At 43.2% G+C, this 576,716-nt stretch overlaps 1 protein-coding gene across 2 annotated transcripts; it reads left to right on the top strand.

Moving 5' to 3' along the window:
* The first annotated feature begins 198,909 nt into the window (after positions 1-198,909).
* LOC121281895 (peptidyl-prolyl cis-trans isomerase FKBP5-like) lies at positions 198,910-455,961 on the top strand. 2 transcript variants are annotated; one of them, XM_041195034.1, is made up of 10 exons: positions 198,910-199,271; positions 380,628-380,772; positions 393,269-393,411; positions 416,022-416,142; positions 430,724-430,880; positions 433,494-433,584; positions 434,791-434,874; positions 436,250-436,435; positions 452,325-452,564; positions 455,527-455,961. In XM_041195034.1, exons 1-10 carry the CDS (start codon positions 199,161-199,163, stop codon positions 455,623-455,625), a joined length of 1,377 nt encoding a protein of 458 aa, XP_041050968.1. In that variant the 5' UTR covers positions 198,910-199,160; the 3' UTR covers positions 455,626-455,961. The 2 variants fall into 2 exon arrangements, with proteins under 2 accessions (XP_041050968.1, XP_041050969.1); XM_041195035.1 differs by lacking the exon at positions 198,910-199,271 and adding an exon at positions 237,022-237,097.
* The last annotated feature ends 120,755 nt before the right edge of the window (positions 455,962-576,716 follow it).

Below are 576,716 nucleotides of genomic sequence, written 5' to 3'. Positions count from 1 at the left end.
GTGAGTACAAGGGCTGTGTTTTAGTCGGTGAGTACAAGGGCTGTGTTTTAGTCGGTGAGTACAAGGGCTGTGTTTTAGTCGGTGAGTACAAGGGCTGTGTTTTAGTCGGTGAGTACAAGGGCTGTGTTTTAGTCGGTGAGTACAAGGGCTGTGTTTTAGTCGGTGAGTACAAGGGCTGTGTTTTAGTCGGTGAGTACAAGGGCTGTGTTTTAGTCGGTGAGTACAAGGGCTGTGTTTTAGTCGGTGAGTACAAGGGCTGTGTTTTAGTCGGTGAGTACAAGGGCTGTGTTTTAGTCGGTGAGTACAAGGGCTGTGTTTTAGTCGGTGAGTACAAGGGCTGTGTTTTAGTCGGTGAGTACAAGGGCTGTGTTTTAGTCGGTGAGTACAAGGGCTGTGTTTTAGTCGGTGAGTACAAGGGCTGTGTTTTAGTCGGTGAGTACAAGGGCTGTGTTTTAGTCGGTGAGTACAAGGGCTGTGTTTTAGTCGGTGAGTACAAGGGCTGTGTTTTAGTCGGTGAGTACAAGGGCTGTGTTTTAGTCGGTGAGTACAAGGGCTGTGTTTTAGTCGGTGAGTACAAGGGCTGTCTTTTAGTCGGTGAGTACAAGGGCTGTGTTTTAGTCGGTGAGTACAAGGGCTGTGTTTTAGTCGGTGAGTACAAGGGCTGTCTTTTAGTCGGTGAGTACAAGGGCTGTCTTTTAGTCGGTGAGTACAAGGGCTGTCTTTTAGTCGGTGAGTACAAGGGCTGTCTTTTAGTCGGTGAGTACAAGGGCTGTCTTTTAGTCGGTGAGTACAAGGGCTGTCTTTTAGTCGGTGAGTACAAGGGCTGTCTTTTAGTCGGTGAGTACAAGGGCTGTCTTTTAGTCGGTGAGTACAAGGGCTGTCTTTTAGTCGGTGAGTACAAGGGCTGTCTTTTAGTCGGTGAGTACAAGGGCTGTGTTTTAGTCGGTGAGTACAAGGGCTGTGTTTTAGTCGGTGAGTACAAGGGCTGTGTTTTAGTCGGTGAGTACAAGGGCTGTCTTTTAGTCGGTGAGAACATGGGCTGTCTTTTAGTCGGTGAGTACAAGGGCTGTCTTTTAGTCGGTGAGTACAAGGGCTGTCTTTTAGTCGGTGAGTACAAGGGCTGTCTTTTAGTCGGTGAGTACAAGGGCTGTCTTTTAGTCGGTGAGTACAAGGGCTGTCTTTTAGTCGGTGAGTACAAGGGCTGTCTTTTAGTCGGTGAGTACAAGGGCTGTCTTTTAGTCGGTGAGTACAAGGGCTGTCTTTTAGTCGGTGAGTACAAGGGCTGTCTTTTAGTCGGTGAGTACAAGGGCTGTCTTTTAGTCGGTGAGTACAAGGGCTGTCTTTTACTCGGGGAGTACAAGGGCTGTCTTTTACTCGGGGAGTACAAGGGCTGTCTTTTACTCGGGGAGTACAAGGGCTGTCTTTTACTCGGGGAGTACAAGGGCTGTCTTTTACTCGGGGAGTACAAGGGCTGTCTTTTACTCGGGGAGTACAAGGGCTGTCTTTTACTCGGGGAGTACAAGGGCTGTGTTTCACTCGGTGAGTACAAGGGCTGTGTTTCACTCGGTGAGTACAAGGGCTGTGTTTCACTCGGTGAGTACAAGGGCTGTGTTTCACTCGGTGAGTACAAGGGCTGTGTTTCACTCGGTGAGTACAAGGGCTGTGTTTCACTCGGTGAGTACAAGGGCTGTGTTTCACTCGGTGAGTACAAGGGCTGTGTTTCACTCGGTGAGTACAAGGGCTGTGTTTCACTCGGTGAGTACAAGGGCTGTGTTTCACTCGGTGAGTACAAGGGCTGTGTTTCACTCGGTGAGTACAAGGGCTGTGTTTCACTCGGTGAGTACAAGGGCTGTGTTTCACTCGGTGAGTACAAGGGCTGTGTTTCACTCGGTGAGTACAAGGGCTGTGTTTCACTCGGTGAGTACAAGGGCTGTGTTTCACTCGGTGAGTACAAGGGCTGTGTTTCACTCGGTGAGTACAAGGGCTGTGTTTCACTCGGTGAGTACAAGGGCTGTGTTTCACTCGGTGAGTACAAGGGCTGTGTTTCACTCGGTGAGTACAAGGGCTGTGTTTCACTCGGTGAGTACAAGGGCTGTGTTTCACTCGGTGAGTACAAGGGCTGTGTTTCACTCGGTGAGTACAAGGGCTGTGTTTCACTCGGTGAGTACAAGGGCTGTGTTTCACTCGGTGAGTACAAGGGCTGTGTTTCACTCGGTGAGTACAAGGGCTGTGTTTCACTCGGTGAGTACAAGGGCTGTGTTTCACTCGGTGAGTACAAGGGCTGTGTTTCACTCGGTGAGTACAAGGGCTGTGTTTCACTCGGTGAGTACAAGGGCTGTGTTTCACTCGGTGAGTACAAGGGCTGTGTTTCACTCGGTGAGTACAAGGGCTGTGTTTCACTCGGTGAGTACAAGGGCTGTGTTTCACTCGGTGAGTACAAGGGCTGTGTTTCACTCGGTGAGTACAAGGGCTGTGTTTCACTCGGTGAGTACAAGGGCTGTGTTTCACTCGGTGAGTACAAGGGCTGTGTTTCACTCGGTGAGTACAAGGGCTGTGTTTCACTCGGTGAGTACAAGGGCTGTGTTTCACTCGGTGAGTACAAGGGCTGTGTTTCACTCGGTGAGTACAAGGGCTGTGTTTCACTCGGTGAGTACAAGGGCTGTGTTTCACTCGGTGAGTACAAGGGCTGTGTTTCACTCGGTGAGTACAAGGGCTGTGTTTCACTCGGTGAGTACAAGGGCTGTGTTTCACTCGGTGAGTACAAGGGCTGTGTTTCACTCGGTGAGTACAAGGGCTGTGTTTCACTCGGTGAGTACAAGGGCTGTGTTTCACTCGGTGAGTACAAGGGCTGTGTTTCACTCGGTGAGTACAAGGACTGTGTTTCACTCGGTGAATACAAGGGCTGTGTTTTAATCAGTGAGTTTAAAGGCTGTTTTACCCAGCGAGCATAATGTCTGTGTTTTACATGGTGATTACAAGTGCTGTGTTTTACTCGGTGAGTATAAAGGCTGAGTTTTACCTGGTGAGCAAAAGGGCTATGTTTTACTCAATTGAGTATAAGGACTGGGTTTTACTCGGTCAGTACTAAGGATGTGTTTTACTTGCTGTGTATAAGGGATGTTTTTTACTTGGCGATTATCAGGACTGTGTTTTACTCAGTGAGAACAAGCGATGTGTTTTACTCGGTGAGTGCAAGGGCTGTGTTTTACTCAGAGAGCACAAGGTCTGTGTTTTACTCAGTGAGTACAAAGTCTGAGTTTCACCCGGTGAGTATACAGGCTATGTTTTACCTGGTGAGCATAAGGGCTGTGTTTTACTTGGTGAGTATAAAGGCTGAATTTTACCCGGTGAGTATAAGGGCTGTGTTTTACCCAGCAAGTATAAGTGCTGTGTTTTAATGGGTGAGCATAAGGGCTGTGTTTCACTCAGTGAGTGTAAGGCCTGTGTTTTACTGGGTGAGCTGAAGGGCTGTGTTTTACTTGGTGAGTATAAGGGCTGTGTGTTTCCTGTCGAGTATAACCCAGTAAGTGTAAGGATTGTGTTTTAACCGTTGAGTATTAGGGCTGTGTGTTACTCGGTGAGTATAAAGGCTGAGTTTTACCTGGTGTGTATAAGGGCTGTATATTACCCGGTGACTAACCAGGGCAGTGTTTTACCCAGTGCGTATAAGGGCTGTATTTTACCAGGTGAGTATAAGTGCAGTATTTTACTGGGTGAGTATAAGGGTTGTGTTTTCCTCTGTGAGCCTAAGGGCTGTGTTTTGCTCGGTGAGTATTAGGGCTGTGTTTTACTCGGTGAATACAAGGGCTGTCTTTTACTCGGTGAGTACAAAGGCTGTCTTTTACTCGGTGAGTACAAAGGCTGTCTTTTACTCGGTGAGTACAAAGGCTGTCTTTTACTCGGTGAGTACAAAGGCTGTCTTTTACTCGGTGAGTACAAAGGCTGTCTTTTACTCGGTGAGTACAAAGGCTGTCTTTTACTCGGTGAGTACAAAGGCTGTCTTTTACTCGGTGAGTACAAAGGCTGTCTTTTACTCGGTGAGTACAAAGGCTGTCTTTTACTCGGTGAGTACAAAGGCTGTCTTTTACTCGGTGAGTACAAAGGCTGTCTTTTACTCGGTGAGTACAAAGGCTGTCTTTTACTCGGTGAGTACAAAGGCTGTCTTTTACTCGGTGAGTACAAAGGCTGTCTTTTACTCGGTGAGTACAAAGGCTGTCTTTTACTCGGTGAGTACAAAGGCTGTCTTTTACTCGGTGAGTACAAAGGCTGTCTTTTACTCGGTGAGTACAAAGGCTGTCTTTTACTCGGTGAGTACAAAGGCTGTCTTTTACTCGGTGAGTACAAAGGCTGTCTTTTACTCGGTGAGTACAAAGGCTGTCTTTTACTCGGTGAGTACAAAGGCTGTCTTTTACTCGGTGAGTACAAAGGCTGTCTTTTACTCGGTGAGTACAAAGGCTGTCTTTTACTCGGTGAGTACAAAGGCTGTCTTTTACTCGGTGAGTACAAAGGCTGTCTTTTACTCGGTGAGTACAAAGGCTGTCTTTTACTCGGTGAGTACAAAGGCTGTCTTTTACTCGGTGAGTACAAAGGCTGTCTTTTACTCGGTGAGTACAAAGGCTGTCTTTTACTCGGTGAGTACAAAGGCTGTCTTTTACTCGGTGAGTACAAAGGCTGGCTTTTACTCGGTGAGTACAAAGGCTGGCTTTTACTCGGTGAGTACAAAGGCTGGCTTTTACTCGGTGAGTACAAAGGCTGGCTTTTACTCGGTGAGTACAAAGGCTGGCTTTTACTCGGTGAGTACAAAGGCTGGCTTTTACTCGGTGAGTACAAAGGCTGGCTTTTACTCGGTGAGTACAAAGGCTGGCTTTTACTCGGTGAGTACAAAGGCTGGCTTTCACTCGGTGAGTACAAAGGCTGGCTTTCACTCGGTGAGTACAAAGGCTGGCTTTCACTCGGTGAGTATAAAGGCTGGCTTTCACTCGGTGAGTATAAAGGCTGGCTTTTACTCGGTGAGTATAAAGGCTGGCTTTTACTCGGTGAGTATAAAGGCTGGCTTTTACTCGGTGAGTATAAAGGCTGGCTTTTACTCGGTGAGTATAAAGGCTGGCTTTTACTCGGTGAGTATAAAGGCTGGCTTTTACTCGGTGAGTATAAAGGCTGGCTTTTACTCGGTGAGTATAAAGGCTGGCTTTTACTCGGTGAGTATAAAGGCTGGCTTTTACTCGGTGAGTATAAAGGCTGGCTTTTACTCGGTGAGTATAAAGGCTGGCTTTTACTCGGTGAGTATAAAGGCTGGCTTTTACTCGGTGAGTATAAAGGCTGGCTTTTACTCGGTGAGTATAAAGGCTGGCTTTTACTCGGTGAGTATAAAGGCTGGCTTTTACTCGGTGAGTATAAAGGCTGGCTTTTACTCGGTGAGTATAAAGGCTGGCTTTTACTCGGTGAGTATAAAGGCTGGCTTTTACTCGGTGAGTATAAAGGCTGGCTTTTACTCGGTGAGTATAAAGGCTGGCTTTTACTCGGTGAGTATAAAGGCTGGCTTTTACTCGGTGAGTATAAAGGCTGGCTTTTACTCGGTGAGTATAAAGGCTGGCTTTTACTCGGTGAGTATAAAGGCTGGCTTTTACTCGGTGAGTATAAAGGCTGGCTTTTACTCGGTGAGTATAAAGGCTGGCTTTTACTCGGTGAGTATAAAGGCTGGCTTTTACTCGGTGAGTATAAAGGCTGTCTTTTACTCGCTGAGTATAAAGGCTGTCTTTTACTCGGTGAGTATAAAGGCTGTCTTTTACTCGCTGAGTATAAAGGCTGTCTTTTACTCGGTGAGTATAAAGGCTGTCTTTTACTCGGTGAGTATAAAGGCTGTCTTTTACTCGGTGAGTATAAAGGCTGTCTTTTACTCGGTGAGTATAAAGGCTGTCTTTTACTCGGTGAGTATAAAGGCTGTCTTTTACTCGGTGAGTATAAAGGCTGTCTTTTACTCGGTGAGTATAAAGGCTGTCTTTTACTCGGTGAGTATAAGGGCTGTCTTTTACTCGGTGTGTACAAGGGCTGTCTTTTACTCGGTGTGTACAAAGGCTTTGTTTTTCTCGGTGAGTATAAGTGCTATGTTTTACCTGGTGAGCATAAGGGCTGTGTTTTACATGGTGAGTATAACGGCTGAGTTTTACCCTCTGAGTATAAGGGCTGTGTTTTACTGGGTGAGCGTAAGAGCTGTGTTTCACTCGATGAGTGTAAGGCCTGTGTTTTACTGGGTGAGCACAAGGGCTGTGTTTTATTTGGTGAGTATATGGGCTGTGTTTTACCTGTTGAGTATAACCCAGTGAGTATAAGGTCTGTGTTTTAGCCGTTGAGTATAAGGGCTGTGTGTTATTCGGTGAGTATAAAGGCTGAATTTTACCCGGTGAGTATAAGGGCTGTGTTTTACCCAGTGAGTATAAGTGCTGTGTTTTACTGGGTGAGCATAAGGGCTGTGTTTCACTCAGTGAGTGTAAGGCCTGTGTTTTACTGGGTGAGCTGAAGGGCTGTGTTTTACTTGGTGAGTATAAGGGCTGTGTATTTCCTGTCGAGTATAACCCAGTGAGTGTAAGGTTTGTGTTTTAACCGTTGAGTATAAGGGCTGTATTTTACCAGGCGAGTATAAGTGCTGTATTTTAATGGGTGAGCATAAGGGTTGTGTTTTCCTCTGTGAGCCTAAGGGCTGTGTTTTGCTCGGTGAGTATAAAGGCTGTCTTTTACTCGGTGAGTACAAGGGCTGCCTTTTACTCGGTGAGTACAAGGGCTGCCTTTTACTCGGTGAGTACAAGGGCTGCCTTTTACTCGGTGAGTACAAGGGCTGCCTTTTACTCGGTGAGTACAAGGGCTGCCTTTTACTCGGTGAGTACAAGGGCTGCCTTTTACTCGGTGAGTACAAGGGCTGCCTTTTACTCGGTGAGTACAAGGGCTGCCTTTTACTCGGTGAGTACAAGGGCTGCCTTTTACTCGGTGAGTACAAGGGCTGCCTTTTACTCGGTGAGTACAAGGGCTGCCTTTTACTCGGTGAGTACAAGGGCTGCCTTTTACTCGGTGAGTACAAGGGCTGCCTTTTACTCGGTGAGTACAAGGGCTGCCTTTTACTCGGTGAGTACAAGGGCTGCCTTTTACTCGGTGAGTACAAGGGCTGCCTTTTACTCGGTGAGTACAAGGGCTGCCTTTTACTCGGTGAGTACAAGGGCTGCCTTTTACTCGGTGAGTACAAGGGCTGCCTTTTACTCGGTGAGTACAAGGGCTGCCTTTTACTCGGTGAGTACAAGGGCTGCCTTTTACTCGGTGAGTACAAGGGCTGCCTTTTACTCGGTGAGTACAAGGGCTGCCTTTTACTCGGTGAGTACAAGGGCTGCCTTTTACTCGGTGAGTACAAGGGCTGCCTTTTACTCGGTGAGTACAAGGGCTGCCTTTTACTCGGTGAGTACAAGGGCTGCCTTTTACTCGGTGAGTACAAGGGCTGCCTTTTACTCGGTGAGTACAAGGGCTGCCTTTTACTCGGTGAGTACAAGGGCTGCCTTTTACTCGGTGAGTACAAGGGCTGCCTTTTACTCGGTGAGTACAAGGGCTGCCTTTTACTCGGTGAGTACAAGGGCTGCCTTTTACTCGGTGAGTACAAGGGCTGCCTTTTACTCGGTGAGTACAAGGGCTGCCTTTTACTCGGTGAGTACAACCCCGTGAGTATAAGGTTGTGTTTTACTCGGTTAGTTTAAGGGCTGTATTTTACTCGGTTAGTTTAAGGGCTGTATTTTACTCGGTTAGTTTAAGGGCTGTATTTTACTCAATGAGTATAAGGGCTGTGTTTTACTCGGTGACTATAACCCGGTGAGTACAAGTGCTGTGTTTTACCTGGTGAATATAACCTGGTGAGTATAAGGACTGTGTTTTACTCAGTTGTGTATAATGAGTGTGTTTTACTCGGTGAGTACAAGGGCTTTGTTTTAGCTGAGTTTTAGCCGGTGAGTTTAAGGGCTGTGTTTTCCCTGGTGAGTATAAAGGCTGAGTGTTACTCAGCGAGCGCAAGGGCTGAGTTTTACCCAGTGAATAGAACCTGGTGAATATAAGGGTTGTGTTTTACTCTGAGTATAAGGGCTGAATTTCACCCGGTGAGTATAACCCGGTGAGCATAATCCGGTGAATATAAGGGTTGTGTTTTACCCGGTGAGTATAAGCGCTGTGTTTTACTCTGTGAGTATAAAGGCTGAGTTTTACCCGGTGAGTATATTGGCAGTGTTTTCCTCTGTGAGTATAAGGGCTGAGTTTCACCCGGTGAGTATAACCTGGTGGGTATAAGGGCTGTATTTTTCACGGTGAGTATAACCCAGTGAGTGTAAGGGTCGTGTTTTATTCGGTAAGTATAACCCAGTGAGTATAAGGGCTGTATTTAATCCGGTGAGTATAACCCGGTGAGTATAAGGGTTGTGTTTTACCCATTGAGTAGAAGGGCAGTGTGTTACTCGGTGAGGATAAGGGCTGCGTTTTATTCAGTGAGTTTAAGGGTTGTGTTTTTCTCAGTGAGTATAAAGGCTGTGTTTTCATTGGTGAGTATTAAGGCTGTGTTTTACATGTTGTGTACAAGGGCTGAGTTTTACTGGGTGAGTATAAGGGCTGTGTTTTACTGGGTGATTATAAGGGCTGTGTTTTACTGGGTGAGTATTAAGGCTGTGTTTTACCTGTTGTGTATAAGGGCTGAGTTTTACTCGGTGTGTATAAGGGCCGTTTTTTACTGGGTGAGTGTAAGGGCCGTTTTTTACTGGATGAGTGTAAGGGCCGTATTTTACTGGGTGAGTGTAAGGGCCGTATTTTACTGGGTGAGTGTAAGGGCCGTATTTTACTGGGTGAGTGTAAGGGCCGTATTTTACTGGGTGAGTGTAAGGGCCGTATTTTACTGGGTGAGTGTAAGGGCCGTTTTTTACTGGGTGAGTGTCAGGGCCGTTTTTTACTGGGTGAGTGTCAGGGCCGTTTTTTACTGGGTGAGTGTCAGGGCCGTTTTTTACTGGGTGAGTGTCAGGGCCGTTTTTTACTGGGTGAGTGTAAGGGCCGTTTTTTACTGGGTGAGTGTAAGGGCCGTTTTTTACTGGGTGAGTGTCAGGGCCGTTTTTTACTGGGTGAGTGTCAGGGCCGTTTTTTACTGGGTGAGTGTCAGGGCCGTTTTTTACTGGGTGAGTGTCAGGGCCGTTTTTTACTGGGTGAGTGTCAGGGCCGTTTTTTACTGGGTGAGTGTCAGGGCCGTTTTTTACTGGGTGAGTGTCAGGGCCGTTTTTTACTGGGTGAGTGTCAGGGCCGTTTTTTACTGGGTGAGTGTCAGGGCCGTTTTTTACTGGGTGAGTGTCAGGGCCGTTTTTTACTGGGTGAGTGTCAGGGCCGTTTTTTACTGGGTGAGTGTCAGGGCCGTTTTTTACTGGGTGAGTGTCAGGGCCGTTTTTTACTGGGTGAGTGTCAGGGCCGTTTTTTACTGGGTGAGTGTCAGGGCCGTTTTTTACTGGGTGAGTGTCAGGGCCGTTTTTTACTGGGTGAGTGTCAGGGCCGTTTTTTACTGGGTGAGTGTCAGGGCCGTTTTTTACTGGGTGAGTGTCAGGGCCGTTTTTTACTGGGTGAGTGTCAGGGCCGTTTTTTACTGGGTGAGTGTCAGGGCCGTTTTTTACTGGGTGAGTGTCAGGGCCGTTTTTTACTGGGTGAGTGTCAGGGCCGTTTTTTACTGGGTGAGTGTCAGGGCCGTTTTTTACTGGGTGAGTGTCAGGGCCGTTTTTTACTGGGTGAGTGTCAGGGCCGTTTTTTACTGGGTGAGTGTCAGGGCCGTTTTTTACTGGGTGAGTGTCAGGGCCGTTTTTTACTGGGTGAGTGTCAGGGCCGTTTTTTACTGGGTGAGTGTCAGGGCCGTTTTTTACTGGGTGAGTGTCAGGGCCGTTTTTTACTGGGTGAGTGTCAGGGCCGTTTTTTACTGGGTGAGTGTCAGGGCTGAGTTTTACCTGTTGAGTACAAGGGCTGTGTTTTACATGTTGTGTATAAGGGCTAAGTTTTACCCGGTGAAAATAAAGGCTGTGTTTTACTGGGTGAGGTTAGGGGCTATGTTTTCCCCGGAGAGCAGAAGGGATGAGTTTTACTCAGTGAGGGTACAGGCTGTGTTTTACTGGGTGAGTGTAAGGGCTGAGTTTTACCTGTTGAGTACAAGGGCTGTGTTTTACATGTTGTGTATAAGGGCTAAGTTTTACCCGGTGAAAATAAAGGCTGTGTTTTACTGGGTGAGGTTAGGGGCTATGTTTTCCCCGGAGAGCAGAAGGGATGAGTTTTACTCAGTGAGGGTACAGGCTGTGTTTTACTGGGTGAGTGTAAGGGCTATGTTTTATTCAGTGCGCACAAGGGCTGTGTTTTACTCAGTGCGCACAAGGGCTGTGTTTTACTCAGTGCGTACAAGGGCTGTGTTTTACTCGGTGAGTACAAGGGCTGTGTTTTACTCAGTACGTACAAGGGCTGTGTTTTACTCGGTGAGTACAAGGGCTGTGTTTTACTCAGTGCGTACAAGGGCTGTGTTTTACTCAGTGCGTACAAGGGCTGTGTTTTACTCAGTGCGTACAAGGGCTGTGTTTTACTCAGTACGTACAAGGGCTGTGTTTTACTCAGTGCGTACAAGGGCTGTGTTTTACTCAGTGCGTACAAGGGCTGTGTTTTACTCAGTACGTACAAGGGCTGTGTTTTACTCAGTGTGTACAAGGGCTGTGTTTTACTCAGTGCGTACAAGGGCTGTGTTTTACTCGGTACGTACAAGGGCTGTGTTTTACTCGGTACGTACAAGGGCTGTGTTTTACTCGGTGCGTACAAGGGCTGTGTTTTACTCGGTGCATACAAGGGCTGTGTTTTACTCGGTGCGTACAAGGGCTGTGTTTTACTCGGTGCGTACAAGGGCTGTGTTTTACTCGGTGCGTACAAGGGCTGTGTTTTACTCGGTGCGTACAAGGGCTGTGTTTTACTCGGTGAGTACAAGGGCTGTGTTTTACTCGGTGCGTACAAGGGCTGTGTTTTACTCGGTGCGTACAAGGGCTGTGTTTTACTCGGTGCGTACAAGGGCTGTGTTTTACTCGGTGCATACAAGGGCTGTGTTTTACTCGGTGCGTACAAGGGCTGTGTTTTACTCGGTGCGTACAAGGGCTGTGTTTTACTCGGTGCGTACAAGGGCTGTGTTTTACTCGGTGCGTACAAGGGCTGTGTTTTACTCGGTGCGTACAAGGGCTGTGTTTTACTCGGTGCGTACAAGGGCTGTGTTTTACTCGGTGCATACAAGGGCTGTGTTTTACTCGGTGCGTACAAGGGCTGTGTTTTACTCGGTGCGTACAAGGGCTGTGTTTTACTCGGTGCGTACAAGGGCTGTGTTTTACTCGGTGCGTACAAGGGCTGTGTTTTACTCGGTGAGTACAAGGGCTGTGTTTTACTCGGTGCGTACAAGGGCTGTGTTTTACTCGGTGCGTACAAGGGCTGTGTTTTACTCGGTGCGTACAAGGGCTGTGTTTTACTCGGTGCGTACAAGGGCTGTGTTTTACTCGGTGCGTACAAGGGCTGTGTTTTACTCGGTGCGTACAAGGGCTGTGTTTTACTCGGTGCGTACAAGGGCTGTGTTTTACTCGGTGCGTACAAGGGCTGTGTTTTACTCGGTGCGTACAAGGGCTGTGTTTTACTCGGTGCGTACAAGGGCTGTGTTTTACTCGGTGCGTACAAGGGCTGTGTTTTACTCGGTGCGTACAAGGGCTGTGTTTTACTCGGTGCATACAAGGGCTGTGTTTTACTCGGTGCGTACAAGGGCTGTGTTTTACTCGGTGCGTACAAGGGCTGTGTTTTACTCGGTGCGTACAAGGGCTGTGTTTTACTCGGTGCGTACAAGGGCTGTGTTTTACTCGGTGAGTACAAGGGCTGTGTTTTACTCGGTGCGTACAAGGGCTGTGTTTTACTCGGTGCGTACAAGGGCTGTGTTTTACTCGGTGCGTACAAGGGCTGTGTTTTACTCGGTGCGTACAAGGGCTGTGTTTTACTCGGTGCGTACAAGGGCTGTGTTTTACTCGGTGCGTACAAGGGCTGTGTTTTACTCGGTGCGTACAAGGGCTGTGTTTTACTCGGTGCGTACAAGGGCTGTGTTTTACTCGGTGCGTACAAGGGCTGTGTTTTACTCGGTGCGTACAAGGGCTGTGTTTTACTCGGTGCGTACAAGGGCTGTGTTTTACTCGGTGCGTACAAGGGCTGTGTTTTACTCGGTGCGTACAAGGGCTGTGTTTTACTCGGTGCGTACAAGGGCTGTGTTTTACTCGGTGCGTACAAGGGCTTTGTTTTACTCGGTGCGTACAAGGGCTGTGTTTTACTCGGTGCGTACAAGGGCTGTGTTTTACTCGGTGCGTACAAGGGCTGTGTTTTACTCGGTGCGTACAAGGGCTGTGTTTTACTCGGTGCGTACAAGGGCTGTGTTTTACTCGGTGCGTACAAGGGCTGTGTTTTACTCGGTGCGTACAAGGGCTGTGTTTTACTCGGTGCGTACAAGGGCTGTGTTTTACTCGGTGCGTACAAGGGCTGTGTTTTACTTGGTGAGTACAAGGGCTGTGTTTTACTCGCTGAGTATAAGGGCTGTGTTTTACTCGCTGAGTATAAGGGCTGTGTTTTACTCGCTGAGTATAAGGGCTGTGTTTTACTCGCTGAGTATAAGGGCTGTGTTTTACTCGCTGAGTATAAGGGCTGTGTTTTACTCGCTGAGTATAAGGGCTGTGTTTTACTCAATGAGTATAAGGACTCTGTTTTACTCAATGAGGATAAGTGCTGTGTTTTACCTGGTGAGTATAACCTGGTGGGAATAAGGGCTGTGTTTTACTTGGTTAGTATAAGGGCTATTGCTACTTTGGATCTTGCAACTGATTCAGTTTTTAAAATGTATTCATGGGATGTGGGCGTATCTGACTAGGCCACCATCCCTAATTGCCCTTGAGAAGCTGTGGTGAGCTGACTTTGAACTGCTGCAGTCTTTGTGGCAAAAGTGCACCCAATGCTGTCAAGGAGGGAGTTCCAAGATTTTGACCCAGCAACATTGAAGAACGATGGTATAGTTCTGCTGTAAGGGTGGCCGAGTTGCTACTATTGTTGATAAAGTTGATCAGCTGACACTTCTTGGGTAGAAACATAAGTTTATTGACAATGTACTCAGCAGCAACTACACCTAATCTTTCAACTCCAACTCTCTCTCTCTACACTGACTGCTGAGGTGGCCTGTGCTACTCTCCTATTGGTTACTACAGTTCATGTGATCTACCCTAACAAGTATCATTCTTAAAGGTACAGTACACACTAAACAAAACCATAATTACTACATTCCTCCTCCTTTAACTTGGCTATACATGTTATGTTGCAAGTACAAATATTTCAAGACAAATATTTCATAATATTTACACTCGGTAAGAAATTTACAAGTTCAGTCTATCAGGTGGTTTCCTGGTATGTGTGGAACGTTGCAGTTCCATAACTTCAGATTCATTGTCAGGAACCTCCTTTTCCGGAGTTGCCTGAACATCAGTTGCTTCGGTGGGCACTTGCAGTTCTGTATCCTCAGCTCTTACAGGAACATCAGACATGTCTGACCTGGGTTGAATATTGTCAATAGGAAAAGCAGACCCGGTCATGATCAGTGGTGGAACCAACTCTTGATGATTTGTCTCTCTGTTCCTTAAATAGACCACATGTTTACGGATGATCCAGCCTTCCACCTCCATGTGGTAAGATAGAGGTCCAGTCACGGCACTTAGTTCACCCAGTAACCACTTTGGTCCTTCTCCAAAATGTTTCACATATACCGGCTCTCCCACAGTAAATTTCCTCTCACAACTATGCCAATCGTGTCTAGTTTTCTGGCTTCCTTGACTGCTTTCCACCTCCCCCTCTAAATTCGGCATTATTATGTTTAATCTTGTCCTGAGACGATGTTTCAACAATAACTCCGCAGGTGTGACACCTGTTGTTGTGCGAGGTGCAGTCCTGTAATGAAAAAGAAAGCAAGTTAGCTTGGTTGCCAAGGAATCATCAGTTAGCTTTCTCATGCCAGCTTTGAATGTTTGAATCGCCCTTTTGGCAAGTCTGTCTGAGGAAGGGTGGTATCAGTGCAGTTTTTACATGAACATGTTGAGGTTGATAAACTTTTGAAACTCAGCACTTGTAAATGCCGGGCTGTTATTGGAAATGACTACTTCTGGTGGTCCGTGGATGGCAAAACTTTGACGTAGTTTCTCAACTGTAGTGGCCGACATTGGTGACTTCACCTCATATATGGTCCATCCATTTTGAATGGGCATCAATAATGAGTAGAAACATTGTTTCCTGGAAAGGTCCAATGTAGTCAATGTGTAACCGCACCCAGGGTCTACCTGGCCACTCCCATGGGTCTAATGGAGCTGTTGCTGGCAACTTTTGAAGTTGCCGACATGACACACAGTGCTTTACTAAACTCTCTATTTTGCCGTCCATCCCAGGTCACCATAGATAGCTACATGCTATGGTCTTCATTCAGGAAATTCCTGGATGGGCACTGTGTGGTTCAACGAAAAGGGGCTCCCTTCCCTTTAGAGGAACTATCACTCATGCTACCCACAATAAGATGCCATCCTGGCTGGTTATTTCATGTCTTCTGTTGAAGTATGTTTTCATTTCATCAGATATGGGCTCCTGTGACCAACCATGCAGCACTTGTTCTCATATTTGAGATAGGACTGGGTCCCAACTTGTCCAGTCTCTGATCTGTTGAGCACATACCAGCGAGGAATCTAAGAAATTTAACAAAACAAGTTCCTGTGGAACTGGGACATGCTCATCATTTTCTTGTAAAGGCAAATGACTAAGGGCATCGGCGTTTGCAATTTGATTGCCAGACCTATGTATGAAAGTGTATTCGTATGAGCAAGAATTAAGGCCCTATTAGTATATCTGTATCTTTCTTCTATGTGCCTTCTTCTTTCTAGTGTAGACTTTAATCTCAACCTTTTTTTGACTTCACTATTGGCCGGACTTGAGATGCCAGCTCAACTTGTCTAAACTCAGTGGCTGAGTTTCCCAAAATTTCATTACCTGTCTGCTCCTTGGAAAATTCTGAGACATCAGCTTCCAAAGCCTCTTTCGCTTCATTTTGCTGATTCTTCAGCTCTTCCATCTCTTTTTTGTATTTGCTGCCTTCTGGAAACTTGAACATTGTTGTGTCTTCCCTGCCAACTCATTCTTCAATTTGTTCAGAGAAGTGCCGAATTCTTTCTGTTTCTATTCATACTTTTCCAGAGGCACAAACTCTGGCTTTAAGGGCATCTTGTACTGTGCGAAGGTCTTTCAACAGGTTTTCTTTTTCCCTGTAAAGGTTGCTCACCTCATCTGGAACTCTGTCATCAAGCAGGGCCTCTTCAAGTTTCTCCTGTTGTTCTTCCAGGTTTTGGCTTAAGACTGCCTGGATTTTTTCAGGTTGTTGAGTCCTTACATATTTTTTTCAAAACAGGAATGCTTCCAGCTTCCTTTTGGAATCTCAGTGGCCAATCAAGGTTGATTTCCCTTAGCCAATTTCACTCTAAAGGCTTGGTCCCCTGCCTCTAAACACCAACACTGGTAGCTTTGCTGATTGGCTTCCATAATGGACAGTTACTCTGTTTATGCCTTTTCCTTGAATGTCTTCGTACGTACATGTCTTTAGCTCGGCGGCTGTTTCTTCTTAACTTAATTGATGTTCACCATTATTCAAATATCTGAAGGTATGTTCCTCAATTACTGTAGTGGAAGCTCCCATGTCCATTTCCATTCTAATTGGTTTGCCATTTACTTTCACTGTGACAATATTGGTACTGTCTTTCCAACTTTCAGATTAAACAACAAGTAAATGTCTGAATTTGTTGTTTCAGGCTCTTCTAGATAGTAGATTTCACTGGGCTTCTTCTTTCATTTACAAGTCTGCTTGAATCTTTCCTTGCACTGCTTCATCATATGTCCATTTCTGTGACAATCGTAGCATTCAACTTTTTTAAACTGTCAATTGCTAAAAGACTGCTTGTTTCCACCTCTATTGAAATTATTCTTCGATTTCACTGCTAAGTTATTTTTCTCTATTCTTCTGCTAATGGGGGCTGCTTCCCACTTTTCAGCTGGGGTTTCCTGCCCGGTTTGGTGGACGGTGTTGTTTTGCACATCCTATATTACTTTTGAATCTCTTACAGTGCTTCCCATGGCCAGCGCTATCTCTAGCACCTCCTTGAAATTCCAATTCACTTCAAACAATAACCTTTTCTGAATAGTGTCCTTTTCACGCCATACACTAAATGATTTCTGAATATGTCATTTAGAGTTGTACCGAACTCATAATGTTCCGTTAGCTGCTTCAAATGTGCCACGTAGAATGCAATTGTCTCACCCAAAGCTCTATTTTGCAAATTAATCCTGAACCTCTGCATCGTGATTGAGGGCTTTGGTTGAAAATGACTCTTCACGAGGTCCACCAATTCATCAAAATTCTTCAAATCTGGGGCACTGGATGCTGTCAAACCTCGAATCAGTTTGTAGGTTTTGCTCCCGCAAGTACTCAAGAGGACCACACTTCTCTTCTCCTGTAATCTCGTTCGCTTGAAAAAAGAATGTGAGGCATTCTTTGTAATGGGACCAATCGTCTGTGGCTGGTTCAAAAGGATCAATTCTCTCAAATTGTGGCATTTTGGAGAGGGTAACTTCTTCAATTCTAATGGAGCTTGCTACTTACAATCACTGGACGAGGTACAGTGCTGATTTCTTTCTAACTTGATTTCTTCTGTTCAATCCTGTTTTATCCTCATCACCAGTTTGTTGTAAGGGTGGCCAAGTTGTGACTATTGTTGATAGAGTTGATCAGCAGACACTTCTTGGGTGAAACATAAGTTTATTTACAATATGCTCAGCAGCAACTATATGTGTGCTTTCAACTCCAACTCTATCTCAACATTGACTGCTGAGGTAGCCCGCTATTGGTTACTACCTAACAAGTGTTATTCTTAAAGGTACATTACACACTAAACAAAACCATAATTACTACAAGTTCCAAGTTAGGATGGTGAGTGGCTTGGAGAAGAACTTCCAGGTGGTGATGTTCCCATGTGTCTGCTGTTCGTGTTCTTCTGGATGGTAGCGGGCATGGGTTTGGAAGGTGCTGTCTAAGCAGCCTTAGTGATTTCCTGCAGCGCATCTTGTAGATGGTTCACACTGCTGCCTCTCTGCAGTTTGGAAATCAGAGCCATTGTGCAAAACATATATGTATATGAAGTCTTCAGGGAAATAGGGAAAATGGAGGACAATCTCAGAAACAGCTTTCTTTTCTCGTCCAACCCCTCCATTTTGTTAATGCTTATTTTTTCAATTAATTGCCCAGGTATCAATTACCCACAAAAAGCAGGACAAATCCAACCCGGCCAATTACTGCCCCATCAGTCTACACTCGATCATCAGTAAAGTGATGGAAAGGATCATCAACAATGCTATCAAGTGGCACCTGATTAGCAATAACATGCTCACTGATGCCCAGTTTGGGTTCCACCAGGGCCACTCAGCTCCTGACCTTGGTTCAAACATGCTTACAGCCTTGGTTCAAACGTGGACAAAAGAGCTCAACTCGTGATGTGAGGTGAAAGTGACAGCCCTTGATATCAAAGGCCACATTTAACTGAGCAAAACTAGTGTTAATAGAAATCAGGGGGAAAACTCTCTGCTGTTTGGAGTCATACCTAGCACAAAGGAAGATGGTTGTGGTTGTTGGAGGTCAGTCATCTCAGCTCCAGGACATCACTGCAGGAGTTCCTCAGGGTAGTATCGTAGGCCCAACCATCTTCAGCTGCTTCATCAATGACCTTCCTTCCATCATAAGGTCAGAAGTGGGGATGTTCGCTGATGATTGCACAATGTTCAGCACCATTCGCAATTCCTCAGATACTGAATATTCAGGCTTGGGCTGACAAGTGGCAAGTAACATTCATGCCACACAAGTGCCAGGCAATGACCATCTCCAACAAAAGAGAATCCAACCATTGCCCCTTGATGTTCAATGGCATTACCATCAGTGAATCCCCCGCTATCAACATCCTGGGGGTTACCGTTGACCAGAAACTGAACTGGACTAGCCATATAAATACTGTGGCTACAAGAGCAGGTCAAAGGCTAGGAATCGTGTGACCAGTAGCTCACCTCCTGACTCCCCAGAGCTTGTCCATCATCTACAAGGCACAAGTCAGGAGTGTGATGGAATACTCCCCACTTGCCTGGATGAGTGCAGCTCCCACAACACTCAAGAAGCTTGACACCATCTAGGACAAGAGCAGCAGATAAATGGGAACACCACCACCTGTAAGTTCCCCTCCAAGTCACTCACCATCCTGACTTGGAAATATATCGCCATTCCTTCACTGTCGCTGGATTAAAATCCTGGAACTCCCTTCCTAACAGCAATGTGGGTGTACCTTCACCACATGGACTGCAGTGATTCCAAAAGGCAGCTCACCACCACCTTCTCAAGGGCATCTAGGGACGGACAATCAATGCTGGCCCAACCAGTGAAGCCAATATCCCATGAATTAATAAAAAAAAAATTCCTATCACTCTCTTTAGGACCAAGTCTGTTCAATACGAGAGGGGTACACTTTTGGCAGATGGTGTATCAAGTGGCCATTAGGAACTGCAGGACAGGAGTCCCTTCTGCGTTCATAGAAACATAGAAAATAGGAGCAGGAGAAGGTTCGGCCCTTTTAGCCTGCTCCGCCATTCAATTTGATCATGTCTGATCCTCTTTCTCAACGCTGTATTCCCGCTCTCTCCCCATAGCCCTTGATACCTTTAGACTTTAGAAATCTATCTATTTCCTTCTTAAATCTATTCAGTGACTTGGCCTCCACAGCCCTCTGAGGTAGAGAACTCCATCGGTTCACCACCCTCTGAGTGAAGAAATTTCTCCTCATCTCTGTCCTAGATGGCCCACCTCATATTCTGAGACTGTGACCCCTTGTTCTAGAATCCCTCGCAGCCAGAGGAAATATCCCTGCATCTAGTCTGTCTAGCCCTGTCAGAATTTTATATGTTTCAATGAGATTCCCTCTCATTCTTCTAAACTCCAGTGAATACAGGCCTAGTCAGCCCAATCCCCTTCCTTCTCGACTGGCAAAGGTGTCACCACAGATGCCCCTCCCTTCAAGGCACTGTCCAGATCAGAAATGAGGCATGTGTAGTGCAGGGTGACCACCTGTCCTGTATTTTGAGGATTTTCCCTTATTTTGATGGTTTGTCCTGCATCCCTTAAGCCTTTTGTCCCTTATTTCCAGGATGGCCCGAGGGAAACTGATCCTGGCAATCTCCTCTTGTCGTTGCCTCTTTTTGAATGTCTGAGCAATCACACTGTGGCCGTTGGCCACTAGAGGGAATTATGATCACATCCCCCTGCCCAACACCAGCTCTGATGGACACAGCAGACCCCCTTCTCAGTCATCCTGTCCCTTATTTCATAAGGGTTGGTCACCCTCAATACCAGCATTTTTTAAAATTAATTCATGGGATGTGGGCACCCCTGGCAGGGCCAGCATTTATTGCCCATCCCTAATTACCCTTGAGAAGGTGGTAGTGAACTGCCTTCTTGAACCGCTGCGGTCCATGTGGTGTAACTCTTTCGAGTACAAACACGTTTCCATCTGTTTATATAGATGAAGTTACATTGTTTCATAGTTTGCCATTGTGAGATTTGAACTCTTGATCTTGGAGTTACAAACCCAGTACCATAACCACTTGGCTATTTAGGCCAAGCCGTCCATGTGGTGTAGGTACACCCACAGTGCTGTTTGGGAGGGATTTCCAGGATTCTGACCCAGCAACAGTGATATATTTCCAAGTCAGGATAGTGTGTGGCTTGGAGGGGAACTTGCAGCTGGTAGTGTTCCCATCTATCTGCTGCTCTTGTCCATCTACATGATAGCGGTTGTGGGTTTGGAAGGTGCTGTCTAAGGAGCTTTGGTGAGTTCCTGCAGTACACCGTGTAGATGGTACACACTGCTGCAACTGTGCCTCGGTGATGGAGGGAGTGAATGTTTGTGGATGGGCTGCCAATCAAGTGGCCTGCTTTGTTCTGTGTCGAATTTCTTGAGTGTTGTTGAAGCTGCCTTCATTCAGGCAAGTGGAGAGTATTCCATCACACTTATGACTTGTGCCTTCTAGATGTTCTGTGAGAAAAAATCCTTTCTCTGCTGCTGCCTCACACCCTGCCCTAATTTATCTCTCTGATGTTTTTTCGAGGTGTTGATCATATAGGCTTAAAGGCAAGTTCAAATAGACACATCGCTCCATTTGCAGCAATTGCCAGTTATTGGAAATATTTAGCGTTTCATTGCTCTTCCTTCACCACTTGAACAGCAGTGAGAAAATGGCATATAAAAAAGTATGCCTCTAGAGAATACCATACCTACACCTGAGATTCCTTCAGTCTGCCTGGAGGTTATATAATAATTTCCTGGTAGTCTCAAAGTCCCAGAAGTAGTGCAGCGTAGGTAGGAGGTCAATAAAACTCTTCCATAAATTCATTCCCAGCTGTATTAAGCAAACTCTTCTGGCTCAGAAGCACCCACCTCTGCTGATCTGGCATCAGCTGCACCTTATTATCTCTCATTGTAGCATAGCAGTTATGTTAATTGGCTGCATATGCCTGGACAATTAATGTAATAAAGAGTGAATTGACAGCCCACCATCACTGTTTGAAAATTTAAATTCAGTTTTAACTAGTCTAGGAACCAAAGATGGTGTGGAAATTGAGGACTATATCTCTTCTATCTGATCCGGCTGAGCTCAGACTTTAATAGCTTGAGACAAAGTTCCTATCCAAGTGGAAAAATGCAAAGGAAAACAATTTGTGCTATAACATTATAAATTGAGAGTGCTACCTTAATCCTGGAAATTTTTTGTGGCATGGGCGTGGGGAGGTGGTAGTCGGCGTAGTGTTCACCTGTTCTGTGTTTCATTATGTGAGTCTTGCAACTGATCTATACTCACTGTGCTTGGTTAGTTATGCCTGGGTGTTGGCCCGAAGCAAAATAAACAGACACCACAGAAGCTGAGCTGTAATTACGAGTGTAGACATATTTTAAATTTCTTGTAACTTAACTTGTTGCACAGAAACCAGTGTCAGCTCTGGATTGCTCTGAGGTATATAATATGTACAAGAATAACCCTGGGAAGTTTAATGTGTATCTCAGGAGATATCAGTGGAATTTAGATTTATCAGATTCATTAATGAAGGAATGAGGCTGATGAGAATCCATATGAGAAGTTTGTTTAAGGTTCCAGTGAATTTACAGATCTGCAGCTGTCTTGTACTCCATTAGAAATCAGAGCTTGACTTGAGAAGATGCATTGAGGGAATGCACCCACTAACAATGGCTGGCCACAACTTAGGCTCAATCAGGGCAAGGCTTTTGGAAAATACCTTAATCTTAATTCTTAAAAAAGTGCAACCCACAAGAGTGGTCAGTCTATAATGGTTATGAAAGTATTGCTAAAATACTTGTAAGATGATGGTAGTAAGTGTGTTTCCTGAGGAGAAGGCTATGCATTGTATTTGTCATCCCTTTCATGGCTACAATTCCACAATGTGTCAATTATTTAATGATTTCCCAGTTAGGAACATAGGAACAGGAGTGGACCATTCAGTACCTCTAGCTTGCTATGCCATTCAGTTAGATCAGGATTGATCTGTACCTCAATCCTATTTGCCCATCTTTGGTCCATGTCCTTTTCTACACTTGCCCAACAAAAATCTATCAATCTTAGTCTTGAAGGTTCTAATTAATCCAACTCCATAATCCTAATATGGTTATATCTCTAGCATGCTAATTCAGATACCCTTGGGATCAAGTTTGTGAAGGAGTTTAGAGACAGGCACTCCAAGATACCCAAAGCAGATAACTGGGGCGGGGTGGGGGGTGGAATGGTATCTGGAGATACAACTGCCTAATGGGAGTTCTCAGGCATGTTTGCAGCATCTACTATCCTCACATTAAACAATATATGAAGGAACTCTAACTCACAGTAGAATAGGTTACACCATCTGGCAAAATCTCTGGACACTGTGGATTTCCTGGACCAGGGAGAGTATGATAATGACCATTATAGAACCATTCCATGATAAAAAATAAAAACAGAAAATTCTGAGAATACTCGACAGTATTGGCATCATCTGTGCAGAGAGAAACAATTCATGTTAATGACCTTTCATCAGAACTCTGACAAATGGTCAAAAACCTTGGTCAAAGGGGTAGGTTTTAAAAAGCATTTTCCAGAGGAAATTGAGGTAGAGAGATGTAAAGATTTAGGAAGGGAATTCCAGAGCTTAGGGCCTTGGCAGCTGAAGGCACAGGCACCATTAGGGGAGTGATTAAAATCAGGGATGTTCAAGAGGTCAGAATCAGATGAGCATGGATATCTTGGAGGGTTATGGGGTTGGAAGAGATAGGGAGGGGTGAGACTATGGAGAGATTCAAAAACAAGGATGAGAATTTTAAAACATAGGCATTGTTTGACTGAGAGCTAGTGTAGGTCAGCAAGCACAGTGGTGATGGATGAACAGGACTTAATGCAGAGCTTTGGATGACCTCAGCATTATGGGAGATCAGCCAGGACCACATTGGAATAGTCAAGTATTGAAGCCTAGAGTCTCCTCCTTTATTATACACATTTAAATCTACCTTTTTGACCAAATTTTCAATCCCTGGTCCTAATATCTTCTTCTTTGGCTTGGTGTCAATTTATGTCTGATGACACTCATTTTTTTTATTCTTTCATGGGCTGTGGACATCACTGGCAAGGCCAGCATTTGTTGCCCATCCCTAATTGATCTTGAAAGCAGTTGAGAATTAGCCACATTGCTGTGGATCTGGAGTCACATGTAGGGATGACAGATTTCCTCCCCTAAAGGGCATTAGTGTTTTTACAACAATTGATGTTAGTTGCCATGGTCACCATTACTAAGACTAGTTTTCAATTCGCACACTTATTAAGTGAATTTAAATTCCACCAGTTGCCATGGTGGGATTTGAACCCATGTCCTCAGAGCATTAGGCTGGGCCTCTGGATTACTATTCCTGTGACATTACCATCACACCACCATCTCCTCAAGTGCTTTTAGGCATTTGCTCATCAAAGGTGCCATATAAATGCAAGATGTTGTTATATTCGGCTCAGTGAGATTAATGTTGCTCTGGCTAGCAAAATGAAAGGTGACTGTGTGGAAGGGTTTAGCATTCTATACTCATGCTAAATGAATATCACACCATCAATAAATTGTCAACTCCCAATGTTTCATTTCATTGTTTCCACATGGTAACTTACCCTGAAAATGGGCCTCATTGATGTTATTAGAGTAATGGAATAGGAAGCCACATAGGATTGCAATTATTGTCCTTTGTAATTTAAAATAGCAAGCGACAAATTTGGGGATGAGTATCATCGTTTTAAATTGCTAAATTAGCTTAGAGAATTTGGCCTCATTTTCTTTTGCAAAGATAAAGGATCCTCCGGAGTGACTCATTAGCCAACATTGTTCCGGGAAAATGATTCAGTTTGGAGAAAAGTTAAAATTAGGAACTTGGCAGTGGGAATAGAAGTCAGAGGAGCTTTTTTTTAAACCCAAGGGGTAATAGAGTTGTAGATTATGTTACCAAGGAAGGAGTCTGAGAGCCAGCATGGACTCAATGGGCTGAATGGCCATTTTTTTCTGCCACAATGACTGTATAAAAGCAGATAAAGAACTTGTCTTTTCCACAAGGTATAATTTTATTAGGAAAGCAAGAGAATAAACCTGCATTTTTATAAAGCTTTTCATGACCTCAGGACATCCCAAAGTGCTGTGCAACTACTCAAATACTTCTGAAATTTTGGGCCAGATCATCATTTCAGAGTTGGGTTCCTGGTGCCCATTTCTGGGTCCCAATGCAATGCCATGTTGGTGCTTGACATCCAATGCATTTTACAAGGAAGCAGCCAATCAATGGCCCAATGGCTCATTCATGATCCAGTTAGGGACAGCAGAGATAGTGAGGAGGTGGATGTTATGAACCCTGTGGGAATGCATAAGCCAAAAGTGACCAAATTTACCGAACGACACCTTCCCCAAATGTAGAAATTACCATCAAGATTTCACTTTTAGTGACTTTTACTTTAACACAAATCAGAATCAATGTAAATTAAACATAAATTAACATTCAAATCACAGTCTATAACTTGCATATGGAATAGCAGATACCACAAAGATGACCTACGGAATTTCTAGGTAGCCCACTAGGCCTGGATGGCCCCAATTTCACAGTTCTTCCTAGCTCGGATCTTCCTCAGGCACAATTCAAGACCCTTTCCTTTAAAGGCTTAGCTGATTCTCTGCAAGCAACAGCTTCCATGTAAACAGGATTCCACCGTTTCAATCTTCTACACAATGGCACACTTCTTTCTGGAACCTTCTCAACTCTCAGCTTCTGTCAGTCATGGTAGCTTGGATTTACCAGAACCACCTTTACCTTCACATGGTATGGCCGATTCTGGGCATTCACTCACTCGGAAGTGAAAGACACAGTGGCAGCAGCCCTGAAGGTACTCTCCGATTCAGATCGTTGACTCTGTTTGCTGACCACCCTGTCTCTACTTTTCTCTTCATGTCTTCATCAGCCTCTGTACTTTGAACTTCCAAGTCACATGGAACAGTATTTCTTATTTCTTAAAAAAAATATAATTGATCCCTTTACAAGTCATACAAACTCTTAAAAGTCCTTTTCAAGCTTCAAAGTTACCAAACATTTTAAAGTAATCAGAGATTTTCCTTACTGTCGTTGCTTCCGGGCCAAAGGCCATCACACGAGATAATCATCTACTTTAGTGATGTTCATTAAGAGACAAATATCATCCAGATCACTGGGAGAATTCCCCTGCTTTTCTTCCAATAACTTTACATCAAACTAAGATGACACATGGGACCTTAGTTTAACATCTCATTTGGCAGTATTGTGCATTCTCAGTACCACACATAACTATCAGCCTAGATTACTTGCTCTAGTCTCTGAAATAGGATTTGAGCCCATGAACTCCTAAAACAACACTAAGAGCACAGGCAATGAGCCATAGCTGACATCTAGGAAGCTGGTTACACAATCCAGGCAAAATGAATTGATTCCTGTTGATCAATGTGGTCAAGCTATAACATCAAATTAAATAGGAAAACAATATTCCTTTTAGCACTTTTGGGAAATTCCGAAGGCAGAGGTTAGGATAAGATTTTAGCTTATTTGATCCCATCCACTTGTACAGAGTTAGAATTGAGCCCATTATTGCTTTGATTATATAAATGTACACCTATTGGATAATAGGTTGTACTGTTCAAGGAACAAAGGACAATCTGAACTTCTATCTGAGTATTGAGAGTTTGTTGGGGTTTGGGTGGAATAACTGTCCAATGGCAGATTTTGCTGAATAAATAATGGTGCCTGAACAATGCACCCAATACTAATGTGCAAATCAGTCAGCAACCTGCAGTGACAAAGAGATATTCCAGGAACTGCAAATCACCCCATGTTGCTGGATGAGTAGTGTTGCTCTGTTAAGCTCATGAAAACAGCATCACATGCTTAACCTCCCTGTGAATTTTCATAGTTTTGCCATTGTGAGATTTGAACTCTTGATCTTGGGGTTACAAGTCCAGTAACTCTTTCGAGTACAAACCCGTTTCCATCTGTGTCAGATGTTGTTTCATAGTTTGCCATTGTGAGATTTGAACTCTTGATAATCTTTTAAATCTTTTAAATTTTGAACTCTTGATAATCTTTTAAATGAAAATCAAATCAACAAAATTGGGATAAATCAGGCACAGCCCCTAATTCAGGTCAGCTGTAAAACCAAGGACAAAAGTTTAAAGGAACCTTACAAACTTTAAATCAAAATGTGATTAAAGGGGTCAACAAAACACCCCAGTCCCCGCGGTGCCCACCGAGCACGGAAGGCCTCGAGAGTGCCAGCAGACACCGCGTGCTCCCTCTCCAGGGACATCCGGCAGCGAACGTAGCCGCGGAAGAGGGGCAAACAATCGGGCGGGACTCCCCCGTCGATCGCCCGCTGCCTGGACCTGTTAATGGCCAACTTGGCCAGGCCCAGGAGCAGGTTCACGAGGAGGTCCTCCTCCTTCCCGACCCCCTTCCGCACCGGGTGCCCATAGATCAGGAGCGTGGGGCTGAAGTGCAAACAAAACATCAATAAAAGGTTTTTCAAATAACTAAAAAGGGAGTGCAGCCTACAACACCCTATGTATACATGGTCCATGGAATCCACAAGACCGCAAAAAGGGCACGTGTCCTGAGAGTCCATGAACCTATGCATCCTCTTATTATAGGGGACTGCTGCATGCAACACCCTCCAACCCAGGTCCCCGATAGAAAGGGGGAGGACACCTCCGTAGAGGGCCTCCCATCGGGGGCTTCCGCCGCTGGACGGCAACAAGGCACGCCAGGGCATGTCCGGTCGAGGGACAAGGGCGAGAAAATGGAAGGTGTGCAGCAGCAGTCCGTACAAAAAGCCCCTCTTTGCCGTGCCAAAAGGCATGGAGGGCATGACCCCGAGGCGGCTCATATTGCGGGGCACCAGCACCCGAGGGAGGGTTCAGGGCTTGGGGCCAATGTGGAATTCTGTCCGAACAGGGGAACGTTTAGACGGAAGACCACCACGCACCTGGGCCACCTGAAGACCCAAAATAACGTCGGGTCCGAGCACGACCGTTCTCAGGTCTTGGATGGCATCGGCTGCGACCTGGACACTCACAGACGCGCGTCGCGCCAACTCCTGCGGGAGCATCCAGCCCAGTCCTCCACCACCCAGCACGTCCCCGATCCTGGTCACCCCTGTGGCCACAGCCCTCCTCTCCGCCAACCACTGAAAAGGACGGAGGGGAGGATTCCTGAGCAGCGGCTCTCTGACGATAGCCGCTACTCCTGACGGGGGAGAGCTGCGTCGCGAGGCGACCACTTTCCAGACTTTGATCAGGCCCTGGTAAAAGACGGGCAATGCCTGCAAGGAGCCACCGAGGCCAAGCTGTTCTATAAACAGGAGCTGCACGTCATAATTCAGGCCGTGCACCTGACGGAAGAAATACGTTGTCAGGGCACACCATCTAGGAGGAGGCTCGACGTAGAGGTATCGCTGCAGGGTCTGAAGGCGGAAAGTCGCCACCTCTGTGCGTAGGCACACTAGCGCCTGACCACCCTCCCTAAGCGGGAGACTCAGAACCTCGGCAGCGACCCAGTGCAATCTTTTGTCCCAGAAGAAGTCGACTAACAATTTCTGGATTCTTGTGACAAAGTCCGAGGGAGGGGTCAAAGTGACCAGCCGATACCACAACATGGCGGCGATCAGCTGGTTTATGACCAGAACTCGACCTCGGTAAGACAGCACTCGGAGCAGTCCTGTCCAGCGCCGCAGGCGATCGGTGACTTTCGTCTCCAGTTCCTGCCAGTTTGCCGGCCAGGATTCCTCGGCGGGGCAGAGATGGACCCCCAGGTAGAGGAGGCTGGTCCTGCTCCAGGTGAAAGGCCTGAGCTCCTCGGGTAGGGGATCCATCTGCCACTGACTGACCAGGAGTCCAGAACATTTACCCCAGTTGATCCTGGCAGAAGAAGCAGCAGAGTAGACCTCCTGGCACTCGTGCATCCTCCGCAGGTCAGCCAGGTCACTAAACATAAGGAGCACGTCATCGGCGTAAGCCGAAAGGACCACCCCGATGCCCGGCCCGCGCAGAACCAATCCCGACAACCTCCTCCGCAAGAGGCGTAGGAAAGGCTCCACGCAAATAGAATACAACTGGCCAGACAGGGGGCAGCCCTGACGTACCCCTCTCCCAAAGCGAAGGGGCGCCGTCAGGGACCCGTTAACCTTCACTAGACACTCCGCGGCAGTGTACAGAAGTCGGATCCGGGCGACAAAATGCGTCCCGAACCCAAACGCTCGCAGAGTTCCGAGTAAGTATCCGTGATCCACCCTGTCGAACGCCTTCTCCTGATCGAGAGACAGGAAGGCGCTCGACAGACCAGCCCTCTGGGAATGGTGGATGATGTCCCGGACCAGATGGATGTTATCATAAGTGGTTCGGTCCGGGACGGTGTAGGACTGGTCAGGGTGGATCATGTGGTCCAGCACGGTGCCGAGCCGAGAAGCCATGGCTCGGGTGAAGATTTTGTAGTCCGTGTTGAGGAGGGAGACCGGGCGCCAGTTTTTAAGAAGGCGGAGATCCCCCTTCTTCGGCAGCAGGGCAATCACGGCCCTGCGCCACGAAAGGGGCATCTCCCCGGTAGCAATGCTCTCCCCCAGGACCCCCGCGAAGTCGCTCCCCAAGACGTCCCAGAATGCCCTGAAGAACTCCACAGTCAGCCCATCTAGACCCGGGGATTTGCCCCTAGAAAGACCGTCGAGTGTGCCGGTCAGCTCCCCCAGACTTATAGGGGAGTCAAGCTTTCCGGCACACTCCGGGCCGACCTGCGGCAGGTCCTCCCACAAAACTCTGCAAGCGTCCTCGCTGGATGGATCCAGAGAGAACAGGGCAGTGTAGTAATCTCGGGCGATGGCCCTCATGCCCTCCGGATCCGAGACAAGGGATCCGTCGTCGGCCAGCAGCGTAAAGAGCTGCTGATGGACCCCGTGCCTTTTTTCCAGCGAGTAGAAGAAGGGGGAGCCGCGGTCCATCTCCTTGAGGAACCGGATCTGCGACCTTACGAACGCGCCCCGAGACCCGACCAGTTGCAGGTCCCACAGCGCGCCCTTCTTCTCATCATACACTGACTGCAGGGTCGGGTCCGCATCAGGCTGACGGAGACGTGCCTCCAGGTCGAGCACCTCCTTCTCCAACTCCTCGACCCTGGATTTGCGTCTCTTTGTTGACCCCTTCGCGTACTCTTGACAGAAAACTCGGACGTGGGTCTTGCCCACGTCCCACCATAGCCTCAAGGAGGGGAAGCCTCCCGAAAGTGGATTGTAAACATTCATGGTTCAGGTGTTATATTCCAGAAAACCCAGAGCTGCAATCAATTCTTGTACACTTTTTATGGACATTTATTTACTGAGTTACTACCCCATAACCCAACAACCACAGTTTCAGCCTAAGCCTACGTAACTCTTTTGAGTACAAACATGTTTCCATCTGTTCTTATTCAGATGAAGTTACATTGTTTCATAGTTTGCCATTGTAAGATTTGAACTCTTGAGTTACAAGCCCAGTACCATAACCACTTGGCTATTTAGGCCAAGCCCTGAGCCTATGTCACTCTTTCGAGTACAAACACGTTTTCCATCTGTTTCAGATGAAGTTACATTGTTTCATAGTTTGCCATTGTGAGATTTGAACTCTTGATAATCTTTTAAATGAAAATCAAATCAACAAAATTGGGATAAATCAGGCACAGCCCCTAATTCAGGTCAGCTGTAAAACCAAGGACAAAGTTTAAAGGAACCTTACAAACTTTAAATCAAAATGTGATTAAAGGGGTCAACAAAATACCCCAGTCCCCGCGGTGCCCACCGAGCACGGAAGGCCTTGAGAGTGTCAGCAGACACCGCGTGCTCCCTCTCCAGGGACATCCGGCAGTGAACGTAGCCGCAGAAGAGGGACAAACAATTGGGCGGGACTCCCCCATTGATCGCCCGCTGCCTGGACCTGTTAATGGCCAACTTGGCCAGGCCCAGGAGCAGGTTCACAAGGAGGTCCTCCTCCTTCCCGACCCCCTTCCGCACCGGGTAAGATGTAACTCTTTTGAGTACAAACATGTTTCCATCTGTTTCAGATGAAGTTATATTGTTTCATAGTTTGCCATTGTGAGATTTGAACTCTTGACCTTGGGGTTACAAACCCAGTACCATAACCACTTGGCTATTTAGGTCAAGCCCCTCCTTGTGAATTTTATTGAAGTTGTTGCATTTTCACATTAATTGCTCATTAAACTTACCACAAAGAATTGAGTCTAATAATTAACTGGTTAAGTATTCTTTTAACAACATGACATGGTTAGTGACTGGAAGTTAACCTCCCTTGCCCAGAAAGTGAACAATTATAAGTATGGAAAAGCAAAACACTGCGGATGCTGGAAATCTCAAATAAAAACAGAGGTTGCTGGAAAAACTCAGCAGACCTGGCAACATCTGTAGAGAAAAACAGAATGAATGTTCCATGACGATTCACAGGTGCTGCCTGACCTGTTGAGTTTTTCCAGCAGTCTCTCTCTGTTTTCTTATAAGTATGGAATCTCATTTTGTCAAGTTGTGAATTGTTTTAGGAGATTGTGAAAATTCCACATTTAAATTTTTAATTTATGTTCCCCTTACTTTTCTTTTCTCTTTTTTTTCTGTTTCTCTTAATTCAACCTTTCTTCCTTTCTATTTAATTCTCTTTCTGTATCTGGTTGGACATTGAATTGACCCAATCTAATTCTATCTCCTTCTCTGCCCTTTTCTTAGTTCTATAATTTAATTGGCTAAGGAGATGCACCATTTGCCCCACTGATCATCCATCTTCCAGATGGCCTGTTATCCTTGTGCACACTTCCAGCAATTCTGTGTGCAAAAACATTTAAAGCTTGAACATGCACAAGCAAGTCTAACCAACAGGACATGCCATGAGCTGTGCCACGCCATTGAAATGTGGCCCATTGTATCCAAACTTGCTCCAATGGTCCTGCTCTGCACTGCTTTATTTGGCCTGCTTTTTTTCTGGTGTGTTACATTGAACTGGGTCAAAGGGATTGAAGTATTGATATATCTGATGTATTGATGCTTTGGAAGATCTGTATTTTGGGGTTTTTGGTATATCCTGAAGTTAAAGTTTGTTGCTGTGATGTATTATTGACCATCTCCCATTTGAATCCTGGGATCTGGGTGAATGTTAATGAACTGCAGCCTCAAAGGCCCCAGTGGGAATGATGTAAGCCTAGGAGCAATGAAAGATAAAGTTGTTACTTTGTAAATGAGTGCATAGGAATGGTGAAGTATATGTTTGGAAAAGATCCCTTGCTCAACACAGGACGTCCATCAGCTGTTTGCAATGGGCCCTTTTTGATGGCTATGTATTTGTAACATACACTGTGTGGTTCATGGAAACAGTTTAATTTGGTTTGTGGTCTGTTTTACCAAATTCTGTCAGGTTATGGAAGACATTCCCTAGACACCTGTGCAATTAATGAATGTTGAAAATATGCAGAGTAGTTACAGCAAGTTCATAAATTACTACTGGAAAAAAACAGGGCTAATAAATCAGATGCACTCTTAAAATTGGATCATTTGTCTTACATTACCATTCCAGTGCTGGTGATACTCTCAGCTGAAGGTCAAACCTTTCTCATATAGATTTAAGACATTGTGCACCAAAGGTGTTTGGTTAAATGCACTAATCCTTGTACCCTGGTGTATGTCCTGTAAACTCCAGTTTAAATCTTCTGTGCTCCATCTATTTGTTCTGTAGTATCTTCTTCCTGCTTCTTTCAGCATTTATTAAATGGCCATGAGCCAACAAAATAACAAAATGGCTCTTGAATGGCCATTATCATCCACAATTATTTTTTATTTATTCGTTCATGGGATGTGGGCATCACTGGCTAGGCCAGTATTTATTGCCCTTGAGTAGGTGGTGGTGAGCTGCCTTCTTGAACCGCTGCAGTCCCTGTGGTGTAGGTACATCCACAGTGCTGTTAGGAAGGAAGTTCCAGGAATTTGACACAGCAACAGTGAAGGAACGGTGATATAGCCAAGTCAGCATGGTATGTGGCTTGGAGGGGAATTTGCAGACGGTGGTGTTCCCATGCATCTGCTGCCCTTGTCCTTCTAGGTATTAGAGGTTGTGGGTTTGGAAGGTGCTGTCAAAGGAGCCTTGGTGAGTTGCTGCAGTGCACCTTGTATATGGTACACACTGCTGCCAGTGTGTGTCAGTGGTGGAGAGAGTGAATGTTTAAAAATGTTGGATGGGGTGCCAATCAAGTGGGCTGCCTTGTCCTGGATGATGTTGAGCTTCTTGAGTGTTGTTGGAACTGCACTCATCCAAGCAAGTGAGGAGTATTCCATCACACTCCTGACTTGTGCCTTGTAGATTGTGGACAGGCTTTGGAGAGTCAGGAAGTGAGTTACTCGCTGCAGAACTCATAGCTTCTGACCTGCTCGCATAGCCACAGTATTTATATGGCTGGTCCAGTTCAGTTTCTGGTCAATGGTAATTGATTGTCAAGCAATATGTCTCTGTGGCACGGGCCAGTCCTGACACTTGCCTCGTTCCCCCATCCCACCCGTACCTGGGAGGAAACATTTAATGGATGCTGCACATTCAAATCTTTGGTTGACTTGAATCATAGAGTCATTAGGCAGGATTTTCTCTATGAGCATTTGAACCCTGCCATCAGGCTGAAATGTGGATCAGAAACCTGCGCTGTTTGGGAAACAGTCACTCATTGTGATTTTCCCCAGGCCGGCCAATCAATGGTCAGCGAACGGGCTTGCTGTCCGGTTCAGGACAGCAGATGAGATTTCAAAGCTGGAGGGCCAATCAGAGGTCTTCCTCCTTGAAAGGACCAGCAGCCTGCAATGGAGGGGAAGGGAGAGGGCTCTCCAAAATGGAGGCACCCTCTCTCCAGCTTTCGTAAATTTAAACTAAAAAATGAGCTTTGCAGCTGGGCCACGAGTGTGGGAGAAAGTAGGGGGAGTCCCTCCACTGGCAGCCCCTGTACCAAGGCAGGCAGGGAGGGCCTGGAAACTGGCCCCCAGCGCTGGCGCAAACCTGGGGGGGTGACTGGAAAATAGGCTGTTAACAAGCTGGATTGGCGACCTACCTCATGTGGGCTAGTCGCCCTGCTGCCACCCCCATTGGTGAACAGGTAGTGACAGTGGAATCAAACTAAGGGCCAACATTCTGGCTGGCTCATCCCCCCCCCTTCCCCGCTTTCACTCCGATCTCCAATGGAGCCTAAAAATCAAGCTCACAGAACCTTATGGCACAGAAAGAGGCCATTTGGACCAAGATATTTGTGCCAGTTCTTTGAAAGAATTATCCACTTCCCTGTTCTTTCCCTACAGACCTACAGTTTTTTCCATCATAAGTATTTATCCAATTCCCTTGAATCTGCTTCTATCACCCCTTCTGACAGTGAATTCCAGATCACAACAACTTGTTGCATTGCTGAGGTGCCTTCTTTTATCTGGGCCCAATTCAAAGAAGAGCTTGGTTGATATCTATCCTTCAACCAACAGCTAAAATAACAGATTGCCTGATCATTTATTTTATTGCTGTTTGTGTGAGCTTGCTGTCTGGAAATTACAACAGTGACGACCCTTCAAAAGTATTTCATTGGCTGTAAAGTGCCTTGGGACATCCTGAGGTTGTAAAAGGTGCTGCATAAATGCAAGCCTTTCATTCTTTCATGACCTTGTTGGCAATTAGAGATGACTTCACCTTTAAGATACTCTGGGGAGTAGAATGGAGCTCACATGGTATTCATTACAGTAAAAAAACGGTTTCTCCCCTTGTCTGCTGTTTTTGTTTCCTTTTCGCTGAGAGGGCTGTGTTTACTCTGTCAGGGGAATTGGTACAGAAAGTCATGTTTGTTATGGAAGCAGGAGGTCTGGAGATTATATTGTTTTTCTCTGCTGTCTCGAGGCTTTAACATTCCTGCTTTTGCTTATACCGTCAAACTGCTGAACTATTTTTAATTCTGGGAAGTAATCTAAACTTGGATGTGGTAGCACAGTGTTCTGGTACATAATGTTTCTTACCAGGAAAGAGGCAACATTTTATACAAAGTTAGAGATCACTGCACAAATGAAAACCACATTACCTTGAGGAAGTGCTACTACATGTTTGGAATCTTGCTCAAGAGTCTGTACTTACACGAAGCAATGGGGTTTAATTGGTAATAAGTATTAAATCCTTTGGCACATGTCAACATTTATTGTATATTTGGAGTGGTTTGTAAGTTTAGTTAAACCTGACTATCTGAGCATCTTTATTTACTCAGTTTTTTAACACACAGCACACAGATAGAGATTATTATCTGTTTTAGCACTGTTTTTTGGAATTCTGCTTCCTCGGTAGTAGCAATCACCACATGGGCCAGGATTGTACGGCTCCTCCCGCCCCGGCGGGATATTACGATCCAGGCGAACTGAATGGAAATTTAAATATCTTGCCGCATCCACTGGGGGAGACACACCGCAGCAGGGCCGTAAAATTCTGGCCATGAAACAGGTTTGTTGACAATGATACCTGCAGCTCACAAACAGTGAAAATTAATTCCATTAAATTATCCCTTTGGTGACATATTATGGCTGGTAGACAGGACACAAATGGCCATAGAAAATAGCAGCTGCAACACAGTTCCAGCAAGAGTTCTGGTGCAATCCCAGAAGTATTCTAGAACAGTCCCATAAAGAGATCTAGAAAAGCCCAGCAAGAGTTCTAGTGTAATCCAAGCAAGTTTCTTTTCCGTTCTAGCATCAGTTCTGGCAAATAGTCCCAGTACAGTCTTGGCAGAGTTCTAGAATAGCCCGAAGAACATTCTAGCACAGATCCAACAACAGAGCTAGCACAACCAAAGCAAGAGTATTAACACAATCCCAGCAAGAGTTCTAGCACAACCTCAGCAGAGTTTTAGCAACAAAAATTCTAGTGCAGATGTTGCAAGAGCTCTGACATGGTTCCAGCAACAATTCTAACAAAGGTTCCAGCAACAGAACCTTCAACAGATCCAGAACATTTCCAGTAATTTTTCAAGCAGCAGTTCCCATAGAGTTCCAGTGACAGTCCCTCCACTGCTGCAGATACATTCCAAGCAGAGTTCCAGTGACAGCCCCTGCACTGCTACTGATACAGTCCCAGCAGCAGTTCCAGCAGAATAGCAAGCAGCATGCAAATGATGGTGAACAGTTATGGCCTGAAATCCCACATTCTGCCCGACCCACCAGAGATCAATAGGAAGGAGATGATGGTAGTCTGAGGAGCAGTGTGGGAAGTCCTATTGATTGGGGTGGGGGAGAGACTTCTGTAATAGGTATTTCTCCATGCCCTTAGGCTGCAGAATCTTACCCTTGTTGGACTTTTTTGTAGCTTAGTTATGGAAAAGGACAAGGATAGACCAAGTCTAAAAAAAAGCATAAATTGAGAAATGACCAATTTTACTAAGCTGATATGTGGTTTTGCAGAAGTGGACTGGAAACAGCTACTTGAAGGTAAATCGGTGTCAAAGCAGCAGGAGGCATTCAAGGAGGAGACAGAGAAGATAGACAACAATATGTTTCCAAAAAGAAGAGTTGGACTCCAAAGTCTATGTCAAAGAGCGTTAAGTGTAAGATAAAGCAAAATAAAGGAAGCTGCTGATTTCAGACACAGAGCTCAAAACAGCAGAAAGCATAGAAGAGTGCAGCAAGTGCACGAGTGAAATTAAAAAGTAATTAGGGCATGAAAAATATTGGTAAGTATTTCACACCCTTCACTAACTGGCTATCAGAAGTTTAACGTGGGCAAATGAATGGAAAACATTCTGGGGGACAGGATAAATCATCATTTAGAAAAGCACAGATTAATCAAGGACAGGCAGGGATTTACTAAAGGAAGGTCTGATTAACTTGAGTGAGTTTTTTGAGGAGGTAGGAAGGAGGATCTATTGAGGGTAGTGATTTCAATGTAGTTGTCATGGGTTTAATGAGGCTTTCAACAAGGCTCATACGGCAGGCTGGTCTGAATAGTAAAAGCCCATGGGATTCAAGGGCAGTGGCAAGTTGGATCCAAAATTGGCTCAGTGGCGGGAAGCAAAGGGTGGATGGGTGCTTAACTAGAAGTTGTTTCCAATGGGGTTCCGCAGGGCTCAGTACTGGGTCATTTGCTTTTTGTGGTGCACATCAATGATTTATACTTAAACGTAGGGGGCATGATTGGAGATGTGATGAAGAAAGCTGAAGACTGCAAGAAGATATCAATGGCCTGGTCAGCTGAGTAGAAAGGTGAAAAATGGAGTTCAGTCTGGAGAATTGTGAAGTCATGTATTTGGAGTGGACAAAAAAAGCAAGGGAATACATAATAAATGGTAGGATACTTAGAAGTGTAAAGAGGGACCTTGGAGTGTAAGTTCATAGAATACTGAAGATAGCTGGAGAGGCAGGTAAATGATTAGGAAGAGATACTTTACTATCTGAGGCCCAGATTATAAGAGTAGGGAGGTTATGATAGAACTGTATAAAACAATAGTTAAACTACATAGAGCGCATTAAAGGAAGGACATGATTGCACCAGAAGGTGTACAGAGGAGATTTACGAGGATGTTGCCATGATTGGAGAATTTTAGCGATAAGGAAATATTGGATGAGCTGGGTTTGTTTTCTTTGAAACATAGGGGGCTGAGGGACAATTTATTGAGGTTTATAAAATTGAGGGGTCTAGAATAGATGGGAAAGACCTTTCCCATTAGCAGAAAGTTCAATAACCAGAGGGAAAGATTTAAAGTAATTGGTAGAAAGATTAGACGGGAGTTGAGGAGAATTCTTTTCAGCTAGGGAGTGTTGGGGGTCTGGAACTCACAACCTGTAAGGTCCTCATTGCATTTAGAAAACACTTTTATATGTATTTGAAATGCTCTAACCTACAAGGCTATGAACCTAGAGCTGGAAAATGTGATTAGGCTGGATGGCTCTTTCTCTGCTGGTATGGTCACGATGGGCTGAATGGCCTCCTTCTGTGCCATAAGTTGTCTATGCTTCTATGTTTCTATATAACAGCTAACGTCCTTATCACACATTCAGGCCTCTTTATTTGGCTGTGTTTTATTTTTCTTCGTTTCTTCTAGTAGAGGTGCTAACTCTTGCATCGCACTCAGCAGCTGCATTGTCCTTTTTCAGGTGACACAGCTTCAGCCCAGATTGAGAATGTTGGAAGCACATTTGACCTTGAAATACATCACAGGTGGGCCCAGCCTGATTCTTGCTTTACATCCAAACGTATACACATTTTGACTGGGGGCCTATTTCCTGAATAGTTTTCTCCCTTTTTATCGACATATGTTGAGGTCAATATTCCTGGTCACTAAAATTGGTTAATGTAGCACAAATCAGGAATCAAACTTGGGACCTTTTGTCTGTGTGCTTTAGAGTGATATCTGTGCCCATCACATCATCAGCAAGGCTATAGAGCAGCTCCTTTCTATATTTGGGATCTTTCCTCCATTTACAATACAGCAATTGAAGCTTGGATTTTTTAGTTCTCTATCTTTATCCATTTGGTTAATATGTTACAACTGAAGCACAATATTCACAGTTTGTTTTGTGCATATGTCAATTAATCACTTTGGGTCTGCATTGTCAGCTCTTCCACCAAGTGCTGGTCTGTGCTTAGTTTGGGTGAAATTTGGACCCACTTTGAATCTGAACAACCGCAGGACACTGGCAAGAAAAGGCTTGGATTCCTACATGCCCAGCTTGGCAGCATCTAGTGTGATTTACTCATCAGTACCACCTCCTTAGGGGTTTTCTTGGCAGCACACCCTGCTCAGTGCAGTCTCTCGGGTTTCAGCTGCAGATAATTGTCTTAATGTCAATTCATGTATTTTACAGGGAATTTTACCAGGAAGTTGATATGGAGAAAAAAAAAACATTGGGTAGAATTTTTGGGTTGGCAGGCGGCCGCGATCGATGGGCCCGGGAGCGGCCCACCACCAGTGATCAGCCCCCGACCGCACACTGGCTAGACAATTAACAGCCAGCCAGTGTGAAACGCGTGTGCCGAGAAGCTCAGCATGGGGGTGGGATGAGGGCGAGTGCTGAAGTCAGCACGGAAGGAAAGCTCCCTGAAGACAGAGAGCTGCCTCAGGGAACTGATGAATTTAAAATCAATAAAGACGGAATTTAAAATGTAGAAAATATGTCCATGCATCAGAATGAGTCACTTATGTGTGGACGTTATAAAAATTCTGTGAATAGACTTTTTAAAAAAAAATTAAATTACGGAAATCTCATTCTGCCCTTGGATAAGGTTTCCTGAAAAATGCAAAGGCCACTTGGTCAATTCGCCGTAAGGTGGGACGGGCAGCAAAAAAATCCCTGTTAATTGATACTTTAATGGCCTTAATAGACCTCTTAATTGTCGGCGGGCATGCTGCACGTTTGCTGATTGAAATATCGCGCGAGTGTGCGATGACGTCCAGACCCATCCATAGTGCTTACTGGGGCAGTGGTCATTGGCCTTTCCACAGTTCAAATGTCAAATAATATGTTTGGATTCCTGGGAAGGGGGAACCCCAATCTCAGGCTTTTTATGATCCAAGGAGTTGGTTTTCCAGGAGGCAAGAGGCAGTGAGCCTTTCTAGATGTTTCACAAAATATTTTAGATCAAAAATGCTTAAATTTGGGAAGATCCTAGATAGAAATTGGGAAGCTGTGTAAGATGTATATAGATAATATTTGGCTTGGAATAAAGTAGAGGATTAGATTGATACTGTAATTTTCATTTCACTGGAAACAAGTGAAATGAGTATTTTGATAGTTTACCCAGTTGCCAGGGAACCAATAGCCCAGGAGAACAGCAATGGCCAGATGATGCCTCTGCAGGCATGGAAAAGCAAGTGGGGAGATGTCTAAATAAGTAACCATATTATAAAGATGTGTTAGAATTGTCTTTCACCCTTGATTCACAAAACTGTTAAACAAAACTAAGTTAATTAATATAAAAGCAAAAAACTGCGGATGCTGGAAATCCAAAACAAAAACAAAAATAAAAATACCTGGAAAAACTCAGCAGGTCTGACAGCATCTGCGGAGAGGAACACAGTTAACATTTCAAGTCCGTATGACTCTTCAACAGAACTAAGGAAAAATAGAAGAGAGGTGAAATATAGGCTGATTTAAGGGGGATGGGGTGGGACAAGTAGAGCTGGATAGAGGGCCAATGACCCTTGACTACAACTCCTCACACCCCGCTTCCTGTAAGGACTCCATCCCATTCTCTCAGTTCCTTCGCCTCCGTCACATCTGTTCTGATGATGCCACTTTCAAAAACAGTTCCTCTGACATGTCTTCCTTCTTCCTTAACCGAGATTTTCAACCCACGGTGGTTGACAGGGCCCTCAACCGTGTCTGGCCCATCTCCCGCAGATCCGCCCTCACACACCTTCCACTCCCTCCAAGAACCATGGTAGGGTCCCCCTTGTCCTCACTTATCATCCTACCAGCCTCCGCATTCAAAGGATCATCCGCCGCCATTTCCTCCAACTCCAGCATGATGCCACCACCAAACACATCTTCCCTTCACCTCCACCCACGCCCCCTACCCCCCACCCCCCCCAACCCCCCACCGCCCCAACGGCATTCCACAGGGATCGTTCCCTCCAGGACACCCTGGTCCACTCCTCCATCACCCCCTACACCTCAACCCCCTCCCACGGCACCTTCCCATGCAACCACAGAAAGTGCAACACCTGCCCCTTTACTGCCCCTCTCCTCACCGTCCAAGGGCCCAAGCACTCCTTTCAAGTGAAGCAATATTTCACTTGTACTTCCCTCAGTTTAGTCTACTGCATTTGATGCTCCCAATGCGGTTTCCTCTACATAGGAGAGATCAAACGCAGACTGGGTGACTGCTTTGCGAAACACCTTCGGTCTGTCTGCAAGCATGACCCAGACCTCCCTTTCACTTGCCATTTCAACACACCACCCTGCTCTCATGCCCACATGTCTGTCCTTGGCCTGCCACAACGTTCCAGTGAAGCTCAGCGCAAACTGGAGGAACAGCACCTCATCTTCCGACGAGGCACTTTACAGCCTTCCGGACTGAATATTGAGTTCAACAACTTTAGATCATGAACTCTCTCCTCCATCCCCACTCCCTTTCTGATCCCCCTTTTTTCCAATAATTTATATAAATTTTTCTTTTCCCACTTATTTCCATTTTTTAAAATGTATTTCCATCCATTGTTTTATCTCTACCTTTTAGCCTATTTCGATCCCTTCCCCCCACCCCACCCCCACTAGGGCTATCTGCACCTTTCTCATCCTGCTTTCTACCCTTAATGTCACCTATTAGCACATTTCTTAGCTAATATCACCACCATCAACACCTCTTTTGCCTTTTGTCTATGACATCTTTTGGCAATCTCCACCTATCACTGGCCCTATATCCAGCTCTACTTGTCCAACTCCCCCTTAAACCAGCTTTTATTTCACCTCTCTTCTATTTTTCCTTAGTTCTGTTGAAGAGTCATGCGGACTTGAAACGTTAACTGTATTCCTCTCTGCAGATACTGTCAGATCTGCTGAGTTTTTCCAGGTATTTTTATTGTTGTTTTTGTTTAAGTTAACTAATACGTGACAACAAAATCGCGATGTTTTCATAAACAGTGCATCGTTCTATGGTAAAATAGTTTGATAAGGAAGTTGAATAGTCAGACTGGGTGACTGGCCTATGAGCATCTGTAATTGCAAACAACTGATAACAGACAAAAACAAACAATGACGATGCCAACTGAGTAACTTTAAAGGCTGGTGTGTCCCTATAGAGAACTGTGAAACTGATTAGGGAAACAGCACTGAATTGTTGATGGGGACGCAATCCTGATCATACTCTATGGCACGATAAAGATTGTCTTCTCTCCATGGTTCCAACAAAGAACTCAATATATTGGGCGCCTTGTATTAAAGGGGAACCTCTTTATGACAATTAAGTCTTATCCATAATGAACCCCAGGCCCACCCCGAAAAAGGGTATAAAGGATAAGATTTGGAGGACTCCTGTACAGTAGATGATGTGGAGGAGGGTTCTTGAGAGTGGATCTATGCTGACTTTGGTCTAACACTCTTGGGTAGCTTGGGGAGACTTTGAGAAGAAGCAAGGCATTGAGAAAAGAAGAGCAAAATAAGAGCTGTTTGCACATGTCAGCACATCCTGCCCGATCTGAACTGGTACTCGCTACTACGCGGTTGTATACTTTTGCTCTATCAATAGTTATATCCTGGCATAAACTCTGATTAAATTCAGCATGTTCACTAGATTGGTTGCAGTCGATTTTGTGTTTCAAAGAATTAAAAAGATAAAACAAAAATAAAAATACCTGGAAAAACTCAGCAGGTCTGGCAGCATCTGCGGAGAGGAACAGTTAACATTTCGAATCCATATGACTCATCAACAGAACTAAGTAAAAATAGAAAAGAAGTAAAGTATAAGCTGGTTTCACCTCTTTTCTATTTTTACTTAGTTCTGTTGAAGAGTCATACGGACTCAAAACGTTAACTGTGTTCCTCTCCGCAGATGCTGCCAGACCTGCTGAGTCTTTCCAGGTATTTTTATTTTGGATTTCCAGCATCCGCAGTTTTTTGCTTTTAAATTAAAAAGATAATTCCTGCACAGTTTTGTTCAATTGTACTAAAAGGAGAATATACTGACATATTTAAGTTATTGGTACAGTTAAGCATTTGCTGGTAGAGACAGATTTTGGGTGCAAGCGTACAACTTTAGTAACACCTCTAAGATTGAGCTGGGCCAGGGAGCTTCAAGGGTCGTTCAAATGATAGGCACTTGGGGAGAATCCTTATTCTTCGTGACAGGGTATTCTTTGAGGTAGGTTGAAGTTGTTGGCTAATACATTGCCCAGAAGTACAAATGTACCAGCTCTGCTCATGGGTAACCAGCCTTACATGTATTGAGCACAAATGTTTCCAACCCAAACATCAAACTGAATCTTTGAGGCTCCTATTTCGAGATAACTACTTTGATGGGGTTTATACTGAGTCTGTCATCAGGATGTTTCGCAACAGCACTTACGATAAGATCTATTATTCATGATCCAGTTACAGCTCTATATCCACAAAGAACCATCCAACCCAATCATGCCACACTTCTCACTCAGTTCATCCGCTGATGGGCTGACCCTATCCTCATCAACCAGTCCATATCTGCATGTGCACCTTCCACCAGTTCACTCTGCAATTAAGATCTCAAAACCTGTGACAGTGGTTACAGAGTGACCTTCAAGTTATGAGCAGGTTATACAGTGATAATCCTGTGGCTTAGGTTGGCACTGCCAGTATGAAAACTATATTCCATCAGTAATGGGGGTATGCAAGTCCACATGCAGTTGCAAAAATAAAATACATACTCCACTGCTAATATCCCATTTTGTCCTGATTGTAAAACACAACAGCAACATGTTGGGAAATTCATTGGGTGAAGGTACTATTTAACTGTCCTTTCTACAATTCCAGGTTTGTGGTGCACTGGTTGATTTCAGATGGGATAGTGATTACATCAATACCACTGGTTTGAATAGCACCAGGCTAGGTAGGGAGCTCCTGAATGCTATTCAGTAACCCCTGTTGAAAAGTGCATGTGTAAATGTTGGGAAACTTACACCTCAAATAAAGAAATTGTAACTCATCTGTAAAGAATACGTTTACAATTTTATTCCACATTGAGCACAAAGGAAAGCTGTGATCCTACTCCCATGGTAACATAGCCTTTTGATACCTGCTGGCTCGGCTATTACATGGAGAATGGCCACTTCTTCACTTGATGGCTCAATATTTATCTAGTGAGTAGCTGGGGCCAGGTAAGAACCTGACTCATTCCTTTTTAGGAACACTCCAATTGGTTCTCAATGCCATCTTGCAACATTTAAGCATTCTTGATCTCATCAATGGACTTACCTTCAGCTTGAGTCAAGACAAACTCATGGTTACTGTGTTTGTTGACTCTTTTTGCCTCAGTTGCATTGGACTGAATTTTCAATATCCATTGTTGGTTCTAGAAGGAGATCACACTGAAGGTATGAGTGAGCTCATATAAATAGAACAATAATGGAAGTGGGGTTCTGGTTGGTTCACCCTGCTCGTAGACGTGACTCTTGGCCTGCTTTTGTAGATTGCTGAAAGTTGGTTAATGCTGCACAGTTGTTATGAAGAGTCATTGTTCATTTTGCATTTTGTATTAAATTTGATTACATTTCACTCCATGGTTGATTTTGCTGTGTCATCTTCCATTTTTACATCTATTGTCCTTGTTCATAGCAGCACTTTCCTTCTTTATTTCTGATTGCTGCTGCCATTAAAATAGGACTATGCAAAGTGGTGAGGGTAGGAATTCCTTTCCACATTCCAAGAGCACCACTATGATGTTTATGAAGAAGAGCCCATAAGGGTTTCACAAATACAGTTACAACACCAGAGCTTTCCTGCCCCAAATTCCAAGGCCTGACCACATCAGAGGATTCCCATCTTCTCTTCCTCTGCTACACAGCCACAGGCTGCCACACTGTTGCCACAAGTCTGCTGCGGATAACACCAGGGTGTGTTGGGAAACTCATTGGGTGAAGGTACCATTTAACTGTCCTTTCTATAATTCCAGGTTTGTGGTGCACTTGTTGATTTCAGATGGGAGAGAGGGCAACTCTTTCCATTGAGCGAACCTTTATACCACCACTTCCTTCCAATCTACTGCACTCTGATGTCAAGCAAATGTCATGTTTGCAAAGTTTCCTTTGTCACTTTTTCTTTAGAAAAGAGGCAACAACTGGATAATGAATTCATTGGGTGACAGGGTTCCCTTGAGTACAGAGTGTTGCAAATGTGGCATTGTCACTGTTCCTATCAACCCCATGGCTGCGCATACAGAAAGGGTTGGCACTCAATCCTGTTCGGTTGGTACCTGACCACAGAAGCATTACTGTGCATGTTACTGATTATTATCCAACAAGCAGCCACAATGTTTTCATTATAGGGAAACCTATGGTGCCCACATTATTTGAGGAGGGAACACTGGGTGGATAGCTCTCAGGAGGTAAGCACCATCATGACTGTTGACTCTGACTGAAAAATTCCTTGACAGTAGAGGAGCACCTCACCCTGCATTCCCCTTTCACCTCAGAAAAAAACATGCAGCTTAGTTTCAATGTATGAGTGTGTGACAAAGGTACAATGGTGGTGCACAGTCGGTTAAAATGATGCCTCCAAAAGGATGTAATAGTTTCCAATTTAGGCTTGTCATGAGTCCCCCAAGAAATGTGTGTAGAATGAAGCAGGGCACTTCACTTTATTCCTGATATGCGTAGACTTTGTCCTTATTTGGAGCTGCGTTTGAATTATGTAGAATCTTGGAATCATATAGCATAGAAAGAGGCCATTCATCCCATTGTGCTATGCCAGGTCTTTGAAAGAGTTATTCAATTAGTCCCATTCACTCTATTCTTTCCCCGTAGCTCTGTAACTTTTCTTTTTCAAGTATATATTCAATTCCCTTTTGAAAGCTACTATTGAATCTGCTTCTACCAAGGCAGTGCATTCCAGATCACAACAATTCACTATATAAAAGATATTGGGCGGGGATTTTCCAACCCCAGCACCGGTGAGCATGGGCAGGAGGGGAAAGTTTGGAGAGACGTTACAGTTCTCCAAATTTTCCCTTCCTGCTTGCGATGATGCCTGCTGGTGTTGGGGCCGGAAAATCCCACCCATTGTTTACATTTCTCCTCAGCTTCTTTTGCCAGAGTGTGATTGTATTGATTCAGTCCATGACCATCCTACATGCACCTGGCATCTGTGCATTTACCTCATGTTGGCCTTTAGCCCTAAGCAGGGCCATCTTCCTTTGGTACAAGCCCTGCAGCAGAAGCTCTAACTCTTCAGCATAAAGGACAAAGCACAATACCACTTCTAAGTGTACAATGAAAAGTCAAAAGAATTTGGAGAATTATTATACAGTTATGTTCTATTATATGTCTGAGGTTTGAGGTCTTGCTTTCTTTTAAATTCAGCAAAGTTTCTATAAATTTAGCTGAAATGTGCCTGAGTCTGCAACAGTTGAATTGAAACTGCCTCCACTCTGTTTATAAAATCATGTTGTCTTACACCGAGTTAGTTCCATATTTGGAATATTTTTGACCCTGTGGCTTTACAGCTGTCCACTGAAGGAAGTTAGTCAGTTGTAAAGTACAGAACGTTCAAGAAGACAGACAGTTGAGACCAACAGGTCAGGATTGGGTAGGGTGTTCTATTCCCAAATCTCCCAAAAAATAGGCATGAAAGAATTAAAAATTTCTGCTCTCTCCACGAATGAAGCAAAATGGAAATATGCATTTTGTTTGCTATATTAACGTCATTTATTACTGGGGAGTTTAATATGACAGGGAACTTAGAAGCTATAAAGGTATTCTCACAGTGCTGTTGGCCAGGGAGTTTTAGTATTTTGATCCAGTGACATAGCAGGTGCAGTCATTTGTATCTGTACAACATGCAGAGCCTATTTAGGATTGTCCCCTGATCAAACACTATGGGGGAGAAATTGGTTTGCATTCAGTCTACACAGACTCACGTTGATTCCTCGGGGGCAGGCAGCATGGTGGGCCACTACCTATGTGCCTTCTGAGACATTCTTCAATGATCGCAATAAAGAATGCTGCATAGATCACACAGGTAGCGGCCCACAGGAAAGCCTGACCTTGGGGATGTAATGGAAGCCTGTGTAGAAACACTAGATGAACAAGTTTCTTTCCCTAGGATTTCTTATGTGAGTCCCAGATAACTTAAGGGATGACAATCCTGTTCTTTGGTATGCTAAGGGAAATGGGGAAGAAAATGTGCAGGTTGAAATTTCACCTGCATCAATGATCCCCAATCTACAGTATGCTCCTGTTCACTCAATGGGCCAAGTTAGGGGGAAGAATAAACATTGATTTTTCACAAGATGACTTACATGTGTCATTTTGCCTGATTCTTATGTATTTAGTGAATTGACAGACCCCCATTATGTGGTTCCAGCAGAAGCATGAACTCAGAAAATTGCCAATTTTTAGAAAATGGGGTTGAGCTTTAAAAGCTGAAGCTATAAGGTTATTATTAATAATTTGCCCCTATGCTTGGGGAAATAACCCAATTACTATTCTAACCTTGAACAAAGGCAGCAACCACAAAATGATACTACAATTACTAAACATTTTATTCATTGGTGAACAAGACCTGGGTACCTGATTCAGAACATGGAATGGCCGGATCACTGTTCTGGGGAGGGCCAGGATTGCCTACCAAGGGAATTCTTTCTAGTCTTCTTCATGTTGCCTCGTCTCCCGTTAGCACAATGTATACTTCTTTTCATATAGTTTGAAAGTTTCATCTTCTTGCTTCCATGTCCCATAATAGTGGCCTCTCAGATATTGTTACTTCTTGTTGCATTGTCCAAAGTTGCAATCTTTGCTCAAATACAAAAGCAAAATACTGCAGATGCTGGAAATCTGAAGTAAAAACAGAAAATGCTGGAAGTACTCAGCAGCTCAGGCCATCGTCTGGCGAGAAACAGAGTTAACAGCTGGAATTTAATGCTCTCCCCCGCAGCAAGTTTGGAGGCAGAATGGCATTTAATTGGGCGGGTAATTGGTGGGAGGGGATTATGCCAGCTTCCTGCGTCCACCCTGATTAAGTCCATGTGGAAAGGCTTGTGAAGGTCCTTCCAGCCTCGCTCACAATGGAGGCCCTTAAGGGTCTCATCTCGCCGCCGCTGGTATTCAACCAATGGACGGCGAGGAACCTGCCATGTGGGAAGTCTGGAAAGCAAACACTGTTGGATTTGCTTGCGGGCTCCCATGGTGGGTGGTGGGGTTCCTCATTCAAAGGCAGTCAGTGCCTGATTGAGGGATTTGGCTTTCTGGAAGGACTGAGAACTTTGCTGTTAACACTGCCTCCCAGCCCAACTCCCACAACTCCCATCCTGCTCTCACTCACCTGTAGTCTGAATCCCTCAGCAACCCCGGGCCTCTCCGTGGGTGCCTGCTCCCACTGGCACTGCCTTCAATGCACAGCTGCCAGCCTCTAATTGGCTGGCAGCTCATGGGGGAATGGGACTTCCATCCCCAGGGTTCTTGATCCCGTGGAAGGCCCACCATTGCTCAGTTAAGTGCTTAAGGGCACTTAATTTGGCAGGCCTTCCAGAAAGGGGGCTCTCACCAACTTTTCAGCCAATGGGTGAGGCACCTATTGTCTGCATTAAATACTGCTCAATGTTTCAGGTCGATGACCGTTCAGGTTGATGAGTTCTGATGAAATCTTAACTTTGTGTCTTGTCACAGGTTCTGCCTGGCATGCTGAGTATTTCCAACATTTTCTGTTTTTATTGCAATCTTTCCTGTTCTGTGACAGCTTATTGTCACGTAAGAATGACACATGCTCAAGTGCAGACAACCATTATTGAACTAATTTTATTTACTCCTCTCCAACGGATCAGAAATGGCAGTTCTACAATATACTACACTCCCTCCCCGTTAAAAAACAATACATATTAAAATGTAAAATGCAACATATACATAATTTCCCAGGTACAATATGACTAAACCAATATCAACAAGACCTGAAATTTAACAGGTTGGGTTGCATAATTGTTTTTACTGTAATCACAACCAAAGCATATATGATCGCTACTGCCAGAGTAACTTACATGTTAAAAAAATGTTTTTCTTAACACCAGTGTGTATTTAACAAAAATACCATCATTTGATAAGAATTAATGAAAAGAGCAACTTTTTTTCTTCTTCCTTTCTACAATTAACTTATCTGGCATCTTTCTCTTTCTGTCCAGGTATCTCCTTCCATTTCAATTATCTTGACTCTGCTCTGTCAACATCTCTATGTCAAATCTGAATTTTGACTTTGACTACCAACTCCAATTAATGGATTGTGACATTGATTGATTTGTCTTAATCAAAGACCCTGACTCACTTTGCTCTATTGGTGGATTCTGTAATACCAGCAAACTTTCAGTTTCTTTGTGACTTTCACTATCTTTCTGACTTGCACTTGGGTCTTCAGGAAGGATTTGGACTATAGGAGGTATTTCATGCTCTCCCTTTGTCAGATTTTCTCTTTCAAGAAATTGATCTCCATGACATTGACAGAGTCTCTCTTCAATCTTCAGTACATATGTGAATGCATCTAGTCTCTTTACAAAAGCTTCAATTACATACTTCTCCTTATCCCCTTGGTAGTTGCTATTGATGTCAGGCTTAAGGAAACTAAACCTTGTCCTAGGAGTGTGTTTAAACACTAACTTGTAAGGTGGGCAGCCTGTTGTAGACTATGGGGTTATTCTGTCAGAGAACAGAAAATTGTCTCACCTGAGTCAAAGAGAAACATGGAAATTATTGCCTAGCCTGTCACCTAACAAATATTCTGCAAAGAGCTCTTCACAATCTGTACACTCCTTTCCGCAGCACTATTCGATGCTGTGTGATAAACTGGTAATTGAGTGTGTTTGAAATATTTCAAACTCTTTTGATATAAACTGTGGACCATTATCTGACACCAACACTTCTGGTAACCCATAAATTACAAACCAACTTCTCAAAACCTCAGTAGCTTTGGCACTTGTGGTATTGAGCATAGACTCAACATTTATCATTCTGCAAGGAGACAGGCCAGTAGAACTACTAATCAAACCAGCTACAGCCCCTCTTGTTAAGGATTTCTGGAAGCTTGTTCTAAATGAATTGATCATCTGAAAATAATAAGTGTGGATTGTTGCCTGGAACATCTAAATTCACCCACACTGTCTCTAGTTGAAGTGGTAGTTAAGAGATATCATTTTGCAAATTGGTACACCACCCACCCTTCCCCCAACACTTGGCCACTCTGTAGGTGGAATTTAATGCAGACAATGGGGTTCTTGCCCACCAACTGGAGAACCATTGAGAATCCTGCATTGCATCCTTTGGGGAAGATCCACTGTATTAAGAGTGAGTCAGGCACTTAAGTGGTCAGTTTGGGGGGTGGAGAGGTGGGGGCAGGGGGTAGGGGGTGGGGGGTGGGTGGGGGGTACAGGTTGGGGTATGAAGTGGGAATGGAGCGGGGGTGGGATGAGGTGGGCTGGGGGTGGGGAGGTCACTGGCTGGGGAGGAAGGAGCATTAGGATAAAGGGCAGGGGGTGAATGTCAATGATTAAATGCCCCCTGCCTTCAAATTCACCTTGGGGGTGGGCATTAAATTCCACCTTGTAAATGTAATGCATTGTGACCCCAAATGTTATTTAATGCACCATGGCAAACCCTTCTGTCATGAAATAGTCCAAAATCCCAAATGTGACCTAATTTGAATGCTGCAAAGACTACTATTCTGCTGCTGGTTTCAACATTACCTACATCTTTCAGAAGACAAAGTTCAGCATATATTGAACTATATTGGAGCCTAATTATAGACAAGGGAATGGAAATAAGGCAGGTACATGGAGTTAAGGTACTGATCAATCATAATCTAGTTGAATGGTGGATAAGGCACTGAGGCTGAATATTAGCTGGATAGGCTAGGGTTGTTTTCCTTAGAGCAGAGAAGGCTGAGGGGGGTATACCTTTGATAGAGGTATACAAAATTATGAGGGGCATAAATAGGATAGATAGGAAGAAATCTTTCCCCTAGCGGAGGTGTCAATAAACAGGGGGCATAGATTTAAGGTAAGGGGCAGGAGGTTTATAGGGGGTTTGAGGAAAACGTTTTTCAACCAGAGGGTGGTTGGAATCTGGAACACACTGCCTGAGGGGATGGTAGAGGCAGGAACCCTCACAACATTTAAGAAGTATTTAGATGAGCACTTGAAATGCCATAGCATACAGGGCTATGGACTGGAAAATGCGATTAGAAGAGATAGGTGCTTGATGGCCAGCATGGACATGATGGGCTGAAAGGCTTGTTTCTGTGCTGTTTAAATCTATGGTTCCGGTTCCCATGTAACAAGCTGCTGGGGCTAAATGACCACCTCCTGTTTCATGGACTAGGCTTCTACATTCCAATGTTCACACATTTCTGAGCTGAATTAGAGGCTAATTCCTGTTACTGAAGGAAAATTGGATCAGAGAATGAATCAGGAAAGAAAAGCCAGAAAGAGAGGAACAGAAAAGGACACTGGGACAATCAAAGGAGATTTGTAAAAAGAAAGAAAAAACTCTTGGTATGAGATAACTACCAATAATTCCAATAAGGAATTCATGAAAATGGAGAGATGGTGGTGCAGTGCTAATATCATTGGACTAGAAACCTAGAGACCCAAGCTAATGCTCTGGGAAGATCAGTTCTATTCCTACCACAGCAGCTGGTGGAATTTGAATTCAAATAACAAAAATCTGGAATTGAAAGCTGGCCTCAGTAATGATGAGCATGAAACTATTGCTGATTGTTGTAAAAACCCATCTGGTTCACTAATGTCCATTAGGGAAGGAAATCTGGTGTCCTTACCCGGTCTGGCCTACATGTGACGCCAGACCCACAACAATGTGGTTGACTCTTAACTATTCTCTGAAAAGACTAGCAAGCCACTCAGTTCAAGAGCAATTAGTGATGGGCAACAAATGACTGTGACACCCACATCCCATTAAAGAATAAAAAAAACTTTATACCCAGACAGTAGTTAGAATGAGGAGCTTGTTGCCACAGAATAGGTGAGACACCGAGCATTGTAGCATTTAAGGGGAAGCTAGATAAACAAATGAGGGGAAAGAAATAGAATGTTATGCTGATAGGATTAGATGAAGTTGGGTGGGAAGAGACTTGTGTAGAAATGAGAAGAGCTGGGCTGTAAATTCTATCTTTGGGCATATAGTACTGCCTCTTTCAAAAGTTCCATGAGCATCTTATAATGCTGCATCGTTCTGAACACTGAGCTCCTCCTCAACAACATAACACCTAAGATTTAAGTGCTCAATGTTTTTTTTAACTTCAGTTATGGGTGGGATTTTCCACTCCTGCCAGCGGTGGGCCTAATGGCAGGCGGGAGGGGAAAATATTACAGGAGTGCAAAAGTCAGTTTTATGTCGGTGTGAAAACAGATCGTATGCTCCAGACTTGAAAGTTGGCGCGCCTTTCTGCTGCATCATGTCGGGAATGGCATTTGAATATATTTAGACATAATGAATGATCAGTATGAAGGCAGCTCACCGAAACCAAGCCCCCACGCAGGATGATAAAGCCACACCAGTGTCTAATTAGACCAGTGTCATTCACCATCAGATATGAGGGATGTGCAGCTGGCAAACAGCACTTCACTCATAACTTCAAGGTGTGTTCGCTTACCTGACATCACACATCGCTCGCAGCTCCTCAACTCTACACCAGGGTATGCAGGCAACAGCACATCCATATCAGGGTGGTTTCAGAATCAAGGCAATATATAGCAGGCCAGCAGAAAGGTGGGAATAATGTTGAAATGAGCTAGAGGGCAAAGGCTTTACTGGTGGGGGCAGTGGGGAGACAAGACAGAGGCAAGGGAAGGAGCTGGACAGCAAAGGCCTGACTGTAGTAGGGGGGAGACGAGACAGAGACAGAGGCAAGGGAAGGGGCTGGAGGGTAATGGCTTGACTGGGGTTTGGGGGGTGATGGTGAAGAAATACTGAGGAAGGGTACACTCAGACACGTGATGCGGGGTGTGGCCGTGGTGAGGGAACATCCCCGGGGTCAGAATGGGAAGTGAATCTCAGGCAGAAGGCCAAATGTGAATCAGGCCAGAAGGGTGGTGAGTAAAGAAGTGCTTCAGTTTAGATTTCTGAGCTAGCAAAGACTGTCCTTGTTCCGGTCTGGGAAGGGGCAGGGCATGTCAGTCATGCCCAGCATGATGGGCAGGGCCTAATCACCATCTCACGTAAGTCGGTCTGGGGGGTTTCAGGCATAATACTGGGCCGCAGATGGCACAGTCAGGGGTGGCATCTGCAGCCTATATATTGGGAACAGGTGGTGTAGGGACAGAAACTCAGTGGCCTCATGGTTGGGGGGATGAGGGGGCCCTATATGTCATTGTACAATTGGCCTCAAGATGGGGAGGGGTAAGGTCAACATGGGTCATAGGCACATCCACCTCAAATGGTTCAGGGGTAACATAGGGATATCCACCACTGTGACAATGACATCAAGCATTACAAGGGGAGGACTGAGAGTTATTGGAGGGAGGAAAACCTGAACATTATGCTCCTCCAAGCCAATGGGAGGGATTTCCACAGTCACACAGGGAGGGTTGAAGCTGGGCTGGCAGTAAAACCTCAGCACCAGCACCTTGCAACCCCACCCCAAGGCAGAAAATGAAACTGAGAGGAAATGCTGCTGGGGAGAGCTCTTAGGGCTTCTGGGAGCAGTGGATCACTGCACTTGGGGACCCTTTAAAGGGGCACCATCTGAAATCTGTCCCCAAATGAGGAGGAAAGCACAGCTGAGATTTGTTAGGAGCATTTCAATGACTATAGAGGCAATCTGGAGCCTTAATTCGTAAAGCGCACTCATAGCAAGTTTAATCCTGATTCGTGCCACTAATCTATCTCCCTGCAATAACCCCTTGTCCCAATCACGGTAACTTCCCAGTGCAACAGTAAATCCAAAACTAAGTGGGCTACTGGACAAACTGCAGAAGGCCATTGGAAACCATACTCCCCAACATTGCAGCTGGCAGCTTCAGAGATTTGAAACCCCAGCCCCGCCTAAAATAATCTCATTCCCTCACTCAACATTTGCCCTCATGCATATTCCAAAAGATGTAGTCATAGAGTGCACTGGAAGAGGATTCCAGCATCTGGATAAAAGCAGCACATCCGAGCGCCTGTTCAAAGCAATCTCATAGCATGAGGTCTCAGAAAAGGAAGTGGGCATGGGAGAAGCACATACTGTGTTCCTGAAAACAGTCATTGCACTGCCAAGGGAGTTTGCGGCAATGAGGTGCTTCAACTGAAACTAACCCCTTGAAACCACAGTCACTCACCAGTCAGTGACAGGAAGAGGAATTTAGGAGGCTGATGCTCCAGCAGAGAGGAGAATGTGAGGAAAATGAATGGTGTATTTAATGTTGACTTCATCATCATGTGCAGGCAGGAGGAAAGGAGGGGAAGAGTGTGACATCGGCGTCAGGCTCGCCAAACGGAGGTGCATCACCCTGATGACCAAGTGGCAGCAGGGCCCCCTCCGGACCCAGAGGATGCAGCTCACAGATCCGTAGGTGACTCCCAAGACCCAGGGTATACAGAAGACGCATGGCATTTCTACAGATGGGCGAAAACCAGTGCCGTCGATGCCTCCGCATGTCCAGGGATCTGCAGGTTCACATCTGCCACATTCTCCAGGAGTTGATGCCACAGGGACTAGGAAGACATCCATTGTCAGTCGCTCTCAAAGACACTCCAACTCTTAACTTCTACTTGAGTGGCTCCTTCCAGGGCTCCACTGGGGCCCTCTGCGGATCTCACAAGCTTCCACCCACCATTGCATGCAGGGGGTAACGGACGGCCTCTTTGCCAAGGCCACCAATTATATGTCCCTCCCTAGAGATCAGGTTAGCCAGGCAGCCTAAGGACTGGGATGTGCTGCGGTTTCTGGATTCCCACAGGTGCAGGGTTCTATCGACTACACCCATGTGGCTATGAGATCTCCCTGGCAAGAGCCAATGCAATACATAAACAGGAAAGGGTTCCATTCACTCAATGTACAGCTTTGCTGAGACCACCTGAAACACATCATTCAGGTATGCGCAAGATACCCCAGGAGCTGCAACAACCCCTATATCTTCAGTAAATCACAGAGCCCAGGCATCTTTGAGGGCCACTTCAGGGGTTGGCTCCTTGGCAACAAAGGCTACCTGCAAAGGTAACAAATGCCCATCTGGCAGCCACAAGCTCCATCAGAGGGAAAGTACAATGGTGCTCATTCCACCACACAATCACTTGAAAAATAAACCATCTTAAAGATGCTATTCCAATGTCTCGACAGATATGGCGGCACATTCCAGTACAGTCCCCAAAGGGTCTCACGGGTCATCGTGGCTCACTGTGCCCTGCATAACCTGGCAATGCAAAGAGGGGAGGACTTGCCAGATGATGAGATGGAGGAGCTGCTCGTCTCCTCTGACGATGAGGACATCAAGAGGATTGAGGGCGATGAGGTCAAGGAAGCCAAGGCTGCAGGGGATGAGGCCATAGCACAGGCTAAACAAGGCAGGCATGAATGAGGCACTAATAGCCACCGGATTCCAGGAGGATGATGATAAGATGCAGTGATTATGCTCTCGGGTCACTGGCTTCCATGTTGGGCCTGTGTCGTCCAACCACCTGCATTGCTATCCTTCTCATTTCAACCATCCACTTCAATCTCAGAGTGAGTAGTTACGCATTAGGCTCACCATGTCCCCAACCTTTGAAAGATGGCGAACCCTTGGAAGCATCTTGCCTTGCTGAAATGTGGTTCTACTGCAGAGGGCATCTCAGCATCACACCTCAGCCTACAGGAGGCAGGATTTGGATAGCAATCCTCAGTGCACTCATGGTAGTATGTCTTCAGTCTGACAAGGCACCTCAAGAAGAGCAATCTCCAGCTACTGGACAATGCCTTATATGTGACTTTGATGGTGAAAATGTGAGGCGAGATTTGGGCTAAGCCAGCTGAGGTCATTCTCCAAGTGCAAATGTGTTCTCCTAATGTTAATCATACAGAGTCCTCATAATTTCAACCCTCATAACATTGACATCCGGCACTCTCAGTGAGGGATGTAGGCCTGCAGTTAGCCTGACCTTTCAATGGGCATGGTCATTGAGGGCCACCTTCAGACACCTGCCTGCCACACCGGAACATGCCTCCACTTCAAAACAATCATTTTTCCCGAATGGCCAGCCCCGCCCCTTGCGATCCCGACAATTGCAGACACTCCATGGAACCCTCAAGGTTGCACGTTGTTGATAATAAACAGCACACATCAGCCGCATGCCATCCTAGATCCTAGCACATTTCCAGCCTGAGCATTGCCATCCCATCTAGCTAACATATGCGCATTGAGTTCAGGCTCAACAGTTCAATTGTCCGCAAACATCACCATCTGAAATTAGCACCGCTGAGCTCACCAAGGGTTTAGGTGAGGGTCGCTAAGCAGAACATATGGCCCAACACTGCATCCCTACATTTCCATAATAACCTTATGGGTACAATGCAGACAACTCCAAAATTGCTAATGGTCAATGCTGTATCATTGAGCACCAGGGCAAAAATATGTCAGTGAGGGTCAGAGCTCAGAAACATTGAGGTGGGGAGCTGTGCAGGTTTACAGCCAGAGAGTCAACAATGTTGAAGGCAGGCATGAGCACACAGGAGCACAGAGGTTGGACTGATAGATTGAACATCCTCATGGAGTGTTCGTGGAGATCAAGCACATCTACATTCCCCTTCTACTCTACCCCTTTACCTTTCCACAGTGCAGAAGAAGCGGGGACTACACGAGCCTCCATCTTACACAGCCAGGAATGAACCTGAGATGAACTTGCAAAGCAAGTCTAAGAGATGCACTGCACAAGCACACTCTACATTGAGGGTGACGCTTCACTGATGTGGGAATGAGCTGAGAATTGACATACACTGTTATGAGATGACTGCACACAACATTGACCTGAGGCAGATGATGTGACATCTGCGATAAGTGGGGGGAGTGAACTTGGTGTAACACCTGATTGACCATCATATAGCTCAGCAACCAGAGGTGGGTGCAATTCTATTTACATAGTTGGAAATTATGTACATTTGGTGAATGCCCATTCAACCTATGTGCTCCTAATATTTTTTGATCTTCCTAACCCTACTGCTACATCTTGGTGCATCCATGACATCCACAGAGGAGGTGGAGGCAGCCTGCTGATGCTACACCCCATTGCCTGTGATGGCTTTGGTGGGCATCCTCTGGAAGGCCCAAACCTGGAGGCCTCAGCCTGGTTTGGGTCTCCTGCTGTGGGGCAGGTGCACCCTCCTCAGTCTGTGGAGCTGCAGTTGATAGGCTCACAGGCAGAGGGGGTTGGTATCGACTGAACACTGGAGTCACCTGGGCGGATGGCTCTGGGGGTAGGGGAGAGGGCTGCAGCTGCTGGTCCTCCTCCCCATGGGTATCCGAGGGCCACTGGCTGACTCCTTGAGAAGGAGGAGCATCTGGAGTGACCTCTCGCGTAGCCACCGCTGGATGCCACCAATGCCTACAGAGATGGAGTGCAATTCCTGCAGCATCACAGGCGCAATGTCCTGAATCAAGGTCTCTATGGCGGCTGCCACCCGACCAGTGTTGACTTGTTGTGGTTGCATGCCGGCATAATGACCTCAGACTGAACGTGGACGGACTCCTCCATTGTACGGTGCCAATCTGTGGAATGCATCTGGCAACCCTTCCTGATATCCCCGTGTGTGTTCCTTCAGCTCCAACCTCTAAGTGAGGACCAAATCCACAGGCTTGTCACCTGACTGAGACTCAGCAGAACCCTTGCCTCCAGCAGTCCTCTGAGTGTTCGTGGCCTTGGATTGGCCTGCCTCCACCTGCTGTAGTCCAGAATCAGTGCTGTGCTCACCAGATTGTGACACCAAGTCTGCTCTAGATCTAGGTCCCACCGATGTGTGTACCTCTGTGCTAGTAAAGGGTGTGGGTGAGTGCTGTGATGGATCTTCCAGCAGTGTGTTGCCTGGATCCTCATCTGAGGTGTCCTCAGGACTGGATATGAGGGGCTGGCTCCTGGTGTGAGTGGGGCATTTGGCTGTGGTGCCTAGGAAAGAGGGTAGAGATATTTAGTGCATGGTTGTAGACTCCAAAACACAACAATTGACTCACAGTGTCACTGTCTGAAGGAGCAGTTGGTGCAAGGTCCTCACTTGGGTCTGTGCTGCTGACCTCATCATCACCACAGGTACAGCCTCGGTGTTCTCCGGCCAGCTCAACAGCATGCACCTCATAGGGATTGAGCTTAGGCATCTCACCACCGGCCTGTGATCTCTCCTTCTTATTGTGGGCAATCTTGTCATGTATAAAGACAGATGGAGAGTGTTTGAGCTGGAGACATGCCAAGACAGATGATAAGGATGCCTGGCTTGTATGGGTGCTCACTGGAGCTGTGCACAAGATGAGGACATGAGCTTCACAGGATGTGAGCACAGATGGGGAAGTCAAGGTGTGTGTGGGAGAGTCATTGGTGATGCCCCTTGTGCTGGTTGTGTGTGAGATCCCTGTGGACTGTCAACCTGCAAATGTCAGAGGGGCTTGTGAGAGTGAGTTGAGAGTAATAACATGGTTGACTTAACTTGGTGGAACGGATGAGATCATTCATCCTCTTCCTACACTGGATGGCTGATATGAGCTGAGTTGGCGCTTGTTATGACACAGCAGTTGACAAAGGCTGAGCTCTGTAAATCCAAGAGGGAAACTTGAACAACTGTCATAACCTATATTTTCAATTGGTATGTTTGAGATGCAGCTCTGAATTTAGGAATAAGACCACTGAGCCTCACGATGATTTTATGTAAAACTAAATTAAACAATTATTAACTTAAAAACAAATTAAACACATACATATGTCTACAAATTACTATCATAAAATCTTTTAAACAAATCGCCAAATTAATCACTCCCAAGTAAATCTTCACCAAGGCAACAATAACCCAAAGACTTTAAACAGACACCAGGCAAAACACTTCTGACCTTACAAATTCAAAAATGCCTCCATTTTCTCATTAAAATATCTCCCTTAAGGTAATAACATACTGGAATACATTTTGTCTCTGTTTCTGAGTAAGCTTTCTGATATAACTGTTTTAATTGCCAATCCTTTATCTATAATTCCACTAACTTCCCTGAGTTAAACACTTCAGTTGAATTGTCCTGTAGTCTTTCCTTGTGAACAATGCTATCTATCAAACACAGTATCAGCTAATTGGATTTTAACACCTTCTTTTTGCCTTTGAACTGCCTGCCCTTCTTGTTTTTTCTTGTTTCAATCTGTGTGCCTGTGATCATGTTACCACACAACCTGGAAACAATCCAGGATGCTCTCTTTGCAACATCCCAATAATTCCAACAGGTTTTCCCAATAATTTCCAAAACACTGACTTTGTGTGCCTCATTTTCTTATAATGAAAACACCTCAACTTTTGAATGTCACTTCTACCCTCAGCACCTTCCTTTTTATTCTGAGAAAAAACTTCCTGGGAATTTCCAGCTACTCCTTCTCTTCCCTGACTACCTACCTTCCTTTCACCCTCTCACTTTCTATCATTTTCCGATTTAAAAGAATGATGGAAAAAAGGTTTAATTCTATGCACTAACTCATAATCATCAGCTATCCCTGCTGTCTGTCTCACCATTTGAACCCTCTGTTCCTCCACATGAGTTCTCACTACCAAAGGGATTGAGTCTTTAAATTCTTCCAAAAGAATTACCACTCTAAGAGCTGCATATGTTGTCTCTATTTTTAAGGCCCAAATCCACCGGTCAAAATTACTTTGTTTTACTCTCTCAAACTCAGTATACGTTTGCCCAGGTTATTTTCTCATATTCCTAAATTTCTGCCTGTGTGCTTCAGGATCCAACTCAAATGCACTCAAAATAGCTTTCTTCACCGCATCATAATTCACCAATACCTCTTCAGAGCGCAAAGCATATACTTCGTAAGCTCTACCCACCAACTTAGACTGTAACAATGGCCAGAATCTTCTGTTCGGTGAGTGGGGGCTGATTCCGCTCGCCGAAGTGTAAAATGACGCGTGGTGACGTTGGGCTTGCATCCTAATATCATCGTGCATCATTCAGATCCTCAGTTCGGTGGACTCTGCTGCATGCCCACCGAATTGTCAAAGGCCTATTAAGACCATTTAAATTCCAATTCATATAATTAATTGAGCCATTGACAGGTCGGCGGGTGGAAAGCTGATTTTGCTGTCCACCCACCTTTCTAAAAATTTAAAGGGACCGGGATGATATCGGGGGTTCCTCCTGACGTCATTCCACCTCATTTTCCCATCGGCGAGTGGACCCCGCCCCCAAATTGCTGACGGGAAAATTCTGGCCTTTGGAAAAGATTGTACAAATCTAAACATCTCCCCACTGGGTTTTAGTTTAATGGTTTTTCCATCATCAGAACTTTCCTCAGAATCTGCGATCTCTTTTTTAACTTCCAGCCTTTTAAGCAGGTATTCCCTTTCTCCTTCCTTTTCTCTTTCCTTTGCTTCTCTTTCTTTACCCTTCTCTCTTGCCTGAAATTCCAGTTCCAGCTTTCTTTCTTTCTCCTGCCTTTCGAATTGCTCCCTTTGAAATGCCATTTCTCTGTCCTATGCTTCTAGTTCCAATTTTTTCAGTTCCTTTGCTTGTTCAAGTTCATTCGTCTTCATTTCAAACTGAAGTCTCACTATCTCCAGCTGTGACTCACTCGTGTCAGGTATCACTTCCAACTGTAGATGCTGTGCTATACTTTTAATTATAGTGCTTTCCTCACCCCTACAGGTAATCCTAATTTTAACTTATCTGCCAACTCTGTTAACTTATCCTTTGGTGCTTTTTGCAAAATAATCAGAGTTTTATCTTCTACTCCCACACAAGTCTTAGCAATTGCCAAAGCCATCATGCAGTCTCACCACTTATAAAAAACTTCACCAACTCCTGAATTCAAAGTAATTCTCATACTCACAACCTTAAGATTCACCAATTCCAAACCAATCAAAAAATTAGAACTATCATCCTGGGCAAGCCCCCAGTCGTTATGACACAGCGGTTGGTAAAGACTGAGTTCTTTAAATCCCAGAAGGAAACTTGAACAACTGTCATAACCTATATTTTTAATTGGTATGTTTGAGATGCAGCTCTGAATTCAGGTAAAAGACCACCGAGCCTCACAAGGTTTTTTATATAAAACTAAATTAAACATTTATTAATTTAACAACAAATTAAACATAGGTCTACAAATTACTACCATAATACCTTTTAAACAAATCACCAAATTAATCACTTTCAGGTAAATCTTCACCAAGGCAACAATAACCCATAGACTTTAAACAGATACCAGGCTAAACACATTTGACCTTATGAATTCAAAATGAGGTTCCTTGCAATTTGGTTCCTTTGCAGACACAGTTGTTGGCTTACAGGTTGGTTAGATCTTAAATGCATCTGACTTTCACACAAACTCCTTTCTGTTTATACCTAACTTCCCCTTTGAATGTAAATTTCCCATTGTATTACTAGGCTCTTAAAAAATGTTACCTCTTGTAACAATCATCCTTTCATTCCATCAATTTTATTAGCAATACTTGGCATCTCCCAGCTAGGTGCAAGATTTTACCCATTCCTTTGAATGGTTTATTCAACAAATGCACATTGCATTTTACCTTTCAACTTCCTTACGTTTATCTAATTAACATCTCAAAACCACTATACATCAAAGCAGCCAGACTAGCTGGCTTTAATCCAACTGAGCCACATCTAGACATATACATAGACAAAGACTCTACTATAACTGCAGTTAAAAATAATTTCCAGTAACATTATAGACATTAATATCTCTTCTTAACAGCACTCGCTACTCTGGCCACCTCCTCCCAAGCCGCAGTGGTGAAGTTTTTGGACCTCCGTCTGCCATCACAGGAGTAGAGCTATTCTCGGTGGTCTTTAATGGCGTAAAGAACGTGACCCAGTGATGCTTTACTAAACAAGGGGGCTGCAGTTTTCTTCACTTTGGGGGCCATCTCTCGCTTGGAACAGTCCTGGGCAGCGGACATTGAGAAGGCTATGCGCACGTGTGATTTAAATATGGCACCCACTGCAATGATCTGCTGAGGTCATGGTGGTGTGGGTGAATCACAGGCTGCCCGCCTGCGATATGATGTGTTTCCGGTTGATGTATATTGAATGAGGTGAGAAGCTTACAATCGGGCATGAAAACCTGCCATTGCAGCCGACGGGCAAAACGCTGCTTTTCCCACCTGCCACCACATTTAGTCCACGGAGCAGAAAATCCCATCCTATGGCTTCATCGTGGGTCTGTTCAGAGGTGTTTTACAACTTTACCTTCTTCCTGTCTCAGTGAATGGTTCGTCACACTGGGGAGGGGCTTACATGAACAGACATCATTATTATGTTTGGGGACCTGGAGAATAGTTGGATTTTTTGTTAGGATCATTCTTTGCTCCACCACTGATGACCGTGCTTTCCAATGCCGAAGCTCTAAGCTTTGGTTTTCTACCCCTAAAGATCTCTCTCGTTACTTCTCTCTCCTCCTTTAAGATGTTTTGTAAAACCATTCTGTCCAAGCTCTTGATCACCAGCCTTGGTGCCTTCTTATGCAGTTTGTTTTTGTATTTGTTATGTATTTTGCATCTTGGTTGATAATGCTCTTGTCAAGTGCCTTGGTGAATTTTACTAGGTTAGAGCACTATATAAATGCAAGTTATTGTTGTTGATCTGGTCCCAATCCATCTGCAGTTAACAGTTTATCTGTGAGTGACACTTAAACTGCATTGGAAATATGTCTATATAGCAGTTGTCTCTGATATTCTTCCAACAATAGGATGGTCTGGCATTCATAAGATCAGCAGTTCCTTGATAAAATAAGGCATCATTTCTGATAAATTAAAGAACTCTGTGCTTTTCATTTTGTGTTGGAACTAATGAAATGTCAAACGGCTTGTTCAGGCACTGGTACCCATTAAACGGAGTTCAGGACTGGAGGTTGGCTGTATCGCATTGAAAGATCTCAGCGAGTTCCCTACAATGAACTGCTTTGAAGCTGACTGACTGTTGTAATGTAGGCGAAGGTAACCACCACTGTGTGACAGCAAAATCCCATAAACAGTCCATAGTTTGTCCAACTCCCCATGCCAGAACCCACCTTTGGCATCAAATACAGAGAAAATTGTTACACTGCTTGGCTTTGTGGCTGTCCCCTCAACTGCTGGCAGTGAACAATGAGAGCTTTTAACAGCTTGGTCTCATTCCTTAGCAGCAGGTTGGATTCTCAACCCTGACACCACCAGTCTGCAAGGTTACTCACAGGAGCCTCTGTTGCAGCTAATTTATCATTTGTTTTCTTCAGAGGTTCACATTCTGCAGAAATCTTACACATGGGTTGCACTTCCAGCTTCACACTAGTCCCCTTGAGTGCCACATGTACCAGGTGACAAACCCCTTCCCATTTGGTTCACCTGAGATGCTAATCTACCTCTCTGCTTCAATAATTGACAAAACAGATGCTCACTTCCTGTTTTATTCATTGGATCACATTGCCTCTTATTGCACAGGATTCTTAATCATCCAATCAAACAGCGCAGAAGGAAGCCATTCAACCCACCATTGTTAATTTGGCTCTTTCAAAGAGCTACCTATTAACCCCATCCCCCACTCATGCCCCAAAGCCCGTCGATGTTTCTTCTTTTCAAATATTTATCCAATTCTCTTTTGAACCTCATGACTGAATCTTCTTCCTATCAGCCAATGCTTTCCAGATCATAACAACACATTTCAGCAAAAGAAAATTCTCCTTGTCTCCCTTCTGGTTCTTTTGCCAGCACAAAATGTTCTAGATTGCTCTGTTTATGACATTGAGATGGTACATTTCATGCTAAAAGAGCAACAAAGTTCTAAAATCTCTTCAGCTTTGTGTGATATGTTCCTGTTTGCTGTTTAGCCTGGATTTATTCTGAATGAGCCAATGATAGTTATCAATGCAATTACTGGATTTATTTTCCTTTAAAAAATTAGGATTCATACCTTTTAATGACTAGATTGTGTTTTAGTAGCAACACAAACACTGAGCGGCTAAGGCTGGGTCTGGAACACCTCTTGCCTGACTGTGCCTGGAAGACGGGGCTGCTGAAGATGATCATCCATTGCACATAGTCATGAGGCAAGTTCACAAAGGTGTCAAAACTCTGCCACATTCTTGCCTCATCAGCAAGGGTGGGGAATGCCAACAAATGCATCTTTCTAGCAGGGACAACACACCCCTATCATGAATATTTCATACTCCCTGAGCGAGTGATCCATGGGACTGCATGAATGTGTTTGACCAGTCTGATGGGGCAGCATTTCTGCTGAGATTGCTCTGAACGTTGAACTTCAAGAAGGGAAGGAAGAGGGAGGAGGGGTGGCAGTATTAATTAAGGAGAATATCACAGTCCTGGAGAGAAATGATACCTATGAGGTGTCAAAGGCAGATCTATTTGGTTATATCTAAGAAACAAGAGATGTGCCATTACACTGCTCGGTGTATCCCCTCAGCCACCCAAAGATACAGAGGAACATAACTTCAAGGGAATTACAGAAATGTGCAAAGACTATAGAGTAGTTCTAATGTAGTTTTCAATTATCTTCATCTTGGCTTGAATAGTAGTAGTGTAAAGGGTAGATGGGGAAGAGTTTCTAAAGTGTGTCCAGGTGGATTTTCTACATCAGTATGTTTCAGTCCAATGAGGATAGAGACATTGCTGAATCTGGTTCTGGAGAATGGGGTAGGTCCAGCAGATCAAGTGTCAGCAGGGGAACATTTCAGGGACAGTGGTCATAGTAACATTAGATTAGGTTAGCTATGGAAGACGATGAAGGTCTTGTGGCACAGTGGCAGTGTCCCTACCTCTGGGTCAGGATCTCAGGGTTTAAGTCCCATTCCAGCACTTCATGGCCATGGAAGGTGCATTCATAATGTGGCCAGACAGGTTAATTACCAGCCTGCAAGTCCTTCCAATATGCCTGATGGTAACAGTGGGAGAGTTTCCTGGTCAGCCACACTGCAGAAGGCAATGGCAAACCACTGTGGTACTTTGCAAGCATTATCATGGACAAATCCAATGGAAGTCCATGGTTACCAACGCCCTCTTAGGTCTTGGTACCTGGAGGAGGAGGATGGGAAAGGACAAGGGACAATCCAGAGTAAAAATAATGATTGGGAAAGGGTGAGATTGGATCTGGCCCAGGTAAATTGGAATCAAAGACTGATGACCAAAACTTTAAATTGAACAATGGGTTGCCTTTAAGAAGAGGTATTTTGGGCACAGATGAATCACATTCCCATGAAGGGAAAAGGTAGAACAAACATAGGCAGAGTCTGCTGGATGAAGAACGGATAGAGAGTAAGATGAAGCTGGAAAAGGGTGTGCATGACAGATTTCAAGATGATAATACAAGTGAGAATCAGGATGAATACAGAAGGTTCAGTGGGAAAGTGAAAAAAAATAAGAGCAGCAAAGAGAGAGTTTGAAAAGAGACTGGCAGCTAACATGAAAGGTAATCCAGAAGTCTTCCACAGGCATATAAATACTAAAGGGTGGTGAAGGGAGGAGTGGGGCCATAAAATGGATTTATGCCTGGGGGCAGCAGACATAATTGAGTTCCCAGTTAATACCTTGCATCTGTCTTTAACAAGGAAGAAGATACTGCCAAAGTCATAGGGGAAGAGGAGATAGTTGAGACTCTGGGTTGGCTAAAAACTGAAAAAGAGGAGTTATTAGAAAGGCTGACTACTTACAGTTGACAAGTCACATGGCCAGGATCAGATGCATCCAAGAACAGTGAGGAAAGTAAGGGTGGAATCTGCAGAGGCATTGACCATAACCTTGCAATGGACCTTAGATAAAGGGACAGTGCCAGAGCACTGGGGAACTGCAAATGTTACACACTTGTTCTATAAAGGGTGAAAGGATAAATCCAGCAACTACAGGCTAGTCAGTTTAACCTTGGTGGTGAGAAAACTTTTAGAAACAATAACCCCAGAAAAAAATTAACAGTCACTTGGACAAATGTGCATTTATTAAGGAAAGGATGTATGGATCTGTTAAGGGAAGATCATGTTTAACTAATTTGATTGATTTTTCTGATGAGGTAACAGAGAGGGTTGATGAGGGTATTGCGGTAGATATGATGTACATGGAAGTCTAACAGACATTTGATCACGAAATAGGATTGTCAGCAAGGTTAAAGCACATTGAATAAAAGGGATAGTGATAGTGTGGATGCGAAGTTTGCTGACTGACAGGATTAAGTCAGTATTAAGACCAGTGCTTTTCTTATTCTAGACACAGTGACCCCTCCTGTCCAGGGATTCAAAATCCAGAAACATCAATTGCCCGGAATTTTTTTGAGCAAGCTCAGGCAACACAGACTCGCCACTCACGGCACTGTAACACATCATGAAATAGTGAACGTGGTGGCCTTTTATGGTTATTCTACTGAAGATAAGATGAACAGCCTTCGGCTGTTTCAGTGGGAAAACTGCGGGGAGAGAGAGAGCCAAGATGGATTATGGAGGAAGAGAAGCGGACTAATTAGATAGGAGACAAAATAAAAAATCAAAGCCTTCTACACTGGCAGGGCATTGCCAATCTTTCTAAGAAAGGAAATAGTTCCCAGATTTTTATATTGAATGTTTAGTAAACAATCATTACCCCTACTTTCCCCAGCCTGGACCTGTTGGTGTTCGGCAGAGTAAGGGTTGATGTAGCACTAGGGAAACAATACCATCCACATAGTGATGTAGAGAGTCACATGATGGTTGGCTGTGTATAGAAGAGTCTGGAAGGAGCGAACATGGAAACAGCACCCATGCAGGGCTGTACCTTGGATATGTATATAGTTATGAGTTACCAATGAAAGGTTTATGTTTAACCATACAAGGCTCCAAACCTCTTATTGAGACTCAAAACAACCTTATAACAGTTGGCAGTGCTCATTCTTGGTCACCTGGATTTCTTTGTTCCCTCGATGTCATCAGCATCATATTAGTACAGCACAGTACTTTGTAAATATGGATGATACTGTATTTGGATAAATAAAGCAATTTTTGTTTGTGCTTTATGAGGTTTTATCACTGTTATGTCTTGGTTAGATTTTTATATCTGGTTCATACTTGGGGTTAGGCATTCTAATGTTATTTTACAATCCAAAGAATTCCATAATCCAGAAATGCCTTGGTCCCAAACATTCTGGACTGGAGAGGTATTTTTTAATTCATTCAAGGGATGTGGGCTTCGCTGGCTAGGCCAACATTTATTTCCCATCTCTAATTGGCCTTGAGAAGGTGATGGTGAGCTGCTTTCTTGAACCACTGCAGTCCATGCAGTGTAGGTACTCCCACAGTTTTGTTATAGGGAGGGAGTTCCAGGATTTTGACCCAGCGACAGTGAAGGGATGGCAATATTCCAAGTCAGGCTGGTGAGTGGCTTGGAGAGGAACTTCCAGGTGGTGGTGTTCCCATCTATCTGCTGCCCTGCGTCTTCAAAATGGCAGAGGTTGTGGGTTTGGAAGGTGCTGTCTAACTATCGGTGTATTTAAGATAGAGACTTGGGTGTGTAGGTACAATTTCAAAATTTGCTGATGACCCAAAATTTGGAAGTATTGTGAACTGTGAGGAGGATATTGATAGAATTCAAGAGGATATAGACAGACTGGTGGAATGGGCAGAGACATGGTGGATAAAATTAATGCAAATAACGGTGAAGTGATTCATTTTGGTAGGACAAAAGAGGAGAGACAATATAAAACAAAGGATACATTTTAAAGGGGGAGCAGGAGCAGAGGAACCTCAGAGTATATGTACACAAATCATTAGAGGTGGCAGGGTAGGTTTAGAAAACAGTTAATAAAGACTTTGTATCCTGGGCTTTGAGGAATAGAGCACAGGAAGTTATGGTGAACATTTCTTAAACACTCAATTGGAGTTCTATGCCCAATTTTGGACACTGCACTTTAGGAAGAAAGTGAAAGCATTGGAGAGGGTGCAGAAATGATTTTGGGTGAGAAACCTCAGCTACCTGGATGGATTGGTGAAGCTGGGGTTGTTCTACCTGCAGAATTTGATAGAGATGTTCAAAATCATGAGGTGTCTAAACAGAGTAGATAGGGAGAAACTATTCCCACTGGCAGAAGGGTTGCAAACTAGAGGACATCAATTTCAGGTGGTTGACAAAAGAACCAGAGGCAAAATAAGGAAAAACCTTTTTATGCAGCTAGTGGTTAGGACCTGGAATGTACTGGCTGAGAGTGGTGGAGGCAGATTCAAATGGGAAATGGATAATTATCTGAAGAGAAAAAGAATTGCAGGACAACAAGGAAAAGACGGGGGAACGGGACTAGCTGAGTTGCTGCTGCTGACAGTTATCATGGACATGATGCGGTTAATGGCCTCCTGTGCTGTAACTATTCTATGATTCATTCTATTACTCAAGGATTGCTCAACATTAAAAAGAAACTTCTCAGCTGCCTTAATGAGAAAAAAAAATCATTCAAATAATTTAAACTATTTTAGATCTATTTCTAAAATGTCTGTAATATGTATTTGTTTAAAGAGGTTTTCTCCATGGAGATAAGCCTTTTTGGAAGAAGGGCACAAGGGTAACAGGCATTACTTTGTTAGGATAAGATCATGGCATGTTCTGGGAGGATTTCCATTATTGCTTGGCAAAGAAAGAGGGTTGGCCAAACATTATTTCATGATTAGAGGCGATGGCTCTCTGAAGGAAACACATTGTTTGTGCACTTGGGCACAACTGATGGCTTCATGTAAAGTGCAGTATCATCAACTGTAAAGCCATAAGATTACTGACAAGCACCTACACTGTGAGTGGCAGTAAAACACTGTTAAGCTGCAGTTGCACCCAACCCAATTGTACAGTTGTAATGCTTGTATTTGTGGTGGGATAAGTACGAAACTGACATGTTAAATGTACAAATGAAACGCTAGGCTACAAATGGTGTATGCCAGTGGCATAGAGTCACACCTGTAGCTGGTGTTGCACAGTATGTGTGGTACATAGGTTTTCACCAGTTTCCTGTAACTCCCTGCTGACCTTATTGACCGTGCATTATCTGAGCAGTGCCACTTGCTGTGTTCCACTTCAGCAGTGGCTGTAAATCAACTGGAAACAGTAATGCTGCCAAGTTCCTTGTTTAGCCTAAGCGAGCGAATCAGCAGCACAGTGTGAGCAATCTGTGGAATCTGCAGACTGGGAACCTTGTCCTTGTTCATGTGCTGCTGACGATGATCCAGCTGGGAAACCTGAGAATGGCTGCAAAAACCCACCGCACTCCAATTTCATCAGTACTTCTTCTTCAATGAACAGAACTTTCCAAAACTTTTTTCTTTGCAGAGCCTTATATGTCAACGGTTTGTGTTTGCATTATGATGAGAAAAGAAAAAGCAAGTTTGAATCTTTCATTATTTACAGTTTGAGTGCAGGATTCCTTCACACCCAAAGGGCACTGGAAATCTGGAATTCTCTCTGCCACCAAAATGGGTTGAGTCTGTGGTGGGAGCCGGAGGGGGAGGTGGGTGGGGGGATCAATTGAAAATTTCAAGCCTAAGGTTGATTGATTTTTTGTGGGGTAATGGTATCAAGAAGGGTAAACAAAATGCCACATCAAAGGTTATTGCAGAAAATAAAAGCTCATGGTGTAGGGGGTAACATATTGGCATGGATAGGAGATTGGCTAGCTAACAGGAAGCAGAGAGTTAGCATAAGTAGGTCTTTATCTGGTTGGCAGGATATGACGAGTGGTGTGCCACAGGGATCAGTGCTGGGGCCTCAACATTTTACAATTTATATAAATGACTTGGATGAAGGAACTGAAGGAATGATGGTTAAATTTGCTGATGAGACAAAGATAGGCAGGAAAGTAAATTGTGAAGAAGATGTTAGGAGCCTACAAAGGAACATAGATATGTTAAGTGAGTGGGCAAAGGCCTGGCAAATGGAGTATAATGTGGACAAATGTGAAATTGTTTATTTTGGTAGGAAGATTAAAAAGAAGCTTATTATCTAAATGGTGAGAGATTGCAGAGCTCTGAGATTCAGAAGGATTTGGGTGTCCTTGTGCATGAATCACAAAGCTAGTATGCAGGTACAGCAGGTAATTAGGAAAGTTAATAGAACTTTATGATTTATTATGAAGAGAATTGGTTACAAAAGTAGGGAGGCTATGCTTCAGTTGTACAGGGCATTGGTGAGACCACATCTGCAGTATTGTGTACAGTACTGGCCTCCTTATTTAAAGAAAGATGTAAATGTGTTAAAAGCAGTTCAGAGAAGGTTTACTAGACTAATACCAGGAATGGGCGGGTTATCTTATGAGGAAAGGCTGGACAGCTTAGGCTTGTATCCACTGGAATTTAGAAGAGTAAGAGGCGACTTTTTGAAACCCTTAAGATCTTGATAGGTCATGACAGGGTGGATGTGGAAAGGATGTTTCCTCTTGTGGGAGAATCTAGAACTAGGTGTCACTGTTTAGAAATAAGGGGTCGCTCATTTAAGACAGAGATGAAGAAATTTTTTTTCTCTCAGAGGGTTGTGGGTCTTTGGAACTCATCCTCAAAAGGCAGTGGAAGCAAATTCTTTGAATATTTTTAAGGCAAAGCCAAATAGATTCCTGATTAACAAGGGGGTGAAAGGTTATCGGGGGTAGTCAGGAATGTGGGGTTGAGGTTCCATTCAGATCAGCCATGATCTTATTAAATGGCTGAGCAGGCACGAGGGGCTGAATGGCCTAATTCTACTCCTAATTCGTGTGTTCATATTAGCCATGACCTAATTGAATGGTGGACAGATTTGAGCCACTCAATGGCTGCCTTCTGCTGCACACTTGATCCTTGCACTCAAATCCTTGCGTCATTCAAAATACTTAATTACAGATGGCACAGACATGGCAGATGTCAAAACCCCTGTTTACTTGTCACTGATTGGGCCAATGCCTTAATTGAGAAAATCTGAAGAGTTTATTTTTTGCAAGAATCATGCTCATGTTCCTTTGCAACTTTCTGTTCCCATCTCCACTATTAACTGTGCCACTTAACTTAGTATCATCAGCAAACTTAGATATTTGTCTCTTTATCCCTTAATATAAATTTATAAATATAGTGAAAAGCTGATTACAGTACAGATCTCTAGGTTATACATGGATACTAGTCACATCCTGCCAATTGGAGTACATATCCGATATCCCTACTCACTGTCTCCTATCTTCTAAGCAATTCATTATCTAGTACCCTAGCAAGCTACTGTTACTTCAAGGCCACAGCCCGCCAACACCTTCTCAAGGCTACTAGAGGTGAGCAATAAATGCTGGCCTTGCCAGTGTCATCACATTCAAGAATGAAGTCCTAAAAGAATTTACAGGGCTCTTTTACTCTATACCTTCAGTGGTCGTGTGGTAGTACAGAACTTGAGTATTGCTGAAAAACAGAGATATACTGTTGAATATTTTTATCTTACACTTATCAGGATATAATTGCAAGAATATCAAATCTCAAAGGGAACAGCAATTTATACTGCATGAGAAGAGGATGCTGATAGTGTCCAACATTAGATGTGATACTGCGATTGATCAACACTTAGCATACAATCTTGATTGTGCTGAGCATTACACTAACAGTCAATTTAAGATTATCAGTCAGGCTTGCAGTGTGACTCACTTACAAATGTTAGAAGCTACATATATTCACAAACAGGGCCTGGTTCTTTGCAAACAGAAAGAACATATCTGCATATTGCAGCATTTTCAGCTAAACAAAAGCTTGGGGAACAGCCAATCCCTGATTCATTCTCCAGTGCAATGCCTTAACCAAGCAGAATTGACTTGTCTGGTTTGAATTTAAACAAAAGCTTGGCAGTTAACTGTTCCCTGGTGCATTCTCCATGGCAATGTTTCTACCAATCAGAGTCCACTTTCCAACCAATCAACACCCTCTTCTCATGCAGTATAAATTGTTGTTCCCTTTGAGATTTGGTATTCTTGTGATTCCATCCTGAGGAGTGCAAGGCAAAAAGCTTCAACAGCATGTCTCTTTTTTCAACAATACTTTCAGTCTTCCTCAGTTCCTGACTGTCATCCAATGAAATATTTGGGTTCAGGTTTGCATGTACCACTTTCCAATATTATGTGTCATTTCTGAGCATTAAGCTGTTGATCTCTTGGTTTAGACCTTTGCCGGCTACTTCTATTGTGTAGGTGTGTTTACAAGCTGACGGTCCTGGGTTTATAAGAGTTCTTTTGTATGGATTCTGCAGGGACTTGATGCATGTGGTCATTGGCACTGAAGGGGCAGCTGAATTCCCTGATCCCTCTGCTGGAGGATCATCTTAGAATTCACTTCATCAGTTGCCTTCTTCAAGATCCAAATATGCGTATATAGGGGAGGTGGTGGTGTACTGGTAATGTCAAAGGCCTAGTAATCCAAAGGCCCACACTAATGCTCTGGGGACATGGGGTTCAAATCATACTGTGACAGCTGGTGGAATTTAAATTCAATTAATTAATAAGTGCAATTAATTAAAAAATATTCTGGAATTGAAAACTAGACTCGGTGATGGTGACCATGAAGCTATCATTGATTGTTGTAAAAACCCATCTGGTTCACTAATGTGGTTTAGGGAAGGAAATCTGCCTTCCATAGCTGTTCTGGCCTACATGTGACTCCAGACCTACAGCAATGTGGTTGACTCTTAACTGCTCTCAAGGGCAGTTAGGGATTGGCAACAAATGTTGGCCTTGCCAGTGATGCTCACATCCCATGAATGAATAAAAATAAACATAATTGCTTTTTTCAAGTCCTTGCATTCTGTTATTTTATCTCTCTGAATTGTATTTGTGCAGTTTCTGAGGGAAGGACTATTAGGTTAGGGCCAATTCACTCAGAAAGCCTGGGGAACGAGGTTATTTTTTAATGGAGTCAATTATAGACTACTTGCAGCCAACCCTGGTTACATAATTGTACTTTTTGTTTGAATATACAAAACAATGCTGGATTAAAGGAGAGCACATTACATAATCAAAGACTCATGGAGCATTTGGGAATAAATCCTATGGTTTGATTCCAGTCTGGAACAGAAGTTCCTGCCGCAGTGGGAGAAATCCAGGTCTGCCAACAAGTGATAATGAAGTTAAGCTTTCTTCCCTGTTCTGTATTTCTATAGTCTGTACTTTGAATGACAGAAAACACAGTGAATCATCCAACAGCAACAACTTGCATTTATATAGAACAGTTAACAAAATATAAAACAGCAGTATTTTAACTTTCGGGGAGATTTAGGGAGGGTATTCCAGAACTTACAGCCTTGGCAACTGAAGGCACAGCCATCAATGGTGGAGTGATTAAAATTGGGAATGCTGAAGAGATTGGAAATACATGAGCACAGATACCTTGGAGGGTTGTGGGGCTAGAGGCGATTACTGATATAGGAAGGAACGAGGCCATGGAGAGATTTGAAAACAATGATGAGAATTTCAAAATCAAGGTGTTGCTTAACCAAGAGCCTATGTAAGTCAGTAAGCACAGTGGTGATGGGTGAATGGGACTTGTGAATTAGGACACGGGAAGCAGTGTTTTGGATGACCTCAACTTTATGGAGGGTAGAATTTGGGAGGCTAAGCAGGAATGCTTTGTAATAGTCAAATCTATAGGCGACAAAGGCATGGGTGAGGATTTCGGCAGCAGATGAGCTGAGACAGGTGCGCAGTCAGGCAATGTTACAAAATCATAGATATGTAGTCAGAAGCTCATATGGAGCCAAATATGATACCAAGATTTGAACAGTGTGGTTCAGCCTTCGATAGTTGTCACAGAGACAGTAGTCAATGATAGTTTGTGCTGTCCAGTCTCTGATAATGTGAGCACCATTTGGTGACTATATAACCGCTATATAACCTACACTTTTTGTCCAGCATGGTCATAAATGTAATGCTACCAAAACAATCATTTTTTCCCTCTTTTGTCTTGAAAGTTTTGGCCCTAGCCAGACATCGGCCCACAGGGGTCAGAAGCCTTGAGTACATTGATGGAAATGGGCCTACAGGGATCAGCAGCCTCCAGTACCTTGACAGATATGGGCCTATGGGGATCAGCAGTCTCCAGTACATTGCTTAATATATTCAAGAGTGAACCTAGATAGTTTTTGCAGATTATTCACTATGGTACAGGACATCAGAACCAAGCCTTTCTCCTTGATTTTTCTCCCCTTCTCAAGTCCATGGATGTGAGGGTAAATGCAGCAGCTTAAGTAATATCCTGGTTGAGATCAACAGATATTTCACAAGCAGGGATTAAACATGGGACTTTGTCTGTTTGGCTCAATACCAGATGAAAAATGAGGAGTTGCTGGGCAGTTGTGGTGATGGGGGGTGTGGGAGAGGCAGGGCTGGCTAATGGGAGCACTTCCAGCGATTGATTACAGATGCTATGTGATTAAATCAATAGTTGGTCTTCCCCTGAGGTGTCATAAGGTTTATAGATAGAAAAGTTACAGCACAGAAAGAGGCCATTCAGGCCATCGTGTCTGCGCTGGCCGAACAATAAAAAATAAAAAAACTAGCCGCCCATTTTAATTCCAACTCCCAGCACCCAGTCCATAGCCCTGCAGGTTATAGCACTTCAGGTGCCATTTAAATGTGTTGAGGGTTTCTGCCTCCACCACCAAACCAGGCAGCGCATTCCAGACACCCATCACCCTCTGGGTGAAGAAAGTTTTCCTCATGTCCCCTCTAAGCCTTCGACCAATCACCTTAAATCTGTGCCCCCCCCCCCGGTAATTGACCTCTCTGCTAAGCTGCTAAGGGAAACAGGGCATCCCTGTCTAATCTATCTAGACCCCTCATAATCTTGTACACCTGAATCAGATCACACTTCAGGCTCCTCAGTTCTAAGGAAGACATCCCCAGTTTATCCAATCTTTCCTCATAGCTGCAATTTTCAAGCCCTGGCAACATTCTTGTAAATCTCCTTGTGCTCTCTCCAGAGCAATTATGTCCTTCCTGTAATGTGATGATCAGAAATGTACACAAAATTCCAGCTGTGGCCTAACCAGTGTTTATACAGTTACATCATTACATCCCTGCTTTAATATTCTATATGTCGTCCAGTAAAGCAAAGCATTCCATATGTTTTCTTTACCAACTTATCCACCTGTCCTGACACCTTCAGCAACCTGTGACATGCACGGCAAGGTCTCTCACTTTCTCTACCCCCTCCCAATATCTTCCCATTTATTGTTATTCCCTAGCTTCATTTGTCCTCCCCAAATGCATTACTTCACACTTCTCTGGATGAATGATCTCATCCGTGCCACCAGGTTAAGTCAACCATCTCATCACCCTCAACTCACCCACTCACAAACGCATCACACATTCACTGGCATCTCACACATTGCCAGCTCAAGGAACTTCAACAGTCACTCTTTCACACACACCCTCACATCTCCATCTGGCCTCATCTCCTCTGGAGACTGCCTCCTCATCCCATCCATGGCTCCACTCAGCACACATGCCTGCCTGGCATCCTTCACATTTGGCATGGCATGCACCTTGTTCACACTCTCTCCATCTGTCTTTATGGAGGACAAGATTGCGCACAATCACCGTGACAGGTTCCAGACCTGGGGCGGAGTGCCGGACATCAAGGTCCTCACTCCATTCGAGAGTCACGCATTGGAGCTGGCCGGAGAGGATGTCGACCATCCCTACGGCAATGGTGAGGTCAGCGGCAAGCATCCATGTGGCAATCCTGCACCACATCATTCATCTCTCAACGCTACTCTGAGTCCATTGTAGTGTGTGTAATGCAGCTGCCAAGCACCAATAATCTCCACTTTCTCTCCTAGGCATATCCGTCACGTCGCCCTCAGGCAACCTTGACCCCGACTCCAGCACTGAGAGCACCTCGGATGAGGACCCTGAGGGCAGCACTGTTGGAAGACCCGTCATGGCGCTCACCCACACCCTCCATCAACACAGTGACACACGCCTTAGTGAGAGCTAGATCTAGAGCAGCCTCAGGATCACAATCTGATGAGCACAATGCACAATCTGTTCCACCTGTGTGGAGGCATGGACATCCAAAGTTGCCAGCACTTGGAGGACTGCTGGAGACAAGAAATCTGCTGAGTCCGAGTCAGATGATGAGCCTTTGAACTCCACCCTCAATCAGGTGTTGGGGCTGCAAAGACAATCACGGGAGCATCAGGAAGGGATGTCTGGTGCACTCCTCAGATTGCAAGGGATGATGGAGAAGTCAATCTGTCTTAAGTCTGAGATGATAGCGCCTTCATGCTGAAGCACCGAGGTCAACACTGGCAGGATGGTGCCGCCATGGAGACCTTCGTCCGGGATATTGGTCTGCACTGCTGCGCGGGCTGAACTCCATCGCTGAGGTCATAGTTGGCCTCCATCAGTGTCAATGTGAGAGGGTTGCAGGCAGCTCAGCCCAATCCAGCTTCCCCTCCTCCTCAAGGAATCATCCAGGGGCCATCTGTCACCCATAAGGAGGAGGACCAGCAGCTTGACACCCTGGGGCCATCAACCCAGGTGACTCCGGGAATGTCCGGCTGATCCAAATCCTCTCTTCCAGTGACCCCACCATCTCCACGGGCTGAGAAGGGTGCACCTGGCCCACAGTAGGACACCCAAAGCAGGTCAAAGTCCTCCAGTTCTCTGTTCTCCAGGGGACACCTGGCAAGGTCATCACAGACAGTGTGTAGCAGTCAGCAGGCTGCCTCCACCTCCGCTGTGGATGTCAGGGGAGCACCAAGATGTAGCAGCAGGGTTAGGAAGGTTAAGAAGAAGGTTAGGAAGGTTAGGTAGTTGCGTAGCATGGGCACGGGTGTATTTCATAGTACATAATGTTCACTATTGTAAATAAACTCCCAAGAATGTCTCCTTGTATATGGCTTCTTGTTCTGATGAGCAGTATTCGTGTCACTCAGATGTCAAACCTTGTTTCCTGCACAAGATAAATTCAAGTGTCTCAGTTCAGGTGTCTTCACTCTGCAGTGTGTAATCTTCAGAGCAAAAACGATGGTCCAGCTTCACACTCACTGGTCATATCAGTGAAGCCTGCCCCTCGATGGTGCTTATCATTGCTGTCAGAATGTCGTGGGCAGGTGTCACAGAATTCCGTTATTCTCCGTGCGCTCTCAGCACCTTTGATGTGGGGCTGGCCCCCATCTCTTCAGCATCTGTGTTTGGTGACGGCATGGTCATATGAACATTCATTTAAAGTTTGAACATAATACGAACATATGAATTAGGGGCAGGAGTAGGCCACTCGGCCCCTTGAGCCTGCTCCGCCATTCAATAAGATCATGGCCATTCTGATTGTAACTTCAATCCCACATTCCTGCCTACCCCGATAACCTTTTGCCCCCTTGTTAATCAAAAATCTATCAAGCACTGCTTTAAAAATACTCAAAGAGTCTGCTTCCACTGCCTTTTGAGGAAGAGATATGACCCTGATCACAGAGCACAAGTGAGCTGCCCTCACAGAGGCGATGTGAAGTTCTATGGTGTATCTTTACTGCATGTCATCATCATCATCATCCTGGAATCTTGCGACTATTAAGGCCTCCGTTGCGTCTCCATGACATGAGCCTGAGCACTGAGGGTATGTGCGCTGCCATGAGCCACACAGCAGTCAAACTTTCACAGATGCAAGGTGAGGGCGTCAGGACTGTCCTCTCTGCAACTCGTCATCATGCCCCATGAATCTTGTGGCTATGAGTGCCTCCCAAGCACATCTGCCTCGTCTGACCAGTGTGATGCCTTATTGTTGGCATCCTTGCCTTTGAGGACCTCAACCCTACACCCCCTTCAACATCCTCCTCATCGGAGGAAACATTCAGGTCTTCCACCTCCTTCTCAGGCAGGTCCTCCCCTCATTGCAGTGCTAAGTTGAAGCTACGATGATGCGTGACATCCTCAAGGTACAGTATTACAGGGCTCCACCAGATCTGACAAGGCACCAGAACCTCATTTTCAAAATGCTAATTGTTTGCTCCACCAAAGCCCGGGTTGCAGCATGAGCCTCGTTATAACGTCGCTCTGCTGTAATCTGAGGCCGCTGCACGGGTGTCATCAGCCATATCCTCTGTGGGTAGCCCTTGTCCCCAAGAAGTCAACCCTGCACCCTCTGTGGACCCTGGAAGATGTCAATAATCTGAGACCTGCTGAGGATGTAGGAGTTGAGGACACTCCCTGGGAATCGTGCTGAGACCTGCAGGATGTGTTTGTGGTGGTCACAGACCAACTGAACATTCAGCAAGAGGAAGACCTTGTGGTTTACATACTGGACTGCTAGTTGCTATGGAGATCTAAGCACCACATGAGTTGATGGCACCGTGCAAATGTGGAAAACCAGGGATCTATGCAAATCTCAGCGTTCTTGCTTCTTGACTTTCTGATCCCGGGTGAAATGCACAAAGTTCTGTGCTTTCGCCAAGATGGCGTCCAGGATCTCCTGGATACACTTGTGTGTGGAGGCTTGCGAGATCCCACACAGGTCACCTGAGGAGTTCAGGAAGGACCCACTGGTGTAAAATTTGAAAGCCGTAGTCACTTTTATGGTCACTGGCAGTAGATGCCCTCCAAGTCCTCATGGCACCAAATCCTGCAGCAGGTGGCAGATGTGACCGACCAGTTCCCTAGATATGTGCAGTCTTCGGCGACACTGGTTCTCAGTCATCTGCAGGAATGAGAAGCGCTATCTATAGACCCTGAGTTTAGCTAGGCACCTATGAGCAATGGCTCGCAATGGATCTTCAGCTGTGTGCGCAGGAGACCCTGTTGTACCTTCATCTTGAGGGCAGTTCTCCTCCCTTTGGCAAGCCAGGTGCCTCTGTCGAACTCTTCTCTTTCTTCTCTGCTCCCTGTAAGCCATGAGGCAAACAGTTTCCGGCTCCAGCTGCATCTCAAGGCGCCTTCACCATGCAGGAGAGTGCTGGTCCCCACTTGGATGGCCAGCGAGTAATGCACTGTACAGCAGTCCGAAACCCCACCCACCTCCGCTTCATTGCACCTGACTGATTGGTGGCAGCTTTGCCCATTGGACTGCATACTGTGCTCTCAGCACAGGCACAGACATTCTCCTAACCTGCACTGCGAGGCTGCACTGTTAGGTTGAACCATGGGGGAGACTGGTCCAAACTTCAATAAAGACATTGAAAGGGGCTTTGAGCACCTCAACCAGTGACTGTGCCATGGCCAGCTTTCACAAAGGATCGTACAACTTACCCAGTCGACCAATCGCTATGCTGCCCCCTAAAACGCACACTAATTTGCAGTCTGTGTCTGAGGGTTGAAAAGTTCTGGAGCATTTGGTGGCACTTTCATGCTTTTGCATTGCTTGAGTGGGCAGAAATGGTTTAGCAACCCGACTCCAAGCATGTCAATGGAGCTGCTGCTGAATTGTCTCAGCTGTGGAAGAATGCTCACTTTTGACAACCCTTTCCAAATGCATGGCCGCTTCCCCCATCACTCACCCCCTTCTCCTCACCTTCCAGGTATGTGCTTGCGTACTTCCATCAGTCTGTGCTGCCTTACCTATGCCCCCTACCCTACTTGCTCTACAGTCTTTTCCCCAGTACCACAATGAATGCCAGTTGGGAAAAAAATGACCTGCCTATGCTCCTGGCAAATGCACAGCACCTCTTCCTTGTTGTCCAACAGCAATCCTTTCAAGCACTGTGCAAGGTTGTGTGCACTCACTTCTGACTTGCCCCCGAAATTCAGCTTGCCAGATGCACACCTTTTAAAGGCAGTCATAAATCACGCTATTCTGAAGTCATGCCAGTGTGGGAGGTAAATTTGATGTGAGGGATGATTCCAGTGTGGAGGCACAATAATGAGATGCAAATGCATTAAAATTAAGTTCCCAATGTTGGGCGGCTGGAAACATGCCCTGCCATTGACGGGTGGAGCAGACAATCGCAAATTGGTTTCACGGCAGTGTAAAACTGATTTTTGGCCTTCTTGTCATATCGCCTGCTCATGCCGCCAAACATGACTGTTGTCAATGGGAGCAGAAAACTCCGCTCATGGTCTCACCAGCCTCCTGTACAACTATTGCAAAGCATCCCTACTTTTATATTTCATTCCCCTTGCAATAAATAACATTCCATTTACCTTCCCAATCACTTGCTGTATCTGCATTCTAACTTTTTGCGATTAATGTACCAGGACCCTCAGGTTTCTCCCCATTTAAATAATTTTCTGCTTTTCTATTCTTCCTGCAAAAGTGGACAAGTTCATATTTTGCCACATTATATTCCACCTGTCAAATTTTTGCCCACTCACTTAACTTATCTATGTGCCTTTGCAGACTCTTTATGTCCTCTCTGCAATTTACTTTCCTAACTATCTTTGTGTCATCTGCAAATTTAACAACCACACATTTGGTCCTTTGATCCAAGCCATTTATACAGATTGTAAATAGTTGAGGATTCAGAACTGATCCCTGTGGCACTCCACTTGTTACAGCTTGCCAACCTGAAAATGACCCATTTATGCCTACTCAATGCTTCCTGTTAGCTAGTCTTAGACCATCTCTTATCTCCTTCAAACTGAATGTGAAATTCAATCAATTTAAAAGACTGATGAAAAGTTGGCCTTCATCCCAAAAGGGTTGGAATGCAAAAAGGTAGAAGTTATGTTACATTTATATAAAACACAGGTTAAACCCCACTTAGACTGCTGCATTCAATTCTGGACTCTGCACCTCAGGGAGGATATATTGTCTTGGAGATAGTGAGGTGCAGGTTCACCAGGATGATTGATACTAAGGTTAAAAGGGTTAAATTATGAGACAAGGTGCATAATCTAGGTTTGTATTCCATTTAGTGTAGAACATAAAGAGGTGATGTAATTGAGATGTTTAAGATGATTAAAGGAGTTGATAAGGTAGATAGAGACTACTTCCTCTATGGTGGGGGAGTCTAGAACAAGGGGGTAAAATCCTAAAATTCAAACTAGGCCATTGAAGGCTGATGTCAGGAAGCATTTCTTCACTCAAAGGCACTCTCACCTAAAAAGCTGTTGAGGCTCAGGTCCAATTGAAATTTTATTTTAGGAGAAACTTCTTTAGCCAGAGAGTGGTGAATCTGTGGAATTCATTGCCACAGAAGGCTGTGGAGACCAGGTCATTGAGTGTATTTAAGACCGAGATAGATAGGTTCTTGATCGGTGAGAGGATCAAAGGTTACGGGGAAAAGGCGGGAGAATGGGGTTGAGAAACTTATCAGCCATGATTGAATGGCGGAGCAGACTCGATGGGTCGATTGGCCTAATTTCTGCTCCTATGTCTTATGATCTTTAAAACTGAGATTGATAGATTTTTGTTAGGTAACAGGACTGAGGGAATCAAGGAGGATAAGTTATCATTGAACAGCATTACAATCTTGAGGGCTGAATGGCCTATTCCTCTTCCTAATTCTTGGCTTTGCCTTCTGTGTTCTCCTTCCATTTGTTACAGCGGTTGTGTACTCCATGGATGGATTAGCCCAATCTGTGCCAGTTTGCACCTATTATTTGGCTGGACAACTAATTGATTAAAATTTTAATTGCCTGGACATGTGGTCCTTTTAGGGCATTCTAATTCATCTTCCAGGTGGCGCATACATGCGTGGATAGAGAAAGACTAATACCTTTGTGGCCACTTAATATAATGAATGCACACTAAAGTGAATTCACCTCTTCTGATTTAACACATGTTATTTGTCTATAAATGTTAGAACCTGACAGAAAGATGTGAAACTGTACACAGTGTATTACCACCAAGGTTATCATGTTGACTGATAGAGTGAGATAAATGAAGAAATATTAATAAGATGATAGCAATCTTGAGTTTTAAAACACTAGAATGTGAGAGGATATGGGTGGGACAGGTCAGGATAATGATATGATTATTTGCCTTTCTACAATATATCTTAAAGCCCTATTGTCTGATTGAAAGGCCAACTCACTGGGAATATGACATGTAATAATATGATGGTGAAGTATTAGGCATGTGCTTAACCCAAGTTTAGCCCCTCCTCCAGGACGGAGAAGTTCAATGGTTTTATAATGAGCAGCTGTACTTTCCCCGCCTAAAGAATTAGCAATCTTCTTTTTCATCCTTCATGGAATGACTTGGGCAAGTTTTATCTCAGGGAAGCAAGTGTTTGTTACCTCCACCTGAACCTTGAGTAAGCTCAACTCTACCGTTACTTTGGGTCCATCAGCACTATATGTTATTGGTTTGTTCTAGTCAGGGGCTTCATTCATCCAATGCAGGCAGTCTTAATTCATAATTTTTTGTGGCTCTATCAGTATGCAGCATGCTTATTGTTACCATAGCTATATTGGTACTCATCTGATTCTGTATAAACATACACTGCAAGTTCTCTTTGTTCATTCACTGGGTATGTATATCACCGGCAAGGACAACATTTACTCCCCATCTCTAATTGCCCTTGAAAAGTTGTGGTGAGCTGCCTTCTTGAACTATAGCAGTCTGTGAAGTGACTTCCACAGGGCTGTTAGGAAAAGAGTTCCAGGATTGTGACCCTGTGATGATGAAGGATGAAGGTGATATAGTTCCAAATCATGATGTTGTGACTTGGAGGGATACTTGCAGGGGATGATGTACATACGGACTTGCTGCCTTTCTGAATGATACAGTTTGCTGAAAGTGCTGTCGAAGGAGGCTTGCTGAGTTGCTACAGTGCACCTTGTAAATCGTGCATACTGCTGCCATGGTGTCTCGGTGGTGGTTGGTGTAAATGGTGGATGGTGTGCCAATCAAGTGGGCTGCTTTGCCCTCGATGATATTGAGCTTCTTGAGTGTTGTTGGAGCTGCGCTCATCCAGGCATTGGGGAGTATTCCATCACATTTCTGACTTGTGCCTTGTAGATGGTGGACAGGATTTGGGGAGTCAGGAGGTGAGTTACTCACCTCAGAAATCCAGCCTCTGACCTGCTGTTGTGTCCACGGTACTTATATAGCTAGTCCAGTTCAGTTTCTGGTCAATGTTAACCCCTTCAATGTTGATAGTGGAGGTTTCAGTGATGATAATGCTATTGAATGTCAAGGGGAGATAATCAGTTTCTCTCTTGTTGGAGATGGCCATGATCTAGCATTTGTGGGGTATGAATGTTATCACTTAGCCCAAGCCTGAATGTTATTCAGGTCCTGCAGCATGAGGACATAGACTGCTTCAGTATCTGAGGAATTGCAAATAGAAATGAACACTGACAATCAGAAGCAAATGTTCCCACCTTGTACGATAGAGGGAAGGTCATTGAGGAAACAACTGAAAATGATTGGGCCTAGGACATGACCCTGAGGACTGCTGAAGGGATGTTCTGGGACTGAGATCAGCCTCCAACAACCACAACCATTTTCTTTATGCTCAGTGTGACTCCAGCCAGTGAAGTGCTTCCCCCGCAACTCCCATTGGCTTCAATTTTACGAGGGGTCCTTGATGCAACATTTGGTTAATTGTCAAGGGTTCCCCTCACCTCTGGAATTCAGCTCCATTGTCCACATCCAGATTGAAAAATATGCATTAACTAACACTGACAAACTATGTCGTAATTTTTGGAACGATTAATGAGGATGGTTGTTTTCATTCCCTGAGTGTCCCCATTACTTGAATTATTTTGGAAGTTCTTAGAGAGCTGTTTCTTCTTGCCTCACCTGTAAACAGTTTCGAGAACAGTCATTGAAGACATTAGCATTTCTGGCCAGAGCATTGGATTTTTATTGGGATCAGATTTCTTTTGTTGGCAGGCAGTTCTTGTTGAGAGGAACTGAGTGTACTGACTAGCTTCTTACATGCTGCTGTATTACAGTGAGCTTTTGTATTACTGCATGCTCCCTCAGCACTGCAACAAACTATGGTAAAGTACAGACTTAATTGCTTCCTTGTCGAAAGATACTAAGTAAAACATTTAATGAAACTAAGGCCCTTTAGGCAATGGCATGTCAACCTTTCATTGGTTATTACATTAACATAATCATGTTATTGCTTGCAAGGTGCTCTTATAGTTTAACCCATTCACCACGATTGTTAACAGTATTGACATTGTGCAGGGTATGGTTACATCAGTGTAATTTGTCAGTATCTACTCACTGACAGTGGGCATGTAGGCTTTTGGCTATCCAACCAGGTTCTCTGGTGTCTACGGAAAGAATGGTTTGTTGGGAGAATGACCTTCATATCATACTTTCTGAAGATTCTCAGGTTTCTATGTGATTCCCCACCTTATGGGGATGAGGGTTCCCAACACTCCAGGAATTATGTTGGATGAAGCTATGAGCAACTGGGGAGCAAAATCAGGGTAGAGCTAAAAGAGTGCATGTCTTTTTTCATTCCTTGAACACTTTCATTTATTAGTTATTAATACCTAGATGGAAAAAAGGCTGAAAGAAAAAAAATGCTGGAAAAACTCAGCAGGTCTGACAGCATCTATGGAGAGAAAGACAGAGTTAACATTTTGAGTCCATATGACTCTCCTTCAGAGCTAAAGGGAAGTAGAAACGTGGTGAAATATATACTGTTTAAGGGGAGGGAAGCAGGTGAAGCTGGATAGAAGGCCAGCGAAGGTGGGGGCAAAGGAGAGATTGCGAAAGATGTCATTAACAAAAGGTCAAAGTGTTGTTAATAGTGGTGGTTCTGGCTAAAGGAGGTGCTAATGGTGACATTAGGAATGGAAAGCAGAATGTGATAATGGCAGGGCCAGGGTAAGCACTCTGGAAAGTGACAGATGGCCCTAGTCGGGATGGGGTGGGGGGAGGGGACTGTGGTGGGAAATAAGATAGAAAAAGCTAAAAGCTGGGGATAAAACAATGAATAAAAATGGAAATAAATTTAAAAAAAATAATGAAAGTAAGTGGGGGAAAAGAAAGTAAATAAATACACAATAAAAATTAAAAATGACTATAGAAAAAATGGAGGATCAAAAAGGGGTTGGGATGGAGGAGAGAGCACATAGTCTGAAGTTCTTGAACTCGAGCTTGCGGACAGACCAAAGGTGACACAACAGTGGCCTATTCACTGATAGTGGGCATGTAAGCATTTGGCTATTCAACCAGATTCTTAACAAGAAACTTTGTCCCTTTCTTTCAGGTGCTAAGGAACGCAAGCTCCAACAACTCACTGATACCAATGCCCATCCAGGACCCTCCAGCCCTTTCCATGCCTCTGACCCCATCCTGTCTTCTAATCCCAGCCCTTGCCGTGTATTCACCATAGCCTCTGACCTTCCCGTCTCTAATTCTGAACGTTCAGTGCTCAGCAAAGGACTCAGTTTCATACCCTTACGCTCTCAGCTCTCACCTCAATGAATTCTGGGCTCAGCATGATGCTGAACTCTTCTTCCGCAGCCTTTGTCTCCGGGCTCACTTCTTTGGGCAGGAGTCCTCCCCCCCCCGTTCAATGGATCCTTTCACCCGCCGCCAGTATTCTCCCTCCATCTGGACCCCTTCCTCTGGCCCTTGATCTTTTCATTGAGAACTGTCGGTGTGACATCTGCCATCTTAATTTTTATGCTCCTCTCACCCACTCTAACCTGTCTCCTTCTGAACTTGCCGCACTCTGTTCTCTCAGGTCCAACCCTGACTTTGTCATCAAACCTGCTGACAAGGGTGGTGCTGTTGTTGTCTGGTGTACTGACCTCTACCTCGCAGAAGCTGAGCGCCAATTCACAGACACTTCCTCCTACCTTCCCCTGGACCTTGACCCCACCACCGAACATCAAGCCATTGTTTCCAGGACTGTCATCATTTCCTGACCTCATCTCCTCTGGGGATCTTCCCCTCACAGCTTCCAACCTCATAGTCTCCCAACCTCGGACAACCCGCTTCTAACTCCTCCCCAAAATCCACAAACAGGACTGTTCCGGTCATGTCAGCCTGTTCCTGCCCCATGGAACTCATTTCTTCCTATCTTGACTCCGTTCTCTCTCCCCTTGTCCAGTCTCTTCCCACCTACATCTGCAATTTCTCTGATGCCCTACATCATATCAACAATTTCCTGCTCCCTGACCCCAACCGCCTCCTCTTCACCATGGATGTCCAATCCCTCTACACCACCTGTCCCCCACCAGGATGGTCTGAGGGCTCTCTGTTTCTTCCTTGAACAGAGGCCAGGAACAATTCCCATCCACCATCACTCTCCTCTGTCTGGCTGAACTTGTTCTCTCACTGAACAATTTCTCCTTAAACTTGTCTCACTTCTTGCAAATAAAAGGTGTGGCAATGGGTACCCACATGGGCCCCAACTATGCCTGTCTCTTTATGGGTTATGTGGAACATTCCTTGTTCTAGTCCTAGTCAGGCCACCTTCCACAACTCTTTTCTCCGGTACATCGATAACTGCTTCGGTGCCGCTTTAGGCTCTCACCTGGACCTGGAAAAATTTATCAACTTTAATTCTAATTTCCACCCCTCCATCACTTTCACATGGTCCATCTCTGACATTTCCCTTCCTTTCCTTGACCTCTCTGTCTCAATTTCTGATGATAGACTTTCTACTAATATTCATTACAAGCCCACCGACTCCCACAGCTACCTCGACTACAGCTCCTCACACCCCGCTTCCTGTAAGGACTCCATCCCATTCTCTCAGTTCCTTTGCCTCTGTTGCATCTGTTCCGATGATGCCACTTTCCAAAACAATGCATCTGACATGTCTTCCTTCTTCCTTAACCGAGGTTTCCCACCAACTGTGGTTGACAGCACCCTCAACTGTGTGCAACCCATCTATCGCGCCTCTGTCCTCACAACTTCCTCTCCCTCCCAGAACCATGATAGGGCCCCCCCTTGTCCTCACTTATCACCCCACTAGCCTTCGGATTCAAAGGATCATCTTCCACCATTTCCGCCAACTCCAACATGATGCCACCACAAAAAGATATCTTCCCTTCACCCCCCACTGTCGGCATTCTGTAGGGACTGTTCCCTCTGGGACACCCTGGTCCAATCCTCCATCACCCCCAATACCTCAACCCCCTCCCACAGCACCTTCCCATGCAACTGCAGAAGGTGCTACTCCTGCCCCTTTACTTCCCCCCTCCTCAACGTCCAAGGGCCCAAACACTCCTTCCAAGTGAAGCAGTGCTTCACTTGCACATGCCTAAATTTGGTCTACTGCATTTGCTGCTCCCAATGTGGTCTCCTCTACATTGGAGAAACCAAGCACAGACTGGGTGACCGCTTTGCAGAACATCTTCGTTTGTCCGCAAGCATGACCCAGACCTCCCTGTCGCTTGCCATTTCAACAGCCCATCCTGCTGTCATGCCCACATGTCCATCCTCGGCCTGCTGCAATGTTCCAGTGAAGCTCAACGCAAACTGGAGGAACAGCACCTCATCTTCCAATTAGGCACTTTACAGCCTTCCAGACTTAACATTGAGTTCAACAACTTCAGATCATGAACTGTCTCCTCCGTCCCAACCCCTTTTCGATCCGCCCCTTTTTTCTATCGTCATTTTTATTTTCTATTTAGTATTTATTTAATTTTTCCCCCGCTTACTTTCATTATTATTATTTTAAAAATTGATTTCCATTTCTATTTATTGTTTTATACCCAGTTTTTAGCCTTTTCAATCTTTTTTCCTACCACCGTCCCCTCCCCCGACTTGGGCCATCTGTCACTTTCCTAGAGTGTTTACCCTGGTCTGGCCATTATCACATTCTGCTTTCCAATCTTAATGTCACCATTAGCACCTCCTTTAGCTAGTATCCCCACTACTAACACCCCTTTGACATTTTGTTTATGACATCTTTCGCAATCTCTCCTTTGCCTCCACCTATCACTGGCCTTCTAAACAGCTTCACCTGTTCTGCCCCACTTAAACAGTATATATTTCACCACATTTCTACTTCCCTTCAGCTCTGACGAAGAGTCATACGGACTTGAAATGTTAATTCTGTCTTTTTCTCCACAGATGCTGTCAGATCTGCTGAGTTTTTCCAGCATTTTTTGTTTTTGTTTCAGATTTCCAGCATCCTCAGTATTTTGCTTTTATGGAAAAATAGGCCGTTTGACTGGGCGGTGGTGGGTGGTCATGTGATGAATGCTCTAGACTTGGCCACCATAGTACAAGTATTTGCTAGAGCTAGGGTTAACTTATAAAGCGAAAAAAATAGCTCCTTACTTAAGAATTTCCTAAAGCTTCTATGGTGGTTCATTTAATTTACCCAGTTATTATCTGGATTGCACAGGCCAAGAAACGGCCCACATTAATCAGGGAGGCACATTTCATCTCTGCCCTGAGCTGAGTTATTTGGCTTCTGTCAGGGTGGCAGCAGAAGAATGATTGTTAGCTTCAGTACTGAAGACTTGTACTCCAGATCTTGCTGTGCCTCTAGCTAAGCTGTTGTACAGCTACAACACTGGTATCTACCTGGCTATGTGCAAAATTGCCCAGGTATGTCCTGCACACAAAAAGCAAGACAAATCCAACCCAGCCATTTATCGCCCCATCAGTCTACTCTCGATCATCAGAAAAATAACGGAAGCTGTCATCAACAGTGCTATCAAGTTGCACTTGCTTAGCAATAACCTGCTCACTGATGCCCAGTTTGGGTTCTGCCAGGGCCACTCAGCTCCTGAACTCATTACAGCCTTGGTTCAAACATGGACAAAACAGCTGGACTCCCGAGGTTGTTGGCTGTTGGAGGTCAATCATCTCAGCTCCAGCACATGACTGCAGGAGTTCCTCAGGGTAGTGTCATGGGCCCAATCACCTTCAGCTGCTTCACTGATGATCTTCCTTCCATCATAAGGTCAGAAGTGGGGATGTTCGCTGATGATTGCACAATGTTCAGCACCATTTGTGACTCCTCAGATTCTGAAGCAGTCCATGTCCAAATGCAGCAAGACCTGGACAATATCCAGGCTTGGGCTGACAAGTGACAGGTAATATTCACACCATACAAATGCCAGGCAATGACCATCTCCAACAAGAGAGAATCTAACCATTGCCTCTTGACATTCAAAGGCATTACCATCACTGAATTCTCCACTATGAACATCCTGGGGGTTACCATTGACCAGAAACTGAACTGGACTAGCCATATAAATACTGTGGCTACAAAAGCAGGTCAGAGGCTAGGAATCCTGTCACAAATAATTCACCTCCTGACTCCGTCAAGCCTGTCCATCATATCTGAGTCAGGAGTGTGACGGAATACTCTGCCCTTGCCTGGATGAGTGCAGTTCCCACAACCCTCAAGAAGCTTGACACCATCCAGGACAAAGCATCCACAAACATTCATTCCCTCCAACACCGATGCACAGTAGCAGTAGTGTGTACCATCTACATGGTGCACTGCAGAAACTCACCAAGGCTCCTTAGGCAGCACCTTCTAAATCTATGACCACTACCATCTAGAAGGACAAGGGCACCAGATACATAGGAACACCACCGCCTGGAAGTTCCCCTCCAAGCCACTCACCATCCGGACTTGGAAATATATCGCCGTTCCTTCACTGTCACTGGGTCAAAATCCTGGAACTCCCTCCGTAATGGCACTGTGGGTGTACCTACACCACATGGACTGTAGCGGCTCAAGTAGGCAGCTCACCAACACCTTCTCAATTAGGGATGGGCAATAATCAATGGCCTAGCTTGCAAAGCCCACATCCCTAGAATGAATTTTAAAAAATCCCGGGTACAGAATGGAATTCTCAATGCTCTAGTCCAGCATTCCCTGTGTGTGTTCAGACATCCAATGAGGAGATAGAATTGTGCTCATTGTGATGTCATTCTCCTGATATAATTCTAAGTCACACATTTATGAATGATGACCAATTGAGCAAGATATGTGGGAACAATTAGCACTGTGAAACTCCACCTTGCACAGAGTCAGCACCTCCAAAAGTGCAGGGGAGGACAAGAGAGAATTGGAGAAAAAGGGAATAAAATCTTCCTCATTCAAGGCCCATTCATTAATAATAGGATGATATTCTCAGAAATAAAATCAGTAGAATCTACAATACACAATACCAGACAATGGAGAAAGAACAGGGGTTTGGGACTAATTGGATAGCTCTTTTGAAGAGTCGCACAGACTTTACAACACTAACCTACAATTATACAGTGCCTTTGGCATAATAAAACATATTGGGAGTGTTATTGGAGCCACATGAAATATTAGGACAAAGGCATGTTTCAAGGAGCATCTTCGAAAAAGGGAGAGAAGTTTAGGGAGGAATTTCAGATCTTAGGGCCTAGACAGCTGCATGCGTGCCTATGGTTGGCAGGACAAAAGAAATCAGGGATGCACAAGAGGCCAGAATTGGAGGAATGCAGAGTTCTCAAATGTTGTAGGAATAGAGGATGTTACAGAGATAGGGAGGCACAAAGGGCCTCCTTCGGTGCTGTATGATTCTACCATTGTATAAACAGGCTGGAGCTGATCACCTGTAGCAGAGAGGAAAGCTCCCATTTTCTTCTCGACTTTTGCAATTAGTGGCATTTATGTTTCACTTCTGTCCTCATTCTGGAACAGCATGAAGAGAAAACAACTCCTTTAAATGTTGGCCAGTCACCCTGCCTCTTTAAACCCATTCATAATGGGTAACATTTACATTCATTCTCTCCATCACTGGTCTATTGTGGCTACAGGGTGTGCTATCTACAGGACACACTACAGCAACTCGTTAAGGTTTCTTTGATAGTATCTCCCAAGATGCAACCTCTATCACCTAGAAGGACAAGGCCATTAATAGATTGAAACAACAACAATTCCAAGTTCTACTCCAAGTCACACACTATCCTACCAATTCTTTATTGGTCACTGTGTCAAAATCCTGGAACTCCCAGCACCAGGCCCTTAGGCACCAGGTTTTATACAAATAAAGTCAGAGTCCACATCCAGAAGTGTGTGTCCCCAAAAAATGAAACTACCTTCATTGTTAATGTGTTAAAAACAAAGAAATAAAAAGAACAAAATTACTGGAAACACACAGCAGATTAGTCATATCTGAAAGTGTAAGTCCTTAATGTCTCAGGAAGTTTTGTCTAAGCTCATTTGATTTCAGGTTTCCAGTACTTAGGGCTTTCTGTTTGCTCTCATAGCCTCCCAGAGCTGGTTCATTTCACTTCCCTGGCGAGGTGAGTTGGTTTGAATGTATTCTCACTGTCAACAAGAATGTTGCCTGTGCCCATTCTGATTGCAGAAACCTTGAACAACTGCACTTCATTAAAGCTATGAAAATTCCAAAGATTCATAACCCTTTGAGTAAAGAAATTTCTCCTCATCTCAGTCTTAAACGATCAACTCCTTATCCTGAAACTGTGCCCCCGTTTTCTAGATTCCCCAGCCAACGGTAACAACCTCAGTGTCTACTCTGCCACACACCTTCAGAATCTGTATGTTTCAATGAGATCACCACTCATTCTTCTAAACTCCAGAGAGTATAGATCCAGTCTACTCGGCCTCTCATCATAGGACAATCCTTTCATCCCAGGAACTAATCTAGTGAACCTTCACTGTGCCGCTTCCAATGCAAGTATATCCTTAAATTTGGAGACCAAAACTGCACACAGTTTTCTGGGTTTGATCTCATAAAAACCCTGTACAATTGTAGCAAGACTTCTTTACTCTTGTATTCCAATCACCTTGCAATAAATGCCAACATGCCATTTGCCTTCATAAGTGCTTGCTGTACCTGCATGTTAACTATCTGTGTTCCTTGTACGAGTACACCCAAGTCTCTCTGAACATCAACAATTACAAGTTTCACACCTTTTAAAAATATTCTGCTTTTCTATTCTTACAGCCAAAGTGAATAATCTCACTCTTCCCCACATTATACTCCATTGCTCACTTCCTTAACCTGTCCATATCCTTTTGCAGCCTCTTTGTGTTCTCCTCACATTCCTCCATACAATTTCTGTCATTGGATTTACCCTAAATATCTGAAATCCTAACAGATAAAGACCAAAATCTCCCTCCTTGTTCCTCCACATTTGACGCTGATATCCTACTTGCTAGAGTTGTATAGGGGTGGGGGTGAGGGTTACTCTGGAATGATTCCACTATTCTGTGCAAGGTTGGTATGTGGTGATCATTACATTTAATTGGTTACATGCAATCATATTCAGCCATCATATTCAATCGGAAATGTCTGGTCTAAATAGATTTTTCTTGTTATTTCAATGATACACAATGTACTGAGTTGTTAGGGAAATCCACTGTGAGGCGAAACTCTGCCTGGGGAAACTGTTCAAAGGAAACAGCGGTCTCCAGATAAGGTGTCAAATTTGCTAAGTTCTTGGATGGTTTGTTTACTTGAAAGGAAATGGTCAGAGCATGAAATGAGTCTCATGGCATGAACCACAGCTTTTTATCATTGATCTTTAGATCTAGCAAAGAATCTGAACTTCTTCCTTTGTGTTTAACATCTCATGTTGAAATTTTATCAACATGGAAACTTTATGGTTTCACCCAAAGTTCTGGTTCTTATCAGGCTGAAAGTCAAAGTTTCTAAAAATGTTATATTATCTTCTTTCAGGCTGATTCTATTTTTCATGATTATTTTTTGCTCCTCTCAGTGTCAAAACCACCACCATCATCAGCTCCTCCAAAAAAGTCATTGCAAATTACTGCCTCATCACCAATCTCGATCTCCCCTCAAAGTTCTTGAGCTTGTTGTTGCTTTGCAAAACTGTGTCTTACTTTCCCACAAAATCCTGTTTGAGTGTTTGCAATCAGGCTCTGTCCCTGCCAAAGAACCTGTCAAAGTCACAAATGACATCTTCTATGACTGGTACACCATCTCACCTCATCCTCCTCAAACTCTTCACAGCCTTTTAAACCGTAGTCCACACCATCTTCTTCCAAGCCCTCTCTTCTGTTGTCCAGCTCCATGGGATTGCCCTTGCTTAGTTCCACTGTTATCTATCTGATCAACAACATCCAGAGGCATTGGGTGGGATTTTCCACACCCGGCCCGCTGCCGCCATCTTCTGGCCCTGCCGCAAGTCAGTGGGCTTCTGACTGGGGCGTCGCCTCGCCCGTGGCGGGGCTGGAAAATCCTGGCCATGGAGTCAACTTTCACTCTGTATAAACCACACTTTGAGCACTGCATACAATTCTGGTCACCATATTATAAAAACGATATAGAAAAACTGGAGTGTGTGCAAACATTTTTTTTATTCTTTCACGGGATGTGGGCATTGCTGGCTAGGCCAGCATTTATTGCCCTTCCCAAATTGTACTTGAATGGTGGTGGTGAGCTGCCTTCTTGAACCGCAATCATGTGGTGTAGGTACACCAACAGTGCTGTTAGGGGCGGAGTTCCAGGATTTTGACCCTGCGACAGTGAAGGAATGGCAATATATTTCCAAGTCGAGAATTAATGAGGATGATACCAGAAATATGAGGTTACAACTATCAGGAAAGGAAGCTGGGTCTCTTTTCTCCTGAAAAGAGAAGACTGAGGTGTGATCTAATAGAAGTGTTTAAAATTACGAAAGGTTTGACAGAGTAGACACAGAGTGTTTCCTCCTGTAGGGAAGGGCAAAACTATAGGCCATTGATGTAAGATAACCAGTAATCAAATAGAAAGTTCAAAAATACTTTACCCAAAGAGTGATGAGAATGTGGAATTTGTTACCACAGGGTGTAGTTGAGGCGAATAGTATAGATGCATTTAGGGGGAAGTTGGATAAGCAGATGATGGACAAGGCTATAGTAGATTATGTGATAGAATTACATGAGGAAGGATAGGAGGAGGTTTGAGAGGAGCATTAACACTGGCATGGACTGATTGGGTTAAAAGCCCTATTTCTGTGCTGAATAATTCTGTGTAATTAAAGATCTCTTGACCTTCTGCCAATAATCAGTAAATTGATGAAAGGAGTCATCAAATGCTACACATTCACCAATAACCTGCTCACTGAAGCTCAGTTCAGGTTCTGCCAGGACCACTTTGCTCCACACTCCATCAAGGCTTTTATATAATTACGGGTAGAAGAGCTGACTGCCAGACTTGAGGTGAAAGTGGTTCTATCCTTGACATTAGGGTGGCATTTAATATAAAGACACCCTAGCAAAACTAAGGATAAGGGGAAAAATGAAAACACTTCAAACTCACAGGCAAATGAGAGAAATTGGAAGTGGGGGGCCAAATTGATCACTCCAAGTAATTTAAAAACTCCAATAACAGGTTTTCTTTTGGTTGGCACAAATACAACTGGAGGAACAGAAACTAGAGCTAGAATTCCAGGAAGGGGAAAGAAGGAGAAGAAAGAGAAATGGAGAGGCTAGAATGGAGGGAGGAGGAAGAATTCCAGTTAAGGCAGCTGGAATTGAGTAGGGAAAGACTCAATGTAACTAGTGAGGGCACCGCTAGTGAGGGAACTGGTCCTAGTTCAGGACCAAATGTTGAGTTCTTAAAATTCTCCCCGTTAATACTGAAGTTTGATAAGGGAGATGTCGAAGTGGCCATTGTAGTGTTAAAATCTGAAGAGACAGCTCAGCCATGCAGTCAGAGATATTTGTATAGTACAAGCAGTTCTGTTCAGCAGCTTGTGGACAGCGACTCCTTTGACTGTAGAGACAAACCTAGATCTTCACTACCCCCCACATGGCTGTTAGTAGTGCCATGACTACCCCCCCACATGGCTGTTAGTAGTGACATGCCCAGAGCACTACTACCAGATGGTGGTGAATGCCCAGACTCCCCAGACGATACATAATTAAGATCTTTAAAAGGAAACTGGCCAGAAAAGGCAGCAGGTTCTGAATCACTGCCTTCCCTAAGTCGGAACCCGAAGAACACAAAGAAATTCAGAACCTTAATATAAAGCTATTTCGATGGAGCTTGTGTTTTGCAACTTTACCATCTAAAGAACAAACAATGTGACAGCTGCTTCTTTAACAGGAGGCCTTGTGACACAGTGGTAGTGCCCCTACCTCTGGGTTCAAGTCCCACTTCAGGATTTCATGGCCTTGGAAGGTGCATTGATAACATAGTCAAACAGGTTGAAAATCCTTCCAATTGCCTTATGGCAGGGATTAAGAGTGGGAGAGTTCCTGGCCAGCAACATTACAGAAGGCAAAGGCAAACCACTGCAGCACTTTGCCAAGCATAATCATGGACCAATCCAATGGGAGTCCATGGTTACCAGCACCCTCTAAGGGCATGGTACCTGAAGGAGGAGGAGGATGCTTTGTCTCCATTCTGTGTTAGGCAGAGATTTCTTAAACGAAGAATTCAACTCCTCAGCATTATCTCCAGGAAGACAGAAAGACTAGCTACAGCTTTAAACCACCTCAACACTGAAATCAAGACAACCGGATTTGGCTGCAGCCAGCAAATACTCCAAGCTGTGAACTGTGAACTTCTTTTAATTCTTACAGACTATAACTTGGCCAAATCTATCCTACTCTGTAACCTGTATTTATGTGTGTGAACATTAAGTGTGTGTGTGCACTTGTGTGAACTTCAAATACGTGTGCATGTGTGTGTGAGCTTTGAGTATGCGTTTCTGTCTGTGCGTGGAAGTCGGAGCATATTTTTAAATAATGTTTACCCAGGTCCTCACACGGTCATAATAATGTGGTGTAGGTACACCCATAGTGCTGTTAGGAAGCAAGTTCCATGGTTTTGACTCAGTGACAGTGAAGGAACTGCTATACAGTTCCAAGCCAGGATAGTGTGTGGCTTAGAGGGGAACTTGCAGATGGCGGTGTTCCCATGTACCTGCTGCTCTTGTCTTTCTAGGCGGTGGAGGTTGCAGGTTTGGAAGGCGCTGTTGAAGGAGTGGTTGCAGTACATTTTGTAGGTGGTACATGGTGCTCCCCACACCAGGACTACATGTACTACGTCAAGGAGAAGTGCACAGTGCAGCAAACAGGAACTCTAGCAGGGTTTCCGTTCCCTGAACCTGTGCTATATAAATTATAGCAGGCCTAATCCTCCTTTGGTTCAAATCACTGATTGTGTATGGGCCAGGGATCAATGAGGCCTGCTCAAAAATCTATGCCCTAGTACCACAGAGCGGTGTATTTATCCCCTGAAGCATTGGGAGACCCATTTCTTCTTTAAGACTGGATCAAGCTCTTCTTGGCATTATGAGGGGAGACAATCCCTGTAAGCCTCCCATCATGGAAAGTCTACAGGGTCATTTTCTGTCAGCACACTGATTAGAAAATCCTTTGCGAAACTTGCACCAATTAATGACTCAACAATCTTTCAAGGGAAAACAAAAGAAATACTTCAAGGTGAGGGCAATACACAGCAATGGGGAGAGTGGGGCAGTGGGATTAGTTTTGGATTGCTCTTGTGAAGAGCCAGAATAGGCATGATGGGCCAAACAGCCCCCTGCTGAACTGTAAATTTCTACAACTCTTCAGTTCCAAACCAAACAGACTTTATAGAAAGCTGGGTGGTTTCGCTAAAAATGTTGGAAATATACAGCAGGCCAGACTGGAAGAGAATAAGCGGTTATAGTTTCGGCTCCGATCCTTCATCAGAAGCCTCACTGTCTACTTCCAGCATTTTCTGGTTTCATTCTAAATTTGCGGCATTGTTGTTTTTTTTAATCTCCATGAAGTGGAATTCTATACTTGAATTAACTGCAGGTTTACCATGGAGCCAACTGTGTGATTAAAAAGAATCCAGTCTGAAAGCAAAATGTTTAGTCAGCACAACCTGATCATGGTAATACTTGACTTTCTATTTCAAAATGATTAGGTTTCAGCTAAACCTATTTTTGAAAATGTTTCCAATCAAATAAACAAGTTATAAGAACATTAAGAAGCTTTTCTCCCCCCACAACAGAACATATTGTCAGCATTTGCTGAGAAATTAAATCAGCTTCTCAGCATTTTAAATTTCCCGGCTCTCACTGTCACTCGACTTGCTGAAAAAATTTCAATACAAGGGACATCAGATCTCAGGTCTGGAGTTGCCAACCCTCCATGATTGTCCTGCAAGCTCCAGGAATTAACGATTAATCTCCTGGATACAGCCACGAGCAACTTGGGGAAAAAAAAATCTTATTGGCTTCAAAACAATTGTGCACTTATTTTGCATTTGCTTTGAACATTGTTGTTTATTAATTATAGAAGTATTGGAGACAGAAAAAGTCTGCTTGACTGGGAGGGGTGTTGGATTGGGAGGTCATGGAATGAAGCCTATAGGAATACAACCAGAATTAGCAACCTTACCTGAACCCTCTGTGTACTCCCTCATATAACTCTTCACAAAGCAAGAGAAACATACTCTGGTTTCCTCCCACAGACTATTCATTGACAATAGTTAATTAAGGTGGATAAATGCTGATTGGTAAGAGAAAAGTCAGGATTCTCACTGAATGATCGATGGCTAGACAGAAGATTTCTTTTATTTCTCTCTTCCTCATAAACCTCCATGTTTCTATCTACTTTGTTTGAACCACAGTGGCCTATGTTCCCTGGAATTTCCTTCCCTTTTTTCTTTCACTCTCCAGGTATATCATCCTGCGAGTTCTCCCTATATCCCCGCTGCCTTAAATTCAAGTCTCATCACATTGTCTCTCTCCTTTAACTCATTCTTTCCCATGGTGTCAAATCTGTGAAGCCTCTTGTCTTGTTCAGTTTACTCATGCTTTTACAATGTATCTGCTTTTAAAACCTGAACACTGCTCCTTATTTCACTTGCTTTCTGTTTTCTTTTCAATCATGGCAGTCTATGAGTACCATGAGTTGTGGCTTTTCATTCTGATTTCCCTACTTAAAAAGAAATGATACCCAGCTAGATTCAAATTAACTACGTGTGTTAGGTCTGTGCAATTAAATGTGCATAATCTTAACCAATGCTTAAACTAGACATTGGTGCCATTTGATCAACCTAGCTTATACTGTTCATAAAGATAGACAAACATAGGAAGTGGGGTTATTGCTGTCGATGTTGATTGTGTGTTCTTTTGGTAGTTGCACCATTCTTTGACTTGCTCGTTTTCAGCATTGCTTAATCCACATCATTGAACAGCCAGAAACTAGCAATACCACTCACCATTGTCATTTAACATTAAGGGACTATATGTCGTCATATGTTACCATAGACATACATACAATACCCCAGGATAGAGACACTAGCACAGCAACGAGACAATTTGAACACAAACGTGCAACTCTAAACTCTCCCTACCTCCCTTGGTCTTCACATCTTCCTGCAGTCTTCCAGCTTGAAACCCCAATTTTGTGTCACATAGCCATTACTTCTTCATTTACACCATTTTTCTTCTATATTTGGTGTTGTTATTTGCTGTGTCCTTGACCTGTCAATGAAGGTTCCCAGTAAAAAGATCAGAGTTAAAATGTAATTACTGTAAACTTTAACAAGTGTTTATTTGATGCAATGAGATTTCTGTTGATCAAAGAAATATGAGCCCAGTCTCCATCCTGGAAACTATTGTGACACTAACTTAATTTAACAACCTCTCTGCACAGTCAGTGTAACCACTTCCCCCTGTACAACAACAGTACATGGTCAGTTAGATGTAATCCTTAAAGAGCTGCTGTTCAGGTTAAAGAAGGCAGCTGTATTAAGGGAGAAATTAAGGATTTATACCCAGTCACAAAAAAAGGGGGCCATATTGCTGGAGCTGGGCAGCTCATGGTGTGTCCTGTTGGTCAGGCTTGTTCATGCAAATTTAGGTTTTAACATTTTTACCTACAATTGTTCTGTCTTTAGCAGCCAGCACAACTGAACTATAAGCAACTTGCCAGGGTCAAGCAGGCAAAGGCACAGCGTGTAATGCTCCTTGAGTAAAATTGACAGGCTGGGAAGTCTTCAAAGAGTGAAACTGAAGAGCTCCAGCCATGGCCAGGTGAGAGGTTGCTGTTCACAGCCCTTCTTTTGACAGTGCGCTTTCACTGCTTGACAGGTGAGTGCCAATTCTCGGAAGTCAGTTCTCCTGTCTTGGATTCACTCACATTGATCTGCATTTCCCAGCTGTCAGCCTTCCCCACAGCCTTGGAGCAGCTTATTCAGTTCCACCTTGAACCTCGTGATGAGGAACAAAAAGAGCAACAACACCAATACCAACAGCATCAGCAGCAGGAGCAAAACCAGCAGCAGCGGCAGCGGCATCTCCTCCATCACACACTGCTCCACAGGGCAGACGGAATAGATTCTAAGATCCAGCTTGAAGGAGGCAAGACCCCAATACAGGGTCTACAGGCAGAGGAGTAAGAGCCATTGTGTTTGAGCACCAGCATCTCATGAGAATGAGGCTTTGATGGCGTTGTTGCTGACATCTGCAGCCTCCTGGAAAAAGACTGTCTTTCTGGTGGCATGCATTGCCAATGACTGACAAGGTGGCTGTCACACTAGGGCCACCATCCTCAACACCACCATCCAGTCCTTCTGGGTTCTCTGCCTCTCCATGAAGTTATCTGCTCTCTTCCCCTGCAAGCAGAGAGTTGTGAGTGTTAGAAACGAATTGTCTGGAGAGGAGTGAAGGACAACATTTGTGGAGGATGGCTGTGAAGCAGTTGTGCGAGAGGGCAATAGGATGAGTGTGAGTGTGAGTGTTGGCTGTTCAGATGGGGATATGAGGAGGTGCCTGCAGGGAGAGAAATGAATGGAGCTGAAAGGTGTCTTTGTCTGAGCTGCAGTGTGCTGGAGAATGCTGGGCTCCTAAAAGGGTGATACCTCCACCTTACCCACCCTCCCTGATGTCCTTTTGGTGCACTGTCTCCAGGTTGTGGAGACTATACTGCTGTTGCTGACTTCTTCACCCTCTCCCATCCCCACCTGCTTGGTTTGCTTGGCTGCCCTCTTTCTGCTGTCCTCACCTCGCTGCAGTCCTTAGATCCTGCAGCAGGACATCCAGGTAAGATAAAAACAAAAAACTGCGGATGCTGGAAATCCAAAACAAAAACAGAAATACCTGGAAAAACTCAGCAGGTCTGACAGCATCAGCGCAGAAGAGCAAAGTTGACGTTTCGAGTCCTCATGACCCTTCAAAAGAACTAAGTAGAAATAGGAAAGGGGTGAAAAATAAGCTGGTTTAAGTGAGGGCGGGGGTGTTGTTGGGACAAGCAAGCAGTGATAGGAGCAGATAACCAAAAGTTTTCATGGACAAAAGAACAAAGAGGTGTTGAAGGTGGTGATAATATTTAAAAGAATGTGCTAATTAAGATTGGAGAGCAGGACGAGCAAGGTAGCTCTAGTGGGGGTGGGGTGAAATAAACCATGGGTGAAATACATTTAAAAATAATGGAAATAGGTGGGAAAAGAAAAATCTATATAAATTTTTGGAAAAAACAAAAGGGAGTGGGAAGAAACAGAAAGGGGGTGGGGATGGAGGAGGGAGTTCAAGATCTAAAGTTGTTGAACTCAATATTCAGCCCGGAAGGCTGTAAAGTGCCTAGTCGGAAGATGAGGTGCTGTTCCTCCAGTTTGCATTGAGCTTCACTGGAACAATGCAGAAAGACAAGGACAGACATGTGGCCAAGAGAACAGGGTGGAGTGTTAAAATGGCAAGTGAAAGGGAGGTCTGGGTCATTCTTGCGGACAGACCGAAGGTGTTCTGCAAAGCGGTCGCCCAGTCTGTGTTTGGTCTCTCCAATGTAGAGGAAACCGCATTGGGAGCAACGAATGCAGTAGACTAAGTTGGGAGAAATGCAAGTGAAATGCTGCTTCATTTGAAAAGAGTGTTTGGGCCCTTGAACGGTGAGGAGAGAGGAAGTGAAGGGGCAGGTGTTGCATATTTTGCATTTGCATGGGGAAGTGCCGTAGGTGGGGTTGAGGAGTAGGGGATGATGGAGGAGTGGACCAGGGTGTCACGGAGGGAACGATCCCTACGGAATGCCGCCAGGGGGGTAAAGGGAAGATGTGTTTGGTGGTGGCATCATGCTGGAGTTGGCGGAAATGGCGGAGGATGATCCTTTGAATGCGGAGGCTGGTGGGGTGCTAAGTGAGGACAAGGGGGACCCTATCATGTTTCTGGGAGGGAGGAGAAGGCGTGAGGGCGGATGCACGGGAGATGGGCCGGACATGGTTGAGGGCCCTGTCAACTACTGTGGGTGGAAAACCTCGGTTAAGGAAGAAGGAGGACATGTCATAGGAACTGTTTTTGAAGGTAACGTTATCAGAACAGATGCGACAGAGTTGAAGGAACTGAGAGAATGGGATGGAGTCCTTACAGGAAGCGGGGTGTGAGGAGCTGTAGTCGAGGTAGCTGTGGGAGTCGGTAGGCTTGTAATGGATATTGGTGGACAGTCTATCACCAGAAATTGAGGCAGAGAGGTCAAGGAAGGGAAGGGAAGTGTCAGAGATGGACCATGTGAAAATGATGGAGTCCTCTCCCCGTTCAACGGATCCTTTTACCCACCTCCAATATTCTCCCTCCACCTGGACCCCTCCCTCTGGATTCTTACCTTCTCTTGATCTTTTCATTGAAAACTGTCGGCGTGACATTAGTCGTCTCAATTTCTCTGCTCCTCTTACCCATTCTAACATGTCTCTGTCCGAACTTACTGCACTCCGTTCTCTCAGGTCCAACCCTAACATTGTCATCAAACCCACTGACAAGGGTGGTGATGTTGTTGTCTGGCGCACTGACCTCTACCTCATGGAGGCTGAGCGTCAACTCGCAGACACTTCCTCCTACCTCTCCCTGGACCATGACCCCACCACTGAACATCAAGGCATTGTTTCCAGGACTGTCACTGACCTCATCTCCTCTGGAGATCTTCCTCCCACAGCTTCCAACCTGATAGTCGCCCAACCTCGGATGGCCTGCTTCTACCTCAGAGCCAAAATCCACAAACAGGTCTGTCCCGGCAGACCGATTATGTCAGCCTGTTCCTGCCCCACAGAACTCATTTCTCGCTATCTTGACTCCCTTCTCTCTCCCCTTGTCCAGTCCCTTCCCACCTACATCCGTGATTCCTCTGTCACCTTACGTCGCATCAACAATTTCCAGTTCCCTGGCCCCAACCGCCTCCTCTTCACCATGGATGTCCAATCCCTCTACACCTCCATCCCCCACCAGGATAGTCTGAGGGCTCTCAGCTTCTTGCTCGAACAGAGCCTGAACAATCCCCATCCACCACTACTCTCCTCCGTCTGGCTGAACTTGTTCTCACATTGAACAATTTCTCCTTCAACTCCTCTCACTTCCTCCAAAGAAAAGGTGTGGCTATGGGTACCCGCATAGGCCCCAGCTATGCCTGTCTCTTTATGGGATATGTGGAACATTCCTTGTTCCAGTCCCTTTCCGGCCCCTTCCCACAACTCTTTCTCCGGTACATCGATGATTACTTCGGTGCTGCTTCATGCTCTCGTCAGGACCTGGAAAAAATTATTAATTTTGCTTCCAATCTCCACCCCTCCATCATTTTCACATGGTCCATCTCTGACTATTCCCTTCCCTTCCTTGACCTCTCTGCCTCAATTTCTGGTGATAGACTGTCCACCAATATCCATTACAAGCCTACCGACTCCCACAGCTACCTCGACTACAGCTCCTCACACTCCGCTTCCTGTAAGGACTCCATTCCATTCTCTCAGTTCCTTCAACTCCGTCGCATCTGTTCTGATAATGCTACCTTCAAAAACAGTTCCTCTGACATGTCCTCCTTCTTCCTTAACCGAGGTTTTCCACCCATGGTAGTTGACAGGGCCCTCAACCGTGTCCGGCCCATCTCCCGCGCATCCGCCCTCACGCCTTCTCCTCCCTCCCAGAAACATGATAGGGTCCCCCTTGTCCTCACTTATCACCCCACCAGCCTCCGCATTCAAAGGATCATCTTCCGCCATTTCCGCCAACTCCAGCATGATGCCACTACCAAACACATCTTCCCTTCACCCCCCTAGGCAGCATTCTGTAGGGATCGTTCCCTCCGTGACACCCTGGTCCATTCCTCCATCATCCCCTACTCCTCAACCCCCACCTATGGCACCTCCCCATGCAAACGCAAAATATGCAACACCTGCCCCTTCACTTCCTCTCTCCTCACCGTCCAAGGACCCAAACACTCCTTTCAAGTGACGCAGCATTTCACTTGCATTTCCCCCAACTTAGTCTACTGCACTCGTTGCTCCCAATGCGGTTTCCTCTACATTGGAGAGACCAAACGCAGACTGGGCGACCGCTTTGCAGAACACCTTCGGTCTGTCCGCAAGAATGACCCAGACCTCCCTTTCACTTGCCATTTTAACACTCCACCCTGCTCTCTTGCCCACATGTCTGTCCTTGTCTTTCTGCATTGTTCCAGTGAAGCTCAACGCAAACTGGAGGAACAGCACCTCATCTTCCGACTAGGCACTTTACAGCTTTCCGGACTGAATATTGAGTTCAACAACTTTAGATCTTGACCTCCCTCCTCCATCCCCGCCCCCTTTCTGTTTCTTCCCTCTCCCTTTTGTTTTTTCCAATAATTTATATAGATTTTTCTTTTCCCACCTATTTCCATTATTTTTAAATGTATTTCATCCATGGTTTATTTCACCCCACCCCCATTAGAGCTACCTTGCTCATCCTGCCCTCCATTCTTAATTAGCACATTCTTTTAGATAATATCACCACCTTCAACACCTCTTTGTTCTTTTGTCTGTGACATCTTTTGGTTATCTGCTCCTATCACTGCTTGCTTGTCCCAACAACCACCCCCCTTCTTCCACCCCCCCCCACCCCCCACTTAAACCAGCTTATATTTCACCCCTTTCCTATTTCTACTTAATTCTGTTGAAGGGTCATGAGGACTCAAAACGTCAACTTTGTTCTCCTCCGCCGATGCTGCCAGACCTGCTGAGTTTTTCCAGGTATTTCTGTTTTTGTTTTGGACATCCAGGTAAGAGTTGGACTCTGGGGAAGGGTGGTTGTGGGGTGGGTGGCATAGTAGTTGGGGGGAGGTGGTGAATGGGAGGGGAATGGCAGCTTTCCCTTCATTTTAATTAAAAATTCTTCCTTTGACAGATTGTGTGCAAGATTCCACCCGCCCTCTTTGAATGGTTGGAAAAGTCAGAAGCAGGATGTGGCTCAGTTAAAGAGTCCCGGTAAAACCCACTCCAGCAGTATAAAAGTTCCTGGCCCTCTACAGCTCCTGCTGCTTGGCCAAGGACTATCAGTTTAAAATTCTGTGCTTTGAGTCGGTTGAATACCCTCAAATCAATAGTCAGTATCCCTGATCACTGTGACAAAAGATGCATGAAATACTGTGGGGCTAATTGTAACATAACTTACTGGGCAGGAAGTGAGACTGGGTGCACTGAATTCAATGGAAAGTAATATCAGGTGGGTGTAAAACCAGCATTGCAATCAATTGTGTCAGTTATTAGATGGGCGGATTAGATTACATATATACATGTATACATATGTAAAAGTTTTCGAGAAAAGAAAAGCTTATTATCAGATTGTTTTCATTGAGAAAGTAGACACAAAGATTTCCACTAAAACATATATAACATGAAAAAACTTACATCAGTAAATCATGTCAGATAGAGTAATTAGATACCTACATTGTATTCAGTTAGCTGACACCAGCTGAAGTGACAGTGTGGTTCTACAATTCACCTTGGCATCAATAGATGAAGTTGGTTTGAGATGTTGCAGACAGATTAAAACGTCAAGTGTGATCATGTTTTTTGGAAAGACACCAGAATGATAGGTGTGATTGAATGAAGATTTAGTGCCAGATCAAGCAGAAAGGAAAAAGTGAGGTATGAACCATGTTCACAACAGAACAAGCTGGAAAAGGGAATGGTAAATGGCATTAAGACATTATGGTATAGATTTTAGTATTGAGAACTTTTGGTGCAGAGCTTCAAGGGACAGGAGCACAGGTCAGGAATTTAGTCCTGTATTAGTTTGAATGGATGGTAATTGTGGTTGGAATTGTAGAGCTCAGTGTTCTGATTTCTAATAGGCAGTCCTGTCATTCAACTCTGTACCAAACAACACATGAATGTCAGCATATCACGCTGGTAGCATTTTCTATTTTCACTGCACAGCTGTCTGTGCCAGAATCATGTTTCAATCAATATCATAGGGCAGGATTTTTAACCTTATCAGGTGGGTGCGGCGGGCAGGCCCAGGAGTGGCTGCGAAACTGACCGCTCCCCGCGATCAGTCCACGACTGCGATTTCACACTGGCTGGCCAATTAACAGCCAACCAGTGTGAAAGGCACGCTCAGAGCCTCAGCAATGCTGGGGTGGGGGCGGGACGAGTGCAACTGCTGAAGTGTGAGCATGCACGGCAGGTGTGCACAGTGAAAGCTCCTTGAAAGCACAGAGCTGCCTCAGGGAGCTGAAAACTTTTAACATGAAAAATAAAGAATCGAAAAATAAGGAAAACATGTCCCCTCATGTGACTCTGTCAAATGAGCAGGGACATGTTAAAAATGAGTTTTAAAAGATTTTATTTTTTTTTAATCATTGGTTGATACCTCATCCCGCCCGTGGATGAGTTTTCGCAAAAAGTGCAAAGGCCGCTTGGCGTATTCGTCCGCCCGCCAACTGAGAGGTTGGATGGGCAGGGAAACATTCAATTAAATGAATTAATTAATGGGCTTAACAGCCCTCTTAATTGTCACAGGCGCACTGCCAACACCTGCCCATTCCCACAGACCGAAATATGGCGCCAGCGCTCAATGACGGGACGCTAACCCGATGTCATTGCATGCTATTTCACACTTGTGTGTGTCGGGTGCACACCCGCACACCGAGCTGAAAACCCTGGCCATAAGGATAAGTTGTTGATGTATCAAATCATGGGATGTAACATATTTGTTACACTCATATTGCTAATGGTGAAACTCAGCAAGAATGCAGGTAACCTAACTCTCTGTGAATCAGCAGCTTTGTATTTGATGCTGGCTGCAATTGTTAGAACCTACCTGAATAACATTTGCTCCTTTCCAGTGGTCCAATTGTAAATGGCCGATACCAACACCAAAGTCCATCTGCACAATCTGAAGCAGCACTTCTGGAAGTAAATGAAAATTCAAAAGAGTACACATAATTTTGGGGAACAAGTAAGGCTGCAGCCCCAATCTCATTGTGGGTAATATCCCAAAAACTGTGCAGTGCAACTTCCAGGTGGCTCCTGATTCTAACCTGCAGTCACTTCCCATTGGCAGGCCCTGACCATTAAGCAGGGCCTAAACTCTGACCAATGGGCAAACTCTGGATATTAATGGTACCATAGGCCCCAGATGCCAACATAGGGCAGGCTGATCCCAGGAATGAAAGGCTTAACATATGAGGAACGTTTGAGGACTCTGGGTCTATACTCCAAGGAGTTTAGAAGGATGAGGGGGGGATCTGATTGAAATTTACAGAATACTGAAAGGCCTGGATAGAGTGGATGTGGGGAAGATGTTTCCATTAGTAAGAGAGACTAGAACCCGAGGGCACGGCCTCAGAGTAAAGGGAAGATCTTTTAGAACAGAGATGAGGAGAAACTTCTTTAGCCATAGAGTGGTGCATCTATGGAATTCATTGCCACAGAAGGCTGTGGAGGCCAGGTCATTGAGTGTATTTAAGACTAAGATAGATAGGTTCTTGATTGTTAAGAGGATCAAAGGAGGAGAAGGCGGGAAAATGGGATTGAGAAACTTATCAGGCATGATTGAATGGCGGAGCAGACTCGAAGGGCCGAATGGCCTAATTTCTGCTCCTATGTCTTATGGTCTTATGGCTGCAACATTTTGAGCACAAGCAGCCCCACATTTTGAATTTTGAACTCTAACCAGCAAACATACTCCAGAGTCTAGCTGCCAGATTTACCCCAGATTCCACCCACCAGTTTGTGGGTTTCTGGCCAAGACAACAGGCCTCATTTTGTTCGGCTGATGAACAGTTGTCAGGCTGTGGTTGCCACTCTCAGGCTTTTATTTGAGAAACTCTTATAATTAAGCAAAAACAATATGCTTAAGCCAAGGCTGCCGCTCTTTGTCATCCACTTTGTTTTTCTGCTACAGATTTGAGCTGCTCTTTCACTTCCTCAGTTTGCTTCTGTCCGACTCTGTTCCCCTCTTCATCTCCTGTCCTCTCACTCCTCTTCCTGGTCTTTGCCATTTATATCCTTTATACTGTACCATTACCACGCCCCTGTCAATCCACAAAGCAACCCATTTGTTACTGCCCAACTGGTCTCATACTCTACACCATGCCAGGCTTGACTCTTTCTGTTCCCTCTCTTCTGTTCACTCAGCTTCACCCTACGTATTAACTCTATAATCCATATTTATGGCTAGCCCTGATCTCAAAATTACATTAGGTTCTTCCACCACAGAGGCTATTTCTTATCATCTTTTTCACCATTTACATCCTCTTAGATGTCTTCAACCTGTCTACCCTTATTATCCACACTGGAGAAAGCACATCCCAAGCATCTCTGTTGAATTGCTCATTGACTGCTTGGCATGTGTCTTTATCAGTCTTGCCCCCACCACTTCTAGATAGTCTCTCAACTTTGCCACTTTGCATACAGCAACTATTCCATATTACAAAAGGGATATAGAAGCATGGGACGTTATTCATGATTTTCTGATGGTCAACATTGGTTAGATTCAGGTGGAACATAATGCCTGCAATGGTCTTTTAACAAATGTCAAGACATTTCTCTGCTGGATCAAGTTGTGCTCACAGTTGGAACCTTGATTGAATTTACCATGCATATCTAGCCAGAGACAAAATAATGCTGGGAGCACATTTGTTTTGTGACAGTCTCTTCCTGTGTAAAATACTGGATAATTAAGTTATAGCACTGATCTCCCACCTGTGGAACCTGAAGTCAAGTCCTGTACCAACTGATGGGATTACAAAGAGACGCTTTCAAATATACAGCAGAAAGCCATGGTCTAAGGTTGTGCAATTTCCATCATATGGATTCCCTGGCCTGAAGGAGGAAGCTGAAGTGGAGAATCTCTCCTGGTTGCAAGAGGCTTCAATGAAATTAGTTACTGTTGTTTCAGTCCCCTTCTTGTGGGCATCAGTGTCCAGGGCGTACTTAATGATGAAGACTCAAAATAAATCATTTGTTATTTATATTTATCTCATGATCTTGTGACCCTTGTTGAAAAGGTCATGATTTATCTCTCCACGATCTTCACTCAGTCAATCATGATTAATTCTTTCATGGGATGTAGCATTGCTGGCAAAGCCAGCATTTCTTGTCCATCTCTAATTGCCCTTGAGCTAAATGATTCGCTAGGCCATCACAGAGGCAGTTAAGAGTCAACAATCAGTGATAGCTTCGTGATCACCATTACTGAGATTGGCTTTTATATTCCAGGTTTATTATTGAATTTAATTTCTGCTCGTATCCAAGGCGGGATTTGCACCCATGTCCTTGGAGCATTAGCCTAGTTCTCTGGATTATTGATATTAGCACAGTGCCACCATTTCCCCTATGCTGATCTATCCTATTTTACTCTTCTCTGTGATTCAATGTGCATTATTTCCTTGGCTCCATTTCTAACTGTACCAGTGCAGTCAGGATATTTATTCCATTTGTCTCCTATTCTCCCACTGACTGCCAGAGAATGCCCTAGTGTCCCATTCCTGATCCTAGAATTGTTCTATTTCTTATTTATACTAGTTACAGAAAAAGAAAGGCCTGCACTTATTTAGTGCCTTTCAAAACCACAGGATGTCCAAAAGCACTTTACAGCCAATTAAGTACTTTTGAAGTGAAATCACTGTTGCAATGTAGGAAACACAGCAGCCAATTTGTACACGTCAAGCTCCACAACAACAATGTGATAATGATCAGGTAATCTGCTTTTATGATGGTGATTGAAGGATAACTATTGGCCCAGACCCCAGCGAGAGCTCCCCTGCTCTTCTTCGAAACATTGGCATGGGATCTTTTACATCCACCTGAGAGGACAGACAGGGCCTCAGTTTAATGCCTCAGTTTAACAGCCCCTGAACTCTGAAAGAACTCGCTCTGAACCTCTTTTCTTCACTTTCTCTCTCCTTTTCCTCAAATTTAACTCTGATTGTAACTTTGGTCATCTCGCTAACTTCTCTCCTAATTCTTGCTCGATGTCTGCTGTTCCTGTGGAAAGTAACTTGATATCTTTTGTTATTAATTTAATATAAGTTATTGAGCATTTATCAAATTGTGGTTTATGGGATCTTGCTGTGTGCAGATTGGCTGCCACATTTCTCACATTACAGAAGTGACTATGCTTCAAAAGTACTTCATTATTATAAAATGTTTCAGGGCAACTTAAGGTCATGCAAGGAACTATATAAATGCAAGTTCTTTCTTTCTTTCCTGCCAGTGTTGCTATGGTAATTAGACTGAAGGAGCTAATGATGGCCTCCAATTTAATTTTGCACTGTCTTCTGTCATCATGTGCCATACTATAGGAACACTCAATGTGGCCTCTCCCTAGACCCTTGCCAACTAGAGTGATCAATGGGGATCCTGGGGTTAGGATAAAGAAACCAAAGCAAATGAGTGCCCGTGTCTTTAACCTTCCTCTCCTGCACATTTTGAGGCACATCGGGTGAGCTGGTTGCAGATAGGTTGGAGCAAAATTTTCCTTTGTTTGTTTCTCCCTTGGATTTTTGTTTGCCTTTGTGCCTCTCCCTGACGATCACATGGCTACTGGTTGTTGTATATTTTATGTCATAGACCTATGCAGAGATGCCACTAGTTTCTATATGTGCAACAGGTTTTATTCACAGTTCTTTAAAATGTCTACTCCACATTTCTAGTTCCAGATTCCAGCTCTTTCTACAGCTTTGTTTACTTTTCTCTGAGTCCACACCCAGGCTTACCCAATCAAGTACAGTGAGCATCAATAGTAAATAGATTCGCATGACTAAACACAGAAGCATTCAACATTATACTGGTAGGTGGGTGTGGTTGGTATGGCTCATACTGCTTCAGGCATCATTGCTGTATGGGGCAGGCTGAAAGGACCAACTGGTCTTTTCCTATCCAACACTTCGATTATATTCATAGTCAATAGGAGACTCACTGGTGACTTAGATGTGTTCCTGCCTGTAGAGTGCAAGGCCCAGTTTGTGCTGAATAGCTCCTAGGAGGAAACAAGCAGACCACATCTCAGGAGCACTTGCACCTGCCAGTTGCCTGGAGAAGAAAATTAAACCCACCAAATAGGCCACTGCTGTGTTTTCTGTTCATTTTTCATGTTTCTGTAGATATTTACCTATCTATTTATATAAAAGTGTTGAGAGAGTGCATTACACTTCAGAGGTTTATATAAAACACCAATGAGATATGGGGGGAGCAGGTGGGGAAGTTTAAAAAATACATAGAAAGAGATCACATTATTTCCTGGGGATAACTTGGAGGGATTGGTACAAAGACAAGGCAATAAGGCAACAGTCACAATGTGGAAGAACGTCCCCAATAATTCGCCTCCAATGATCAATTTTGACCATTTTTGGCAGAACACCGGAATTTAAAGGGACAGGCCAGGTTAATAGCTATGGATCCCAACAGCTGTCAAGACCCCACAATACCTGTGTGCAATGCCACTGCTGAGTAACTTGAAGATGTACGCCTGGCTTTACCGTTCCGGACCTAATTCCTATGGCAGGGCTGGGAAGCAAGACTGTTGTCTGTCATGGAGCCCATTGGGAAATCGTGCCAAATTGCGTGGTGCTAGGCTCATAAATTATGCACTGGGGGTTTCCCGACATTGTTCACAGCGTGGTAGGCAGGGAGCTGTGTGCCCGCCATCATATCTAGGGGCCATTTTTAAAAGGCACCCAGGCAACTACTGCTTTATTGTGCCCTTAGCTACAAACCAGGACATGGAACTCAGAACCCAAGGAGCACTGGCACCCAGATTCAGTGATGCTTCACTGGAAGTACTGCTGAATGCAGTGAAGGAGAGAAGGGACATCTTCTACTCAAGGCATGGAAGGAGGAGGCCCCTCTGACTCATCAACTCTGCATGGGAGGCAGTTGCCAGGGTGGTGATGGCCAACTGCATTTACCAGAGGACAGACCTGCAGTGCAGGAAAAGGATGATCTAGTTCAGGCAGGGTCTCAACCTCTGGTGGTCACCTCACGGACATTTGTCTGCAGCAGGAAGAGGCACAGTCAGTCAAAATCACCGGCACTTGGAGGACTGGTGGGCAATAGGCTTCTGCTAAGTCTGAATCAGATGATGAGCCTCTGGGAGCAGTCCCCGAGAAGATGCTGGAGATGCATTCAGAGGCAGGGCAATATCAGGCAGAGGTGTCAGAGGCCCTGTACATGGGGTGGAGTTTGTCTGCCTGCTCTCTGACGAAGTGGTATTGGCATGTGCAAGAATCGAGGTCTCCATGGGGAAGGTGACGGATGCATGGAGAACCTGCTGCAGTTTCTGCTGGAGATGCATGCAGACCTGCACTCCATTGCTATAGCAATGAGTGAGCTTTTGCACTGGCTACGTGAGAGGGGGACGGGCACCTCGACCTCCCTCCAGGATGCCTCTTTCCCTCAAGGAATTAGAGAGGGGCCCAAAGGTAGGAGGAGCATCAGGCAGATACCTCTGGGACCTCTGCCCAGGACTGTTTGGGGGTGCTTGGCCATTCTGATTCCCCTTTGTTTGGGACCCCATTACCTCCTGCCTCTGGAATCGCAGAGGATGCACCAGCCCCAGAGCTCGAGAGCCGACCTAAGCGGGGCCCTCCAGGCCTTGAAGCTTCAAAGCTCACCTGCCAAAGTCATCAAAGATAACAGGGCATAGTGGTGTCAGGCTGCTTCCACCCCTGCCACACAAAGGCACTCATCGAGCACCATTACCCTCTGCAGCCGTATACTTGCAGCTCCTGGCTCTACTTGCTCCAGGCTCTGCCTGCAGCTCCTGCTCCATCATTGACTCCAGGTTCCACTTGCTGCTCCAGGTATTAACCCAGCTAAGTCCCGACTTGTGCCCGACATGTTGATCCGACATGTTCTGGACCAGAGTGAAATCCCGCTGGTGGGACGGTCGGTTGGATGACGAAGGGGGTAATTCCAGTTGGGTGTACATTTGAATCCCGACTATGAGATGCACACTGACCTCACGACAGCCTCTGATGGGAATGGCAACCTGCCATTATCCCACCATAACGGTTGGGAGTGCAAGTTCCCGCTGTCATTTCCTGCCATCGGGAAACTAATTTTTCGGCTCCTGAACTATTGTCCGCCCCTGCCTGCCATGAATCCTACTGCTGGTGGGAGGGGATGATTCTACACATAAGGTTTTGGGTCTATCTTCAGACATCATATTTTGTCATTTATGCCAATTTTGCATTGTGCTTAAAATGACAGAGAAATAAAAGGAACAATCAGTTCTTGCTGGATTATTCTGATCTTGGGAAGCAGCTAAGGATTTACAAGGAGTTGCCAATGCATAGAAACATCTCCACAGCAATAAAAATGAGTCTTAGGTGATCACAAAGAAGGAAAGAAAGTGTATTTATAAAGTACCTTCCATGATGTTCGGACATCCTGAAGTGGATTACAGCCAATGAAGGTCACAGATTTAAGGTCATTAGGAAAGTAATCAGATGAGGAGAATTTTCTTTTGCCTCGTTATGATCTGGTATGCACCGCCTGAAAGGTTGCTGGAAGCAGATTCTTGATTAACTTTCAAAAGAGAATTGGATAAATACTTGAATGGGGAAAAATGAGTAAAGCTATGGGGCTAGAACAGGCAGTGTTACGAACTGGAAAACTTGTTCAAAGAACTGATGCAGGCATAATGGACCAAATGGCCTCTTTCTGTGCTGTATCACTCAATGAATTTACAAATGAATACATTTTGAAATGTGATCACTCTTTTAATGCAAGATCAGGGGCCGCAAAACTTTACTCCACAGCGCCACTGGTGCTGGTGCAAATGAAACTTGGTGCTTGTACCATGGCAGATGGACTGATTCCTTCCACTTCTGGTGCATCATGGAGCACCATGTAAGGGTGCTAGTGTGGCCTAGTGTGGAATGGAAGCGTGTAGAGCAGTGGACTGTAACATCGGATGGATTCTAACACTGATTTGGCATTGAGAGAGGATGTTATTGCCTTCTCTCTTATCAGAAAAAAGCAGGAGGTTTTGCCAGGCTTGCAGGACACCCAGTAGCATGGATAGCCAATGACTACAGGCACATGGCTCTCTGGGCACCACATTTTAACTTCCTGAACATGCAGTTGGTGTGTGACCTTGCACAGAACATTATGTTGAAACACAGAACAATGTCCACTATCATGGCGGCAGTCACAGTGCTTTCATCCTGCAGCAGTCAGCTGCATTCAAGATATTTGAGCCATCACATTGAACCATGACTGGCAGCTTGGTGATGAGAGCTTCCCATTCCACACTTGGCCAATATATCCCCTCAGCTGTCCAACCATATGTAGACATGATGTTACAATCCCCTTACAGATTGACAACTTTTAAAAAGAAATCCAGATTTCCAGTTATTGGCTGAATGGATGACCCAACAAGATTTCATGTTTTAAGATGTTTACTGTAACAAACTAAAAGCATTATGGACTAAATACTACTTTTGTAGTTGACTAAATACTATTTTTGTCAGCAACTTATCCTCTAAAATACACAACAGAACTTTTAATACAACTGAAAAACTCTACTATCAGGTGTACATTACAAGGTCCTTTAAGTAGACAATCAATTCTCCCAGAATCAGCCCAAAATGATTCCTAGTTCCTGATGGTTTATTTTTGTTCTTTTGCTTTCTCAGCCTGGTAACTTCTAACCCCCCAAACAGTCCTTCATGGTGAGATTATTACTGGAGATCCTCCGCTAGTGCCAATTAGATGATTCTTCTAGTTTTGTTTTAACTCCTCAAGAATTTGCTTTTTTCAACCCAAGCGCAAGCTTCCATGCGCATTCCAGCATTGTGAACAATAGAGATTTTCAGCCTCTAACTGCTCTCTCTGCCAGATCCTGGCAGACCAACCTTGTCTGTGAGTTTTCAGGGATATCTTAGAAACTCTTCCCCTCACAAAGCCCATTGCCATGGCAATATGAACCACATGGGTCTTGTATCCAAGTAGAAATGCTGATTACCTATCCTCGTGACCCTAGCTCTCTTTCACATTCGAGCCAAATTGACGGTTTAAAAGCACAACTGTTTACAACCCAACATTTGCAACACTTTTCTGGGACTTTAGAGACTTAGAGCAACATTTTCCCCCTGTTGCGGGTTGATATGTGGGAGCGGGTGCGGGTGGGCGGGTTCCTGATCGGCACCCCCAGCTGGGGGCATGCCACTATTTTACGTGGGTAGGCCAATTAAGGCCTGCCCAGCGTGACATCCATCAGGACGCACCATGTGTTCCCTGTGCAGGCAGGGGAGGGGATTCCCTGAGCCGGGAGTGCGCTCTTTTGCACATGTGCATGAAAGAGCGCACAGATCTCCTTGAGGCAAAGTGCTGCCTCAGGGAGATGGCCTCAAATGTGAAAAGCAGTTTAAACAATTGAAAAAAATTCGCTGCCACGTCCTCTCATGTGACACTGTCACATGAGTTGGGACATGCCCATAACTTTTATTTTAAAATATTCTGATATTTTAAAATCCCTCATGAAACCTCATCCCGCCTATGGATGAGGTTTCATGTTTTTCAGAAGCCCGCCAGGGCTCCTGGCCTACCCGCCAACCTTAAGGTTGGATGGGCAGGTCCATTAATGATTTCAATTACTTTTTTAATGGCCTTAATAGGTCATTGACAGGTTGGCAGGCGTGCAGCCGACTCGGCCTGTTGACCTGAAAATGCAAATGAAGAGGGATGATGTCAGGACGCCCACCCGACGTCACCTTGCATCGTTTTACACATCGGCGAGCGGGCCTCACCCCCCCCATTTGCTAACCGGAAGATGCAGCCCTTAGTCTATCCACTGGTAGCACATGGGCTGCTGCCATTGTCTCCAAGAGTAAACATCATGCAACTTTTTCCCAGTAGAACAATCTGGGCCACCTTTAATCCCTGACAATCAAAACACTTAGGTTCTCTATCAGGCAAACTTCAGAACAGGTCACATGGCCCCCTTCATTTTACCTTAAATTTAAAGACGCACTCGCAAAACATAATAATCTTACAAACCTCATAATTGGAACAACGTGCATAAATGAGAGTCATGCTGCCATCAGGAAATTCTTGGAGCAAGCCAATGTTGTTCTGAAACAATGGTACTGCTGCTTGGACTGCTTGGAAGGAGCCCTCTGGAACTCACCAGAACAAGTCTCCAAATTCAGGTGCTTTGCTATGCCCTCCACAACCTCACTCTCATGATAACATATCCCTTGCCTCCAGGCTTTTGGAATGCACCTAGGCAGGAGGAGGAGGAGAAGAGGGAAGAGGGAGAGGAAGGGAGGAGGCATCCAGGACTCCTTTGCACTGGACAGGCTTCAGCTCCCCAAAAATCTCATTCCTACATCACAACTGAGCCACAATTCCCCATCTTTCCAGCCATCTGCTATGGAACACACGGACACAATAATTAGGAGCAGGAGTAGGCCATTCAGCCCCTCGAGCATGCTCTGCCATTCAATAAGATCATGGCTGACCTGATTGTAGCCTCAACTCTATTTCCTGTTTGCTCTTTATAACCCTTGACTCCCTTGTCAATCAAAAATCTGTCTAGCTCAGCCTTAAATAAATTTAAGGACCCAGCCTCCCCTGCTCTCTGGAGAAAAGATTTCCACAGACTAACAACCCTCTGATGGAAAAAAAAATCTCCTCATCTCTGTCTTAAATGGGAGACCCCTAATTTTTAAACTGTGTCCCTTTGTTCTAAACTCCCGCACATGGGGGAAACATCCTCATAGTGTCCACCCTGTCAAGTCCCCTGAGGATCTTACTTGTTTCAACAAGATAATCTCTCATTCTTCTAAACTCTAATGGATACAGGAAACCCATTCAACCTTTCCTCATAAGATAACCCCTTCATTCCAGTAATCAGTCCAGTGAATCTTCTACGAAATGCTCCTAATTCAATTTACTTTCTTAAGTAAGGAAACCAAAACTGGACACAGTATTCCAGATGCTGTCTAACAAAGGTCCTGTAAAGCTGTATCAAACCTTCCCTACTTTTATACTCGATTCCCCCTGCAATAAACACCACCATTCCATTTGCCTTCCTAATCACTTGCTGTACCTGCATTCTAACCTTTTGTGATTTATGTACCAGGACACCCAGATCCCTCTGCACCTCAGAGTTCTGTAATCTCTCTCTATTTAAATAATATGCTCCTTTTTAAATCTTCCTGCCAAAGTGGACAAGATGATATGATGACACATGATATTCGACTTGCCAATTTTTTAACCACTCACTTAACCTATCTTAATCCCTTTGTAGAATTTTTATCTCCTCTTGACAACTCACTATTCTACCGACCTTTGTGTAATCAGCAGACTTAGCTACCATACATTCAGCCCCTTCATCCAAGACATTAATAGAGATTGTAAATACTTGAGGCCCCAACACTGCTCCCTGTGGCACTCCACTAGTTACAACTTGCAATGCCAAAAATGATGCATTTATCCCTATTCTCTACTTCCTGTTAGCTAACCAATCCTCTATCTATGCTAATACCAACCCTTTACACCATGCGCTCTTACTTTGTGTAGTGATCTTTGACATGGCATCTTATCGAATGCCTTTTGGAAGTCCAAGTACAAAACATGTATTTGTTCCCCTTAATGTTTTTTGTTTCTTCCTCAAAGAGCTCCAATAAATTAGTCAAACATACTTCCCCTTTCATAAAACAATGTTGACTCTTTCTGATTGTGTTATGATTTTCTAAATGTCCAGCTATAAACCTCCTTAATGACAGTTGTGAGGCTTATTGACCTATAGCTTCCTGCTTTCTGTCTCCTTCCTTTCTTCAATAGAGGTGTATATTTCCAATCACATGATTCCCTAGATTCTGGAAAGGTTCAGTGATTAGAAAATTGCAAATGTAATACCTTTATTCAAGATCTGTCCAATCTTCTGACCTACCTCTAATCTTCACAGTATTGTACACTTTTTCTTTCAATTTGACACAATTTTAAACTTCCTTAGTTAGCCACACATGATGCATCATTGTGTCCGCTTGGCCAAAGTCCTGAAATGAGAGACACCACAAAAAACTATTCAATAAAAACTCATATTAGGCTGGTCATCCTTGTACATTCCCTTAGAGTCTATCTTGCGTGTGCCTTGCCATGACTTAGTGCTCCTACACAATGCTACAAAATTGCCTATACCATAGTTGATGGAAGAATGCAGACTTTCAGTGTTAGAGACTGCAGATGGCCTTAGAGCTTGGCCTTGAGCAGCTCTGGGCTTAGACAGACAGAAAGACAGACAGACGGATAGATAGACACTTAGATAGACAGAGCTAAGTAATCCCACAACCAATGGATCAGATCTAAGCTCTGCAATCCTGTCACATCCAGTCATGAATGGCAGTGGACAATTAAACAATTGGGCAATTAATGGAGGAAGAGGCTCCACAAATTCCCCAACTTCAATGATGGGAGAACCCAGCACATCAGCACAAAAGACAAGGCTGAAGCATTTGCAACCATATTCAGCCAAAAGTGCAGAGTGGATGATCCATCTTGGCCTCCTTCAGAGGTCCCCAGCTTCACAGGTGCCAGTCTTCAGCCAATTCAATTCACTTCATGTGATATCAAGAAATGGCTGAAGGCACTGGACACTGCAAAGGTTATGGGCCCTGAGAACATTCTGGCAATAGTACTGAAGAGTTGTGGGATTGGCAATAAATGCTGGCCTACCCAGCAACTCCAAACCCTGTGAATGAATAAATAAAAAGTCTTGGGTTCGTACTGCAGCACCTTGTCACGGGCATCAGCAGTTTGGCCTGGCTGGGTGAAAGGCAACAGCTAGGGCACTGGAGGAATGGCAGAGGCACAAATGTCATCCTGAGAGACGACAGCAGATTTGTGCTTCATGGAGCCATTGCCATTCCCCTGGGTCAGCAATCCTAGCAATCTATAGGATTTCACATTGTTGGGCTGCTGCAAAAGCCTGCACGCCTCTTTGAACACTGGTATGCAGAGCCATGATGGCAGCAGTTTGAGCCGACATGGTAACAAGCATGGGTCTCAGGACCCCTGTCTGAGCTTCCACTGCAGCATTCAGATGCTTGGTGGCTCTTTGCTTGAAATGGAAGCTGAGACATTGACCACCAGACGCTGCATCACAACTTGAACCGCAAGTGCAGCCCTGGAGTTGCTCACCACACCCACACTAGAAAGGATGGACACCAAGTTCTGCATGAAGCCCTATGCCAGTTTGGAGCTGGACCACTCCATGCTCCTTGTCAGTGTAAATCAGCTCTGTGGCAGGTCTGCCATTGGGTCAAGCATCAGTGTGTGTATGCCCTTCACCGTTCTATCAAAGTCTTCATCTGAATCTTCTGCAGTGGAATTCATCTATGACCTTGCCCTCTGTTAAGCAGCACATGCTCATTCCTTCCCCCCTGGCCTTGCTGCACCAACTCATGCCCATTGACTCACCACATACTGATCCTGACTCTATACTACCCTCCGAAGTATGGTCAGGTCAAGTGATGAAGTTTCTTCATTAGGCACCTGCAGTTGCCCATGTCTGTTATGGTGAGTCTGCACAGGCTGACCAGGCAGCAGCTCTTGGCTATTGGAAAAATTCAGAAAGGGAGGTTTGGGGTGAGGGAACGAGGATGAGATGGAAAAAGGAGGTCCATGGTCTCACCATTTCCAGCTTGCGCCTCATGCCAAATAGCAGGATGAGGGTGAACCTTATCCTCATTACTCTTGTTGATGCTGGATGCAACGGCCTCAGTCACTGCTGGCCATCATCTCCAACAGCTTCAGGAGATGCAGACTTGCCTGCCTTCAAGCTCCCGCCAGTTCTCTGCTGCTGCCTCCTGTTGCATGCAACCTTGCCCTACAAGAGAGAGGGAAGAGCGTTAGCGATTGTGTTGCAATCTGCTTGGGTGGATTGAAGGCCATAGCTGGGTGCAAGAGGTGGGTGTGAGTGCACCAGCAGTGAAGGTGAGGTGGAGCATCTAATTGCTAGGTGTGAGTCCTGGTTGTGATGGGTTAGTGTGGGGCTGTGGTGCATTGAATCTTATGAGATGTTGGTAGGTGTTGTAGCCTGAGGGCACCTCCCCTTTAAAAGGGCCAGGGTGCCCTTAAGAGGGACAGGTCACCTTTAAGGAGTGTAGGCTAGCTGTGAATCATGCCAGCCACGCACACTGCTGGGTTCCTGCTGAGCATGCAGTCAGTTTGCAGTGGGTTTTGGGCTGGACTTCACACTTCCATCATGCTGATAAGCAGGCAGCATGAATTTTGCATGCTACCTGCCTTAACTTGATTAGGTGTTGGTTAACTGCACATCGCAACCCTGCACCCACTAACAGCCTAATCAAATCCTTCCCCAAGCGTGATTTTGACTGTAGTTAGTCTGTAATTAACCTTAGGCATTTGTATTTACAGTAACTGGATTTTGGTGACCTCTAAGGACAGGTCACATTAAACGTAACAACACCTTGGCTGAAGAATAGCAAACTGTGCATTACATTCTATCGTGAAAGAGGTATGATAATTTACCGCGAGCAACCCTGTGGCAATCCTTTAAAAATGTCTGCAAACGTTGTGCCAAAACATGGGATTTACGGGCAAGTTTTGCGACGTAGAATGTTGCGATTATGTAGAATGTTGCAGGGTTATCAGGCTGACTTTTGGACTATTAGGCTGCATTTCCCACAAGGTATGGTGCTTTAAGAGTCAAGGTCAAAGCTCAGATGCTAGTGCAATCTTATATGCCCATTTATGGAAATAAGGCATGTAGGGAAGATCATCTTGCATGATTCTTCTCTGAAAGGCTGACACAATGCTGCCTGCATTTTAATCTGGCTGGGTTAAAGCTAGTGGGCAATCTAGACAAGCATTATCAGGTGTCACACTTATATTATATACTGAAGTGGTTTGGGGTTGAAAAGCCTGATTAAGTGTAACTCTTTCGAGTACAAACCAGCTTCCATCTATTTCAGATGAAGTTACATTGTTTCATAGTTTGCCATCGTGAGATTTGAACTCTTGATAACTCTGTTGAGTGCAAACCTACTTCTATCTGTTTCAGATGAAGTTACATTGTTTCCCCATTGTGAGATTTGAACTCTTGATCTTGGGATTACAAACCCAGTACCATAACCACTTGGCTATTTAGGCCAAGCCCATGAAGTTGCATTGTTTCATAGTTTTGCCATTGTGAGATTTGAACTCTTGATCTTAGGGTTACAAACCCAGTACCATAACCACTTGGCTATTTAGGCCAAGCTTCCTGATTAAGTGTAGGCTCAGTAAACAACACCAGACTCTGACTGGAAATGAAGGGGAAAAACACACAATAAATGAGCTACTGCGGTGGACAACAGACCTAGATGAATGAAGGAAGAAAGTGACCTGAAAGTACTGGCCTTTTGAGTTCTAGACCAAAAGTCCAGCTTAAAATCCTTTCCTCAGTCTACATTTAAACTCAGTAACCTTCATTCAATGCTTTTTGCCCGTTTGCAGGTCACTCTTTTGGATTTGCCCATTCTGCCTGAGTTTTAAGTGTCCTGTCTTGGGATGGGTGGAAGAACTCCACCGTTCCCCTATTTGCAACCCTTCCCCCACCCGCCCCCACACCCTCCGCTGCCACCCAGTCACTGCTTCCCATTCCGTGGAACTGCACTTCATCGGAGATGGATTGGCACAAATTCTGTGACCCTGAATAACACTGGATCAATGAGGAACTTTTGCAGCAAAGAGCTGGGGACATTAGAGGGGGAGGAGAATTCAAGAAAATGTATAAAAGAAAATAGTTTTGCAAGAAAAAGTTGTTTTGCATAGATTGTACTTTAAAAGACTGGAAGTTTAAGTTAGTTAATTTGCTCCCCAGTACACTTTATATATCTCATATGTTTAACTGGCACAGAACATTATGTGCTGGGCTGTTTGCCAAAAAGGTTGACCTCTTCTATTTTGAAGCATGCTGAGTTTCAGTTGAAGTCCTTTTTTGGACGAGGTTCAGTGTCAATAAGGGTGTTACTCTAACATTCTGCTTTCTCTCGGTGTCTGTTTGCTACAGGTTTCACAGTGTGGTTATCAATGTTCTTTGACACGCCCACTTCCCCTTGTGTACACCAGCGAGAGTACATTCAGTTCCCATACAGCTGGCAAACAGCCCTCTCTCACGTCAGTACATCCACTGTTTATGTTCTGACATTAATCTCGGGCTCAAGGGAGAGCCACATTCCTTTGTGTAGATGTTGTGATCATACTGATAGTTCAGCAGCCCGTTTACCCGATCATGTGTGAGCAAAGGGCACATAAAAGGAGCCAATGTCACTTAGTATTTTTGTAAAGGTTCATTTTATGTGGTGGTGCGCTTTATAACTGTTTTATTCTGCTTTCAAATTAACCCTTTCAGAACTTTTAACATTTTGCCATCAGGATGAAGGAAAGAACTTGTATTTTTCATAATTTCAGGACGAGCCAAAGCACTTTTGAAGTGCAATTGAAATGGAGTTGAAGCCCAAGATCAGCCATGATTGCATTGAATGGTGGAGCTGGCTTGACGGGCTGAATGGTCTACTCCTGCTCTTATTTCTTATGTTCTTGTAGTCACTGTTGTGATGTTGGAAATGCAGCAGCCAATTTGCGCACAGCTCCCACAAACAGCTATGTGACAATACCAGATCATTAGTGATGTTGATCAGGAGATAATCAGAATAATCGGAACAGTGAAGAGAACCACCCTGCTCTTCAAGTAGTGCCATGGGATAATCTATATCCACTTGCGAGAGCAGATCGGGCTTTGGTTTAATGTATCAAACAAAAGACAGCATCTCCAACAGTGCAGCACTTCCTCAGTGTGACACTAGATGGTCAAACTGGATTTATATACTTGAATTACAACTTGAACTGGGAGTACGATAACATAGTGATTATGTTGCTTGACTAGTAATCTAGAGGGCTGCAAATCACACCATGGCAGCCGTAGAATTTAAATCTAATTAAATAAATTTGAAATTAAGCAGTTAGTTTCAGTAACGGTGATAATGAAGCTACCAAGTTATTGTAAGTACCCATTTGGTTCACTAATGACCTTACCCAGTCTGGCCTACACGTGACTCCAGACTAAAAAATGTGGTTGATGATTAACTGCCCTGTGAAATAGCTCAGCAAGCCACTCGGTTGTATTCAAGGACAATTAGGGATGGGCAATAAATGTTGGCCTTGCCAGCAACACTCACATTGTGAGAATGAGTGAAAAAAACCCAGAGCTACACATAAACCATGGTGTCCAAATAAGTGTTAGTATCTGGAGATGACAAAGAGAGAAAGGGCAGGCAGATATGACAGAACTTGCAATCACATCCTGTAATCTTTAAATTGAGCGTCAGCATTAAGTTAGGGAATGTGTTTGTTCTAAATATTTAAATTAATGATTTTATGCCATGTTAAAAAGTTCAACTAGTAAGCGTAATTAACCCTTAAGTGTTGTGTATCATACAGTGGTAGGATGTGGTATATCATCCCAGTTTCTCACACAGCAAGTTTAGCATCTTGAAAGTGGCACTGGTTGAGGCAATATGCCAAATGCAAGCGCTTCCCCAAGTGATCCTGTTGGGAACACAAGCGAGTGAGTCACATGGGCCACTGCCACATAGCTACTAACAGCTGGCCAAGGAGTAGCACTGGCAAAGAGCAGGAAGGAGTTTGTTTATCCAACTCTTTGGCTAAAAAGATATTTTAGTGCTGTGAACGTGATGGATGGGAGAGAGATAAACCTTCATATGTTGGGGAAGAAGAAGTAAATTGTCCTGGATGGATTAAATGCTGAAGATATCACTTGATGCAGAAATAGGCCATAAAGACAAAAGTTAATTTCGTAATCTACACAGATTTAGCTGCTCACAGTAACAGCTGCAGTGCTGCATTTGGCCTCAGGGCTTCTATCTAAGGAAAGTTCAACATCTTCCCCATGGAAAGATGCAAATCTGAAGGTTTTGCTTAGCAATGTGATAGCAATGGCTTTGATTGGTGCAAGCTGTGATTGGTGTTGGTTGTGATGATTTTGGTTGAGATTGGCGTTGATTGTGATTGGTATTAGTGGTGACTTGTGTTGGTTGTGATTGGTGATGGTTGTGATTGGTGTTAGTTGTGACTGGTGTTGACTGTGATTGGTGTTGGTTATGATTGAAGTTGGCGTGATTGAGTTAGCTGTGATTGGTGTTTCTGGCCCAGACTTTGATCGGTATTGGTTGTGATAGGTGTTGATTGTGACTAGCTCTGGTTGTAATTAGTATTGGTTGTGATTGGTGTTGACAGTGATTGGTGTTACTTGCGACTGATGTTGGTTGTGATTGGTGTTGGTTGTGATTAGTGTTGGTTGTGAGTGGTTTTGGCCGTGATTGGTGTTGACGTTGATTGGTGTTGGTTGTGATTGTTGCTGGCTCTGATTGATGTTAGTTGTAATTGATGTTTACTGTGTTAGGTGTTGGTTGTGAGTGGTTTTGATTGTGATTGGTGTTGGTTGTGATTGGTGTTGACTGTGATTTGTGTTGGTTGTAATTGGTGGTGGCTTAGGTTTGTGTTAGTTGCGATTGGTGTTGTGATTGGAGGTGGTTGTGATTGGTGCTGGTTGTGATTGATATTGACTGTGGTGTTGGTTGTTTCTGGTCCTGACTGTGATTGATGTTGGCAGTGATAGATATTGGTTCTGACTGGCTTTGGTTGTGATTAGTGTTGGTTTTGATTGGTGTTGGTTGTGATTTGTGCTAGTTGCAATTGGTGTTGGTTGTAATTGGTGTTGCCTGTGATTGGTGATAGTTATGATTGGAGGTGGTTGTGATTGGTGTTGACAATGCTTGGTATTAGTTGTGATTGATGTAAGTTGTGATTGGTATTGGTTGTGACTGGTGTTGATTGTGAATGGTGTTGGCCATGATTGGTGTTGAAGTTGATTGGTGTTGCTTGTGATTGGTGTTCGTTGTAATTGGTGTTGGTTTTGATTGGTGTTGGTTGTGATTGGTGTGATTGTGATTGGTGTTGACTGTGATTGGTGTTGGTTGTGATAGATGTTGGTTGTGAATGGTTTTGATTGTGATTGGTGTTGACTGTGATTGGTGGTGGTTGTGATTGACAATGGTTGTGACTGGTGTTGACTATGATTGGTCTTGGTAGTGATTGATGTTGACTGTGATTGAGTTGGTTGTGATTGGTGTTGACTGTGATTGGTGTTGGTTGTTACCGGTGTTCGTTGTGATTTGTGTTATATGTGATTGGTGTTGGCTGTGATTGGCGTTGCCTGCGATTGGTGTTAGTTGTGATTGGTGGTGGTTGTGATTGGTGCTAGTTGTGATTGGTGTTAGCTGTGATTGGTGTTGGCTGTGATTGATGTTGATTGTGATTGGTGTTGACTTTGATTCACATTGGTTGTGATTGGTGTTCGATGTGACTGATGTTAGTTGTGACTGGTGTTGGTTGTGACTGGCTCTGTTTGAAATTAGTGTTGGTTGTGATTGGTGTTGACTGTGATTGGTGTTGGTTGTGATAGATGTTGGTTGTGACTGGCTCTGATTTTAATTAGTGTTGGTTGTGATTGGTGTTGACAATGCTTGGTGTTAGTTGTGAATGATGTAAGCTGTGATTGGTATTGGTTGTGAATGGTGTTGGCCATGATTGGTCTTGACATTGATTGGTGTTGCTTGTGATTGGTGTTCATTGTAATTGGTGTTGGTTTTGATTGGTGTTGGTTGTGATTGGTGTGGTTGTGACTGGTGTTGACTGTGATCGGTGTTGGTTGTGATCAGCAATGGTTGTGATTGGTGTTGACTGTGATTGGTCTTGGTAGTGATTGACGACTGTGATTGAGTTGGTTGTGATTGGTGTTGACTGTGATTGGTGTTGGTTGTTACCAGTGTTCGTTGTGATTTGTGTTATTTGTGATTGGTGTTGGTTGTGATTGGTGTTGCCTGCGATTGGTGTTAGTTGTGATTGGTGGTGGTTGTGATTGGTGCTAGTTGTGATTGGTGTTGGTTGTGATTGTTGCTGGATGTAATAGGTGGTAGTTGTGGTTGGTGTTGATGGTGACTGGTGCTGGTTGTGATTGGTATTGACCGTGATTGGTGTTGGTTGTGATTGGTGTTAGTTGTGATTGGTGTTGGTTGTGATTGGTGCTGTATGTGATAGGTGTAAGTCGTGATTGGAGGTGGTTATGACTGGTGTTGGTTGTGATTGGTGTTGTCTTTTATTTGCATTGGTTGTGATTGGTGTTGGTTGTGACTGGCTCTGGTTATAATTAGTGTTGGTTGTGAGTGGTGTTGACTGTGATTGGTATTGGTTGTTTCTGGTCCTGACTAATTGGTGTTGGCTGTGATAGGTATTGGTTGTGACTGACTCTGGTTATAATTAGTGTTGGTTGTGATTGGTGTTGACAGCAATTGGTGTTAGTTGTGACTGAGTTGGTTGTGATTGGTGTTGGTTGTGATTGCTGTTGATTGTGATTGGTCCTGGATTTGATTGGTGTTGGCTGTGATTAGTGTTAGTTGTGTTTGGTGATGACCGTGATTTGTGTTGGTTGTGATTAGTGTTGACTGTAATTGGTGCTGCTTATGATTGGTGTTGGTTGTGACTGATGTTGACTGTGATTGGTATTAGTTGTGATTGATGTAGGTTGTGAATGGTGTTATGATTAGTGTTTATAGTGATTGGTGTTGATGGTGATTGGTGCTGGTTGTGATTGATGTTGGTTGTGATTGGTGTTGACTGTGATTGGTGTTATTTGTGATAGGGATTGTTTGTGATTGGTGCTGGTTGTCAATGGCCTTGGTTGCGACTGGTGTTGACTGTCATTTGTGTTGGTTGCTATTGGTGTTGCGATAGGTGTTGGTTGTGATTGGTGTTGTTGGTGATTGGTGCTGGTTGTGATTGGGGTTGACTGTGATTGGTGTTATTTGTGATTGGTGTTAGTTGTGATTGGCATTGGTTGTGATTGGTGTTGTTTGTGATTGATGTTAGTTGTGATTGGTGTTGACTGTGATTGGTTTTGGTTGTTTCTCATCCTGACTGTAATTGGTTTTGGTTGTGATAGGTGTTGGTTGTGATGGACTCTGGTTGCAAATAGTATTGGTTGTGTTTGGTGTTGACAGCGAATGGTGTTAGTTGTGATTGCTGTTGTTTGCGATTGGTGTTGGGCTGTGTTTGATGTTAGTTATGATTGATATTGACTGTGTTAGATGTTGGCTGTGAGTGGATTTGATTGTGATTGGTGTTGGCTGTGTTGGTGTTGGTTGTGATTGGTGCTGGTTGTGATTGGTATTGACAGTGATTGGTGTTGATTGTGATTAGTGTTGACTATGATTGGTGTTGGTTGTGATTTGTGTTAGTTATGATTGGTTTTGGTTGTGATAGGTGTTGGTTGTGACTGGCTCTGTTTGTAATTATTATTGGTTGTGATTGGTGTTGACATTGATTGGTGTAGGTTGTTCCTGGTGTTGGTTGTGATTTGTGTTAGTTGTGATTGGTGGTGGTTGTGATTGGTGCTGGTTGTAATTGGTGGTCGTTGTGGTTAGTTTTTCCGGTGATTGGTGCTGGGTGTGATTGATATTGACTGTGACTGGTGTTGGTTGTGATTAGTGTTGACTATGATTGGTGTTGGTTGTGATTTGTGTTAGTTGTGATTGGTTTTGGTTGTGACTGGTGTTGTCTGTGATTGGTGTAAGTTGTGATTAGCGGTTGTTATGATTGGTGTTGGTTATGATTGGTGTTAGTTGTGATTGGTGTTGTCCTGTGATTGGTTTTGGTTGTTTCTCACCCTGACTGTGATTGGTTTTGGTTGTGATAGGTGTTGGTTGTGACCGGCTCTGTTTGTAATTATTATTGGTTGTGATTGATGTTGGTTGTGATTTGTGTTAGTTGTAATTGGTGGTGGTTGTGGTTGGTGTTGATGGTGATTGGTGCTGGATGTGATTGGTATTGACTGTGATTGGTGTTGGTTATGATTAGTGTTGACTATGAATGGTGTTGGTTGTGATTTGTGTTAGTTGTGATTGGTGTTGGTTGTGATTGGTGTTGTCTGTGACTGGTGTAAGTTATGATTAGAGGTGGTTCTGATTGGTATTGGTTGTGATTGGTGTTGACTGTGATTGGTTTTGGTTGGTTCTCATCCTGACTGTGATTGGTTTTGGTTGTGATAGGTGTTGGTTTTGACTGGCTCTGTTTGTAATTATTATTGGTTGTGATTGGTGTTGACATTGATTGGCGTAGGTTGTTCCTGGTGATGGTTGTGATTGGTGCTGGTTGTAATTGGTGGTCGTTGTGGTTGGTTTTTCCGGTGATTGGTGCTGGGTGTGATTGATATTGACTGTGATTGGTGTTGGTTGTGATTAGTGTTGACTATGATTGGTGTTGGTTGTGATTTGTGTTAGTTGTGATTGGTGTTGGTTGTGATTGGTGTTGTCTGTGACTGGTGTTAGTTGTGATTGATGTTGGTTGCGATTGGTGTTGGTTGTGATTGGTGCTGACTGTGAGTGGTGTTAGCCAAGATTGGTGCTGACGTTGATTGGTGTTGCCTGTGATCAGTGTTCATTGTGATTGGTGTTGGTTGTGTTTGGCATTGGTTGTGACTGGCGTTGACTGTGATTGGTGTTGGCTGTGATTGGTGTTGACTGTGTTAGATGTTGGTTGTGAGTGGTTTTGATTGTGTTTGGTGTTGGTTGTCAGTGGCATTGATTGTGACTGGTGTTGACTGTGATTTTTGTTGGGTGCTATTGGTGCTGTGTTTGGTGTTGACTGTGATTGGTGTTGTTTGTGATTGGTATTGTTTGTGATTAGTGCTGGTTGTCAGTGGCACTGGTTGTTGAACGTGATTGGTGTTGGTTGCGATTGATGTTGGTTGTGATTGTTGTTGACTGTGATTAGTGCTGGTTATGATTGCTATTGACTGTGTTTGGTGTTGGTTGTGATAGCTGTTGGCTGTGATTGGTGTTGTTTGTGATTGCTGTTGGCTGTGTTTGATGTTGCTTGTTACTGGTGTTGGTTATGATTTTTGTTGGCTGTGTTTGATGTTGCTTGTTACTGGTGTTGGTTATGATTTTTGTTGGTTGTGATTGGTGTTGTTTGTGATTGGTGCTGGTTTTGATTAGTGTTGGTTGTGATTAATGTTAGTTTAACTGGTGTTGAACGTGATTGGTTTTTGTTGCGATTGATGCTGGTTGTGATTGTTGCTGGCTGTGATTGTTGTTAGTTGTGATTGATGTTGGTCGTGAGTGCTGTTGTTTGTGACTGGTGATTACTTTGGTTCGTGTTGCTTGTGATTGGTGTTCGTTGTGATTTGTGTTGCTTGTGATTCGTGTTGTGCCTGATTGTTGTTGGCTGTGATTCATCTTGGTTTGTGCTTGTCGGTAGTTGTGATTGGCATTGGTTGTGATTGGTGCTGACTATGATTGGTGTTGGTTGTGAGTTGTGTTAGTTGTGATTGGTGTTGGTTGTGATTGGTGTTGGTTGTGATTGGTGTTGAGTGTGATTGGTGTTGGCACTGATTGCTGTTGGCTGTGATTGATGTTGGTTTGTGAATGATGTTGTTGTGATTGGTGTTTGATTGTGATTGGTATTGGTTGTGAGTGGTGTTGGCTCTGATTGGCATTGCTTGTTATTGGTGTTGTTAGTGATTGGTATTGTTTGTGATTCCTGTTTGTTGGGATTCATGTTGACTGTGCTTGCTGTTGGCTGTGATTGTTGTTCATTATATTTGGAGGTGTTTGTGATTGCTGTGAGTTCTGATTGATGTTAGCTCTGATTTGTGTTGACTGTAACTGCTACTGTTTGTGATTGATGTTAGTTGTGATTGTTGTTGACTGTGATTGATGTTAGTTATCATTGGTGTTGGTTGTGATTGGTACTGACTGTGATTGGTGTTGGCTGTGATTGGTGTTGACTTTGATTCATGTTGGTTGTGTGTGGTGTTAGTTGTGGTTGTTGGTGACTGTGATTGGTGTTAGTTGTCATTGGTGTTGGTTGTAATTGCCGTTGGTTGTGAATGGTATTGTCTGTGATTGTTTATGGTTGTGATTGGTGTTGACTGTGATTGGTATTGTTTGTGATTGGCGTTGGCTGTGATTGGTGTTGTTTGTGATTCATTTTGGATCTGATTGTTCTTGGTTGCCATTAGTGTTGGTTTGTGTTTGATGATGTTTGTGATTGGTGTTGGTTGTGAGTAGTGTTGGCTGTGATTGGTGTTGACACTGACTGGTGTTGCTTGTGATTGGTGTTTGTTGTGTTTGGTGTTGGTTGTGCTTCATGTTGACTGTGATTGGTGGTGGTTGTTATTGGTGTTAGTTGTGATTGGCATTGGTTGTGACTGGCATTGACTGTAATTGCTGCTGGTTGTGATTGTTGCTGGTTGTGATTGTCAGCTGTGTTTGATGTTACTTGTAATTGGTGTTGATTGTGATTGGTGTTGATGGTGATTGGTGTTGCCTGCGATTGATGTTAGTTATGTTTGGTGTTGACTGTGAGTGTTCTTAGCTGTAATTGGTATTGGTTGTGGTTGGTGCTGTTTGTGATTGTTGTTGGTTGTGATTTGAGTTGGATTGTGTTTGATCTTGGTTGAGGTTTATGCTGGCTTTGATAGTTGTTAGTTGTGATTGGTGTTGGTTGTGATTGGTGTTGGTTGTGAATGGTGCTGGTATTGATTATGTTTGTTGTGATTGATGTTAATAGTTATTTGTGTTGACTGTGATTGGTGTTAATTATGATTGGTGTTGACCATCAATGGTGTTTTTTACAATTGGTGTTTGCTGTGATTTGTGTTGGGTGTGTTTGGTGCTGTTTGTGATTTATGCTGGTTAGTGTTTGACCTTGGTTGTGATTGGTGCTGGCTGTGATCGTTGTTAGCTGTGATTGGTGTTGGCTGTTATTTGTGTTGGTTGTGAGTGCTGCTGTTTGTGGTTGGCGTTGACTTTGATTCGTGTTGACTGTGATTGGTGTTTGTTGTGATTGATGTTTGTTGTGATTGATGTTGTTTGTGATTAGTGTTGGCTCTGATTGTTGTTGGTTGTGATTTGTTTTGGTTTGTGATTGATGTTAGTTGTGATTGGTGTTTATTTTGATTGGTGTTGGTTGTGATTGACATTGGTTGTAATTTTTCTTGGTTTGTGAATGAAGTTGGTTGTGATTGGTGTTGGTTGTGATTTGTGTTCATTTGTGTTTGATTTTGGTTGTGATTGGTACTGGCTGTGATTGTTGTTAGCTGTGATTGTTGTTGGTTTTTTATTCATGTTGGTTGTGATTGGTGTTGGTTGTAAGTGCTGCTTATTGTGATTGGTTTGATTGTGACTGACACTGTTTGTGATTTTTGTTAGTTGTGATTAGTGTTGGTTGTGAGTGCTGCTGTTTGTGATTGGAGTTGACTTTGATTTGTGTTGGCTGCGATTGGTGTTCATTGTGATTTGTGTTGGTTGTGATTAGTGTTGATTGAGATTTATGTTGGTTTGTGTTTGACCTTGGTTGTAATTGGCACTGGCTCTGATCATTGTTAGTTGTGAATGGTGTTTGTTTTGATTGGTGTTGGTTGTGATTGATGTTGGTTGTACTTTGTCTTGGTTTGTTAATGATATTGGATGTGATTGGTGTTGGATGTGATTTATGTTCATTTGTGTTTGATCTTGGTTGTGATTGGTGCTGGCTGTGATCATTGTTAGCTGTGATTGTTGTTGGTTGTTATTCATGTTGGTTGTGGTTGGTGTTGGTTGTGAGTGCTGTTGTTTGTGAATGGAGTTGACTTTGATTCATTTCGTCATGATTGGTGTTGGTTGTAATTGGCATTGGTTGTGATTGGTGTTGCCTCTGATTGCTGTTGGCTGTGATTCATTTTGATTTGTGATTAATGTTAGTTGTGATTGGTGTTGGTTGTGATTTGCTTTGGTTGTGATTGAGGTTGCTTATGATTTGTATTAGTTTTTTATTGATGTTGGTTGAGATTGGTGTTGGTTGTGATTGGCGTTGACTGTGATTGGTGTTGACTCTGATTGCTGTTGGCTGTGATTGGTGTTGTTTGTGATTGTTGTTGGCTGTGATTGGTATAGTGTGCTATTGATGTTAGTTGTGATTGATGTTGGTTATGATTCGTGTTTGTTGGGATTTGTGTTGACTGTGATTGGTGTAGGCAGTGAATGGTGTTTGTTGTGATTGGATTTGTTTTTAATTGGTGTTAGTTCTGATTGGCATTAACTGTGGTTGCTGCTGGTTGTGACTGGTGTTGGCTGTGAGTGCTGCTGTTTTTGATTGGAGTTGACTTTGATTCATGTTGGTTGTGATTGGTGTTGGTTGTAATTGGCATTGGTTGTGATGGGTGTTGCCTCTGATTGCTGTTGGTTGTGATTCATTTTGGTTTGTGACTGATGTTAGTTGATTGGTGTTGGTTGTGATTGGTTTTGGTTGTGATTGGTGTTGGTTGTGATTGGTGCTGATTGTGAATGCTGCTCTTTGTGACTAGTGCTGACTTTGATTTGTGTTGTTTGTGATTAGCGTTCATTGTGATTGGTGTTGTTTGTGATTAGTGTTGTCTCAGATTGTTGTTGGTCATGTTTCTTTGGTTGTGATTGATGTTAGTTGTCATTGGTGTTGGTTGTGTTTGGTGTTGGCTGTGTTTGACATTGGTTGTGATTTGTCATGGTTTGTGAATGATGTTGGTTGTGATTTGTGATGGTGTGATTGGTGTTGCCTTTGATTGCTATTGGCTGTGATTGCTATTTTTGTGTTTGTTGGCTGTGATTGGTGTTGGTTATGATTGGTGTTGGTTGTGATTTGTGTTGGTTGTGATTTGTGTTGGTTGGGATTCATGTTGACTGTGATTAGTGTTGGCTCTGATTGGTGTTCATTATGATTGGAGTTGTTTGTGATTGCTGTTAGTTCTGATTGATGTTAGTTCTGATTGGTGTTGAATGTGATTGCTGCTGGTTGTGATTGGTTTTATTTGTGATTGTTTTTGACTGTGATTGGTGTTAGTTGTCATTGGTGTTGTTTGTGATGGGTGATGTTTGGGATTGGTGTTGGTTTTAATTAGTGTTGATTGTGATTGGTGTTGGTTGAGGTTGCTGTTGGTCATGATTGGTATTGTTTATGATTGCTGTTGGTTTTGATTAGTGTTGGGTGTGATTAATATTAGTTTAACTGGTGTTGAACATGATTGGTGTTGGTTGCGATTGGTGCTGGTTGTGATTGTTGTTGGCTATGATTGTTGTTAGTTGTGATTGGTGTTGGTTGTGACTGGTATTGGTTGTGACTGGCGTTGGTTGTGAGTACTGTTCTTTGTGATTGGTGTTTACTTTGGTTCATGTTGGTTGTGATTGGTATTCATTGTGATTGGTGTTGTTTGTGATTTGTGTTGGGTCTGATCGTTGTTGGCTGTGATTCATCTTGGTTTGTGCTTGATTGTAGTTGTGATTGGCATTGGTTGTGATTGGTTTTTGTTGTGATTGAGGTTGCTTGTGATTTGTGTTAGTTTTTGTCTGTGATTGGTGTTGTTTGTGATTGGCTTTGGTTGTGATTGGTGTTGTTTGTGATTCATGTTGGATCTGATTGTTGTTGGTTGTCATTAGTGTTGGTTTGTGATTGATGTTTGGTTGTGATTGGCATTGGTTGTGATTGGTGTTGTCACTGATTGCTGTTGCTTGTTATTGGTGTTCGTTGTGTTTAGTGTTGGTTTTGATTGGTGCTGGTTGTGATTCATGTTGACTGTGATTGGTGGTGGTTGTCATTGGCGTTGGTTGTGACTGGCATTGGTTGTGACTGGTGTTGACTGTGATTGGAGTTGATTTGATTTATGTTGTTTGTGAGTGGTATTCATTGTGATTGTTGTTTGTGATTGATCTTGGTTGTACTTGTTGCTGGTTGTAATTGCTGTTGTTTGTGTTTGGCATTGTCAGTGATTGGTTTTAGTTGTACTTGGTATTAGTTGTGATTGGTGTTTGTTGTGATTGTTGTTGTTTGTGATTAGTGTTCATTGTGATTGGTATTGGTGCTGATTGATGTGGGTAGTGATTTTGCTGACTGTGATTGTTGTTGGTTGTGATTGGTGTCAGTTGTTACTAGTGTTGACTGTGAATGTTTTTGATTGTGATTGGTGTTGCTTTTCATTGGTGTTAGTTGTGATTGTTGTTACTTGTGATTCGTGTTTGTTGGGATTCGTGCTGACTGTGACTGGTATTGGCTGTGATTGGTGTTGTTTTGCTGCGTTTTATCTCAGATTGGCATTGACTGTGATTGCAGCTAGTTTTGATTGATGTTTTTTGTGATTGTTATTGACTGATTGGTGCTGGTTATGACTGTTATTGACTCTGATTGGTGTTGCTTGTGTTTGGTGTTCATTGTGATTAGAGGTTTTTATGATTGGTGTTAGTCCTGAATGGTGTTACTTCTAATGAGTGTTGACTGTGATTGCTGCTCGTTGCGATTGTTGTTCATTGTAATTGCTGTTGGTTGTGATTGGTCTTGGTTTGGATTGGTGTTGATTGTGATTGGTGCTGTCTGTGATTGTTGTTGGTTGTGATTGGTGGTGGTTGTGATTAGTGTTAATTGTGAGTGCTGTTGTTTATTATTGCAGTAGACTTTGCTTCGTGTTGGTTGTGTTTGGTATTTATTGTGATTGGAGGTTTTTGTGATTGGTGTTAATTCTGAATTGTGTTAGTTATAGTGGGTGTTGACTGTGAATGCTGTTGATTGTGATTGTTGTTTGTTGTGATTGGTGTTGGTTGTGGTTGGTGTTGGTTTTGATTGGTGTTGGTTGTGATTGGTGCTGTGTGTGATCGTTGTTATTTGAGATTGGTGTTGGTTGTGATTAGTTTTGATTAGTGCTCTTTGTGATTGATGTTATTGGTGTTGTCTGTTATTGGTGTTAATTGTGATTGGCGTTGACTGTCAATGGTTTTAGTTGTGATTGGTGTTGGTTGTGATTAGTACTGATTGTGATTGGTTTTGATTGTGATTTGTGTTGGTTGTGAGGGCTGCTGTTTGTGATTGGAGTTGATTTGATTTGTGTTGTTTGTAATTAGCGTTGTCTCTGTCGCTGTTTTGTGATTGATGTTAGTTGTCATTGGTGTTGGTTGTGATTGGTGTCGATTGTGTTTGATGTTGGTTTTGATTTGTGGTGGTGTGTGAATGATGTTGGTTGTGATTTGTGATGTTTGTGATTGGTTTTGGTTTTGATTGGTATTGGGTGTGATTGGTGTGGTTTTGTTTGGCATTGGCTCTGATTGCTGTTAGTTGTGATTCGTGTTGAGTGTGATTGGCTTTGGTTGTGGTTGGTGTTCATTCTGATTTGGAGTTGTTTGTGATTGTTGTTAGCTCTGATTGGCGTTAGTTCTGATTGGTGGTGACTGTGATTGCTGCTGTCTGCGATTGGTGTTAGTTGTAATTGGTGTTGACTTGTGATTCGTCTTTGGTGTTGTTTGTGATTGGTTTTGGTTGTAACTGGATTTGGTTGTAATTGGCATTGATTGTGATTGGTGTTGGCTGTGACTGCTGCTTGCTGTGACAGGTGTTCCTTGTTATTTGTGTTGTCTGTAATTGGTGTTAGTTGTGAATGATGTTAGTTCTGATTGGTGTTGACAGTGATTGCTGCTGGTTGTGATTTTTGTTGGTTTTGATTGGTATTATTGACGCTGTTTGGTGTTGGTAGTTATTGGTGTTGACTGTGATTGGTGTTGGTTGTGACTGGTGTTGCCTGTGATTGGTTTTGCTTGTGATTTGCTTTGACTGTGATTGGCATTGTCTCTGATTTCTGTTGGCTGTGATTTGTGATGTTTGTGATTAGTGTTGGCGGGGATGGTTGTGTCTTCTTATTGGTGTTCATTGTGTTAGTTTTGATTGGTGTTGGTTGTGATTCATGTTGACTGTGATTGTTGTTGGTTGTGATTGGTGCTAATTGAGACTGGTGTTGACTGTGACTGGTGTTGTTTGTGAATATCGTTGGTTGCGATTGGTGTTAGCTGTTATTGGTGTAGGTTCAGATTGATGTTGGTTTTGATTGGTGCTAGTTGTGATTGGTACTGTCTGTGATTGTTGCTAATTGTGATTGGTGTTGTTTGCGATTGGAGTTGCCTTTGATTTGTGTTGATTGTGATTGGTGTTTGTTGTGATTTGTGTTGCTTCTGATTGGTGTTGGCTCTGATTGTTGTTCATTATGATTTCTTTTGGTTTGTGATTGATATTTGTTGTGAATGGTGTTTCTTGTTAGCTGTTGTTTGTGATTGACATTACTCATCATTTGTGTTAGCTTTTGATGTTGTCTTTGATTGCTGTTGGTTGTAATTGGTGGTGGCTGTGATTGGTGTTTGCTCCGACTGCTGTTGGCTGTGATTGGTGTTATTTTGCAATTGGTGTTGGCTGTGATTGGTGATATTTTGCGAATGGTGTTCACTGTGATTGGTGTTGCTTGTTATTGGTGCTGTTTATGATTGGTGTTGACTGTGATTCGTGTTTGTTGGGATTCGTGTTCATCGTGATTGGTGTTGGCTCTGACTGGTGTTCATAGTGATTGGAGTTGTTTTTGATTGGTGTTAGTTCTGATTGATGTTGACTGTGATGTCTGCTGGTTGTAAATGGTATTATTTGTAATTGTTGTTGACTGTGATTGGTGTTAGCCGTCATTGGTGAGGGTTGTCATGGGTGATGGTGATTAGTGTTGGTTGTGATTGGTGCTGTTTGTGATCATTGTTAGTTGTGATTGGTGCTGGTTGTGATTGGTGTTGATTGTGATTGCTGTTGTTTATGATTAGTGTTGGCTCTGATTGTTGGTGGTTGTGATTCTTTTGGTTTGTGATTTATGTTACTTGTGATTGGTGTTTTTTGTTAGGTGTTGTTTGTGATTGATATTGCTTTTGATTTGTGTTAGTTTTTGATTGCTATTGGTTGTGATTGATGTTGGGTTATAATTGGCATTGGCTGTGATTGGTTTTGGCTCTGATTGCTCCTGGCTGTGATTGGTGTTGGCTCTGATTGGTGTTCGTTGTGATTGGAGTTGTTTCTGATTGGTGTTGTTTCTGATTACTGTTAGTTCTGATTGGTGTTGACTGTGATGTCTGCTGGTAGTGATTGGTGTTATTTGTGATTTTCTTTTGACTATTGTTTATGTTAGTTGTCATTGGTGTTTGTTATGATGGGTGTTGGTTGCAATTGTTGTTGACTGTGATTGCTGTTGGTTGTGATTGGTGGTGGTTTTGATTGGTGTTGCTTGTAATTAGTATCAGTTGTGATTTGTGTTGACTGTCATTGGTGTTAGTTGTGAATAGTGTTGGTTGTGATTTGTGCTTGTGTTGATTAATGTTATTTGTGATTGATGTTAGTTGTTATTGGTGTTACCTGTGGTGTTAATTGTGATTTGTGTTGACTGTCAATGGTTTTAGTTGTGATTGGTGTTGGCTGTGATTGGTTCTGGTTGTGATTGGTTTTGATTGTGATTGGTGTTGATTGTGAGTGCTGCTGTTTGTGATTGGAGTTGACTTTGATTCGTGTTGTTTGTGATTGATGTTAGTTGTCATTGGTGTTGGTTGTGATTGTTGTTTGTGTTTACGTTGGTTGTGCTTTGTCGTGGTATGTGAATGATGTTGGTTGTGATTTGTGACATCTGTGTTTGGTTTTGGTTTTGATTGGTGTTGGATGTGTTTGGTGTTGTTTTTAATTGGTGTTGGCTCTGATTGCTGTTGGCTGTGATTGCTGTTTCTTGTGATTAGTGTTAGCTGTGTTTCATGTTGGTTGTGATTGGTGTTAGTTGGGATTCATGTTGACTGTGATTGGTGTTGTCTGTGATTGGTGTTCTTTGTGATTGGTGTTAGTTCAGATTGGTGTTAGTTCTGATTGGTGGTGACTGTGATTACTGCTGATTGTGATTGGTGTTACTTGTTGACTTGTGATTTCTGTTAGTTGTCATTGGTATTTGTTGTGATTGGTGTTGGTTGTGAATGGTGTTGCTTGTAATTAGTGTTGTTTGTGATTGGTGTTGGTTGTGATTGGATTTGGTTGTAATTGGCATTGATTGTGATTGGTGTTGGCTCTGATTGCTATTGGTGGTGATTGGTGTTCCTTGTTATTTGTGTTGTCTGTGATTGGTGTTAGTTGTGACTGGCATTAGTTTTGATTGGTGTTGACTGTGATTGCTGCTGGTTGTGATTTATGTTGGTTTTGATTGGTGTTTGTTGTGATTCATTTTGATTGGTGTTGGTTTTGATTGGTGTTGGTTATGATTGGTGTTGGTAGTGACTGGTGCTGACTGTGATTGGTGCTGTATATGATTGGTATTGTCGCTGTTTGGTATTGGTTGAGAGTGGTGATGTCTGTGATCATTGCTAGTTGTGATTGGTTTTGTTTGTGATTGGAGTTGACTTTGATTTGTATTGGTTGTGATTGGTGCTCATTGTGATTTGTGTTGTTTGTGATTGGTGTTGGCTCTGATTGCTGTTGGTTGTGATTTGTTTTGGTTTGTGATTGATGTTTGTTGTGATTGGTGTTGGTTATGATTGGTGGTGGCTGTTATTGGTGTTGGGTCCGATTGCTGTTGGCTGTGATTGGTGTTTTTGGTGACTGGTGTTGGCTGTGAATAGTGTTGCTTGTTATCGGTGCTGGTTGTGGTTGGTGTTCATTGTGATTGGAGCTGTTTGTGATTGGTGTTTGTTCTGATTATTGTTAGTTCTTATTTGTGTTGACTGTGATTGCTGCTGTTTGTGGCTGTCTGTCTGGTGTTAGTTGTCATTGGTGTTGTTTGTGATTGGCATTGCTAGTGATTGGTGTCGGTTGTAATTAGTGTTGGTAGCGATTCCTGTTGGTTGTGATTGGCGTTGGGTTGTGATTGTTGTTGACTGGGATTGGTGCTGGTTATCATTGGTATTGACTGTGGTTGATGTTGGTTGTGACTGGGGTTGACTTTGATTCATTTTGTTTGTGACTGGTGTTGGTTTTGATTGTTGTTTGTGATTGATGTTGGTTCTGATTGTTGCTGGTTGTAATTGTTGTTTGTTGTGTTTGGTGTTGACAGTGATTGGTTTTAGTTGTACTTAGTGATAGTTGTGATTTGTATTGACTGTGATTGTTGTTGGTTGTGATTGGTGTTGGTTAAGATTAGTGTTGATTGTCATTGGTGTTGATTGTGACTGGTGTTCATTGTGATTGGTGTTGGTTGCGATTGGTGTTAGTTGTTATTGCTGTTAGTTGTTATTGGTGTAGGTTCAGGTTGGGGTTGGTTTGATTGGTGTTGGTTGTGATTGGTGCTGTCTGTGATCATTGTTAGTCCTGATTGGTGTTGCTTGTGATTGGATTTGACTTTGATTTGTGTTGTTGTGTTTGGTGTTCGTTGCGATTTGTGTTGCTTGTAATTGTTGTTGGCTCTGATTGCCATTGATTGTGATTTGTTTTGATTTTTGATTGATGTTTGTTGTGATTGGTGTTTTTTGTTAGCTGTTGTTTGTGATTGACATTGCTGGTCATTTGTGTTAGCTTTTGATTGATGTTATTTGTAATTGGTGTTGGTTGTGATTGGCGGTGGCTGTGATTGATGTTGGTTGTGATTTGTGTTGGTTGGGGTTCGTGTTGACTGTGATTGGTGTTGGGTCTGATTGGTGATAATTGTGATTGCAGCTGTTTGTGATTGTTGTTAGTTCTGATTGTTGTTAGTTCTGATTGGTGTTGACATTGATTGTTTTGCTGGTTGTGATTGGTGTCATTTATGATCGTTGTTGACTGTCATTAGTGTTAGTTGTCATTGGTGTTGTTTGTGATTTGTGTTGGTTGTGATTGGTGTCAGTTGTGATTGGTGTTGTTTGTGATTATTATTGACTGTGATTGGTAATGATTGTGATTGGTGTGGACTATAAGTGGCGTTGGTTGTGATTGGTGTTGACTGTGATGGGTGTTAATTTTGATTGGTGTTGGTTGTGATTGGAGTTGACTTTGATTCTATTTGGTTTTGATTGTTGTTTTTTGTGATTGATGTTGGTTGTGAGTTGCATTTGCTGCAATTTGCATTGACTTTGATTGGTGTTGCTTTTGCTTGGCGTTCGTTGTAATTGGTGTTGGTTTTGATTGGTGCTGGTAGTTATTCATGTTGTCTGTGATTGGTGTTGGCTGTGATTGGTGTTCGTTGTGATTGGTGTTGGTTGTGACTGGTGTTGATTGTGACTGTTGTTGCTTGTCATTGGTTTGGTTGTGATTTGTGTTAGTTGTGTTTGGTGTTGGTTGTGATTTGTGTTTTTTGGGATTCATGTTGACTGTGATTGGTGTTGGCTGTGATTGGTGTTCTGTGTAATTGGTGTAAGCCCAAACTGGTGTTAGTTCTTTGACTGTGTTGGTTGTGAGTTGCATTGGCTGTGATTTGTGTTGACTTTGATTGGTGTTGCTTTTGCATGGTGTTCGTTGTGATTGGTTTTGGTTGTGATTTGTGTTTGTTGGGATTCATGTTGACTGTGTTTGGTGTTGGCTGTGATTAGTGTTCTGTGTAATTGGTGCAAGCCCAAATTGGTGTTAGTTCTTTGATTGTGTTGTTTGTGATTCATCTTGGTTTTGATTGGTTTTGATTGTGATTGGTGCTGTGTGTAATCGTTGTTAGTTGTGATTTGCTGTGGTTGTGATTAATGTTGATCATGAGCACTGTTGTTTGTTATTGGAGTTGACTTTAATTTGTGTTGGTTGTGATTGGTTTTCATTGTGATTGAAAGTGCCTGTGATTGGTGTTAGTTCTGAATGGTGTTAGTTCTGATAGCTGTTGACTGTGATTGCTGCTGGTTGTGATTGTTGTTCATTGTGATTGGTGTTGATTGTGAGTGTTTTTATTTGTTATCGGAGTTGACTTTGATTCATGTTTGTTGTGATTTGTGTTCATTGTGATTTGTGTTGTTTTTGATTAGTGTTCTCTCTGATTGCTGTTGGTTGTGACTTGTTTTGGTTTGTGATTGATGTTAGTTGTGTTTGATGTTGTAAGGTGTTGTTTGTGATTGATGTTGCTTGTGATTTGTGTTAGTTTTTGATTGGTGCTGGTTGTGATTGGAGTTGGCTGTGATTGGCATTGGCTCTGATTACTGTTGGCTGTGATTGGTGTTTTTTGTGATTGGTGTTGGCTCTGATTGGTGTTTGTTGTGATTGCAGTTGTTTGTGATTGGTAATAGTTCTGAGCGGCGTTAGTCCTGATTGGAGTTGGCTTGATTGCTGCTGGTTGTGATTGGTCGTATTTGTGATTGTTGTTGATTGTGATTGGTGTTAGTTGTGATTCGTGTTGGTTGTGATGGTTGTTGGTTGTGATTGGTGTTGGTTGTAAAAAGTGTTGGTTGTAATAGATGTAGTTTGTGATTGGTGTTCGTTGTGATTGTTGTTGACTGTGATTGATGCTGGTTATGATTGGTATTGACTGTGATTGGTGCTGGTTATGATTGGTGTTGATTTGTTTGGTATTGACTGTGATTGGTGCTGGTTATGATTGGTGTTGATTTGTTTGGTATTGACTGTGATTGGTGCTGACTGTGATTAGTGTTGATTTGATTGGTGTTGACTGTGATTGGTTTTAGTTGTGATGGGTGTTGGTTGTGATTGGAGTTGACTTTGAATCCTTTTGTTTGTGAGTGGTGTTGGTTGGGATTTGTGTTGACTGTGATTGGTGTTAGTTATGATTGGTGTTGGTTATGATTGATGTTGGTTGTGATTGTTGTTGACTGTAATTGTTGCTGGTTATGATTGGTATTGACTGTGATTGGTGCTGGTTGTGACTCATGTTGACTATGATTGGTGTTGACTGTATTTGGTGTTCATTGTTATTGCAGTTGTATATGGTTGGTTTGGTTCTTATTCGTGTTAGTTCTGATTGGTGTTGACTGTCATTGCTGCTGTTTTTGATTGATGATATTCATGATTGTTGTTGTCTGTGATTGATGCTGGTTATGGGTGGCACTGACAGATTAGTATTGGTTATGACTGGTACTAGTTGTGCTTGGTGTTGGTCGTAGTTTGTGTTGGTTTGTGATTGCTCTTGTTTGTGATTGGTGCTGCCTGTGATCTTTGGTAGTTGTGATTGGTGTTTGTTGTGATGGGTGTTGGTTGTGATTGTTGCTAGTTGTGAGTACTACTGTTTGAGATTGGAATTGACTTGTATTCGTATTGCTTGTTATTGGTGTTGGTTGTTTTTGGTGTTGTTTGTGATTGGTGTTGGTTGTGATTGATGTTAGTTATGATTGGCATTGACCGTGATTGGTGCTGGTTGTGACTTGGTGTTGAGTGTGATTTGTGTTGGTTGTGATTGGTGCTGACTGTGATTGGTGTTGGTTGTGTTTGGTGTTGGTTGTGATTGGTGTTGAATTTGGTTCGTGTTGTTTGTGAATGGTGTTCGTTGTGATTGTTGTTGTTTGTGATTGTTGCTGCTTGTGATTGGCACTGGTTGTAATTGGTGTTGACTGTGTTTGGTGTTGTCAGTGATTGGTGTTGGCTGTGATTGGTGCTCATTGTTATTGGAGTTGTTTGTGATTGGCGTTAGTTGTGATTGTTTTTGGTTGTGATTCGTGTTTGTTGGGACTCGTGTTGGCTGTGATTGGTGTTCATTATGGTTGGAGTTGTTTGTGATTGGTATAGTTCTGATTGGTGTTAGTTCTGATTGGCGTTGACTGTTATTGCTGCTGTTCTTAATTGAAGTTAATTGTGATTGTTGTTGTCTGTGATTGGTGCTGGATGTGCTTGGTGTTTGTTATAATTTGTGTTGGTTTGTGATTGCACTTGTTTGTGATTGGTGCTGCCTGTGATCATTGATAGTTGTGATTGGTGTTGATTGTGATTGGCATTGGTTGTGATAGTTGCTGGTTGTGAGAGCTACTGTTTGTGATTGGAGTTGACTTTTATTCGTTTTGCTTGTTACTGTTGTTGGTTGTGATTGGTATTGGTTGGGATTCGTGTTGACTGTGATTGGTGTTGGCTGTGATTGCTGTTCTTTGTAATTGGTCTTAGTTCTAATTGGTGTTAGTTGTGATGGTGGTGTCTGAGATTGATGCAGGCTGTTATTGGTGTTAGTTGTTTTTGGTGCTGACTGTCATTGGTGTTTTTTGTGATTGGTGTTGGTTGTGGTTGGTTTTGGTTGTAATTAGTGTTGGTTGTGATTGGTGTTGATTGTGATTGGTGTTGCTTCTAATTGGCGTTCGTTGTAATTGGCATTGGCTCTGATTGCTGTTGGCTGTGATTTGTTTGGTTTGTGATTTATGTTAGTTGTGACTGCTGTTGGTGGTGATTGACATTGCTTTTGATTTACCTTAGTTTTTGATTGATGTTGGTTGTGATTGAGGTTGGTTTTGATTGGCAATGGCAATGACTGGTGTTGGCTCTGATTGCTGTTGGCTGTGATTAGTGTCATTTGTGTTTGGTGTTGACTTTGGTTGGCGTTGCTTGTTATTGGTGTTGGTTGTGATTGGTGTTGGTTGTGATTTGTGTTTGTTGGGATTCGTGTTGACTGTGATTGGTGTTGGCTCTGATTGGTGTTTGTTGTGATTGCAGTTGTTTGTGATTGGTAATAGTTCTGATTGACGTTAGTCCTGATTGGGGTTGGGAGTAATTGCTGCTGGTTGTGATTGGTGTTGGTTTGATGGGTTTTGGTTGTAACTGGTGTTGTTTATAATTAGTGTTGGTTGTGATGGATGTAGTTTGTGATTGGTGTTGGTTATGATTGTTGTTGACTGTGATTGGTGCTGGCTATGATTGATATTGACTGTGATTGGTGCTGGTTATGATTATTGTTGACTGTAATTGGTATTAGTTGTGATTGGTGTTGGTTGTGATTGGCGTTGACTTTGATTCATGTTGTATGTGAGTGGTGTTCATTGTGATTGTGTAGTTTGTGATTCACCTTGTGATTGACATGAATCCCAACAAACACGAATCACAACCAACACCAATCACAACTAACACCAATAACAAGCAACACCAATCAAAGTCAACACCAATCACAAAAAACAACAAAAACAGCCAACAGTAATCAGAGCCTAAGACAATCACAGCCAACTCCAATCACAACCAACACCTTACAAAAGACACCAAACACAACTAACATCAATCACAAACCAAAACTGGCCACAACCAACAGCAATCAGAGACAACACTAATCAAAAACAACACAAATCACATACAAATATACAAATACAAATCACAACCAACACAAATCAAAGTCAACTCTGATCACAAATAACAGCACTCACATTCAACACCAATCACAACCACGACCAATCACAACCAACAACGATCACACACAGCTTCAATCACAAGCAAAATCAATCAAAATGAAGACTAATCACAAACAACACCAATCACAATGAACAACAATCACAACCAGCGGCAATCACAGTCAATGCCCATCAGAGGTAACACCATTTGGGACTAACACCAATCACAAACAAATCCAGTAACAATGAACACCAATCACAGTAAACACCAATCACAGTCAACACCAATCACAACCAGTACCAATCACAGTCAACACCAATCACTACCAACATCAATCAATCATGGCAACCAATAATCAGAACTAACATCAATCACAACCAAAACTAATCAAAGACAGCATCAATCACAATCAGCACCAATGACAACTAACACCTATCAGTCAACAACAATCAGAACTAACACCAATCACAATGAACACCAATCACAGCCAACACCAAACACAGCCAACACCAATCACAACTAACAAGTACAACTAAAAGCAATCACTGTCAACACCAAACACAATTAACACCGACTAGCAGTGTCTGTGGTCGCTGTTAGTTGTGATTGGTGTTGATTGTGAGTGCTGTTTGTTATTGGCATTGGTTTTGATTCATGTTAGTTGTAATTGGTTTCATTGTGATTTGTGTTGTTTGTGTGTAATGTTGTCTCTGATTGTTGTTGGTTGTGATTTGTTTTGCATTGTGATTGATGTTAGCTGTGATTGGTGTGTTTTGTTAGGTATTGTTTGTGATTGATGTTGCTTGTGATTTGTGTTAGTTTTTGATTGTTGTTGTCTTTGATTGGTGTTGACTCTGGTTGGTGTTGGCTGTGATTGGTGGGTTTTGTGATTGGTGTTGGCAGTGATTGGTGTTTGCTGGGATTCATGTTGACTGTGATTGGCATTGGCTCTGATTGGCATTCTTTGTGATTGGAGTTGTTTGTGATTGGTGTTAGTTCTGATTGGTGTTCACTGTGAAGTCTGCCTGGTTGCGATTGGCATTATTTGTGATTGTCATTGATGGCAATTGGCATTAGTTGCCATTGGCATTTGTTGTGATGGGTGTTGTTTGTGATTAGTGTTGGTTGTGATTGGTGTTGGTTGTGATTGGTGTTGGCTCTGATTGCTGTTTCTTGTGATTGGTGTTGGCTGTGATTCATGTTGGCTGTGATTGATGTTGGTTGTGATTCGTGTTGGTCGGGATTTGTGTTGGCTGTGATTGGTGTTTGTAGTGATTGGTGTCTTTTGTGACTGGTGTTAGTTGTGATTGGTCTTGTCTGTGATTGGCATTAGTTATCATTGGTGTTTGTTGTGATTGGTGTTGGTTGTCAATGGTGTTGGTTGTAATTGATGTTGATTGTGATTGGTGTTGAGTCTGATTGCTGTTGGCTGTGATTGGTGTTGCTTGTTATTAGTGTTGTCTGTGATTGATGTTAGTTGTGCCTGGTGTTAGTTCTGATTGGTGTGGTTGTTACTGGTTGTGATTTTTGTTGGTTTTGACTGTTGTTAGTTACGATTCATTTTGACTATGATTGGTGTTGGTTTTGATTGCTGCTCATTGTGATTGGTGTTAATTGTTGTTGATTGTGATTGGTTGTGATTGGTGTTGTTTGTGATTGGTATTGACTGTGATTGGTTGTGATTATTGACTGTGATTGCTGTTGGTTGTGATTGTTGTTGGTTGTGATTGGTCCAGACTGTGACTGGTGTTGGTTGTGATTGTTGACTGCGATTGGTGTTGGTTGTGATTGTTGTTGGTAGTGTTGACTGTGATTGGTGTTAGTTCTCATTGTTGTTGACTGTGATGGGTTTTGGTTGTGCTTCAGGTTGGCTGTGATTGGTGTTTGTTGTGTTTGGTGTTGACTGTGAATGGTGATTATTGTGACTGCTGTTGGTTGTGATTGATGGTTGTGATTGGTGCTTGATGTGATTGGTGATTTTTGTGATTGCTATTGGCTGTGACTAATGTTGACTGTGATTGGTGTTAGTTCTGGTTGGTGTTGACTGTGATTAGTGTTGAATGTCCTTCGTGTTGGTTGTGATTGGTGTTAATTCTAATTGGAATTGACTGTAATTGGCATTGGTTGTGATTGGGGTTGGCTGTGATCGGTATTCGTTGTGATTGGTGTTGCCATGAATGGTTTTATTTCTAATTGGTGTTGACTTTGTTTGGTGTTTGTTGTGACTGCTGTTGCTTGTGATTGTTGGTTGTGTGATTAGCGTTGGTTGTGCTTGATGTTAGATGTGATTAGTGTGGAGTGTGATTGGTGTTGGTTGAGGTTGCTGTTGGCTGTGATTGTTGTTGACTGTGATTGGTGCTGGTTATGATTGGTATTGACTGTGAATGGTGTTTGTTGTGATTGCTGTTGTTTGTGATGAGTATGGAGTATGATTGGTGTTGGTTGTGGTTGGTGTTGGCTGTAATTAGTGTTGTTTGTTATTGGTGTTAGTTGTGATTGGTTTTGGTTGTGATTAGAGTTCATGGTGATAGGTGATGAATGTGAATGTTGCTGGCTTGTGATTGATGTTGATTGTGATTGACATTGATGTGATTGGTGTTGTTTGTGAGTTGTGTTGTCTTTTCATTCATATTTGTTGTGATTGGTGATGGCTGTGCTTGGTGTTGTTTGTGACTGATGTTGGTTGTGATTACTGCTGGCTCTGATTGGTGTTGGTTGTGATTGGTGCTTTTTGTTATTGGTGCTGGTTGTGATTAGTGTTGACTGTGATTGGTGTTGTTTGTAATTGGTGTTAGTTGTATTTGGTATTGCTTTTGATCTGTGTTTCTTGGGATTTGTGTTGACTGTGATTGGTGTTGGTTGTGATTGGTACTCATTGTGATTGGAGTTGTTTGTAATTGGTGTTAGTTGTATTTGATATTGCTTTTGATTCATGTTTCTTGGGATTTGTGTTGACTGTGATTGGTGTTGGTTGTGATTGGTGCTGGTTGTGATTGGTGTTGACTGTGATAGGTGTTATTAGTAATTGGATTTGACTGTGAATGGTGTTTGTTGTGATTGCTGTTGTTTGTGATGAGTATGGAGTATGATTGGTGTTGGTTGTGGTTGGTGTTGGCTGTAATTAGTGTTGTTTGTTATTGGTGTTAGTTGTGATTGGTTTTGGTTGTGATTAGAGTTCATGGTGATAGGTGATGAATGTGAATGTTGCTGGCTTGTGATTGATGTTGATTGTGATTGACATTGATGTGATTGGTGTTGTTTGTGAGTTGTGTTGTCTTTTCATTCATATTTGTTGTGATTGGTGATGGCTGTGCTTGGTGTTGTTTGTGACTGATGTTGGTTGTGATTACTGCTGGCTCTGATTGGTGTTGGTTGTGATTGGTGCTTTTTGTTATTGGTGCTGGTTGTGATTAGTGTTGACTGTGATTGGTGTTGGTTGTATGATTGGTTTTGTTTGTGATTGGGATTGGCTGTGATTGGTGTTATTTGTGCATGGTTTTGACTGTGAATGACATTTGCTGTGATTGCTGTTGGTTGTGATTGTTGGTTGTGATTAGCATTTGTTGTGCGTGATTTTAGCTGTGATGAGTGTGGAGTGTGATTGGTGTTGGTTGTGGTTGTTGTTATATGTGATTGTGTTATCTGTTATTGGTGGTGGTTGTGATTGGTGTTGGTTGTGATTGGTGTTTGTTGTGCTTGTTGCTAGTTTTGATGAGTGTGGAGTGTGATTGGTGTTAGTTATGATTGGTGTTGGTTGTGATTCGAGTTTGTTGGGATTCATGTTGACTGTGATTGGTGCTGGTTGTGATCAGTGTTCATATGATTTGTGATGGAAGTGAATGTTGTTGGTTTGTGATTGATGTTCATTGTGATTGAAGTTGTCAGTGATTGGTGTTGGTTGTGATTGCTGTTGGATGTGATTGGTGTTGGTTGTGATTGGTGATTTTTGTGATTGGTGTTGGCTTTGATTAGTGTTGACTGTGATTTGTGTTCGTTGTGATTGGTGTTGCCTGTGATTGATGTTATTTGTGATTGGTGCTGGTTGTCATTGGTGTTGACTGTGATTGGTGTAAGTTGTGATTGGTTCTGACTGTGAATGGTGTTTGTTGTGATTGTTGTTGGTAGTGATTGGTGTTTATTGTGCTTAATGTTAGTTTGATGAGCGTGGAGTGTGATTGGTGTTAGTTGTGATTGGGGTTCGTTGTGATTCCTGTTTGTTGGGATTCGTGTTGACTGTGATTGATGTTGGTTATGATTAGTGCTCATTGTGATTGGAGTTGTTTGTGGTTGGTGTTAGTTCTGATTGGTGTTAGTTTTGATTGGTGTTGACTGTGATTGCTTCTCGTTGTGATTGTTGTCATTTGTGATTGTTGACTGTGATTGGTGTTGGTTATCATTGGTGTTGCTTTAGATTGGTATTGACAGTGATTGGTGTTGTTCGTGATTGTTGACTGTGATGGTGTTGGTTGTGGTTGGCGTTGGCTGTGATTAGTGTTGTTTGTTATTGATGTTAGTTGTGATTGGTGTTGGTTGTGATTGGAGTTCATGGTGATTGGTGATGTACATGAATGTTGCTGGCTTGTGATTGATGTTCATTGTGATTGACGTTGATGTGGTTGGTGTTGTTTGTGAGTTGGGTTGTCTTTTCATTCATATTTGTTGTGATCGGCGATTGTTTTGCTTGGTGTTGTTTGTGACTGATGTTGGTTATGATTGCAGTTGGCTCTGATTTGTGTTGGTTGTGATTGGTATTGGTTGAGATTGGTGCCTTTTGTGATTGGTGTTGGCTGTGATTAGTGTTGTCTGTGATTTGTGTTCATTGTGATTGGTGTTGACTATGATTGGTGTTAGTTGTGATTGGTTCTGACTGTGAATGGTGTTTGTTGTGATTCCTGTTAGTTGTGATTTTGGTTGTGATTGGTGTTTATTGTGCTTGATGTTATTTGTGCTGAGTGTGGAGTGTGATTGGTGTTAGTTGTGATTGGTGTTGGTTGTGATTCGAGTTTGTTGGGATTCATGTTGACTTGATCAGTGTTGGTTGTGAATTGTGCTCATTGTGATTGGAGTTGTTTGCGATTGGTGTTAGTTCTGATTAGTGTTAATTCTGATTGGTGTTGACTATGATTGCTGCTCATTGTGATTGGTGTCATTTGTGATTGTTGACTGTGATTGGTGTTGGTTATCATTGGTGTTGCTTGTGATTACTATTGACTGTGATTGGTGTAGGTTGTCATTGTTGCTTGTGATTGGTATTGACTGTGATTGGTGTTGATTTTGATTGTTGACTGTGGTTGGTGTTGGTTGTGGTTGGTGTTGGCTGTGATTAGCACTGTTTATTATTGTTGTTAGTTGTGATTGAAGTTGGTTGTCATTGGAGGTCATGGTGACTGGTGATAGATGTGAATGTTGCTGGCTTGTGATTGATGTTCATTGTGATTGACGTTGATGTGATTGGTGTTGTTTGTGAGTTGCATTGTCTTTTCATTCATATTTGTTGTGATTGGTGATTGTTGTGCTTGGTGTTGTTTGTGACTGATGTTGGTTGTGATTGCTGCTGGCTCTGATTGGTGTTGGTTGCGATTGGTGCTTTTTGTTATTAATGTTGGCTGCGAATAGTGTTGACTTTGATTTGTGTTGGTTGTGATTGGTATTAGTTCTGATTGTTGTTGACTATGATTGGTTTTGGTGTGATTGGGGTTGGCTGTAATTTGTGTTCATTGTGATTGGTGCTGGTTGTGATTTGTGCTGGTTGTGATTGGTGTTAGTTGTGATTGGTTTTGACTGTGAATGGCATTAGTTGTGATTGCTGTTGGTTGTGATTGTTGGTTGTGATTGGTGTTTGTTGTGCTTGATGTTAGATGTGATGAGTGTGGAGTGTGATTGGTGTTAGTTGTGATTGGTGTTGGTTGTGATTGGAGATTGTTGGGATTCATGTTGACTGTGATTGGTGTTGGTTGTGAATTGTGCTCGTTGTGATTGGTGTTGTTTGTGATTGATGTTAGTTCTGATTGGTGTTGATTGTGATTGGCATTGACTGTTACTACTGCTTGTGATTGGTGTCATTTGTGATTGTTGACTGTGATTGGTGTTGGTTATCATTGGTGTTGCTTGTGGTTGGTTATAACTGCAATTGTTGTTGGTTGTGATTGTTGACTGTGGTTGGTGTTGGTTATCATTGGTGTTGCTTGTGATTGGTATTGACTGTGAATGGTGTTGGTTTTGATTGTTGATGGTGATTCGTGTTGGTTGTGATTGGTGTTGGTTGTGATTGGTGTTGACGGTTATTGGTGTTCATTATGATTTATATTGTCTGTGATTGTTGTGCTTGTGATTGGTATTGACTGTAATTGGTGTTATTTGTAACTGGCTTTGACTGTGATTGGTGTTGGTATTGATTGTTGATGAATGTGAATGGTGCTCGATATGATTGGTAATGTGATTGGTGTTGATTGTGATTGGTGCTGGCTGTGATTGCTGATGACAGTGATTGATGTTAGTTGTTATTGGTGTTGACCATGATTGGTGTTAAATACGAAATGTGCTGACTGTCACTGGTGTTAGTTATTATTGGTGTTGGTTGTGAGTTGTGTTGACTCTGATTGGAGTTGGTTGTGATTGGTGTTTGTGGTGATTGGTGATGGACGTGAATGTTATTGGTTTGTGATTGATGTTGATTGTGATTGACATTGACTGTGATTGGTGTTGGTTGTGATTTGTGTTGGCTTTTGATTCATATTTGTTGATGATTGGTGTTGTTGTGCTTGGTGTTGTTTATAACTGGTTTTGGTTGTGATTGCTATTGGCTCTGACTTGTGATTGGTGCTTTTTGTTATTGGTGTTAGTTATGATTACTGTTGTCTGTGATTGGCTCTGGTTGCGATTGGTATTAATTCTAATTGTTGTTGACTGTGATTGACATTAGTTCTGATTGGGGTTAGCTGTGATTGGTGCTGTTTATGATTGGTATTGACTTTAATTGGTTTTGGCTGTGAATGTTTACTGTGATTACTGCTGGTTGTAATTGGTGTTATTTGTGATTGTTGACTGTGATTGATTTTGGTTGTAATTGGTGTTGGCTGTGATTAGTGCTAAATGTGATTGGTGCTGAATGTGATTTGTGTTGTTTGTGATTGTTGGCTGTGATTGGTGTTGGCTTTGATTGGTGTTGGTTGTGATTGGTGACTGTTATTGGTGTTGGTATGATTGTTGTTGACTGTGATTGATGCTGGTTATGATTGTTATTGGTGTTGTTTATGGTTGGTGTTGGTATTGATGTGCTTGATGTTGGTTTTGATTGTTAACTGTGATTGACATTGTTTATGATTGTTGTTGATAGTGCTTAGTATTGGTTGTGAGTTGTCTTTGTTATGTTTGGTCTTGCTTGTGACGTGTATTAGTTGTGATTGGTGTTGGTTGTGAGTTGTGTTGTTTGTGATTGGCATTGGTTGTGTTTGCTGTTGGATGTGATTGGTGCTGGTTGTGAATGGTGTTAGTTGTGATTGCTGTTGGTTTTGATTGTTGGTTGTGATTGGTGTTTGTTGTGCTTGATGTTAGTTGTGATAAGTGTGGAGTGTGATTGGTGTTAGTTGTGATTAGTGTTAGCTGTGATTAGTGTTGACTGTGATTGGTGTTGGTTGCGATTGTTGTTAGCTCTAATTGTTGTTGACTGTGATTAACTTTGGTTGTGATTGGGGTTGGCTGTGATTGGTACTGTTTATGATTAGTATTGACTTTGATCGGTTTTGGCTGTGAATGTTTATTGTGATTACTGCTGGTTGTGATTGGTGTTATATCTGATTGTTGACAGTGATTGGTTTTGGTTGTGATTGGTGTTGGTTGTGATTAGTGCTAAAGGTAATTAGTGCTGATTGTGATTCGTGTTGGTTGTGATTGATGGCTTGATTGGTGTTGGCTTTGATTACTGTTGGTTGTGATTGGTAATGACTGATTGGTGTTGGTTGTGATTGTTGACTGTTATTGGTGTTGATTGTGATTGTTGACTGTGATTGGCGTTGGTTGTGAGTTGTTGTTGTGTTTGGTGTTGCTTGTGACAGGTGTTAGTTGTGATTGGTGTTGGTTGTGTGTTGTGTCGGATGTGACTGGTGTTGACTTTGGTTGGAATTGGTTGTGATTAGAGTTCGTGCTGATTTGTGATGGAAGTGAATGTTGTTGATTTGTGACTGATGTTCATTGTGATTGAAGTTCTCTGTGATTGGTGTTGGTTGTGATTTGTGTTGTTTGTGACTAGTGTTGGGTGTGATTGATGTTGTTTGTGATTGGTGTTGGTTGTAATTGGTGCTTTTTGTGATTGGTGTTGGCTGTGATTAATGTTGACAGTGGTTTGTGTTCGTTGTGATTAATTTTATCTCTGATTGTTGGTGACTGTGACTGGTTTTGGTTTTGACTGGGGTTGGCTGTGAATGGTGTTTGTTGTGACCATGATTGGTGTTGGTTGTGATTGTTTACTGTGATTGCAGTTGGTTGTGATAGGTGTTATTTGTGATTGTTGACTCTGATTGGTGTTGGTTGTGATTGTTTACTGTGATAGCTGCCAGTTCTGATAGGTGTTATTTGTGATTGTTGACTCTGATTGGTGTTGGTTGTGATTGTTGTTGACTGTGATTAGTGCTGGTTATGATTGGTGTTAATTGTGATTGTTAACTGTGATTGGTGTTGATTGTGATTGTTGACTGTGATTGGTGTTGGTTGTGACTGGTGTTGGTTGTAATTGGTATTGACCTTGTGGTTGTTGTTGGGTGTGATTGTTGACTGTGATTAGGATTGGTTGTTATTGGTGTTACTTGTGATTGTTATTGTTTGTGATTGCTGATGGTTATGATTGGTATTGACTGTGATTGTTGTTGGTTGTGATTGGTTTTGACTGTAATTGGTGTTACTTGTGATAGGTGATTGTTGTGATTGGTGTTGATTGTGATCAGTTTGGATTGTGATTGGTTTTGGTTATGGTTGGCATTGGTTGTGATTGGTGCTCGTTGTGATCGATTTTGGTTTTGATTTATTTTGTTTTGTGTTTGATCTTTAGTGTGATTGGTTCTGGCTGATTTTGTTGTTTGTTGTGATTGCCGTTGTTTGTGATTGATGTTGGTTGTGATTGGTGTTGGTTGTGATTGGTGTTGGTTGTGTGTGCTGCTGTTTGTGATTGGAGTTGACTTTGATTCTTGTTGGTTGTGATTGGTGTTCATTGTGATTAGTTGTTGATAGTTATTAGTGTTGGCTCTAACTGTTGTTGGTTGTGATTGTTGGTTGTGATTGGTGTTTGTTGTGATTGGTGTTGACTGTGAATGGTTTTATTTCTGATTGGTGTTGACTGTGATTGGTGTATGTTGTGACTGCTGCTGGTTGTGATTGTTGGTTGTGATTTGTGTTGGTTTGTGATTGATGTTAGTTGTGATTGGTGTTGGTTGTGATTGGTATTCTTTGTGATTGATCTTGTTTGTGATCAGCTGTTGGCTGTGATTGGTGTTTGATGTGGTTGCTGTTAGTTCTGATTCGTATTGCTTGTGATTGCCAGTGGTTGTGATTGGTCTTCGTTGTGATTCGTGTTGGATGTGAGTCGTGTTGACTGTGATTGATGTTTGTTGAATTGATATTGGTTTTGATTGATTTCTTTTGTGATTTGTGTTGGCTGTGGTTAGTGTTGACTGTGAATGGTGCTGGTTGTGACTGCTGTTATTTGTTATTGTTGGTTGTGATTGGTGTTAGCTGTGATTGGTGTTGGTTGTGATTGCTGCTGGTTGTGATTGGTGTTAGTTCTGATTGTTGTTGACTGATAGGTGTTATTTGTCACTGGTGCTGATTGTGATTGGTGCTGGCTTTGATTAGTTTTGGTTGTGATTGATGTTAGTTCTGATTATTGTTGCCATGATTGATGTTAGTTGTGATTGATGTTGACAGTGATAGGTGTTGGTTGCGAATGTTGTTGAATGTGATTGTTGTTGGTTATGATCAGTGCAGGTTGTAATTGCTGTTGGTTGTGTTTGGTGTTGACAGTGATTGATGTTAATTGTGATGGGTGTTGTTGAGATTGGTATTGATTTGTGTTTGATGTTGGTTGTGATTGATGTTAGTTGTGATTGATGTTGGTTGTGAATGGTGGTGCTTGTGATTGGTATTGGTTGTGAGTGCTTTTGGTTGATATTGGTGTTGCCTTTGATTCGTGTTGGTTTTGGTTAGTGTTCGTTGAGATTGGTGCTGTTTGTGATTGGTGTTGGCTCTGATTGTTGATTGTGATTTGTGTTGGTTTGTGATTGATGTGAATTGCAGTTGGTATTGGTTGTGATTGGTGTTGCCTTTGATTCATGTTGGTTTTGATTAGTGTTCGTTGTGGTTGGTGTTGGCTCTGATTGTTGTTGGTTGTGATTTGTGTTGGTTTGTGATTGGTGTTGGTTGTGATTGGTGTTGGCTCTGATTTGTGTTAGCTCTGATTACTGTTGGCTGTGATTGGTGTTGCTTATTATTGCTGTTGGTTGTGAGTGGTGTTTGTTGTGATTGGTGTTGATTTCAGTGTTGGTTGTAATTAGTGTTAGTTGTGATTGGTGTTGGTTGTGATTGGTGTTGTTTGTGATTGTTGTTTGTTGGGATTGGTGTTGGTCGTAATTAGTGTTGGGTGTAACTGGTGTTAGTTATCATTGGTATTTGGTGTGCTTGGTGTTGGTTGCAATTGCCTTTGGTTGTGATTGGTCTTAGTTGTGGTTGCTGTTGGTTGTGAATGGTGCTGAGTTTGATTGGTATTAGTTATGATTGATATTGGAAGTCATTAGTGTATTTTGTGATTCGCATTGGCCCTGATTACTGTTGCCTATGATTGATGTTGGTTGTGATTGTTGTTGGCTGTGATTGGTGTTGATTTGTGTTAGGTTTAAGTGGCATTAGTTGTGATTCATGTTGGTTGTAATTCGTGTTGACTGTGATTGATGTTGATTTTGACTGATGCTGGTAGTGATCGTTGTTGTTTGTGATTGGTGTTGGTTGTGATAAGTGTTGACTGTCATTCCTTTTGGCTGAGATTGTTTTTAGTTCTGATTGGTGTTGCTTGTGATTGGTGTTGGTTGTGATTGGTGTTGGCTGTGATTAGTGTTGGTCGTGATTGGTGTTGGTTGTGATTGATGCTGGCTTTGATTGATGTTAGTCGTGATCAGTGCTGATTGCAATTGGTGATGGCTGTGATTGGTGTTGGTTGTGATAAATGTTGATTGCCATTGGTGTTGGATGTGATTGGTGTTTGTCATGATTGGTGTTGGTTGTGATTGATGCTGGCTTTGATTGGTGTTAGTTGTGATCGGTGCTGGTTGCAATTGGTGATTGGTCTTAGTTGTGATTGGTGTAAGTTGTGATTGTTGTTGGTTGTGATTGGTTTTGTTTGTGTTTGGTTATGGCTGTGATTGGCGTTGGCTGTGATTAGTGTTGACTTTGCTGTTTGCTGTGATTGTTGTTAGCTCTGAATGCTGATGGCTGTGATTGGTGTTTGTTGTGATTGAAGTTGACTGTGAATGGTATTAGTTCTGATAGATGTTGAGTGTGATTGGTGTTGGTTATGATTGGTGTTGGTTGTGATTGGTATTGGCTGTGATTGGTATTGGTTTTGATTTCTGCTGGTAGTGATCATTGTTGTTTGTGATTGGTGTTGGCTGTGATAAGTGTTGACCATCATTCCTTTTGGCTGTGATTGATTTTAGTTCTGAGGGTGTTGACTGTGACTGTTGTTGGTTGTGATTGTGGTTGGCTGATTGGTGTTGATTGTGATTGTAGTTGACTGTGAGTGGTGTTAGTTGTGATTGGCAATTGTTGTGATTGGCTTTGGTTGTAATTAGTGTTGGTTGTGATTTGTCATGTTTGTGATTGGTGTTGACTGTGATTGGTGTTGGCTGTGATTGGTTTTTCTTGTGATTGTGTTGGTTGTCATTGGTTCTGGCTGTGATAAATGTTGGATGTGATTGGTGTTGTTTGTGATTGTTGTTTGTTGTAGTTGATGTTGGTTGTGATTGATGTTGCATGTGATTGGTGTTCGTTATGATTGGTGTTGTTTGAAATTTGTGTTGGTTGTGCTTGGTGTTGGGTGTGACTGGTGCTGGTTGTGATCATTGATGGCTGTGTTTGGTGTTAGTTCAGATTGGTATTAGTTTTGAATGGTATTACTTGTGATTGTTGTTGGTTGTGATTGGTTTTGGTTGTGATTGGTGTTGATTATGATTATTGTTAGTTGTGATTAGTTGTGGGTGTTGGTTGTTAATGGTGCTGGCTGTATTGATGTTAGTTGTGATTCATGTTCTTGGTGATTGCAATTGGTTGCGATAGGTGTTACTTGTGATTGGTATTGTTTGTGATTGGCCTTGATTTTGATTGGTGTTGGTTGTGAATGGTGTTGTTTATGTGTTGTGTTCACTGTGATTGGTGTTGGTTGTGATTGGTGTTGATGGTTTGTATTGGTCGTGATTGACGCTTGTTCTGATTGCTGTTGGCTGTGATTGTTTTTGGCTGGAATTGGTATTGGTTGTGATTGGTGTTGGTTGTTGGTTGTGATTTGTATTGACTGCCATTGGCGCTGGTTGTGATTGTTGTTAGTTGTCACTGGTGTTGTTTGTGATTGGTTTTGGCTAATGTTGACTTTGATTGATGTGTACCGTGATTGATGTTGGTTCTGATTAGTGGTGATTGTGATTAGTGTTGGTTGTGAATGGGGTTGGCTTTGATTGGTGTTGGTTTTGGTTGGGGTCGGCTGTGATTGGAGTTTGTTGTGATTGAGGTAGACTGTGAATGGTGTTAGTTCTAACTGATGTTGACTGTGATTGGTGTTGGTTGTGATTGGTGTTGATGGTTTGTATTGGTTCTGATTGACACTTGCTCTGATGCTGTTGGCTGTGATTGTTTTTGGCTGGGATTGGTATTGCTTGTGATTGGTGTTGGTTGTTGGTTGTGATTTGTATTGACTGCCATTGGCATTGATTGTGATTGTTGTTTGTTGTGATTGGTGTTGTTTGTGATTAGTTTTGGCTGTGATTAATGTTGACTTTGATGTTTACCATGATTGGTGTTGGTTCTGATTGGTTTGGCTGTGATTAATATTGATTTTGATTGGTGTCTACTGTGATTGGTGTTGGTTCTGATTGGTGTTAATTGTGATTGGTGCTGGTTGTGATTGGGGTTGGCTGTGATTTTTGTTGTTTGTGATTGCTGTTTGTTGAGATTGGTGTTGGTTGTGATTGATGTTGGCTGTGATGGGTGTTTGTTTTGATTGATATTGGTTGTGACTGGTGTTGTTTGTGATTAGTGTTGTTTGCGATTTGTGTTGGTTGTGATTACTGTTGGTTGTGATTGGTCTTGATTGTGCTTGGTGTTGGTTGCTAATGGTGTTGAGTGTGAATAGTATTAGTTGTGATTGGTATTGGAAGTGACTGGTGTTTTTTATGATTGGTGCTCGTTGTGATTGGTGTTAGTCATGATTGGTCTTGTTTGTGGTTGATGCTAGCTTTGATTCCTGTTGATTGTGATCGGTGCTGGTTGTGATTGGTAATGGCTGTGATTGGTGTTAATTGTGATTGGTATTGTTCGTGATTGGTGTTGGCTGTGATTGTTTTTGATTGTGATTGGTTTAGGTTGTGATTGGTGTTGATAGTGATTAATGTTGGTTGTGATTGGTATTGGTTGTGCATGGTGCTGGCTGATTAGTGATGGCTGTGATTGTTGTTGGTTGTGATGTGTGTTAGTTTTGATTGGTGTTGTTCATAATTGGTGTTAGTTGTGATTGTTTTTTGTGCTGATTGCTGTTCGTTGTGATTGGTGCTGGTTGGAATAGGTGTTGGCTGTGGTTGGTGCTTGTTGTGATTTGTGCTGGCTATGATTGGTGTTGGTTGTGATTGGTGTTGGTTGTGATTGGTGCTGGCTGTGATTGGTGTTAGTGGTGTTTGTTGGTAGTGATTGGTGTTGATTGTGATTGGCATTCATTGTGATTAAATTAGACTGTGAATGATGTTTGTTCTGATTGATATTGATTGTGATTGGTGTTAGTTGTGATTGATGTTGGTTGTGATTGGTGCTGGCTGCGATTGGTGTTAGATCTGTTTCTTGTTGGTCGTGATTGGTGTGGACTTTGGTGTTGGTTGTGATTGGTTTTTGTTGTGATTGGTGGTGGTGGTGAATCTTGTTGCCTTTGAATGGTATTATTTTGATTTGTGTTGGTTCATGATTGATGTCAGTTGTGATTGTTGGTGGTTGTGATTGACGTTGGTTGTGATTTGTGCTGACTTGTGATTGATGTTGATGTTAATTTTGATTGTTGTTGGTTCTAATTGGTGCTTGTACTGATTACTGTTGGCTGTTTTTGTTTTTGGTTGTGATTGGTATTCGTTATGATTGGTGTTGGTTGTGATTGCTGTTGGTCCTGATTGGTCTTGGTTGTGCTTGGTATTGGTTGCAAATGCTGTTGAGTGTGATTGGTATTAGTTGTGATTGGTATTGGAAGCGATTGCTATTAGTCGTGATAGTTGTTGGTTGTGATTGATGCTGGCTTTGATTCCTGTTAGTTATGATTTGTGCTGGTTGTGATTGATGATGGCCGTGATTGCTGTTAGTTGTGATTTATGTTGGTTGTGATTGTTGTTGATTGTGATTGGTTTTGCTTGTGATTGGTGTTGATTGTGATTAGTGTTGGTAGTGATTAGTTATGGGTGTGATTGGTGGTGGTTGTGAATGCTGCTGGCTGTGATTGGTCTTAGCTGTGATTGGTGTTGCTGGCGATTGGTGTTGGTTGTGATTGGCATTCCAGGTGATTGATGTTGGCTGTGATTGTTGTTTGTTGTGATTTGTGTTAGTTTTGATTGGCGTTGGGTGTAATTGGTGTTAGTTGTGAAGGGTGCTTTTTGTTATTTGTTCTGATTGCGATAGACTTTGGTTGTGGTTGGTGTTGTTTGTGATTGCTGTTTGTTCAGATTGGTGTTGCTTGTGATTGATGTTGGCTGTGATTGGTGTTGGTTGTGATATGTGTAGGTTGTGACTGGTGTTGGTTGTGATTGGTGTTGGTTTTGATTGGTCTTGGTTGTGCTGGGAGTTGGTTGCGAATGGTGCTGAGTGTGATTGGTATTAGTTGTGATTGGTCTTGGAAGCGATTGCGGCTGACTTTGGTTCCTGTTAGTTGTCATCAGTGCTGGTTGCGATTGGTGATAGCTGTGATTGGTGTTGGTTGTGATTGTTGTTGATTGTGATTGTTGTTGATTGTGATTGGTTTTGCTTGTGATTGGTTATGGGTGTGATTAATGTTGGTTGTGAATGGTGCTAGCTGTGATTGGTCTTAGTTGTGATTGGTCCTGGAAGTGATTGGTGATAGCTATGATTTTATTAGTTGTAATTGGTGTTAGTTGTGAATGGTATTGGTTGTGATAGGTGTTGACTGTGATTAGTGCTGGTTGTGATTAGCGTGACTGTGATTCGTGTTGGTTGTGATTGATGTTAATTGTGGTTGGTGCTGGCTGTGATTGGTGTTAGTTGTTTTAGTTGTTGGTTGTGATTGCTGTTGAAAGATTGTTTTTGTCTGTGATTGGTGTTGGTTGTGGTTGGTAATCCGGGTGACTGGTGTTGGCTGTGATTGTTGATGGTTATGATTCATGTTAGTTTTGCTTGGTGTTGATTGTGAATGGTGTTGTTTGTGATTGTTGTTTGTTGAGATTGGTGTTAGTTGTGATTGATGTTGGCTGTGACTGGTGTTAGTTATGATTGGTGTTGGTTGTGATTGGTGTTGGTTGTGATTGCTTTTGTTTTTGATTCATGTTTTTTGTGATTTGTGTTGGTTGTGTTTGGTTTTGTTTTTGATTAGTGTTTTTTGTGACTTGTGTTGGTTGAGCTTTGTGCTGTTTGTGATTGCATTTGGTTGTGATTGGTCTTGGTTGCACTTGGTGTTGGTTGTGATATTTGTTGGTTGTGAATGGTTTTGGTTGTGAATGGTATTGATTGTGATTAGTGTTGGTTGTGATTGGTTATAGATGTGATTGGTGTTGATTGATTGTGACTTGTTTTGTTTGTGATTGGTGTTGGTTGTGATTGGAGTTAGTTGTGTTTGGTGCTTGTTGTGATTGGTCTTGACTTTGATTGGTATTGATTGTGATTGATGTTGTTTATGATTTGTTGTGACTCTAAATTGGTGTTGATTGATTGTGATTGCTGTTGACTGTGATTGGTGTTCTAGGTGATTGATGTTGGCTAGGATGGGTTTTGGTTATGAATTGTGTTAGATTTGATTGGTGTTGGCTATAATTGCTGTTAGCTGATGCTGATTGCTGTTCATTGTGATTGCTGTTGGTTGTCAATGGTGCTGGTTGTGATAGGTATTGGCTGTCATTGGCACTGGTTGTGATTGGTGTTGCTTGTGATTGGTGTTGGTTGTAATTGGCACTGGTTGTCAATGGTGCTAATTATGATAGGTGTCGGCTGTGATTGGTGCTGGTTGTGATTGGTGCTGGCTGTGATTGATGTTGGTTCTGAGTGGTGTTTGTTGTGATTGGTGCTGGCTGTTATTGGTGTTTGTTGTGATTGATGTTGACTTTGGTGTTGGTGTTGATGGTATTGGCTGTGATTGTTGGTGTTTGTGATGGTATTAGTTTTGATTGGTGTTATTTGTGATTTGTATTGGTTTGTGATTGATGTCAGTTGTGATTGTTGTTGGTTGTGATTTGTGTTGGTTGTGATTGATGTTGGTTGTGATTTGTGTTGTTAATTGTGATTGGTGTGGAGTGTGATTGGTGTTTTTTGTAATTGGGGCTGGTTGTGGTTGGTGTTGATTTTAATGGAGTAAGTTGTGATTGGTGTTTGTCATGATTTGTTTTGACTGTGATTAATGTTGATTGTGATTGCTGTTGACTGTGCTTGGCATTGGCTATGATTGGTGTTGGTTGTGATTGGTGTCCCAGGTGATTGGTGTTGGCTGTGATGGTTTTTGTTTGTTAATTGTGTTAGTTTTGATTGGTGTCAGTTGTAATTTCTGTTAGTTGTGATTGGTGTTGGTGCTGATTGCTGCTCTTTGTGATTGATGCAGGTTGTGAATGGTGGTGGTTGTTATAGGCATTGGCTGTGATTGGTGCTGGCTGTGATTGGTGATAGTTGCGATTAGTGTTGGTTTTGATTGGTGTTCAGTGTGAATGGTGGTGGTTGTGACTGGTGTTGGTTTTGATTGATGCTATTTGTGATTTGTGTTGGTTTGTGATTGATGTCAGTTGTGATTGTTGTTGTTTGTGATTTGTGTTGGTTGTGGTTTGTGCTGGTGTGTGATTGTTGTTAATTGTGATTGGTGTGGGTGGTGATTGATGTTTTTGTGATCGGTGCTGGTTGTGATTGGTGTTGGCTGTGATTGGAGTTAGTTGTGATTGGTGTAGGCTGTGATTGGTGTTGGTTGTGATTGGTTTGGGTTGTGATTGGTGTTGATTGTGATTAGTATTGGTTGTAATAGATATTGGTTGTGAATGGTGCTGTCTGTATTGCTGTGAGTTGTGACTGGTGTTGGTTGTGATTAGTGTTAGTTGCGATAGGGATTGGTTGTAATTGGTTCTGGTCATGATTGGTGTTGGTTTTGATTAGTATTGTTTGTGATTTCTGTTGGTGTTGGTTGTGATTGATGTTGGTTGTGCTTGGTGTTGGTTGTGAATGGTGTTGAGTGTGATTGGTATTAGTTGAGATTGGTATTCAAAATGATTAGTGTTTTTTGTGATTGGTGCTGGTCATAATTGGTGTTGGTTGAGATTGATGCTGGCTTTAAATCCTTTTAGTTGTGATCGGTGTTGTTTGCATTTGGTGATGGCTGTGATTGGTGTTAGTTGTGATTGGTGTTGGTTGTGATTTTTGTTGGTTCTGATTGGTTTTGGTTATGAGTAGTATTGATTGTGATTAGTGTTAGTTGTGATTGTTTATGGATATGATTGATGTTGGTTATGATTGATGTTGGTTGTGATGGTGTTTGTTGTGATTGAAGTTGACTGTGAATGGTATTCTTTCCACCTGGTGTTGCCTGTGATTATTGTTACTTGTGATTGGTGTTCGTTGTGATGGGTTTTGGTTGTAAGTACTGTTGGTCGTGATTGGTGTTGATTTTGATTCGTGTTGGTTGTGATTGATTTTCATTGTGATTGGTGTTAGTTGTGATTGCTGTTGGCTCTGATTATCATTGGCTGTGATTTGCGTTGGTTTGTGATTGATGTTAATTGTTATTTGTATTGGTTGTGAATGACATTGACTATGATTGGTGCCATTTGTGAATTTTGTTGGTTTGCGATTGATGTTAATTGTGATTGATGAGGGTTGTGGTTGGTGTTGATTGTGATTGCTGTTGGCTGTGATTGCTGTTGGCTGTGATTGGTCTTGGTTGTGATTCATGTTGTTTGTGATTCGTGTTGGTTGTGATTGGTGCTGCTTGCAAATGGTGTTGTTTGTGATTGGTGTTGGCTGTGATAAGTGTTGACTGTCATTGGTGTTGTCTGTGATTGGTGTTAGTTCTGATTGGTGTTGAATGTGCCTGGTGTTGGTTGTGATTGTGGTTGGCTGTGATTGGTGTTGGTTGTGATTGCAGTTGACTGTGAATGGTGTTGGTAGTGATTGGTGTTGACTGTGATTGGTGTTGGTTGTGATTTGTCTTGTTTGTTATTGACATTGGCTGTGTTTGGTTTTGCTTGTGATTGGTTTTGGTTGTCATTGGTTCTGTTTGTGATTGTTGTTTGTTGAGATTGGTGTTGGTTGTGATTGATGTTGGTTGTGATTGGTGGTAGTTATGATTGGTGTTGGTTGTGATTGGTGTTGGTTGTGATTGGTTTGTTTTTGATTAGTGTTTTTTGTGATTTATGTTGGTTGTGCTTTGTGTTGGTTGTGATTACTGCTGGTTGTGATTGGTCTTGGGTGTGCATGGTGTTGGTTGTGAATGGTGTTGATTATGATTTGCTTTAGTTGTGATTCGTATTGGAAGTGATTGGTGGTTTTTGTGATTAGTGTTGGATATGATTGGTGCTGGTTGTGATTGGTCTTGGTTGTGATGCTGGCTTTGATTCCTGTCAGTTGTGATCATTACTGTTTGTGATTGGTGATGGCTATGTTTGGTGTTAGTTGTGATTGGCATTAGATGTGAGTGCTGCTGGTTGTGATTGTTGTTGGTTGTGATTGGTGTTGGTTGTGATTGGTGTTGATTGTCAATGATGCTGGCTGTGATTGGTGTTAATTGTGATTTATGTTGTTTGTGATTGCTGTTGGTTGTAATTGGTGTTGGTTGAAAATGGTGCTGGTTGTGATAGGTGTTGATTGTGATTGGTGCTGGTTGTGATTAGTGCTGGCTATGATTCGTGTTGGTTGTGATTGATGTTAGCTGTGAATGGTACTGGCTGTGATTGGTGTTAGTTGTGTTTGTTGTTGGTTGTGATTGCTGTTGACTGATTGTTTTTGTCTGTGATTGGTGTTGGTTGTGATTGGTGTCCTGGGTGATTGGTGTTGGCTGTGATTGTTGATGGTTGTGATTTGGGTTAGTTATGCATGATGTTGGCTGTGAGTGGCGTTGGTGCTGATTGCTGTTTATTGTATTTGTGCTTGTTGTGAATAGTGCTGTTTGTGATAGGTGTTGGTTGTGATTGGTGTTGGCTGTGTTTGTTGTTGGATGTGATTGATATTGCTTGTGATTGGTGCTGGTTGTGAGTGGTGTTTGTTGTGATTGGTGTTGACTCTGGTGTTGGTTGTGATTGGTGTTTGTTGTGCTTGGTGGTGGTGGTGATTCCTGTTGGCTTTGATTAATATTGTTTTTTATTTGTGTTGGTTTGTGACTGATGTCAGTTTTGATTGTTGGTGGCTATGATTTGTCTTGGTTGTGATTGACATTGGGTGTGATTTGTGTTGGTTTGTGATTAATGATAATTTTGATTGTTGGTTGTAATTGGTGCTTGCTCTGATTGCTGTTGGCTGTGATTGTTTTTGGTTGTGATTGTTGTTGGTTGTGATTGGTGTTAATTGTGATTGGTTTTGGCTGTGATTAGCCTTGACTTTGATTAGTGTTTGTTATGATTGGTGTTAGCTCTGATTGCTGTTGATTGTGATTGGTGTTGGCTGTGATTGGGGTTCGCTGTGATTGATGATCTTTGTGAATGAGGTTGACTGTGAATGGTGTTAGTTCTGATTGTTGTTGGTTGTGATTAGTGTTAATTGTGATTGCTGTTGGTTGTGATTGTTGTTGGTTGTGATTGGTTTTGGCTGGGATTGTTTATGGATTTGTTTGGCATTGGTTGTGAATGGTACTGGCTGTGACTGGTGTTAGTTGTGATTGGTGTTGTTTGTAATTGGTGTTGGTTGTAATTGGTGTTAGTTGTTAATGGTGCTGGTGGTGATAGTTGTTGGCTGTGATTGGTGCTGGTTCTGATTGGTGCTGGACGTGATTTGTGTTGGCTTTGTTTGTTTTGGTTGTGATTGGTTCTGGCTGTGATTGGTGTTAGTTGTGTTTGTTGGCTGTGATTGCTGTTGACTGTGATTGTTGATGGCTGTGATTGTTCTTGATTGTGATTGGTGTTCATTGTGATTGGTGGTGGTTGTGACTGGTGTTGGCTTTGATTGACTTTGGTTGTGATTTGTGTTGGTGGTGGTTTGTGATGACTGCCATTTGTTTTGCTTGTGATTGGTGTTGCTTGTGTTTGGTGTTGGTTGTGAATGGTGTTTGTTGTGATTGGTGTTGACTTTGGTGTTGGTTGTGATTGGTGTTCATTATGATTGGTGGTGGTGAAGCATGTTGCCTTTGATTGATATTGTTTTTGATTTGTGTTGGTTTGTGATTGACGTCAGTTGTGAATGTTGGTGATTGTGATTCATGTGGATTGTAATTGACTTTGGTTATGATTTGTGCTGGCTTGTGATTGATGTTAATTTTGATTCTTGTTGGTTGTAATTGGTGCTTGCTCTGATTGCTGTTAGCTGTGATTGTTTTTGTTTGTGACTGGTGTTGGTTGCGTTTGGAGTTAGTTGTGATTCGTCTTGGTTGTGATTTGTGTTGACTGCCATTGGTGTTAATTGTAATTGTTATTGGTTGTGATTGGTGTTGTTTGTGAATGGTTTTGGCTGTGATTAGTGTTGACTTAGATTGGTGTTAGTTGCAATTGGTGTTAGTTCTGATTGGTGTTGATTGTGATTGGTGTTGGTTCTGATTGCGGTTCGCTGCGATTGGTGTTCTTTGTGATTGAGGTTGACTGTCAATGGTGTTAGTTGTGATTGGCGTTGACTGTGATTGGTGTTAGTTGTGTTTGGTGCTACTTGTGATTTATGGTGTTTGTGATTAGTGTTGGTTGTAATTGGTGTCAGTTGTAAATAGTACTGGTTGTGATTGGTGTTGACTGTGATTGGTGTTGGTTGTGATTAGTGCTGGTTATGATTGATGTTAGTTGTGATTGGTGCTGGCTGTGATTGGTGTTAGTTGTGTTTGTTGTTGGTTTTGATTGCTGTTGACTGTGATTATTTTTGTCTGTGATTGGTGTTGGTTGTGATTGGTGTTCGGGTGATTGGTGTTGGCTGTGATTGTTGATGGTTATGATTCGTGTTAGTTACGCATGGTGTTGGTTGTGAGTGGTGTTGGTGCTGGTTGCTGTTTATTGTATTTGTGCTTGTTGTGAGTGGTGCTGGTTGTGATAGGTGTTGGCTGTGATTGGTGTTGGCTGTGTTTGTTGTTGGATGTGATTGGTATTGCTTGTGACTGGTGTTGGTTGTGAGTGGTGTTCATTGTGATTGGTGGTGGTGGTGATTTGTGTTGGCTTTGATTAATATTATTTTTTGTGTTGGTTTGTGACTGATGTCAGTTGTGATTGTTGGTGGCTGTGATTTGTCTTGGTTGTGACTGACGTTGGTTGTGATTTGTGTTGGTTTGTGATTGATGTTAATTTTGATTGTTCTGGGTTGTAATTGTTGTTGGTTTTGATTGTTGTTGATTGTGATTGGTTTTGGCTGTGATTAACGTTGACTTTGATTGGTGTTTATTATGATTGGTATTAGCTCTGATTGCTGTTGATTGTGATTGTTATTAGTTGTGATTGGTGATCTTTGTGAATGAGGTTGACTGTGAATGGTGTTAGTTCTGATTGGTGCTGATTGTGGTTGGTGTTAATTGTGATTGCTGTTGGTTGTGATTGTTGTTAGTTGTGATTTTTGTTTGTGATTGGTGTTGGTTGTAATTGGTGTTAGTTGTTAATGGTGCTGGTGGTGATAGTTGTTGGCTGTGATTGGTGCTGGTTCTGATTGGTGCTGGACGTGATTTGTGTTGGCTTTGTTTGTTTTGGTTGTGATTGGTTCTGGCTGTGATTGGTGTTAGTTGTGTTTGTTGGCTGTGATTGCTGTTGACTGTGATTGTTGATGGCTGTGATTGTTCTTGATTGTGATTGGTGTTCATTGTGATTGGTGGTGGTTGTGACTGGTGTTGGCTTTGATTGACTTTGGTTGTGATTTGTGTTGGTGGTGGTTTGTGATGACTGCCATTTGTTTTGCTTGTGATTGGTGTTGCTTGTGTTTGGTGTTGGTTGTGAATGGTGTTTGTTGTGATTGGTGTTGACTTTGGTGTTGGTTGTGATTGGTGTTCATTATGATTGGTGGTGGTGAAGCATGTTGCCTTTGATTGATATTGTTTTTGATTTGTGTTGGTTTGTGATTGACGTCAGTTGTGAATGTTGGTGATTGTGATTCATGTGGATTGTAATTGACTTTGGTTATGATTTGTGCTGGCTTGTGATTGATGTTAATTTTGATTCTTGTTGGTTGTAATTGGTGCTTGCTCTGATTGCTGTTAGCTGTGATTGTTTTTGTTTGTGACTGGTGTTGGTTGCGTTTGGAGTTAGTTGTGATTCGTCTTGGTTGTGATTTGTGTTGACTGCCATTGGTGTTAATTGTAATTGTTATTGGTTGTGATTGGTGTTGTTTGTGAATGGTTTTGGCTGTGATTAGTGTTGACTTAGATTGGTGTTAGTTGCAATTGGTGTTAGTTCTGATTGGTGTTGATTGTGATTGGTGTTGGTTCTGATTGCGGTTCGCTGCGATTGGTGTTCTTTGTGATTGAGGTTGACTGTCAATGGTGTTAGTTGTGATTGGCGTTGACTGTGATTGGTGTTAGTTGTGTTTGGTGCTACTTGTGATTTATGGTGTTTGTGATTAGTGTTGGTTGTAATTGGTGTCAGTTGTAAATAGTACTGGTTGTGATTGGTGTTGACTGTGATTGGTGTTGGTTGTGATTAGTGCTGGTTATGATTGATGTTAGTTGTGATTGGTGCTGGCTGTGATTGGTGTTAGTTGTGTTTGTTGTTGGTTTTGATTGCTGTTGACTGTGATTATTTTTGTCTGTGATTGGTGTTGGTTGTGATTGGTGTTCGGGTGATTGGTGTTGGCTGTGATTGTTGATGGTTATGATTCGTGTTAGTTACGCATGGTGTTGGTTGTGAGTGGTGTTGGTGCTGGTTGCTGTTTATTGTATTTGTGCTTGTTGTGAGTGGTGCTGGTTGTGATAGGTGTTGGCTGTGATTGGTGTTGGCTGTGTTTGTTGTTGGATGTGATTGGTATTGCTTGTGACTGGTGTTGGTTGTGAGTGGTGTTCATTGTGATTGGTGGTGGTGGTGATTTGTGTTGGCTTTGATTAATATTATTTTTTGTGTTGGTTTGTGACTGATGTCAGTTGTGATTGTTGGTGGCTGTGATTTGTCTTGGTTGTGACTGACGTTGTTTGTGATTTGTGTTGGTTTGTGATTGATGTTAATTTTGATTGTTCTGGGTTGTAATTGTTGTTGGTTTTGATTGTTGTTGATTGTGATTGGTTTTGGCTGTGATTAACATTGACTTTGATTGGTGTTTATTATGATTGGTATTAGCTCTGATTGCTGTTGATTGTGATTGTTATTAGTTGTGATTGGTGATCTTTGTGAATGAGGTTGACTGTGAATGGTGTTAGTTCTGATTGGTGCTGATTGTGGTTGGTGTTAATTGTGATTGCTGTTGGTTGTGATTGTTGTTAGTTGTGATTTTTGTTTGTGATTGGTGTTGGTTGTAATTGGTGTTAGTTGTTAATGGTGCTGGTGGTGATAGTTGTTGGCTGTGATTGGTGCTGGTTGTGATTGGTGCTGGCTGTGATTGGTGTTGGTTTTGTTTGTTTTTAGTTGTGATTGGTTCTGGCTGTGATTGGTGTTAGCTGTGTTTGTTGTTGGTTGTGATTGCTGTTGACTGTGATTGTTTTTGTCTGTGATTGATGTTGATTGTGATTGGTGTTCCAGATGATTGGTGTTGGCTGTGATTGTTGATGGTTATGATTCATGTTAGTTATGCATGGTGTTGGTTGTGAGTGGTATTGGTGCTGATTGCTGTTTATTGTATTCGTGCTTGTGAATGGTGCTGGTTGTGATAGATGTTGGCTGTGATTGGTATTTGCTGTGTTTGTTGTTGATTGTGATTGGTGTTGCTTGTGATTGATGTTATTTTTAATTGGTGTTGCCTGTGATTGGTCTTGCTCATGATTAGTTGGTTGTAATAGGTGTTGGTTGTGTTTGGTGTTGCCTGTGATTGGTCTTGCCTGTGATTGGTGTTGACTGAGATTCGTTGCTTGTAGTTGATTTTAGGTGTGATTGGTGTTGGCTGTGATTGGTTGTTTATGATTGGTGTTGCCCGTGAATTGTGTTCTCTGTGATTGGTTGGTTGTAATTGATTTTGTGTGTAATTAGTGTTGACTGTGATTGGTTGGTTGTAATTAGTTTTGGGTTTGATTGGCATTGGCTGTGATTGGATGGTTGTGATTGGTGCTGCCTGTTATCGATGTTGACTGTGATTAGTTGGTTGTGTTTGGTGTTGGTTGTTCTGCTATTCTATTTGATCATCAGCCCTTTGAACCTGTTCTGCCATTCAATTAGATCTTGACTGACAACTCTGCCTTCCCACCTTGATTCCTTAATCCTTAAAACTCTTGGCTAACTAAAATCTATCAATCTCAGAAATGTTTGATTGATCCCAGCCTCAACATCATTTTTGTGGGGAGGGGTCAGATCCTAGTCTCACATCATTGTATCCCAGAGTGAGGTATGTTGTACAACACATAGTGTAGATGGGAGAAAGTTGAATAGGAACATCAATAAATTAAGTGAATGGGCTATACTTGGCAGATGGAATTCATTATGGGGAAATGCAAGGCCATCCACATTGTTCCAATGAAAGTCAGGTCAGAGGATTTTCTAAATGGTGAGAAGCTAGGAGCAGCGATGGAGCAGAGAGATTTGGGAATCCATGTACAAAAAGCACTAAAAACCTAAGGATAAGTTTGAAGAATAAATAAAAGGGCTCCTGGAATATTAACCTCCAGCTGAATGTAAGCATAAGTTAAGCTGCAGTTAAAAAAAACCGGTTAGGCTGCATCTGGAGTATTGCATTCCATTCTGGGCACCACATCTCAAGAAGAATCACAGAATCTTAATGACTCAGAAGGAGGCCATTTGGCCCATCATATCCGCCAGGCTCTCCAAATGGGCATTATGACCTAGTTTATTGCCCTGCCTTTCCCCTGTACCCCTGCACCTTGTTTCTATTCAAATAATCATTGAATGTCCTCTTGAATGCTTTGCTTGAACCTGCCTCCACCGCACTTCCAGGCAGAGCATTCCAGACCCAAACCACTCATCGTGTGAAAAAGTTTTTTCTCACTTCACACTTGCTTCTTATGCAAATCACTTTAAATCTGTGCCCTCTCATTCTTGATCCTTTTATGACCGGGAACAGCTTCTCCCTATCTAATCTGTCCAGCTTCCTCATGATTTTGAACAGCTCTATCAAATCTCCTCTCAGCCTTCTTCTCTCCAAGGAGAACAGTCCCAACCTTTCCAATCTATCTTCCTAACTGAAGTTTCTCATCCCTGGAACCATTCTCGTAAACTTCTTCTGCACTTTCTCCAATGTGTTCACATCCTTCCTATAGTGTTGTGCCCAGAACTGTACACAGTGCTCCAGCTGAGGTCTAACAAGTGTCTTATATAAATTCACCATAATCTCCTTGCCCTTGTACTCTATGCACCTCTTAATAAAGCCCAGGATTCTATATGGTTTATTAACTGTTCTCTCCACCTGCCATGGCACCTTCAATGATCCATGCACATATGCACCCAAGACTTGCTGCTCCTGCACCTCCTTCAAAAATATATTATCTGTCCATGTTCTTCCTACCAAAATGCATCACCTCGCACTTCTCTGCATTGAGCTTTATCTGCCACCTATCTGCCCACTCCATCAACTTGTCTATGTCCTCTTGAAGTTCCACATCGTCCTCCTCACAGTTCACAACACTCCCAAGCTTCATATCATCCACACACTTTGAATATATTAGGGTTGGAAGGGATGTAATGCAGATTCAGCAGAATGATATTGGGGTTAAAAGGGTTAAATTACAAGGATACGCTGAATAGAATAGACCTGTATTTCCATGATTATAGAAGTTTAAGAGTGATATAATTGATGTTTTGAAATAATTAAAGGGTTTGATTGGGTTGATAGAGAAGAACATTTTCCTCCAGTGGGACATCTGAAACAAGGTAGAATAAACATTAATATTAGATCTAGAACATTCCGTAGTGATATCAGGAAGAATTTCTTCACTCAAAGTATGGTGAAAATCTGGAACTCTCCCCCATGAAATGCTGTTGAGGCTGGGGGTCAATTGAAAATTTGTAAATTCAGATTGATAGGTTTTTGTTAGGTAAGAATAATACAGGTTATGGAACCAGGTCCAGTAAATGGAGTTAATCAGTCGTAACCTAAATGAATAGTGGAACAAGCTCGAGGGGATGAATGACCTAATTTTGTACTTATGAGATCAGAATCTGGTCTCACAATGCTCTATGTCAGACTAAGGTCAGAACCTAAATCTAGAATTATAATGGCTCCTTAATGCTTAATTATACAGGAAGAAAATAATCAACAATCAAATGTGGTTAAAAGTCTCATTTCAAGGATTTCTTTCCCTCTAACCCCGGTGCTTTCAGTAATTTGTGTAATTCCCAAACAGTCTCCCTTCTTAGCCTGTTGGCTTTGTAGCTTCGGCTGAACAAAAAAAAAATGACAAAATGTCATTGTATCTTTTTTACTGAAGCCTACATCCCCATATTTCTGGCTTCTAACCTGCATGTTGATAGAAAGAGGATGAGATTGCTTGCTGGGTATCTTTGTCAATGTTAGCAGGTAAGGCATGTGAATGTACAGTGTTACTTACAGATCAAAGCCAAATACTCCTTTTCCTCATATCTATTTTTATCACTTTCCTGTTTTGTGCAGAACCATTTGTGCCAACATGCTTTCATTGTCAGAGGAATGTTTCAAGGTGAACAAGAAATTGTGTCTGTAAATGTGCAAGAAAATGCTTCTTGTTGGTAATTTGTGGTTATATTTTCCTTTGAGTTAGTTTCTGTGCTCTTCCAGGTGAGGGATGTTTGTACATGGATATAGAATATTTTCCCATAAAAAACAAAAAGCCTACATTTATATAGCACCTTTCACAATCTCAGGATGTCCCAAATGCTTTACAACCAATGATGCTCTTCTGAAGTATAGTCATTGTGGTATATAGAAAATGCGGCAGTGAAATTTGCATGCATCAAGATGCCACAAATCAATGAGATAATGACCACATAATCTGTTTTCACTGTTGGTTTTGAGATAAATGCTAGATATTGGGAAAGCACCCTCTGCTTTTCTTGGAATAATGATCATGGGATCTTTTACCTCTGCCTGAGAAGCCTGTCAAGCCTCTGTTTAATGTTTTATCTGAAAGATAAAATGCCCGACAGTGCAATATTCCCTCAGGACTGCACTGAAGTGCCAGCCTACATCATGAGTTCAAGTCTCTGAAATGACACTTGAACCCAGAACCTTCTGACTTTGAGGTGAGAGTGCTAGCACTGAGTCAAGACTGCCACTGACCAGGAACCCCCGGAGTGAAAGATCATGCCAACACATCTCAGCTTCAACCTCCAAACAGCTCTCCTACTGTATCAGTGTGACATACTTCCTATTCCTCACAACTGCCATGCTGTGGCCTTTCTGAGTGACAAGGCTATCTTAGGCCCACTGTAGATAGAGTGAAAATATGGCCTGATGGAGGCTGAAGGCATGGCCAGATTATTAATTCGTGTTCAGCTCTGGTCTGAGGATTCCTGTCCCTTTGCAAATACATTATTAACATTTATAAAAAATGTGTCAAAACTTCATTTTTTTACTTGTTGAGTTCATTGATGAAGAGCTTATACAACATTCCATAACTGCACAGTCAAATCCAGTAGCTGAGCACTTTACTCTGAGCTAGCCCTGGAACAATCTTGTGAAAGGCCTTTAGACCATTTTTACACAAGATGCTCTATTCCCCCCTAGTAGAAAACCATTCCATCACTTCACCAACAAACACATCCATGGCACGACTACATGTTCAATTGGGCAACCACTTTTTCTATGGTGCAACTAGTTCTGTTTCTATCATCTGTTCTACGGTGCCTGCTGGTTTAATGGTTGCAGACGCTCTGCCTTAAAGAGCGAGCTGACCAGTTCTTAACTGAGGCAGAGATGACATCATATCAAAGATTTAGGTAACACTTTATTATGTGCTCCCCAGCCTGGGCTTCAATTGCCTGAGAGAGACTGAGATGAATTTTCTACAATTTTATTTTCTTTATTAACTCAGGGTGTTTTACAGTCATTTCTCTGCCAAAATGGCTGCAGGGAGAGAGGTAAGGCTGGTGGGATAAACAGTATCTGGCGCAGACTTGATGGGCTGAATGGCCTCCTTCTGTGCAGTAATGACTCAATAACTCATGATACTCAAGGCATCATGAGTGTGTGGCAGCTTTGACAGGCTTGTGGCAGCTGAAGAAGTCATCCAGAAGGTGGGCACAAAAGCGGACAAAAATATGTTTGAAGCTCCTAACCCCGAGCTGCCTGTCCTTCTTTGCTCAAGAGTGAGTTGGATCATTTCTTGACTGGGGCAGAGATTACATCATATGGAAGGCATAGGTCACACTTTATCCATGTGATCTCCTTTACTGGCACCGTCACCTGAGAGCGATGGAGAGGAATTTCTCACAATATCTTACATCTGTTTCTTTTTACAGTTTTTTTTGTGTCTCCCAGGAGACACTGAGGCAGAGAGGGTACCCTGCAGGGAGAGGCTACCCTCTGAAAACTCTGATCCTCCCAGTTAGAAACATGATGCAACAGCAGAGCACAGATACAATGAAACTCAAGCCAACGCCCGAGTTACCAGTGAGAACAGCATGAGAACATTGAAGCAGCAAATGTGTTGCTTGGACCACTTAAGATGTACACTCCTGTACAGTCCAACATTCCAGCCAAATTCTGTAATCTAATCACAGTCTGCTAAACATTGCAACTTTTTCCATCAGGAAAGGAATGTACGTGCACCAGAATGATAAGGAGGCCCATGACCTGAAAGTGAGGGAGAAATGAGACAGGGGAAGAACATGATATTAATCAGGGCGATTGGTATGGAGCTCTGTAATTGAGAACCATGCATTCACACACTAGAAATATCTTTGATCTTTGAAATCCAATGCATTGTTGACCCCAGAACAACAAATTTCCTCTACCCAAGATGCACTATCACCACCAGCAGAAAACCATTCCATCATCTCCCCAACAAACACATTTCCACAGCACCGCTACGCGTTCTATTGTACAACCACCTGTTCATTTCTATTACCTGTTCTATGGTGCAATCACCTGATGGATGGTGCAGCCAACTCTTCCATGGTGCTAGTTGTTGTTCTATGGATGTTCAACGATGCGGATACCTGTTTGATGGTTCCACCACTTGCTTTATGGTGCAGCCACCTTTTCGGTGGTCTAACCGCTGTATTATGATGGTACTTTTACTTTTTATTACATTGTTCCATACCACTGCTAGCTCTTTGCTGTGTGTCAGTTTTGGCTTTAAATACTGGTACAGTGGGAACTAAGGCAATTTGGTTTTAATTTGGTGAGTCACTTTTCTGTGCAACTTCATTCTGTTGTCACTTGTAGCACCTCATTTATTACTTCCTCACTACCTTTTCTCCATTGACAGTAGAGTTTTACGTTGCATATGTTAACATCCTTAACAATTGCGACTTTCCTTCATAAAAGCATAAGAAATAGGAGCAGGAAAAGGCTATATGTCTCTGCCCCACCATTCAATAAAATCATGGTTGATCTGCTACCTCAGTTACACCTCACCACACTATCTCAATTTCCCTTGATTCCTTCAGCATCGATCTCTGACATACGTATACTCAATGACTGAACGTCCCCAGCCCCTCTGGGTTTGTGAATTCCAAAGGCTCACAGCCATTTAAGCGAAGAAATTTCCCCTCCCCTCAGTCCCAAATGGCTGATGTCCTATTCTGAGACCGTGACCCCGAGTTCTAGATTCCCCAGCCAAAGAAACAAGGAAATTTGGAAAGAGGCCATTCAGCCCATCATGACCATGTTGGCTGGAAAATAGCTATCCAGTCTAATCCCACCTTACAGCTCTTGGTCTGTTGCCCTGAAGATTATGGCTACCTCAAGGTTTCTTCCACTATCACTCTTTTAGGCAGTGAGTGCCAGACCCTCACTCACATCTGGCTGAAAAAATAACTCCTCAACTCCCATATAATCTTTATACCAATTACTTTATATCTATGCCTCTGGTTATTGACCTCTCTGCAAATTGAAATAGGTTCTTCCTATCCACACTCTCTAGGCTTTTCATCATTTTATAACCTCAATTAAATCTTCTCTTAGCCTCCTCTTTTGCAAAGAAAACAACCCCAGCCTATCCATTCTTTCCTCATGGCTTAAATTCTCTACTCCTGGTAACACGCTTGTAAATCTCTTCTATATCCTCTCTAGTACGATCACATCCTTCCCGTAATGTGGTGACCAGGACTGTACGCAGAACTCTGTCTGAAGTCTAACTGGTGTTTTATACAGTTTTAGTATAATGTTAATGTTCTTATACTCTATGGCCTGGCTAATAATGCAAGAATTTCTTAACCACCTTATCTACCTGTTCTGCTACCGTTAGGAATCTGTGGACATGCACTCCCAAGGACCTTCTGTTCCTCTACACTTCTCATTATCCTACCATTTATTGTGTATTCCTTTGCCTTTTTTGTCCTCCACAAATATATTTCCTCACTCTTCTCTGGATTGAACTCCATTTTCTACTTTTCTACTCACCTGACCAGTCCATTGATATTGTCTCATGATCTACAGCTCCCTCACTATCAGCCACACTACCACACAACCAATTTTTGCATCATCTGCAAACTTCTTGATTATGGCCCTGACATTTAATTCTAAATAATTAATATGCACCACAAAAAGCAAGTGATCCAGTGCTAAGCACTGTGGAACCCACTGGAAATAACCTTCCAGTCACAAAAACCCATCAACCATTACCCTTCTTGCCACTGAGCCAATTTTGGATCTAACTTGCTACTTTCTCCTGGATTCCATCAGCTTTTAATTTTCTGACTAGTCTGCCACATGGGACCTTGTCAAAAGCCTTGCTAAAATCCATGTAGACTATATGAAACATGCTACCCTCATCAACCCTCTTTGCTACCTTCCCCCCCAAAAAATCAATCAAGTTAGTCAGACACGACCCTTAACAAATCCACGCCTATCCTAAATTAATCCATGCCTTTCTAAACTGATTTATACTGACTCTCTGAATTATTTCCAAGAATTTGCCAACCACTGAGGTTACACTGACTGGCTGTAATTACTTGGTCTATCCCTTCCTCCCTTTTCAAACAAGACTACAATATTAGCTACCTCTAGCTTACCTGCACCATGCTTGCAGCTGGAGAGGTTTGGAAAATGGTGGTCAGAGCCTCTGTTATTTCTTCCCATGCTTCTCTCAGCGGCCTGGAATACATTTAATCTGAGCCTGGTGATTTATCCACTTTCAAGGATGTTAAACAGCTTAATATTTCCTCCCTCACTATGTTCATCCCATTCAATATTTGACACTGCTCCTTAACTACTATGCCTGCATCATCCTTCTCTTTTATGAAGAGACGCAAAAGTATTCATGAAAAATCTTGCCCACATCTTCTGCCTCCACACACAGGTTAACCTTTTGGTCTCTGTGTGTCTGTATATGTCCTATACTGCTACATTACTGTAATGATCACGTATTATTTCTTTGTAATTCTTTAAGTGGTATGGTTTGCTTCAGTTAGGGCACTTTCTCCTCTGAGTCAGAAGGTTGTGAGTCCACTCAGACACCTGACCACATAATCCAGTTTGATGCTGCAATTGCAGCACTGAGGAACTACTGTACTGTCTTTCGGGCTGGGACATTAAACCGAGGTCCGGTCTGCCTTCTCAAGTGGACCTAAGATCCCTTTGGCAAAATTTGAAGAAGAACAGAGGAGTTCTTCTGGTGTATGGGCCAATAGTTATCTCTCAGTCAACACCTATAGCAGGTATTTTTAAAAAGATAGTTCCTGGGATGTGGGCATTGCTGACACAGTCAGCATTTATTGCCCCTCCCAAATTTTCCTTGAAGCTGTTGTGAGCCACCTTCTTGCACCTCTGAAATCCATCTGGTGTAAGTGCACAAAAGTGCTGGGAGGTAGGGAATTCCAGGGTTTTGACCCATTAATGATAAAGGAACAAGGATATGGTTTCAACCAGGATGATGTGTAGCTTGGAAGGGAAATTGCAGGTGGTGGGGTTCCCATGTGTCTGCTACCTTTGTCCTTCTAGATGGTAGAGGTCACATTTGGAAGCTTCTTTACAAGAGACTTGGTGAATAGCTACAGTGCATCTAGTGATTTATTTCATTTTTGTTTGTGGGAGTTTGCTGTGTGCCAATTAGCTTCTGTGTTTCCAACCTTACAACAGTGACTATACTCTGAGAGTTCTTAGATAAAAGCAAAATACTGCAGATGCTGGAAATCTGAAACAAAAACAAAAATACCTGGAAAAATTCAGCAGAACTGATGAAAAGTCATTCAGACTCGAAACATCAACTGTGTTCCTCTCTGCAGATGCTTTCAGACCTGCTGAGTTTCTCTAGGTATTTTTGTTTTTGTCTCTGAGAGTGCTTATTGGCTGTAAAGTTATTTGGGATGACCTGAGGTGGTGAAAGTCACTGTATAATGCAAGTCTTTCTTTCTTCTGGCCAAGTCACAAACTCTTGATTCATCCAAACTTAGGAGGTTCAACAGCAAACCTCAGTTAATGATGGAAAAGAGGAAAAGATAGATATGATTCAATAAATAACCAGGCAATTTTTCTTTACCCGCTCCCTCCTCTCCACCTGGTTGGACAGTAGGATAAGTGGAGCAGAATTTTACGCCTTGCGGGCAGGCGTACATCTGGCCCGATCAGAAATGAAATCACGTGACATGACATCAGGCAAGCGTCCCAACGTCATCCCACGCTCGCGCAATATTTTGGTCGGTGGGCATGTGCAGGTGCTGGAGTCGCACCCGCCATTAATTAAGAGGCCAGTTAAGACCATTTAAAAGGCTATTGTTGCCGATTTTACATTGCCGTGCGATTTCGCACTCGTCGCGCAGGCAAAACGGGCAGGCGGCCAGCCGACAATTTGCAAAACCTCATCCACGGGCAGGATAAAAAGGGTCAGATTCATTGCCAGTGTGAATAGTGAGGAGTTTGGTAGATAGTTTGCTGCTGGTGACTTATTGGTACTTGGCAGCTTCATCTCTGTTCGGGGCTTCATTCTTAGCATTCCCAGGCTTCATTTCAGGACTCATTTGTGTCTCCAATGATCCTGGAGGATTCAGACCATGTGGACCCCTCTAGGTATCAGACAGCCTTCTGTTTTCCTGGTAATGGGGATTGTGGTCTCTGCTGGAGGCACCTCTCTGAGAAGGAAGAGAGGGGCAGAAGGGAGAGGAGGCCAGGTGTCCCAATGCAGCTTCCAGGGAGGGACCTGTGGGAGGAGAGGGGCAGGCACAAGGGGCGTAAGGCCAGCAGGCAGTCCAAGGCATTACGGGCCACAGATGATGCCACTATCCTGCTGCCAGGGATTACAGGTGGCAATGCAGCTACCTCAATATGTCCGAGGTGCAATGCTAAAGGAGGGTCCGCCTTTCAAGGAAGACAGTGACCTCCATTTGTCAGTTGACTGGGCCTGAGATCCCCTCCAACCTTATGGGTGGACACCCCACGCCAATGGGTCTGAAGGTCACAGTGACCCTCAACTTCTATGCTTCCTGCCCTTTCCAGGGGTCAGTGGGGATCTGTGTGGAGTCTCCCAATCAGCTGTCCACAGTTGTGTCAAGCTGGTGACAGAAGCTCTGTTCAGGCAGGTATTGACTTTCATTCATTTCAGTATGGATGAGGCCAGCCAGGCTGAGTGAGCCAGGAGCTTTGCAGCGATTTCTGGGTTCCCCCACATCCAGACTGCACACATGTGGCCATCGAGGTGCCAGTGGGTCAGCCAGGTGCCTTCGTCAACAGGAAGGGCTTCCATTCCATGAACGTGCAGATAGTGTGTGACCATAGGATGCAGATTCTGCAAGTCTGTACAAGATACCCTGCCAGTTCCCATGACACATACATCCTCAGACACTCCCAGGTGACCAGGCTCTTCAGTGCTCCAGCCCGGTTGGATGGATGGCCGCTGGATGACAAGGGCTATCCCTTGAAAAGATGGCTTATGATGCCTCTCTGCCATCCAAGAACAGAGGCAGAGCAGTGGTATAGCAGGAGCCACACCTCCACAAGGGCAGTGATAGAGAGGACCACAGGTCTTCTGAAGATGTGCTTCTGATGTCTGGACCGTTCAGGGGATGTCTGAATACCAATGCCCCCCAGAGCGGGTGTCACTGATAGTCGCCACATGCTGCGCGTTCCACAATCTGGCACTGGCAAGGGGGGACCTACTGAAGGAAGAAGATCTTGGCGCAGCTCCACAGGCCACACAAGCTGAATCCAGCAGTGAGTCAGGAGAGGAGCATGGTGAGGAAAACGCTGAGGGAGGCAGGAACACCAGGGACACTGACCCAACACTTCTTCAGCCAGGCTGCCAAATAAGCACCACTACCTCATGCCAGGGCTGCTGCCTCCATCCCGGATGTCTGAAATGACCCTTTCATTTGACTCCAAAGCCCACTCAGTGCCTGTGCAGTAAAGTTTAGAGCCATCCACGTCCAGCATTACATACTGCACCCTGCACCACATTAAATAAAAAAAGGTGAAGCGTACTCAGGCCATTACGACAAAAGAAAATTTATCTCGTTTTGACAATCCAAACAAGTTAACAGCGTCTTCTCTTGTCTTCAGCCCCAGACCAGTTAAAATAAACAAAACATTGCACAACAGAAGATCACCCTGGACAATCCCTCTTGTGTTCATGGTACCTTAAACTTATCTTTGTGAGTACTATGTCTAGGTGCTCCCTCCTTGCTGGTAGCGGCATTGGAGACAGCCTGCTGACTCTGCTGTCCTGTTGGCCATGATGACCTTGGCGGTTGTCCTCTGGCCAATGGAGCTCGTACTGGCCCTGCCCGGGATCTCCCCAGTTGCAGCAGCCTCTCAGATGCTACAGTGATTGGCAGAGGGACAGGGCAGCTGCTGTCATCATCCAGAGTGCCCTGAGAGGAGCATGCAAAGATGACAGACAGCTCGTGTGCCAATGTAAGATTGCTCTGGACATCCCTGCTCACCATTGATGGACAGGCACCTAGCTGGGATACTGGGCGCATCATTCATCTCCCACACTGACACTGACCACCTGAGGTCAGTGCCTGTGTGAGGCCTTGCAGGATCAAGCGCAACCCCAGGAACCCCTGATTCTGTACCTGGAGCTGCCTCTCCATGAGAGTTGCACTCTCTCAATGGAAGAGGCAGTGCGCTTGGCCATGAGGGTCAATGGAGTGCTGATAATCTGCATGGACTCCGCCATAATGGAGACCATGGCACACATACCCCCATGCATCTCTGCCAGATCCTCCCGCACATCTCGCTGGACATTCAGAATGTGTTGCCTAATGGACAACTCCAGAGGCTCATCATCAGCATCATCCTGGTGTCCAGCAGTCCTCTGACTGCTGGCACCCTGGGCACTCTCTACCTCCGCCTGCACCTCAAGCGAGTGTGAAGTGTCCTCACTGCTGTGCAGCGACATTCTAGCTGCTGATCTAGTGTCCACCGAGGTGCTGATATCTGCGCTGGTGCCTGGTTCAGAGAGCGGGTGGGACGCAGGTGCATCTGGAACCTGACGGTCCTCTAGCGTCAGGGGTGGCCCTTCGGGATCCTGCGATTAGGGTACACGGTGGCAAATCTAAGGGAGAACAATGACATGTCATTAGTTTAAGTCATCGCTTGGTCACTGTGCATGCCAGGCACCCTGGAGAGGCAATGGAGATCTGCATCATGGTGCCATCATCTTCCAATCATTAATGGGGAATCCAGTTTTGAGGCTCCCATCAATGATGAGACTACACAAGAATCTTTGTATCATCCGAAACTCTCACCTCTGTGCACTACACTCTTACCTTCGCCTGACACCTCAGCTTCTTCATGGCTGATTGACCGAGGTGCCTGCTGGCTCCCCATCTCCAAGGTTCGTACCTCGTGAGGACTAGGAGGGTTTGCGGGGCCTCTGCCGATCCGCAACCTTTCAATATTGTTATGGGCTGCCTTCTCCTGAAAGGACAGAGGAGCACTAATTAGTCTACTCTCTACCTGCAGCGCCATTGCAGCCTGGCCAACCTCACCTGAGGAGCACCTTGTAGGGCACATCCGAGTCATGGCCATCGAGCTGCAAAGCACTCAGTCCAAGCAGCCAGGGTTCATCCCTTTGGCCAGTTCCAGTATCATTGATGGTTGGCACACAAACTCTAACACCCCTGAGCATCCACGGTGGTGGGGGTGAAATGGCCAGACCTTAACACTTCAACACATTGATCCATGCCAACACTGTACTCAGCCTTCCTGAGTGCAGCAGGTCATTAAACCTCTTGTGGCACTGGACCCAGGTGTGCCGCACAATGTCATGTCTTCTGACCAGTGCTGCCACATCCTTCCGAGATCTTTTTGTGAGGTGCAGTGGCCTTGTCCTCTCACCCCTGGGGACAAGGTGTCCCTCCCTGGCAGCCATCTCTTCCAGGAGGACCAGTGGGCCGTGCCCGCCTGACTTGCCCTTCCACCTGGCGTTCGCAGCCGCACATGAAGCCATAACTTCCTGTTGACAACACCGAGGATGTCTCCGCTGGCAGCCTTCCAGCCATTTTTAAACTGGCTTCCAGATCGCCATTGGACCTGGCGGACGACAGGCCTCTGCTCCTGCCTGCCCCTTTTTGACCACTGCAGAGCTGCCGTTCATGCTCAGTGGCCCCTAATTGACCTGCCAGAGTGAAATCGTGGTCGGGGGCTGATTGCAGGTGGCAGCACCTTTCCCAGACACTCCCAGGCCCGTTGATCGCACCTGCCCGCCAAACTAAAAATTCTGCCCATAGATGCACTTACACCATAGCTAACATTAAGCTGACCTTCTATTTCACACCCACATTGATCTACTCTGCTTTTCTGTTTGTATTTAAATCTAAAAATTTCCATCCTGGCCCTCTGTCTGGAATCAAACACGGCCCCTCAGGGAATGCACTTGATTGTAGTCACCTCCCACAGTTGACCAGCCGATAAAAACTAACTATCCAGGCTTCCTAATTGGGAACAGTCACTTGTGTGAAGTCTGGTGGTGATTCCAGCATCTGTGAATTGCACCTCAGCCTGACTCACTGCCTTCAGGAATGTGAAAAAGTAGGAATAGAATGTGACTTTGGGTTCAGACGTAACTTGTCAGGTCTCAATTACACCATTTCAGATCAAGTCTTGAAATATCTTCATATGGAATAAATAAACATCTATTTATGTTACCTGCTATTCTTTCTCCTTTGTAAGTTAGCCTCCCAGATCCATGTTTCTCTTCTCACTGCATGGCTGTGACAGGCCCATAATCTCCTTTAAAGATCCTACATGAATAGGTCTGGATGATCTCATGTCTTCCTCGTTTAGTGTTGAACAGGCAATCTCAGAAAGGCTAGTGGAAGAAATGGAGCACTAGCGTGTGCTGTGCTAAAGGACAACATTGGGATAGAGTCAAAGGAACTTTGACCTATATCGGACCATCTAATACGTCACTGAGTACCACTTGGTACCTGAAATGGAAAATATTCTATTCTGCAGCACTGACATCCATCAATTTGCTGAGCACAATATGAATATCAAAACAGCTTTTTTCTAAAGAATCCAGATTTTTAATAGCCTTTCATTTTGACATTTATGGTTTAAGAAGAAATAAACTCTTGACTTTCACAACTTGATTGAGAAACACAGATGACACCCAGCTGTACTTTGTTTATGCATTCTACATTCTGTTCATACTAAGATACTATAAAGAAGGCTAAGAATTAGTAAACTGTTCTCAGGGGTAAGGATGAAGTGCACATGGTGGAGGAGCTATTACTAGGATTGATGAGAAGGACACATTCATTTGTGTTCCTCATGATGATGGATTGATTAACAGAATATTAAAAATTACCCACTTTTAGGAAGTGGAGAATTTCAACAGGTCTCTGACAATATTGGGCTCAATGCATATCCAGGATTGGGGTTTAATGCACGCCCAGGATTGTGTTCAATGCATGTTCAGGACTGGATTCAATAAATGTCCAGTATTGGGTCCAGTGCATGTCCAGGGTTGGGTCCAAAGCATGTTTATGATTGGATTTAATATATGTCCAGTATTGGGTCCAATGTGTGTCTAGGGTTGTGCTCAATGCATGTCCAGGGTTGGGTCCAGTACATTTCTAGGGTTAGATTTAATGGATGTCTAGGGTTAGGTTAATACATGGTCTAGAGTATGTTTAACCTCACATCTCTGCTGGAGACTGGCCAGTACTTTTATACTGGACTACAAAATTAAAGTAACCACTTCAAGGATATTATGCTATGAATGATCACATGGTTATCATAGCCTAATGGTTGTATCATTGGAGTGGCAACGTGGACAGGGTAATCAGGTGGCAGGCCCCGTCTTCCATTTACAGCAGCCTCATCCATGCCTTGAATTATGCACTTTAAAATTTAAAGGGGCTGGAATGGCATTGGGTTGTGGTTGGGTTTCCAGATCCTGATATTTTAACCTCTTCCTGAGCACCCCCTCCCTTGGGAGCAATGAGCTCAAATGTGTGACACGTACAAACACCATGAAATAATTTTTTCAGACATCCAATGGGAATGTTAATGTATGCTATGTACAACCCTTTCACTTACATCATGGACTGCCCTCAGCCAAGAGGAGTCTCATGGAAAAGCTTTGCAGTCCAGTTCCTAATCAGCATCATTTGTAAGATCTCCACAACTCAATCAAAGAACCTGTGATGGATTGTTCATTTTATTAGGAATTATCCTCCACTTTGAAATGTACTGTATTTTTGCTGCACAGCATAGAGATGGTGATTTATAGAAACACGAATATGGGTACCAAATGGAGTGAAATGATTACATCTGAACAGAGATGAACTCTAAGCCCTATCATTGTGCACTGATCTTATGGACCTTGAATTGGAATTTTACTACAACAACAACTTGCATTTATAGTGCACCTCTAATGTGTAAAATGTCCCAAGGTGCTTTGTAGGACTGATTATCAAACAATATTTAACAATGGGCCACATAAAGAAACTTCAGGACAGGTGACCAAAAGCTTGGTCAGAGAGGTAGGCCCTAAGGAGCAGATGAGAGGTGACAGAATTAGAGGGGTTGAAGGGTGTAGGGAGGGAAAACCAGAGCTTACAGCCCAGTGGTTGAAAGACAATGGTGCAGCAAAGGAAACAAGGGTGAATTAGAGGCTAGAATTGGAGGAATGCAGAGATCTCAGAGAGCTGATTTTGGAGATCGTGCCCATCAATGCAGAGAGTCATATGGCCTCCTGCTAAGGAGCAAACACACTATCCCTCAGAGACTTCCTGTATCCTGTGATCAAGTTTCCTGCTCTCTCACTCCTCTCCAGCTCCAATGAATTGTCAGGTTCTTCAAGCTTATTCCTGTGCTGCAGATTTATCTCTTTCCTTACTATTCATTCTTGCTGAGAGAGAAGCAGCTTGATTACTAACAGGCTGTTCTGTACAGGCTGTTAAGAACAGCAAGGCTCATGATGTAATGGAAACTCCTGTCCAGACATTCAATGCTTTATTTTTTGAATTACGACTTTTGTGTTCATCAATGCAAGTGTTCTTAGTCTGGGGAATGAAACACTTTCCACTTCAGATCTAAGGAGACCTCATTGTGCCTGTTTTACAAGGTCCAATTTAGGGATGACCATCCTGCAAAGACCCAAAGGACATCTGAGAAAGGTCTAGCCCAAAATGGGGTGGGCCAGTTTCCAGGCATCCACAGCAACTGTTTAAAGCAGGTGCTAGGCTGATGAAATGACCAGCAAAAATTCCTGCAAGTACTGAACTGACTGCTTTGTTATATAATTGGGTGAAAGGTTTTTGCTCACCATAATTGTACTGAGAGTTTACTTTTGCTACTTCAGAGGGTTATGCATCTGATCTCCACTTTGTACATGTGATCTCTCTGACCAGCACGGGTGTTACTTATGCTGTTTAATCTTGAGCCTCAGATGAGGAGCAAGATGACCAACAGCATCAATAGCAGCAGACCTGCCACCAGCAGCAGCATTCTCCTCACAGACACTGATGCTCCAAGGGAGACAGGATTGAACAGAGAGGTGCAGCTTGCAGTACCTTCAAGGTGTACAGGGAGAGGATCAGCTGCCTTGATATGTCTGAACACCACTGCCTCAGGAGGTTCAGGGTCTCACATCAGGTTGTGGCTGAGATTAGCAGTCTGCTGGAAGACCTGTTGCCGAGTGGATCTGGTGGATGTGCTTTACCAGTGGCTGTCAAAGTCACCAACAACCTCAACCTCTTTGGTTCTAGATCCTTCCAGAGATCAGCTGGAGACATTTGTGGGATCTCCCAGTCAGCCACCCATAAATGCATCGCACGAGTGACTGATGCCATGTTTACCAGGACAGGCAATGATGTACACCGTGTCTCCAACGATGCCAGTCAGAACAAACTGATGTTTGAATTTGAGGCTTTAGTTGACTTCCGAATGGTGCAAAGCATCATCAACTTTTCTACTCCAGAAAGCCAGGTGATGAAGGACAGAACCGGAGCTAATCTTTACACAGTTATATAAGCACTTATTTACAGAGATACAAATTACAAACATGTACCTCCTCAGCCAACAACTACAGCTTCAACTGTTTATTTTTATAGGGGCACAAGTTAATGCCGCCCCCCCCCACCCGCATACAATTAAACATAATTAATATACAATTAACATCGACACAAGGCAATTAAGGCGCCCCCAGATCATCCAGAATATTCAACATCAGCAAGGGCTTCGATTCCATCAATGTGTAGCTGGTGTGCACAAGATTTAAAGGCAGCTACCACATGGCTTTCATCCTGCACCAGTCCATCATCCCTGATTTGTTCATACCTTGAAACAGGCTTACTGGCTGGCTGCTCAGAGAGAAGGGACACCCACTTAAAGTATGACTGATGACACCCATGAGAAACCTAACCAATGAAGTCCAGTAGAGCTACAATGAAAGCCATATGACAACACAGAGCAAGCCATTGGCATGCTGAAGATGTGCTTCAGGTGTTTTGACAGACCAGAAGACACCCTTCAATATGCACCAGCCAGGGTGTCCCATGTTTATGGTGTTCTGTACTCTGCAAATTATTGCACAGCAGCGAAGGTTTAGAACTTTAGGAGGAGCAAGGTGTAGAGTACAAAGCTTCTTTGGAGGTCAAGGAGGAACTTGAAGCAGCCCATGCACTAGCAGTGGTGCATATTACTGCCCATGATGCCCTCATAATGGTGAAGCTCAGTTAGGTTCCAGTAGTGCACTAACCAGAAGCCACATGTTAAACCTATGTCCCCCAACACAAAGCAATCCTGCAATCAACTAAGCATCCCTTTCATAGTCACCCATTGATCATGGGTTGGATGCTAAAATGTGCTGAATAACCTAACTCATCCATATCGATCTTGTGACTTTACGGAGAGTATTCAATTGTATTAAGACATCCTGCCAGGATTATCAACTTCAACAGGAATGAGTGCAGACATGAATTGATGGCCATTTTCTTTCTTACAAAGGGTGTCTTTTTAGTCCTTTGACCATGTTTATTCCTTCTTTATTTTTCTCCTCTTCTGAAGGTGTTAACTCCTGCTAGACAATATCTTCATGACAGTCTTCTGATACTTCACCCACATGACCATTCTTCATGTGTTACTCCAGAGTAGGGCACTGACAGGCTATCTGAGGACATCGTACAATTATATAAACGGAAACCTATATTTAAAAGGGGAGATAGAACAAGACCAGGACAAGGTCCTCAAGCTGAAATATTAACTCTGTCTTTCTCTCCACAGATGCTGCCTGATCTACTGAGTGATTCTAACATTATCTGTTCTTACGTCAGGAAACTATTGACTAGTTGACTTACTGTCAGTGGTAGGAAGGATAATGGAATATTTCATCAAATGAAACTGTCGGTTTGGAGCGGCCTCTTCAACTGCCCCTCTGGTCTCTCCACAAAATCCCCTCTCAAAATCTTGTTGGTGTTCGATTTCCTCCATTAGGCATCTTTGGGAAGTTTCATTACATTAAAGGAAATAAATAAATCTAAGTTGTTGCATAGATATGAACATACAAATTAGGAGCAGGAGTAGACCATTTGGCCCCTCGAGTCTGCTTCTAAGAGAAAAAAAAATTCTCCTCACCTTTGATTAAATGGGAGACCCCTTATTTTTTTTAAACTGTGTCCCCTAATTCTAGTCTCTCCCACAAGGGAAACATCTTCTCAGCATCCACCCTGTCAAGTTTCCCCAGGATCTTATATGTTTCAATAAGATCACCTCTCATTCTTCTAAATTCCAATGGATACAGACCCAACCTGTCCAACCTCTCTGCATAAGATAACACCTTCATCCCAGGAATCAGTTGAGACAACCTTCTCTGCACTGCTCCGAATGCATTTATATCCTTCCTTCAAAAAGAACACCAAAACTTACTCAGTACTCCTGATGTGGTTTCACCAACCCCCTGTACAAATGTGGCAAACCATCCTTACTTTTATATTCCATTCCCATTGCAATAAACAGCAACATTCCATTTGCCTTCCTAATCCCTTGCTGTACCTGCACACTAACTTTCCTTGATTCATGTACCAGGACACCCAGATCCCTCTGTACCTCAGAGTTCTGCAATTTCTCTCCACTTAAACAATATACTCCTGTTTAAATCTTCCTGCCAAAGTGGACTTTTCCCACATTATATTCCAAGTTGCTGTTGTTGTCATTGTTGTGGTAGGAGAGCACCTGACTTGGCTGTGATGGCCTCTGTGAGAGAACAGCCTGCTGACATGTGTAGTCCACATGTACAGGTTAAGAATGGGCAGATGGGTGAGGTACTGGGAAGTGACTGACTGCCCTGGAAGGTTATCTTAGAGGCTTGAAGAGAAGAAGGCCAAATTGGAATAAAAGGCAATCGAGATTACAAGGTCAATGCAGATAAAGAAGGCTTTTCGGCCCATCACATTCCATCCAGCAATAACCAAAGTTGTTGTTGTAATCCATCCATCTGGAGAAATCTCGAAGAACTTCTATTGCAGCATCTAATTTCTTCTTAAATTATAGGCTTTGCATTCAGCACTCTATCTGGAAGATCTTCTGTTGATTGCTGTGTATGAGGAATTACATGATATTAGTTTTATTCCTCCATTTTTTAGTTTGTATTTGCCTTCCTTTGCCCTACTTATGCAATTTAACTCCAAGTAACATTTTGGATTTACCTTTCCAAAATCTTATATTTCCCAATAAAATCACTTATCAGACAAAAGCTTTTCCAGGCTGAAACATACATGTGTACACGTATGCAAACACATGCACACATGTATACACACACACACATGTGCATACACATATATGATTATGCACACAAAAACAAAAGCAAAGTACTGCAGATGCTGGAAATTTGAAATAAAAACAGAAAGTGCTGAAAAAACTCAGCAGGTCTGGCAGCATGTGTGGAGAGAGAAACAGAATTAATGTTTCGAATTCAATATGACTCTTCTTCTGAACCTCGGGTACGCTGAGGCCAATTGCAATGTGACCTCACCTGAGCTGCTCTAAATAAACACAGGTCAGGAGCGAACATTTGATCTTTCTGGTCTATATGACTTAAACACTGCAGAGTGCCATCTCCAGCCTTCACCAAATGTTGAAATACAGACATAAATGTTGAAAGTGGAAAACCGGAAACTCATTGCCTTGCTTGAATTATAAGTCAGTAATTAAACCCTGCTATCAGTTTCCATTGCTGGCTCCATGAGATGCTGCTTACTGAAGCTGCTGTTAGACTCTACACTATAGAGCAAAATGGAAATCACTGCAGATGTCGTAAATCTGAACTGAAAACCAGGTCTGGTCAGGGCAGGCAGCATCTGCAGAGTGAGGAAGGTAGGCCTAAACTTTCAGTTCAAAGACCTTTCATCAGAATCCAACGTTTGAGGTCACTGGAAAAAAGAAATTACATTTATTTAGTACTCTTCACACCCTCAGGACATCCCAAAGCACTTTATACCCAATTTTGAAGCATAGTCGCTGTTGTAATGCAAGAAATGCAGCAACCAATTTGCGCATTACAAGGTCCCATTAACGGCAATGAGATGAATGACCAGATATGTTTTAGTGATGTTTGTGGATATTGTCTAGGACATAAGGGAGAACTCTTCTATGAAGTAGTTCCAATGGATTTTAATGTTTAGCTAAGAGGGGAGGTGGTGGCCTAGTGGTATTGTCACTGGACTAGTAATCCTGAGACCCAGGGTAATGCTTTAGGGAACCTGGGTTCGAATCCCATTCATGGCAGACGGTGGAATGTGAATTCAATAAAAAATCTGGAATGAAAAGTCTAATGATTACCATTGCTGTAAAAGAAAACATCTGGTTCCCTAATACCCCTTTAAGGAAGGAATTCTTACTTGGTCTGGCCTACATGTGTCTCCAGACCCACAGCAATGTGATTGACTTGGAAATGGCCTAGCAAGCCACTCAGTTGTAAGAGCTGCAACAAACTCAAGAAGGAATGGAACTTGACAACAGCAAACTCCTCCTTATTAACATATGGTGTGGGGGGTGGGGTTAGGGCAGGGGCTTCTGCCAAATTGTGACAGCTGTCTCTCAGACTTGTCAAGCAACAGCCTGACATATTTCCAGACACCACCATCACCATCTCTGGGTATGTTGTGTCCCACTGGCCAGATAGACCCAGCAGAGGTGGTGGTATACAGTCAGGAGGGAATTGCCCTGTAAGTCCTAAACATTGACTTTGGACCCCATGACGTCTCATGGCATCAGGCCAAACATGGAAACCTCCTGCTGATTACCATATTCTGCCCCCATCCCCCTCAGCTGATGAATCAGTGCTCCTCCATGTTGACCATCATTTGGAGGAAGCAAGGGTGCAGAATGTACTCTGGGTGGGGACTTCAATGTCCATCACCAAGAGTGGCTCAGTTGCACAATTACTAACCAGTTGAAGGATATGGCTGGGTCTCCAGCAGGTGGGAAAACATACTTGTCCTCACCGATCTACCTGTCGCAGATCCATCTGACCATGGCAACATTGGTAGGAGTGACCATTGCACAGTCATTGTGGGGATGAAGTCCTGTCCTCACACCGAGGATACCTTCCATCGTGTTGTGTGGCACTGCCACTGTGCTAAATGGGATAGACTTTGAACAGATCTAGCAACTCAAGACTGGGCATCCATGAGGCATTCTGAGCCATCAGCAGAATTACAGAACACAATCTGTAACCTTATGGCCTGGCATATCCCTCACTCTACCATTACCACCAAGCTAGAGATCAACCCTGCTTCAATGAAGAGTGCAGGAGCAGCAGCACCAGGGATACCTTAAAATGAGGTGTCAGCCTGGTGAAGCTACAACACAGGACTTGTGTGCCAAACAGCATAAGCAGCAAGTGCTGGCCAGAGCTAAGCAATTCGAGACCAATGGATCAGGTCTAAGCTCTGCAGATCTGCCACATCCAGTCATGAATGGTGGTGGGCAATTAAACAACTCGCTGGAGGAAGAGGCTCCACAAATATCCCCATCCTCAATGATAGGGGAGCCCAGCACATAAGTGCTAAAAATAAGGCAGAAGCATTTGCAAAAATCTTCAGCCAGAAGTGCCGAGAGGATGATCCATCTCAGCCTCCTCCGGAAGTCCCCAGCATCACAGATGCCAGTCTTCAGCCAATTCAATTCACTGCACGTGATATCAAGGAACAATTGAAGGCACTGGATACTGCAAAGGCTATGAGCCCTGATAATATTCCAGCAATAATACTGAAGACTTGTGTTCCAGAACTTGCCGCGTCCATAGCCAAGGTGTTCCAGTACAGTTACAACACTGGCATCTACCCAGCAATGTGGAATGCTGCCCGGGTATGTCCTATAAACAAAAAGCAGGGCAAATACAACCAGGCCAATTACCGCCCCATCAGGCTACTCTCGATCATCAGTAAAGTGATAGAAGGGGTCATCAACAGTTCTATCAAGCGCCAGTTGCTTAGCAAAAACCTATTCACTGATGCTCGGTTTGGATTCTGCCAGGGCCACTCAGCTCCTGACCTCATTACTGCCTTGGTTCAAACATGGACAAAAGAGCTGAATTCCAGCGGTGAGGTGAGAGTGACTGCCCTTGACATCAAAGTAGCATTTGACCAAGTGTGGCATCAAGGAGCCCTAGCAAAACTGAAGTCAATGGGAATCAGATGGAAAACTCTCCACTGGTTGGAATCATACCTAGTACAAAGGAAGCTGGTTGTGGTTATTGGGGGTCAATCATCTCAGTTTCAGGACATCACTGCAGGAGTTCCTCAGGATAGTGTCCTCGGCCCAACCATCTTCAGCTGCTTCATCAGTGACTTTCCTTCCATTATAAGGTCAGAAGTGGGGGTGTTCACTGAGGATTGTACAATGTTCAACACCATTCACAACTCCTCAGATACTGAAGCAGTCCATGTCCAAATGCAGCAAGACCTGGACAATATCCAGGCTTGGGCTGACAAGTGGCAAGTAACATTCACACCAAACAAGTGCCAGGCAATGACCATCTCCAACAAGAGAGAATACAACCATCACCCCATGACATGGAATGGCATTACCATCACTGAATCCTCCACTATCAATATGCTGGGGATTACCATTGACCAGAAACTGGACTAGCCATATAAATACTGTGGCTACAAGAGCAGGTCAGAGGCTTGGAATCCTGCAATGAGTAACTTACCCCCTCACTCCCCGAAGCCTGTCCACCATCTACAAGGCAGAAGTCAGGAGTGTGATGGAATACTCCCCACTTGCCTGGATGTGTGCAGCTCCCACAATGCTCAAGAAGCTTGACACATCTAGGACAAAGCAGCCACTTGATTGGCACCTCATCCACAAACATTCACTCCCTCCACCACTGATGTACAGTGGCAGCAGTGTGTACCACATACAAGATGCACTGCAGGAATTCACCGAGGCTCTTGAGTCAGCACCTTCCAAACTCACAATTGCTACTATCTAGAAGGACAAGGGCAGCAGACACATGGGAACACCACCACCTGGAAGTTCCCCTCCAAGCCACTCAAAATCCTGACTTGGAAATATATCGCCATTCCTTCACTGTTTTTGGATCAAAATTGTGGAACTCCCTCCCTAACAGCACTGTGGGTATAACTACACCACATGGACTGCAGCGGTTCAAGAAGGCAGCTCACCACCACCTTTACAAGGGCAATTAATGATGCGCAATAAATGCTGACCTAGCCAGCAATGCCCACATCCCATGAGTGAATAAAATAAAAGAGGCCAAATAGAGCCTCAGCTTAATGCTTCATCCAAAAGACAGCATCTCTGTCAATGCAGCACTCCCTTCGTATCACATGGAGTGCCTATGCCTTATACTCAAGTCTTTAGAATAGTACCTGAATCCACAATTTTCTGATTCAGAGGCAAAAGGCCTATCAACTGAACCACAACTGAAAGCTTGACCTGAAGGGTTGACCCTACCATGCTCCCTCCAAGAAGACAAAGTTTAAAAAAGGGCTAGATGAATTCTAGTTAGTAATGAGGATGAAAACAATTAGATCTAGAATCACAGTATGGAACTTGCTGGTGCTTTGAAAGGGTAGATGGACCAATAGGCATGAAATTGAAATGGGTTGTATCTCCTGCTGACTTCCAGGTCACTACAAAAATCTACATTTTCATTGCTGGTCCAGGCTGCTTCTGCAGGCCCCACTAGTGTTTTCTGAGACCAATAACCCTCATGCTGCTTGACGTATTTGCCTTCTACATATGTATGAACTGCCATTGTAGGAGTCCTTGTTCACAACCTTATCCCAACATCATCAGTGGCCCATGCCTCCCTCAGAAAAAAAATGATTACTAAAAATTCAATTTAAGGCCAGAACTTGGAATATCGAGTTCTGGTTGAGCTCCAGACTTTGAGTGAGTCTGACCCCTTTATACTTTATTTTTGCAGTACTTTACAGGTACCTCCTGTCACTATCAGAGCTACTTAAAGTGACAAATTGTTCTCTCTGTTTTTGGGGAACAGATTTAGGTCTTTAATCCCTCAGCTAGCAATATTTTAGTAGGTTACCCACCACATGTGCTAAATAATTATTTTTTAAACTGGGTGAGCAACATTCTTACACAAACTGGCACTTGTGTACTTCTACAAGTGATCTGTTCCAAATGACAAGTCTCAACATAGATTCAGCACAAATTAATGATTTAATTGAGTGCGATAACTTACTGTGCTGATCACTGTGCACTGTTAAAGATAGACAGCGCATTCTTATTAAAAAACCATTTGCACTCAGACACAAGGCTGACTGAGTCATCAGGACTAGGTATGGTAATTGTTGCATATTGGAAGCATCATGACAGCTTCCCGGGTTTTGGTCATCCACATGCAGGATATTTAGAGGTGGCTGACATCACAAACAAATTACACATTAATCCTTGGAGGGGGTTGTCATCTGGGGCTTTGAGTGCCACATGTACGTCTGTGGGAACCCTGCCAAGTTGCAGGCAGCGCTCTCAATTTGTTTTTGTTTCTCAGGTGGAAGGGTACGAATTGTGTAACCCTCCTGATGAGCACACCAGTCATCTTCTTCATTCAGTTTGAGCTGTTGTCTGACCAATGTGGCAAAGGCCACCAGATGCTGCCTGGAAGGGTCCAGATGCAAAAGAATTCAAGGTTTTGGTGGCTTAGCCGGGTAGACATAATGCTGTCCTCCTGGTGGAAGCAGCTGGCACAGGCTGTAGCAGAGTAAATGGCCACCTTAAAGCAATATCTGCCTCAGGGATACCTACCTTGCTGCAGCCCATCTTACCTATTATATAGCAGAAGTAATTTCGGTTCGGGTTTTGGGAAGAGGTGGGGAAAACTGGAGTGAGGTTCTTAAACATGTTCACTTGACTCTCTAAATATGATCTGCTGTCCTACCAGCTGGTGTTAAATGTAATTGGTGTTACTTCTCAAGGAGAATTCTAGTGCTCTTTTCATCCAGTTTGAAAGAGAGAAGAGCAGGGCTAAAACTAGTATCTTAAACTTAAATAAGGGCAACTATGTGGGGATGAAAGCTGAGCTAGCTGAAATGAACTAGGAAACTAGGCTAGAGGATAGATTAACAGAAAAGCAGTGACAGACATTTAAGGGGATATTTTAGAGTATTCAGAATAAGTACATTCCTACGATAAAGAAAAATTCTAAGGAGAGGACCCACCATCTGTGGTTAACTAAAAATGTTAAGGAAAGCATCAAACTTAAGGAAAAAACATACAACTCCATAAAGATAAGTGGCAGGACAGATGATTGGACAGAATATAAAGAATGGCAGAGAATGACTAAAAGGTTAATCAGGAGAAAGAAATTAGAGTATGAGAGGAAGCTAGCTGGAAATGTAAAAATGGATAGCAAGAGTTTCTACAGGCATTTAATCAGGCGCTACATCAAAGATTATTATGGAAATAAAAGTGCATGGTGTTGTGGGTAACATATTAGCATGGATAGAAGATTGGCTGGCTGGCAGAAAACAGAAAGTATACATAAATTGTTTTTTTTCTAATTGGCAGGATTTGACGAGTGGAGTCCCACAGGGGTCTGTCTTGGGGCCTCAACTTTTTATGATTTACATCAATGACTTACATGAGGGGAATGAAGACATGGTAGCTAAATTTGCAGATGACACAAAGATAGGAAAGTACGTTGTGAAGGAGACAGGAGGAGGTTGCAGATGGATATAGATAGGTTGAATGAGTGGGCAAAGATCTGGCAAATGGAGTTTAATGTGGGAAAATGTGAAGTTGTTCACTTTGGCAGGAAGATCAAAAAAGCAGAGCATTTCTTAAATGGTGAACAGCTGCATAATTCTGAGGTGTTCTAGTACATGAGTCACAAAAAGTTAGTATGCAGGTACAGCAAGTAATTAAGAAGGCTAATCGAATGCTATCCTTTATTATGACAGGGATTGAACATAAAAGTAAGGATGTTAAGCTTCAGTTACACAGGGCATTGGTGAGACCGCACCTCAAATACTGTGTGCAGTTTTGATCTCCTTATTTAAGGAAGGATGTAAATGCATCATAGACCGTTCAAAGCAGGTTTACTAGATTGATACCTAGAATGAGTGGGTTGTCTTATGATGAAAGGTTGAACAGACAGGGCTTGCTTCCACTGGAGTTTAGAAGACTGAGGGGTGATTTGATTGAACTATACAAGATCCTGAATGGCCTTGATAAGATGGACGTCAAAAGGATGTTTCCTCTTGTGGGTCAGTCCAGAACTAGGAGGCACTGTTTTAAAATTAGGGGTTGTCCTTTAAGGACAGAGATGAGGAGAATTTTTTTCTCTCAGAGGGTTGTGCGACTTTGGAACTCTGCCTCAGAAGTTGGTGGAGGCGGGTCACTGAATATTTTTAAGGCAGTGGTAGATAGATTCTTGTTAGGCAAGGGAATCAAAGATTATCGGTTGGGGGGGGTGGTGGTAGATGGGAATTTGGAAATTGAACCACAAGCAGATCAGCCATGATCTTATTGAATGGCGGAGCAGGCTCAAGGGGCTGAATGATCCACTCCTGTTCCTACTTCTTATGTTCTTATGCATGTTTTCCCACCATCATTGAGGTAGTAGCCAATACCATCCTTTTCATTCAATTTTTCCCAAAGCCAGGTGAAAACAGTTGGGAGATCAAAGGAAAATCCCAGCATCTCCAGCAGTCTAAGGGAGGCAGCATGCAAAGTACGGAGACAACCAATCACTCTTACTACAAGTTCTCCTGTGGCAACACAGCAGAAGAGTAAAACTGAAATAGCTTGGACAGACATACATAAATCTGATAAAGTGGACATTACACTATCTTCAGAGGCCGTACACATACTGCATTGCAATGGACTCATGAATGTAGAGTGGGTGGGTTGATCACTGGTGGGTGCCTGGCTGCTACTCCAAATTAATTTTATATTGTGTGTGCTTTTAGTGCAAAATGTGGCTTGATAGAAATGAAGACAGAAAGAAAGACTTGCCTTTATATAGTGCCTTTCATGACCTCAGGATGTCCCAATGCATTTTACAACCAATGAAATATTGCTAAAGTGTATATGGAGGAAATGTGGCAGCCAATTTACACACAGCAAGCTCCCACAAGCAGCAATGAGTTAGCGATCAGATAATCTGTTTCGGTGAAGTGTGTTGAGAATTGAATATCAGCTAGGACACCAGAAAGAATGCCACTGCTCTTCAAAAACCTCAGTGAGATGTTTATAATGTCCGCCTGAGCGACTTAACATCTCATCTGAAAGAAGATATCTTTGACAGTGTGGTAGTCCCTCAGTACTGCTTTGGGGTGTCAGTCTACATTGTAGGCCTGAGGCTGTGGCATGGAACTTGAATCCACAGCCTTTGAGTTAGTGGTATCACTGAGCCATTGCTAACACCATTATCATAATCATTTGATCATAAGAAACTGCAGCAACCTTCTCGGCGCACACAGCTGTCCAGCTAGTGTATTGGCAATTTTCCTGTTAAATCTGCTTACTCCATTTCTTCATCTGCTTCCTCAATCTCCTCCTTTGGGGATGATTCACATTGATCATGGTCCCTGCAGCCAGCTGTATGTCTAGAAAATTATGACCATTATGGTTAACAATCAGGTTGTGACAAAGGGAAATGTCTAGTAACATCAATTTCTTTGTCCATGTCAACCTTCTCTCCAAAAGTCAGTTAAATGGTTTGATGTTTAAAATTGGCTGCTTGAAAGGTGATCAGAATGTCTTGTTTAGTGCCTTACTGGGCAAAGGGTGGGAGAAAACAATATTGTATCAGGAGATTGCCAACAGGATGAAGTCAGCCATTATAATGTAGAATATGGAAATTCTGACCTGAGCTACCCAAAGGATGGCAGCTAATTAATTCCTTAGCCCTTTCTCAAAAGTCACAGGCAAATCTGTCAATCCAAAACTACCCTAGACTGAGACATGATTCTTTGATCTCTACCAATTTCCTTTCAAATCAGACTGAGACAAAAAGCTGCATTTCCTTTATCAATGCTGAATAATTAGCCTGTCTTTGGATTGCTGCTGCACACTAAACAGATTGACACTGGCCAATTGGCCTACTACTGTCCTTAACCTTTTCAATTCATACTTGTAAGGACCACTGCAGCCAGCTCATTTTAATCTGAATTTATGTTTATGCTTTTTGGAAATCCTATGTAGACCTCAGTTATTAATCCTCATAAGTAGTTTCCAGCAATAAAGAATGTGGCAAACATTTACCAAGCAAATAGCCATGTTATCACCCATACCCTCAACACCACCCACCCACATCCCCGCCACCACCCCCCCCGCCTCCCCACCTACCACACCCCCCCCCCCCCCCCCCCCCCCCCAGTTTTTCCTTCTCATGGAAGCCTCAACTACAATGACAGCAGGTTAGGTCTTTAGGATTAAGTGGAATTAAGTGGGTTTCTTGTGTGGACGGTTTATGCCAACATGAAGTGGTTGGGCTGAACAACTCTTTAATATTTGCTGCTTCTATGTACATGTATGTGACAATCACCATCCCAACCCCTGCAGCAGCGTAGCCTCACAACAACCCCAACCTCCCTGCCCCCACCCCCCCACCCCACACACACTCTATCCTTCAGCAGACAGGGCATGCAAAGCTACGTCAGTTGAACAAGCTGTGAATTCAAGACTGAACCATACACTTAGTCTGATATAGTCACAGACTACAATGGTCAATCAATGACCCTGTTTCCTCTCAGGTCACAGAAACAGTTGTCAATTAAACCAACAATCTAGGCAGAGGTGGATTCTTTCATTTGTCCAAGTTGTATGGGACCACCCCATTGATGACACATTGAGATAAATGGTTATATTTCTTTGCCAATCTTTGACAAAATACTTCTTATTAAGTGTGATGGCTAATCAACAATTCCAATTTTCTCTTAGATAAAAGCAGATGTTAGAAATCTGAAACAAAAACAGAAAATGCTGGAAAAATTCAGCAGGTCTAACAGCATCTGTGGAGAGAAAAACAGAGTGAGAAAAACAGTTTTTCTCTCCACAGATGCTGTTAGGCCTGCTATGCTTTTCCATCATTTTCTGTTTTTGTTTCAATTTTTTCTTATCCTTCTCAATTCACCCTTGTGAACAGCTTCACTGGTACTCAACACGTATTGTCCCTTGAGAAATATCCCATGTGATCCTGGCTTGTGAGCTCTCACACACTGTTTCCAGCAGCACAAAATACAAGTTAAAAATTCAATACAGACAAAAATGATCCATTCTTGCTTACATCCATCGTGGCTTCACCTCTATTCCTTGGTGTCTATACCTCATTCAAGCACCTCACTCTGTACCAACCCTCCAAGCTTTCAGTTAAAATATTCATTGTCATTGAACATAGAGTTGTCTTATGTTGACCTCTCCCACCACTGCCTTTTCAAGTCCTCTTAGCCCATTATCTACTCTAATTCCTGCACCGATTGATTCTGTACTGGTCAAAGTCATCACTGGTATTTTCTGTGGCTGTGGAATGTTATCTCTCCTTGACCTCTTCAACCTTTAAATCAAAGCAAATAAAATCCAGCTTTCTGGCAACATGTTCCCCCTCAACTGACAGAATCAAACCCATTTTCATGTCATTCAACTCAGTTGCTCTCTGTGAGACCCTGCTCTGTGCTAAATTGACTGCTGCAAATTAACCTGGGAGACAACGACTTCTTCAATGACATGGAGGAATGCAAAATTAGAAATGGGGTGATCATTGGAGACTATGTACGGATCAGGAGTAGCTTTGTACAGGAGTGGCAGAGCTCAAGCAAACGGAGTCATTAACAAATAATTCCATCTTCTTCCAAGCTTGAATGTCAGTTTGGCTCAGTTAGTGGCACTCTCACCTCTGAATCAGCAGTTTGTGATTCAAGTCCATGATCTATCTTTGAGGGAGATCTGTGGTGGGTGAGATATCAAGCTGAGGTCCCATCCGATTGCTCCTGTAGATGCACTAGGTGATGTCAGACATCACAAAAAGAACAGAAGTTCTCCCAGTTTTCTGGCTAAATGATGCTCCACAATTAACTGAACCAAAGCACTAAGGTGGTCATTCAACTCACTTGCTTTTTGAAAGAAGTGCTCCTCCATCTCTGACCTCTTGCGCATCCCCAATTTCCTTTGCTCTACCTTTAGCGACTAAGTTTGCCTAAGCTCTAGAATACTCTCCCTAAATCTCTCCACCTCTCTTCACTCCAGTGTCAGCCATGGCTCATTTGGTAGCACTCTTGTACCTGAGACACAAGTCCCACTCTGAGGCTTGCGCACAGAAATCAAAGCTGACACTGCTAGAGGTGTTGTGGCCTTTTGGGTGAGGTGTTAAACTGAGGCTCTGCCTGCCACTCAGTTGGCAGATCCTGTAAAACTCTTTAGAAGAGAAGGAGCATTATCCCCAGTGTCCTGGCCAATATTTATTCCTCAATCAACATCACAATAACAGATTATCTGGTCATTATCATATTGCTATTTGTAGCAATTTGATGTGCACAAAATTGGCTGCTGCATTTCTACATAGAATAGTGGCTTCCCTTCAAAAGGACTTTATTAGCTGTAAAGCACTTTGGGACTTCTGATGATCGTGAAAGGCACTATATCAATGCAAGTCTTTCTTTCTTTAAGACACTCTTTGAGCCATTACTCTTTTGGCAAAGCTTTTGGTCGCTTGTCCTAACATGTCCTTACGTGGTCTCTCCTGCAATTATGTTACTTGGTATAAGCTCAGGTTTCTTCAGCTTCTTTGAACCCTGCTGTTCCACCCCAGGAGCTCACCTCATTGACCAACAATGGATTAAAATATGGGTATGCACTCTTACCTGGTCCTAACCTCAGATTTTGCAAATAGAAAATCCTGAGACTGGTGCTCCTGAATTTTTGATTTGCACTTGCAGTAGATGATAACATCATTTATAAAATTACCCTCATCATTGATTGGCTATGGAGCACTTTCGAATGTCCTATGTGGCAACTTCTGCCTTTTTTCCACAATCTCCAAGGGCTACCTTATGAAACAGCTCTTACATGGCTTCACTTTTGTCCCAATAAGCCCACCCAAGTCCATGATTTTTGCCTCCTGTTCCCACATTGTCACCTCCAGAGCCCACCAATGACTCGTACCTGGCTTCTTGCTCTTCTTCAGTTACTTCCTACCACTTACCCGGGGTCAGCTCCCATAGACGTTGTTCTACAGCCTTATTGACATTAAATCATGGACAAATCAGAAATCCCTGATGAAGAATACTCGACTCCTTCCAAAACACTTCTGCCCTTTCACACTGACACCCTTGCACCCCTTGGCTGCTCGATGAGGTTCAACCTGACTGAACAGAAATCTGACATCCTGATCAGCCCTTTTCTGAGCTTCAGATCTCATATTCTATCCTGCAGGACCACATAAGTTCACCACAACATTACCCATCAGCTCCTCTATCTTATCCACATGGCCACCCAAACCCTTACTGATGTTTTTAGCACCATGAGAGTTGATTTCTTAATGCTGGTCTTCCAATCTATACTCCACATAAATTTCAAATTGTCCAAAACTCTGCCACCCATATCCTATCCAACACTAGGTTTTGAATTTCCATCACCCCAACCTGTCGATTTAGATTAAGTCCCAGTCCCCAAACATGGGCATAAAATTCAGAATTAGAGTTTCACTCCTTGTCCCAAGATGCTTCCCCTTTGCTTCATCCTCACAGTTCCATTTCCCTCCTCTCCGGTTCCCTGGAATTCCCTTCCTTCCTGCCCCCATTTGTATCCCTGGCTTCTCCTCTCCTTTTGCCCCACCGATTCCTTCCCCTCCCACCATCCCACTCCTTGCCCAACTCTTTGGAAACTTCATATCCTACACCTGGGAGCTCCATCCTCTTGTGCTGCTCAGGATCCCTATTCCTCCTGCCCCATTCTCTCTGATCTGCCTCCACTCCCAGGTCCTTCTTGTGAATCCCTCAGTTCCCTTGTTCCACTACTTGAGTTTTCTATCCGTTTGCTCCACTTCTCAAGGCACCTAATTTCTGGATTCATCCTACCTGAGATGACTCCACCTGGGAGTTTGTCCCTTTCCTGGGTGAAGCATAGGATCAGGAGCAGGTCATTCAGCCCCCTCGCCTGTTCCCCTGCTAGATCATGGCGGCTTTGTGGCTCCTTCCCTCACACCCATTGGGTTCTTCCATTCTTGGGACTGTTTCCTCTCTAAGATGCCTCCTCCTTAAGTTTTGCTTCTCCCTGAGATCCACCTGGAATTCTCTTTCCTTGGGCATTCCCTCTTCCTCTGGCCCTGGGGATTCCCTCCCTGGATTCCCTCTCTTTTCCTCTACCCCATTCCCATTGCCCAGCTGGAAGCCCCGCCTCCTCTGGCCCCGCCCACTGGCTGCTATCCCGGCAGCGTCTGCTCTGGGACAGGAATAGGCCACTTTCACCCGCGCCACGCATGCTGGGATAGGGCTGTCTCCATATCTCCCGGAGAGCAGCGCCGGGAGGAGGTAGAGGGAGAGAGAGGGGGGCCAGGATCGGAGATCGATCTCTGCAACTACCAAGTGAATCGACACCAACTTCAATCCCCTAGCGGCTGGCGAGGTGAGCTCCTCATCATTCAAACAGCAGAGGCCAAGAGAGAGAGAGTGTGGGCAGATAGAGGGAATCAGCGTCTTGTGGAAGCAGAAAGCGGCCCGGCTCTTACTGAATGATGACCACCGGCCAGGAGCAGCAAGGGACCGAGAAAGAAGCCCAGACTGCAGAGCTGGAGAGGGACGCCGAGGATCTGACACCCAACCGGGACAGAGGGGTGCTGAAGGTAACAAGGGCTGAGATTCCGAACAGACAGACTTATAGAAGATGATCTAGTGTCGGTCTTTCAGATGGTGTTTGGCTCTAGTTTAAATAACAACATTCATTTAAAAAAAACAGGTTTCACAGTCCGCCTCAGTTATTGGCTAGAAATTAAACGAAACAAATTCTGAGCACGGTTTATTCATATCCCAATGTAGTTTTACCTCTAACTTAAGAAAGTATTTTCCTTCAGATATTTAAACAGCGGATAGTGAGGGTGCTTCATAACCACATGGAATGCGTTTGCACACATTTCCCGATGCAGCTTTGAGTTGTATCTGATAAATTTGCGTTTATAAATCGCCGATCTTTTGTTTTATATACAATTTACCTGCATTGATGGGAACTAAACCATTCCGCTTTGCACGTCTCGAATCGGCGAGTCAAATAGAAAGTTGTCGAGCAAACTGTTTCTTTTTAGCTCCGTCCTGCATGGTTTCTGGATGACCGTTAATGTTAATTTAAAGCAACACACACTCAGGGACACATTCCAGCCAATTGCATTGGGGAACCTTCACCAAAGTCTCCGGTGTTTCTGAAGTTAAGAACTACATTTTCAAACGTGAGCTATGGATTTTGGTTCAATTCCACTACCTCATGTTTAAAGCAATCATCCGACCCCTTTCCTCATAGTCCGAACTGTGTGTCACCACTTGGCCGTGGGGTGACAGGAAGTTTTGGACACGGGCTTGGTTGTCTGCTCGGGCTTAAAGAGACCAACAGTGAGCGCTCAAAGGTGAAGCCCAGGAGTGTTGGGCTTCAGTGCCGAGTTAGTCCACCTCACCTCCAGATACATCACAACTGTTCACACAATCCTGCCCTCCCCTCTCTCCCCGTCTTCACCCTGAGACTGCCCCAGGCTTCCCAGGAGCCGGCAGCCCAGCCCTTTGAGTGTTGTTCCCAGACCCTTCTGTGCAACCTGGGCTTTCGATAGTAAAGTGAAACTCACCCCCCTGGGGGCAGTGATGATTTAAGATCAGAAAGGACCTCGGTGCATTTTCAGCAGTCAGACCGCTGTCCATGCTAACCAGCCAGCAATCTAGTTAAACCTCAGCCCCAGGCCCCTTTGCGCCTCCCCAAGTGCTTCCCAGAGCTTTCCCAAGTGCTCCGACTGCAACTCTCAAACTCACGGTTTTCTCGCGGAATAGTAAATGCGCAGAGCCAGCGCCTTGAAGTTTAATAGTCCAGCATGGTGTCAATTCGAATCGGTTGGGGGTGAGGGAATCTGTGTTGACATTCCCAGTGAGAGAGAGCAGAGCTAACGAGTAAAGTGGACGCTAGTCTCAGCTGTTGAATCTATAGACTTATCCGCTTCCTATTTTGCTGTGGCTGCGGTGTGTAACTGTGAGACTGCTGCTTTTTTGCTGGCTCCCCGTCAATACTCCGGAGATTTTGTGTCCCACTGGCTTTGTGATACGACTGTGTTGAACATGGTTTTCGGAATAAGGTTCTATCTAGCTGATGGAATCATTCAGCCCATTTCTCCCTTTATACTGATGTTAATCTTCAAGGCTGTACTTAATACTATTATTCCAAGATTGTTGATGGCATTAGGTTTATTTTCTAAAAAGAATGTGCTGACATGTTACAAATAATTCTGGGTCTGAGAAGATAAACACTGTCTTAAGGCCTTGGTGTGTTGGATCTGCTCTTAGTGCAACAACTGTTGTCACAGAAGTTGGTGTCAGGTCCAGAGGCTGTTCTGGAACAGCCACTCCAAGCAGCTTTTGTTTGGTTTTCAGCTGCTCAATTGCGGTTGAAGTCCTTCTAGACTCCCCTTAAAAGCTGCTGCATTTTCTGCTTTGGGTACCTTTCAGCAGAAGAAAGGAAGAACCTGCATTCATATAGCACCTACCCTGGCTTCAGGATGTCCCAAAATACTTTATGGCCAACTAAGTACATTTTGAAGTGTTGATACTGCAATAATGAATAAAACTCAGCAACCAATTTGTGCACAGCAAGCTCCCACAACAGCAATGTGATTAGGCCAGAGAATCTAGTTTTGGTCTAGACTGTGGGATAAATATCAACTGAGATACTGGGGATTACTTCCCTGCTCTTCATTGAAATGGTGCTAGGACCTCGGTTTAACATCCCATCCAAAAAGCCCTCTGACAGTGCAGCATTCTGTCAGCACTGTCCCTCTGACAGTGCAGCACTTCCTCATTACTGACCCTCCGACAGTGCAGCACTTCTCGGTACTGACCCTTCGACAGTGCAGCACTTCCTCAGTACTGACCCTCCGACAGTGCAGCACTCCCTCAGTACTGACCCTCTGACAATGCAACACTTGGCCCTGATTGTCAACCTACATTATTTACTCAGTCTGGAGTGGGACATGAAAACCCATATGTCTGACTCAGAGGCGAATGTGCTACCAAAGCTGACTGAAAGTTTCAGAGCAATTCTGACATCCCACAATCAGACCTGCCACGTTTTTGTGTTCAGAGTGTATAATGCGTATGAGTTCCTGTGCTGATAGTGAAAGGTTCCCTCCTGTGGCTCTCAAACAGTGTCTTTAACAGTTTCATTTTGCACTGCGCAGTTTCCATTGTACATGTTACGTTGTTGATCAGTTAACTAATGTTTTGCTCAGATTGTGGAGTGTTTGAACTGGGATTTGGTCATTGCCTGAGAGAGGAAATCAGTTCCTTTCTTTAATCTCCCAAGAGAAGTTCTGAGATGCGTCTATCCTGATCTCAAAGATAATTGAATAAAACGCATCATTCAACATTGCATGGATTATATTTCCATGCTCTTTGCCAAGGGTGTAGGCAACAAATTTTTATAAAAATTGTACAGTCATTTCAAATCTGACTGCCTCCCACTCTCTTGCTGCTCTAAATTTTCCAGTCATTTTCAATGAAATGATTCCGTTTGGAACACTACATTGTTTTGTATGTTTACAATCTTTAATATTGGTGCACTTTTGATATTATTGTGCCCAGGGCATAACAGGTCACCTTTCTAATCATTTGTTAGTCATTGGAATATAGGCGTATCAGTTGTAAATTTAACATGGAATGAAGATAATGCTATGAATTAACACAATTGTGCAGATTTACAAGGAACTTTACTTCATAGAATTTTTATTTCTTTTCTGTCCACTCCCATGGGGTGTAGGGTATAGTGGAATATGCTAAAGGACGAAGTTTCTTTGTCATTTTTTAGTTTGTTTGTAAAAGTTAATCTATAGAACAGACAAAATTAATTATAAGTACAACACAGAGGTATGTGGATATAAAGGACAATGTAAAATAATATAAAGAATAAAATTTCATGTCTTGAGTTACTTTGCCTCAGAGTCAATGGAGCTGGAAATAGAGTTGCTCTGCTAAAAAAAAGAAAGAGGGCACATTATCCATATAGTTTACTCCAGAACACAGTCACATCACATACAGAGATACAGGTATCTGAAGGGTATGTTCTCCATTAGGCAGGATGTGGCTAGTGGTGTCCCCGGGGGTTTAGTAATGAGGCCCCAGATTTTCACAGTATTTAAAATGACTTGGATGAAGAAAGAGAGATCCAATTTTGCTGCTGATGTAAGACTGGGTGATACAATAAGCAATGTAGACAAGGGAAGAAAGTTGCAAAGGGGCATTGATAAAATTAGTGATAGGGCAAAACTTTAGCAGATGGAATTTGATGTGCAAAGGTATGAGTTCATTCACTTTGAACCCAAGATAGATTGATCAGAGCATTCTCAAGATGGTGAGAAGCTAGGAGCTGTGGAGGAACAGAGAGATTGGGGTCCATGTACAGGAATTGCTAAAAGCTACTGTGCAAGTACAAAAATAATTTAAAAGGCTAATGAAATGTTGGCCTTCATCTCAAGAGGGGTGCAAGTTATGCTTCAATTATATAAAACACTAGTAAGATCCCATTTAAAGTGCTCTGTTTAATTTTGGACATGCAGCATCAGGCCTTCCCCTAGATAACAACGGTGGCCGAATGAGTCCCTTAAGTGGGCATTAATTGCTCACTTAAGAGCCTCAATTAGTGTTTGGGTAGCAAGGCTGTCCACAAGTCTTTCCACCCCAAACTTAATTGGGGGAGGCGGGAAGGCAACGATGTCCCCACCACCCCCCCACCTTCTGCCTGACTAAATGCCTTCTGTCTCTAAACCCCTGCCAATGGGTCAGGGGTTGGGGGGAGATGGGGAAGCATTACATTCCACCCAGGGTGTAGGAGGCCAGCCAGCCAGAAGTGCCTTATAATTGTCAAGTTTGGAGGTCACAAATGCATAGATGAGAGTCTAATCAGCAGATGAGCTGAGGCGGGACAGTCTTGGATGATGTTATGTAAAGGGAATTAAGTGGTCTTAGTGCTGGTATTGATGTGTGGTTGGAAGCTCATTTTGGATTAAACCTGGTCTAAAAGGGTTAAGTTATGAGGACAGGTTGCATAGACAAGATGTGTATTTCCTTGAATAAAGGAGATTTAGGGGCTCTCCAATTGAGGTGTTATACCTAAGTCACTAAAAATAGCAACACAAGTTGGGGGCAAACAAAATCAGGGAGATAATGTTAAATGCATATGTAACATTGGTTAGACCACATGGAGTACTCTGTGTCATTCTGGCCTCTATACAAACAGGATACTGGAGCACTGGAAAAGGTGCAGTAAAGTCATGCAAGAAAGCTACCAGAGTGAAGAGGATGCAGCTATCAGGAAGGGTGGAGCTGCCTGGGACTCCTTTGCCTGGAAGTAAAATGACTTGTGAGGATATCTGTTAGAGGTCATTAAAATTGTGAAAGGATTCCAGAGCAAGGGGAGCATAAATATAAACATCAGATAGTCACTAACTGATCAAATGAAGAATTTAGGAGGAATTTCTTTACAGAGTGATGAGAAGCTGGAACTATTAAAGCAGATACTACTGACGCATTTAAGGGGAGGCTTAATACATATGTGAGGAAGCTGGGAATTGAAGGTTACCAGGACAGGTTGCAAAAAGGTAGACTAGGAGGATGCTTGCGTGGCATGTAAATACCGACATGGAGCAGCTGGGTCAATAGAATTGGTGCTGTGGATTTTCAGTAAAAGCTTTAGCTTTATCCCCAGCTTATATTGCACAGTGAACAGTGTCGCTTGTGGTTTCTGTGCACACATTGTATCCTTCATTTGCTGGGATTTCTTCTGAATTCCTCATTGGATTTCTTGGTAACGACACTTTTTTAATGGCCTCTAGTAATGCTCTTCCCCACAAGAGGAAACATTCTCTTTGCATCCACTCTATCAAAACCTTTCATCATTTTAAAGACCTCTGTCAAGTCACCACTTTTCAGAAAAAAAGAGACACAGCCTGTCAATCCTCTCCTGATGTGTATACACACACATTGCTGGTATCATCCTTGTAAACCTTCTCTGCACCCTCTCCAGTGCCTCAATATCCTTTTTATAATATGATGACCAGAACTGCACTCTAAAGGTGGGATCTTCTGGTCCTGCCTGCTGGCAGGATTAAACGGTGCTGCCAAAGTCAATGGACATTTGGCTGGCTCGCAGCATTCACCGTGGCGGGTCAAGGCCGGAAAATCCCAGCCTAAGTGTGATCTAACCAATGTTTGATACAGGTTTAGTGTATCTTTCAATTCTATAATGTTGTGTTCAACATTATAATGGAGTCTGTCTGATTTCTGTCAGTTTCTTTGAAATGGGAGAAGAATCCGTCAGATCTGTTGATGATCCACAGATGAGTCTCCAGCTGTGCTCACCATCTGGTGATCATTTAGGGCTGGATTTTGCCATCGGCAAGCAGGGGGCGGGGCCCACTCGCCAACGACAAAATGACGCAGGATGATGTCGGGGCCATTGACAGGATAGTTAAAACAATTAAAAGGCCCTGCCCGTCAACCTTAAAGTTGGCGGGCAGGCCAGGAGCCCCGGCGAGCTTCTGAAAAAACACGAAACCTCATCCGCCAGCGGGATGAGGTTTCATGTACGGTTTAAAAAAGTTTATTAACGTTTCAGTGAAACTTATTAACATTCCCATCTTGTGTGACATTGTCACATGAGGGGGACATGTTAAGAATTTTATTATTTTTCTATTTTTAAAGTTTATACAGTTGTCAGCGATACCCCTGAGGCAGCACTTAGCCTCAGGGAGATGTGCGCTCTTTTGTGTGCATGTGTGAAAGAGCGCACTCTCGCATTTGGGGAACCCCTCCCCGCCCGCACAGGGAGTGCATAGCGCTTCCCGGCAGACATCACGCTGGGCAGGCCTTAATTGGCCTGCCCACGTAAAATGGCAGTGGGGCCCGCTTCTCCAGTGGGGATTGGCTCCCTGCCCGCCTAACGGGCAGAAAATTCTGCCCTTTTACTGTCCACTGTCAATAAGCAATCCTGCCCCTTACTGTCTCGGTCAAAGGAGACCGTTTCAGTAACCAAACAGGTCCAGGACCTCTGCTGTTTGTGAGCGACTCAACGGAAAGATGATTGTGAAGAAAAGATTTTAATTTCTGCAATATTTAGCGGACAGTTTTCTAACATAACTTGTACTTTAGTGCAGTGTATTTTGTTACTGACTAATAATCCAGAGGCCTAAGCTAGGAATTTGGAAGTTCAAATCCCACATGGCAACAGGAGAAAGCCCAACATGTAGCACAACCCCATTAGGGCAGTAGATGACATGTCCAGCACTGATGATAACGTCATCGACCAGAAACGTTAGCTCTGTCTCTCTGTCCACAGACGCTGCCTGACCTGCTAAGGATTTCCAGCTATTTCTATTTTCTTATTTCAGTTTACCAAACTCCTCAGTAGTTTGCTGTTGAATTGGCTCATTTTACATTGGAATTCCCCAGGGAGGCAGGGGATATGATAATGATCTTGCAGTAGGAAATATGGCCTCATTATTGACAGAACAAAAGAATCCTGGTTGGCACATTTCCAGCTTTCGCACATATATTTTGAGGACAATTTTGCACCAGGTGTGTGAACTTGAAAAATTAACTCCCAAGCTTCTCTATAAAAAAGGAATAAAGCTCCCTTTGATTTTCCTCCCTTCTAAATGTTTTGGCCATTCTCATACACAAGATCAAATCTGTGCAAACATTATACAGGGTGTTTGAAACCCAGTGCAAGAGATAATGGGGGCCTCTGAGGATGTGCATGTGCCTTCCTATATAACATGCAGCATTGTGTGCCCAGTGCACTCCCTCTTTAATTGTTAACCAAGCTTTTATGCAGAGATTAAAAACAGAATCAGGTCATTGCCAGGGCTTATTACCTATTTAAAGAGCAGTAATGCCTTTACATTTTGATAAAGGTGCTGTTTGTAAGACAGATCAGAGTTCAGGGTTTTTCAGTTGTACAGGCCAGAAGCTCCTAGCTTCCCTTGGTCTGTGCCAAATTACCTGGCCTACAGTTGGCCCTTTCAACTGATTCTGGTGGTGAAATGTCTGTGTATGTGTAAACACATTGGATAAGGATAGGATGTGGCTTGGTGGTGATACATTCCACAGTTGATTAGCTATTAACATTCACCATCAAAGCTCACACAAGACGAATTGCCAATTAGTTAGGTATGGTACCAAAGCACACTAAAGGAATGGTACCTCAGCAAGGCTTTTGTCTACCACCCTTTAATTGGGAAGCATCTCCTGGTAGGCAGGATCTCTGCTTGGTATGGAGAGGTCTCAGCGATTCTGGCCGCAATTCATTATTGTATTGAAAGGGTGTGACCCTGCCTCTCCGAGGAGTTCCAGTGGAAAGTGGGGCGAATCAACAGCAAAATACTGAGGAGGTTGGAAAACTGAAATCAGAAAACAGAAAATGCTGGAAATCCTCTGCAGGTCAGGCAGCGTCTGTGGAGAAAGAAACAGAGCCAATGTTTCAGGTCAATGACCTTGCCATCAGTGCTGGACAAGTCATCTTCTGTCCTAACAGGTTCAGCCAATGGGGCTGTTCTACATATTGGGATTTCTCTCTTCACCTGGATAGGCTGGATTTAGCAATTTAAAACCAGTGTTATTCCTATTCTGATACAGGTTTGAAGGTTGGCTAGGTTTTTATAATTGTTAAAATGTGACAGTGAAAGAATATTCCTGGCCAGAATTTTAAGTTGATCGGGCAGGCATGTGCCCAACCTGAACGCACGTGAAATTGTGCAAAATGACAGCGGGCCTGCATCTCAACCTCATCGTGCAAGCAAGCAATATTGAGGTCGGTGGGCGTGTGTAGGAATTGGAGCCACGTCTGTCGAGGTTTAAAGGGCTGATTAGGTCCATTATAAACTCTATTGTTCATGATGTTACTTAGCCCGTGTGATTTTGCGCTCTTTGCACAGGCAAAACGGGCAGGCGGACAGCCCATTTTTAACAAAACCTCACCCAAGGGTGGGAAGAAATGTCCTGGGTGAAATATAATAAAAAAAAGATATCTGGGAACTGATGTTTTTTGAGTTCTGCTGTCAGGTGCTTGGATGTGTTGCACATACACAGTTTGGTACATATTTTTCTTGACATTTAATCTGTCCAGGGCTGCAGCTCCCTGAGGCAGCTCCGCAGCAGCTGTCTGCCTTCAGGGAGCTCGCTAGAGGCACCAACCTGCACCCTCATTTATGCCGGCGCCCACTCTTTTCCCGCCACCCCTCCCCCCCCACCTCCAGCAGTGCTGAGGCTTTCTCAGTGCACGTTTCACATTGGCTAGACATTAATTTGCCAGTTAGCATGAAATTGTGTTCAGGGGCTGATTCCGGCGGAAGCACATTTCATGTCTGCTTCTGGTCCTGTCGCCTTGGTGCACACGCCAAGCGTGAAATTCAGGCCCTTGTTTCTCTCAGTTGATGTGCGCAGGAACATTATGGAAAATGAGTCAGTCCATGATATATATTCAGAGGCTGGATCATGCAAAAATTCTTTTGTTGTTGGCCCACTCCCAACAACCAATGGACACATTGGAAGTGTTATCCAGATAGAACATACCTATGGGAGAAGCCTCATCAAATTGCCCAATGCAACACAGCCATCAGATAAACACAAGCAATAGCACTGAGACAAATGGGTCAAGTGGATTTACTGCAGCCAGCTCTCCAAATCCTCCAGCAGCCAATCAAAAGCACCCAAATGAGTCATTGTCAAACAATTTGAGATTTACACTGCCTGTCATTCTACATAAATTACAGGATGTTCTACTCAGCCAGAACATGCTCCATATAAGCAGTTGTCCTAATCCCATGTGCCTGCATTATTTCCATATCTCAGTTTATTCCTTTTCCTTGAGTAACCTATCTAATCTATTCTTAAATGCTGACCTAGCCTCTGTTTCTATCACTAGCTCCTTAGTGAATTTCACAGTCTCACAACACTCTGTATAAATAATTTCTACTGTTCTCAGTCCTATCTCTCTGACCTCAATCTTGTATTCAGGTCCCCTTCTTCTGGACCTCAAATTCCCTAGAGACAGGCTATCTGCTCTGTCCTATCCAGCTGCAATTGCCCCTTCTGTCCTAACAGAACTGAAAAACAATTTTTCAAGGGCTACTTTGTATCTGTATTTCTTCATACCAGGCAGCATCCTGGTGAATCTGTAGTGTGTTCTCTCTGTTGCCTCAACATCTTCCTGTAGTGTGAAACCCTAAATGGCATACGCTACTCCAGCTGTGGTTTGGAAAAGGTTCAAGATTACTCTTGGGTTCTATAATCCCTTGCCATCAAACCCATCATATATTTCAAGTTGGGCCAACTGGAATGCTCTTATTATATCTTACAGCAGTGTGCTCGTTGAATATTGTTCTGTGTGGTTAATCTGTACAGTGTAGATACCATGATACTTAACCACAAGCAGCTGCAATGGTTAGGAGTTGGACCATTATCTTATCTCTGAGTATGGTGGAACCCCAACTTACCTTGTATGAGGAGGAAGTCTGCCCCTCTCAAGATATCCTTCCCTTGACCTGAGCTGACTTTCTAAGAAACAGAACGATGTCAGGTCATTGAAATTTATTCTGCATCGCTGCCAGGTCATTGCAGCAATACTCGTGGCATTGACCTGCTCTGCTATCTCTGCCCACTGTTGCTACAAAGCAAGGGATACTTTTTTTCCACTGGGTGGATCAGGATCAATTCAATTTTTTAGACAGCCTTCTGCCAGGGATCCTGTCTCCATCAGGAAGCCTTTGTAGGGTGGGGTAGTGGGGGTGTGTGGGGGCTATTGGGAAATGGCTGTGGAAATAGGGTTGCCATATTCCTGGAGATCCCATCCTTCCACTTCTAGCAGCCCCCAACACCACCATCCAGCCCAATCATCCTACTCCATCTGCATTTGTTATTGGTTCCCCAATGTGTCCATTGCGGGACACGACCTTCCTGTGGCCAATTAGTTGCTTGGAATAGTTGACTGTCAGTCAAAGTCTTTTTTGTCACAATTCTGATATATTTTATAACTAATAGATGAAAATGTTCCTAGAAAATGATTCTAAAAGCACAATTTTTTTATTGCCCATGTGATTTTCTTTCCTGTGTTGCTCATAGCATTGTCCTGGAAATAAGTCTTTAATTCCTGGAGATTTCAAGGCAATCGGGGAGAATTGATAACCCTTTGTGAGTGGGCTTGGAATTCAGAGTTCTCTGCCTCCAAGCAGCTCAAGAGGTGGCTTCAGGCTATTTGTTTGTTGGAAAATTTAAAACTTTGCAAGATGTGGGTAGTCAAAGTGATCACCTGATAGAAAGATAGCAGGAAATCCAATACAAATGCCTGGCACCCCTACAGCCATCAGACCTACGCCTGGGAACAGAAGAGCATAAGGAAAAGGAGCAGGAGAAGGTTATACAGCCCATCAAGCCTGCTCCACCATTCAATATGACCATGACTGATCTTCGGCTTCAACTGCCTTTTCCTTCCCACTCTCCATTTTCCCCCATTCTCCGAGAGACCAAAAGATTTGTCTATCTCAGCCTTAAATATATTAAACGATGTAGTATCCACAACCCGCTGGGATAAAGAATTCCAAAGATTCACAACCCTTTGAGTGATGTAATTTGTCCTCATCTCATCCTAAATGATCAACCCCCGCTGGATGAAACAACCTTTTTGTGTTTAACCTGCCAAGACCCTTTATAATCTTGTATGTTTCAATGAGATCATTTCTAATTCTTCTGAACTCCAGAGAATATAAACCAAATTTACTCAGCCTCTCATCATAGGACAACCCTTTATCTCAGGGACCAATCTAGTGAACCTTCGCTGTACCACCTCCAATGCAAGTATATCCTTTCTTAAATATGGTGACCAAATTTGCACACAGTATTCAAGGTGTGGTCTCACCAAAGCCCTGAATAATTGTAACATGACTTATTTATTCCTGTACCTCTTTGCAATAAAGGCCAATGTGCCATTTGCTTTCTTAATTGCTTGCTGTTCCTGCATGCTTTTTGTGTTCCTTGTACAAGAACATCCAAGTCTCTCTGAACATCGATATGTATAAGTTTAATGTGTTTTAAAACAATTCTGCTTTTCTATTCTTATGATCAAAGTGAATAAGCTTACACTTACCTATGTTATACTCCATCTGCCCATCTTGTTGTCCACTCAATTAACCTGTCTGCAGCTTCTTTGTGTCTTCCTCACAGCTTGCATTCACACCTGGCTTTGAATCATCAGCAAACTTAGATACATTAGTCTCTATCTCTTCATCTAAGTCATTAATATAGATTGTAAATAGTTGAAGTACCAGCACTAATCCTTGTGGCACTCCACTAGTCACAGCCGGCCAACTTGAAAAAGCCCTGTTTATCCCTACTCTTTGCTTCCAGCCCGTTAACTAATTCTCTATCCATGCTAATATATCACTTCTAACTCCACGAGCCTTTCTCTCACCCATTAACCTTTGTGCGGCACCTTATCAAATGCCTTTTGGAAATCCAAGTGTACCACATCTCCTGGTTCCCTTTTATCTACCCTACTAGTTTTACCCTCAAAAAATGCCGACAAATTTTGCAAACAGGATTTCCCTTTAGTAAAACCATGTTGATTTGTTCTAATTATACTATGTTTTTCTAAGTGCACTGTTAATAATAGATTTCAGCTCTTTTCCAATAATTGATGACAGGCTAATTGGCTTGTTGTTCCCTGTTTTCACTCTCCCTCCTGTCTTGAATAGTGGTGTTATATTTGTTAACTTCCAATCTGTTGAGACCATTCCAATTTCTAGGGAATTTTGGAAAATCATAGTCAGTGCATCCACCATCTGTGCAGCTATCTCTTTTAGAACCCCAGGGTGTAGGCAATCAGGTCCTGGGGATTTGTCAGATTTTGGTCCCTTGAATTTCTCCAGTACTTTTTTCTCTGGTGATATTAGTTACCTTAATTTCCACACTTTTATTAATCCCTTGGTTACCTGTATTTCTGGTATGTAATTTGTGTCTTCTTCTGCGAAGACAGTCATGAAATAGTCAATTTCTCTGCCATTTCCTCATTTGCCATAATAATTTCTTTTGTCTCTGCTCATAAGGGACCACTGTTTACCTTAGTTACTCTCTTCCTTTTCATTTGCCTGTAAAAGCGCTTGTAATTTGTTTTAATATTCCTGGCTAGTTTACTCTCATATTCTACTTTTTCCTTTTTTATCAAGTTTTTGATGGCTCTTTGCTGATTTCTAAAACACACACAATCCGCGGACTTACTTCAATTCTTTGCAATATTATAAACTTCTTTTAATCTAATATTATCCTTAACATCCTTAGTAAGCCATGGGTAGAACTTTCTTGCCGAGTTTTATTTCAATGGGGTGTATTTTTGTTGAACATTTTGAGTTGTTTCTATAAATGTTTCCCACTGTTTATTTACCACTATACCTCTTAGTCTTTTTGTCCAATCAATTGGCTTTGTTTAAGTTTAAGATTCTTGTTTGTGACAGGAGTGACATTTAAAAACATAATGTGGAATTCAATTGTATTATGATCACTATTTCCCAGTGGATCTTTTACAATGACATTACAAATTAATTGCGCCTCATTTCAAGATACTAGATTTCAGGAAACTGTCATGAAAGCATTCTACAAACTCATCTTCCAGGCCATCTTTGCCAATTTCATGAAGATTATTGTCCCCCACAATTATTACGTTACCTTTATTACAAGTTCCAATAATTTCTTATTTAATACTATATCCAATGATATGACTACTTTTAAGGGGCCTATAAATACTTCCACCATCATTCTCTGAGCCTTACTATTCTCAATTTCCAGTATAAAAATTCTACTTCCTGATTTTCTGATCCTTTCTCACTAATGTCCTAGTGTCATCCTTTACTATCAGGGCCACCCTTCCTCCTTTTCCACTCTGTCTGTCCTTTCAAAATGTTATGTGCTCTGGAATATTCATTTCCCAACCTTGGTCATCTTGTAACCATATCCCTGTAATGATGATTAGATCTAAACAACTTATCTCTATTTGTGCCATTAGTGCATCTACCTTATTGCAGATGTTCCATGCATTCAGATGTAGTGACTTCAGTTTTATATTTTTGCTACTATTCCCTGCATGGATCTCACTCTCTGATGCACTATTAATGTTAGACATTCTGTCTCTTCCTGTCCCACTTAGCTTGTCTTTACCTACATTGATATACTTTTCTACTGCCTCAACTTTTATTTTTGGATGTCTAAATCTCCCTTCACCTGAACCCTCTTCCCCTCTATATAATTAAAGCCATTTTTCCCCATTCTGACCATATTTGTTAATGTACTCTGTATGTTCCATTTCTTCCTGTCACACTCATTATCTGCATTGTTACCCAGCACTATTACCTGTTCTTTCTCTTTTACTTTCCAAATCTTCTCTCATGTGAACTCTCCGCCCCACCATTTAGTTTAGATCCCTCTCTATAGACATAGTTATATGATTCAGCAGTATACTGGTCCCAGTGTGGTTCAGTTGTGGACTGTCCCAATGGTACAGCTTCCTCTTTCCCCAGTACTGGTGCCAGTATCCCATCGAAACCCATTTGTCCTACACCAATCTTTGAGTTACGCATTCAACTCTCCGATCTTATTTACCCTATGTCAATTTGCTCCCTAACTCAGGTAATAATCCAGAGATTATTTCCTTTTGAGGTTCTGCTCTTTAATTTAGCCCCAGCTGCTCATACTCTCTAGCCAAACCTCTTTTATAATCCTACCTATGTCATTGGTAAAGTGGACCATGACAACTGGATCCTTCTCCTCCCACTCCAAGCTTCTCTCCAGCCCAGAAGAGACGTCTTTAACCCTAGCACCGGGCAGGCAAAGCAACCTTTGCGACTTGGGCTCTCTCCCTAAAGGCCCAAACATTAACTACTGGCTGCAAACCATTTTGAACCACTTGCAAGCAGCCCTGCAGTCTTCTGTTTCTTAATCTATATTTTAAAATTCCAAATGTTGGTGATTTTTGAGGAAAAAGGATTTTTTTGTTAAGACCCAAAGGCAAACTGGTACTGAACTCCCAGTGCTCCCAGAAATGAAACCTCTAACCATGTGCTTATGTAAATGCTGATTCCTTATTTCAATAAACGAGGAAGATTTCATAATATTTACCTCTGAGTGTTGAATTGTTAAAAAATTTTCAATACAAGAATTTCAAATACTTGAAAGATTTTACACTGTTTACATGCAATCTAATTGCAGACTTTGAATCACTATCCTGTTTACTCTTGGATTTGTGCTGTTGCATGCAGAAAGCTCCAATCTGTTTACTTCCAAGTGATGACTAAATTTTCAGTGTGTTCACTGTAAAATGACTGACTTGTGAATCATTGAAGAGTGTTGTGTCCATCTAGCCATTGGTTGACTCCGTATTTTCAGGACCAGTCCCCCACTTGTGGCTAAGGCCTGCACTTCTCCAATGAGATTTTTCTTTGATACTTGTGAAGAGAATAGATCATTTGGCAGTGACCTTCAACTTAGTTATTTGGCAAAGTGCCATAATTGAGATTTCCTGGAAATTTAAAGTATTTTTTCCCAGATGTGAGAGGGTAGTGGGATTATAATTCCCAAAATTCTTTACATCACAACAGTGACAACACTTCAAAAGCACTTCATGGCTGTAAAGTGCTTTGAGACATCCTGAGGTTGTGAAAGGTGCTATATAAATGCAAGTCTTTCTTTTGACTTTTCTGACTGAAGAATGGTCGGCTGATAGGCCAGTGCTCTACACTCATTTTTTTTAAGACTCTGATTGGTTAGCAAAAAATTGAAAGGCACCTGAATACTATTTAAGGGTGATAATAGGGGGATGGGTGATACATAATAACTGAGATAGGGCAGATATGGGGGAAATAGTCATTAACTGAGAAAAGGCAGATATATGGAGGTACTTACTAACAGAGATGGTCATTCAATTAAGTAAATAAACCCATTTCAGACAGTGCAAGCATTAGCAGGAAATTCAGATTTGAATGCACTGCTGAAATAGGAACATAGGAAATAGGAGCAGGAGTAGGCTATTCGGCCCCTTGAACCTGCTCCGCCATTTAGCTGGATCATGGCTGATCTTCTACAAATGGGAGAAATGGAAGATACTGTTAACTAGACATTATTGCTATTAACTTAGGTGATCTACCTCACTAATTGAGGTAGCAATATGTTTAGAGTACTCAGAAACAAGACCTTGAACAATCCTGTTATTGAATATTGCTAAAAAAAAACATTTTGTCAAAGCTTTACATCTTTCACTCATCAGGCTAATCACAAGAATACCAATATCAGGGGAAGCAACGACTTTATACCGTATGAGAAGAGAGTCCTAATTGGTTGGCAAGTGGTCTCTGGTAGAAGCATTGCCATGGAGAATGCACCAGTTAATGGTGATTGACAGTTAACTGCCTAACATTGTTTGAAATTTAAACCAAACAGCTTGGCTCTGATTGGTCAAGGCATTGCCCTGATGAATGACCCAGTGAAAGGCTAACACTTATTTTGTTTAGCTGAAACAGGCGCAACATGTGTATGTGTTTTTCCTGTCTGCAACGAACAGGGCCCTGTGTATTACTATATGTAGCTTCCAGTACAAATGATTGCACCACACTGTGAGCCAAACTGACAATCTTAAATTGGCTGTGAGGGTAATTTTTAGCACACTGAGGATTATTTAGTAAATGTTGTCTAATTGTGGAATCACATCTAATGTTGGATACTGTGCTTTGAGTTATGCAAGCACGAGCTAGTCAGGCATGATCTGTACCTTGCCCATTGCGAACAAACAGCATGTCCCTTCCATTACAAGAACAGAATTACCTGGAAAAACTCAGCAGGTCTGGCAGCATCGGCGGAGAAGAAAAGAGTTGACGTTTCGAGTCCTCATGACCCTTCAACAGAACTTGAGTGAGTCCTCTTCTCATATAGTATACAGTTGTTGCTTCCCCTGACATTGGTATTCTTGCAATTGTCCTGATGAGTGCAAAACAAAAAGTTTCAACAAAATGTCTTTTTTCAGCAATACTCAAGTTCTGTACTACCAAACAACTATTTATAATCCTGTTATTATAAGTGTTGGGCTGTGTTGAATAGTGAAAAACAGAGAGAAAAATCCTATGTTGGGGTAGTATGTACCATCTGCTCGGTCTGGGATTTACATAGGCAAGGCAACATGCTTGAGCATCAAGAACATATCATGTGCAGAAGACACAGGGGCCACCAGGACTATGGGCAAACCAAATCATATGTAGTGTATATGATATGAAGAACTAGAGAAAAACAATTTGTTTGTGTACACTTACTCTGCATTCCTGATTTATTGCTCAAAAGCGGGAGAGGAAACTTTCAGTGAAAGATTATTGCTGACATCAGTGTCAGTTGCAACAGGGTTGGACCGTTTATTTAAAAATTATACCAACATAACAACCCTTGGTTGAGAGGGCATGCTGCGGCAAATCTCCTCATGGGTCCGAACCAACACCCATATCATTCTGAAATCAGCCATTGGAAGCTATGTGTGAACAGCCTAAGTAACCTTAAAAGGAACAAAGAATGTACAAAGCTAGTCCCTGCTGTTCTGTGCACAACATGTGGTCTCCTTGATTACATAATGCAGGATTGACAAAGGCAAGAAAGAAACTCACTCCAATTAACCACAGCTTGCTTAACTCATCTCGTGCTGAACACTATGTAACTGTGGTCTTGCATAAAACCAAACAACTTTTCTAACCTTATGAATCACTAAAAAAAAAGCCCTTACTTTCTGGAAGTACTTACTTTGAGGTGAATTCACCAAGAATACAGATCAAACTAAAATTGAGACAGCAAGAGCCACTGACTGCATTTCTAACCATTGCAATGCTTGCTGATCTTCTACCTTGCAAAGCAGCAGAAGCTATATTTGTAAAAAAAATCCATTACAAGCCCGCCGACTCCAACAGCTACCTCGACTACAGCACCTCACACCCTGCTTCCTATAAGGACTCCATCCCATTCTCTCAGTTCCTTCACCTCCGTCGCATCTGTTCTGATGATGCTACCTTCAAAAACAGTTCCTCTGACATGTCCTCCTTCTTCCTTAACCGAGGTTTTCCACCCACGGTCGTTGACAGGGCCCTCAACCGTGTCCGGCCCATCTCCCGCGCATCCGCCCTCACGCCTTCTCCTCCCTCCCAGAAACATGATAGGGTCCCCCTTGTCCTCACTTATCACCCCACCAGCCTCCGCATTCAAAGGATCATCCTCCGCCATTTCTGCCAACTCCAGCATGATGCCACCACCAAACATATCTTCCCTTTAACCCCCATCGGCATTCCGTAGGGATCTCTCCCTCCGGGACACTCTGGTCCACTCCTCCATCACCCCCTACTCCTCAACGCCCTCCTATGTCACCACCCCATGCACACGCGAAAGATGCAACACCTGCCCCTTCACTTCCTCTCTCCTCACCGTCCAAGGGCCCAAACACTCCTTTCAAGTGAAGCAGCATTTCACTTGCATTTCCCCCAACTTAGTCTACTGCATTCGTTGCTCCCAACGTGGTCTCCTCTACATTGGAGAGACCAAACGTGGGCGACCGCTTTGCAGAACACCTGCGGTCTGTCCGCAAGAATGACCCAAACCTCCCTGTCGCTTGCCATTTTAACACTCCACCCTGCTCTCTTGCCCACATGTCTGTCCTTGGCTTGCTGCATTGTTCCAGTGAAGCCCAACGCAAACTGGAGGAACAACACCTCATCTTCCGACTAGGCACTTTACAGCCTTCCGGACTGAATATTGAATTCAACAACTTTAGGTCGTGAGCTCCCTCCCCCATCCCCACCCCCTTTCTGTTTCCCCCTTCCTTTTTTTTCCAATAAATTATATAGATTTTTCTTTTCCCACCTATTTCCATTATTTTTAAATATTTTAAAATCTTTTATGCTTTCCCCACCCCCACTAGAGCTATACCTTGAGTGCCCTACCATCCATTCTTAATTAGCACATTCGTTTAAATAATATCACCAACTTTAACACCTATGTGTTCTTTTGTTCTATTGTTGTTGACATCTTTTGATGATCTGCTTCTATCACTGCTTGTTTGTCCCTACAACCACACCAACCCCCTCCACTTCTCTCTCTCTTCACCACCCCCCCCCACACACACCTTAAACCAGCTTATATTTCAACTCTTTCTTGGACTCGAACTCAAGTTCTGTCGAGGGGTCATGAGGACTCGAAACGTCAACTCTTTTCTTCTCTACCGATGCTGCCAGACCAGCTGAGTTTTTCCAGGTAATTCTGTTTTTGTTTTGGATTTCCAGAATCTGCAGTTTTTTTGTTTTTATCTCTGTGTTTAATTAACTGCCACTGCTCTTCAAGAAATGCCTACCTCCTTGAAGAAGTTCTGTTCTTTTCTGCGACAAGATTTCTGTTCCTCTCTTTTGCCTTGCTCACCTTCATTGCTTTCCATTTCCCTCCTGGTGTTTGACAAGGTGTTTACTAAAACCCGCTTTCACAGCCATATCTCCTTTCTCAGTGACTGTCTCCATCTCCGACTTACCCCACGTGGATTTCAACTGAAACTCCACCCCTCATGTTTCGAACCCACCCAGGATTACAGGTATCTCCGGGACATAAAACGTTTCTCGGACTGCTGTTCCCATCACATTCTGAAATCCACACTCAGTGCCATGCGCCGCCATATGAACACACTCGACCTCTCCCTCCAGCAGCACCTCCGTATCCTTTTTCAAAGCTGCGCGTGCCCCCAGTTTCATTTTATTCTTCGGCTCATCCGACGCCTCAGTAAGAAACTTTTTCTCTTTCTCTCAAGTGCTAAGGAACGCAAGCTCCAACAACTCATCGACAACAACACCCATCTAGGACCCTCCACCCCTGCCCATCCCTCCGTCCCCACCCCATCTTCCAATCCCAACCCCAGCCGTGTATTCACTATACCCCCTGACCTTCCCCTCTCCGATGCTGAACGTTCAGTGCTCAGCAAAGGACTTAGTTTCATACCATTACGCCCTCACCTCAATGAATTTCGGGCTCGGCATGATGCTGAACTCTTCTTCCGCCGTCTTCGTCTCCGGGCTCATTTCTTTGGGCAGGAGTCCTCTCCCCGTTCAACGGATCCTTTTACCCATCTCCAATATTCTCCCTCCACCTGGACCCCTCCCTCTGGATTCTTACCTTCTCTTGATCTTTTCATTGAGAACTGTCAGCGCGACATTAGTCGTCTCAATTTCTCTGCTCCTCTCACCCATTCTAACCTGTCTCTCTCTGAACTTACTGCACTCCATTCTCTCAGGTCCAACCCTGACATTGTCATCAAACCCCCTGACAAGGGTGGTGCTGTTGTTGTCTGGCGCACTGACCTCTACCTCGCGGAGGCTGAGCGTCAACTCGCAGACACTTCCTCCTACATCTCCCTGGACCATGACCCCATCACTGAACATCAAGCCATTGTTTCCAGGACTGTCACTGACCTCATCTCCTCTGGGGATCTTCCTCCCACAGCTTCCAACCTGATAGTCACCCAACCTCGGACGGCCCGCTTCTATCTCCTACCCAAAATCCACAAACAGAACTGCCCCGGTAGACCGATCGTCTCAGCTTGCTCCTGCCCCACAGAACTCATTTCTCGTTATCTTGACTCCCTTCTCTCTCCCCTTGTCCAGTCCCTCCCCACCTACATCCGTGATTCCTCTGACACCTTACGTCACATCAACAAGTTCCAGTTCCCTGGCCCCAACCGCCTCCTCTTCACAATGGACGTCCAATCCCTCTACACCTCCATCCTCCACCAGGATGGTCTGAGGGCCCTTAGCTTCTTCCTCGAACAGAGGCCCGAACGATCCCCATCCACCACTACTCTCCTCCGTCTGGCTGAACTTGTTCTCACGCTGAACAATTTCTCCTTCAACTCCTCTCACTTCCTCCAAATAAAAGGTGTGGCTGTGGGTACTCGCATGGGCCCCAGCTATGCCTGTCTCTTTATGGGGTATGTGGAACATTCCTTGTTCCAGTCCTACTCCGGCTCCCTTCCACAACACTTTCTCCGGTACATCGATGATTACTTCGGTGCCGCTTCATGCTCTCGTCGGGACTTGGAAAAATTTATTAATTTTGCTTCCAATCTCCACCCCTCCATCATTTTCACGTGGTCCATCTCTGACACTTCCCTTCCCTTCCTTGACCTCTCTGTCTCAATCTCTGGTGATAGACTGTCCACCAATATCCATTACAAACCCACCGACTCCAACAGCTACCTCGACTACAGCTCCTCACACCCCACTTCCTGTAAGGACTCCATCCCATTCTCTCAGTTCCTTCACCTCCGTCGCATCTGTTCTGATGATGCTACCTTCAAAAACAGTTCCTCTGACATGTCCTCCTTCTTCCTTAACCGAGGTTTTCCACCCACGGTCGTTGACAGGGCCCTCAACCGTGTCCGGCCCATCTCCCGTGCATCCGCCCTCACGCCTCCTCCTCCCTCCCAGAAACATGATAGGGTCCCCCTTGTCCTCACTTATCACCCCACCAGCCTCCGCATTCAAAGGATCATCCTCCGCCATTTCCGCCAACTCCAGCATGATGCCACCACCAAACACATCTACCCTTCACCCCCCCTATCGGCATTCCGTAGGGATCGCTCCCTCCGGGACACCCTGGTCCACTCCTCCATCACCCCCTACTCCTCAACCCCCTCCTATGGCACCAACCCATGCACACGCGAAAGATGCAACACCTGCCCCTTCACTTCCTCTCTCCTCACCGTCCAAGGGCCCAAACACTCCTTTCAAGTGAAGCAGCATTTCACTTGCATTTCCCCCAACTTAGTCTACTGCATTCGTTGCTCCCAATGTGGTCTCCTCTACATTGGAGAGACCAAACGTAAACTGGGCGACTGCTTTGCAGAACACCTGCGGTCTGTCCGCAAGAATGACCCAAACCTACCTGTCGCTTGCCATTTTAACACTCCACCCTGCTCTCTTGCCCACATGTCTGTCCTTGGCTTGCTGCATTGTTCCAGTGAAGCCCAACGCAGACTGGAGGAACAACACCTCATCTTCCGACTAGGCACTTTACAGCCTTCCGGACTGAATATTGAATTCAACAACTTTAGGTCGTGATCTCCCTCCCCCATCCCCACCCCCTTTCTGTTTCCCCCTTCCTTTTTTTCCCAATAAATTATATAGATTTTTCTTTTCCCACCTATTTCCATTATTTTTAAATATTTTAAAATCTTTTATGCTCTCCCCACCCCCACTAGAGCTATACCTTGAGTGCCCTACCATCCATTCTTAATTAGCACATTCGTTTAGATAATAACACCAACTTTAACACCTATGTGTTCTTTTGTTCTATTGTTGTTGACATCTTTTGATGATCTGCTTCTATCACTGCTTGTTTGTCCCTACAACCACACCCCCCCTCCACTTCTCTCTCTCCCCCCCCCCCACCGCCCCACAACACACACCGTAAACCAGCTTATATTTCAACTCTTTCTTGGACTCGAACTCAAGTTCTGTCGAAGGATCATGAGGACTCGAAACGTCAACTCTTTTCTTCTCTACTGATGCTGCCAGACCAGCTGTTTTTTTCCGGGTAATTCCGTTTTTGTTTTAGAAGCTATATTTGTGTTACCTAAGCCAGTGATTCTCAAACTAGGATCCGTCAGTCCCTGGAGTCCGTAGAGACTTCCCAAGGGTCTGTGAAATAATGTTGATGAGATTTATTTCTGTTAACCTGTGGATTGGGTGTACACTGTTGGCCGTTATTCTGATTTCCTTTGTCTGCTTGAGCAGTGCATCCGAGAGGCGGAGCACCGGGTTTTTCAATGTTAGATCAAGGGTCTGGTACATTTACACAGTGGGATACTGATAAGGGATCAGCAGCTGGGCAGTGAGGCTGAGACATCTCTGAGAATGAACACACAGTTATTTAGTGGGGCCTCAAACTGACAGAGAATCCTAATTAGAGAGGAGTTGGGAGGCCCCAGAGACACTAGGAACAGATTCGCAGGGCTGCGCGAGGGTCTGCAGGAGGCACCATATCAGCCCCGACCAGATCAATAACAGATCAAGCTTTATTCACTGAGCACAGCAGCCAAGTCTGTGACCAGACCCACCATATTAAAGCTGTGATCCCAGTTACTAGTGGTGTCCCAATGGCATGGATGCTGCACACCAGGCAGTGTGTCAGCGATATTGCAGTGTAGCTGAGTCAGTCTACAACAGAGCGGGAAGGAGCACCCAAAATGCCCAGCAGCTGTGCACTTTGTGTAGTGAGGCAGCAAGTGGAGGGTTACACCTGATAAAAGCAAAATACTGTGGGTGCTGGTAATCTGAAACAAAAACAAAAATTGCTGGAAAAGCTCAGCAGGTCTGACAGCAACTGTGGAGAGAAAGACAGAGTTGACGTTTTGAGTCCAGATGACTCTTCTTCAGGGCTAAAGAGAAGTAGAAATGTGGTGAAATTTATACTGTTTAAGCAGGGGGTGGAGGGGTACGGGTGAGACAGATGAAGCTGGACAGAAGGCCAGTAGGTGGAGGGAAAGGAGAGATTGCAAAAGATGTCATCTACAAAAGATCGAAGGGGTATTGATGGTGGTGGTACTGGCTAAAGGAGGTGTTAATGATGACATTAAGAGTAGGAAGCAGGATGAGCAAGTGACAGATGGCCCTAGTGGGGGTGGGGGGAGGGGACAGGTTGGGAGTAAAGATCAAAATAGGCTAAAAGGTGTGATAAAACAATGAATAGAAATAAATTTTTTAACTAATAATAGAAATGGGTGGGAAAAATGTAAATATTAAAATTAAAAAATAAATATTTGAAAAAAGGGGATCACAAAGGGGTGAGGATGGAGCAGAGTGTTCATGATCTGAAGTTGTTGAACTCAATGTTAAGTCCTGAAGGCTGTAAAGTGCCTAATCAGAAGATGAGGTGCTGTTCCTCCAGTTTGAGCTGAGCTTCACTGGAACATTGCAGCAGACCAAGGACGGACATGTGGGCTTAAGAGCAGGGTGGAATGTTGAAATGGCAAGTGACAGGGAGGTCTGGGTAATGCTTGCAGACAGACTGAAGATGTTCTGCAAAGCGGTCACCCAGTCTGCGTTTGGTCTCTCCAAAGAAGAGGAGACCTGAAGCAGTCCCAGTGTTTCCAACAGGAGCCACCGAGCCAAATCGCACTCCAACAGGAGTTGTGCGACAAAATATTCTACAGTTATGTTTATGTTCCTAAACCTGTAGGTCACCTTTCAGCTGAAGGGAAGATTAAAGCTTTCACAACATCAATCACATCATAGAATTGTTACAGCACAGAGGGAGCTCATTGGGCTCATTGTGTCTGCACCATCTCTAAAAATGAGCAATCACTCAGTGCCACTCTCTCGCCTTTTCCCGTAACCTGCACATTCTTTCTTTTTAAATAACATTCTAATTCCATTTTGATTGCCTTGATTGAACCTGCCTCCATCACAATCTCAGACCTTCCAGACCATAGAACCATAGAAAAGTTACGTTGCAGAAAGTGGACGTTCAGTCCATCGTGTCTATGTCAGCCAAATAGAGAAAAAAGAAACAAGAAGAACTTAACCACTCACTGCATAAAATTGTTTTTCCTTATAGGAACATAGGACCTTGGAGCAGGAGTACGCCATTCAGCACTTCAAAATTGTTCTGCCATGAAATAATATCAGGCTGATATGGTTCTGGTCTCAATTCACTTTGCCGTCTGCCCCCATAACCCTTGACTCTCTTGTCCATCAAAAATCTTGAATAAATGACTCAGCCATCCCTGGTCTTTGGGGAAGAGAATTTCACATAATAATGACCCTCTTGGAGAAAAAAAATCTTCTCATTTTAGTCTTAAACACATGATCTCTTATTCTTAATCTGTACCCCCCGGTTCCAGTCTCTCCCACAAGTGGAAATATCCTCCTGGTATCTACCCTATGAAGCCCCCTCAGGATCTTATATGTTTCAATAAGATCACCTCCCATTCTTCTAAACTCCAGTGGGAATAGGCCCAACCTGTTCAACCTTAATAAGATAAGCCCCTCATCCCAGGAATGAGTCGAGTGAACCTTCTCTGAGCTGCTTTTAACATAATTATATATTTTTCAAATAAGGAGACCAAATCAATACAGGATTCCAGATGTGGTATCACCAAGGTCCTGTACAGCTGCAGTAAAACTTCCCTACTTTTATATTCCATTCCCCATTCAATAAACACTGACATTCCATTTACCTTACTAATCACTTGCTATAACTGTATACTAACTTTTTGTGATTCATCATGTACCAGGGCATCTAGATCCCTCTGTACCACAGAGTTCTGCAATCTCTCTCCATTTAAATAATATGCTGCTTTTCTATTCTTCCTGCCAAAGTGGACAAGTTCACATTTTCCCACATAATACTCTCTCTGCCAAAGTTTTGTCCACTCATTTAACCTGTCTATAATTTCCTTGCAAATTTGTTTCTCTACATCCTCCCCAGTAGTTGGTGGCCTATAGACAATACCGAGTAGTGTATTTGTACCTTTTTGTTCCTTATCTCTAACCAAGTAGATGCTGTCCTTGAACCCTCTGGGACATCCCCACTCTCACTTCAGCACTGCAATGCTCTCCTTAATCATGACATCACCCATCCATTTTTCTTCCTTTCCTATGTGTCCTGAACATCTTGTATCCAGGGATATTTAGCACAGTCCTGCCCTTCTTTGAGCCAGGTCTCTGTTATTGCCACAACATTAGGTTTCCACATAGCAATCTGAGCCTGTGACTCATCAATCTTATTTATCACACTCCATACATTCACATATGTGCACACTAAACCTGATTTTAGACTGTATTACTTTCTCCCTTACTCTGACCCCACTTATTAACTTATGATTCCTAATTCTAATTCTAATTCAATCAGTCTCGCCCAGTATTATGTGCACCTTGGTAGTCGTCATTGATATTATCTCCCAGTTCCCACACCCCTATCAAGTTGGTTTAAAGATTCTGTCATGACAGTGGATTACAGCCCCAAATTACTTATGGGCATATTGCACTTTTAAGGAAGACATGTGTTTGTTTTTAAAAAAAAGACTTACAAGCAAAGACACTGAGCAAAAACTAGTTGAGAATATAAAGTAACCACTTTCTGGAAAATTTCTATGTCAATTATATTTGACTGACTAGTCCAGTGAGAAAATGGAATGTCACACCTAAGGCCTATTTCAGACAGAAACACATGAAAAGAAGAGATGAAATTCAGAAGACTGAACTTTAATCTCCTCTGGTTGCAGAGAGAATCGAGACTGATTACCACATCTCAGCAGAAACCATCTCCTGTTGAATTATATCTCAGAATGTGGAAATGATCTGAGTTAAAAGAAAATAGACTCTGGGAAAAAGATATGTTTATTTTCTCCCTTCCAGGAATACACAAGGAAAAGGGTTAAAAAGCTAGCTACAGACCTGATCTGTGTGTTCTAGTTCTGGTGTGCTATTGTGTACTTGTGAGAGCCAAAGCAGAAGAATATTAACTAGGCACCCATTGCAGCTTGAAGGCAAAGGCTCCCATTCTGTTGTTGGAGGCCAGTCAGCAACACCACAGTCAAAAAGGAAATAGGACACCTTCTTCAGTCAACCTGCAGAACCAAGTGTCTCCAAACCAAGTGCTAAAGTGCCAGCTGTACTGGAAACATCCAACTTAACGGCCATAATGTTTCACCACCAATGCCTCACGGACAAGCCAAAGACTGATGCGTATATCTTTTTAACTTTTATTTGGACTCACCTTCTCATTTCTGATCTGTGGGAATGTGTGTTGTGTTTTTATTATTGTTTCTTGGGTTTTTGGTAACTAATAAACTTACCCTTTCTTTGACTCAAGAAAGCCTGGTTAAATTGGCTCCTTCTAAAACATAAATTCATTTGGACTTGGAAAAGATATCTGGGGGAAAAGGGATCCCCTTAAATTAACCTTGTGTGACCAACTCAGGGGGTTGAATAAAGAAGGGGAGCCAGATCATTGCTCCTCACCTGTGAGCATAACAAAATTGGGGTCCTGCTCAGGAAGTTAATAAGTTGGGGTAACTTGTCTGGGATTATAAAAAATTAGGGGACCTTGCCTGGGGAACGGTCATAACAACTCCACAATAGCACTAGCAAAATGCCCAGCAAGATACTCAGTCTATTTAGGTACAGCCCGTCTGGCCCGTACAGGTCCCATCTCCCCCAGAGCCGGTCCCAATGTCCCAAGAATCTAAATCCCTCCCTCCTGCACCATCTTTCCAGTTACAAATTCATCTGCCTTATCCTATTTCTATACTCACTTGTGGGTGATACAGGGAGTAATCCAGAGGTTTCTACCTCTGAGGTCCTGTCTGCTAATTCCCTGCCTAGCTCCCCAAATTCTGACGGCAGGACTACATCCCTCCTTCTGCCTGTGTCGTTCATACCAACGTGGACCATGACTGCTGGCTGTTCATCCTTCCCCATCAGGGTGCTCTGCAGCCGTTCAGTGACATCCTTGACCCTGGCATCAAGGAGGCAACACGCCATCCAGGATTCACATCTGTGGCTGTAGAAAGCCTATCTATTCCCCTAATTATCGAATCACCTATCACTATTGCTCTTCTAGTATTCCTTGTACCCCCCTCTGCTGCCACCCACCCACCCCCACCACCACCCTATACAGCTGAACCACCAGTGGTGCCATGGACATGGCTTTATAATAAACTTTACTGCTATTAATAAACCTTACTTCTATTAATCAGCCTTATTAATACTGATAAATCCTACTAATACTTATCACACTTTACGGGTAGTAATAAACCTTACTTAAAAATAAAAGATAAAAGATATAATTCTCACCAGCTACTCACTTGTATTATTAATAATTAACTAATCATAATTACAAATAATAACTTGTATTACTAAGTGTACAATACAATAATATTAGTATTACTAATACTTAATATTTTTATTGTTTTAAATTTGCCAGTTGTTTATATTTAGTCCCCAAGCAGCAATACTCACCAGCCAATCAACTTGCAACTTTCCTGTGATGTCTCACCTCAACTTTTGTTTCAGGTCGCGGGCTCTGATTGTCCTCAGCTTCCCTCTCACTGCCTTTCTGTCCCCTCTGCTCACTGAACTCTCAGTGCCTTTCTCTCCCCTCTGCTCACCGAACTCTCACTGCCTTTCTGTCCCCTCTGCTCACCGAACTCTCACTGCCTTTCTGTCCCCTCTGCTCACTGAACTCTCACTGCCTTTCTCTCCCCTCTGCTCACTGAACTCTCACTGCCTTTCTGTCCCCTCTGCTCACTGAACTCTCACTGCCTTTCTCTCCCCTCTGCTCACCGAACTCTCACTGTCTTTCTCTCCCCTCTGCTCACCGAACTCTCACTGCCTTTCTCTCCCCTCTGCTCACTGAACTCTCACTGCCTTTCTCTCCCCTCTGCTCACCGAACTCTCACTGCCTTTCTCTCCCCTCTGCTCACTGAACTCTCACTGTCTTTCTGTCCCCTCTGCTCACTGAACTCTCACTGCCTTTCTGTCCCCTCTGCTCACTGAACTCTCATTGCCTTTCTGTCCCCTCTGCTCACTGAACTCTCACTGCCTTTCTCTCCCCTCTGCTCACTGAACTCTCACTGCCTTTCTCTCCCCTCTGCTCACCGAACTCTCACTGCCTTTCTCTCCCCTCTGCTCACTGAAGTCTCATTGCCTTTATGTCCCCTCTGCTCACTGAACTCTCATTGCCTTTATGTCCCCTCTGCTCACTGAACTCTCACTGCCTTTCTGTCCCCTCTGCTCACTGAACTCTCACTGCCTTTCTCTCCTTTCTGCTCACAGAACTCTCACTGCCTTTCTCTCCTTTCTGCTCACAGAACTCTCAGTGTCTTTCTCTCCCCTCTGCTCACTGAACTCTCACTGCCTTTCTCTCCCCTCTGCTCACTGAACTCTCACTGCCTTTCTCTCCTTTCTGCTCACAGAACTCTCACTGCCTTTCTCTCCCCTCTGCTCACCGAACTCTCACTGCCTTTCTCTCCCCTCTGCTCACTGAACTCTCACTGCCTTTCTCTCCCCTCTGCTCACTGAACTCTCACTGCCTTTCTCTCCCCTCTACTCACTGAACTCTCAGTGTCTTTCTCTCCCCTCTGCTCACTGAACTCTCACTGCCTTTCTCTCCCCTCTGCTCACCGAACTCTCACTGCCTTTCTCTCCCCTCTGCTCACTGAACTCTCATTGCCTTTATGTCCCCTCTGCTCACTGAACTCTCACTGCCTTTCTCTCCTTTCTGCTCACAGAACTCTCAGTGTCTTTCTCTCCCCTCTGCTCACTGAACTCTCATTGCCTTTATGTCCCCGCTGCTCACTGAACTCTCACTGCCTTTCTCTCCCCTCTGCTCACCGAACTCTCACTGCCTTTCTCTCCCCTCAGCTCACTGAACTCTCACTGCCTTTCTCTCCCCTCTCCTCACTGAACTCTCATTGCCTTTATGTCCCCGCTGCTCACTGAACTCTCACTGCCTTTCTCTCCTTTCTGCTCACAGAACTCTCAGTGTCTTTCTCTCCCCTCTGCTCACTGAACTCTCACTGCCTTTCTCTCCCCTCTGCTCACTGAACTCTCACTGTCTTTCTGGCCCCTCTATCCGCTGAGCATCAATGTTCATTATATTGGACAACACTCTCAAAATTTAATGCAACTCTCATTAAATGGTTACTAGTGAACCTTATATTCAGAAATGTAAATATGCAAGGAGATTACGGATTTTTTGGTCATTATCACATTGCTGTTTGTGGGACCTTGCTGAGCTCAAATTGACTTCAGTGTTAAATACATTACAACAGTTATGGCATTTCAAAAACTACTTCATTGGTTATAAAGTACTTGGGATGTCCTTGGGTTGTGAAAGGTGCTCTAGAAATAGACATTCTTTCAAGCCTTTCATTACAAACGTTTATTATATGTGGTTCAGGAAGTGGGTTGAACAAGAAGGCTCTTTGTCTGAGGTGCCTGAGGTTGCAGTAAGAGGCTGATAGAGATATCAATGCTCTAGGCATATCTGGTGTCAAAATCCAGATGGTACTGGCAGTAACAGGACTAGACGTTCGATCCTAGGTCCTTGGGCAAATACAGTCTAGAAACTAGTTGATGCCTCTTCCTAATCCAAGGGCCAAAGTGTCCAATGCAGTGTTTGGTGTGCAACACATTCCACACCAGAATTGCACCACCTGTTGTATTGGTGAAGGCAGGAAAAGAGGCATGTAGAACCCTTTCCCGAAAGCCAGTAAGTTTGAAAACTCAGAGAAGGGTCCTAACTCCTGTTTCAGAGCCCTCTTCCTGAAATTGGTCTGCCCTAGAAGTTTCCTGTGCATGAGCAATTGCCTTCAGGAAAACTAGCTCTGCATGCAGCCTTACCGGTGATCCTTCAAATGACTGCAGCACACCTCGACCAAAATAGTGTGGTAAGGAGCTGGAAGATATAGGTGCACTCCTCATGGTTTTACGGCAGTGCCAAAGACTATTGCAGGTTCCCACTCAGCCCCCTCACTATGACACCAACCCTCCACCACAACAAGGATGCAGTGGCCTGAACTCCAAATCTGATTTGTTGGTGAGCTCATATAAATGATGCCTAGGTCATAGATTTTGAAGGATTGCTTCACCAGAATCAGTAGGCTTAAGGTGTTAATTGTATCAATTGAGTTTAAGTGCATACAGGTGGATGGCATTGATTTGAAATGGTTACTTGAGCACATCCAAAGAGATACTTCCCTGGAGAGGGATTACGCTGTGTCTGCCGGCACCATTGCGGCCTTCCGTGCCCAGTGGGCAGCGTGGGGTCTGGGGTGCTTTATCGACCCTCATAATCACATTTTGATTTGATGTTTGTAAGTTTTCTTTAAACTTTGTCTTTGGTTTTACAGCTAACCTAACTTAGGGGTTGTGTTTCCTTTATCCCTTATTTTGTTAATTTAGTTTAATTGTCTGACTCTGAAAGAATTACAAAGAGATACTGACACAGGTGTGTAGTACTGCTAGGAGATATACACCTGTAATGTTTCACTCTGTGAGCAAATCTATTCCAAGTAAAGACTGACTCTGGTTTCTTCCTTCACCAACTGGCTATCAGGAGTTTTTTTTAACTCTTTCATGAGATGTGAGTGTCACTGGCAATGCCAGCATTTGATGGCCATTGCTAATTAACCCTTTGTTTGCTACACCATTTCAGAGGGCAGTCAAGAGTCGACCACATTGCTGTGGGTCTGAAGTCATATTTAGGCCAGTGCAGGTAAGGATGGCAGATTCCCTTCCCGAAAGGGCATTAGTGAACCAGATGGGTTTTTATGACAATCAATGATAGTTCCATGCTCACTATTACTGAGACCAGCTTTCCAATTCCAGATTTTATTAATTAGATTTAAATTCTACCAGTTGCTATGGTGGTATTTGAACTCATGTCCCCAGAGCATGAGCTGGGCCTCTGGATAACTGGTGCAGTGACATTACCACTATGTCACTATTACCCTTCACCTTGTATATCACAAGAGTCTGCCAAGATCCACATTTACACTATTTATTTTAAGGATACTTTTTAGGTGGAAACCTCCAACAGTCCCTTTAACAAAGCGAAATTTAGGCCACACGTGGACCTAATTTTCCTGAGTACAGACAACGTAAATGGAAAAGAGAATTGGATGAAGTATAAAACTGGTGACTGATGTTTACACCATCATGAAGCAGAATTTAAACACCAATGGGTACAGAATAATAGGGGAAGTTGGTGCAGAAATACAGAGCATCATTGCATAGTCTGGGGTAGATGCATAATTCTTTAAATCAACTGCTCCCAGTTGTGTGCTGCAGGTGTGGACTGTCCCTAAACTAAACTCCCAAGAGACTCTCTTTCACCAATTTAGAAATATTCCCATTTTTTTTCTACAGAAAAGTGGATTAAAAGTTAATATTCCTGGCTGGATGATATTTCCATGATTACACCATTGCATTTTATGAGCCTGTTAGCCTCCAAACCTGCCAACACAGAAACATCTGTCAAACTAAAGGGTAATATCAACACCCTGTACTACCTAATCCATGGGAGTCAGTCAGATCGTGAAAACAAAAAAACAAAATAAAAGAGAGCCGGAGACCTTCTAAATAGTAACGTGCAGTCAACTTTAGTTTGAATAAAGCAGCTGGTACTCTTAACTAAACAAATTGGGATAGTAATTAGGGGAGATGGTTGTGAATGTAGTTGTAATGTCTGTGACCAGTAATCAAGAATCAGGCTAATGCTCTCATAACACACGTTCAAATGCTACCATAGCAGCAGGTGGAATTTAAATTCAATTAATATCTGGAATATAAAACTGATCTCAGTAATAGTGACCATGACAACTGTCATTTTTTGTTGTAAAAATCCATCTGATTCCCTATTCATTTTAGGAAAGGAAATCTGCCACCCTTACCTGGCCTGATTTACATGTGACTCCAGACCCACTGAGTCCTCTGAAATGGCCTAGCAAGCCATTCAGTTCAAGAGCAATTAGGGATGGTCAACAAATGCTAGTGACACCCACATCTCATGAAAGAATAAATTAGAGAACATTGGATTGTCATGCAAAAAGCCTCACAAACCTTCCAAACAATTGGACGTTAACATAATAACTCTTCAGCACAATTAATCAAATCAATTGTATATCTTACTAAGGGGTGTATGACTGAGGACTCAGTAGCAGAAGGTGTTTGACTTCCCCATCCTAAAATTAAACATTGTTATCTGTTACTATATGTACTTGAAAGAATAGGTGGACAATAGCCCATTGTGTCACTTGTGCCTGACTTCCCCCAAGCCCCAGAGCCAACCATATTTACCCTGCCCTGTATGCCAAGGTATACAGTGGTTCAGCAGCATTAAGAGGCTGTTGTAATTCTAAGTGACAGCTGTCATCTCACTCTGGGACACAGTAGGGTGACACCATGTTCTGATCCAAATGGAATAGGTGTAGACCTTTTAGATCCTTGAGACGGCCCTGCCATTCAATTAGATCAAGGTTGATATCACAGAATCTTTACAGCGCAGAAGGAGATCATTTGGCCCATCGAGTCTGCACTGGCTCTCCGAAAGAGCATTCCACCTAAACCCCATCCCCTGCCTTATCCTCATAACTTTGCACATTATTTATTTTAAGATAGCAATCCAATTCCCTTTTGAATACCTCAATCAAACCTGCCTCCACCACCCTTTCAGGAAGTTCATTCCAGACTCCAACCATCCTCTGGGTGAAATTTTTTTCTCCTGACATCGCAGTTACTCCTTTTGCCAATTATTTTGAATCTGTGCCCTCTGGTTCTTGATGTTCTCTTGAGTGGGAACAGCTTCTCACTATTTACCCTGTCCATACCCCTCACAGTCTTGAATACCTCTATCAAGTCTCCTCTCAGCCTTCTTTTCTTCAAGGAAGAGTCCCAACTTCTCCAATCTATCCTCATAACTACAGTTTTTTATCCCTGGAATCATTCTTGTGAATCTCCTCTGTACTCTCTCCAAGCCTTCACATCCTTTCTCAAGTATGGCACCTAGAACGGGAGGCAGTACTCCAAATGAGGCCTAATTAGTGTCTTATAAAAGTTCAACATGACCTCCTTGCTCTTGTACTCAATGCCTCTATTAATAAAACTTATGATACCATGTGCTTTATTAACTGCTCTCTCAGCATGCCCTGCCATCTTCAATGACCTATGTATATGTGCACCGAGATCCTTCTGTTCCTGCACCTCCTTTAGAGTTTCTCCCTTTATTTTATACTATTTCACCATATTCTTCCTGCCAAAATGGAATCACCACACATTTCTCTGCATTGAACTTCATCTTCCACGTTTCTGCCCAATCCACCGACATGTCTCTTTCCTTTTGGATCTTAATTTGACCTACCCAGCTTGGTTTTATTGCCCTTAATACTCTTTCAAGCATAAAATATGCCTTATTTATCATTTCTAAAATGTGTCAGAAAAGGTTTCAGTCTCGATTGGAACTGATAACATGTTAGCAATGTAGGCAGGTGTAAATACCACAATATGAGAAAGGAGTCTCTAGCTGAATCCCAGAAACACACTTTTCCATAAAGATAATACGATTGGATGAGAAAAGAGTGAAGTCATTTTGTGACATCTGGCACTATGGAAGAAATCCATTGGCTCAAATGGTTGTAGAGGTAGCCTCCATTTTGTAGAATGTCCTGCTAAAGCACAAGAAGGTAGGATGTAGAATGGCTAAACAGGTTAGGCCTTTACTCATTAGAGTTTAGAAGAATGAGGGTGATCTGATGGGGCTTGACAGGGTAGATGTTGAGAAGATGTTTCCACTAGTGGGGGAACCTTGAACTAGGGGACATAGTTACAGAATAAGGGGACACTCATTGAAAACTGAGATCTGAAGGAATTTCTCCCCTCAGAGGATAGTGATTGTCTGGAATTCTCTACCCTAGAGAGTTATGGAGGCTAGATCACTGAAAGTAGTTAAAGAGGAGGTAGATAGATTTTTGATATATCGGGGAGTTGAGGGCTATGAGGAGCTGGCGCGAAAGTGGAGTTGAGGCCTGGGACAGATCAGCCATGATCTTATTGAATGGTGGGGAAGGCTTGAGGGGCTGAATGGCCTGCTCCTGCTCCTATTTCTTATGTTTTATGTTCTTAATAAAGCTAAGACAGGATAATTAACAGCCTACATTACCATTTGTGACCTGCTCACAAAACTCTTTTCATCTGGAAAATGTGCCTGGAATTATGTAGATAATTTCTAAGCAAATAAATATGGAACTTTATTGCTGTTCCTTCACTGTCATGGATGAAAATCCTGGAATTCCTTTCCTAACAGCTCTGTGGGGTGTACCTACAATACACAACTGCAGCAGTTCAAGAAGGTGGCTCACCACCACCTTCTCAGGGACACTTATGTTTGGGCAATAAATGCTGGCCTTTTTAGCAGTGTCACACCCCATGAATGAAAGAAAAACGTTTCTACTGCAACTTTAATGCAATAAAATGTGATAAGATGCTTCACAAGAGGGTTATCAAGCAAAATTCGACATAGAGGCACATAAGGGGATATTAGGACGTGACCAAAAAGCTTTGTCAAAAATGGAGATTTTAAGGAACCTGTTAAAAGAGGAGGTGGAGAGGTTAAGGATAAAGTTCTATCAATTATCAGCAGTAATGAGGGGAGAATGGAGAGACCAATTACTTCTGATTACTGTAATTGAGAAGTGAAGGGCTGAATCAGCACCCCGGTCACCTTTTCTGTATCTACTGCAGTGAATGGAGGCTGAAGATAGGATCACAGTAAGATTCAGTCTCTTGCTTGGATAGATGTTTCAGTACTTTCTGTGACTTTGTTTGTATTTCAACAGTACAAGATAGGATTAATCCAGCTTTATCCATTTCACTTTCGAGCAATACTTTTCTGCAAAGAGTGTTCACAAGAGATAATGCATTGAAGAAAGGTCAGCAATGATATGCAAAGATTAAGCAACTTGTCACATGGATAGTAAACAGTGTATATCATGTGATCTGCTTTCAAATATAGTGTTACCTCCTGTGATTTGTAATGAGATATTGAGAAAGTATAAAACAGAGCATATGAGACCAAGAACAGAAAACAGGTACAGGAAACGACAAAATCACAAAACGAGGACAGGAGATGAAGAGAAGATAAAACAGGGTAGAGGAGGCAGAGAGAAAGCAAAGCATTGTACAGGATGCTGATAGAAGACAAACCAATATACAGGAGATTGGGGAAACAAAACAATTTTCACTTGAATCCTTGGTTCCATACACAGTGAGGTTTTGTTTAAACACAGCATGATGCTGTTGGCCTACCCAAATCATATAATATGATTTCATGGTCTCCCGATGAACTGTTTCAACAATGAGAATTTTATTATACTTCTAATACTTTTGGATGACCTCAATGTGTCCATTTGAGCTCATTTGAAAACCTTGACATGGTACTTGGACAATTGTAGCTGGTAAAGATTTAACTCAACAATTACTCTCTCCTTAAAAAGTTATTTGGGCCTATAATGTCAGCAATTAATATACCATCTCAGCTGGAAAACAATCATGTGTGCTTAAACAAAACCTCAATGCACATGGAACACAGAGTTCAAGTCAAAACTGTTTTGTTACTTCAGTTTCCTGTAACCTGGTTTGTCGTGTGTGTGTTTGTTTGTGTGTGAACATGTGAATGTATGAATTAAGAGCAGGAGTAGGCCACTCGGCCCCTCGAGCCTGCTCTGCCATTCAATAAGATCATGGCTGATCTGAATGTGACCGTAACTCCACATTCCCACCTACCCACTGTCCTTTCACCCCTTGCTTATCAAGAATATATTTAGCTCTGCCTTAAAAATATTTAAAGACTCTGCTTTCACTGCCTTTTGAGAAAGAGAGTCCCAAAGAATCACAACCCTCTGAGAGAAAAAATTCTTCTCATCTCTGTCTTAAAAGAGCGACCCCTTATTTTCAAACGGTGACCCCTAGTTCTAGATCCTTCCAAAAGAAGAAACATCCTCTCTACAACCACCCTGTCAAGACTCCTCAGGATCTAATATGTTTCAATCTAGTTGCCTCTTACTCTTCTAAACTCCAGTGGATATAAGCTTCGCCTGTCCAAAGTGTCCTCATGAGATAACTTGCCCATTATTAGTTTAGTAAACTTCTCTGATCTGTTTCCAAAGCACTTACATCTTTCCTTAAATAAGGAGACCAATACTGTACACAGTACTCCAGATGTGGTCTCACCACCGCCCTAAATAACTGAAGCATAACCTCCCTACTTTTGTATTCAATTCCTCTGGCAATAAACAATAACATCCTCTTAGCTTTCCTAATTACTTTCTGTAGCTGCATACTAACCTTTTGCGATTCATGCACTAATACACCCAGATCCATCTGCATCTCCCAACTCTGCAATCACAGCCTGCAGCTCCAATAATTTGCTCAATACCACTTCTCTGGCGATTGTAATTTTGTTGAATTGCCCCCTCCCTTCCATTTCCTGATTTACAGCTATTTCTGGGATGTTGCTTGTATCCTCTATAGTGAAGTTCAATACCATCTCCTCATTTTCCATTAGTAATTACCCAGACTCACTTTCTACAGGACCAATGCTCACTTTGTTAACTCTTTTCTTTTTAAAATGTCTATAGAAACACTTACTATCTGTTTTTATATTTCTAACTGGCTTTCTCTCATACTCATATTTTTCCTTCTTTATCACTCTCTTGGTCATTCTTTGCTGTTTTTTATATTCTGTCCAATCTTCTGACCTGCCACCCATCTTTGTGCAATTACATGCTTTTCCCCTTGAGACAATCTTTAACCTACCTTTGTGTGTGTATGTGTATGTGTGCATGCATGTGTGTGTTTGTGTGTTTTAGAATCGGATTCAATATTACCTTTCAAAAAGGAATTGGACATTTACTGAAAAAAAATGCAGAGCTTTGGGGAAAACAATGGGAATAGGATGGCGAGTAACTCTTTCAGAGAACCAGCACAGACATGATGGGCTGAATGGCTCCCTCTTGTTAACTGCACCATTTGAGGTTAAGTACACGCAGGTGGAGGGCAATGATTGTATGGTTACTTGAGTATATATAAAGAGGCAGTTACTGACACTTACAGGAGTAGAGTGGAATCAGGAGATATCTACCTGTACTGTTTCATACTGTGAATAAAATCTATTCTGAGTAAAAACCGGCTCTGGTTTCTTCTTCCTCAACTGGCTATCAGGAGTATAATAGTGTATGATTCTATGACATTTACATAACACAATGTTGAGTGTATTTCACATTGAGGAACAAATCTCGATCTCCATCAGTTCTCAGGTTGCTGTGGTGTGAGAGTCAGCAGATTGTTGTATGTGAAAACTGTTTCCTTTATGTCAGCACTGAGCTGTTTGAGACAGAATATAAAGAGCAGGACATTAAAAATTGGCAATAAGTATCTCTTCAGGGCTGATTTGTTTAACAAAAAGAGTATTTGTTTTCTTTGTTTGAGATGCTTTTTTTGCGTAGTGTTATAGTGCCAGTGTGATTGTTATTCATAGGATCAATACAATGCTGCAAACACCTGCACTTGGTTGTCATAGTAATTGCATGCCTCAAAATATTATCTTTTCTTTTAATTTCAGCCCCTACTGAAGCTTGGATTACTGCTTATTCCTCGCTCTCTTGACAACACCATCATTAGCGGATATCTGAGCATTTAAAACATTGTTCTATGGACACTCTAAACAAAGCAGTTAACTTTACTACCTGTGAATAGGAGAGACAGGAAAAAAGAATGGAATCAGAAATTGAGAATAGAATGGGCACAAAACTGAGAAGACTACGAGCATGAAAGTGAGAATTGCAGGGGCACGACATTGAAACTAGAATGGACATGAAACTGAGAATAGAACAGACACAAAACTGAAGACAACAGGCACGAAAGCAAGAATAGAACGGACATAAAATTCAAAACAGAACGGGCAAAAAACTGAGAATAGAATGGACACAAAACTGAGAACAAGATTTACACAAAACTGAGAATAGAACGGACAAGAAAGTGAAAATAGAATGGACACGAAAGTGAAAATAGAACAGACATGACACTGAGATTAGAATGGACACAAAAGTGAGAATAGAACGGACACTAAACTGAGAATAGAACGGACAAGAAAGTGAGAGTCAAACTGACATAAAGGGAGAATAGAACAGACACGAAAGCGAGAACAGAACGGACACGAAAGTGAAAATAGAACGGACACGACACCGAGATTAGAATGGGCACAAAATTGAGAATAGAATGGGCATGAAAGTGAGAATAGAACGGACAGGAAAGCGAGAATAGAATGGACACAAGGGTGAGAATAGAGCAGACACGAAAGTGAGAATAGAACTTACATGAATCTGAGAATAAAATGGATATGAGAGTGAGAATACAACGAACACGAGAGAACAGAATAGACACGAAAGTGAGAAGAAAATGGACACGAAAGGGAGAATTGAACGAACATTAAAGCGAGAATAGAATGGCCCCGAGTTTGAGAATAGAACATATGTGAAACTGAGAATAGAATGGACACGGAAGTGAGAATAGAACAGACAGAAAAATGAGAATGGAATGGTCATGAAGGTGAGAATCGAACGGACATGAGGGGAAAATACAATGGACACGAAATTGAGAATAGAACGGACACAAAAGTGAGAATAGAATGGACAAGAAAGAGAGAACAGAACGGACACAAAAGCGAGAATAGAACGGACACTAAAGTGAGAATAGAACGGACACAAAAGTGAGAATAGAATGGACAAGAAAGAGAGAACAGAACGGACAAAAAAGCGAGAATAGAACGGATACTAAAGTGCGAATAGAACGGACACAAAAGCGAGAATAGAACGGACACAAAAGCGAGAATAGAACAGACAGTAAGATGAGAATAGAACAGACACTAAAGTGAGAATAGAACGGACACAAAAGCAAGAACAGAATGGACATGAAAGGGAGAATAGAACGGACATGAAACTGAGAATTGAACGGACACAAAATTGAGAATAGAACGGACACAAAACTGAGAATAGAACGGACACAAAACTGAGAATTGAATGGACACAAAACTGAGAATTGAATGGACACAAAAGCGAGAATAGAAAGGACACAAAAGCGAGAATAGAGCGGACACGAAAGGGAGAATAGAACGGACATGAAACTGAGAATTGAACGGACATGAAATTGAGAATAAAACAGACACAAAAGTGGGAAATGAATGGACATGAAAGCAAGAATAGAATGGACATGAAAATTAGAATAGAACGGACACAAAAATGAGAATATAACGGACATGAAAGCGAGAACAGAATGGACACATAACCAAGAGTAGGACAGACATGAAACTGAGAATTGAACGGACACGAAACTGAGAATAGAATGGAGATAAAACAGGGAATAGAACGGACACGAAACAGAGAATAGAACGGACACGAAACTGAGAATTGAACTGACACGAAACTGAGAATTGAACTGACACGAAACTGAGAATTGAATGGACACAAAACTGAGAATAGAATGGACACGAAACTGAGAAATGAATGGACACGAGAGAATAGAACATACACGAAATTGCAAATAGAACAGTCACAAAACTGAGAATAAAGCGCACATGAAAGAGAACAAAATGGACATGAAAGTGGAAATAGAATGGACACAAAAGGGTGAATTGTACAGACACAAAAGTGAGAATGAGAAAGACGTGCAAGTGAGAATAGAACGGAGACAAAACAGAGAATAGAATGGAGACAAAACTGGGAATAGAACGGACAAAAACTGAGAATAGAACAGACACAAAACTGAGAATAGAACAGACAGGAAACTGAGAATAGAACAGACACGAAACTGAGAATTGAACGGACACAAAACTGAGAATAGAATGGACACAAATCTGAGATTAGAACAAACACAAAACTAAGCGTAGAAAAGACACAAAACTGAGAATAGAATGGACAGAAAAGTGAGAATAGAATAGACACAAAACTGAGAATTGAATGGACATGAAAGAGAGAATAGAACATACACAAAATTGTGAATAGACCGGACACGAAACTGAGAATAAAGCGCACATGAAAGAGAACAAAATAGACATGAAAGTGGGAATAGGGTGGACACAAAAGGTAGAATTGTACAGACAGAAAAGTGAGAATGAGAAAGACGTGAAAGTGAGAATAGAACGGAGACAAAACTGAGAATAGAATGAAGACAAAACTGGGAATAGAACGGAGACAAAACTGAGAATATAACGGACACAAAACTGAGAACAGAACGGACACGAAACTGAGAATAGAACGGACACAAAAGTAAGCATAGAACAGACACAAAACTGAGAATAGAACGGACACAAAACTGAGAATTGAACGGATACAAAACTGAGAATAGAACGGAGACAAAACAGACAATAGAATGGACACAAACCTGGGAACAGAATGGACGCAAAACTGAGAATAGAATGGACACAAAACTGAGAATAGAAAAGACACAAAACTGAGAATAGAATGGACACAAAACAAAGCATAGAAAAGACATAAAACTGAAAATAGAATGGACAGAAAAGTGAGAATAGAACAGACACAAAACTGAGAATTGAATGGACACAAAAGAGAGAATAGAACATAAACAAAATTGCGAATAGAACGGACACAAAACTGAGAATAAAGCGCACATGAAAGAGAACCAAATGGACATGGAAGTGGGAATAGAATGGACACAAAAGGGAGAATTGTACAGACACAAAAGTGAGAATGAGAAAGACGCGAAAGTGAGAATAGAACGGAGACAAAACTAAGCATAGAGTGAAGACAAAACTGGGACTAGAATGGAGACAAAACTGAGAATAGAACAGACACAAAACTGAGAATAGAATGGACAGAAAAGTGAGAATAGAACAGACACAAAACTGAGAATTGAATGCACACGAAAGAGAGAATAGAACATACAAAAAATTGCGAATAGAACGGACATGGAACTGAGAATAAAGCGCACATGAAAGAGAACAAAATGGACATGAAAGTGGGAATAGAATGGACACAAACGGGAGAATTATACAAAAACAAAAGTGAGAATGAGAAAGACGTGAAAGTGAGAATAGAACGGACACAAAACTGAGCATAGAGTGAAGACAAGACTGGGAATAGAACGGAGCCAAAACTGAGAATAGAACCGAGACAAAACTGGGAATAGAACAGACACAAAACTGAGAATAGAACGGACACGATACTGAGAATAGAACGGACACAAAACTGAGAATGGAACGGACACAAAACTGAGAATAGAACGGACACAAAACTGAGAATAGAACGGATACGAAACTGAGAAATGAATGGACACGAGAGAATAGAACATACACGAAATTGCAAATAGAATGGTCACAAAACTGAGAATAAAGCGCACATGAAAGAGAAAAAAATGGACATGAAAGTGGAAATAGAATGGACACAAAAGGGAGAATTATACAGACACAGAAGTGAGAATGAGAAAGACGCGAAAGTGAGAATAGAACGGAGACAAAACTGAGAATAGAACGGAGAGAAAACTGGGAATAGAATGGACAAAAACAGACACAAAACTGAGAAGAGAACGGACACAAAACTGAGAATAGAACGGACACGAAACTGAGAATAGAACGGACACAAATCTGAGATTAGAACAAACACAAAACTAAGCATAGAAAAGACACAAAACTAAGCATAGAAAAAACACAAAACTGAGAATAGAATGGAGAGAAAAGTGGGAATAGAATAGGCACAAAACTGAGAATTGAATGGACAAGAAAAAGAGAATAGAACATACACAAAATTGCGAATAGAACGGACATTAAACTGAGAATAATGCGCACATGAAAGAGAACAAAATGGACATGAAAGTGGGAATAGAGTGGACACAAAAGGTAGAATTGTACAGACAGAAAAGTGAGAATGAGAAAGATGTGAAAGTGAGAATAGAACGGGGACAAAACTAAGAATATGACGGACACAAAACTGAGAATAGAACGGACACGAAACTGAGAATAGAAAAGACATAAAACTGAGAATTGAACAGACACAAAACAGAATAGAACGGACACGAAACTGAGAATAGAACGGACACAAAAGTAAGCATAGAACAGACACAAAACTGAGAATAATGGACACAAAACTGAGAATTGAACGGACACAAAACTGAGAATAGAACGGAGACAAAACAGACAATTGAATGGACACAAACCTGGGAACAGAATGGACGCAAAACTGAGAATTGAATGGACACAAAAGAGAGAATAGAACATACACAAAATTGCGAATAGAACAGACACAAAACTGAGAATTGAATGGACACAAAAGAGAGAATAGAACATACACAAAATTGCGAATAGAACGGACACAAAACTGAGAATAAAGCGCACATGAAAGAGAACCAAATGGACATGAAAGTGGGAATAGAATGGACACAAAAAGGAGAATTGTACAGACACAAAAGGGAGAATGAGAAGGACGCGAAAGTGAGAATAGAACGGAGACAAAACTGAGCATAGAGTGAAGACAAAACTTGGAATAGAACGGAGACAAAACAGAGAATAGAACAGACACAAAACTGAGAATAGAATGGACAGAAAAGTGAGAATAGAACAGACACAAAACTGAGAATTGAATGGAAACGAAAGAGAGAATAGAACATACGCAAAATTGTGAATAGAATGGACACAAAACTGAGAATAAATCGCACATGAAAGAGAACAAAATGGACATGAAAGTAGAAATAGAATGGACACAAAAGGGAGAATTGTACAGACACAAAAGTGAGAATGAGAAAGGTGCGAAAGTGAGAATAGAATGAAGACAAAACTGGGAATAGAATGGACACAAAATTGAGAATGGAATGGACACGAAACAGAGAATAGAACGGACACGAAACTGAGAATAGAACGGACACGAAACTGAGAAATGAATGGACATGAGAGAATAGAACATACACGAAATTGCAAATAGAAAGGACACAAAACTGAGAATAAAGCGCACATGAAAGAGAAAAAAATGGACATGAAAGTGGAAATAGAATGGACACAAAAGGGAGAATTGTACAGACACAAAAGTGAGAATGAGAAAGACGCGAAAGTGAGAATAGAACGGAGACAAAACTGAGAATAGAATGGAGACAAAACTTGGAATAGAACGGACAAAAACAGAGAATAGAACAGACACAAAACTGAGAATAGAACGGACACGAAACTGAGAATAGAACGGACACGAAACTGAGAATTGAACGGACACAAAACTGAGAATAGAACAGACACAAATCTGAGATTAGAACAAACACAAAACTAAGCATAGAAAAGACACAAAACTGAGAATAGAATGGACAGAAAAGTGGGAATAGAATAGACACAAAACTAAGAATTGTATGGACACGAAAGAGAGAATAGAACATACACAAAATTGCGAATAGAACGGACACGCAACTGTGAATAAATCGCACATGAAAGAGAACAAAATGGACATGAAAGTAGAAATAGAATGGACACAAAAGGGAGAATTGTACAGACACAAAAGTGAGAATGAGAAAGACTCGAAAGTGAGAATAGAATGGAGACAAAACTGGGAATAGAACGGACACAAAACTGAGAATAGAACGGACACGAAACAAAGAATAGAACGGACACGAAACTGAGAATAGAACGGACACAAAACTGAGATTAGAACAAACACAAAACTAAGCATAGAATAGACACAAAACTGAGAATTGAATGGACACGAAAGAGAGAATAGAACATACACAAAATTGCGAATAGAACGGACACGAAACTGAGAAAAAAGCGCAAATGAAAGAGAACAAAATGGACATGAAAGTGGGAATAGAGTGGACACAAAAGGTGGAATTGTACAGACAGAAAAGTGAGAATGAGAAAGACGCGAAAGTGAGAATAGAACGGAGACAAAACTGAGAATAGAATGAAGACAAAACTGGGAATAGAACGGAGACAAAACTGAGAATATAACGGACACAAAACTGAGAATAGAACGGACACGAAACTGAGAATAGAACGGACACAAAACTGAGAATAGAACGGACACGAAACTGCGAAATGAATGGACACGAGAGAATAGAACATACACGAAATTGCAAATATAACGGTCACAAAACTGAGAATAAAGCGCACATGAAAGAGAAAAAAATGGACATGAATGTGGAAATAGAATGGACACAAAAGGGAGAATTGTACAGACACAAAAGTGAGAATGAGAAAGACGTGTAAGTGAGAATAGAAAGGAGACAAAACTGAGCATAGAGTGAAGACAAAACTTGGAATAGAACGGAGACAAAACAGAGAATAGAACAGACACAAAACTGAGAATAGAATGGACAGACAAGTGAGAATAGAACAGACACAAAACTGAGAATTGAATGGACACGAAAGAGAGAATAGAACATACGCAAAATTGTGAATAGAATGGACACAAAACTGAGAATAAATCGCACATGAAAGAGAACAAAATGGACATGAAAGTAGAAATAGAATGGACACAAAAGGGAGAATTGTACAGACAGAAAAGTGAGAATGAGAAAGACGCGAAAGTGAGAATAGAATGGAGACAAAACTGGGAATAGAACGGACACAAAAATGAGAATAGAACGGACACGAAACAGAGAATAGAACGGACACAAAACTGAGAATAGAACGGACACAAAACTGAGAATAGAACGGACACAAAACTGAGAATAGGATGGACAGGAAACTGAGAATAGAACAGACATAAAACTGAGAATTGAATGGACACAAAACAGAATAGAACGGACATGAAACTGAGAATAGAATGGACACAAAAGTAAGCATAGAAGAGACACAAAACCGGGAATAGAACGGACACGAAACAGAGAATAGAACGGACAAGAAAGTGAGAATAGAACGGACACAAAACTGAGAATAGAACGGACACAAAACTGAGAATAGAACGGACACAAAACTGAGCATTGAACGGACACAAAACTGAGAATTGAACAGACACAAAACTGGGAATAAAATGGATACAAAACTGAGAATTGAACGGACACAAATCTGAGAATAGAACGGACACGAAACTGAGAATTGAATGGACACAAAACTGAGAATTGAACAGACACAAAACTGGGAATAAAACGGACACAAAACTGAGAAATGAATGGACACGAGAGAATAGAACATACACGAAATTGCAAATAGAACGGTCACAAAACTGAGAATAGAACGGAGACAAAACCGAGAATTGAATGGACACAAAACTAAGCATAGAAAAGACATAAAACTGAGAATAGAATGGATGAAAGAGAGAATAGAACATACACAAAATTGTGAATAGAACGGACACAAAGCTGAGAATAAAGCGCACATTAAAGAGAACAAAATGGACATGAAAGTGGGAATAGAATGGACACAAAAGGGAGAATTGTACAGACACAAAAGTGAGAATGAGAAAGACGCGAAAGTGAGAATAGAATGGACACAAAACTGAGAATAAATCGCACATGAAAGAGAAAAAAATGGACATGAAAGTGGAAATAGAATGGACACAAAAGGGAGAATTGTACAGACACAAAAGTGAGAATGAGAGAGACGTGAAAGTGAGAATAGAACAGAGTCAAAAAAGAGAATAGCACGGACACAAAACTGAGAATTGAACGGACACAAAACTGAGAATTGAACGGACACGTAACTGAGAATTGAATGGACACAAAACTGAGAATAGAATGGAGATAAAACTGGGAATAGAATGGACACAAAACTGAGAATAGAACCGACACGAAACTGAGAATAGAACGGACACGAAACTGAGAATAGAACAGACATAAAACTGAGAATTGAATGGACACAAAACAGAATAGAACGGACATGAAACAGAGAATAGAACGGACACAAAACTGAGAATGGAACGGACACAAAACTGAGAAATGAATGGACACGAGAGAATAGAACATACACGAAATTGCAAATAGAACGGTCACAAAACTGAGAATAAAGCGCACATGAAAGAGAAAAAAATGGACATGAAAGTGGAAATAGAATGGACACAAAAGGGAGAATTGTACAGACACAAAAGTGAGAATGAGAAAGACGTGAAAGTGAGAATAGAAAGGAGACAAAACTGAGCATAGAGTGAAGACAAAACTTGGAATAGAACGGAGACAAAACAGAGAATAGAACAGACACAAATCTGAGAATAGAATGGACAGACAAGTGAGAATAGAACAGACACAAAACTGAGAATTGAATGGACACGAAAGAGAGAATAGAACATACGCAAAATTGTGAATAGAATGGACACAAAACTGAGAATAAATCGCACATGAAAGAGAACAAAATGGACATGAAAGTAGAAATAGAATGGACACAAAAGGGAGAATTGTACAGACAGAAAAGTGAGAATGAGAAAGACGCGAAAGTGAGAATAGAATGGAGACAAAACTGGGAATAGAACGGACACAAAAATGAGAATAGAACGGACACGAAACAGAGAATAGAACGGACACAAAACTGAGAATAGAACGGACACAAAACTGAGAATAGAACAGACACAAAACTGAGAATAGAACGGACACAAAACTGAGAATAGGATGGACACGAAACTGAGAATAGAACAGACATAAAACTGAGAATTGAACGGACACAAAACAGAATAGAACGGACATGAAACTGAGAATAGAACGGACACAAAAGTAAGCATAGAACAGACACAAAACCGGGAATAGAACGGACAAGAAAGTGAGAATAGAACGGACACAAAACTGAGAATAGAACGGATACAAAACTGAGAATTGAACGGACACAAATCTGAGAATAGAATGGACACGAAACTGAGAATTGAATGGACACAAAACTGAGAATTGAACAGACACAAAACTGGGAATAAAACGGACACGAAACTGAGAAATGAATGGACACGAGAGAATAGAACATACACGAAATTGCAAATAGAACGGTCACAAAACTGAGAATAGAACGGAGACAAAACCGAGAATTGAATGGACACAAAACTAAGCATAGAAAAGAAATAAAACTGAGAATAGAATGGACGAAAGAGAGAATAGAACATACACAAAATTGTGATTAGAACGGACACGAAACTGAAAATACAACGGACGCGAAACTGAGAATTGAACGGACACAAAACTGAGAATAGAACGGACACAAATCTGAGATTAGAACAAACACAAAACTAAGCATAGAAAAGACACAAAACTGAGAATAGAATGGACAGAAAAGTGGGAATAGAATAGACACAAAACTGAGAATTGAATGGACATGAAAGAGAGAATAGAACATACACAAAATTGCGAATAGAACGGACACGAAACTGAGAAAAAAGCGCACATGAAAGAGAACAAAATGGACATGAAAGTGGGAATAGAGTGGACACAAAAGGGAGAATTGTACAGACAGAAAAGTGAGAATGAGAAAGACGCGAAAGTGAGAATAGAACGGAGACAAAACTGAGAATAGAATGAAGACAAAACTGAGAATTGAACGGACACATAACAGAATAGAACGGACACGAAACTGAGAATAGAACAGACACAAAAGTAAGCATAGAACAGACACAAAACTGAGAATAACGGACACAAAACTGAGAATAGAACGGACACAAAACTGAGAATTGAACGGAGACAAAACAGACAATTGAATGGACACAAACCTGGGAACAGAATGGACGCAAAACTGAGAATAGAACGGACACAAAACAAAGCATAGAAAAGACATAAAACTGAGAATAGAATGGACAGAAAAGTGAGAATAGAACAGACACAAAACTGAGAATTGAATGGACACAAAAGAGAGAATAGAACATACACAAAATTGCGAATAGAACGGACACAAAACTGAGAATAAAGCGCACATGAAAGAGAACCAAATGGACATGAAAGTGGGAATAGAATGGACACAAAAGGGAGAATTGTACAGACACAAAAGTGAGAATGAGAAAGACGCGAAAGTGAGAATAGAAAGGAGACAAAACAGAGCATAGAGTGAAGACAAAACTTGGAATAGAACGGAGACAAAACAGAGAATAGAACAGACACAAAACTGAGAATAGAACGGACAGACAAGTGAGAATAGAACAAACACAAAACTGAGAATTGAATGGACACGAAAGAGAGAATAGAACATACGCAAAATTGTGAATAGAATGGACACAAAGCTGAGAATAAAGCGCACATGAAAGAGAACAAAATGGACATGAAAGTGGAAATAGAATGGACACAAAAGGGAGAATTGTACAGACACAAAAGTGAGAATGAGAGAGACGTGAAAGTGAGAATAGAACAGAGTCAAAAAAGAGAATAGCACGGACACAAAACTGAGAATTGAACGGACACAAAACTGAGAATTGAACGGACACGTAACTGAGAATTGAATGGACACAAAACTGAGAATAGAACGGACACAAAACTGAGAATTGAACGGACACAAAACTGAGAACTCAACGGACACAAAACTGGGAATAAAATGGACACAAAGCTGAGAATTGAATGGACACAAAAGCGAGAATAGAACGGACACTGAAGTGAGAATAGGATTGACACAAAAGTGAGAACAGAATGGCCACAAAAGCGAGAATAGAATGGACACTAAGGTGAGAATTGAACGGACACTAAAGTGAGAATAGAATGGACACAAAAGGGAGAATAGAACGGACACGAAACTGAGTATTGAACGGACACGAAATTGAGAATAAAACAGACACAAAAGTGAGAACTGAATGGACATGAAAGCAAGAATAGAATGGACATGAAAGTGAGAATAGAACGGACACAAAAATGAGAATATAACGGACATGAAAGCGAGAACAGAATGGACACAAAACCAAGAGTAGGACAGACATGAAAGCGAGAATAGAATGGACACAAAACCAAGAGTAGGACAGACATGAAAGCGAGAATAGAATGGATACAAAACGGAGAATAGAATGGACAGAAAAGTCAGAATAGAACAGACACAAAACTGAGAATTGAATGGACACGAAAGAGAGAATAGAACATACACGAAATTGCGAATAGAACGGACACGAAACTGAGAATAAAGCGCACATGAAAGAGAACAAAACGGACACAAAAGTGGACACAAAAGGGAGAATTGTACAGACACAAAAGTGAGAATGAGAGAGACGTGAAAGTGAGAATAGAACAGAGTCAAAAAAGAGAATAGCACGGACACAAAACTGAGAATTGAACGGACACAAAACTGAGAATTGAATGGACACGTAACTGAGAATTGAATGGACACAAAACTGAGAATAGAATGGAGATAAAACTGGGAATAGAATGGACACAAAACTGAGAATAGAACAGACATAAAACTGAGAATTGAACGGACACAAAACAGATTAGAACGGACACGAAACTGAGAATAGAACGGACACAAAACTGAGAATGGAACGGACACGAAACAGAGAATAGAACGGACACAAAACTGAGAATAGAACGGACACGAAACTGAGAAATGAATGGAGACGAGAGAATAGAACATACACGAAATTGCAAATAGAACGGTCACAAAACTGAGAATAAAGCGCACATGAAAGAGAAAAAAATGGACATGAAAGTGGAAATAGAATGGACACAAAAGGGAGAATTGTACAGACACAAAAGTGAGAATGAGAAAGACGCGAAAGTGAGAATAGAACGGAGACAAAACTGTCAATAGAATGGAGACAAAACTTGGAATAGAACGGACAAAAACAGAGAATAGAACAGACACAAAACTGAGAATAGAACGGACACGAAACTGAAAATACAACGGACGCGAAACTGAGAATTGAACGGACACAAAACTGAGAATAGAACGGACACAAATCTGAGATTAGAACAAACACAAAACTAAGCATAGAAAAGACACAAAACTGAGAATAGAATGGACAGAAAAGTGGGAATAGAATAGACACAAAACTGAGAATTGAATGGACATGAAAGAGAGAATAGAACATACACAAAATTGCGAATAGAACGGACACGAAACTGAGAAAAAAGCGCACATGAAAGAGAACAAAATGGACATGAAAGTGGGAATAGAGTGGACACAAAAGGGAGAATTGTACAGACAGAAAAGTGAGAATGAGAAAGACGCGAAAGTGAGAATAGAACGGAGACAAAACTGAGAATAGAATGAAGACAAAACTGGGAATAGAACGGAGACAAAACTGAGAATTGAACGGACACATAACAGAATAGAACGGACACGAAACTGAGAATAGAACGGACACAAAAGTAAGCATAGAACAGACACAAAACTGAGAATAACGGACACAAAACTGAGAATAGAACGGACACAAAACTGAGAATTGAACGGAGACAAAACAGACAATTGAATGGACACAAACCTGGGAACAGAATGGACGCAAAACTGAGAATAGAACGGACACAAAACAAAGCATAGAAAAGACATAAAACTGAGAATAGAATGGACAGAAAAGTGAGAATAGAACAGACACAAAACTGAGAATTGAATGGACACAAAAGAGAGAATAGAACATACACAAAATTGCGAATAGAACGGACACAAAACTGAGAATAAAGCGCACATGAAAGAGAACCAAATGGACATGAAAGTGGGAATAGAATGGACACAAAAGGGAGAATTGTACAGACACAAAAGTGAGAATGAGAAAGACGCGAAAGTGAGAATAGAAAGGAGACAAAACAGAGCATAGAGTGAAGACAAAACTTGGAATAGAACGGAGACAAAACAGAGAATAGAACAGACACAAAACTGAGAATAGAACGGACAGACAAGTGAGAATAGAACAGACACAAAACTGAGAATTGAATGGACACGAAAGAGAGAATAGAACATACGCAAAATTGTGAATAGAATGGACACAAAGCTGAGAATAAAGCGCACATTAAAGAGAACAAAATGGACATGAAAGTGGGAATAGAATGGACACAAAAGGGAGAATTGTACAGACACAAAAGTGAGAATGAGAAAGACGCGAAAGTGAGAATAGAATGGAGAAAAAACTGGGAATAAAGCGCACATGAAAGAGAAAAAAATGGACATGAAAGTGGAAATAGAATGGACACAAAAGGGAGAATTGTACAGACACAAAAGTGAGAATGAGAGAGACGTGAAAGTGAGAATAGAACAGAGTCAAAAAAGAGAATAGCACGGACACAAAACTGAGAATTGAACGGACACAAAACTGAGAATTGAACGGACACGTAACTGAGAATTGAATGGACACAAAACTGAGAATAGAATGGAGATAAAACTGGGAATAGAATGGACACAAAACTGAGAATAGAACGGACACAAAACTGAGAATAGAACAGACATAAAACTGAGAATTGAACGGACACAAAACAGAATAGAACGGACATGAAACTGAGAATAGAACGGACACAAAACTGAGAATAGAACGGACATGAAACAGAGAATAGAACGGACACGAAACTGAGAATGGAACGGACACAAAACTGAGAATAGAACGGACACAAAACTGAGAATAGAACGGACACGAAACTGAGAAATGAATGGACACGAGAGAATAGAACATACACGAAATTGCAAATAGAACGGTCACAAAACTGAGAATGAAGCGCACATGAAAGAGAAAAAAATGGACATGAAAATGGAAATAGAATGGACACAAAAGGGAGAATTGTACAGACACAAAAGTGAGAATGAGAAAGACGTGAAAGTGAGAATAGAAAGGAGACAAAACTGAGCATAGAGTGAAGACAAAACTTGGAATAGAACGGAGACAAAACAGAGAATAGAACAGACACAAAATTGAGAATTGAATGGACACAAAAGAGAGAATAGAACATATGCAAAATTGTGAATAGAATGGACACAAAACTGAGAATAAATCGCACATGAAAGAGAACAAAATGGACATGAAAGTAGAAATAGAATGGACACAAAAGGGAGAATTGTACAGACACAAAAGTGAGAATGAGAGAGACGCGAAAGTGAGAATAGAACAGAGTCAAAAAAGAGAATAGCACGAACACAAAACTGAGAATTGAACGGACACAAAACTGAGAATTGAACGGACACGTAACTGAGAATTGAATGGACACAAAACTGAGAATAGAATGGAGATAAAACTGGGAATAGAATGGACACAAAACTGAGAATAGAACAGACATAAAACTGAGAATTGAACGGACACAAAACAGAATAGAACGGACACGAAACTGAGAATAGAACGGACAAAAACAGAGAATAGAACAGACACAAAACTGAGAATAGAACGGACACGAAACTGAAAATAGAACGGACGCGAAACTGAGAATTGAACGGACACAAAACTGAGAATAGAACGGACACAAATCTGAGATTAGAACAAACACAAAACTAAGCATAGAAAAGACACAAAACTGAGAATAGAATGGACAGAAAAGTGGGAATAGAATAGACACAAAACTGAGAATTGAATGGACATGAAAGAGAGAATAGAACATACACAAAATTGCGAATAGAACGGACACGAAACTGAGAAAAAAGCGCACATGAAAGAGAACAAAATGGACATGAAAGTGGGAATAGAGTGGACACAAAAGGGAGAATTGTACAGACAGAAAAGTGAGAATGAGAAAGACGCGAAAGTGAGAATAGAACGGAGACAAAACTGAGAATAGAATGAAGACAAAACTGGGAATAGAACGGAGACAAAACTGAGAATATAACGGACACAAAACTGAGAATAGAACGGACACGAAACAGAGAATAGAACGGACACAAAACTGAGAATAGAACGGACACGAAACTGAGAAATGAATGGAGACGAGAGAATAGAACATACACGAAATTGCAAATAGAACGGTCACAAAACTGAGAATAAAGCGCACATGAAAGAGAAAAAAATGGACATGAAAGTGGAAATAGAATGGACACAAAAGGGAGAATTGTACAGACACAAAAGTGAGAATGAGAAAGACGCGAAAGTGAGAATAGAACGGAGACAAAACTGTCAATAGAATGGAGACAAAACTTGGAATAGAACGGACAAAAACAGAGAATAGAACAGACACAAAACTGAGAATAGAACGGACACGAAACTGAAAATACAACGGACGCGAAACTGAGAATTGAACGGACACAAAACTGAGAATAGAACGGACACAAATCTGAGATTAGAACAAACACAAAACTAAGCATAGAAAAGACACAAAACTGAGAATAGAATGGACAGAAAAGTGGGAATAGAATAGACACAAAACTGAGAATTGAATGGACATGAAAGAGAGAATAGAACATACACAAAATTGCGAATAGAACGGACACGAAACTGAGAAAAAAGCGCACATGAAAGAGAACAAAATGGACATGAAAGTGGGAATAGAGTGGACACAAAAGGGAGAATTGTACAGACAGAAAAGTGAGAATGAGAAAGACGCGAAAGTGAGAATAGAACGGAGACAAAACTGAGAATAGAATGAAGACAAAACTGGGAATAGAACGGAGACAAAACTGAGAATTGAACGGACACATAACAGAATAGAACGGACACGAAACTGAGAATAGAACGGACACAAAAGTAAGCATAGAACAGACACAAAACTGAGAATAACGGACACAAAACTGAGAATAGAACGGACACAAAACTGAGAATTGAACGGAGACAAAACAGACAATTGAATGGACACAAACCTGGGAACAGAATGGACGCAAAACTGAGAATAGAACGGACACAAAACAAAGCATAGAAAAGACATAAAACTGAGAATAGAATGGACAGAAAAGTGAGAATAGAACAGACACAAAACTGAGAATTGAATGGACACAAAAGAGAGAATAGAACATACACAAAATTGCGAATAGAACGGACACAAAACTGAGAATAAAGCGCACATGAAAGAGAACCAAATGGACATGAAAGTGGGAATAGAATGGACACAAAAGGGAGAATTGTACAGACACAAAAGTGAGAATGAGAAAGACGCGAAAGTGAGAATAGAAAGGAGACAAAACAGAGCATAGAGTGAAGACAAAACTTGGAATAGAACGGAGACAAAACAGAGAATAGAACAGACACAAAACTGAGAATAGAACGGACAGACAAGTGAGAATAGAACAGACACAAAACTGAGAATTGAATGGACACGAAAGAGAGAATAGAACATACGCAAAATTGTGAATAGAATGGACACAAAGCTGAGAATAAAGCGCACATTAAAGAGAACAAAATGGACATGAAAGTGGGAATAGAATGGACACAAAAGGGAGAATTGTACAGACACAAAAGTGAGAATGAGAAAGACGCGAAAGTGAGAATAGAATGGAGAAAAAACTGGGAATAAAGCGCACATGAAAGAGAAAAAAATGGACATGAAAGTGGAAATAGAATGGACACAAAAGGGAGAATTGTACAGACACAAAAGTGAGAATGAGAGAGACGTGAAAGTGAGAATAGAACAGAGTCAAAAAAGAGAATAGCACGGACACAAAACTGAGAATTGAACGGACACAAAACTGAGAATTGAACGGACACGTAACTGAGAATTGAATGGACACAAAACTGAGAATAGAATGGAGATAAAACTGGGAATAGAATGGACACAAAACTGAGAATAGAACGGACACAAAACTGAGAATAGAACAGACATAAAACTGAGAATTGAACGGACACAAAACAGAATAGAACGGACATGAAACTGAGAATAGAACGGACACAAAACTGAGAATAGAACGGACATGAAACAGAGAATAGAACGGACACGAAACTGAGAATGGAACGGACACAAAACTGAGAATAGAACGGACACAAAACTGAGAATAGAACGGACACGAAACTGAGAAATGAATGGACACGAGAGAATAGAACATACACGAAATTGCAAATAGAACGGTCACAAAACTGAGAATGAAGCGCACATGAAAGAGAAAAAAATGGACATGAAAATGGAAATAGAATGGACACAAAAGGGAGAATTGTACAGACACAAAAGTGAGAATGAGAAAGACGTGAAAGTGAGAATAGAAAGGAGACAAAACTGAGCATAGAGTGAAGACAAAACTTGGAATAGAACGGAGACAAAACAGAGAATAGAACAGACACAAAATTGAGAATTGAATGGACACAAAAGAGAGAATAGAACATATGCAAAATTGTGAATAGAATGGACACAAAACTGAGAATAAATCGCACATGAAAGAGAACAAAATGGACATGAAAGTAGAAATAGAATGGACACAAAAGGGAGAATTGTACAGACACAAAAGTGAGAATGAGAGAGACGTGAAAGTGAGAATAGAACAGAGTCAAAAAAGAGAATAGCACGGACACAAAACTGAGAATTGAACGGACACAAAACTGAGAATTGAACGGACACGTAACTGAGAATTGAATGGACACAAAACTGAGAATAGAATGGAGATAAAACTGGGAATAGAATGGACACAAAACTGAGAATAGAACAGACATAAAACTGAGAATTGAACGGACACAAAACAGAATAGAACGGACACGAAACTGAGAATAGAACGGACACAAAACTGAGAATAGAACGGACACAAAACTGAGAATAGAACGGACACGAAACAGAGAATAGAACGGACAAAAACAGAGAATAGAACAGACACAAAACTGAGAATAGAACGGACACGAAACTGAAAATAGAACGGACGCGAAACTGAGAATTGAACGGACACAAAACTGAGAATAGAACGGACACAAATCTGAGATTAGAACAAACACAAAACTAAGCATAGAAAAGACACAAAACTGAGAATAGAATGGACAGAAAAGTGGGAATAGAATAGACACAAAACTGAGAATTGAATGGACATGAAAGAGAGAATAGAACATACACAAAATTGCGAATAGAACGGACACGAAACTGAGAAAAAAGCGCACATGAAAGAGAACAAAATGGACATGAAAGTGGGAATAGAGTGGACACAAAAGGGAGAATTGTACAGACAGAAAAGTGAGAATGAGAAAGACGCGAAAGTGAGAATAGAACGGAGACAAAACTGAGAATAGAATGAAGACAAAACTGGGAATAGAACGGAGACAAAACTGAGAATATAACGGACACAAAACTGAGAATAGAACGGACACGAAACTGAGAATAGAACAGACATAAAACTGAGAATTGAACGGACACATAACAGAATAGAACGGACATGAAACTGAGAATAGAACGGACACAAAAGTAAGCATAGAACAGACACAAAACTGAGAATAACGGACACAAAACTGAGAATTGAACGGACACAAAACTGAGAATTGAACGGAAACAAAACAGACAATTGAATGGACACAAACCTGGGAACGGAATGGACGCAAAACTGAGAATAGAACGGACACAAAACAAAGCATAGAAAAGACATAAAACTGAGAATAGAATGGACAGAAAAGTGAGAATAGAACAGACACAAAACTGAGAATTGAATGGACACAAAAGAGAGAATAGAACATACACAAAATTGCGAATAGAACGGACACAAAACTGAGAATAAAGCGCACATGAAAGAGAACCAAATGGACATGAAAGTGGGAATAGAATGGACACGAAAGGGAGAATTGTACAGACACAAAAGTGAGAATGAGAAAGACGCGAAAGTGAGAATAGAAAGGAGACAAAACAGAGCATAGAGTGAAGACAAAACTTGGAATAGAACGGAGACAAAACAGAGAATAGAACAGACACAAAACTGAGAATAGAATGGACAGACAAGTGAGAATAGAACATACGCAAAATTGTGAATAGAATGGACACAAAACTGAGAATAAATCGCACATGAAAGAGAACAAAATGGACATGAAAGTAGAAATAGAATGGACACAAAAGGGAGAATTGTACAGACAGAAAAGTGAGAATGAGAAAGACGCGAAAGTGAGAATAGAATGGAGACAAAACTGGGAATAGAACGGACACAAAAATGAGAATAGAACGGACACGAAACAGAGAATAGAACGGACACAAAACTGAGAATAGAACGGACACAAAACTGAGAATAGAACGGACACAAAACTGAGAATAGAACGGACACAAAACTGAGAATAGGATGGACACGAAACTGAGAATAGAACAGACATAAAACTGAGAATTGAACGGACACAAAACAGAATAGAACGGACATGAAACTGAGAATAGAACGGACACAAAAGTAAGCATAGAACAGACACAAAACCGGGAATAGAACGGTCAAGAAAGTGAGAATAGAACGGACACAAAACTGAGAATAGAACGGATACAAAACTGAGAATTGAACGGACACAAATCTGAGAATAGAACGGACACGAAACTGAGAATTGAATGGACACAAAACTGAGAATTGAACAGACACAAAACTGGGAATAAAACGGACACGAAACTGAGAAATGAATGGACACGAGAGAATAGAACATACACGAAATTGCAAATAGAACGGTCACAAAACTGAGAATAGAACGGAGACAAAACCGAGAATTGAATGGACACAAAACTAAGCATAGAAAAGAAATAAAACTGAGAATAGAATGGACGAAAGAGAGAATAGAACATACACAAAATTGTGAATAGAACGGACACGAAACTGAGAATAAAGCGCACATGAAAGAGAACAAAATGGACATGAAAGTGGGAATAGAATGGACACAAAAGGGAGAATTGTACAGAAACAAAAGTGAGAATGAGAAAGACCGAAAGTGAGAATAGAACGGAGACAAAACTGAGCATAGAGTGAAGACAAGACTGTGAATAGAATGGAGACAAAACTGAGAATAGAACGGACACAAAACTGAGAATAGAACGGACATGAAACTGAGAATAGAACGGACACAAAACTAAGCATAGAACAGACACAAAACTGAGAATAGAACAGACACAAAACTGAGAATTGAACGGACACAAAACTGAGAACTCAACGGACACAAAACTGGGAATAAAATGGACACAAAATTAAGAATAGAATGGAAATAAAACTGGGAATAGAATGGACACAAAACTGAGAATAGAACGGACACAAAACTGAGAATTGAACGGACACGTAACTGAGAATTGAATGGACACAAAACTGAGAATAGAATGGAGATAAAACTGGGAATAGAATGGACACAAAACTGAGAATAGAACGGACACAAAACTGAGAATAGAACGGACACGAAACTGAGAAATGAATGGACACGAGAGAATAGAACATACACGAAATTGCAAATAGAACGGTCACAAAATGGAGAATAAAGCGCACATGAAAGAGAACAAAATGGACATGAAAGTGGGAATAGAATGGAGATAAAAGGGAGAATTTTACAGACACAAAAAAGAGAATGAGAAAGAAGCGAAAGTGAGAATAGAACAGAGACAAAACTGAGAATAGAATGGAGACAAAACTGGGAATCAAACAGAGACGAAACTGAGAATAGAACGGACACAAAACTGAGAATTGAACGGACACAAAACTGAGAATAGAATGGACACAAATCTGAGATTAGAACAGACACAAAACTAAGCATAGAAAAGACACAAAACTGAGAATAGAATGGATAGAAAAGTGGGAATAGAACAGACACAAAACTGAGAATTGAATGGACACCAAAGAGAGAATAGAACATACACAAAATTGCGAATAGAACGGACACGAAACTGAGAATAAAGCGCACATGAAAGAGAACAAAATGGACATGAAAGTGGGAATAGAATGGACACAAAAGGGAGAATTGTACAGAAACAAAAGTGAGAATGAGTAAGACGTTAAAGTGAGAATAGAACGGAGACAAAACTGAGCAGAGAGTGAAGACAAGACTGTGAATAGAACGGAGACAAAACTGAGAATAGAACGGACACGAAACTGAGAATAGAACGGACACGAAACAGCATAGAACGAACACAAAACTAAGCATAGAACAGACACAAAACTGAGAATAGAACAGACACAAAACTGAGAATTGAACGGACACAAAACTGAGAATAGAACGGACACAAAACTGAGAATTGAACGGAAACAAAACAGAATAGAACGGACACGAAACTGAGAATAGAACAGACACAAAAGTAAGCATAGAACAGACTCAAAACAGAATAGAACGGACACAAAACTGAGAATTGAACGGACACAAAACTGAGAATAGAACGGAGACAAAACTGAGAATAGAATGGACACGAAACTGAGAATAGAACAGACACAAAACTGAGAATTGAACGGAAACAAAACAGAATAGGACGGACACGAAACTGAGGATAGGACGGACACAAAAGAAAGCATAGAACAGACACAAAACTGAGAATAGAACGGACACAAAACTGAGAATAGAACGGAGACAAAACCGAGAATTGAATGGACACAAAACTAAGCATAGAAAAGACATAAAACTGAGAATAGAATGGACAGAAAACTGAGAAGAGAACAGACACAAAACTGAGAATTGAATGGACGAAAGAGAGAATAGAACATACACAAAATTGTGAATAGAACGGACACATAGCTGAGAATAAAGCACACATGAAAGAGAACAAAATAGACATGAAAGTGGGAATAGAGTGGACACAAAAGGGAGAATTGTACAGAAACAAAAGTGAGAATGAGAAAGATGCGAAAGTGAGAATAGAACGGAGACAAAACTGAGAATAGAACGGAGACAAAACTGGGAATAGAACTGACTCAAAACTGAGAATAGAACGGACACAAAACTGAGAATAGAACAGACACAAAACTGAGAATTGAACGGACACAAAACTGAGAATAGAACGGACACAAAACTGAGAATAGAACGGACACAAAACTGAGAATAGAACAGACACAAAACTGAGAATTGAACGGACACAAAACTGAGAATAGAACAGACACAAAACTGAGAATTCAACGGACACAAAACTGGGAATAAAATGGATACAAAGCTGAGAATTGAAAGGACACAAAAGCGAGAATACAACGGACACTAAAGTGAGAATAGGATTGACATAAAAGTGAGAACAGAATGGACACAAAAGCGAGAATAGAATGGACACTAAAGTGAGAATTGAACGGACACTAAAGTGAGAATAGAATGGACACAAAAGGGAGAATAGAACGGACTCGAAACTGAGTATTGAACGGACACGAAATTGAGAATAAAACAGACACAAAAGTGAGAACTGAATGGACATGAAAGCAAGAATAGAATGGACATGAAAGTGTGAATAGAACGGACACAAAAATGAGAATATAACGGACATGTAAGCGAGAATAGAATGGACACAAAACTAAGAGTAGGACAGACATGAAAGCGAGAATAGAATGGATACAAAACGGAGAATAGAATGGACAGAAAAGTGAGAATAGAACAGACACAAAACTGAGAATTGAATGGACACCAAAGAGAGAATAGAACATACACAAAATTGCGAATAAAACGGAGACGAAACTGAGAATAAAGCACACATGAAAGAGAACAAAACGGACATGAATGTGCGAATAGAATGGACACAAAAGGGAGAATTGTACAGAAACAAAAGTGAGGATGAGGAAGATGCGAAAGTGAGAATAGAACAGAGACAAAACTGAGAATAGAACGGACACAAAACTGAGAATTGAACGGACTCAAAACGGAGAATTGAACGGACACGAAACTGAGAATTGAACGGACACAAAACTGAGAATTGAACGGACACGAAACTGAGAATAGAACGGAAGTAAAACTGGGAATAGCATGGACACAAAACTGAGAACAGAACGGACAAAAAACTGAGAATAGAATGGAGACAAAACTGGGAATAGAATGGAGACAAAACTGGGAATAGAACGGACACGAAACTGAGAATAGAACGGACACAAAACTGAGAATAGAATGGAGACAAAACTGGGAATAGAACGGACATGAAACTGAGAATAGAACGGACCCAAAACTGAGACTAGAACGGACACGAAACTGAGAAATGAATGGACACGAGAGAATAGAACATACACGAAATTGCAAATAGAACGGTCACAAAACTGAGAATAAAGTGCACATGAAAGAGAACAAAATGGACATGAAAGTGGGAATAGAATGGAGACAAAAGGGAGAATTTTACAGACACAAAAGTGAGAATGAGAAAGAAGCGAAAGTGAGAATAGAACAGAGACAAAACTGAGAATAGAATGGAGACAAAACTGGGAATAGAACGGACACAAAGCTGAGAATAGAACGGACACGAAACTGCGAATAGAACGGACACAAAACTGAGAATAGAATGGACACAAAACTGAGAATTGAACGGACACAGAAGCGAGAACAGAATGGACACAAAAGCGAGAACAGAACGGACACAAAAGCGAGAACAGTACGGACACAAAACCGAGAATAGAATGGACACTAAGGTGAGAATAGAACGGTCACTAAAGGGAGAATAGAACGGACACGAAACTGAGAATTGTAAGGACACGAAATTGAGAATAAAACAGACACAAAAGGGAGAACTGAATGGACATGAAAGCAAGAATAGAATGGACATGAAAGTGAGAATAGAACAGACACAAAAATGAGAATATAACGGACATGAAAGCGAGAACAGAATGGACACAAAACCAAGAGTAGGACAGAATGAAAGCGAGAATAGAATGGATACAAAACTGAGAATAGAATGGACAGAAAAGTAAGAATAGAACAGACACAAAACTGAGAATTGAATGGACACGAAAGAGAGAATAGAACATACACGAAATTGCGAATAGAACGGACACGAAACTGAGAATAAAGCGCACATGAAAGAGAACAAAAAGGACACGAAAGTGGACACAAAAGGGAGAATTGTACAGACACAAAAGTGAGAATGAGAGAGACATGAAAGTGAGAATAGAACAGAGACAAAACTGAGAATAGAATGGACACAAAACTGAGAATAGAACGGACACAAAACTGAGAATTGAAAGGACACGAAACTGAGAATTGAACGGACACAAAACTGAGAATTGAACGGACACGAAACTGAGAATTGAACGGACACCAAAGAGAGAATAGAACATACACAAAATTGCGAATAGAACGGACATGAAAATGAGAATAAAGCGCACATGACAGAGAACAAAATGGACATGAAAGTGGGAATAGAATGGACAAAAGGGAGAATTGTACAGAAACAAAAGTGAGAATGAGTAAGACGTGAAAGTGAGAATAGAACAGAGACAAAACTGAGAATAGAACGGACACAAAACTGAGAATAGAACGGACACGAAACAGAATAGAACGAACACAAAACTAAGCATAGAACAGACACAAAACTGAGAATAGAACAGACACAAAACTGAGAATTGAACGGACACAAAACTGAGAATAGAACGGACACAAAACTGAGAATTGAACGGAAACAAAACAGAATAGAACGGACACGAAACTGAGAATAGAACGGACACAAAAGAAAGCATAGAACAGACACAAAACAGAATAGAACGGACACAAATCTGAGAATTGAACGGACACAAAACTGAGAATAGAACGGAGACAAAACTGAGAATAGAATGGACACGAAACTGAGAATAGAACAGACACAAAACTGAGAATTGAACGGAAACAAAACAGAATAGGACGGATACGAAACTGAGGATAGAACGGACACAAAAGTAAGCATAGAACAGACACAAAACTGAGAATAGAACGGACACAAAACTGAGAATTGAACGGACACAAAACTGAGAATAGAACGGACATAAAACCGAGAATTGAATGGACACAAAACTAAGCATAGAAAAGACATAAAACTGAGAATAGAATGGACAGAAAACTGAGAAGAGAACAGACACAAAACTGAGAATTGAATGGACGAAAGAGAGAATAGAACATACACAAAATTGTGAATAGAACGGACACAAGCTGAGAATAAAGCGCACATGAAAGAGAACAAAATAGACATGAAAGTGGGAATAGAGTGGACACAAAAGGGAGAATTGTACAGACACAAAAGTGAGAATGAGAAAGACGTGAAAGTGAGAATAGAACGGAGACAAAACTGAGAATAGAACGGAGACAAAACTGGGAATAGAACTGACTCAAAACTGAGAATAGAACGGATACAAAACTGAGATTAGAACAGACACGAAACTGAGAATAGAACAGATAGAAAACTGAGAATTGAACGGACACAAAACAGAATAGAACGGACACGAAACTGAGAATAGAACAGACACAGAACTGAGAATTGAACAGACACAAAACTGAGAATAGATCGGACACAAAACTGAGAATTGAATGGACACAAAAGCGAGAATAGAACGGACACCAAAGTGAGAATAGTATTGACACTAAAGCGAGGACAGAATGGACACAAAACCGCGAAGAGAATGCGAGAATAAAGCGCACATGAAAGAGAACAAAACGGACACGAAAGTGGGAATAGAATGGACACAAAAGGGAGAATTGAACGGACACAAAACTGAGAATTAAATGGACACATAACTGAGAATTCAACGGACACAAAACTGGGAATAAAATGGACACAAAGCTGAGAATTGAATGGACACAAAAGTGAGAATAAAATGGACACTAAATTGAGAATAGGATTGACACAAAAGTGAGAACAGAATGGACACAAAAGCGAGAATAGAATGGACACTAAGGTGAGAATTGAACGGACACTAAAGTGAGAATAGAATGGACACAAAAGGGAGAATAGAACGGAAACGAAACTGAGTATTGAACGGACATGAAATTGAGAATAAAACAGACACAAAAGTGAGAACTGAATGGACATGAAAGCAAGAATAGAATGGACATGAAAGTGAGAATAGAATGGACACAAAAATGAGAATATAACGGACATGTAAGCGAGAACAGAATGGACACAAAACCAAGAGTAGGACAGACATGAAAGCAAGAATAGAATGGATACAAAACGGAGAATAGAATGGACAGAAAAGTGAGAATAGAACAGACACAAAACTGAGAATTGAATGGACACCAAAGAGAGAATAGAACATACACGAAATTGCGAATAAAACGGACACGAAACTGAGAATAAAGCACACATGAAAGAGAACAAAACGGACATGAATGTGGGAATAGAATGGACACAAAAGGGAGAATTGTACAGACACAAAAGTGAGAATGAGAGAGACGTGAAAGTGAGAATAGAACAGAGTCAAAACTGAGAATAGAATGGACACAAAACTGAGAATAGAATTGAGGTAAAACTGGGAATAGAATGGACAAAAAACTGAGATTAGAATGGACACAAAACTGAGAATTGAACGGACAAGAAACTGAGAATTGAACGGACACAAAACTGAGAATAGAACGGACATGAAACTGAGAAATGAATGGACACGAGAGAATAGAACATACACGAAATTGCAAAACTGAGAATAGAACGGACACAAAACTGAGAATAGAATGGACATGTGAAATTGAGAATAGAACAGACACAAAACTGAGAATTGAACGGAAACAAAACAGAATAGAACGGACACGAAACTGAGAATAGAACGGACACAAAAGTAAGCATAGAACGGACACAAAACTGAGAATTGAACGGACACAAAACTGAGAATAGAACGGAGACAAAACTGAGAATTCAATGGACACAAAACTAAGCATAGAAAAGACATAAAAATGAGAATAGAATGGACAGAAAAGTGAGAATAGAACAGACACAAAACTGAGAATTGAATGGACACAAAAGAGAGAATAGAACATACACAAAATTGTAAATAGAACGGACACAAAGCTGAGAATAAAGCGCACATGAAAGACAACAAAATGGACATGAAAGTGGGAATAGAATGGACACAAAAGGGAGAATTGTACAGACACAAAAGTGAGAATGAGAAAGACGCGAAAGTGAGAATAGAACGGAGACAAAACTGAGAATAGAACGAAGACAAAACTGAGAATAGAACAGACACAAAACTGAGAATTGAACGGACACAAAACAGAATAGAATGGACACAAAACTGAGAATAGAACGGACACAAAACTAAGCATAGAACAGACACAAAACTGAGTATAGAACAGACACAAAACTGAGAATTGAACGGACACAAAACTGAGAATAGAACGGATACAAAACTGAGAATTGAATGGACACAAAAGCGAGAATAGAACGGACACAAAACTGGGAATAAAATGGACACAAAACTGAGAATTGAACGGACACAAAAGCGAGAATAGAACGGACACTAAAGTGAGAATAGATCGGACACATAACCGAGAATAGAACGGACACAAAAACGAGAATAGAACGGACACGAAAGGGAGAGTAGAACGGACATGAAACTGAGAATTGAACGGACACGAAATTGAGAATAGAACAGACACAAAAGTGAGAACTGAATGGACATGAAAGCAAGAATAGAATGGACATGAAAGTGAGAATAGAACGGACGCAAAAATGAGAATATAACGGACATGAAAGCGAGAACAGAATGGACACAAAACCAAGAATAGGACAGACATGAAAGCGAGAATAGAATGGATACAAAACTGAGAATAGAATGGACAGAAAAGTGAGAATAGAACAGACTCAAAACTGAGAATTGAATGGACACGAAAGAGAGAATAGAACACACACAAGAGTGCGAGTAGAACGGACATGAAACTGAGAATTGAACGGACACGAAATTGAGAATAGAACAGACACAAAAGTGAGAACTGAATGGACATGAAAGCAAGAATAGAATGGACATGAAAGTGAGAATAGAACGGACGCAAAAATGAGAATATAACGGACATGAAAGCGAGAACAGAATGGACACAAAACCAAGAATAGGACAGACATGAAAGCGAGAATAGAATGGATACAAAACTGAGAATAGAATGGACAGAAAAGTGAGAATAGAACAGACTCAAAACTGAGAATTGAATGGACACGAAAGAGAGAATAGAACACACACAAGAGTGCGAGTAGAACGGACATGAAACTGAGAATAAAGCGCACATGAAAGAGAACAAAACGGACACGAAAGTGGACACAAAAGGGAGAATTGTACAGACACAAGTGTGAGAATGAGACAGACGTGAAAGTGAGAATAGAACAGAGTCAAAAAAGAGAATAGCACAGACACAAAACTGAGAATTGAACAGACACGTAACTGAGAATAGAATGGACACAAAACTGAGAATTGAACGGACACGTAACAGAGAATAGAATGGACACAAAACTGAGAATAGAATGGAGATAAAACTGGGAATAGAATGGAGACAAAACTGAGAATAGAACGGACACAAAACTGAGAATTGAACGGACACGAAATTGAATTAAATTGAACGGACACAAAACTGAGAATAGAACGGACACGAAACTGAGAAATGAATGGACACGAGAGAATAGAACGTAGACGAAATTGCAAATAGAACGGTCACAAAACTGAGAATATAGCACACATGAAAGAGAACAAAATGGACATGAAAGTGGGAATAGAATGGCGACAAAAGGGAGAATTGTACAGACACAAAGGTGAGAATGAGAAAGAAGCGAAAGTGAGAATAGAACAGAGAAAAAACTGAGAATAGAATGGAGACAAAACTGGGAATAGAGCGGACACAAAACTGAGAATAGAACAGAGAAGAAACTGAGAATAGAACGGACACAAAACTGAGAATTGAACGGACACAAAACTGAGAATAGAACGGACACAAATCTGAGATTAGAACAGATACAAAACTAAGCATAGAAAAGACACAAAACTGAGAATAGAATGGATAGAAAAGTGGGAATAGAACAGACACAAAACTGAGAATTGAATGGACACCAAAGAGAGAATAGAACATGCACAAAATTGCGAATAGAACGGACACGAAACTGAGAATAAAGCGCACATGAAAGAGAACAAAACGGATATGAATGTGGGAATAGAATGGACACAAAAGGGAGAATTGTACAGACACAAAAGTAAGAATGAGGAAGACGCGAAAGTGAGAATAGAACAGAGACAAAACTGAGAATAGAACGGACACAAAACTGAGAATTGAACGGACACGAGAGATTAGAACATACACGAAATTGCAAATAGAACGGTCACAAAACTGAGAATAAAGCACACAAGAAAGAGAACAACATGGACATGAAAGTGGAAATAGAATGGACACAAAAGGGAGAATTGAACGGACACAAAACTAAGCATAGAAAAGACATAAAACTGAGAATAGAATGGACAGAAAAGTGAGAATAGAACAGACACAAAACTGAGAATTGAACGGACACAAAACTGAGAATTGAACGGACACGAGAGATTAGAACATACACGAAATTGCAAATAGAACGGTCACAAAACTGAGAATAAAGCACACAAGAAAGAGAACAACATGGACATGAAAGTGGAAATAGAATGGACACAAAAGGGAGAATTGAACGGACACAAAACTAAGCATAGAAAAGACATAAAACTGAGAATAGAATGGACAGAAAAGTGAGAATAGAACAGACACAAAACTGAGAATTGAATGGACACAAAAGAGAGAATAGAACATACACAAAATTGTGAATAGAACGGACACAAAGCTGAGAATAAAGTGCACATGAAAGACAACAAAATGGACATGAAAGTGGGAATAGAATGGACACAAAAGGGAGAATTGTACAGACACAAAAGTGAGAATGAGAAAGTCGCGAAAGTGAGAATAGAACGGACACAAAAGGGAGAATTGTACAGACACAAAAGTGAGAATGAGAAAGACGCGAAAGTGAGAATAGAACGGATACAAAAACCGAGAATAGGATGGACACAAAACTGAGAATAGAACGGACACAAAACTGAGAATTTAACGGACACAAAACTAAGCATAGAACAGACACAAAACTGAGAATAGAACGGACACAAAACTGAGAATTGAACGGACACAAAACTGAGAATAGAATGGACACAAAACTGAGAATTGAATGGACACAAACCTGGGAACAGAATGGACACAAAACTGAGAATAGAACGGAGACAAAGCTGAGAATAGAACAGCCATGAAAGTGAGAATGAAATGGACATGAAAGTCAGAGTATAATGGACACAAGACTGAGAATTGAACAGACAGAAAAGTGAACATAGAACTGACATGATAGTGAGGATACAACGGACATGAAACTGAGAATAGAATGGATGCGAAAGATAGAACAGAACAGCCACAAAAGTAGAATGGATAATCATCGATAATAATAGAGAATAGTGAGGATACAATAGACACGAAAGTAAGAAAAGAATGGACACAGAACTGCGAATAGAATGGACACAAAACTGATATTTCAACAGGCAGGAAAGTGAGAATAGAACGGAAATGAAGCTGACAACAGGATGGACACGAAACTGAGAATAGAAAGGACACAAAACTGAGAATAGAAAGGACACGAAACTGAGAATAGAACGGAGACAAAACTGAGAATAGAACGGAGACAAAACTGAGAATAGAGTGGACACAAAACTGAGAATAGAATGCTAAAGAAGCTGAGATTAGAACAGAGACAAAACTGAGAATAGAAAGGACACAAAACTGAGAATAGAATGGAGACAAAACTGAGAATAGAACGGAGACAAAACTGAGAATAGAACGGAGACAAAACTGAGAATAGAACGGAGACAAAACTGAGAATAGAGTGGACACAAAACTGAGAATAGAATGCTAAAGAAGCTGAGATTAGAACAGAGACAAAACTGAGAATAGAAAGGACACAAAACTGAGAATAGAAAGGACACAAAACTGAGAATAGAATGGAGACAAAACTGAGAATAGAACGGAGACAAAACTGAGAATAGAACGGAGACAAAACTGAGAATAGAACGGAGACAAAACTGAGAATAGAGTGGACACAAAACTGAGAATAGAATGCTAAAGAAGCTGAGATTAGAACAGAGACAAAACTGAGAATAGAAAGGACACAAAACTGAGAATAGAAAGGACACAAAACTGAGAATAGAACGGAGACAAAACTGAGAATAGAACGGAGACAAAACTGAGAATAGAGTGGACACAAAACTGAGAATAGAATGCTAAAGAAGCTGAGATTAGAACAGAGACAAAACTGAGAATAGAGTGAACACTAAAGTGCGAATAGAACGGAGAGAAAACTGAAAATAGTATGGACACAAAACTGAGAATTGAACAGGCATGACAGTAAGAGTAGAATGGACACAAGACTGAGAATAGAATAGAGACAAAACTGAGAATAGAGTGGATACAAAACTGAGAATAGAGTGGATACAAAACTGAGAATAGAGTGGATACAAAACTGACAATAGAGTGGATACAAAACTGAGAATAGAGTGGATACAAAACTGAGAATAGAGTGGATACAAAACTGAGAATAGAGTGGATACAAAACTGAGAATAGAGTGGATACAAAACTGAGAATCAAATGGAAATCAAGAGAGAATACAACAGACACGAAAGGGAGAACGGTACGGACATGAAAGTGAGAATAGAACAGACACCAAACTGAGAATAGAACAGGCACGAAAATGAGAATAGACAGGAAAAGAACCTGAGAACAGAACAAACACAAAACTGAGAATAGAACAGGCACGAAAATGAGAATAGACAGGAAAAGAACCTGAGAACAGAACAAACACAAAACTGAGAATAGAAAGGACATAAAACTGAAAATTGAAACCGGCAGGAAAGTGAGAATAGAACGGAAATGAAGCTGAGAACAGGAAGGACACGAAACTGAGAATAGAACAGAAATCAAGAGATAATAGAACAGACACGAAAGCGAGAATGGTACGGACATGAAAGTGAGAATAGAACAGGTACAAAACTGAGAAAGGAAGAGACACAAATCTGAGAATAGAACGAACACAAAACTGCGAATAGAATGGACAAAAAACGGAAAATAAAAAGAACACGAAACTGAGAATATAACGGACACAAAACAGAATAGAATGCTAATGAAACTGAGAATAGAACGAAGACAAAACTGTGAATAGAACAGAGACAAAACCGAGAATAAAATGGACACGAAAGTGAGAATAGAACAGAGACAAAACTGAGAATAGAATGGACATGAAAGTGAGAATAGAACAGAGACAAAACTGAGAATAGAGCAGACATGAAAGTGAGAGTAGAAAGGACATGAAAGTCTGAGTAGAATAGACACAAGACTGAGAATTAAAGAGACATAAAAGTGAGCATAGAACTGACATGACAGTGAGGATACAATGGACATGAAACTGAGAATAGAATGGATACGAAAGAGAGAACAGAACAGACACAGAAGTAGAATAGATAATAATCGAGTATAATAGAGAATAGTGAGGATACAACAGGCATGAAAGTGAGAATAGAACGGACGCAAGACTGAGAATAGAACGGAGACAGAACTGAGAATAGAATGGATACAAAACTGAGAATCGAACGGAAATCAAGATAGAATACAACAGACATGAAAGCGAGAATGGTACGGACATGAAAGTGAGAACAGAACGGATAGAAAATTGAAACTTGAACAGGCATGAAAGTGAGAATAGAATGGAAAAGAACTTGAGAACAGAATGGACACGAAACTGCGAATAGAATGGACACAAAACTGTGAATAGACAGGACACAAAACTGAAAATAGGCATTTACAAAAACTGAGAATAGAATGAATGGAGACAAAACTGAGAATAGAACGGACAGAAAACTGAGAATAGAATGGACACAAAACTGAGAATAGAATGGACACAAAACTGAGAATAGAATGGACACAAAACTGAGAATAGAACAGACACAAAACTGAGAATAGAACGGACACAAAACTGAGAATAGAATGGAGACAAAACTGAGAATACAGTGGATACAAAACTGAAAAGCAAACGGAAATCAAGAGAGAATAGAACAGACACGAAAACGAAAATGGTACAGACATGAAAGTGAGAATAGAATGGACACAGAACTGAGAATTGAAAGGAAACAAAACTGAAAATTGAACAGGCAAGAAAGTGAGAATAGAACGGAAAAGAACCTGAGAACAGAACGGACACAAAACTGAGAATCGAACGGGCACGAAACAGTCGATACAATGTACACCAAACTGCGAATAGACAGGACACAAAACTGAGAATAGAACAGAGTCAAAACTGACAATAGAGTGGATACAAAACTGAGAATAGAATGGACACAAAACTGAGAATAGAATGGACACAAAACTGAGAACAAAACAGACATGAAACTGAGAATATAACAGACACAAAACTGAGAATAGAACGGACACGAAAGTGAGAATAGAACAGAGATGAAACTGAGAATAAAACAGACATGAAAGTGAGAGTAGAAGGGACATGAAAGTCACAGTAGAATGGACACAGGACTGAGAGTTGAACAGACATAAAAGTGAGCATAGAACTGACATGATAGTGAGGATACAAGGGACATGAAACAGAATAGAACGGATACGAAAGAGAGAACAGAACAGACACAAAAATAGAAAAGATAATCATCATCAATAATAGACAACACTGAGGATACAACAGATAAAAAAGTGAGAATAGTACGGACACAAGAGTGAGAAAAGGATGGACACGAAACTGAGAATAGAGTGGATACAAAATTGACAATCGAATGGAAATCAAGACGCGAACAGACATGAAAGTGAGAATGGTATGGACATGAAAGTGCTAATAGAATGGACATAAAACTGAAAATTGAACAGACACAAAACTGAGAATAGAACGGACACAAAACTGAGAATAGAACGGACACAAAACTGAGAATAGAACAGACACAAAACTGAGAATAGAACGGACACAAAACTGAGAATAGAACAGACACAAAACTGAGAATAGAACGGACACAAAACTGAGAATAGAACAGACACAAAACTGAGAATAGAACGGACACAAAACTGAGAATAGAACGGACACAAAACTGAGAATAGAACGGACACAAAACTGAGAATAGAACAGACACAAAACTGAGAATAGAACGGACACAAAACTGAGAATAGAACGGACACAAAACTGAGAATAGAAAGGACACAAAACTGAGAATAGAACGGACACAAAAGTGAGAATAGAACAGACACAAAACTGAGAATAGAACAGACACAAAAGTGAGAATGGTGCGGACACGTAAATGTGAATAGAATGGAGACAAAACTGAGAATAGGACTGAGTCAAAACTGACAATAGAGTGGATACAAAACTGAGAATAGAATGGACACAAAACTGAGAATAGAACAGACACAAAAGTGAGAATGGTGCGGACACGTAAATGTGAATAGAATGGAGATAAAACTGAGAATAGGACTGAGTCAAAACTGACAATAGAGTGGATACAAAACTGAGAATAGAATGGACACAAAACTGAGAATAGAATGGACACAAAACTGAGAACAAAATGGACACGAAACTGAGAATATAACGGACACAAAACTGAGAATAGAACAGACATGACAGTGAAAGTAGAATGGAAATGAAAGTCACAGTAGAATGGACACAAGACTGAAAATTGAACAGACATAAAAGTGAGCATAGAACGGACATGATAGTGAGGATACAATGGACATCAAACTGAGAATAGAACAGATACAAAAGAGAGAACAGAACAGACTCAAATGTAGAATAGATAATAATCGTATATAATAGAGAATATAAGGATACAACAGATATGAAAGTAAGAATAGAACAGACACGAAACTGAGAATAGAAAGGACACAAAACTGAAAATTGATCAGGCACAAAAGTGAGAATAGAACGGACAGAAAACTGTGAATAGTTAGGACACAAAACTGAGAATAGAAAGGACACGAAACTGAGAACAGAACGGACAAAAAATGAGAATTGAACGGAAATCAAAAGAGAATAGAACAGACACGGAAGCGAGAATGGTACGGACATGAAAGTGAGACTAGAATGGACAGAAAACTGACAATAGAACAGACACAAATGTGAGAATGGTACGGACACAAAAGTGAGAATAGAATGGAGATAAAACTAGGAATAGAACTGAGTCAAAACTGAGAATAGAATGGACACAAAACTCAGAACAGAACAGACATGAAACTGAGAATATAATGATTACAAAACTGAGATTGGATGGAGACAAATCTAAGAATAGAATGGACACAAAACTTAGAATAGAACGGACACGAAACTGCGAATAGAATGGACACAAAGCTGTGAATAGACCGGACACAAAACTGAGAAAAGGCTGGACACAAAGCTGAGGATAGAAAGGATATGAAACTGAGAATAGAACAGACACTAAAATGGGAATAGAAGGGAGACAAAGCTGAGAATATAGTGGACACAAAACTGAAAATCGAATGGAAATCAAGAGAGAATAGAACAGACACGAAACTGAGAATGGTACGGACATGAATGTGAGAATAGAACAGACACAAAACTGAGGATACAGCAGACATGAAAGTAAGAATAGAATGGAAACAGAACTGAGTATAGAAAGGACACAAAACTGAAAATTGAACAGGCACGAAAGTGAGAATAAAATGGAAATGAAGCTGAGAACAGAACAGACACAAAACTGAGAATAGAACAGACACAAAACTGAGAACAGAACAAACACAAAACTGAGAACAGAACAGACACAAAACTGAGAATAGAACAGACACAAAACTGAGAATAGAACAGACACAAAACTGAGAACAGAACAGACACAAAACTGAGAATAGAACAGACACAAAACTGAGAACAGAACAGACACAAAACTGAGAATAGAACAGACACAAAACTGAGAATAGAACAGACACAAAACTGAGAACAGAACAGACACAAAACTGAGAATAGAACAGACACAAAACTGAGAACAGAACAGACACAAAACTGAGAATAGAACAGACACAAAACTGAGAATAGAACAGACACAAAACTGAGAATAGAACAGACACAAAACTGAGAACAGAACAGACACAAAACTGAGAATAGAACAGACACAAAACTGAGAATAGAACAGACACAAAACTGAGAACAGAACAGACACAAAACTGAGAATAGAACAGACACAAAACTGAGAATAGAACAGACACAAAACTGAGAACAGAACAGACACAAAACTGAGAATAGAACAGACACAAAACTGAGAATAGAACAGACACAAAACTGAGAACAGAACAGACACAAAACTGAGAATAGAACAGACACAAAACTGAGAACAGAACAGACACAAAACTGAGAACAGAACAGACACAAAACTGAGAATAGAACAGACACAAAACTGAGAATAGAACAGACACAAAACTGAGAACAGAACAGACACAAAACTGAGAATAGAACAGACACAAAACTGAGAATAGAACAGACACAAAACTGAGAATAGAACAGACACAAAACTGAGAATAGAACAGACATGACAGTGAAAGTAGAATGGAAATGAAAGTCACAGTAGAATGGACACAAGACTGAAAATTGAACATACATAAAAGTGAGCATAGAACTGACATGATAATGAGGATACAACGGACATCAAACTGAGAATAGAACAGATACAAAAGAGAGAACAGAACAGACTCACATGTAGAATAGATAATAATCGTATATAATAGAGAATATAAGGATACAACAGATATGAAAGTAAGAATAGAACAGACACGAAACTGAGAATGGAAAGGACACAAAACTGAAAATTGATCAGGCACAAAAGTGAGAATAGAACAGACAGAAAACTGTGAATAGTTAGGACACAAAACTGAGAATAGAAAGGACACGAAACTGAGAACAGAACGGACAAAAAATGAGAATTGAACGGAAATCAAGGGAGAATAGAACAGACACGAAAGCGAGAATGGTACGGACATGAAAGTGAGACTAGAATGGACAGAAAACTGACAATAGAACAGACACAAATGTGGGAATGGTACAGACACAAAAGTGAGAATAGAATGGAGATAAAACTGGGAATAGAACTGAGTCAAAACTGAGAATAGAATGGACACAAAACTGAGAATAGAACGGACACGAAAGTGAGAATAGAACGGAGACGAAACTGAGAATAGAAGGGACACAAAACTGAGAATAGAACAGACATGAAAGTGGGAGTAGAATGCACATGAAAGTCACGGTAGAATGGACACAAGACAGGGAATTGAAGAGATTTAAAAGTGAGCATAGAATTGACAATGATAGTGAGAATACAACGGACATGAAACTGAGAATAGAATGGATACGAAAGAGAGAACAGAACAGACACAAAAGTAGAATAGGTAATAATTGATAATAATAGAGAATAGTGAGGATACAACAGACATGAAAGTAAGAACAGAACGGACACGAAACTGAGAATAGAGAGGACACAAAACTGAAAATTGAACAGGCAGGAAAGTGAGAATAGAACGGAAACGAAGCTGAGAACAGAACGGACGCGAAACTGAGAATCGAACGGAAATCAAGAGATAATAGAACAGACACGAAAGCGAGAATGGTACGGACACGTAAGTGAGAATAGAATGGAGACAAAACTGAGAATGGAACAGACACAAATCTGAGAATAGAATGGAGACAAAACTGAGAAGAGAACGGACATGAAACTGCGAATAGACCGACACAAAACTGAGCATAGAACAGAGACAAAACCGAGAATAAAATGGACACGAAAGTGAACGCACATGAAAGTAAAAATACAATGGAGACAAAACTGAGAATAGAATGGACACAAAACTGAGAATCGAACGGAAATCAAGAGAGAATAGAACAGACACGAAAGTGAGAATGGTACGGACATGAAAGTGAGAATAGAATGGACACAAAACTGAGGATACAACAGACACGAAAGTAAGAATAGAACGGAAAAGAAGCTGTGAATACAATGGACACAAAACTGAGAATAGACAGGACACAGAACTGAGAATAGAACGGACACAAGTCTCTGAATAGGCAGGACACAAAACTGAGAATAGAAAGGACACAAAACTGAGAATAGAACGGACACGAAAGTGAGAATAGAACGGAGACGAAACTGAGAATAGAACAGACACAAAACTGAGAATAGAGTGGACACAAAACCGAGAGTAGAACAGACGTGACAGTGAGAGTAGAATGGACATGAAAGTCACAGTAGAATGGACACAAGACTGAGAATTAAACAGACATAAAAGTGAGCATAGAAAAGTGAGCATAGAACTCACAATGATAGTGAGGATACAATGGACATGAAACTGAGAATAGAATGGATACAAATGAGAGAACAGAACAGACACAAAAATAGAAAAGATAATCATGGATAATAATGGAGAATATTGAGGATACAACAGACATGAAAGTGAGAATAGAACAGACACGGAACTGAGAATAGAATGGACACAAAACTGAAAATTGAGCAGGCACGAAAGTGAGAATAGAACAGAAATGAAACTGAGAACAGGATGGACACGAAACTGAGAATCGAACGGAAATCAAGAGATAATAGTACAGACATGAAAGTGAGAATGGTATGGACATGGAAGTGAGAATGAATGGAGACAAAACTGAGAATAGAAAGGACACAAAACTGTGAATAGACAGGACACAAAGCTGAGAATAGAATGTACACAAAACTGAGAGTAGAATGGACACGAGAGTGAGAATAGAAAGGACATGAAACTGAGAGTAGAATGGACACAAAACTGAGAATAGAACGGAGACAAAACTGAGAATAGAGAGGACACAAAACAGAGAATTGAGTGGAATTCAAGAGAGAATAGAACAGATATGAAAGTGAGAATGTTACCGACATGAAAGTGAGAATAGAGTGGAGACAAAACTGAGAATAGAACAGACACAAATCTGAGAATAGATCGGACATAAAACTGCAAATAGAACGGACATGAAACTGACAATAACGTGGACACAAAGCAGAATAGAATGCTAACGAAACTGAGAATAGAATGGAGTCAAAACTGTGAATAGAATGGACGCAAAACTGAGAATAGAACAGAGACAAAACCAAGAATAAAATGGACACGAAAGTGAGAATAGAACTAAGACAAAACTGAGAAAAGAACGCACATGAAAGTGAGAATAGAACGGATACAAAACTGAGAATAGAGCAGGCATGAAAGGCAGAGTAGAATGGACATGAAAATCTGAGTAGAATAGACTCAAAACTGTAAATTGAACAGACATAAAAGTGAGCATAGAACTGACATGACAGTGAGGATACAACGGACATGAAACTGAGAATAGAACGGATACGAAAGAGAGAACAGAACAGACACAAAAGTAGAATAGATAATAATCGAATATAATAGCGAACAGTGAGGATACAACAGACACAAAATTAAGAATAGAACGGACACGAAACTGAGAATAGAAAGGACACAAAACTGAAAATTGCACAGGCACGAAAGTGAGAATAGAACGTAAATGAAGCTGAGAACAGGATGGACACAAAACTGAGAATCGAATGGAAATCAAGAGAGAATAGAACAGACACGAAAAGCGAGAATGTTATGGACATGAAAGTGAGAATGGAACGGACACAAAACTGAGAAAAGAACTGACACAAAAGTGAGAATGGTATGGACACGAAAGTGAGAATAGAATGAGACAAAACTGAGAATAGAACAGATATGAAACTGAGACTAGAATGGACATAAAACTGAGAATAGAATGGACATGAAACTGAGAATATAATGGACATGAAACTGAGATTGGATGGAGACAAAGCTAAGAATAGAACGGAGACATAACTGAGAATAAAAAGGACATGAAAGTGTGAACAGAACGGATCTGAAAGTTAGAATATAATGAACACGAGAGTGAGAATAGAACAGACACGAAACTAAGAATAGAACAGACACAAAAGTGAGAATAGAACGGACACGAAACTGTGAATACAACGGACATGAAAGTGAGAATGAATTGGACACGAAACTGAAGATAGAACGGACTCAAAAGTCAGAATAGAATGGGCATGAATGTGAGAATAGAGCCTACACAAAAGTGAGAACAGAACGAACACGAAACTGAGAATAGAAAGGACATGAAAGACAGAATAGAACGGATATGAAAGCGAGAAGAGAATGGACACGAAAGTAAGAATTGAATGGACACGAAAGTGAAAATAGAATGGATATGAATGAGAGAATAGAACGAACATGAAAGCGAGAAATGATTGGACACAAAAGAGAGAATAGAACAGACACAAAAGTGAGAATGACAATGGAGACAAAACTGAGAATAGAGCGGAGTCAAAACTGAGAATAGAATGGACACATAACTGAGAATAGAACGGAGTCAGAACTGAGAATAGAACGGACACAAATCTGAGAATAGGATGGAAACAAAACTGAGAATAAAATGGACATGAAACTGAGAATAGAACGGACACAAATCTGAGAATAGAATGGACACAAAACTGAAAATAGAATGGACATGAAACAGAGAATAGAATGGACACAAAACTTGGAATAGAACAGACACGAAACTGAGAATAGAACAGACACAAAAGTGGGAATAGAACAGACACGAAACTGAGAATAGAACAGATACAAAAGTGAGAATGAATTGGACACGAAACTGAAGATAGAACGGACTCGAAAGTTAGAATAGAATGGGCATGAAAGTGAGAAAGGAGCCTACACAAAAGTGAGAACAGAACGGACACGAAACTGAGAATAGAACAGATATGAAAGTGAGAATAGAACAGACACGAAACTGTGAATACAACAGAAATGAAAGTGAGAATGAATTGGACACGAAACTGAAGATAGAACGGACTCAAAAGTCAGAAAAGAATGGGCATGAATGTGAGAATAGAGCCTACATAAAAGTGAGAACAGAACGAACACGAAACTGAGAATAGAAAGGACACGAAAGACAGAATAGAACGGATATGAAAGCGAGAAGAGAATGGACATGAAAGTAAGAATTGAATGGACATGAAAGTGAAAATAGAATAGATATGAAAGAGAGAATAGAACGAACACAAAAGCGAGAAATGATTGGACACAAAAGAGAATAGAACAGACACAAAAGTTAGAATGACAATGGAGACAAAACTGAGAATAGAGCGGAGTCAAAACTGAGAATAGAATGGACACAAAACTGAGAATAGAACGAAGTCAAAACTGAGAATAGAACGGACACAAATCTGAGAATAGAATGGACACAAAACTGAAAATAGAATGGACATGAAACTGAGAATAGAATGGACACAAAACTTGGAATAGAATGGACACAAAACTGAGAATAGAACGGACATGAAACTGAGAGTATAATGGATATGAATCTGAGATTGGATGGAGACAAAGCTGAGAATAGAACAGAGACATCACTGAGAATAGAACGGACATGAAAGTGAGAATAGAACAGACATGAAAGTGAGAATAGAACAGACACAAAAGTGAAAACAACACAGACCCGAGAATGCGAATAGAACAGACACAAAACTAAAAATAGAATGGACGCAAAAGTGAGAATAGAACTGAGACAAAAGTGAAAACAGAACGGGCACAAAACTGAGACATGAGCGGACACAAAATTAAAAACAGAATGGACACGAGAATGAGAATAGAACGGAGACGAAAGTGAGAATAGAATGGACAGAAAATTTAAAATTGAATGGACGCAAAAGTGAGAATAGAATGAACATGGAAGTGAGAATACAACGGAACTGAAAGTGAGAATAGAACAGACACAAAATTGAGAATAGAACGGACATTAAAGTGAGAATAGAACAGACATGAGAGTGAGAATAGAATGGACACGAAACTGAGATTAGATGGAGACAAAGCTGAGAATAGAACGGAGACATAACTGAGAATAGAACGACATGAAAGTGAGAATAGAATGGACACAAAACTGAGAACAGAACGGACACAAAAGTGAAAATTATACAGACACAAGAGTGAGAATAGAACAGACACAAAACTAAGAATAGAACGGATGCAAAAGTCAGAATAGAATGAACACAAAAGTGAGAACAGAACAAGCACAAAACTGAGACTTGAGCAGACATGAAAGTGAAAACAGAATGGATACGAGAATGAGAATAGAACAGAGACGAACGTGAGAATAGAGCGGATGCGAAATTAAAAATAAAATGGACGCAAATGTGAGAATAGAACGGACACGAAACTGAGAATAGAAAGGACACAAAACTGAAAATTGCACAGGCACGAAAGTGAGAATAGAACAGAAATGAAGCTGAGAACAGGATGGACACAAAACTGAGAATCGAATGGAAATCAAGAGAGAATAGAACACTCATGAAAAGCGAGAATTTTATGGACACGAAAGTGAGAATAGAACGGACACAAAAGTGAGAATAGAACAGACACAAAACTGAGAATGGTACAGACACGAAAGTGAGAATAGAATGGAGACAAAACTGAGAATAGAACAGACACGAAACTGAGAATAGAACAGACACAAAAGTGGGAATAGAACAGACACGAAACTGATAATAGAACAGATACAAAAGTGAGAATAGAACGGACACGAAACTGTGAATACAACAGATATGAAAGTGAGAATGAATTGGACACAAAACTGAAGATAGAATGGACTCGAAAGTTAGAATAGAATGGGCATGAAAGTGAGAATGGAGCCTACACAAAAGTGAGAACAGAACAGACACGAAACTGAGAATAGAACAGATAGGAAAGTGAGAATAAAACGGACATGAAACTGTGAATGCAATGGACATGAAAGTGAGAATGAATTGGACACGAAACTGAAGATAGAACGGACTCAAAAGTCAGAATAGAATGGGCGTGAATGTGAGAATAGAGCCTACACAAAAGTGAGAACAGAACGAACATGAAACTGAGAATAGAAAGGACACGAAAGACAGAATAGAATGGATATGAAAGCGAGAAGAGACTGGACACGAAAGTAAGAATTGAATGGACACGAAAGTGAGAATAGAATGGATATGAAAGAGAGAATAGAACGAACACGAAAGTGAGAAATGATTGGACACAAAAGAGAATAGAATGGACACAAAACTGAGAATAGAACGGACACAAAACTGAGAATAGAAAGGACACAAAACTGAGAATAGAACGGACACAAAACTGAGAATAGAACAGAGACGAAACTGAGAATAGAACGGACACAAAACTGAGAATAGAACGGACACAAAACTGAGAATAGAACGGAGACAAAACTGAGAATAGAACGGACACAAAACTGAGAATAGAACGGAGACAAAACTGAGAATAGAATGGACACAAAATTGAGAATAGAACGGACACAAAACTGAGAATAGAACAGATATGAAAGTCAGAGTAGAATGGACACAAGACTGAGAATTGAACAGGCAAAAAAGTGAGCATAGAACTGACATGATAGTGAGGATACAATGGCCATGAAACTGGGAATAGAACAGATACGAAAGAGAGAATAGAGTGGACACAAAACTGAGAATAGAATGGACACAAAACTTAGAATATAACAGACACGAAACTGAGATTGGACGGAGACAAAGCTGAGAATGGAATGGACACAAAATTGAGAATAGAATGGACACGAAACTGAGAATAGAACGGAGACGTAACTGAGAATAGAACAGACACAAAAGTGAAAACAGAACAGACACAAGAGTGAGAATAGAACAGACATGAAACTAAGAATAGAACGGACGCAAAAGTGAGAATAGAATGGACAAAAAACTGAGAACAGAACACGCACAAAACTGAGAGTAGAACAGACATAAAAGTGAGAGTAGAATGGACATGAAACTTATGGACACATGACTGAGAATTGAACAGGCAGAAAAGTGAGCATAGAACTGACATGATAGTGAGGATACAACGGACATGAAACTGAGAATAGAATGGATACAAAAGAAAGAACAGAACAGACACAAAAGTAGAAGAGATAATTATCAATAATAATAGAGAATAGTGAGGATACAACAGATGCGAATATAAGAATAGAACGGACACAGAACTGAGAGTAGAAAGGACACAAAACTGAAAATTGAACCAGCAGGAAAGTGAGAATAGAATGGAAACGAAGCTGAGAACAGGATGGACACGAAACTGAGAATCGTACAGAAATCAAGTGAGAATAGAACAGACACGAAAGCGAGAATGGTACGGACATGAAAGTGAGAATAGAACGGACACAAAACTGAGAATTGAACGGACATGCAAGTGAGAATAGAACAGACACAAAGCTGAGAATTGAATGGACATGAAAGAGAGAATAGAACATACACGAAATTGCGAGTAGAACGGGCACGGAACTGAGAATAAAACGCACACGAAAGAGAGAACAGAACAGACACGAAAGTGGGAATAGAACGGACACAAAAGAGAGAATTGAACGAACACGAAAGCAAGAATAGAATTGACACGAAAGTGAAAATAGAACAGACAGAAATCAGAGAATAGAACGGATACGAAAGCAAGAATAAAATGGACAGAAAACTGAGAATCGAACAGATACAAAAGCGAGAATTGAATGGACACGAAAGCGAGGATAGAATGGATGTAAAAGTGAGAATAGAATGGATGTGAAATTGAGAATAGCACAGAGACAAGACTGAGAATTGAACAGATATAAAAGTGCGAATAGAACTGAAACGATAGTGAGGATACAATGGACACGAAACTGATAATAGAACGGTCACGAATGAGAAAACAGAAAAGACGCAAAAGCGAGAATAGATAATAATTGACAATAATAGAGTATAGTGAGGATACAACAGACCTGAAAGTAAGAACAGAACGGACACGAAACTGAGAATAGAGAGGAAATGAAACTGAAAATTGAACAGGCAGGAAAGTGAGAATAGAACGTAAATGAAGCTGAGAACAGGATGGACACGAAACTGAGAATCGAATGGAAGAGAGAATAGAACAGACATGAAAGCAATAATGGTACGGACAGGAAAGGGAATAGAATGGAGATGAAAGAGAGAATAGAACAGACATGAACGCGAGAATGGTGCGGAAAAGAAAGTGAGAATAGAACGGACACAAAACTGAGAATTGAACGGACACGGAAGTGAGAATAGAACAGACACAAAACTGAGAATTGAATGGACATTAAAGAGAGAATTGCATGGACACGAAAGAGAGAATTGAATGGACACGAAAGAGAGAATAGAACATACACGAAATTGTGAATAGAGTGGACACAAAACTGAGAATTGAATGGACATTAAAGAGAGAATTGCATGGACACGAAAGAGAGAATTGAATGGACACGAAAGAGAGAATAGAACATACACGAAATTGTGAATAGAGTGGACACAAAACTGAGAATAAAGTGCACACGAAAGAGAGAACAGAATGGTCACAAAAGTGGGAATAGAATGGACACAAAAGAGAGAATTGAACAAACATGAAATCGAGTATAGAATTGACACGAAAGTGAAAATAGAACAGACAGAAAGCAGAGAATAGAATGGATATGAAAGCAAGAATAAAATGGACAGAAAACTGAGAATCAAACGGATACAAAAGCGAGAATTGAATGGACATGAAAGCGAGGATAGAATGGTTGCAAAAGTGAGAATAGAATGGATATGAAACTGAGAATAGAACGGAGACAAAAGTGAGAATACGACAGAGACAAAATTGAGAATAGAACGTACAGAAAACTGAGAATAGAATGGACACGAAAGTGAGAATAGAACGGACACAAAACTGAGAATAGAACAGACATGAAAGTGAGATTAGAATGGACATGAAAATCAGAGTAGAATGGACACAAGACTGAGAATTGAACAGACATAAAAGTGAGCATAGAACTGACATGATAGTGAGGATACAACGGACATGAAACTGAGAATAGAATGGATACAAAAGAGAGAACAGAACAGGCACAAAAGTAGAATAGACAATAATCGAGTACAATAGAGAGTACTGAGAATACAACAGACACGAAAGTAAGAACAGAATGGACACGAAACTGAGAATAGAAAGGACACAAAATTGAAAATTGAACAGGCAGGAAAGTGAGAATAGAACGGAAATGAAGCTGAGAACAGGATGGACATGAAATTGAACGGAGACAAAACTGAGAATAGGACGGACACGAAAGTGAGAATAGAACGGAAATGAAGCTGAGAACAGGATGGACATGAAATTGAACGGAGACAAAACTGAGAATAGAACGGACACGAAAGTGAGAATAGAACGGAAATGAAGCTGAGAACAGGATGGACATGAAATTGAACGGAGACAAAACTGAGAATAGAACGGACACGAAAGTGAGAATAGAACGGACACAAAACTGAGAATAGAACAGACATGAAAGTCAGAGTAGAATGGATACAAGACTGAGAATCGAACAGACATAAAAGTGAGCATAGAACTGACGTGATAATGAGGATACAACGGCCATGAAACTGGGAATAGAACAGATACGAAAGTGAGAATAGAACGGACACAAAAGTGAAAATAATACAGACACGAGACTGAGCATAGAACAGACATGCAATTAAGAATAGAATGGACACAAAACTGAGAATAGAATGGACACAAAAGTGAGAACAGAGCGGGCACAAAACTGAGACTTGAACGGACACGAAAGTGAAAACAGAATGAACACAAGAATGAGAATAGAACGGAGATGAAAGTGAGAATAGAACGGACAGGAAATTAAAAATAGAACGGATGCAAAATGAGAATAGAATGGACACGGAAGTGAGAATACAATGGACAGAAAACTAAGAATAGAACGGACATGAAAATGAGAATAGAATGAACACGAGAGTGAGAATAGAACAGACACAAGATTGAGAATAGAGCAGACGTGAAACTGAGAATAGAACGGACATGAACCTGAGAATGGAATGGACATAAAACTGAGAATAGAATGGACACAAAACTGAGAATAGAAATGACATGAAACTGAGAATATACTGGACACGAAACTGAGAATAGAACGGAGACAAAGCTGAGAATAGAATGGACACAAAAGTGAGAACAGAATGGACATGAAACTGAGAACAGAATGGACACAAAACTGAAAATATAAAGGACAGGAAACTGAGAATAGAACGGACACAAAACTAAGAATAGAACGGAGACAAAACTGAGAATAGAATGGACACGAAACTGAGAATAGAACGGAGACAAAACTGAGAATAGAACAGACATGAAAGTCAGAGTAGAATGGACACAAGACTGAGAATTGAACAGACATAAAAGTGAGCATAGAACTGACATGATAGTGAGGATACAACGGCCATGAAACTGGGAATAGAACAGATACGAAAGAGAATAGAGTGGAAACAAAACTGAGAATAGAATGGAGACAAAACTGAGAACAGAACGGACACGAAACTGAGAATAGAATGGTAACAAAACTGAAAATAGAAATGACATGGAACTGAGAATATACCAGACACAAAACTGAGAATAGAATGGTAACAAAACTGAGAATAGAACGGACACAGAACTGAGAATAGAATGGACACAAAACTGAGAATAGAAATGACATGAAACTGAGAATATGCCGGACACGAAACTGAGATTGGATGGAGACAAAGCTGAGAATAGAATGGACACAAAACTGAGAACAGAATGGACATGAAACTGAGAATAGAACGGACACAAAACTGAGAATAGAATGGACACAACACTGAAAATATAATGGACACAAAAGTGAGAATAGAATGGACACGAAACTGAGAATAGAACGGACACGAAACTGAGAATAGAACGTAAACAAAACTGAGAATAAGATGGACACGAAACTGAGAATAGAACAGAGACAAAACTGAGAATAGAATGGACACGAAAGTGAGAATAGAACGGAGACAAAACTGAGAATAGAACAGACTTGAAAGTGTGAATAGAATGGACACAAAAGTGAAAACAATACAGACATGAGAGTGAGAATAGAACAGACACGAAATTAAGAATAGAACGGACACAAAAGTGAGAATAGAATGGACACAAAAGTGAGAACAGAACAGGCACAAAACTGAGACTTAAGGAGACATGAAAGTGAAAACAGAATGGACACGAGAATGAGAGTAGAATGGAGACGAAAGTGAGAATAGAACGGACAGGAAATTAAGAATAGAACGGTTGCAAAATGAGAATAGAATGGACACTGAAGTGAGAATACAACGGACAGAAAACTAAGAATAGAACGGACATGAAAATGAGAATAGAATGAACATGAGAGTGAGAATAGAACAGACACAAAAGTGAGAATAGAACAGACATGAAACTGAGAATAGAACAGACCCAAAAGTGAGAATAGAATGGACACAAATGTGTGAATAGAACAGACATAAAAGTCAGAATCAAATGGACATGAGAATGAGAATAGAATGGACATGAAAGTGAGAATAGAACTGACATGAGAGTGAGAATAGAATGGACACGAAACTGTGAATAGAACAAACATGAAATTGAGAATGAAATGGACTCGAAACTGAAGATAGAACGGACTCAAAAGTCAGAATAGAATGGGCACGAGAGTGAGAATAGAGCCTACACAAAAGTGAGAATAGAACGGACATGAAACTGAGAATAGTAAGGACACGAAAGACAGAATAGAACGGATACTAAAGCGAGAAGAGAATGGACACGAAAGAAAGAATCGAATGGATACGAAAGTGAGAATGGAATGGATACAAAAGAGAGAATGGAATGGACAAGAAAGCGAGAAGAGAATGGACACGAAAGTGAGAGTACAACAGACAGAAAACTAAGAATTGAACAGACACGGGAGTGAAATTAGAACAGACAGGAACCCGAGAATAGAACAGACACGAAAGCAAGAATACAACAGATAGAAAACTAAGAATAAAATGGACATGAAAGCGAGAATAGAACGGACATAATGGTGAGAATAGAATGGACATGAAACTGAAGATAGAGTGGTCATGAAGGTGAGAAGAGAATGGACAGAAAGTGAGAATAGAACGGACAGAAAGTGAGAATAGACCGGACACGAAAGTTAGAATAGAACGGATACGAAAGTTAGAATAGAACGGATACGAAAGTTGGAATAGAACGGACACAAAAGTAAGAATTGAGTGGACATGAAAGTGAGAATAGAACGGACACGGAAGACATAATAGAATGGACATGAAAGTGAGAATAGAACGGATACGAAACTCAGAATAGAACAGATACGAACGTGAGAATAGAACGGACACAAAAGACGTAATAGAACGGACACGAAAGTGAAAATAGAACTGATAGAAAGTGAGAATAGAACGGACCGGACACGAAAGTAAGAATTGAATGGACATGAAAGTAAGAATAGAACAGACACGAAAGACAGAATAGAATGGACACGAAAGTGAGAATAGAACAGACACGAAAGGGAGAATAGAATGGACAGAAAGTGAGAATAGAATGTACACGAAACTGATAATAGAATGGACATGAAATTGAAATTAGAACTGACTTAAAATTGAGAATGGAATGCACACGTAAATGAGAATAGAACAGATATGAAAGCAAGAATAGAAAGGACACGAGAATGAGGATAAAATGGACACAAAAGCAAGAATGGAATGGACATGAAAGGGAGAATAGAATGGACACGAAAGTGAGAATGAAACTGACACGAAACTGAAGATAGAAGGAACACGAAAGCCGGAATAGAATGGGCATGAGTGAGAATAGAGCCTACACGAAACTGAGAATAGAACGGATACGAAAGGCAGAATAGAACGGCTACGAAAGCGAGAAGAGAATGGACACAAAAGTAAGTACTAAATGGACACGAAACTGAAAATAGAATGGTCACAAAAGTGAGAATACAACGAATAGAAAACTAAGAATAGAACGGACAAGCAAGCGAGAATAGAACAGACATGATGGTGAGAATAGAACGGACAAAAATCCGAGAATAGAACGGACACAAAAGTGAGAATATAACAGATAGAAAACTAAGAATAGAACAGACAAGCAAGCGAGAATAGAACGGACTCGATGGTGAGAAGAGAACAGTCACAAAATTGAAGATCAAGCGGTCACAAAGGTGAGTTTAGAATGGACACGAAAGTGAGAATAGGACGGACACGAAAGACAGAATAGAACAGATACGAAAGTGAGAATAGAACAGACATGAAAGTAAGAATTGAGAGCAAGAATAGGACGGATGCAAAAGAGAGAATAGAATGGATATGAAACTGAAAATAGAATGGACACAAAAGTGAGAATAGAACAGACACAAAAGTGAGAATAGAACAGACACAGAAGAGAGAATAGAACAGACACGAAGCTGAGAATAGAACGGTCTCGAATCTGAGAATAGAGAGGGCACAAAACTGAGAATAGAAAGGACATGTAACTGAAAATTGAATGGACACGAAAGTGAGAGTAGAATGGACACAAGAGTGAGGATAGAACGGACACAAAAATGAGAACAGAATGGAAATGAAGCTAAGAACAGGAGGGCCAGGAAACTGAGAATCAAACGGAAATAAAGAGAGAATAGAATGGACATGAAAGTGAAAACAGAAGGGACACAAAACTGAGAATAGAACGGACACAAAAGAGAGGATAGAACAGACATGAAGCTGAAAATAGAACGGTCTCGAATCTGAGAATAGACAGGACACGAAATGAGAATAGAAAGGACATGAAACTGAGAATTGAATGGACACAAAAGTGAGAATGGAATGGAAATGAAGCTGAGAACAGGATGGACATGAAACTGAGAATCGAATGGAAATCAAGAGAGAATAGAACAGACACGAAAGTGAAAACAGAAGGGACACAAAACTGAGAATAGAATGGACACAAAAGAGAAAATAGAATGAACATGAAGCTGAGAATTGATGGGACACAAAACTGAGAATAGAACGGACACAAAAGAGAAAATAGAACAGACATGAAGCTGAGAATTGAAGGGACACAAAACTGAGAATAGAACGGACACAAAAGTGAGAATAGTACGGACACGATGCTGAGAATAGAATGGTCACGAAAGTGATAGTGGAATGGACACAAAACTGAAAATAGATTGGACACGAGAGTGAGAATAGAACAGATATGAAACTGAAAATAGATTGGACACGAGAGTGAGAATAGAACTGACACAATACTGTGAATAGAATGGACACCAAAGTGAGAATAGAATGGACACGAAAGTGAGAATAGACCATACTTGAAACTGAGAAGACAACGGACACGAAACTGAGAATAGAGTGGAGATGAAACTGAGAATAGAATATACACGAAACTGAGAATAGAACGGACACAAAAGTGAGAACAGAATGGACACGAAACTGAAAATAGAACCGATACGAGAGTGAGAATAGAACGGATATGAAACTGAAAATAGATTGGACACGAGAGTGAGAATAGAACTGACGCAAGAGAATAGAGCAGACATGAAACTGAGAATAGAACAGATACGAGAGTGAGAATAGAACGGACACAAGAATGAAAATAGAATGGACACACCATCCTCCTCCAAGTCCTCTCCTGTTGTCCACTGCACTGCACTTACCTGATTCCATTCTTACCTCTCCATTCGTAGTCAGCAAATTATCTGCAATGGCTTCCCTTCCCACTGCTACATTGTTATCTCTGGTCCCCTCTCCATAAAATCTGCCATCATCTCCCCTCTCCTCAGAAAATCCAATGCTTGACCCCACTTTCTTTGCAAACTGCTTTCCCATCTCCAATACCTCTTTCCTCTCCAAGGGAACCAAGCATATTGTCACCTCCTAAAACTGTGCCTATCTTTCCAGGAACTCCATGTTTGAATCCCTCCAATTAGGTTTCTGTTCCTGCCACAGTTGAAGCAGCTCTTCTCAAAGCCACAAATGACATGCTTTGTGACTGTGACAAAGGGAAACTTTCCCTCCTCTTCCTTCTCGACCTGTTTGTAGCCTTTAACACATTTGCCCACACCATCCTCCTCCAAGTCCTCTCCTGTCGTCCACTGCACTGCACTTACCTGATTCCATTCTTACCTCTTCATTCGCAGTCAGCAAATTAACTGCAATGGCTTCCCTTCCCACTCCTACATTGTTATCTCTGGTATCCCCCAAGGATCTGGCCTTGGTCCCCTCCTGTTTCTCATCTACACGCTTCCCCTCCCCGACATTATCCAAAAACATAATATCAATTTCTCCATGTATGCTGATGGCATCCAGCTCTACCTCATCACCATCTCTCTTGACACCTCCACTTCTTCTAAATATTGATGTTCAGAGAGACTTGAGTGTACTCACAAGGAATACAGAAAGTTAGCGTGCAGACACAGCAAGCACTTAGGGAGGCAGATAGCATGTTGGCCTTTATTGCTAAGGGACTGGAGTACAGCTATAAGGAAGTCTTGCTGCAGTTGTACAGGGCTTTAGTGTGACCATGTCTGGAGGACTGTGGTCTCCATTTCTAAGGAAGAATATTCTAGCAGTGGAGGTGGGGCAGCGAAGCTTCACGAGATTGGTTCCTGGAATGAAATGGTTGTCCTATGATGAGAGGCTGAGTGAATTGAACCTATATTCTCTAGAGTTTAGAATAATTAAAATTAAAGGGGACGTGGTGGTGTAGTGGAATTGTCACTGGACTAGTAACCCAGAGACCCAGGGTAATGCTCTGGGGACCTGAGTTTGAATCCCACCACAGCAAATGGTGAAATTCAAAGTCTGATGATGACCATGAAACCATTGTCGATTGTCATAATGTCCTTCAAGGAAGGAAATCTGCTAAACTCACTTGGTTACGTGTGACTCCAGACCCATAGCAATGTGGTTGACTCTGAAATGGTCTAGAAAGCCACTCAGCTCTCAAGAGAAATTATGGATGGGCAATAAATGCTGGCCCAGTAAACAACACTAACATCCCATGAATGAATAAAAAAACCAGAGGCGATCTTATTGAAATGGAGACAGTTCTGAAGGGAGTTGACAGGGTAGACACTGACAGGCTGTTTCCCCTGGCTGGGGAATCTAGAACACAGGGTCAATAATTTAGGACTGAGATGAAGGGAAAATTCTTCACTCAAATTGTTGTGAATCTTTGGAATTCTCTAGCCCAGAGTCTTGTGGATACTCCATCACTGAATATATTGAAAGCTGAGATAGATAGACTGATTTTTCCCTTTCCTCTGAGGCTGTGCCCTCAGGTCCTAGTCTCTCCTACTAATGGAAACATCTTCCCCACATCCACTCTATCCAGGCCTTTCAGTATTCTGTAAGTTTCAATCAGATCCTCCTTCATCCTTCTAAACTCCATCAAGTACAGACCCAGAGTCCTCAAATGTTCCTCATATGTTAAGCTTTTTATTCCTGGGATTATTCTCGTGAACCTCCTCTGGACCCTCTCCAGGGCCAGCACATCCTTCCTGAGATACGGGGCCCAAAATTGCTCACAATATTCTAAATGTGGTCTGACCAGAGCCTTATAAAGCCTCAGCATCACGTCTCTGCTTTTATATACTAGTCCTCTCGAAATAAATGCCAACATTGCATTTGCCTTCCTAACTACCGACTCAACCTGCAAGTTAACCTTAAGAGAATCCTGGACTAGGACTCCCAAGTCCCTTTGCACTCCAGAAGGTGCTATATGAGAAGAGAGGGACATCGAACTGAGAATAAAATGGCACCATATTGAGATTAGACTGTATATGAAGCTGAAAGTAGAAAAGGACCAAACTGAGAATAGGATGGGTAACAATCTGAGAATGGAGCAGATATCAAATTGAGAATAAGTTGGACACCAAATAGAGAACAGAGCAGCATCAACCTGATATTAGAATGGACATCACATGAAAATAGGACCAACATCAAATTTAGAACATGATAGACATCAAGGTGAGATTAAGAGTGACAACCAAACTGAGAATAGGATGGAACCAAACTGTGCAGTAAATTAAGAATATGATGGACACCAAACTGGAAATAGAACATGGAGGTAGAGAGCAAATATATAGACAACTTTCTGAGAAATGAGTAACAATGTGGCAGTAATAGTAGGGGATTTCAACTACTCTAATGTCAATGGGTAAAACCTGTGTAAAAGGTTTAGGGAGTGCAGGATTCGTAAAATGGAGTCAGGAGACTTTTTTTATCCAATACATAGCAAGCCCAAAAAAGAAAGGTCATCGACCTGATATGTTAACTCTGCTTCTCTTTCCAGAGATGCTGCCAGACCGGCTGGCTGTTTCCATTTTCTGTTTTTATATTATATAAGAAAAGGGGGACTCCTGGACTTATTTGCAGAGAATGGAGTTGAGCAAGCAAAAAGGGTATCAATGAGAAAGCAATTTGGTGGTAGTGATCATAATTTAATCAGTTAATTTACTTAACTGTTATAGGTATGGAAAAGAAAGCTGGGAATAAGAGCATAAAAAATAGTGATACAAAGAATATTTACAAGGACGTTGCCAGGAATGGAGAATTTTAGCGACGGGGAAAGATTGGATAGCCTGGAGTTGTTTTCTTTGAAATGGAGGAGGCTGAGGGGAGGTTTAATTGAGACTTATAACATAATGAGGGGCCAAATAGAGTGTGTAGGAAAGACCTATTTTACTTAGTAAAGAGGCCAATAACCCAGAGCATAAATTTAAAATAATTGGTGGAAGGATTAGAGGGGAGTTGAGGAGAAATGTTTTCATTGAGAAGGTGCAATTGTAATTGGGTATTTTATTGTATTTGGGTGGTGGGTATTAACTGGGGATTCACATCTGCTTCTGTACATAGGAGCAGACTGAAACTGTGGTTGTTGGTTTTGGAGGTGCATGTTTGTAATGTGTACCTATGTAAATAAAGCTTATAAAGTGTATAAAGATCAGGATCCAATTCTATCCTTCACTGCCTGGCTTCCTGGCATAGAACAGTGAGAGTCTGGAACTCACTGCCTGAAAGAGTGGTAGAGAACTATTCTCTCTGATGGGGGAATCAAGAAGGAAGGGTCATAATCATCATTTAGGAGGAAGTACTGGTTCACAGAAAAGGTAGCAGAAACCTAGGCTTCTTTTTCCAAAAGGCTGTGGTTACAAAGAGTCCGTTCAAATTTTCAAGAGTAAGAGTGTTAGGTAAGGATAACAAGGGATACGAAGCAAAGCCGTGTAAATGGAGTTGAGGTATAGAGCAGATACGATGTGATTGCCCAGTGGAACAGCACCTATGAAAAGGCAAGGCTTTGAGGGGCTGAATGGCATAATCCTGTTCCTGTGTGACTGTGAGATTTGTAATGCTGCTGGGGGTTACGGCCACAAGGCATGTCATTTTTGTCTATGAGCGTCCCCCGAAAGAGTAGGCCGAGTAAGTCATTGCATTGTCCACTGTACATTCTTCCAGGTGAAGAAGGTATGTGACTGCTGCCTTTATCCTCAGACATCCCTCCCTCCAACATTGACACACAGTAGCAGCAGTATGTACTATCTACAATATGCACTACAGTATTCACCAAGACTCCTTCCAACCCACAACTACTACAACCTAGAAGGACGAGGGCAGCAGATACATGGGAACACTACCACCTGGAGGTTCCCCTCCAAGTCACTCACCATCCTGACTTGGAAATATATCTCTGTTCCTTCAATGTTGCTGGGTCAAAACCCTGGAACTCTGTCCCTAACAGCACTGTGGGTGTACCTACACCACACGGACTGCTGTGGTTCAAGAAGGCAGCTCACCATCATCTTCTCAAGGGCAATTAGGGATGAGCAATAAATGCTGGCCCAGTCAGCGAAGCCCACACCCCGTGAATGAGTAAATTAAAAAATCCTACTACAATAGCATGCTAGACAGGTACACTTTTTCTCCTGAACCAGCTATATAATCATAAAGACTTCCTTCCTTCTCTTTGGAAGAAGTGCTTGAGGCAACCCAAATTTAATCTTTACATTCCTTCCCTGCAAGCCCCCATGATGATGATGGGGTGGGTGGGGGTGGATCATGACAGGCTATTTCAAAACACTTTATATACTGCACCTTCCTGCGGTCTTGTTTATGAAAGGACAGAACTGTTTACCAGGTTTGGCAGACCTCAGGAAACAGGTAGCTCTCCATCACTGTCTTCTAGCCTGTGAGCATGGTAAGAGAGTTTACCCTGGAGAGCGCATACCAGATCTCAAGCCCTTGACCCAAGCTGAGGAAGTGACATGGGATATAGTGCATTATCACTCAGGGTCCATACTAGAGGGAGGTATGTAAATAGAGAATGATCTGTACAAGCAAGGCAGTACTGCAGATTGTTGGGATTGTAGGGCAGCTACAAGGGTACCTGATATCAACTGTTTTGAAGCAGACTGCTGCTCACGAGCAAGCTACTCATTGATTGACTGGAAGCCTTGCCTTTTCATAGGTGCTGTTGGATTGTTGAGCTATGTGGGTTCTACTGATGATCTCAGGCACCTTGGGAAATTGAGCTATTCTGAAAACTTGAGGAGTCCGTCAACAACTCCTTTGTCTTCCCACTTTTGCACAACTTCATATGGAGCTGGAAAGAAATTTGGAGTGGAGGGGAAGGATCCAGTTGTCATGGTCCATGTGGGTACCAACGACATAGGTAGAACTAAGAAAGAGATTCTACTAGGGGGGTATGAGCAGCTAGAGGCAAATTTAAAAAGCAGAACCACAAATGTAATCATCTCTGGATTACTACCTGAGCCATGAACAAATTGGTGTAGAGTAAATAAGATCAGAGTGTTAAACGCATGGCTCAAAGACTGGTCTGGGAGAAATGGCACTCCATTCATGAGGCACTGGCACCAAAGCTGGAAAGAGGGAGCTGCACCATTGGGACATTCTTCACCTAAACCGTGCTGGGACCAGGCCTTGGCAAATTGTATGACAAGCACTGTAGAGACAGCTTTAAATTAAATAGTCGGGGGGGAAGGGGTTCACATGTGAGGAGATTTAAAAAGTAACAGGGAAGGACAAGGCAATTGTGCAGGGTAGCAATAGTGATAATGATAACCAGGGTGTGACAGGAACAGATAGAACGTACAAACATAAGATTCCACCAGCAGATAAGGTCAGAGTAGGGAAAAGCAGTAAAAAGACAGAACTAAAGGCTTTTTATCTGAATACACACAGCTTTCATACAAGGTGGATAAATTAATGGCACAAATAGAAATAAACGAGTATGAAAGAACAGCCATTACAGAGTCATGGGGCTGAATTTTGCCGTCGGCAAGCAGGGGGTGGGGCCTGCTGGCCGATGTGTAAAATGATGCGGGATTCCCCCCGACGTCATCCCGCCCCATTTAAATTTTCCGGAAGGCGGGCCCGCAGCTGATTTTGCTGTGGGCCTGCTGACCTGTCAGTGGCCAATTGAGGCCATTGACAGGATCAATAAAACAATTAAAGGACCTGCCCGTCCAACCTTAAAGTAGGTGGGCAGGCCAGGAGCCCCAGCGGGGAATAGAAAAAACTTGAAACCTCATCCACCAGCAGGATGAGGTTACATGTTAGTGTTTATAAAGTTTTAGTGTCGCTTATGAACATGTCCCATTGTCACATGAGGGGGTCATGTTAAGGAGTTTTTCTTTCTCTACTTTTAATGTTTTTAGAACTGTCAGCGATCTCCCTGAGGCAGCGCTTAGCCTTAGGGAGATGTGCGTATGCACGAAAGAGCGCACTCTCGCTTTTGGGGAATCCCCCCCCCCCCCCCCGACCCGCACAGGAAGCGCATAGCGCTTCCCGGTGGACATCATGCTGGGTGGGACTTAATTGGCCCACCCATGTAAAATGGCGGCAGGGCCCGCTTCTCCAGCGGGGATCAGCTCCCTGCCCGCCGAAGATTGGGTTGGGCCCGCCCGCCAGGTAGGCAGAAAATTATGCCCATTGTTGCAAATTTACCAAGGCTGTGAACTGAACTTTCAAGGGTATTTGACATTTTGGATAATCTGACAAGACAAAAACCAATTAAGGCAACAGGATACTTAGATAGTAATTCCAGAAATTTTATTAGAAAGTAAAATTATACTTAACAAACTTCAGGTAATGACTTTACAGCACTTTTGTTTGCGCTTTCCGATTGATGTTTGGTCACAGTCAACGCAACAGCTCTCCTCTCTCTCCTCTCTGTCTCTCCTCTCTGTCTCCTCTCTCCCTCTCCTCTCTCTCCTCTCTTCACTTTCTCCTCTCTCCTCTCTGTCTCTCCTCTTTTTCCTCTCTCTCCTCTTTCTCCTCTCTCTCCTCTTTCTCCTCTTTCTCCTCTATCCCCTCTGTCTCTCCTCTCTCTTTCTCCTCTCTTTCCTATCTCTCCTCTCTGTCCACTCTTCTCTTTCTCCTCTCCTCTCTGTCCTCTTTCCCCCCTCTCTCCTCTCTGTCCTCTCTGTCCTCTCTCACGTCTCTGTCTCTCTACTCTCTCTCTCCTCTCTCTCTCCTCTTTCTCCTTTTTCTGCTATCTCCTCTCTCCACTTTCTCCACTCTCCCCCCGTCACTTCTGTCTCTCCTCTCTCTCTCTTCACTCTTTCCCCTCTCTTGCTCCTCTATCTCTTGCTCTCCTCACTCTCTCTCCCCTATCTCCTCTCTCTCTCCTCCCTCTCTCCTCTCTCCACTCTTCTCTTTCTCGTCTCTCTATCCTCTGTGTCTCTTCTCTCTCCTCTCTCCTCTTTCTCCTCTCTCTCCTCTCTGTCTCTCCTCTCTCCTCTCTGTCTCTCATCTCTCCTCTTACTCCTCTCTCTCCTCTCACTCTCTCCTTGCTCTCCACTCTCTCTCCTCTCACTCTCTCCTTGCTCTCCTCTCTCTCTCTCTCCGGTTTCTCCTGTCTCTCCTTTCTCTTCACTCTCTTCTCTCTCTCTCCCCTCTCCCCTCTCTCTATCTCTCACCACTCTGCCTCTCCTCTCTCTTCTCTCTGTCTCTCTTCTCTCTTCTCTCCCTCTCCTCTCTCTCTCCTCTCTCTCCTTTCTCGCTCTCTCCTCTCTCTCTCTCCTCTCTCTCCTTTCTCTTCTTTCCTCTCTCTCTCCTCTCAGCCTTTCCTCTCTCTCCTCTGTCTATCCTCTCTGTCTCTCCTCTCTGTCTCTCCTCTCCTCTCTCTCTCACCTCTCTTCCACTGTCTCTCCTGTCTCTCCTCTCTCTTCAATCTCTCTCTACACTCTCTCTCTCCTCTCTCCTCTCTCCTCTTTCTTCTCTCTCCTCTCTGTCTCTCCTCTCTCTCCTCACTGTTTCTCCTCTTTCTCCTCTCTCTCTTCTCTATGTCTCTCCACTCTCTCTCCTCTCTCCCACTCTCCTGTCTCTCTCTCCTCTCTGTCTCTCCTCTCTCTCCTCTCTCTTCTATCTCTCGCCTCTCCTCTTTCGTCTCTCTCTCTCTCCTCTCTGTCTCTCCTCTCTCTACTCTCCTCTCTTGCCTCTCTCTCTCTCTCACCTCTCTCCCCTCTGTCTCTCCTCTCTCCCCTCTCCCTCTTCTCTCTCTCTCCTGTCTCTCTGTCCTCGCTCTCTCTCCTCGCTGCCTCTCCTCTCTCTCCTCTGTCTCTGCTCTTTCTCCTCTCGCTCCTCTCTGTCTCTCCTCTCTCCTTTTCCCCTCTCTCCTCTCTGTCTTTCCTCTCTCTCCTCTCTCTTCTCTCTCCTCCCTCTCTCTCCCCTCTCTCCTCTCTCCTCTCTGTCTCTCCTCTCTCTCCTCTCTGTCTTTCCTCTCTCTCCTCTCTCTTCTCTCTCCTCCCTCTCTCTCCCCTCTCTCCTCTCTCCTCTCTGTCTCTCCTCTCTCTCCTTTCTGTTTATCCTTTTTCTCCTATCTCCCTCTTCTCTATCTCTCTCCATTCTCTCTCTCCCCTCTCTCTGTCCTGTCTCTCTCTCTCCTGTCTCTGCTCTCTGTCTCTCCCCTCTCTGCCTCTCCTCCCTCTCCTCTGTCTATTCTCTTTCTCCTCTCCCTCCTCTCTGTCTCTCCTCTCTCCTTTTTCTCCTCTCTCCTCTCTGTCTCTCCTCTCTGTCTTTCCTCTCTCTCCTTTCTCCTCTTTCTCCTCTCTCCTCTCACTTTCTCCTCTCTGTCTCTCCTCTCCACTCTCCTCTCTCTCTCCCCTCTCTCCTCTCTCCCTCTCCTCTCTCTCCTCTCTCTCTCCTCTCACCCCTCTCTCTCCCCGTCTCTCCTCTCTCTTCTCTCTCCTCTCTTTATCTACACTCTCCTCTTCCTCTGTCTCTCTCCTCTCTCCTCTTTCTCCTCTCTCTCTCCTGTCTCTCCTCTCTCTTCTCTCTCCTCTCTTTATCTACACTCTCCCCTTCCTCTGTCTCTCTCCTCTCTCCTCTTTCTCCTCTCTCTCTCCTGTCTCTCCTCTCTCTTCTCTCTCCTCTCTTTATCTACACTCTCCCCTTCCTCTCTCTCTCTCCTTTCTCTCTCTCCTCTCTTTCGTCTCTCTCCCTCCTCTCTCTCTCATCTCTCTCTCTCCTCTCTCTCTTCTCTCTTGTCTCTCTTCCTTCTCTCTCTCTTCTCCTCTCTCACCTCTTTCTCTCTACTCTCTCTCCTCTCTTTCTCTCCTATGCGTCTATCCTCTCCTCTCTCTCCTCTCTCTACCTCCTCTCTCTCTCTTCTCTTCTCCATCCCCTCTGTCTCTCCTCTCTCTCCTCTTTGTCTCTCCTCTCTCTCCTCTCTGTCTCTCCTCTCCGTCCTCTCTCTCCTCTTTCCCCTCTCTGTCTCCTCTCTCCTCTTTCTCTTCTCTCACCTCTCTCTCCTCTCTCTCTCTATCTCTCTCTCTCTTCCTAGCCTTGGTATTTCATGCTAGGTGGAGAAGTTCCTTGCTCTTCGACACGTGGTTTCACTTCCAGGGTTTTCTATTGTTTCTATGAAGTGAGGCTTTACAAAACTCATTCTAATCCCTTCCTGACCATTCAGCACCTTGCGGTTAGGGTGAAACTGACCTGATTATTGACTCTGACTCAGACTGTAACTAACCTAATTTGATTGGTTTTTAATTTGGACTTCGAATTGATAAGACACATGTGCGACAAGCAACAGAGTCCTACTCGTCCCATACAAGACCTTAATCACTTTCATTGATACAATGCTCATTTTGTATAAGACTCTATTCATTTCACTGATGCAACCCGGTTATGGTTGGCTGTATCAAGCTTTCTAGCCTTAGGATCATAGGGGTTACTGGAGTTCACAATGATTTTTGTCTATCACACACAGCCATGTCTTTACAATATAATACATTACATTTTGTTCAAACGTCTACATTAAAGCTGATTAATCAATACTGTAACTTAATCCCTGCATGCAAAACACAATCACAGTTTCAGGATTGATTATGCCTGATTGGTTTCTCTTAATACAGTGTCAAAACATAAAACTGTTTAAGTAATGTGTTAGTATGTAATTAAGCTAAATCTAACCACCCAAATCCAGCAACATGCAGGACAGAGTATACATCAAGAAATAAAGGTACCACAATGATCAAAGGCAATTTTAATCTTCATATAGATTAGACAAATCAAATTGGCAAAGGAGCCTTGAGGATGAGTTCACAGAGTGTATTCGGGACAGTCTCTTAGAACAATACCTTCTAGAACCAACCAGGGAACAGGTTATTTTAACCCTAGTAATGTGCACTGAGACAGGATTAATTAATGATTTCGTAGTAAAGGATATTCTAGGCAGAGTTATCATAACATGATAGAATTTCTCATTCAGTTTGAGGGTGAGAAACTTGGGAATGAAACTAATGCCTTAAACTTAAATAAAAGCAATTACAATGGTATGAAGGCAGCGTTTGTTACAGTAGGCTGGGACAATAGTTTATAGGTAAGACAATGGAGAAGCTGTGACAGACATTTAAGGAGATATTTCATAACTTTCAACAAAGGTATATTCCAATGAGAGAGAAAGACCCTATGAAAGCAATACACCACCTGTGGCTAACTAAAGAAGTTAAAGATGATATCAAATTGAAAGAAAAGGTGTTTAATGTTGCGAAGATTAGCAGTAGGCCAAAAGATTGGAAAGTTTCAGAAACCAGCAAAGGATGATGAAAAAATAATAAAGAGGGAGAAATTAGAATATGAGAGTACACTAGCAAGATATATAAAAACAGACAGTACAAGCTTCTACATGTGTATACAAAGGAAGAGAGTAGCTAAAGTAAATGTTGGTCCCTTAGAGAATGAGGCTGGGGGATTAATAATGGGAAACAAGGAAATGGCAGAGACTTTGCAACTGTATTCATGGTAGAAGACACTAAAAGCATCTGAAGAAGAGGAGAAAATCATGAGGCTAAAGGGAGGAAGGAACTTTAACAATCACTATCAATGAAGAAAAGATATTAGGAAAACTAATGCAACTTAAGGTTGACAAGTCACCTGGATCTGATGGCCTGCATCCTATGGTCTTAAAAGAAATGGCTACAGAGATAATGTATGTATTGGTTAAAATCTTCTGGGAAGTTCCCAGCGGATTGGAAAACTGCAAATGTTACGCCTTTATTTAAGAAGGGAGGGAGACAAAAGCCAAGAAACAATGGGCCAGTTAGTCTAACATCTGTTGTTGAGAAAATGCTGAATCCCTATTAAGGAAGTAATAGCAGGACATTTAGAAAATCATAATAAAATCAAGCAGTGTAAACATGGGCGGGAGCAGGTGGGCATGGGCACGGAGCCAATCGTCGCCCACGATCGGCTGCGTGCTGCCATTTTATGTGGGCAGGCCAATTAAGGTCCACCCAGCGTGATGCATGGCCGGTAGCGCTCAGCGTATGCGCGAAAGAGTGCAGAAATCTCCCTGAGGTATGGATCTTCCTCAGGGAGATTAAGTTGAGAGTGAAATTTTGTAATAAAGGATGTTATTTAAACATGTCCCATCATTTGACAGTGTCACATGAACTGGAGCCTGTTTGTGTAATGTGCAAAAATTAATTAATAATTTTATAAAACCTTCAGGAAACCTCATCCAGCTGGTGGATGAGGTTTCCTGAAAATCGTGAAGGTTGCTTGGGCTCTTCGCCTGCCACCAACCTTAAGGTTGGATGGGCAGCATTGGTAACAGCTTTAATTGGTTTTTCTAATGGCCTTTATAGGCCATTGACGGTTTGGCGGGTGCGCAGCCGCCTCTGGCGCGCGCCCATCGAACAAAATATGTAAATGATGTGCGATGATGTCAGGATGTACACCCAACGTCATCGCGCATCTTTTTGCATGTCAGCGTGTCAGCCCACTGTACACTGACGCAATATTCTGACCATGGTTTTATGAAAAGGAAATAGGTAACAATGATAAATAGACAGAATTAAAAGGTTGCTACACAAGATAAGGGCTCTAGGTGTTGGGGTAGTATATGTGCATGGAAAAAGAATTGGCTAACTACCAAGAAAGGAGAGTCAGGATAAATATAAAACAAAAACAGAATTACCTGGAAAAACTCAGCAGGTCTGGCAGCATCAGCGGAGAAGAAAAGAGTTTACGTTTCGAGTCCTCATGACCCTTATCTCAGGATAAATATAGGTCATTTTCAGGTTGATAAACCGTAACTTGTGGGGTGCTACAGGGATCAGTTATGGGGCCTCAACTACTTACAATCTGTATTAACCACATTAATGGAGGGACCGACTGTTTTGTAGCAAAATTTGCTGACAATACAATGATAGGTGGGAAAGCAGGTTGTGAGGAGGACACTGAGACTGCAAGTGGATAGAGTTAGGTTAACTGAGAGGAGCAAAAGTTTGGGAGATGGAGTATAATTTTGGAAAATGTCAGGTTGTCCATTTTTGAAGGAAGAATAGAAAAACAGAATATTATTTAAATGTAGAGGTACTGCAGGATGCTGTGGTACAGAGAGATCTGGGTGTCCTCATGCATGAATCACAAAAAAATAGCATGCACTTACAGCAAGTGTTAGGAAGTTAAATGGAATTTTGACGTTTTATTGCAAAGGGGATGGAGCATATAAGTAAGGAAGTCTTGTTACGACTGTAGAGGGAATTAGTGAGGCCACACCTAGATTACTGCTAGAGTACAGTTTTGTTCTCCTTATTTAAGGAGGGATATACCTGCACTGGAGGCAACCTTCAGAGAAGGTTCACCAAGTTGATTACTGGAATGAAAGGTTGTCTTATGAGGAAAGGTTGAGCAGTTTGGGTTTATATTCATGGTAGTTTAGAAGAATAAGAGGTGAACTTATTGAAACATATAAGATTCTGAGGGGGCTTGACAGGGTAGATGATGAGAGGATATTTCCCTCATGGGGGAGGCTAGAACTAAGGGGAACAGTTTAAAAATATGAGGTCTCTGCCAGCCATATGGCTTCTATTCCCCTCCAAGTCGCTCACCATCCTGACTTGGAAATATATTGCTGTTCCTTCACTGTTGCTGGTCAAAATCCTGGAACTCCCTTCCTAACAACACTGCAGATGGGACATGTTAATAAAGAACTCATAAACTTTATTATTTTTGTACAAAATGGACATGAAACTTCATCTCGCCAGTGGATGAAGTTTCATGAATAATCAGAAGCCCGCTCCTGGCCTGCTCGCCAGCCTTAAGGTTGGCCAGGCAGGTCTTTAAGTACTTTAACTAACCTGTCAGTGGCCTCAGTTGGCCATTGACAGGTCGGCAGGCGGACAGCTGATTTTGCTGTCCACCCGCCTTCCTAAAAATTTAAATAGCCTGAGATGATGTCAGGGATTCCTCCTAACGTCATCCCGCATCATTTTCCTCTTGGTGACCAGGCCCTGCCCCCAAATCACCAAGGGGAAAATCCTGGCCAATGGCTGCTGCCTATTTTATTCAGTTGAAACTGATGCAATTTTAATTTAAATAATTTGACAGCTTGACCGTTCTACAGGCCTTATCCACCTTCACACACAGACTTCTCTAAAGATTCATAACTCCCACATTGCAGGATAAGGCCTTGGCCTATTTGAACTCAGCACTGACTTCAGATGGCTCAACTGAGTTCTGGTTTTCTACCTGTAGGCATCACATCCCACCCCTGTTCTCTTCCCAGCAAAATAGCTTCTGCTGGATATGGGAAGTGGGACTTCTGGATCCATGGCCTATTTGGCATTTTGGACATGCCATGGAGTCTCCATGACTCCATGAATAGGCCTCCATATTTTCAGCAAAACAGATCTCACTTATAAATGCCACACTTTGGATGCACCATTTAGGCCAAAGACACATTTGTTTAGTTTCCATAGTTTTCTTTATGCACCTGTTGTCTTTATGGGCAGTTTCAGAAACACTTCTCTCTCAAAATTATTGCCCTGCAGAAATGTGGCTTTTATATCGATTGATCTACACTCCCAAGAATTTGTGGCAAAAAAAGATTTTTAACATATTTTGAACTAAGAGGATTCACTCTAACATCTATATCACCCAGTCACTCTTCAAAACCCCTAGCAACTAGGTTCGTTTTAGCCTTACAAGTCCTATCTGCAAAGACATTTTTTAGTACAATCATCTCTGTGACAAAGCTACTTGTCCCATATATGGTATCTCAGAATAAAGTTCAAACTCTCTCCAACTGTCCAATTCTCTTTGTTTTGCTTCTCTCATTAGTTTATCCTCACGGTTATTGGCAGTAACGAAAACTTCATGATCATGAGAGCTTCTGCTTCTAATTCTTTTAGTAGACAGTTTTGTGGCCTTTATTTCATATAATCTATTCAAGCAATGGCTCCTACTCTACTTTTAAATCAATCGGGAGTATCACTGCAAGATCACCCTTTCTATGAGCAAAGGGCTTTGGTCTGGCACCTAATCATTTTCTCATGCAAGAGTTATTTCTGGACTCATTATCAACCTCTGCATTGTGCTTTCTTCCTCTTCACTATTCTGCCATCCATGGATCTGATCATCTTGAACATTCAACCAATATTTAAACCTGTTAGTAACTTTCCCTGCATATACCATACGCATTGTATCCCTCCATTGACTAGACCTGTCTGGAATATATAGCACCTGAGCATCGACTCCAGGCAACTGATCTTTGGATGTTATTGCTTTGTCCTGTGTGTGTAATGATCATTCACATTACCACTATCCAGCTCTTGATCTACTGTATTCTGTTCCTCAGGGCCTTCATTATAAAACACATGACCATTTGAGATATGAGATGCCTTGTTTACTTCTATAAGCTACTCAGATTCTAAGATTTTGTAATTGACTCCAATTAATTGTGAGGAATGAATTGTAACAGTTCGACTGGAGGTTTGTTGAGTACTATCTTACCATCATGTCTAATTTCCTTATTAGAGCCTTTCCATTCACTATAAGCCTCTCTTTTATAATACAACAAACCTGTCTCAGATGGTCTTGTATGATACCTCAGGGCTCTCTGAATTTTCTCCACGACCTCAGCCCTAATGAAATCCCATCTCTCTGTTTGCAAAGTGTTCAAATGTGCAGAGAAAGTGGAACTAATTGTAGTAATCTTGAGAACAGGAGAACTCTCACACCGTACAGAACCCAATTTGGGGTTTCACGCATGGGCTAGTTGATAGGAACTATATTGTCCCTATATATCATCTGGAGTGAATGTTTTCACATGAGCTACTCATATCTGGGCAGTTGTCAACTTACAGTCTGGTGGATCAGCTAAAATTTTATGCAACATTGATCACCACGTGATTCCATTCATAGAGCCCATTGCTGAATGGACTTTTAGCCTCAGTATTCATGACTCTGATGTTCCTGTTCGCACACATGGCTCTGAACTTATCATTGGCAAATTCTCTTTCAATATCAGTCGGAACTTCACTGGTGCCCCAAATCCAGTTCCTACCTATTTCTCCTTGAGTTTGCCTACAATGACCCTTTTGTCCTTAATACGTATTATTCTGGAAAGACTAATCTGATTGCCAGTTTTATAAAATCAAGAATGAAAATATTTCTGTTTTTGACCCATACCTTTAGATCAATGGCAACTATCTTGTTAAAGACGTGTGCCAATGTAAAGCTTCTAAAAAGGTGTTGCAGTGTCTCCTGGTATATTTTACAGATTTCACACTCACTAATCTCTGCTATTACCTCATATACTTTTTATTAATACATCTACATCTTTTAGCAGAATTTTTAACCTTTGACAAGTAGGGTGAGCAAATTGTCTGTATAATTTCAAGAAGATCTTTTTCTCTCTGATTCTTATCCCCTGATTCCATTAATAGTTGTCTAACAGTCTGATGAGAAATATCAGGTTTTGTTACAGGATACAATAATACCCTGACTGGGTAAACTGCAGATCCATTGGTTTACCAAAAAAAAAATTCCTTATCATGCTGCATTTCACTTGTGTCTTTTTCAGAGCAAGTTTACTCAATAGCATTGCTATCTCAATAGAGAATACATCAGTACTGATAAAATGTCTTACTCCACCTATTTTACATGGAATGAGAACTCCCTTTAGTGACCTAAAAGTGTTGTCATCAAACCTAAAGCAAGTAATGCCTTTATATTCCTTAACCTTGCATCGATATTCAATACTTAGTGAATCAAGGTAGTATTTAACTGATCTCTTCTGCACACTGTCAGAGTGTAAGCACAATCTACCACTGCACAGTTAAAGGAGTCCACAATGAATACATTCATTATAGGTCTAAACCTCATGTGACCAGCATGTTTAGTTCAGATTCACCATTGTCTTCATCCTCCTCCGCAGGATTCTCAGCATCATGTGTCATTTTGACGACCCTGCATCTCCACTTCTGGCTTCCATTGGCCTTTTATTGCTGTTCATCTGATTCAACAGTGTCTCCCTCTCTAAGAACCAACCACTAGTTAGAATCAAGAGACTGTCATATGCAACACCTTAGGATAATCCAGAACTTTAAATGGTGGAACTGATCCAGGGGTTCCCAAATTAAAATTGTCAATCTTTTATACAGCCTTTTATAATCTATGATATATTCCTGTTTCTGAAATCTATCAAAGTCTGACCATGCCTCCGAGGAATTTAAAGTTCATCCAAGAACTTTAATAGAAGACCCAAAACCTTCATTATTATCCAATTGATAGGCATCTGACTCAAAAAACACACTAATTTTACTTCTTGTAGGAAGTGACAATGCCAAGATTATACCTTGTTTCCTGTTTGGTATGGGTGTAACCTGTGTCCACATGTCCACTTCATTCTTCCACTGGTCGTATGGTTCAGGTTCTGAGAACATTGAATAACTGCAACAATTAACAATTTGCTTTCTGCCATTTTTCACAGTTTCCATTAGGATTGTAATATTCTGTCTGCAATTTATGTTTGTAGCTTCCAACCTTCATCTTTAGGTAGTTATTCTGTGCTACTGTGGTCTATGCCAGAAAACCAGTTGGTGAAGGATACACACTATTATCTTTATTTCTAGAATTACACATTACAAGCATACGCCTCCTAACCCAGCATCTACTGTTTTAGGCTATATTTATTACTGGAGCTCAAGTGAATGTCCAATTAATCTGCATACAATTAAACACAATTAATAAACAATTAACAAAGTACACAATGTGGCATTGTTCTTTTGTTTGAAATACAAAGCGGTGCATTATTTTTTCTAGTTTGAAATTAAGTGTGACCGTGTTCTTTGGCGCTCAAGTACAAAGCTTGCCATTGTTCTCTGGCACTTAACTGCATCATTGTGACATTGCTTCCTAATATTTAGGATCTATCTAGTACACAGTACGACAGTGCTCTCTGGTGTTTGATATAAAAACCTGACATTGTTCTCCACTGTTTGAAGGACACATTCTGACATTGTTTTCCAGTGTTCTGATGTACACAGTGTGACAGTATTCTCTGCTTGAATTACTCAGTGTGACAGTGTTCTTGGATTCCGAAGTACATAGTGTGATACCGCTCCCTGCTGCAATTGTACACAGCACTGTAGTGCTTTCAGATGTTTGAAGGGAACAGAATGACCTTGTTTTCTGAGATTTGGTGCATATGGCATGATAGTGCTCTCTGGTGTTTGTTGTTCACAGGGTGACTGTGTTCTCTGATGCTGATGATTATAGTGTGTTGATATTCTCTGATTTTTGAAGTACACCACGTGACATTGTTCTCCAATACTGATGTACACAGGGTGATAGTGTTCTCTGGTGCTGATGCACACGGTGTGAGAGTGTCCTCTGGTGCTGGATAACACTATGAGAAGGTACTCTTGTGCTGGTGTACACAGTGTGACAGTGTTCTTTTGTGTTGATGTACACAGTGCAACAATGTTCTCTTGTGCTCATGCACACAGTGTGATGGTGTTCTCTGGTGCTATGTACAAAGTGTTGAAGTGTTCTCTGGTGCTGCTGTACAGTGTGAGAATGTTCACTTGTTCTGATGTACACATTGTGACAGTGTTCACTGGTGCTGATGTACACAGTGTGACAATGTTCTCTTGTCCTGTGTGAAAATATTCTCTGATGCTGATGTACAGTGTGACAGTGTTCTCTTGTCCTGTGTGAAAATATTCTCTGATGCTGATGTACACAGTATGACAGTGTTCTCTGGTGCTAATGTTACACAATGTGACAGTGTTCTTTTGTGCTGATGTATACAGTGTAACAATGTTCTCTTGTGCTCATGCACACAGTGTGATGGTGTTCTCTGGTGCTATGTACAAAGTGTTGAAGTGTTCTCTGGTACTGCTGTACACAGTGTGAGAATGTTCACTTGTGCTGATGTTAACAGTGTGACAGTTTTGTCTGGTGCTGCGTATAAGGTGTTACTGTGTTCTCTGGTTCTGATGTACACAGTGTGACAGTGTTCTCTGTTGCTGATGTACACAGAGTGACAGTGTTCTCTGTTGCTGATCTACACAGTGTGACAGTGTTTTCTGTTGCTGATGTACACAGTGTGACAGTGTTCTCTGTTGCTGATGTACAGTGTGACAGTGTTCTCTGTTGCTGATGACCACAGTGTAATATGTTCCCTTGTGCTGATGTACACAGTGAGACAGTGTTCTCTGTTTGAATTACTCAGTGTGTCAGTGTTCATATTCCAAAGTACACATTGAGATATCTTTCCCTGCTGCAATTGTACATAGTACTGTAGGGCTGTCAGATGTTCAAAGGAAAGAGTGTGACCTTGTCTTCTGAGGTTTGATGCACACGGCATGACAGTGCTCTCTGGTTTTTGAAGTACACAATATGACATTGTTCTCCAATACTGAAGTACATAGCGGGATAGTGTTCCCTGGTGTTGATGTACACAGTGTGACAGTGTTCCCTTGTCCTGTATGAAAATATTCTCTGATGCTGATATACACAGTATGACAGTGTTCTCTGGTGCCGATGTACACAGTGTGACAGTGTTCTCTGGTGCTAATGTACACGATGTGACAGTGTTCTTTTGTGCTGATGTACACATTGTAACCATGTTCTCTTGTGCTCATGCACACAGTGTGATGGTCTTCTCTGGTGCTATGTACAAAGTGTTGAAGTGTTCTCTGGTGCTGCTGTACACAGTGTGAGAATGTACACTAGAGCTGATGTTAACAGTGTGACAATGTTCTCTGGTGCAGGAACACACAATGTGACAGTGTTCTCTTGTCCTGTGTGAAAATGTTCTCTGATGCTGACATACACAGTGTGACAGAGTTCTCTGGTGCAGATGTATACTGTGACAGTGTCCTCTTGCCCTGTGTGAAAATGTTCTCTGATGCTGATGTACACAGTGTGGCAGTGTTCCCTGGTGCAGATGAACACAATGTGACAGTGTTCTCTCATGCTGACGCACACAATGTGATAGTGTTCTCTGGTGCTGATGTACACAATGTAATAGTATTCTCTGGTGCAGATGTACACAATGTAACATTATTCCCTGGTGCAGATGTACACAATGTAATAGTATTCTCTGGTGCTGATGTACCCAATGTGAGAGTGTTCCCTTGTCCGATGTAAAAACATTCTCTGGTGCTGATGTACTCAGTGTGACAGTTTTGACTGTACTGATGGACAGTCTGAAGTGTCCTCTTATGCTGATGTACACAGTGTGAAAGTGTTCCCTGGTGCTGATGTACACAGTGAGACAGTTTTCTCTGTTGCTGATGTACACGGTTTGACAGTGCTCTCTTTTGCTGATATACACAGAGTGAAAATGTCTGGTGCTGATGTACACAATGTGACAATCTTCTCTGGTGCTGATGTTCACAGAGTTACATTGTTCTCTAGTGTTACACAGTGTAACAGTGTTTTCTGATGCTGATGTACACAGTGTAACTCTTTTCTGTTGCAATTATGCGATATGTCAGTGTTCTTGGATTGCAAAGTACACAGTGTGACACTGTTCCCCAGTGCTGATGTACACAGTGTGAACGTGTTCCCTGGTGCAGCATACACAATTGACAGTGTTCTCTGGTGCTGAGCTGAAGTACACAATGTGACAGTGTTCTCCAGTGCAGATGTGTACAATGTGACAGTGCCCTCTTGTCCATTGAGAAAATGTTTTCTGATGCTGATGTACACAGGGTGACAGTGTTTTCGGGGGCCGATGTACACAATGTGGCAGGTGTCCCTGGTGCAGATGTACACAATGTGACAGTGTTCTCTAGTACTGATGCACACAATGTGAAAGTGTTCTCTAGTCCTTTGTGAAATTGTTCTCTGATGCTGATGTACACAGTGTGACAGCATAGTCTCCTGCTGATGTACACAGTGTGACAGTGTTCTCTGGTGCTGATGCACACAATATGACAGTGTTCTCTGGTGCTGATGTACACAATGTAATAGCATTCTCTGGTGCAGATGTACACAATGTAATAGTAATCCCTGGTGCTGATGTACCCAATGTGAGAGTGTTCCCTTGTCCGATGTAAAAACATTCTCTGGTGCTGATGTAGTCATTGTGACAGTTTTGACTTGTGCTGATGTACAGTCTGAAGTGTCCTCTTATGCTGATATATACAGTGTGACAGCATAGTCCCCTGCTGAAGTACACAGTGTGACAGTGTTCTCTGCTGCTGATGTACACGGTGTGACAGTGTTCTCTGGTGCTGATATACACAGTGTGAAAATGTTGTCTGGTGCTGATGTACACAGTGTGACGCTTTTCTGTTCCAATTATGCGATATGTCAATATTCTTGGATTCCAAAGTACACAGTTTGATAATGTTACCTGGTGCTGATGTACACAGTGTGACCGTGATCTCTTTTGCCAATGTACACAATGTGTCAGTGTTCCCTGGAGCAGATGTACACAACGTGAGAGTGTTCTTTAGTGCCGATGTACACATTGTGACAGTGTTTTCTGGTGCTGATGTACACAGTGTGACAGTGTTTTCTGGTGCTGATGTACACAGTGTGACTCTTTTCTGTTGCAATTATGTGATTTGTCAGTGGTCTTGGACTGCAAAGTACACAGTGTGATACTGTTCCCCAGTACTGATGTACACAATGTGACAGTGTTCCCTAGTGCTGAGCTGATGTACACAATGTGACAGTGTTCTCCAGTGCAGATGCATAAAGCGTGACAGTGTCCTCTTGTCCGGTGAGAAAATGTATTCTGATGCTGATGTACACAGCGTGACAGTGTTCTCTGGTGCTGATGTACACAATATGCTAGTGTATCACTTGTCTTGTGTGCAAATGTTCTCTGTTGCTGATGTACATAGTGTGGCAGTGTTCCCTGATGCAAATGTACACAATGTGACAGTGTTCTCTAGTGCTGATGCACACAATGAGACAGTGTTCTCTAGTGCTGATGCACACAATGAGACAGTGCTCTCTAGTGCTGATGTGCCCAGTGTGACAGTGTTCTCTAGTGCTGATGGACACAATGAGACAGTGTTCTCTAGTGCTGATGTGCCCAATGTGACAGTGTTCCCTTGTCCTGTGTAAAAAAAATTCTCTGGTGCTGATGTACTCATTGTGACAGTTTTGATTTGTGCTGATGTACAGTCTGAAGTGTCCTCTTTATGCTGATGTATACAATGTGACAGTGTTCTCAGTGCTGATGCACACAATGTGACAGTGTTCTCTAGTGTTGGTGTACACAATGTGACAGTGTTCTCTTGTCCTGTGTGAAATTGTTCTCTGGTGCTGATGTACACAGTGTGACAGCATAGTCTCCTGCGATGTACACAGTGTGACAGTGTTCTCTGATGCTGATGCACAAAATGTGACAGTGTTGTCTGGTGCTGATGCACAAAATGTGACAGTGTTGTCTGGTGCTGATGCACACAATGTGACAGTGTTCTCTGGTGCAGATGTACACAATGTAATAGTATTCCCTGGTGCTGATGTACCCAATGTGAGAGTGTTCCCTTGTCCTGTGTAAAAACATTCTCTGGTGCTGATGTACTCAGTGTGACAGTTTTGACTTGTGCTGATGTACAGTCTGAAGTGTCCTCTTATGCTGATGTATACAATGTGACAGCATGGTCTCCTGCTGATATACACAGTGTGACAGTGTTCCCTGGTGCTGATGTACACGGTGTGACAGTGTTCTCTGTTGCTGATGTACACGGTTTGACTGTGTTCTCTGTTGCTGATGTACACGGTGTGACAGTGTTCTCTGTTGCTGATGTACACAGTGTGAAAATGTTGTCTGGTGATGATGTACACAGTGTGACGCTTTTCTGTTCCAATTATGCAATATGTCAATGCTCTTGGATTCCAAAGTACACAGTTTGATAGTGTTACCTGGTGCTGATGCACACAGTGTGACAGCGATCTCTGATGCCAATGTACACAATGTGACAGTGTTCCCTGGAGCAGATGTACAAAATGTGACAGTGTTCTCTTGTCCTGTCTGAAAATATTTTCTGGTGCTGATGTACACATTGTGACAGTGTTTTCTGGTGCTGATGTACTCGGTGTGACTCTTTTCTGTTGCAATTATGCAATATGTCAGTGTTCCTGGATTGCAAAGTAAACAGTGTGATACTGTTCCCCAGTGCTGATGTACAGAGTGTGAACGTGTTCCCTGGTGCAGGTGTACACAATGTGACAGTGTTCTCTGGTGCTGAGCTGATGTACACAATGTGACAATGTTCTCCGGTGCAGATGCGTAAAATGTGACAGTGTCCTCTTGTCCGTTGAGAAAATGTTTTCTGATGCTGATCTACACAATGTGACAGTTCATCGTTTGTCCTGTGTGAAAATGTTCTCTGATGCTGGTGTACATAGTATGGCAGTGTTCCCTGGTGCAGATGTACACAATGTGACAGTGTTTTCTAGTGCTGATGCACACAATGTGACAGTGTTCTCTGGTGTTGAATACACAATGTGACACTGTTCTCTTGTCCTGTGTGAACTTGTTCTCTGATGCAGATGTACACAGTGTGACAGCATAGTCTCTTGCGATGTACACAGTGTGCCAGTGTTCTCTGGTGCTGATGCACAAAATGTGACAGTGTTGTCTGGTGCTGATGTGCACAATGTAATAGTATTCTCTGGTGCAGATGTACACAATGTAATTGTAATCCCTGGTGCTGATGTACCCAATGTGAGAGTGTTCCCTTGTCCTGTGTAAAAACATTCTCTGGTGCTGATATACTCAGTGTGACAGTTTTGACTTGTGCTGATGTACAGTCTGAAGTGTCCTCTTATGCTGATGTATAGAGTGTGACAGCATAGTTTCCTGCTGATATACACAGTGTGACAGTGTTCCCTGGTGCTGATGTACACGGTGTGACAGTGTTCTCTTTTGCTGATGTACACGGTGTGACAGTGTTCTCTGGTGCTGATATACACAGTGTGAAAATGTTGTCTGGTGATGATGTACACATTGTGATGCTTTTCTGTTCCAATTATGCAATATGTCAGTGTTCTTGGATTCCAAAGTACACAGTTTGATAGTGTTACCTAGTGCTGATGTACACAGTGTGACAGTGATCTTGGATGACAATGTACACAACGTGACAGTGTTCCCTGGAACAGATGTACACAATGTGACATTGTTCCCTGGAACAGATGTACACAATGTGACAGTGTTCTCTTGTCCTGTCTGAAAATATTTTCTGATGCTGATGTACACAGTGTGACAGTGATGACTGGTGCCGATGTACACATTGTGACAGTGTTTTCTGGTGCTGATGTACACAGTGTGACTCCTTTCTATGCCATTTGTCAGTGTTCTTGGATTGCATAGTACACCGTGTGATACTGTTCCCCTGTGCTGATGTACACAGTGTGACTGTGTTCTCTGGTGCTGAGCTGATGTATACAATGTGACAGTGTTCTCTGGTGCTGAGCTGATATACACAATGTGACAGTGTTCTTTGGTGCAGATGCGTAAAATGTGACAGTGTCTTCTTCTCCGGTGAGAAAATGTTTTCTGATGCTGATGTACACAGCGTGACAGTGTTCTCTGGCGCCGATGTACACAATGTGACAGTGTTCTCTGGTGCTGTTCTACACAGTGTGCCAGTGTCTCACTTGTCCTGTGTGAAAATATTCTCTGTTGCTGATGTACATAGTGTGGCAGTGTTCCCTGGTGCTGATGCACACAACGAGACAGTGTTCTCTAGTACTGATGTACACAATGTGCCAGTGTTCCCTGGTGCAGATGTACACAATGTGACAGTGTTCTCTAGTGCTGATGTACCCAATGTGAGAGTGTTCCCTTGTCCTGTTTAAAAACATTTTCTAGCGCTGATGTACTCAGTGTGACAGTTTTGTCTTGTGCTGATGTGCAGTCTGAAGTGTCCTCTTATGCTGTTGTACACAGTGTGACAGCATAGTCTCTTCCTGATGTACACAGTGTGACAGTATTCCCTGGTGCTGATGAACACAGCGTGACAGTGTTCTCTGGTGCTTATGTACACGGTGTGACAGTGTTCTCTGGTGCTGATATACACAGTGTGAAAATGTTGTCTGGTGCTGATGTACACAGTGTGATGCTTTTCTGTTCCAATTATGCGATATATCAGTGTTCTTGGATTCCAAAGTACACAGTTTGATAGTGTTACCTGGTGCTGATGTACACAGTGTGACAGTGATCTCTTTTGCCAATGTACACAATGTGGCAGTGTTCCCTGGAGCAGATGTACACAACATGAGAGTGTTCTTTAGTGCTGATGTACACAATGTGACAGTGTTCTCTTGTCCTGTCTGAAAATATTTTCTGATGCTGATGTACACAGTGTGACAGTTCATCATTTGTCCTGTGTGAAAATGTTCTCTGATGCTGATTTACATAGTGTGGCAGTGATCCCTGGTGCAGATGTACACAATGTGACAATGTTCTCTAGTGCTGATGCACACCATGTGACAGTGTATCGCTTGTCCTGTGTGAAAATGTTCTCTGATGCTGATGTACATAATGTGGCAATGTTCCCTGGTGCTGATGAACACAGCGTGACAGTGTTCTCTGGTGCTTATGTACACGGTGTGACAGTGTTCTCTGGTGCTGATATACACAGTGTGAAAATGTTGTCTGGTGCTGATGTACACAGTGTGATGCTTTTCTGTTCCAATTATGCGATATATCAGTGTTCTTGGATTCCAAAGTACACAGTTTGATAGTGTTACCTGGTGCTGATGTACACAGTGTGACAGTGATCTCTTTTGCCAATGTACACAATGTGGCAGTGTTCCCTGGAGCAGATGTACACAACATGAGAGTGTTCTTTAGTGCTGATGTACACAATGTGACAGTGTTCTCTTGTCCTGTCTGAAAATATTTTCTGATGCTGATGTACACAGTGTGACAGTTCATCATTTGTCCTGTGTGAAAATGTTCTCTGATGCTGATTTACATAGTGTGGCAGTGATCCCTGGTGCAGATGTACACAATGTGACAATGTTCTCTAGTGCTGATGCACACCATGTGACAGTGTATCGCTTGTCCTGTGTGAAAATGTTCTCTGATGCTGATGTACATAATGTGGCAATGTTCCCTGGTGCTGATGTACACAGTGTGACGATATTTTCTGGTGCTGATGTACACAGTGTGACTCTTTTCTGTTGCAATTATGCAATATGTCAGTGTTCCTGGACTGCAAAGTAAACAGAGTGATACTGTTCTCCAGTGCTGATGTACACAGTGAGAACGTGTTCCCTGTTGCAGATGTACACAATGTGACAGTGTTCTCTGGTGCAGAGCTGATGTACACAATGTGACAATGTTCTTTGGTGCAGATGCGTAAAATGTGACAGTGTCCTCTTCTCCGGTGAGAAAATGTTTTCTGATGCTGAAGTACGCAGCGTGACAATGTTCTCTGGCGCCGATGTACACAATGTGACAGTGTTCTCTGGTGCTGATCTACACAATGTGCCAGTGTCTCACTTGTCCTGTGTGAAAATATTCTCTGTTGCTGATGTACATAGTGTGGCAGTGTTCCCTGGTGCTGATGCACACAATGAGAGTGTTCTCTAGTACTGATGTACACAATGTGCCAGTGTTCCCTGGTGCAGATGTACACAATGTGACAGTGTTCACTAGTGCTGATGTACCCAATGTGAGAGTGTTCCCTTGTCCTGTTTAAAAACATTTTCTAGCGCTGATGTACTCAGTGTGACAGTTTTGTCTTGTGCTGATGTGCAGTCTGAAGTGTCCTCTTATGCTGTTGTACACAGTGTGACAGCATAGTCTCCTCCTGATGTACACAGTGTGACAGTGTTCTCTGTTGCTGATGTACACAGTGTGACAGTGTTCCCTGGTGCTGATGTACACGGTGCAACAGTGATCTTTGGTGCTGATTTTCACATTGTGAAAATGTCTGGTGCTGATGTACACCGTGTGACTTTTTTCTGTTGCAATTATGTGATATGTCAGTGTTCGTGGATTCCAAAGTACACAGTTTGATAGTGTTCCCTGGTGCAGATGTACACAGTGTGGCAATGTTCTCTGGTGCTGATGTCCACAATGTGACAGTGTTCTCTTTTCCTGTGTGAAACTGTTCTCTTTTTCTTATGTACACAGCGTGACAGTGTTCTCTGGTGCTGATGCACACAATGTGAAAGTGTTCTCTGGTGCTAATGTACACAATGTAATAGTTTTCTCTGGTGCTCATGAACATAGTGTGACAGTATTCTTTGGTGCTGATGTATACAATGTGACAGTGTTGTCTGGTGCTGTGCTGATGTACACAATGTGACACTGTTCTCTGGTGCAGATGTACACAATGTGACACTGTTCTCCAGTGCAGATGTGCACTAGGTTACAGTGTCCTCTAGTCCTGTGTGAAAATGTTCTCTAATGCTGACATACGCAGTTTGATTGTGTTCTCTGGTGCAGATGAACAGTGTGCCAGTGTTCTCTGCTGCAGATGTAAACAATGTGACAGTTTCCCCTGGTGCTGATGTACCCAATGTGACAGTGTTCCCTTGTCCTGTGTGAAAACGTTCTTTCGTACTGATATACTCAATGTCACAGTTTTAACTTATGCTGTTGTACAGTCTGAAGTGTCCTCTTATGCTGATGGACACAGTATGACAGCATAGTCTCCTGCTGATGTACACAGTGTGACAGTGTTCCCTGGTGCTGATCTACACAGTGTGACAGTGTTCTCTGTTGCTGATGTACACGGTGTGACAGTGTTCTCTGGTGTTTATATACACAGTGTGAAAATGTCTGGTGTTGATGTACACTGTGTGACTCTTCTATTGCAATCATGCGATATGTCAGTGTTCTTGGATTCCAAAGTACACAGTTTGATAATGTTCCCTGGTGCTGATGTACACAATGTGACAGTGTTCTCTGGTGCTGATGTTCACAATGTGACAGTGTTCTCTTATCCTGTGTGAAAATGTTCTCTGATGCATATGTACACAGCGTGACAGTGTTCTCTGGTGCTGATGTTCACAAGTGACAGTGTTCTCTTGTCCTGGGTGAAAATGTTCTCTGATGCTTATGTTCACAGCGTGCCAGTGTTCTTTGGTGCTGGTGCACACAAAGTGACAGTGTTCTCTGGGGCTGATGTGCACAATGTAATAGTTTTCTCTCCTGCCGAGGTACATAGTGTGACAGTATTCTTTGGTGCTGACATACACAATGTGACAGTGTTCTCTGCTGATGTACAAAATGTGACAGTCTTCTCCGGTGCAGATGCGCACAATGTGACAGTGTCCTCTGATCCTGTGTGAAAATGTTCTTTAGTGCTGACGTACGGAGTTTGATTGTGTTCCCTGGTGCAGATGAACAGTGTGCCAGTGTTCTCTGGTGTTGATGTACACAGTGTGACAGTGATCTCTGGTTCCGATGTTCATAGAGTGACAGTGTTCCCTGGTGCAGATGTACACAATGTGGCAGTGTTCTTTTGTGCTGATGCACACAAAGTGACAGTGTTCTCTGGTGCTGATGTTCACAATGTGACAGTGTTCTCTTGTCCTGTGTGAAAATGTTCTCTGATGCTGACATACACAGTGTGATTGTGTTCTCTGGTGCAGATGTACAGTGTGACATTGTTCTCTGGTGCTGATGTACACAGTGTGACAGTGATCTCTGGTGCTGATGTACACAATGTGACAGTGTTCGCTGGTGCATATGTACACAATATGGCAGTGTTCTCGGGTGCTGATGCACACAATGTGACTGTCTGCTCTGGTGCTGATGTCCACAGTGTGGGAGCATAGTCTCCAGCTGATGTGCACAGTGTGACAGGGTTCCCTGCTGCTGATGTACACCGTGTGACGGAGTTTTTGGTTGCTGATGTACACGGTGTGACAGTAATCCCTGGTGCTGATATACACGATGTGACAGTGTTCCCTGGTGTTGATATATACAATGTGACAGTGTTTTCTGTTGCTGATGTAGACGGTATCACAGTGTTCTCTGGTGATGATATAAACAGTGTGAAAATGTTGTCTGGTGCTGATATACACAATGTGAAAATCTTCTCTGGTGTTGATGTTCACATAGTTACATTGTTCTCTGGTGCTGGTGTACACAGTGTGACAGTGTTTTCTGGTGCTGATGTACACAGTGTGACAGTGCTCCCTGGTGCAGGTCTACATAATGTGACAGTGTCCTCTTGTGCTGAGCTGATGTGCAGAATGTGACAGTGTCCTCTGGTCCTGTGTGAGAATGTTCTCTTAGGCTGACGTACGCAGTGTGATTGTTTTCTCTGGTGCAGATGTACAGTGTGACATTGTTCTCTGGTGCTGATGTACACAATTTGACAGTGTTCCCTTGTCCTGTGTGAAAATGCTCTCTGATGCTGATGTACACAGCATGACAGTGTTCTCTGGCGCAGGTGTGCACTGTGTGACAATGTTCCATGGTGCAGATGCACACAATGGGACAGTGTTCCCTGGTGCTGATGCACACAATGTGACAGTGTTCTCTGGTCCTGATGTATACAATGTGATAGTGCTCTCTAGTCCTGTGTGAAAATGTTCTCTGATGCTGATGTACACAGGATGACAGTGTTCTTCTGGTGCCGCTGTACACAGAGTGACAGTGTTCTCTGGCGCTAATTTACGCAGTGTGACAGTGTTCTCTGGTGCAGATGTAAACAATGTGACAGTGTCCTGTGGTGCTGATTTACCCAATGTGGGAGTGTTCCCTTGTCCTGTGTTAAAAAGGTCTCTGGTGCTGATGTACACAGTGTGACAGCATAGTCTCCTGCAGACGTACACAGTGTGACAGTGTTTTCTTTTGCTGATGAACACGGTGTGATAATGTTCCCTGGTGCTGATGTACACATTGTGACAGTGTTCTCTTGTCCTGTGTGAAAATGTTCTCTGGTGCAGAGGCACACAATGTGACAGTGTTCTCTGGTGCTGATGTACAAAATGTAATAGTATTCTCTGGTGCAGATGTACACAAGGTGACAGTATTCCCTGGTGCTGATGTACACAGTGTGACAGTGTTCTCTTGTCTTGTGTGAAAATGTTCTCTGATGCTGCTGTACACAGGATGACAGAGTCTTCTGATGCAGATGTGCACTGTGTGATAGTGTTCTCTGGTGCAGATGTAAACAATGTGACATTTTCCCCTGGTGCTGATGTACCCAATGTGACAGTGTTCCCTTGACCTGTGTGAAAACGTTCTTTCGTACTGATTTACTCTGTGTGACAACTTGACTTGTGCAGTTGTAAAGTCTGAAGTGTCCTCTTATGCTGATGTGCACAGTGTGACAGCATAGTCTCCTCCTGATGTACACAGTGTGACAGTGTTCTCTGTTGCTGATGTACACAGTGTGACAGTGTTCCCTGGTGCTGATGTACACTGTGCAACAGTGATCTTTGGTGCTGATTTTCACATTGTGAAAATGTCTGGTGCTGATGTACACAGTGTGACTTTTTTCTGTTGCAATTATGCGATATGTCAGTGTTCTTGGATTCCAAAGTACACGGTTTAATAGTGTTCCCTGGTGCTGATGTACACAATGTGACAGTTTTCTCTGGTGCTGATGTTCACAATGTGACAGTGTTCACTTGTCCTGTGTGAAACTGTTCTCTGATGCTTATGTACACAGCTTGACAGTGTTCTCTGGTGCTGATGCACATGATGTGACAGTCTTCTCTGGTGCTGATGTACATAATGTAATAGTTTTCTCTGGTGCCGATGTACATAGTGTGACAGTATTCTTTGGTGCTGACGTACACAATGTGACAGTGTTCTCTGCTGCTCTGCTGATGTACACAATGTGACAGTGTTCTCCGGTGCAGATGTGCACAAAGTGACAGTTTCCTCTTGTCCGGTGTGAAAATGTTCTCTAATGCTGACGTAAGCAGTTTGATTGTGTTCATTGGTGCAGATAAACTGTGTGCCAGTGTTCTCTGGTGCTGATGTATACAATGTGACAGTGTGCTCTTGTCCTGTGTGAAAATGCTCTCTGGTGTTGATGTCCACAATGTGACAGTGTTCTCTTTTCCTGTGTGAAACTGTTCTCTTTTTCTTATGTACACAGCGTGACAGTGTTCTCTGGTGCTGATGCACACAATGTGAAAGTGTTCTCTGGTGCTAATGTACACAATGTAATAGTTTTCTCTGGTGCTCATGAACGTAGTGTGACAGTATTCTTTGGTGCTGATGTATACAATGTGACAGTGTTGTCTGGTGCAGATGTACACAATGTGACACTGTTCTCCAGTGCAAATGTGCACTAGGTTACAGTGTCCTCTAGTCCTGTGTGAAAATGTTCTCTAATGCTGACATACGCAGTTTGATTGTGTTCTCTGGTGCAGATGAACAGTGTGCCAGTGTTCTCTGCTGCAGATGTAAACAATGTGACAGTTTCCCCTGGTGCTGATGTACCCAATGTGACAGTGTTCCCTTGTCCTGTGTGAAAACGTTCTTTCGTACTGATATACTCAATGTCACAGTTTTGACTTATGCTGTTGTACAGTCTGAAGTGTCCTCTTATGCTGATGGACACAGTATGACAGCATAGTCTCCTGCTGATGTACACAGTGTGACAGTGTTCCCTGATGCTGATCTACACAGTGTGACAGTGTTCTCTGGTACTAATGTATACAATGTGACAGTGTGCTCTTGTCCTGTGTGAAAATGCTCTCTGATGTTGATGTCCACAATGTGACAGTGTTCTCTTTTCCTGTGTGAAACTGTTCTCTTTTTCTTATGTACACAGTGTGACAGTGTTCTCTGGTGCTGATGCACACAGTGTGACAGTGTTCTCTGGTACTAATGTATACAATGTGACAGTGTGGTCTTGTCCTGTGTGAAAATGCTCTCTGGTGTTGATGTACACAGTGTGAAAGTGATCTCTGGTGCCGATGTACACAGTGTGACAGTGTTCTCTGGGTCTGATGTACACCATGTGACAGTGTTCTCTTGTCCTGTGTGAAAATGTTCTCTGATGCTGATGTACACAGTGTGACAGTGTTCCCTGGTGCAGATGTAAACAATGTGACAGTTTCCCCTGGTGCTGATGTACCCAACGTGACAGTATTCCCTTGTCCTGTGTGAAAAAGTTCTTTCATACTGATGTACTCAGAGTGACAGTTTTGACTTATGCCGTTGTACAGTCTGAAGTGTTCTCTTATGCTGATGGACACAGCGTGACAGCATAGTCTCCTGCTGATGTACACAGTGTGATAGTGTTCCCTGGTGCTGATCTACACAGTGTGACAGTGTTCTCTGTTGCTGATGTACACGGTGCGACAGTGTTCTCTGGTGCTGATATACACAGTGTGAACATGTCTGTTGCTGATCTACACAGTGTCTCTTTTCTGTTGCAATTATGCGATATGTCAGTGTTCTTGGATTTCAAAGTACACGGTTTGATAGTGTTCCCTGGTGCTGATGTACACAATGTGACAGTGTTCTCTTTTCCTGTGTGAAAACGTTGTCTGATGCTTATGTACACTGCGTAACAGTGTTCTCTGGTGCTGATGCACACAATGTGACAGTTTCTCTGGGGCTGATGTACACAATGTAATAGTTATCTCTGGTGCCGATGTACATAATGTGATGGTATTCTTTGGTGCTGACGTACACAATGTGACAGTGTTCTCTTCTGCTCTGCTGATGTACACAATGTGACAGTGTTCTCTGGTGCAGATGTGCACAAAGTGAAAGTTTCCTCTTGCCCTGTGTGAAAATGTTCTCTAATGCTGACATTCGCAATTTGATTGTGTTCTCTGGTGCATGTGAACTGTGTGCCAGTGTTCTCTGGTGCTGATGTACACAATTTGACAGTGTTCCCTCATCCTGTGTGAAAATGCTCTCTGGTGTTGATGTACACAGTGTGAAAGTGATCTCTGGTGCCGATGTACAGAGTGTGACAGTGTTCTCTGGTACTGATGTATACAATGTGACAGTGTTCTCTTGTCCTTTGTGAAAATGTTCTCTGATGCTGATGTACACAGTGTGGCAGTGTTCCCTAGTGCTGATGCACACAATGTGACAGTGTTCTCTTGTCCTGTGTGAAAATGTTCTCTGATGCTGATGTAATCAGTGTGACAGTTTTGACTTTTGCTGTTGTACAGTATGAAGTGTCCTCTTATGCTGATGGAAACAATGTGACAGCACAGTCTCCTGCTGAGGTACACAGTGTGACAGTGTTCTATGGTGCTGATGTGCACAGAGTGAAAGTGTTCTCCGTTGCTGATGTACATGGTGGGACAGTGTTCTCTGGTGCAGATACACAGTGTGAAAATGTCTGGTGCTGATCTACACAGTGTCCCTTTTCTGTTGCAATTATGCGATATGTCAGTGTTCTTGGATTTCAAAGTACACGGTTTGATAGTGTTCCCTGGTGCTGATGTGCACAATGTGACAGTGTTCCCTGGTGCAGATGTACACAGTGTGGCAGTGTTCTCCGGTGCTGATGTTCACAATGTGACAGTGTTCTCTTTTCCTGTGTGAAAATGTTCTCTGATGCTTATGTACACAGCACAACAGTGTTCTCTGGTGCTGATGCACACAATGTGACAGTGTTCTCTGGGGCTGATGTACACAATGTAGTAGTTTTCTCTGGTGCTGATGTACATAGTGTGACAGTATTCTTTGGTGCGGACATACACACTGTGACAGTTTTATCTGGTGCTGATGCACACAATGTGACAGTGTTCTCTGCTACTGATGTACACAATGTGACAGTGTTCTCTTGTCCTGTGTGAAAATGTTCTCTGATGCTGATGTATACAGTGTGACAGTGTTCCCTGATGCAGATTTAAACAATGTGACAGTTTCTCTGGTGCTGATGCACTCAATGTGACAGTGTTCCCTTGTCCTGTGTGAACATGTTCTTTCGTATTGATGTACTCAGTGTGACAGTTTTGACTTGTGCTCCTGTACAGTCTGAAGTGTCCTCTTATGCTGATGTACACAGTGTGACAGTGTTTCCTGGTGCTGATCTACGCAGTGTAACAGTGTTCTCTATTGCTGATGTACACAGTGCGACAGTGTTCTCTGGTGCTGATATACACAGTGTGAAAATATCTGGTGCTGACGTACACAGCGTGACTCTTTTCTGTTGCAATAATGTGATATGTCAGTGTTCTTGGATTCCAAAGTACAATGTTTGATAGTGTGCCCTGGTGCTGATGTACACAATGTGACAGTGTTCCCTGGTGCAGATGTACACAGTATGGCAGTGTTCTCTAGTGCAGATGTACACACTGTGACAGTGTTCTCTGGTGCTGATGTTCACAATGTGACAGTGTTCTCTGGTGCCGATGTACATAGTGTGACAGTATACTTTGGTGCTGACGTATACAATGTGACAGTGTTCTCTGGTTATGTACTGATGTACACAATGTGACACTGTTCTCCGGTGCAGATGTGCACTAAGTTACAGTGTCCTCTTGTCCTGTGTGAAAATGTTCTCTAATGCTGACATACGCAGTTTGATTGTGTTCTCTGGTGCAGATGAACAGTATGCCAGTGTTCTCTGCTGCAGATGTAATCAATGTGACAATTTCCCCTGGTGCTGATGTACCCAATGAGACAGTGTTCCCTTGTCCTGTGTGAAAACGTTCTTTCGTACTGATATACTCAATGTGACAGTTTTGACTTATGCTGATGTACAGTCTGAAGTGTCCTCTTATGCTGATAGGCACAGTGTGACAGCATAGACTCCTGCTGATGTACGCAGTGTGACAGTGTTCCCTGGTGCAGATGTAAACAGTGTGATAGTGTTCCCTGGTGCTGATCTACACAGTGTGACAGTGTTGTCTGTTGCTGATGTACACGGTGCAACAGTGTTCTCTGGTGCTGATATTCACAGTGTGAAAATGTCTGGTGCTGATGTACAAAGTGTGACTCTTTTCTGTTGCAATTATGCAATATGTTTGTATTCTTGGATTCCAAAGGACACGGTTTGATAGTGTTACCTAGTGCTGATGTACACAATGTGACAGTGTTCCCTGGTGCTGATTTACACAGAGCGGCAGTGTTCTGTAGTGCAGATGTACACAATGTGACGGTGTTTTCTGGTGCTGATGTTCACAATGTGACAGTGTTCACTTGTCCTGTGTGAAACTGTTCTCTGATGCTTATGTACACAGCTTGACAGTGTTCTCTGGTGCTGATGCACACAATGTGACAGTCTTCTCTGGTGCTGATGTATACAATGTGACAGTATTCTCTGCTGCTCTGCTGATGTACACAATGTGACAGTGTTCTCCGGTGCAGTTGTGCACAAAGTGACAGTTTCCTCTTGCCCTGTGTGAAAATGTTCTCTAATGCTGACGTACGCAATTTGATTGTGTTCTTTGGTGCAGATAAACTGTGTGCCAGTGTTCTCTGGTGCTGATGTACACAGTGTGACAGTGTTCTCTGGTACTAATGTATACAATGTGACAGTGTGCTCCGGTGCGACAGTGTTCTCCGGTGCTGATATACACAGTGTGAAAATGTCTGGTGCTGATGTGCACAGTGTGACACTTTTCTGTTGCAATTATGTGATATGTCAGTGTTCTTGGATTCCAAAGTACAGAGTTTGATAGTGTTCCCTGGTGCTGATGGACACGGTGTGACAGTGTTCTCTGGTACTGATATACATGATGTGGCATTGTTCCCTGGTGCTGATTTACACAGTGTGACTGTGTTTTCTGTTGCTGATATACACAATGTGAAAATGCCTGTTGCTGATGTACACGTTGTGACTCTTTTCTATTGCAATTATGCGATATGTCAGTGTTCTTGGATTCGAAAGTACACGGTTTGATTGTGTTCCCTGGTGCTGATGTACACACTGTGACAGTGTTCTCTGATGCTGATGCACACAATGTGACAGTGTTCTCTGGTGCTGATGTACACAATGTAATAATTTTCTCTGGTGCCGATGTACATAGTGTGACGGTATTCTTTGGTGCTGACGTATACAATGTGACAGTGTTCTCCAGTGCAGATGTGCACTAAGCGCCAGTGTCCTCTTTCCTTTGTGAAAATGTTCTCTAATGCTGACGTACACAGTATGATTGTGTTCTCTGGTGCAGATGAACAGTGTGCCAGTGTTGTCTGCTGCAGATGTAAACCATGTGACAGTTTCCCCTGGTGCTGATGTACCCAATGTGACAGTGTTCCCTTGTCCGGTGTGAAACCGTTCTTTCGTACTGATGTACACAGTGTGACAGTTTTGACTTGTGCTCGTGTACAGTCTGAAGTGTCCTCTTATGCTGATGGACACAGTGTGACAGTGTTCTCTTGTCTCGTGTGAAAATGTTCTCTGATGCTGCTGTACACAGGATGACAGTGTGCACTGATGCTGATGTATGCAGTATGACAGTGTTCCCTTGTCCTGTGTGAAAACGTTCTTTCGTATTGATGTACTCAGTGTGACAGTTTTGACTTGTGCTGTTGTACAGTCTGAAGAGTCCTCTTATGCTGATGGACACAGAGGGACAGCATAGTCTCCTGCTGATATACATAGTTTGACAGTGTTCCCTGGTGCAGATGTAAACAATGTGACAGTTTCCCCTGGTGCTGATGTACCCTCTGTGATAGTGTTCCCTTGTCCTGTGTGAAAACGTTCTTTTGTACTGATATACTCAGTCTGACAGTTTTGACTTATGCTGTTGTACAGTCTGAAGTGTCCTCTTATGCTGCTGGACACAGTGTGACTGCATAGTCTGCTGCTGATGTACACAGTGTGACAGTGTTCCCTGGTGCTGATCTACACAGTGTGACATTGTTCTCTGTTGCTTATGTATACGGTATAACAGTGGTCTCTGGTACTTATATACACAATATGAAATTGTCTGGTGCTGATGAACACAGTGTGACTCTTCTGTGGCAATCATGCAATCTGTCAGTGTTCTTGGATTCCAAAGTACACGGTTTGATAGTGTGCCCTGGTGCTGATGTACATGTTGTGACAGTGTTCCCTGGTGCTGATATACACAATGTGGCAGTGTTCCCTGGTGCTGATGTACAGTGTGAAAGTGATCTCTGGTGCCGAAGTATACAGTGTGACAGTGTTCCCTGATGCAGATGTACACAATGTGACAGTGTGCTCTTGTCCTTTGTGAAAATGTTCTCTGATGCTGATGTACACAGTGTGACAGTGTTCCCTGGTGCAGATGTAAACAATGTGACAGTGTTCTCTAGTGCTGATGCACACAATGTGGCAGTGTTCTCTTGTCCTGTGTGAAAATGTTCTCTGATGCTGATGTACACAGTGTGACAGTGTTCCCTGGTGCTGATGTAAACAATGTGACAGTTTCTCTGGTGCTGATGCATCCAATGTGACAGAGTTCCCTTGTCCTGTATGAACATGTTCTTTCGTACTGATGTACTCAGTGTGACAGTTTTGACTTGTGCTCTTGTACAGTCTGAAGTGTCCTCTTATGCTGACGGACACAGTGTGACAGCATAGTCTCCTGCTGATGTAAACAGTGCGACAGTGTTCCCTAGTGCTGATGTACACAGTGTGACAGTGTTCTCTGTTGCTGATGTATACGGTGCGACAGTGTTCTCCGGTGCTGATATACACAGTGTGAAAATGTCTGGTGCTGATGTACACAGTGTGACTCTTTTCTGTTGCAATTATGCGATATGTCAGTGTTCTTGGATTCCAAAGTACATGGTTTGATAGTGTTCCCTGGTGCTGATGTACACAACGTGAGAGTGTTCCCTGGTGCCAATGTACATAGTGTGACAGTATTGTTTGGTGCTGACGTACACAATGTGACAGTGTTCTCTGGTGCTGTACTGATGCACACAATGTGACAGTGTTCTCTCCTGCTGTGCTGATGTACACAATGTGACAGCGTTCTCCGGTGCAGAGGTCCCCAAAGTGACAGTTTCCTCTTGTCCTGAGTGAAGATGTTCTCTATTGCTGACGTATGCAGTTTGATTGTGTTCTCTGGTGCAGATGAACAGTGTGCCAGTGTTCTCTGCTGCAGATGTACCCAATGTGACAGTGTTCCCTTGTCCGGTGTGAAACCGTTCTTTCGTACTGATGTACACAGTGTGACAGTTTTGACTTGTGCTCTTGTACAGTCTGAAGTGTCCTCTTATGCTGATGGACACAGTGTGACTGCATAGTCTCCTGCTGAAGTACACAGTGTGACAGTGTTCTCTGTTGCTGATGTACATGGTGCGACAGTGTTCTCTGGTGTTGATATACACAGTGTGAAAATGTCTGGTGCTGATGTACACAGTGTGACTCTTTTCTGTTGCAATTATGCGATATGTCAGTGTTCTTGGATTCCAAAGTACACAGTTTGATAGTGTTCCCTGATGCTGATGTACACGATGTGACAGTGATCCCTGGTGCTGATATACACAATGTGACAGTGTTCGCTGGTGCTGATTTACACAGTGTGACAGTGTTTTCTGTTGCTGATGTACACGGCGTGACAGTGTTCTCTGGTGCTGATGTACACAATGTGAGAATCTTCTTTGGTGCTGATGTTCACAGAGTTACATTGTTCTCTGGTGCTGGTGTACACAGTGTGACAGTGTTCCCTGGTGCTGATGCACTCAACGTGACAGTGTTCTCTGATGCTGATGTACAAAATGGAATAGTATTCTCTGGTGCAGATGTACACAATGTGACATTATTCCCTTGTGCTGATGTACACGGCGTGACAGTGTTCTCTGGTGCTGATGTACACAATGTGAGAATCTTCTTTGGTGCTGATGTTCACAGAGTTACATTGTTCTCTGGTGCTGGTGTACACAGTGTGACAGTGTTTTCTGGTGCTGATGTACACAGTGTGACTCTTTTCTGTTTCTATAATGCGATATGTCAGTGTTCCTGGATTGCAAAGTACACAGTGTGATAGTGTTCCCTAGTGCTGATGTACACTGTGTGACAGTGTTCCCTGGTGCAGGTATACATAATGTGACAGTGTCCTCTTGTGCTGAGATGTTGTGCACAATGTGACAGTGTCCTCTTGTCTTGTGTGAAAATGTTCCCTGGTGCTGATGTACACAGTGTGGCAGTGTTCCCTGGTGCTGATGCACTCAACGTGACAGTGTTCTCTGATGCTGATGTACAAAATGGAATAGTATTCTCTGGTGCAGATGTACACAATGTGACATTGTTCCCTTGTGCTGATGTACACGGCATGACAGTGTTCTCTGGTGCTGATGTACACAATGTGAGAATCTTCTTTGGTGCTGATGTTCACAGAGTTACATTGTTCTCTGGTGCTGGTGTACACAGTGTGACAGTGTTTTCTGGTGCTGATGTACACAGTGTGACTCTTTTCTGTTTCTATAATGCGATATGTCAGTGTTCCTGGATTGCAAAGTACACAGTGTGATAGTGTTCCCTAGTGCTGATGTACACTGTGTGACAGTGTTCCCTGGTGCAGGTATACATAATGTGACAGTGTCCTCTTGTGCTGAGATGTTGTGCACAATGTGACAGTGTCCTCTTGTCTTGTGTGAAAATGTTCCCTGGTGCTGATGTACACAGTGTGGCAGTGTTCCCTGGTGCTGATGCACTCAACGTGACAGTGTTCTCTGATGCTGATGTACAAAATGGAATAGTATTCTCTGGTGCAGATGTACACAATGTGACATTATTCCCTTGTGCTGATGTACACGGCATGACAGTGTTCTCTGGTGCTGATGTACACAATGTGAGAATCTTCTTTGGTGCTGATGTTCACAGAGTTACATTGTTCTCTGGTGCTGGTGTACACAGTGTGACAGTGTTTTCTGGTGCTGATGTACACAGTGTGACTCTTTTCTGTTTCTATAATGCGATATGTCAGTGTTCCTGGATTGCAAAGTACACAGTGTGATAGTGTTCCCTAGTGCTGATGTACACTGTGTGACAGTGTTCCCTGGTGCAGGTATACATAATGTGACAGTGTCCTCTTGTGCTGAGATGTTGTGCACAATGTGACAGTGTCCTCTTGTCTTGTGTGAAAATGTTCTCTGAGGCTGACGTACGCAGTGTGATTCTTTTCTCTGGTGCAGCTGTACATTGTGACATTGTTCTCTGGTGCTAATGTACACAATTTGACAGTGTTCTTTTGTTCTGTGTGAAAATGTTCCCTGGTGCTGATGCACTCAACGTGACAGTGTTCTCTGATGCTGATGTACAAAATGGAATAGTATTCTCTGGTGCAGATGTACACAATGTGACATCATTCCCTTGTGCTGATGTACACAGTGTGACAGTGTTCTCTTGTCTCGTGTGAAAATGTTCTCTGATGCTGCTGTACGCAGGATGACAGTGTGCACTGATGCTGATGTATGCAGTGTGACAGTGTTCCCTTGTCCTGTGTGAAAACGTTCTTTCGTATTGATGTACTCAGTGTGACAGTTTTGACTTGTGCTGTTGTACAGTCTGAAGAGTCCTCTTATGCTGATGGACACAGAGGGACAGCATAATCTCCTGCTGATATACATAGTTTGACAGTGTTCCCTGGTGCAGATGTAAACAATGTGACAGTTTCCCCTGGTGCTGATGTACCCTCTGTGATAGTGTTCCCTTGTCCTGTGCGAAAACGTTCTTTTGTACTGATATACTCAGTCTGACAGTTTTGACTTATGCTGTTGTACAGTCTGAAGTGTCCTCTTATGCTGCTGGACACAGTGTGACTGCATAGTCTGCTGCTGATGTACACAGTGTGACAGTGTTCCCTGGTGCTGATCTACACAGTGTGACATTGTTCTCTGTTGCTTATGTATACGGTATAACAGTGTTCTCTGGTGCTTATATACACAACGTGAAATTGTCTGGTGCTGATGAACACAGTGTGACTCTTCTCTGTTGCAATCATGCCATCTGTCAGTGTTCTTGGATTCCAAAGTACACGGTTTGATAGTGTGCCCTGGTGCTGATGTACATGGTGTGACAGTGTTCCCTGGTGCTGATATACACGATGTGGCAGTGTTCCCTGGTGCTGATGTACAGTGTGAAAGTGATCTCTGGTGCCGAAGTATACAGTGTGACAGTGTTCCCTGGTGCAGATGTACCCAATGTGACAGTGTTCTCTTGTCCTTTGTGAAAATGTTCTCTGATGCTGATGTACACAGTGTGACAGTGTTCCCTGGTGCAGATGTAAACAATGTGACAGTTTCTCTGGTGCTGATGCATCCAATGTGACAGAGTTCCCTTGTCCTGTATGAACATGTTCTTTCGTCCTGATGTACTCAGTGTGTCAGTTTTGACTTGTGCTCTTGTACAGTCTGGAGTGTCCTCTTATGCTGATGGACACAGTGTGACAGCATAGTCTCCTGCTGATTTACACAGTGTGACAGTGTTCCCTGGTGCTGATCTACACAGTGTGACAGTGTTCTCTATTGCTGATGTATACGGTGCAACAGTGTTCTCTGGTGCTGATAGACACAGTGTGAAAATGTCTGGTGTTGATGTACACAGTGTGACTCTTTTATATTGCAATTATGCGATATGTCAGTGTTCTTGGATTTCAAAGTACACAGTTTGATAGTGTTCCCTGGTGCTGATGTACACAATGTGACAGTGTTCCCTGGTGCAGTTGTGCACAGTATGGCAGTGTTCTCTAGTGCAGATGTACACACTGTTACAGTGTTCTCTGGTGCTGATGTTCACAATGTGACAGTGTTCTCTTGTCCTGTGTGAAACAGTTCTCTGATGCTTATGTACACAGCGTGACAGTGTTCCCTGGTGCTGATGTACACAGCGTGACAGTCTTCTCTGGTGCTGATGTACACAACGTAATCATTTTCTCTGGTGCCGATGTACATAGTGTGACGGTATTCTTTGGTGCTGACGTATACAATGTGACAGTGTTCTCTGGTGCTGTGCTGATGTAGACAATGTGACAGCGTTCTCCAGTGCAGATTTGCACTAAGCGACAGTATTCTCTTGTCCTGTGTGAAAATGTTCTCTAATGCTGACGTACACAGTATGATTGTGTTCTCTGGTACAGATGAACAGTGTTCCAGTGTTCTCTGGTGCAGATGTAAACAAAGTGACAGTTTCCCCTGGTGCTGATGTACCCAATGTGACAGTGTTCCCTTGTCCGGTGTGAAAACGCTCTTTCGTACTGATGTACTCAGTGTGACAGTTTTGACTAGTGCTGTTGTGCAGTCTGAAGTGTCCTCTTATGCTGCTGGACACAGTGTGACAGCATAGTCTCCTGCTGATTTACACAGTGTGACAGTGTTCTCTGGTGCTGATATACACAGTGTCAAAATGTCTGGTGCTGATGTACACAGTGTGACTGTTTTCTGTTGCAATTATGCGATATGTCAGTGTTCTTGGTTTCCTAACTATATGGTTTGATAGTGTTCCCTGGAGCAGATGTACACAGTGTGGCAGTGTTCTCTAGTGCAGATATACACAATGTGACAGTGTTCTTTGGTGCTGATGCACACAATGTGACAGTGTTCTCTTGTCCTGTGTGAAAATGTTGTCTGATGCTTATGTACACAGAGTGACAGTGCTCTGTGGTGCTGATGCACACAATGTGACAGCTTTCTAGGGCTGATGTACACAATGTAATACTTTTCTCTGGTGCCGATGTACATAGTGTGACTGTATTCTTTGGTGCTGACGTACACAATGTGACAATGTTCTCTGATGCTCAGCTGAAGTACACAATGTGACAGCGTTCTCTAGTGCAGATGCACACAATGTGACAGTGTTCTCTGGTACTGATGTACACAATGTGACAGTGTCCTCTTGTCCTTTGTGAAAATGTTCTCTGATGCTGGTGTACACAGTGTGACAGTGTTCCCTGGTGCTGATGTACACAATGTGACAGTGTCCTTTTGTCCTTTGTGAAAGTATTCTCTGATGCTGATGTACAAGTGTGACAGTGTTCTCTGGTGCTGATGTACCCAATTTAGCAGTGTTCCCTTGTCCTGTGTGAAAACGTTCTTTCGTACTGATGTACTCAGTGTGACAGTTTTGACTTGTGCTGTTGTACAGTCTGAAGTGTCCTCTTATGCTGATGTACATAGTGTGACAGTGTTCTCTGTTGCTGATATATATGGTGCAACAGTGTTCTCTGGTGCTGATAAACACAGTGTCAAAATGTCTGGTGCTGATGTACACTGTGTGACTGTTTTCTGTTGCAATTATTCAACATGTCAGTGTTTTTGGATTCGAAAGTACACGGTTTGATAGTGTTCCCTGCTGCTGATGTACACAATGTGACAGTGTTCCTTGGTGCAGATGTACACAGTGTGGCAGTGTTCGCTAGTGCAGATGTACACAATGTGACAGTCTTCTCTGGTGCTGATGTACACAATGTAATAGTTTTCTCTGGAGCCGTTGTACATAGTGTGACAGTATTCTTTGGTGCAGATGTACACAATGTGACACTGTTCTCCGGTGCAGATGTCTCCAAAGTGACAGTTTCCTCATGTCCTGTGTGAAAATGTTCTCCATTGCTGACGTACACAGTTTGATTGTGTTCTCTGCTGCAGATGTAAACAATGTGACAGTTTCCCCTGGTGCTGATGTACCCAATGTGATAGTGTTCCCTTGTCCTGTGTGAAAACGCTCTTTCGTACTGCTGTACTCATTGTGACAGTTTTGACTTGTGCTGTTGAACAATCTGAAGTGTCCTTTTATGCTGATGAACACTGAGTGACAGCATAGTCTCCTGCTGATGTACACAGTGTGACAGTGTTCTCTGTTGCTGATGTACACAGTGTGACAGTGTTCCCTGCTGCTTATATACACAGCATGAAAATGTCTGGTGCTGATGTACATTGTGTGACTCTTTTCGGTTGCAATCATGTGATATGTCAGTGTTCTTGGGTTCCAGTGTACATGGTTTGATAATGTTCCCTGGTGCTAATGTAAGCAATGTGACAGTGTTCCCTGGTGCTGATGTACACAATGTGGCAGTGTTCCCTGGTGCTGATGTGCACAATTTGACAGTGTTCTCTCGTCCTGTGTGAAAATGCTCTCTGGTGCCGATGTACACAGCGTGACAGTGTTCTCTGCTACTGATGTACACAATGTGACAGTTTTCTCTGCTACTGATGTACACAATGTGACAGTGTTCCCTTGTCCTTTGTGAAAATGTTCTCTGATGCTGATGTACACAGTGTGACAGTGTTCCCTAGTGCTGATGCACACAATGTGACAGTGTTCTCTGGTACTGATGTACACCATGTGACAGTGTTCTCTTGTCCTGTGTGAAAATGTTCTCCGATGCTGATGTACTCAGTTTGACAGTTTTGACTTGTGCTGTTGTACATTCTGAAGTGTCCTCTTATGCTGATGGACACAGTGTGACAGCATAGTCTCCTGCTGATGTACACAGTGTGACAGTGCTCCATGGTGCTGATGTACACAGAGTGACATTGTTCTCTGTTGCCGATGTATATGGCGCGACAGTGTTCATATACAGTGTGAAAATGTCTGGTGCAGATGTACACAGTGTCTCTTTTCTGTTGCAATTACGCGATATGTCAGACTTCTTGGATTTCAAAGTACACGGTTTGTTAGTGTTCCCTGGTGCTGATGTCCACAATGTGACAGTGTTCACTGGTGCAGATGTACACAGTGTGGCAGTGTTCTCTGGTGCTGATGTTCACAATGTGACAGTGTTCTCTTTTTCCTGTGTGAAAATGTTCTCTGATGCTTATGTACATAGCGCAACAGTGTTTTCTGGTGCTGATGCACAAATGTGACAGTGTTCTCTGGGGCTGATGTACACAATGTAATAGTTTTCTCTGGTGCTGATGTACATAGTGTGACAGTATTCTTTGGTGCTGACGTACACAATGTGAGAGTGTTCTCTGATGCTCAGCTGATGTACATAATGTGACAGTGTTCTCCATTGCAGATGTGCACAATTTGACACTTACCTCTTGTCCTGTGTGAAAATGTTCTCTAATGCTGACGTACGCAGTTTGATTGTGTTCTCTGGTGCTGATGAACATTGTGCCAGTGTTATCTGGTGCTGATGTATACAATTTGACAATGTTCTCTCGTCCTGTGTGAAAATGTCAGTCTTCTCTGTTGCTGATGTACACGGTGTCAAAATGTCTGGTGCTGATGTACACAGTGTAACTGTTTTCTGTTGCAATTATGTGATATGTCAGTGTTCTTGGTTTCCAAAGTACATGGTTTGATAGTGTTCCCTGGTTCTGATGTACACAATGTCACAGCGTTCCCTGGTGCTGATGTACACAATGTGACAGTGTTCCCTGGTGCAGATGTACACAGTGTGGCAGTGTTCTCCTTTGCAGATGTACACAATGTGACAGTGATCTCTGGTGCTGTTGTGCACAATGTGACAGTGTTCTCTTGTCCTGTGTGAAAATGTTCTCCGATGCTTATGTACGCAGCGTGACAGTGTTCTCTGGTGCTTATGCACACATGTGACAGTGTTCTGGGGCTGATATACACAATGTAATAGTTTTCTCTGGTGCTGATGTACATAGTGTGACAGTATTCTTTGGTGCTGACGTACACAATGTGACAGTGTTCTCTGATGCTCAGCTGATGTACATAATGTGACAGTGTTCTCCAGTGCAGATGTGCACAATTTGACATTTTCCTCTTGTCCTGTGTGAATATGTTCTCTAATGCTGATGTACACAGTTTGATTGTGTTCTCTGGTGCTGATGAACATTGTGCCAGTGTTATCTGGTGCAGATATACACCATTTGTCAATGTTCTCTCGTCCTGTGTGAAAATGCTCTCTGGTGTTGATGTACACAATGTGAGTTTTTTCTGCTCCAATTATGCGATGTGTTCTTGGATTCCAAAGTACACAGTTTGATAGGGATCCCTTGTGTTGATGTCCACAGTGTGACAGTGGACTCTGGTGCCGATGTACACAATGTGACAGTGTTCGCTGGTGCAGATGTACACAATGTGGCAGTGTTCTCTAGTGCTGATAGACACAATGTGCTGGTGTTCACAGTGTGATAGCATAGTCTCCTGCTGATGTACACAGTGTGACAGTGTTCCCTGGTGCTGATGTACACAGTTTGACAGTGTTTTCTGCTGCTGATGCACACGGTGTCACAGTTTTCCCTGGTGTTGATACACACAATGTGGCAGTGTTCCCTGGTGCTGATGTACACAGTGTGACAGTGTTTTCTGTTGCTGGTGTACACGGTGTGACAGTGTTCTCTGGTGCTGATATACACCATGTGAAAATGTTGTCTGGTGCTAATGTACGCAATGTGAGATTGTTCCCTGGTGCTGATGTTCACAGAGTTACATTGTTCTCTGGTGCTGGTGTACACAGTGTGACAGTGCTTTCTGGTGCTGATGTGCACAGTGTGACCCTTTTCTGTTGCAATAATGTGATATGTCAGTGTTCTTGGATTGCAAAGTACGCAATATGATAGTGTTCCCTAGTGCTGATGTACACATTGTGACAGGGTTACCTAGTACAGGTGTGCACAATGTGACAGTGTTCTCTGGTGCTGAACTGATGTACACAATGTGACAGTGTTCTCTGGTGCAGATGCGTAAAATGTGACAGTGTCCTCTTGTCCGGTGAGAAAATGTTCTCTGATTCTGACGTACGCAGTTTGATTTTTTTCTCTGGTGCAGATGTACAGTGTGACATTGTTCTCTGGTGCTGATGTACACAATTTGACAGTGTTCTATTGCCCTGTGTGAAAATGTTCTCTGATGCTGATGTACACAGCGCATCAGGTTCTCTGGCGCAGATGTACACTGTGACAGTGTTCCCTCGTCCTGTGTGAAAATACTCTCTGCCGCTGATGTATACAGTGTGAAATTGATCTGTGGTGCCGATGTACAAAGTGTGACAGTATTCCCTGGTGCAGATGAACACAATGCAACAGTGTTCTCTAGTGCTGATGCACACAATGTGACATTATTCCCTGGTACTGATGTACACAGTGTGATAGTGTTCTCTTGTCCTGTGTGAAAACATTCTCTGATGCTGATTTACACAGGATGATATTGCCCTCTGGTGCCAACGTATACAGATTGACAGTGTTCTCTGGTGCTAATGTACACAGTGTGACAGTGTTCTCTGGTGCAGATGTAACCACTGTGACAGTGTCCCCTGGTGCTGATGTACCCAAGGTGACAGTGTTCCCTTGTCCTGTGTGAAAAAGTTCTCTGGTGCTGATGTACTCAGTGTGACAGTTTTAACTTGTGCTGATGTACAGTCTGAAGTGTCCTTTTATGCTGATGTATACAGAGTGACAGCATGGTCTCCTGCTGATGTACACAGTGTGATAGTGTTTTCTGTTGCTGATGTACACTGTGTGACAGTGTTCTCTGATGCTGATGCACACAATATGAGAGTGTCCTCTGGTGCAGATGTACACAGTGTGACAGTGTTCTCTTGTCCTGTGTGAAAATGTTCTATGATGCTGATGTACACAGGATGACAGTGTTCTCTGTTGCCCATGTACACAGAGTGACAGCGTTCTCTGGTGCTGATGTACTCAGTGTGACCGTTTTGACTTGTGCTGATGTACAGTCTTAATCGTCCTCTTATGCTGATGTACACAGTGTGACAGCATAGTGTCCTGCTGATATACACAGTGTGACAGCGTTCCCTGGTGCTGATGTACAGGGTGCAACAGTGTTCTCTGGTGCTGATTTACACAGTGTGACTCTTTTCTGTTGCAATTATGCGATATGTCAGTGTTCTTGATTCCAAAGTACACACTTTGATAGTGTTCCCTGATGCTGATGTACACAGTGTTACGGTGATCTCTGGTGCTGATGTAGACAATGTGACAGTGTTCCCTGCTGCAGATGTACACAATGTGGCAGTGTTCTCTAATGTTAATGCACACAATGTGACAATGTTCTCTTGTCCTGTGTGAAAATGTTCTCTTATGCTGATGTACACAGCGTGACAGTGTTCTCTGGTGCTGATATACACCATGTGAAAATGTTGTCTGGTGCTCATGTACGCAATGTGAGATTGTTCCCTGGTGCTGATGTTCACAGAGTTACATTGTTCTCTGGTGCTGGTGTACACAGTGTGACAGTGCTTTCTGGTGCTGATGTGCACAGTGTGACCGTTTTCTGTTGCAATAATGTGATATGTCAGTGTTCTTGGATTGCAAAGTACGCAATGTGATAGTGTTCCCTAGTGCTGATGTACACATTGTGACAGAGTTCCCTAGTGCAGGTTTGCACAATGTGACAGTGTTCTCTAGTGCTGAGCTGATGTACACAATATGACAGTGTTCTCCAGTGCAGATGCGTAAAATGTGACAGTGTCCTCTTGTCCGGTGAGAAAATGTTCTCTGATTCTGACGTACGCAGTTTGATTTTTTTTCTCTGGTGCAGATGTACAGTGTGACATTGTTCTCTGGTGCTGATGTACACAATTTGACAGTGTTCTATTGCCCTGTGTGAAAATGTTCTCAGATGCTGATGTACACAATGTGACAGTGTTCTCTGGTGCTGATGCACACAATGTGACAGTGTTCTCTTGTCCTGTGTGAAAATGTTCTCTGATGCTGATGTACACAGTGTGACAGTGTTCTCTGGTGCGGATGCACACAATCTGACAGTGTTCTCTGGTACTGATGCACACAATGTGACAGTGTTCTCTCGTCCTGTGTGAAAATGTTCTCTGAGGCTGATGTACAGAGTTTGACAGTGTTCTCTGGTGAAGGTGTACACAATGTGACATTATTCCCTGGTGCTGATGTACACAGTGTGATAGTGTTCTCTTGTCCTGTGTGAAAATGTTCTCTGATGCTGATGTACACAGGATGACATTGCCCTCTGTTGCCAATGTATACAGATTGACAGTGTTCTCTGGTGCTAATGTACACAGTGTGACAGTATTCTCTGGTGCTAATGTTCACAGTGTTACATTGTGCTCTGGTGTTTGTAGTACAAAGTGTGACAGTGTTTTCTAGAGCTCATGTACACAGTGTGACTCTTTTCTGTTGCAATTTTGCGATATGTCATTGTTATTGGATTGCAAAGTACACAGTGTGATAGTGATCCCTGGTGCTGATGTACACAGTGTGACAGTGTTCCCTGGTGCAGGTATACATAATGTGACAGTGTTCTCTGGTGCTGAGCTGATGTCCATAATGTGAGAGTGTTCTCCGGTACAGATGTGCACAATGTAACAGCGTCCTCTTGTCCTGTGTGAAAATATTCTCTGATGCCAATGTACACAGCATGACAGTGTTCTCTGGCGCAGATGTTCACTGTGATAGTGTTTCCTCGTCTTGTGTTAAAATGCTCTCTGTTGCTGATGCACACAGTGTACCAGTGATCTCTGGTGCTGATGTACACAGTGTGACAGTGTTCGCTGGTGCAGATGTACACAATTTGAGAGTGTTATCTAGTGCTGATGCACACAATGTGACAGTGTTCTCTGGAGCAGATGTATACAGAGTGACAGTGTTTGCTTCTCCTGTGTGAAAATGTTCCCTGATACTGATGTGCACAATATGACAGTTTTCTCTGGTGCTGCTGCACACAATGTGACAGTGTTCCCTGGTGCAGATATATACAACGTGTCAGTGTTCTCTAGTGCTGATGCACAGAAATTTACAGTGTTCACTGGTGCTGATGTACACAGTGCGACAGTGTTCTCTGGTGCTGATGCACACAATGTGACAGTGTTCTCTTTTCCTGTGTGAAAATGTTCTCTGATGCTGATGTACACAGTGTGACAGTGTTCTCTGGTACTGATGTACACAATCTGACAATGTTCTCTGATATTGATGCACTCAATGTGACAGTGTTCTCTTGTCCTGTGTGAAAATGTTCTCTGATTCTGATGTACACAGTGTGACAGTGTTCTCTGGTGCGGATGCACACAATCTGACAGTGTTCTCTGGTACTGATGCACACAATGTGACAGTGTTCTCTTGTCCTGTGTGAAAATGTTCTCTGAGGCTGATGTACAGAGTTTGACAGTGTTCTCTGGTGAAGGTGTACACAATGTGACATTATTCCCTGGTGCTGGTGTACACAGTGTGATAGTGTTCTCTTGTCCTGTGTGAAAATGTTCTCTGATGCTGATGTACACAGGATGACATTGCCCTCTGTTGCCAATGTATACAGATTGACAGTGTTCTCTGGTGTTAATGTACACAGTGTGACAGTATTCTCTGGTGCAGAAGTAAACACTGTGACAGTGTGCCCTGGTGCTGATGTACCCAAGGTGACAGTGTTCCCTTGTCCTGTGTGAAAAAGTTATCTGGTGCTGATGTGCTCAGTGTGACAGTTTTAACTTGTGCTGATGTATAGTCTGAAGGGTCCTCTTACGCTGATGTATACAGTGTGACTGCATGGTCTCCTGCTGATGTACACAGTATGACAGTGTTTCCTGCTGCTGATGTACACTGTGAGACAGTGTTTCCTGCTGCTGATGTACACAGTGTGATAGTGTTTTCTGATGCTGATGTACACAGTGTGATAGTGTTTTCTGATGCTGATGTACACAGTGTGACAGTGTTCTCTGATGCTGATGCACACAATGTGAGATTGTTCTCTGGTGCTGATGTACACAATGTGACAGTGTTCACCTGTCCTGTGTGAAAATGTTCTATGATGCTAATGTTCACAATGTGAGAGTGTTCTCTGGTGCTTATGTACACAATGTGACAGTGTTCACTTGCCCTGTGTGAAAATGTTCTATGATGCTGATGTTCACAATGTGAGAGTGTTCTCTGGTGCTGATGTACACAATGTGACAGTGTTTTCTTGTCCTGTGTGAAAATGTTCTCTGATGCTGATGTACACAGTGTGACAGTGTCCTCTGGTGCACATGTACAGAGTGTGACAGTGTTCTCTGGTGCTGATGTACACAAAGTAATAGCATTCTCTGGTGCTGATGCAAACAGTGTGACAGTGTTCTCTGGTACTGATATATACAGTTTGACATTTTTGGATTCAAAATTGGCTGTGTGGGAGAAGACAGAGAGTGGTAGTCAATGATTGCTTCTCAGACTGGAGGTCGGTGACTAGTGGTGTGCCTCAGGGATCTGTGCTGGGACAATTGTTGTTTGTTGTACATATCAATGATTTGGATGATAATATGGTGAATTGAATCAGCAAATTTGCTGATGACACTAAGATTGGAGGCGTTGTGGACAGCAAGGAAGGCTTTCAAAGCTTTCAGAGAGATCTGGACCAACTGGAAAAATGGGCCAGATAATGGCAGATGAAATTTAATGCGGAAAAGTGTGAGGTGTTACATTTTGGAAGGTCAAACCAAGGTAGGACATACACAGTAAATGGTAGGGCACTGAGGAGTGTGGAGGAACAAAGGGATCTGGGATAAAAACAGCTCCTCACACCCCGCTCCCTGTAAGGACTCCATCCCATTCTCTCAGTTCCTTCGCCTCCGTCGCATCTGTTCCGATGATGCTACATTCAAAAACAGTTCCTCTGACATGTCCTCCTTCTTCCTTAACCGAGGTTTTCCACCCACGGTCGTTGACAGGGCCCTCAACCATGTCTGGCCCATCTCCCGCGCATCCGCCCTCAAGCCTTCTCCTCCCTCCCAGAAACATGATAGGGTCCCCCTTGTCCTCACTTATCACCCCACCAGCCTCCGCATTCAAAGGATCATCCTCCGCCATTTCTGCCAACTGCAGCATGATGCCACCTCCAAACACATCTTCCCTTCATCCCCCTTATCGGCATTCCGTAGGGATCGCTCCCTCCGGGACACTCTGGTCCACTCCTCCATCACCCCCTACTCCTCAACCCCCTCCTATGGCACAACCCCATGCCCACGCAAAGATGCAACACCTGCCCCTTCACTTCCTCTCTCCTCACCGTCCAAGGACCCAAACACTCCTTTCAAGTGAAGCAGCATTTCACTTGCATTTCCCCCAACTTAGTCTACTGCATTCGTTGCTCCCAATGTGGGCTCCTCTACATTGGAGAGACCAAACGTAAACTGGGCGACCGCTTTGCAGAACACCTGAGGTCTGTCCGCAAGAATGACCCAAACCTCCCTGTCGCTTGCCATTTTAACACTCCACCCTGCTCTCTTGCCCACATGTCTGTCCTTGGCTTGTTGCATTGTTCCAGTGAAGCCCAACGCAAACTGGAGGAACAACACCTCATCTTCCGACTAGGGACTTTACAGCCTTCCGGACTGAATATTGAATTCAACAACTTTAGGTCGTGAGCTCCCTCCCCCATCCCCACCCCCTTTCTGTTTCCCCCTTCCTTTTTTTTTCCAATAAATTATAAAGATTTTCCTTTTCCCACCTATTTCCATTATAAAAAAAACCCACTAGAGCTATACCTTGAGTGCCCTACCATCCATTCTTAATTAGCACATTCATTTAGATAATATCACCAACTTTAACTTTAACACCTATGTGTTCTATTGTACTATTGTCGCTGACATCTTTTGATGATCTGCTTCTATCACTGCTTTTTTGTCCCTCCAACCACAACCCCCACCCCCCTCCACCTCTCTGTCTCTCTATCTCTCCGCCCCCCACACACACACCTTAAACCAGCTTATATTTCAGCTCTTTCTTGGACTCAAACTCAAGTTCTGTCGAAGGGTCATGAGGACTCGAAACGTCAACTCTTTTCTTCTCCGCCGATGCTGCCAGACCTGCTGAGTTTTTCCAGGTAATTCTGTTTTTGAAAGGGATCTGGGAGTTCAGATACATAGTTCCCTGAAGGTGGCATCACAGGTAGACAAGGTTGTAAAGAAAGCTTTTGGAATACTGGCCTGCATAAATCAAAGTATTGAGTATAGGAAATGAGATGTTATGGTAAGTTTGTATAAGACATTGGTGAGGCCAATTTTGGAGTATTGTGTGCGGTTCTGGTCGCCTAACTACAGGAAGGATATCTGTAAGACTAAGAGAGTGCAGAGAAGATTTACTAGGATTTTGCTGGGTCTTAAGGAGATGAGTTACAAGGAAAGATTAAACAGGTTAGAACTTTATTCCTTGGAGCGTAGGAGAATGAGGGGAGATTTGATAGAAGTTTACAAAATTATGAGGGGAATAGACAGAGTAAATGCGAGTAGGCTCTTTCTCCTAGAATAGGAGAAATAGACACGAGAGGACATGGCTTTAGGGTGAAAGGGAAAGGTTTAGGGGGAACATTAGGGGGAACTGCTTCACTCAGAGAGTGGTGAAAGTGTGGAACGAGCTACCATCTGACGTAGTAAATGCGGAACAAAAACAGAATTACCTGGAAAAACTCAGCAGGTCTGGCAGCATCGGCGGAGAAGAAAAGAGTTGACGTTTCGAGTCCTCATGACCCTTCGACAGAACTTGCGTTCGAGTCCAAGAAAGAGTTGAAATATAAGCTGGTTTAAGGTGTGTGTGTGGGGGGCGGAGAGATAGAGAGACAAAGAGGTGGAGGGGGGGGGGGGGGGTGGTTGGGGGGGTGTGGTTGTAGGGACAAACAAGCAGTGATAGAAGCAGATCATCAAAAGATGTCAACGACAATAGTACAATAGAACACATAGGTGTTAAAATTAAAGTTGGTGATATTATCTAAACGAATTATCTAAACCTATTTCACCTATTTCCATTATATAAAAAAAAACCCACTAGAGCTATACATTGAGTGCCCTACCATCCATTCTTAATTAGCACATTCGTTTAGATAATATCACCAACTTTAATTTTAACACCTATGTGTTCTATTGTACTATTGTCATTGACATCTTTTGATGATCTGCTTCTATCACTGCTTGTTTGTCCCTACAACCACACCCCCCCAACCCCCCCCCCCCCCCCCCCCACCTCTTTGTCTCTCTATCTCTCCGCCCCCCACACACACACCTTAAACCAGCTTATATTTCAACTCTTTCTTGGACTCAAACGCAAGTTCTGTCGAAGGATCATGAGGACTCGAAACGTCAACTCTTTTCTTCTCCGCCGATGCTGCCAGACCTGCTGAGTTTTTCCAGGTAATTCTGTTTTTGTTTTGGATTTCCAGCATCCGCAGTTTTTTTGTTTTTATGTAGTAAATGCGGGCTCACTCTTACGTTTTAAGAATAAATTAGTTAGATACATGGATGGGAGAGGTCTGGAGGGTTATGGACTAGGTGCAGGTCAATGGGCCTAGCAGAATAATAGTTCGGTACAGACTAGAAGGGCCAAATGGCCTGTTTTCTGTGCTGTAGTGTTCTATGGTTCTATGGTTATATGATGTACACAGTGTGGCAGTGTTCCCTGGTGCTGATGTACACAATGTGACAGTATTCTCTGGTGCTAATAAACACATTGTGACAATGTTCTCTTGTCCTTTGTTAAAATGTTCCCTGATGTTGATGTACACAGGATGAAAATGTCCTCTGGTGCCGATGTACACAGTCTGACAGTGCTCCCTGGTGCAGATGTACACAGTCTGACAGTGCCCTCTCGTGCAGATGTACACAATGTGACAGTGTTCTCTGGTGCTCTTATACACAGTGTGAAATGTCTGGTGCTGATATACACAGTGTAATAATGTCTGGTGATGATGTACACAGTGGGACTGTTTTCTGTTCCAGTTATGTAAAATGTCAGTGTTCTTGGTTTCCAAAGAACATGGTTTGATAGTGTTCCCTGGTGCTGATGTACACAACGTGACAGTGTTCCCTGCTGCAGATGTACATAGTGTGGCAGTGTTCTTTAGTGCAGATGTACACAATGTGACAGTATTCTCTGATGCTGATGCACACAATGTGACAGTGTTCTCTGGGGCTGATGTACACAATGTAATACTTATCTCTGGTGCCAATGTACATAGTGTGACAGTATTCTTTGGTGCTGATGTACTCAATGTGACAGTGTTCTCTGATGCTCATCTGATGTACATAACGTGACAGTGTTCTCTGGTGCAGATTGGCACAATGTGACAGTGTTCTCTTGTCCTGTGCCAAATGTTCTCTGATGCTGGTGTACACAGAATGGCAGTGTTCCCTGGTGCTGATGCACACAATGTGACAGTGTTCTCTTCTGCTGATGTACACAATATAATAGTATTCTCTGGTGCAGATGAACACAATGTGACATTACCCCCTGGTGCTGTTGTAGACAGCGTGACAGTGTTCTCTTGTCCTGTGTTAAAATGTTCTCTGATGCTGATGTACACAGGATGACAGTGTCCTCTGGTGCTGATGTACGCAGTGTGATGGTATTCTCTGGTGCAGATGTTCACAGAGGTACATTGTTCTCTGATGCTTGTGTACACAGTGTAACATTGTTTTCTGGTGCTGGTGTTCACTGAGTGACCCTTTTCTGTTGCAATGATGCGATATGTCAGTGTTCTTGGATTGCAAAGTACACAGTCTTATAGTATTCTCTAGTGTTGATGTACACAGTGTGACAGTGTTCCCTGGTGCAGGTCTACACGATGTGACTGTGTTCTCTGGTGCTGAGCTGATGTACACAACGTGACAGTGTTCCCCGATGCAGATTAACACAACGTGACAGTGTCCTCTTGTCCTGGGTGAAAATGTTCTCTGATGCTGATGTGCAAAGCATGGCAGTGTTCCCTGGCGCAGATCTACATTGCGACAATGTTCTCTCGTACTGTGTGAAAATGCTCTCTGGTGCTTATGTACACAATGTAACAGTGATCTTTTGTGCCGATGTACACTGTGTGACAGTGTTCCCTTGTGCAGATGTACACAATGTGACAGTCTTCTCTAGTGCTGATGCACACAATGTGACAGTGTTCTCTTGTCCTGTGTGAAAATGCTGACTAGTGCTGAGGTACATAGTGTGACAATGTTCCCTGGTGCAGATATACACAATGTGGCAGTGTTCTCCAGTGCTGATGCACATAGTTTGACAGTGCTCTTTGGTGCTGATGTTCACAATGTGACAGTTTCCTCTTGTCCTGTGTGAAAACGTTCTCTGATGCTGATGTACACATTTTGATAGTGTTCTCTGGTGCTGATGCAAGTTATGTGACAGTGTTCTCTGGTGCTGATGTACACAATGTAATAGCATTCTCTGGTGCTGATGCACACAGTGTGACAGTGTTCTCTGGTACTGATGCAGACAGTTTGACATTTTTGGATTCAAGATTGGCTGTGTGGGAGAAGACAGAGAGTTTAGTCAATGATTGCTTCTCAGACTGGAGGTCTGTGACTAGTGGTGTGCCTCAGGGATCTGTGCTGGGACCATTGTTGTTTGTTGTACATATCAATGATTTGGATGATAATATGGTGAATTGGATCAGCAAATTTGCTGATGACACTAAGATTGGAAGCGTTGTGGACAGCAAGGAAGGCTTTCAAAGCTTTCAGAGAGATCTGGACCAACTGGAAAAATGGGCCAGATAATGGCAGATGGAATTTAATGCGGAAAAGTGTGAGGTGTTACATTTTGGAAGGTCAAACCAAGATAGGACATACACAGTAAATGGAAGGGCACTGAGGAGTGCGGAGGAACAAATTGGTCTGGGAGTTCAAATACATAGTTCCCTGAAGGTGGCGTCACAGGTAGACAAGGTTGTAAAGAAAGCTTTTGGAATACTGGCCTTCATAAATCAAAGTATTGAGTAAAGGAGTTGAGATGTTATGGTGAGTTTGTTTCAGACACTGCTGAGGCCAAATTTGGAGTATTGTGTGCGGTTCTGGTCGCCTAACCGCAGGAAGGATATCTGTAAGATTGAGAGAGTGCAGAGAAGATTTACTAGGATGTTGCTGGGTCTTAAGGAGTTGAGTTACAAGGAAAGATTAAACAGGTTAGAACTTTATTCCTTGGAGCGTAGAAGAATGAGGGGAGATTTGATAGAAGTTTACAAAATTATGAGGGGAATAGACAGAGTAAATGCGAGTAGGCTCTTTCTCCTTGAATAGGAGAAATAGACACGAGAGGACATGGCTTTAGGGTGAAAGGGAAAGGTTTAGGGGGACCATTAGGGGGAACTTCTTCACTCAGAGAGTGGTGAGAGTGTGGAACGAGCTACCGTCTGACGTAGTAAATGCGGGCTCACTCTTAAGTTTTAAGAATAAATTAGATAGATACATGGATGGGAGAGGTCTGGAGGGTTATGGACTAGGTACAGGTCAATGGGCCTAGCGGAATAATAGTTCGGCACAGACTAGAAGGGCCGAATGGCCTGTTTTCTGTGCTGTAGTGTTCTATGGTTCTATGGTTCTATGATGTACACAATGTGACAGTGTTCTCTTGTACTGTGCCAAATGTTCTCTGATGCTGATGTACACAGTGTGGCAGTGTTCCCTGGTGCTGATGTACACAATGTGATAGTGCTCTCTGGTGCTAATGAACACATTGTGACTGTGTTCTCTTGTCCTGTGTTAAAATGTTCCCTGATGCTGATGTACACAATGTGGCAGTGTTCCCTGGTGCTGATGTACGCAATGTGATAGTGCTCTCTGGTGCTAATGAACACATTGTGACTGTGTTCTCTTGTCCTGTGTTAAAATGATCCCTGATGCTGATGTACACAGGATGAAAATGTCCTCTGGTGCCAATGTACACAGTCTGACAGTGCTCCCTGGTGCAGATGTACATAATGTGACAGTGTTCTCTAGTGCTGATGCACACAATGTGGCAGTGTTCTCTCGTGCTGATGCACACAGTGTGACAGTGTTCTCTTGTCCTGTGTGAAAATGTTCTCTGATGCTGATGTACACAGTGTGACAGTGTTCGCTGGTGCTGATGTTAACAATGTGACAGTTTCTCTGGTGCTGAAGGACCCAATGTGATAGTGTTCCCTTGTCTTGTATGAACATGTACTTTCGTACTGATGTACTCCGTGTGACAGTTTTGACTTGTGCTCTTGTACAGTCTGAAGTGTCCTCTTATGCTGAGGGACACAGTGTGACAGCATAGTCTCCTGCTGATGTACGCAGTGTGAAAGTGTTCCCTGGTGCTAATGTACACAGAGTGTCAGTCTTCTCTGTTGCTGATGTACACGGTGCGACAGTGTTCTCTGGTGCTGATATACACAGTGTGACAATATCTGGTGCTGATATACACAGTGTGACTGTTTTCTGTTGCAATTATGCGATATGTCAGTGTTCTTCGTTTCCAACGTAAATGGTTTGATAGTGTTCCCTGGTGCTGATGTACATAGTGTGGCAGTGTTCTCTAGTGCAGATGTACACAATGTGACAGTGTTCTCTGATGCTGATGCACACAATGTGATAGTGTTCTGGGGCCGATGTACATAATGTAATAGTTTTCCCTGGTGCCGATGTACATAGTGTAACAGTATTCTTTGGTGCTGATGTACTCAATGTGGCAGTGTTCGCTGATGCTCAGCTGATGTACACAATGTGACAGTGTTCTCCGGTGCAGATGTGCACAATGTGACAGCGTTCACTTGTCCTGTGTCAAATGTTCTCTGATGCTGATGTACACAGAATAGTAGTGTTCTCTGGTGCTGATATACACAATGTAATAGTATTCTCTGGTGCAGATGAACACAATGTGACATTATTCCCTGGTGCTGATGTAGACAGTGTGACAGTGTTCTCTTGTCCTGTGTGAAAATGTTCTTTGATGCTGATGTAAACAGGATGACAGTGTTTTCTGGTGCCAATGTACGCAGTGTGATAGAGTTCTCTGGTGCAGATGTTCACAGACATACATTTTTTTCTGATGCTGATGTACACAGTGTGACAGTGTTTTCTGGTGCTGATGTTCACTGTGTGACCCTTCTCTGTTGCAATTATGCGATATGTAAGTGTTCTTGGATTGCAAAGTACACAGTCTTATAGTATTCCCTAGTGTTGATGTACAAAGTGTGACAGTGTTCCCTGCTGCTGAGCTGATGTACACAATGTGACAGTTTTTCCCCGATGCAGATGTGTACAATGTGATAGTGTTCTCTTGTCCTGGGTGAAAATGTTCACTGATGCTGATGTGCACAGCATGACAATGTTCTCTGGCGCAGATGTACACAGTGACTGTGTTCTCTTTCCTGTGTGAAAATGCCCTCTGGTGCTGATGTACACAGCGTGAAGGTGTTCACTAGTGCCAAAGTACACAGTTTGACAGTGTTCCCTCGTGCAGATGTACACAATCTGACAGTGGTTCTCTCGTGCTGATGTACACGATATGACAGTGTTCTCTTGTCCTGTGTGAATATGTTCGCTGATGCTGATGTACACAGTGTGGCAGTGTTCCCTGGTGCTGATGTACACAATGTAATAGTATTCCCTGGTGCTGATGTACACAGTTTGACATTGTTCTCAAGTACTGATGTACATAATGTGACAGTGTTCTCTTGTCCTGTGTCAAATGTTCTCTAATGCTGATGTGCACAGAGTGGCAGTGTTCCCTGGTGCTGATGCACACAATGTGACAATGTTCTCTGGTGTTGATGTAAATAATGTAATAGTATTTCTGGTGCAAAAGTACACAATGTGACATTATTCCCTGGTGCTGATGTACATAGTGTGACAGTGTTCTCTCGTAGTGTGTGAAAATGCTCTCTGGTGCTGATGTACACCGTGTAACAGTGATCTCTGGTGCTGATGTACACAGTGTGACAGTATTCCCTGGTGCTGATGTACACAATGTGACTGTCTTCTTTAGTGCTGATGCACACAATGTGACAGTGTTCTCTGGTGCTAATGAACACATTGTGACAGTGTTCTCTTGTCCTGTGTGAAAATGTTCTCTGATGCTGATGTACACAGGATGAAAATGTCCTCTGGTGCCGATGTACACAGTCTGACAGTGCTCCCTGGTGCAGATGTATACAATGTGACAATGTTCTCTAGTGCTGATGCACACAATGTGGCAGTGTTCTCAGGTGCTGATGCACACAAGGTGAAAGTGTTCTCTGGTGCTGATGTACAGAATGTGACAGTGTTCCCTGGTGCTGATGTAGACAATGTGACAGATTTCTCTTGTCTTGTTGGACAACGTTCTCTGATGCTGATATACACATTGTGATAGTGGTCTCTGGTGCTGATGCACCTTATGTGACAGTGTCCTCTGGTGCTGATGTACACAATGTAATGGCATTCTCTGGTGCTGATGCACACAGTGTGACTGTGTTCTCTGGTACTGATGTACATAGTTTGATATTTTTGGATTCAAAATTGATGTGTGGGAGAAGACAGAGAGTGGTAGTCGATGATTGCTTCTCAGACTGGAGGTCTGTGACTAGTGGTGTGCCTCAGTGATCTGTGCTGGGACCATTGTTGTTTGTTGTCTATATCAATGATTTGGATGATAATATGGTGAATTGGATCAGCAGATTTGCTGATGACACAGTAAATGGTAGGGCACTGAGGAGTGCGGAGGAACAAAGGGATCTGGGAGTTCAGAAACATAGTTCCCTGAAAGTGGTGTCACAGGTAGACAAGGTTGTAAAGAAAGCTTTTGGAATTCTGGCCTTCATGAATCAAAGTATTGAGTATAGGAGTTGGGATGTTATGGTGAGTATGTATAAGACATTGGTGAGGCCAACTTTGGAGTATTGTGTGTGGTTCTGGTTGCCTAACTACAGGAAGGATATCAGTAAGATTGAGAGACTGCAGAGAAGATTTACAAGGTTGTTGCTGGGTCTTAAGGAGTGAGTTACAGGGAAAGACTATTCCTTGGAGCGTAGAAGAATGAGGGAAGATTTGATAGAAGTTTACAAAATTATGAGGGGAATAGGCAGAGTAAAGTGATTAGGTTCTTTCTACTTAGATTAGGAGAAATAAACATGAGAGGACATGGCTTTAGGGTGAAAGGGGAAAGGATTAGGGGGAACATTAGGGGGAACTGCTTCACTCAGAGAGTGGTGAGAGTGTGGAACCAGCTACCATCTGACGTAGTAAATGTGGGCTCACTCTTAAGTTTTAAGAATAAATTAGATAGATACATGGATGGGAGAGGTCTGGAGGGTTATGGACTAGGTGCAGGTCAATGGGCCTAGCGGAATAATATTTCGGCACAGACTAGGAGGGCCGAATGGCCTGTTTTCTGTGCTGTAGTGTTCTATGGTTCTATGGTTCTATGATGTACACAATGTGACAGTGTTCACATGTCCTGTGTGAAAATGTTCTTTGATGCTGATGTACACAATGTGACAGTGTTCCCTGGTGCTGATGTACACAATATGAGTGTGTTCTCATGTCCTGTTTGAAAATGTTGCATGATGCTTATGTACACAGTGTGGCAGTGTTCCCTGGTGCTGATGCACACAAAGTGACAGTGTTCTCTTCTGCTGATGTACACAATGTAATAGTATTCTCTGGTGCAGAGGTACACAATGTGACATTATTCCCTGGTGCTGATGTAGACAGTGTGACAGTGTTCGCTTGTCCTGTGTGGAAATATTCTCTGATGCTGAAGTACACAGGATGACAGTGTCCTCTGGTGCCGATGTACACAATGTGATGGTATTCTCTGGTGCAGATGTTCACAGAGGTACATTGTTCTCTGTTGCTTGTATACACAGTGCGACATTGTTTTCTGGTGCTGATGTTCACTGAGTAATCCTTTTCTGTTGCAATTATGCGATATGTAAGTGTTCTTGGATTGCAAAGTACACAGCCTGATAGTGTTCCCTAGTGCTGATGTACACAGTCTGACAGTGTTCCCTGGTGCAGGTCTACACAATGTGAGTGTTCTCTGGTGCTGAGCAGATGTACAAAATGTGAGAGTGTTCCCCGATGCAGATATGCACAATGTGACAGTGTCCTCTAGTCCTGTGTGAAAATGTTCTCTGATGCTGATGTGCACAGCGTGACAGTGTTCCCCGGTGCACATCTACACTGCGACAGTGTTCTCTTGTCCTGTGTGAAAATGCTCTCTGGTGTTGAGGTACACAGTGTGACGGTGTTCTCTGGTGCCAAAGTACACAGTTTGACAGTGCTCCCTGGTGCAGATGTACACAATATGACAGTGTTCTCTTGTCCTGTGTGAATATGTTCTCTGATGTTGATGTACACAGTGTGGCAGTGTTCCCTGGTGCTGATGCACATAATGTGACAGTGTTCTCTGGTGCTGATGTACACGGTGTGACAGCATTCTCTTGTCCTGTGTGAAAATAATCTCTGCTGCTGATGTACATAGTGTGACAGTGTCCTCTGGTGCCGATGTTCACAGTGTGACAGTGTCCTCTGGTGCTGATGTACACAATGTGACAGTGTTCTCTTGTCTTGTGTGAAAATGTTCACTGATGCTGATGTACACAGGATGACAGTGTCCTCTGTAGCCGATGTACACAGTGTGATAGTGTTCTCTGGTGCTAATGTACGCAGTGTGACTGTGTTTCCTGGTACAGATGTAAACACTGTGACAGTCTCCCCTGGTGTCATGTACCCAATGTGACAGTGTTTCCTTGTCCAGTGTGAAAACTTTCTCTGGTGCTGATGTGCTCAGTATGAAGGTTTTGACTTGTGCTGATGTACAGTCTGAAGTGTCCTCTTATGCTGATGTCCACAGTGTGACTGTGTTTTCTGTTGCTGATGTACACATTGTGACAGTGTTCTCTTGTCCTATGTGAAAATGTTCTCTGATGCTGATGTACACAGTGTGACAGTGTCCTCTGGTGCCCATGTACACAGCGTGACGGTGTTCTCTGGTGCTAATGTACGCAGTGTGACAGTGTTCTCCTGTGCATATGTACAGTGTCACAGTGTTCTCTGATGCTGATGTACACAGGAAGTCAGTGTCCTCTGGTGCCGATGTATACAGTGTGACAGTGTTCTCTGGTGCTAATGTACGCAGTGTGACAGTGTTCTCCTGTGCAGATGTACAGAGTGACAGTGTTCTCTGGTGCTGATGTACACAATTTGACAGTGTTCTCTTGTCCTGTGTAAAAATGTTCTCTGATGCTAATACACATTGTGGCAGTGTTCCCTGGTGCTGATGCACACAATGTGACAGTGTTCTTTAGTGCTGATGTACACAGTGTAATAGTATTTTCTGGTGCAAATGCACACAATGTGACATTATTCCCTGGTGCTGATGTACACAGTGTGACAGTGTTTTCTGTTGCTGATGTACACGGTGTGACAGTGTTCTCTGGTGCTGATGCGCACAATGTGACAGTGTTCTCAGGTGCTGATGTGCACATTGTGACAGTGTTCTCTTGTTCTGTGTGAAAATGTTTTCTGATGCTGAAGTACATAGTGTGGCAGTGTTCCCTGGTGCAGATGTACACAATGTGACAATGTTCTCTAGTGCTGATGCACACAATGTGACAGTGTTCTCGGATGCTGATGTACACAGCGTGACAGTGTTCTCTGGCGCAGATGTTCACTGTGATAGTGTTTCCTCGTCTTGTGTTAAAATGCTCTCTGTTGCTGATGCACACAGTGTACCAGTGAACTCTGGTGCTGATGTACACAGTGTGACAGTGTTCGCTGGTGCAGATGTACACAATCTGAGAGTGTTGTCTAGTGCTGTTGCACACAATGTGACAGTGTTCTCTGGAGCAGATGCATACAGAGTGACAGTGTTTGCTTGTCCTGTGTGAAAATGTTCTCTGATGCTGATGTGCAAAATATGACAGTTGTCTCTGCTGCTCCTGCACACAATGTGACAATGTTCCCTGGTGCAGATATACACAACGTGTGATTTTTCTCTAGTGCTGATGCACAGAATTTTAGTGTTCTCTGGTGCTGATGTACACAGTATGACCGTGTTCTCTGGTGCTGATGCATACAATCTAACAGTGTTCTCTGATACTGATGCACACAATGTGACAGTGTTCTCTGGAGCAGATGTATTCAGAGTGACAGTGTTTGCTTGTCCTGTGTGAAAATGTTCTCTGATACTGATGTGCACAATATGACAGTTTTCTCTGGTGCTGCTGCACACAATGTGACAGTGTTCCCTGGTGCAGATATACACAACGTGTCAGTGTTCTCTAGTGCTGATGCACAGAATTTTACAGTGTTCTCTGGTGTTGATGCACACAATCTAACAGTGTTCTCTGATACTGATGTACACAATGTGACAGTGTTCTCTGGTGCTGATGCACACAATGTGACAGTGTTCTCTTGTCCTGTGTGAAAATGTTCTCTGATGCTGATGTACACAGTGTGACAGTGTTCTCTGGTGCTGATGCACACAATCTGACAGTGTTCTCTGATACTGATGCACACAATGTGATAGTGTTTTCTTGTCCTGTGTGAAAATGTTCTCTGGTGCTGATGTACACAGTGTGACAGTGTTCTCTGGTGCAGGTGTACACAATGTGACATTATTGCCTGGTGCTGATGTACACAATGTAATAGTGTTCTCTTGTCTTGTGTGAAAATGTTCTCTGATGCTGATGTACACAGGATGACATTGCCCTCTGTTGCCAATGTATACAGATTGACAGTGTTCACTGGTGCTAATGTACACAGTGTGACAGTATTCTCTGGTGCAGACTTAAACGTTGTGACAGTGTCCCCTGATGCTGATGTACCCAAGGTGACAGTGTTCCCTTGTCTTGTGTGAAAAAGTTATCTGGTGCTGATGTGCTCAATGTGACAGATTTAATTTGTGCTGATGTACAGTCTGAAGTGTCCTCTTACGCTGATGTATACAGTGTGACAGTGTTTCCTGCTGCTGATGTACACAGTGTGATAGTGTTTCCTGCTGCTGATGTACACAGTATGATAGTGTTTTCTGATGCTGATGTACACAGTGTGACAGTGTTCTCTGATGCTGATGCACAAAATGTGATAGTGTTCTCTGGTGCTGATGTACACAATGTGACAGTGTTCTCTGGTGCTGATGTACACAATGTGAGAGTGTTCTCTGGTGCTGATGTACTCAATGTGACAGTGTTCTCTTGTCCTGTGTGAAAATGTTCTATGTTGCTGATGTACACAATGTGAGAGTGTTCTCTGGTGCTGCTGTACTCAATGTGACAGTGTTCTCTTGTCCTGTGTGAAAATGGTCTATAATGCTGATGTACACAGGATGACAGTGTCCTCTGGTGCCCATGTACACAGTGACAGTGTTCCCTGGTGCTAATGTACGCAGTGTGACATTGTTCTATGGTGCTTATGTACCCAATGTGACAGTGTTCTCTTGTACTGTGTTTAAATGTTCCCTGCTGCAGATGTACACAGTGTAACAGTGTTCTCTGTTGCTGATGTACACAATGTGACAGTGTTCTCTGGTGCTAATGAACACATTGTGACAGTGTTCTCTTGTCCAGTGTTAAAATGTTCCCTGATGCTGATGTACACAGGATGAAAATGTCCTCTGGTGCCGATGTACACAGTCTGAAAGTGCTCCCTGGTGCAGATGTACACAATGTGAAAGTGTTCTCTGGTGCTGATGCACACAAGGTGACAGTGTTCTCTTGTCCTGTGTGAAAATGTTCTCTGATGCTGATGTACACAGTGTGACAGTGTTCCCTATTGCTGATGTAAACAATGTGACATTTTCTCTGGTGCTGATGCACCTTATGTGACAGTGTTCCTTTGTCCTGTGTGAACATGTTCTTTCGTACTGATGTACTCAGTGTGACAGATTTGATTTGTGCTCTTGTACGGTCTGAAATGTCCTCTTATGCTGATGGACACAGTGTGACAGCATAGTCTTCTGCTGATGTACACTGCGTGACAGTGTTCCCTGGTGCTGACGTACACAGAGTGTTAGTCTTCTCCCTTGCTGATGTACATTGTGCGATAGTGTTCTCTGGTGCTGATATACACAGTGTGAAAATGTCTGGTGCTGATGTACACAGTGTGACTGTTTTCTGTTGCAATTATGCGATATGTCAGTGTTCTTGGTTTCCAAAGTACATGGTTTGATAGTGCTGATGTACCCTGGTGCTGATGTACACAACGTTACAGTGTTCCCTGCTGCAGATGTACATAGTGTGGCAGTGTTCTCTAGTGCAGATGTACACAATATGTCAATGTTCTCTGATGCTGATGCACACAATGTGACAGTGTTCTCTGGGGCTGATGTACACAATGTAATACTTATCTCTGGTGCCGATGTACATAGTGTGACAATATTCTTTGGTGCTGACGTACACAATGTGACAGTGTTCTCTGATGCTCATCTGATGTACATAATGTGAGAGTGTTCTGCGGTGCAGATGTGCACAATGTGACAGTGTTCTCTTGTCCTGTGTCAAATATTCTCTGATGCTGATGTACACAGAATGGCAGTGTTCCTGGTGCTGATGCACACAATGTGACAGTGTTCTCTTCTGCTGATGTACACAATATAATAGTATTCTCTGGTGCAGATAAACACAATGTGACATTATCCCCTGGTGCTGATGTAGGCAGCGTGCTAGTGTTCTCTTGTCCTGTGTTAAAATGTTCTCTGATGCTGATGTACACAGGATGACAGTGTCCTCTGGTGCTGATGTACGCAGTGTGATGGTATTCTCTGGTGCAGATGTTCACAGAGGTACATTGTTCTCTGATGCTTGTGTACACAGTGTAACATTGTTTTCTGGTGCTGGTGTTCACTGAGTGACCCTTTTCTGTTGCAATTATGTGATATGTCAGTGTTCTTGGATTGCAAAGTACACAGTCTTATAGTGTTCCCTAATGTTGATGTACACAGTGCGACAGTGTTCCCTGGTGCAGGTCTACACGATGTGACTGTGTTCTCTGGTGCTGAGCTGATGTACACAATGTGACAGTGTTCCCCGATGCAGATGTGCACAACGTGACAGTGTCCTTTTGTCCTGGGTGAAAATGTTCTCTGATGCTGATGTGCACAGCATGACAGTGTTCCCTGGCGCAGATCTACACTGCGACTGTGTTCTCTCGTACTGTGTGAAAGTGCTCTCTGGTGCTTATGTACACAGTGTAACAGTGATCTTTTGTGCCGATGTACACAGTGTGACAGTTTTCCCTTGTGCAGATGTACACAATGTGACAGTCTTCTCTAGTGCTGATGCACACAATGTGACAGTGTTCTCTTGTCCTGTGTGAAAATGCTGACTGGTGCTGAGGTACATAGTGTGACAATGTTCCCTGGTGCAGATATACACAATGTGGCAGTGTTCTCCAGTGCTGATGCACATAGTTTGACAGTGCTCTTTGGTGCTGATGTTCACAATGTGACAGTTTCCTCTTGTCCTGTGTGAAAATGTTCTCTGATGCTGATGTACACATTTTGATAGTGTTCTCTGGTGCTGATGTACACAATGTAATAGCATTCTCTGGTGCTGATGCAAACAGTGTGACAGTGTTCTATGGTACTGATGTAGACAGTTTGACATTTTTGAATTCAAAATTGGCTGTGTGGGAGAAGACAGAGAGTGTTAGTCAATGATTGCTTCTCAGACTGGAGGTCTGTGACTAGTGGTGTGCCTCAGGGATTTGTGCTGGGACCATTGTTGTTTGTTGTACATATCAATGATTTGGATGATAATATGGTGAACTGGATCAGCAAATTTGCTGATGACACTAAGATTGGAGGCGTTGTGGACAGCGAGGAAGGCTTTCAAAGCTTTCAGAGAGATCTGGACCAACTGGAAAAATGGGCCAGATAATGACAGATGAAATTTAATGCGGAAAAGTGTGAGGTGTTACATTTTGGAAGGTCAAACCAAGGTAGGACATACACAGTAAATGGTAGGGCACTGAGGAGTGCGGAGGAACAAAGGGATCTGGGAGTTCAGATACATAGTTCGCTGAAGGTGGCGTCACAGGTAGACAAGGTTGTAAAGAATGCTTTTGGAATACTGGCCTTCATAAAACAAAGTATTGAGTATAGGAGTTGAGATGTTATGGTGAGTTTGTATAAGACACTGCTGAGGCCAAATTTGGAGTATTGTGTGCGGTTCTGGTCGCCTAACTACAGTAAGGATATCAGTAAGATTGAGAGAGTGCAGAGAAGATTTACTAGGGTGTTGCTGGGTCTTAAGGAGTTGAGTTACAAGGAAAGATTAAACAGGTTAGGACTTTATTCCTTGGAACGTAGAAGAATGAGGGGAGATTTGATAGAAGTTTACAAAATTATGAGGGGAATAGACAGAGTAAATGTGAGTAGGCTCTTTCTCCTAGAATAGGAGAAATAGACACGAGAGGACATGGCTTTAGGGTGAAAGGGAAAGGTTTAAGGGGAACATTTGGGGGGAACTTCTTTACTCAGAGAGTGGTGAGAGTGTGGAACGAGCTACCATCTGACGTAGTAAATGCGGGCTCACTCTTAAGTTTTAAGAATAAATTAGATAGATACATGGATGGGAGATGTCTGGAGGGTTATGGACTAGGTGCAGGTCAATGGGCCTAGCGGAATAATATTTCGGCACAGTCAAGAAGGGCTGAATGGCCTGTTTTCTGTGCTGTAGTGTTCTATGGTTCTATGGTTCTATGTGACAGTGTTCTCTTGTCCTGTGTCAAATGTTCTCTGATGCTGATGTACACAGTGTGGCAGTGTTCCCTGGTGCTGATGTACACAATGTGACAGTGCTCTCCGGTGCTAATGAACACATTTTGACAGTGTGCTCTTGTCCTGTGTTAAAATGTTCCCTGATGCTGATGTACACGGTGCGATAGTGTTCTCTGGTGCTGATATACACAGTGTAATAATGTCTGGTGCTGATGTACACAGTGTGATTGTTTTCTGTTGCAATTATGCGATATGTCATTGTTCTTGGTTTCCAAAGTACATGTTTTGATAGTGTTCCCTGGTGCTGATGTACACAACATGACAGTGTTCCCTGCTGCAGATGTACATAGTGTGGCAGTGTTCTCTAGTGCAGATGTACACAATGTGTCAGTGTTCTTTGATGCTGATGCACACAATGTGACAGTGTTCTCTGGGGCTGATGTACACAATGTAATACTTATCTCTGGTGCCGATGTGCATAGTGTGACAGTATTGTTTGGTGCTGATGTACTCAATGTGACAGTGTTCTCTGATGCTCATCTGATGTACATAATGTGACAGTGTTCTGCGGTGCAGATGTGCACAATGTGACAGTGTTCTCTTGCCCTGTGCCAAATGTTCTCTGATGCTGATGTACACAGAATAGCAGTGTTCCCTGGTGCTGATGCACACAATGTGACAGTGTTCTCTTCTGCTGATGTACACAATATAATAGTATTCTCTGGTGCAGATAAACACAATGTGACATTATCCCCTGGTGCTGATGTAGGCAGTGTGACAGTGTTTTCTTGTCCTGTGTTAAAATGTTCTCTGATGCTGATGTACACAGGATGACAGTGTCCTCTGGTGCTGATGTACGCAGTGTGATGGTATTTTCTGGTGCAGATGTTCACAGAGGTACATTGTTCTCTGATGCTTGTATACACAGTGTAACATTGTTTTCTGGTGCTGGTGTTCACTGAGTGACCCTTTTCTGTTGCAATTATGTGATATGTCAGTGTTCTTGGATTGCAAAGTACACAGTCTTATAGTGTTCCCTAATGTTGATGTACACAGTGCGACAGTGTTCCCTGGTGCAGGTCTACACGATGTGACTGTGTTCTCTGGTGCTGAGCTGATGTACACAATGTGACAGTGTTCCCCGATGCAGATGTGCACAACGTGACAGTGTCCTTTTGTCCTGGGTGAAAATGTTCTCTGATGCTGATGTGCACAGCATGACAGTGTTCCCTGGCGCAGATCTACACTGCGACTGTGTTCTCTCGTACTGTGTGAAAATGCTCTCTGGTGCTTATGTACGCAGTGTAACAGTGATCTTTTGTGCCGATGTACACAGTGTGACAGTGTTCCCTGGTGCAGATGTACACAATGTGACAGTCTTCTCTAGTGCTGATGCACACAATGTGACAGTGTTCTCTTGTCCTGTGTGAAAATGCTGACTGGTGCTGAGGTACATAGTGTGACAATGTTCCCTGGTGCAGATATACACAATGTGGCAGTGTTCTCCAGTGCTGATGCACATAGTTTGACAGTGCTCTTTGGTGCTGATGTTCACAATGTGACAGTTTCCTCTTGTCCTGTGTGAAAATGTTCTCTGATGCTGATGTACACATTTTGATAGTGTTCTCTGGTGCTGATGCACGTTATGTGACAGTGTTCTCTGGTGCTGATGTACACAATGTAATAGCATTCTCTGGTGCTGATGCAAACAGTGTGACAGTGTTCTATGGTACTGATGTAGACAGTTTGACATTTTTGAATTCAAAATTGGCTGTGTGGAAGAAGACAGAGAGTGTTAGTCAATGATTGCTTCTCAGACTGGAGGTCTGTGACTAGTGGTGTGCCTCAGGGATTTGTGCTGGGGCCATTGTTGTTTGTTGTACATATCAATGATTTGGATGATAATATGGTGAACTGGATCAGCAAATTTGCTGATGACACTAAGATTGGAGGCGTTGTGGACAGCGAGGAAGGCTTTCAAAGCTTTCAGAGAGATTTGGACCAACCGGAAAAATGGGCCAGATAATGACAGATGAAATTTAATGCTGAAAAGTGTGAGGTGTTACATTTTGGAAGGTCAAACCAAGGTAGGACATACAGAGTAAATGGTAGGCCACTGAGGAGTGCGGAGGAACAAAGGGATCTGGGAGTTCAGATACATAGTTCCCTGAAGGTGGCGTCACAGGTAGACAAGGTTGTAAAGAAAGCTTTTGGAATACTGGCCTTCATAAAACAAAGTATTGAGTATAGGAGTTGAGATGTTATGGTGAGTTTGTATAAGACACTGCTGAGGCCAAATTTGGAGTATTGTGTGCGGCTCTGGTCGCCTAACTACAGGAAGGATATCAGTAAAATTGAGTGAGTGCAGAGAAGATTTACTAGGGTGTTGCTGGGTCTTAAGGAGTTGAGTTACAAGAAAAGATTAAACAGGTTAGGACTTTATTCCTTGGAGCGTAGAAGAATGAGGGGAGATTTGATAGAAGTTTACAAAATTATGAGGGGAATAGATAGAGTAAACGCGAGTAGGATCTTTCTCCTAGAATAGGAGAAATAGACACGAGAGGACATGGCTTTAGGGTGAAAGGGAAAGGTTTAGGGGGAACATTAGGGGGAACTTCTTCGCTCAGAGAGTGGTGAGAGTGTGGAACGAGCTACCATCTGACGTAATAAATGTGAGCTCACTCTTAAGTTTTAAGAATAAATTAGATAGATACATGGATGGGAGAGGTCTGGAGGGTTATGGACTAGGTGCAGGTCAATGGGCCTAACGGAATAATATTTCGGCACAGTCAAGAAGGGCCGTATGCCCTGTTTCCAGTGCTGTAGTGTTCTATGGTTCTATGGTTCTATGATGTACACAATGTGACAGTGTTCTCTTGTCCTGTGTCAAATGTTCTCTGATGCTGATGTACACAGTGTGGCAGTGTTCCCTGGTGCTGATGTACACAATGTGACAGTGCTCTCTGGTGCTAATGAACACATTTTGACAGTGTTCTCTTGTCCTGTGTCAAATGTTCTCTGTTGCTGATGTACACAGTGTGGCAGTGTTCCCTGGTGCTGATGTACACAATGTGACAGTGCTGTCTTGGTGCTAATGAACACATTGTGACTGTGTTCTCTTGTCCTGTGTTAAAATAATCCCTGATGCTGATGTACACAGGATGAAAATGTCCTCTGGTGCCGATGTACACAGTCTGACCGTGCTCCCTGGTGCAGATGTACATAATGTGACAGTGTTCTCTAGTGCTGATGCACACAATGTGGCAGTGTTCTCTAGTGCAAATGTACACAATGTGACAGTGTTCTCTGATGCTGATGCACACAATGTGACAGTGTTCTGGGGCCGATGTACACAATGTAATAGTTTTCTCTGGTGCTGATGTACATAGTGTGACAGTATTCTTTGGTGCTGATGTACTCAATGTGACAGGGTTCTCTGATGCTCAGCTGATGTACACAATGTGACAGTGTTCTCCGGTGCAGATGTGCACAATTTGACAGTGTTCACTTGTCCTGTGTCAAATGTTCTCTGATGCTGATGTACAGAGAATGGTAGTGTTCCCTGGTGCTGATGCACACAATGTAATAGTATTCCCTGGTGCAGATGAATACAATGTGACATTATTCCCTGGTGCTGATGTAGACAGTGTGACAGTGTTCTCTTGTCCTGTGTGAAAATGTTCTTTGATGCTGATGTAAACAGGATGACAGTGTCTTCTGGTGCCAATGTTCGCAGTGTGATAGTGTTCTCTGGTGCAGATGTTCACAGAGGTACATTGTCCTCTGATGCTGATGTACACAGTGTGACAGTGTTTTCTGGTGCTGATGTTCACTGTGTGACCCTTTTCTGTTGCAATATTGCGATATGTAAGTGTTCTTGGATTGCAAAGTACACAGTCTTATAGTATTCCCTAGTGTTGATGTACACAGTGTGACAGTGTTCCCTGGTACTGAGCTGATGTACACAATGTGACAGTTTCCCTGATGCAGATGTGCACAATGTGACATTGTCCTCTTGTCCTGGGTGAAAATGTTCTCTGATGCTGATGTGCACAGCCTGACAGTGTTCTCTGGTGCAGATGTACACAGTGACAGCATTCTCTTTCCTGTGTGAAAATGCTCTCTGGTGCTGATGTACACAGCGTGATGGTGTTCTCTGGCGCAGATGTACACCGTGACAGTGTTCTCTCGTCCTGTGTGAAAATGCTCTCTGGTGCTGATGTACACTGTGTGACGGTGTTCACTAGTGCCAAAGTACACAGTTTGACAGTGTTTCCTGGTGCAGATGTACACAATATGACAGTGTTCTCTTGTCCTGTGTGAATATGTTCTCTGATGCTGATGTACACAGTGTGGCAGTGTTCCCTGGTACTGATGCACATAATGTGACAGTGTTCCCTGGTGCTGATGTACACGGTGTGACAATGTTCTCCAGTACTGACGTACACAATGTGACAGTGTTCTCTTGTCCTGTGTGAAAATAATCTCTGGTGCTGGTGTACATAGTGTGACAGTGTCCTCTGGTGCCGATGTACATAATGTGACAGTGTCCTCTGGTGCTGATGTACACAATGTAATAGTATTCCCTGGTGCTGATGTACACAGTTTGACATTGTTCTCCGGTACTGATGTACACAATGTGACAGTGTTCTCTTGTCCTGTGTCAAATGTTCTCTAATGCTGATGTGCACAGAGTGGCCGTGTTCCCTGGTGCTGATGTACACAATGTGACAGTGCTCTCTGGTGCTAATGAACACATTTTGACAGTGTTCTCTTGTCCTGTGTCAAATGTTCTCTGTTGCTGATGTACACAGTGTGGCAGTGTTCCCTGGTGCTGATGTATACAATGTGACAGTGCTATCTGGTGCTAATGAACACATTGTGACAGTGTTCTCTTGTCCTGTGTTAAAATGATCCCTGATGCTGATGTACACAGGATGAAAATGTCCTCTGGTGCCAATGTACACAGTCTGACAGTGCTCCCTGGTGCAGATGTACACAATGTGACAATGTTCTCTAGTGCTGATGCACACAATGTGGCAGTGTTCTCAGGTGCTGATGCACACAAGGTGACAGTGTTCTCTGATGCTGATGTACAGAATGTGACAGTGTTCCCTGGTGCTGATGTAGACAATGTGACAGATTTCTCTTGTCCTGTTGGACAATGTTCTCTGATGCTGATGTACACATTGTGATAATGGTCTCTGGTGCTGATGCACCTTATGTGACAGTGTTCTCTGGTGCTGATGTACACAATGTAATGGCATTCCCTGGTGCTGATGCACACAGTGTGACTGTGTTCTCTGGTACTGATGTACATAGTTTGACATTTTTGGATTTAAAATTGCTGTGTGGGGGAAGGCAGAGAGTAGTAGTCGATGATTGCTTCTCAAACTGGAGGTCTGTGACTAGTGGTGTGCCTCAGTGATCTGTGCTGGGACCATTGTTGTTTGTTGTCTATATCAATGATTTGGATGATAATATGGTGAATTGGATCAGCAGATTTGCTGATGACACAGTAAATGGTAGGGCACTGAGGAGTGCGGAGGAACAAAGGGATCTGGGAGTTCAGGAACATAGTTCCCTGAAAGTGGTGTCACAGGTAGACAAGGTTGTAAAGAAAGCTTTTGGAATTCTGGCCTTCATGAATCAAAGTATTGATTATAGGAGTTGGGATGTTATGGTGAGTTTGTATAAGATATTGGTGAGGCCAACTTTGGAGTATTGTGTGTGGTTCTGGTTGCCTAACTACAGAAAGGATATCAGTAAGATTGAGAGACTGCAGAGAAGATTTACTAGGATGTTGCTGGGTCTTAAGGAATGAGTTACAGGGAAAGATTATTCCTTGGAGCGCAGAAGAATGAGGGGAGATTTGATAGATGTTTACAAAATTATGAGGGGAATAGGCAGAGTAAATGCGATTAGACTCTTTCCACTTAGATGTGGAGAAATAAATATGAAAGGACATGGCTTTAGGGTGAAAGGGGAAAGGATTAGGGGGAACATTAGGGGGAACTGCTTCACTCAGAGAGTGGTGAGAGTGTGGAACAAGCTACCATCTGACGTGGTAAATGCGAGCTCACTCTTAAGTTTTAAGAATAAATTAGATAGCTACATGGTTGGGAGAGGTCTGGAGGGTTATGGACTAGGTGCAGGTCAATGGGCCTAGCTGAATAATATTTCGGCACAGACTAGAAGGTCCGAATGGCCTGTTTTCTGTGCTGTAGTGTTCTATGGTTCTATGGTTCTATGATGTACACAATGTGACAGTGTTCCCTGGTGCTGATGTACACAATATGAGTGTGTTCTCTTGTCCTGTTTGAAAATGTTGCATGATGCTGATGCACACATTGTGGCAGTGTTCCCTGGTGCTGATGCACACAATGACAGTGTTCTCTTCTGCTGATGTGCACAATGTAATAGTATTCTCTGGTGCAGATGTTCACAGAGGTACATTGTCCTCTGTTGCTTGTGTACACAGTGCGACATTGTTTTCTGGTGCTGATGTTCACTGAGTAACCCTTTTCTGTTGCAATTATGCGATATGTAAGTGTTCTTGGATTACAAAGTACACAGCCTGATAGTGTTCCCTAGTGCTGATGTACACAGTCTGTCAGTGTTCCCTGGTGCAGGTCTACACAATGTGAATGTTCTCTGGTGCTGAGCAGATGTACAAAATGTGACAGTGTTCCCTGATGCAGATATGCACAATGTGACAGTGTCCTCTTGTCCTGTGTGAAAATGTTCTCTGATGCTGATGTGCACAATGGGACAGTGTTCCCTGGTGCACATCTACACTGCGACAGTGTTCTCTCGTCCTGTGTGAAAATGCTCTCTGGTGCTGAGGTACACAGTGTGACAGTGATCTCTGGTGCCAAAGTACACAGTTTGACAGTGCTCCCTGGTGCAGATGTACACAATATGACAGTGTTCTCTTGTCCTGTGTGAATATGTTCTCTGATGCTGATGTACACAGTGTGGCAGTGTTCCCTGGTGCTGATGCACATAATGTGACAGTGTTCTCTGGTGCTGATGTACACAGTGTAACAATGTTCTCCGGTACTGATGTACACAATGTGACAGTGTTCTCTTGTCCTGTGTGAAAATAAGCTCTGGTGCTGATGTACATAGTGTGACAGTGTCCTCTGGTGCCGATGTTTACAGTTTGACAGTGTTCTCTGGTGCTGATGTACACAATGTGACAGTGTTCTCTTGTCTTGTGTGAAAATGTTCACTGATGCTGATGTACACAGGATGACAGTGTACTCTGTAGCCCATGTACACAGTGTGATAGTGTTCTCTGGTGCTAATGTATACTGTGAAATTGTTCTCTTGCCCTGTGTGAAAATGTTCTCTGATGCTGATGTACACAGTGTGGCAGTGTTCCCTGGTGCTGATGCACACAATGTGACAGTGTTCTTTAGTGCTGATGTACACAATGTAATAGTATTTTCTGGTGCAAATACACACAATGTGACATTATTCCCTGGTGCTGATGTACACAGTGTGACAGTGTTTTCTGTTGCTGATGTACACGGTGTGACAGTGTTCTCTGGTGCTGATGCGCACAATGTGACAGTGTTCTCAGGTGCTGATGTGCACATTGCGACAGTGTTCTCTTGTTCTGTGTGAAAATGTTTTCTGATGCTGAAGTACACAGTGTGGCAGTGTTCCCTGGTGCAGATGTACACAATGTGACAATGTTCTCTAGTGCTGATGCACACAATGTGACAGTGTTCTCTAGTGCTGTGTGAAAATGTTCTCTAATGCTGATGTACACAGGATGACAGTGTCTTCTGGAGCAGATGTACATAGTGTTAAAGTGTTCCCTGGTGCTAATGTACGCAGTGTGACAGTGTTCTCTGGTGCAGATGTAAACACTGTTACAGTTTCCCCTGATGTGATGTACCCAATGTGGCAGTGTTCCCTCGTCCAGTGCGAAAAATTTCTCTGGTGCTGATGTACCCAGTGTCAAGGTTTTGACTTGTGCTGATGTACAGTCTGAAGTGTCCTCTTCTGCTGATGTATACAGTGTGACAGCATAGTCTCCAGCTAATGTACACAGTGTGACAGTGTTCTTTAGTGCTGATGTGCACGGTGTGTCAGTGGTCTCTGCTGCTGATGTACACGGTGTGACAGTGTTCTCTGGTGCTGATATGCACTGTGTGAAAAAGTTGTCTGGTGCTGATGTACACAATGTGATAATCATCTCTGGTGCTGATGTTCACAGAGTTACATTGTTCTCTGGTGTTTGTAGTTCACAGTGTGACAGTGTTTTCTGTTGTGATGTCCACAGTGTGACTCTTTTCTGTTGCAATTATGCGATATGTCAGTGTTCTTGGATTGCAAAGTACACATTGTGTTAGTGTTCCCTAGTGCTGAGGTACACAGTGTGACAGTGTTTCCTTGTGCAGGTATACACAATGTGACAGTGTTCTCTGCTGCTGACCTGATGTATACAATATGACAGTGTTCTCTTGTCCTGCGTGAATATGTTCTCTGATGCTGATGTACACAGTGTGCCAGTGTTCCCTGGTGCTGATGCACATAATGTGACAGATTTCTCTTGTCCTGTGGGACAATGTTCTCTGATGCTGATGTACACATTGTGATAGTGTTCTCTGGTGTTGATGCACCTTATGTGACAGTGTTCTCTGGTGCTGATGTACACAATGTAATGGCATTCTCTGGTGCAGATGTACACAGTGTGAAAGTGTTCTCTGGTACTGATGCACACAATGTGACAGTGTACTCTGGTGTTGATGTACACAATGTAATAGTATTTTCTGGTGCAAATGTACACAGTGTGACATTATTCCCTGGTGCTGATGTACACAGTGTGACAGTGTTCTCTTGTCCTGTGTGAAAATGTTCTCTGATGCTGATGTACACAGCGTGACAGTGTTCTATGGTGCTGATGCACACAATGGGACAGTGTTCTCTAGTGCTGCTGTACAGAATTTGACAGTGTTCTCTTGTCCTGTGTGAAAATGTTCTCTGATGCTGACGTACACAGCGTGATAGTGTTCTCCAACGCAGATGTATACTGTGACAGTGTTCTCTGGTCCTGTGTGAAAATGCTCTCTGGTGCTGATGTACACAGTGTGACGGTGATCTCTGGTTCCAAAGTACACAGTTTGACAGTGTTCCCTGGTGCAGATGTATACAATCTGATAGTGTTCTCTAGTGCTGATGTACACAATATGACAGTGTTCTCTTGTCCTGTGTGAATATGTTCTCTGATGCTGATGTACACAGTGTGCCAGTGTTCCCTGGTGCTGATGCACATAATGTGACAGTGTTCTCTGGTGCTGATGTAGACAATGTGACAGATTTCTCTTGTCCTGTGGGACAATGTTCTCTGATGCTCTTGTACACATTGTGATAGTGTTCTCTGGTGCTGATGCACCTTATGTGACAGTGTTCTCTGGTGCTGACTTACACAATTTAATAGTAATCTCTGGTGCAGATGTACACAATGTGACATTATTCCCTGGTGCAGATGTGCACAGTGTGACAGCGTTCTCTTGTCCTATGTGAAAATGTTCTTTGATGCTGATGTAAACAGGATGACAGTGTCCCCTGGTGCCGATTTACGCAGTGTGATAGTGTTCTCTGGTGCAGATGTTCACAGAGTTACATTGTTTTCTGGTGCTGATGTTCATAGTGTGACCCTTTTGTGTTGCAATTATGTGACATGTCAGTGTTCTTGGATTGCAAAGTACACAGTCTGATAGTGTTCCCTAGTGCTGATGTACACAGTGTGACAGCGTTCCCTGGTGCAGGTCTACACAACGTAACAGTGTTCTCTGGTGCAGATGTGCACAATCTGACAGTGGCCTCTTCTCTTGTGTGAAAATGTTCTCTGATGTGGATGTGCTCAGCATGACAGTGTTCTCTGGCGCCGATCTACACTGTGACAGTGTTCTCTCATCCTGTGTGAAAATGCTGTCTGATGCTGATATACACAGGATGACAGTGTCCTCTGGTGCCGATGTACACAGTGTGACAGCGTTCTCTGGTACTGATGTACACAACGTGACAATGTTCTCATGTCCTGTGTGAAAATGCTCTCTGGTGCCGATGTATACAGTCTGACAGTGATCTCTGATGCTAAGGTACACAGTGTGGCAGTGTTTCCTGGTGCTGATGCATACAATGTGACAGTGTTCTCTGGCGCTGATGTACACAATGTGACATTATTCCCTGGTGCTGATGTACACAGTGTGTCACTGTTCTCCTGTCCTGTGTGAAAATGTTCTCTGTTGCTGATGTACACAGGATGGCAGTGTCCTCTGGTGCCGATGTACACAGTGTGACAGTGTTCTCTGGTGTTAATGTATGCAGTGTGACAGTGTCCTCCGGTGCAGATGTAAACAAAGTGACAGTGTTTCCTGGTGCTGATGTACCCAATGTATACCCAATGTGACATTGTTCCCTTGTGCTGTGTGAAAATGTTATCTGGTGCTGATGTACTCAGTGTGACAGTTTTGACTTGTGCTGATGTACAGTCTGAAGTACCCTCTTATGCTGATGTACACAGTGTGACAGCATAGTCTCCTGCTGATATACATAATGGGAAAGTGTTCCCTCGTGCTGATGTACACAAGGTGACAGTGCTCTCTTGTCCTGTGTGAAAATGTTCTCTGATGCTGATGTACACAGTGTGGCGGTGTTCCCTGGTGCTGATGCACACTTTAACAGTGTTCTCTCATCCTGTGTGAAAATGCTGTCTGGTGCTGATGTACACAGTGTAACAGTGAACTCTGGTGCCGATGTATACAGTGTGACAGTGCTCCATGGTGCAGTTGTATACAATATGACAGTGTTCTATGGTGCTGATGTACACATTGTGAAATTGTTCTCTTGTCCTGTGTGAAAATGTTCTCTGATGCTGATATACACAGGATGATTGTCCTCTGGTGCCGATGTACACAGTTTGAATGAGTTTCCTGGTGCAGATTTACACAATGTGGCAGTGTTCTCTAGTGCTGATGCATACAATGTGATAGTGTACTCTGGTGCTAATGTACACAATGTGACATTATTCCCTGGTGCTGATATACACAGTGTGACAGTGTTCTCTTGTCCTTAGTGAAAATGTTCTCTGATGATGATGTACATACGATGATAGTGTCCTCTGGTGCAGATGTAAAGTGTGACAGCATAGTCTCCTGCTGATGTACAGAGTGTGAGTGTTCCCTGGTGTTGATGTACACAGTGTGACAGTGTTCTCTGTTGCAGATGCACACGGTGTGACAGTGTTCTCTGGTGTTGATATACATAGTGTGAAAATGTTGTCTGGTGCTGCTTTGCACAATGTGAGAATCTTCTCTGATGATGATATTCACAGAGTTACTTTGTTCTCTGGTGCTGGTGTAAACAGTGTGACAGTGTTTTCTGGTGCTGATGTACACATTGTAACTCTTTTCTATTGTAATTATGCAATATGTCAGTGTTCTTGGATTGCAAAGTACACAGTGTGTTAGTGTTCCCTAGTGCTGATGTACACAGTGTGACAGTGTTCCCTGGTGCAGGTATACACAATGTGACAGTGTTCTCTGGTGCTGAGCTGATGTACACAATGTGACAGTGTTCTCTGGTACAGCTGTTCAGTGTGACAGTGTTCTTTGGTTCTGATGTACACAATTTGACATTGTTCTCTTGTGCTGTGTGAAAATGCTCCCTGATGCTGATGTACAAAGCGTGACAGTATTCTCTGGTGCAGATGTACACAGCATGACAGTGTTCTCTGGTGCTGATGTACACAATGTGACAGTGTTCTCTTGTCCTGTGTGAAAATGTTCTCTGATGCTGATATACACAGTGTGATCGTGTTCTCTGATGTACACTATATGACAGTGTTCTCTGGAGCTGATGTACACAATGTAATAGTATTCCCTGGTGAAGTTGTACACAATGTGACAGTATTCTCTGGTGGTGTTGTAAACACTGGGACAGTGTTCCCTTGTCCTGAGTGAAAATGCTCTCTAGTGCTGATGTACACAGTGTGACAGTGTTGACTTGCGCTGATCTACAGTCTGAAGTGTTCACTTATGCTGATGTACACAGTGTGACAGTATAGTCTGCTGCTGATGTACACAGTGTGACAGTGTTCCCTGGTGCTGATGTATACAGTGTGACAGTGTTCTCTGTTGCTGATGTACACAGTGTGACAATGTTGACTTGTGCTGATGTACAGTCTGAAGTGTCCTCTTATGCTGATGTACACAGTGTGACAGCATAGTCTCCTGCTGATGCACACAGTGTGACAGCATAGTCTCCTGCTGATGTACACAGTGTGACAGTGTTCCTGGTGCTGATGTACACAGTGTGACAGTGTTCTCTGGTGCTGATGTACACAATGTGAGAATCTTCTCTGCTGCTGATGTTCACAGAGTTACATTGTTCTCTGGTGTTTGTAGTACACCATATGACAGTGTTCTCTGGAGCTGATGTACACAATGTAATAGTATTCTCTGGTGAAGTTGTATACAATGTGACAGTATTCTCTGGTGGTGTTGTACACACTGGGACAGTGTTCCCTTGTCCTGAGTGAAAGTGCTCTCTAGTGCTGATGTACACAGGTTGACAGTGTTGACTTTTGCTGATGTACAGTCTGAAGTGTTCACTTATGCTGATGTACACAGTGTGACAGCATAGTCTCCTGCTGATGTACACAGTGTGACAGTGTTCCCTGGTGCTGATGTACACAGTGTAACAGTGTTCTCTGGTGCTGATATAGACAGTGTGAAAATGTTGTCTGGTGCTGATGTACACAATGTGAGAATCTTCTCTGCTGCTGATGTTCACAGGGTTACATTGTTCTCTGGTGTTTGTAGTACACAGTGTGACAGTGTTTTCTGGTGCTGATGTGCACAGTGTGACTGTTTTCTGTTGCAATTATGCGATATGTCAGTGTTCTTGGATTGCAAAGTAAACAGTATGATACTGTTCCCCAGTGCTGATGTACACAGTGTGACCGTGTTCCCTGGTGCAGGAATACTCAACGTGACAGTGATCTCTGTTACTCATGTATACAATATAACAGTGGTCTCTTGTCCTGTGTGAAAATGTTCTCTGATGCTTATGTACACAATGTGGCAGTGTTCTCTGGTACTGATGCACACAATGGGATAGAGTTCCCTGGTGCTGATGTACACAATGTAATAGTATTCTCTGGTGCAGATGTACACAATGTGACATTATTCCCTGATGCTTATGTGCACAATGTGACAGTGTTCTCTTGTCCCGTGTGAAAATATTCTCTGATGCTGATGTACACAGGATGACAGTGTCCTCTGATGCCGATGTACACAGTGTGACAGTGTTCTCTTGTGCTAATGTACGCAGTGTGTCAGTGTGCTCTGGTGTTGTGGACACAGAGTGAGAATGTTCTCTGGGGCTGAGGTACACAAGTTGACAGTTTTCTCTTGTGCTGATGTACACAGTGTGACAGTGTTCTCACATGCTAATGTACAAAGTGTAACTGTGCTCTCTTGTGCTGATGTACACAGTGTGACAATGTTCCCTGGTGGTGACGTACATCCTCTGACAATACTCTTTGGTGCTGAAGTTCACAATGTAACAATGTTCTCTTTTCATGGTGTACATAATGTGGCAGTGTACTCTTATGCTGATGTACACAGTGTGACAGTGTTCACTGGTGCGGGTGTATACAGTGTGACAGTGTTCTTTTGTCCTGGTATACACTGTGTGACAGTGTACTCTTATGCTGATGTACACTGTGTGACGGTGTTCTCTGGTGCTGGTGTACATAGCGTAACAATTTCCCTTGTGCTGATGTACCCAGTGAGCTAGTGTTCTTTTGTACAGATGTACACAGTGTGACAGTGTTCTCTGGTGCTGATGTACACAGCGTGACAGTATTCTTAGGTGCTGATGTACACAGTACAACAGTGTTCTCTGATGCTGATGAACACAGTGTGACAGTGTTCTCTGGTGCTAATGTACACAGTGTGGCAGTACTCTCTGGTGCTGATATGTAGCCAACTAACTGACTGAGGACTTGGACTTTGGTGGGAGGCTAATTTTAAGTGTTAATTTTTGTTCCTAAATTTTGCTTTTAAAACTAATCTAGCCTATCATTAGCAGTAGCTGGAAAGTACTGTCTGGGCAGGCTAAGTTCATTCTTCCTTACAGTTTAGACAGGGTAAACTCACTTTCAGCTGTCGGAGTTGAGTAGTTCATTAGCTAACTGGTTGAACTTGGCTACTGTAGCACCAGTTCAGTTTACTATAAATTCAGGGTTCTTTAGTGCAGCCTTGGCAAATGGATCGTAGCTGAGCTAACTGAGTGAAGACTTGGAGTTTGGCGAGAGGGGAAGTTTGATGAAGGAGTTGTTCATTGCCTCTTTCTATCATTCTCACCGCATAGAAATTGATTCTTGCTCTACTACAGGGAAAGGAGCTGGCTGTTTGGTGAGTATCTTGTAAGTTAGTAAGTTCTATTCTATCTCTAAGGTTTAAAATAGGACATGATTTTGTGGTGAAGTTTATAAAATATATAGGAAAGCAACATAATTAAGTGATTAATATAATTAAGTAATTATTTGAAACACATTAAGGATGGCAGGACAGGTGATGTGTCAAGGCTGCAGCATGTGGGGACTCCTGGATAACATTGTGACCCAGGGCAAACACATTTGCAGTAAGTATTTGTGGCCTGAGGAACCTCGGCTCAGAGACATTGAGCTGGAGGCTGAGCTGCAGACTCTGCAACACATCAGGGAAGAGGAAAGTTACCTGGATGCTTTATACTGTTAATCTGTTAATTAATTATGGTATTAGCACGTTAGAAAGGGATGACCTAACTTCAGGAAGCCAGGATGTAGAAGCGGTTTGAGTTGAGATGAGGAATGATAAAGACAAGAAGTCACTTGTAGGATTGGAGTACAGGCCCCCTAATTGTAACTACACAGTAGGACAGAGTATAAAAGAAGAGATAATGGGAGCTTGCCAGAAAGGTACAGCAATCATCATGGGGGATTTTAATTTACAGATAAACTGAAAAAATCAAATGGACAAAGGGAGCAAATATGAGGCATTCATAGAATGTTTTCAGGATAGTTTCTTAGAACAGCACATTCTGGAGCCAACCAAAGAGCAGGCTATGCTAGACCTGATATGGAGTAATGAGATTGGATTAATTGATAACCTCTTAATGAAGGCACCCCTAGGTACCAGTGATCATAATGATTACATTTTACATTCATTTTGAGGGAGAAACGAGTGCGTCCAAAACTAGTATTTTAAACTTAAATAAGGGCAATTATGAGGGCATGAAAGTGGAACTAGCTAAAGTGAACTGGCAAATGAGGTTAAGGGATAGGTCAATAGTAGTTCGGTGACAGACATTTAAAGGGATAATACAGAATACGCACAAAATATACATTCCAATGAGAAAGAAAAATTCCAAGGGGTGTGCCCACCATCCGTGATTAACTAAAAAAGGTCAAGACAATACCAAACTTAAAGAAAACGCATATAATTACGCAAAGACAGGTGGCAGGTCAGAAGATTGGAAAGAATGTAAGAAACAGCAAAGGATGATGAGAAAATTAATAAGGAGGGAAAAATTAGAGTATGAGAGAAAGCTAGCTAGTAATATAAAGATGGATGGTAGGAGTTTCTGTAGATATTTAAATAAGAGAAGAGTTAACAAAGTGAGTGTTGGTCCTATGGAGAGTGTGTTGGGGGAATTGATAATGGATGAATTAAACAGATCTCCACTATGGAGGACACAAGTAACATCCCAGAAATAGCTGTAAATCAGGAAATGGAAGGGAGGGAGGAAATCGGGAAAATCATAATCACCAGGGAAGTGGTATTAAGCAAATTGTTGGGGCTGCGGACAGACAAATCCCCAGGTCTGGATGGACTTCAGCATAAGGTCTTGAAAGAAGTGGCTAATCAGATAGCTAATGCACTGGTTTTAATTTCCTAGATTTGGGGAAGGTTCCACTAGATTGGAAAATAGCAAATGTAACTCGTTTATTCAAAAGGGAGGGAGACAGAAAGCAGGAAACTATGGACCAGTTAGCCTAACATCCATCATAGAGAAAATGTTACAAGCTATTATTAAAGATGTTAAAGCAGAGCACTTGGATAAGCTCAAGGTCATCAGGCAAAGTCAACATGGTTTTGTAAAAGGGAAATCATGTTTAACCAATTTATCAGAGCTCTCCTAAGGAGTCACAAATGCTGTGGATAAAGGGGAACTGGTGGATGAACTGTATTTTCATGTCCAGAAGGCATTTGATAAAGTGCCATATCAAAGGTTATTGCAGAAAATAAAAGCACATGATATAGGGGATAATATGTTGGCATGGATAGAAGATTGGCTAGCTAACAGGAAGCAGAGAGTTGGCATAAGTGGGTCTTTTTCTGGTTGGCAAGATGTGACGAGTGGTGCGACACAGGGACACATCCACCACTGTTTCAAAATAAGGGGTCACTCATTTAAGACAGAGATGAGGTGAATTTTTTTTCTCTCAGAGGGTATTGAGTCTTTGGAACTCTCTTCTTCAAAAGGTGGTGGAAGCAGATTCTTTAAATAAAACCATAAGATGTAGGAGCAGAAGTAGGCCATTCAGCCCATCGAGTCTGCTCTGCCATTCAATGAGATCATGGCTAATCTGATAATCCTCAACTCCATTTTCCTGCCTTCTCCCCATAACTCTTGATTCCCTTACTGATTAAAAATCTGTCTATCTCCCTCTTGAATATATTTAACGACCCAGCCTCTACAGTCTTCTGCGGTAAAGAATTCCACAGATTTACTACCCTCTGAGAGAAGAAATTCCTCCTAATCTCTGTTTTAAATGGGCATCCCCTTACTGTGAGATTACACCCTCTGGTCCTAAACTCTCCCCACAAGGGGAAACAACCTCTCAGCATCTACCCTGTCAAGCCCCCTAAAAATCTTATATGTTTCAATAAGGTCGCCTCTCATTCTTCTAGATTCCAATGGGAACAGGTCCAACCTACTCATCCTCTCCTCATAAGAAAATCTCTCCATTCCCGGGATCAACCAAGTGAACCTTCTCTGGACTGCCTCCAATGCCAGTATATCTTTCCTTAGATAAGGGGACCAAAACTGTTCACAGTATTCTAGGTGTGGTCTAACTAGTGCCTTGTATAGTTTTAGCAACATTTCTCTATTTTTATGCTTCATTCCCTTTGAAATAAAGGCCATCATCCCATTTGCCTTCCCTATTACCTGCTGAACTTGTATGTTAGCTTTTTGAATCATGCACAAGGACTCCCAAATCCCTCTGTGCTGGAGCCTTCGGCAGTCTTTCTCCATTTAAATAATATTCAGCTCCTCTATTCAACCTGCTAAAGTGCATAATTTTCCATCTTTTCCCACATTATACTCCATCTGCCACTTTTTTGCCCATTCACGTAACCTGTCTATATCACTCTGTAGACTCTTTGTGTCATCCTCACCACTTGCCTTCCCATCTATTTTCCTGTCATCCGCAAATCTGGCAATAGCACATTCACTTTCCCTATCTAAGTCATTAATATATATTGTAAATAATTGAGGTCCCAGCACTGATCCCTATGGTACTCCATCCTGAAAATGGCCCCCTTATCCCAACTCTCTGTCTTCTATTAGTTAGCCAACCCTCTATCCATGCTAATATATCCAATGCCATGGACTCTTATCTTATTAAGTAGCCTTACGTGTGGTACCTTATTGAACGCCTTTCAGAAATCCAAATATATTACATCTACTGGTTCCCCTTTATCTAGCCAGCGAGTTACCTCCTCAAAGAATTCTAATAAATTTGTGAGGCATGATTTCCCCTTCATGAAGCCATGATTAGATCTGCTTGATTAGATTATGTAATTTTAAATGCTCTGCTATAACATCCTTTATAATAGACTTTAACATTTTCCCAATGACAGATGTTAAGCTAACTGGCCTAAAGTTACCTGTTTTTTGTTTCCCTCCCTTTTTGAATAAGGGTGTCACATTGGCAGTTTTCCAATCCTCTGGGACTTTTCAACAATCTAAGGATTCTTGGAAGATTACTACCAGTGCATCCACTATCTCTGTTGCTACTTCCTTTAATATCCTATGACGCAACCCATCAGGTCCAGGGGACTTATCCGCCTTTAGCCCCATTAGTTCCCCTTGTACTTTTTCTCTAGTGATAGTTATAGTATTTATTTCCACCGCCTCTTTTGCCCCTTGATCATTTTGTATTGGAATGCTATTAGTGTCTTCTACCATGAAGACTGAAGCAAAGTATTCATTCAACTCCTCTGCCATTTCCTGGTCCCTCATTATTATTTCCCCAGCCTCATTCCGTAAGGGCCCTACATTCACTTTGGTCTCTCTCTTCCCTTCTATGTATTTAAAGAAGTTCTTATTGACCATTTTTATATTACTTGCTAGTTTATTCCCAGTTTATTTTCTCCCTCTTTATTATTTTTTGGTCATCTTATGTTGGTTTTTAAAACTTTCCCAATCCTCTGGTTTACCACTAATCTTTACCACATCGTATGTATTTTATTTTAATTTGATACTTTCCTTAACTTCCTTGGTTAACCATGGTTGGTTTATGCCCTTCCTTGAATCCTTCTTCCTCAATGGAATATATCTTTATTTTGAGTCATGAACTATTTTCTTAAATGTAGGTCGTTGTTCATCAACCGTTTTTTTCTGCTAAAATTCTATCCCAGTGCACTCCAGCCAACTCTGCCCTCATTCCTTTGTAATTATCCTTATTTAAGTTTAGCACAGTTGTTTCCAACCCAAGTTTCTCACTCTCAAACTGAATGCTAAATTTTACTATATTATGGTCACTGTTTCCAAAGGTATCTTTTACTCTGAGATTATTTATTAAACCTGCCTCATTATACATTACCAGATCCAAAATAGCCTGATCCCTGGTTGGATCCACAACATATTATTTGAAGAAACTGTCCTGAATACACTCTATGAATTCTTGCTTGTGTCTGTCTCTATCAATTTGATTTTCCCAATCTACATGAAGATTAAAGTCACCCATGATTAATGTACTGCCTTTTTTACATGCCCTCATTATCTCCTGATTTATTCTCTGTCCTACAATATAGCTACTGTCCGGGAGCCTATAGACTACTCTCACCAATGTCTTCTTCCCCTTGTTATTTCTTACCTCCACCTATATGAATTCTACAACTTCCGATCCAAGGTCATTTCTTGCTATCATACTTATCCCATCTCCTACTAAAAAAGCTACCCCACCACCCTTTCCTTCCTGCCTGTCCTTTCGAAAAGTCACATACCCCTGAATATTTAGTCCCAAGCTTCGATCTCCTTGTAACATAGCTCCATAATGGTTATAAAAGCATGCCCATAAACCTCTATTTGTGTCGTTAATTCATTAATTTTGTTTTGAATACTACGTGTATTTGAGTAAAGAACTATTAATTTAGCCTTTTTACCATTTTTTTCCCCCTTTGACCCTATTTGTTGCTTTTTTTTATGTTTGAACACTCTGCTATTCCTATCACACTCTGGGTATCATAATCTAAATAGCTGCCCTGCAAAGCTGCCATATCCTTTTGCTTTATAAGCCTACATATCCCCTCTCCAGAACCCTTCTCCCCTCTATTTAGTTTAAAGCCCTCTCTACAGCCCTAGTTATTTGGTTCACCTGGGTACTGGTCCCAGCACGGTTCAATTGAAGCCCGTCCCACCAGGACAGCTCCCTTCTACCCCAGTACTGGTGCCAGTGCCCCATGAATTGAAACCCATTCTTCCCACACCAATCTTTGAGCCACACATTTAACTCTTTGCCTTTATTTACTCTATACCAGTTTGCTTGTGGCTCAAGTAGTAATCCCGAGAGTCTTACCTTGGAGGTTCAGCTTTTTAATTTAGCTCCTAACTGTTCAAATTCATTCAGCAGAATCTCCTTTCTAGTCCCATCAATGTCATTGGCACAAGCGTGGACGATGACAACTGGATCCCTCCCCTCCCACTCTGAGCTCCTCTCCAGCCCTGAAGAGATGTCCTTAACCCTGGCAGGTAACATAGCCATCGGAGCTGATGCTCATGGCTGCAGAGGACAGCGTCCATCCCCCTAATTGTACTGTCCCCTACCACTAATGTGGTCCTATTTCCTTCCCCCACTTGAATGGCTCCTTGTACCATGGTACCATGTTCAGTTCACTCATCTTCCCTGCACTTCCTGCTCTTGTCCACACAGCTTGCAAGAACCCTGTAACCGTTGGACAGTTGCAGGGGCCAAGGCTCCTCGAAGGCTACCCCCTGGGACCCCATACCTGCTTCACCTGCAGTCTGACCCTCCTGTCCCTGATCACAGACCAAATCTGAATGACCTAATCTGAGGGGTGTGACCACCTCCTGGAGCAAAATTTCCAGATAACTTCCCCCCTCCCTGATGTGGCACAATGTCTGCAGCATGGACTCCAGCTCCTTAACTCAAATCTGAAGTTCCTCGAGCCATAAATATCTGGTACAGATGTGTTCCCTCTGGATCACCATGGTGTCCAGCAGTTCCCATATGTTGCAGCAGCAACACATCACCCATCCTTCCATCACTATCATATTTTATTCAAATTATTAATTACTCTAGTATCCCCGCTCTTTACACTTTATTATAATTATTTTTCATACACAGGCAGAGCTAGATTGATTCTTGATTAACAAGGATTATCAGGGTAGGCAGGAATGTCGGGCTGAGGTTACATGCAGATCAGCTATGATCATATTAAATGGCAGTTCAGGCTTGAGAGACAGGGTGGCCTAATCCTGCTCCTAACTCATATGTTCGTATGATGTACACAGTGTGAAATGTTCTCTGGTGCTGATGTACACAGTGTGACAGTGCGCTCTTGTGTTGATGTACACAGTATGATAGTTTATTCTTGTGCTGATGTACACAGTGTGACAGTGGGCTCTTGTGTTGATGTATACAGTGTGACAGTGTTCTCTGATGCCAATGTACACAATGTGACAGTGTTTTCTGGTGCTGATGTACACAGTGTGACAGTGTTCTCTTTTGTTGATGTACACAGTGTGATAGTTTATTCTTATGCTGATGTACACAGTGTGACAGTGCTCTATTGCGTTGATGTATACAGTGTGAGAGTTCTCTGGTGCTGATGCACACAGTGTAATAGTGTTCTCTGGTGCTGACGTACACACTGTGACAGTGGTCTCTGGTGCTGATGTACACAATTTGACAGTATTCTTTGGAGCTGATGTACACAGTTTCACAGTGTGCTATTGTGCTGATTTACAGAATGTGGCAGCTTTCTTTGGTGCTGATGTACACCATGTGACAATGTTCTCTTGTGCCCATGTACACAACGTGATGGTGTTCTCTGGTGCTAATGTATACAGTGTGACAGTGTTCTCTTTAGTTTTTAGTGCACAGTGTGATAGTGTTCTCTTGTGCTGATGTGCACAGTGTGATAGTGTTCTCTGTTGCTGATGTACATAGTGTGACAGTGTTCTCTGGTGCCAATGTCCACCATGTGACAATGTTCTCTTGTGCCCATGTACACAATGTGACAGTGTCCTCTGGTGCTGATGTACACAGTGTGAGATTGTCCTCAGGTGTTGATGTACACAGTGTGAGATTGTTCTCTGGTGCTGATGTACACAATGTGAGATTGTTCTCTGGTGTTGATGTACACAGTGTGAGATTGTTCTCTGTTGCTGATGTACACAGTGTGAGATTGTTCTCATATGCTGATGTACACAGTGTGAGGATGTTCTCCCAAGCTTAATTGCAATTTTACATTGTTCTCTGGTGTGTGAATAGATAGTGTGCCTGAAATGTGTCATATTTGTTATATGCAGTGTGACATTGTTCTCAGTTCGAATTACTTAGTGTGCTGTTGCTTTCTGGTCTTTGAAGTACACGATGTAACATTGTTCTCTTTTGCCTTAAGAGTGCATGTGTCAATGTTCTCTGTTGTTTGAAGGGGACAGTATGGCCTATACCGCCATTCATGTAAATCATGGCTGACCATCTACCTCAGCGCCACTTTCCTGTACTTTCCCCATATACCTTGATATCATTAGTATCCAGAAGTCTATCAATTTCTGTTTTGAACGTGCTCAATGATTGAGCTTCCAAAGCCCTCTCTTTGATAGAGGATTCCAAAGATTTAGCATCCTCTGAGTGCAGAAATTCCTCTTCAGCTCAATCTTAAATGGCCTGCCCATTATTCTGAAACTGTCCCCCCTGGTTCTAGACCTTCTCCTCCCCGCAGACAGGGGAACACCCTACCTACATTTACCCTGTCAAACCCTGTAAGAATTTTGTAAGATTCAATGAGATCACCTCTCATTCTTCGAAACTCTAGAGCCCAGTTTCCTCAATGTTTCCTCATAAGACAATCCTGCCATCCCGGGGATTAGTCTGCTGAACCTCCTTTGCACGCCCTCTATTGAAAGTGCTTTCTTCCTTAGATAAGGAGACCAAAACTGTACACAATATTCCAGGTGCAACATCACCAAGGCTCTATACAATTCCAGCAAGACATCTTTACTCCGGTACTCAAATCCCCTTGCCATGAAGGCCAACAAACCATTTGCCTTCCTAATTGTTTGCTGCACCTGCATGCTAACTTTTAGTGACTCATGAACAAGGCCACCCAGGTCCCTTTGGACATCAACACTTCTCAAGCTCTCAGCGTTTAAGACATACTCTACCTTTCTGTTTTTTTATACCAAAGTGGATAACTTCACACTTATTCACATTATATTCCATATGTCAAGCTCTTGCCCACTCACTTAGCCTGTTCAAATCCCTTGAAGTCTCCTTAAATCCTCCTCACAACTTACATTCTCATCTAGTTTTGTGTCATCAGCAAATATGGAAATATTACATTTGGTCTCACATTGAGGTCACTGATGTTCAATGTGCCTTCAAGTCCTTACAGTACAGACTGAATCATGTGCTGAAATAACTTAGTTGCTGAGTTGACTCCCAAGTTAAGCCTCTTGTTTGAAACAACCCAATAGAATGGAGAATACTGTAAAATACCTCAATACTTCAGCAAGTTTGCTTTGATGGTAGCCTGCATTGAGGTCAAGTTTTGAGAATTGTTTAGCACCATTCACTTTCTCTATGGTATCATTGATTGTCAGTGTCAAGTGCCTTTCTTGGTTTGGTGAATGCATATCAACCCTGATTCTAATCTATTTTTCCCTTGGTTCCTTGACAACTTTTATGGGTGAGACCCAAGGGGTAGGCTCATTCCCAACTTTCTCAATAATATCAATGTCAAGTAAGTGCTGAAATTCTTACCCTATCTTGTTACAACCACAGCAGATGTTAATTGCTGCGCAAACCAAATCCCAGGGGGAAACTTGGCTTACAGGACATACCCGTTGTTTTGTATTCTGAAAGTGAGAAGAAGATGTACTGATCTTAGCAGCAAGAAGTCCGGTAACACTTTTAGGGTTTTAAAAATTAAAAATAAAAGTTTTATTAACAAGAATAGAAGAAAACTTAAACATACAAGATTATAATTACACAGTTAAAAATTAGTCTTACAAAACATTCCCTCAAAAGGACTCTTCACTTGGTCAGACCCACAAGTAAACACCTTCCAGGCTACACTCCCTTATAAATGTTTAAGTATAAAAATCCAGTAATGTTACTCAAGGCAAACTGCTGTAGCTTTAATAGAGGCATATCGCATGATTACTTAAACTGTCTCCCAATCTGCTGTGGAAATCCAAAACTTTAGAATGAGACTGCTTTTCGCAGTCCAAAACTTTTCTGGCTTGACCAGATGGCTGATTCAAATGCATCTTTTCCCAGCCCAGAGCTATAGCTAATAGCTCCCAGCTCAGCTACAGTAAACAGCTACAGCTCACAGCTACCTTAAGTTTTCCACAGTGACTCTAAAATACCTTTATTTCCCCTTTCTTCTCAGGTTCCCTTGTTTTCACACCTCTTTGAAACTTAAATCCTTCCAAATATAAAATCTTTCATGTTTCTGCTTTGTCTTTTCTTCTTTAGCTGGTATCTGCATATGGTAGCTTTAAATGGACAAAATGCACAATACAATTTTCAATACATTATAAAGTAACATAGTGAAACAATGTTCTCTGTTTTTTTTAAGTATACTGTGTGACAGTACTTTTTAGTTTGACATTGGTTCTCTGCTGTTTGATGTACACAGAGTGATGGTATTTTCTAATGTTTGAAGTGTACAGTGACAGTGTACTCTGGTGATTGAACTTGTAACAGTTTTCTATGATGCTGATGTATACCATGTGACAGTGTTCTCTGGTGTTTGAAGTACACAGTGTGAGTGTGTTCTCTAATGTTTGAAGTACACAGTATGACAGTGTTCTCTGGTGTCCGAAATATACAGTGTGACAGTGTTCTCTGGTGTTTGGAGTACATAGTGTGAAGTGTTCTCTGATGTTTAAAGTACACAGTGTATGGACAGGCACCAATCAATATATGGAAGATTTTGGAGCTATGTAGAAGATGGTCACCTTTCTCTAAGCATTGGTCTTTAAGAGAGATTTGGAACTAACAGTTAATGTGGTTGCAGAAGAGAATGTCAGAGGGTAACCCATAGTCTGATTCATACTGTGGCTGCATTCTCCAACTATCCTTGCATTACTATAGTTTTCCTCCAAGAATATGATTTATACCAGCCTTACCTTGAAGTTTGTTATTGTCGAAATGACATGCCGAGTGATGTCGGTGACCAGTGTCTTTCAAACTTTCCCATCGTAGCAACAGTTGATGAAATTAGATGATGCAAATGGAGCTCATTAACATGTCAAGTGTAACAGAGAGGAAGCAGAAGCAAAAGTAGACTGAGCAAAGAATCCAAGTTTAAGAAGAGGCTGAGTCTTAGTAACAGTTGAAATAGCTCTGATTTTACAGTGGTTAGTCAGCCTCTTCACTGTTTTTGTCATATAACATTTTTGTGCTTCTTACAGGTTGTCAAGAAAGCAGGCATTGATGACGAGTCTCCAATGATAGGTGATAAAGTGCATGTCCATTACACTGGGACCCTATTAAATGGAAAAATATTTGATTCAAGTAGAGAGAGAAATGAGCAATTTGTTTTTGATCTGGGAAAAGGTAAGTGCTTTCTATTAACCCTAGCCATGTATTGCCTGATACTGTAGCCATGTACTGTCTGACACTGTAGACATGTACTGACTGATACTGCAGAAGCTAAATGAAAGCACAATGGTTACTATTGGCCTTCTGTAGTCTAAATACAAGGGATGGAGCTTTATGGCTGCTAGATGTCACACAGTAAACAGTGCAACTTCAGCCATTTTCATTGATAGGCCAAGATTTCCTGCTCTTGCACTGTTCCTGAAGGATCTACCATTACCTCCTTCTATTTTTAATCTACATGCTGCCCCTTTGGTGATGTCACTAGAAATCACAACATCAGGTTCTATCTGTATGCTGACCACAATCAGATCTCCCTCATTACCATTTTTCTCAATCCCTCCAATGCCTTTGATTTGTCACACTGCTTCTTCTACAACTATGATTTAATAAGTAGAGTTTCCCTCGAGACAAAGACTGAGGTCATTGCCTCCGGTGCCCACCACAAACTCCATTTCCTAATCACCAAATCCATCCCTCAGCCCGAATCCCTACATGGCCTCACCCTCCCTCTTTCTGTAACCTCATCTTGCCCTGCAACCCATCACCATCACTGCTCTGCCACAATTCTGGCCTCTTGTCGATCCATGAGTTCTTTCACCACACCATTGGAAGCTGGGCCTTTACCTGCCGGAGGTCTGAAATTGCCCCCATAAACCTCTCTACCTCTCCTCCCATTTTAATATTTTCCTTCAAACCTACATCTTTGCCAAAGCTTTTGCTGATCTGTCCTAGTACCTCCTTGTGTGGCTCATTGAGAGCTTTTGTCTGATAGTGCCTTGGGACATTTTACGACATTAACAGTGCAATATAAATGATAGTTGTTATTGATGTTGCATTCTCTAAAGGACTAAATAGCCAATGTGCAGAAGACAGGCTGGTGTAATCTTCCCAGGGAGGTGTGCAGTTGCCAGTGAGGTTGTTTGCAGGTGTTTAAGGAGTTAATAACCCCGAAATTGGTGTTGCGTTGAGATCCCAACATCATTCCACCCTCTTCCAGGTTTCCCTAGGGCAGAATTGAAGATGAGTAAAAAGCCTCCTTGGATCTTACTGATAATTTATTGAGGTCATGAGAAAGGCCTGTTTTAAGCCTCAATTTAGGATTTGCGGAACTGTCAGCAACACACCGGTATCACCGAGGTCAGTACACAGTAGGAAGACCTTCTTCAGTGAAACTGACAAGCTGGGAAGCCTTTGATCAGTTACACTGAAGAGCTCCAGCCATGGCCATTGAGAGTCTGCTGTTCAAAGCACATCTTCTCTCAAAGAATGCTATCACTTGGCAGGTGATTACCAACATCTTGGAAGTCACTTCGCCTGGTCCAGCACTTCAGTCACCTGCAGCTGCACTCTCCTGCTGTCAGCCTTCACCACAGCATGGGAGCAGTTTATGCAGCTCCATCTTTCACCTCTGAAAAGAGGCAAAAGCAGAGACCACACAACTACAACTGCACTGGCAACAGCAAAAGCAATACCAGCAGCAGCACCAAACACCTTCTCCACAACTGCATGCTGCTAAACCAGGCAGAGGGGATAGACAAACATCCAACTGGGAGGAGGCAAAACCCCGAACACAGGGTCAACAGGCAGAGGGTCAACTTTTCCAACATGTGTGAGCACCAGTGCCTCAGGAGGCTTGGGTTTTCATGCCAGGTTGCTTCTGACATCTGCAGCTTCCTGGACCAAGACCTCCTTCCCAGTGGACCAGGCAGGCACTGGTATTGCCTTGGCAAAGCCTGCCAGTTAGGAAATCTGGTCCCCAATCTGAAAATGGTCCTACCATTCTGGCAGGGGCTAAGTCTAGAAGGTTTCGCCCATAGTTCCTGCCATTGTATTCCATAGAGAAGAAACAATGGCTGCACGTAGCTGCGTCTGTCCAATTCTTTCCTCTCTGAAACTACAGAGATGTTGCCTTCTTTAGACATAGCAGCAGTGGGATCACAGGACACCTGACTATTGCGCCAACAAATATTTGGAGGAGAGAGTGAGGCAGATGTAAGAAAATAAATTCAAAGGAGTTGACCAACTGACTTTGAAGAATATTCTCCAATAACATCTAGTGACCACTCTAAGTCTACTGACCCTTTCTTCTCTCCATGAGGAAATGTTCTTGCTACAGCTTTCTGCTTTAAAAACCCAATTGCATTCATAGCTGGACCATTCTGACTGCCTGCGTGTTTCTGTCTGTTTTAACTCCTACTCATAGCCAGAAAGAGATCCATCTGTGTAGCTTTGTTAGACAAGATAGGAGAACAAATTGCTTCTTGTTTACATTCTTTGGGAGAACAACTGGTGTTAGCATAATAACCCCCTTTTGTCTGGCTGCTTTTCTTTTCTTACCCTGTGTGAATTATTTAAAGGTTCAACATTTGAAACAAAGTTCTCATTTTCCTCTCCTACAGCCTGGCTCTCCACCAAATCCTTTCTGTGGAAAAGTAATCGAAAATCTCCAATTTCCTTTTCTTTGTCCATGGGATGTGAACATCGCTGGCAAAGCCAGCATTTGTTGCTTATCCCTAATTGCCTTTGAGAAAGTGTTGGTGAGCTGCCTTTTTTAAACTGCTGTGGCCCATGTGATGTAGATACTCCCACAGTGCTGCTAGGGGAGTTCTAGGTGGTAGGGGTCACAGTTTTGAAGATACTGTCAAAGGATGTTTGGCGGGTTGCTTCAGTGCATTTTGTAGCTAGTACACACTGCAGCCACTTTGCGCTGGTGGTGGAGGGAGTGAATTTTTAACGTGTTTATTGGGTGCTGATCATCCAAGGTACTTTATCCTGGATGTTGTGAGCTTCTTGAGTTTTGTGGGAGCTGCACTTATTGAGACAAATGGAGAGTATTCTGTCACACTCCTGACATGTGCCATGTCCAAAAGGGGATTCAGGAGGTGAGCTACCCTCCACAGAATTCCCAGCCTCTGACTTGCTCTTGCAGCCACAGTATTTATATGAAATAGAAGTAGAGCCTTTTCTCATCTCCTTTACATTGAGGTATTTTCTCATCACCATTGCTCTGCCACTTTTCACTGTTTCATTTGACATTAAAACAAACTGACGTTGGTTGTACATTGGTAAAGCTAGAGGTGCCAATGGTTGGCATTTATGACTTTAGAACAGCTTCACTATCATTGAGTAAGGTTTGCCTCCATCACTGATGCTGGCTCTCAGCCTGAAAATGTCACTGGGAGGTGGATTAGAGAAATAAGAAGGACTAAGAGATAAATGAAAATACAAAATGGAACCCGTATTAGCACTTTTCATGCTGGACACCAGGGATCACCATTGCACCATAGCCAATCTTAAATGAGAACTCTTTCAAAAGACTAGGGACTGGTTACAGAAAAATATTGGCCAATCAAAATAATTGTCTTGCCACAGGTGTGACTATGGTGACAATTTTTTGATCACATGCATTAATTTTAATTGAAAATGCTTTGCAAACAACACAAGTAAAAAAAACTTCACGTGTATGCTTGTTCAACAAACATCTACCAACATTCAGTGCAAAACGTTTACTCTTTCTGTTTTGCCAAAGATTACATCTCTGGCATGAACTTATCAGATACAGCACATCTTAGTGCAGTTTTAACTTTTGATCCATCAGTTGCGAGCGGTAGTTTGACTTCCTGAATGATTTGCTGAGAATGTTTACTTGCTCAACAAGACTGGCTGTCCTCTCTATCAAGAATACAGTTAGATGCTGTTTATCTTTTACTATGTGTTGGGGATGTTCATCATTGGTTGGGTTTGATTTCTTCTGCTAACCTTCAACTGAATGTTCTGGCTGGTCCAGCTGATCATGATTACAGCTCCCCTCTCTATATAATGCTGCTGGGGTTTCTGTGATGCTGAAGTCCAGCATCCCCACTCCATTTTAGCAAATAATCAAAAGTAACAAAGCAAGCAAAAGAGGCACAACAATAAATTGGCCCAGGCCTTCCGATCTGCAGATGGTCGTGCACTGTGGGTACCCCGGAAAATGCGCTAGGGGATCATACAGAAGTCCCAATGCAAGGATTCTGTGGGAATTGCCCAAGGAATTTGGACTTCCTACGAGCAATTCCCCTGCATCTACAACCCTCTGAAACTCTGGGCAGAATTGTCTTGCCAGGCGGGCGCACGCCTGACCCAAATGGAGCAAAATTGTGCACGATGACGTCAGGCAACGTCCCGACGCCATTGTACACTCTCGCAACATTTCGCTCGGCGGGCATGCACAAGAGGTGGCAGCACACCTGCCGACAAATAAGAGGCCTATGAAGAGCCTCAACCAATTAATTAAATTGGATTTTTCACTGTCCATCCAGCTGTTCAGTTTTTAGGCAGGCAAAAAGGCCAAGCAGCCTTTGGATTTTTCATGAAACCTCATCTATGGGTGGGATGAGGTTTCCAATAGGAAGTAAAAATAAAATAAGCCTGTAATATGTACTTGGAACTTTATTTCATCTCAGCATGGGTCGTGAGGTCTGCCCATGATGGATACTGGGTGAGTTGGCATGGAGGGTGTAAGGGAAAAGGGTGGTGGGTGAGGTGTGATGTGTTGGTGTGAATTTCCACTAAGTTTGTGTAGGAGCTATAAAGTGTTATGGGGATGAGGGGGGGGACATGGGTTGGCACAAACTGGCACTAAGTTGGAATGGAGAGTATGACAATACATTGGGGCAGGTGGAAGGGCATGAGGTGGTATAGAGGGTATGAGGGACCATGGGGAGGGGTGTGTGGGGGGCATGAGGTGGTATGAGCATGGATGGACATGGGGAGTGTGTTGGGAGTGGGGGGGTGTAATGGGTGAGGGCTAGAGGACTTTACTCTTTTTATTATAACTAGAATGGTGTCCCAGAGCACGAAGGTGGACTTTTTAAACAGCCCGCCTCAGCACTCAGAGACTCCTGTGCCTGTCTCCACACTGTTTCCGGGGGGCGGGGTGGGTGGCGGGCCAAGCTCCAGTTAGTAGCCATCCCCCTCCCAGAATGAAAATCAGACCAATTGGGAAGTTTCCCCCAAGTCAGGTTTAGGGAGTTGGGTGCAGAGAAAATTTACCAGAATTGTTCCAGGGAAGGTGAATTTTAGCCAGAAGGGGAGGTTGGAGGAGCTGCAATTGTTCTCCTTGGAGCAAATGTGATTGAGGGGAGATTGGATAAAGGTATACAAGATTATGAGAGGTTTGGATCATGTAGACAAGGTAAAACTGTTCCAATAGTTGATGATACAAGGACTAGGGGAGACAGATTTAATATTTTTGGAGAAGAAATGCAGGGGCAAAGTGAGGGTAAATTTTTTTATGCAGCGAACAGTAATGATCTGGATCTTGCTGCCTCTGAGGTTGGCGCAAGCAGAAACAATCAATGATTTCAAAAAGAAATTGGATTGTCACTTTCAGGAAATAAAGTTGCAGGACCACGGGAATAGAACATGGAAATGAGGCTGACTGGATTGCTCAATGGATTGCTGGCATAGACTTGATGGGTCAAATGGTCTCCTTTTGTGCCGTTAAATGGCTCTATGACCCAGCCCTCTGTATTACCTAGCACAGAAGCCTGGGGCCTTCAGCATGACCAAGGCACTCAGTACACCAAGATCTGGTTAAGCCATATGCAGGAATCTGAAAGCTGGCACATAAACCGTGCACAAGGCTTTTTAAGGTCCCATTCAGATGGTTCGTTGCCCCCCCTCCCCCACCCCATTGCCACTGCCACCCTCATTAACACTGTTTTCCTGAGGTAACTGAGAAGCAGTCCTGGAGGTCCTAGTGGATCTGCCATGTCATTCTTCCTTCTTGCTCCCCATCTCTATTTTGTCTCCCTTGCCCCTATTGCCAGCCTTGCCCCCTCATTATTAATGGTCTGTTCTCTTTCTTCACTGGCTGATGCTGTCGAACAGTTCAGCTCCAGCACTGCGTGGACCCAGCGCTCACCCAGTGTGACGCCCAGTTCATGGTAGCAGATGAGATTGTCTCATTTGTGCCTATGCTCATGCAGCACTCTGTATTATCAACCCAACTGCTTCCTCCTACAGATGTAACTGACTTGACAGAGAGCAGTAAATCTTGGGCTTGACAGTAACAGATGCCACAGCTCTTCATTGTAAAAGGTTTGCTTATTGGCCTCTCACCTACTGGACCATTGTTCTTTGCTCAGAAGGGAAATGAATCATGGAATCAGACAGCACAGAGAAGGAGCCTAATTAGCCCATTGTGCTTGCATTGGCTTTTTTGAAAGAGCTAACTACTTTCATCGCTCTTTCTTCATTGTCCTGTAAACTTTATCTTGTCAAGCATTCCCTTTTAAAAATTATGACTAACTCTGCTTCTGCCACTCTTCCAAGCAGCCCCTTTTGGGTCATGACAAAATGTTGTGTTTAAAAATATTTGTAAAACTGTCTCACCGCTGGTTCTTTCACCAATTATCTTAAACGTGTGCTCTTTTGTTACTGACCTATCTGCCAGTGGAAACACTTTCCCATATTTACTTCATCACAACCTTCATAATGTTGAACACTCTTAATAAATATCCCCTTCTTCTCTGCTCTAAGGAGGCCAATCCAAGCCTCTCTAATCTCGCCACATAATTGAAGTCTCTCTCCCTAAGGAAACCAGGTGAGCTTCTGATATGCAGAATGCTCAGATGCACTGACACAATAAATATCTGACCGACCTAGGCCCTTTCTTTACCCATTACTTTTCTTTCGATTATTGTGCTTTAGCAGACTGATCCCTGGTTCCAAATCTAGATAACTGATATTCCTCCTGCCTGCTGTCCCAGTCCCTGAGGAGTAAGTCCGTCTCTGTGAGGCAAATGAACAGCCCTGACTCTCACCTCTGAGCCAGAAGGTTGAGGATTCAAGTCCCAGTTCAGTGACCTGAGCACAAATATCTTGTCTGACACTCCAGGTGGCACTTTTATAGCCAACAAATCCTTACTATTATTGCAATGTATTTACAGCACAGAAATAAGCCATTCAGCCCAACAAGCCAATGCCTGTAATCATGCTCCACACAAGCCTCCTCGTGCACCCCATCAAAGTATTCTTCTTTTCCTTTCTCCTTCAAGTGCTCATCTAGTCTCCCCTTAAATGCATCCATGTTATTTGCCTCAACTAAGCCCTGTGGTGGCAAGTTTCACATTCTAACCATTCTCTGATAAAAGAAGATTCTCCTGAATTCCCTATTGGATTTATTAGTGACTATCTCATGTGTATAGTCCCTGGTTCAGGGCACAAATAACTGGAAACATCTTCTCCACGTCTACCCGATCAAATACTTTCATAATTTTAAGACCTTTGGTCACTCTCCAGTCATCTCTATTCTGAACAGCCTGTAGTTTTACCTAGAGCACACAGTCTACAGCGGTTCAAGAAGGCAGCTCACCGTCATCTTCACAAGGGAAATTAAGAATGGGTAACAAACACTGGCCTTGCCAGCAATGCTAACACCTCATGAAAGAATATATTTTTAAAAATGAAAACCTTTAAAAAAACTGCTACGTTGAGACTGTGTATGTTACCAATTCATTGTTGTAGAACAGGAAACAAAAATTCATTGTTTACTGAACGTATTTAAATCCAAGTTCAATATCCTGAATAGAAATACAAGTAACCAAAAGATGTCCTGGGTGAGTGAAACTAAAAATGAAAAGCAATTTTCAAAGATTTATAAAATTTGGTGATAGATAATAATAACCTTTATGATCATAATACACATTTCTACAGGATGATGAGTGCTATGGTGTGTTACAGATCGCTCAGTCTGAGTTGCTATTACAACATGCACTTTTACGTGCATATTGTAGTCTATAGCTACGAATAATGATGGTAGAGGCTCCAAAGTTCTTTCCATCACATGGCTGACCAGGAATCTCTCCCGCCCTTACCGCCATTGGCATATTAGAGGATTTGCAGGTTGATGATCAACCTGTTTGGCCATGTTGTGAATGCACTTTCCTTATGGCATCAAGCCCTGAGGTGGGACTCAAATTCAGAGCTCAGAGGTAGAGATGTGCCTCAAGGCCTATGCTGCATCATTAAATACTCGAGTCATTGATACTGAATGAGCCCTACTATAGGAAAGTTTGCATTCTTTTTATTCGTTCATGGGATGTGGCTAGGCCAGCATTTATTGCCCATCCCTAATAGCCCTTGTTTAGAGGGCATTTAAGAGCCAACTGGAGTCACATGTAGACTAGACCAGGTAAGGATGGCAGATTTCCTTCTCTAACCAGATGAATTTTAACAACAATTATCTATGGTTTCATGGTCATCATCAGACTTTTAATTCCAATTTATTGGATTCAAATTTCAATCATCAACCATTCAAACCCAGGTCTCCAGAGCATTATCCTAGAATGCTAGCCCAGTGACAACACCATTATGCTACCACATCTGTAGGGTACTGTAAGTTATTTTGACTTTGACAATAACATCTAGGTTCCTACAAACTAATCAAATCCCACCAAATGGGGAAAGGAAAGGTAACAGCAGTGGCATAAGTAGTGTTTGCTCAATTAGAATAGGTCTTGAGGTGTTTATTTCTGTATTTAGAGTTAAGTTTTAAGTGTTACCTGCATTACAACAATGATCACAATTCAAAAAGTATTTCATTGCCAGTGAAGTGCTTTGAAATGTCCGGTGTTCTGAAAAGTGCTATATAAATGCAAGTCTTTCTTTTTGCATAAACATGGGGTGGGGGGGTGGGGAGCGGGGGTGGGTAGATGCACATACCAGACTGAGAACATTTTGTGAAACTGGGGCCAACTTCAATATTTACTCTGTCTAACCCACTGCTGAATTATCCACACAAGGATGATATCAGTTACTAGTTAATGCGGAATCGATATTCACTCCTTGCTCCTTGAACATTGGCATTGGCTTCTTGTTCATACAAAATGTTAACAAAAGTTGCAGTCCTGAAACAATTTCCTGGTTTATGTTTAACTAGCTCTGTGCAATGAACACCCCATAACATGTGCCTGATGAAGATTAACTTAGCCAATGCTACCTTGTGTATTTGTTGTCTGTCAGCTGCAGTAAATCATGCTTTCAGCAGTAGAAAGCTGCAATAACAGTTTCAGATGATATGTGATATTTGAGGTTAAGAAACACAAGCTTTTTAATGCTGACCCAATGGGTAATAAATTAAAATAAAAACAGAAAATGCTGGAAATGCTCAGCAGGTCTGTGGAGAGAGAAAAAGAGTTAATGGATGAGATTTTATTATGAAGAGATATTGACACAGATCTTCTGGCCTCCAGATCATTGGACACCGGATGTACCCCCCACAATGCATGTTGGGACCCTGTGGTAGTCCTGACGCTCTGAGCTCTGTGGAATTTTCTGGGAAGTTTGAACTTCCAATGTGCAATTCCCCTGCTCCCTGGAGTCTCTGCAAATATCTGCAACTCTGAGTTCTAGTCAAAAACTTGGGACAGTTCTGATGTACTTATATGAATAATTACCTAGGAAATATTAGACTGATTAAAACCTAGTCTAATTCCTGGGTAACTATACAATTGATTCTCCCCCAATCACTCACGCTGAAACTCTGACTCCCATCTTGATGCCCCAACTAACCCGACCCCGCCCCCCCCAACTACCTCCTCCTACCCCACATCAACACCCCTGACCATCTCTCCTGACTACCCCTCCTGACAACCTACACTCTGGCCAACTGCCTACCCCCACCACCTGCCTAACGCCTGACCCGACCCGACTACTCCCTGGCCCAGCTATCCAATTGTCATGTTGCTATAATGATTTAAAGGCTCCCATCACTCATGTTCTTGCTTTGTTCTTCTCACAAAGACAATGTCATTGGCAATACAGGTGCACCTTGCCACTGTGCATGTAATGCAGTCCATATGAGCTTGAAAGAGATCCTGGCTAACAGATAGCCCAAAATTTGTTGAAAAAGTATTGTCTGAATGGGGTATGAAATGTAGTAAGCTCTTGGGGTTTCTCCACGGGATGTACTGACCATCAAGCTTCAAGAAGAATTTTGCACCTGCAAATCTCAGATTTAACTCTTCTAACATGAGTATTTTGTAAGGACAACATTTCAAAGCTGCGTTTAAATGTTGTGGATTGAGGCATACTCTCAATGATCTGTCCTCCCTTATGACATGTGATTGAGCCGCACCAATCTGTGTGCTCTTGTACTCTTCTCATGTTTCTGTCTTTGTCCATTTTATTTATCTTGATCTTCAATTTGTCTTGTATGTGGATGCTGCACTTGTGTGGTGGATCAACTGACAGAATTGATTTGCATTCTCCTGCAAGCGTAATGTTGCAGCTCCCTTGAAACTGTCAATTTTGTCAAAACATTCTCAATATTTTGTTGTTAGGTCATGAACTGAGGTGACAGGAATAGTTTCTGAGGTTGATCTGTCATGTAAGGTCTGACTGATTATAAGAATTGTTACTAGTGCGAGGTTATGGCATGCCGGTAAATCTGCAAATCACTGGGCCTTTAGCCTCCATGATGTAGAATATTTGTGACAACCAGAAGGATCGATTGTACTTGCATCTCCAGGACTATAGATCCTGCACATGGACTAAGTGAACCGTTGTGAGCTAAAGATTTCACAGCAGTAGGCTTCACCATGGCCTTTCATGTCTTTTTGTATTTGAGGGGTAGAAAGTTGGCACTTGCCTCTGTATCAATCTTGGCCAATAATGAATAATTAGCAACTTTCTTAGGACAGATAATTTAAATCTTGGCAAACACTTCAGATGGCGTGATGGCATCTCTGCTTTCCATGAGATTCATGGTGTAAAACGTGTTCACCGCTCTTCATCTCATTGTGCAAGTCGTCATTTTCTGGTTTGTCAATCACCTCATGTACATGTTCCTGACAGGACACTACATGGTCATTCTTATTGTTTGAAGTTACTCATTGTATACTGTCTATTGTGTCAGTGCTTGGCTCTTTGTATGTGTTCTCCAGTCCACTGGGGAGTTTTACTTGGAGCTGGTGTGTTTGGTCACCGCCTCTGTACCTTCTGACACAGCGTGCTTGGCTGGTTCCCCGGGCAGCAGCAGGTGCACGGCGGTCTGGATCTCCCGGGAGCTAATAGTGCTGCGCTTGACGTAAGCTTCATCAGCGATGCGCTTGAAACCATTGTTCACGAACGCGTTCATGATGCTTCTGGCTTTGGAGGAGATGCCGATGTCGAGGTGAACCTGCTTCATCACTTTGTAGATGAAAATTTGAATTGTGTGGTAATCCAACAATGATTGCCACTCCTGAGAAGATCCAGACCAATAATTGAAAAATACTGTTTCAACATTACAATAAGATTGAAAACTGTTGAACACCCTCACGTTGTAAAAGAGACTGAGGGGTGAGTTGACTGATTCCTTGCTCCCAGCTGGAAGCTATGCTTAAGGCCAATATCAGAGAATCAGGGCTACAAGTCTCATATTGCTGTGACCCACATTTCCTTTGATTCTGCTGGGAGTGGGGTTCAGTAAGTCCATCCTTTGTAACATAGATTGCGTAGAATTACATGGAGTATACTGCATAGAAGCAGGTCATCATAGGAACAGGCGTAGGGCATTTAGCTCCTTGAGCCTTTTCTGCCATTCATTTGAGCTCATGGCTGAACTGCGACTTAACTCCATCTAGCTGCCTTTGCTGATATGCCTCAGTACCTTTGGATAACAAAAATCCATCAATTTCAAATTTAAAGTTAACAATCGATCTATCATCAATTGCCATTTGTGGAAGAGTTCCAGACTCCTTCAGCTCTTTGTATGAAGAAGCGTTTTCGAATTTCACTCCTGAAAGGTCTGCCTCTAATTTCTCAGCATTGACCCCTAGTCCTAGACTTCCTAACAGAAATAATTTCTCCCATCTACCTATCTGTCCCACTTAATAATTTGAAAACTTCAATCAAATCACTGCTTAATTTTCTAAATTCCAGAGAATGAAACACTAGTTTGTTTAATCTCTTTTTGTAGTTTTACCCTTTGAATCCAGGCTTCATTCTAATAAACCTATGTTGCACTCCCTCCAAGACCAACATATCCTTCCTAAGGTGTGGTGTCCAGGACTGCCCAACTGGTCCATGCCGGTATTTGGGCTTCAAGCAAACCTCCTCCCCTATACTTCACGTAACTTTTTCAACATATCCATCCATTCCTTCCTCCTTCATGCATGCACCTAGATTCCCCTTAACTGCATCTCTGCTATTTGTCTGAACTACTCTGAGTTCCACATTCTAACTACCTTATGGGTAACGAAGGTTCTCCTAGGTTCCTTGTGAATTTATTAGTGACTATCTTATATTTATGACCCTAGTTTTGAACTCCCTTACAGATGGAAACACCTTTTCTAGGTCCCCTTCATTATTTTAATGACCTTTTTGAGGTTGCCCCTTAATCTTCTCTTTATGAGAGAAAAGAGCCAGTATATTTACACATTTAGACACTGTATGGTTTTCAGAAATGTACTTCTTTTTATAGGTCAAGTGTTGAAAGCGTGGGACATTGGAGTGGCTTCGATGAAGAAGGGGGAGGTCTGTCAGTTGATCTGTAAGCCAAACTACACCTATGGGGCTGCAGGCAGTCCACCTAAAGTTCCTCCAAACTCCACACTACTGTTTGAGGTGGGTTTTCCTTTTTTGATGTCTATTGCATTTCTGCCTTGATATCTAGCTGCTATAATACTCTAGAGATAGAAGGACCATCGCCACCTTCTCAGGATAACTAAAGGTGGACAATAAACACAGCCTTGCTAGTGTCATTCATAGGAGTGCTCATTTCCCTCCTTTAGGCCCTGAAAGAGTTGCTCCTTCTCGGAGCTCATTTTGTCCTCCCTCTGTTATTGTTTGCTCTCTCTCAAACTCTGTAAAGTAGCATGTGAATATTCAGAGACTATTGGTTTTCTGTTCCGGCTGCCTTCCTGGTCATATGGGTAGTTAGTCCATTCTATTGATGGTCTTCTTCTTGTAGATATGAGTGCACTTTTATTTCTTCTCACTATCCCATTCTCAGTCTCCACAATATGAGATCTTGGACTTTGTCTTTTCCAGTTCTTGGCTTTCTCTATCCTTGTCTCTAATCCAGACTGATTCACCTAGTTGAAATTCTGGTAACTGCTGCATTTTATGGTGATGATTGTAATTCTTTGTCTGATTTGCATGATATTTATCTTCCTTCTCCCTTGCTCTCTTGATGGCAGAGGTTTTTAGACATGGCATGAGTGTATGTGGAAGAACAAGAATTTGAGTTTATAGTCTTCTTCCCATCAGAAGTTCTGACGGAACTAATCCGTTCTGAAGTGGTGTGAAACGGTAACTCGACGGTGCTAAGTTGATATTGTCACTCTTTTTCACCAAAGCTTTGACTGTTCTTACTGCTCTCTTGGCCTCATCATTTGCTTATGAGTACCTGGGTGAACTAGTTATGTGGACAAATCCATAGTCTTCCATAAATTTTTTGAGCGCTTCACTCACAAGCTGTGGATCACTGTCTGCAATGACAAGATCTGGAATGCCATGTGTGGTAAAAATTTGTTTTAGTGAGTTAATGACTGGTTCTGAGGTTGTTCCTAAAGATGTTTAACTTCAATCCATCCGGAGTAACAGTCAACGACTATGGGGAATGTCTTCCCCTGGAGATCGAGAAGGTCCATTCTGAGACATTCCCTCGGTCTGGATGGGAATGATGATACCACCAATGGTTCTTTTTGCTCTTGGTGATGGAATGCACAGGTGATGCAGCTCAAAATCATGCCCTCTAGTGATCTTGAGATTCCTGGCCATCAAACTGAATTTCACATCCTAGCACAACATTGTGGAATGCCTGAGTATCCCTGATGTATTCTCTGAAGGATCTCAAATCTAAGGGCTCTTGGTGTGACCAGCCTCACATTATAGATTAATAAGTCATCCGCAACTCTGAGATGTCTGCGTTGCTCACAGTACTTTTTCAGAGTTAGGTTGTTTGGAAGATATTCTGACCATCCATTTTTGTAGTATTCTCTGATTTCAGCATATTCTTCACTTGTTTTTGGTGCTTGCTCTCTGTCATTCAGCCTCTGTGTGGTTTCTGGTAGGAATTTTGTATGACTCTACATTCCAAACAAAATTTATGCTCAAGCTTCCCGACAGGAATGTGTGACAATGTATCTGCAGCTGTTTGCTGCATATTCATCCGGTTCCTTCACTCACTATTTTAGGGAAATCTTCTGTCTGGTTTCTTCAATGTAATCCACTTCATCTTCTTCGTAGATGAGATGTAGATCTATGCAAGCTTTTAAATTTAACAGTGAGCATTCTTGATTGTGAATCAAATACAAAGCTTCTGTGATTTCTCTTCCTTTGTGCTGGTGTTTAGCAGTCAACTATACCTTGACTTTCAGCTGAATGCCTCCTGGACCATGGAATCTTATGGGCAATGGCTGGATTATGTCTGGTTTCAACCACTTTTCTGTGTCTGACAGAATTGAAATTCCTGCTTCGTTGCCTAACTTGAAGTTTGTTTTATATCTGTTGGCCGTAATATCTACACTCCAATAGTTCCCATTTGATCCTGCAACTTCTCCCAAGAATAGTACTTCTGGTTCTTTTTCTTCTTCAACTTCTTGAATGTCTTCAATTGCTTGAATAATACATGGCCATGGCTGTTTCTCCTTTAATTGTTTGGATAAGAGCTGTTTGCTGCGGCAAACTGATTTAAAATGGCCTCTCTTCTTGCAGGAATGGCACTCCACATTTTTGGCAGGGAATTCTTCACACTGATACAGTCTTTTCCCACCACAATTAGGACACTGAATAATAGTGGCTACCCGCCATCTTCACTATTTCTCTGTTTGGGGTTAGGTGTGCTGCAATTTCGCTGTGCTATAAAATGGACTGTATCAGTTGGTTTTCTCCTCAAGATTTCTTTTTCACCTTGAATAAAGATTTTGGGGAGAATTTTCTACTCGTTGGGTGGATCATTTGGGAGCGGCTGCAGAGCTGATCGCTGCCTGCAATTGGCTGCGTGCCACCATTTTATGTGGGCGGGCCAATTAAGGCCTACCTGTGCAGGCGGTGGTGGAGGGAGAGTCAGGGTCTGCGCATTTTTGCGCATGTACGTGAAAGAGCACAGAAACCTCCTTGAGGCAGCTCTGTGCCTCAGGGAAATTAAGTTCAGTGTCAAAGATGGTAAAAATAAAAACATTAAATTATTTAGACATGTCCCCTCATGTGACAGCTTCACATGAGCTGCGACATGTTAATGAATTTTCATTAAAATTTTTATTCAATTAATAAACCTTCATGAAACCTCATCATGCTCGTGGATGAAGTTCCATGAGAAATGCAAAGGCTACCTGGGCTCTTCACCTGCCTGCTAACCTTAAGGTTGGATGGGCAGCCCTGACAATTGTTTCAATTAGTTCATTAATGGCCTTAGCAGGCCTTTGACAGTTCGGCAGGCACGCAGCCAACTCCAGTGGCGCCCGCCGAACGGAAGATCAGAATGACGCACGGTGACGGTGGGATGCACACCTGAAGTCACCGCGCATCATTTTATGCATCAGCATGCAGGGCCCGCGCCCACCCCCCCACACCCCCCCCCCCACCCACACACACACACACACACACACACACACACACACACACTCTGAACAGAAGATTCTGCCCTTTGTTTTGCTTTCTTTCTTCTGCCTGTCGCGCTATCTGTGCTGCTTTTGATAGGGTCAAATCCTCCCTCAACCCAAAAAATCCAATGGCGTCCCTTCTAAGATTCCTGATGTGATTCTTAATTAATTAATCTTTTAGGGACCTGTATTCACATTTTTCTGTTAACTGATCTCGCTCATTGATAAAGGAATCTATGCCCTCTCCCTGTCTTTGGGTACACTGGTAAATTTTGCTCACTCTATTATGATGTTTTTCCAAAGACTAAAATAAGTATCAATGGCTTTGATAACTTCATCATCCATTGCCATGCCTTCATTTGTTCTTGTCTGACCATAACATCATCAGTACTACTACCTTCTGCTCCTTACTAGTCTTCTGTGCTAGTTTTGATGCTATTCTGTACTTGGTAAACCTGCAACACCAGTTCTACTACCTCTCAGCTTGATCATGGCTGGAGAACTCTGGCAAAGGAAGTATTTTCTCCATGCCCTCCTTTTACTTTTGGCTTCTCTGGAGTTGGCTGAAGATTTTCCTGCACTGCCCCTGTCCTGCAATCATTTCTCTCCCTGCTACTTCCAGTTGCTGGGCTCTTCACTTGTTACTCTTTTTATCGTGTTTAACCGCCATCACCATGTGTTGGACATGATTCTGGACTTACAGACAATGCTGGAGGAAAGGCTGTTGGCAAATTCAATCTTTTACTGAACATTACACTAACTATATACAATACAGACTCAGAATGAGGCTCTACATAGAATTATCTCCCTCTATGCTCTGTTGTCATGTGATCTTACATCACTGATGATGTAGGCCATATAATTACATAGCTAACATTTTACATTACACTTCCCTCTTTCCTAAATCATTTGCTTCGTTCTCAGTGAAACTGCGTAAATAAAATGCTCTCCCTTTCAGGAACTTATGGAAAGGTTGACCTGCTCCTGCCCCTCACCATCCTGCCTCTCTGCCATCATTCCTAATGGATCACCAACAGCCCAAGACCAAAACCTAAGTCATGAGTGAACAGTTCAGTACAATCATTGTTCACAGGAAAGACATGGTAATAAGGTTACTGAGGAAGTCCAGAGTCTACTTTAAGCTGAAGTGTTTCGGAACAAATGTAAAACTTTGACTAATAGAATGTTCTTGCTAGTTTAGGGTGAGTGCGAACATTCATTGACTCGTAAGCTATCATTCATTCTTTAAAATGTTGACCTGCTTTTCTTTTCTCCCTGCTCTTCCAAGTTTCACTGGGAATTTCCTGATGATGTTGTTTAGGGGTATGGATCTACTGGCACAGATTGTGGAACAATCTCACCCTCACCCATTCGATGCTCAGTGAAAATAGCAGAAATGAGTGTAATACAAAGGAAGGACTTGCATTTATATAGCAACCCAAGGATTCCCAAAGAACTTTACAAAGAACAAAGTACTTTCGAAGTGTAGTCCCTGTTGTAATGTAGGAAACGCAGCAGCAAACGTCACACAGCAAGTTGTCGCAGACAGCAATGTGACTAGATTATCTGTTTTAGGTGTTGGTTTCCCTCTCTTGGCTATCGTTTCAGCAGTAAAAAAAAACTGACCTTGGTCGCTGCCTTGAACATCTGGCTTGCAGCCTTGAAGAGAACTTGCTGCCCAGTGATGTTTTGTTTCAGTGATTACACTCAGTCGATCCTAGACTGACCTCTGAGGCTGTCAAATCTTCCAGTGTGTTTTGTAAGATAACGTTGCTTGACATTGTATTCCTTTAAGACAGCTGTCTTCTCCTGCCATATTAGGCACAGTATGGACCTGTTGTGCTCAACAGCGAAGAAGCCATCAATCCAGGAGGCTTTGAAGACTCGGCCTTCCAAGTCACCTGTTCTTTTCTTGCTCGCAAGGGGTCCTGAGGGGCTTGTCATCATTAATCGATAACTACTGTGGTTGATGAATGATGATAATCAACAGCCCTGGAGTGGGAATGTTGCTTTTCAAAATTGCTCTTTTGATCCTCAAGGGAAGAAGTGCAAGTCAAGTGCACTCTATAAAGGGATAGGAAAAGGTAGATGATAAACAGTGGTAGGAAAACCCATAACATTATATCCAGCAATAAAGTTCTCAGTAAATCCCCCACCTTCCCCATCAATGATAGCAATGGAAGGGCCTGAGTGGGGAATCTCCCCATCCCCTTTAGTGTTGCCCTGCCCCCATTCCTTCCACAAGACGTAACAAGGCTCCACTCAGCCCTGCGCAAATTCATGGTGAGGCCACCTGACCACCTGATGTCTGGCACCACACTCCATGCACCCACCCACCCCTCCGCCCCCCCCCCGCTAACTGGTGACAATTAAAATTTAGGCCACCCAAGGTCCCGGGCTGTTGAGGTTGAGGCCAATGTCCACACCCCAGCCCCCAGCTCTGATCACCCACCCCACCCTGAACCCACGAGCCCTGAGCACCCACCTCACCCCCCCAAGCCCACCAGACCCATGCAACCTCCCCAGCTCCCAGCAACCCACCAGCTCCCTAACTCCAAGCACCACCTCCCAGCCCGCCATCTCAGAGCACCCACCCCGGTTGGGGCCAAGGTTGGGGCAACTCCAGTCGCCATCTCCCCACTCCCCGACAAGCTCTGAACACCTGCTCCCTGGTAAACTTACCTGTCTCTCTGAGCTTCCCTGTCAGAAACAGAGATATTAAAAACTTTCCCGGCAACTGGTGACATGATGCTCATCCAATCCCAGGCTGGATCCATGCTACATTGACTGCTGATAGGCAGTCACTGGTGAGTCACTGTCAGCAACCAATGCATGGAGAAACCAGCCTGTGATTTTACAGAATTCTGACCAGGAAGTCTTGAACGGTTGGCCCAAATGACTTGCTGGGCCAGATGCAAATGCCTCGGGGGTTGCATCTGGCCCATGGGCCAGGCCTTTGACAAGCCTGTCCTAGCCTAAGGGGTGTGACCCCGCCTTCTGAAACAAAGTGTCCAGGTAACATTCCCTTTCCCTGGTGCATCTGTAGCTCAACTTCTAGCTCACTGACTCTGAGCCAAAGCCCCTCAAGCTATAGGTGCTTACTGAAGATGTGTTCACCCTGAATCACTTTGGTTTCCATCAAGCCAACGTACTGCAGCTGCAACACATCACCTGCCTTAAACTACAAACAGAAGCAGATTCAAAGTCTGGCCTAAATGAACTCCATTCACACTGCATAATGTTCAGCACCATTCTTGACTCCTCAAATACTAAAGCAGTCTATGTCCAAATGCAACAAGACTTGGACAATATCCAGGCTTGGGCTGACAAGTGGCAAGTAACATTCGCACCACACATGTGCCAGGCAATGACCATTTCCAACAAGAGAGAATCCAACCATCACCCCTTGATATTCAATGGCATTAAAATCACTGAATCCCCACTATCAACATCCTTAGGGGTACCATTGACCAGAAACTGAACTGGACTAGCCATATAAATACTGTGGCTACAAGAGCAGGTCAGAGGCTAAGAATTGTACAAGTAACTCACCTCCTGACTCCCCAAAGCGTGTCCACCATCTACAAGGCACAAGCCAGGAGTGTGATGGAATAGTCTACACTTGCCTGGATGGGTGCAGCTTGCACAACCCTCAAGAAGCTTGACACCATCCAGGACAAAGCAGCCTGCTTGATTGGCACCACATCCACAAAAATTCACTCCCTCCACCATCGATGCACAGTAGCAGCATTGTGTGCCATCTACAAGATGCACTGCAGGAATTCAACAAGGCTCCTTTGATAGCACCTGCCAAACCCACGATCGCTACCATCTAGAAGGACAAGAGCAGCAGATTGATGGGAACACCACCAGCTGGAAGTTCCCCTCCAAGTTACTCACCATCCTGACTTGGAAATCTATCGCCGTTCCTTCACAGTCGCTGGGTAAAAATTCTGGAACTCCCTTCCCTAACAGCACTGTGGGTACCTATACCACATGGACTGCAGCAGTTCAAGAAGGCAGCTCACCACCACCTTTTCAAGGGCAACTAAGGATGGGCAATAAATGTTGGCTTAGCCAGCGAAGCCCACAGCCCATGAATTAATTTTAAAAAAAGCTCCACTATTCACAAATCCTAATCAAGCACAGAGCCCAAGCCCACACTGTATTCAATGTTGACTGCTCTCCTGTCAATGTGGGTTGAATATAACATCACAGCCTGGGTACAGCCTGATGGTGAGAAGAGCAGGAACAAAGCGCAAAACTCTGAAGCATCAGGAGGACACACGAGGAAGGAAATAACCAAGTTATAGGATACCGGTTCATCATCCCTGGTGGTTTACGTTAAGATAAATGTGCTTATTTTCCCAATTTTCTCTGTTTAAGACACAGCTTGTCACTGGGGTACAGTTCCACAGGCACCAACAGCTCACAGACACTAACAAAAAACCTGTTGGTCCAACCAATCACAATGCTCTGTACATCTCCATAGCTAAATAAATACACGTTTTTGTGGGAGAGGCAAAAAGACAAACTGAGAACCCAGATTAATTCTGGGGGGGATAAGATCTGGGAAATTCCTCTCTAGCCCCTCAGACACTTGAAACATGTTCAGCTGACTCCAACTCTCAGCATGCCATGCAATGCCTTTTGTACAAGGTGATCATTGTGCCCCCCCCCACAATCTGCATGAATATTTGAAGGTGCTATTGTACAGCCCACTCAATAGCAGTTGAATCCACTGTCCATGTTTACAAAATCAGTGCAGAGCCATTCCAATTTCAAATTCTGGATTCTGTAAGCAGTGCAGTCACCCTTTCAAATGCTGCTGATCTGCCTGGAGCTGGGGTCGGAATGGACTGTCACATTTGTGAAGCATGCAGTATAATCTATTGCAGACACTGGGGCTGGGTAGCTTTTCACATTGTTGAAATCTTTCTCATTTTCAGAAATAAAACACAAGACAACAGACAAACTGGTCAGAGCACAGCACATGGCCCACTAGGAGACTCAGCTTTTGTTACACAAACAGAACCCAGACATTACAACAGTGATCTAACTCCAGGGGAACAACATTCCACTGTACTGGACCCAGACATTACACCAGTAGTCAGCAATGTTTTTTCATGAGGGGACTGGAGCGAGCAGGTAGGAAGAAACTGTTCCCATTGATGGAAGGCTAGAGAACTAGAGGATATCTTCCAGAGGCCCCCAGCATCACAGATGCCGGACTTCATCCAATTAATTTCACTCCACATGGTATGAAATGGCTGAACGCATTGGATGCTGCAAAGTCTATGGGCCCTGATAATGTTCCGGCAATAGTACTGAAGACTTGTGCTTCAGAACTTGTTGTGCCCCTAGCCAAGCTGTTCCAGTACAGCTACAACACTGGCATCTACCCAGCTATGTGGGAAATTGCCCAGGTTTGTCCTGTACACAAAAAGCTGGACAAATCCAACCAGGCCAATTACCACCCCATCAGTCCACTCTTGATCATCAGTAAAGCGATGGAAGGGGTCATCAATAGTGCTATCAAGCGCCAGTTGCTTGGCGATAACCTGCTTACTGACGCTCAGTTTGGGTTGCGCCAGTGCCATTAGCTCCTGACCTCATTACAGTTCAAACAAGGACAAAAGAGCTGAACTGCAGAGGTGAGTCGAGAGTGACTGCCCTTGATGTCAAGGAAGCATTTGACTGAGTGTGGCATCAAGCAACCCCAGCAAAACTGTAATCAATGGGAATCGGGGGAAACTCTCCACTGATTGGAGTCATACCTAGCATCAAGGAAGATGGTTGTGGTTGTTGGAGGTCAATCATCTCAGTTTCAGGATATCACTGCAGGAGTTCCTCAGGGTAGTTCCTCGGCCCAACCATCTTCAGCTGCTTCATCAATGACCTTCCTTCCATCATAAGGTCAGAAGTAGGGATGTTCACTGATGATTGCACAATGTTCAGTACTATTTGTGACTCTTCAGATACTGAAGCAGTCCATGTCCAAATAGAGCAAGACCTGGACAATATTAAGGCTCGGCCTGACAAGTGGCAAGTAACATTCACACCAAAAAAGTGCCAGGCAATGGCCATTTCCAACAAGAGAGAATGCAAGCATCGCCCTCTAACATTCAATGGCATTACCATCACTGAATGGTACTATCAACATCTTGGGAGTTACCATTGATCAGAAATGAAACTGGACCAGCCATATAAATACTGTGACTACAAGGGCAGGTCAGAGGTTAGGAAGCCTGAGGCAAATAACTCATCCCCTGACTGCCCAAAGCCTGTTGACAATCTACAAGGCACAAATCAGGAGTGTGATGGAATACTCTCCACTTGTCTGGATGAGTGCAGCACCAACAACACTCAAGAAGCTTGACACCATCCAGGACAAAGCAGCCCAATTGATTGGCACCCCCTCCACAAACAGTCGCTCCCTCCACCACCAACACATGGTGGCAGCAGTGTTTACCATCTACAAGAAGCACTGCAGGAATTCACCAAGGGTCCTTAGACAGCACTTTCCAAACCAATGGCCACTATCATCTAAGAGGACAAGGGCAACAGATATATGGGAAGATCACCGCCTGGAAGCTCCCCTTCAAGCTACACATCATCCTGACTTGGAAATGTATCACCGTTCCTTCACTGTCGCTGGGTCAAAATCCTGGAACTCCCTAACAGCACTGTGGGTGCACCTATATCACATGAGCAACAGCCATTCAAGAAGGCAGCTCTCCACTACTTTCTCAACGGCAATTAGGGATGGGCAATAAATGCTGACCTCACCAGCAATGCCAACATCCCATGAATGAATAAAATATATATATATTTAAAGTGATTAGCAAAGAAAACTAAAGGTGACATGAGGAAATACTTTTTTACATGAGTGATTAGGACCTGGAATGCATTGCCTGAGAGTGTGGTGGAGGCAGATCAAATCATGGCTTTCAAAATGGAATTGGATAATGATCTTGTAATAAACTTGGAGTACCGGGCAGGTTTCTTTTAAGAAATGGTAAACTTTCTTTTCAGAGCTCCTGAAGAAGCTACATGCTTGAACCAAGAACAAGGCTAGGAAGCTCCACCCTTAGGATTACCCTCACTTAGGTCCGATTTGTCTATACAGTCATATGGTCCCCATAACTGTATGAAAGGTTTTACTTATAATTACTACATTCTTCCCCCTTTAATTTTGTTTTACCACTCTTATTTACAAAAATATCCTAGCCTATATCATATATAAATATATACAGTTCATGCAATTATAGATTTAGTCTTTGAGGTGGTTTTCTGATTTGGGTAGAGTGACACAACTCTACAACTTAAGATTCTTCCATTGGATCGACTTGATCAGGAACTGCAGCAGCTTAGATATTGGGAGTTCAGAATTATTTGCTTCAACAGAGACTAATGTTTGTTGATCTGGCACTACAGGGATCAAAGGTTTGACTTCAATTTCAGGTGGACTAACTGGTTGTTGGAGTGTCTTTCAACTTCTTAGATGATCCACATGTTTCCTAACAATCCTGTTTCCCACTTCCACTTGATATGACGATTGTACCAGGAACTCATCTCGGTCCAGTTGCAAAATTTCACACAAAAACTGTGTCTCCCACAGTAAATTCTCGACCTTTACTGTGAACGTCATGATTCACTTTCTGACCACTTTGGTTCTTCTCCACCTTCCCATCTAAGTTATGGAATACCAGACTCAATCTTGTATGAAGGCACACTTCATTAGCAATTCCGATGGTGTTGAACCCATGGTTGCATGAGGAGCCATGCAATAGTTGAAAAGAAACCTTGAAATTTGTATTTCTAATGTTCCCTCCAATAGTTTCTTCATGCCTTTTTTAAAGGTTTGTTCTGCTCTTTCTGCTAATCCATTGGAAGAGGGATGACACAATGCTGTTCTGACATGTTTAATCCCATTTAGGTTCATGAATCTCTGGAATTCTGTACCAGTGAAAGCAGTGCCATTATCTGACACAATAGCTTCTGGTAGGTCATGTATGCTAAAACATTGATGTAGCTTTTCCATAGTTGCGCATAAAGTAGGTGATCTCGCTTCAGCTACATCCATCCACTTTGAATGTGCGTCAATGATCACTAAAAACATGGTACCTAAAATGGACCAACATAGTCTACATGTTGTCTAATCCAGGGTCAACCAGGCCACTCCCACGGATGCAGTGGATCTGTAACAGGCAACCTCTGTTGTTGTTGACACTGGGGACAGTGTTTAACTATTTTTTCTGTATCACTGTCTATACTTGGCCACCAGATATAACTTTGTGCAAGCATCTTCACTTTCAAAATACCAGGATGTGCACTGTGAAGCTCTGTCAAGAGTGGTTTCCTTCCTTGGGATGACGACCCTTGTTCCCCACATCAAGATTCCATCTTGACAACTTAATTCAGTTTTACGGGTATAGAATGGTTTTAATTCTTTAGAGACCTCTGCATTTGACTATCTTTTCAATACCTGTTCTCGGACTCTTGATAAAATTGGATCTCAGTTTGTCCAATTCTTTATCTGCTTTGCACAGACCATGAGGAGTCCAAGAAATTCAACACAAATACAACTTCTTGAGGTACTGGAGCATGTGTAATGCTATCTGTCTAAGGAAGGTGACTGAAGGCATCTGCATTTGCCATACGCACACCTGGACGGTGCATAAAGGTGTATTTGCATGCCATTTTGATGGCGGGTGGGCTCTCATTAGCCTGCCATGCCATCATCTTGCCACTTCATCACACCGGGCACTATATTTAAAGTGCAGCAGTGTGCACACCTCTCAGTGCTTCCAGCCCATGACTATTACAAAGAAGACATGGCCCCAAAAGGCAAAAGGACTGCAGTCCCAATGTTTAATGACGCGTCCCTCAAGCACCTTTCGGCCACAGTAGAGGCTCGCTGTGATGTCCTCTATCCCCACTCTGGCTGCAGGATGGGCAGCAACATCTTCAATCTGGCTTGAGAGGCAGTGGCAGCGGTGGTCAGCACCAATGTCCTGCAAAAAATGATAGCCACCTAGTGCCACAAGAGGATGAATGGTCTCCTCTGTTCCGCCAGGGTGAGTCACTCTTCTCATCATTCTCAACTCACAAACCCATCACACATCCACAGGGCCCTCACTCACTGTCAGTTCAAGGGACATCACCATCACTCTCTCATACACAACTTCATTGTCCTCACCCTGTCCATGAGACTACTCACCACCCACACATGCCAGGCATACTTATCATCTGGCCTGGCAGGCATCCTGCTTACAATCTCTCCAACTCTGTTCATGCAGGACAAGCTGGCACACAACAAGAGGGAGAGGTCGCAGACCAGTGGAGGAATGCCTGAAATCAAGGTCCTCATGGACTTTGAAGACGGAGCCATTCAGCTGGCCACGAGGGTCTGGATCAGCCCTGTGCTGATGGTGAGATTGGCGGTGCTCCACCAAGTGAGTGCAACATCCATCAGGCAACCATGCTGTGAGTGATGTGTCCTGTTTCACAGGCCACTGCCATGCACTGATTATCTCTCCCTGCTGTCGCAAGCGCATCTGGGAAACAGCCGTCAGAGTCCATGATCCAGGCCCTTGATTCAAGCCCTGAAGAAACTTCTGAAGAGGAATCTGAAGGCACTCAACTTGAAGTCCCGTCACAGCACTCACCCACACCCTCCACCAGCACAGAAACACACACCTCAGTGGGACCTAACTTTAGAGTAGCCTCAGGATCACAATCTGGTGAGCACATCGCACTTGCTGATCCACAGCAGGCGGAAACAGGGGCTTCCCAGGTCCCCGATACTCAGAGTACTGCTGGAGGCCAGAAATCTGCTGAGTCTGAGTCAGATGACTAGCCTCTGGACTCGGTCGTGTCACAGTTGCTGGAGCTGCAAAGGCAAACTCGGGAACATCAGGAAGGGATGTCCACTGCCCTCCTCACATTGCAAGGCACGATGGAGGAGTCCATCTGCCTTCGGGCTAAGGTGATAGTGCCAGCATGCCAATGCACCGAGATCAACACTGGCAGGACGCTGGCCACCATGGAAACCTTGTTCCAGGTCGTCGCTCCTGCACTGCTGCATGGCCTGAACTCCATCACTGATGCCATAGTTGGCCTCCAACAATGTGTACACAAGAGAGGTGCTGGGCAGCTCAATCTCACTCCAACTTCCCCTTCTCCTCAAGGAGTCAGCCTGGGGCCCTTAGGCATCCATAGGGAGGAGGATCAGCAGATGCACACTCCAGGGCCATCCACCCAGGTGACTCCGGGGGTGTTCAGCCCATCCAAATCCCCTCTTCCTGTGACCCCAGCAGCTCCAGCTCCACAGCTCGAGGAGGGAGCCACTGCTAATCAGCAGGACCCCAAAAGCAGGCTGGGGCCCTCCAAGTCTTGGCCCTCCAGAGGACACTCATCAAGGTCCTCACAGACAGGGCATAGCAGGCTGCCTCCACCCCCATTGTGAATGTCCGGGGAGCACCAAGGTGTAGCGGCAAGATTAGGAAGATTAAGCAGATGTAGTTACACAGCCTGGGCACAGCTATTAACCACTTGTACATAATGTTCACTAATGTAAGCAAACTCTAAACAATGTCTCCCTGCTCCTTGTTCTGATGAGTGGTGCTTGTGTCACTCAGGTATGAAACCGTTGTGCACAAAATAAAGGCCAGTCCAGAGCCTCTTCCCTGTGCTTTGAGCAGCCTTCAGACCAAAGTGATGTCTGGCCTCACACTCCCTGGACACATTAGTGATGCCTGCACCTCGATGGTGCTGGTCATTGCTGCCAGAATGTCATGAGCAGGCGTCACAGATTTCCATCATTCTCTCTGTGTGCTCTCAGCACCTTAAAAGTGGGGCTGGCTCCCATCTCTTCAGCATCTGTGACCAGTGACACTGTGCTGCTGAAGGGGTCAGGTGCTGAATGCAGAAAAAGAATCAAATGCTTTTAAAGTTTCATGGCTGCATCTCTATGATATGACCCTGATCACAGAGGGCTAGCAAGCTGCCCTCGGCCAGACAGGTGTCAGACATACTCGGATGCTATGGGAAGATCTATGGAGTATCCTCACTGCATGTCATCATCATCTTCCAGCAATTGAGTGACTGTTAAAGTAATCACTGCATCTCCATGACAAGAACATTATCTGCCATAAGCCAGACTGGAGTCAAGCGTTCATAGACGCACTGTGAGGATCTATAGGGCCTCCTTACTGCATGTTGTCATCATCCTGCACAAATTTAGCAGCTATGAGGGCCTCCTGAGCCTGCCTACCTCGTCTGGCCAGTGCAGTGGCCTCATCACAGTCATCATCGCCTTCGAGGACCTCCTCACCCTCATCCACCATCGACGTCCTCCTCATTGGAGAAGACCTCCAGCTCCTTCATCTCCTCCACAGCCAGCTCCTCCCCCCATTGCAGCACCAGGTTGTAAAGGGCACCGCAGGTAACAATGATGCGTGACACCCTCTGTGGACTATATTACAGGGCTCCACGATAACCCACACACTGAGACATCATCTTCAGCATCCCAATGGTTTGCTCCACCAAGGTGCGAGCTGCAGCATGAACCTCATTGTACCTTCATTCTGCTGCAGTCTGAGGCCGCCTCACGGGTGTCATCAGCCACGTCCTCTGCAGGTAGCCCTTGTCCCTGAGGATCCATCCCTGTAGCCTCTGTGGACACTGGAGGATGTCAGAGATCTGTGAGCAACTGAGAATGTAGGAGTCATGGACACTACCTGGGAACTGTGCACAGATCTGCAGGATGTGTTCATGGTGGTCACACACCAGGTGCACATTCAGCGAATGGAGTCCGTTGTGGATGATGTAGTTGACTGTGTGTTGCGACAGAGATCTGAGCGCCACGTGAATGCAGTTGATGGCACCATACACCTGTTGGAAACCTGAGATCTGGGTAAATCCAATCGCTCTTGCATCCTGGCTGTCCTGGTCCTGGGCAAAATGAACAAAGTTTTGTGCCCTCGTGAGGATGGCATCCGTGACCTCATGGATGCATTTGTTTGTGGAGGCTTGTGATATCCCACAGAGGTCACCGGTGGAACACTGGAAGGAGCTACTGGCTTAAAAATTGAGTGCCACTGTCACTTTCATGGCCACTGGTAGTGGATGCCCTCCACGTCCCCATGGCACCAAATCCTGCAGTAAGTGGCAGATGTGACCGATCAGTTCCCTTGACATACGCAGTCTTCGGCAACACTGGTTCTCGGTCATCTGCAGGAATCAAAGGCCCTGTGTGTCGCTAGGCGCTGACCAATGATGGCTCGCTGTGGCTCTTCAATGGCATGCACAGGAGCCCTAGCCGCCCTTTCTTCCTGAGGGTACTGTTCCTTCCTCTGCGCAGCCAAGCACCTCCGTCGCTCTCTTCTCCTTTGTCTCTGCTCCCTGTAAGCCATGCGGCATTCAGCTAGTTCACCAGGCTCCATGCTCCTGATGTACTCCTCCTGCAGGATGAGAAAGAGAGACATGTGGGTTAGCTTGGGTGCTCTAAGAAACTCTCTTGGTTAAACCTGAAGGCCCCTTAATGCATCCTGGAGAGTGCTTGCCACCATTTGGATGGCCAGAGATTAGTTCATTGCATGGCCCACCACCTCTGACCCACTCCACTTGACCGATTGGCGACAGCTTTGCCCATTAGACTGTATGCTGTGCTCTCAGCTCAGGCGCAGGTATTCTCCTAACCCGCACTGCAAGGTTGCACTGTTAGTGTGAACCATGGGGGAGACTGGTCCAAACTGGGATGATGACATTGCAAGGGGCTGTGAGCACCTCCACCAGTGACTGCTCCATGGCCAGCTTTAACAAGGAGATTGTACAACGTGCTCAGTCATCCAACTGTTCTGCAGTCCACTAAAATGCTCATTAGTTTGCAGTCTGTGCCCGAGGGGTGAAGAGTTCTGGAGCACTTGGTGGCACTTGCATGGCTCTGCGTTGCTTGAGTGGGCAGATAAGCTAGAGGCCCAACTCCAGGCATGTCAATGTCTGTCTCAACTGTGGAGGAATGGCCACTTTTTACAAGTATTTCCTAATGCGTGGCTGCTTCGCTCCCTACCCATCCTGCATATGCATGCACACTGCCTTCAACCACAGGGCAGCCCAGCCCTTGCCTCCCTCCAGCCCCCGTGCCTCAACCGCAGGGCAGACCTTGCATCCCCCCACAATGCGCCGCAACCTTGAAGCCCAACAGGCGACCACTGAAAGTACTGCGCAATGTTACTGTGCACTCACCTCCGAGTTCCCCTCAAAGTGCAGCCCGCCAAGTGCACACCTTTTATATGCTGTTGTGAAACACGTTGGCATGCAATCACGCTGATGTGGGCAGATGATCCAATGGTGGGTGGGGGTGATTCCACTGGGCTGGCCTTATAATTATACGTTGTATTATATGTTGTATTACAATGAGGTTCCCAAGATTTGACGGCAGGAAACGCAACCCGCCATCGACAGGCTGAGCGGACGATCGCAAACTCATTTCACAATGTTGTGAAACTGATTTCTGGCCCTCTCGCCATATTGTCCACTTACACTGCTGAGCAGGCCTGACGCCAGCGGGCATGGAAAATTCCACCCAAGGATTCAGTTTGAATTAAGTATTTTCTACCATGTTTGAGAAGTGATTCAAATGAGCACTTATGCAGAGAATGTCAAGTTAATGTTTAGACTGAGTGAGTGCAATATTCTAGAGCTAACCTCTGAAATACATTGGAATACAAGAGTAAGGAAGCTCTGCTGATGTTCCCCTGGCCTTTGCTGGGACCATGCCTGGAGTCCTGTGTACAGTTTTGGTCTCTATACCTAAGGAAGGATAAACTTGCCTTGGAGGCAATGCAGCAGAGGTTCACTAGATTGATTGCTGGGATGAGAGTTGTCCTATGATGGGAGCTCCAGTAGAACGGGTCTCTGCTCTCTGGAGTTTAGAAGAATGAGAGGTCATATCAGTGAAATGCATAAAATTCTAAGAGGACTTGACTTGGCAGATGCTGAGAAGTTGTTTCCCTGACTGGAGACTCTAAAACATAGAGGCATAATCTCGAGATAAGGAGTCGACAATTTAGGACTGAGATCAGGAGAAATGTTTTCATTCAGAGGGTTGGGAATCTTTGGAATTCTCTTTCCCAGAGGACTGTGGATGTTGTCATTGAGCATATTCAAGGATGAGATTGATAGATTATTGGACTCTCAGGGAAGCAAAGGACATGAGGATGGGAAGGGAAGCAGAATTGAAGTTGAATCAGCCATGATCCTATTGAATGGAGGAGCAGGCTCGAGGGCAGTATGGCTTACTTCTGCTCCTGTATTTTATGTTCTTAAGCATTTTACAGCTTGTCTTTGCTCATATTTATAATGGAATAAAAAATTATAAAGTAATTAAAAATTCTCTTAGTAGTAATTTATTGACCAATTCATTCCTTTCCATGGTTGTACATCAGGTTCATCTTGTTCCCTTTTTTCTTGTCTTAGTATCTTCTGATTGAAACAGATCAGTGACCCTCCAATGAATATTGTTACACCAGCTAGCTGTGTCTTGCTATCTAACATCTGGGACCAAAATCAACAGTCACTTTGGAGGTTTGATTTTTCCATGTATTGCGCCAGTATTTAAGAATATTTGGTCTGGCCAGCACTTATTTAAGAGTGGACTTTGTCAGGCATTAGAAGCTGTTCCGTCAGCTTTTGGGAGTTTGTGATCTTGGCATGTAATGCTTACGGGAGAGCTGCCTGGATGAGAAAGATAAACCTATTTAGACATCTCATATCTGACCCTGTGCTGGACACCAGAGTCAGAAAACATTCCGTTCCCTGGTACTCAGATCCATTCCCTGAATTAGCGTAAAAAGTCAGCAAGATAACTCATACTGTTGGCTGCACTTCTGAAACTGGCCTAATGAACATCAGGCCACAGCCATGTCATCTTTATGGTTGCCTCACATGAATGGTTATGTCAATCCTTTGGAGTTTTGTTTTTTCCCAAGTTCCGCAGCTTAACTTCCATCACCCACTCACCTGAGAAAGTGAGCAACCAAGGACCTTTTGATCCTCTTGGCCATTCCAAGCAGGAAGTGAACTGACTGCATTTAGATGAGTTCCTGGAGTTTAAATACTACAGGGCACAAATGTTTGCCAGTGGTTGGGTTTCACAATTACCCTGTCCTCACTCCCCTCATCAAAACCCACATGGAATTAAAATTGATCCTGTAGTGCTGGTTAGAATAAAGAATCTCAGGTTGTTGGTTCTGATGGTGTTTATGTAAGGTGCTCGTCAAGGGATTGAGGGCTGCTCTCAGAAAGTCCCTGGTTCATATATTTGGCAGTTTGCTGAATTGACTTCATGGACGGCAGAGAGACAAGCTGGTACCAATATTTAAAAAGGCAGCAAATAAAAATTAGTGGAAAGCCCCATTGCTGTTAGGACTGTTGCTCTTCACCATCTTTACCAGTGACCTGGATGAAGGCATCACGGGAACTTTCCACAAGTTTGTGGATGATACAAAGATATGGATATGGCGAAGTCTATGGACCCCAATCACATCCTGCTATAGAACTGAAGACTCGTGATTCAGAACTAGCTGTGTCCCGAGCCAAGAAGTTCCACTCCTGCTACAACATTAGCATCTACTTGACAAAATGGAAAATTATCCATGTATTTTCTGTTTACAAAATACAAGACAAATCCAATCCAGCAATTACTTCCCCATAAGTCTATTCTCAATCATCAGCAAAATGACGGAAAGTGTCATCGACAAGTGCTATGAATTGCGACTTATTCACCAATAACCTGCTCACAGATTGGGTTCTGCCAGGACCACATGTTTCCTGACCTCGTTACAGCCTGCTCCAAACATGGATGAAAGCACTGAATTTCAGACGTGACAGTGACTGCCCTTGGTACCAAAGCAGCATTTGACTGAGTTTGGCATCAAGTATCCCTAGCAAAATTGACATCAATGGCGATTGGAGGAAATACTCTCCACTTGTTTGAGTCATATCTAGCACAAAGGAAGATGGTTGTGGTTGTTGGAGACCAAACATCTCAGCCCCAGGACATCACTGCTGGGGTTCCTCAGAATAGTGTCCTAGGCCCAGCTACTTCATCAGGAATGGGGGTGTTCACTGATGATTGCACAATGTTCAGTGCTAATCATAATTCCTCAAATAATGAAGCAGTCAGTGCCCATATGCAGCAAGACCTGGACAATATCCAGGCTTGGGGTACTAAGTAACATTGGCTGTAATCAATTGCCAGGCAATGCTCATGTCCATTAAGACAAAATCTAATCATCTCCATTTGATATTTAATGGCATTACCACCACTGAATCCCCACCATCAACATCTTGGGGATGAGCCACATTAATGTTGTCGTTACAAAAGCAGATCAGAGGCTGTGTATTCTGAGGCAATCAACTAACCTCCTGATACCCTAAATCCTTTCTACCATGTACAAGGCACAATTCAGGAACATGATGGAAAACTTCCCAATTGCCTGGATGAGTGCAGTTCCAACAGCGTTCAAAAAGCTTGACATCATCCAGGACAAAGCAGCCCGCTTGATTGGCACCTCCATCACCGATGCAATATGTTTGCTGTGTATCCCATTTAATTGCACTGTAACAACTCGTCAAGACTTCTGCACCTTCCAAACCTGGGATCTTTACCACTTAGAAGAACAAAGGTACATAGGAACACACCCACTTCCAAATTCCCCTCTAAGTCACATACCGTCCTGATTTGGAAATATATCCTTGTTCCTTCATTGTTGATGGGTCAAAATCCTGGAACCCCCTCCCTGATGACAGTGTGGGTGTACCTACGCAACTAATGCAGTGGTTCAAGATGGCACCCCATCATCACCTTTTCCTGCATCATTAAGGATGGGCCAATAATGCTGGCCTTGGCAGTTGGTGCCTCTTAAGTCCTGTGAACAAATTTTGAAAAGGTCCGAACATCATGGGAAAATAAGTTTGCCGGCAGGTCTCCGTGTGTTGGGGAATGGGTCCTTAATTTAAATAAATGTAGTGTTACATATGTGTGAAGGGGCAACACCTAGCATGTGCACACAGTGTGGGGTTACATCGAAATATATGGTATTTACACACAGAGACAGGGGATTCAGCTTATTCAGAGTTTATGCCAGTCTCTATGTATCATATATGCCTCTCCCCAGTCTATTTACTTCATCTCACCCTATCGACATACCTTTCTATTCTTTTTGCCTTCATGTAGCTTCCCCTTAAATGTATTCTACTCTTCACCTCAGCTACTTGACAACCCCTCAACTCCTTGATATTCAGTGGCATTATCATCACTTAATCTCCCTCTATCAACATCCTGGAGGTTACCATTGACCAGAAACTGAACTGGACCAGCCATACAAATACTGTGATTACAAGGGTAGGTTAGAGGTTAAAAATCCTGCGCTGGGTAACTCACCCTCTGACTCCCCAGAGCCTGTCCACTATCTACAAGGCACGGGTCAGGAGTGTGATGGAATACTCACCACTTGCCTGGATGAGTGCAGCTCCAACAACACTCAAGGAACTTGACACCATCCAGGACAAAACAGCCCAATTGATTGGAACCCCATCCACAAACATTCACTTCTTCCACCACCGACACATAGTGGCAGCAGTGTGTACCATCTATAATATGCACTGCAGGAACTCACCAAGGCTCCTTAGGCAGCACCTTCCAAACCCACAACTGCTACCATCTAGAAGGACAATGGCAGCAGATACATGGGAACACCACCACCTGGAGGTTCCCCTCCAAGTCACTCACCATCCTGACTTAGAAATATATTGCTGTTCCTTCACTGTCGCTGGGTCAAAATCCTGGAACTCCCTTCCTAACAGCACTGTGGGTGTACCTACATCACATGGACTGCAGTGGTTCAAGAAGGCAGCTCACTACCACCTTCTCAAGGGCAATTAGGGATGGGCAGTAAATGTTGGTTTAGCCAGCGACACCCACATCCCATGAATTATTTAAAAAAGCACTTATTGTGGTAATAAATTCCATATTTTAATTACCCTTTGAAGTTTTTCTTGGATCTATTAATGAATGTCTTAAATCAATTGCTTTTAATTTTATACTCCCTCCACAAGCAGAAACATTTTTTCTGCATTTATTATATTGAAGACTTTAATAACTTTAAATGACCAACTATTAGGTCACTTCTCAGATTTCTCCTTCCTGGAGAAGAGATCAAGGCTGTTAAGTAGAAGAACTGAGTTTTATGGAATGTGAATCTCTGAAGGTCCATGATAAATGCTGTGAGAATATTATTAAAGCAAATAAAAGTATTGGGAAGTATTGTCAAGGTGATTAAATACAAAACAAAAATTGCTGCAGTGTTGTAGAAGGCTTTGATTAGGCATCATCTAGAATATTATGTCCGGATTTGGTCCCCACACTGGAGTGATGGAGAGTGTCTGGAAATGGTTCAGATGAAGGCCATGTGTTACCTAGGTCCTCAGTTACTAGAATAGGTTTAGAGAACTGGGGTTTTAGAAAAGTATAGATTTTGAGGAAATTTGATTAAGGCCTTTAAAATAGTGAAAAATAATGGAGATTAGGTCCATGTGAATAGATGTGAATAGGGGTTAATTAAGTAGAGGTTAGTATCTGAAAGGACTTCTTTTCTCACTGAGTTATTGACCTCCGGAAAAAGTTGTCAGCATGTGGGCTGAGTTTTTAAAAAATTCTTTCACAGAATATGGGCATCGCTGGCAAGGCCAGCATTTGTTGCCCATCCCTAATTGCCCTTGAACTAAGTGGCTTGCTAGGCCATTTCAGAGGACAGTCAAGAGTCATTACTGTGGATCTGGAGTCACATGTAGGCCAGCCCATGGCTGATTTCCTTTCCTAAAGGACATCAGTGAATCAGATGGATTTTTACAACAATGAATGATGGTTTCATGGTCACTATTGCTGAGACTAGCTTTCACTTCCAGATTTTATTAATTAAATTTAAATTCTACCAGTCGCCGTGATTTGAGCTTGTGTCCCCAGGGCATTAGCCTGGGCCTATGGGTTACTAGCCCAATGACATTACCACTACACCACTGTCTTCCAAACTTGCTGCAAACAGACATTCAAATGGGAGCTGGACAAGTTCCTGCAACTGGTCAACATTAGTCTTTATACAAATAAATGGATGTTGGGGCTGCATCCCTCAGTTACTCAGGTCTCCGGGAGCTTTGTTGAGCATCTCCAGGAGTAAGTGATGAATTTCCCAGACATTTTTCCTAAATTGGTCTCTTTTCTTTCCATCTTTGTCCTTTTTGCTTCTCCCTGAAGATTGTGCATTTGCTTGGTGCGGGTGTGGCGTGTGGCTGAAAGTGAGGTTGTGCAAAGGTTACGCTCTGAAACAAGAGGACAGGCTTGATGGGCCAACTGATCTTTACCTGTCCTTTATATATATATATATATATATGCTGGTAAAAATAATCCTTTGACCATGAAGTGTTTTGATGTTCTGAGCTCACTATATAAATGGAAATTCTTTCTTGTTTCTGCACTTAGGTATCAGGATGACAGAATGATGCTCCTGCCTGGTGTCATGTCCAGTTCTGTTCTATTTCTAATGGAAACATTTATTATTTCAGGTTGAGCTGATAGACTTCAAAGGGGAGGATTTAACGGACTGTGAAGATGGAGGCATTATCCGTAGAATTAAAAAGAAAGGACATGGGTATTCCATGCCTAATGAAGGGGCAACTGTTGAAGGTATGGCCCAGATCAATAGGTTGATTGGTAACCTGTAAGGAAGTCATAAGATTGCAACAAATCTCTCCTTCCTCTCTGTTAGTAGACAGTGTTTAGGTTTAACAAAGACAGAAAGGATAACAAACTTGTGGGAAAAGCTGATCACTATTTTAAACTTGCACGCAAAGCTTAATTCTCACAGTCTTATGCATTGTTCCCAACAGTAAAGTTCTGAAGGATAAATAATGTTTGCAGAGAAGGGGAAAAGAAAAGCTAAATATTGCAGATGCAGGAAATCTGAAATAAAAACAGGAACACTGGATCTCCTGACTCTGATGTGAAGGTGTCTTTGCGCAGGCACACTCACCTCATATTGTGTCCACCCGCACTTGCACAATTTTCCCATTGGTTGGGTCTATGGTATTAATGTCATGAGTTCATTCTTACCTCAGTGTTTTTAATCATATGTATCTCAATCAGTAATCAGATGCCAGAATTGATCAATTATTAATTATTAATCAATTATTTGGAATTAAGCAGTTACAGTGCCACAAACCATACAGAATATGCCACTGAATAGTAGGATACAGATTTCTTTACAGCCCACACAAATATTTTTTATGATAGAAAGTTGAGGAGCAAGAATAATATGAAATGGATATTGTTGATTATAATTTTATGCGGATTACACATAGAGTGCAATGATGTCATAGAAAATATATTAATGATTATGAAGCAAACATTGTATGTTATGGTATAGTGGAATATAGATTGATGAGGATTAAACATAGTAAATGTAAGCTACATGTTAGGGGATGTTGACCTCAGATGAAGAGAAACAAATGCAATTTTCTTCAGTGAAGAATATATTCAAAAAGATAGTCATTTACTTCATGTCAGACATGGCAATAAATGCCAAACTCAGCTTCTGAAACCCTCAGACTATCATTATTGTTTGTGAAGTGCAAACTTGGGAACAGCAGAAGTGTCTTAATAGAGGGCTTTCACTTATGCAATGGATGCTGGGATAGTTCAGCCTTCATAGCATGTCCTTCCTTTCCCTAACTGAAAAGCGAGAGAAAGTCCTAGGAGTTCTGGTAACCACAGGTGGAAAAAAAACAGAGAAGGGAAACGAAAGACGGGAGGAAGAGAAATCGTTGTGCCGTGTTTATGGTGCATTGAAAGAGGCAGTGTGGGCTTAATCATCATACTGACAGAGGCAGGGACTATATTTTCACTGACCTTTTGTCTCTCTGGAAAGCTGAAAGTAATGGAACTTCAGCTGGTACTTTACTGAGACTGCTTTACACATCAGCAATCACACACATGTTCCACCTTCAGGCTGAGTTTCACACATTAAAATGGCTGTGGGTCCTTTTCTAATCTTTAGAGTGTGAGTGGTGGCATAGCAGTCACCAGAGTTTGCTTAACTTTTTACTTCAGACTTTGTTTTTATGTTATAACCATTGGTTATTGCTCCAGATGTGAGACCATCTCATTCTGGTGATTTCTGGCAGCTTAATGGTTGAAAGTGTGCTAACTGCCTGTCATAAAGAAGACACTCTGGAACATATTGAGCATTTCCCACACCTTGGCAGCCACCTCTCTCAAAAGGCCACCAGTGATGAGGAGATCCAACACCAGATCAGCTGCACCAGTTCAATCTTCTACAAACTATGGCAGGGAGTGTTTGACAATAAAGACCTCCGCAAGTCAACATAAGTCTTAGCGTACAAAGCAGTTATCGTCATCACATCCTGTACTGCAGTGAGACCTGGGTTGTATATTAGTGACACATAAGAGTGTTGGAAAATTTCCATCAAAAATGACCCTGCCACATCCTCCAGATTCAATGGGAGGACTGTCAAGCAAATGCTAGTGTCTTTCTTGAAGGCAGCTCCACAAGCATTCAGGCAAAATTCTTGCAAAATCAAGTGCGATGGACTGGACACAGTGTCTGGATGGCTGAAAAGTGTCTTCTCCGCCAGGTATTTTTTCCCTCAACTCTCAAATGGTCAACATTCTGGGGAGGTTGAAGAAAAGGCCACAAAGATACTCTGAATCTCTCCTTGAAGCATAGCAGCACTGACATTAATAACTGGGAGGAGTTTGCCACCAATCGGTCAAAATGGTGACAATTTGTCCATCAAGCTGCATCATGCTCTGAATCACAACAGCTGAATGATAAAGTAGAGCAGTGGCAGAGAGGGAAAGAAAAGGAAGCAAATCCTGCACTCTCAATCCCACTACCTCATGGAATGTCCTGCCCTGTGTTCCCAAAGATCTATGGGCTGAGAATCGGCCTATTCAATCACATTAAGGCTCATGTCAGAGACTCATGACCCTGAGTTGACATCATTCTCGAATCGAGGGACAGCCAACAACAATGACTAACCATAGCACAGAATTTGCTTGCCTTCCCAATGACTGTCATGGGGGGATGGTAGATCCTTGTACTTGAGTCCAAGTTTGGTGACTTGGTGTCATTATCATAGCTGTTTGAGGTAATCAACATATCATCATAATATCATAGCAGGATCAGAACAGAGACCATCAAATAAAGGCCGGAGTTAAGATCCTTTCTGATCCAAGTGACGAGGACATATCATGGGTAATTTTACCAGCCCTTGGTGCCATAGGAAGTTAGGAATAGGTGTAGGCTATTAAGCCTCTTGAGCTTGTTCCACCAATTTAACTAAATCATGATCTGTATTTTAACTATCTTTGGTTCTATAGCTCTCAATATCCTTGCCTAATAAATATCTATCAATCTCGGTTTTGAAATATTTCAATTGACCCAAGCTTCAACATCTTTATATGGGAGAGAGTTTAAGAATTTCACTGCCCTTTACATGAAGAAGTGCTTCCTGACATCAACCATGAACTGACTGGTTCTAATTTTAAGTTTTTGCCCCCTTATTCTGGGCTCCCACACCAGAGGAAATAGTTTCTCTTTAACAACCTTATGAACCCTTTTAATCATCTTCACCACGTCAACTAGATCACCCCTTGATCTTCTATATTTAACGGAATTACAACCTAGTCTATGCAACCAGTCCTCATAATTAAACCTTATAACCGCAGTGTCGCCTGGTGGAAAACTATGGGTGATGCACATCCAATATGCGCCGCCTATAGAGGAGGACATAGCAGAGTGACCTTGTATAATACTGCACCTCACCCACTCTCCCCCTACTAGCTCTATATTTTGATTTCTGGTGTGAGGTGATAGCCGGTTGAAATCCCACAACGGGCATTTTCTTAAGGTTGACAGCTCTGGAAGTTCAAAGAGAATCGGGAAGTGTTCTGGAATGCTAAATCACAGCAGACAAATACTCATTGGGATCTTATTTTACAGGTGGTCATATCTTTGTTTCAGTTCATCTGCCGCTGAAACCTTCATCCTTGCCTTTGTTACCTCTAGACTTGACTATTCTAATGCGCTCCTGGCTGGTTCCCACATTCTATCCTGCGTAAACTTGAGATCCTAACTCACACCAAGTCCCACTCACCCTTCGTTCCTGTGTTCACTGGCCTACATTGGCTTTAATTTACGCAACACCTTGGTTTTAAAACACTCATCCTTGTTTTCAAATCCTTGCATGCTTTCATCCTCCCTTTCTTTGTAACCTCCTCCAGGCCTATAAGCCTCTGAGGTCTTTGAGCTCTCCAAGTCTGGCCTCTTGAGCTTCCATGATTTTAATCATTTCAGTTGGTGGCTGTGTCTTCAGCTGTTGAGGCCCTAAGTCTGGAATTTCCTCCCTCAACCTCTCCGCTTCTCTTACTTTCATTGAGGCTCTCCTTTAAACCTACCCAGTTGACCAAGTTTTTGATCGTCTGACCTAATATCTCCTTATGTGGCTCAGTGTCAAATTTTGTTTGATAGTCGTGCTGTGGAACATTCTGGGACCTGTGAAGTGCCTGGAATGTTTTGCAATATTGAGGGCACTATATAAATACATGTTGTTATTGTTGTTGTGGAGTGAATGAGTCACATGCCAAGGGGTAACTTGGTATGTGACTACAAATTGCACCTTGCACCAATCATCCAGTTATATGTGTGGTTACCTAGCCAAATGTCTTGGTGGGAATGATTCCCTTTTTAAATCTGAAGATAGCAGCACACTACCACTTTAATTGTACTTTAGGAACATGAATCAAATGAGTGAATGATTGTTTTTGAAATTGGATTAAAGAGTATTAACAATGGACGGTAATACAGGAGTCCTGCCATATCTTTGAAGGATAGTATTTTGCTTTTGCTACAGAAGTGGCGGATTTGAGTCAGAATGTACTGAATGTTCTGTTCGTGCACTTTAGTCCAAACTCCCTGCCAATCTCCCTAAGTACAGCATGTTCTTGCCAGGACAAGTACCTCAAGGCAAAACTTAAACAAACGCGCAAAGATGGGGAAAAGAAAACATATAATAATAGAAGCTGTGTTCTAATTTCTTCCTTTTCAACTTCAGCTGCTTATGATCTTTCCTAGTACGGGGAGTAATGGGAGATGCACCCAGTGTCCTGACTGGAGACCCTTATCCCTGTCTGTCTTGAACTGTTGCAGATTTTACCTTGAATATGTGTCTAGTATGACTAAAGGATTGTATAAATCAGCAAGAATATCATAATTCTGGGTGGTCATTGCCAATCTTATCGCAGTTAATGACCTTTCCTGAAACAGCATGGTTAGAATGCTTCAATCTGTTTGTATCTGCACATCAGTAATTTGTGAAAATATTGACTGTTTCAAATTTGTTTAGTAATTCTACTTTTTCGACATTGAGACATAACCTAGTTTAGTCTTTGCATTGTGTTGCTGAGGGATTCGGATGGTGACTTTTGCTTCTGGTTTTTCCTTACGCCTCTTAGTTGCTTTTGGCATTATGCCAATGTTTATAGCTATCTCTGCATCCATCCCACCCCATCGCTCCTTCATGGTTTCACCCATACCCACATGACAAGCAGTGTTACAAGGTTGATTTTCCAACAGTTTGTGCCCCATTGGTGGTGATGCCTGCTCAATGGATGGTTGGACCACTAGGAAATGAATGGTCCCCATTGAATCACCACTGGATAGGGTGAGACTGGGAACCAAAAACAAGCAAAAACTTTAAAGAAAGAAAAATTTGAATTTATGTAGTTGGTTTCAGAACATCAGACTGTTTGAACAGTGCTTTATAGCCAATGAAATACAGCAATGAGATAAATGACCAGATAATCCCCTTTTTAGGTATTAGTTGAGGGCTAAATATTGACTAAGACACCAGGGAAATCTCCTCTATAAATAGCATCATGGGATCTTTTACATCCAGCTGAAAAGGCAGACATAATCTCTTTTTAACATCTTGTCTAAAAGATGGTGCCCCCAACAATGCAGCACCCCCTCAGTACTGCACTGGAGTGTCAGCTTACATATTGGTGCCAAGTTGCTAGAGTTGGACTTGAACCATTGATCTTCTGACAGAGAGGCAAGAGCACAGCCCACTGAGCCACAGATAAAAACAATTGTAAGCAAATGGAATTCAATGGGAATATGTGAAAGCTAACAGCAATAATGTAACATATGTTCCTGTGACCCACACATAGCAGCTGCTGTAAGTTGCTAGAATTGAATGCTGACAGGAAGTCAACCTTTAAAGAGAAGATGACCTTCTAGTGCTTGGAATTTTGAAGCAGACAAGGGTACAATAATATACTTTTTTTCAAAATGTTTTTTGACCCTGATTTACTTTTATAGTGCTTACACCAATGATTCTGGTGCTGCCATTTTCATCTTCAGAGAAGGAGAAAATGAGGAACAAAGGGAAATGACGAGGAAAGGGTTACTGTTACCCTCAAAACCTAGGTCAAGTTTCAAGAATTTTGATCATTTTTTTTTTCTTCATAGGAAAGATTTCAGGATTGAGTTACATCAAGGCTTACAACAAAGTGATTTAGCACAACTCTAAAAAGGAAGGCCACAGGCTGCCGAAATTGCAGGATGTGAAGTAAAAACATAGGAAGAACAGGAGGAAGCTATTCAGCTCCTCCAGCCTGTTTTTCTATTCAGTGAGATCATGGCTGGTCTACACCTTAACCCTGTCTTCTGTCTTGGCTCCATATCCTTTTATACCCATGTCCAGCAAAAATCTAGCAATTTCACATCTAAAATTTTTAGTTGAACCCTCATTCACTGATTCTTGTGGAAGAGAATCCCACACTGTAACTACTGTTTGGGCATAGAATTTCTCCTAATGCCCCACCTGAATAGCCTAATTCTAATTGTAAGGTTATGTCCCATTGTCCTACACTCCTCTACCAGCAGAAACGGTTTCTCTCTATCCACCTTACCAATTACATTCAAAGTCCTAAAAATCTTAATAAAATCTTAACTAACCTTACATAGTCCAGGGAATGCAAAATTATTTCATGTAATTACTGCTCAAAACCTAAGTTGGTGCTTTTAAAACCAGATGTCACCAGTCATGATATGTTTCAAAGATCTATTGTCCAACCTCAGACCAAATAGCCAGAATGACTAGAGACATTTTTGTTTATGCCTGTATGCCATTGTATTGTAAAGATGCTTGGCAGAGCAAAGGTTAATGTGGGACTGGGGAATAGCACCACCCACAGTATGATGTATAGAGTCACATGGTAATAGACTTGGAGAATAGTCTAGAAAGAACTTGTGTGGCAGCAGCCATGCATAGTCAAGAATTACTAATAAATGGTTCATATTTAAATATACAAGTCTCAAGATCTCATCAATGAGACACCAAACGAACCCATAACACATGGTGATAGCAGTGGTATAAAAGTTCACATTTAACAGAATCTCAAGATATGAAAAATTAAAAGCAGCTGAAGCCTAACCAGAGAGATGGGTGCCTAAAAAGAAAAATTGAAGAAATGGCTGAAGTAGCTTCGCTACAGACTTGGCAGTTGAGGAACCCACCCGAGTGAGTGGAGGGCCATTGCAAGACCCTGAGTGACGCAGCGTGAAGGCAACTAGTCAGATCACAAGACGGGTGAGCAAACCTACAAAACTAAGCTGTACTTACATTGTAGAATAGGCGACAATCTCAGGGCTCAGCATCCAGAGCGCAGCTAAAAGAGGCTGCAGAACAGGTCTGCAGCTGATGGTGTGGTGGCCATGTTACACTAAATTATAAAAAAAGTTAAAAAGAAAAGTGGAGAAAAGTTACATGAAAAAAAATGGGCAGGCAGAGCAGAGAGAAACCTGCAGAGCACAGTTTAAAAAAAAGTTTAAGAGTTTACTACAGAGTTTAAGAGAAAGGCAACCTTTTTCATTCAGGTCCCTGGCTCCCTGTACAGAGGAAAAAGGTGCTGCAGAGTTAACAGCTCATCACTTCTTTTTTAAAAAGTGTGCACCCGCTGTAACTCCCAAAGTGCGGGGTGTTCATTAAGAAAGGACCTACAGAGGTCAAAGAAAATAAAAGAAAGAATCACCCAGAATAGAATTGCTGCCGTTAGAAAGTTTGAAAAAGTTAAAAAAAATAAAGCCCACAGTTACAGGGATCCTGTCACAGCTGAAAAAGCATGGGAAATGCACAGAAAGAAAACCAACAGGCTGCAGACAGCCTGAGTCAAAGAAAGATGGTCACTGCCTTAAAGAGGCAATGACATTTAAAGCTGCAACTAATGCAAAAAAAAAGCCATGGACAGAAAATTAGAAAAGCCAGGCATATTTTAGATAAGGGAATGGCTAAATCAGACCCACGAGTGGGAGCCTTGGAGAAAAGATTTTTTTGTTTACAGGAGAATTATAGGATTAAATAAGAAAATTAGAGGAAGTACAAGTTGACAAGTTTTTATTCATGTTTGGTTCATTTGCTGGTGAAGTTCTCCACAGCCAACATATAGATCAGCTCAGCAACACTTGGTGAGATATTAAAAGACTTTGACAGATATTTTAAACTCCAAGTTGTGGAAAGTGCAGACCCTAGAAGAAGGTACAATACATCCCCAATTCGGCACTGTGGACAAAAAAGACACCAGAGAGAGGGCAACAGAAGACCCCAGAGTGAGGGAGACAATATTCAAGCAAACCACAAGATGGTTGCCAACCATGTCAGTGCATTGAAATACACGAGCATTTCATTCAGAAGAAATAAATTGCTGAGAAGCAGCTGAAAGGCTTAAAAATATTGCTCCTTGAAAATGCTGACACAGTACCCAAATTGCAACAGCAGATGGCAGTGCGGAGTGAGCAGATAGCTGTGAATGAAGGAAAGCTATGTAAGGTAGCTCAAAGGAAGCAACACATGCAAAAAGTAAGTGAAGCTGTTCTACAAGAAAATTTTTGCATCAGAGCTGAACTGGGAGATTTGAAGTGCAAGATTCAAGCTGAGTATATACCTTTGAAAATGCACAGTAAACTGAAATCTTCAACGAACCAAGCTGTTCAAGATCTGAACAAACATATTTCAGAGATGACACAAAGGCATCAGGAGGAAATAATGACTCTTAATTCCACAGTTGGCAAATCAAAGTAGGAGTTGGGAAAACTCAACCAGATGTACAGCCAGGCAAAACAGCAGGCAGAAAAGGCATGCAAAGGAATTGCAACCTTGAAAGTCTCCTTGAAGAATCAATATGTAGCCATGAAAATACATGACAAGCTACAGAGGATGTTGAATCTGGATAAGATAAAGCTGTGTTGGAACTATCTGTGGCAACAAACAATACATTGAAGCCCAGAGTGAGTTGACAAGAGGTCAACAAGAAAATAAACAGTTGAAGGAGCAGTTGACTGGCCTTCAAGATCAAATACAAAAGGAATGTGTAACCATTCAGCAACATGAAGGAATGAAGACTGTCTTAAATAGCAGAACGAAAGCACAGCAGAAGAAACTCATGGAGACTCTGCTGAATTAATACAAAAGCTCAAGATGAAGCAAGTGAGCTTTGGAAAGAAAATGAAAACCTGTTGAAGAAACTTCACTCATTACAAGGACACCTTTTGGTCAGAGTTTATTCCTCTGGAAACTTACGAAGACAGGCAGAATGAATTTAATATCACTCTGAACAAACGGAAGAACCAGTTGGTTTAGAAGACTCAGCAATGTTCAATATTCCAGGAGGAAGCTAAAAGCTACAAGAAAAAGACAGAGGAGCTAAAGAACCAGCTGAATGACAATGAGGAGTTATTGAAAGGAAAAGCTGTCAAAATTTCCAAGCTGTGAGTGGATAATGAAGCCACCAGTAGCATGATTACAGAACTGAAAGAAGGTAAGACTTCCAGAGACAGACCTGGCCAACAGTGAAACCAAAATAAAGGACAAGGACAAATGCCTGAAGAAGAAAAGACAGAAATAAGATCGGAAAATGTAAATCCAACACTGAAGTGCAGGGAACTAGAAGAAGAAATAGCACTGAACATCTCAGACATACTGAGAACCATTGAGTTGTTGAAAAGTGAAATAGCTAAAATTGTGAAACAAGTGGAAATGAAGGTTCCATTTGTGAAACGTATAACATCCGGTAAGAACATGGCAGACATCACGGACAAGGAATATTCAAGTCCACTCTAGGAATGAAAGGAGCACACATTCCCCTTGGAAGGAACGGGACAAGCTCACAGTGTCCGAAAAATGCAGATGTGTTGTTAGCAAAGAGAATCACAACTCTAAAGAGCACAAAAAGCAAATCAAATGGAGATAACCAAGTACCAGAAACACAAAGTTCTACTTACCATTCCTCCAAGCCTGACAGACTGAGATGTGGAAGAACTGTCAAGCCTCAAGTCCGTCTGAATTTATGAAGTCAGAAACTTGGGGCAGGGAGAAGGGGCAAGTAAAAATTGTATTGTAAATAGCTATACTCCATTAGAAGGGAGGAAAGTTTTCTTTTGCGAAGAAGGGTGTGCCTGTATATTGCAATGTATAGGTGCTCAGTAGAGCAAGGGTTAATGTGGGACTGGAGAATAGCACCACTTATGGTATGATGTATAGTCACATGGTAATAGGCTTAAAGAACAGCCTAGAAAAAACCTGCATGGTAGCAGCTCCATGCATGGCAGTAACTAGGATCTGCACATAGTTAAGGATTACCAGTAAATGATTCACATTTAAACATACAAGACTCAACATCTCATCAATGAAGCACCAAATGAACCCAAAATGCAGCAGACATCAATCAATTTGCCATCTCATCACAGATGGCCAATAAATGTTCATACTCATTAATATGAGGACAACTGCATTGATGGCATAAGGCATCTGTGAATGATATAACCTTAGAAGAGGAAATAATTGGATTGGGTCGATGCGGCCGATGGCAAATTCCTGCATAGGAAAGCATCAGAGACACTGTTCCTCTTTTTCCTGCAAATCGGGTAAGGAAGGGACAATAAATAATGTTAACAAGCTTGTGTGCTTGCGTGTCTGCGTGCATGTGTATGCGCATGTGTGTATGCTTATGTGATTCTGTGTGTGCGTGCCTGTGTTTGCATGTGTATGTGCTTGCACACGTGTGTGTATGTATGCATGTATATGTGTGTGCATTCATGCATGTGTGTCCACGTGTGTGTGCGTGCATGCATGCATGTCTGTGTGTGTGTGCATGTACACGTGTGCATGCATGTGCGCGTGTGTGCGAGATTGTGTGCGCGCGTGTGTGTGTGTGCGCGAGTGTGTGTGTGTGTGTGTGTATCTTCGCAAGTGTGTGTTTGTGCGTGAGTATGTGTGTGCATGTTTTTGTCTGCGCGTGTTGATGAATGCATGCTTGTGTGTATGTGTGTATGCGTGTGTGTGTACGTGCATGTGCACGTGCTTGCGTATGTGTGTGTATGCATGTGTGTGTGCTTTGCTTTATGGTCCTCATCTATTATGCTGGAAACAGCCCCACCCTTAATTGGAGAGCCACCACAGATACAATGGCCATATAGCCTCCTTCTGTTCTATAACCATTTGATAATTCTAAGTCTGGCTGCCTCTCCCTCAGCTGGTTGATGGAAAACAAGTAGGAATTTATTCAGGTTTTGTTTTTGGCTGTTGCTTTATTGAAATTGTTATTTTCTTTGAAACCTTTTGTAATTTTAGCTGGTAGGGCTGGAAATAATACCAAAATATTTTGGCATAATTTTTTCCAACAAGTAAGCATGTTGAATTTTAATATCCTTTGTTCCTCTTGATTCTATCATTACTACTGTAGTCAGAGAACATTCCTGTCTTGTGGTTCCTAGGATCCAATTGCACTATCATATACAACCTTCCCCCTCCGTATATCCTCACATTGCTGAAATCATTCTGACGCCTGTTCAGTGTCCCTTCCCAGGGCATCAAGACTGTGAAACTTTGCTCTTCATAAAATCTTCAGGCCTTTAAAATCCAAGCTAACATCATCTGCCCAAAACTTCAAAGAGCCCTCAGAGTCTTAGAATATTGGTTGCTAAACTTTCCAACCATTACATAACAGCAACCAACAATTTTGTGGAAACTACAATCAAATCTAATGGTGCACTGGTGAGACCACACCATGAGTAATGTGTTCAATTCTGACCAGATCACACCATGAGTAATGTGTCCAATTCTGACCAGGTCACATCTTGAGTACTGCATCCAGTTCTGACCAGATCACACCATGAGGTACTGTGTCCAGTACTGACCAGATCACACCTTGAGCAATGTGTCCAGTTCTGACCAGATCGCACCATGAGTACTGTGTCCAGCTGTGACCAGATCACACCTTGAGTACTGTGTTCGGTTCTGACCAGACCACACCTTGAGTACTGCATCTAGTACTGACCAGATCACACCATGAGTACTGCATCCAGTATTGACCAGATTACACCATGAGTACTGTATCCAGCTGTGACCAGATCACACCTTGAGTACTGGGCCCAGTTCTGACCAGACCACACCTTGAGCACTGGGTCCAGTTCTGACCAGATCACACCATGAATACTGCATCCAGTATTGACCAGATTACACCATGAGTACTGTGTCTATATCTAGCACTGTAGCTCAGACACAAGAAAAATCTTCAAGGGCTGGAGGACATGCAAAACTGAGCCATAGGATGACCCTGGACTTTGACCTCTAATTGATGCAGGTTTTCATCTGGTTTCTCACGTCTCTCAGAAAATCACAAGGTTTTGGGTGAGATAAAACATGTATTTATTGCAAGACAGTTGGGGCTAGATTGTTGCCTTTGTTACAGGAATCAGAAATTGAGATTTGATAGAGGCATTAAAAAGTACAAGGGGTCTGGACTAAGTAAATAGGGAGAAGTTGTTCCCACTGTGGAAGGATTGAGAACCAGAGGATACAGATTTAAAGTAATTAGTGAAAGAAGCAATAGCAACATGAGGAAAAACTTGTTCATGCAGTGAGTGGTTCGGATCTGGAATGCACAACCTGAGATTGTGATGGAGGCAGAGTCAACTGAGGCATTCAAAAGGGAATTGGATCATTTTCTGAAAATCTTGCAGGGCTATGGGGAAAAGGCACAGGAGTAGCTCTGGGTGAACTGCTGCTTCAGAGAGCTGGCACAGACACAATGAGCCAAACGTAGTCCTTCTCTGTTGTAACTATTCTGTGATTCCATGATTCCGTGAATCTGCGTCTGGCAGAATATTTTCATCCAAAGGTGGCAGGCACAGTCTGGAGCCAGGCTCAGTTTCACCCTAAGTAAGCCCGTTGGTGGCAATGGAGATCAGCGAATGCTGAGGTGGGATGTTAGAGGGCCTGCCTCCATCCACTGGGACTTCGGTCCAGTTCTCAGCATGGCTATTAGGCTACCTACTCCTCATCACTCACTCTCCACCTACCTTTCATGCCCCCTCCATGCCACCCATGCCCCTCCATATATGGCATCCCCCTTGATACAAACCATATCCCCTCCAAAATCACCATGCATCCACTAAATCCAGTCTTCTAGTATCCACGAGGTACAGAGCCAACAAGCCCTATAATAACAATGGCAAGTCTTTGAAATGCTCATGAAACTGTCAGAATAAGCAAACAGGTATTCAAAATCCCCTTGAGAAAAATTGCCCCACTTAAAAAGCTCATAATACTGTTAATCAAACACAGCCATTCATACTTCCATTGAAAAAAGCTTTAATCCACTTAATATCTCTTAATCTTGTCGGAATAAAAAAACAAGCATTGAAAAACCTTCACGTAAAAGTAATCATAAAACTGTCAATCAAAGTTAAAAAGTGCCCTTCACAACTATGCAAATATATCCTACAGAGCTGAATCCATTTGTAGGTCTTGAAGCTGATCCAAGCATTCATAATCAGATTCTATTGCAAAGCTGTGCCAACAAATCCTCTAAAATGGGATAAATTGAAACCACTGAAGCAGGATGAACAAATGGCCAACTGCCTCACCAGATGGCTGACTTCTGCTTCTACTCCTGTTTCTTCTCTTATTGACAGGTCAGCTATCAGTTCAGCCTACTTCAAATGTTTCAATGTGTTCTGCTTTAGTGCCTTTTTTGACTTGGCTATGCAATGGAATCCTATTATGAATTCTTTGTTGATCTCCAAACCACACTAAAGGATTGGTTGTGCAGCATCTCTGCAGTGTTCATATTGGTCCAGTGCAGACACTGTCAAAAATTTGGAGCATATTACAGCTTATCTGAAGGCATATCTGTAACTTTCTGTTCCTTGATGCCTATTACCAACTTGAGAGGTACTCTGAAATTGCCCATGAACTGTAATCACATCCTACAATTGTTGAAAAGAAAAGAAAGACTACTTTTCACCAAAATCTTGGTTAATAAATCATTTCCATTCAGAGGACATGGATGCCCAGTACAGCAATGCCAGGCACTAGTGCTAATCGACACTAATCCAGGCAAACTTGTTAATGTCATTCAGGGGAGGTGGAAAATGAGAAAATAAGTTGGTTGTCCAACAAGAGAGATTCTAGTAATAAGCTGTTTTTGATTTTGATTAAATCTTTGCAAAAACCATCTCTTTGCCCTGGCCTTTAGTTTCCTCAGCACAGTCTCTTCACTTCCTCTTCAGTTTTTCCCTATCAAAGGACTCAGGGACAGGCTGTCATGTGATAAGCTCTATATTACATGTAAGTAGCTGTTTTTAGATTGTATTCAACTCTGGACAGTGCCGCAGCATAATGCAAAGTCGTAGCTCAGGTCTGTGTCCATGCTTCTGCTTGCGGCATAGCTGAAATTGGTAGCCCACCACTATAGGCAGACACAGAGTAAAGGGTAGCTCTCCCACTACGAGTGGAATGATTATCCAAGCTAATATTTTCTGTGCCATACTGCTGGATCTCCAGGGAGCTGGCTTTGGAATTTATGGAGACCTGAGACAGGACCTGGCTTCAGAGTTTGTGGATACTGGGAGCAGCTCCTCATCAGGCCTTCTAAAATGGTGTAGAGGGTAAGGACATGAAATGGGAGAAGATACCCTTTCAAATATTTTTTTCAAATTACCCAGCCACTTTTGACACTCAACCTTTATCCAAAAGCTGGAGTTGTGATCAAATCCATTAAAACATCAGTTAAAATATCACTGGGCAATCCATATCATTTGGAATGAAAAGGTTTCTTATAAAAGGTTCAATGGGAGGGGCGTGCGCAAAGTTATATTTGCAATCTTTTCTTTTCTCACCCACAGTTTCTATCGAAGGTCGGAGTGGTGCTGTGTTGTTTGACCAACGGGAAGCTAAGTTTGTGATTGGTGAAGGAGAAGATCAAGATATTCCCATTGGAGTTGACAAAGCCTTGGAGAAAATGCAGAGAGGAGAGCATTGCATTCTTCATCTGATGCCTGAGTAAGTGTGGGGCTAACATATTGGTGACTTCAGGAGAATGTACCTGATGGAAAGAGCTGGCTCCTTGTATTTCAATCTATCTGCATTCCCTGTTTCTGGATGGTGGAGATTGTAGCACTTTGAGATGTCTCTGCATTATGCCCTCAAGGCCAAACAAGGCAGACTGGCATTTGTGTAGCAGATCACAGTCTCCCAAAACATCTCAATTACATTTTGTTGAAGCACTGCAATTATTATGTGGACAAGTGCAACAACTATTCTTCACTAGCAAGGTCCCATAAAAACCATGAGATAAATGGCCAGTTGTGTTGGTGGTTTTTATTGAGGGAGAAGTGTTGACCAAGACAACCAATATTTCCTGCTCTCCTTAGTCCAGTAACAGATGGCACTAATAATGCAGCACTGCTGTACTGCAGATTCAATCTAACTCCTGAGCTCAAATCCTGAAGTGATCCTTTTGACCCAGAGAGAAGGGTGATACTGAAACAAGCTGTCAACAACAGCTACTTGCATTTGCAGAAGGCATTTAATAAAATAAAATGTCCCAAGACCTTTCACAAGAATTCAATAAGATGAATATTGGCATTGAGTCATGGATGGAGGTGTTTGGTCTGAGAGCTTGGTTATAGGTAGCTTTTAAGAGTCCCTTAAAGGAGGAGAGAGTGAAGAGGCAAAGAGGTTTAGGGAGGGAATTCCAGAGTTTGGTACTAGATAGCTGAAGGCACAGACACCAATAGTGAGATGAAGGAAGTGGGGATTGCACAAGATGCCAGAATTGGATGAACACAGAATTCTCAAAGGGTTTTAAGGCTGGTAGAGGTTACAGGGATGAGGAGGAGGGAGATCAAGAAGGAATTTGAACATAAGGTGGGGAAATTAATAATCTACAGGCCCACAGTTTTCAGCCCAGTCCCAATGTGTACATGCACTATAGACAACAAATTATCTCATTGAGTGATTATACTCATGATGTGCAAGAGGCTACAACCGGATGAACACAGAGTTCTTGGAGGGTTATAGAGCTGGAGAAGGGTACAGAGATAGGGACAGGAGAGGTCAAGGAAAATTTTAACAGAATGAGAATTTTAAAATAGAGTCATTGGTGGGCTGGGAGCCAATGTAGGTCAATGAACATAGGGTGATGGGTGAAAGTTAGGATACAGGTAGCAAATTTTGGAAGAGCTTGTTTAGGGAGAGTGGAAGATGGAAGGAAGTCCTGGGGAGCATTGGGATATTCAAATCTGAAGGTAATAAAGATGAATGTTTCAGCAGCAGATGAGGCAGGAATTGTTATGGAGGTGGAACTACGAGGTCTTCATCTTGGAGGCTATGTTCTAATAGACTGGTTCAACATAAGACAGCAGTCAGGGAGGGGAATGGAATCAAAGGTTAGGGAATGATTTTGTGGTGAGAGGAGGCTTAAAGCAATGGTCTTTCCAACATAGAATTGGACAGAAATTGTGGTTCATCCACAGTTAGAAGTTGAACAAGCAGTCTGACAACAGAGAAGCAGTGGAGAGGTGGTGGTGGGGTAGAGTTGAGTGTCCTCAGCATACATGAGGAACCTGATGTCTTATCTTTAAATGCTATTGCTCAGGGACAGAATGTAAATGAGAAATAGGAGGTGACCAAGGATTGATCCTTGTGGGACTCCAGAGGTAACAATGCAGGGGCTAGAACTCGATTGGAGAGAGAGAAACCAGGCAAAGGCAGTCTCACTGAACTGAGGAGGGGTAATGGAGGAGCACTTAAAGGATAAGGACTATGATCATTCTGACTAACTTGGCCAATTTGTTAGAGAACTCTAAAATTCTGCATGAAGGCTTCCTCAGTTGTCCTTCCTGAGTTTATGCAGCGACAGCCCATGCGCCAAAAGCACTAATTTCATTCATAGGATAGAGAAATGAAAAAGGTTATCTGGTTAGCTCATAGAGTATATCAAGTATAACTTCAGTCCATGAATATCGGTCCTAAAGGTGAATAAACCAGATTTTTTTTTTCAGATTGATCATGGCTGGTTATTGCCCAGCCTTTCTCTTCCCCGCCATGCTCTGCAAAGAACTTTGTGACTGGCACCTAGGAGAAACTTTAGTTTCAAGGTTCCCCCTCATCCACCCTGTGTCTGGCAGTTAAATATCAACAGATTTAACTGCTTGGAAGTCCCTACGTCCCAACATGTGCTGTTGTTTTTTATTTCTTTCATCCTTCCCTGTCAGATAACTGAGCACGGAACATTTTGAACTCTTTCAAGGCTGTTCTGTTTTGCTGAAATTCCACCAGCTGTAATGAATTACTTGTTTCTTTTTGGGACCAAATGTGTTGCAGAGAGGAGAGGTTGTGGACTCAAAGTACTGTGCACACTCGTCCTTTACAGTCCCCTTTTCCACCCGAGCCATTTACTCACAGGATTCTGTGTTCTACAGCGGTCAGAAAGTAGCCCGAACAATATCTAACAAAGTCATGAAGGGAAGGATTTGTGAAATGCTCAAAGCTCGTGGGAGATGCATGGCGTTTGGACAAGAGATGAAGAGGTGATTGGGTGGAGTTAATGTCGTTATGTATTTGTTGCATTCTTATTAATCTTAAAAAAAAGATTTAAATCATTTGTTCTAGATATGGCTTTGGCAATCTCGGAAAACCTGAACTCAACGTTCCGCCAAATGCAGAACTAGATTACGAAGTATTGCTGAAGAACTTTGAAAAGGTGAGGGGAGAAGGTGGTTTGCTCATCCTCTTGTAGCCTGATAATATTGCTGAATGATCATAATGGGCAAGTTTTCGAAATACATTAATTGCAAAGGATTCATTCATGTTTATTTAGATGAATGTAGGACCAGGAGGAGGCCATTCAGCCCTTTCAATCTGTTCCATCTTTCAACTACATCATGGTGGATCCGTGCCTCGACTCCGTTTTCCTGCCTTTGCTCCATACCCCTCACTTAGCTAAAATCTATCAATCACAATTTGGGAGAGAGTTCTAGATCGCCACTATCCTTCATGTGAAAAAGTGCTTCCTGATTTCACTCCAAATGACCGATCATTAATTTGAAGACCATGCCTGCTTGTTCCTGACCTCCCCCACTAGAGGAAATAGTTTCCCTATATCCACCTTAACATATTCCTTTAGCATTTTAAGTAACTCAGTTAGATCACCTGAACTTTCTAAACTCAATGGAATACAAAGAATTCCAAAGAGTCATATTGAACTTCAAATGTTAACTCTATTTCTCTCCCCCAGATCTGCTGGAGTTGCTGAGTTTTTTCAGCATTTTCTGTTTTTATTTCAATGGAATACTAGACAGGTTTATGCAACCTCTCCTCAATTTAACCAATCAAGCCCTGGTAGAATACCAAACAATCTGCAGTGTTTCCCTTTCAAGGACAATACATCTTGCCTGATTTATCCTGCCAAAAACTGAATGCAGTGCTCCATACAGAGTCAGAGCAGACACTCTGTATAACTGGAGCATAACTTCCTTCCCCTTTATATTTCAATCCTCTTGACATTCCATTAGCCATTTTGACAACAGTGTTAATTTGGCTTTCAGTACAACTGCAGCAATACAAGCCTTGGATATCCAAAGCTTTTAATTAGTCTCACATCATTAAATCTCTGTACCATTGTACACCTCAGATAATCACATGTTGCGATGATTCAGTGGCACTTTTTTTCTGCTTCTACAAAATTGGGGTATTTCTCTGACACGGCAGGATTTTCACGCACAAAGACAGTTCTGCCCTGGCCCCAACCTCTGACCTCGCGGTTATTGCCATGTTTCTTGCAGCCTGCCTAACTTCTGCAGGGGCAGTGAAGCACACTTGTTCAGTTTAAGGTTTATTCTGGAGAAATATGGTGCGATGGGCAATGTGAACTGTGCTGACATTATGCTGTTTTTGTTTCACCAAACAGGCTAAAGAATCCTGGGAAATGAACACTCAAGAGAAACTGGAACGAGCAGCTCTAGTCAAGGAGAAAGGAACATTCTATTTTAAGGTACTTGTGTGGAAAGCTCTACCTCCAACAGAACTGACACACCCAGCAAGAGCCAATTTTACTGCATAAAAGCTCAGTTTAACTGATTGAATTTATTAATTGCTATCAACCCTCACTATAAAATCTAAGGTGCTTGTGTCATAGGGTCAATGCTCCAATAGAATGTTGCAGCCAATTGGACCATCACATGCCGCAAATAATTGGGAACCTTGCTCATTATTATCCTAAAAATGGCTCAGGGTGTCAAGCTGTGTTGCCATGGAGAGAAGCCAAAAGGTTTAGTCCACTTCCAAACAGGCAAGCATGAATGGCCATGTTCATCCCTGATTGCCTCTGCCTACTGTCACTCAGCCTTCAGTGACCAATAGCAGAGTGGCATCCTGGAAACCAGTCTCAAACTCCTCCTCATATCCCAGGATGCATGGTGTAGGATACATCAAGAAAAGGTCAATCAAATCACATTCTACAAGCTGTACTAAAGTAATCAGACAACAGCCTAGCATGTACCAGAAGGTTCCATTGAAGGAAAATAAAAATATTTTCAAAGCTGTGCTTAGTTTATTTGCTAGATGTAACTCATTTTGGGGAGAAACGCTAAATAAGCCTCGTCAAAACTGGAAATTTAAAAATATTTCTGCATAATGTTTCAGTGCAATATGGGGGAAAGTAACATTTAATTGGGTTCAGTCTGTCCTCCAAACTGTTGAATTCCAACAAGCTCCCATCGCAGCTTATGACTGATCGATTGGTTAAAACTGACAAACGACAGTAGAAAAGGAAAGGATTTTCTTTGTCAAACAGGCAAGCTGACACATGGGTTGAAAAAGCTAGTCATTGGTATGTGTGGATTGAACCAAAGGAGCACCTCTCGCTGTCCCTTCATTCAGGAATTATGAGGAAAGTCTAACAACAGAGAATAAAATAAGGTGAAATAAAATTCGGAGGGTGATCCTGTCTGAATAGTTTTTCCTCCATGTTTAGAATTCTGCCGCTTGTATATTTTTAAAGCAGCCCACAGTAAAATGAAATGGATTACGCATGTGTGAATTAACACATGAACAAATGGGGGACAGAAAAATGCTCTCTGGTCTGTCCAGCCTCTTCCACACAATAGCCTTGTCTTGTGCATCACAATATAAGCACCACCCCCAACCCCACCTGAAACCTTATGATCTCCTGGGAGAGGTGAATAAAACTGGTTAAAAGCCTAGGCCAATTTGGGAGTTAAAAATTTGGGAAAATTCCTCTCTGACACCCAAAAAACAGTCGATACTAGTCCAGGATGTTGGCCCTGGGAATACTATGCAATATGTTTCCATTTTGATGTGTGTGTTTCTAAATATGTTCCATTCACTGGTATTTTTCTCATCCCTAGGCTGGCAAATATAAGCAGGCTCAGATCCAGTACAGGAAGATTGTGGCATGGCTGGAGCAGGAATACTGCCTGACACAGGAGGAAAGTCGGAGAGCCAAGACCCTCATTCTGGCAGCGCATCTCAATGTGGCCATGTGCTACCTGAAACTGAATGAGTACCTGAAGGCTGTGGAGAGCTGTGACAGGGTGAGGAGTGTGCATTACTAGGAGGACCCTCTGTTGCAGAGTTCAGTGACTCAAATACTGACTCAATGAAGCAGGAGTGCCTTTACAGCACAGGTTCATGCCGGTGTTCATGCAGCTCATGAGCCTCCTCCCATTCTATTTACTTTAGTTGGGATCATTTTCAAAGGTTTTATTTGACAAATATGTGTTTAAGATTGGGGCTAAATGTGTTGAAGGAGCCCATTTTGGGTGATTTTCAGAATACCACCCTGACTTGCAGTGACTTGTAGAACCCTTAAGTGCATCGACGGGCAGAGGGATCTGGGTGTACAGGTCCACAGGTCACTGAAAGTGGCAACGCAGGTGGATAAGGTAGTCAGGAAGGCATATGGCATGCTTGCCTTCATTGGTAGTGGTATCGAGTATAAAAGCTGGGATGTCATGCTGTAGCTGTATAGAACCTTGGTTAGGCCACACTTGGAATATTGCATGCAATTCTGGTCGCCACATTACCAGAAGGATATGGAAGCATTGGAGAGGGTGCAGAGGAGGTTTACCAGGATGCTGCCTGGTCTGGAGGTTATTAGCTATGAGGAGAGTCAATTACCAGGGGACATAGATTTAAGGTGAGAGGAGAAAACTCCAGAGGAGCTGTGCGGGGCAAGCTTTTTATGCAGAGGGTAGTGAGTGTCTGGAATTCGCTGTCAGAGGAGGTAGTGGAAGCAGGTACGATAGTGGTGTTTAAGAGGCAGCTTGACAAATACATGAATAGGATGGGAATAGAGGGATACGGACCCTGGAAGTGCAAATGTTTTATTTGACGGGCAATATGATCGGCGCAGGCTTGGAGGGCTGAGGGGCCTGTCCTGTGCTGTACTTTTCTTTGTTCTCTTTGTTCTTTGTTCTTTGAATCGAACTGTGTTGTATGTATTGCACAGTTCCTTGGGAGTGCATCTTCTGATAATCACTGGCTCAGGTGGAATTCAAATACGAGGGACATGGGTTAAAGAATTATTCACAGAGAATAACCAAGTTTTGGAATACATCACTAGGAAATAACATTAAACCTGACAATCTTGGTGGCAAAGAACAATTGAATGTGTTTCTAAAGAGAGAAATGATCGCAGGGTTTATGTGTTGGCGAGATAAATTAGATCGAAAATGGGTGTTTATTTTTTCAAATGAGTTTGCGTTATTGGACTGTGAAGGGGTCTGTGTGAAGCGGGTTGGTTGAAAAGAAACTTTAACTATCCCAATATAAATTGAGGTATTGGTGGTGTACAGGGGAAAGAGGAGGAAGTCTTTGAAGTGTAGTAAGGTGAATTTTCTTGGTCAGTACTTTTTTAACCCAATTAGGAAGGAGGCATTGTTGGATCTGGTTCCAGGAAAATATAGGGTCAATTGGATCAAGTGTTAGTAGGGAACATTTAGGGAACAGTGATCATAGTATCATAAAGTTTAGATTCACTATGGAAAAAGACAAAGAACAAGCAAATTTAAAAATACTTAATTGGAGGAGGGATAATTTCAATGAGCTCAGAACAGGTCTGTCCTGGATTCAATGATTGGCGGGCAAAGCTGTAATCATACAATGAACTGCCTTTAAAGAGGAGATATTCAGAACAGTCGAGATACATTTCCACAAGGGAGAAAAGGAGGACAAACAAAACCAAAGTTCCCTGGATGATGAAAGAGATAGAGAGTGCGATGAATCAGAAAAAAAGATGCATAGGACAGATTTCAGATTAATAATACAAGTGAGCACCAGGCTGAATTTAAAAAGTTCAAAGTGGCAGTGAGAAAAGCAATAAGAGCAGCAAAGAGAGTGTATGAAAAGAGACTGGTAGCTAACAAAAGGGAAATCCAAATGCTTTCTGTTGATATACACATAGGAAAAGGGTAGTAAGAGGAGGGGTAGGGCCAACAAGGGACCAGAAAAATGAGTTTCACACATGAAGACAGAGGGCATAGCTGAGGCACTAAATGACTACTTTGCATCTTGCTTTACCAAGGAATAAGATGCTGTAATGTCATAGTGAAAGAGGAGGTGGTTGAGACACTGGAAGGGCTAAAAATTGACAGGGAGGAGGTATAAGAAATGCTGGATGTACTAAAATACAAGATGTCACCAGGACTGGAGGAGATGAATGCAAGGATACTGAGGGAAATAAGGGTGGAAAATGTGAAGGCACTGGCCATAACTTCCAGTTCTCCATAGATACAGGAGTGGTGCTGGAGGACTGGAGAATTGCAAATGTTACACCCTTGTTCAAAAATGAGTGTAAGGATAAACCCAGCAACTACAGGATATGAAGGGTGTAAGGGAAAAGGGCAAGGAGGCATGAGTTGGCAGTAAGCTGGCATAGGGGATGTAAGTGGTCTTCAAGGTGGGTGGTGGTATGGGATGGCATGAGTTGGGGGGGAGTGAGGGTTGAGGGCTAGAGGACCTAATGTTTAAGAACATTCCCCACTCTGCGCGCCTGCCTTGGGAGAAAAAATCCACGCCAAAGTTGACTGACAAGAACCAGAGAGTAGTAGTAAATAGACTTGAGGATGTGATGTTCCCCTGGGATCAGTAACCAGGACCACTGCTTTTATTGATATAGATTAAAGGCTTAGGGTAGGATTTTCCAGTCGCATCAGTGGCGGGACCAGAAATTCACGCCCAAAGTCAATGGACTTTTGGTTGCTTTCCAAATTTTCCAGTCCCACCCGTGTCGGAAAATCGTGGCCATAGATTTGTCTTACAAGGCACAATTTCAAAATTTGAAAATAACACAAAACATGGAAGTTAAATTAACTGTGAGGAGGATAATGTCAGGCGTTAAAAGGATATAAGCTGTTGGAAAGGGGGAACAAGTGGCAGATGAAATTTAATTCAGAGAAATGTGGAGTGATACATTTTGGTAGGAAGATCAAAAAGAGGCAATGTAAACTAAATTCTAAAGGGGGTTCAGAAAGAGAAAGACCTGGGGGGGCTGGTATATGTACACAAATCATTGAAGGTGGCAGGGTAGGTTGAGAGTGATCCTGGCCTTTATAAAACAAAATAGAGTACAAAAGCAAGGAAGTAATGATGAACTTTTCTAAAACACTGTTTTGGCTTCAAGTGGAGCATTGCATCCAATTCTGGTCACATGTGAAGGCATATAGAAAAGATTTATGAGAATGGTTCCAGGGATAAGAGACTTCACTCATGTGGATAGATTGGAGAAGCTGGGGCTGTTCTCCTGAAAGAAGAGAAGCTTGAGAGCAGATTTGATAAAGGTGCTCAAAATCATGAGGGGACTAGACATTACAGATAAGGAGAAACTGTTCCCATTGGTGGAAGGATATAGCACAAAAGAACACAATTTAAGGTGATTGGCAAAAGGGGCACCAATGACCTGAGGAAAAGCCTTTTTTACACCAGTGGTTTGGATCAGGAATGCACTGCCTGAGACTATGATTGAGGTAGATATAGTCGTGGCTTTCAAAAGGGAGTTGGATTAACATGGTGGGCTGAATGGTCTCTTTCTATGCTTTCTATGATTCTTTGATGCTATGAACATGAGAAAACCTTTTTTTTGTGCAGCAAGTGCACATGTGATTGGGAATGCACTACCTGAGAGTGTGGCTGAGGCAAATACAATCATGGCTTTCAAAAGGGAATTGGATAAGCACCTGAAGAGAAAGAAATTGCAGGGTTATGCGGGAAGACGATGGGAGCTTGCATGGATATTACAAGCTGAATGGCCTCCTTCTGTGCTATAATCATTCTATGATTCTATAAGTTTATAACGTCCCCATTCACCCAAGTAGCATCTGATATACCTTCTTATTCACTCAGCCCATGTGATTCAAGGCTTGACACCTCTGAGCCTACCCATCCTCTCTGACCCAAATAGAAACACAGAAGATAGAAGCAGGAGTAGGCCATTCGGCCCTTCGAGTCTGCTCCACCATTCATTATAATCATGGCTCATCATCCAACTCAATAGCCTGCTTCCGCTTTCTCCCCATATCCTTTGATCCCTTTCGCCCCAAGAGCTATATCTAACTCCTTCTTGAAAACATGCAATGTTTTGGCCTCAACTACTTTCTGTGGTAGCGAATTCCACAGGCTCACCACTCTCTGGGTGAAGAAATTTCTCCTCATCTCAGTCTTAAAGGGTCTACCCCGTATCCTCAGGCTTTGATCCCTGGTTCTGGACTCCCCCACCATCGGGAACATCCTTCCTGCATCTACCCTCTCTAGTCCTGTTAGAATTTTATGGGTTTCTATGAGATCCCCCTCATTCTTCTAAACTCCAGCGAATATAATCCTAACTGACTCAATCTCTCCTCATATGTCAGTCCCGCCATCCCAGGAATCAGTCTGGAAAACCTTAGCTGCACTCCCTCTATAGCAATCCACAAGATGTCCTGAGAGTTTCTTGGCTCAGTTGGTCATTTATGTTTCGGTTAGAGTGGTCCCCTGGATACCTGTTTGCCTGCCCAACCCAAGTACTTTATAATGAGTGCACCAAATGTGTCCCAGCTCATATCTCTTTCTTTCTCCTACCCTGAATGCACTCTGACCTGACTTATTGGTCCAGCCACTCGCATCAAGGGCTCCCAGTCTTGCTAGCTGACTGACTGACTGCTTGTCAGCCTTGGCTCAGTGGTAACACTGTCATCTCCAAGTCAGAAGGTTAGGGATTCAGGCCCCACTTCTGTGACTTGAACACATAATACAGACTGACACTCCAATGCAGTATTGAGGGAGTGCTGCACTGTCAGAGGTGCTATCCTTCAGGCATGTTGTTAAACTCAGGTTTTTTCTGCTCTCTCAGATGGATATAAATGATCCCATAGCATTATTTGAAGTAGAGAACAAGGGAGTGAGAAGGGATTTAAAAATATAAACAGCACTGTGGGTGTACCTACACCACATGGACTGCAGCATTTCAAGAATGTAGCTAACCACCATCATCTCAAGGGCAATTAGGGATGGGCAATAAATGCTGGCCTAGCCAGTGATGCCCACATCCCTTGAATGAATAAAAAATGTATAAAGAGCAAATGTATTGTAATTATCTGCAATTGAATTAGTTGATGATAATATCGATTCCTAGAAATCATCTCACACGATTCCTCACAAGGGTCATGTGATTGAAATAAAAATTTATTGGATTGATAGAGACTGTCGGAAATGAGGTAACTCATAAAGGATAACAGGAAACCATTGCTAGATATCAACAACAAGCTCTCTCTCTCTCTAGCAGTCCCTCAAAATGAGGAGGACACTTGCCACACGGCCCAGGGTAAGAGCTTGTGCTTTTAACATGGGGAGGCTGTTGTGCCGCAGCTACCGCCCAGTTCTGATTGACCAGGAAACTCTCCCACTCTTAGTGCATGCCATAGGCATATTAGAAGGATTTACAGACTCCATCAAGTGTAATAGTGAGGAAAGATATTAGCTCCGACGATGTGGAATCTGTATGGGTAGAGCTGAGAAACACTAAGGGGCAAAAAACATTAATGTGGGTTGTATATAGACCCCCAAACTGTAGTGGTGATGTTGGAAATGGCATTAAACAGGAAATTAGAGATGCATGTAATAAAGGACCATCTGTAATAATGGGTGACTTTAATATGCTTAAAGATTGGGCAAATCAAATTAGTAACAATACCGTAGAGGAGGAATTCCTGGAGTGTATACGGGATGTTTTTCTGGACCAATACGTTGAGGATCCAATGAGAGAACAGGCCATCCTCGACTGGGTACTGTGTAATGTGAAAGGAATAATTGACAATCTAGTTGTGCGAGGCTCCTAGGGGATGAGCGACCATAATATGATAGAATTCTTCATCAAGATTAAGAGTGACGTAATTCATTCTGAGACTTGGTCCTGAATCTTAATAAAGGAAACTACGATGGTATGAGATGCAATTTGGCTTTGATGGATTGGGAAACTTTACTTAAAGGGATGATGGTGGATAGGCAATGGCAAACAATCAAAGAGCCCATGGGTGAACTGCAACAATTGTTTATTCTTGTCTGGCACAAAAGTAAAACAGGAAAGGTGGCCAAACCATGGCTTACAAGGGAAATTAGAGATAATATTAGATCCAAGGAAGAGGCATACATATTGGCCAGAAAAAACAACATACCTTAGGAATGGGAGCAGTTTAGAATTCAGCAAAGGAGGACCAAGGCACTGATTAAGAAGGGGAAAATAGAGTACGAGAGTAAGCTTGCAGGGAACATAAAAACTGACTGCAAAAGTTTCTATAGGTATGTGAAGAGAAAAAGATTGGTGATGACAAATGTAGGTTCCTTACAGTCAGAAACAGGGGAATTTATAATGGGGAACAAAGAAATGGCTGACCAATTAAATACATATTTTGGTTTTGTCTTCACAAAGGAGGACACAAATAATATACCAGAAATGTTGGGGAACACAGGGTTTAGTGAGAGGGAGGAATTGAAAGAAATCAGTATTAGTAGGGAAATGGTGTCGGGAAAAATGATGGGATTGAAGGCCGATAAATCCCCAGGGCCTGATGATCTGCATCTCAGAGTACTTAAGGAAGTGGCCCTAGAAATAGTGGATGTGTTGGTGGTCATCTTCCGAGATTCTATAGACTCTGGAACAGTTTCTACAGATTGAAGGTAGCTAATGTAACCCCACTATTTAAAAAGGGAGGCAGAGAGAAAACAGGGAATTATAGACCAGTCAGCCTGACGTTGGTAGTGGGGAAAATTCTAGAGTCCATTTTAAAAGATTTAATAGCTGAGCACGTGGAAAACAGTGGCAGAATCGGACAGAGTCAGCATGGATTTAGGAAAGGGAAATCATGCTTGACAAATCTACTGGAATTTTTCGAGGATTTAACTAGTACAGTTGATGAGGGGAGCCAGTGGATGTGGTTTATTTGGACTTTCAGAATGCTTTCAACAAAGTCCCATATAAGAGTTGGTGTTAAAATTAAAGCACATGGGATTGGGGGTAGTGTACTGAGATGAATAGAAAACTAGTTGGCAGACAGGAAACAAGAGTAGGAATAAACAAGTCTTTTCTGAATGGCAGGCAGTGACTAGTGGGGTACCGCAGGGATCGGTGCTGGGACCCCAATTATTCACAATATATACTAATGATTTAGATGAGGGAATTAAATGTAATATCTCCAACTTTGCAGATGACACAAAGCTGGGTGGGAGGGTGAGCTGTGAAGAGGATAGTGAGATGCTTCAGTGTGATTTGGACAAGCTGAGTGAGTGGGCAAATGCATGGCAGATGCAGTATAACGTGGATAAATGTGAGGTTATCCATTTTGGTAGCAAAAACAGGAAAGCAGATTATTATCTGAATGGCTATAAATTGAGAGAGGGGAATGTGCAATGAGACCTGTGTGTCCTTGTACACCAGTCACTGAAGGTAAGCATGCAGGTGCAGCAGGCGGTAAAAAAGGTATGTTGGCCTTCATAGCCAGAAGATTCGAGTACAGAAACAGGTATGTCTTGCTGCAATTGTACAGGGCCTTGGTGAGACACAGCTGGAATATTGTGTGCAGTTTTGGTCTCTTTATCTGAGGAAGGATGTACTTGCTATAGAGGGAGTGCAGCGAAGGTTTACCTCTCCACAGATGGTGCTTGACCTGCTGTGCATTTCCAGCATTTGTTCACAGAGATCACAGAATCTTAACAGCACAGAAGAAGGCCATTCAACTCATCATGTCTGCACTGGCTCTCCAAATGAGCATTATGACCTAGTGCTATTGCCCTGCCTTTTCCCCATATCCCTGCACATTGTTTCTATTCAAATAATTATCTAATGCCCTCTTGAATGCCTCAATTGAGCCTACCTCCATCACACTTCCAGGCAGTGCATTCCAGACCCCAACCACTCACGTCACATTTGCTTCTTTTGTAAATCACATTAAACCTGTGCCCTCTTGTTCTTGATCCTTTTATGAGTGGGAACAGCTTCTCCCTCATGATTTTGAACATCACTATCAAATCTTCTCTCAGCCTCCTGCTCTCCAAGAAGAACAATCCCAACCTTTCCAATCCACCCTCATAGCTGAAGTTTCTCATCCCTGGAACTATTCTTGTAAACCTCTTCTGCACTCTCTCTAATGTGTTCACATCCTTCCTATAATGTGGCGCCCAGAACTGTACACAATACTCCAGCTAAGTTCTAACAAGTGTCTTATATAAATTCAGCATAACCTCCTTGCAATTGTACTCTATGCCCTTATTAATAAAGCCCAAGATACTTTATTACCTGCTCTCTCCAACTGTCCTGCCACCTTCAATGATCTCAGGTCTTTCTGCTCCTGCACCCCTTTAAAATTTTACCTCTTATTTTATATTGCCTCTCCATGTTCTTCCTACCAAAATGCATCACCTCACACTTCTCTGCATTGAACTTAATCTGCCACCTATCTGCCCACTCCACCAACTTGCCTATGTCCTCTTGAAGCTCCACACATCCTCTTCGCATTTCACAAAACTCCCAAGCTTTGTATGATCCGCAAGCTTTGAAATTGTTCCCTGCACACCAAGATCTATATCATTAATATATATCAGGAACAGCAAGGGTCCCAACACCAACCCCTGGGGAACTCCACTGCAAACCTTCGTCCAGCCTGAAAAATATCCATTGACCATTACTCTCTGCTTCCTATTTTTCAGCCAATTTTGTATTCACATTGCTACTGTCCTTTTTATTCCATGAGCAATAACTTTTCTCACAAGTCGGTTGTGTGGCACTGCATCAAATGCCTTTTTGAAAGTCCATGTACGCCACATCAACAGCATTACCTTCATCGATCTTTTCTGTTACCCCTTCAGAAAACTATAGCAAGTTAGTTAAACACAATTTAGAAATTCATGCTGGCTCTTCCTTATCGACCCAGATGTTTCCATGTGACTACTAATTCTATCTAATTGTTTCTGGAATCTTGCTCACCACTGAAGTTAAACTGACTGATCTGTAATTGCTGGGCTTATCCTTACAACCTTTTAGAATCTGTGGATTTTAACAAGGTTGGCAGAAGATTATTGGGACACCTTTGAGAACATTCAGGCTGCTTTGTTGTTCCATTTCAGTTCATTATGGTTTCTGTGATAGTGTTATTATAAGAGGCTTTGTCACTGTTACAGCTTGTCTATGTCCATGTATCAATGTATCAGTCCAACATAATCCTGGTAACCTCTGAGAGACCCAGGAGAAAGGCCATCAAGGATTCAGGACACATGTTATTCAGAACAGCTGCTTCCTGCAACTCAAACACCCTTCAAGGGCATTATTTGCGTGGTGCTGACCTCTGAACTCCTGGTCTAACCATTATTATAGGTCTCATATGGTTCTGACCTCTGAAATTCTGCTCAACTCCTCTCCTGCTGCCTTTCGTCTGTCAGCTGAAGCCTTTGATCTGGCTGTGCTAGAGTCAGGTACAAAACATGAACAAAGTTAATGCAAGACACAGAATGGGCATCAAGATTAAAAACAGTAGCAGAAAAGAAAAGGCAAATCAAAATGTGATAGCTAGACTTTGAAACCCTGAACATAGCAAGAATAAAGGAACATCAGAGCATAAGAAATAGGAGCAGGAGTAAACCATTCAGCCCTTTGAACCTGCTCCGCCGTTCAATGAGATTTCAATACCATTTTCCTGCACTATCCTCCTATCCCTTGATGTTTGTAATATGTAGAAATCTATCGATCTCATATTCAATGACTGAGTTTCCACAGCCCTCTGAGGCGAGAATTCCAAAGATTCACCGCCCTCTGAGTGAAGAAATTCATCCTCACCTCAGTCCTAAATGACCTGCCTCTTATTCTGAGACTGTGTCCCTGGTTCCAGACCCTCCAGCCAAGGGAAACATCCTTCCTGCATCTACCCTGTTGAGTCATGTAAGAATTTTGTAAGTTTGACCACCTCTCATTTTTCTAAACTACAGAAAATAAAGGCCCAATTGATTAATCTTTCCGCATAGGACAATCCCTCCAACCCAGGAATTAATTTGGTGAACCTTCATTGCACTCCCTCCATGGCAAGAATATCTTTCCTTAGGTAAAAAGACCAAAGCTGCACACAGTACTCCAGGTGCAGTCTCACCAAGTTCTATATAACTACAGTAAGACATCTTTACGCCATACTCAAAACATCTTGTAATAAAGGCCAACAGACCGTTGCTGTAGTCAGCACTTGATGGTTGGTGCGGAGGGTGAACTTTCTACCATAGAGATACATGTGCCAATATTCACAAGCGTAGATGCAGGCTAGTGCTTCCCACTCGCCTATAGAATATTTGTGTTCAGGTTCTGACAATGGGATTGATGCATAAGTAATTGGTCATTTGTTTCTTTCAAGATACTGTGGGAGTACAGCTCCAATCGCATTTCCTGATGTATCTGTTGTGACATATGTTTCTGCATGTGGGTTGAAATGCGCGAGGACTGGCAGAGATGATATCTTCATCTCTAATGTATCAAACGTTGTTTGCTCTGCGATTGTCCATTGCCATTATGCACGTTACCTTTTGAAGAGGCTCTGCAATCTCTGCATACTTACAAACGAATTGTGATAAAGGTTGGTGGTACTGAGGGATGATGCCAACTCTTTCACATTAGACAGTGTTAGAAGTGCACGAATGACCTTGACAATGTCATGTGTAGGCTTTACTCCAGCTGATGTCAGTCTGTCCTCTTAAAAAGTCAACATTGGGTGTTGACTGTGCATTTATCCTTGTTGGGTGTCAAGTTGTGTTGTGAGCCAAGTGAACATTGTTGATAACTGCTGATCGTGTTCTGTTTTGTCCCTTCCATGGTAAACCATGGCCAGAATTTTATGTCCTTTGAGCAGGTGCGCACCCGGCCCGACAGAGCATGAAATCACATGAGAAGACACAGGCTCATGTCCCGACATCATAGCATGCTCGCGCCATATTACGCTCAGTGGGCACACTGAGAGTCGAAAGCGTGCCCGCCGGCAATTAAGCAGGCAATAAGTCCATTATGGAGTCAATTGAAAGTGATTTTATGTGGCCTATCCATTTTTACAGTTGGTGGACATGCCAATCGGCCTGGCGGGCTTCACACTTTTGCTAGAACCTCGATCCAGGGCAGGATGAAATGCCCGGGGTGAAATACAACAGAGAGAGATGTCTGGTGACTGAGGTTTTTTGAGTTCTGCTGCCAGGTGCTTGAATGTGCTGCGTGGACATCATTTGCTGCATCTTTTTTCTTCTCATTTAATTTGTACAGGTCTGCAGCTCCCTGAGGCAGCTCCACAGCAGCTGTCTGCCTTCAGGGAGCTCACTAGAAGTGCCCAACTGCACCCTCGCTTTTCTCGGTGCCTGCCCTCTTCCCACGAAACCCCACCCCCACCCCCCCTTCAGCACCGAGCCTTTCTTAACATGTATTTCACAGTGGCTGCCCGTAATTGGCCAGCCAGCGTGAAATTGCATTTGGGGGCTGATCACGGCCGGAAGCACATTTCACAACCACTTACAGGCCCACTGATTGTGTGTGCCCAACGAGCGCAAGATTCAGGCCCATGTCATCAAGTAGGCTGAGTGTTCCATCAACACCTGACAAGACTGACAAAACCATCTGCTGGAATGTGCAGAACTCAATCCAAAGGGCAGCCTGCAGTTTTAAAATACACATTTGTGAGCAATAAAAGTTGTAAGATATTTGCTTTGCTCTGCCAGAGGCATTTGGAGATAGCTCAATTGCATATTGAGCTTTGTGAGGACTGTGGAGTCATGAAATAGCCAATAGTTCTTGAATCATAGGAAGTGGACATTCGTCTGGAATGATTGCTTTGTTGCCCGCCTTAAGGTCGATGCATAGTCTAAGTTCACCATTTTTGCATCATGCTATGACTAGGTTCGACATCCATGGCAATGAGGCGATTCGCTTAATGATACCTTCTGCCACAAGTTGTTTCAGATCCTGTGACACTTTGGCAGGTATTGTAAACAGCAACTGTCTCAAATTTTGCAAAACTTCAGAATTGGCGTGTTGATGTGAGGAGCATGTCAGTACCCCATAATCTGCCCAAACTTGGTAAATAAGGGAGGATAGCATTGTTCATAGTCAGTGTCAGCGATCACATTAATGTGTGCTAGGGTTGGGTCTTCAAGTTTCAAGCCAACTTGATCAAATATGTTTATCCCCATAAGGCTTCTGCCTTCAGCTATGTAGAAGGTGAACTTGTCTAGGGTGACATTTTTGTAGCACAGTGGAACTGTGATTATTCCCAAAACTGGAATAATTGAGTTATCATCAGCTTGATGATTGTCTGTTGCAGGAGTGAGAGGAAGTTGCGAAAATTAATGATAGTAGAGTTTGTCACTTGATATAAATACTTTCACACCCACATTGAGAAGTGGCACTGACATGCCTGCAATCTCAATTGAGCAGTCCTTAAAATGACCTGGTCCACTGCCACCAGTGATGGTTTATATATGCCACACCTCACTCCCAGGAGTGAGGTCACGTGTAAAACCGATGAAGTCCTCTTCTTCGATGACCTGCACATCTTTGCAAAGTGATTTCCCTTTAGGCACTTTTTCCCTCCAGTTGGACATGGCATGCGATCAATAATTTGGGCACAGTTTTGAAGGTATCTGACCATGATGAGGCACATGATGATGAGACTCCAGAGGTCTCTTTGTCCATACCCCTTGCACATGAACTGGCTGGGCAAGCTATGTTTGGGATCCTGAGCCTAAGGGTGTATTTCTGTGCAATCTCTTCAAATCTAACATGGCAGATTTGATTTGGACTGCCAAAGTTCCAGGGTTAAATCATCATCTTCCCTGAGGAGGCATTCACTAATTCATGGAATTGCAGTATTATTCGAAAAGCTGGTCACGAATTAGTTCACAGGTCATTTCAGTGCCAAATTTATATGTAGAAGCTAATTGCTCCAACACTGCCACGTACTTTTTAATGGGCTCACCATTTCCCTGGCATCTCTGCCAAAGCGTATATTGTTTGATCATCACACTTTTCTTTGGCCCACAGTATTTTTCGAGAGCACTTACTGCCGTATCAGACATAAGCATGTCTTCTGTGAGCTGCTCAAATATTTGCTGGCCATTTGCTCCTGGACAATATATGAGTAGCGCCACCTTGCAGGCTGCTGCTTCATCCAGACTGTTCAGCCCTGCTAAAAGCAAGTAGGTCTTGAACCCCCAAAATCAATTGATCTCATGGCTTGAGCGGATCTCCTGGCAAACAAGGAAAGGTGCTGGAGTCAGTAAATTTTAAACTATTCTCCATCCTCATTGCCAATTGTGTTTTGTGCCTCAGAGATATGCACAGGTGATACGCCAGTTTCTATGTCTGAACTGGAGTCTTATTGAATTGTTTAAAATGTCTGCAGCGGCCATAGGCTTCCAGCTTACTTTTAGTTTCTCTTTCTCAGTCATCACACCCAGGCTTGACTAACAGCAGACCAGAGAAAAGTCAACAGACACACATAATCAAACACCAAACAATTGAGTACCACAAGGGGTTCCACAGTTTGAAGTCCTGGGAAAGAATGATTTGGAATATGGCACGGTGGGGGTTATTTTTGACTTTATCACCTCCTGGAGGGTTAAGCTGGTGCAGTCCACCCTTGATGAAAGCTGCACTGATTCACTGATTTTAAATAGTGAAGTTCAGGAGGGCAAACACTTACCCAGGACCAACAGTTCTCTGATGGCCGAATGGTAGAAACTGGCTGCATGGTTCCTACTAGTAGATGTCGCACTGTGCAATAAACTCCCTGTTCAACTGGACCCTGTGATGGCATCTGATGTTCGGTTATCACCAGGTAAGTTTTCCATGGCTTGCAGACACTATCAGTGGCATTATGGAGGATGCAGGACATCGCAGTTCTGATGTCCCCAAGATATCGAAAAAAAGATTTGGATCATGACTTTAGGACATTCCAAAGTGCTTTACAGCTAATGAAGTACTATTGAAGTGTAGCCAGCATTGTGATCCAGGAGATACAGTAGATGATATTCACACAGCAAGCTCCCACACACAGCACAAGAACAATCAGATATTCTGTTTGCTTTAAAAACAGAAAGTGCTGGAAAAACTCAGCAGGTCTGGCAGTTCCTGTGGAGAGAGAAACAGAGTTAACGTTTCAAGTCCAACATAATTCTATCTGCTTAGTGGTGTCAGCGATGGACAAGTATTAGCCAGGACACTAGTGAAAACTCTCTGCTCTTCTTCAAAATAGTACCATGGGATCTTTCATGGCAATCTTAGAGGGCAGACAGGACCTTGGTTTCATCCAAAAGACGGCAGCTCCATCAGTGCTACATTCCCTTAGTATAGTACTGTTCTGCCAATCTAGATTACGGCTCAAATCCCTGGAGTAGGACTGGAACTCAGAACATTCTGAATCAGAGGCTAGGTTACAACACCTTCCATCTTCTGGTACAAAGGAGCACTTAGGGGACTTTAAAAGCAGTGCTGAATTCTCTAACTTATTTACATGGTCTGGAGTTAACTGATCTGGAGTGAAAGCCCATATTCTAGCGGTCATTTTATAGGTGCTGTCTTTCGTAATGGTTTTCCTAAGCCCTTATGAATGCTTATAGTTTGCTTTCCAATGATCATAGTCATATCGATCAAATAAAGACAAGGAAGGTAATGATAGAGAGAATAGTTTGAGGCTCAAGGTGAGAAAGAAATTGCCTATCAGGCATTTAGCTTCTTCAGCAGTTCAAACCCGTGACTTCCATCAACTCAGAGGACAAGGGCAGCAGGTGCATAAGAATGGCTTCACCTCCAAGTTTGCAAAGCCCTGCTTGGTTAGAATACATCTGGAGCACTGTGCACAGTTCTGGGCACCACACCTCAGAAAGAATAGATTTGTCTTGGAAGCAGTGCAGTCCTGATTCACCAGTATGTCACCAGGGTTCTGAGGATTAGGTAATGAGGGGAGATTGCATATTCTAGTTTATATTACCTGGAATGTAAAAGGTTAAGGGTGATTTGATTGAGGACTTTAAGGTTTTGTTAGGTTGGAGAGTGAGAAACATTTTCTGCTGGTGATGGAGTCTAGAACAAGGGGATATAATTTTTATGATAATTAATTTAATAACTTTAAATCTGAGATTGCTGGATTTTTGCTAGACAAGGATATGAAAGGATATGGAGCCAAGGTGATGGGATGGACTCAGGGTCTTTAGTCATTGAATGGCAGAACAGACTCAAAGAATTTAATAGCCTACTCCTTTCTATGTCCCTGTGTATTTCACGCACCATCCTGACTTGCACATATAATGCTGTTTCTTTATCCTAGTTGCAGCAAAATCCTGGAAGTCCCTACCTAACAGCATTGTGGTCGCACCTTCACCATACAAGCTGCAGAAGAAGGCTCATCACCACCTTCTCAAAGCCAACCAGAGATGGGCAACAAAATTGGGATTGCCAAGGATGCCCACATCCTCAGAATTGAATTGTTAAAAGGGTTTTTTCTTGTAATTTTCCCCCTGCCCAGGATTGTTCAAGAGATGCTGGAAGAGCCTCCCCAGACATGGGGGACAATATTTAAGGCTTGGACAGACTTGGATGGCATAGGGTCCTAAGAAGTTTTGAGGAAATTAAATTGCTTTGTCTGTGGGTGTCTGTCCAAGCCTTAAATATTGTCCCCCATGTCAGGAGAGGCTCTTCCAGCATCTCTTGAATAATCCTGGGCAGGGGGAAAATTACAAGACAAAACCCTTTTAACAATTCAATTCTGAGGATGTGGGCATCCTTGGCAATCTTTAGTCGATTTTTAAAAACAATTTCTTAGGACATGTCTGGATGAAGCACAACTAGTTTTAGAATGAAATGGCTCTCAATAAATGCCATTAATATACAGTTAATTTGCAGTAAGGGTGTCAAACTTAACCTTCATTTCTATTCATGTGTAGGCATTAGAGATTGACCAAGCCAATGAGAAAGCACTGTACAGACGCGGCGAAGCAAGACTTTGTGTTAATGAGTTTGATCTGGCAAAGGCAGACTTCCGGAAGGTGCTCCAAGTCAACCCTGAAAACAAGGCTGCAAAGACTCAAATCGTCCTGTGCCAGAACAGGATGAAGGAGCACCACGAGAGGAACAAAAAGATTTATGCCAACATGTTCCAAAAGTTTGCAGACAGAGACTCGAAGGTGTGTTGAAAGGGATCTGGTCGAATGACTAAAGAAAGAAGGACATGCATTAATTGTTAGTGCCTTTCATAACCTCAGGGTGTCCGAAAGCACTTTAGAGCCAATTAAATACTTTTGTAGTGTTATCACTGTTGCAATGTCATGTTAATGCTACTTGCTGTTCTGTAGAAACTGTTATCATGAACACTGCCCTGTGCAGTAATTACTCTGCCCTCTCGTGTGTTAGCCATGCACTTTTGTCATTGGCTCAGAAGATCTTGGGAGTTATCACAACTCCCAAGATTTGAGCATATAATCTATCCTAATGCTTCAATGGAGTACTGAGGCAATACTGTACTGTTGGAGGAGAACTTAAATCAAGGCCAGGTCTGTTCACTCAAGTAAATGTAAGAGATCACGGCACTATATGAAGAAGAGAAGGGGAGGACTCCCTGTTTGCTGGTCAGCATTCTGACCCTAATAAATACCACTGGAAGAATATCTGGTCACTTGTTTCATTGCTGTTTGTGGGAGCTTGCTGTGTACAAATTGGCTGCTGCATGTTCTACATTACAACAGTGGCTATATTTCAGAAGTACTTCAGTGAAATGCTTTGGGATGGCCTGAGGATGTGAAAAGTGCTATATAAATGCAAGTTCTTCCTTTTAGTGCTAAATGCTTCAACCATGTGCTTGAGACAGAGATCACTCCATCTTTTAAAGTAAGAATAGATAATCACTTGAAGCAGGGACATATTACAAGACTATGGGAAAAGAGCAGAGCAATGGAGTTAATATTGGATTGCTCTCACAAAGAGCTCTCACAGAGAGAATGGGCTGAACAGCTTCCTTCTAAGCTGCAGGCATCTATGGTTCTGCACTGTGTTTAGATTTCCCTAGGGTATACAGCTAACCTCTACTCCTCCCCCAACTGCCTCCAGCTCCGTCCCTAGGAAATACACCTAGCCTTTGATTCTCCCCTGTGTCCTTAAGACCATGCGCCTAGCCTCTGATTCTGTACCCCGTCACCAGTGCATGAGAGTATACTTTGTCCCTCCTTCAACCAAGGCTGTCCCAAGTGGGGTCCGGGGCCCAGGGCAAATCACGCTGTGTGGGCCCCTCATGATATTTTTAGACAAGTTTCCTCTGATGACTGGGCCCCTGAATATGTGTGTGAAAAGGAGCACCAGCAGCGTCCCAGCTACTGAGCACTCGGTTACAAGCATGTACTGCACTATTGACTGTGATAACTGTGTCGTGTGTACAACTACACCTTGCTCCCAAGGCTGAACATAATTGTTGGCTCTCCTTTTGTTCAGGAGATCTCTATGGGATTCCGTTAGAACATTTCATTCACACACCCCACACCCCAGCTGGAGAAAAAGGCCATAATTTTCCAGCCCCTCATGCCGGTGGGATCTTCCGGTCCCGCTGGTGTAAACAAAAATTTCAATGGCTTGCTGACCTCACCAGGAGAGACCCACCTGGGGGTGGGGTTGGAAAATTCCAGCGTTTCAGCTTTTTTCTAAAAATTACAAACAATAATTCGACTTTCTTTTAAAAAAATATAACTGCCTATCTTCCAACATTAAGCAAATGTTAGTTGCAAATGGGCACTGGAAGAAAAATAAAATAAGAAGCAGCGTGTTTAAATTGCCCCTGACTGAATAAACACAGCAAGTAAGTGACTTGCCCCACAGGTGGGATGCTATGCACTATATGCCCACTTTAAAGATGTTAACTAGTTCAGAATAGTTCGTCTTGACCGGCTGCAGCAAATGAGAGTTGGAATCAAATCTGCTGCCATCGAGGTCAGCGCTGCCATCTCCAAAAATGACGGGTGGTGTTGAGCCTGCACTGCGTTTTGGAGAGAGATACCTGCTTCGCTTATTCACTTATGTCCACCAGTAAACACTCATTCTGAGCTTAGAGTGCGAGAGACAGCGGATCAGCTGGTATGTACTACAGGCTGTATTACATCTGACACGGTGATGGTGAAGCGCAGGAGCCCCCCCAAAGTGCGGGGCCCGGGGCGGTCGCCCCGATCCTTTGTACCCTAGGGGCAGCTCTGCCTACAACCATTCCAGTCATGCACATCAATTGTGAAAAGCAACATTCTGCCGTTTAACATTAGACAACCGGGGGGAGGGGCAGGCAATGGTATAGTGGTATTGTCACTGGACTAGTAATCCAGGGACCCAGGGGAATGCTCTGGGGACCCAGACTTGAATCCCACCATGGCAGATAGTGGAATTTACATTCAATAAAAATCTGGAATTAAAAAGTCTAATGATGACTATGAAACCATTTTCAATTATTGTAAAAACCCATCTGGTTCACTAATGCCTTTTAGGGAAGGAAATCTGTTGTCCTTACCTGGTCAGGCCTACATGTGACTCCAGACCCACAGCAATGTGTTTGACTCTTAAATGCCCCCTGAACTAGGGCTGGGTAATAAATGCTGTCTTAGGCAGCGATGCCCACATCGCATGAACAAATAAAAATAACCTGCTTTACTTCAGTGGACTTGGTGTGGAAGTTCCTTTCAAAAACAGTTATATATATATATAATTGTCATTATTTTTTTCTGTTGCAATTTTTGTGATGCAGGTAAGCAGGTGAGAGGATGTACATTGGCCTCTCTTACTCCCAAGTCCTCCATCTTAGCTGTGTTGCTGCAGAAGGGAACCAAAAGACAGAGAACGTCATTGCTCACTGCTCGGGTTTGTCGCAACATGTCAGAACCCAGACCATTCAGTCCCCAATTCTCTCTTTTTCCACTACTCTTCATCCTGCTCCACAATCTGTCCATCGCTCAGCGGGCAGACAAGTGGCCTCTGAACCGCCTGTTTCTGGTTGCATTCTGAAACTAGCCAGTTCAGAGGTCATTTGAAAGAGAGAGTTGGGGAATAAATGGTCTGAGCCCTGACATGTTCTTTACAGTCTTAAATGTCTTCTTCTAATCCATCGCCCATGCCTTGCAGGGGGAAACCAGCAAATCTTCAAGGCAGAAGGAAAGGAATATATTTAAAGAAGTGGAAGGGGATCCGCCTGAAGAAAAGAAAGCCAGAGAAGCAGAATGAAGAGGAAAAAAGTGCCTCTGTAGGATGAAGCAACTGGTGTCTGAGTAGGCTGCAAATCGTGCTCCAGCATTTGAATCCAGGACAGTGCCCCATTTTAAGAGGGCATTGAGATACTTGCTGCCAAATAACAGGAACAAAGGGATTATTATTGCTGGAGATCTCTACAAGTTCAGTGTATGGCAAGTCAATGAGAACTTTGAGTCACAGAACCCCCCAACCCCCGGCCTCCATCTCCCCCAAGGAGCTGTAGTAAAGCTTCATAACCTTGAGTGAAAATGTTTTTCCTAATCCTAATCATTCCAGAATCTAACAGAAATAAAGGTTACAATCCTCCTACTTTGGCTATTGATTTTAGTCCTTGAAGTAAGAAGTCAAACAACACTGAGATTCAGTTTCATAGTAAGGGTGGAGCGCTCTATACTGACTCTACAAACATTCATTCCCAGATGTATGTTTTTCCAGAGTAAGGCATCTTCACTTATAGCACTTACTCCATTAACAGCAAGTCAGGCTTCTCAATATATATCACATATAAACTGACTAAATAATTTCTGCTTCCTCCCCCACCATCCTCTGAACTAACTGCATCGCTGAAGAATTATCCTTACTAAAAGAATCAGTGGGAATTCTGGATATATTTTGACACAATCTTAAATGGCTAGGGAACTGACATTATTTACACATGTTTGAGTTTTATGTATGTTTCAGTAATAAAAAGCCTGTTTTATGCTGAAAACAAGAGGAAGCATTAATGCAAAACATTTCCATTGAATGCCTTCCCTGGTACATTTCACTGTGTGCTCACTGGCATTTTGATTACAGTGTAGAATTTGGGCCTTTAGGGAATGTGGAGTGGTCTGATATGTTAGGTTTAATTGCGCATGGCCTGGTGTCTAACCAATTAAACTTTGACCATACCCATTCAATCAGAGTTAACTTGTTTAGCTAGCAAGCATTCTATTTATTGGACTGAGCAAGTCGCTATGAATTATTATAAAGACATGAATTAGGATAAATGTCATTTCTTGTTATGTTCCATCAAACAAACCCAACTAAAGAACAATAGGGTCTATTTACATTTCATCTTTAATGCAGTAAGTTGCCCCAATGTGCTTCATAGGAGTGTAATCAAACAAAACTTTACAAGCCGCATATAGAGGTAGGAGGACAGGTGATGAAAAACTGGCGAAAGAGGTCATCTTAAAGGAGGTAGGAGAGCTAGAAAGGAGGAGAGTTTTAGGGAGGGAATTGTAGAGTTTAGGGCCTACATTTGCTGAAACCATTGGTGCCAATGGCAGGCCGAAGGAAGTGGGGCATGGACGAGTTCAAAGTTGGAGGAAGGCAGAGTTCTTGGAGGGTTATCAGCCTGGATGAGGTTACAGAATTAGGGAGAGGTAAGGCCATTGAGAGATTTGAAAGATGAGCATATTAAAATCGAAAGAGGCAGGAAGAAATAGCCAGTTATAGCCAGAAATAGTGCATGGCTCCTACTCATTGAGGGGTGGATGAAGTTAATTATAACGGTACTCGTCAGATCTCGTCAGAGAATTTGAGGGTAGTGTCCTAGGCCCAACCATCTTCTGACCTTCCTTCCATCATAAGGTCAGAAGTGGGGATGTTTGCTGATGATTGCATAATGTTCAGCACCATTCAGGACTCCTCAGGTACTGAAGCAGTCCATGTCCAAATGCAGCAAGACCTGGACAATATCCAGGCTTGGGCTGACAAGTGGCAAGTAGCATTCATGCCGCACAAGTGTCAGTCAATGACCATTTCCAACAAGAGAGAATCCAACCATCGCCCCTTGATGTTCAATGGTATTACCATCACTGAATCCCCCACTGTCAACAACCTGGGTATTACCATTGACCAGAAAGTGAACCGGACTAGCCATATAAATACTGTGGCTACAAGGGCAGGTCAGAGGCTAGGAATCATGCGATGAGTAACTCACCTCCTGACTCCTCAAAACCTGTCCACCATCTACAAGGCGCAAGCCAGGAATGCGATGGAATACTTTCCACTTGCCTGGATGAGTGCAGCTCCTACAACACCCAAGAAGCTGGACACAATCCAACACAAAGCAGTCTGCTTGATTGGTACCACATCCACAAACATTCACTCCCTCCACCACCAATGCACAGTAACAGCAGTGTGTACCCTCTGCAAGATGCACTGCAGGAATTCACCAAGGCTCCTTAGACATCACCTTCCAAACCCATGACCACTACCATCTAGACGGACAAGGGCAGCAGATAGATGGAAACACCACAACCTGGAAGTCCCCCTCCAAGTCACTTACCATCCTGGCTTGGAAATATATCACCATTCCTTCACTGTTGCTGGGTCAAAATCCTGGAACTCTCTCCCTAACAGCACTGTGGGTGTACCTACACCACATGGACTGCAGCGGTTCAAGAAGGCAGCTCACCACTACCTCCTCAAGGGCAGCTAGGGATGGGCAATAAATGCTGACCTAGCCAGCGAAGCCCAAATCCTATGAATGAATATAAAGAAATTCTCCATTAGAATCCACATGCTGTGCCTTCTAACTGCTCCAGCCTATCCTTTGTTCAGCTCCCATGAGTTACTTGGCTGTCAGCCTGAGCTGCTCCCTGCAATAATTTCAGAGCAGCATTGGAGGGATCCTGGGCTCATGTTGTCCATGCATTAATTAGTCTCAGTAATGACACAAAGATTGGGGAGATCTGCAAAGGGAAATTTTCTGCAGAGAGTGAGGGTGGGGAAGTGAGTATGGTAGAGGTACAAACTGTTGAAGCTTGCAGTTCAGCACTAAGTTTGGTAATAGGTTAATGCCATTAACTGTGGATTAGAGATGGGATATTTGGCGAGGAGGTGAGGTAGAATCCTCCTCCTACTCACATTGCATCGGCTTCCGTTGGAAAGTGCAAGTGTGTGGATATTGGCTGAAGACTTGCTGTGACTCCACCCATGACTGAACAGCCTGTTAATAGTGAAGACAGGGTTTTCCAACGGTTTTCGGGGCACCGATGTCACGACTAAATGGGGATGCCAAGCCCACATTTGATGGAAATCAGACTCGGGGAGTAATTTTCCTGGATGCAGCCTCCTTAGTGGAAGCCACATCCCAGTTTACTATCTAACTAATGATAGCGGGCAGGTTCCCAATGCGGCTGGCCCAATCACAGGCCCTGAAGTTTCTAGAGCCTCAACTGCCCCTGCAAGAAAGGTAGGTGCTGCTGAGGCAGGCAGAAATACGAGGGCAACACAAAATGGACTTGCACTCAAGAGGAGTGGAAATTATTGAATGAATGCAGTCCCCTCCTATGGGAGGGGAAACCCTTGTTCCCTTGTTATGCTGTTTACGAATGTCAATCATTTATGATTCTGGTTTTGTTTAAATAATGAATAAGTCTCTTAAGTGAGACTTAACCCTACAAACCTCTAAAGGCATTAACCCAAAAAGTGCACAAAACTGGGTGTATTTGTTAATTAAAGATTCTTTGGTGTTAGAGACCTTGTTAGTCAATCCCCTGAATTACCATCCATACTTAAATTTAAACAAAAATATTTTTTAAAAAATACACCAGAACAGATTAGAAGCACAATAGTATTATCCTTGACAATTCATTGGGTGTTTTGGTTCTAAATGATTCTTAGTCATTTTTAGTAAAAAATTAAGCTCTCTTTCAATAGTGTTTTAGGTAAACTGCACAGGGGGGTTTATTGATTTACAATTTGAGGGAATAAAATATTCACAGGATATTAAAGAGCCCGATTACTGATACGAAGAGCTGAAGCATGGTGTGCTTGTGTGACTGAAGAATGCCAAACGATTCGTCCAGTGTTGCAAGGAGCAGCTTTCATCCTTTGTGCTTCTTTGAAGTTCTTAAGCACAAGCTGGTTGTTCTAAGCTCACAATGCCCTTAATTTCAAACAGTATCACTGAGCACAATTATAGGATTTGGTTTGAGCGTGTTTTTAAAAATGCACAATCAACAGAGCTTAGAACAGAGAGATTAACTTGCAATGGAAGGCTCAGCCACAGTTCTAACTGAATGTTAAAAATTTTATCTTGTGTTTACCATTTATCATTTTGCAAGAAACATCTAGAACATTGTGTCCTGACATCTTGGTCTTTGAACGTGTGAGTAATGGATGCATGTACAGAGCGCACATTGTATTGCTGTTGTGAACTTCCAACGGGACTGATGTTCACTTCCCCCCTCTCACTGGTGTAAATATCACGTTTTTACTCAAAAGAACCAGATGGGAGATGAGGAGAATTTTTTTTTACACAGTGAGATGTTATGACCAAGACTGAGAAGGTGGTGGAAGCAGGTTTAATACTAAATTTCCAGAGGGCATAAGTTTTATGCTTGAAAAGAAAGAAACATTACAGGGCTATGGGGAAAGAGCAGGGGTGTGAGACTAATTGGAGAAGTCTTTCAAAGATACTTTAGGCCGAATGGCCTCCTTTTGTGCTGAAAGAATCTATGACCACTTTGTGCTGCTTCATCCAGCACTTAAATTGAAAAATAACTCTTGGAGAAAATGTTTAAAACTGGACTTAGGGCAGAGCTGCAGCTCCACTTGGACAATGTCCTCAGTTCACACATCTGCTTGTTATCATAAGCACAACACATTCAGCATCACTTGCCGAGAAAACCCTTCTGAGCTTTTCCCCTGATATCTTTGACATTTCTGCCCTTTTTTTAAAATTCATTCATGGGATGTGGGCATATTGCCCATCTCTAATTGCCCTTGCGAAGGTGGTGATGCACCGCCTTCTTGAATGGCTGCAGTCCATGTGGTGAATGCACTCGCACTGTGCTGTTGGGTAGGGAGTTGCAGGGTTTTGACATAATGACTGTGATGGGATGATGATATATGTCCTTTGGGTGGTGTGTGACTTAGAGGTGATCTTCGAGTTGGTGGTGTTCCTACGTACTGTTGTCCTTGCCTTTCTAGTAGAGATTGCAGGTTCAGGAGATTCTGTTAAAGAAACCTTCGCAAGTTGCTGCATTGCTTCTTGTTTAACTGCCAATGCATCGACCTGCCTTGTCAATTCAGCAGGTGTACAACTAACAAAACTCAAATCTCACTTCAAAATCAGAAACCTGAAGGCTCATTCAGAATGTCAGAGCCTCCATGTTCTCTGCACAATGTCTTATACGTCTACCATTCAGACCCTCATCAAGCTACCTATTGCAGACTCCAGAAAGCAAAGTGAAAATTGATTAAATCGTCCACAGGAAATCCACGGCTCTCATTAAGTGTTTCCTTAGCTTTCAGTTGTGCTCTACTGCGGGAGGTGGAGGAGCTGTCATTAATCCTTGTAAGACTAGAGTGAACAAGTGCATTTTAACAGAGTGCAGAGATGGGAATATTTGAATGAATGCGTGAGTAAGCAAAGGTGTAACTCCATGAGCCATGAGCTCACACAGAGGTGTTACAGTTTGCTGAGTGTAGAGCACTCAATGGGGTAAATTGTTCTCTATGGTGCATGTACACATCAGGAAACAAATGGAGTCAAAACCGTGCACCTGTAATACATAAAATTCTCCTCTTGGTGTTCAATTTCCTTCGTGGTCTTGCCCTATAACCTCCATGAGGACTACAACCCTTAAAGCATTCTGTGTTCCTCCAATTCTGCCCCAACATTGGGGTCTGTGCCTTCAGTCGTCGAGAGCTTAAGCTTTGGAATTCCCTCCCTAAGCCCCTCTGCCTCTCCACTTCCTACTCCCAAGACACCGCTTAAAACATAGCTCTTTGACCCAGCATTTGGTCTCCTGTCTTAATGTCTTATTCTTTGACTTGGTGTCAAATTTTGTTTGATGACACTCCTGTGAAGCACCTTGGGATTTCTTACAACATGAAACATGGCGGCTGGGATTTTCCAGTCCCGCCACAGGATCTTCCGGTCCTGCCAAAAGTCAATGGGCTTTTGGCTGGCCTACTGCATCCCGTGGCAGATTCCACAATGTTGGGACCGGAAAATCCGGGCTGCTATATAAATGTAAGCTGTTGCTGTTGAATCAGTTGTATGACTGAATTCCTGATACATGACCATGGTACGTGAAGCTTTGCATTGGAAATGATAAAGGAGCAAAGATTGCCCTGAACTCCAGGGTACAGTTTGTTCACATTGTAAGGCATTAGTCATACAGTTAAAAAAACTTGGGAGAGGAGAGAACCAAAATTCGTATACTTTCACTTCTCTTTTTGTTCTCAAAGGGTCCATGGCTTTTTTTAAGCTTGTTTTTGGTCTGTGCAATTTGATATCAGATGACATTGTGCAATCTAAATTCTGCAGCAAGTACCAATAGAAATGGAGCAATGCTTTTCACTTGTCAGTCTTATGTTATTTGGGGGTGTTCGGCATTTGGGACTTGTTGGAGACTGACCAAACTTGTTTCCTGTTGGACCCTCACAGCTCTCAGATAGAGAGAGAGAGAGAAAGTTTCATCCATTAATCTCAACTAGATTTAAACCCACAGCTCTGCTGGGGCAGGGTGTTGACAGACTGTGGCTTACAAGAAACATGTTTTGCTTAACATCTGCCTACTTGAAATATTTTACCTTTGGGGATTCTGGACATTTCCTATGCTGCTGAGTCAGAGCCAGTTTTCAACAAACTCATTCTTGTTCATTTCTGTCTCCTCAGGAGAAACACTCAGCACAACTTCTTGCAAAATATAATAGCCCACTTCTCCAATTTACTGTAGAGACTGTCGACTGGATTTAATGCAGCCCATTGCAGTGGGAACCATGGCAGCTGGCCCACTTAATCACAGGACAGAACATAAGAACTAGGAGCAGGCGTAGACAATTAAGCCCCTCAAGCCTGCCCCGCCATTCAATACAATCATGTCTGATCTCATTTCGGCCTCAACTCCAATTTCCCGCTCTCTCCCCATAACCTTTCAACCCATTGCTAATTAAAAATCTGTCTATCTCCTCCATAAATTTATTCAGTATCCCGGCATCCACTGCACTCTGAGACAGTGAATTCCTCAGATTCACCACCCTTTGAGAAAAGTAATTCCTTCTCATCCCTGATTTAAATCTACCACCCCTTAACCAAAAACCATGGCCTCTAATTCTAGAATGCCCCACAAGGGGAAATATCCACTCCACGCCTAATTTGTCTATCCCCTTTAGCATCTTATATACTTCAATTAGATCTCCTCTCATCCTTCTAAACTCTAGCAAGTATAGGCCTAAACTGCTCAATCTCTCCTCGTAAGACAAGCCTTGCATCTCTGGAATCAATAGTGAACCTCCTCTGAACCGCCTCCTTTCTCAAGTTAGGGGAAGCAACTACATCCTTCCTCAAGTTAGGGGACCAAAACTCTGCACAGTACTCCAGGTGCGGTCTCACCAATGCCTTGTACAGTTGCAACAACTCTTCCCTATTTTTATACTCTATCCCTTTAGCAATAAATGCCAAAATTCCATTTGCCTTCCTTAATACCTATTGTACCTGCATACTAGCTTTCAGCGATTCCTGCACGAAGACACCCAAATCCCCCTGCACTGAAGCATTCTGAAGTTTCTTTCCATTTAAATAATAAGTCGCCTTTTTATTCTTCCAATCAAAATGGATAACCTCACACTTATCCATGTTAAACTCCATCTGCCAAATTTTGGCCCATTCATCTAACCTGTCCATGTCCATTTGTAAATTTCTTATTTCTTCATTGCAACTTACTTTCCCACCTATTTTGGTGTCATCTGAAAATTTAGCTATAGTACCTTCTATCCCTGAATCCAAGTCATTAATATAGATTGTAAATAGTTGGGGCCCAAGGACCGAACCCCCTGTGGCACCCCACTAGTTACAGCTTGCCATCCAGAAAAAAGAGGCCCCGTATCAGTCTCCAGACGGTGGCAAACTCCTCCGATTACGCTGGAAGGCACAAGGGGCTGACACAGGATTCCCAGGATGTGTATTATGCTCATTAATGAGGCATTGACACTCATTATCCCTGAGTCCCCTGCAATTCAGGGGTTAAATGGGAACCATACAGCTTACCCACACCTTCTGAAGGCTGCTCAGCAAACCCTGCAGGGTTTGCCAGTGGCCTACCAGGGTGGGGAGGGTCGGCAGAGGGTGTCCCTCATTATCAGGCAGAGTATTTCATAGAGGGATATGGCATTAGGAAGAGGGGGAGAGAGCTGCTGAAAACCACCACCCTATCCTTGTCTCTACTGTCCTCCCCTCTCCTGTGACACCACCCATAAACCCCCACCTCGCCCTCATTCACCTTTGGGCTGGGGTCCCTCAGCGATCCTGTGCCTCTGGTGCATTATCAACAGCAGCCATGCTCCTGAGGGCACTGACAAGCAATGGAGAGCTGCTGGCCTCTGATTGACCAACAGCTCTCGGTGGGCGGGACTTCCGCCTCCAGGTCTTCAATCCCAGAGAAGGCCTAGTGGCAGCCACTTCACTGCCCGAATACCATCGGGCCTCCCCCATGGAACTGATGGAGGTTCCCTGCTGGTTTTCCACCCGATAGGCGAGATCCCCATCAGGCCAATTAAATCCAGCCCTGTAGGACGGCACTTAGGTGGTCCTTGACTACCCATTTACTGTACAGCAATGTAGCCTCTTAGCTTATGGTGAAAATTCGCAATAAGGATCAAGAGTCATTAGGCCAGTTCACAAAAGTGACAAGAGCTTTTGGAAAGGCTGTTAATTCATCCAACCTTGATCAAGCAGTGAAAGTTCTCGTAAAACATAAGATCATCAAACACAGAAGGAGGCTATTGGGAATATTATGACTGTGCCAGCTGTTTGAATAAGCTATCCAATTAGTCCCACTCCCCCACTTTTTCTCCATCTCCCTGCAAACGTTTCCTTTCCAAGAATTTGCTAAATTCCCTTCTGAAAGCTACCCTTTCTGGCAGCACATTCCAGATCACAATAAATTATTGCATAAAAAGAATTATCCTCATCATTAACTAATTCTTTTGCCATCTTAATAGACATCGCTTTAAACCTGATTTATGATAAGGTTCAGAGGTTTTTGATCTACAAAACTGAGCATCATTGGTGAGGAAGTCGGAAATTTTTAATGCCTTGTTATCTTCACAAGTTCATAACAAATCAGACTTTACTTCTTAGATATTATCAAGGCTACAAATTGAGACCAATGGATCATTTCATTAAACAATCATTTAGCTCTTGCGACAATCAGTTTTCTTAATGAAATGCCAATTATCCACTCAACTGGGCTGATCCCTAATAATCATATAGGGTGGTATTTTATCCCCTCCCCATGGAAAGTTTGGAGTTGGGGATGGCATTTAATCAGACAGGAGGGTGGTGGGTATGGACAGTGTTGCCTTCCCGCCTCCACCCCAATTAAGTCCGCGACGAGATGGACAACCTTCCTACTATGCCGTCAGTTGAGGCCCCTAAGTGGCCAAATAATGCCCAATTAAGGGCCTTTTCCCGGCACCGCTGGTATTGGCTCAGCAGCATGAGGAGCGCAGCATGCAAAAGTGCACAGATTGCCTGTGGCCTCCCAGGGACTCCCTCATTCAAAGGCACTCAGTGCCTGATCTGGGGAGCTGTCAGCAGGAAGAGGGGGGCCTCTGACACCCACCCCTAGCCCTTGCTACTGACTACTTACCCACCACCCTGCAAAAGCCCCACCCCACAAAATCCTTCCTGCCAACACTCACCTGAGTCCAGGATCAGGTGTTGACTCGGGCTTCTGGTGGGTATCTTCCTCACAGCAGGCACCACCTCTCCAATGGTGCTGCTGAACAAAAGAGCTGCCAGCCTCTGTCTGGCCAGCAGCCCTTGGTGGGACAGGGTCCTGACCCTGTGGAAAGCCCACAGGAGACCTCTCAACTACATAACTGGCTTGTAATATTGGCGGGCCTTCCTCAAAGGAGGCAGTGCGGGTCTCTTGTCAGCTCTCTAGCTGGTGGCCAATACCCCCATTGCCTCCATAAAAGTTCCGTCATGATCTTTGAAATGGCAGATCAACCAGGGAATCCATAGCACTCACCTCCCTATTCTAATACTGATACCTTTTTAGAATTCATGGTTAACATCTGCTCTACAAAAAATTTTGCAGCATTAATTTTGGAAAACAAAATGTTTTTTGTCATTACCGCTTTTGGCTGCACAGCAGCTTCCCAACCCACAACCTTCACCATCTATAAGAGCAAGGCCAACAGCTGCATGGGAACTCACTGACACCAGTTCACACATAATGCAGACTTGGGTATCTACCATCCATTCCTTTATCACTGCTGAGCAAAAGTCCTGGAACTCCCTACATAACAGCTCTGTGGGCGAACATTCACCACATGGAGTTCAGTGGTTCAAGAAAGCTCATCTTCCCAAGGGCAATAAACTTTGGCCTTGCCTGTAATGCCCACATCCTGGTCTCAACACTATATGGAAGAAGTCATCCAACATTAATTTTGCCTGGCATTGCCAATTAGTGACCCCGGAGGGGCATTCACCATCCAATTAAGGATAATGGTGATCTTGAGCTGGAGATCCAATAAGCAGCCCTCCAGCACTGAAGGAGTTGAGTTTGCTGCTACAGGTGAGGGAGAGAGAGAGAGAAAGAGAGAGAGGGAGAGAGAGAGAAAGAAAGAATGCCTTCATCGGTAGGTGTTCTCAGCACTCTTAACATTTTTGAATAAGAAATGGCCACAGCAGCCAGATCCCCATTGTGGAGCTGGAAAGCAGTGGCTAGGTAGAGGGGGGCCTGAAAGTCAGCTTCAGAGGCTAGAATGTGGGAGGCCAGCCTGGAATGTTTTGGAATAGGCCAGTCTAGAAGAAACATAGGTATGGATGAGGGTTTCAGCAGCAGATGAGCTGAAACAGAGACAAAGTCGGAAGACATCCCAGAGGTGAAAAGAAACGGCCTCAGTGGTGGCATGGTTGGAAGCTCATCTCAGGATCAAATGTGACACCAACGTTACAAATAGACGGGCTTAATCTGAGACTGTAGCCAGGGAGAGAGATGGTAACCAGGGAACAGGGTTTGGAGTGGGCATTGAAAACAATGACTTCAGCCTTCCCAATCTTCAATTGGAGGAAGTTTCTGCTCATCCAGTACTGGATGTCAGATAAGCAGTCTGATAATTCAGCAGCACTGGAGTCATAGAGATGGTGGTGAGGCAGAGCTGGGTGTCATTGGTGAGCATGTGAAAACTAATGCTGTACCTTCAGATGATGTCACCAATATACAGCACAGAGATGAGAATTAGGTGGGGGCCAAGGATCAATCCTTGGGGGACACCAGGGGCAACGATACAGGAACAGGAAGAGATAGTTGAAGACATGGCCACAAATTTTGCCAAAGACTCCCTCCAGGCCTAGTGTTTTTTTTTTATTATTAAGATGTGGGCATCATTACCCAGCAATCATTACCCTTGAGGAGGCAGTGGTGAGCTGCCTGCTTGAACCGCTGCAGTCCATGTGGTGTAAGTACACCCACAGTGCTGTTAGGTAGGGGGTTCCAGGATTTTGACCCAGCAATAGTGAAGGGATGATGATATATTTCCAAGTCAGGATGATGATTGAATTGAAGGGGAACTTCCAGGTGGTTGGGTTCCCATGTATCTGCTGCCCTTGTCCTTCTAGGTGGTAGCAGTCGCAGGTTTGGAAGGTGCTGTCGAAGGAGCCTTGGTGAGTTGTTGCAGTGCATCTTGTAGATGGTACACACTGCTGCTACTGTGCATCTGTGGTGGAGGGAGTGAATGGTTAAAGTGGGGGATGAGGTGCCAATCATGTGGACTGCTTTGCCTTGGATGATTTCAAACTCCTTGAGTATTGTTGGAGTTGCACTCATCCAGGCAAGTGGGGAGTATTCCATCACACTCCTGACTTGCACCTTGTAGATGGTGGAAAGGCTTTGGGGAGTCAGTCTCCAACTTCACAGAATCACAGAAACACAGAATTTTAACAGTACAGAAGGAGGCCATTCATCCCATCGTGTGTGCTCCGGCTCTCCAAATGAACATTATGACCTCGTGCCATTGCTCTGCCTTTTCCCCGTACCCCTGCACATTGTTCCTATTCAAATAATCATCTAATGTCCTCTTGTATGCTTCGATTGATCCTGCCTTCACCACACTTCCAGGAAGAGCCAGACCCAAACCACTCGTCGTGTGAAGAAGTTTTTTCTCACATCACATTTGCTTCTTTTACAAATCACTTTAAATCTGTGCCCTCTCATTCTTGATCCTTTTACGAGTGGGAACAGCTTCTCCCTCTCTACCCTGTCCAGCCCCCTCATGGCTTTGAACATTTCTATCAAATCTCCTCTTAGCCTTCTCTCCTCCAAAGAGAACAGTCCCAAACTCTCCAATCTATCCTCATATCTGAACTTTCTCATCCCTCAAACCATTCTTGTAAACCTCTTCTGTGCTCTCTCCAATGTGTTCACATCCTTCCTATAGTGTGGCACCCAGAACTGTACACAATATTCCAGCTGAGGTCTAGCGAGTATCTTATATAAATTCAGCATAACCTCCCTGCTCTTGTACTCTATGCCCCTATTAGTAAAGCCCAGGATTCTATATGCTTTATTAACTGCATAATCTTTCTGCCTTGCTTTTATGAAGTGAATCACCTTTCCAACAATTTGTGGGAATTTGTGGTACCAGGCATGAGGGACTTCATTTACTTGGAGAGTCTGAAGAAGTTGAGATTGTTCTCCCTAGACAAGGTTAAGGGGGGATTTAATAGAGGTGTTCAAAATTGTGAAGGATTTTGGTGGAGTAAAATAGGACAAACTGTTTCCAGTGGCAGAGGGTCAGTTAATCAGAGGACACAGATTTAAAAACCAGAGGCAAAATAAGAAGTGGTAAGACCACACATACAGTACTGCATTCAGTTTTGCCCTCCTTGTTAAAGGAGGAATATAATTTCACTGAAGGCAGTTAGGGAAGGTTCCCATGGTTGGGATGAAGGAATTGTCTTATGAGGAAAAGTTGAGCAGATTGAGCCTATACCCACTGGAGTTTAGAAGAATGAGACGTGTTCATATTGGAACACATAAGGATCTGAGGGGGCTTGACAAGGTAGATGCTGGGAGGATGTTGCCCCTCAATGGCGGGGGGGGGGGTCTAGAACTAGGGGGTACAGTTTGAAAATAAGGGTTCTCCCATTTAAGACAGAAATGAGGAGGAATCTCTTCTCTCAGAGGGCTGTTAATCTTTGGAATTCTCTACCACAGAGAGCAGTGGAGACTGGGTCATTGAATATATTCAAGGTTGAGTTAGACAGACTTATAATCATCAAGGGAGTTAAGTGTTATGGGGGACAGGCAGGAAAATGGAGCTAAGGGCACAATCAGATCAGCCATGATCTTACTGAATGGCGGGACAGGCTTGAGGGGTAATATAGCCAACTTCAATTCTTATTTCTTATGTTCTTAAGGAGAACATTTTTTACACAGCAAGTTATTATGATCTAGAATTCACTGTCTGAAAGGGCGGTGGAAACAGATTCATTCAAAACTTTCAAAAAGGAATTGGATAAAGTGGAAATAACTGTGGGGAAAGAGCAGAGGAGGGGGGAGTAATTGGATAGCTCTTTCCAAGGACAGGCATAGACATGATGGGCAGATAACAGCAGAAATGCATGGGTGTACATATCAGGAAAGTTGACAGGCCAGGTAGCTTTTCTCTTGAAAGGCTGAGGGGTGACCAATAGAGATCCTTATAATCATGAAAAGTTTTGATAGAGAGGATACAGAGAGAATGTTTCCTCTTATGTGGAAGACCATAACTAGATGCCATCAATATTACACTGTCACCAAGAAATCCAATCGGAAATTCAGAAGAATTTTCTTCATTCAAAGAATAGTGAGAGCGTGGAATTCACTATTACAAGGAGTGGTTGAATCGAATGGTATAGATGCATTTAAAGGGAAACTAGATAAGCATTTGAGGGAGAAGGGAGGATTATGATATGGATTTAGATGAGGAAAGTTGGGAGGAGGCTTAAATGGAACATAAACCACTGTAATTTCAAATAAAAAATGCATTTTTTAACCAGGCTACCACTGTGGGAGAGGAGGAGGAGGCGGGGGTGTTTGGGAATGGGGGTGGGTGGGGGGGTGGTTGAGGGGGGGGGGGGGGCCGGGGGGTGCGGTTGTTGAGGGGCTGATGTTAACCCTTGTAAAGGGAAACATATGGCTGCTGCAGCACCCAGGCATGCAGGGCCTCTAAGCCTAGTCTGCTGTCCCCACTTAGCCTCCCCCAGTCTGCTGCTGAGAGGACAACACCAGCCAGTTAAACTGGCCACCAACACCTGCGAGAGCCTGGAGGTTGACTGGAAAATTCCAGTTGGCCTCAGTTAATAGGTCTTAACTGGTAATAAATAATTAATTGGCTACCTGCCGCATGGGGGCAGTTGATACTGCCGTACCTACCCCCCACCCTGCCTCTGGAAAAACGGCCCTAGGGCAGTGTAGAACCAGGTCTGGTTTGGTTTGCAGCCGACAGTGTTATTTTTAGTGCCCTCCTGTCTCCATTCCTATCCCTAATATGGCCTAAAAATCAGGCGCCTGCTGTTAACATGTAGATACATCAGAAAGAGACAGTGAATCTATCTTACTGTATTGTTGGGTTGGAGATGTTTCAATGGTATTCAAAGAATGCTAGCTATAAAAGCTCTAACACTTATTTTACTATATTTACATATTATGGAGAACACTCTTACAAGCTTCTGACCATGGTTGCTTTCCTCTTACTTTCACTTTAGAATGTCCCTGAGTCTCACATCACATGAGTATGTGTCACTCCCTTCTATGACACCACAGCCTATTACAGTTAACCCTTTATGGAACCTAGTCTAACAAACTCCATTATGCTACATCTACCCCCAAGTCTCTGTTCAGACTTTAACATACGAACATATGAATTAGGAGCAGGATTAGGCCACTCGCCCCCCCCCCGAGCCTGCTCCACCATTCAATAAGATCATGGCTGATCTGAATGTAACCTCAACCCCACATTCCTGACTACCCCTGATAAACTTTCACTCCCTTGTTAATTAAGAATCTATCTAGTTCTGCCTAAAAATATTCAAAGACTTGGCTTCCACCTCCTTTTGAGGAAGAGAATTCCAAAGACTCACAATCCTCAGAGAAAAAAATTTTCCTCATCTCTGTCTTAAATGAGCGACCCTTTATTTTTAAATCGTGATCCCTAGTTCTAGATTCTCCCACCAAAGGAAACATCCTCTCCATATCCACCCTGTCAATGTTCTCTGAGGCCCCTGGAAACCCAATCTTCAGTCTCCTAGTCATTCTGAACATTTCAGTGTTTTTAAGTCTCATAGGAAATGTAGCCTGTTTTTGATCTCATAGGTAAATGTCCTTTCTTTCTCTCTCCATGTTCTCTTCTTGTTCTCTCTTCTCTCTCTTTTCTTGCTTTTTGAGATTCTCATCTTCTTTTACACCGATAAGTATTATGGTGCCTTCACTAATCTGCTGTACCTCGTTCTCCTCTCACTTGTAAGGAATAAGGCACTTGTGTTCTGTTGTTGGTCCTCTGGACATTGTTGAACAGAATTTGAACTAGTAAATAGTTCAGGATCACTTGCTTCAGGGTCTTCTTTCATTTCTGATGATTGTGACCTCTCTAGTCTCTGATTTTCACTCCGTTGCTCAATTGCAATCAAAGCTCTTCTGTCTCTTCATCCTGTGCCCTGTTCCATCTGGACAATTGAAGATCTCAGGTGTAGTGATTTTTCCACTATTTCTCCAAATTGCGGTTGATCTCTGATTCAAGCCTGTTCTCCCTGTCAAAGGCGTGTTGATGTTCTTACTTTATGACGACTATCATAGTATTTCATCCATTTACTTCGGTAAGTTTTCTCTCTTTCTTGTATTTTATCCAAGTCCGTATCTTTGACTTGTGGCATCAATGGATGTGGAAAGGTAGGAATCTGTGGCCGCTTCCTTCTTCCTATGAGTAACTCACATGGAGCCAATCCATTCTGCAAGGGTGACAAACTGTAACTCAAGAGCACTAGTTAAAAATCCTCATGTCTTTTCAGTAATGCCTTTACAGTTCTGATTCTTCTCTCTGCTTCTCCATTAGCCCGAGGAAACCTTGGTAACTTGTGTGAAAAAATCCAAATAATTCAGTAAACCCTTGAAACTCAATGTTCATGAATTGTGGACCGTTATCTGATAGCACCAAATCAGGAATTTCAAAGAGGGTGAAAATTTCTTTCAAGGACATTATCACTGCTTCTGAAGTGTGACCATGTAACTGTTTCACTTCAATCCACCTCGAGTAGTAATCTACTACTATTATGGGCATTTTCTCCCTATGCTCAAGTAAATCCATTCCCAGACATTCCCATGGCCTTGTAGGAATAGATGATGACATTAGCAATTCTTCTGATTCCTGTCTGTGAATTGTACGTGTGATACTTCTGGATATCATTTCTTCCAATGAATTTGAGACACCTGGCCCCTAAACCCAACACCATTCTTTGGCTCTGCAACCGGTAATACCTAAATGACCTAGATGTAAACATTGTAAGATTTCAAGTCTCAGTGCTCTCGGGATTACTATTCTATCATCGTATACTAGTTAATTATCAATCACTGTTAGATGTGCTCTTTGTTTGAAATATGGTCTCAGGATAGGACTAGGTGGTAAGTATGTTGGCCATCCTCTAATGCAACATCCTCCAATCTGCTTACGTTCCTCGTCTGATTTCTGAGCCGCTTTGATTTCATTCAATCTTGGTGTCATTGCCGGTAATGTATGGACTGTCGTTATAGCGAACTCCTCTACTTCTTCCATAAAGTTAACATCACATCCTTCTGGATTCTCTGTTTCAATGGTCAGGATTTTCCATGCCCAGGCATTGGGCATGTCTGGTGGTATGAGTGGACAAATGGCAAGAAGACCAAAAATTGGTTTCACAACATTGTGAAACCAGTTTGCAATCGTCTGCTCCGCCCGAGGATGGTGAGCCGCATTTCCCACCATCGGACATCAGGAACCTCACTGTAATGCATCAGCATATCATTATAAGGCCAGCCCACCAGACCCATCCACCCCCCACCCCCCACCCCCGCTGAATTGTCCACTCATTTCAGCGGGACCAACACATAAGTGACATGTACCTGGCAGGCATGTACCTTGGGACCTCATGATTTGTTTGCCTACCTTGCTTCGGTCAGCACTCGCAGTCATCAGCTTCAGGCTTCACAGGCAGCACCACATCACTTTTAGGGGGGCTTACGGGCAGGTCACTACCTACCAGATCAATCGTATTTGAGTGGCTTTTCAATGGCTGCAGGGCTAGGGCTTGCTTGGGGACGGGGAGAAGTGGTCTCAGGCAAGGGAAGAGGTTGCAGCAGAGGGCTGTACTGGGGAAGGAGGGTATCCCAGGGTGTGTGTGTGGGGGCACATGTTGATCTTTGCAAGTGGCCTCAAGATGGTGAGGACTGAGGGGAGATGTGAGTGTGTGTGTGACAATGGGTGATGATGTCCATGAGCTGGCAGTGAATGTGTGATGGGTTTGAGTGTGTGAGTTTAGGGTGATGAGATGGTTGCCGTACCCTGGCTGCACAGATGAGATCATTCATCCTCTATCTGCATTGGATGGCCAACCTCTTCTGTGCAGCATTGGCACTGACCACCATTGCCACCACCTGCCATGCTGGATTGGTGATCCTGCTGCTTGTCCTGCAGCCAGAGTGGGATTAGAGGACATCACGGCAGGCATCCATGGCATCCAAATAGCATTCCAGTGATGCATCATTAAACTTGGGGGCTGCAGTCATTTTGCCTTTTGTGGACATCTTCCCTGCAATAGTTGTGGGCTGGAAGCACTGAGATGTGTGTGTGCAGCTGGGCTTTAATATAGTGCCTTGCGTGATGAAGCTGCGAGGTGATGACATGGCGGGAGAATGGGAGCCTGCCCACCATCAAAACAGTGCTTTTCCCTGGAATGGATAAATAATGCAGCAGGTTTGGGACGATACGATGTGAAAACCTGCCAACGTTACCACACTTAGTGCAAACCTGGAATGATTCCACTCAACGTATGCTAATACATCTGCTGTGCTCTGTTATTTCCCTAGAACATATATGGTATGAGTATCATGCCTCATCAATTTTAATTTAAACCTTTAAACTCTTGGTGGCATTGCTGCAAGCTCTTTCGAATTCAGTGGTGTAACTAGTTTTATGGTCTGTTTCTATCGTAATGTGAAGACCTAAGGTGTAGTCAGCAAATTTCTCATATACCCAAGTGGCTGCTAATGCTTCCTTTTTGATTACTGCTTCTCTGTATCTGTTAATAACTGTGATGAGTAATAGACTGGTCTGCACTTTCCATCTCTTTGTACCTGAAAAAGTACTGTGCCCAATCCTGTAGAGGGTGTGTCTGCTGCTATTATTGGAGGTAACTCCGGATCAGAATGTGCTAATACCTCTGATGGCATCAACCTCTCCTTGATTTTCTGAATGATTTCTGATGAGCTTCTTCCCATTGTCTTGGTGTAACAACTGGCATAGTAGTTCATTGAGATCCGTTAAGATTTTTAGAAATTTTGCCACTTGATTCACCATTCCCATGAAACGTTGTAACTCCGTGATGTTCCTAGGAGCTGGAAATTCTCTCATGATTCTGGCCTTCAGTGGGTCGACCTTTATTGCTGATGCATTCACTGTGTCACCAAGGAACGTGATTGTTGTCTGTGAAAACTCACACCTGCCAATTGAGTGCCAATCCGGCTTCTTGTGGTCTCAGCATGCTCTCACTCTCCTGCCATGCTCAGCTTGAGTGGACCCATGTATCAATACCTTATCCATGTGGCACAACTCCTTGTAAGCCCTCTAAAAGATTTGACCTTGTTCTTTGAAAGGTGCTGATGTTATTCCAAAGGGTAAACTGTTAAAACAGAATCTTCCAAATGATGTTTTATAAGTTGTGAGAAGCTTGGACTCCTCTTCTAGTGGTATTTGCCAGGACCCATTTTTAGCATCTAATTTAGTGAATATTGAGCTTTTCCCTAATATGGCTAAGCTCTCGTCTACTGACACCATTGGATGGATTTCTCTTTTCACAGACTTATTGAGTTTTGTGAGATCGATGCATAATGTTATGGAACCATTTGGCTTTGGAACCAGTACTATCCCTGTGCACCAACTCGCTGGCTCTTTTATGGGTGAAATGACTCCTTGTTTTAACATTGAGTAGATCAATTTCTTTACCTTTGGAAGTAATAAGTGCAGAACTTTTCCAGGTGATGAGAAGCATATTGGTTTCACTTCTGCGCTTATTGTTACATGATACGCTGTTCTCAGCTTTCCCAATCCTATAAGTAACTTCAGAAATTCTGTTCTGAAGTCTCCTGGTTGACTTTCACCATTCTTTATTTTTTCTACTCTTTGAATTAGATTCAATTCCATACATGTCTTTCTACTTACAAGTAAACAACTCTGATCTTGAATTATATAGAGCACTTCAGTAAATACTTTCTCTACGTGCTTTAAAGTAGCTGATAATTCTCACTGAATATCCTGCTCTGTTTCTCCTGGACCATGTAGCTTTTTGCAGGATGGTTGAAGAACTTTCTTGTTTAACTATGGTTCAGTGTCTGAAAGAACCAAAACTGCTGTCCCGATATCAAACTTAAAGTGTGTCCAGTGGCTTTCTACCAGGATCTTTGCACTCCAATAGCTTCTGCTTAATTCTTTAATCTATCCTAAGAAGGGTTTCTTTATGCCTTGCGAATCTTCAACTTCATGGATTTTGTTTTCTTTTGAAACTATTTCTTTTTGAATGTTCTGTCTGTTTTTCTGCTGTGACATACTGCCTGAAACTAGCCCTCTTTTTGCACAAATGGCATTGCACATTTTTGATGGGACAATTTCTGCAGTAGCTAGTAAGGGCTGCCACCATTAGTTACTTTTCATGCCACACTCTCTATTTTCCCTTTTTTATGTCTGACAACTGTATCTGTTTTTTTAAGATTCTGGCTGTCTCCCTCCACTGACTACTAATCAGTTCTGTTTCCTGATCACGGCTTGCTTAATTAAATCACATTTGCCAGTGCCAAGTTTTTGTGGGACTGCAAATTATCTGATAATAATAATCCATTACTCCAACACCTATTCTGTTAAGAATTAGCTTCTTTTTTAGATTTCCATACCCTCAATCTTTTGATAATTGGTACAAATCATTAATAAATGCATTGATGCTTTCCCTATGTCTCTGGGTTTGTTTATTGAACTTTACATGTTCCACAATGGTGATCTTGTAGAGATTGAAATATGTCTCCAATGCATCAATAACTTCCTTTACTCTCTTCAATCCCCAGGGTAGCTAAAATCTCATTTGCACAGTCATCCATTGTGTACAAAAGTATACTGACCTGCTCACAGTTTGGCTTCACAGTGAAACCCGATGTGGTGCGAAATCAAATGAATCTCTTATGCCATTTTGGCCTTGCTTCAGCCTGACTTAGACCTGCAACTTTCTCAAAACTCTCTGGCCGAGGTAGAGATTTTACCAGCACCTTACTTTTACTGTTTGCCACCATATATTATTGTGTTGTTGGGTTGGAGAAGTTTCAGTGATGTCTGAGAACTGCTAGCTATAAACACTCATTTATTTTAACGTTTTTACAGATTATGGAGAACACTCTTACAAGGTTCTGACCATGCTTGCTTTTTCCTTATTTTCACTTTAGAATTTCCCAGGGTCTCTCATCACATGAGTGTACATCACTCTCTTCTACTACATCACAGACTATTACAGTTAACCCTTTATGGGACTTAGTCCAATATACTCCATTATACTACAGAAACCATAATTAATATTGCTCATGGAAGGTGGTCCACCACAAATACAAGCCATGGTAGATGGGATCATGTATACAGACAAGAATAAATTCTACAAGTGTAATAGAACATGCACAAGATTACACAAATAACTAATCAGGTTTGAATGCTAAATACAAAAAAGTGAAGAAAAAATATATATTTCACAAATGGATCTTTCAAATAATAGATACATATACTGGAAAGGAAATGATGAGAAGTAATGAACATGATTGTGACCAAGAGAAGGAATATCCAAATGAACCATGTATTAGTGCTCCATTAAAAAAAGGAACAATGGAAGAAAGTTACAATTGTTTTGAAATCTTTGTAGTTGGCATGACTAAAATCAATTTTAGCTTCAAACAAGGCATGGCTACACTACATATAGTAATAGGCATCCTTGACACTCCCAGAAGTGCAGCTCATCTAGCATATCTCCTCCCCAGTTCTTTGGTAAATGATAACAAGACTTTGTAGTCAAACAGAGAAACCTTCCCAGTGTATTCCAAATTACTGAAATGTGCCACATGCCATCATGTGATTTTCCTCGGTGTGTTTGATAATCTGGCATTAGGTCTCTGCACAATCATTGAGTAACAGTGGTTCTTATGAATCATAGAACCTATAGTACAGCAGGAGGCCATTCAGCCCATCGTGCCTGTGCCGGCTCTTTGAAAAAGCTATCCAATTGGTCAGGATCTTCCCTCATAGTCCTGCAATTTTCTTCACTTCAACCTTTTATCCATTTCCCTTTTGAAGTTTATTATTGAATCTGCCTCATATCACCCTTTCGGATCATATTAACATGCATATGAAAACAATCTCATCCCACCTCTGGCTCCCTTACCTTAAATCTGTGACCCTTGCTTACTGATTTTTTTGGGGGCAATGTATTTATTTAGTGCAGGGGCTTCAACAGACTTAAGGTTACAGGTGAAGCTGGCCTAATATTGAAGAAGCCAGCAATGATGCTGAAACGTTTGCCATCATTACCTCTCCAAACCTGACTGCAGTTTCAGGATGTCAGACATACGCAGATGACCCTGGAATGCTGAAATTGCAGTCAGTTGCTCAGGGTTCCAAAATAACCTGAGCTGTGACGCTCAGAGTAGACAATTAGCGAAATCGGTGAGTACTTCAAGTTTCCTGCTCCCACAATGCTGTTAGAAATTCCTTACAATGTTACAGCTTGTTTAATCAGGTGTAACTGGATTTTTAACAGCAATGTAATTTGATGAACAACAGAACAGGCCACGAAGAATTAATTTTACAATCATAGAGCTTTGTTAAATTATTAAGATCGTAAGATCCATAGGAGAAAGGAGCAGGAGAAGTCAAAAAAGCAGGATAAAGCCAACACAGCCAATTACCGCCCCATCAGTCTACTCTCGATCATCAGTAAAGTAATGGAAGGGGTCATCAACAAAGCTATCAAGCGGCACTTGCTTAGCAATAACCTGCTCACTGACACACAGTTTGAGTCCGCCAGGGCCACTCACCTCCTGATCTCATTGCAGCCTTGTTTCAAACATGGACAAAAGAGCTGAACTCCAGAGGTGAGGCAAGGGTGACTACCCTTGACATCAAGGCAGCATTTGACTGTGTGGCATCAAGGAGCCCTAGCAAAACTGGAGCCAACGGGAAACAGGGGGAAAACTCTCTGCTGGTTGGAGTCATACCTAGCACAAAGGAAGATGGTTGTTGTTGTTGGAGGTCAGTCATCTCAGCTCCAGGACATCGCTGCAGGAGTTCCTCAGGGTGGTGTCCTAGGCCCAACCATCTTCAGCTATTTCATCAATGACCTCCCTTCCATCATAAGATCAGAAATGGGGATGTTCACTGATGATTGCATGATGTTCAGCACCATTCGGGACTCCTCAGGTACTGAAGCAGTCTATGTCCAAATGCAGCAAGATGTGAACAATATCCAGGCTTGGGCTGTCAAGTGGCAAGCAGCATTCGCACCACAAAATTGTTAGGCAATGACCATCTCCAACAAGAGAGAATCCAACTGTTGCCCCTTGACATTCAATGTCATTACCATTATTGAATCCCCCACTATAAACATCCTGGGTGTTACCATTGACCAGAAACTGAACTGGACTAGCCATATAAATACTGTGGCTGCAAGGGCAGGCAGAGGCTAGGAATCATGCAATGAGCAATCCACCCCCTGACTCCCAAAAGCCTGTCCATCATCTATAAGGCCATCTATAAGGCACAAGTCAGGAGTGTAATGGAATAGTCTACACTTGCCTAGATGAGTACAGCTCCCACAACACTCAAGAAGCTTGACACCATCCAGGACAAATCAACCCGCTTGATTGGCACCACATCTACAAACATTCGCTCCCTCCACTGCTGAAGCACAGTAGCAGCAGTGTGTACCATCTACAAGACGCACTGCAGGAATTCACCAAGGCTCTTTCAACAGCACCTTCCAAACCCACGACCACCATCATCTAGAAGGACAAGGGAAGCAGATAAATGGGAACACCACCACCTAGAAGTTTCACTCCAAGTCACTCACCATCCTGACCTGGAAATATATCTCCGTTCTTTCACTGTCACTGGGTCAAAATCCTGAAACTCCCTTCCAAACAGCACTGTGGGTTTACCCACACGATATGGACTGCAGCGGTTCAAGAAGGAAGCTCACCACCACCTTCTCAAGTGCAACTAGGAATGGACAATAAATGCTGATCCAGCCAGCGAAGCCCAAATCCTGTGAATTAATAAAAAAAAAACATCATTTGGTTCGTCATTCCTTATCTGTCATTCAATAAAATCATCGCTGATCTGATTTTGGTCTTAACTCCACTTTCCTGCCTGCCCCCTCCCCATTCTCACCATCACCTCACATCACCCCCCCCTGCCCCCTCCCCACAAACCCGCCCCCCCCACCTCACCCCCATAACCCTTAACTCCCTTATAGATCAAAAATCTGTCTAACACAGCCACGAATATATTCAATGACTTGGCTTCCACTGCTCACTGGAGAAGAGAATTTCAATACCTCCTTACCTCTACCTTGAATAGGAGACCCCTAACATTAAAACTGTGCTCCCCTAGTTCTAGATTCTCCCATGAGGGGAAACATCTTCTCAGCATGTACCCTGTCAAGCCCCTCAGAATCTTATGTTTCAATAAGATCACTTCTCATTCTTCTAAACTTCAATGAGTATAGAGCTAACTTACTCAATCTTCCCTCAGAAGATGATCCCTTCATCCTAGGAATCAACCCACTGAACATTCTCTGAACTGCCTCCAATGCAAATATAAGTAAGGGGACCAAAACTGTAAATAGTACTCCAGCTTTGGCCTCACCAATGCCCTGTAAAAGTTATAGCAAGTCTTGCCTATTTTTATACCCAATTCCTCTTGCAATAAAGGCCAACATTCCATTTACCTCCCTAATAACTTGCTGTACCTGCATGTTAACATTTTGTGCTTCATGTACAAAGGCACCTAGATCCCTCTGTACGTCAACATTCTGTAATCTCTGCCCATAAAATTCTGTTTTTCTACACTTAACACCAAAGTGGACAACCTCACATTTTCCCAAATTATACTCCATCGGCCAAATTTTTGCCCACTCACTTAGCCTATTTATATCCCTTTGCAGACTGTGTGTCCCTCACAACTTCCTTTCCTATCTATCTTTGTATTGTCAGAAAATTTGGCTACAATACTCTCCATACCTTCATCCAAGTCATCAATATAAATGATAAATAATTGAAGGCCCAACACTAATCCCCATGACACCCCACTAGTTAGTTTGTCAATCTGAAAAGAACCCATTTATCCTAATTCTCTGTTTCTGGGTCAGTTAGTCAATTAATTAGATTTGTAAATAATTTTTAAAAGATTTTTCAGAATAGCTAGCTTATACCTTTACCCCATATGTAAGCCCCAATCCTTAATTTGCTCAATGTAAAAATGTTTAAAAGCAGTTAAATTTTGGGCTGTAACTTCTGATGCCAATTAGCCAGGCATCAGGATGAGTTGTACATGAGCACTGGACTACACTGCATCCACTGGCACATGCGCAGTTGCTCCCACCACTGAAGTCATTTTTGTGTGCCAGTCAGCTGGTGCCAGTGCTGGTTTGCGCAGGCAAGATGGCTAACATCGCTCGTTCAGCTGCTCACTCCGGCGCAACCTATCTGCTGCTGGCCCAATCTCTCTGCCACCCCGAACCCTTGCCATCTGTCTCCCGAGCCCTCATTATGTAGTGCTCCTATCTCAGGCTGTGGCAAGCTGCAATCTCTCGGGGAGTGGTGAGGATCAGTTATTTCAGGGTACTGAAATAATTACGTTTCACTACATGCATGGCAATCTCATTATCCTTCACACCACAATCAGCTTTTGCAAAATTCTATTGCAGGAAATTATGCAGTGTAAGCACATGTGAACATGATTGCAGTCTGGAAAATAATGTATGGTAAAGTGTAACCTTCAAATAGCATAGGAACATAGGAGCAGCCGTAGGCCATTCAGCCCCTCAAGCCTGCTCTACCATTCAAGTAGATCATAGCTGATCATCTACCTCAGCACCATTTTCCCCACGCTATCCCCATATCCCTTGATGTTATTAGTATCTTGAAATCTATCTATCTCTGTTTTGGACATACGCAATGATCAAGCTTCCACAGCCCTCTGGGGTAGAGAATTCCAAAGATTCACTAATCTCTGGGTGAAGAAAATCTAGCAATATTACACAAGGCAAACTGTTGTAGCTTCCTTAAAGGTATATCATATGACTTTTACCCTTTTCCACTTTATAGTGGAATTCACTTCAGAATAAACCTGCTTGCTGCAGCCCAGACTTTTCTGGCTTGACTGGATGGTTGATTCAAATTGCATTCCTCTTTCAGCCCAGAGCTCCGGCTATCCCACAAGTTCAAATAGCTCCAGCCATCTCCAACCTACCAGCTATCCAGCTCAATAGCTAAAAAAAAAGCTATCCACAGTAACTCCAATATGCCTTTTTTTCCCCTTTTCATCTCAGTCCCATTGTTCTCATAACCCTTTGAAACTCAAACCCTTCTAAATATAAAATCTTTCATGTTTTCCATCTTGTCTTTGGTTTTAGGTCAATAAAAATATATCCCCACTACTATTTACTTATGGACTCCTAAAAGATAAAAACATTTTCTTGGCACTTCTGGCTCCCCTTTTGAGATTGAAACAACCTCTCAACTTATCTAAAAAATGCAAATGTAGGATCTAACCCATTTACTTGTGCCTCAACTTAACACCTTTATCCTTTTCATGTTTCCAAACCCCCAAGACAATCTGACTCCTATCAACTCTGCCCAGCTGAATTGAATCACACACACAGATACAGAACATCCAGCCTTCTTTACAGAATAACACCATATTTCCCATAAAATTTAAAAATAATCATTCTCACACAGTCTTCATCACTGTATTTGAGCAGCGTATGCAGCTCCAACTTTCACCTCTGACATCTGTCATGAGGAGCAGCAACACCAGTACAAACAGAATTAGTAGCAGCTGCCTTCTCCTCAGCTGCATGTCACTCTATGGGGTGGAGATGATAGCTTCAGAGCTCTAGCTTGAAGCAGGTAAGACCCCCAACCCAGGGTGTACAGGCAGGGGATCAGCTGCCTTGACATGTCTAAGCACTACTACTTCACGAGGCTCAGGTCCTCACGGCAGCTTGTTGCTAAGATCTTCAGCCTCCTGGAAGAAGACCACCTTCCTAGGGGAAGAAGTGGGCACACATTGCCAATAGCTAACAAGGTGGCTGTTATTGGAGGGTTACTCGCCATCATGTTACACACCACTAAAGCAGAGTCTCTGCCTCACACCAAAGTTATGCACTCTTCTCTCCAGCAAAAAGAGAAAGCAATGAGGTGTCAATGGATATAATAGTCTGTGTAGATATGAAGAAATGATAGCATTTATGGAGGATGACTGCAAGGCACAAGTGTGAGAGAGCAATAGGTAGGGGGTGAGTGTGAGTGTTGGCTGTTCAGACGGGGATGTGAGATACCTGCATGGAGAGGAATAAGTTGGGCTGCAAGATGTGTTCTCCTGAGTTGTTTTGTGCAGGAGAAATTTAGGAAAATCAAAGCATGGAACTTGACTGGAAATGTTATGACCCTCACCTTTCCTGCACTCTTGACATCCTGGATCCTCTGAGTGCACTGTCTCCAGGCTGGAGGGACCAGACTCCTGCTATTGACTTCCTCAGCAACTTCCACCCATGCCTGCTTGATTGGAAATGTTGTCCTCCTCCTCCTCCTCTTCCTGTCCTTGGGAGAGTTCACCTCACTACAGCTCCTCAGACCCCAAAGTAAGACCTCCAGGGAAGGGTGAGAGACCTGGAGAGTGGCCCACCCAGATCTACTTCCCATTGCTGTGATTCACTCTTCAGGTTCCCAACCTGCTACTGGTCCTGTCATTTGGCCAGGGACTACATTGGGAGAATTTCACCCATTCATTCTGTTTCTCCCTCCACAGATGCTGCTAAGCCTGATGGGTATTTCCAGCATTTCTGGGGGGTTTTTTCATCCAGAATATCTTGCTTTTATAGAAAATAGTCTGATCTATCTTTCTTAGGCCCAAAGTGAATGACCTCACAGGTCCTCTTATTGATCTCTATCTGTCACAGAGATAAAAGACCAGCTCATTGTTCGGTGACTCCACTGAACTGCTCATGCCCTCACCCTCAAAACTTACAGAGCATCTCTACTAAACACTCCTCAGCACTTCCTCCATACTCCCTTCATCCTGCATTGAAGAACAGGTAAACCATTCAGCCAACTTTTAAATCATTAATATTCAGACAATGGAGGCTAGTAAATTGCTATTAAACCACGCTGGAGGTCAAAGTGACAAATACCAAGGTGACTTACAACAATAAGTTAAGGAGCCAGATAACTTGTTTTTGTGATGATAAATAAGGAAAAATATTTGTCAGGGTGCTGGGGAGAACTCCCACTGCTCCTCTTCAAAGTAAATTAGACAGCACAATAGAAATCCATCAGCCTGTTGTGTTGAAGAACTATCCACTTAGTCCCATGCACCGGCTTTTTCCCTATATCCTGCAAATTTCTCCTTTTCAGTCAATACATTCCAGATTATAATAACTTGTTGCATCAAAATATTCTCCTCATTTCCTTAACATTTTTTAATCAATTACTTAACGCTGTGTTCACTATTACTAACCCTCTAGCCAGTGGAATCAGTTTCTCTTTATCTACTCAATGATAATTTTGAACATCTCTATTAAATTTCGCCTTAACCTTCTCTGAAGAACAATCCAAACTTCTCTAATCTATGGACAAACTGAAACCCCTCAGCCCTGAAACCACTCTAGTGAATCTTCTCTGTGCCCTCTCCAAGGCTTTGACATCCTTCACAGAGTGCACAGAATTGAACGCAATCACCCAGCTGGGTCTTAGCAGTATTTTGTAAAGGTTTAGCATAACTTCTTTGCTTCTGCAATCTAAGCCCATATTAATAAAGCCAATAATATTGTTAGGTTTTCTAGCAGCCTTCTTTACTTGTCCTGCCATCATCAAATCCAGTTCATTAATATAAAGAGCAGTCAACCTCAAGTTACCTTGGAAAGGTAAGTCATCTCAAAAAATTGACCATCAGGTGAAGGTAGCCATTTCATGCTGCTACATGCAGCGGCAACACAAGTGGTATTTTCCACTAAAGGGCTGTGCCGTAAAGCCAAAAAGACATTCTGCCTAACACACAAATGAGCATTGTGGTGTATGAAGTTCAGTGCCAGCGCGATGCCTAGTATGTAGGCCGTATGTTACAATGATTGGCAGATCATATCAATCAGCATGTCCCTTTGTCTGTTTGCAATTGGCACAACCAGCCCATACTTGCAAAATTCAGAATTATTAGATGTGATTCAGCAATTGGACAGCCCTCGCTGAACAATCCTGAGTGTGCTAAGAATTACACTAACAACCAATTTAAGATGATTATTGGGATTGCAATGTAGCTCACTTATGCTTACTCAAAGCCAAATATATTCATATGCAGAGACCTGTCCTCTGCAGGCAAAAGGAACATGTCTGGGATTTCCACCTTTTTTTAATTAAACAAAAGCATGGGGGGACAATAGTTCCCTGGTGCAATATACATGGCAATGCCTTGACTAATCAGAGATGAGTTGCCAACCAATCAGCATCCTTTTCTCTCACAGTATAAATTGTTGCTCCCTTTGAAATTTGACATTCTTGCGCCTGTCCTGATGAGTGCAAGATGAAAAGCTTCAACAGCTTGTCTCTTTCTTCAGCAATATTCTGGTTTAATGTCTTTCTTGACTTTTCTCAGTTGACATGGTTGATCACACCATCCTCCTCCAAGGCCTCTCGACTGCTAGCAAGCTGAGTGGGATTGCTCTCACCTGGTTCCATTCTCATCTATCTAATCCTAGACAATGAATTGTCATCAGTGACTTCTCTCCCCACTTCTGCATCATTACCTCTGGTATTCTCCAAGGATCTATCCTCGGCCACTCCTATTTCTCATCTATATGCTTCCCTTTGCTAACATCATTTGAAAACACAGAGTTAGTTCCCACGGTCACGACTCAATGGGGAGAGTGCATTGTAATATAAAGCCCCACAGTTCCCTGAGCCGTGACAAATGTGAAAAGTTTGACCAAACCACCAGATTGCCCCAATTCTACCTAATTGTTTAATTTAGGTTAACCGAATATGAGCACCAGGTTTGTAAACTTAACAAGGAAATAACTATTTATTGAACAAATTGTCTTTAACTAATGGCAAAAGAAGAAAATATGAACTGGCAACATCTAACACTATAATTTAAATTCTACCCCCTTCTTAAATCCACACACACACACACAAATACACACACACACACACACACACACACACACACACACACACAACACATAAGACACACAAAACATGGATTTAAGGGTGGGATAAAACAGTTCATTGGCACCAAACCACAGTACACAATTCAATGGGTTGATTTTGATCGATGTCTTCCAGATTCCTTTCAGTTCTTGTTAAGGACATGAGGCGGTCTTCCAGCACTTTCAGTCTGTAGTTCACTGTTTGAGAACTTGCTTTTTAATGTCTCCAACGGTGGTTTTCCCCTTTTCCTTTTTACAGGGGCTTCCTCAGAGAGAGAACAAGTTATAGAGATATGAAGAAAAGAGATTTTAGATGTTTTCTCTTTGCAGGTCAGGAGCTTTCTGCATTGCTCTCACACAAAACCTTGGTCACCTGGTCAGGAGCCAATTAAAATGCTGTTGTCAGGCAGCTTCCTTGGTCCAGGACTCCTTTCTGCACCATCCTGTCTTTCATGGCACTGTTCCAGGACTGCAACATTGTATATATCTCTCAACCTGTTCCAGTGGACATGTCCTTTAAGCTGCAGCCATTGTAATTCTAATTGACAGTCTAACAGAAAATAAAAAGATATGCTCCTTACACCACCTGTAAGGCTGATGACACCCAGCTCTATCTCATCACCAACTCTCTCGATTCCTCCACTGCCTCAAAATATTCAAACTGCTTGTCCAACATCCAGTCCTGATGAGCAGAAACTTCCTCCAATTAAATATTAGGAAAAGTGAAGTCATCATCCTTTGTTTACACTTTGCTCCCTACCCACCAATTCCATCCCTCACCCTGGCAACAATCTGAGGTTGAACCAGACTGTTGGCATTGTATTTGATCCCGAGCTGAGTTCTGACCGCATGTTCCTGTTATCCTTAAGGCTGCTTTTTTCCAAATCTGTAGCATCACCTGACTCTGACCCTGCCTCAGCTCCTCTGCTGCTGAACCACTCATTAATGCCTTTGTTATCACTAGACTTGACTATTCCAACACACTCCTGACTCTTATGTATACAGGAACACACTCCTCCTACATTTTCCCTCCATAATCTTGAGGTCATCCAAAACTGCCTGTGTCCTTACTTGCACAAAGTCCAGTTCACCTCTCACGCCTATGCTCATGGACCTGCATTGGTTCCTGTTTAAGCATGACCTCCGTTTTAAAATTTTCATCTTTGCTTTCAAATCCCTCCACGTTCTTGCCCCTCCCTATCTCTGCAATCTCCTCCAGCTGCACAATTCTCTGAGATATCTGTGGTTATTGAATTCTGGTCTTTTGAGCATCCTTGGTTTTAATCGCTACATCATTGGCATATAGCTTCAGTTGTTTAGGCCCTAATCTTTGGGATTTCCTTGCTGAATCTTTCCACCTTTCTACTGCACTTTCTTCCTTTAGGATGCTCCTTAGAACCTAACTATTTTACAAAGCTTGGTGTCATTTGCTCTAATAGCCCCTTATCTGGCCCGGTGTCAAATTTTGTTTTACAATGCTCCTGTGAAGCACCATGGGACCTTTACTTATGTTGAAGGAGCTTTATAAATAAGTAAAAAAAAAACTGCAGATGCTGGAAATCCAAAAAAAAACAGAATTACCTGGAAAAACTCAACAGGTCTGGCAGCATCGGCGGAGAAGAAAAGAGTTGATGTTTCGAGTCCTCATCACCCTTCGACAGAACTTGAGTTCGAGTCCAAGAAAGAGTTGAAATATAAGCTGGTTTAAGGTGTGTGGGGGGGGGGGGGGAGCGGAGAGAGAGAGAGAGAGAGAAGTGGAAGGGGGTGTGGTTGTAGGGACAAACAAGCAGTGATAGAAGCAGATCATCAAAAGATGTCAACAACAATAGAACAAAAGAACACATAGGTGTTCAAGTTGGTGATATTATCTAAATGAATGTGCTAATTAAGAATGGATGGTAGGGCACTCAAGGTATAGCTCTAGTGGGGGTGGGGAGAGCTAAAATCTTTTATGCTCTCCCCACCCCCACTAGAGCTATACCTTGAGTGCCCTACCATCCATTCTTAATTAGCACATTCATTTAGATAATATCACCAACTTGAACACCTATGTGTTCTTTTGTTCTATTGTTGTTGACATCTTTTGATGATCTGCTTCTATCACTGCTTGTTTGTCCCTACAACCACACCCCCCTCCACTTCTCTCTCTCTCTCTCTGCGCCCCCCCACACACCTTAAACCAGCTTATATTTCAACTCTTTCTTGGACTCGAACTCAAGTTCTGTCGAAGGGTCATGAGGACTCGAAATGTCAACTCTTTTCTTCTCCGCCGATGCTGCCAGACCTGCTGAGTTTTTCCAGGTAATTCTGTTTTTGTTTTATAAATAAGTTGTTGTTGTTAGGGAAGAAATTCTACCGTCATTACCCGTTCTGGTATAAGTGTGACTCTAACACCATACCAACATGGTTGACTCTTAGCTGCCCTCTGAATTGGTCTAGCAAGTCACTCAGTTGTGTCAATGCCTATAGAGGTTCAAGAAGCAGGCCCATCACCATCTTCCCAGGGCAAGTAAGAATGGGCAATAGATGCCAGGCTTGCCAACAATGCCCATATCCCCGAGAATGAAATATAAAGAAAATAATTTTGCACACAAGATCCCACAGACTGTAATGAGATGAGCAATGAGATAATCTGTTTATGGTTTTGTTGGAGGAATGTTGGCCAGAATCTTGGGAGGACTCACTGTTCTTCTTTGATCATGCCTAATAGGGATATTTAACATCCACCCAAACCACCCAAACAGTTTTGGGTAAATATTCTCTTGCAGCTCTGACAATAGACTGCATTCTGAACCACCCTAGAGTGGCAGCTGAGGTTCTGAGCTCAAACTCAAAACTTGCTTAGTAACCCATAGGCTACAGTCAGCTAAGCCAAGGTGACACAGTGTTCTTGGGGCAGAGTGTCTGTAGGAGTTGTGGGGGTCTCTGCTGATAATTCTACTGTATCCTCAGCAGAAGCCCCAGGTATAAGTGGAAATGGCTGTTGAAGCCATCCCCCCTGGTTTACCCTGGAAATTACAGCAGAAGATCTGGAAAACCTCCCATGAAATCCCATCCTTCCGTGTAACATTTCATGGATTTAGATACCAGACTCCTTACTGTGTACAAGCACACCTCTATGCGTGTATGGGAGTATGCACATGCGTGTTTGCGTGAGTATGTGCAGGGGTGTGAACGTGCATCTGTGTGTAGGAGTGTATGCGCTTGCATGTGTTTGCATGTGTGGGAGAACACACATGTGTTTGTGTGTGCGAGGGAATATGTATGCGTGTGTACATATGTGTGTCTGCATATTCATGTGTGTGAGGGATTGTGTGTGTACGAGAGTGTGTATGTGTGTCCATGTGTAAGTGTGTGTTTGAGCTTGTGTCTCTGCGTATGTGATCGTGTATGCATGACTGTTCTTGCGTGTGTGAGTGTGAGCTTCTGCCCTACAGAAAGAGAGAAAGCAAATGTGAAAAAACTGCACAGACAAGCCATTCTCAGCCCTTGCATGTTGGTATTTAGATCATCAGCACAGTAGGATAGATCTGATCTCTAATTCAATGTGTTTTATTTCACTAACAGCTAGAGTGGAAAACTGAGAGTTCTCTTATGGTGTTCCACTTTAGGATGAGCTCTACAGTAACAAAAGCATGCATTCAGGTTGTGCTGTGTGAAGAACTCTCCATCTTAATGTTCTGCTACAAGTCAGTTCTAAATTATAGGTAGCCTGTAAATAATCATTTGCTTTTGGCTAACTTTACTTAGGTAATCTCTGCAATATCTTAAAGATGATAAGATCAGCTCTACCTGCTTTCTATCGCTGAGACTGAGACTGTCAACAGACATTGTGAGGAATGTACAAATCTTTATTATTCCAACCCGCTGTGTTAACATGTCTCCTACAGCTCTTTGTGTGTAAACCTGACAGAATAGTCACTGGAAAGACATTGCCAGTAAGCTGGATTTAAAAATAGTGTTTTACTGGCAGCGCTCATAACCTTAGATTCTCCCTGAGAGCCTTACAGCCAATGAAGTAGTTTAGAATGGTAATGTAGGAATTCTACGTGTGAACTTCTCCCCCTGCTGATTATAATAATGAACAGCATATTGTTAAATGCTGTGCCATTTATTAACTTCAGTGTTTGTTTGCACTCAATTTGTTCTCCCCTAATGGCTAACTTTAGCAAAACCATACCCTCTCCATCCTCTTTGAATGCCTCACTGAGCAAACAGTTTAAATAATCACCAGAGGAAGTATTTAATCTGAAAGGCCATTGAGGTCAGAGGGCGAGGGTTCATGGGTTCACATTGATATAGCAGATTGGGACTTCATGGCCTTGTCTCATCATTCTCTATCCAGCCACAGTGTCCAGCACTCCCTCACAGGTGGGGAGGCAGAGATCCAATGCTGATTTACTCTGCTGGTCCACACACTGAGGTGGAATTAAACAATGAGCAGCAAGACTCAGGAAAGATTAGTCACAATTAAGGAGAAAGAAAATTGGATTTTGGAAAATGGGAAAGAAAATTGCCTCAGGACTAGCAGGTACAATGCTGTTTTGGTGTCCAAATTGTTCACTCCTCACTTCAAACGGTCTTCCCTACTGCCGAGCTTTACCTCCTTCAACCAAACAATTGAGGTCACCTTGAACTAAGACAGGATATTGCAAAAAATGGTGGCTTAAGCTCAGTCTGTTGAAGACAGTGACATCAGGTGATCTTAATGATGCCAATGAAAACTAAACATCTTCTTGGATGAAGAATGGCTAGCGCATGAATCAAATCCTAGAAGTAACTCTAGATCTCACATTACTACTGAGGGAAATAAGTATATTTGGGATAACTGTCAATCACAAAGTTACCAACAGAGATCATTTCAAAAAGGTAGCTCAGAAGATCAAAACCTGAACTGACTTCCTAAACAAGCTTGAAGCTTATCTTGGGGAACTGATGCCTAAATACTGCACAGCACAGCACTAGCTCTCTGCTACTCAGTTGGAGAACCTTTCACTCTGATGCAGTTAAATACTTGACACACATTGCTCATATACATATAGGGACAGATAAATTAAATATGAGCTGCACCTTTTTAAGGAGAGCTAAGCTAGCATTGTCATTATGGGTTTGAAAGAAAATACAGACAATGTCAATGTGAAATAAAACAAATACTATCTGAACAGAGAGAAGCCAGTGTCATGTTTTAGATGGAAATATTCATCAAGTTCTTGAATAATCCTCATACCATGGCCTGAAGAGAGCATTGGTGATCATGGACCCCCATTGGACTGGACCATGATTATGCTTGGCAAAGTACCACAGTGGTTTGCCATTGCCTTCTGCAGTATGGCTGACCAGGAAACTCTCCCCTCTTACCATCAGGTGTATTGGAAGGATTTACAGACTGATAACCAACCAGTTTGAGGTTCAATCAGCCGAACGACTTGTTTGGCCATATTATAAAAACACCTCACATGGCCATCAGGTTCTGAGTGAGCCTTGAACCCAGAGCTTCTGGCCAGGAGACAGAGACACCACGACTGCACCACCAGGCCTCCTCTGGAATAATAAACATAACAATTGCTGTATTTCCAGTGTTACAGACTGGAGGGGGGATTAATTTAAACAGCCTTGATTTCCCCTCTCACTATTCATCTGTAAACAGAAAGGTTTTTTTTAAATTATTGATTTCCCCCTTTATAAGTTTCCCCAAACCCTCAGTTTAGAAGTGATACAATCCTCTATTAATAACCCCACAGCAAACTCGAGATAAAGTAAAATAAGAGGGTTGGTTCATTTACATACACACAAAATGCGATAAAGGGGTCTGCCCTCTTTTTTTGGCTCATACAAAAAAAGAGGGATAAGGAAAAGAAAGGAAGACAGGGCAAGACCATGATAAAAATAAGAATTCTGGCTCCACATGAGCCCAGAATCCAGAATCAAAAGTCCAGTGGTGTATTCCTTCAGAGGTTAGCAGGCTGAAACTGTTGCAGGGTGATCTGAATTTCCAGAAGTGAGGACTTCCATGATAAGAGAAGGCACATAGAGATGAATTAGTCATGAAAGCACAGATACAGATGTTCTAAGATTCCAGTGATTCACAGTGTAGATGAGGGCCAGGCCATTGACCTGGACAAAGCTCTTTTTGCTACTACCTGTTAAATAAAAATAATAATATTATAAAGTAGCCAGGCTATGTTTGTAACCCATTAAAGCAGTGTAGATGGTAGATGTAGCTGACCTGATAGAGGTCTATAAAATAAAGGGCTGGATAGTATCCATATTCAGTATTTGTTGATGATTCAGTCTTAACAGATTTGGGAGTGGGACCATGGGCCATGAATTTAAACTATGTAAGAACAGGGATAGACTGGACATTTAGCACATTCTCATTTCCCAGAGAGTAATGAGTCTCTTCCATGTGCTGCCAGTTGGTAAGATGGTTGTGGGCTCTCTGGTTTGTAAGGGGAGTAGATCAATTCCTGACTGGATCAGAGATCACATTATAAGCTAGGTAAGTGTCTTAATCGATAATACTCAGTCTATAAGGTCTGCTGAACCAGTTTCCATTACTTGGGGGAGTCAGAGAGGAATTTTAAAGAATATTTTTTACCTTATTGGCCCTGTGTTTGTCCTATGTTTTTGCACCTCACAGGAATTACAGGGTTTGGAGGGCGGGTTGGGATTGGGGGGGTGATGTTTTGAGGTGTGGGGTTGGAGGGTGGGGAGGTCAAGTGGGAACATATGTTTCACCATGATGCTGTGGGGCAGGCTTGATACGCCAGCTCACCTTCAGCTAACCATCAATTCCACATGTCCATTTGTTTCCTCAAATTATGGCACTTCCCCCAGACTAAGGCATTATTTCCCGAAGGAAGTGTCACCGTACATGTAAACATGTACTTCTGAGTTTCATGTCATGGGAGGTGTCTTGTTGCAGGATGGGGCTGGCTATGACGGTGACCACCCAACCACCTAGGGAATAGCTGCCATACAGAACCACAATCACTGCCACTTCCTTACCACCTTCCTCACAGAATGTTCCCTATGCAAACACCAGCACAGAGACACTTAGCCAAGAGTATAAAGCTGGTGATGGACAGATCAAATAGTTTTCACTACCCAGCAGGGGTCAGCAGCTCCTGTCTGATGTAAATGAGGCCTAAAGCCTGGCACTGGGTGGGCTTCGCACCTACCAATTCTAGTGCAGGAATCGATGCTCGTGTTTAGTTTGTACTGACAGACAAACAGGCAATAGGCATTTATCTTAGTAAGCATATTGGCCAAACGAGGTGTGCTGTTAATTAAGAACAACTTAATTCAGCATTAAGTTTTATTGTAAAACTTGAAGGCATGTAATTTAACACAAGCCTGTGTCATACTGCCTCAGTAGATGGTCATGGTTTTGTTCTTGCATTACAAGCTGCTTTCCTATGAGGAAAGCATAAAGTCACCATCATTCAAAGCACCACAGGTACAACAGATATATGCTGCTGATTTTGTGATCAATCTGTAACAAACCTTTAAGTTGTAAAAGAAGCGCAGAGACCCTGTTTACATGGTGATGAGACAGCAGCGAATATGCTAAATGAATTAACCTTCTTGCGGTTGTGGTCATTTGATGATCGGTTTGCTGAAATCTTGCAGGGTGATGACTGTTTCATCTTGAGTTCGGGTTCTAGATGGGGTTTCCTTAGATTTTACCTATTTCCCTAAGAAAACTACTTTAGTCTGTAGTTCTTAAAAACCATTCTTGTTTATTTACAGATCTATGTACATCTCAGTAACTCTACAAGAGGTTGTATTCCTGCTTCCCTCCAGATCGCAGTTATTAATTATGTGACATTGCATCGTGGTTACATCACTAGTTACACCAGTATCAGGTACTCCTGATGTTAACCTTTTCCTCTACATCTGTACAAAGCATGGCTTTGTAAGGGGGAGATCATGTCTAACAATTTTGATTGAATTTATCAAGGAGGTGACTAGGTATGTAGGTGAGGGTAGTGTAGTTGGTGCAGTGTACATGAACTTCAGTAAGGCTTTCGACAAGGTCTCACATGGGAGACTGGTCAAGAAGGTAAGAGCTCATGGGATCCAGGACAATTTGGCAAATCGGATGCAAAATTGGCTTAGTAGCCAGAGGCAGAGGGTGATGATCGAAGGTTATTTTCGTGACTGGAAGCCTGTGTCCAATGGCACACTGCAGGGTTTGGTGCTGGGTCCCTTGCTGTTTGTAGCGTACATTAATGATCTAGACGTGAATGTAGGAGGTACGATCAGTAAGTTCACAGATGACATGAAAATTGGTGGTGTGGTAAAAAGCGAGGAGGAAAGCCTTAGACCACAGGATGATATAGGCAGGCTGGTCAGATGGACAGACCAGTGGCAAATGGAATTTAACCTTGAAAAGTGTGAGGTGAGTACATGATGAATGGTAGGACCCTAGGAAGTACAGAGGATCAGAGGGACCTTGGTGTGCATGTCCATAGATCCCTGAAGGCAGCAGTACAGGTAGATAAGGTGGTTAAGAAGGCATATGGGATACTTGCCTTTATTAGTTGAGGCATTGAATACAGGAATAAATTTTTCCCCTTAGTGGAAGAGTCAGTAACCAAGGGGCATAGGTTTAAGGTAAGGGGCAGGAGGTTTAGAGGGGATTTGAGGAAAAGCTTTTTCACTCGGAGGGTGGTTGGAATTTGGAACACACTGCCTGAGGGGATGGTAGAGACAGGAACCTTCACAACATTTAATAAGTGTTTAGATGAACACTTGAAACACCAGAGCATACAGAGCTATGGGCCAAGTCCTGGAAAATGGGATTAGAATAGATAGTTGCTTGACGATTGGCATGGACATGATGGGCCAAAGGGTCTCTTTCCATGCTGTAAAGCTCTATAATTCAATGACTCTACTTCTCCCAAGTCTTCATCCCAATTATATACATTTCCCCGCAAAGTATTAGAGCAGAATCGTCCCAGATTTCTACCAAGAGCAGAGCGGCGGGGGGTAAAATGCCATATTGTCCCAATCCCGCCACATTACTTATGTATTCCCGGGAAACACACCATATCCATTCCGGGCAGGCTCCCATTCACCCGCCATGCCATCACCTTGCCGCTTCATCAAGCCAGGTGCTTTTTATTTAAAGTGCAGCTGCATGCACACATCTCAGTGCTTCCAGCCCAGGACTGCTGCAGGGAAGATGCCCACGAAAGGCAAAAGTACCAAAGCCCCCAGGTTTAGTGACGTGTCACTGGAATGCCTTTTGATTGCCGTAGAGACCCACTGCGATGTCCTCTACCCCTGGTCTGGCCACAGGATGGGCAGCGGCGTGACCAACCAGGCTTGCAAGGCAGTAACAGTGATGGTCAGCGCCAACACCCTTCTAAAGAGGGCAGCCACTCAGTGTCGCAAGAGGATGAATGATCTCCTCCATTCTGCCAGGGTATGTCACTCTTCTCATCATTCTCAGCTCACACACTCACAAACCCATCACACATCCACAGGGATCTCGCTCACTGCCAGTTCAAAGGACATCACCATTCACTCTCTCACACACAGACATTCATTGTCCTTATACCATCCATGGGCACTCACCACCTACACATACTTATCATCTGTCCTGGCAGGCATCCTGCTTACACTCTCTCTACCCCTATTCATACAGGACAACCTGGCACACAACAGGCGGGAGAGATTTCAGACCATTGGAGGAATGTCTGAAATCAAGGTCCTCAGGGACTTTGAAAACAGAGCCATCCATCTGGCCGGTGAGCATCTGGACCGGTCCTGTGCTGACGGTGAGGTTGACAGTCCTCAACCAAGTGAGGGTCCAGCAGTGCACCATCCATTAGACAACCATGTTGTGTGATGTGTCCTGTTTCACAGGCCACTGCCATGCACTTATTATCTCCCCTTGCTTTCGCAGGTACATCTGGGAAACAGCTGACAGAGTCCATGATCGAGAGCCCCCAGTCAAGACCCGAAGAAACCTCTGAAGAGGAATCTGAAGGCACCTCCTTGAAGTCCCATCATAGCACTCACCTACACCCTCCACCAGCATACGCCTCGATAGGACCTAGCTTTAGAATAGCCTCAGGATCACAATCTGGTGAGCGCATGGCACTGTCTGATCCACAGCAGGTGGCGGCAGGAACTTCCCAGGTGTCCGGCACTCAGAGGACTGCTGGAGACCAGAAATTTGCTGATTCTGAGTCAGATGAGGAGCCACTAGACTTGATCATACCTCAATTGCTGAAGCTGCAAAGGCAAGCTCGGGAACATCAGGAAGGGATGTCCACTGCACTCTTCAGGTTGCAAGGCACAATGGAGGAGTCCGTCTGCCTTCAGGTTGAGGTGATAGCGCCAGCATGCCAACTCACTGAGGTCAACACTGGTAGGATGGGACTGCCATGGAGATCTTGGTCCAGTACATTGCTCCTGCACTGTTGCGCAGGCTTAACTCCATCACCGATGCAATAGTTGGCCTCCAACAGTGTGTACACGAGAGGGATGCCGAGCAACTCGATCTTACTCCAGTTACTCCTTGTCCTCAAGGGGTCAGTCTGGGACCTTGGGCACCTATAGGGAGAAGGATAAGCTGGTGTCCCCGGGACCATCCATCCAGGTGACCCTGGGAGTGTCCAGCCCATCTGAATCCCATCTTCCTGTGACCTCAGTAGCTCCAGCTCCACAGGCCGAGGAGGTTGCCACTGCCAAACAGCAGGACCCCAAAAGCAGGCCGGATACTCCAGAAGACACCTGCCAAAGTCTTCAAAGGCAGGGCATAGCAATCAGCAGGCTGCCACCACCTCCGCTGTGGGTGTCTGGGGAGCACCAAAACAATATTTTCCAAAACTCCCTAGACTCGGGGAAGGTGCCATTAGATTTGAAGATAGCAAAAGTAACTCCATTATTCAAAAAGAGAGGTAGACAGAAAGCAGGAAACTACATGCCAGTTAGCTTAACATCTTTCTTAGGGAAATCGTTAGAAGCTATTATTAAAGAAGTTATAGCAGGGCACTTGGATAAACTCAAGGTCACCAGGCAGAGTCAACATGGTTTTGTGCAAGGAAAATTGTGTGTAACCAACTTATTGGAGTTCTTTCAGGAAGTAACATGTGCTGTGGATAAAGAGGAACCGGTGGATGTACTGTACTTAGATTTTCAGAAGGCATTTGATAAAGTGCCAAATCAAAGGTTATTGCGGAAAATAAAGCTCATGATATGGGGGTAACATATTGGCATGGATGGATAGAAGATTGACTGGCTAACAGGAAGCAGGGAGTAGGCATAAATGGGTCCTTTTCAGGTTGACAAGATGTAATAAGTGATGTTGCACAGGGATCAGTGCTGGGACCTCAACTGTTTACAATTTATATAAATGACTTGGATGAAGGGATTGAAGGGATGGTTGCCAAATTTGCTGGTGACTCAAAGATAAATAGGTAAGTAAGTTGTGAAGAGGACATGAGGCTACAAAGAGATATAGATATGTTAAGTGAGCGGGCAAAGATCTGGCAAATGGAGTATAATGTGGAAAAATGTGAAATTGTCCATTTTGGCATGAATTATAAAAAAGAAGCACATTATCTAAATGGCGAGAGACTGCAGAGCTCTGAGGTGCAGAGGGATCTGGGGATCCTAGTGCATGAATCATAAAAGGCTAGTGTGCAGGTACAGCAAGTAATTAGAAAAGCTAATAGAATGTTATAATTTATTGTGAGGGGAATTGAATACAAAAGTAGGGAGGTTATGATTCATGAGACCACATTTGGAGTACTGTGTACTGTATTGGTCACCTTATTTAAGGAAGGATGTAAATGCATTAGAAGCAGTTTAGAGAAGGTTTACTAACACCTGGAATGGGTGGGCTGTTTTATGAGGGAAGGTTGGACAGGCTAGGCTTGTATCCACTGGAGTTTAAAACAGTAAGAGATGACTTGATTGAAACATATAAGATCCTGAGGGGTCTTGACAGGGCGGATGTGGCGAGGATGTTTCCACTTATGGGAGAATCTAGGACTAGAGGTCACTTTTAAAAAATAAGGGATTGCCAATTTAAAACAGAGATGAGGAGAATTTTTTTCACTCAGACGGTCCTTGGAACTCTCTTCCTGAAAAGGTGCTGGAAGCAGATTCTTTGAACATTTTTAAGGCAGAAGTGGGTAGATTATTGGTAAGAAAGGGGGTGATGGGTTATCGGCGGTAGGTGGGATGCAGATTTCAGGTTACCATCAGATCAGCCATGATCTTATTAAATGGCGGAGCAGGCTCGAGGGGCTGAATGGCCTACTCCTGCTCCTTGTCCATTTGTTTGTTTGTATATTTTACATAGCAGCAGGGTTAGGAAAGTTAAAAAGATATGGTTGCACAGCCTGGGCATGGGTGTTAATCACTTGTACATGATGTTCATTATTGTCAATAAACTCCCAAGAATGTCTCCCTGCCTATGGCTCCTTGTTCTGATGAACAGTGTTCGTATCACTCAGATGTGAAACCTTTCTGTACAAGATAAAGGCAGGTATCTCAATCCAGGGCCTCTTCCCTGTGTTTTGTGCAGCCTTCAGATCAAAGTGATGGTCTGGCCTCACACTCCTTGGACACATTACTGGTGCCTGCACCTTGGCGGTGCTGGTTGTTGCTGCCAGAATGTAGTGGGCAGACGTCAGAGTAATGTTGTTCTCTCTGTGTGCTCTCAGCATCTTTAAGGTGGGGCTGGTCCCCATCTCTTCAGTATCTGTGACCAGTGACACTGTGCTGCTGAAGGGCTCAGGTACTGAAGGCGGGTAAAGGATCAGATGCTTCTAAAGTTTCATGGCTGCGTCTCTATAACATGACCCTGATCACAGAGCGCAAGCGAGCTGCCCTCAGCCAGACAGGAGTCAGACATTCTCAGAGGCTATGTGAAGATCTATGGAGTGTCCTCACTGCATGTCATCATCATCCTCCTGCAATCGAGTAACTATTAGGGATTCCACTATGTCACCATGACGGAAGCAGTATCACAGAGGGTGTGCGCGCTGCCATAAGCCAGACTGGAGTCAAATGTTCATAGATACGATGTGAGAGTCTACGGGGTCACCTCACTGCATGTCACCATCATCCTCCACAAATCTAGCAGCTATGAGGGCCTCCCGAGCACTCCTGCCTCGTCTGGCCACTGCCAGGGCCTCATCACCATCATCATCGCCTTCGAGGACCTCCTCACCCTTATCACCATTGTCCTCCTCCTCAATGGAGGAGACCTACAGCTCCTCCATATACTCCTCAGCTAGTTCCTCTCCCCGTTGCTGTGCCAGGTAGTAAAGGACGCAGCAGGCGACAATGATGCGTGACAGCCTCTGTGGACTGTATTGCAGGACTCCACCAGACCGGTCCAGGCACCGGAACCTCATCTTCAGCATCCTGATGGTCTGTTCCACCAAGGTGTGGGTTGCAGCATGAGCCTTGTTATACCTTCTCTCTGCTGCAGTCTGAGCCGGTGCACGGGTGTCATCGGCTACATCCTTTGCAGGTAGCCCTTGTCCCCGAGGAACTATCCCTGCAGCTTCTGTGGACCCTGTATTAGGTCAGGGTTCTGTGACCAACTGAGAATGTAGGAGTTGTGCACACTCCCTGGAGACCATATTCAGACCTGCAGGATGCATTTCGGGTGGTCTCACACCAGCTGCACATTCAGCGAATGAATCCCTTATGGTTGATGTAGTTGATTGTATGTTGTGACTAAGATCTGAGCGCCATATGAGCGCAGTCGATGGCACTATGCATCCGTGGGAAACCCGAAATCTGGGCAAATCCAATCACTCTTGTATCTTTGCTGTTCCCAGGCAAAATGCACAAAGTTGTGTGCCCTCGCAAAGATAGCATCTGTGACCTCATGGATGCATTTGTGGGTGGAGGCTTGTGATATCCCACAGAAGTCACCTGTGGAGCCCTGAAAGGAGCCACTGGCATAGAAATTGAGTACCACAGTCACTTTCACTAATGCCCTCCATGTCCCCGTGGCGCCAAATCCTGCAGCAGGTGGCAGATATGACTGACCAGTTCCCTAGACATGCGCAGTCTTTGGAGACACTGGTTCTCGGTCATCTGCTGGAGGCACCTCAAAACTAGGCAACCATGAGGTGCTGTGGGCCATCAGCAGCAGCAGAATTGCACTCAACCACAACCTGTAACCTCATGGCCCAGCATATCCCCCACTCTACCATTACCATCAAGCTAGGTGTTTAACCCTGCTTCAATGAAGAGTACAAGAGGGCATGCCAGGACCAGCACCAGGCACACCTAAGAATGAGGTGTCAACTTGGTGAAGCTACAATACGGGACTACTTGCGTGCCAAACAGTGAAGGCAGCGAGCAATAGAGAGAGCTAAGTGATCCCACAACGAACGGATCAGATCAAAGCTCTGCAGTGGAAAATAACGTTCACACCATGTAAGTGCCAGGAAATGACCAACTCCAACCAGAGAAAATCTAACCATCGCCCCAGAATGGCTTTAGCATCACTGAATCCCCTATAATCAACAACCCAGGGTTACCATTGACTAGAAGGTAAGCTTACGTAAATACTGTGGCAACAATAGCAGGTCAGAGGCTGGGAATCTGGTAGAGAATAACTCACCTCCTGACTCCCCAAATCTGTCCATCATCTGCAAGACCCAAGTCAGGAATATGATGGAATACTCTCCACTTGCCTGGATGAGTGCAGTCCAACAACACTCAAGAAGTTCAACACCATCCAGGACAAAGCAGCCCACTTGATCAACACCCCATCCACCAATTTAAACATTCACTCCATCCACCACCAATGCACAGAGGCAGCAGTGTGTACCATATAATGTACATGATGCACTGCAGCAATTCCCCAAGCCTCCTTCAACAGCATCTTTTAACCTGAGATCTCTACTACCTAGAAGGACAAGGGCAGCAGTTGCATGGGAACACCACCAGCTGCAAGTTCCCTCCATCCTGACTTGGAAATATATCGCTGTTCCTTCACTGTCACTGGGTCAAAACCCTGGAACTCCCTCCCTAACAGCACTGTGGGTGTACCTACACCACATGGTCTGCAGTGGTTCAAAAAGGTGGCTCACCACCATCTTCTCAAGGGTATTTAAAGATGGGCAATAAATGTGATGTCCACAGCTCATGAAAAAATGAAAAAGAAACAAATGAGTTACCACTGCCACAGACAAAATCTAAAATTAGTTTGTGAATAATTTCCATTTCTCCAAAATTATATAACTGCAAGCATTGTTTTCCATGAAGAATCTGACTCGATCCATCAGGAGCTAAGTGTTTTGATTTACACAGTAGCTTTTCCTCCGACCGATTGAGGCCCTCATTTACCTTGTAATGGTTGTCATGTGGACATCATGAAGACCTGACATTGTGATGCTTCTCCCCTTGACTGTCTAATCTAAAGGGTGTTTGCCAACCTCCACCCTGGTCTTGTTGCTCTCTTAGGCTGTCGGAACTCCAGGGCCAGTTGCAATATTCAATAATGGTAGCACAGCCACCATCTCTTGTCAGGGTACCTGTTGTCTTAGCATGCAGCCTTCAGTCATTGTAGAGTAAAGGGTTAACATCAGGAGCATCTGATACTGATGTAACTGCTGTTGTAACTATGATGCAATGTCACATGATTAAGTATCTGAGATTTAGAGGGAAGCAGAAGTACAGCTTAGTGTAGAGTTACTGAGATATATGTAGATCTGTAAATAAACAAGAATGTTTTTTACAAATTACAGACTAAAGTAGCTTTCTTAGGGAAACAGGAAAACCCTTAAGAAGCCCTATTGAACCCTGAACTCAAGATGAAACATGGTGGCAGTGGACAGAGACTAAAAGACCCAGAAAAATTCCAAGTGAAGACTGCAGACCTGAAAGACTTACAAATCTTTGAAAAAAAAGAAGATAAAAGATTGAAAACTCATTACAGAATGGAGCATCATGGATGTAGCAGATGCAAACAGACACACAGACATGGAGTCCAGTCAGCAGTGAGTACAGATCACAAAATAAGCAAAACTACCAAAGCTGCAATAGATTCAGAGCTTAGGCAAAGAATGAAGTCTACATTGCCGCTCCCAGAACCTTTCTGAAGCAACAGACTCAACACTGGGATAATTGGAGGAAGGCCACCACTTGGCGAGCTTAAGATATAAGGATAAAGAAATTATTGAACCCTGTATGCTATACAGAACCAGGAGTCATCATTATTGAGCAGGAAAACATGCTTGAGGTTGAGGCTGATTTACAAGGTTGATGAAATTGCTGATGAGCAGTCTAGTATAGTATTCAGTGTATTCAGAAATGCATTTTTTCCCTATTTTCAGGCTTAGGAAAGCTGAAGCCAGAATATCATGTAACCCTAAGGGCAAATGCTCGGCTTATACATCTCTTCACAGCAAGGAAGTTCCCTCACCCACTCTTAGACAAAGTCAAGAGTGAGATTGAGGACATGTTACAACAAAGGTCATCTCTCCAGTAAGCATCCCGACAAAGTGGTGTTCTGGAATGGTCACAGCACTAAAGCCCAATCATTCAATTAGAATCTGCTTGGACTTGACTCAATTAAACGTCAGTAAAGCACGAAATCCACTCGATGGTATCAATGGATGAAAATCTCACCAAATTAACAAAAAGCATCTTCTTCACAAAATTGGATGCAAACAGTGGCTTTTAGCAGTTGCCTCTGGGCAAAAATCCAGATTGTTAACATCTTTTATTTGGTCGTTATTGTTTTAGCAGGTTACCATTCAGAATTGCTTCTGCACCTGAGATATTCCAAAGAATGATGTCTCAGACCCTGGAAGGCATGGAAGAAGTAAAATGCCATATGGATGACATTCTTGTACATGGTTCATCGAGGAAAGAACATGACTGTCGAGTGAGCCCTCAAAGTTCTACAAGAAGCAGGTTTGACATTAATTGATGAATATGAATTTTCAAAGCCTATGATAAAATTCGTAGGCTACATTATGCAAGCTTCAGGAATTACTGCCAACCTGCAGTTGATTAGAGAACTCCCAAAGACTAAAAATATCACAGAATTACAAAGATTCCTTGCATTATCAATCAATTTGGCAAGTTCTTACCAAACTTGGGATAAATTAATGGGGTGTTACGGCAGCTGTTGAGACAAGGTCAACAGTGATGCTGGAAGGTGGACCAGCAAAATGCTTTTGAAAAGATCAGAAATCTCCTAAGTTCACAAGAAGTTCTAACGCACTACGATCCAATGGATGCATCATCTATAGGCTTGGGCACAATGTTGTTTCAAGCTCAACAATACTGACAAAGACCAGTTTATTACACCTCAAGTTCTCTCATGGACACGGAGAAAAGGTATGCAACCATTGGGAAAGAAGCATTTGCAACCAATTGGGCGTGCAAGCAGTTCTATGATAATTCATAGGATTAAGGTTTAAAATTGAAACTGATCATAAACCTTGCACTTCTTAACTTAAAGGAGCTTGCAAAAATGCCAATTAGAATTCAATGTTTTAGACTGAGACTCATGAGATATGATTCAGTTACTGAGTACATTGAAAGGAAGTGCCAGACAACATAGAAACTAGGAGCAGGAGCAGGCCATTCAGCCCGTTGAGCCTGCTCTGCCGTTCATTATGATCATGGCTGATCATCCAACTCAATAGCCTGCTCCCGCTTTCTCCCCATATCCTTTGATCCCTTTTGCCCCAAGAGCTATATCTAACTCCTTCTTGAAAACATACAATATTTTGGCCTCAACTACTTTCTGTGGTAATGAATTCCATTGGCTCACCACTCTCTGGATGAAGAAATTTTTCCTCATCGCAGTCCTAAATGGTCTACCCTATATCTTCAGACTATGACCCCTGGTTCTGGACTCCCCCACCATCAGGGAACATCCTTCCTACATCTATCCTGTCAACTCCTGTTAGAATTTTATAGGTTTCTATGAGATCCCCCTTATTCTTCTGAACTCCAGCGAATATAATCCTAATTGACTCAATCTCTCCTCATATGTCAGTCCCACCATCCAAGGAATCAGTCGAGTAAACATTCACTGCACTCCCTCTGTAGCAAGTACATCCTTCCTCAGATAAGGAGACCAAAACTGCACACAATATTCTAGGTGTGGTCTCACCAAGGCCCTGTACAATTGCAGCAAGACATACCTGCTCCTGTACTCAGAATCCTCTCGCTATGAAGGCGAACATACCATTTGCCTTCTTTACCACCTGCTACACCTGCATGCTTAACTTCAGCCATTGGTATACGAGAACACCCAGGTCTCCTTGCACATTCCCCTCTCTCAATTTATAGCCATTCAGATAATAATCTGCCTTCCTGTTTTTGCCACCAAAGTGGATAACCTCACATTTATCCACATTATACTGCATTTGCCATGCATTTGCCCACTCAGCTTGTCCAAATCACACTGAAGCATCTCTGCATCCTCCCCACAGTTCACCCTCCCACCCATCTGCAAATTTGGAGACATTACATTTAGTTCCCTCATCTAAATCATTAATAAATATTGTGAATAACTGGGGTCCCAGCACCAATCCCTGCAGTACCCCACTAGTCACTGCCTGCCATTCGGAAAAAGACCCGTTTATTCCTACTCCTTGGTTCCTCTCTGCCAACCAGTTTTCTATCCATCTCAGTACACTACCCCCAATCCCATGCGCTTTAATTTTACACACCAATCTCTTATGTGGGACTTTTTCGAAAGTCCAAGTAAACCACATCCCCCTCATCAACTCTATTAGTTGCAACAGCAGGTGCATTATCAAGAATACCAGTGGAAGGAGTCAGACTAGAAGATGTAAATTTTATTGAGGAAGTGGAAATATATGCTTCACACATTACCTTCTTAACTATAGAAACTCACGGCTATAACACGGGTTCTCGCCATCAGGATTATTAACAGGAAGACTGCTGTGAACACAACTTCCAACTTGGCAACAAGACTGCAACCTATCTCAGATGATCATGAGAAAGTTAGGAAGAGTGAGGAGCAACAAAGAGTTAGCCAAGTTCATAATTTCACTTTCAGGCATAGATCATGAGACTTGAAGTGGCTACAGCCCAGGCAGAGAATGTGCGTACGAGATCTACAGAAAGAAGGAATAGTAATAGAAAGAGCCCCACAACCAAGATCTTATAGAATTAACCAAGGAAACATAAGAAGGAACTGAAAAACCTTGATATCATTGGTAAGGAAACCAATGGAACCTTGGATTTATTATTTAGATCCAAATGGAGACAAGGAACCAGAAACAATTAGAGACTCTACAACCACCCAGATAGAAGACACTCCTCTTGAATGACAAGAGTGTATAGTTCACCCTCAACCTCCAAATGAAATCAGGACCAGATCAGGGAGATTGGTCAAGGCACCACAGAGACTAACCCTGTGAAATCTTACGCTGGGATTTTCCATGCCCACCGGCATCAGGCATATCCGGTGGTGTGAACAGACAACATGGTGCAATCGGTTTCAAGATGGCATGAAACCAGTTTGCGATCGCCTGCTCAGCCCGTTAACGGTGTGCCAGGTTTCCCACCATCGGACGTCGGAAGCCTCATTGTAATACATCTGCATATCATTGTTAGGCCTGCCCACCGGAATCATTCCCCCTGCTGCTGGATTGTCCACCCATGTCAGCAGGAAAGCACGCTCATGTGTTTCACAACAGCATATAAAAGGCGTGCACTTGGCAGGCTGCACTTTGAGGGGAACTCGGAGGTTTGTACACAGTAACATTGTGCGGAGCTCGCCGGGGTCACCTGTTGGACTTCAAGCTTGAGGTGAGTTGGGGGTGGGGGCAAGAGCAGCCCTGTGGTTGAGGTAACTTGGAGTGTGGGGAGGCAAGGGCTGCTCTGCGATTGAAAGTAGCGCACATGCATTCGTGTGGGGTGGTGGGTGAAGGAAGCGGCCACTCATTAGGGAAACCTAAAGTGGCCATTCGTCTGCAACTCAGACAGTTCAGGCACCGTCACTGATATGATTGGACTCAGGTCTCTAGCTTATCCGCCCACTCAAGCAATGCAGAAGCATCAAAGGGGCCACCAAGTTTTCCAGAGCTTCTCACCTCTCGGGCACAGACTGCAAACTAATGAGCATTTTTGTGGACTGCAGAGCAATTGGATGACTGGGCATGTTGTACAATCTCCTTGTTAAAGCTGGCCATGGAGCAGTCACTGGTGGAGGCACTCACAGCCCCTTGCAATGTCACCAGCCCGGTTTGGACCAGTCTTCCCCATGGTTCGAGCTAACAGTGCAGCCTTGCATTGCGGGTTAGGAGAATGCCTGTGCCTGAGCTGAGAGCACAGCATGCAGTCCAATGGGCAAAGCTGCTGCCAATCGGTCAGGTGGAACGGGGTAGAGGTGGGTGGGATTTCAGGCAGTCATGCGGCGCACTAATCCTTGGCTATCCAAGTGATGCAGAACTCTCCTTGATGCATTAAGAGGCCTTTTCACACTTAAACGGGACAGGTTCTTAGTACACCCAAGCTAACCCACGTGTCTCCTTCTCTTTCATTCTTTGGAGGAGTACATCAGGATCATGGAACCTGGTGAACTAGTTGTGTGCCTGGTGGCTTACAGAGAGTGACTGAGGTGCCAGGCTGTGCAGAAGGAGGAGCAGTGACCTCAGGAAGAAGGGGCGACTGGGGCTCCTCCACACACCACTAAAGAGCCACAGTGAGCCATCGCTGGTTGGTGCTTAGCGACACCCAAGGCCTACTGAAGTGGCCTTGGAGCAACTGAGGGTATCCTCAGTGTGAAGATGGGACTTCCTCTTCACAAGGACACTCCTTGGTCTCTCCTACCAATCTTGGTGGTCACCTCCTACCAATATTGTCATGGACAGAAGCATCTGCGGCAGGTTGATTGGTGAGGACAAGGTCTAGTAGGTTTTCCCTTTTGTTGCAAAAACAAAAAATGCTGGAAATATTGATAGGAGTGACCACCACACATGCCCTTGTGGAGATGAAGTCCCGTCTTCATACTGAGGGAACCCTCTATTGTGTTGTGTGACACTACCACCATGCTAAATGGGATAGATTTCAAACATATCTAGCAACTCAAGACTGGGCATCCATGAGGCGCTGTGGACCATCAGCAGCAGCAGAATTGCACTCAACCACAATCTGTAACCTCATGGCCCAGCATATCCCCCACTCTATCATTACCATCAAGCCAGGGGATCAAACCTGGTTCAATGAAAGCGCAGGAGGGCATGCCAGGAGCAGCACCAGGCACACCTAAAATGAGGTGTCAACCTGGTGAAGCTACAATACAGGACTACTTGCATGTCAAACAGTGAAAGAAGGTCTAAAAGCATCCTTGGAGAAAAGGAAAGAGTTAATGTTTCGAGTCCATATGACTTCTTCAGAAATATTAGCCCTGTTTTTTTTTCTCCACAGATACAGTCAGACCTGTTTTTCCAGCATTTTCTGCTTTTGTTTCAGATTTCCAGCATCCGCAGCATTTTGTTTTTCCTTTTTGTTGGTTCGGTCACCACATGCTGCAGAACCAGTCTAGCAGATATGACTTTCAGAACTCAAGCGCTAAGTCTGCAGTGGTACAACCGAGCCTTGGACATTGAAGACCCCTCCCAGAGTACATTCAGTACCCTTGCCACCCTCAGTGCTTCTTCCAAGTAATGTTCAACAGGAGGTTGGTTTCCTTGCCCACATTTGATCTGATGCCATGAGACTTCATGGGGGCTGGAGATTATTTTCTTATTCATTCACGGGATGTGAGCTTCGCTGGTTGAGCCAGCATTTATTACCCATCCCTAGTTGCCCTTTGGGAGGTGGTGGTGAGCTTCCTCCTTGAACCACTGTAGTCCATGTTGTGTAGGTACACCCACAGTGCTGATAGGAAGAGAGTTACAGGATTTTGACCCAGCGGCAGTGAAGGAACAGCAATATATTTCCAAGTCAGGATGGTGAGTGACTTGGAGAGGAACTTCCAGGTGGTGGTGTTCCCATCTATCTGCTGCCCTTGTCCTTCTAGATGGTAGTGGTCATGTGTTTGGAAGGTGCTGTCGAAGGAGCCTTGGTGAATTCCGACAGTGAATCTTGTAGATGGTACCCACTGCTATTACTGTGCATCGGTGGTGAAGGGAGTGAATATTTGCGGATGTGGCACCAATCAAGTGGGCTGCTTTGTCCTGGATAATGTCAAGCATCTTGAGTGTTGTGGGAGCTGTACTCATCCAGGAAAGTGGGGAGTATTCCATCACTCTACTGAATTGTGTCTTGTAAATGGTGGACAGGTTCTGGGGAGTCAGTAGGTGAGTTACTCATCACAGAATTCCTAGCCCCTGACCTGCTATTGTAGCCACAGTATTTATAATAGTAGTCTGGTTCAGTTTCTGGTCAATGGTAACCCCCAGGATGTTGAAAGCGGGGGATTTAGTGATGGCAAAGCCAATGAACATCAAGGGGTGATGGTTAGGTTCTTTCTTATTGGAGATGGTCATTGCCTGGCACTTGTGCGTTGTGAAAGTTACTTGCCACTTGTCAGCCCAAGCCTCGATATTGTCCTTGTCTTGCTGCATTTGGACATAGACTGTTCAGTATCTGAGGAGTCGTGAATGGTGCTGAATATTGTGCAATCATCAGCGAACATCCCCACTTCTGACCTTAGGATGGAAGGATGGTCATTGATGAAGCAGCTGAAGATGGTTGGGTCGAGGACACTATCCCGAGGAACTCCTGCAGTGACGTCCTGGAGCTGAGATGTCTGACCTCCAAAAACCACAACCATTTTCCTTTGTGCTAGGTATGACTCCAAATAGCAGAGAGCTTTCCCCCTGATTCCCATTGACTCCAGTTTTGCTTGGGCTCCTCGATGCCACACTCAGTCAAATACGGCCAATGTTGAGGACTTGCAGGGTAACTCACTCACAACTCTATACCATTCTGCTGGGATTGCCCTGCCAGTGGGACAGGACATACCCAGGGACAGTGATCTTGGTGTCTGAGAAATTGAGTGGGATTTTTTGGTCCCTCCCAACTCAATAGATCTTTTGCTGGTCTGTCAAATATACCGTTGGCCTGTGACGTTTCCCGTGGTGAGCAGGACTGGAAGATTTAGGCCGTTATCGGTAAGGTATGTTTCCATGAGGATGATTATGTCAGACTGTTGCTTGACTAGTCTGTGGGACAGCTTTCCCAATTTTGGCACAATCCCTCAGATGTTAGTAAGGAGAACTTTGCAGGGTCAGCAGGGCTGGGTGTGCCATTTCCGGTGCCTCGGTCGAAGCTGTATGGTCGTCTGGTTTTATTCCTTTTTGATCTTTCAATAACAGTTTGGTGCAAATGAGTGGCTTGCTAGGCCATTTCAGAGAGTATCTCCTATGCTAACTAGAGGAAAAAGTCTTCCAGGGTTCCTCAGTCCTGAGAGTGACTCTCATTGTTTAAGAAGCAGCTTTAAGATGGGCTATCAGTGCAGGTTCAGATTGTGGGGAATCAAGGGTTAAAACAGGAGCTGGAATGTTTTGTTCAGACTGCATTTTGGGAACAAATGCCCTTAGAGTTAGTTCACTCTGTACCAACAGCTGGACCTAAATCAGAAAGAGACTGGACAGTAAGATTTCCCTTGTTGAATAAGCAATTTTGTCTTGAGGAGACTAGATGTTCTTTGATTGTTCCTGAGACAGTTTATAAAGTTGTATGGATGATGCATTCATGCCAGGAAGATGTAAATCTGCCTAAAAAAGAGACCTCTTTTAAATCTGATCATCTTGCTGGTCGTTGAACAAATAGGTGGGGAAGAGGATTATACTTTGTAAAAGGGTGTGAGATGGGAATTTTTCACCCCCAACCTGGGAGGGATGAGAAATTGAAGGGATAAGCTCTAGAATTTATGTGAGAAGGGACAACAACAACACCTTGTACTTGGATAGCACCTTTATTGTAATAAAATGTCCCAGGTGCTTCACAGGAACATTATCAAACAAAATGTAACTCCAAGCCACATCAGGAGATATTAGGGCAAATGATCAAAAGCTTGGTCAAGGGGGTAGGTTTTAATGAGTGTCACCAAGGACGAAAGCGAGATAGAGAGGTGGAGAGCTTTAGGGGGGAATTCCAGAGCTAAGGGCTCAGGTAACTAAAGGAATGGCCACCAATGACGATGTGATTAAAATGGGGGATGATCTAGAGGCTGGAAATAGAGGAACACAGTAAAGTCAGGAGGGATCAGAAATAATTTTGACTTTTTTGTGATAGTGATTCAACCACCTAATGAACACCTCTCCTGATCCTCACTTCATTTGAAAAGTAAAGTTCTGCAGTCCTGCCACATCCAGTCATGAATGGTACTGGATAATTAAACAACTAATGAGAGGAGGCAACTCCACAAACGTCACCATTCTCAATGTTAGGTGAGCCCAGCATGTCAATGAAGTGCCGAGTGGATGATCCACCTTAGCCTCTTCTTGATGTCCTCACTATCATAGCTGTCAGCCTTCAGACATTTTGATTGACTCTATGTGATATCAAGAAATGGTTGAAGACACTGGATACTGCAAAGGCAATGGGCCCTGCCAATATTCCGGCAATAGTAGTGAAGACTTGTGCACCAGAACTAGCCGCACCACTAGCCAAGCTGTTTCAGTACAGCTACAGCACTGGCATCTATCCGACAATGTGGAAAATTGCCCAGGTACGTCCTGTCCACAACAAGCAGGACAATTCCAATCCGGGCAGTTACTGCCCCATCAGCCTTCTCTTGATCATCAGCAAAGTGATGGAAGGGGTCATTAACAGTGCTATCAAGTGGCACTTACTCAACAATAACCTGCACACTGATGCTCAGCTTGGGTTCCACCAGGGCCACTCAGCTACTGACCTCATTACAGCCTTGGTCCAAACATGAAGGAAAGAGCTGAAAGTGGTGAGGTGAGAGTGGCTGCCTTTGACATCAAGGCAACAGTTGACTGACTGTGGCACCAAGGATCCTGGTAATATTGAAGTCAATGAGAATCAGGGGGGAAACTCTCCACTGATAGGAGTCATACCTAGCACAAAGGAAGATGGTTGTGGTTATTGGACATTAATCATCTCAGTCCTAGGAAAATGTGGTAGAGGTTTCTCAGGGTAGTATCCTAGGCCCAACCATCTTCAGCTGCTTCATCAATGACCTTCCTTCCATCATAAAATTAGAAATAGGGATGTTCAGTACCATTGACAACCCCTGAGATACTGGAAGGAGTCTGTGACATCTCCCCTTGACATTCAAAGGCATTACTATCATTGAGTCTATCACCACCAATCAACATCCTGGGGGGGGGTTACCATTGACCAGAAACTGAACTGGACCCACCATATAAATACAGTAACTGCAAGAGCAGGTTAGAGACTAGGATCACTTCCTGATCCCCAAAACCTTTCCACCATCTACAAGGCTCAAGTCAGGAGTGTGATGGAATACTCTCCAGTTAACTGGATAAATACAGCTCCAACAACACTCCAGGAGCTCAACATTATCCAGGACAAAGCAGAGACCTGATTGTCACTGCATCCACTCCCTCCACCACTGAAGCACGGTGGCAGCAGCATGTACAAACTACTGCACTCCTAGGCCCAACCATCATCAGCTGTTTCATCAATGACTTTCCTTCCATCATAAGGTCAGAAGTGGGGATGTTCGCTGATGATTGCATAATGTTCAGCACTATTCGTGACTCCTCAGATACTGAAGCAGTCCATGTCCAAATGCAGCAAGACTCGGACAATATCCAGGCTTGGGCTGACAAGTGGCAAGTAACATTTATGCCACACAAGTGCCAGGCAATGACCATCTCCAACAAGAAATAATCTAGCCATCGCTCCTTGACATTCAATGGCATTACCATCACTGAATTCCCCACTATCAACATCCTGGGGGTTACCATTGACCAGAAACTGAACTGGACTAGCCATTTAAATACTGTGGCTACAAGAGCAGGACAGAGGCTAGGAATCGTGCGACAAGTAACTCACCTGCTGACTCCCCAGAGCCTGTCCACCATCTACAAGGCCCAAATCAGGAGTGTGATGGAATATTCCCCACTTGCCTGGATGAGTGCAGCTCCCACAATGCTGACGAAGCTTGCACTGTCCAGGACAAAGCAGCCCATTTGATTGGCACCCCTTCCACAAACACTCGCTCCCTCCACCATCAACGCACAGTAGCAGCAGTGTGTACCATCTAGAAGATGCATTGACGGAATTCACCAAGGCTCCTCAGACAGCACCTTCCAAACCCATGATCACTACTGCCTAGAAGGACAAGGGCAGCAGATAGATGGGAACAGTACCACCTGGAAGCTCGTCTCCAAGTCACTCACCATCCTGACTTGGAACTTCACTGTTGCTGGGTCAACATCCTGGAACTCCCTCCCTAACAGCACTGTGGGTGTACCTACACCACATGGACTGCAGCGGTTCAAGAAGGCAGCTCACCATTACCTTTGCAAGGGCAATTAGGAATGGGCAATAAATGCCAGCGAAGCCCACATCCCTTGAGTGAATAAAAAGAAAAAAATGGGACTGGACAGCAAATGCTGGTCTTGCCAGTGACATTTGAAATCCAAGAACTAATAAAACAAACAACTGCTTCCTTTATACTCAGCTGAAGTCAAAGTGACCCCAATTAAGAGAAATCTGAGAGTCAGAATATCTCATAAAGCAAGAGTGCTAAGCCAAGAAAGCACTCCGAGCTTCTTAAATCCAGCCAGTTTTCGGAAACTGTTTAAGTGAGTCCCTTGTAGGTATGAGTTTATGAGACCAGTTATTCCTATCAGGAAGGGAAGATGCCAGCAGAAGAAGGTGAAAAATACGAGAGTTATAGATGAAGATGCACCTTGCTGCGATGCCAAGGTGAGTATAAGTGACCAGGGAGGAGCAAATGTTCTCCACTGTACCTGGATGCAAGCAGCAAAGTTTGTATATGGTGAAGTTTGAGAGGTTGGCATGAGATTGGGGGACTGGAGAAGTTAAATCTGGAGGAAACTGTGGGTTAAATGGTACTGGGATTGAGGTAAGCATGGAGGCAGATGGATAGGTGTATATCTGGGTCAAGCTTTGAATTGATTGAAAAGCTAAGCTTTTGACAATCTCTTTCATTTGTAGTGAGTATCTGGGTAGAGAAATAGCAAGGACACACTGACCATGTTAGGAGATGAATAGACTGGCTTTAATTTTCACTTTGAGGACATTCTGGCTCATCTAATTCAGACAAATGGTTGGTCATGAGTTAAGGTTAAGACCAAGTAAGTCTCACACAGGACTTGAGCCTGGTGAGCAGAGTTCAGGAAGAGGCTGCAGACCGAGGTTGGGGCAATCAGGATTCAGGGAAGGGGAGAAGAGGTGGGGGTTAGGGGCTCTGTCTGTTTTTATAGACTTTGGCCTTGTAGAAAACACAAGAAAACTACTGGGGAGCTGCTTGTGTTCCAGAGCACTTAAGACATCAATACATTAAGAAAATCTCAAACTCTTTCTAGTGTAGTCTCTTTGTTGAACTGAATGTAAAATGGCTGCCTGCAGGGAGTCCCTCATGGAAGAGGTCACATGAGTACAGTAAGCCAGATAAGACATGTAGTAATGATTGCATTTCAAAACACAAACTTCCCCCTTTTCCTCATGAACATAAGTCAAATTTGCATTCACTATCATGTGTAACTGTGAGTTACCCAACTCATCCACTATACCACAACTGTTCTTACACATTAACAAACTGTTCATTATTCTAGTCAGTCGCTGCACATGCATTGCATACATAGTCATTAAACTGTGCAAGTCTCTTAATAGTATGCATGCGCATTGTCATTGACTGTTCATCTGGGTGATGTTCTCTCTCTGGGGAGTGTTGTTCCTGTGGCACTTCTTGTTACCGTGGTAACTCTTGCTGTGTTCCATTTCTGTTGTTGTTGGGGACTGGTGGACCTCTGGGAGTGATGGTAGTTCTGTACTCTATGCAGCTGGTGAGGCGCCATCTTCCTGATCGGGCACCTGCAGTAAAGGAAAAGCTTCACTTGTTGTTCGTATGTGCCTGTGGGTTGCGCTGATATCTTTGGTCGTTCGTTTCCATCACATTACAATCAAGGTGACAACTGTTCTATGCTGTCCAAGTTGCCAGGTGGGCAGACTCCTGTTGACAGCATTGAAGGTTTGTACCTTGACTGGCTCTCAAATGCTCAAATGGCAATGGTTTGGCAATTTTGTCAAACTAAAATTTGGCTGCCATTTTTTCACTCATGACTGTTACAACTTCTGGTTTCAGTAGCTTTTTTGCTATTGGAGGAGTAGTTTGGGTGCATCGTGACATTAGTCTTTGGACTGGACTACTTTCCATGTCTTCAGTCACTGTGTTTCTCCACTTGAGGATTGCCTTGTATACTTCTGTGCTAGATTTGCTCAATTTCTTGATGATTCCTTTGGCGATTTTCACTGCCACCTCAGCCTTGCCATTTGACAGGGAATAGTGCAGAGATGATGTACAGTGCTGAATTTCCCAATCCTTTGTGAAGTAGCTGAATTCTTCACTTGTGAACTGAGGGACGTTGTCATTCATCACGATGTCTAGAATGCCGTGACGACTGAAGTGTGCTTTCAAGCATTCTACTATCTCTCCTGTCATCAATGAAGTCAGCTGGTCTATCTCCCAGTAGTCAGAATAGTAGTCTACAGTGACAAGGTAATCAGCTCCTGCTCAAGTGAAGAGGTCTTTTCCCAGCTTCATCCATGGTGTGTCTGGGATTTCATGCATCATCAACGGCTCTCTAGCTTGTTTAGCTTGGTGCTCGGTAGAAGCACCACGCTGGCTGGTGTGGGCTTTCATTTCACGGCTCAAGTCTGGCCAGTAGAGCACTTCCCTTGCCTTCCTTGGACTTGATTCAATTCCTTGATGGCTTGCATGGAAGTGCTTCAGCATCTCTCCTCTTATCTCCTTAGGGATGATGTTTATTTCCTTTGTATAAGATACCAGCTTGGCTATCAATTCATCTCGGTATGTCCAATATGCTGTTGTGGTCACAGGTATCTCCTTGATGCTCTCAGGCCATCCTTTCATCATCACTTCTTGTAACATTTGCTGAGTTGCATCTCATTGTGTAGTTTGCTTGATTTGAGCAAGGTGCTTGTCTGTCAGATGCAATGTCTCTGCTGCTGTCAAGCTCCTGCTTCACATTGAATCTGGAAGATTTCACATTCAGTTGTAGCTTCCTCAACTTTCTTCATTGGGACTGCTGCTCTTGGCTGTTTCCCTTGCTAGTATGTCACGTCCAGATGATATCTCCGTAAATGAAATAACATTCTTTGGAGATGCTTTGGAGCAGATAGTGGTGGTTTGAGAACATGGCTTTTAATTGTCTTGTGGTCACACTCCAGTGCCATTTTGTCTCTCCCAAACAGGTATTGATGAAAATGCTCACAAGCAAAAACAATAGTTAGGCACTCTTTCTCAATCTGAGAATAATTTCGTTCAGTTTATGTTAATGCCCTGGATGCAAATGTGACTGGTTGTCCTGGCTGCATTAGGGTTGTTCCAGGACCTGTCTCTCTGGTGTCACACTGCAAGGTGACTTCATCATTGACATCATAGTGCTTAGTACTGGTGTTGCTGTTACTGGTTGTTTGATTTTAGTGAATGCCACTTCTTCTTCTGTTCCCCAATACCACTGCACATTCTTGGAAATTAGCGTGGACAATGATTCACACTCCGATGACAAATTAAACAAAAATGTTGCTAAATAATTCATGAATCCAACAATCGTTGCACTGCTTTCATATCTGTCGGTCACTACATCGCTGCTATACCTCTCACCTTGTCAGGATCCAGGAGAAGACCTTTTGCTGTCAGTACATGACCTATTTACTTGACTTAAGGCATCTTCAATTGCAACTTTTTCTTGTTCAACTTCAGGTTCATCCAGTGAGGTCTCTCTAACAGTCGTATTAAATTCTGATCATGGTCGGCTATGGCTTCTTCCATTGTGTCTGCACACCCATAGACTAGTAGGTCATACACAATGGCTTCCACCCTGGGAAGATCATTGACTATCTCATGCTGTCAGCGTTGACATTCTTCTGGAGCTGTGGAAATGCCAAACAGCATGTGCAACCATCTGTATCTCCCAAACAGTGTCCAGAATGTAGTTAGAAAGTTGTTGCTTTCATCCAGCTTCACTTTTTAGTAACCGTCCTTCACATCCAGGGTGGTAAAGATCTTTGCCTTGGTAAGCTGTGGCAAAATTCCTTTGATGGTTGGCATGGGACAGTGAGGTCTCTTCAGGCCTTTATTTCGATCCTTTGGGTCGAAGCATGCTCTCAGCTTTCCCAGTTGTTTCACTGTGACCACGTTGCTAATCCAGTCTGTAGGTGTTGTCATTTTCTTGATTGCTCCCTTCTTTTCCAGCTCTTCTATCTTGTTTTTTAGGCTGGATGTGAGGGCAGCTGGAACTCTTCTCAGCAGATGCTGAATTGGTCTTACACTCTCATCTAATTCAAGATGATATTCTCCTGATAGACATCCCAACGCACTAAGCACATCTTTGTACTCCTCCAGGATCTGTTCGGCAGTCAATGGTATTGTGTGCTGTGGCATGTGGTGAATCTCTGTTGGCGCATTCAGGGTTACCAGTGCAAGCTTTAGATTTGCTCCAGCTGAGATGAGTGGCTGTTGTGTATCATCTATGATCTGGAACTCTAGATCTTCCATCTTGCCTTGGCAGTGGGCTCTCAGACTAATTTGTCCTCTCGGTATGAATATTGTGTCATCATATAGCCTCAACCTTACTGTTAAGGACATCATTTTTGCATTGTCATTTTGAGCTACGTTATACAGATCGGTGAAGGTCATGATGTTGCATAATGTACCAGTGTCTATCTGACACTTCATGATCACTTGATACTCTCCTTCTGTGGTCAACATTCTAACAGTCACAAGCCATTTATCACCTATAGACTTGACAGAACCAGCCTGTTGTATTGTATATAGTGTTCCATCAGACTCTTCAACTGATATATCTCCAGTGGCCATCTGTGCAGGCTTGTTTTGCTTCTTTCTAGCCAGCACTTGTGTACAAAATGATTTGGCTTCTTGTAGTTAAGACTGCTTTCCCTATGTTGGATAATCATTTTCCTTTATATGATATCCTCTACAGTATTTGCATCCTCTCCTTTGTCCGTCACTGCTCTGCTCTTTCGGCCTGTAATGCCTCTCAGTATAATATATCTCTTTGTCTGTTCTGTCATTCATGTGCTGTAGCTGACATTTTATAACCTCTGCGTTTCAGCACACGTTTATTGCTTTCCTGAGAGTAAGTTTCTCCTCTCTCAGTAGACTTGCTCTCACTGTTGGTTCTCTAATGCCTAAGATAATTCTATCTTTAATGAGTTCATCTTTTAGTTGCCCAAATTCACATGATTCTGTGAGCTGTGTTACTGCAGTCACATACTGATCAATGGATTCATGTCACCTTGAGCCCTAATGTTGAATATATACTGTTCATAAGTTACATTCACTTGGGGTTCAAAGCATGTCTTCAAGGCTTCGAAATGTTCTACAGTCTGTTTTTAGGATGGAATACAATTTGTAGCAGTCTCTCCCTAGCAGTTTTAAGAGTGTTGCTACTTGTATCAGCTTTGGCTTGTTAATTAAGTCTGTTGCAATCTCATAGTTTTACCATTGCAAGTGGAAATATTACCAGTTCTGCCGCATACCTCCTTTCATTTTGACAGGAGATGGAAGTGGAAAATTTACAGCCATTTTGTCTCACCCAGTATTTTAAGTGTAGCCTCCAGCTTGTGTTAGCCTTTCCTTGTCAGTGTTTTTTTTTATCAGTAGCTCTTAGTGGGTTGGAACATCTCAGTGTTCCTTTTTCAGTTGCTATGGCTTCTCTTCCAGCTTTTTAAAAGTCAAACTCAGCTTCATTTCTGACACAATGTTATGGGCTCATTGACAACATCTTTCTTGTGTAGTCTCTTTATTGAACTGAATGTAAGATGGCTGCCTCAGCGTGTTCCTCGTGGCAGAGGTCACATGACTACAGCTAGCCAGATAGGACATATAATAATGATTGCATTTCAAAACCCAAACACTCTTATCCATTCTACAAAGAAACATTTTCTGATTAGAGTGCAAAGATCTAAATGGAAGGAAAGTTGCATTTGTTTTATCTTCAGTTACCCTTCTAACTATGTTGCACTGAATTATCCATCTTGTTGATCTGTTTAACTTGTTTCATGTCTTTCGGTTTTGAATCACTGACTGTTTCACAATCTACTGTGAATGAAATATCAGAGAATGTTAATTTTGATAGGTTCATGTTACTAAACATCTGTTGATCTCTTTCATGCTAAGGCATCAGACTTATATTTCAATTCTCCCCAGGATTGATCTCTTGAATGTGACCCAGTTCCAGGCTCCACTCTGTGTCTATTCCCAATCTCCAGCTTCTGGAACTGGGCTGGTAGAGTTGTGAGCCCAGAAGAGAAGATGATAAGTGATTGCATTTTAAACTTACTGTTCCAGATCTTGGCTTCCAGATGCCAACAAGGAGAGGTTGGTAGTTGGACTTCCAAACAGGAAGGTGTTCTTTACAACAGTACTGTTTGACTGGTGCTGGTTAGAGAAGGTCATTGCTCTACCTGTACACCAGATGGTACTGTTCTGGGAGTCTGTATGTGTCAGCATAACAGCTCACTTTGTTACATTTTCTTTGTGTGTTTAGGTGTCTTAGTCTTAGGCTAACTTTGGAAACTTGGCTAAAGAAGTAAGAGTAATGCTGTTATAAGGAGGAAAACTACACTGAACCCCATCATATAACATGATCAGGGCATCAACTGAAAACATAAATGTGAGCACCAGAGGACTTTAATACAGTCCCCATCACATGGGCAGCTTGGTGTTGCCCAGACAGTGCACATTAACAGGAAGGCAACCATGTGACTAACTAGATCTATTCTGCATACCAGGTCAACATCTGCAATTTCCCCAATTATGGCTTCAAATGTGAAATTTTAGAGATACTGCTGTATTTGACTGCACGGAAGTGATCTGTTATACAAATGAATAGAAGTCTGACATGATGGAGCAAGACAGAAAATTGACAAGACGAAGTCTGCCAAGGATACCTGTGGTATCCTCTATCTCGTAAGACAATAGTTTGTACCATGATGGTCACTTCTGTGTTAAGCGTCACCTGGCATGCTCAGGAGCCCCGCTCTGGCATGGCACTTTCTGCTGTGCTTGCTGCAGAGAAAGGCAGTGGCTGAGAAGATGCAGGTTTCGCTGGCCTCTGTTTTCTCTGGGTTGCCTTCTTGACCAGCTAAGATTTTTGTTTCTGCTCGCATCTTCCAATGCCCTTGGAAGCAGTCAGTCTCCAGGGGTCACAGCTGTCAGCAACTGTCTCCCAGTGATCTGCCATCTTCATATCTTGCTTGCAGGTACCTTTATATTGGAGATATGGACACCCAGGAGGTCGTGACCCAGTGGCCAATACATCGTACAGATCATGTTTGGATATACGACCATCACCCATCTGAGCCAGCACAGACATTGTTAGCTTAGCTTGCCCAGGATATCCAGCATGCTTAAAGTGTCATCAGTAATGCCTTTACAATCAACTTCAATGGAAACGGTGAATGGTTAGCACCATTTGCCTGCATAGATAACTGCCAATGGTAAGCATGGACAGTGTAAACAGTGGGAGCTACATCTCACTGCTACCATTAGTCTAAAGTAGATTTTGCCAAATGTCCAGGAGTCTACAGAAATGAAAGGTTAATCTCCTGGATGCTGCTGATAGCAACCCTTGGGGGGAAAAAAACAGAAGAGAATTTAACAAAATTGTACTTTTTAAAAATTCTCTTTGAACACTTTTGTTTATCAGCTATAAAAATATTGGGTAAAAAAATGCAATATTTGTCTGGCCGGAGCAGTCAGAAGCAAGGGGCTATGTGATGAAATATCCCGCAGTGTGTACAACCAGAGTTGGTAACCCAAGCTCTACAGTGGCCCCTGGAAGGAGGGGGCTGGGTGAGGGTAATGTAACTCCATGATGTTTTCTTATTTAGAAATCAAGACATGACAGCACCACTGAGATATTACGATGTTTGGGTTCTTAAAGCCAGCAAACTGTTGGAAGAATGAAAGACTGAGGGAGAAGAGGAGCTGCTCAGTTTGAGATCCAGGGGGAAAATGAGTTAGTTTAGGAGGTTGCGCAATGCTTCTTGATTTGAACATGGGAATGCAGGGAGAAGTACAATAAGGACAAAATCATTATAGCTTAGGGGGGTCACTAAGCTTGAGGGTGAAATTCAGCTTCTAGCAGGGATATATAAGGGGTGTTGACAGCTCAGCAACATGCTGGACACTCTGCATGTATATCCTCTTCACTGGGCTCAACAGGAAGGGAAATAGGGCAAGAGTAAACTGAGTACCTAATCTGCTACCATCGTCTCACCTCATCTGAAGTTGAAATCAGAGAAGCTGTAACCATAGCAATATTAGTAAAATCAAAAGAGACAAAGACTGCAATGGAGATTAGAAATGAGAGGCTTTCTCTTGCGTTGTTTGGAAGTGTGAGGATGGTTTTAGCAGAGCTCCCCATCTCCCATCTTCCAGCTGTTTACTGGTCTTGGCTAGACCTGGGTTTTATTCAGAATTGTTGCAGTGACGTGTTTGACACAAGAAACTGACCTTCCTGGAAGCAGATTTAGCAATAGAAAAAAATGTCAAAGTGCTAATTTCATGTCCTTTTGCTAATCAACCAATTGATGTCAGCTGAACACTGGGCCCGGGTGTGCAAAAGAGATCATGGTTAAGTGCTGCTCGATAGCACTGTCATCAACATCTTCCATTCCTTTGCTGATGATCGAGGGTAAACTGATGGGGCAGTTATTGGCTGGATTAGGTTTGTCCTACTTTTTGAGGACAGGACACAACTGGGCAATTTCCATATTCTCAGGTAGATGCCAGTGTTATAGCTATACCGGAACAGTTTGACTAAGGGTGCAGTTAATTCTGGAACACAAGTCTTTAGTACAACTGTCAGAACATTGTCAGAGCCTATAGACTTTGCTGTATGGGAACATAGGAGCAGGATTAGGCCATTCAGCCCTTCAAGCCTGCTCTGCCATTCAGTTAGATCATGGCTGACCTTGTACCTCAACACCATTTTCCCACACTATCCCCATATCCCTTGATACATTTAATGTCTGGAAACCTATCCAATATCCAGTGTCTGCAGCCATTTCTTGATATCATATGTATCCCACCAATTCATTATCAAGAGCAGAAGGCCAAAATGCAAAAGAAATGGTAAGAACTAAGTTGGTTTTGGTTTTCACAATATCTAACCAGAAGAAGTTAATCAGAATCTGATTGTCCAAGAAACAATAAAGGAGAAATTGGCACAGGCAGTAACTCTTTCCAGTACAAACCCATTTCCATCTGTTTATACAGATGAAGTTACATTGTTTCATAGTTTGCCATTGTGAGATTTGAACTTTTGATACTCTTTTTTTTTGAGTAAACCTGTTTCCATCTGTTTCAGATGAAGTTACATTGTTTCATAGTTTGCCATTGTGAGATTTGAACTCTTGATACTCTTTCGAGTACAAACCTGTTTCCATCTGTTTCAGATGAAGTTACATGTTTCATAGTTTGCCATTGTGAGATTTGAACTCTTGATACTCTTTCGAGTACAAACCTGTTTCCATCTGTTTCAGATGAAGTTACATTGTTTCATAGTTTGCCATTGTGAGATTTGAACTCTTGATCTTGGGGTTACAAACCCAGTACCATAACCACTTGGCTATTTAGGCCAAGCCAGTGGATACATTCCATGACTTTTGTTGTAACTCTTTCGAGTACAAACCCGTTTCCATCTGTTTCAGATGAAGTTACATTGTTTCATAGTTTGCCATTGTGAGATTTGAACTCTTGATCTTGGGGTTACAAACCCAGTACCATAACCACTTGGCTATTTAGGCCAAGCCAGTGGATACATTCCATGACTTTTGTTGTAACTCTTTCGAGTACAAACCCGTTTCCATCTGTTTCAGATGAAGTTACATTGTTTCATAGTTTGCCATTGTGAGATTTGAACTCTTGATCTTGGGGTTACAAACCCAGTACCATAACCACTTGGCTATTTAGGCCAAGCCAGTGGATACATTCCATGACTTTTGTTGTAACTCTTTCGAGTACAAACCCGTTTCCATCTGTTTCAGATGAAGTTACATTGTTTCATAGTTTGCCATTGTGAGATTTGAACTCTTGATACTCTTTTTTTTTGAGTAAACCTGTTTCCATCTGTTTCAGATGAAGTTACATTGTTTCATAGTTTGCCACTGTGAGATTTGAACTCTTGATCTGGGGGTTACAAACCCAGTACCATAACCACTTGGCTATTTAGGCCAAGCAAAATGTAACTCTTTCGAGTACAAACCCGTTTCCATCTGTTTCTGATGAAGTTACGTTGTTTCATAGTTTGCCATTGTGAGATTTGAACTCTTGATCTTGGGGTTACAAACCCAGTACCATAACCACTTGGCTATTTAGGCCAAGCTCACAGGCAGTAAAGGTGATTTAGGAATAATAGATGGTTAATGGTATGTTAATTATATTGTTAGGATACACAGGGGAAGGGCATTGTTTAATTAAATTCTTTAAGCACCTATAAATAGGGGACAGCTGGGACACTTGGTGTGTGTGAGGAGAACTGTGAGACTGAACAAGTCAATAAACTCTCTCAATAAAGAAAAGCTATGTGACTTGGGTTTGACTCCACCAACCAGCTTGGATTCCATTGACATATATTAGTCCAAAATGGTAGGACGATTGTAATTTTGAAAATCTTATAAACATACAAAATTGGCGGGCAGGAAAAGACCAGCTGACTCACTGAGCCTGGCCCATACCATGATGGCTGGAGCATTGTGGCTAAGCAAATCCACCAACTTCCCATTCCCTGAAGCCAAGTAACCTCCTGAGGAAGGCAACAAACCCATGGCCCATTAGGCGAAAAGTACTTTACAAAATTTCCCTCCGACCCCCTCAGGTAATCGAATGCAGCCCAAGAGATCACAAAGCCTAATTGTTATCTATAAAGACACTGGTGCATGCATAATATGATCTCTGCCACAGTTAGGAACAGACCTAGCTCCCTCTAGAAGGCAGAGTCAGCATCCACTACACACAGTACCTGGCAATGTATTCCCAAGCCTCTCAATTCTCTGGAAAAAGCCTAATATCCAGTCTATTCCTACTCTTACTGAGTTTAAATCCTCTCCTGGTCCTCCCCAGTCTGTTAAACTGGAATAATCAACCAATACTCCACAGGAACGTTATCCAATCCATGTATTGCTGAAAAATGAGACATGTTTAAGCTTTTTGTCTTGCACTCATCAGGGTACTAACAGGAATACCAATCTCAGGGGGAAACAACAATTTATACTGTATGTGAAGAGACTGCTGATTGGTTGGCAAGTATTGTGGCCAAAGAGAATGCACCATTGACAGTGACCGACAGTTAACTGCGGAGCATTGTTTGAAATTTAAACCAGGCAGCTTGACCCTGATTGGTCAAATCATTGCCCTGAGGAATGAGTCAGCAAATGGCTGTCACTTATTTTGTTTAGCTGAAACAGGCGTAATGTATGTGTGTGTTCTTTCTGTCTGTAAAGAACAGGGCCTTGTCTATGCAGTTTCCAGCACATGCAAGTGAGCCATACTGTGAGCCTGACTGACAATCTTAAATTGATTGTCAGTGTAATTCACAGCACACTGATCTTGAAAAGTGCCCAATCTACCTCAGATTACCCCGGAGGGTAAGGTATCTCAAACATTTGAGCTACAGGTGAAGCTAGCAGTTTCACGCTGCTACTATACAGTGGCAACACAAGTGGTATTCACCACTAATGAGATGCTACCATCAAGCCAAAAAGACATTCTGCCCATCATACAAATGAGTAATGTGGTATATGAATTTCTGTGCCAGTGTGATGCTAGGTATGTAGCTGTACATCCCAAAGACTGGTGGATCATATCAAGTAGCTTATCCCAGCTGCTGTTCACAATGGGTGGGACACAGACCATACCCAACCAGCCCGTGTTTGCAAAACTCAAGACACAATGTCCAACATTAGATGTGATTCCGCGATGGGACAACATTTGCTGAATAATCTTCAGTGTGCTAAGAATTACACTGACAACCAATACCTTCAATACTTCAATAGAGTCAAGGATATTTCCCATAATGGAAACTAGCTCACCTAGGTCCTATTTTCAAGAAAAAAAGGACAAATCAGAGAATCGACAGGCCATTAGCTTGCCATCCATTATTGCAAAAATGGTGGAAGGGATTAAAAGATGCCTTTTATGATCAATGTGGTCAGGAGGTGCCATTAAAAATTTACAATACAGATTTCGAATGAACAGGTCGTGCCGAACAAATTTGAGAGGTTTTTGAGGAAGTCACTGGGGTTGCAGTGAACAAGAGGAATCTGGTAGACCATGTCTACGTGAACTTTCAGAAAACCTTTGACACTAGACTATTTCAAACTGGAATCTTGTATCAGCACAATTACGAAATGTTGGATTTTTAAAATTGTGATCATGGGATGTGAGCTTCATTGGTTGGGCCAGAATTTATTGTCCATCCCTAGTTGCTCTTGAGAAGGTGGTGGTGAGCTGCCTTCTTCAACTGCAGTCCCTATGGTGTAGGTACACCCACAGTACTGTTAGGGAGGGAGTTCCAGGATTTTGACCCAGCGACAGTGAAGGAACAGCGATATATTTCCAAGTTAGGATGGTGAGTGACTTGGAGGGGAACTTCCAGGTGGTGGTGTTCCCATCCATCTGCAGCCCTTGTCCTTCTAGATGGCAGTGGTCATGGGTTTGAAGGTGCTGTCTAAGGAGCCTTGGTGAGTTTCTGCAGTGCATCTTGTAGATGGTCCACTCTCCTGCTACAGTGCGTCGGTGGTGGAGGGAGTGAATGTTTGTGGAAGGGGTGACAATCAAGCGGCTGCTTTGTCCTGGATGGTGTCAAGCTTCTTGAGTGTCATTGGAGCTGCACTCATCCAGGTAAGTGGGGAGTATTCCATCACACTCCTGACTTGTGGATGGTGGACAGACTTTGGGGAGTCAGGAGGTGAGTTACTCACCGCAGGATTCCTAACCTCTGACCTGCTCTTGTAGCTACAGTATTTATATGGCTAGTCCAGCTCAGTTTCTGGTCAATGGTAACCCCCAGGCTGTTGATATTGGGGGATTCAGTGATGGTGATGCCATTGAATGTCAAGGGGCGATGGTTAGATTCTCTCTTGTTGGAGATGGTCATTGCCTGGCACTTGTGTGGCACGAATGTTACTTGCCACCTGTCAGCCCAAGTCTGGATATTGTCCAGGTCTTGCTGCATTTGGACATGGACTGCTTCAGTATTTGAGGAGCCCCGAACGGTGCTGAACATTGTGGAATCATCAGCGAACATCCCCACTTCTGACCTTATGGTGGAAGGTTATTGATGAAGCAGCTGAAGATGGTTGGGCCGAGGACACAACCCTGAGGAACTCAAGGATTAGCTCCAATCCCACAGTCAAAATATTATAGATACTAGAGGTGATTTAGTTGGGAGACATCTTACTTTTAATGCTCTGTGACGCCTAAGGATTGGTTGTCGGTGTGTTTATTCAAGTTCAGTGTTGGGAATATGTTAAGTAAGTTTGCAGTTGACAACAAACTCTTTGCAAGCGTTAATGGAGTGGAGGAATGCAATTGAATCCAAACACATTTAGCTGTGACAGGGGACTGGGCCACACATTGGCAAATAGATGTTATTTACAGAGAACAATACTTAATAAGGTTTACGGAAAAAAAGATCACTCAGTGAATGTTCATGACTAATGTACAGAAACTGTAGCTAAAGCTAACACAGTATTGGGTTGTATTGTCAGGGCCATTCAATAAAAATAATCACTGTTTTGACACTGTACAAGCCATTGACCTATTTACTTTAGAGCAGGGTAGATTCAGTGGTGACCAGGTAGAGGCTTATAAAATAATTAAAGGGTTAGATAATCGCTGAGGGTTCAATGGACACTTGCCCCATCTCTTTATCCACTCTTGGATGGATATTATCCTGAGAAATAAGAAAAGAAATTACTAAAAGTTGGACACGAACATATGGATTTGTAAAAGTAGACCCACAGGACCAAGTACTGGCCAAGAATAAATCAGCGCTATAACACATTATTCATCTGGCTAAAAAAAATTGACCAAAACAAGAGAAACATTGGAGAGTCACATAGCCACATTTACACATCACACCCCCAGCCCAACCCCCTTAAGAGCAAGCAATCTAAAGTGATACTTAGGATAACATAGCCATTTGCCGTTTGTGAGACTTTGCTATGCACAAAATGGCTGGCACACTTGTCGACAAAAAGACTAAACTCAAAAATAATGAATTGGCTTTGAAGTGCTTGAAGGTATTATTGGGAGTGTGTGAGGAGCCCTCTTTGTAAAGTGCCCCCACTGGTGACAGCTGCTGGTCTTTGGTGCTCTCTAGTGGAATAGTTGGGAATAACAGCTGCAAGCCCAGCTACAGGATGCATGGATGGAACACAGCGTTGACTTAAACCAAGCCAGTTTAATCTGCTCTGTTTTGCCAGCATCACCGGCCAGATCTGAAGCGAATCAGCTCTGCTTCTGACATCAGAGCACGATCAAGGCCTCCAACTCAATTTAGGAAATTTCTGCTTTGTGAGATGATGACTCCCTGTCCTGGGTTCCTACAAATTCTCTGTAATTCATCCTGTCTCCAAAACAGCCCTTAAGCCTAAACAAAGTGTCGAAAACACAAACTTTTCTAGTGAGGGCTGGTAGTTCTTGGTGGCCTTTTCTAAAAGTATACATCAGTGGTCCATGCCATAATGCACTGGGTATGTCCCTGCTGTCTTGTTTTCCAGGGACAGCACCTTTCCCAGTTTCCCCAAAGCTACAAGAACTCTAGGTGACCCAGCATTTCCATCCAGGTGCCCAGATTCACAAACGGGCAATGTCATTTATGGAAAAGTTGCCATCAGTCGCCAACCAACAATCCCCAACATATGTGAATATTTCATTCAATCAGTGTCCAGGTAGTTTCAGTTAATTATGTCACCACCACCTCAACAACAACAACTTGTATTTATATAGCACCCGTAACATAGTAAAATGTACCAAGCCTTTTCACAGCAATGTTAGCACCAAGTCACTTAAGGGGATTTGAGGACAGGGGGTCGAAAGCTTCATCAAAGAGGTAGGCTTTAAGGATCGACTTAAAGGAGGAGATAAAGTGAATGAAAGGCTGAGAGGTTTAGAGAGGAAATCCCAAGGCTAAGGGCCTGGGCAGCTGAAGGCACGGCCACCAATGGTGGAGAGATGAAGACCCGAGATTTTCAAGACGCCAGATTTGGAGGAACGCAGGTATTTTAGAGCATTATAATGGAGACACTCACAGAGATAGAGATGGGTGAGGCCATGGAAGGAATTTAACACAAGGATAAAAATTTTACATTTGGTCCTATGGTGGACCTGGAGCCAAAGTAGGTCAGAGAAATGGGGTGATTAATGATTAAAACTTGGTGTGAGTCAGGAAGTTGGCAGGAGTGCTTGGCTGCTACTACAACAGCAAGATGAAGGAACAGACTGAGTGGGCAGAGTAAGCAGGTATACTGTTGGCTGTTCTGGTTAGTCAGTCTTGATTTCCCATATTGAGCTCAAAAGAAATATTGTAGGGCTCACGACTCAAGCTACATTCTCACAGTGTGTAGCATTGGGGTTTTAGAGCAGCACTTCCAATGTCTGGACAGATCAAGTTAGATCCTACAGTCGCAGAAAAGTAACAAGATTGTTTGTGTCTACATAACTTCAGCATTGGAGGAGGGGCACACGCAACCAGAAAGAAGGGAAGGTGAGCCTTCACTCTTCAGAGGAGGATGTGGAAGGAGAAGTGACCTGGACTGATGTGTGACCAAGCTAATAGTTACAATTAAGGATTAATCACCAAACTCATTAAATGGAATCCTGGAGCCCTTCTGTGGCGTTCAAATGTTTTGGGTTTGATTAGACAAGTCTATTTATTATTGATGCTTACTGTGCTTGATTGGTTAAGCCTGGGTGTGGACACAGGAAAAAATAAACAAATCTGTAGAAAGAGCTGGAAGCTAGAGCTGGAAACGTGGAGTAGACATTTTAAAGCACTGTGAATAATACCGTTAGACACATAGGCCAGAATTTTCAGCTGATCTTCCAGTCCCACGGAAAGTCAACAGGCATTTGAATGGCTCACCTTACCCCCCATGGAGGATCCCTCCACGGTAAGACCGGTAAATCCCAACCATAGAAATTAGTATCATCTCTGTATATCTCTGAGATGTAAAATAAACAACATTCTACACAGACAGTCCTACATTCTCACTGTACTCCACTTGCCCTGTATCAACAGGCTGTCTCTATTCCCCCTGCCATGAATATCACTTCTACTTATATCACCCTCAACAACAACAGCCTCTGTCCAGAAACAAAGCATCAAACATCCCGGAGGAAATTTGAACATCACATTCACTGAGTGGGAAACCCATGAGATTGGGAGAAACCTGCACTATGGACCCTGCTACATACTCTCCATTGATTAGAGAGTTCATGTTGCGATTCCAGCCCCCACACCCCCAGTCTTCTTGCAGCTAGAAGGAGCCATCTCTCAAACTGAACCTTCCTGATCACTCTGAGGAGGCAGCTCAGGAGATTTTTTGGCTGGGACAATATAGAGGGAACAAGAGATGGAAGCACCGATCTGACCCGGGCTGCCTCTTCTGAGCCCCCACGTTACAGGTAGAGTCACCACCCATCAGCTTCAATCCTGTAAAGATTTTGTGGTGTGGAAAACAGTACGTCCCTGTTCCTATTTATAAAATCAATCTGTAATCATTCAGGACAGATGGAGACATTGTGAGCTTCTTTCAGCACACTTGCACTTTGCTAATGAAATCTACTTAATGGTCATGAGTTACTCTGCTAATCAGATCTCTCCACCTACCTTCTGACCCTGAGGCTTCCAACAGACTGACGCGCTGCTTCCAAAGAATGCCTCTCCAGGCAGACACCCTACATGAAGTCTGGGCTTCAGAAACGTGAGTTCTCATTTCGCAAACCTTTCAAAAAATGAGCAGGCAAAACCATTGCCAGATGGGACTCAATGAGGTCATCCATTTTGGAACCGACAAAAAGTAAATCTGAGTATTTACTAAATGGAGTGAGAAACTAGGGGCTGTAGGAGAGATTTGGTGGTCCAGCTAGCTTAATTAGTTAAAGTAGACAGACAGGTACAAAATACAATCAATATGGTTCATGGAATATTGACCTATATCTCAAGTGGGAGCGACTGATGCTCCAGTTGTACACAGCACTGGTCAGATCCTATTTAGAATTCTGCATTCTGTTCTGGGCACTGCACTGCAGCTAGCAGACATTAATCTCGGAGTGGTTGTAGCACAGATACACATGCACAGATACACCAGACTAATAGTGGATTCAGGGTTCAATTATGAGGAAGATTATAGAAGATTGAGGAGTGAGCAAATTGATGTGTTTAAATGGTAAAACCATTTATTAGGTAAGATGCAGAGATGAGATTTCATCTTTTGGGGAATTAAGGATGAGAGACCATAATCTTAAAATTAGAGCCAGACCAGTTAGGAAATCAGGAAACAACTTGTTCACACAAAACCTGGATTTCTCTCCCTCAAAAGTCTGTGGATGCTGGGGGACAATGGGATGTTCCAATACTCAGACTATTAGGTTTCTTTTAGGTAAGACTATCAGGGTATATGGAGCAAAGGCAGGAAATTGGAGTTTAGTTACAGATCAGTTATGATCTACTTGAACAGTAGGGACTAAAGGAGCTGAATGACATACTCCTGTTCTTATATTCTTATCTTTTATATTCAATTGTTCAATTGTCTGGTGTTTGATTATGTGTGTACGTTGACTACTCACTGTGTGATTAGTTATGCCCAGGCGTGGTGACTGAGAAAGATAAAACTGAGGCAAGGAGTTAAGGACATCTCCTCATAGCTGGAGAGGAACTTGGAGCATGAATGGGGAGGTCCAGTTGTTGTGGTCCATGTGGGAATCAATGACATAGGCAGAACCCGGAATGATGTTCTGCTAAGAGAATTTGAGGAGTTAGGGTCCAAATTAAAATGCAGAGCACCAAAGGTAAACATCTTTGGATTGTTAACTGATCCATGCGAAGCAGATTAGAGCAATAAGTGCATGGCTCAAAGGATAATGTGGCAAGTAGAGGTTCGATTCATGGGACATTGGCATCAGCACTCAGGGAAGAGTGAGCTATTCTGTCGGAATGGGCTACAATTAAACTGATCTGGGATCAGTGTCCTGCCCAATCGTACAACTAGGGCTGTGGGAGGGGCTTTAAACTAACAGAGGGGGGAAGGATTTGAGTGAAGGGAGATTTAGAAATCCAAAGAGAAAGGCCACAGTATCGGAACAGTGTAGTGATGTGGGAGGTAAAGACAAGCAGAATGGGACAGAGAGAGACAAACAGTCTCACAAAAAATGTACATCAATGAATAAGGTCATTGCAGCAAATAGAAGTAAAAAATGGAATTAAAAGTTCTTTATATGAATGTGCGAAGCATCTGCAATAAGAAAGGTGAACTAGATGAAATAGATCTTCATATAAACTGGGACAATCAAATTGGCAAAAGTGGTCTAGAATATAAGTTTGCAGAATGTTTTTGTGACAGTTTCTTAGACCAATACATTTTGAAAGCAACTAGGGATGAAACTATCTTAGACCTAGTATTGAGTAATGAAGCAGGGTTAATTAGTAATGTCGTAGAGTAGTCATCTGATACATAATCATATGATCTTAATACCCAATAGTAGAGTAGTGCAGGCCACCTCTGTGGGAGAGTCTTGAGTTAGACACTGATGAGTGAAGACAGAGTTTTGAGTTGTGAGTACACAAGTGTAGCTGCTGAATTTAGTTTGTAAAGAAACAGCATGTGTTTATTCTAACAACAATCTCCTGATGTTCTCTGTCTCTATACCAACTCGGTCACCCCAATACAAGCATGCAACCCAGATCTTTTAGCTCCAACAAAACAAAGGGCTCTGGATCCAACACGTAGTGAAAGATTCACTGGGAAATAGTGATCATAATACCATTGAATTCCAGGTTAGATTTGAAAGTGACACACTCCAATCACAAACAAAAATCTTAAACAAAGCCAATTACATATGTATGAGAGGAGAACATGCTCAGGTAAATAGGGTGAATTGGCTAAAAGGTATAGCTGTCAATGAATAATGGGAAACATTTAAAGAAACAATTCAAAATGTCCAACAAAATGTCCAACATTCCGCAGAAAAGCAAAATATCAGCAAGAAAGACCCATCCGTGGCTCACTCAGGAAGTTAGGGATATCAGATTAAAGGAAGAGGCTTACAATATTGCAAAAAACAGTTACAAATCTGAGGATTGAGAGTGTTTTAGAAACCAGCAAGGCCACCAAAAAGCTGATAAAAAGGAAAAAAAATAGAATATGAGATTAAATTAGCCAGTAATATAAAAGCAGATTGTAAGAGCTTTTTTTAAGTATATAAAAAAGAAGAGAGTAGCTAAAGTTGGTCCACGAGAATCAGAGGCAGGTGAAATTATCATAGGGAATGAGGAAATGGCCAATGGATTGAACAAATATTTTGTACAAGTATTCAGGCAGAAGATACAAGTTTCATTCCAGAAACAGTAATCTAGGGGCAATAAAGAGTGAGCATATTAGGGAAATTAATATCAACAGAGAAAAAAAAAGTACTGGAGAAACTTAAGGGACTAAAATGTGACTAATCCCCAGGAACTGAAGACCTATACCCTAGGGTTCTAAAGGAGATAACTACAGAGATAGTGGATGCACTGGCTGTGATTTTCCAGAATTCACTGAATTCAGGAACAGTCCCATCAAGTTGGAAGTTGGCAAACATTACTCTGCTTTTCAAGAAAGGAAGGAGAGAGAAAACAGGGAACTACAGGCCAACACATCAGTTGTTGGAAAAATGTTGGAATCGATTATTAAGCAAGTGTTAACAGTGCACTTAGAAAAGCACAATATGATTAGAACAAGTTGATATGGTTTGACTAAGGGGAAATCCAGTTTGACAGATTAACAAAATGACCTGGTCTGGATCAGGTCAAACAATGAAACCAAACATATTGGGGAGAATTATCCCCATGTCAGGCAGGCGGGCGGTGGCACGCGTGCACAGACCGTCAGGTCCAATGGCGACCCAGCAACCTGTTTAAGTGAAGGGCTGGCAGCCTTGGAAAGGCTGCTCACAATGGCTGGGAGAAAAGCACATCAGAGGGGCTATGTACCTGACGCAAGTCTGGAGGGTAGGCAGTCGGGGCAGGCCAGGCTGGAGGGTAGGCCATCGGGGCAGGCCAGGCCAGAGGGTAGGCCATCGAGGCAGGCCAGGCCGGAGGGTAGGTCATCAGGGCAGGCCAGGCCGGAGGGTAGGACATCAGGGCAGGCCAGGCCAGAGGGTAGGCCATCGAGGCAGGCCAGGCCGGAGGGTAGGGCAGTGAGACAGTGTGCCCTCGTTTATCTGACAAGTGCCTATCTGCCCTCCTGGAGGAGATGGCAGCGCAGCAGGAGGTCCTTCTTCCGAGGAATAGGAGGCAGAGGCCTCCCCTCCTGATCAAACATGTGTGGGAGGAGGTAGCCGAGAGTGTCAGCTCCCATGATGTGATCCGCGCACATGGGTCCAGTGCTGCAAAAGATTCAACGACCTCCTGCGCTCGGAAAGGGTGAGTACCATGTTGCCTCAGGTCACTTAATGCAGCCATCACCCTTTCCCCCCACCACCCGGCAACTCTGAGTACAGTTACAGCATTAAATCCCTCATGGCATGTTTCCCTCATTGAGTGTGACAGCAGCTATTGCCCATACCTAGTTCATCCTTAGAGTTTTGAGCTAGGATGTGTTCTGCATCCGCAGCGTGTGTGACACTGACACCCAGAGTATAGAATGGGTTTGAAAGTCAAGGATCTGCACCTAGGCCGTGTGCTTGAACTGCAAAGCATGTCGAAGTCAGGATGCTAACATGCTGGGAGGGGAGCTTCCAGTTGGCGGGACACCAATCCACCTGCTGGTGTTTGTGCTCCATGTACTTGTGCCTCCTTGCTTAGAAAAGTGACTCCTTGTGTTGCCATATGTGAAGGAGTCAGCATTTGGGCAATGGGGGGGTGCAGCCCTGGCTTGTTTGGGTGAGTGTGCGGCAGCTGCGGGGTGATGAAGAACTGGAGACCTACAATGTCCCACTCTGGCTGGGTTTGCAGGGATGTGATGGGAATTCAGGTACAAGGTGGACTAATCAATGCCCTTCTCTCCTTTTCAGGAAAAGACTGTGCACAATTCCGCCAAACGGATGTGGACTGGCGGAGGCCAGGCCTAGTTGGCCATCCTAACACCTTATGAGCAGGAGGCCATGGGTTTGGAGAGGCGCCATTACCCCAGGTCCACCAGTGGCGGTGAGGTTGGGGTGCCACGGCGAAGTATGTTTGGTGAGCAGTCAGGTCACCATGTGTGTGTGTCACAGAAGCCATGGCACTGCTGAATGCTCAGTGATTGAAGTTAGCAACATGGGTTGACCATTGATTATGGAAGGATGAGCACATAATGATCTGAGGGAGCAGCAAGCAAGTTGACATTGTCTGCGCTGTAACTAATCAAATGTCCTTTTTCTTCCTTTCAGCATCACCGGAGCAGGGCCGGGAGGAGGAGACAGAGGGCCCACCTCTCAGCCCTGAGGTCCCAGAGGAAATCCACTCACCAGTGTCACACCATCTCAGCCAGGCAGGCACCAGTGCAGATACTAGCACCTCAGTGGGAACTAGATCTTCGGCTAGTGTCCCGGGGCACACTGGTGAGGGCACTTCACATTCGCTTGAGGTGCAGGCAGAGACAGAGAGTGCCCAGGGCGCTGGCAGTCGGAGGGCTGCTGGGGACCAGGTACATGCTCGGTCAGTGGCTGATAATGGGCCTCTGGATTCGTCCAAGGGGCAGCGAATGCTGGAAGTGCAGCTGCGGGGTATGCAGGACGATCTGCCGGAGATACATGAGGCAATGCGTGGCATGCTTGAGGAGTCCATGCGGAGCATCACCGTGCTGCGCGCCATGCTTCCTCCATGGGGAGAGTGGCAACTCTCATGGTGAGGCTCCTCCAGGAGACCAATCAGGGCCTCCTGGGGTTGCGCTCGAACCTGCAAGCCCTCACACCGGCATTGACCTCAGCTGGCCAATGCCAGTGTGGGAGATGGCTTGGGCGCCAAGTTTCCCACCTCAGTGCCCATTCATCCGCGGTGAGCAGGGAAGTCCAAAGCAACCTCAAGTCGGTGCAGCAGCTGCCTGTCGTGTCTGCGGGCTCCTCTCAGGGCGCTCCAGATGAGGGTAGCAGCTCCTCCTCCCCTCTGCCAGTGACCGTGACATCCGATGAGACTGCAGCAACTGGGCAGATGCCAGGAACTGGCAGCTCCCTCCCAGGCGGGGCCATCAAAGGCTCCACAGGCCAGAAGATGGCTGCCAAGGTCATCAAGGCCAACAGGACAACACAGTGAGCAGGCTGTCTCAGATGCCAGTGCCAGTGAGGGGTCAGCACCAAGACGTAGCACCTGTAAGCGTAAATTTAAGGCATCTTAGGCACACCATAGGTTTCTCACTGGTGCTTTTATGTTGGCCCATAATAGTTTTTGGAAGACTTGTTGGGATGTCCAACACCTTTTTTTTTGCTTTATGGAGTTACATTTGTTCTCTCATTAAATTTTGACATGTTGCCATGCTTCAGGGTGATTCCTTGCTTCTGTAAGTGAATGGGAACTCATGATGTTACGAGTGAGTTGTTTGACATTGAGCTTTATTGAGAAGGGCCTTAGTTAATGTTATTATTCAGGCAGATTTTGCACTCAGGTATTGAGTGTGGAGCCTGCAGCCCAGGCTTGTCTTGGAGGTCTATATGTGGTGTGCTGGCTGAAGGTTCATTGGATTAAAGCCTCCCGGGTGTCCCTGCCTCCCTGGAGTATGCCCGGGTCTGCATCTACCCCCTCAGCATTTCCCTGTGCATGCTCATCCTCGGACTCACTGCTGGACTCATCGTGTGCAGCCGCAGCCACTGTGTCTACATCTTCATCGTCCACAGCAACCCCCCTTTCCAGCACAAGGTTGTGGAGAGCACAGCATGCAACTGCTATCAGTGACACACAATCTAGGGGGTACTAGAGTGCACCCCCTGAGCGGTCCAGGCATCGGAAGCACATCTTGAGAAGATCAATGGTTCTCTCCACCACAGCCCTTGTGGAGGCATGGCTCCTATTGTACCGCTACTCAGCTTCTGTTCTTGGATGGCGGAGAGGGGTCATGAGCCACCTTGTGAGGGGATAGCCCTTGTTACCCAGCAGCCATCCATCCAGCCGGGCTGGAGCACTGAACAGCCTCGACACCTAGGAGTGTCTGAGGATGTAGGCATCATGGGAGCTGCCTGGGTACCTTGCACAGACTTGTAGAATCTGCACCCTGTGGTCACAAACTATCTGCACGTTCATGGGGTGGAATCCCTTCCTGTTGACGAAGGCACCAGGCTCACCTGCTGGCACCTTGATGGCCACATGTGTGCTGCCTATAGCACCCTGGGCACGGGGGAAGCCAGCAATGGCCGTGAAGCTGCTGGCTTGCTGTGTCTGACTTGCCTGGTCACAGCGGAAATGGATGAAGGTCAATGCAGGCCTGAACAGAGCGTCTGTAACCTGCTTGACACAAGTGTGGACAGCTGATTGGGAGGCACCGCAAAGATCACCCAACAAACCCTGGAAGGAGCCAGGGGCATAGAGGTTGAGGGCAACTGTGACCCTCAGAGCTACTGGCATGGGCTGTCCACCCACATAGTTAGTGGAGATCTCAGGCCCAATCATCTGACAGATATAGCTGACTGTCTCCCTTGAGAGACGGAGCCTCCTTCGGCACTGCACCTCAGACATATTGAGGTAGCTGTTTCGCTACCTGCAAAGCCTGGCAGCATGATAGTGGCATCTTCTGCGGCCCCTTCCACCTTGGACAACCTCTCGGCCCTGTGCCCCTTGTGCCTGCACCGCTCCTCCCAAAGGTGGCTCCCCTGGAGGCTGAGTGTGAACTCTTGGCCTCCTCTCCCTTCTGGCCCTCCCTTTCTCCTCAGAGGAGGTGCTTCCCTTAGAGAGATGACCTCCCATTCCCAAGCTAAATGAAGGCTTCCTGAAAGCTGCAGGCCCCAAAAATGACCTTTACTGTAGAGTCCTGACCAAGGCTTTTACTCCTGTCCTAGCAGCTGGTATGACTTTTGAAGTATTCCTGCTCAATCAGGCAAGTATCAGTAACTTTCATAATTAAATACCTGAAAGATCACATTTGCGACCCCACTTACCCCTCTTACCTCGCCCGTGGATGATGTTTATACAAATGTCTCCTACCCGCCTGCCTGTCGCGTCCATGCAATGTCCTGAAGATTACACGTGCTGCGAAAATCGTTTTCAATTGCTGCTTCAAGGCCTTAACTGGCCCCATTAATTAACAATGGATGCGCATCCAAACTCATAGTGCGCCTGCTCTCTGAAATACCACGATGGCATGCGGTGACATCGGGACGCATGACCAACGTCACCTTATGTCATTTTATGCATCGGCGTGCAGGGCCCGCCCCAGCACATCAACAGGAAAATTCTGCCCATTAAATTTGTATGTTTCCATGAGAAAATAGGGTGGGAAATGGAATTGGAATGGCCAATCCCAGTTGCAAAGTCAAAGGGAGTAAAGGGCTCAGGCCAGCTTCCTCTGATGCTGAAATTACAACCCGAATTTCAAATAAGATTTTCAGAGCACCATTCGGCTTTTCGACTCTGGAAACTTCACACTTTACCAAGCCAAACTGTCCCAGGAATTTCCCTGGAGTTGTCCTCACTCTGTCTCCAGGGGTAGTCCACACCCGGTTAACTGCCACCAGAATCTTGGTGGTGATGCTTGGCCGATTCTAGGCAAATTCCCAGCCAATAGTCAGTTTATAAATTAAAACATGGAAACCAAAGAAATAAAACGAAATGCTACAAAATACAAGAAGTCTTTTATAGAGCAGTTCAGTTGACATCTTCACAGAGCACCTTTAGAGAAGACTCCATGAGCAACATGAAAGCAAATGTCCTTTTTTACAGAGAATTACACAGATTCGGCAGCACAGATTCAAGCTATTCAGTCCAACCAGCCTATTGGAACAGGAGTAGCCCCTTCCGCCCTAGAGCCTGCTCCGCCTTGCAATAAGATCATGACTGATCTGGTTGTGGTCTCAGCTCCACTTTCCTGTCTGTCCCCCGCAAAACCCTTGACTCCCTTGTCTATCAAAAACCTATCTAATTCAGTCTTGAATTACTCTGCTCTTTGGGAAAGAGAATTCCAATGACACTCAGAGAAAAAGATTCTCCCCATCTAAGTCTTAAAAGGGAGACCTCTTATTCTTAAACTGTGCCCCCTAGTTCTAGTCTTCCCCACATTTGGGAACATCCTCCCTGTACCTGCACATGTCAATGTGCTGTACAAGAGCATCCTTCTAACACCCTACTCCTTGTTCTGCAAGTTCTGTAAGTTCTGCAATTTAGCCACTCTCTGGGTGAAGAAATTTCTCCTGAATTCCTTACTGGATTGGTTGGTAATATTTTTATGGGCCCTAGACTCCCACATGAGTAGAAACGCCCTCTCTACTATCAAACCCTTTCATAATCTTAAAGATGTCTATCAGGTCGCAGCTCTGCCTTCTCTCTTCGAGAAAAAAGACCTCCAGCCTGTTCCTTTTTTTCCTGACAGGTATAACCTTAGTTCTTTTGCATCCACCTGAGAAAGCAGACAGAGCCTGGGATTAACATCCCATCAGAGAAATAAGATTGCAGCATCCCTCAGTCCTGCAGACAGAATAGCAGCCTAGGTAATTTGCTCAAGTGGGGCTTGAACCCACAACCTGCTTAATCAGTGTAAGAGTACTACCTACTCAGTCCTAACTGACAGCCGTAATAAAGGCCTGAAAAAGAGGCCTCATGCTGCCTGGCTTCGATTGCCTTTAATTAGTACCATGACCACAGATGGCCTATTAATATTTCAAAAGGGAAAGTAATTTTCTCTCTGTGTTATGTCAGGTTACAAAGGCAGAACATTATTTAATGGGGAGGGAGTTTTAGTATCGACACAGCACTCCCACAATTCCCTGGGTGGCACTATCTGTTTCCATGACGATCTCAGTTCACCGGTAGGGTCCCCACCCCTGCTCGGTGCGCCTGGTGGGATAGGGGCCATGGAGAAAATCAAGGCTCCACGGCCTTTCACCTCTCCTGACTTAACCAGCTGGTGGCTGTTAGGGTACTAGGATTGGCCTCAGAATCCACTGAGCTATTGAGGTTCAGAGTCAGCCATGTACCTACCTGTGGTCACTCTACAGTTATCCTATAAAGCAAAATGGGGGTTTACGAAAGAAGGTTAGAATTATGTGTTTCACCGTGGCTTACAAGAGTACTTTCACCTTTGTGTCAGAAGGTTGTGAGTTCAAGTGCTAGAGACATGACCACAAAATCTAGGCTGACACCTCAATACAGTGGTGAGAGAGCTGGACTGTCAGAGCTGCTGACTTTGGAATGTGATGTAAACCAAGGTCCTGCCTGCCCTCTCAGGTGGATGGAAAAGATCCCATAGCACAATTTCAAAGAAGGGCAGGGGAGTCTTCCCTGATGCTCCTCTACCAACAGTAGTGAAAAATAGGTCATGATCACATTGCTGTTTGTGGGAGCTTACTTTACACAGATTTCCTACATTACAACATAGATGACACTTCCAAAAAAACGTATTTTCTTAACTGTTAAGTTCTTTTGGACTTCCTGATGTTGTGAATGGGAGAGGTCTTATGGTAGTGCCCCTACATGTGGGCCAGAAGCTCTGGGTTCAAGAACCACTTCAGGATTTGATGGCCATGGAAGATATGTTTAAAACATGGCCAAACAGCCTGCTTATCAGCCTGTAAATCCTTCCAATATGCTTGATGGCAGATGGTAGGAGTGGGAGAGTTTCCTGTCACCCATACTGCAGAAGGCAATGGCAAACCACCACAGTGGATGATTCCAATGGAAGTTCATGGTCACTAATGCCCTCTTAGGCCATGGTAACTGAAGGAGGAGGATGTTGTGAAAGTCATAATGCAAATATATGTTTTTCTTTAAGTGTGATGGCCCATGTTGAATAGTCCCCGATTCAAGGCAGCCTTTGAAGAATGTTTATTTGTTCAGGAGTGCCACCGGCAATTTAAACTCTAGGCATTGTGTTATAACAAAGAGTCACATCAGCTTTAATGGGTCAGAAATGTCATTGAAAGGGTTAAGGGCCTACTTATCAAATTTACTTGCTAACATGAAGCACAACTGCTGCCCAGCAACATGAATGTGTTAGAAAGTGAAGGGGTGTCATATTATGCTGACTGCCTATCGGATCAGATGGAACTGCTACATCACTCCCTGCCACCCTGTCAGCACTGGCAGTGTAAGGTGTTGCTGATGTGAAGCAGAAGCAGTCCTCGCCACTGCCATGGCTGGACCTTTGGCTGAGTATACCATCTTCTGGTCCAAGTTTGTGGAGAATCCCAAATCAGCAATTCATGCTTTGGAGGAACCATATTGTATCAGAAGGAACATACTCGTCAATAACAGGGGGTAAGAGACACCAATGAATACAGAAAGATTCTGGATATTCAGTGTTACCTAATCGCTGGTCACTCCTAGGTTACCTATATTTAGTGTTGGTTAATTGATGGTGACTGATTAGTTGTCTATGTTTAGCTTTTGGATGAGATGTTAAACTGTAAGCCTTCTCAGGTAAAAGATCTCTTGGCACTGTTTCACAGGACAGTTATCCGCAGTGCCCTGGCCAATATTTATCCCTCAATCAATCTCAGACAAAAACAAATTACCTGGTCATCATTACATTGCTGTTTGTGGGATCTTGCTTTGCACAAATTGGCTGCAGTATTTCCTATATTAAAACAGTGACTGCACTTCCACAAAAACCATTTCATTGGTTATAAAGCACTTTGGGTTGTCTGGTGAGAGTGAAAAATGCTATATAAAGACAAGTCATTCTTTTCTTTCTTTAATTAACCAATGGTCACAGATCTATGGCCACGATTAAATCACTTATCTGAACCAGTAAATGGTCACTGGTTAGTTTAGTCAAATGGTTAGGTTCTACAGGTATTTAAAGTTTCCATGGGAATTTAAAAATGAAAAGAGTAAATAGATGGGTGTTGGTTCTCTAGAGAGTGAGAATGGGGAATTAATAATGGAAAACAAGGAATTGGTGCATGAATTGGACAGATATTTTGTATCTGTCTTCACTGCAGATGTCACAAATAACATCCCAGAAATAATTGTGAATCAGGAGGTGAAAGGGAGGAAGGAACTTAAAACAATCACAATCACCAGGGAAAGGGTACGGAGAAAATTATTAGAACTAAAAGCTGACAAGTCCCCAGGACCTGATGGACTTCATCCTAGTGTCTTTAAAGAAGTGGCTGCTAAGAAAGCAGACGCTTTGGTTTTAATTTTCCAAAATTCCCTAGACTTTGAAAAGATCCCATCAGATTGGAAAATAGCAAATGTGACTCCTCTATTCAAGAAAGGAGGGTGATAGAAAGCAGGAAACTACAGGTCAGTTAGCTTAACATCTGTCATTGGAAAAATGCTAGAATCTATTACTAAGGAGGTTATAACGGAGCACTTAGAAAATTTCAATGTAATCAGGCAGAGTAAACATAGTTTTTTGAAAGGGAAATCATGTTTTACTAATTTTTTGGAGCTCTTTTAGGAAGTAACAAACAACGTGGATAAAGGGGAACTAGTGGGTGTGCTATACTTTGATTTTCAGAAGGCATTTGATAACGTGCCACATCAAAGGTTACTCTGCAAGTAAGAGCTCCTGGCATTGGGGGTAACATATAAGCATAGATAGAGGATTTGATAGCTAACAAGAAACAGAGAGTAGGCATAAATAGGTCATTTTTAGGTTGGCAAGATGTGATGAGTGCAGCGCCACAGGGATCAGTGCTGGGGCCTCAATTATTTACAACTTATATCAATGACTTGGAAGAAGGAACCAAAGATATGGTTGCTAAATTTGCTGACGACACAAAGATAGGCAGGAAAGTAAGTTGTGAAGAGAACATAAGGAGTCTGCAAAGGGATATAGATGGCTTAGGTGAGTGGGCAGAAATTTGGCAAATGGAGTATTATATGGGAAAATGTGAACTTATCCACTTTGACAGGAAGAATAAAATTATTATTATTATTTAAATAGAGGCTGGAGAACTCTGAGGTACAGAGGGATCTGGGTATCCTGGTACATGATTCTCAAAATGTTGGTATGCAGGTACAGCAAGTGATTAGGAAGGCAAATGGAATGTTGTCATTTATTGCCGGGGGAATGGAACATAAAAGTAGGGAAGGTTTGCTACAGTTATACAGGGCATCAGTGAGACCACATCTGGAGTACTGTGTACAGTAAATGCATTAGCAGCAGTTCAGGGAAGGTTCACTCAATCAATACATGGGTATGGGGGGATGGGATATCTCATGAAGAAAGGTTGGACAGGCTGGGCCTGTATCTATTGGAGTTTAGAAGAATGAGAGCTGACCTTATTGAAACACATAAGGTCCTGAGGGGTCTTGACAGGGTGGATGCTGAAAGGATGTTCCCCCTTGTGGAAGAAACTAGAACTAGAGGACACATTTTAAAAATTAGGGGTCTCCCACTTAAGATAGAGATAGGTCTTTGGAATTCTCTTCCTGGGAGAGTGGTGAAGACAGGGTCATTGAATATTTTTAAGGCAGAGGTAGATAAATTCTTGATTAACAAGGGAGTCAAAGGTTATCAGGTGTTGTCGTGGATGTGGAGTTGAGGCCACAATCAGATCAGCCACGATCGTATTAAATGACGGAGCAGGCTCGAGGGGTCGAATGGCCTACTCCTGCTTCTGATTCATATGTTTGCAAGTTCGTCACTGAGAGATTATATATGTTCAATTTCTGTTGTGAGTAAAGGCACTAGTTCAGTTAAAATAATTACTCCCATTGCCAAAGGGAAGAGAGAAGAAAATCAGGTTCCTGCTTTTGAATGCTATCCTGTGGCTCTTGTTGCAACATTGTCTCTGTGGATATTAAGTGAGGACAGATTTGGCATTGGTTATGAAGACAATCATGAGTGAATAACCTTTTGACACTCACTGTATACCACACACATGAAGGATGGTTACTTGGATGGGAAAACATTCAGAAAGTGACACCTGTGGAACTGCATCTAGCACGCATCAAAAACTACACCATTGTGAGCAGGAAACATGCAACTATGCACATGCAGGAAGAAACCTCATCAGTTCAGGAAGTGGCAGCAGAGTGTCAGGATTCACTCTGATTTAAAATAACAACATGCCTTGAATGGCTTACCAGTGTGAAACAGGCTAATGAGAGCTGTACACAAAAGGACATGTTTCTCCCCATGAAACAGAATAAACAGCTGCTGTGTTGGACTAGTCAAAACTATAGTTGGTCTGTTGCTCAGTTAGTGGATGTCAGTTACATCCACTTGCCTTTATATAGCATAAATACTTGCCTTTATATAGCACCTTTCATGACCTCAGGATGTATCAAAGTGCTTCACAATTAATGAAGTTTTTTGAAGTGTAGTCACTTATGTAATATAAGAAGCAGGGCAACCAATTTGCATACAGCAAGCTCCCACAAACAACACTGAGACACCTGGCACTTTAATCTGTTTTAGTGATGTTTGTTGAGGGATACACATTGTCAGGATATCAAGAAATCAGGATATAACAGGGGCACCATGAGTTTCTTTGATGTTTTAAAAGAAATGGCAGTTTCATTGATGGTGCAGAGACTTAAAGCCAGGCTGCTCGGCCACCTTGGTGATACCACTAGATTGACACTAGATAATGGGGAACACCATCTCAAAATCGAACCCGTGCCAGGCTGCTAGAGTAGCTGTGAAGCCAGTTTAAAGCTCTGTGGCCTGTTCAGCTGTTCAGCAATGCTCCCCAAAGCTGACATTTAGCAAGGAGGGATCGTGTCTCCATTGTTGGAAGAAATATTGACACATTTCTTTCTAATTCAGAGGTCTGGGAAGTCCATTCCTGTTTTTATTAAGACAGAGGGAGTAATTTGAACATAATCTCTGTAATAGTGTGCAACGTTTATGACCTTTGCATGAACAGAATAAGCTGAGCCTGCTTCTCCATTTGAATATTTTTGCATAACCACTTGAGATTGATGGATAATGTGTCCAGTTTGAACTAATGTTAACTTGCCAATAGAAGTTGGTGGAGAGCTGTCAGTTTGGTCACTTTTGTGGCCTTTTGGTATTAATGCTTTTCCAATGGTAATTGTTTAATAGGTAAAAGAAAGGTTTCACCAATTGCTGAGGTTTTCCTGGTATCCTGTCCTGCTGGACATTAAGGTCGTTTCTCCAGCCTCTCTGGAGGCAGTTTGTATCTAACAGTGCTTGTGTTTCCTTTCAGAATCCTCATCAACGAAGCGGAGACTCCTCAGAGGCGATTGGAGCAAAAGGTATCTTCAATATTTTCTTAAGCTGTTGCATGTGAATAGATGAGCAGTAAATGTAGTTGCTGCATTTTTAAAAATGTCCTAATTTCTCCCCCCACTGCTCCATTCTTTTGTAAATCGTTTTAAATTTGTGTTCTCTAGCTACTGACCCTCATGCCAATGGAAACAGGTTCTCCCTATTTACTCTTTCGAAACCCTTCATAATTTTGAACACCTTTATTAAATCTCCTCTTGACAATTTCTGCTCTAATAGTTTACCTTGACAGTCAGGGAGATTCCTGCCCTCTTTCAAATAGTGCTGTGGGATCTTCTACACTGACCTAAGAGGACAGGTGTGGCCGCAATTTAATGTCTCATTCAAAAGATGGCACCTCTGACAGTGCAGCACCCGTCAGTGGTGATGCTGGGTTATTGTTCACTCAGGGAGTGCTTTTTACATTCATATTGTATCCTGGAGCTATGGATAGTGATGGTAAGGACTCTGACCAGGAATCTCTCGCTCTCTTACTGCCTGCCATTGGTGTGTGTTGGAAGGATTTGCAAATTTATACCCAACCTGTTTGGCCACTTTATGAACACATCTTCCTTGGCCATCAAGTCCTACGGTGGGACTTAAATCTGGAACTCCTGGACCACAAGACCCACTGCACCACAAGACCTCCTCACTCCCTTATTATTGCACTGAAATAGCTAGGCAAAGCGTACAAATTTCGGCCGGGCATAGAAAGTTTTGTATATGTGCTTGACAAGTCAGTGTGTGTCTGTCTGTACAATGACTTATCACCCTATAAATGCTATCACTCAGATAGGTAATTCCTAATGTCTCTTTCCCTTCTTCAGTCCCAGTTGTTACATTAATTAAAGGGACTTTCTGGGATATATTTTCATCGTTACCAACTGGTAACCTGTCTAACTGGCCCTTTTAAATATATAAGTTAAGGTGACGAGTGTTGGCAGGTTTGTCACTCAGAGCCAAGCCTAATCCCTGATCCTGTTCGCAGCTGCTCTCGACATGCGCACATACACTTCCCAACAGTATCCACTAGAGGGTATTCAGGAGCAGCAACCATAGCAAGACTTTCCTTTTCCAACCTCAGCAACACTGAAGCAAACTATAGCTTCATCAGTAGGTGAGATTCAACACTTCAAACATGTAGGGTTAGAATTGGGAGGGCCATTTACTGCCTGTCCTTATAGAGGAATCTATTTCACAGGTAGCCTACCACAACAATGACAACAAAAATAAACTTACATTTATAAATCAGCTTGAATGTAGTAAAGCGCCCAAGACTCTTCATGGGAGCATCATCAAACTGAATTTGACACTGAGCCATATAAGGAGATATCAGGGCAGGTGAATAAAAGCTTATTCAAAGAGGTAAGCTTTAATGAGCATCTTAAGGAGAGGCAGAGATGTACAGGGAGGGAATTCCAGACCTTGAGGTCAAGGCAACTGAATGCACGGCCACCAATTGGTGGAGTGATTTAAATCGAAGATGCTGAAGGGGCCAGAATTAGATGTGTGCAGATATCAGAGGGTGATAGGGCTAGAGGAGGTTACAACAAAATGGAGAGGTAAGGACATGGAGGAATCTGAAAGTAAGGCACAGAAACATCTCTGTAGGGAGGCTGCACTTTTCTTTGGATAATAATGAGTGCAGAGGCATGATGGGCTGAATGGCCTCCTTCTGTCCACTAACATTCCTTGAGCTCTTGATGGCAACCTGTAGGAAATAAAGGCTCTCTCACCTGTGTGTTGCCTCTGAGGTATGATTGATGTGTGTATGGATTTCCGAAAGGCATTTGATAAAGTGCCAGCAGAATTGAAGCCCATGGAATAAAAGGGACAATGAAAGCATGGATATGAAACAGCTGAGTGACAGAAAACAGAGAACTGTGATAAACTGATAAATACAGTGGGGTCCCCCAGGGGTCGGTGCTAAGACCAATGTTTTTCTTGACATATATTAATGGCTGAGACTTAGGTGTGCAAAGCATAACTTCAAAATTTGCAGTTGACACAGAACTTGAACATGTTGTGAACTATGAGTAGGATAGTGAAAAACTTCAAAGAGGACTTGAAGTTGTATTTAGATGAGCACTTGAAACGCCGTAGCATGCAGGGCTATGGTCCAAGTGCTGGAAATGGGATTAGAGTAGATTGGGGCTTAATGGTCAGCACAGACACGATGGGCTGAAGGGCTGTATAACTCTATGACTTTGACAGGCTGAGGGAAAGGACAGACACAGGGCAGGTGAAATTAATGCCGAGAAGTGCAAAGTATATTTTTGTGGGAAGATCAATGAGAGGCAATATAATTAAAGGAGGTGCAGAAACAGAGAGACCTGGGGTACATGTATATATGCATAAACCATTTAAGGTGGCAGGGCAGGCTGAGAAATCAGTTAAAAAGGCAAATGGGATCCTGTGCTTTGAAAATAGAAAAAAACCCAAAGGCAACACGAGGAAAAATCTTTTAACACAGCGAGTGTTCACGGTCCGGAATGCACTGTCTGAGAGTGTGGTGGAGGCAGATTCAATCACGGCTTTCAAAACAGAATTGGATAAGTACTTAAAGAAAAAAATACAGGACTAGGGCAAAAGGGCAGTGGAGCGGAACTAGTAAGATTGCTCTTGCAGAGAGCCGACAAGGGGATGAAGGGCCAAATGGCCATTCTCTGTGCTGCAACCATTCCATGCTTCCGGCCGGGATTTTCAGGATGGGCCGGAAATTCCCGCCAAAAGTCAATGTCCTTTTGACTGCCTGGCCAAGTGTTCTGTCCTTCCCGCAATGTTTCCCGCCTTGGCCGGGACCGGAAAATCCCAACCTCCATGTTTGTGAGTGTACATGAGTATGGGCTTGATGGGCTGAATGGCCTCTTTCTGTACTGTAACCATTCTCTGATTCTATGGGCTGAATTTTCTGTTTGTCGTGCGGGCGGGTCTGACCCAATCGTGGGTGGGCGCAGAGCCGATCGCCGCTGGCGAAACGGGCCGCACCGCCATTTTGCACGGGCAGACCAGTTAAGGCCCGCCCAGTCTCTTTCAGTCTCCCGTGTACAGTGGGAAATTCAAATCTGCGGCGGGCATGTTCAGACCGCTGGTTCCAATGGGAAACTGGCAGTCTGGATAAAGAAAGGCCAGGCAGCCTCCTTTAGGCTGTTCACCATGGCCAGTGACTGGGCTCCAGAGGAGGTGAGGGCAGAGGAGGAGGAAGGGGGGGGCAGGCTGCAGGGTAGGCCAGCGGGGGGCCATTGTGCCCCTTGGTTCCCCGATGCCTGCCTCACTGCGCTCCTGGAAGAGGTGTCACATCGTTGGGAGGTGTTGTTTCTGGAGGATGGGAGGAGGACGGCCCCCCTCGTGACTAGGCAGGCATGGCAGGAGCTGGCAGAGGCTGTTAGCTTTCATGATGCTGTGCGGCGCACCGGAACCCAGTGCCGCAAGCGCTTCATTGATTTGTTGCGCTCTGGAAGGGTGAGTACCATGTTGGCCTTGGCCATTTGACCCAGCAGGTAACCTTAGCCTTTGAGGCCCCCCCTACCCCAGACTTACTGTCGTTACTGCATTGGGCATTTGGTGCACGCCAGGTGGGCAAACAGATGGTGACCATGCTTACATCAGCCTTAGTGGTTGAGGAGAAGATGGGTTCTCCACGCAGCATATATTGGTGTTTGTCACATTTGAGTAGTCTGGGGGCAACCTGCAGGAGAGGCAGCTAGACACATACTCAGAACTCCAACACATGTCTTATTGATGGTGATGAGATGGTGGAAGGGGAGCCTCAAGGTGTCGTGGCCAAGAGCCATCTGCTGGCCTCGGCGCCACACCTAGTTGCGCCTCCTTGCCATGGGCGCTAAGACCCGTGTGTTATTCAAAGTGATGGACGCCGACTGTGTCCAAGGTGGCCATTGGGGGAGGGGGTTGGGACCAGCGTGCTATCTTCTGGTGATTGATCACCAGTAGCATGGACATAAGCCACTGGAGGCCTCAGATGGGCCACTGTGGTTGGGGTGCAGCGTGCGTGTGCAGAGTACATGAGTGATCAGCCCTAATAAATGCTCTTCTCTGTTCTGCAGGCAAAAACAGAGCACAACAGCCGGGAACATTTGTGGACTGGTGGTGGGCATGCTGTGCTGCCGCACCGAATCACATTTGAGGAACAGGCCATGGAGCTGGGGAGGAGGCAGATGGCCAGGTCGGCAGGTGTCAGTGATGCTGGGGTGCAGCGGCCAGGTATTTGAGGCCCACAGTCCCATCCACTCTGTCCATCTCTGTCCCGACCATCAAAAGCACTGATGGTTGCTGCAATCGTTAATGCAGCAACACTGCTCATTCACAGGCTGATACAGTCAGACGTGTGGGTCGCACACAAATGTCCCTCAGCTCCTTGAGGATGAGCATCTCTAGCACCTTCCAAAGTCACCTTATCCCATTTCTGACCACTATCCCCAGGGCCTAACATGCCATGGCATCGCTGCTGCACATCCAAATACTTATTGCATCTTTGGAGGGTTTGTACCTCCACCAACCTTTCAGCCAGTGCATACGACATTACTCTGTCCAAAAGGTCCTCAGCACCTCACCTATCAACCTCATGGCACTCAACTTAAATAAATGCCACCACATTAGTCATCCCTGCGCCAAGGGGAAATGTTGCCTTCTGTCCACCCAGTCTATGCCCCTCATAACGGTATGAAGGTCAATAATGTGACCTGTCAATCTCCTGTGCTCCATGGCAAATGTCGCAAGTGTATGCAATGTTTCCTCATAACTCCAACGCTCCAGGCCAACATGCATCCAGGTCAGGAACCTCTGCACTCTCCCCACTCCAATGCCATCCCTCCCATGAAGCGCAGATCACAACTGAACGCAAAAGTGTAGATGTGGCCTCGACAGCGTTTTCTGCACTTGCAACATGACCTCCACAGTTGTTGCAGCCTCAACGGATGCAACGGTCACTGGCAGAGGGGCGGAGGAGCTGCTGCCCTCATCCGGAGCGCCATGACAGGAGCTTACAGCGACGACAGGCAGCTGCTGTGCCGATGTGAGGTCACATTGGACCTCCCTGCTCACCACAGATGGATGGGCACCGAGCTGGAATACTTGGTGCTCAGAACATCTCCCATATTGCCAATGACCACCTGTGGCCATTAGCGCTGTGAGGGCTTGCAGGTCAGAGCGTAACCCAATCAGAAGAGTCTCAATCTGTTGGAAGACCCTCTCCATGAGAGTCATCAATCTCTCAATGGAGGAAGCCTGAAGTTCTGTCCTGAGGTTCATGCCATCACTGACACTCTGCCTGGATTCCTCCACCACAGAGACCAACTGAAGCACATTCTCATGCAACCTGGCTACTTCCTCCCAGGTGAGGCCAGCACAGGCTCCACGGGCCAGAGGAGGCCGCCAAGGTCATCGAGGCCAGCAGGACAGCAGAGTCAGCAGGCTGTCTCACAAGCCACTCCGAGCGATGGGGCGGCACCAAGATGTAGCACCCGCAAATGTAAGCATAAGGTACGTTAGGCACTCCACGGGTTTCTCACTGGTGATCTTGTGTTGGCCCTAGATTAGGGAATGTTTCATTATCTGCGTCAGAGCGATGTTTGTGGTTTATTTTGGTGTGAATAAAGTCCACTTCTCTGACCTTGGCTGAGGGTGTTTCCTTTGTGCTGCATTTGTCTGTTTCACAGACATATCATGAGTGTTTGAGTGGACATTGATGTTTATGTACTAAGCCCTTAGTTGCAGCTGATGAGGTGAAAGATGTAGCACCTAAGTGCCACGTATGGTTGTGCCAGGCAATGCTGGTCCTGCAGATCCATTTGTGTGGAGCTAGCTGAAGATTCATTGGATGTCCCTGCCTCCTTGATGTAGTAGTGGGTTGGCGTGCTGCCCCTCATCATCGCCCTGTGCTTCCTCATCCTCTGAACCACTGCTGGATTCATCATGTGCAGCCTCATCCACTGTGTCCAGGTCTTCATCGTCAACTGCATCCCCCCTTTCCAGCGCAAGATTGTGCAGAGTGCAGCATGCTACCACTATCACAGAGATGCGATCTGGGGGGTACTGGAGTGCGCCCCGTGAGCGGTCCAGGCATCAGAAGCACAGTTGAGAAGATTGATGGTTCTCTCCACCACTACCCTTGTGGAGGCATGGCTCCCATTGTAGTGCTCCTCAGTTTCTGTTCTTGAATGGCGGAGAGGTGACATGAGCCACCTTCTGAGGGGATAGCCCTTGTCACCCAGCAGCCATCCATCCAGCTGGGCTGGAACACTGAAGAGCCCCGGCACCTGGGAGTGTCTGAGGATGTAGGTGTCGTGGGATCTGCCTGGGTACCTTGCACAGACTTGTAGAATCTGCATCCTGTGGTCACAAACTATCTGCACGTTCATGGAGTGGAATCCCTTCCTGTTGACGAAGGCACCAGGCTCACCTGCTGGCGCCTTGATGGCTACATGTGTGCAGCCTATAGCACCCTGGACACGGGGGAAGCCAGCAATGGCCTCGAAGCCTCTGGCTCACTGTGTCTGACCTGCCTGGTCATGGCGGAAGTGGATGAAGGTCAATGCCCGTCTGAACAGAGTGTCTGTAACCTGCTTGACACAAGTGTGGACAGCTGATTGGGAAACACCTCAAAGATCCACCCACTGAAATCGATCTGAACTGCTCCAGATCACACAGGCAAGTTTAAAACACTTTCTGCAATAAATACTTCAGATAAAACAACCCCTTTGAGCCCACATATCCCGTCCGTGGATGAGATTTGTTAAAAAATCACTTACCCACTTGCCCGTTGGGCCCATGCGCCGAGCCGAAGTTCACATGGGCTCCTCAAAATCGGTGGCAATTGCAAAGTTAAGGGCCTTAACAAGGCCTTTAATTAATGGCAGGTGGGCGTCGCGCTTCATAGCGCCTGCCCAGCTAAATATCGCAATGACACGTGCTGACGTCAGGATGCTCGCGACATTTTAAGCGCTGATGTGCGGCGTCCGCCACCCACGCGTCATCAAGAAAATTCTACCCCGTGCTTGTGTGTGTTGGGTATATTTTTGTTTCTGTGTGTGAGGGTATCAGTGTCTGTAACTCTGTTGGTTCGCAGCCAATCCGTATGTACAGAACTAACTCAATGGGAATCTGGATCACATATGTCCGTAAGTTGCCTTTTTCTATCTGGAACATGATGGGCCCTGTTCTGGTCTGGCAGACATCTGTAGAGTGCAGCAGATGAGGACTGAGTCATGTAATTCTGATTGATATCCTGAGATTTCACTGAAGGGGGTAAGGACAAGTCTCACAAAGTTTTAAATTGGGTTAAGTCCAAGACCATTGTGCATGATCTGTGACAAGAATAGACTCATCTGGGTGGTCTCCTGTACTATTGGATTTGGCCTTTCACATAGAACACTCAGAAAACCATAAAACCCTCAGCTTGCAATCCCCCTGTGCTGATGTGAACTGCTCAAGATGAAATAGAGTGTTACAGAAAATGACCTGACAATATAACATAAGAATTTAATAAATAGAAGCAGGAATCAGCATTGCAGCCTCTGGGGCCTGCCCTGCCATTTAATAAGATCATGGCTGATCTTCAATATCAACTTTACTTTCCTGCCCCATATCCTCATATCCCTTGATTCCCTCCAAGTCCAAAGATCATCTCAGCCTTAAATATACTGAATGACTAGCATTCACAACCCTCTGAGGTAGAGAATTACAAAATGTTCACAATCCTCTGAGTGAAGAAATCTTTCCTCATCTAAATCCAAAATGGCTGCCCCCTTCTCCTGAGACTATGTACCTCCAGCTGGGGGAACAGCCCCTTCAGTGTCTACCCCATGAAACCCTTTCAGAACTGAAATTGCCAGAAACTCCAGAAATTCAAATTTCTCCTCATAGGACCACACCCCACCACCACCCCTCATCCCAGAAATCGATCTAGTAAATTATTGTTGCACCACCCCACCCTATCCCCACCCCCAACCCCCCACCACCCTTCAAGACAAGTATACTCTTCCTTAGTTAGGGAGATTGAAACTCAGCATAGTACTGCAGATGCGGTCTCACCAAAGCTCTGTACAACTGTAACAAGACTTCCTTTTCTTGTGCTTCCGTCCCCTTGCAATAAAGACTGGCGTATTGTCTGTCTTCCTGATTGCTTGCTGTACCTACATGTTAACTTTCTTTGTTTCTTGTACAAGGACATCCCCTGCCACACACAGGGAAACATAGGCCGCTCAGCCCCTCTAGCTTGCAGCACCAATCAATCAGATCTGTAGATCAGCATCACTGACCCTCCTTAATTCCAAATTCTTTGACATCCTTACCCAAGGAAAACCTATCAATCACTGAAGATGAAAATCTCTGATTTCCAATCCACCATCTTCATTTTTATTTTGTTCATTCTCACATTGCTGGGCACAGGCATTTATTGCCCATCTCTAGCTGCCCACTCAGAAGATTGTGGTGGGTTGCCTTCCTCTTGCTGAGGTTTTGATAAACAAGCAGATTGCCACTTCAGGGGGCAGTTAAGAGTTGACTGCAAAGAAGGAATCAAGCTTGGCTTGCTTACTGGGTCAGCTGGGGTTTCCATGTGAAGTTTGTACAAAGCAGGTGGGTTCTGGTGCCCATTGAGGGTTCCAAAGGTGTGGCAGTGGAAATCTGCATGGGGGCTGAGCTGGTGGGCTCAGCTGCAAAAGGCACAAATACATCATAAGTGATCCCCCTTTATAACTTGAAAGCTCTTACTGTAGCAATTCTCATGGCATGACTCCATTTTGTAAACTTCCCCTGGGCACTTTTAGTGATGTTGGTTAAGAAATAACTATTGGCTAAGATTTCTTCAAATAAAGCAATGGGATCTCATATGGGGCCTTGGTCTAATGCCTCACAATAGACATGGCCAGAATATTGAAGTCAGCGTGTGGGGGCAGGCCCAACACGCCAATGTGCAAAATGACGCACAGCGACATCGGGCACGTGCTGGAGGCAGCTGCGCGCCCTCCGAACTGTCAAAGGCCTATTAAGGCCATTAGGAAAGTAATTTAGCTAACTAACAGCGCTGCCTGCCCAACCTTAAGGTTAGCGGGCAGGCGAAGAGCCCAAATGGCCTTCATGTTTTTCAGGAAACCTCATCCACGAGTGGGACAAGATTTCCTGAAAGTTTAATAAAATAATTAAATAAAATTTGCGAAATGCACAAACATATCCCAGCTCATGTGATACTGTCACATGAGGGGACATGTTTAAATAATTTTTCAGATCATTTATTAAAAATTTGTACTATCAACTTAATCTCCCTGAGGCCTTAATTAATAAAGGATTAATCCTTAATCTCCGTGCCTCAGGAAGATTCCTGCACTCTCCCTCCTCCCCCCGCCCGCACAGATAGCACAGAGCGCTACCAGCCGTGCGTCACGCTGGGTGGGCCTTAACTGGCCTGCCCATGTAAAATGGCGGGTAGGCAGCGACCAGCTCCGCGCCCACCCGACGCTGGTAAGATCTTGCCCAGTATTTCCCCCAGTGCTGCACTGAGGCTATGTATACATGCATTCTATCTACCTAATTGGTGTTCCTTTCTTTAAAAAAGTTTGTTAAATTATCAAATCACAGCTAGACTTCAACAATCATCCTGCCTCTCCTAGATTGGTCAATGCATTTCTAAATAAAGAGTTATTTTATCTGAATTCTGTATTCTGAGAGTATTTCAGCTTTGGGCAGCTCAATTTTAAACTTCTTTCCTTTCTTGAACAAAGTTATGGTTCTGGAATGAATCTTGAATGAGTTTTTTATGGGTTGACTGGTTGGGACCAAGGGTTAGATGACAGCCTCAGTAAACTGAGTCCAAACCTACCCCCTTTCATTTGCTCATGTTCAAAGCATCCACAGACACAAAATCAACTCCTGCCCACATCTCTCAGCACCAGCATTGCCTCTGTTTTCAGGCTGCTTTTCCAACATCCAGCCTTGCTTGAGTTAGAAGAATGAAGCCATTGTCCTTACTCGTGTGACAAACCTCACACCTTGTCGCCGATTCCATCCCCTCCCTAAATGCTTGCATCCAGTCAACCCCAAGCTAAGCTTCTGGCTTGCGTATCCTCTTCATCGCCTGCTTCTTGCTCCATAACATGACCTGACTCCACCCCAACAGTCCTGGAGCCCACATCACACCTTTATCATTGGTCCTAACTATTCCAGTGCTCTCCTGGTTAGTCTTCCATCTTCCACCCTCCATAAGTCTCAGCTCATCCAAAACCCAAATACAACACCAAACCCCATTTGCCCATCAACATTTTGTTCACCGACCCACATTGACTCCCAGAGCAGGATTTTGCTTTTTGGGTCAAATGAGGGTCACAACCCACACTGTGTAGGAAACAGTCATCTAGCAGTGATTTTCCCTGAATTGGCCAATTTGAAGCCAGAGGATGGGTTTGCTGTCCAATTAAATATTGTGGGTGGGCTCTCGATACTGGAGGGCCAATAGGAGGCTGTCCAGCACGGAAAGCAGAGCAACAGCCTGCAGCTCAGGGAAGCGGGAAAGAGTCCATTTTAAGGTGCCCTCTCTGCTCATTTTAAAAGTTTTAAATTTTTTTTAAAATACCCTCAGCAGCCAGGCCACCATTTTTGGCAGGAGAGCCTTGAAGCCTGCTTGGAGCTCTGGGCCCCCAGCCTGCTTCCAGGAGTCTGTCTCCAGGCAGATGGTCTAGCCCCGAATGCCTGGGGAGATCTGCAGGCTGACTGGAAAATGTGGGTGGGTAGGCCTTCAGCCATGGATCCTGCCTCCAGGCAAATGGCCCAGGGGCTGAAAAATGCCAGGAAAATGGCATGCCAGACAACTGGGCAAATTTTCGCACCTAACTCTTTCCTTGCATCCTAAACAAACTCATTCCTTTTATGGCCCCACCCCTCACAATCCAAGCAACATCCACCAGCCCTAACACACAGTCCCTCAGATCTCTCTGCTCCACCGACTTTAGCCTCTTGTGTATCTCTGTCTCCCATCACCCTACTATTGGTGTCTATGGTTTTAGCTAACTTTGCCCTGAGTTTTGGAACCCCCAACCTGAGCCCCTATACCTCTCGGCATCTATCTCCTCCCATAAGACTTCCTTAAAACCTGCCTCTTTGACTAAGGGTGGGATTTTCTGGCCCCGCCCACCATCAGGATCACCCAGTCCTGCTGAGAGTCAATGAACTTTTGGCTGGCCCAGCGCATCCCCTGCGGTGGATCCCACCACAGCAGGACAGGAAAACCCTGGCCAAAGTTTTTGGTCGGTGCTTGCTAACGCCTCAGTCCAGTCCAGTCTTGGCTCATGTCTCTGTGAAGCACTTCAGGGTGTGGTTCTCATTAAAAGTGCCACACAAATACAAGCTGTTTTGAAGAACAATTTTGCAAATTGTGTTTTGCAAAAGGAAAACTCAGGCGCAAAGTATTTTTCTTCAAGGAGTGAAATGCAATCTAAGGAACTCAATTCAAAAGAGTGAACATTCTGTCGAAGGGTCATGAGGACTCGAAACGTCAACTCTTTTCTTCTCCGCCGATGCTGCCAGACCTGCTGAGTTTTTCCAGGTAATTCTGTTTTTGTTTTGGATTTCCAGCATCCACAGTTTTTTTGTTTTTATCTCATGAATAAGAGTTTTTTCAACAGCAAGTATGTTTGAGTAAGAGTCCTGTTAGATTGTTAGAAATTTATTTTATTTTAAATCTCCGTTTCAAACATGGCTAATGAGTTCTGTTGATAGTGGATACTGGGTGAGTGGCTATGGAGGATACATGAGGGACAAGGGGAATATGAGGTGGCAATGGGATGGGTGAGGGTCTGAGGGCCTGATCAACTGGGCCAATGTTCCAGTAAACAGACACGGGCATTGCCAGTCTCGCCAAATGTCTATCTCTGAGGCATGCTGCCTCAGGCCTGCATCAAGAGGCAGTAGGCCCGAATCCACCCCAGTCCTGCCTGCCCAACCAGAAAATATGGTGGGCAGGGCCTTTTCAAAGGAGACAAATCTGGAAGGGCGGAAACTTTCCCAACTTGACCTTCCAGCCCCCTCCCCGAAAATCCAGTGCAGCGAGTACCAAAGCAGGGCAGCTATCCTGAACACGTATAAAGAAGGCCCCAACTAGAGTATTAAATCCAGTTCTGGTCACCACACTTTAGGAAGGATGTGAGGCTCCTTGAGAGGGTGAAGAGGAGATTCACCAGAATGCTACCAGCGATAGGGAATTTTAATTACAAGATTACGTTGAAGAAGCTGGGGTTGAGTGGAGATTTGATGGAGTATGACAAATTTAGATAAGGTAAACAAAGAAAAGCTATCCCTGTTAACTAGCGATTCAAGGACTAGGGACACAGTTTAAGGTTTTGGGCTGGCAGATCAAGGGGAATGTAAGGAAGAACTTTTTTTAACCCAGCAAGTGGTAATGACCTGGAACTCGCTGCCTACAAGGGCGATGGAAGCAGAAACAATCAATTATTTGAAAAGGAAGTTGGATCGACATTTGAAAGAAGTGAACTTACAGGACTACAGCGATGAAGCATGAGTATGAGACTGACTGGATTGCTCCATGGAGAGCCAGCATAGACTCAATGGGCTGAATAGCCTCCTTCTGTGTTGTAACTGACTCTATAGGGAGAATATGGCGCATTGTCTCCATTGAACAGAAGAAGCTTCATACCACTTTGATAATTTTGTTATTGGACAATATAAAGTAAAACAGGCAATATCAGATCAAGTACCCCCCCACCCACCCACCACACCCAATTATACATCTTCCCCATTCAACAGAAATAAAAACCGAGAGATGTATCAGAGGCAGCTGATCAATATCATGCATTTCACATTTCTGATCAAAGTCAAAATTCCCTCCTAAATTACACGCATGTTATATTGATTGCTACTGAGGTCATTGGAGGTTGAAAAATACAGAGCCTCCCCTGCATGACACCAACAGTTATCATTTATCAACATAATTTGTTTCCAAAGCTGCAACAATTTTTTGGGGGGGGACATTCTGCTGTCAAATGTAATGATGTTAAAGAGATATCCACCATTTCACCAACACAACACCGGACAGTCAAGGCAGGGGGAGTGGGTGTGCCTATTCCTAATGAGATTAGTACACAGATTAGTCAGGTTTATCTGGCACATCCCTCCCACCCAGGGCAGCTCCTTGCATGAGGAGCTTTACCTCAGCAGTCAATCTGCTCTGAGTGATTGACGGGCCCGGTTACATGGCACCAGGCTCATGCTACGAACAAGGCCAATTATCTTTCTCGTGTCCTTTGCTGGTTCGGCTCTTAACAAGAGGATCCTCTCTTAATTCGTCACCTGCTGAGGGACAGCTTAAATATTGTCTATTTTTTTTCCTTGTTTATTCTTTACTGTTCACTGTGGACCATCTCGGTGTTGACCTGGTCTGAGGGACTGACGGAACCCAAACCACCTGCGTCTGGCAGGGGGAGGGGGTCTGCTGCCAAAGATGTCTGTGGAGAAGGTGAGAAAGTGCATGGGAGACGGAGGGTGGTCAGTTCATAAGAATCAAAACGAGGTTTGTGAGGAAATAATGTTTGTTTTAGAAAGAGGGATCCAGTTCTTCATTGGTATGAGCAACTTTGCATGGGTTCAGAATGAAAATAATGTTGCTGTGTGTTGGGCCTGAAGGATTTAGCGTTTCCTTGGTGCCTAAGCAGATTGAGATTTAGTCTGTTGTTATGATTAACCCTTAAACTGCTCAATGACCTTGCCGCTTCCTTTATGACATGCCCATCTTGATCCTGTTCTTTCTTTGGGAAGCTGTTCTTTTTTTTCAAAGCTAATTAAGGGGTTTGAGTGTTTTGACACTGGTTGTTTATTGCACAGGCATTGAAAATATGGATGAGGCTTTTAAAATTCTGGCTTGCCAGACCAGGAGCCGTTGTAGGTCAGCGAGCACAGGAGCGATAGGCGAACGGGACTTGGTGCGAGTGAGAGAATTGGTAGAATTAAATCAGGGATGAGGCACTTCAGTTATGTGTAGAGGGTAGAGACACTGGGATTGTTCTCCTGAGAACAGGTAGAGTTTCGGTAAGCCCTCCGCTGTCAGCAGGTTCAGGGGCATAGTAATTATGTTCCTGTGTTAACAATCAAGAAACCTATACTAATGATCTGGAAAACTGAGTTCAAACCCCACTACAACAGCTGGGGAATTTAAATTCAGACAACTAAATACATCTGGATTCAGTGTTGGTGACCATTAAACTACTTGATTGTTGTAAAAACCCATTTGGTTCACTAATGTCCTTCAGGAGAGGAATCCTGCCATCCTTACCCAGTATGGTCTATATGTGACTCCAGACCCACAGCAAAATGTACTCTTAACTGTCCTCTGAAATGGGCTGGCCTGCCCCTCAGTTGTATTCAAGATGGCAGCTCACCATAACCTTCTAAAGGGCAATTAGCATTGGACAATAATTAGTGGCCTTGTCAATGTCACTCATATCACAGGAATGCATAAAAAAAGATAGAAGGCACTGATTAAGATAATTGGCAAAAAAAAAAACACAAGGAAATATATTTCTTATATATTTCTTGCATCAAGTTGTCATGATCTGGAATGCACTGCATGAAAGGCTCATTGGTAGATTCATTAGTAACTTTCAAAAGGGAATTAAAAAGCAAGACAGTTGCCTAGCTATGGGAAAGATCAGGGAGCAGGACTAATTGGATAGTCTTTTCAAAGAGGCTTGAAAGGCGGAATGGCATCCTTCAATGCTGTAACATTCTATGATCGTATCAGCTGTGATTTCTTTTGGCAGACCGCAAAAGCTGCAACTACTTTCAACTGCAGAGTCTTGTATTTTGAACAATCTGGAAAAACACAGAAACATATCGCGTGGTCTGACTCACAGATGAATGAAGTAGGAGTTCCTCCATCACAAGCCCTTTAATAACAAACAATTGCAGAGAGTTGCTGTTAAACTTTAGCACAATTTTGACTTGTACTTGGTCTGGTTTGCTTACTTCTTTCTTGCTGAATGAAGTCAACAGCAGCAACTTTATAGAACGACAGGGGCTATGGGCTGGGAGGAGTTACTGAGTTGAGGGATTGGATTAAAATGTCCAAAGCTGCAGCAACTGCGTCACCTGGACAAGATCAGGCTCAATGACACCTTCTTCTTGCCCTTTCATCAATATACTCAGTCTGGGGGAAAAATATTGGGGGAAGAGACTAGAAAAATTATTTGATAATGTTGATTTTATATAACTATAGGATCATCGCCATGAAACCCATTAGGGAATTCAGAAGAAACTTCTTGTCACAAAGAGTGATGAGAAAATGGAACTCGCTACCCACAGGGAGCGGTTGAAATGAATAGTACAGATGCATTTAAGGGGAACCTAGACCGTCAGAAGACAGAGGAGGGAATAGAAGGCTACAGTGATAAATTTAGATGAGGAAAGATGGGAGGAGGATCAAGAGGAGCAAAAGCACTGGTTACACCGAATGGCCAGTTTTCTGTGCTGTATTTCCTATGAAATCCCAAATAATTTTAATTTTGCGCTCATCCAAGTGAGAAATTAGGATTGCAATGGTTTCAATTTCAGGCACTGTCATAGTTGATCTTCAGACAACTTTTCTTAGTGGAAACATTTAACTTTATTTACAACACAGCAGCATTAACTACACGTGTGCATCAAACTCCATAACTAAAGAAGGACTCCCCTGTAAAGGTTCTCTGCGCTGTTAACACGTTGGTTTACACAGATCATTGTGTACAACACAACACAGGATTATTCTTAAAGCTACAGTTCAACATTTCCCCAAACTATAATTACTACATTCCTCCCCCTTTAACTTTTCTGTACATTTTGTATTTACAAGGCTATTTATCTCATGACATTACAATATTTACGCAGGTTATGAAATTACAAGTTTAGTCTTTTAGGTGGTTTTCTGATCCGTGTGGAATGTCGCAGCTCCACAACTTCAGATTGTTTTGTGGGAAACACATTCCCTGGAGCCACATTAACATCAGGTACCTCATTAGGCACATGCAGTTCAGCATCTGCCACTCTGACAGAGACATCGAGCATGTCTGTCCTTGGTTAAATAACTTCAACAGGGACCACTGGTTAGTAATGGCTACAGGTGGAACATCATTTTGTTGGGGTATCTCTCTTTTTCTTAAATGATCCATGTGTTTATGGGTGATCCAGCCCTCCACTTCCACGTGGTACAACAATGGTCCGGTCACAGAGCTTACTTTACCAGGTAACCACTTCGGTCTTCCACTGAAATTCTTTACATATACTGCTTCTCCAACAGTAAATTGTCACTCACGACTATGCAAATCATGAGTCGCCTTTTGGCTCCCTTGACTTTTCTCCACCTTCCTCTCCAAATTGGGAAGTATTAGGCTTAGTCTTGTCTGAAGACAGCGCTTGGTAAAAAGGTAGAGACATTTTCAGAACTCCCAAGCAAATGGTGCGAACTGGCACTTGTATCGCTGGATTGACTTGTGTTTGACCAGCATTCGTCTATGGTAATTCAGTAAACAAATAGCAGTCATTGGTTGCATCTGATCCAGAGTTCTAGAATAATTCGCAAAATCAGGATTTTGAGCAATGCTGAATCTCACACAGTATGATTTTTTTTATAAGTCAGTGCCTTATGAGTATCCTCTTTCTACATGTCTTCTTCTTTCTACCACAGAATTTAGTATCAGCCTTCTTTTTGACTTCACTTTCAGCCAGACTTCTCACAGATGCAACCTCCACTTGTCTCAGTTCAGTACTTGAGCTACTTATAACTTCATTATCTACTCATATCTTGGAAAGTTCTTTGGCTTTTGCTTTCAAAGCTTCCCTAGCTTCATTTAGCTGATTCTTCAGCTCTTCTGTCTCCTTCTTATATCTGTTGGCTTCCTCCTGGAAACTTGAACATTGCTGCACCTTCTTTGCCAACTGGTTCTTCAGTTTGCTCAGAGTGACTTTAAATTCTCTCTGTTTCTCTTCGTAATTTTTTAGAGGCACAAACTTTGTTGGAAGGGATCCTTGTCGTGTTTGAAGGTCTATCAACAGGTTTTCCTTTTCTTTGCAAAGTTCGCGCACTTCATCTTGAATTCTGTCATTCAGTAGAGCCTCATTGGGTTTCTTCTGCTGTTCTTCCATGTCATTGCTTAAGGCAGTCTTCATTTCTTCAGGTTGCTGAATGCTTACACACTCCTTTTTTATCCAGTTGCAGTCCTTGGACACTCCAGGCTCTTCCTGAAGTACCATGCCTTGTTTCTTTTCCAATTCAGGAATTCTTCCAGCTTCCTTTTGAAAACTCACTGGCCAATCAAGGTTAGTTTCCCTCAACCAATTTCAACCTAGAAGGCTTGGTCCTCTAACTTTTAATACCATCACTGATAGCTGTGCCAATTGGTGTCTATAATGAACAGTTGCTCTGGTGATACCTTTTGGATTTCTTTGCCTGTGTACATTTTCAACTTGGCAGATGTTTATTCCAAATTTAATTGTTGATCACCCTTATTTAAATATCTGAAAGTATGTTCTCCTGCTACGGTGGTCGGAGCACCCATGTCTATTTCCATTTTTAAGGGTTTACCATTCACTTGCACCGTAACAAATATTGCTTCTGTCTTCCCAACTTTCATGTTGAATAATGAATAAATGTCAGAATTGGTTGTCCCTGGCTCTTCTACACTATGGACTTCATTGGACTTTGTTTGCTGTTTAAATCTCATCTTGCACTGTTTCATTATGTGTCCACTTCTGTGACAAAAATAACATTTTACTTTTTTAAATTGTCAATCACTAGAAGGCTGATTGTTTCATTTGGATGAAAGTTATTTTTGAATTTAGTTGCTAAACTATTTCCTTTCATTTTTCAGTTAGCAAGGGCTGTTTCCCACTTCACAGCGGAGTCCGGCTTTTTGCCATCCAATCAGGAGAATGGTGCCATTTTGTGCCCCTTGAATTCCTTGTGAATCTCTTCTTGTGCTTTCCATCACCAGTGCTATTTCTAGCGCTTTCTTAAAATCAAGATTCACTTCAGCCAGCAATCTTGGCTGAATAGTGTCTTCCTGCATGCCACCTACTAAATGAGCCCCGAGAATGTCATTCAGGGTTTCACCGAAATCACAATATTCCATTAGTTGTTTTAATTTTGCCACGTAGGTAGCAATTGTCTCCCCCAGGGCTCTATTCCATGATTTGAACCTGAACCTCTGCATTGTGACTGAGGGCTTGTGTTGAAAATGTACCTTAATGAGATCTATTAATTCACTGAAAGTCTTTGAATCTGAAGCGCTGGGGCTGTCAAGCTTCAAATTGAACTGTAGGTCTTCCTGTCACAAATACGCAGGAGAATTGCTCTCCTCTTTACCATGCAGCCCCCCCACCATGATTTTGTTTGCTTGAAAGTAGAACGCGAGACATCCTATATATTGAGAACAATTGTCTGTAGCTAGCTCAAAGGGGTCAATTCTGCCAAACTGTAGCAGTTCAGATGAGTATATCTTCTTTTATTTTTAACAAACTTAGATACTCACAATTGCTGGGTAAGGTGCAGCACCAAATCTGATATATCCTCGTTGCCAGTTTGTTATAGAGTTAATCTTCAGGCAACTTTTCTTAGTGGAACTATTTAACTTTATTTACAGGACAGCAGCAGCAACTACACATGTGCATCAGACTCCATAACTAAAGAAGAATCCTCTTGCAGGGGTTCCCCATGCTGCTAATACATTGGTTTACAAATGTATTACAACACAGGATTATTCTTAAAGCTACAGGCTTACCTTTCCCAAAACTATAATTACTACAGACACACTGGGCTGAATTTTGCCACAGAAACAGTGACAAGGTGGGAGGCAGGTGATCTGATAATTTTGCACAGGAGTGTGGCATGCCAGTTGCGGGATCTCTGGGAGGATGGCTGCCCGCCGGGAAGAGAGGGCAATCAATTTAGGTCATTAGGTAGCCAACTGAGGGGTTCTTTTCCACATGTGTGCACTTTTGTCAATGTGCACACGTCCCACACTGTAACAGAACCTCGTACAATCAGATGAGGTGCTGTGCAGCGGGAAGTCATTGAGGTAAGCAGCCATGCATTAGGTTGCTAAAAAGGAGGGAAATACAGAGAGGAGCTCATGGATAGTCACAGACTTTCCATTGAGGAAGCTGAGCTCTCAGATTGAGAGTGCTGAAAAAGAGGGAGGTTACTGGAGTTGTGGACAGCCGTGGTCACAATAAGTTGTCAGATAATTTCTAAATCTGAGGTGCTTGTGATTAACGGTGTGTCAGGTCACAAGGAGCCACCTACCCAGAGGTGGACTGGAACAGTGGGGAGGAGCAACATCCTCAACAGTGCAGGCTATCTGAGATGCCGAGGGATGGGGAGATACTGGGCAAAGGCCAAGAGGGCAAAGAAAGTGCTATCCAAGCCATTGGTGCTTCATGAACATGTCAGAGCAGCTGTGCCACCAACAGCTGGATCTTTCGAGTCAGGTGGTGGCTGGTTTGTGTGTCCTCCTGGAGGAAGACCTTAGACAGGGTCCACCCTCTGCCAATTGTTGTCAATGTTCAGGATGAACCTCCTAGTGTTTGACTTTTCAGGGGTCGGTTGCAGACCAATGTGGGATCTCACATTCAGCCACAAAATGCAGCATCACTCAGGTGACAGATGCACTTTTAGAGAGGGCATTGTTCTTCATCACGTTCACCACAGAGGCAGCCACTCAGGGACAAAGGGCTGTGGGGCTGAATTTTGCCCTTGATGGGCGGGCAGGCCGGACCAACTCAGCGGCGGGCGGGCAGCCAATCGCTGCCACCGAAACAGGCCCCGCCGCCATTTTACGTGAGCGGGCCAATTAAGGCCCGTCCAGCATGACGCCCGACGGAAAGCACTATGCACTCCCTGTGCAGGTGGAAGGGGGAGATTCCTCAACTGCCAGAGTGCGCTCTTTCGCGCATGTGCATTAAAGAGCGCCCATCTCCCTGAGGCAAAGTGCTGCCTCAGGGAGAGTGCTGCAGGGAGAGCGCTGAAATGTGGTGAAAGTTGAAAAATAGAAAAATTAAAAAACCATTAACATGTCCTCCTCATGTGAAAATGTCACATGAGATGGGACATGTTAATAAAGTACACAAGAACTTTATTAAAGTTTTTAAAATCCGAAATCAAACCTCGTCCCGCCAGTGGATGAGGTTTGTTAACAATTCACTTACCCACCTGCCCGCTGGGCCTGTGCGCTGAGCTGAAGTTCACACAGGCCCCTCAAAATCGTCAACAATTGCTGACTTAAGGGCCTTAACAAGGCCTTTAATTAATGGCAGGTGTGCGTCGCACTGCATAGCGTGCCCGCCAACCTAAACATCGTGATGCCACGTGCTGATGTCGGGGCACTTGCGCGACATCAGCACGTGACATTTTAAGCGCTGATGTGTAGGCTCTGTCTTCTGCACACCAGCCAGAAAATTCAGCCCATGGAGTTTGCCTCAATGGCAGGTTTCCCTCATCAGTACGGCATGATCAGCTGCTCTTGTGGCCATCGTTGCTGCTGGTGAGAGTTTGCTGAGCATAAATTTACTGCTGCGTTTCCTATGTTATAACAGTGACCACACATCAAAACTACTTCATTGGCTGTAATCTGATATCTGGTGGTTGTGAAAAGTGCTATACAAATACAAGATTTTCTTTTCATTTTTTTATGATACATTCACCCTGAGGCAGCTGCAGGTTCTTCAGCTCTTCATCCCAGCCGACAGCCTTTGTGGATGGTTCCTGGTGGACAAGGACTACCCTGTAAAGAGATGGCTGCTGATACTTGTGCGAAACTGCATAACTAAGTCAATCACTGGCATCTTAGCACAAAGGATCAGCACTGAGCAGGCCAATGGTCTTCCAAGGATAGGTTCGAGGAGGCTGCCCTTCATTACCCCCTTCAAAGCTTTCACATATTGTGGTGTGTGCTACTGTCTGCACAACAAGGCTCTGTAGAGAGGGGTGGAAGTGGAGGATGACCGCTTGGGAACAGTGATCTGCCTCTTCGGAGAAAGAGGAGGTTGATGTGGAACATCAGGCTTTGCTGCAAGGTCATCCAGAACTCATGGTGAGGAAGGGGAGGGGGTGGAGAGGCAACACATTGACCTGGATGGCAGGGCTCTGCATATCCAGCAGATCCTACAACAAATTCGTGCCATTTAGACATCTGTTTTAGAATTTTCAGCACGTATCAAAAGGGAAATGACAAATACACTTCCCCGACACATCATGCCTCCAGCAGTACACGTTGACACTCATGCAGAGTTGTGACTCAGACAGGACCTTATGATGAGGTGGCAATTTAAGAATAAGAATGATGATAAATGTGAGGGATTAAACTCAACTCATTTCATTCCATTAACCTACATGGATTGAACAGAAGATTTATAATCTACTTCCGGATAAAACCCAATGTGATGTAATTTCTCTGCCGTCTTGCAGGTATTCCTACATAGTACTCCCCTGTGGCTGGAGCAGATGTGGAGGCAGGCTGCTTGAAAGGGTCTCCTTGTGGCCGAGGTGGGCTTGGCATCCTTTCTCAGGGTCACGAAGTGTGTGAGGCCACCACCACTGGGTGTACCTGTTCAGGGACAGCTTCAATCATGGCTAGTTAAGACTTAGGGCAAAATTTTACATTCCCCTGTTGGTGGGTTCATAGGTGGTCTGGTTCTGGTGTTGGACTGTCCAAAAGCTGTGAGCTCTCCCCTCGGGTGAGGGGTGGCACTGGGCACACGTCTCCTCAGTCTTTCTGGACAATACCAGCCTTGGAGCCATTCTGCTCAGCAGTACCCAGCTCTTTTAATACTATCATGCCTGCCAGCTGGGCTTTGCAATTTCCTCACCATCCCAGGCCTCAGAAGATCGTTGAAGCATTCCCTGAACTGGACCCACGTCCTGCTCCCCGCAGTACCACTGCTGACCTCTTGAGCACCCTCCAGCCATGGTTTGCCTGGCTGACCTCCTCCTACTGCTTTCTAGAACATTCCTCTCAGCTCTCACCACCTCTTTTGTGACCTCCAGGGAGCCATCCAGGGGACCGTCCTTCCACGACAGGCTGCCATGTTAAGGCAATGATCACTTGCAACCTCAGTGACGAGACAACTGGCTGCAACCATACTTCTGGCTGTCAGGTGCCCTTTAAATGGGGCCTAGAGCATCCAGCTCCTACCTTTTGATCACACCTGCCAACCCTAACTGGCCACTGATCATGAAGGCAAATCACCAATTGATTTCCTCCCACAATAGTCAACCCTACATTGCACTACGATCTTTGTGGTGGACTGTACTATGTAAGACTAACATGTGCTCAGCAGCAGGCAGCCATTATTGAATTAACTTCATTTACACTTCCTAGCAGAGAGGGCAATTTAACAAAATGCTAAGATCTTGCAATATACTACACTCCCTCCCCGCTTGAAAAAACAAATTATACATTAAAATGTCAAATGGTACATGTATCTTATTTCCCAGATTCTATATGACTAAATCAACATCAACAATGCCTGAATACTTAACAGGTTGGTTTGCACATTTGCTTTTACTATAATCACAATGAAAACATATATATGACTGAAACTACCAGAGTAATTTTTATTTTCCTTAACACCAGTATGTATTTAACAAAAATGTCATCATTTGACAAAAAGTAATGAAAGAACATCCTTTTCTTCTTCCTTGTTACATGTTTCCAATTAACCTGTCTGCCTTCATTCTCTTGCTGTCTGGGTATCTCCTTCCATTTCCATTATTTTGACTCTGTTCTCTTAGACACCTCTAACTATGTCTATTCTGAACTTTGACTTTGACTACCAACTCCACCTTTTGGTTTGCACTGTGGCATTGATTTGTCTTAACCAAAGACCTCGAGCAACTTTGCCCTACCAGTGGATTGTGTAATACTAGAAAACATTAAGTTTCTTTTTGACTTTCACTTTCTTTCTGGATTTCCCTTTGGGCTGTAGAAGAAATTTAGACTGTAGGTTTCCCATTCTCTCCCTTTGTCAGATTTCATCTTTCAAGCAGATGATCTACATCACACTGACACAGTCTCGTTACAATCTTCACTAGATATGTGAATGCACTAAGTCTCTTTACAATAACTCCAGACACATTCTCCTCCATATCACTTTGGCCATTTTTCACCATGACCTTCTGACCAGCACTCAACTCTTGCAGTTTCATGCCTGCTGTATCGTGACTCACCTTCACTCTGTCTTGCTTTTCTCTCACTTTGCTATTGACGTCAGGCTTAAGGAAACTAAACCTTGTCCTAGGAGTGTTTAGACACTAACTTGTAGGGCAGGATTTTACCGTCGGCAAGCAGGGGTGGGGCCCGCTTGCTGATGTGTAAAATGAGATGGGATGAAGTCAGGCGGAACTCCCGACATCACCCCACCCCATTTAAATTTTAAAGAAGGTGGGGTGCAGCAGAATCAGCTGTGGGCCCGCCAACCTGTCAATGGCCAGCTGGGGCCATTGACAGAGTCATTGAAGTAATTAATGGACCTGCCCATCCAACCTTAAGGTTGGCAGGCAGGCCAGGAGCCCTGGCATCAACTAGAAAAAACATGAAACCTCATCCACCAGCGCAAGGAGGTTTCGTGTAGGGTTTTAAAAATTTTAATAAAGTTGTTATGGAAATTATGAACGTGCCCCAACTCACGTGACATTGTCACGTGAGGAGACATGTAAGGGAATTTTTTTTTTCTATTTTTACTATTGTTGAAAGTAGAGGTGATCTCCCTGAGGCAGCACTTAGCCTCAGGGAGATGAGTGCGCTCTTTCGTCCGCATGCACGAAAGAGCGCACTCTCGATTTTAGGCATCCCCCCCCCCCCACCGCCCGCACAGGGAGCCCTTTAATTGGCCCGCCCACGTAAAATGGCACCACGCTTCTGATCAGGGGCATCGATTGGAAGTGCGCCGGCACGCACCCGCCCATCAACTTCCTCCCCAACGGGGGGAAAATTCAGCCCATAAGGTGGGCAGCCTGTCGTAGACTGTGGGGTTATTCTGTAAGAGAATAGAAAATCTTCTCACCTGGGTCAAACAGAAACATGGAAATTACTGCCTAGCCTGTCACCTGACAAATACTCTGCAAAGAGCTCTTCACAATCTGTTCACTCTTTTCTGCAGCACCGTTCCATGCTGTGCGATAAGGTGTATTAGAATGTGTTTGACTCCATTCTAATTCAGAAATATTTCAAATTTTCTGATGTAAACTGTGGATCACAAACTGACACCAACACTTCTGGCAACCCATAAATTGCAAACCAACTTCTCAAAATCTCAATAGCTTTGGCACTTGTGATGTTGAGCATTGAATCAACGTTTATCCACTTGTAAAATGGCATGCAAATGACCAAAACAAGGTACTCTTTCCCTTCCACTGGTTGGATAATTTCTCATTCTGATACACATTTCGCAAATTTTCACCTACTCTTCAACATCTCTATCTAGCTTTGAATACCAAAAATAGCTTCTGGCTACTGCTCTCATTGGGATTATCCCTGTGGGCTCTTGATGAAGCTCATCTAACAATCTCCCTCTAAACCTTGATGGAATAATAACTCTTAAACCCCACGAGAGACAGCCTTAATCTACACTCAGTTTATTTCTATGTGTGAAATGCTCCTACAATTTCTCACCATCACACTCTTTAGGTTAGCCATTCATGATATAATTGAGCACTTTACTGAGAACCACATCCTTGAGAGTTTCTTCACTAATTTCTCCAGCAGGCACTGGCCTGTCATTTCTGTATGTAAAGAAATTCACAGATAACTCAATGACTAGGAATGAATCAGTCTTCACAGGAAATCTCAAAAAACTGTCCGCATTAGCATGATTTGCTGATTTACAAAATTTACCATATATACTCATGTAATAGTCAACCCAGTTTAAAAGTCAACCCCGAATTTTGGCCGAAATATTCTAACTCTTTCTACTTGCCAGCCACTCACCGCCTTTCCCACAGGCTGACTCTCTTTCTCTCTGTCTCACTGTTTCTCCTATCCAACTCTCCCACTCACTGCTTTCTGTCCCAAACCCTCCCTGTGAATGAGAGGTCAGGACAGGGGCAGCGAGTGGGAGGAAGCAAATTAGAAGAGCTGCGAGTGGGAGAGTTGAGCAGCGAAGCTGTAAGAGAGGGAGAGAGTATGGCCGGGAATCGGTGAGAGAGAGAGAGAGAGAGTCTCAGAGAGTGGGAGAGGCCACTCCAAAATGTCACCAATTGGGTCATGCATGCTCCATCAGCCCCGGCGTGAAATGCTTTCAACTCCTCAAAAATATTACTCATGTATAAGTTGACGGCTTACATTTTTCCTAAAAATTTAATCTCAAAAATTCTCCTTTTACATGAATATATAAAGTAATATTGTACTGATGCGCCATCAAAATCAATACCTATCTCTGAAGCCAAGCTGCCACCAGGGACAGTACTCACCAGATATGATCGTAAAGGCTTGGTGGTCAGTTAACAAAGTGAAAGTCCTATCATACAAATATTTGTGGAACTTAGTAACAACTATATATGATCCTGTTTCTCAACTTGTGAGTAACTTCACTCTGACTGCATTGAAGTACATGAAGCATGTGCTACAGCCTTCTCCACACCATCTTCCATTCTATGAGGTGACACCAGACCTAACCCTTGTGGTGAGGCACCGCACACTAAAACTAATTTTTTTCTTGGGATCATCATCACTGGTCAGTACTTTCTTCATTTCTTCAAATGCTTTCTGACACTCCACAGCCCGCTCCCAGTCTATTCCACCTTTGAGTAGCTGATATGGTGGGGCAAATGTATTAGCAGAGTCAGGGATGAATTTAGAACATACGTAGAATTTCCCTTTAGAAGTCATTATTGAATGGGCTACCAGCACCCTGTCAGCCAGTGCATTCCAGATCAAACAGCAGGAATAATGGCAACAAATTAGAGTGAAATAAAAGCCATTCAGAGAGCAACATCAATCCCAAGAAAGGCTGTTGGCAAAGTGCAGCCCTTGTGAGGAGGGAAACACCAACTTCAGATTTATACTGAAATACACCCTCTTGAAAGAGGGATGCAGCCCACCCTCAAAAACAGGATCTTAGAAATCTAAACAGATAAATCTGGCAGTGAAAGGGAGCAGCAAAGTTCAATAAAGGTCAGAGGGAAGCTGGGCTATGGGCTAAGTAATGAAATCTTCCATTCAAGGAATATCTGCTTGTGGTAGTGAGGTATCACAGATTACTCAGAGTGTCAGAGTTGCTGTGACAACATGCACTTTTTACATCCATGTTGCAGTCTGGAGTATGCACAGTGATGGTAGAGGCTCCAATGTTCTTTCCAAGGCTGACCAGGAATCTCTCCCACCCTTACCCACCTGTCATTGGCATGTGTTGGAAGGATTTTCAGGTTGATTCTCAACCTGTTTGGTCAGGTTATGATCACGCCTTCTTTGGCCACCAAGTTTCAGAGTGAGGCTCAAACCCAGAGCTTCAGGCTCAGAGGCAAAGGTGCTACCCAGTGTGTCACAAGACATCTAACTGTTTGCAGCACTAGTGAATACCACATCACTGTGTAACATCTTTTGGTTTAAGGCACAACTTTTAAAAAGATTTAGACTGATTTAAGCTTTCAGATTCTGCTAAAACTAGCCCTCCCTACAAGCACAGAGTATGTTTTTAGCTTCTCGATAGTGTGACAGCAACAGCAGGCCCTCCAATCAGCATCTCCAGCACTAACTCAGACCAAATTATGGGAAAGATCAAAGTGGAAGAAAAATGTGGGGACCACAACAAGGCAGCTTGTGGAGTCAGAACAGTCAGCAGGAACTGACGGAGAACTCCGAGAATAAAATGGGAACCATCTCTCATCAAAAGAGGCACTGTCGGCAAAATCTGCTTCACAAGCAAATATTGCCATTTATAAACTCTAACATCTTGCTTCAATTGCCAAAGAAAATGATAATTCAGAAGAGAAGTTTGCTGAGTATCTGGGAAAGCTTTCATCAGTGTCTTCTTTAAGAGCTTTTATATGAATACTGCACTTCTATGTTTAAATGACTTATATGCTGATGGTGCTTTTCATTGCTTGTAATAAAACACACATTACGGAAGAATCAGAAGATAATTTCAGACAGGGAAAGAAATTCAGCCCAAACTCCCCATCGCAGCACTTTTGCCACCTCATTGTAATTCTGTCCCCTCTATCCAATTTGTACCCCTGCCCCCTTTATCCAAATTGTATCCCTGCCCCCTTTATCTAATTCGTACCCTTGTCCCATTATCCAATTTGTACGCTTGTCCCCCTTTATCCAATTTGTAGCCCTTTATCCAAATTGAACCCCTGCCCCTTTATCAATTTGTACTCCTGCCCCCTTTATCAATTTGTACTCCTGCCCCCTTTATCCAAATTGTATCCCTGCCCCCTTTATCTAATTCGTACCCTTGTCCCTTTATTCAATTTGTACCTGAAAAGCTCTTTATTATTTCACTTCCCTCGACAAAGATCAAGGTCTCATATTCTGAGATAAAAACAAAAAACTGCAGATGCTGGAAATCCAAAACAAAAACAGAATTACCTGGAAAAGCTCAGCCGGTCTGGCAGCCTCAACGGAGAAGAAAAGAGTTGACGTTTCCATCCCCCCCCTTTCCATTTCTTCCCCCTTCCTTTTGTTTTTTCCAATAATTTAAATAGATTTTTCTTTTCCCACCAATTTCCATTATTTTTAAATCTTGTATGCCCTGCTAGTCTTTCCACCCCACCCCCCACTAGAGCTGCACCTTGAGTGCCCTGCCATCCATTCTTAATTAGCAGATTCATTTAGATAATATCACCAACTTCAACACCTCTGTGTTCTTTTGTCTGTGACATCTTTTCATTATCTGCTCCTATCACTGCTTGCTTGTCCCTACAACCACACCACCCCCCCAACTTCTCTCCCCCGCCCCCCACCCTCCCACCTTAAACCAGCTTATATTTCAGCCCACTCCCAATATTCACTCAGTTCTGTTGAAGGGTCATGAGGACTCGAAACGTCAACTCTTTTCTTCTCTGCCGATGCTGCCAGACCTGCTGAGTTTTTCCAGGTAATTCTGTTTTTGTCTCATATTTTGACCTTAACTCATACCTCAGTCTGCTGTCTCTAAGAATCAATCTCATTGTCATGCCAGGACCCTAATGCTTCTGTCCTGTCTAAGGGACCAAACCCAAAGCCAGCCTATCCAGAGAACTATCAGTGGTGCATCAGAATTCGCTCAACAATGACAACTTGCTTTTATATAGCACCCTTAACTTTGCTTCACAGGAATGCAATCAGACACGCAATGCATATGGCATGGCTAATTGATTAAAAGGTGGTGCAATTTGATTTCAGTTGCACGAAATGTTCTCCCTGCCACAGTCAGACATAACAAAAATCTGAGACAGTAAAGGAAAGACTTGCATTTCTAGACACCTCAAAGTGTTTTACAGCTAATGCAGTATGTTAGAAGTGTAGCCAATGTTGTAAATTCACAGCCAATTTGCACACAGCAAGCTCCCACAAACAGGAATGTGATCATGACCAGATAATCTGTTTTTCTGATGGTGGTTGAGAGTTATATATTGGCTTGGATACCGGGAATAACCCCCTGGCTCTTCTTCGAGGTAGTGCCGTGCGATCTTTTACATCCACCTGAGCAGACTGATGTGGTCTTGGTTTAAAGTCTCATTGGAAAGACAGCACCTCTGACAGTGCAGCACTCCCTCAGGACTGCACTGGAGTGTCAGCCTTGATTTTTGTGAAAGACTTAAGTTTATTTTACACCTTTCATGCCTCAGGATTTCTCAGAGCCTTTTCCAGCTAATGAAATAAGTTTGGAGTATATCCAAACAATTGCATATAAAGCAAAATGGGCTGAGAATGTGGAGTGTTAAAATTATGAGGGGATTTTCATAAGCAAATCAGAAAAAACAACTATTTTCACTGCTCAGCAACTACTGTTCAGAAATTTAAGATCAACATCAAAAAAATGAAGAGACAATTTAAGAGATTATCTTTTACATTGAAGGTCGATAAAGAGTGGATTGCCGGACTAGGAATAGTATGGAATGCAAAATCCATAATATCTTTCATGAGGAAAGCCAATAAATATTTGAAAATGAAAAATTAGAAGAATGAAAAATTGGAAAGGGCAAGGCAATGGAGCTTTGTGACTAACAGGCAAGATGGGCTGAATGGCCTCTCGCCTGGCAGTAAATCACTTGAAGATTGCCCACCTGGGTAAGTCACTAAAGGGTAACTGTGTACTCCAACAATAGTCGGTGGTTTCAGGAGATGAAGGGGAACAAAATTGGAGCCAACCAAGACTTTATTATATCCATCTGTTCTTATGAGCTGATAATAATCTGGGATGTGGTTGGCGCCATCTGTGGCAACAATCCTGCTGTTCTCAGCATTGCACTGCACGCAGTCAGTCATCTCAACATCAGAGCTCTGAGACAGGACCATGTTAATACTTGTCCTTTCTGCAGAATTTAGTTCCATTTCAGTGACCATAATTATACATCATGTTGGTAACTACAGTGATAATTCATACTGTGCACTTGGATATCACCAACAAAGTAATTAGTACAAAAATATACAGGGACATTACGATCCAATAGGACATCTCTCTGCTCCATATTCCTTGATACCCTTATCCATCAGAACTCTATCAATCTCAACCTGGGAAGTTCCAATTGCCCCAGCACCCCCGAAGCCTTTTGTGGAACAGAACTCCAGGGCAAGGTTTTTACAGTTCTAGTGTGGCATCCCCACCCCCGCCCCCTGGTGGATGCAGTGAGCCAAATAAATCCCCATTCAGTTCAGTGGGACAGTAATATCCTGCCGAGCGGGAGGGACCCTAAAATCCTGGTCCAGATTGGGTGAAAAAAGTCCTTCATGATTTCCCTCCTAAAAGGCCCAGCTCTAATCTTGAGATTATCTGCCCTCGTTCTTGATTCAACTGCAAGAGGAAATAGTCTCCCCATCAAAATTTTTTAACATTTGAAGCACCTCGATCAGATCACCCATCACCACTAGCGGAATGGATAACTTAGCTGGCTTCAGGACAGAAAGCAGAGAGTAGGAGTGAAGGGATGGAAAGCAGAATATGGAAAGTGGTTTCCCACGAGGACTATTGTTATTCCCAATTTATATTGATGATTTCCTGACATGTGTAACATTGCAGTTCTGGTGTAATCCTTGTAACTCTTTTTTGCACCCTCTCCAGTGCCTCTGCAGTGTTTCTGTAATATGGTGATCAGATTGGACACAGTGCTCCAAGTGTGGTCTAACCAAGCTTTGATACCAGTTTAGCCTGACTTCCCTATGTTTCAGTTCTATCCCAGGAAAAATAAACCCTGGTGCTTGGTATGTTTTTTTATGTCATTATTAATCTGGGTCGTTACATTTAGTAATTTGTATTCCAAGCTCCCTTTGCTCCTCTATGCCATTTAGATACTTATTTTCCAAGTAATATATTAGTTTCTTTCTTTTCTTAAAAAAAGTAATACCTCACGTTTAGTTATGCTGCAATTCATTTGTTAATTTATGCAGTCCTCTCAGCGTTGACTTCCCCCCTAATTCTAGAAATTTAGGAATTGTGCTTTTGGATTCCAAAGTGAACAAGAATTCCAAGAATGAATAGACTGGGTCTTTTCTCTTGAAAAGAGAAGTCTGGGGTCTGGTGGGGCAGAATCACAGAATCATAGAATCACACAGTGCAGATTATGCCCTTCGGCCCATCGAGTCTGCACCGACATGTGAGAAACACCTGACCTACTTAGCTAATCCTACCTACCTAATCCCACTTACCAGCACTTGGCCCATAGCCTTGAATGTTATGACGTGCCAAGTGCTCATCCAGGTACTTTTTAAAGGATGTGAGGCAACCCGCCTCCACCACCCTCCCAGGCAGTGCATTCCAGACTGTCACCACCTTCTGGGTAAAAAAGTTTTTCCTCACATCCCCCCTAAACCTCCTGCCCCTCACCTTGAACTTATGTCCCCTTGTGACTGACCATTCAGCTAAGGGGAACAGCTACTCCCTATCAACCCTGTCCATGCCCCTCATAATCTTGTACACCTCGATCAGGTCACCCCTCAGTCTTCTCTGCTCCAACGAAAACAACCCAAGTCTATCCAACCTCTCTTCATAACTTAAATGTTTAATCCCAGGCAACATCCTGGTGAATCTCCTCTGCACCCCCTCCAGTGCAATCACATCCTTCCTATAAAAGATAGTCATCAAGAAATCAAATAGGGAATTCAGAAGAAAATATTTTACCCAGAGAGTGCTGAGAATGTGGAACTTGCTACAATAGGGAGTGGTTGAGGTGAGTGGTATAGATGCATTTAAGGGGAGGTCAGATAAGCATGTGAGGAAGAAGTGAATAGAAGGTTAGATTGATAGGATTCAGTGAGGAAAGACTGGAGGAGTCTCGAGTGGAGCATAAATGTCGCATAGACTGGTTGGACCAAATGGCCTGCGTTGTCAACAAAAACAATGACAACATCTAAAACTTGTATGGTTATAGCATCTTTAGTGTACTTCACAGGAGCGTTACAAAACAAAAGTGAGGCACAAAGGACATATTGGACAGTTGACCAAAAGCTTAGTGAAGGAGGTAGGTTCCAAGGGATGTCTTAAAGGAGCAAAGAGAGATGGAGAGATATTGAAATGGAATTCCAGAGTTACTGTCCAGGCAACTGATGACATAACCATGAATAGTGGAATGAGTAAAAACAGGGATGCTCAAGAGGGCAGAATTAAATGAGTGCTGATATCTTGGAGGGTTGTAGGGCCAGAGGAGATTTCACTGATAGGGAAGGTGAGGCCATGGAGGGAGTTGAACACAAGGATTAAAATTTTAAAATCAAGGCATTGCTTAACTGGGAACCAATACAGTTCAGTGAGTGGTATTGGTGAACAGGATTCGGTGCAAGTTTTTTTCCTATATTCATATATTCATTCATGGGATGTGGGCTTTGCGAGCTAAGCCAGCATTTATTGCCCATCCCTAATTACCCTTGAGAAGGTGGTGGTGAACTGCCTTCTTGAACTGCTGCCACCCATGTGGTGTAGGTACACCCACAGTGCTGTTAGGAAGGGAATTACAGGATTTTGACCCAGCAACAGTAAAGGAACTGCAATATATTTCCAAGTCAGGATGGTGAGTGGCTTGGAGGGGAACTTCCAAGTGTTGGTGTTTCCCATGTATCAGCTGCTCTTGTCTTTCTGGATGGTAATGGTCATGGATTTGGAAGTTTGCTGTCAAAAAAGCCTTGGTGAATTCCTGCAGTGCATCTTGTAGGTGGTACACACTGCTGCCACTATGCATCACTGGTGGAGGTAGTGAATGTTAGTGGATGGGGTGCCAATCAAGCAGGCTGCTTTGTACTGGATGGTGTCAAGCTTCATGAGTATTGTTGGAGCAGCACTCATCCAGGAAAGTGGGGAGATTTCCATCACACTCCTGACTTGTGCCTTGTAGATGGTGGACGGGCTTTGGGGATTCAGGAGGTGAGTTACTCACCACAGGATTCTTAGCCTCTGACCTGCCCTTTAGCCACAGTATTTATATTGCTAGTCCAGTTCAGTTTCTGGGCAAATTAGGACATGGCAACAGAGTTTTGGATGATCTCAAGTTTACAGAGGGTAGAATGTGGGAAGCTGACCAGAAAAGTGTTGGAACAATCAAGTCTGAAGGTAAAAAAGGCATGGATGAGGGTTTCAGCAACTGATGAGCTGAGACGGGGTGAAGTAGGGTGAGGTTACATAGGTGGCATGGGTACATAATCTAAAACTCATCTCAGGGTTATATATGACACCAAGTTTGCAAACAGACTGGCTCAGTTTCAGACAGTTGCCAGGGAGAGGGATGGAGTCAGTAGCTAAGGAATAGAGTTTGTAGAAAGACCAAATACAATGGGCGGAATCGACTGATCCCAGTTGGTGTAGGGCATCATGGCGGGTCTGGGGGGGGGGGGGGATCAATTCAGCGTCCAGGGCAGAAATCGGTTTCACGCCAGCATGAAAGCACAGCAGGATCATCCGATGGTGTCAGCTATGGCAGAATGAGAACCACATTGGATGCCGACATGAACCCAATTTGCATTCTGGTAATGGGATGCAAAGTAAGGCCTGACTGGAATAGTTCCCCACACCAAATTTACTGTTACACTGGCGGGAAAACATGCCAGTCCAGAACACATCTGGACAAGTGTGACTTGCAGAATTGGGACTTAACTTTAGGGCCTTGCCCATATCGCAGACATCCAAGGAGAAGAAGATGCTGGAGCCCTACAGCATCAGACCCTGAAGGAACATGTGCATTGCATGCTGGGTGGATTCTCATGCACATTGCTACCCCACGAAGCAGCTCACAGAAGGTGGGAGGTCTGCTTCGGAACATGGCCATGGGCTGCTATGGATGATCAGCGAGGTGGGGTGGGGGTTGCAGAGAGGAAGGTCTAGGTGTGTGTGGGGAGGAAGGTGTACCAGGAGAGGGGGTTGTGTGGACAGGTTCAGAGTTGGGGAGTGAAGGTGTCGATCGGGGAGATGAAATTGGGAGTTTGGTGAGGGGCAAGAGGGAGTTCAGGAGGGGAAAAGG

This window comes from Carcharodon carcharias, chromosome 9, assembly GCF_017639515.1.
Source record: "Carcharodon carcharias isolate sCarCar2 chromosome 9, sCarCar2.pri, whole genome shotgun sequence".
Taxonomy (NCBI): Eukaryota; Metazoa; Chordata; class Chondrichthyes; order Lamniformes; family Lamnidae; genus Carcharodon; species Carcharodon carcharias.
Note: the sequence above shows the minus strand (reverse complement) of the source record. Positions and strands in the feature narration are given on the sequence as shown.

Excerpts from the sequence above, each read along its gene's own strand:
- LOC121281895 (XM_041195034.1), top strand. The coding sequence starts at position 199,161 with ATGATGACCACCGGCCAGGAGCAGCAAGGGACCGAGAAAGAAGCCCAG. Across the intron at positions 199,272-380,627 it reads GGGACAGAGGGGTGCTGAAG|GTTGTCAAGAAAGCAGGCAT; the intron begins GTAACAAGGGCT and ends TGCTTCTTACAG. Across the intron at positions 430,881-433,493 it reads ATTCTTCATCTGATGCCTGA|ATATGGCTTTGGCAATCTCG; the intron begins GTAAGTGTGGGG and ends CATTTGTTCTAG.